General features: G+C 36.7%; 10 protein-coding genes and 2 long non-coding RNA genes across 15 annotated transcripts; 1 reads left to right on the top strand and 11 right to left on the bottom strand.

Moving 5' to 3' along the window:
- Window positions 1-13585: 13585 nt before the first annotated feature.
- Window positions 13586-20998, bottom strand: LOC140163555 (sodium/calcium exchanger 1-like). The gene is made up of 6 exons (XM_072186869.1): window positions 20974-20998; window positions 19741-19845; window positions 18955-19173; window positions 17134-17241; window positions 15271-15513; window positions 13586-14400 (listed from the first exon to the last, which is right to left on the bottom strand). Exons 1-6 carry the CDS (start codon window positions 20996-20998, stop codon window positions 14162-14164), a joined length of 939 nt encoding a protein of 312 aa, XP_072042970.1. The 3' UTR covers window positions 13586-14161.
- Window positions 20999-83700: 62702 nt separating this feature from the next.
- Window positions 83701-107513, bottom strand: LOC140164559 (uncharacterized). Its single transcript, XM_072187864.1, has 5 exons — window positions 107245-107513; window positions 99773-100031; window positions 86727-86843; window positions 85829-85907; window positions 83701-85698 (listed from the first exon to the last, which is right to left on the bottom strand). Exons 1-5 carry the CDS (start codon window positions 107269-107271, stop codon window positions 85236-85238), a joined length of 945 nt encoding a protein of 314 aa, XP_072043965.1. The 5' UTR covers window positions 107272-107513; the 3' UTR covers window positions 83701-85235.
- Window positions 107514-112992: 5479 nt separating this feature from the next.
- On the bottom strand, window positions 112993-120886 carry LOC140164558 (uncharacterized). Its single transcript, XM_072187863.1, has 6 exons — window positions 120313-120886; window positions 118335-118672; window positions 116548-116812; window positions 116257-116289; window positions 115214-115292; window positions 112993-114306 (listed from the first exon to the last, which is right to left on the bottom strand). Exons 1-6 carry the CDS (start codon window positions 120365-120367, stop codon window positions 113910-113912), a joined length of 1167 nt encoding a protein of 388 aa, XP_072043964.1. The 5' UTR covers window positions 120368-120886; the 3' UTR covers window positions 112993-113909.
- Window positions 120887-121740: 854 nt separating this feature from the next.
- On the bottom strand, window positions 121741-457504 carry LOC140164557 (uncharacterized). Of its 3 annotated transcripts, XM_072187860.1 has the most exons (22): window positions 457492-457504; window positions 144396-144543; window positions 141452-141638; window positions 139601-139809; window positions 138543-138726; window positions 137404-137467; window positions 136765-136927; window positions 135723-135832; window positions 134534-134709; window positions 133096-133156; window positions 132181-132323; window positions 131842-131937; window positions 130584-130838; window positions 129940-130071; window positions 129103-129249; window positions 127861-128064; window positions 127195-127365; window positions 126215-126332; window positions 125535-125701; window positions 124622-124708; window positions 124100-124325; window positions 121741-122670 (listed from the first exon to the last, which is right to left on the bottom strand). In XM_072187860.1, the coding sequence occupies exons 3-22, from the start codon at window positions 141563-141565 to the stop codon at window positions 122375-122377; spliced, it is 3123 nt and encodes a 1040-aa protein (XP_072043961.1). In that variant the 5' UTR covers window positions 141566-141638; window positions 144396-144543; window positions 457492-457504; the 3' UTR covers window positions 121741-122374. The 3 variants fall into 3 exon arrangements, with proteins under 3 accessions (XP_072043961.1, XP_072043962.1, XP_072043963.1); XM_072187861.1 differs by lacking the exon at window positions 457492-457504 and having other exon boundaries at window positions 144378-144621; XM_072187862.1 differs by lacking the exon at window positions 457492-457504 and having other exon boundaries at window positions 144408-144621.
- On the bottom strand, window positions 148755-160830 carry LOC140164556 (uncharacterized). 2 transcript variants are annotated; one of them, XM_072187858.1, is made up of 10 exons: window positions 160634-160830; window positions 157962-158302; window positions 154732-154993; window positions 154034-154147; window positions 153495-153608; window positions 151998-152117; window positions 151517-151630; window positions 150529-150645; window positions 149926-150004; window positions 148755-149527 (listed from the first exon to the last, which is right to left on the bottom strand). In XM_072187858.1, exons 1-10 carry the CDS (start codon window positions 160686-160688, stop codon window positions 149026-149028), a joined length of 1818 nt encoding a protein of 605 aa, XP_072043959.1. In that variant the 5' UTR covers window positions 160689-160830; the 3' UTR covers window positions 148755-149025. The 2 variants fall into 2 exon arrangements, with proteins under 2 accessions (XP_072043959.1, XP_072043960.1); XM_072187859.1 differs by having other exon boundaries at window positions 148755-149524; window positions 160634-160829.
- On the bottom strand, window positions 162973-172111 carry LOC140163954 (uncharacterized). The gene is made up of 6 exons (XM_072187250.1): window positions 171999-172111; window positions 166047-166375; window positions 165235-165496; window positions 164740-164856; window positions 164238-164316; window positions 162973-163895 (listed from the first exon to the last, which is right to left on the bottom strand). The coding sequence occupies exons 1-6, from the start codon at window positions 172051-172053 to the stop codon at window positions 163406-163408; spliced, it is 1332 nt and encodes a 443-aa protein (XP_072043351.1). The 5' UTR covers window positions 172054-172111; the 3' UTR covers window positions 162973-163405.
- LOC140164554 (galactose-binding lectin-like) lies at window positions 182552-188863 on the bottom strand. Its single transcript, XM_072187857.1, has 4 exons — window positions 188561-188863; window positions 187339-187689; window positions 186260-186657; window positions 182552-185838 (listed from the first exon to the last, which is right to left on the bottom strand). The coding sequence occupies exons 2-4, from the start codon at window positions 187653-187655 to the stop codon at window positions 185693-185695; spliced, it is 861 nt and encodes a 286-aa protein (XP_072043958.1). The 5' UTR covers window positions 187656-187689; window positions 188561-188863; the 3' UTR covers window positions 182552-185692.
- LOC140163554 (uncharacterized) lies at window positions 204001-211922 on the bottom strand. The gene is made up of 6 exons (XM_072186867.1): window positions 211859-211922; window positions 209814-209927; window positions 208102-208212; window positions 207195-207248; window positions 206612-206696; window positions 204001-206116 (listed from the first exon to the last, which is right to left on the bottom strand). Exons 1-6 carry the CDS (start codon window positions 211920-211922, stop codon window positions 205801-205803), a joined length of 744 nt encoding a protein of 247 aa, XP_072042968.1. The 3' UTR covers window positions 204001-205800.
- LOC140164553 (uncharacterized) lies at window positions 221053-224914 on the bottom strand. Its single transcript, XR_011860540.1, has 3 exons — window positions 224769-224914; window positions 223531-223592; window positions 221053-221900 (listed from the first exon to the last, which is right to left on the bottom strand). It is a non-coding gene; the product is annotated as an uncharacterized lncRNA (long non-coding RNA).
- On the top strand, window positions 226433-312476 carry LOC140164551 (probable RNA-binding protein 19). The gene is given in 26 exon segments (XM_072187855.1): window positions 226433-226574; window positions 227910-228092; window positions 272098-272253; window positions 273582-273638; window positions 274544-274739; window positions 276214-276314; window positions 279683-280132; window positions 281601-281679; window positions 282382-282453; window positions 284593-284684; window positions 286700-286738; window positions 287396-287471; window positions 289130-289153; window positions 289156-289259; window positions 294632-294747; window positions 297258-297354; window positions 298157-298267; window positions 299245-299445; window positions 300681-300870; window positions 301372-301454; window positions 302946-303012; window positions 306860-306998; window positions 308550-308666; window positions 309421-309526; window positions 310320-310443; window positions 311123-312476. Coding segments are annotated over 26 exon segments (3087 nt in total). The 5' UTR covers window positions 226433-226538; the 3' UTR covers window positions 311194-312476.
- On the bottom strand, window positions 241577-259550 carry LOC140164552 (uncharacterized). The gene is made up of 5 exons (XR_011860539.1): window positions 259050-259550; window positions 258064-258142; window positions 249151-250568; window positions 248173-248544; window positions 241577-242729 (listed from the first exon to the last, which is right to left on the bottom strand). It is a non-coding gene; the product is annotated as an uncharacterized lncRNA (long non-coding RNA).
- On the bottom strand, window positions 438484-438852 carry LOC140163553 (uncharacterized). Its single transcript, XM_072186866.1, has one exon. It carries the CDS (start codon window positions 438850-438852, stop codon window positions 438484-438486), a length of 369 nt encoding a protein of 122 aa, XP_072042967.1.
- Window positions 457505-544838: the final 87334 nt, after the last annotated feature.

Genomic DNA, 544838 nt, shown 5'->3' with positions numbered 1-544838 from the left:
TGACCTTTCGTATTGAAGATATGGATTTTTTTTCCCAAAACTCCAAAAAAAATTAGGTCTTTTGGGGGAAAAATCCATATCTTCAATATGAAAGGTCAACATTTTCGATTGACCGTCGGCTTTTCCTTCCTGCTACATACACTTTAAGAATATATCATTAGATTTATATAATTTACTTCGAGGACTGTTATATATCAAAAATTTGAAAAATATCAAATTTTATAATTTGTCATAAAATTTGTATTATATTGTGATTTTCAAAAATGAAAATTATTTGATATCAGAAAGACATGCTTCGTATTCAGAATGCAATTCGATAGGTCTGAGGTGCTCTCATGTCCCACAAAAAATACTGTCGAAACGCAATAAACGCTCATTTTAGATCCCTTAAGGGATGGGGTATGAACGTTTGGACAGTATTTATTGTGGGACATTAGAGCACATCAGACATATCGAATTGCATTCCGAATACGAAGAATGTCCTTCTGATATCAAATAATTTTGATTTTTTGAAATTCGCAATGTAATACACATTTTATGGCAAATGATTAAAATTGATATTGTTGATATTTAACAGTACTCGAAGTAAACTTTATAAATCTGATGAGTTATACTTAAAGTGTATGTAGGAGGAATGAAAAGCCGACGATCAATTGAAAATTTTGACCTTTCGTATTGAAGATATGGATTTTTTTCCCAAAACACAAAAAAATTAGGTCTTTTTGGGAAACAAATCCATATCTTCAATATGAAAGGTCAAAATTTTCAATTGATCGTCGGCTTTTCATCCCAGCTACATACACTTTAAGAATATGTCATTAGCTTTATAAAATTTACTTCGAGGACTGTTATATATCAAAAATGTGAAAAATATCAAATTTTAATAATTTGTCATAAAATTTGTATTATATCGTGAATTTCAAAAAAAAATCATTATTTGATATCAGAAAGACATTCTGCGTATTCAGAATGCAATTCGATATATCTGGTGTGCTCTCATGTCCTAAAAAAATACTGCCGAAACGCTCAAAACGCTCATTCCAGATCCCTTAAGGATATAGTATTTCGTGATCCTAATTTCCTTTGCAGCTATTCTGTGTCTCCTTTGTTACGAGTCGTACTTGACTCAAGGCCAAAATCACCTTTTACCTGAACTCACACGAATGCACAACACAAATATTCTGTTTGATTAAGCTAACAAAATCTAAGTCTTTAATTGAAACCAAAATATGATTGGTACAAAATATGACAACAAATGCACAAACAAAAATAATCACACAATCACAATAATATGTTAACTTATTAGTACTTAGCCAGCATTCTTCTTCTTGAAGATAACAGAGTTCTTGCAATGTTCTGGACGGCTGATGTAAACATCCTTAATCACTTTTCCTGCGATAATCAGCGAAGTGCTTTGTCCACTTGCATAAAATCCCCACACAAAAATGGTGCCGCTTACTCCAAACAATGATCTCCTTGCGCTGCTTTCTCCAAACATTTATCTCCTTGTTGCGCTGCTTTCTCCAAAATGGTGTATCTTTCACCAATCACTTTTTCTCCAGGGAACATGCTTCTTTAACACTGCTCCGTTGTATTTGACAATAATTTGGGGGGAATCCCAAAATGACTTAAAACACCAACTCTTGCAAGTGCCATTCGCTACTTGCACGGTTCCGCCATTATGCACTATGTGGGGAGAGCCTCGAACTGGCAGCATACATGAAAGGAAGAATTATGTAACCTTACACAGAACGTTATGACTAGTTCAATTCCCATTCATGTATGCTGCCAGTTCGAGGCTCTCCCCGCACATAGTGCATAATGGCGGAACCGTGCAAGTAGCGAATAGGGCCTGCACTTTGGCTCGTTTTTTGCAGGTTTACATGGTCCAATAATCACAAGATGACTGACATGTGGTAACAAAGGCAACAGTCACTGCTATTTGATTACTTCGCCTGTGATTGGCCATCACTGTGATACGATGGTCAAAAACCAATAGATGACTGACATGTGGTAACAAAGGAACCAGTCACTGCAAGTTGATTAATTCCTGTATGACTGGCCATTCAATACATGCCTGTGATACACTATAGCCTTTTCAAAATGTAATACATGTCTGCTTGACTGCATTGACTATACCCGGGAACAATACACACAGTATATGCATTGGACCAGGGACTGTGTATGAAGGGACTAGAAACGGATTATAGATAGCTATTGTCAAGCTATTGTTATCAGGTTATCTTTTATGGCCTTCGATTACATGCGAGTTGCATCGAGGGCGTGATGTTTGTTTTCTTATTATTTACTCATGTTGCCCTATTCAAATATTTCTAAAGTTATGTCAAATAGAGTGCTTGCACGAATGGTCATTAGTTCAAATCATCCTCCATCTGGAGGATGATTTGAACTTATGATCTTCCGTGCAAGCACCCTATTCAGTACGACAGCAACTTAGCTCACTTCCGGTAATTTTTACAGGCGTGACCTCTGCTGTTACGTAACGCAATGTTGAAAATCAGGTGGCAAATACGGTTTTTCAGAAGACATAAAAAAATGGAATACACGAGTCGTTTCTCCCTTCATTTCCATATTGAGCCCATAGATAAGATATGAAACATGAGTATAAGGCAAAGAATAACGTGTAAAAGTTGAATTATTGTGGAAAATATGAATGCTTTTGGTGCGCGAAGTAGCCTAAAAAATGAGAGAAAATGCATGTCACGATAACAAAAATGGTTATATCTACAGCTTTGAGGAAACGCCGGTCTAATGCTTTTCTGTTATGATAAACATTAATTAACCACAGCTTGTATTAAAATTTCAGCGAAAATGAGCGGTGGAATAACCTAGTCGTAGGTTGAAAAGTTGCGTTCTTTGAGTCCTCGTGTCGTAAGCGCACGTTGCAAGTGTCACGATGCTTCACGAAATGGATCCCAGCCGGCGCTGTCTATTATACATGTTATATTGATTAACATAGCAATTAAAAACGTCTATTGTTATATATTTTATAAATGCAAAATACTCTATTGTGTAACAAAATATTGTAGTCGTCAAAGAAGGTAGTATCATCTCATTTAACTGAAGTACAAGCAGTTTTGAAAAGATTGTTGTTGAGTGAGATCCTTGAACATGTTGAACCAGGGATCGATACAAAGGGATGGGCATCCTAGTATTACGTAACAAACCGGAAGATGTAGTTTAAGTCTAGACAATAGGCGGATTAGCGGCCATTTTGTCTTCGACATGATTTTATTCACGTGTCCTTATACTTTAGTACACAAATATATAAGTTAACATGTTTACAATATTAAAATTATATTTTGAATAATCAATTATATTCTGTAGTAAATCGATCAAATGACGGTGATTGTTTAGGTATTTTCTGCTTGATAAAATTAAACTGTCTGACCAGCTAGTATTCTCCTCCGCCGTCAGTGTGATTCCAGACATTCCACGTACCATGTTGAGAAGGTGGAGGAGGGGTGTGAATTCATTTTTGGATACGCCCCTATTATAATTAGGTAATACTCGCACACCGTTCCCTATAATGTATATACATGTAACATATGTAGTAAATCTGTCTGCTTTGTCTGCATTGTGCCGTTCTTAAGCAAATAGTTAAACACGATTTCGTCAAACATTATAACAATAGCTCTTTTACAGTGTGCAATCATCCCGGGCAATAATTGGGCAATAATAGAGGATGTGCGTGAAATTATTGATTGGCTCCATACAAAGGATTTGAACCGGTGTCCTTCACCGTAATCATGGCGCAATGCAGTGCATTCAATCAAACGTTGTCGTCAACCTATTTGATCGTATAGTGCATTTGTTATGTGTGTGAGACGAGCTGTCGCGGTAGATTGCAATAGCTTGTAATCATGGTTTTGTTGAATGAATTTGAGTACTCCGCCATATTTACAGTATGATACGTCATAATCTAGGTGATTATTTGCAATGGATGTCTTGAATACGCTGGCGAAGTTGTGTAATAATCGGATTAATGCTATAACAGTAGGTGAATACAAGTTTTGAATATATCGCGTATTTTAATGAAAAAAATTGGCAAAAAAAACAAGAAAACGGCAGTATCGACGAAGTTGATGCCCCATTCAAATACATGTAGCTAATTTATATATACTGTCAGTATATAAATTACAGATTCACGTAAATGCATTACTTTCGGCTGAACCACTAGCAGAAGATACCAAATTGATGTTTTATGACCTTTGAAATTCTTTTTGTTGCGAGTGACATGGTCAGTTCAATTCACGCCGAGTGTCCTTGACAGGTTTGACTCTGCTTCAGTGGTCATGAAAGAATTCAAAAGATAACCTCTGCCCCAACAATCCCAAGCAATTGTCTGAAACTGCTCTTCGGATGATGTATCATAAGAACTCAGTCGTCAAATGATGATCGTCATATAATGACCAAAAGATTATTACTGACTATATCATTGAAGACTGAGTTCCGCAGTCTAGTACAAAATCTGAATTTTGATGATTTTTACGATCGTCCGGATGAAAAAACCACTGAATGGGCCATTAGTACCCTCCTCTCCTTACCCTGGCAATATGAATAAAAGAAAAATAAAGAAAAAAAATAAATAAAACAAGAAAAAGAAAACAATAAAAGAAAAACAAATATGAAAAGTTCGAACAATATTTGGTTTATCAAATTAATGTGACCGTGATGAGGCTCGAACTCACCACCTTCCGATTTAAAGTTCGAAGCGCTCGTGTACCAAATTCTGATGCCTTTCCAAGTGAGCTAGATGTAATGCTCCTGAGATACGAAATAAATGTAATTCCATAATGGTACAGTGCAACAGAGCAAAAATATTTTATTTAATGATTTACCATAACTCCAAACATGTCAAACAATATGTCAAATTAAAGCTAATGAAATGCTTTATATATTGGTCAGAGCACATTTTGCAGAATGCATTTAGTATTTTAGTTACATGATTCCAAACATTCTATTCCAACCAATTTTTTGCTATACACGCATAGAAGCTGTACTTTTAAAATCCGCACCTAATCAATAATTTCACTCCATTGTCAAAGTACTGTGCTCTCTGTAGCATTATGGAGTGACCAGGTCCTAGAGTGTGATGGTTTTGTAGCAGATGACAGTGCTCATTCAAGCCTGTCAAGGTCAGTTAGTAGCCACTTGCTGAATGGATGGCCATTATCAGCTGCCAATCACAGTAGAGGTTTGATAACATTTTGTTAAAAACCCAAATGTGATATAAGGACAAAGCTGTGCATGTTGGTACTTAATTGTTTGGATTCTTATGTTGAAATTCCCTTGTATTAGTATTTTTATGTGTAGTGTATATTGTTCATAAATTATATAGCTTTTAAATTTTGGGCATTTTTGCTCTGTTGCACTGTACCATTATGGAATTATATTTATTTCGTATCTCAGGAGCATTACATCTAGCTCACTTGGAAAGGCATCAGAATTTGGTTATTATTGTTTCTTTTCTTTGACTTTTTTTCTTGTTTTATTTAATTTTTTCTTTATTTTTCTTTTATTCATATTGCCAGGGTACGGAGAGGAGGGTACTAATGGCCCATTCAGTGGTTTTTTCATCCGGACGATCGTAAAAATCATCAAAATTCAGATTTTGTACTAGACTGCGGAACTCAGTCTTCAATGATATAGTCAGTAATAATCTTTTGGTCATTATATGACTATCATCATTTGACGACTGAGTTCTTATGATACATCATCCGAAGAGCAGTTTCAGACAATTGCTTGGGATTGTTGGGGCAGAGGTTATCTTTTGAATTCTTTCATGACCACTGAAGCAGAGTCAAACCTGTCAAGGACACTCGGCGTGAATTGAACTGACCATGTCACTCGCAACAAAAGAATTTCAAAGGTCATAAAACATCAATTTGGTATCTTCTGCTAGTGGTTCAGCCGAAAGCCGAGTAGGCCTATTTAAGACAATCTGTAATTTATATACTGACAGTATATATAAATTAGCTACATGTATTTGAATGGGGCATCAACTTCGTCGATACTGCCGTTTTCTTGGGTTTTTGGCCAATTTTTTTCATTAAAAATTTATAAAGTAACAATTTGATTTTTCCCCACTTTCGCTGGGATCACTGAATGAGGCTTTGCAACGCGATATATTCAAAACTTGTATTCGCCTACTGTTATAGCATTAATCCGATTATTACACAACTTCGCCAGCGTATTCAAGACATCCAATGCAAATAATCACCTGGATTATGACGTATCATACTGTAAATATGGCGGTTACAAGCTATTGCAATCTACCGCGACAGCTCGTCTCACACACATAACAAATGCACTATACGATCAAATAGGTTGACGACAACGTTTGATTGAATGCACTGCATTGCGCCATGATTACGGTGAAGGACACCGGTTCAAATCCTTTGTATGGAGCCAATCAATAATTTCACGCACATCCTCTATTATTGCCCAATTATTGCCCGGGATGATTGCACACTGTAAAAGAGCTATTGTTATAATGTTTGATGAAATCGTGTTTAACTATTTGCTTAAGAACGGCACAATGCAGACAAAGCAGACAGATTTAGTACATGTATATACACATAGGGAATGTGTGTGGGTATTACCTAATTATATACGTCTAGCCCTTTTCTATTCACAGATTATCCATTGTATTCCTTTTGTTTGAGGTTCCTTGCCTCGACCATTACCTAGAGTAATGGAGGTAGCTAGCTGCCCAGAGACCATTATCAACACAATAGCTCAAGATAACGGTCTCGGGCAGCGAGCTAAACAAAAGGAATACCATGGGCATTCTAGAAACACTATGGAAAGGATCACAACATACATGTAGAATCTGAGTTGGTTACTAGTCTCAGATAGAATTTTGGAAAAAAATGCATTTACAGCTCGATTTAAATGCAAATGTTACATGGCAAGAGAAAATTATAGAGGGCTCCTGCAGTCCGTATAACAGTAATTCATATAACACCACTGGTGCTCAGTTAGATTTATGCAAATTAAATTTTAATTAGCATAACGAAGTAAATATTCATAAATAAAAAGTAACCGTTTCGTTGAATGTAAACTCAGTACATGTATATAAACTTGCCATTAGTTTTAGAAGGAATCTGCCTTTATCCTTGCCCAACCCAAAACGCTCAACGGTCCATGCAAATCAGCTGCTAGGCAAGAACCCCGGGATAGTACCCGACCAGGGAGCTTCGCAAACTAACCTGCGGTACTCATTACAAGTCAAGAGGCTGGGGTGCAAAGCCTTACTGTGACCTACCCATAATGGGGAGCACCATTGGACACAACGTTACTAGGTCTTTCAAATATCTGCTTATACTCACATTTTTCTAAGATATAAATTTCATGGTGTTGAAACAGATTGTAGTCCAAACGTTGAAAACTCTATATAATTTGCATTATTCATTAATCATTTGAATAACAATGGTCACGGGGTGAATAAACTCCAGCGGATTAAAGCAAGTGAATAACCTACCAAACCACTTCAAATACAATTGTCAATTGAGATCAATTCTGTATTGATTTGATTAAATCTCTTGCATTTGTCATTAAATAGACTCGCACGCAGGACACATGGGAAGAATATTACACTATCTCGAGGTGTTTTTATTTTGGGAAAAAACCCACAACTTTTACAAAATAATACATCAGTTTTTTCCATTTTGTTTTTGGAAAATTAATACACTTAATACAACAAATTCGTTTATTTTTGCTCGCCGTATATGTAAGATAAACGGTTCAAAACAGACCATCACCATAGATAATCGGTGTCTTGTTGAGGAATGGTTCGCATGTTAGGCTCTGAAGGCGCCTTCCTCGCCTTCCGAGCGACTAACATGCTCACCATACCTCAACAAGACACCGATTATCTATGGTAATGGTCTGTTTCTCACCCTTTATCTACTACATAATAGGGGCGTATCCAAAAATGAATTCACACCCCTTTCAAATGTCGAGCCAAAGTGCAGGCCCTATGAAGGGGGTTTCCCATCTCATGAAATACTTTCAGCTTGTAAACAAAGCTAATAATTAAATTAAATTACTCAGGGCACATCACACCTTCCTTCCCGAAATCGTGTCCCACTTCTTTGCTTTTTCACAACAAATAATCGATCTCTTACACGTCACACATATTTTATTGATTTTCATTTGAATTTTCTAGAAAACAATTAGATACTCCTAAACAGTATATCCTTGATTTTGATACTTTCTCAGACAATACATATTGAAATGATAACTTACAAAAAAAATTCTTACAAATTCTAGTTACTCCGCAGTTACCTCAATAACAAGGTTTATAACAGTAAATACAAATGACGACGATGAAAGTAACGACTCTCTTTTAATCCGATTTATTGTGGCACTAAATATTGCTCCATATGTTCAGACTGTTAACTAGAGTGCTATAAAACGTACCTAGTGATATTTGTGTCTCAAAATGGCAATGAAGGCAGGGATCTACACGAAGGGATAAGCATCCTAGTCTGCTGCGCTCATTCGGAATATGTATCCTAGGTCTAGACAATAGGCGGATTAGCGGCCATTTTGTCTTCGACATGATTTTATTCACGTGTCCTTATACTTTAGTACACAAATATATAAGTTAACAGGTTTACAATATTAAAATTATATTTTGAATATACAATATATTCTGTAGTAAATCGATCAAATGACGGTGATTGTTCAGGTATTATGCTTGATAAAATTAAACTGTCTGACCAGCTAGTATTCTCCTCCGCCGTCAGTGTGATTCCAGACACTCCATGTACCGTGTTGCGAAGGTGGAGGAGACTAAAGCTGTATTGACAAACACGCATGCGTTAAAAAATATGTAGCCTAGGTCGAACAATAGCGTGACGTAGTTTCCGGCATTGTTCCTATGCACTTTCACCCTCCTGATAAAGGGTTAAGTGATTACATTATATTTGAATTATTTGGGTATATTAAAACACCATTACAGCAAACACAAAACACTTTCGACAACATTTTCATAAGCTTAGAAAAGGTTGCCAGAAATCGTTTAAATGTCGGGTTATATAAAGGGTATGTAAAGGGTATAAAACGTTTTTATAGCATTCAAAAACGTTTTGTGATAACTTACTGCAAATATTATAACATAATTTAATTTAAGTGTTGACAAAATATTTTGAAATAACATTTTAAAAATATTTTTGTAGTGTGTTTTCATACAAAACGTTCTAAAACGTTTTTCTTGACCTTTATATAATCCTACATTTAATATTATTAAAACATGTTTACCAAAAATCTCAAACATAACCTGTTAAAAACGTTTTGCTGGGTATACGAATGATTTTTATTTTATTGCATGGGTGGTCTTTTCAATAATAAATTGGCCCTGTGAATGAGTGAAGAATTTAACTAATGGTTGCAGCATATGATAATTATCAGTCGCAACCACGCCCAAAATAAACGCAACGTCATGACCGAACCGAACCAAACATTGCCTTATTATGTATACATTTCTCAATCAGTACAGAAACGATTGGAAAAGATCGTGATTTGAGGTCAAAGGTCATTAAGGGGTCACTTCCGGTATAAAACCAAATTCCTTCAAAATATTTATTAGCTAAGAAAAACATTAGAGAGTGAAGGTATGTGCACACATGTTTACCTAATTTATATGTGGTATTTCTTATTTGGGGTAAACGGGCAACTTCTCCCACAAATTACGTAGGATGGTGACGTAACTTGCATACATGCATTGCTATTACCCAGTGTCTATGAATGACAAACACACATTTGAGGTCAAAGGTCATTAAGGGGTCACTTCCGTATAAAATCCAAGCCAAGAAAAGCATAGGACAGTGACGGTATTCACACATGAATTTTATACCGGAAATGACCCCTTAATGACCTTTCACCCCCAAAATTTTATTGGCTAAGAAAAACAATGTATATGTGTTATTTTTTATTTGGGGTCAAAGGTCATTAAGGGGTCACTCCCGGTAAAAAACAAAATACCTTCAAAAACGTTATCAGTCAAATAAAACATAGCACAGGGACGGTATATTCACACATTAATTGATTTTACCCAGTGTATAAGTGGTATTTTTATTTTGGGTCAAGGGTCATTACGGGGTCACTTCCGGTCCGAGACGCTGCATAATACCTCATCTGCAACAAATAACATAGCAGAGTGATGCTACGCGCACACATGCATTGACATTAGCCAATGTGTATGGAGGGTTCATAGATTTTGGAGTCAAAGGTCATTAAGGGGTTACACCTCGGCTGTGTTCATGGGCTTACAGCACAGCTTCATCTGTCGACCTTTACATTTGCTCTAGCAATTACATGCTTGAACTAATTTTGACCTAACTTGGTCACAACCATCACTGATCATGCTCCTAAATGTCATATGGAACTCGTGCGGTCAAAGGTCACGTAGGGGTCACAGGGGTCAAAAACGTGATTTCAACTAAAAATGCTACTTCTCCCACAAATTACGTAGGACAGTAACACCACTTGCACACATGCACACAGAACTTTAGTGATTGTGAATCGGGAACATTTTAACAAATCAATGTTTCTACCTACCGGTATTACAACATGCGAATTATAATTAGAGACAGTACCTTTAACGTTTGGCCTATGAACTCTAACCCTCCTGCAATATGGCGCCTATTATCTAGCCTTATGATACATGTTCGTGATCATTACTTCATTTCTGTTGCCTTTCCCTAATTTATTCAAGTTCCCTGTGCAAGCAGGCAAGCCTAAATACCCAATGCAGTTAGGGCCCATGATTTTCCTCTCCGCCAGGGTTCATAATTATTATTATGTATTAATGTAGATGTTCCAGACAATGATAACGAATTATTCATCAAGTGATGCCCGTACATATTTGCCCGTTTATTAAGCATCTCAACTATACAATATCGGTTTATTACTTTAATCAATAGCTGAAAAATGTGAATTTTTATATTCTAAACAGTGTGTATTTAATCATTTTAAGGATACACGATGTATTGTTTGCCAAAACAGCCAAAACTCAATTTTCATAATCAAATTCAACATATTGAAAAATAACCCTTTGATGTTTTGCAAAAGTTCATTCTACACATCGTATACTTTGAAAACTTTTTGAGGCCATTAATACTAATAATATGAGTATATAAAAAAAATAACTATGTACAATGAATAACAACTTATTTTGCTATCATTTTGTGGTCAGAGTGTGAAACTATCGTAAGTGATATTTTGGTCGAATTTTGGAAGTTGATGAATTTTGAAAATTATTTGATAACTCACAAAAACTCACAAAAGCGGCACGATGGTCTTACACTCATATCAAAATAAGAATATTCAACTTTAATCATATCTCTTTTGTATGTTATTATGAAATTTATTTGCAACAATAATTATTATTATGATTTCAGTATAACCATATTATCTTTTGTAAATGAAAAACAGAATAATGCTGCTCCTGCAAAACCATACAATATGCACTAAATACAGGGTGAGTAAAAAAAAGTGCAATAGAGTAAAGAATCCATTTTTATTTAAGAACCGAGCTTAGCATTTTAAGTTTTAAAACATTTTATAAATAACATATCCATTAGTGATCTTGTGTGACAAAATCGAGGAATTAGCATTTACCGTTTTGTTTTTATGACACATTTTATAGCGATACCTAATTTTAATGTTTGTCCAAGAGACATCTAAAATTTGAATGTCAGCCCACTCTGTGTAAGGTAGATTTGGAACAACTGCCATTTTCTTAACCTCATTGGCATTGAAATAAAATGAAGCACCCAAAGTGTTATTGCTCTTGGTCTTGTTTAAGGAGAAGAAACATTATTTGTTGATATTTTCATTTCCCCTTTACTTTAAAGATGTTTATTCTCTATCAAAAACATATAAATTTGTCGGCGGGTTTTTCAAATGTCGAAATGAAATGCGCGTAAATTGAAGTATAGTGAGTTACAAAATATCCAGTAATTTGGACATATTGGGATTTAAAAAACTGGAGTCAAGTGAGGTATCAACCTTAATTAAGTTAAAGTCAGTTTCAGAGCAGGTGCCTTTATCGTGCATTGTGTGCTCTCATTCAAAATACATGGTACCTCGTGGACAAATAATAAAATTGGGTATCGCAGCAAAGAGACTCATAAAAATTACACGGTAGTAGCGAGTCACTTCATTTTTTCACAGAAGGGGACTATTGAGTGTGGCATTCATAGAAACTTTCAATAATGGGAATGTTTAACTTGGTTCTTTGCCCTATTGCACCTTTTTTTTTACTCACCCTGTACGAAGGTCTTGTACTCTGCCCACGATTTATTGTGATTGACAAAGGCACAATATTATAGCTTATTTGAAAGCATTATTAGTTAATTTACAAGATAACCAAATAATTAAGTTTTTTCCATCATTGTAAATATAGGTGTAATTTACACCCTGCAAATAATGAGACCGAAGTCAATAGTCAATAGTCAATAGTCTGTATGGACACGTGTAGCTACGCACAGTTGAATGAAGCTCCATATTTTTCTTCACTGCAACTTCCTCATTTTTGGCTATTTTTTACAGATTAGCCATTCCCACAATTTTAAGCAATTTTATGCTTTTGCTGTGATCACTAATGGTACCTTTAATTTAATGTTTGTACATGGCTTTACGTCATACCTAGATTATTAATGATTACTTGTATCTTGAAACTACCGAAACCAAAACATTACCAACAGTTGTATCCTTAGTATTACACACTGAGAACCAGTGCATTTTGAAAAGTATTGATCTAACTATTACGCTCACATTACATAACCACTGCACTAGTAGTTCTGTCATGGACCGTATGGAATTAAATCGTTTTATAATGGCGCTATTTATTAGTAATAATAATGTTCGATCACTACATCACCCTACTACTACTAAATTAATCTAGAAGAAAATTTAGAAGAACCTTACTTATATTTACTTGTTGTAGTCCTTGCCCCTATAATATACATGTCTTACTTGTCACCAATGTGCTATAATTTTTGAGAAAAATGCAAAAATAGGCACAAAATTGGCCAGGGGTGTAGTACCCCTTAATGTAACTTAAATTGATTGATAAATGTGGAATAATATAAACTTTTATAGCCATAGGTCATATAAAACTCACGTTCAGCACTCAACAATGGCATTTTATATGTCGGGTAGTTACGAACGGTACAAAATTTCCTTCGCAATTACCCGACAAGCAACGTATCAGTTTTTTGCCCCTTGTCCTACTAACCCGCTTTAAAGTACCCATGTTAGCACCTCATTGTTACAAACAAGGATCACACTTTATTTACAACTATGCTTAACATCTAATATACATCTACATCTTATTTTTATCTACTGCCCAACAAGTCAAGTTCACCGAAAAAAAAAAAAAAACCATTTACTTGTTTTTGAAATATTCACTACAAAATCTAGAGAACCCTCCGATATCACAACATGCTTCCAGCGAGTGGATGAATAGAAATTGCCGTGGGCTAGTTTGATTGCGTCCTCTACTTTCACCAAAATTGCTGTGTTCGCCATTCCCCATCGTTGCCATTACCCAATGTAGGCCTTAATAGACCAAATCTGAGGCGTGTTAATGATGATCTCAAATAAGCACGACCGAAGCGAATTGAAATTTTTCACCATGTAAGAGACCACTTAGCGCTTACAAAATATACATGAAATTGTATGTTAGCCTGTCAGTGTTCAACCAGAATGTGTATCCATGCCGCAAATATGATGCAAATAATTTCCCAAACAACTATGTGATCAGGGAGCGATCGACTACCCAAGAGGAAGTCGGGGAAAATGGTTATCGGCACTTTGCTACTCTGGTGAGTCATACTTTATTTTAAGATTTAATATCTCAACATGGAAAAACAGTGGCATGATCGACGGTAAAGCGACGGGAAATATATATAGTATTATTTGCGACGGCGAACTTAGTGAAAACTTATGTTCATTAATTCATTTATAACTCAAGTTCAAGTAAGCTTTGAACTTTCAGGTTTATAACACCAAATAGGGCATTTAGTGTTCGGGTTGGAGTGAGTGACTTAATTTTAAATCTCAAAATATTTGCAAAGGCAAACTTTACAAATTGCGAAAACAGTGTCAGCCGGGTAATGATGAATCACGCTTTATAATATGATTCGGGGTATTGGTTTGGCAAATACATGCGTGATTGCGTATATGCTTGATTAAACAAACTCATTTGAAGTTGCTCTCTGGGAGGCGGAATGGATGAGGCAGTCGTTCTGTTCGTGCCATTACGGATAACATACACACACACGCTGATACCGATGACCAGAAGAATGAACACGACTGTGACAGATCCAGAAACGATCCAGATGATAATATTCGAAGAGATGCCTATAAGTACAAAAGGTAACGTCAAGATTTTTTTTGATTAATTCTAACCAATACTTTGCTTCTAGAATTTTTTCTTCAAGCAAAATCCCACATTAAAAGCAGCTTATAGCTTTCACCATTGTTTGAAACGAATTATTCCGCCAAAAATGCAGGATGGCCTAAAATTTACTTACCTTTACGTAATGCAAGGAAATTTCGTCGGCACCACAAACCATGATCATCAAAGATGATCTTAAATCACTAGAGGAAGTTTTGAATGAGAAAACGGACATTTTGGTAAGAAACGGCCAAAATGGAAAGAATTTAAATTTTCTCATTCTTTTGGATGAGAAACTTCGTGGTGTGTGTGTCAATCATTATTGTCTTATTAAAACTGGTGATAATTGGTAATCCCCGCTGAGCTCAAAACAAACATTGTTATTTTCTCATCCAAAAGAATGAGATAATTTAAATTCTGTCCATTTTGGCCGTTTCTCACCAAAATGTCCGTTTTCTCATCCAAAATTTCGTCTAGTGAATAGAGCGCAAGATAATTTGACCTGTTCTGTATTTATTTTGAATTACATATTTTGTAAAATTGATTCGTTTTTAAAAATTACACAATGTGCGAAAAGGTTTGTTTTCTATGTACTCTACGAAGCCGATGATATTAATGTATTTGAAATAATTAAAATATCATCTAATTAATCAATGTCAGAGAGCTGCCAGAGCAACGTCATGAGACATCAATAGTAGGCCTACTGTTTATTCAGGGCTAGCGCTCCTTATGAGCGGTGTAGAATAGTTTGTATAAATAAAAAAGATCAGGTATAATACTCATCCGGAAAAACGAGCTTTATTTCCATCTGTTATTTTTAGCCTATTTCATACCTCCTGTAGGTTGATCGTCGTCCACAATGGTAACAATGACTTCCGTTAATCCAGATGCCACACCAGATGTCGTGCTGACAATAGCCACAGTGAAGGTTTCGTCATCCTCCGTCTCACCATCATCCAATATTGGCACAGAAAATGTCTTAGATGTATCAGAGGCACTGAAATCTATGGTCGTTCTTATTGGCGTAAAATCGATTCCACCTATAGCAGTGCCACGATCGTCAACCGCTTGAATTTCTGTAGCAGAATGGTGGCATAAAACGTTGTAGAAGGAATTTTAGCGAGGTGTTATTTTCCAAATACAAATAAAGAAATGACTTTCCACATAGTTATTATCTGAGATCGAGTTAAGAAGACTAGTTTGCGTCTGACATCGGGGAAAAGGCGCGGCTAAATTGGTTGCTGACCTGTGCGGTACACCACTTTCAGTCTGGTTGACAGGATGTAAGACGCAAACTAGTCTGCTTAATTTGACCTCAGATAATATGAGCAGTTGCGTAATCATGTTGGGGAGGGGAGTACATGAGCATTACAAACGTAATATTTGCGCACACTTGTCCTCGTAAAGTCATTCTCAATATATGGTCAAATGAGGCGAGGGGAAATGGATATCACGGACATGACATGCCTGACACAAGAACACTCGTCGGTCAACTTCGACCGGATTTGACCGGATCATAAATATGTCCTCCACGGTACGACTAAATGTCATTTCCATTACCAAGTTCTAATTTTATCATACCACTAAGGGAAACATCAAAGAATACCGCTAACCTGATATATTTTCGTATCTAGTCAGCGAGTGCGTATTTTACGCTTTATATCTAGTCAGTGAGAGCGTATTTCGCAAGCCCGATACGCGTGTACGGCGAGGTACGCGTATAAAGGCGATTCGTGTAAACCGGGCACGTAAAATGCACGCAATCTGTAATACGCGGAACAGTCATCTATTTTTTTTAATGTTTTTCCTATTTAGCAGCAATTAAAATGTTTAAAAACGTAATTATTTCAATATTTAGAATGACTTAGTGGTATGATAAATTCGTTATTAGGTTCAGCGTCGGTATGGTACGGGAACTTATCGTGCGCTCAGTGTCATTCGGCTTCACCAGTATGACACTTCGCGCACGATAATTTCCCGTACCATACCTCCGCTTCACCTAATAACTAATAATACCGATTTGGTGAAGACATGGTATGATAATACATCGAATATTTTGAGAATATTGAAGCCCTTGGAAATATGCGTTACAAGTAGGTAATATATGTGTGGGTGGGGTGTGGATGAGTGTTTTGTGGTTGTTGGTTTTGCGTGTGTGTGTGTGTGTGTTTTGTTTTGTTTTATTTGGGGGGTGTTTCTCTTTTTAAATTTAAAAATGTGCGGGATTTTCGTTAATAGGAATAGTAATGTATCTGACTATATCTCTCATAACTCATTGACCATAAGTTCTACCATGAAAGTCGAGTGGATTTGAAACAACACGAAATGTTTTTGTAATGTCCCAAGCTGAATTTATACTCCATCGTTGACCCAATGAGTTTATGCTTTATGTTGTGTTGGAAAAAGAGCGCCTCCTCATTGGTTAAATACCAATCTCTCTTCGCTCAGTGATGGGGTATAAATTCATATTCATACTAATGACCGCCAGATAACTAAAAACATCCCTATGAAATAGAGAGTAGAGGGCGGTGTTTTCGAATATTCTGCAGTGCAATGCCGTTTTTGTCACATGGTCAATTCGCGCCCTGGGAACTTCGTGTTTTATATTAGGAAGTCGGTATGAGGACATCGCAACGATAATATTGTAGAGTTTATTATTATTACAGCATTATTTTTAATGGGACATATCAACTTACCAATTGTTGTAGGTGTAATGGAGCTATCAACTATAACCGTAAGAATAACAGCCCCTGAACTCTCCACTGCGCTGTATGTTGCCTTCTGAAAGCCTGCATGACCTACAACTAAAACATAATGGATTTTCTGTGTCATGTTCAGTGGCGTACATACTGCAGTTACTGTCCGTTTTCCTATACACAATACACAGTGCTCTCACCATTGACGCGTGACCTGTACAAATGATGTATGTTGGGAGAATGGACACTTGCCTAGTTAACATCACTGTGTGAAAAATAACCAGCCAATATTTTATTTATTCTCCAAAACTTCTAGCAAATATATTACTCTAACATGACCTAAAATTACAGCTAGGTTAGATGTTCAGAAATGGTCGCACTTTTGTAAAATATGAGTGAGGGCAAGGCATAGCTAGCCAACTCCCCGTGTTAATTGAATGGAGATTTGACCGAAAATATTGGTATCGGACCGCTCACTTCTGAAGGATGCCACAAAAAAACGGTAAAAGCTACATTTAAATTATTCTAAATAGGTTCTAGAAAATACAGTTTTGTAACATGTCCTAAATTTTTAGCGAATTTAGATGTTTGGAGAGGGTCGCACTTTTGTGTTTTAGGAAGGATATGTAAACGACAGATAACACCAAAAATATGAAGAAATTATTTCCAAACCGTGTTAAGTCAACAATCATTATGTTGCTCATTTTGAAGAATGCTGGTTAACAAAAAGCAGGTCTTTGTCTCATTTCGTGAACAAAAGTACACATACCATTGTTTCCTTTCGTTTCCTTTATAATCGGTTACCCAACTGAAGCTATAATACGCAAACTTTATTGCGATATCGCACATGCAAACAGTCACATGTGCACAGCTAGAGAAGATCCGATTTAATCAGTTGAGCTGTTTCAATGAGTGTTATCTTGGTTTAATAGCTTTTAATGGGGTTAAGTCCTGCAAAGGTCGAGATGAATTCTACGGTACACATGACTGCATCATGATTATAGCTATTGGTAGTTGGTGTGCTAGACCCATAGATTGAGACTGTTGGTAACACTTGGGGGAGGGCAAAGCATACACATATCATTGGTATACAAAATGGATGATAGGAATTGAGGTAGGAAAAGGTCACCAATCTTTTACAGGGGTCAAACTTGAACAAGCATTGCCTGACATATCTCCGTCGTAAAACATTGTAAAAGAATGTTCAAATATTAGGTTTAACACTAGTTTTCAATTTTGAGAGACATCTCTTTTTTCGTTAGCAATATTGTAGTCTGTCTTTGGCCCATCCTGTTCGGAAACGTTCAAATGCCTATGTCATGTGAGACAAGCTTCGATTGTGGTTAAGTATGAACGAACCATTTAAGGTGGCACGCAGGATCACTCAAAAGTATTGAATTTTAGACATTGTTTTGTATTGTATCTTTAAAAGTAATGAATTTTGAAGAGCACACGTTTCCGAACTTCAACATATATCAGCAGATAAGTTATAGCCCAAGATTATGTGTGTTGAAAAAACATGTTTTTACGCTTGGTTGCTATGGTAACGGACAAATGCTTATGATGGGCTAAACGCGATAATTAGCGTAACTCAAAATCGAATCAACCAATATACATTATGCCATTGTAACTACCGGGGCACAACCAATTAATATGATTTACCGAGTAATATGGAGTGTGTGGATTCCAAAATAAGTAGCCCATATGATGGTATGATCAGATCGAAGACACCCAGTTGATTTCCCAAAATTACTGTACATAACATAATACATGTTCTTTCTCCCTTTTACATAATATCAAAATTTAAAAAAAATTAAATACCATCATTATCCTCTATGTTCACGGTTGTTTCTGCTACATCTTGTGTGTAAGGACTTAAAATACCAATGGTAAATGATTCCAAATCTTCTACAATATTATCATCGATGATGGTCAAGTCAGCTGATGCTTTGTCAGACCCAACATCAAACACAACAACTCGACTAAGGATACTTAGGTAGTCTAAGGTAGGAAGCGCTGTACCGGACCTGGTTGCCACCACTGTTACACAAGGAAAAACAGTAGTATCTATTACAGATACACATGAATGCAATCTAAAAGTTGTATACCTATTATATAGTAATATTGCTGCTTCCTTTAAACATTAATAATTTAAATAAATCATGAATTGCATTTCAAAATGTAGTAACATAAATATAACACATTCACTGTATCAACCATTTAGGTTGCTGGTCTTGTTATTCGCTTTGGTGACTGTTGGCATTTTGTTTTAGAAATTGGGATTATCATAGGCGGTCAAATCGGGTAGGGTGGGATTCTAAAATTCAAAGAGAAGATAAAAATAAAATGCAAAATAAAAATAATGCAAAAATTGACCTGTTAATCTGAACACCATTCTGTGTGTCGAAATAGATTAAAATTGAACAAATCTAGCCCAGCAAATACTAAAATTCACATTGCTCAACCGAACCTAAATGTCAATACTTCCGCCGCCACTAGGTATTTGTTTGCCATTTCCCTTGACTCTTTACCCAACAAGATTGATAGAGTTGTTGGTAGGTAGTGGCTATATCATTTGCCGCGCAGGAGGAAGGTTAAAATACGTACCAATCTCATCAATCTTGCATAAATCTCCGGTTCTAATGAAGTAAACAGGCTGGGTTCCCGATGATTCGTCAAAGGTTACTTGACTATCTTGAACAGCATAGCTTACTATAAAAGAACAGAAGAATGGAAAAAGTAAGCTTAAGGTTATTTTCATTTTGATTGCACTACGAATGTAGCATGGTATTAATTGTTTCTTAATAAGTTTACATTCAGTTATGAAGCAAAATTGGGTGATTAAAAAAGAGGCATGATGCAGTCATGTCTACAGTAGAATTCATCTCGACCTTTGCAGGACTTAACCCCATTAAAAGCTATTAAACCAAGATAACACTCATTGAAACAGCTCAACTGATTAAATCGGATCTTCTCTGGTTGTGCACAAGTGTCTGTTTTCATGTGCGATATCGCAATAAAGCTGGTATTATAGCTTTAGTCGGGTAACCGATGATAAAGGAAACGAAAGGAAACAATGGTATGTGTACCTTTGTTCACGAAATGAGACAATTGCCTGCTTTTTGTAAACCAGCATTCTTGAAAATGAGCAACATAATGATTGTTGACTTAACACGGTTTGGAAATAATTTCTTCATATTTTTGGTGTTATCTGTCGTTTACATATCCGACCCTCTCCAAACACCTAAATTAGCTAAAAATTTAGGACATGTTACAAAACTATATTGTCTAGAATTTTAGAAGAGTACTTTTAATATTGGCCGGTTATTTTTCACACAGCGACGTTAACTAGACAATGTACTATTACCTATAACATTAACTAAAACACCAAAGTACGAATATTTCCAAACATCTAAATTAGCTAAAAATTTAGGACATGTTAAAAAACTATATTTTCTAGAACTTTAGAAGAGTACTTTTTATATTGGCCGGTTATTTTTCACACAGCGACGTTAACTATTCATATCCCCATACTGTTAACGTAGGGCTATTTGTAGAGGTCACGCGTCAATGGGAAAGAGCACTGTATATTGTGTATAGGAAAACGGACAGTAACTGCAGTATGGCCAACTTTAGCGGCAACCCCGCTTTCATTAAGTACCGGATGGAATATTGGACGATACAAAATATATGAGATAGAAGGCAATAAACACGGAACGAAGCAGAGTTATTATGAAAATGCGATGTAAAAGTATAAATGGTGAGTAATGTCAACTTAGTGTATCATTTATTTTCCTCTACTTCGTAACAGTGTTCACGATCATTCAAATGCGTTTTTACGTACACTATCAAGCAATTCACTCATTAATTATCAGAAGCTTGTTACTTTTATAATATATAACTTGATAAAGATAAATAAATCATTCAGAGGAACAAAGTTACTATCCCAATGAGAGCTTAAAGTGTATCCTATGAAAAAACAGGGATTAGGTATTAATCATATCGCCCTGTCTGTTATTTTCTTGTTTTGGTGTTACTTTTCAAATTGCGATAATGTATAATGCAATAGATTTTCCTATTTAAAAACTTAGCGAGCAAGACATGCTAAATAACGTATTTAATCAAACGTTCTGTATTACAAGATGAAACTACAATCGCTCACAAAAGCTACGTACCTGAACGGTCATTAATAGTAACATTGGCCGTGTCCACGGTAGTTTCTCCAGAATCCGATATTTCACTCAAAGTTAAAGTAAATATCTCGGACCCTTCCTGATCATTATCCTCTCGGATGTTCCACGAGACAACCTGCTGTTGTTGGTTCTCAATGAATGTAATTATAGCTTCTTTCGTCAGGTAGTCATCTGGATAGGTAGCTCCATTGGTTCCTTTTCCATTTGAAGCAGTTATGCCTGTGTAAAAAGTAAATATTAGGTACGCTAGACACTTAAAGTCGGTGTTAAAATTCCTTAACGGAATCTGAAGGGTGGGCTTGCAGCTTTAAAAGTTTGGCACCGGTTTTTGTCAGGTAGATATTAAAAGTTGTTTTTAAGTTTTAATAGAACGGGTAGCGACCGTCAAACTAATCTGAAGATTTGTCAATTTGCAAATCTTATGCGATACGAATATCTGCTTTATTGGAGTTAAAACATCCAGATCAAGATACTATATTGACAGGGAAAGACAGTGCTAAGATGATCTTACGAAGGGTTGCTGCCTTTCCAGATCTTGTGCCCTGTCTTATGATTGTAAAACGCAGATCTCCACACGATTCAATAACTTCATAAGCGCCTTTATCGAAACCAAAACCTTCAACAATGTAACCTGTAAACCGAAATAAGGAAACCGAATTCAAGAATTAAATGAGTAACTAGATGGTCCAATTAGGCAACGGTACCGTGAAAACACATAGATTTATCGACTGCTCATTTCGATGCAGCAATACACTGGTACATTAGGAGTGGTTTAAGTGTGCTTATGGTTTGGAAAGCAACTAATCAAATCCACTTTAAGCTTCGAGGTACGGCTTTGTTGTGGCTCATTGCTATTTTGTTGCTACAAGCATGTTCATCGATATTGACTTCACACTTGATTAGATTTTTCTTTCATATTATGCAAACATCAGGTAAAATATCATGTCAATATTTGGCATATATTTGACACGTTTGGTGAGGACGTCATAACGTTACTTGTTTTTGTATCACTGCATATAGAAGACCTATGATTTCTATCCACACATTAAGACAACGATCCACGAATTATAATCGTATAATCGCATCTGAAATTATGTCGTCATAATGCTAGTAAATGGTGGTAATTATTTAGGTATCACTGGATAAAGGAGATCCTTGATAGCTATACGAAAATTAAGATAAGAAATAATCAAAATATTGTCATGAAATTTAATCACACGTACCGTCATTGTCTTGAATTTCAATGGTAATAACAGTGACTGCTGTGTCACTGTTAGATTCAATTAGCTCCAGTCTGAATGTCTCGGTCTCTTCACCCTCATCGTCATCAATAAGCAAGTCTATAGTTTCTGTGATGGTATTCCCGTTTGCTGGGAACCGCCAAGTTGTGTTGTAAGATTTGAAATCTTTTCCTTGAGTTGCTGATTCCGAAATTGCCGTTAATACTATAATAATAATAATAATAATAATAATAATAATAATAATAATAATAATAATAATAATAATAACTAGAAAGGAGGTAAATCTGTTTAGTGGCAAAACGTCCACTATTTTTTTTTAAACAAAAGATGTAATAAAAATACACGAAGTTTAAAAAATTTCAAATAAACCCGTAATGGTTCACTATTACGACAAGCAATATGAACAAAATTAACCAAACTAAAATTGCCATGTCAGAAAAACGTGTTTTGCAATTGTACTATAAACTCTTCCTATAATGGACATGATAATAACTCAAAATTTTGTTTTTGTTTTTTGAGATAACTTTTCAGTTACATTCTTGGTTAGGACACTCTACCAATAAGCCTCCCACCCCATTGGCTACGCTGTTTACGTGGCTCTACACTAAGTTGTGTTTTGACATTTTGTCAATTTTATCTCATAAAAGTAACGCCAAAGAAAACTCCATTATTTCGCCAGGTCTAGCGTGTATTATTTTTAATAATAAAAAAAGACCCCGAATAATTCAGTTGGGTTAGAGCACTGAGCATGTATGATAGGCCTACTTCTACCACTGATTATATATGGGTCCTATGAAGAGCATGAATAGAGAAAAAGTAAGGAGGAAGCCTTGATCAAGGCTATGAGCATGCAACACAGGGTCGTTGGTTCGAATCCCGCTTCGGTCCATTGTGTTTGCTCCTATGCATAATTCCTGTGTGAATTCGCAAAACGTTGAGCAACAATTACATTATTCTAATAGACTTTTAGAAGTTTTATTTAGAGTTTTATTGACTTACTGAAAGTAGTACCATAAGATGCGCTGGGTCTTGTGCAGGTCACTGGTATATAACGCTGGTCTTCGTCAATGGATAGTGTGGTTTGCTCGTTCACGGAACAGGTAATTCGACCTGTATTACAGTATAATGGTACATACATAGTATAATGTAGTTTCAAATAAATATAAAAAAAGGATTAATAGTAGGGGATGTAAGAGGGACTATTTTGCACATCCTCTTTTTCAAACGACACCTTCCCGGAGGGGGTGCAAAGTAGCCTCTATTACATGTGCTAGTCATATAGCCTAAATATAGTGTAGTGCATTTTCCAAATAAAGAATGTTGTAGGTACCTGGTCATTGACCGAAAATGACCCCTGAATGACCTTGCTAGTCATAATAGCCTAAATATAGTGTAGTGCATTTTCCAAATAAAGAATGTTGTAGGTACCTGGTCATTGACCGAAAATGATCCCTGAATGACCTTGCTAGTCATAATAGCCTAAATATAGTGTAGTGCATTTTCCAAATAAAGAATGTTGTAGGTACCTGGTCATTGACCGAAAATGACCCCTGAATGACCTTGCTAGTCATATAGCCTAAATATAGTGTAGTGCATTTTCCAAATAAAGAATGTTGTAGGTACCTGGTCATTGACCGAAAATGACCTCTGAATGACCTTGCACTCCTTATTTGAAAGCCATGTTAGTATAAAGCTTCCACGCCGCCATTGTAGATTCGGCAACAAAATTTCAGGAGTAGGTTCGAGCATTTGTTTAAAGTTTGATTTGGAGATGTGTTCCATTCAATATTGTGGCGGAAATGGATGTCGCCGATATATGGCCTCCTTCAGTCACGTGGTTTCATTGGCTATATAAGCGGGGTGCAATAGCACTCTGGACCAGTCTGTCTGTAGCCGTGAGTGTGGTTGGTTGATGACTGGTCAATTAGCTCTCCCTCTCTTCTAAGCATTCAAACCGCCGCTCTCCGCTCCTGATTCCACTCCGATCTTGGATCAGCCCGAAGCCCAATAAAGGTGTTGAGCCAATTGTTCTCATATCTGTGTGTGTCTGAGAGTATTTCATTTGCCAGTGTCAGGTACGATATGGTTCGTACACCCACTACATCCTAAGCCTTACTTTGCCAATCGCTACCATAGATACCGAAGGCCGGTTCCGCTACAATATTTTGGAACATAGTGCAGTTATGCTGCACAGCAAGCATGATTCGACATTTGCAGTACTTAAACCTGGTTAACAGGGAATTACTCCAGCAAAATCAATCGATAAAGTTTAGTCCATCCTACACATTGAAAAACTATATTTTCTAGAATTTCAGAGAGTACAAACAATATTGGCTGGTTAGTTTTCACACAGTGACGTTAACTAGGCAATGCCCTGTACCACTAACATACACTGTTTGTAGAGGTCACACGTCAATGGTGAGAGCACTGTGTATTGTGTATAGAAAATGGACGGCAACTGCAGTATGATACCTACTGTCATCGTCAACTATGGTGATTGTGGCTCGCCTGCGCTCAGGATCAATGTGTAGATTTTCATTGGCGATGGACACAAAAAATGTTTCCAGATCTTCTATGTCTTCATCATCAATGATTTCAACAGGACATGTCTTGACAGAATCTCTCGTTGTACCAGAGAATGTCAACGTCTTGGATACAATCTTGTAATCTATAGCGGCTACTGCATTACTACTCCCATTCTTGTTTGTGTTTACAGCTTTAAACAATAACAATAACACGGTTAAGTTTATCTAACCAAATTTATTACGCAAATAAAGACATAGTACATGCTAATTATTGTATGACTGTGTGAGGAATCAGGGACGATGAATAAAAATAATGTATTACACATTTGATGGATACAAACAACAGTAATTTTCTTGATAGAAACTGTTGGCTAATACCTCAATCTGCTTTATCCGCAGTGGCAAGCGGCATGAAAGTCTGGCAGGGGTATAAGGTACAATCAACATTTGTAGTATTTGTTTTACTTACTAATGGTGGCGTCCTTTTCAAGGAATGGTGTAATATGAACCCCGTTAACAACCAATGGACCTCTCTGTACAAGAACTTGTATCTCGCGCACTGACTCTAATACCCTCTGCTCAATGCGCTGGATATAAAAGTATGCTGCAAGTACGAATGAAAACAAAGTATAAATATAGGTCTATTCGGAAATAATCAACTTTTTGCACAAAGCTATTTGCTCATATTTAAATGTTGATAGTGTTGGCAATGATAATTACCGTCATCGTTCTTTATGGTAACACTTGTTTTCTTCCTTCCTTGATTAATTGCCCCCTCCTCAACTCCAACAATCTCCACGTAGAATATCTCATCTAACTCTATGTAGTATTCATCAACAATGGGTATTCTTAGCCCAGCAGTTTTTTCGCCAGCTGGAAAAGTTACTTCATGAATTCCGGTCATTTGAAAGTCCACCTTATCAGTAGCATATCTTGTGCCGATATTATTAGATGGTAGGCTCCCAGAAACCTCTACCGCTAAAATTATAAAAGATTTATAGGTGAAAGGGAGAAAATAAAGCGCTATCCAAATGCACGCATACNAAGGGATCTATTATGCGGACAGTTTACAGTCCTTCCTGTGTTGTATAGAAAGATATTGTGAATATCAATGTAAAATGGTTCAGTCAATAAATTTGCCAAACGAGAATAAACGATGATCATACTATACTTTGATCAGCTCGTAATCGGCGGGAATTGCTAGGTTTTTACCACCATGCCGAAAAGTAGACCCATGCTAAGAGTGTTATATTTGACCTGTCTGGTATTTATTGTGTGTGTTAAATAAAGTAGACAGTCGAAATAAAATATATTGATATTGATCCGCGATGCCATAAGGCCCGCCGATTACGAGCTGATCATACCATTGATGGCGGTGAAAACGATTGTGTATGAGGACATGATGCTGATTATGTGGAGGAGGGGAAGGAGGAGGCGAAGGAGCAGGAGTATAAGGAGGAAGATGAGGGGTGTGGGGACGGAAGAAGAGGTGTTGAGGAGGAGGAGGAGAAGATGAAAGGATAAGTGGATGAGGAGGAGGATAATTATATCGAGGGTTGAGAGCCAGAAAACATCACCTGCTCCTACAAAATAAGCAAAACGTCGCCAGGCCACTATAGAAGATACATTCCATTAACCATAGTAAATTCAACAGAAAACAAAAGACATTGTGGAGGAAATATTGATATAGGCCAATGCAAGGCGCCAACTTTATGTTCATTTTGTGAGAGATAGTCATAGCAGAGAAGATGTAAAGAAAGGAGATAGATCCAGCTATCCTCAAACAAAATATGTGTGTTGCCGCTCATTCAAAAGCAATCACGCTATTTAGGTTTAACAATAAAATACAACAAAAGGGTTCGAACCCATGACGGGTGTGATACACAAGTTGCTGCTTACTAGTTTTAGGGAAAGGTCAGTGTCTGTATACCATCAATACTATGCATGCCATGCATGCAGATCCTAACATCCAGTTTATTTCAAATAAAATATGACCGAAGTTCCATGGCAAATAACAATTTTGCACGCTTGGTTACGCTTTCAACCTCTACGATTTATGATACAGCCTATTTTCAATTATCAAAATATCTTTATTAGGTTTGCAGGAAATGACAGGAAAATACATAAAACAATAAAATATAGATGATCAAAAATAATCCCTTTTCTAACAAAATCCTAAAACACTCTCCTAAATAATTAATATATGTTCCAAAATGGGCGGATTTTTTGGAATCTTTACAAAACTACATTTCTTTCTTATAGTATCCACGTGTGGCATCCCTTCAGAGCAACATCAGGTACTTAACACACACGTGTCATACTTTCAAGGGATTCTCTATAGAAACATTGGATATGGTTTCAATTCTGGAGTGAAAATTAATCAACCGTAGTCGGCAACACACATCACATCAGAGGCTACTTTCAAGTAGATGTGTAACTACTTGAGAATAAAGGACTATGAATAGGTGCGACAGGATTACCTACGGGATTATCTCAAGGATATAATTCCGTTCTCCCATGGAGGTATATAAATAAATGGAGAATGATCGCCAGAATTCTAATCTCTTAAGTGGAGATTATCCTATTACCTCTATTCAATGAGTCACCAAACTTGAATGACTAGCCACTTCAGCCAAGCTATTGATCTCCACGATGGTTATGAGACTCTACCATGGTTCATTGATCGTCACTCCCAAAATTTCCTCATAGGAATTGACCCTACATTGACCCGTACCGGAAGGCTTGTAAAAGAGACTGTATAATGACGTCAGCTAGTCAATTAGCTGTTCAAAGTCGCCAGTTTTGATAGCTTATAGTTTCAATGTATGATTGTGCGAAAACCCGATGAAATTAGGATGTTCTGTTCTCAAGTTATGAAACTGTTTTCAACACTAGTTGTGCCGTAACTTGACAAATATACTTAGTTTTCATGTTCATATATTAAGCTTTTAAGGGGGTCTGAGGGAGTTCAAATATAGTGCAAATGAAAGCAAAACGTTTTTACCTTCCGATTGTGAAAAAAATTATGTTGGGCCAATTTGGGCCAATTGAGTTAAGAGCGAGTAACATTTACCGGAAGCACTTCGGAATTCAGCTCAAATCTTTTCATCATCATTAAACTTCTCATTTTATAATAAATAATTATCAGTATTTAGGCCTAAATGATTATTAATATTATTAGGGGCCATCATTTTCTTTGGAGGGGGGTTCCAAATAGGCCTATACCGGGGGGGCATATTTTTGTGGGTCATAGTCCTAATTTAATTTTTCAAGAATCATGACCAAAATGTAGGGGGTCACAATATGACCACAGATATAGGCCTACAGATAGGGTGTTTATTTTATACAAAAAGACTGATTTCAATGCAATTTTTTGGCGAAAATGACATTTTGATATTAAATTTTCTGAAACATGAGCACTTTCCAATAAACATTATAAGTAACTGCATTTAGCACCCCATTGAAATAAATGACCAGTGAAACAGACTTAACAATGTTATCAGCTTAGCATAATCAATATCCCTGAAATTGCCTATTCAACAATAATTGGTCATAACCAACGTAGTACAAAAGATGCTTGGCTAGATCATTCTCCATTTATTTATATACCTCCATGGTTCTCCCTCCTTCTTTTTCAACTTTCCTGGTCATAGTTACGGCTTTCTGGTTCTGACCCCTCGATATACGTATTTACTCACATATTGTCCTTGTTTGAGTCGCGTCTACTCGCTCAAATGTAACAGTTACTGATCCCGCATCTTCTTGAACATGTCTGATTGTTTGCGTGACTGAATAATCCGCTAATGTCAAAAGTAAATAACAATTAATCATTACCAATGTGCAATAATTATTTTAGTATTAATCTTAGTATTACCTGGTGTAATATTTGTTATTTTAATGCGATCAATTTTCATCTACCAAAAATATGCATTATAAAATGTCACTTGTTTAGTTAGACTTGCTACAAGTCCTTGGGCTTTTCAATGCAATATAGTTATAGTAATTGATCAATTTTTCAATCATTTTGAACATGTTTAAATTTATGATTAGACTGATCATTAATATCACAAATGCCAATTAACACAGCGCATGTGTGTAGAAAACATATGTGACCACCTCCAACAAAACCCGGAACAAGTTGCCAGGCATGTTTTTGAGTTATAGGCCTTTAAAGATGACATTCCCATTTAAAAAAATCAAATTTTGGAATTTTTAATTTCATGGTATTTGACCTTGGGACTGAGTAGACCTTCAAATCCTTGTAAGTACTTATTAAAGAGAGGTTAATAAGCCCAATCGGCATTGGAAGTTTGCAATGCATTGTGGGACAGTTTTGCAGTTTTAGGACACTTTGTCCTTTGACCTATCAGGAAAATTGCTGTAATTATTAATAATTTATTTATTATTGTCATAATGTTATCATTAAAAATATTTAAATAATTAATTCATTTAATAATAATGTTTTTTAAGTTTGTTTTTATTCTAGTAATACGTTTTAAATTATATTTTGTACGCACAAAACCCGAATTTTTCTGAATTTTCCAGATAGGTCAAAGGGCAAAGTGTCCTAAAAAAACCGGAAGTTACAATAGCGATTTGGCTTATTATATCCATATTTGACATTTGAACTATGATATTCCCTATTCAATCCTGTGTAAAGCAGGAAACAAACGTAGCCCATATCTCAGAATAGCAGTTCGGCAAAAATATCAACCCAGCAAACACTAAACGTTTTCGACATCATTCGCAAAAGGTTATAAAAGGTTGTCAGAAAACGTTTAAATGTCGGGTTATATAAAGGGCATATTAAGGGTATAAAACGTTTTCATAACATTGAAAATCATTTTTGATAATCTACTGCTCAGCAAACAAAAATGTTTTACAGAAAACGTTTAAATGTCGGGTTATATAAAGGGTATAAAAACGTTTTAATAACATTCCAAAAACATTTTTGAAAACTTGATACAAAACATTCTAAACAGAATGTTATTTTGGGGTTGAAAAAATATTTTGCGAAAAATGTTTGCCCAAAATATTTGCAATAACGTTTTGAAAACGTTTTCATGACCTTTATATAACCCGACATTTAAATGTTATTAAAACGTTTTGAAAAAACATTTTAAGAACATTTCTGTGTTTGCTGGATGCAAATATTTTAACATAATGTTATTTTTAAATAAAAAGTGTTGACAAAATATTTGGCAAAAAATGTTTGCAAAAGTAGTTTACAATAACATTTTTGAAAACATATTAAAAATATTGTGGTAGTGTGTTTTCATACCAAACGTTTTAAAACGTTTTCATGACCTTTATATAACCCGACATTTTAATGTTATTAAAACGTTTTTATGTAAACCCAAAACCAAAATATAACTTATTAAAAATGTTTTTAAAACGTTTTTGTGTTTGCTGGGTAAGGTATCATTTACAAAATTATTCATATCTTGAAAAGTATTGATGCTATGTATATAATTTTGGTGTCATTTTGAAGCTCATTGTCCCGTACTTAAATTTTTATTCAAATCTGAAATGTCAAAAATGCGACTTATTCCTGGTTTTGTCAGAACGGGTCAATAGTCTATACCATAGTTTGCTCCGGCCAGCCATACTGTATGGATAATACCCTGTCTGCAGGCGTATAACCATATGTACTGTGTGTGGGGGTGTTTGATAGATGCAAGGGATCTGTATGATGCGCTGTATCTGCAACTTGGCTACCTACGATACAAATTGGCTTATGATTATAAATATCATGTAGTGTCGGGAACTATATAGTATCTCTCACATGTGAGTACACATGGGGTCTTTGAGAGTTTGATAAGGTTTATGGAAAAGCCAAAGAACATCGAACATCCAATACTAGTAAGGGACTGTTCACAAACACTTGTTAGAGGGGTAGGCTGATGCCAAAAAAATTTATCGCGAAATGTTTTTGCCTCCCCCACCCTTTACAGACCTCAACAATTTCAGCCCCCCCCCCCTTTTTTTGACATTTTAATTCATACAGCTCAACTGATCATACTTTTCCTACATTCGACCTTGCATGATTTTTGAGTTGACACAGTCATGAAAATAACTATAGATACTTGACAGACCATTAGTAGCCCAGTTCTGAACCTTTTCATTGATCATTCATAACAATAGGTATCTGATGGATCAGTGAAGATAAGAAGGATTATAATATATCCGTAACCTTGATATTATAGTACATCTCGAGGAAAAAGTGCAATGGACATGTTTTCATTGTTTCAAATATCCCGCGCATGAAAATTGAGTATTTAACCCAAAATGGAAAATGGAACAATATATTGGAAATCTGTTTTAACAGATTTTTGTGACATCTTTTTCTGCACTGTATTATACCTAAATTAAGAAATTTGATAAATATTGAAAGAAGATATAGGTCATCCAAAAAATATTGATTTTTACACATTTTGGGGCAAAAAAGGAAAAATAAGCAAAAATATCAAAATCTGTTTTAACAGCTTCATTCATCCCCCCCCCCCCCCTTAGGAGGGTCAAAAAATTTCAAGGTCCCTTTTTGCATCAGGCCACCCCCTAACAAGTGTTTGTGAATTGTGCCTAATAGAACCATGGTGTAACTGAACAATTTTTCAAAGAAGTGACTAAGAAATATTAACAACCGAACAACCATACGCTGTAGTATATCCTAAAAATACTATTTTTTTATTCCTGAATCTACCTGAAAGGACATGGAAGATCTTTACATAGGATTATCATCGACTGCCTAATACTGCGTCAGGAAATAAACATGCAAATATTCAGGACGGCCAAATATAGTTTTCTGCAATGTCTTGACAGAGGTATTGTGGATATAGCAATTTAATACTTGCGGTTAATTGAAATGCAAACATCATTTAATGGCTATGAAAGGGAGCAAGAGAGAACATAATCGAATAGATCTTCAAGAAAAATGGAAAATCGCCTGTAATAAACATTTCACAATCTTGTCTATTGTATAATGTATATATCCAGCTGATGTAGTTTTAAGTGCCTGGCAATCAGCTTCCACCCAGGGGCCAATTGGCTTTTGATGCTGGCTTTATTTGCTTCATTCTGTTTTCCTCACTTCATTTGACCCACGGGCGGACGATGAATGCAAGCCAACTTAGCATTCTTTTTAGTATTTTAACTTTAGTATTTTAAGTATTCTTTTTTAGTATTTCTGTTTGTATTGTTAACTTTTGTAAATACTTTCAGTATCATCTTTTAATTCTTGTTAACTTTTGTTTATATGGATGCACCACCAAGACGGCGAGTGCCGCTGTTATAAAAGCGTTTTCCAAATAAATAAATAAGTAAATAAATAAATAAATAAATAAATAGATATATAATTAAATAAATAAATAAATAAATAAATAAATAAATAAGTAAATAAATAAATAAATAAATAAATAAATAAATAAATAAATAAATAAATAAATAAATAGATATATAATAAATAAATAAATAAATAAATAAATAAATAAATAAATAAGTAAATAAATAAATAAATAAATAAATAAATAAATAAATAAATAAATAAATAAATAAATAAATAAATAAATACATAAATAAATAAATAAATAAATACTGATATCAACTCACTGTCGTGGTCTTCGATGTTTAGTTTCGCAGTTGAGGTAGAGCTAATAACCGGAGAGGCATCATTCCCACATTCACCTGAAGGTAAGGCAAGTTTTAGTTGAAAACTTTCAGTGTCTTCAACAAGGTTGTCATTGTGTATTGGAATTGTGATGATTTTATTCCTTTCGGATCTATCAAAGGTTACTGTATTTCTCGGATAGGCTGCATAATCCAGTCCCTCCGTAGCCCTAGTAGCTGATGGATCACTATCAGGCTCCACGAATACATCTTATAAGGAATCGGAGAAGAAATCAAATTATCAACATTAAATAAAGCTCATTTAATTAAGATACTAGAAGTGCAAGCAATAATCCAAATGCTTAAGGCACACCCCTGGCCAAATTTTTGCCTATTTTTACATTTTTTCAAAAATTATAGCGCGTTAGTGACAAGTAAGATATGTATAAATGTATATAAAATTTTCAGTGCAGTAGTTGTAGTCCTTTCCCCAAAAAATTTGCCAGGGGAGTAGTACCACCTTAATGTCGGCAGAACTGGTAATATAAAATAGTTTACCGGCATGTTGGGTATTATCTTTGGGTGAAATGACAACTTTCGTACTACAAGCTAGTTTTGGCATTTTATGAAAGTATGGGCCCAGGCTCTCTCTCGGGTAAAAATAACCCACATTATTCTTGTTCGAAAACGCAATTGAACTATAGGGGTCAAACTTCGATTCGACGGACTTTGATCTTTTTGAGTATTTTACTTATTACCTTTTGGAACGTATTTTCCAACAAGAATTGCGGGTAGTTTGTGAGATAACCAGTACTTTCCAAAATTAGCTTGTAATAAGATTTCTGCCTTTTTAAAGCACTTTTGGTCATGTCCAACATGTACTCGCTTTACAATTTTAAAAGAGGATGTCCATTGTTATGACATGCTATTTGAACTTTGGTTGAATGTGGAGCCAAAACTGTACAATTTTGATTAACCCACTTTAGACACAATTTTCGCATCTTTCCTCCTAATATTTTACAAAATAATGAGAAATATTTTATCTGTCCAGAATCTCACCATTTGATGGGGAAAAGGGGATATTGCCAGCTTACCTACACACCCCTGGGTATCTATCTTTCCGTTCCGACATATGGCAACCAAAATTTCCTCTGTTGTTTCAACTCCAGTAAATTCAGCATCACATGGTTCATAAACAGCTGCAAATAAGTTCGGAAATCAAAAAATTAACTTACAATATTATTATGTTGTTTCATGTTTTACGACGGATCACAGTTGATCATATCTGGCGATGATTGCACTCAAATATTGTGACATATTAAGCTGAGACTCAAGAGGGTTCTATACACGAATCCGACTTGACACATTCCTACACCTCACTGGCGGCCATAGCTAGGGCCTTGCATCCATTTTACGCGACGTCAATATCATAGGTGTGCAGCGTTTACCGCTCCCATGACGCGGCGCAATTGCTACGAGCTCCGATGCGCTCGCGATAGTGGGCGTCTTGGATCCCAATCCAAACGAACTAAGCTAGCCCCCCCCCCCCCCCCTCCAGCTATGGCCGACTTAATCCTGACCATCACTTGGTTTGTCGAATTCGTTTAACAAGACTTATGGAAATATAAATGCAATTATTGTGTTTCTTGACTCACTTAAAAATATGACTCTTGCCATCCCACACTCCTTAAGGATAACAATTATATGTAACACTCCATTGTAAAGGAGGAGGGCGTGGCGCAATGGTTAGGGTACTTGTCTTTAGTGCATGAGGTCCCAGTCTGAAATTAATTGGCAACCTCTGTAGATTAAAGTCAGACTTCCGTTCCCCCACGGTTCATTAAGAATTGAGTAAATGAATCATGAAAGTACTCCGTCCTTCGGAGGGGACGTTAATCCGTCGGTCCCGTGTGCAGAGAACCATACCTGTTCATGTATCTCGCAGCCACTTTCGAAAAGAGTAGGGTGATAACCCCTGACTGTTCCCCACCCGTACCGGTGTTCAAATGCACTCCAATGGAAATAAGCTTCAATAGAGGCTTTCTTGGGTTATCCAGGGTTGTCAAAACCCGAACAAATAATAAAACAATTAATGAGTACAAAAAGGATAGACCGTCCTACGTACAACCATATCCTATTTTAGCGCTTTGAACAGCGTATTCAAGCTGACAATAATGAATAATAATACATTTAGAATTTATATAGCGCATTTTCCCGGAGAAAACCTGTGAGAGCGAGCATGGATCGGGATAAACCAAGTGCATATACAATCCTTGGGCACGGCCGGGGCTTTAATCCCGGGAACTCAGTGGTGCGAGGCGAGGGAACAACCGCTGCGCCAACTCGCGCCAAAAAGCAATTTATCAAAGAAAGATTTATAATTAAAACAAACAAAAACTACCAAAAAATGATACAAGGCACAAATACATCAATCAACGAATATAAAGAGACACAAAGCCCATTTTTTTTATAAAGGGGTAATCTAACACCAAGAGGAGCAAATATATAATAAAGGAGACAAGTAGAAAAGTAATTCCGCTCGGGAATCAAACCCAGGACTTCATGTTTACGAGACCTGTACCTTAAGGTGATACATCCAAGACACATTTTGTCAAATAGTGCCAAAATGGCCATTATATTGAATCCATTTTTCAAAATTATTTTACCAGAAAAACATTTTGACCAAATATGAATATAATGTGATCAGTATTTCTTAAAGTCACCCATGTCTTGAATGTATCACCTTAACCACTCGGCCTCGGGAGCTTTATGATCAGGGTGGTTAAAATTCGAACATTTAAGCGATCACTTAAACTTATCTCCTTCCCGCAAATAGCCCATAGTGGCTGGGGCAGTAATTGTAAGAAATAATTGCCATCTTCCCTGTAGAGGAGCATAAGTATTATTCAAGAATCCAGGTCCTTGCATAATGCTAAAATGACTTCTTGATTATGTGCAGTACCAAAATATGTTTCATGTACAGTATATTAATTTTTGCATGTTGGAGATTAATTGAAGTGAATTCAAAACGGTAATAAAGACAACAAAAAGCCTGCCTTACTATCATCATTCAATAGCAACCATTCAATAATGGTATTAAGATAAGAACAAGATAACAAAGGCCAGCCTTACTATCATCAGTCAATATACAGTAAGCCAAAAAATTAAGGTACCAGTTGTGTTCACCCCGTATATCCTAAATAAAGACAAATGTGTCAAAATTAAAACAAGCAGCCAATACATGTACTCTTTAGCTCTAATTTAAGACATTACATTTTGTTTTAATTGGTTGAGAATTAAAGAAACAGTGATCTAAAACCTAATGAAGAAACGAAATCAAAAGTTGCACTTTTGTGTACTAATCAATGAAAGCACGACGCTAGTTTTAACGTGCTAATCAATGGAAGCGCAGCGCTAGTTCTCTTGTTCACGACCGCTTTGTGTACAAATCAATAGGGCATTTAATGCAGTAAACTGCATCTTTTACATTTCTTGGGTTTTGGGATCGCCATGTCTTTATTTCTTGAACAATATCAACGAATGAGGTCTTAAATTCGAGCTAAAAGATGCAGCTATTGGCTGCTGGTTCCGATTATGACATATATGTCTTTGTTTAGGATATGCAGGAGGTGAACATAACTGGTACCTTAATTTTTTGGCTTACTGTAGTAAGCATCCAATAACGGTTATAACAAGAAGAAAACAAAAAGTCTGCCTTACTATCATCATTCAATATAGTAACCATGACAGTATCCGGTTGACGTAGTTCACCTCTCATTGCGAGTGATTTGTCTAATCTAACACAAAATGTTTCGTCCTCAAAGTCAACATTGCCATCATCATTGTAAATGTAAACATCAAATGTTTGATTTGTATCCGATGCCAGAAAGGTAATGGGTGTTTGAGCTATACCTGTGTAGTCGTCACCAGAAGTAGCCTCTGTACTCCCACATACAAAGGTGCTGACATCTGTTATAATTTCATAAAAAATCAATTACATTGTATCCATTATGAGTTTTGACCAATGGTTATTTATTCTAAGATTTCATTTTCTTCGAAAGGAGGGGTCATGAATATGTTGATGACCGGACTAAATTTTTATGACCCCCCCCCCCTTCGCACTTTATAACCCCCTGTCAAGGGTAGAAATATTTATGACCCCCTCCCCCACCCCTTCCGCTTAAACAGACTGAAGAAAAATTATTCATTTCCGGAACTAAGACGCGGAAGAAAGTGCGCGGAGAATGATTGGGGGTGATTTTGTGCAGCTTTGTCAGGAGAAATTGTTTTGAAATTTTTTGAAAAGCTTTTTTTGTCAGGTTTTTGCAATAAATGTGTGGATCAAATAAGTAAATCAGAACATTTTTCTCTGATATATGGTTTTTGACCTGTGACATCTTGAAATTCATAAGTAAAATATATATACTTGCGTATGGTTGTCTGAACATCCAAGTAGTCACTCCTTTCCACAACCAAGCTGAGTTTTCCCGGAGCATTGTTTTCCAATATATCAGCAGTGCTTGAGGAAAACGTATATTTAGCTAGTATTTGATAAAAATATTGCAATCGTAAAGTACGTGATGTAGTAATGTCTTTCTTGAAAACTATATATACCAGTAACTCTGATAATCTGATTTTTTAACAGAAAACACACGTAGATCTAGTTTATTATCAAAATGTTGCAACCCTAGTCTCATTACCAAACTGTTTATCGGCCTGATTTACTCGATTCAGTGCAAACTGTTGTAAACTACTTCGGTTAGTTTGCAAAAGTCACTTACCAAACTGTTTTGTGACGTCATGTTTTTGTGTTTTACTCGCCAGATGAAATTGCCTGTTTATACTAATTTGGTATCAGGGTATATAAAAAGACTTAAGGTTTTGATCTATGGTTTGGAATTACTGTCCAGAATGTTTTTCCACCGGAGTATTTAATTTTACTTACGATCGTCGTCCTTAATAGTTACTGTTGTTGTTGATTGAGTGCCTACAAGTTGTCCATTGCCTGCGTTAGTCATTTCAAGAATAATTTTTTCGTCTGATTCGTAAAGACAATCGGCTCGAATTTCAAGTAGCTTATCATCAGGCAAGTTGATCACATCGATGGTCTTTGTAGTTTCTCCTGAATCAAATGTAACAAGATAAGGAACTCCGGCGTTGATTCGATTAAAGGAATAATCCAGCAACAATCCATCCATTGCAGTTCCACTAGAGGTGTCAGTAATTTCTGTAAGAGAAAAGTAGAGTTTATGTACCCAAATCTTAATTTTTGTCTGATGGTATCCATATCATGCATGTGCACTACTGTGTTTATTACGAGATATCACTCTTACCATGTTTGTAGCAGCTACAATATTTCAACCAGGTCATTTCTTGATATTTATTGTCAATCCATGATATTGTTGACAATATGCATACAACCTCTTCTTCTGCGTCCTTCCCCAACTACTATTTTTCAATGCTGTCGTATTTCCTGGCACTATGTGGCCGAAGCATGTATCTTTTTGTTGCTAGCGTAGGCACAAGCAGGTATCCCACGTGATGCTATTGCGTCATCATGCGAACAGTCATATGGGGACGGAAAGCTTGGCCGGGCAAGCTACTCCCCCGTGGCAGGGTAGGCCTGTGGACGGGCGTGGCACCCGAAGGGTCGGGAGCTCGAAACCGCACCCTAGAAAAAAAGTTTTCTCTGCTTCTTCTTCTTCTTTCTTTCTTTCCTCCTTCTTTCCTTGCCCCTCGCCAAAAAGCAACTGGGACGTAAGGGTTAATAACACCTTAATTTTCCTCCTATATGTTTACCTTAACCAAAACCTTACTAAACATCAAAAATATAAAAAACCTCAATTCAGAAAGCGTAGCCACAAGCAGGTATCCCACGTGATGTTATTGCGTCATCATGCGAACAGTCATATGGGGACGGAAAGCTTGGCCGGGCAAGCAACTCCCCGTTGCAAGGTAGGCCATTGCACGGGCGAGGAATCTTTCTTACCTCCTTTCCTTCCCCCTCGCCAAAAAGCAACTGGGACGTAAGGGTTAATAGTTGCCCGTACCACAACTTTCCAAAAGCATTGCTACGCTTGCTGCTATTTTCATTTGAAAACCACGACTCGTGTGATAGGTAGTAATGGTAAAACCCATTCACAATGGACTTACCTACTTTACTGCAGGTAACACGTCCGGCATTGCCAGACCTCTTCAGCGTCAATGGTAGCGAATGGGTTATCACACCGTCGCCTGCTGGATATTCATTAGTAATAATTTCGGCATCAGAAAACTCTATCCGAGTCTTATCAGCTTCGGGTACTGTGCACAAAACCAACAGAATAAAGCAACACACGTCATGTATGTTTTAGTTACTTTTCGTATGAATCTTTTTCGATATTATTCTTTTTTGGTGAAGGAATAAAAAGGGGAAGGAACTGTGATTTTCTTTAGGCTGATCGCAATTTGACGCTGAACTAATACGGATGTAAAATATTATGTGCGTTTCTTCGTTCTATAACTAAAATTTGGTAAACAATAGATGTTTTAAAGAAAATGTCTGTCTGTCTTGTCTGTCTTATCGGAAACTCCCGGAGGAACTCGGCAGGGGCGATTTCCATCACCATTTCACCAAGCTGACACAGGGTCAATTTCTACAAACTTTTACGTCTATTTGGAAACATCATAGCCTGATGGTCCATTTTTGGACGGTACAATGATTACTCTAGGGTCTGTTGAGTAGAAGCAATGGCCGAGATGGGGTTCGAACCCACAACCTTACGATCATGAGTCCAATGCCCTAGCCACTGCGCCACACAACCCATGTATTCCAGTACTCAATTAAAAAAGCCCGTGATAATACCGGTTTTATTTGAATGGACTACTGCAATTACATTTGCTTTAAAATATCCTTTGTTTCCCAAACGTACATATTGGTTGGCGGGTATTTGAAATGTCTGAAAAAATCGAGCAGGTGAAGGTCGTAGTAAAAAATAAAATTGCCAAATTTCCTTGAACCTTTTACGTTTTTAAGTTAACTAGTGGAAGAAGTATCTATAGACACTTCACTTAACAGATCGCATAGTTTATTAAATAATGTGTTTTTGTTTTGTTTTGTTTTGTCTTTTTTAATTATTATTAATATTGTCTTCTTGCTGTTGTCTTGCATTTGTGTGATTCACCCGGAAAAAATGAAAGAGTAAATACATAAATAAACAAACAAATGCATAAAAATAAATAATTAATTAATTAATTAATTAATTAATTAAATAAATAAGCAAATACATAAGCAATTAAATTAAATTAAATAAATTATAAATTAAATAAATAAATAATTAATTAATAAATAAATTAATTAATTAATTAATTAATTAATTAATTAATTAATTAATTAATTAATTAATTAATTAATTAATTAATTAATTAATTAAAAATTAAAAATTAAAAACAATAAATAAATAAATAAAATGAAATGAAATAAAATAAAATAAAATAAAATAAAATAAAATAAAATAAAATAAAATAAAATAAAATAAATAAATAAATAAATAAATATGTAAATATATAAATGAGAACCTCTTACTAGTTTTTCCATGGATTACCAGCTCACAAAGTTTCAATTGTACAGATACCGTAGCCGTGTCTATAATCGTGACGTATTGGCCATATGTGTTGGCAGGACAGGCCCTGTATATCGGTTGATCCTTGAATAGCATTAATTCTCCGCCAGATACGGCGGAACCACACTGTACGTTGTTCTGCATTGGATTCGTTGTACACGAACCCACATAGACGGTGGCGTCGGCAAGCTCAGCTTCGTAAAAGAATAATCATAACACAGTTAGGACGCGGGACTACCGATTGTTATTGTTCTGCAAGGCTCACTCAGTCATTTAATAAGGCAATACAAACGATCGAATTTGGTATTCAAATGAACAAAATTTTGAGTTACACCTTTTCAGTGTAAAATTTTTTTTTCTCGGCCAAATGAAAAGCAATAATTTTCATTTTTTCAGTAAATGTCAGAAAAAACTGTAATGCTTGATACTGTATTTTTTTTTCAAATCTTAGTGTTAAACTTAGTCGTGAAATTCAGTCATTTAGTGTAAGATTTTCGATTTTGATAGGCTTCAACTCTGCCCGCGAGCCTTTTTTTTGGATCAATCTTTTAGCTTTTCAAAGTAATATAGTTCGCTAAAGAAGGATTTTTCTCAACTTTCTAACGCACATCACCGTGAGCGATATATCATAGTTTTGTCAGAATTTCCGTTTTGATTCCATAATTTTTGACTACTAGCTGAAAATTTTTCAAATCTATGCGTGAAATCTTAGGCTAATACTAGCATTGTGGATCGATATCTCTGGGTGCCCGGCCTGGATACAGTGTTGCCAGAACTTCAATATAGCAAAGAAATTACCTAGTGTTTCAATTGTCATGAAGGTGACTGGGTATAGTGCCTTTTGTTTGTGTTTGTTTGAAATTTGAAAACAAACAAACAAACAAATAGACAAAATGGTTTTCATAATCATGGAATCCATAGCCCCTATAAATTGAAATTGCAGGCTATCACGGGAGCAAATTTCCAAAATTCACCTCATTTACCAGAATTGGGGATTTGGGCTACCAAATCGCTGGTCAGGCAATCCTGGTTTTCAATGGAAAAGGGACCTGGTTGACAACAATTGAAATATCGATTATTTCTGCTGGTTGTTCTCGAGATAAAGTACTGAGTTTGACATTTTCTGAGCATGAAGGGGAAAAGGGTAAAATAAAAACGGAAATTCTGACAAAACCATAATATATAGACCCACACGATGTGCTTTACAGAGGTGGGAAATATCTTTCTTTAGCAAACTATATTAGTTTGAAACGCTAAAAAATGAATTCCGTAAAAAGCTCACGGGCGAACTAAAGGCCTATAAAAATCAAAATATCACACTAAAAGACAAAATATGATGCTTGAATTTTAACACCATGATTTTTAAAAAAATGTATATCCAAGCACTATGTCTTTAACTGACATTACTGAAGAAAAAAAATATTGCTTTATATTTGACCGAGAAAATAAATTTCATAGCAAAAAGGTGTATCTCTGAATTGTGCTGATTTTAACATGTATCGATCGACTTTTAGCGCGACTATGCATTTCTAAAGAATTGGTAGTCCCGCGTCCTAGCTGTTGAATTTTTGGTTGTGTAAAATAGCGCCCCTCTGCACGTCTGGGACAGGCTACTTTGTCATCCAGCCCGCCAGACAGATGCCCTAAATATGTTGCCACTACAGGGTATCTCAATAAAAATAGGCCCGGTGGATTGGGAGACGTAATTTAACATATCGGCAGTAAAATTAAAACTGTTTTAAAGATTCAAAAACCACGATGTTTCTTCTTTGCAATGGTGCACAAACATCAAAATCCGTTCACGCGTCACTGAGATAATTGGGATTTTAGTTTAGAATGCACAAAAAGAAATAAAGTAAAACTCTCCGTCTTGCTGGGTACGAGGTAAGCAAAATTAACCAATCATATAATCTCTAAAAGAATGTTTTTCACACCTTTCTTAACAATATGTGAAAATAATCTTCTAAAAATATTGTTCAAACATTTCTCAAGCAACACCATGGTCCAGGGGGTCACTTGTAGTTTCATAGTATACACAAAACGCAAAAAGGGGTTCTTTTCCAAGAATAAATCTCGCGAATGGTGTTTAGGGGGTCAAAACCGCTAGTTGATGCGCGACTAGTGATTTTCAAAACAGCCTAAACAGGATTTGCCCTTTTGAGCAAAAAACACCCATGGACTTTAGCGCATTTTAACAATCATTTTTTTAATCATTTTCCAATATTCATAAAGTTTGAGTTATGGTCATGATGCATACCAGTCAAGAAAACACGCTTTGCTAATTAACGGGACCAATAAAATGAATAAACGCATCAACTAGGGTTTTTTGACCCCCTAAACGTGATTCTTTCTCTGATTCATTTTCTGGTCACGCATGTGGTTGGTTGATGTTTTCAACCCAGCAAGACTGATTGCTACTTCATTTTAAACTACAATGCAGCACATCATGTGTATTGCCCCATTGGAACGGTCGAAAAATGGGTCTATTTGTACAATCCTAATTATCTCAGTAATGCGTGAACGGATTGTTATGATTTTTTAAAGGAGGATACATCACGGTTTCTGAATCTACAAAGAAATTTTGATTTTACTGCTGACATTTTAAATTACGTCCCCTAATCCACAGGACCTATTTATATTGACACCCTGTATAACTAGTAGTTGTAACCTCTCATCATAAGCAAGTAAGCAAGATATTATCTTCAAACATAGATCATAGACACCTTTTTACTCAATAACCATGTCCAAATAGAAATGACTGCTTACCAAACGCCTTAAAACAAGACAGAAAGAAAAGAATTTTAAAATCAGTAGTTTTGAGTGTGGCCTTGTATGGAGCTGAGGCATGGACACTGCAGAAAAAGAATATGAAGAAACTGGGACCTATTCAGATGCGAGTGTGGAGATGAAAAGCTTTTAAAGGGTGAGAGTTGTAAAAGGCAAAAAGGAGAGAACTCCGAATGTGGAGCTAAAGGGAAGAGCTGAAGAGACAGAGGAGATTTGCGTACACTGGAACTGCGGACTTACGTACTTAAAACGAACTCTAAGTATTTAGGTCATAAATACTCCCTGATTTCATGGGGTCAAATTACCGCCGTGGTCAGACTTTTCAGATTATTACGACTTACTGTTTTCTTCTCCATTGTAGAAGGTAACACCAACCACGTGCATCTCTTCACCAAGATCTATCCGAACGTACGGATTTAAGACCATGTCTGTGTACAATAAAAGAAGACTGACGTTAGACGCTTTATCACTTTAAGCATGTTTTAAGGGGGTACTACACCCTGTGGTAAATTTGTGACTATTTTTGCATTTTTCTCAAAAAATAATAACAGACTGGTAACAAAAGTTATACATATTATTGGGGCAAGGAATTCAATTACTACACTGAAATTTCAGTGACTCAAGACAAGTGGTTCTGTATATATGAAAACGAAACGAAGTACATCCTAGCGGTACCTTATTTCTTATCATAAATAACAAACCGCTTGTCTTGGGTCACTGAAATTCCAGTGTAGTAATTGGATTCCTTGCCCCTATAATATACATAACTTTTGTTACCACTGTATTATTGGTTTTTGAGAAAAATGCAAAAATAGACACAAATTTATCGAGGGGTGTAGTACCCCTTAAAGTAGCAGATTCTTAATATTTACGTACATATACCGGTATGCATTCACCGCTATATCGAGTATCGAACGGGTCCGCTAGATTAACGTTCTAGCATGCTAACCATTACACCACATGTACTTGGCATAGCAGGACTGTGTTTTTATGAGGATAAGATGATGGAGGTTGCACCGTATTAAGCTCTGGCATGTCAACTCTGTGGTGGATTTAGCAGACAGGGTGTTAAAAGTGTTATACCATTTCTTGTTGCTGAGGTTGCCATCTGAGAGTTCTGTCCTTAACTTGTTGTAATAGCTCATTCTGGCTACGATCTCTGCATGAGTGTAGTACTTTCTAGCTTTTTTAAGTTTATGTTTGTTTTCTTAAAATAAATAAATACATTTTGGATTTATAAAGCGCCTTTCTCCAGATCTTAGAGGACTCAAAGCGCTGTAATGTGTTTGTTTTCATTGGTGTTGTTCTTTTTTAGCTTCCTGAATAAGCGGTGCTTCTTGGTTGCTGCTCGTTGGAGTGGTCAAACCATACCTTCACCAGTCACCAGTCTTCTTACACACAATAACATTATGTATACTTTCATTCATCTGGGAAATGTTCAAATTGTGTAAAATTTAATCTTGTCAACCAGAAAAACTCAGCTGGGTGGATGATCTAGGGTCATCCGAAGTCAATCGATGAGGAAGTTGCTTGATGACCCGATCCAATGTAACGATCTTGCGGCCCTTGGGCTGCTTGTCCTTTGGGTGCGCGAGCGATTGCCACAGTGTATTGGTAGGCTTAAAGTGTGTGGTGATGCCATGATCGCGGTAGATTCTCTTCAATTTCTCAGAAACATCCCCATGGTACGGGATGATGACACACAGTGTTGGTACCGGTATCAGAGGAAATGGTGTCCTTGTTAGCTGGTTCAGCGACTTTTTCACCACAATTAAGGGCTTTGTCAATCGCCAAGTCTTTATAACCGAACGTTTTCAACGCTTGGCGAAGGTGTTGATGCTCAGAGATCTTATCCGAGTCTTTTGTGATGATGGTGGATCGGGAACCTCGTTGGTTCGAACGGGGTGTCAAAGAAGCAGTGTGGGTACGAGCCGAATAACCGTCGCTCAACAGGAGTGGGGCGTTAGAGTAAATCTGTCACATGGTTGGGATCGGGTCATCAAGCAACTTCCTCATCGATTGACCTCGGATGACCCTAGATCATCCACCCAGCTAAAGGCCAAAGGTTTTGGCCGCAACGTCGGTGATTCCATCTAACCAAAGTGAGTTTTTCTGGTTGACAAGATTCAATTTTACACAATTTCTTACAAACAAGCTTTGCTTGTATATATGAAAATCTCCATTTTATCACTGATAATAATGGTGATGTTGCTGTAAGCTTCTTCTGGAGACCACTCTGCAGATGCAAGAAAACCTACCATTTCCCACTAGTCAGCCTTATCGTAGTGCCACACTTTGCGTTTGTAGGGTTTATCGCTTTACAGCGGCACATTCAATTTGAAATGAACTGGGCCATGGTCTGAGGTACCTTGTTTAGCAAGACTATGCAAGTGGTTTCGGGATGACTGATGACCAAGTCTTCTGGTCTTCCCGGAAAGGTCAAGAGCATAACACATCTCAAGTGTGCGGCGTCCAGTAGAATATCTTGTACGGGCGCCAAGCCATTCCATGTGGTGGACATTGAAGTCGCCAAAGAACTACTGATTGTGCATTGAATTCAGAAAGCTTTGACAAGGTGGTGGAGTTCAGATAGCTGATGATATCACTGTAAGCACTAGGTGGTCTGTAGACAGCAGCAAAAAGTATTTTCTGTGACTGTATTGTTACTGAGAACCACATTAGCTTCAAATCCTGTCCTGTAGGTCTGTCTCTACGACAGCTGGTACAGTTATGGAGTCAGCAGCATCGTTCACAGGCATCAAAGAAAGATTCCACGATGACAATAATGGATGCCTTTAGTTCATTGCACAATTTGGACAGCTCACCTGTGCTAGAATGTAGTCATCTGATGTTCACTACTAGTAAAATCTTGTTTCGCATAGTCGTTGGGCAGACGTGGGTCGTTCGAGACTTCTGTAACTTGTAGCGAGAGAAGCTTAAAAGTGGGGCGAGGGGTTGCTGGCCCACTCAACCCAGATACACACCTAAGCTGTGCTGTGGGGTGTGCACTATACATGACCTAAACTGAAAGCATCCTGGGATTCAGAACAGTTCGGGCATTCAGATGGAAGACGATACCTCTCGGATGGGGTGCTTTAGGTTACACCCCTTACTAGCCTAACAGTAATGATGGATGTTTTTTATTCTTCAACAGATAGGTATCAATCAAATACTAGACTTTGTAGTGACAAACCCGAATGACTTACTGGTTGTGTAGCATGAAGCTAGATTACCATCGATGACTGTATTCAAATCATCAAGAGCGCTTGGTGTTCCTGACAATGTCACTGTGCTACCCGATGATAGAGATTGCCAATCTTTAAAGAAATAGTAGTACCAAAATGGTGTTTAATTTAATCGATATTTTTACAAAAGAGGCTTTGATTTCAAACGAAACTGGATAATTACTCTTTTTCTTACTGAGGTCACGGTTGTTTGATGGGATCATTTATTATTTTTTCAAACAAAACATCATGTACAACCAAATTTTAGTCTTAAAGGGCGCACACCACTAAATAATCTTCCCATTGAAATACGTGTAAAAACACCGGTTTTCTTCGCTCATTTTGAGGCCTTTTGGGCTCGTTTTAAAATATTTTATGATGACCAGGCGATTGCAAATCGATGAAAGTTTAACATATGTTTCAATGTATGGGGGTTCTTCTATCTCGTTTTCCCGCTAGGAGGCCGCGAACAGCGCCCTCGCTGTTTTTGACATGCTCACAAGACTGCAAACCCGATTCTGCCATTTTTTAATTCGCGGACCTATTTTCTCAATAATTATAAAAATGCGACTTTTTTGGCGACTCAAATTTATGTATAGGCTTCACACTTTTATTTAAGCCATAATTCGCCACTCTTTCTGATTAATTAGTCTAAAGACCAGCCCAAAATACCTCAAAAACTTTCCGTATTTTACCGGAACTTAGTAGGGTTGCACAAATGGCGCATTGATTAAGTGGTGTGCCCCCTAAACAGTGATATCGTGCTAATGGATACATATGCTTTTGAGTCGTTCTCAACTTTAATCTCCCTTCTTTTTCAAAATTATTCAATCTAGTATTTTTTAAAGCTTTTTCGGATATAAAATGTATCTATTAATGATGTTACGAGTCGTACCGACTCAAGGCCAAAATCACCTTTTACCCGAACTCACACGAATGCACAACACAAATACACTGTTTGATTGAGCTAACAAAATCTAAGTCTTTAAAGGCCCATTCAGTGATTTGCTCATCCGGACGATCGTAAAAATCATCAAAATTCAGATTTTGGTACCTTTGTAATTGGCATAGATGTGCTAACATAGCCTGCTAGTGGTTCGGTCGAAAGCCGTGTATTTTAGACAAAATAAAGCATTTGATGATTCTGGACTTTTGATACTGACAGTACAAAAAGTCCGACTCGAGATCGAAAGAAGCTCACTCTCCACGTACCAACACGCGTTGCGTATTGTTTCTACTACTTATTACATCAGTAGCTACTATTTTAAACAAAATACACAATTTTAACTGTTTTTCATATTTGAATTGACCGTTAGTTTGCCTCGGTGACCTAACTGACCTTTAATTGCTTATTTTGTTTTCTATTACAAAAATTAAACGTCTGTTTTAAATCAATTTAGACTCTACTTCCCCGTGTTAGAAACACTGGACTAGGAAGTTTTTCCAGTCGATTGGTGGCGCACTGTACGAAAATCTCGATTTTCTCGAGTCGATCTGAGTTGAAGTAGAAAACCTTTCTAAAACTTCTGTTTTTTGACTAATTTGTCTATGTATTCAGGGGAAAAGTGGTTTACCCCCAGATGAAATGAGGCACATTTTACTCAAAGTTTTGCTGGCATATCTGTCAGGAGTATCTCCATTTATTTGTAAACCAGAATTGGATTTAACTTCAGCTTATCCAATGAAATACGGACCCAAAGGGTACCGTTATATTACATCAAACTTGGCTTAACTTTTCAAGAGAAAATTTCTCCAGAGAAGTTTACATACATTTATTGAGTCAATCTTTTAATATAAATTCCTTAGAAAAGTGCATATACATTAATTCTACTTTCCTGAAGCCGGAAACATTCAGGAAAGTAATCTGATATTTGACATATTTCGTTCAACTTCTCATGCACTATTTCTCAAATTTATTAGTTACGAATTATTACTATTTGTAAACACTTATACAATTACCTATGGTGATCCAATTATTTTCATATAATTGGATTCAAGATTAAATTTGTGGCCCTGTCCCTTTTTTACCGCCACAATTTTGACCTGGATAGTCTTTACTTTCCCCGTAAATACAGAGTCTGTTCCCGGGAATTTCCCGAGCCAATTCCTAAATTACTCACCCGTAAGATACGGGGCCCTCTCGGTAATTTCCCGAGCTCATGCCTACACTACTTACCCGTAAGGTACGGAGCCTCTCCGGAACAAAGTGTGGCCCAACTTCTCTCAGAGAAGTTAACCCAACTTAATCTCTTGTATAAGATACGGACCCTCCAGGGAATTTTCCTGGCCCTTTTGCACACACACAAAGTGTGGCCCAATCTTATCTTATCATAGAGGGGTTAACCAAAATTAATTCCTTGTAAGATGCATAAATGAAATGCAATGAAGAATGAATGAATGAAAATGAATGAATTTAATACGGGGCCAACTTCTCAGAGAGAAGTCTGAGAAGTTAACCCAAGTTAATTCCTTGTACAATACATTTTAAATGCATGAAAGAAATGAATGAATGAAAATGAATTAATGAATATGGGGCCCTCCAGGGTATTACCCCAAGCCCTTTTGCACACATGCAAGTGTGGCCCCACTTCTTGTCTCGCAAAGAAGTTAACCCAAATTCCTCGTAAGCTACGGGGCCCTCCAGGGAATTTCCTCAGCCCCTTTACACACATGCAAGTGTGGCCCAACTTCTCTTTTCGCATAAGTTAACCCAAATTAATTCCTCATAAGATACGGGGCCCTCCGGGGAATTTCCCTGGCCCACACACAAGTGTGGCCCAACTCCTCTTCTTGCAGAGAAGTTAACCCAAATTAATTTCATGTAAGATACGGGGCCCTCCAGGGTATTCTCAAGCCCTTTCCACACTCGCCAAGTGTGGCCCAACTTTTTAAAGAAGTTAACAGCAATGTATTAACCGGCAAGCTACAGAACCCTTTTTAAAGGGATTTCCTGAACACCTAGATCTGTATACCCACATGTGGCCTAACCTCTCCAAGAGAAGTTAAAATGTGCACTTATTGAATCCTCTCCCTTGGTCAGCTTAACTGCCCTCTTCCTGGTAATTTGCCCATGCCCAGAAGCTACCATTAAAACGCAGACTGCAATACTCTTTAGGTCTATGTACCTCTATACCCTGTACGATATGGATACCTTCCCAGCCAAATTGAATGCTCCCTGTTGACTGTCCACAAAGGTATTGAATACTGGGATATGACCTAAGTTTTGGGTGTGGTGGGTGGGAAAATTTTCTTCACATTGGAGACACAACCTTCTCCTTCCATGACAGATAAAAATGTGCCTAATCCCTGAATGGCAGTGTCAGAAGGTTATTAACCACTTCCCATTGGCTACTTCCAACAATAGACCTTAAACCTCATTGGTCCTTATATAAAGCCAATACTAGGCAACCAATCAATAAATCAATCATATTGATTTGTCCAAGCACAAGCTATGAACCAGGGTTAGACTCTTTCACAGGAGGTAAATTTGTTTATTGTATAAATACAATAAACTTTATTACCCCCAGATGAAATGAGGCACATTTTACTCAAAGTTTTGCTGGCATATCTGTCAGGAGTATCTCCATTTATTTGTAAACCAGAATTGGATTTAACTTCAGCTTATCCAATGAAATACGGACCCAAAGGGTACCGTTATATTACATCAAACTTGGCTTAACTTTTCAAGAGAAAATTTCTCCAGAGAAGTTTACATACATTTATTGAGTCAATCTTTTAATATAAATTCCTTAGAAAAGTGCATATACATTAATTCTACTTTCCTGAAGCCGGAAACATTCAGGAAAGTAATCTGATATTTGACATATTTCGTTCAACTTCTCATGCACTATTTCTCAAATTTATTAGTTACGAATTATTACTATTTGTAAACACTTATACAATTATTTATGGTGATCCAATTATTTTCATATAATTGGATTCAAGATTAAATTTGTGGCCCTGTCCCTTTTTAACCGCCAAACAAATTTATGGCACAGAAATTTGCCCAACCCCCCCTTTTTTTTTTTTTTTTTTTTTCACTTGTGATTCTATAAGCCTCCACATGAACCCTAGCTATCCTTTTTGACAGCTGAACTCCCCAGGCTTATTAGCGTCGTTAAAAACCTTCACAGAATCACTTGAAATGTGCGCCCTTGATGTCATTGACAAACGCAAGGATATTTTAGATAATTTATCTCAACTTTACAAGACACCTTTTGTGTAAGGAAGAGGTACGAGCTGCACCCAGTATATATTCCCGAATAATAGCCAAACGTGTGCCTATTTTTGTTTGTGCACCGAATTCTTGAGTTTATCTTCCCCTATGTACAACATGTACTATACTTGTACATTTTAGACTTACTTGTTAAGGCTTTGGGCCTAAGAAAAAACAATCGTGGCAGCAGCGGGCTACGAAAACTCGAAAAACTCCTCTATTATATTTTTGGGAGAAAAATTGAGAACGTAGGATGACCCCTGGCTTACTACCCCATGGCACCCTGGTGATTGAATTCCTCCTATTATGAAGCCTAATTTCCCTGTGCACCCTTGCACATCGATACCTTTACCATGCTGGCAAGTTGAAGGCTTGCGCAACAGCTTATCCTGAGCCCGTGCAATCCCCCCCTGATGACGTAACAAGCAAAATGCTGTTTTCGCCAATGCGCAGAAGGCCCTCAATTGGATATATTTTTATTCACTAATTATAAATGTAGTTATGAAGTGAGCAGGCCGACTATTAATTAGCTGTGCAAATATTTCCAAATGTGCCCAGTACTACTGCCCAGGAAGTGAAGTAAAGTAAATTGACTCCATCAGTGATCATTGTAAGGGCGTAGAGCACTTAATGTATAATAAAAGATAGAAATGGCAAGAACATACTAGCGAGTTAGGCTACCTGCGGTGCCTAACTCAATAATTACACACAATATGGCAACTTTGCTTTGGCTGCGAAGCCAACCCATTTTGCATACCAGTATCTACATATCTATCATTTGTTCCCAAAGAATGAGATTGTCTGACATTGTAACGATATAATTAATGGCATTAATGGTCATATATATTGCTCAGACAACATCATATCATTGGCAAAAGCTAATGTTTTGAGGACAATGAAAATAAGACGTTTAAAATTGATATTCTGCAAAACCCAACTTATACGATGAGTTCCTTCGAACAAGACAGATTTGACCTAGAAAAAGTTGACATCATGCATGACTGTGCCTGCTTTGCCAAAAGGGACTTTAAACATTCTCAATGCACATAACGTATACTGTTGTTGTTCACACAAATTTTTAAAGATATGGATAAATCAGCCGCTTCTTTTTCTTATATATTAGGCAATTGTGATATTACAATTCATATGTATATCAATATCATAATAAATATTTGGGCTAAAGATAAAATATTAATTTCAGCGCGATCAATCTGAGACTAGCATATAAACCATGTTAAGTCCACAAACTCGTGTACCTGATTTCCCTGTGCAATATTGCAATGCTATAGTTATTATAGTTTCAGTTGGATGAAATATTACAAAGCGAACACATAGTAACAATACTGTGTGAGGCTTGTTTCCGAAATGAGAACAAAATAGTCTGCATATTGTTATACAGCATTGTTTATGGTAAATATAGTACAACTCATTGTTGCAGCAACCATGTTGCTAATGTCAAACTTGTCAAAGTGATTGTGATTGTGTCACACAGGTATTAAATGAGAGTATGATATAGTGTCCGCTTCCTTTACTTACGTAGTCAGCCGGCTACCTTGAAAATTGATTCCGCTTCAAACGGGGGACGAACCCGTACGAACTTCACCCACACAATTTCTCTTTTTTCCAGGAGAAATATGCATAAAAAGTTGCAACAAGTGTCAACTTGTAATTTAATAATTATTCTCCTCGATAGAGATGAACTTGTTTTTGCAATAGACCTGCCCTTTAGTACATAATGTCCGCATTGTACACTGAAAGTGTTCCTGTCCCACTTTTGTCTTGTCCTGCCATACGCTTGCTTCGGATATCATTAGATGTGGTCTAAATGGTCCAAATAATGTCCAGAAACGTATTACATGTATATCATTCTTTATATCTTCCCCGTCACGTAGCCTCCATTATTAACTGCGACCACCAATATGTTGATTCAACCTGAAATAAATCAGAAAAAGAAAACAGAAACTGGGAAGCAACTTATCGCTATGCAAAATTCCTATTTCATTTCGCCGTTACTACACAAAATTCCTTATCCTAGGAATGAGAGGGACAGGAATTTCCTTACTGTTTTAGTTACCCGGGCCCAGACATAGAACAGGAATTTGTTATTTCTATTTGATTTATTAGGTACCTAAATAACCTGATGAAATGCAGTGTATGCTTCCAACTTCCCGAAACCGACTTAATTGATCTTGTGAATTGCCTGGTGAATTGTTAACTTTCAATGGGATCATTCTCCAAGCCTCATGAATACCAACATTGAATGACCTCCCATTGATCTCCCAAATGACTACTTCACTTGATGTTACTGCCCAAATCCTGCCGCTTTCCCCATTTCCTCTGTCTTACATGTACGTACTAGACTCCAGATGACCTTGAGTAAAGCCAACATCTTGAACATTTTTAACCTCCTATGCTACGTACCTCTTTTTACCAAGCTCCGTAAACACCCGATACTATTATCTACTGCCTGAATCTGCTGGAACCCCTTTTATCGAGTTGCGTGACCATCTGACCTTTATACAATGTCTTCAGGTGACCCTGATAAGCCTGACCTGACCCAAGAAATTGTGACTTTGACTGCTCCTCCATTTCCCCAAGTTCCATGAAAAACTCCTTGAGCCTTCTTATTTTGCCCTCAAATTACCTAAAATTCCTATCCCATATTTTTCAACAATCCATACCTTCTGACCTACATTATGACCTTGAACTTCTTAACCATAAACGCTCAGAAAAGAAAGGCTCATGCTTCCCTGACTGAACAAAATCCTTAAGGAGGAGTGAAGCACCACAAACTTCAAAAGTCATAAAATGAAATGTCACATGCAATTGTTAACCAGTTCTGCAAAATTCCAACAGTCGGATAACGGTGGGACAACCTATGGCGATCTGACCCCGAATAACCCCAAATTAACCCTAACCAAATTTCATGAACCTACTACAATTTATACCAGTTTGACTCTGATGAACCCAGATTTACCTTGACGTTTTTTGGTTGATTTTTTTACCAGTTTCCGTGGTCACCCCCAAATTTCATGAACCAACGACCCTCCATGGTGTTTGACCCCTAATGATCTCCTGTTGACCTTGACCTCTGTTTGCCCTGTTGGGTGTTCGCTCTGCAAATTTATTTTGAATTCATTCAAAAAGGGCAAAATTCTCCCTTGAAAAAGGGTATTTATATGATATCGCATGGCCCTGTCGATCTTATGAATGCATCTAATTACCTATACATTCACTAATTTGGTAATGTGGCAGTGGCACCCCTTATAAATTTTTTCTTGCCCAGTTCTCCAAAACCCTGGCACCACGGCACCCCTTTAATTGAAGGCACAAACTTCACACTAGCCAAAATGTTTGATTACCAAACCAATATAAAATTTTAATTACTATATGGTCTGGGTGCTTTGTCAAGTACTCCATTGTCTGATATATTCTCTCTACCTGACAATATGAATTATTCATGCCACAAATAATTTGCCCAATATTTTATTGTTATCCGATTCATTTTTTTTTTTTTTTTTAAACTGACATGATCACATCCTGGGTTGATTGCCTGACAAAATCTCTTCCTACCTGACACACACTATGACTTATTCATGCCCCAAAAAATTTGGCCAGTATATTTTACTTGAGATCTCATTCAAATGTTTGATCCAGTGATTCACATGATTGCAACTAATTAAATATTCCTGAATTCTGACAAAACATTTATCACATCAGCAGTGGCACCTGCACCCTTTTTAATTTTGCCACGCCCATGTTTTCCAAGGCGCCTCCCTAGCCAATTCGATTACCCAACCAAATTTCCCTACCTAAACCATCCAGATTATCCAGGATACTAATCGTCCAAAACTTATTTATTTATTTATTTATTTATTTATTTATTTATTTATTTTTTTTCATTCATGATAATTTTTATCTCTCGTACACAAAGTAAAACAATGTTATGATCACATGATCGCCACTAATTAATCACTCATGAATTTGAAATTGATCAAGAGTAGGGCCTACTTATTCCAGCAACTTCGCAAGTAGTAGATAGAGCTAGTCCATGTTTATAATTAATTTTAACTTTACTTAAAATTTGCTCACCCCGTTTCGACGTCCATGTCCAATCAAGTATCCATAATATAAGTACATAATCACAGTTGTTTCACCGGTGGTCCCAGCTGGTCTTCCCAAATTGCAATACTTGATCCCAACACACAGATTTCGCCATCATCAGACCATGATCGACAAATCGATCCATCATTGCTGTGACTCGCTGCTAGCTGCTGCATTGATGCTTGACTGGGGTTTCATTTACACCTCCATTTAATTCCATTTCTGCTGAAAGATTCAGCATTCTGTAATTAACAGCCTTGACTGCAGCAGACTTTACTGGATGAGCGATGTCTTGTCTTCCCGATCGGTTCAAAATTCTGCACCTCTAAATTTCAAAATTCCATCAAGGTGCTAAATATTTTGTATTCCCATGACGGCTGCCATTCCTGTCATCGGTGTTTCTAGACACTAGTTGCCGACATATTTTGCGATCATGCTTCCTTCGTTCAGAATAATTTATAGCTATTTCTAACTACCTCTGATTATATCATGTTATAAAAGCAAATACTATTTCCTTGAAAAGAATAAGTTTTCCCTTCCATGGAAATAATTCTGTGTTAAAAAATTTTCTTCACATTGGAGACACAACCTTCTCCTTCCATGACAGATAAAAATGTGCCTAATCCCTGAATGGCAGTGTCAGAAGGTTATTAACCACTTCCCATTGGCTACTTCCAACAATAGACCTTAAACCTCATTGGTCCTTATATAAAGCCAATACTAGGCAACCAATCAATAAATCAATCATATTGATTTGTCCAAGCACAAGCTATGAACCAGGGTTAGACTCTTTCACAGGAGGTAAATTTGTTTATTGTATAAATACAATAAACTTTATTAATGAAATTCTGTAGACTTATTCTTTATTTCTAAGCAACTCTGACAAATTTCCATTTTTTTTAATGTTCCTGTGAAATCACTGAAAGGGCCTTTAATTGAAATAAAGTATGCTTGGTACATATAACAACAATATACACTAAAATCACACAATCACAGTTTTATTCTATCAGTACTTAACCAGCGGTTTTCTTGTTGGTGATCCTAGAGTTCTTGCAATGTTCTGGACGACTGATGTAATATATCCTTATTCACTTGTCTTGCGAAAATCAGCGAAGTCCAGTGTACACTTGCGTTTATAAATATCCTTGCGTATGAAATCCTCACACGAAAATGATGCTGCTTGCTCCTATTACTTATCTTCATGCGCTGCTTTCTCCAAAATATATCTCCTTGCGCTGCTTTCTCCAAAAATGGCGTTTCTTTCACCAATTACTCTTTCTCCAGGGAACAGGTTTCTGTGTGGCCTTCACAAACCCAGCAAACTCCAGCAATTCGACAGAAGAACTTTAATCCTTTGATGAGGAAGAGTACTTTTTTGTGCTCGCTATCTCCTTCGTTGCTGTATTAAAATAGCTCAATTATTGGCTACATAAACTGGTTAAAATGTACTTCTTTTTTGAAGCACGAAGACCATCACACACATGTGGAGTTTACAATCTCCCATGACATTCTGTAATCCACAAACTCAAGCCGCCAGTTTTTATACCAGTACTCATGCAAAAACCATCGTCTATTAATAAACCATCACTTCATTCATATCTCCACAGATGATGCAAGCTTTGGATTTCCCAAGATTATTTTATACACATTAACCTTTCTTATTACATCACTTCTTGGGAGTTTTCCTGATGGTGCAATAATGAACTGGGGATTTCCAAGTTCCAAACATAGCTCTGACTTTGTTTACAATAATTTTGGGGGAATTCCAAAATGACTTTCCACACCATTATTTTGCACGTACAAGGGGGTTTCCCATCTCATGAAATACTTTCAGCTTGTAAACAAAGTTAAATGATTAAATTAAATTAGTCAGGGCACATCACAATGACAAAATTGGTGGCGCTATTTAGTTATTATTAGAAATTACCCTTTTAAGCCTTTAATACAAATAATTCCTTTTATTGTTTGATCAAATATGTTTATAAAATTTCCTTGTTGCTTTTGTCACCTATTCCAGCTGTTTTAATGGCTCTATCAATCACATAACCCTTGCAAATAAAGAAATATGATTTAGGATACATAGCGCCCACTATAGTTGGCATCTAGTTAATAATGAAGCCAATTCTATATACATCAAACAGCCGTGAGGTATTTGGAGGCTTATTAACTACAGTGGCCATGCCAATGTACCATCAACGAGTTGTTCTAGTTAGAAGAACCTCTCAGTTTGGATTTCAAAATGATTTCATTCCTTTGGCATAAATAAGCGTTTTAATAACATAAATTGCATTTACGCTGGCAATATTATGCTAACACGCCGCATGTGTTAAAATTGGCGATATGTCCCTTTTTCCTTCAAATTTGTGGTCCATGACACTTATTTAAAGTAGCTCCAGTTTAATTCTCTACGGGGCACAAAATGCCATGGGGTTTAGTTTGCTATCTGACTATAACCCCATTTCGTGGTTAGTGTTACACATAAACTCACTGGGACGAGATTAAAATTTAGAGTAAATCTATAAATTTCGCAATTAGAGTGGCGGGGCGAACACATGTCCCGAGGTTAAATAACATTCGTTAAAGAAAAAAAAAAAGAAAAATTAATCAATAAATGCTTAAAAGTTCGTTTGTTTTCGTTTAGCTCAAGGTATATCGCATAATGTGACCCGCTCTGACAAAACCAGGAACAAGTCGCATTTTTGGCATTTCATAGTTTGAATTGAAATGTAAGCACTAGACAGTAAGCGTTAAAATGATACCAAAATTATATAAATAGCATCAATACTTTTTAAGATGGATTATTTTGTAAATGATACCTTGATGCTTCCCCCAATTTGCTATTCTGAGTAATCTACCTTACACAGGATTGAATAGGGATTATCATAGTTCAACTGTAAATTATTGATTAAATGAACCTCTTTTTAATAAGTAATTTCAAGGATCCACTGTGATCCCACAGTTAAATACCACGACATTAAGAATTCCATTTATTTTATCGGAATGTCATCTTTAAAGGCATATACCTCAAAAACATGTCTGGCGACTTGCTCCGGGGATGTTGAAACTGCACAACGTAATACCTGTGAGCTTAGAGTAAACCATGCCGTGTATGTTGAATGGATTGGGTCGGGGAATGCATGATTATACAAATTTAAATCATTAAAAAAAGAAGAAAAGAACACACCCTTCCAATACTGCAAGTATTAAACCATATTAAACTGTTTAAACTATTTAAACAAATATTGCTTAATTCTTCAAACAGTACCACGCGTTCAAAGCTTTTAAACGTAAGTTGGCAGGGAGCCTATTTTGAAAAAAAAGTTAAGAAAGTTTTAAATTGTTTAAGGGGGTACTACACCCCTGTGGTAAATTTGAGACTATTTTTGCATTTTTCTCAAAAAGTAATAACACACTGGTAACAAAAGTTATGTATATTATTGGGGCAAGGAAAGCAATTACTACACTGATATTTCAGTGACTCATGATAAGCGGTTCAGTATATACGATAGGAAATGAGGTACATCCTAGCGGTGCCTCATTTCTTATCATAAATAACGAACCGCTTGTCTTGGGTCACTGAAATTCCAGTGTACTAATTGGATTCCTTGCCCCTATAATATACATATCTTTTGATACCACTGTGTTATTAGTTTTTGAGAAAAATGCAAAATTAGACACAAATTTAACGACGGGTGTAGTACCCCCTTAAAGATTCTTTAACTGATTTTTTGTGGCGCCCTCTACGGAGGCGCCACAATATATATGCATGACTTTGTGAAAAGCTTCTAATTTCACTCTTGCTAGATTGACTTCGCAATTGTTTTGCTAAAATTATGCCCAGCTCATAAATAAAACCACAATTTGCTTGGATTTTATTTTATTATTGTTTTCTGATATGCACGGGATAAAATGGTGAGCGTATATTCTTTGTTTAAAATACAAAATTAGGATTTATAAAACACCAAATAAATCCTGACCTTTGTATGAGTTCAACCAGCTTACCGTGTGCCTTAGAACCCGATAGACGGTGACATTTGACCATACACTAGGATCCACAACATGCTCATCTATCATGGGAACAGTTCTTAAACCCTAATACATTTGTACATTCATCCTTTGTACACAAACTCATACTCTGCAACTTGAGGTCAAATTTTGCACTATGATTATGTAATTGAGGTTATTGGACTATGCCATTGGGATGAGACTCTTGTGGTCCATAGTGATCAATTAACGAGGCCTATTAAACTGATGGCTTTTGTTTGCTAATTACCATAGAATCTATATAGCGGTTATTGCCAAAGTTACAATATGGTGGCACAATTGGGCGGCAAACTGCATGCAAACAACACGACATATTAATTATACATGTTCTACATTGTTGTATTTTAAAACACTGACGACCAAAATGTACGTTAATGCCATGATTGGATCATGGAGGTAGTACTAGCTACTACCTCCATGATTGGATTAAGTAAATAACTAAATCCAGTTATCTACCCAGCAATGTTTGCTTATCTTAATAAACTGTAGTGTAAAATGGTTCAAGACAGAAAAGGCAAACAGACAGAAATTTAGAGTTTTAAATTAGAGAGTTGACAGGAAGTTGTAAGAGTTAAATTGTTATGGATATGATTAGTGTAAGCGCGAAAATGTTGAATGTCAGATCAAAGTCATCCGAGGTGAATTAAGTAATGTCAATCACAAATTGTTACAGGTCATTTGAGGTGGACTATGTTTATATTTGGATTGTCAGAACACCTTCCCCAATCAAACACATTTCTCTTGCATTTGATCATCTTCTACTCTTCCCTAGAAAAAATCATTATAATACCAAATCTACACACCATGGAATTCACCATATCACGTCCAAGTTCACATTGGACGCCACATTCCTTTTTTAAAGGAATTTTTATTTATATATAGATCTTATCTTCTTACCGTCAGAACAAAACGTCCACATGGAGTCATGATCAGAACGCCCTGAACTTTCCCCATTATGTGATTGTATACCGACATATCGAATACTTTGTGGATCAAAATTCAAATTGTTAAGAGACAGGAATGGTTTTTTCCCTTCCAAGCCTACATGAAGTCCATCAGGTGTTGTTGTCAACTCAAATGTAGTAAAGGTGCCACTGGCGTCTCCGTTATTTGCAGAGAAGGCTTCTAAATCCGTGCCTTGATCACAAGAGTCATCAGGTTCCGTTGCGGTACACAAACCGAGATAAGAGTGAGAATCCGTTGTGCCCGGTCCTATATTGAAATAAGCATTGATAAGGCAACTGACCCAGAATTTGCGTGTTAGAGATTTGTTTAATGTTAATTAGCCGTTTTGACCAATATTGATTGATTTTGACTCAAAACAACTCGAGACTTATGTCACAGGGGTTGATGTACATAGACCGCTCGATCACTTGTTCAAAAAAAAAAACTAAGTCGAAGCCAACCAAATTGCATGTACTATATGAACGATAATTGTACAAGGATTACTTGGCGACTTCAAAATTTGAAGAAAAAGATTTCCTTCGGCTTAAAAGTCCGGTAAAACTTGAAAATTTATGAAAATTCAGCTCAAAATCCAAGATGGCGGCCGTAAAGTGAAAATTGTCAGAAGAAGAAAACTAAATCGAAGCCAAGCCACTAACATGTCTCACATGATAGGTAATTGCATACAGATTAATTGGGGACTTTAAAAAATGAAGAAAAAATTGGTCTTTGGTTTCAAAATGCACAAAATGGCAAAAATCCAAAATGGCGGATATACGAATAAATGATCAGGGCCAAGACCTGTGATGGAGTAGGGATGCGGGGTGTGATTGTGCTTTTTGTTTACTTTGTGTATGATTGGAGTGGTGTATATAGGTTTCAGAGGTTTGGATATTGGTGTGGCAGGGTTGATTTACCGGTTTTGCCTGCATTCCACCCAAGTTGAAGTACAACGTACGGTATACTCGGTGTTGTATCTGTTGCAAAAATAATTCTGGCTACACCATCTCCACTAGGTATCTTGACCGAGAACTTGAGCTTAGGAGTGCATCCAGGTACCCACGTGACTGGCCAGAAGTATTTAGTAGCATATGTTTGAAGCACGTGGATACAAGTATCTTCGTATGTTGTAGCGAGGATGACAGGCTCAGCTAAGACTGAAATAAAGTATAAAATAAGCTTTTACAACAAATTAAACGTCGCATTACGTATATCTCTGAGCCATGGTATTGGTATTCAATACTTTTCTTCATACAGGGTTCCCAGAAAAAATTACCGAGTGAATACAATTGAATGTAAGTCGAGTAGTAGGCATCAAAATCAAAAAATTTAAAATGTAGCGCATATCCTATTTTAATAGTTTAGTTTAGTTTAGTTTAGTTTAGTTTTTATTTGGATATCACTTTTACATCAGTGGCAGTCATCAATATGATGGTGCATCCAAAAACATTAAAATAATAACAATGTGAATAAATATATAAAACAAAATTAAATTAATTTAAAATTAAACAGAAGTAAATACAAATGATACGTTTCAAACATGAATAATACAAAATAAAAAATATTTACACCGAAGTAAACCTCATTATATCATATAATGTACATCAATTAGTAGCCTACTCAAGGACATTAATCAGAACTTGAATATAAAAAGAAAAATAATAAAGACATTATTTATGGTGCCTTCAAATGTGTCCTTAAAGACCATGCACGTTTTATGTACGATTTACAAAATAGGCATCGAATATATCATCAATAATATTTTGGAATTCTGGGGAGAATGGTAGGCCTACGTATCCATGACCATCAGATACATTACTACCTAGAGCAAAACGCAATTTGATATTCATCTCACTGCATATAAAAATATTCCAAACATAAAAGAACCCATTATTGCAAAGGTTTTTCTTTAGAATATTTAGTTCGTCATCTCTAACACCCTTTAGTGCTGTACATGTAAACATACAATGTAAAATATCCTCTGTGCCATCATTACATAACGTACATATACCACTTAAGTTATTATCCCAAATGCTTAACTTTCTATCTAACGAGAGTGTATTAGATCGTGCTCTGAACTTCATACTTGCACCATAAAAATCTAATTTGTCAAGCAAATAGTTTTCTAAGTGAGGAGTCTTTTTGAATTGAACATATTCCTTCAAAGAAGATTTACGACATGCCGATTCATACCAATTTTTCACACGGTATTGATTATGAATATGATTGAAAGACTTAGATAAACTATTACATGCATCAACTATTATAAACTATTTAATGTGAATCATGTACGGAAATTTTGTTTGATTCGTTTGACTGGTTGCGAAGAAATTATCGATTACATAATGCACGCATCAATTCAGTTCATTCCAAGTTTGATCACAGGCGCTTTTTTCATACTCGCTCACCGCTTCCTTAAGTTTGTGTATCTTATATAATTTAGACCACATTTTTATCCATGCTTTCACTGAAGATGAATAACAGTGTGTCCGAGAAAACTTTATTCTGTAATTGGAAGATTTCCAACTGTAATTATTTAGGTTGTGCAAATATGTTATTTTTAATGTTTCAAAGAACATTTAAACCAAGATTGCCAATGATCAAGTGCTTACTGTTTACGTGACATGTGATTATTGATACCATGGAACATTAATGTTTAAAAGATTTAAAAGATTTATCTTTGCATTACAATGTTCACGAAATATCCAAAAACTTTAATACATTGTGATAAATTGTTTAAGCAAGCTGGAATTCTTTTATGCAATAATTTTTTATGCAACATTTATATTAACATTAACGAAAAAATATATTTCCAAGTAGCATCACCTTTCATTTCCAATATCCTGCATGTATTGGGCTATTCCAGATGTATTCCGCACCCCCCCCATGAAAAAAAACAATTCCAGCTGGAATTGAGATGTGTCTAGAATTCCAGCAGTCATTTTTAGCACAGATTCCGGCTAGAGGGTATGGAAGACATTGAGATTAGGTGAAATTCCGGCTGCTAAAATTAACAAAAAAAACAAGAGTGGGGATTGTGAAAGGCCATGATGTGCCGATGGAACACATTCATATTTCTTAATATTCCGGCTGGAAAATGGCCAAAAATGCTCCAATTCCGGCAGGATCTTCACTTATGGTCGCCATCTCGATTAACCTCTGAATGACATTTACAATTTACTTGAATTCTGGCTGAAACTGAAAACTGAAATGTTCTAATTCCAGCTGGAACCCTATGGAAGACATTTACATTTACTTGAATTCCGGCTGGCCATATTACCACAATTCCGGCAGGGTCTTCCATGGGGTTTTCCTGACATGTGAATTCCGGCTGTCAATTTAGCCCCGAATGCCGGAAGTGTCTTCCATAGGGGGGTGCGGAATTCATCTGGAATAGCCCATTCAAATTTGAACAAAACCTAATTAAATGTTTTGCAAGAAACAGATTGTTTACAAAGAACAAAAAGGATTTCACAGAAGAAAACATGAAGCCCATTGACATGTAACCACTATAGTGCGCAATTGTGTTGAATGATCTTTCTTTCAAACTTGGAATGAAGTGAATTGATGCATGTGTTTTGTAATCGCTCATTTCTTCACAATCAGTCAACCCATTCCAGTAAAAGTGACGTATAAAATGCAGTATAAGATGGGCTACACGCTGACATATAGATTTTTTGATTTTGATGTCTATTTCTCGACTTACGTCCAAATTCATTCGCCCGGTAATTTTTTTCTGGGACACCCTGTAGAGTAGGGACGTTGGTGGGAGGAGATGACTATCAAAATTGAGAAAATTGAGACTACGTGGATATTCCATGCGCAAAGGGAGGAGAGAAAGCACCAAAAATATACTTATATTACCAGTGTGTTATTATTTCTTTGATAAAATGCAAAAATAGTCACAAATTTATCAAGGGGTTAAGTCCAAAATTAAGTCTGTTTTCACTACCAAGCAACACATATAATCTAAACATGCATTGAATACAAATACCTTTATAAATATGGCTGCCTATGAGTAAATCTTGTTAATGTGATTTGTTTTAATGGTCGGACATTACAATGACAATAAAACATGTTATACTGTTATACTAATATTCACTGCAAATTACTGTCTTTGAGTACATTGATGAATGACGGATTATATCAACTGGTCCACAAATTACTTACGGTGATCGATGTCCATGACTGTTCGCGAATTCGCAACCAGTGATATAGATACACTATATTAATTCATCGGGGTGCTGCGGCTTGAAACTGCATTCTTCGGAATTGGGGATCATGAACATACTGGGGTGAATTAAAATAGAGGGGGGGGGTCATATTTTGACGGCAAAAATAAGGGACGTTGGTGGGAGGAGATGACTATCAAAATTGAGAAAATTGAGACTACGTGGATATTCCATGCGCAAAGGGAGGAGAGAAAGCACCAAAAATATACTTATATTACCAGTGTGTTATTATTTCTTTGATAAAATGCAAAAATAGTCACAAATTTATCAAGGGGTGTAGTACCACCTTAAGTCCAAAATTAAGTCTGTTTTCACTACCAAGCAACACATATAATCTAAACATGCATTGAATACAAATACCTTTATAAATATGGCTGCCTATGAGTAAATCTTGTTAATGTGATTTGTTTTAATGGTCGGACATTACAATGACAATAAAACATGTTATACTGTTATACTAATATTCAGGAAGAATTGGTTTGAAAACATCTTTTTTTTAGGGCATGGCTGCACCAACGAACGGTGGATATGGCCCTAAAACATAATGTTTCTTATTGTGCATAATGTCACAAATTAAACTTGTTACAGTTATTTTTGCCACTCTATCTGCTTATAAAAAAATGTTACCTTTTTTAGTTGCTACTTTTAAAATTACTCAATTACTCTCTCAATGACTCAAGGGTCACAATTAGTCTCTGGTATCTTCCTCACGGGCATACTTACCAGCTGATATTAGCAAGTCAATGCCCGGATAAGTACCATCCGCTATTAGCGTATCACCTTCAACTAAAGTGCTGGTGGTCAATCCTGAACTAAAGTATAAGCCATAACGTATAGTACCCGTGGGGTTATCGGCACTTTCAACAACTCCATTAAAGTCACCATCAGGATGCTGATATAGACCATGACCAACAAAATCACCAGTTTCAACTGATATATAATCCCGTAGGTTAACCGTATTTGTTTGTCCTACAGACGATGCAGGAATGTTGGTAATTCCAATAATTCTGAATGTACTAGGACCTTGTGGTCTGAAAATAATGGCTCTGAGCGGTAGAGACTGGTAATGCCGAAACCGCCATGCAGTCAACAATGCGTCGCATTGTATTGGATAATTATCTTGAACTAACCAGGCCGTTGTACCATCACTAAGACCAAGACTCATCTCTTGCGGATTTGAATAAAATCCATCGGGCCAAGTTGAACAACCTGTGTCATTTATAATCAAACAATATACATTAGTAATAACAAAATGCGTGTCTACCCGATGAAAATCTAGGTTCAGTCAAACGTCTGCATCGGACCAGTGCCTGCATTTCTCGCAACCAGGCAAGAACACTTAACTGCAAATTACTGTCGTTAAGTACATTGATGAATTATATCGACTGGTCCACAAATTACTTACGGTGATCGATGTCTATGACTGTTCGCGAATTCGCAATCAGTGATATAGATACACTATATTAATTCATCGGGGTGCTGCGGCTTGAAACTGCAAGCTTCGAGACATCGTGGACTTAGTCGGCGAGATTGAGCACCGGGTTCTTAGCGGGCTGTCATTTTCTTCGGAATTGGGGATTATGAACATACTGGGGTGAATTAAAATAGAGGGGAGTCATAATTTTACGGCAAAAATAAGGGCTTATAAAATTATTAACGGCCGGTGACTCAAAATCTGTGCCCTCTACGCGCGAGTTCTTTACACTTACAATAAAAAATGTGCGTGTCCCGCAAATTTTCTTTATACTTACAATCAAAATAATGGATTAAGGCTGTGTTTCCGGAATAGAGATCATAAAAATTTTCAGCCCGAGATAGTGGAGTCAGAAAAATTTTAGCTCGTGATAGAGAGGGCCGTGAAAAATTGATTTCGATCACAGACGTATTCATGACCCCTTTTGAAAATGAAATCCCCGTTACGTTTGAAGGCAGTGGGGCTTGAGATGCTTTCAGGAGCAACTTTTATCACCACCTTATGAGCAATTTCAAATGGTATAATTCATGTATCAACACGTGGAAAATGTTATATTAAAACTATCTACATGTAAACACTTACTTTGACAATTTGCAGGTGTAAAGAGACATGTTGACCAAAGCAATATCATGCATGACACGATCATACCTCCATGAAACGTACTATCAATCGCCATCTTTAATAAAAATAACTGAAAATGAAGATAATAATAATAATAATAATAATAACAATAATAATAATAATAATAATAATAATAATAATAATAATAATAATAATAATTATTATGGGGAAGCTGTACACAACTTATAACGAAGCTCTTGAGATCTGTGGTATCAATAATTAATGTGTCAGAAGAGATCAACTATGTTTGAATTTCTTTAAGTCACTCATGAACTCTGAGCAGTTCAGTAGTTTGATCCCTCCTTCCCGAGGCAATGTTCATCGAAGAAATTTGAGTAATTCCCTACAAACTGACCATACCCAGGTGTAGAACTGATCGTTGTAGTAATAGCCCAATCTTTATATGACTGATTTGTGGAAGAAAAGGGTGCCATAAAGTCTTCTGTTTGTGCAATTTTGTCTTATGACATTAGCTTGCCTGATTTTTAGGAGCGTTTTTAAATTGCTATGTTCTAGCGCATTTCATGCTGTTTATATTATTATATCAAGTGCAATACCCTTTTTATGTAGCTGCAGGATTCTATTTATTATGTTGGCTTGGTTTCAAGTGTCGGGGTGTGTGGGGGAACGTGTGGGCAGTGTTGGAGTGAGTGTGGGCGTTTAAATGTGTGTTCAGTGTGTAATTTGTTTGTATCTGTGATGAGGTGGGTGAGTATGTAGGGGTGTGTGGGATATCAGTTAGTTGACTCTCTCGGGTTAGAAGGGTGAGGATATCAGCTATGCTGTGGTGCACAGCGTCATCATCCCTATATCTTCGTGTCAACAATTGCCGTGATAGTACGGCGAATCCTCTCGTTTTTCAAAAGCTACGCATGGCGATTTTGTTCGAGATAGGCCGAGCGACTCAGGCTAAGCATACCATATGCACACGATATGAGATACCACATAGCCTGCAACAGAGTTTATATTCTATGTTTTTTATGATTTGCGTGTGATCAAGTACCCCATATGATATTGCCATTACAAGAACATTCGATTTTTATCAGGTAAACCCCAGGTTTTGTTTCCAATACACTAACTGGAAATGCAATAAACTAATTAGCGGGAATTGCTGTTTGCTGTGGATATATTTTACTGTATTTTATCCGTAACGATTTTGAAATCATTCGTCAAAATTGTGATATATTAAACTGTTTGAGAATTACAATAATTATGAAAGGTACACGAGAACAGAATATTAAAGCACAAGTCTATACAATGTACTATATCAACACACTATACCATTTTCTTTATCTGAAAGTCAATAATAGAATATTGATTTCAATCGTATTGAATACATCTCTCCATTTTGAGTTTGTACTCCACCACTGAGCGATCTAGCGATCGATTTCTAGCCAATCAGATGGGACTCCTTTTCTTGCGTTCGGTGAAATACCAATCGCCTGTCGATCACCAACGGAGTATTAAGTTTATATTTATAATACAGGGTGTCGAAACTGTGTGGTGTGGCCTGAATCTAATGTGTGAATCTGATATCAGTTTGTTTCCAAGGGAGCACTTGTGAAGTTGGTTCTATAACAGCCTACATGACCATGCTGATGATACAGTGTGTCCTCAAAAAAACATAACCCTCATTGTGCCCTCCTTTTCTCCTATTTCTGACAAATTAATCAATTCATTAGCTTTAATAAACCGAAAGAAATATTTCAATCGGCTCACCAGTTTAGAAATGTACCCGTTTTCCACTCTGCCCACGAAGAAGGTTTGGCTACTTCTAAATTGAAAAGAAGTACACGTACCATGCATGAATATCAAGCATTCCTCAATGATAACTTTTTATAAAATAACAAACTTTATTAAGGGGATGGGCTTTACCGGTGGGCCTATGTGTCATTAACTTGTCGGCAAAATGGATGTGAGATGGGATTTCTCTTGCTATACTTGCAATTAAACTTTTTGCCTGTTTGTTTTATTATGTTTCTTACTTTCTTACTCTGTTGCTTCTTGCTTTCGTTTATTCACAACATGTCATTTTCTCTTTTTGGGATAACAGGTAGCCTGAAGAGGCCTGTTTGGTATGTCCTTGGTACTTCTGAAGTGAGTGTACTCTGCTGCTTTGCCCTGTACCTGGTTGTTTCCTTGACGAATACAGGTTTCATGCCCTTGTTCTCATCACATTGCGTACCCTCCTTGTGTACCGTATACTTGCAAATGCAGCAGTAATACGGTTGCGAAGATGTTGGGGGCTACCTGGTGATCCTCGCTCATAGTGAATGCGTTCCAAAGCCTAATGCTAGTATCTATCCATAGACCATATCTATCCATGTCATTAACCGTGTCTTTCGTGTTAATCTTTGTTGTAGCCAAACCTCATCCATGAAAAACGGGTACATTTTTTAAAGAGGGCATATCTTCACAAATTGTGAGCCGATTGAAATAATTGTTTTGGTTTATGAAAGCTAACGATTCAAGATTTTTTTACATACCAAAATACCTTTGACCAACTTTTCAGAAATAGGAGAAAAAGAGGGCGTAATGGGGGTTCTGATTTAATTGGGACACCCTGTAAAACAAAGCAGAGAGATGGGGAGGTAAATAGATGGATTAGACTTCGAATCTCTCATGTGATTAGGGATGACAAATGCAGTCTTCCATTGGCTTGGGAAAACTCCCTTGGAGAAGCAAAACTCAAACAGCAGTCTGAGTGGGCTTGCAAGTTCTGCGCTGCACTCCTTCAGGACTATTGTGGGGATTTCATCAGGAGCAGCAGCTATATACAATTGAATATATGAATACAAAACCCACCCAAGTCCATACTGTGGCCAAATTGAGTTAAGCATGGGAATTTGTTGCTATGCATAGGCCTGTCATATGTATGAAAAAACAACTCAAATTCATCCACTGTGTCTATTGAGCATGTGAAAAATAGCATGTATGAAAGAACCACCCAAGTCCATGATTTGAGTCTTGTAACACATTGATTGAAATCCAGTATGTATAAAAGTCCGCTTGTCGCACATTCATTGCTGGAGAGTGAATTTTGAGAAAAAATGGGTTTAATAAAGGAAAGTGTGCGGTTTATATTACATGGCAGAATGCTTATCAACATTATACATACATGTGTGCTTTATTTTGTATTATCTTACTAGTGGTAATCTCATTCAAACATTGTTGTCTTTGTATATGATTCAAAAACCACCCAAGTCCAAAATTTAAAATGAACCCCACGAATTCCTGAAATGCTAATCGTCATACTTAATACAGTTTAACCCACTCATTTCCACGTAAAACTTACCATATTGACCAGGTATATAAATATAACTGAAGGAATTAAAATGATACACAGGTTTTTCTCTCAAAATCACTTCCCATGGACTTGGGTGGGGTTTGTATTCATTTATTCAATTGCCTGAGAAGCTTCCTAACATCTTTGACTTTGAAGGCTATCTTTTCCATTGAATTTCCTGAATTGAATTTCAGGAGCATATTCTTCTGCGCTTGCAAGCTGACATTTAGAGGCAAAGGTCTTTTGATGTAGTGTAGACTGGATGCCCATTCTTCAGCACTGGTATATCGACTCTGGTGGACTTGCCAGACAGGCTGTTAACAGTGTTCCACCATTTCTTGCTGCTGAGGTTGCCATCGGAGAGTTTTTTTCCTCATCGTGTTGTTATAGCTCATTCTGGCTACCTTCTCTGCATGATTGTACTCCTTTCTAGGTTTTGTAAACTTATCCTTATTTTCCTTGTTGTTGTTCTTTTTCAGCTTCCTGAATAAGCAATGCTGCTTGTTTGCAGTGGTCCTCGCACTGTACCTTTTCTGGTGTCAAAAACTCCATTGCATCACTGATAATAGCAGTGATGATATTGCTGCAAGATTCTTATGGATCATCAGATTGGAATGCAAGTGACCAGTCTACAGATGCAAGAAAACATGTCATTTCCCGGTAGTCAGCCCTATCGTACTGCCACACTCTGCGCTTGTAGCTTTTATTCCTGTACAGCGTTCGGTTTAAACTGGACCATGGTCTGAAGTGCCTAGTTTTGCATGTACCGTGCAGGTGGCATCTAGATCAGTGATGACCAAGTCAAGAATCTGGTCTTCCCGGGTAAGTTCTTTGACAAATTGTGTTAAACCAGAGCACTACATCTCAAGTTTAGGGTGTCCAGCAGCATCTGTTTGCACGGATGCCAAGTTATTTCTTGTGGTGGACATTGAAGTCGCCAAGAAGAACTAATTGCGCATTGAACTCAGAAAGCTTTGGCAAGGTGGTGGAGTTCAGACAGCTGATGATATCACTGCAAGCACTAGGTGGTCTATAAACAGCAACAAGGAGTATTTTCTGTGACTACATAGTTACTGAGAACCACATCAGCTTCGTGTCCGCTAGATCAAGAACACTGTCATGAAAAATGGCGATCAACTCCAGGAAATAGATGGCGATCCCTCCTCTGTTGGATGCAGTTCTGTCTCTACGACAGCTTAGGGAGTATCCTGGTATAGTTATACAGTCAGCGTCAATATTCACAGTAGCATCCAAAAAGGTTTCCGTGATGGCAGAAATCCTGAGATTTAGAACAGAATACCTCTCGGTCAAAGATGGGGTGGCTAGTGCTTTAGGTTAAACCCCTCATTACCCAAATAAATTAATCAATAATTTGGACAAATATGGATAAACGACGGAGTTGACGTGTTTTGTTGTTGTTGTTGTTGTTGTTGTTGTTGTTGTTGTTGTTGTTGTTGTTGTTGTTGTTGTTGTAATGATCTACAAATGATCGCCTTTAAACAAACTAAAAGTTTAAGTTGATTTAAGTCACGCAGTTTACATGCCATTTGATAAAGTAAACAACACGGTTAAAAGACAACAAACGTAATTGTAAACATTAATTTCATTGATTAATAAAACTTTTCTCTACCAGATTTTAAATCTGAGCTAAGTACCACTTGGAGAACAAGAAATTCTCATATGGTTTATCTGGACCAGTTTTGCATGGGGAACAAGAATTTCTTGGGTAAAAAGCCTGTAACCTGAGAACTTTTCCGTGAGGGCGCTTTTTCAAAATGGCCGCCAAAATCCAATAAATATGGTTAAATTAGTCACTTTAGGGCATATTTAACCAGATTTTGGATTTTTATTGATAGCAATAATGTAATACTAAGTCAGGTTATTAATATCAAGGTAACAAGAGGTCACGCGGAGGGCGCTTTTTTCAAAATGGCCGCCAAAATCAATGAAAAACATATATATGGTTAAATTAGTCACTTAATGGGCATATTTAACCAGATTTTGGATTTTTATTGATGGCAACAATGTACTACTAAGTCAAATTATTAATATGAATGTAACAGGAGGTCCCAGCTGAGGGCGCTTTTTTTCAAAATGGCCGCCAAAATCAATGAAAAACATATATATATGGTTAAATTAGTCACTTTAGGGCATATTTAACCAGATTTTGGATTTTTATTGATAGCAATAATATACTACTAAGTCTGGTTATTAATATGAAGGTAACAGGAGGTCACAGCCGAGGGCGCTTTTTTCAAAATGGCCGCCAAATCAATGAAAAGCATATATTGTTAAATTAGTCACTTAAGTTGTATACTTCATCAGATTTTGGATGTTGTTATTGATAGCGGTAAGACATTACTAGGTTTGTGCATAGTTTCACTGATGCATTGTTTTAATTCTCAGGATCACTCAAATCGCTATTTTCTGAAAAATCTTCATAGTCATTCTCTACCAATAGTTCTCGGGCGTTGTTTCCACCATCGTATACAGTGACATCTGCTGCTCTCCACTCTCTTGCAATAAAATTTGCGCTAAGGATATATGAAGCGTCAGCGCCTGCTTACATGGTGGTAGTAAGGCTATATCTGCAATCTTTTTCTCTTTCGATCAAAGATATCTTCTTTTTCTTCTTTTCTTCTTACACGGTAAGTGTAACATCAAATGCATGATGACAGGCACACTTCAAGTTGCGCATATGTACAAAGGATCAGGAACGCAGCTTCGAAAAAAGCAGTGCAAAATATGTACAGTGCGATGTGCGATAAAAAGCAGCTCTCGGTGGAGGAATATAAGTGCTGCGGAGCCCCAATGCAGACTTGACAGCATTGAGGGACGGCGAAATGGCTGGATCTGTCTGAAAAAGGTTCCGGTCCTTGGCTGTTCTCTGGAAGAAAGAGTGCAAGTAGACCTGAGTGTTGCAGTGCTGAAGCTGGAATCTGGAATCATGGCCTCTGGTGTTTGTCACAGATTGGGTAAGGTACTGGTTCCACTGGATGTCCACAAGGTTATATTTGATGCGAGTACCCATGGTACCCGGCTCTGTTCCGTCTGGCTTGTAGAGATTGCCACTAGAGGTTTTGTAGAATAGCAGACACATTGCTCCTTCTGTCATAGTCACTGGTGACATAGCGAGCACACCTGCGCTGGACTTGGTCAAGTCTCTTTATGTTCTTTTGGGTATGGGGATCCCAGACAGGTGCTGCATATTCAACTATAATAGGCCTGACATAAGCAAGCTGACATTTAGAGGCAAAGGTCTTTTGATGTAGTGTAGACTGGATGCCCATTCTTCAGCACTGGTATATCGACTCTGGTGGACTTGCCAGACAGGCTGTTAACAGTGTTCCACCATTTCTTGCTGCTGAGGTTGCCATCGGAGAGTTTTTTTCCTCATCGTGTTGTTATAGCTCATTCTGGCTACCTTCTCTGCATGATTGTACTCCTTTCTAGGTTTTGTAAACTTATCCTTATTTTCCTTGTTGTTGTTCTTTTTCAGCTTCCTGAATAAGCAATGCTGCTTGTTTGCAGTGGTCCTCGCACTGTACCTTTTCTGGTGTCAAAACTCCATTGCATCACTGATAATAGCAGTGATGATATTGCTGCAAGATTCTTATGGATCATCAGATTGGAATGCAAGTGACCAGTCTACAGATGCAAGAAAACATGTCATTTCCCGGTAGTCAGCCGGTAGTCCACAAGGTTATATTTGATGCGAGTACCCATGGTACCCGGCTCTGTTCCGTCTGGCTTGTAGAGATTGCCACTAGAGGTTTTGTAGAATAGCAGACACATTGCTCCTTCTGTCATAGTCACTGGTGACATAGCGAGCACACCTGCGCTGGACTTGGTCAAGTCTCTTTATGTTCTTTTGGGTATGGGGATCCCAGACAGGTGCTGCATATTCAACTATAATAGGCCTGACATAAGTGGTGCATGTTGCTTCTTTGATCTTGCGTGTGCAGTGACTGAAATTACGACTGCGAAATGCACGGGTGGGGTTTTTCTTAATGATGCTGTCGATGTGGTTGTTGAAACTGAGTTTGGAGTCAATGTGGACGCCCAGATACCTGGCAGAATCAACTTCCTCAACTGTGTGGCCATGAATAGGGTTTGAGCTCTTAAGGGGATTTCTCCTCTTTGTGATATGGATGACTTGACATTTTGATGGATGGAATTTCATCATCCACTGTTGCTCCCACTCCTGCAGATTATCTAAGTCTTTTACTTGCATTCACAGACTGTCCTCATGTGATGTAATTCTTTTATACAAGATGCAGTCATCTGCAAAGAGTCGAACCGAGGAGTTCTTGATGCAGGCTATAGTAGGTCATTAATAAATATGACAAACAACAACGGCCCGGCTGCCTTAGGTACACCAGAAGTCACTTCCACTTCAGTGTTGAACTGACCATCAACCACTACTTGTTGGGTTCTATTTGTGAAAAAGTCCGAAATCCACTCCAAGTGTGTTCCTCTGATACCATAATGCTCTGCTTTCATCAGCAAACGATGATGGGACAACTTATGAAATGCTTTTTCAAAATCAAGCAAGATAAGGTCTGTCTGCCCTCTTTCGTCCAAGCTTCTAGCAATATCAAAAATGGTGACAATTAGTTGGGCAAGATAAAAAGATTGCAGATATATCCTTACTATCACCATGTAAGCAGGCGCTGGCGCTTCTTATCCTTAGCGCAAATTTCATTGCAAGAGAGTGGAGAGCAGCAGATGTCGCCTTATACATGTAATACGATGGTGGAAACATTGTTGACAATGGGTGGAACGAAAACAAGCAACCTAAATGGGATGAAATGTTAATGCCTGAGGACATCCAAGAACTATTGGTAGAGAATAACTATGAAGAATTTTAAGAAAATAGCGATTTGAGTGATCCTGAGGATTAAAACAAAGAAAAATGCATCATTGAAACAATGCACAAACGGACACTTTATAACACTGTAAGCAACACTGTCATGACTTTTGCAGCATTCTAGTTTACAAGTTGCTTTTAGGGTCTTTTTAATACATAAAGGCAATTCTGGACGTCGTCATTGCCGCCATTTTAAATCAGAATCTACGTTTACCACCCTGAAGTACTTCATTATAAGTTCAAAATGTCAAAGACAACTATTACTTTTTTCTATTTAAGTAACATTTCCTGATGCTTTTCGTTGAAATCATACTTTCCTTCAATTTTGTCGGCCATTTTGAAAAAAGCACCCTCACCTGTGACATCCTTATTACCTTCACATTAATAATCTGACCTAGTAATGCTTTACCGCTATCAATAACAACATCCAAAATCTGATGAAGTATACCAGTTTTGAATGACTAATTTAACAATATATATGCTTTTCATTGATTTTAGCGGCCATTTTGAAAAAAGCGCCCTCAGCTGAGACCTCCTGTTACCTTTATATTAATAACCTGACTTAGTAGTACATTATGGCTATCAATAAAAATCCAAAATCTGGTTAAATATGCCCTAAATGGACTAATTCAACCATATATATGCTTTTCATTGATTTTAGCGGCCATTTTGAAAAAAGCGCCCTCAGCTGTGACCTCCTGTTACCTTCATATTAATAACCTGACTTAGTAGTACATAATAATATATTGCTATCAATAAAAATCCAAAATCTGGTTAAATATGCCCTAAGGTGACCAATTTAACCATATATATTGGATTTTGCCGGCCATTTTGAAAAAAGCGCCCTCACGGAAAGGTTCTCAGGTAACGGGCTTTTTACCCAACAAATTCTTGTTCCCCATGCAAAACTGGTCCAGATAAACCATATGAGAATTTCTTGTTCTCCAAGTGGTACTTAGCTCAGTTTTAACCTGGTCTATTTAAACCGTGATGATTTAACTTGAAGAATACGAGTACAGTTTTGAGAATAAAGATTTTTAAAACCACTTAAAAAGCCAAATTCGAATACTGTATTGCTGTCATAAATCATCCCGGGTAAATCGTCCCATTATCGTATTTTAAATTGTTACCAGTTGGAAATTGATATTTTGCCTAAAGCGGTTCATTTGATCATAAATTAGAATTTTTCGTGTTTGTATTCATAAAGCTGGGAAGCATGGGAAAAATAATTTGTATCAGTACAATTTAAAGCTCGTATTTTTTTGTTATCTTTGACACTGTCAAATACAATGCTAACAGATACATTGTTTGGTTTCTCTGTGTACGCCAAAATGTCTGGTATATTCGTCCAAGCTAAAACGTGTCTTAAGTGGTTTAAGGGTAGACTGGGTATTGTTGGCCGAAGATGCCAAAAAAATCGATATATTATTGAACATAACACTTTGTTGTTTTGCAAAAGTTCATGCATATCAAATAATTTACTTTGAAAACTTGCTTGATTTATTGTTGTTAATGAGTTATGAACGTTTTAAGAAAGTGTTGTTGTTTCAGCCCTCTTTACAACATAACTCAAGAACCACAAAAGTATATCTGTGATATTTGAGGTTTTCTACACACTCGCTATGAAATGATCAATGCAAGTTTTGCCAATGCTCACTGCAAGATGATGTGAACTACCAAATCGCAACAGTTTAAAATAGTTGCTAACCTTAACAACTAATTTACTGTCGAAGTGACGTAACAAATTAACTACCATAACAATAGATTAATAAAATTTTTGAATAGATCGCCCTGCACTACAACGTTCACACGGTATGTATTGAACCATAGATGTCAAAGGAATGCTGATCACTCGCACCTGCAAGATTAGTATCTTTGAAAAGAGCGGTATTGTATTCAATATTACTAACTCTGTGTGATGAAGAACATCGAAAAGACGAACTCAAACACATTGAAAAAGCGTTGAACAAGAATGGCTATCTCATCTGCATCCTTTTCATTCGAAGGGTCACTCTGGCAATACATAATGGGCTATTGCCAAATGAGGCATCAAAATTTGCAGAACACAACTGGGTATCTATTTACAATTTCAGTTTTAACATTTCTTGCATAGATTTTGAGTTATCGTCTGGTAATGAACGGGGTAATTATTTTTTTTGTGTGTGTTTAGAACCAAAATGTTGAGTATTTTTGTGCTTGTTGAGCATTTTGTATCACTGAATATAAGAGACTCGTCACATATATAGAACCGTAAAGGGCTCGTTTAGAAATCAATATGATATTAAACAAGTATAATTATATCAAGCACGCACACCTAGACCCCCCACACACACACACACACAAACACCCCCACCCCAACACCCCCCCACACACACCCCCCACACACCCCACACAAGACGAAAACAACCAATATTAATAGACTTACAAACTACCCCAAACAATACCAAGCCCAGACAAAACAGCACGATTAACTCTCTTCACGCGGGTGTCGACTGCAGACGACAAGTTTTAAAAAAAGAAATGTAAATTTTCATGACCATATTTGGAATCAGCATGAAAAATGCATTAAAATGAGTACAAACAAGCCTGGTATAGATTCAGTAGTTCTTAAGATAGCTCTTGATATTTTGAGAAAATATTTCAAAACTTGAACTTTTTCCATTGAAGTGCATGGCTAGCGAATTAATATTATAGAGAAAATTTACACAACTTACCCTGGTCGTGCGATTCTGGACGAATTCTCATTCATGACTGAGCAGGTCTGTTGAAATAGGCCTTATATACTGTACATATTTGACAAAATGCTTCACTGAACTTCAGACACGGGGGGATGAAACCAGGATAAGGCTAAAAAAGAACCAACTATATACGTTTCATGTAGGGCCTCATTTCAATTTGGCAGTTTTTTGTTTTTGTTTTTCTCTTGAGAAATCCTGAATAAAATAACTGATTTTCATAGAGTAGGGCAATGAAGACCCATAAGGCTGCGTTCACATAGAAGTATACTATTCGGGTATACGGTGCACGTTTTGCAGGTGCACGCGTATAGCTCAAATCGAGCAAGGCAATTTCATAGTACCGGGTCACATAAAGCTACGATCGCATAGAAGTATACTATTCGGGTATACGATGCACGTTTTGGAGGTGCACGCGTATAGCTTAAATCGAGCAAGGTAATTTCATAGTACCGGGTCACATAAGAGCTATTCGAAAAGGCCGTATACCTGCGTATAGTATAGTATAGTGGGAATCGTGCGTGTTCGATTTTAGTGCAGCGTATACCATCCTAATTTTAAAAACCTAAACCATATGTGGGTAAATTCATTTGTTTTAATAGATGCACTATATAATTCTGCACATTATGACACCTCAATGAATGCAATGTGACCTCAAGAAGTAAAGTTACAAGCATTTAATTAGACGAAGAAAATTGGTAAACTGACCTACTCGCTATTCACTATACGAAATACGCTCATTCGATCAGGCTGAGTTCACATAGTATACGCCTATATGAACTCAGCCTGATCGAATGAGCGTATTTCGTATAGCGAATACCGTATACCGTATACTTCTATGTGAACGCAGCCTAATGGACACGAGATGACGGAAAAAGCCAATGCTCTCTAAACTATTGTACAGGTAATAAATTAAGACTTATTTATAAACAATGAATTGTTTATCGTGTATATCTGCACCTTATCTAAAGCAGTTTTAAAATTTAGCTGCCTTACTAATATGTCAGTTTAAACAACTGATTTATTTGGGAATTAAAAGTAATGTAATTTTACCCTAAATCCTGAAACTAAAAAATTTAAAAATAGTGTTTAAATAAAAATGTTTGTATAAACTGACCAGTAGACACCAACTGTATTCCTACTAATTCAATTATTATACGGTCCTAAAAACTTTATTTTGTGAACGGATTTTCATCGTTGACAAAACAAAATGTATGTATAATATTTAATATTTAATATTTCATTGATAGCATTTTCCTTAGTTTTCATCCATAAATAATCACAGTCTATTATCTGTTTACAAAATAAGGCTAAGTATGTTCAGATTCAATTAGCGTGCAATTCAGTTATCAGTACTACCTGTGTAGCTCAATAGCAAATATATACGACAAAAATCGGCTGTGAAGGAGACTACTTGCACGAGATAACTAACTTTCTTATAATAAAACCCATTTCTGGTATTTGAGTATAACTGACTGTGTAATTAGGGAACTCTACCCACTAGGAATCTCAATGCCATTCGGTTCCAAATTACCCCAAACACAAAATAAAAGGGACAGACATAAAATGGATAAACCAAATGGATGAGAAAAAGACAAAACAAATGAAGTGTAGAAGAAGATGCCTAGCACACCTGGTCACTATGGCAGATTTGAAGGCAGTCAAGGATGGACATTTGATTACTTATTTATTCCACACTTTGATTATTGCGATGTAGTATGGGGTAATGCCAACAATACTCTTTTGTCTAAATTGAAAGTACTTCAAAATACTGCTGGTAAAGTTATTCTCGGTCTTCCACGTCGTTTTCCAACTGATGTCTTATTAGGAAGACTGAGCTGGGAAAAACTTTGTGATCGTCGTTTGAAACACCTTAATATTATGGTTTACAAAAGTCTTACTGGCAGTCTACCCACAATACTGTGCAATATTTTTAATACTGTTTCTGACATTCATAGCTACAGGACAAGAGTTGGTTCTCAGGGAAATTTGGTCCTATCTCTCTGTCGCAACACATCGGACAGTAGAAAATTTAGTTATAGGGGGGCTTTAGCATTCAACAACCTTCCAACTGCTGCTAAAGCACCACTTCCAGCCAAGCTTGGAACTTTTAAAAGAATTGTATCTTAATGCTTTTTTTATATTTTTAATATATATTTGCTATCTGTACCTAAGTGTCTTTTAGTTCCAGAGTTTGTAATTTTGAATGTATTTTAATATATAATATTTATTATTCTTGTAAATTGTTAACAATTTTGATGTATTTTGTTTGACCCCTGGGCACCCATGAAAAACAGTGTTCACACTGATTGGGTTTCCCCAGGCAAAATAAGATCTAATAAATAAATAAATAAATAAATACATTGTCAGGAAGGTATTTCCATAGCGTGGGTGCATATGGGAAAAAAGATTTTTGAGACAGGGAGAGACGGGAAAACGGAATAACAAGGGCGCAGCTGTTGTGATTGCGAAGGCCTGCAGTTTAAATGGGTTTGGCGAAGAGCATAGCTTGTGAAGGATTTTCCACAGGTGGCAGAGTGTGGCCATATCACGACGTTTGGAGAGTAGATCCTCATGGGAAAGCTTCCATTCCTGCAAGATCACGCGGAATGCAAAGCGCTGGGTGGATTCTAGCCGGTTTGTGAGCATCTGGTTTAAAGGGTGGTATGTGATTGAGCCATATTCAAGGGTTGGACGAACAAGAGCCAGATATAGAGAACGGCGGATATGAGGTGGAGCATTGTGAAAAGATCTATGAAGGAAGCCAATTGTCTTACGAGCTTTCTTGCAAATGCTGTTGGCATGAACTTTCCAGGAAAGGTTGTTACTGATCCATATGCCAAGGGATTTCACAGAGCAAACTATTTCGATAGGCTGTTGATTCATGAAGAGCTGCATCTGTGGGTAGGGGTCCTTTTTGGTGGATATTATCATGGTCTTGGTTTTACTGGCATTGGCAGAGAGATGGTTGGAACAGAACCAGTTATGGATGGTGTCAATGTCCTTTTGGAAGCTCGTCAAATCATTTTTGCAAGTGAGATGCTTATAAAGTGTGGTGTCATCTGCATAGAGCAACAAGGCACTGTCCTGTGCCTTTTGGTTTGTGGTTTCAAAATATTGCAATTTAACCATGGTTCTTTCAAATATGAGACGCAAAAAAAACCAAAATCTAGTACAAACAATTATTATATTTACAAAGATATAGCAAACTTCCCATGGTAGAGAAATACGTGTAAATTTAAGGTTAACCCACTGTGGCGGAAAAACACCTGAATAGTCCAATTCTCACGCTGTATTGCTGTCACTTAAAAAGTGAAAATTGATAAATCATTATTTGTATACTAATTGCTATTAGTTTTTATCTATTTATTTATTTCTTATTTAACCTGGGGTGACCAATCAATGCACTGGCACTGTTCTCCCTTGGTTCCCAGGTAAATAAGTTGGTAATAAGTCTTTTAAGTTGGTAATAAGTCTTAAGCTGTAATCTACACAGTTCAGTGGATCATAATCAGACTTAAAGCTGGAAAGCGTGGGAAAAATGATATTGGTATCAGTACAATAATAATAAAGCCCGTATTTTTATCACTAAAATTGTCTGTGTATGCCAAAATGTCTGGTATATTCGTCCAAGCTAGAACGTGTCTGAAGTGGTTTAAAAACTAATACCTGACAAATATCCTGAATATGACCTTGTGAAGTGGTAATTGTGTTTACTTTATTGATTATTGACCCAGCACCTGAAATGAAAATTGCCTCCTCTCTAAACTCAGAAGTTAACTGCCCTGTGAAAAACAAAACAAATTGAACTTGATAATTTCAATTTTATGTCACTTAACATCCAGAATGGTATAACATTATTGTGCAAAGTGTAAAGATAATAAAAATGAAGCAAACATCAAAATAATGTCAAAAAAGATGGTAAAAAAAGATGGTCAGAAAAGGTGCTCAGAAAAGGTAGTCAGAAAAGGTGGTCAGGTTATGGAAACACCCGTGTATACCTGCAAGTTATATACAGCCTTCTTTAATTTAGCTGCTCTACTTATATGTCAGTTTCAACACTTTGGTAATTAGAAACTACAAACAAAATTTAAATAGTGTTAGAATTAAATTTGTTTATTTGTGTCAAATATGTCAACAGCCCGGGGCAAAATATATCTATCAAAATTCGTTTTCATGCAGGTACAATACAAAAAAAATTTAAATAGTGTTAGAATTAAATTTGTTTATTTGTGTCAAATATGTCAACAGCCCGGGGCAAAATATATCTATCAAAATTCCACCGGCAATAGCAGATCAACGTTTTCATGCAGGTACAATACAATGCCAGTCAGGCGTAACGTGCGTGCTGTACTTGTCCCGGGGCGTATAGGGGAACCGAGCCAGGTGTAAGATGTCCAAATCGGAAATATCATGATGCAGTCATGTCTACAGTAGAATTCACCACGACCTTTGCAGGACTTAAACCCCATTAAAAGCTATTAAACCAAGATAACACTCATTGAAAACAGCTCAACTGATTAAATCATATCTTCTCTGGTTAAATACACATAACATATGTTTCTGCTTTACACGTACAATGGAGCAATGAGCTGGTATTATAGTTTCAGTTGGGTGAACGATTATAAAGCGAACGCTAGAGAACAATTCTGTGTGGGCTTTTGTTTACGAAATGAGACAATACGTGCTTATTGTTAACCAGCGTTCTTGCAAATGAGAAGCATGGTGGTTTGCAGGCTTAACATGGTGATATCTGTCGTTTACAAATCCTTCCTAAAACACCAAAGTACGAATATTTCCAAACATCTAAATTAGCTAAAAATTTAGGACATGTTACAAAACTATATTTTCTAGAATTTTAGAAGAGTAATTTTAATATTGGCCGGTTATTTTTCACACAGCGACGTTAACTAGGCAATGTATTATTACCTATAACATACACTAAAACACCAAAGTACGAATATTTCCAAACATCTAAATTAGCTAAAAATTTAGGACATGTTACAAAACTATATTTCGAGAATTTTAGAAGAGTACTTTTAATATTGGCCGGTTATTTTTCACACAGCGACGTTAACTAGGCAAATCCCCATACGCTATTTGTAGAGGTCACGCGTCAATGGTAAGAGCACTGTGTATTGTGTATAGGAAAACGGACAGTAACTGCAGTATGTTACTTAAGGAACCGGATAGCAACGTTTGCACAGTATTTTTGCGGGACCTGAGAGCACATCAGACATATTGCTTTCTGCATACGAGAAATGTCCTTCTGATATCATATAATATGATTGTTTGAAATTCGCTATATAATACGAATTATTTAAAAATATTAAACATTTTTGATATTTACAGTCTTCGAAGTTATCTGTATAAATATAATGATGATGATGAAAAGTCGACCATTATATATAAGCAAGTTTTTTTTTCAGGTGACTAACTTTGGAATTAAAAGTGCTCAAACCCATTACAGGTGAGCGTAGAAACAAATTCAAAGTATAGACCTCTGGAAAAGGCAACCGTTACTACTAATTTCACGGAATACCCTCACTTACGATCATTGGGTATACCGATCATCAGACGGATAATTTGTCATGGTTTCAACTTAACACAAATGCATACATGTATTTACATTTTGTGGTGTCAAAATCATGACAAACCTAGCCATTCCAGCACAGCCCCTACTCCAAAAGTAGTCGAAAGTGCTCAACCAATATAAAATAGTGGGGGCTTAATAGCAAAGTATAATAATCTTGCTGTCAGTTCTTTCAGTCTACTGCAACTTCCCCCAGCATCGGATGGGGGTGGTCCCAGAAACCCTCCCTCAGCAGTAGTCTCAGTCATGACATCAAAAGGATTTTCTACTTCTCAATCCAGAGGGTTTCTTCAAGTACACAGTGTTCTGGGCCTAGGCATAGTAGGTTTCATTATCATTGAGGTATAGGACTTTTTATTTTTTCGGAGAAGAGCAGGTAGGGCAACTACTTGATTATATTTCTACATGTTCATTTTTTTTTAAATCACATTTTTGTTTCTAAAATGGGGGTTATAGCGCCCTCAACGGGCACTCTTCCCATAGGGCTACATGTAAAGACCAGTTATAGACAAATGGCCCTAAAATAAAACGGACTCGTGCGAATTTCCTCAAATTTTGCATATGATGTAGATTTAACATCTGGAATGTAATACAAGTGATGTCGTTGCTGCTCTTCTAAATTCATTTTTAAAATGTCCGCCCCAGACCAAGGTGAGGTACCAACGTGTCAAGATAATGCCCCCCTATTTGACCTCTATAGTCTGTTGAGAGTCTTTATGGCGGGCTTACAAGGCCATAAGTCCATTCAAGGCCAAGGCGTTCTGACACAGGATCCTAAATTATACTATTGGCATATTCTCCAGCATTGTCAACTACTACATGTCTTGTTGTTTCTTGACAGCTAACGTATAGGGATAGCTCGTAGAGCCGCCCTTATGTGATGCGATCAAGCAAAATCAGTCGGAACTCGGAAATATTGATATTGAGATATAGCCAAACAAAGGAAATATTTCCTTTTGTTTCCTGCTGTTTTGTAAACTCTTTAATTGCTCATATCTTTGGAACTGGTTGTTCAATTTCAATGGGGTTGCTGCAAAATGCAGCTTTGTAAATGCATTTTACTATTTAATAAAGAACTGAAAATTTAATATTTCCGAGTTCCGATCAATTTTGCTTGATCTCTGTTTTTCGAGCCCTGTTTTCTACTACACACGGCATGATGAAGGTTTCCACGAATTCGGCAACCATGGCAGCCTCAACCATGCATGCACAAACCCACGGTCCATGATCATGACATTTGTGTTCCGATTTACAATCCCGGGTTTACAATCTCATTTCAAATTCTAACGGTTTGTAAGTTATTCAAAAACAAGCTTGGGAAAAATGTCAATAAAACATACCTTTCCATTTCTTCGACCATTTCTAACGGGCTAGAATCGGGGCTAAAATGTCCATCTCAAAACGCTAGATGTGCTATGTCTACAGCTGCATCAGACTAGCTCTACTAGCTTTATTTGTCATAAGAGTCATGTCATGTGATCAAAAGGGCGGTAAATTCAACTTTAGTACAACCCTTGGTATGGTCCACAACCATGATTCGTTCTACCAATTCGTAAAGCCAGAAAAGTTAGTTGGACCGATTTTTGCGGTGCAACTAATTTTCACTTATTAGTAAAGTACCATAATTTGGCATAGTTCGGCATGTCCGTACTAACAATTTCCCTCACTGCATGCTGTACTAGCCAAGCATACTAGATGGACGTTTAGTCCGACATTAAAAACTAGTTTACCAGGGGAAACTAGTGGTCCTACTAAACAAAAGCTTAGTTCAGCTTACATAATACGAGTTTTTGTTTTCAGTGCCTATAAAGGAAATATCGGCATTTGCATTTTGTATCAAGCTCATTACTAGTAGAGTCCATAGAACTATTTCCTAGAGGGACTTCATACTGGGGCCCATTGCAACCAAACTTGCAGATGAAGTTGAATGATCTTGTATAATCTTCCAAGAAGCTGATGGTTGACTTTCGCTTCATTTGTTTGGTGTTTCATATGATTTTTCATACCGGTAAAGGCTTTCATGATATTAGGATGTTCTCCATGTAGAACAATAAAAAAAAAAGTCCTGTTTTATTTGTAAAAATCATTTTTGTGACGATTCCTGGACAACAATTATATTCACGTTTCATAATTTGACTATAGAAGATCAATGTTTTATAGGCACACTACAAAAACACTTCTCGATGATATTTGGAAGTTTCACTCTGTAGAGCTCCACCGCAGTTTGGTCCTTATAATAGAAATGTGTGTCATTATTAACTAAAATATAACATTGAGGGCGCTATTATTCTAAACCTAATTTGCATAATTTATAGGACGGTGGTAAAGACCTGTAAACTTTCCATTTACTAAGGAAAAAGTCATAAATGAGATGACGAACGTGAACAAATTGTTACATCATGCTAAAACAATGTAATTGGTGTTTTAAGCAAAATAATTAGCGCCCTTAATTTCCACAAAAGTTATAAATAATTTGTGAATAAATAGTTTAAAATAAGTAGATGAAAGTGTAAATTAATGGAGCGACATTAGCCTCATAAATATAACAAAACATCAGGTAACGTGAACTTGAATATTAAACATTAAATATTAAACCTTTTTGGTTGATGTCTACAATCATTATTCAAGACTCATGGTATATTGAGAGTTGATACTGTTTTGCCTTTCAAATTAAATAATGTTACAAATAATAGCGGTAGCTCTCTATTGATTCCTATATTCGGAGAGACCGAAAACAATAATGTCAACTGCTATCGATATCTAAATTTCACACAAATTTAAATACTACCCAAAATGTCTTCATATGCTAATCCCCATATATGGTATTCTCAGCCCAACCTTCGGTAGCTTCATCATTATTTACCGATGTTCTATTCTTATCATCAGAAGTTGCATAAATTGAATTGTCCATCCAACCGCTTTCTTCGTTGTCATCTTTCCCAGCGTTTTTCTTGTTTTTATCGACGCTTGCATATAAGGCAGGTCCCTGGTTCACTTCACCGTGATCGTCACAGTTTCCTTGACTCTTCTTATTTTTATCAACCTGTGCATACAGGTATTCCTTATCCTGTTCTTGTATGTCATGGTAAACATCATCAGTATCTTCATTTAAATTTGGCGGGGAATGTGATGCAAATGATTGATTAGTCTCAGTTTCTTTATTCGAAGTAGGAGTTGTAGGTGCCACCTGGATTCTTTGTAAGGTGATGTCATATGGACCGTCAAAATCAAGTCTGGGGTTTCTGGAAGACGGGGCTTGCTTCTTGGACCTGTAAAATAAATTGTGATATACCATAGTGAAATATTTCTCTTTCTCTTTCGCTATTTTTAAATTTGCGACTCGTAAACCAAATAAGTAAGTAAATAAACACATCAATAACAATAACTATAATAGCTCACCTTTTAACAAGATATACAATAAGAAGTGCGGTCAGGATTATAATAAATATGCCACCAATGACAGCTCCTGTTGTGATACCTGCAAAAGAGGTTTTAACGCTGTTATAAAGATGCGTAAATATCAATTACATTTTGTAATGAATCATACACCCAGATTGTTAGGGATTGTTAGTTGAAGCTTGTTGACATGGCTTTGATTAGTGTCGATTGCATTGCCCTTTCTTGAGGAACCATCGCAGACCTTGCCCAGTACAACTTCACGGCTTGGAGATGTGTACAACAGTGACCGAAAAGTGTTTAGTTTAAGGCGACGACTGAAGAAGAGTATAGTAAAAACAATACAATACAATAATATTATTCGGTATAGACGAATCCAAATACACGCATTCCTACACCTGACTAGCAGCCTTTAGTTGGGTCCCCGTCGGCTACAATGCATCCAAAATGTGAAATGATTCGGCCTTGGCGGAAATTTTAAACTGGATTCCATCACCCGTTTTACACCTTCCGCGAAAACACAGGTAGACAAAAGAATGATTTAAGTTTACAAGCTTTTACAACACAATACAGTTCCAACAGTTGTGCAAATAAATGCCGCCTTACACCTAGAGAAGGTCGAGGAGGGTTAATAGAATAATACAATAGAGATAATTCCGCAGGTAATCCCGTCGCATCTATTCATAGATGTACAAATGGATGAACAAAAGGACTATGTAAGAATAGATGCGATAGGATTACCTCTATTGTATATATTATTCTATTAACCCTCCTCGTCTTTGCATCTTCTCCAGGTGTTAGGCGGCTTTTTATTTGCACAATCGGGCGCTCAAAACCCCAGGTTGGTGCTAGCGGGAAACCAAAGATGCCTCGTTGGATTCGTCTATACTAATCATTTTACCTGGATTCTTCCACGATTGCTGACCTGCATTTTCTTGACTGTTTGGAGGTAAAGATGTTGTTGTGGATTTGGTTGGAGTTCCGGTTTTAATTGGCATGCTTGTCATGCTCTGTTTGTCTAAAATAGATACCAAAAATAAATTAAGCATGAAGTAGTTTTGTCTCGGTTTAGTATAGATTATGTTAGTTTTGTTAAATTTAGTCATATTCAATTGAGAAAACTTCCAGCGAAAATGAAATGAAAATGATAACCTGTATAGCGATAATAAATGACGCTTATGACGCTTTGCAAGAACAACCAAAATTAATAATAAAATTCCTGTCACTCTCTACTTTTTAAAAGCTTTTCTTTATGATATAAGTCATATTATAATTACTATTTATAATTACTATTTTCAGAACGTCACACAGGGGTTGATGTACATAGACCGCTCGATCACTTGTTCAAAAAAGTTCAAAAAAGATAACTAAGTCGAAGCCAACCAATTTGCATGTACTATATGAACGATAATTGTACAAGGATTACTTAGCGACTTCAAAATTTGAAGAAAAAATTCGCCTTCGGCTTAAAAATCCGGAAAAACTTGAAAATTTATGAAAATTCAGCTCAAAATCCAAGATGGCGGCCGTAAAGTGAAAATTGTCAGAAGAAGAAAACTAAATCGAAGCCAAGCCATTAACATGTCTCATATGATAGGTAATTGCATACAGATTAATTGGGGACTTAAAAAAATGAAGAAAAAATTGGTCTTTGGTTTCAAAATGCACAAAATGGCAAAAATCCAAAATGGCGGATATACGAACAAATGATCAGGGCCAACACCTGTGGTCAGCCTTTTTGTTCATCAGTGTAGAGGTATAATAAACCTCACACAGCGTCATCACCCCTATGTCTTCGTGTCAGAAATTGCCATGACAGTAGGGCGAATCTACTAGTTGTTCAACAGCACAACATGGCGATTTTGTTCCGCCGTGATTTAATAGTTTCGAGATAATGCACATATCAAATGCAACCACGGCCCCTGGGGACCCGGGGATGGCCGGGTCGTGGGCCGTGGATTTTGGATTAAAAGTTCAAGTCCTGGGAAACTACTAGCCAGTCCCGGACCCACCTGGCAAAACTCTCGGCCACTCCCCGGCCCTCCCGGGGCGAATATCCGATGCAAACTGATGCAAACCCCGGGTATTCCTCGGCCCAAGTTCCCGGCCCTGAGCATATGATATGGGCCTGTTGATCTTAATATGGTTTTAATATCGCGGCAATCTTGTCATGCCGGCTCAAAATTCGCGGCAGGTAAGCTTTTCTCTTCAAAGGACGGCCGAGCTCTGAACATGCTGGGTGAATTTGATACCCGGATTTCATATACCAGACCCGTGGCAAGGAGGGTGCAGGGAGTGTGACGCGACATGTTGGGAGGTCTTCCTGGTTGAAGATGTACGAGGATGTGCCACAGTTTTGGGGTACATTTCAGTGATTTTGGCAGGAGTTTTACGTATATCAATTTTGCATATACATTGTATCAATGTCGGACCCCAGTCACCCGACTTTCCCACTTATTCACTTCTATTCGCTTATTTTTCATGTTTTACAGTGCAGGGAACGGGACAAGAGGGAGATACCCGTGTGCCACCACTATATTTAATATGCATGCTTGTTTTAAATATTACGAGGCATGAATGGCGGGTCGGAAAATACCGGGAATAAACCAGGAATATCGTATTGATATAGGGCCTTAATGTACAGATGTAGGTACAGGTCTATATAATTATAATTAAAACATCAAAGATATGAAAGAAATCTATGAAGAAACAGACCACTACGTTTACATCTGTCCAGGATACGGGAATGGCGAATGTTCGATCTTTGCATTTTAAGCACATAATATTATAGGCCTATTAACGATTTTTTTTTAAGTCAATCCAAAATGTAACTTCAATTATAATGAGGCTATTCTGTATAAAGGCCCATACCCCATCCAAATAGGCCTACCTTGGCGCACAGGTTATTAATATTTTGTTTCACGAGGTTGCCATTTTGGATATAATTTAAAACATCCTTTCAACGATTTGTGATTACAAAAATCTCGGCGGTGTTTAAAACTTAAAACTAACGTAAAAAATAAAAACCAATACATTCGGCATAAATAAACGTAGGCCTACAGCAGGCTCTCGTTTGCATGCATAAGAAGCCAGTGTGGTCTGGTTAAATATGCTAACTTTAGAGACCCATGTAGAGATACATGGCCTACATGTAGGCCTACTGCAAAATTTGGAAACAACAGCCAAGATTTTGTTTTTGGAATGGATGAACAGTATTAACATTAATGTGGCGTCTCAGTGGATTGTTAATAGGCCTATACATCCACGGCTCAAGTACGACTAAGTGATAGGATTCCCCGGCCCACAAATGCAGGCATACTTACTAACCACGGCCATGTTCACGGCCCATTTTACTGGTTGGAAAATCCCGGGTAAATTACGACATAATCCCGGCTCTCGTCCGGGTCAAGTCCCAGCCCAATTTCCCGGGGGTTTTGGCCGACGTCAATTCTTATACCAGTCCCGGCACACACCCGGCTACCCCCGGGACACATTTTGAGTCAAATCTCGGGTCACATTATGTCAAGTCCCGGACCATCCCCGGGTCCCCAGGGGCCGGGGTTGCATTTGATATGTGCTTTAAAGGGCCGAGTAGTCCAGACAAAGTATAACACACCATCTGTACCTGTACGAACCCCGCCTGTACGATAGATGCATAACGTTTCTTTTCCACTACGCATGTACGCGTGCTCCACTGCTGAAATCACGCATGCTCATTTCCCTTTTTAACCTTACTAACTAAGAAAATTCGATTTTGTTGCTGTTGTTGTTATTTTTGTCAGTTTTTGTTTTCAAGACGCAGGCGGGGAATTCAATACGCAGAGTAGATGTTATCATATTCTTTCAACACATATATTCATTTGGAAGCATTACGAAATTTTATTTTAAATAGCAAAAATAACGAAATATATTCAAGGATTCAAGATTTTATCATATCAATAGTAAATACACCAGCATAGGCCTATGTAGATAAGATGTGGTCGGGTCACACAATTCACATCAAAACAACTATATGTGCTTCAGGAATGCGATTCGAACTATTATCATTGAGTTATCAATTCTATATAAACTGTGTAAATATAAGCTTTATTGTCCGACATTCAACAGTAGAATAATAAATTTTGCCTGGATATTTTGAAAGAGCTTGAAAGCAAAGATCCTAAAAAGGATCTTTGTTGAAAGACAACTCATACAGCTGAAGTAATTAGATCGCTGAGCTATAGCAATTAGTTTTTAGCCGGGTATTTTAGCCAATGAGCTACCAATACCAGTCGCTTACCGCTTTTTGTGACCCTCGGCAGTTGGCGAGGATCTATAGACCGGTTCGTTTACTGCCTATACAAAATAATTATTGACCTGGTGTAGACGATGTGCCTTATTCCCAAGAAAGATTAAGATCCCTCTTTTTTTGAAGAATAAGCGCCCAATCTCATAATTGAATATATGAATACAAAACCAACCATACTTTGGCCAAATTGAGTTAAGCATGGGAAATTGATGCTATACATAGGCCTGTCAATGTCATATGTATGAAAGAACAACTCAAATTCATCCTCTGTGTCTATTGAGCATGTGAAACAGGGCCGTCGCCTAGGGCAGCAAACGCAGAGGGTGCAAAAAGGGCGAAAAAAGAACAAACGGGAAAGGAGAAAGAAAAGGGAAGAAAAAATAAGGGCGGATAAAAAATAAAAAGGAAAAGAGAAACAGAAAATAGGGCGGAAAAGGAAAAGGGGGGCCTGAGAAAAAGAAAAGAAACGGGGTAGAGAAAATGAAAGATGACAAAGACACGGGGCGGAGAAAAAGAAAGAAGAAATGGGCGGAAAAAAAAGAAAGAAGAAACTGTATCCGGTCCCTCCAAAATACTAAGTGCCAAAGAAGAACAAAAAGTGGGATAAAAAACTATACATGCGCGGATTCGGGGGGCACCCCCCTCCCTCCTTCCAAACAAAAAGAGGAGAGAAGAGAAGAGAAGAGAAGAGAGAAGAGAAGAGAAGAGAAGAGAAGAGAAGAGAAGAGAAGAGAAGAGAAGAGAAGAGAAGAGAAGAGAAGAGAAGAGAAGAGAAGAGAAGAGAAGAGAAGAGAAGAGAAGAGAAGAGAAGAGAAGAGAAGAGAAGAGAAGAGAAGAGAAGAGAAGAGAAGAGAAGAGAAGAGAAGAGAAGAGAAGAGAAGAGAAGAGAAGAGAAGAGAAGAGAAGAGAAGAGAAGAGAAGAGAAGAGAAGAGAAGAGAAGAGAAGAGAAGAGAAGAGAGAAGAGAAGAGAAGAGAAGAGAAGAGAAGAGAAGAGAAGAGAAGAGAAGAGAAGAGAAGAGAAGAGAAGAGAAGAGAAGAGAAGAGAAGAGAAGAGAAGAGAAGAGAAGAGAAGAGAAGAGAAGAGAAGAGAAGAGAAGAGAAGAGAAGAGAAGAGAAGAGAAGAGAAGAGAAGAGAAGAGAAGAGAAGAGAAGAGAAGAGAAGAGAAGAGAAGAGAAGAGAAGAGAGAGAAGAGAAGAGAAGAGAAGAGAAGAGAAGAGAAGAGAAGAGAAGAGAAGAGAAGAGAAGAGAAGAGAAGAGAAGAGAAGAGAAGAGAAAAAGAGGGAAAAAGGAGAAAAGAAGAAGGGGAAAGTGAAATTGCACGTAATTGAGTAGATCCATGCCTATTTAAAATAAACTGCACTGTCGGGTCAATCAACTTAGGCCCTATAATATAGACGATATGCATTTGTCACCAAAGTCAGTATTAAGACGGACTCCATGCTGACTTCAACATCCATCCATGCATGCTTTAATTGCGAATCTTGGGCCAATAAAGTGTCAATGCATGTAACATTAAAAATTTGCAAATTGAGTTCGGGCCCTTTTTTGTTTTAAAAAGCCATAATATAATGTAAAAATGATGCACCAAATGGCTTCAATTGGACCTTATTTTGCAAAATCTCCAAACTTCTCAGGGGGAACATCCCCTCAGACACCCCCTGCGTATATGAACAACTGGCCGTTTTCGCTTCTGTATTTCACGCCCAGCACTTGATGTTTAAAGCAATAATTTAGGCCTATACAATAACAGTGATAAGTGGCTTCAATTGGCCCGTCATTTCGAAATTTTTATTTTTTCGGCTTTTTCAAACTTAAATTTTACACAATAATAGTGACAAAATGGTCCACCAAATGGCTTCTATTAGGTCTTCATTTTATAAAAGTTTTTATGGGTACATTATATCAATAATTAATACAATAAAAGTCAAAACGTGTCTACGAATGGCTTCAAGTGGGCCGTCTTTGCAAATTTTATGGTTTTTCAAATTAAGATTTTACACAATAATCATAGGCGTAGATCCCGGGGGGATGGGGGGTAAATCCCCAATATTTTACCAGGGGTGGTCCATACATTCACCCCCCATGTAGACGCCTGTATGTTTCTGACCAATATAAACCTCATATTTGGCCACTGTATCCCACAAAGTGCCAATTTTTGCGCGCTACGCGCGAAATTATCCCACTTTTGCACCATCAGTACAAGATACAAGATACAAGATACAAGATATTTTATTTTCCCATAATTCACATGAAATCACACAGTATATATTTTAAAAAACAAAGGCAATATCAAACAAACGAATTATGGAGGGGATGACCAGAAGGCCAATAAGGCCAGAGGAAGTCACCCCCCTTAACAAAGAAATGTTACCATCAAAAAAGTAAAAAACAAAACAAAGCATAACAAACAAACGAGAAACACAATGCTCAAGAATTAATCATATTTTGAGATCAAGTCACGTTTATATATCTTACGGAAATGTTTCAATGAATTTGCCGTTTTTATTGAATTTGGCAATGAATTCCATAATATTGGACCAGCAGTACGAATGGCATGGTCAGTAAATGTTTTGTTGTTCTTCATTAAGTTGAATTTATCTGCGTTTCTCGTTTGGTAATTATGAATATTGGAACGTAGTGTAAAGAAGCCATCAAATACGCCCGGTAATTCATTATTACTGTACTTGTACATAAATACCCCCAATTCAAGTTTGTAGGTGTCTGCAAGAGTTAAAATATTGTATTTGGCAAATAAGGAGCAGTGTGGCTTCTATAATGACTATTTGCTATTGTCCTCACAGCCCATTTATGTAATTTCATAATTTTATCCAAGTATGTTTTACACGTATCACCCCAAATCAATATTCCGTAATTTAAATAAGGTAAAACAAGAGTACAATATAGAGAATACAGGATACGATCAGGTACATAAAATTTAAGTTTGTTCATAACTCCAATATTTCGCGAGATGGTTTTTGCTATACAGTTTATATGGTATTTCCACGTCAAACATTCATCAATAATCACACCCAGGAATTTTGTATTAGTAACCCGTTCCAGAACTGACTCATCTAAAATGATCTCAGGAGATACATCACACACAGTTGAGTTTATTTTTGATGTCATATGTGGTGTACCCAAAACCATGTAATTTGTTTTACTTGCATTTACCGATAGTTTGTTCGACTTGAACCAATTACTAATTTCTTTCAATTCATTATTAATTAATTGATATTTACTTTCAATATCTTTATGTGAGTACAGAATAGTAGTGTCATCTGCGAATAATATAAAGTCTAATACATATGATGTGTTGATAATATCGTTTACATAGAGAATGAATAATAAGGGACCCAGTATAGAACCTTGAGGTACACCACAAATAATATCTTTAAGTTCTGATTCACAAGAGTTGTAATGTACATATTGTTTTCTGTTGCTTAAATAATTAGTGAACCACTGAAGTACGATACCACGAAAACCATAGTGTTCCAATTTATGAATTAATATGTTATGGTCGATGGTGTCAAAGGCTTTGGAAAGGTCTAAGAAAATTCCAATTGTGGTTTCGTTTCTTTCAACGGCATAGTTAACTTTGTCAACTAGTTGAGTTATGGCCATGTATGTAGAATGGTTGTTTCGAAAACCAAACTGCTTATCATTTAGTATTTTATTACTATCTATATACGCAATACATCTATTAAACACTAGTCTTTCAAGTATCTTCGAAAAACAAGGTAGTACCGAAATTGGGCGATAATTAGAAAATACTTCAGAATCTTCTTTTTATAGATTGGTATTACCTTTGCTATTTTTACTTTTTGTGGCACAACACCGGTTGAAATGGAGAGATTAAAGATTGAGGCAAGCGGCTGAACAATTTCCTTTGCAACTCTTTTTATAATAAAATTTCCAATATTATCATGACCAGCACTTTTATTTTGATTAAATTTATCAATAATTTTAATGATTTCCATTTCAACAACTGGCTTCATATACATACTGCTGGATGCTGGATTTTTTAGGTAATCAAAATAATCTTTACCTGATTTGTGAATTTGTGATGCTAGATTAGGACCTACATGTACAAAGAAATCGTTAAAAAGGTTGGAAATATCATGGGGATTGGTAATAGTATTGCCGTTGTCACTTCTAAATTTCTTTTGAGCTTGTCTTGTTTTACCACGGCCAATGATATTATTGATTGTTTTCCATGTTTGTTTCATATTATTTTTAGAACGCTCAAACTTGGTAAAATAATATTTCCTCTTAGATTTGCGTATCAAAGCATGAAGTTTATTTCTATATATTTTAAATTTGTGAAGGCGTTCAGCACTTGGGTTTTGCAAATGCTGTTTATATAAAGTATTTTTAATGTTTATACTCTTTAGTAACCCTTTGGTTATCCACAGCGATTTCGGATCCCTTTTCCTTTTATTTGAACATTTCTTTAATGGAATACATTCATCATATATTTTATTAAATATACTGATAAACTTATTGTAGTCATCATCTGCATTTATATTATCTAGGTATTCTTCCCATTTGACATCAGCTAATCTTTTCTTTAACATGTAAATATTTTCGTTACTATGAACCCTTTTATGTGTCACCGTTGGACTTGGAATGTCAGTTACATCTAGATTTGTTGACAAGATTGTTGGAAAGTGGTCACTCACATCTGTAACTATGATAGCAGACTGAATTACAGCTTCGTTATTCGTTAATATATTATCAATTAGTGTAGCGGTTGTTTCAGTAATTCTAGTCGGTTTGTATATAGTTGGCATTAATGAATAGGAATAAATTAGGTCTAAATAATCATGGTATGCTTTATGTTCCTCAACTTTTAATAGATCTATATTAAAATCGCCTAAAACATAGGTAAGCTTTTTTTTCAGCATTAATAGTCTTTAAAATAGGATCTATTCCTGTTATGAAATCATTAATAGATGTATGGGCTCTGTATACAGTACCAACAATGATATTTCGTTTATTTACATTTTCAATTTCTATAAAGCATGACTCAAAGTTTGGGGTTGATTTACTTAAGTCTTTGCGTACCTGGTATTTAAGTTTGTCCGAAATATACATGCCTACTCCCCTTTCTGTCTTCCAACTCTGTGGACACATTCAAAGTTATATCCAGCGATTTTGTAAAAATCGGGTGGCTTATCTCTTAAATGGGTTTCAGAAATACCTATTATGGTAAAGTCGTGGTTAATAGCTTTCATACATTCCTTGAGTTTGTCAAAGTTCTTTTTTAGGCTTCTAATGTTAACATTCATAAAATTTAATTTACCATTTTTTAAGAAGGAACATTGGTTTGGTGTTACATAGTTACATTGGTGGATACATTTGTCATTAGTAATATTATCTTTATCTGTAGTACTATTTTCAAATTTCAATGGATTGAAAATCATTTCATCGTATTTCTTAATAAAGTTGGCATCAGTAATATCTGCTGTTTTAAGATGATGTGTGATATTTATATCATCGCTATCATCGTCAGAACTTGTGTCTTTATTTTGAGCCATCGTACAATTGTTACAAGTCCATTCATTGTGTTTTATACGCTGTAGTTCTTTTGGTTTCAATTTGGTACATTTTTTATGAACAAATCCTTTGCATATTTTACATGTTATATTTTTATGACAATCGTAAACTTTTTTGAGCAAGACACACAAGCATCATCACAAATAGCAGACATTAAACGAAAAGTATATTAAACAAGAAAAAAAAATTAAAAATCTATTAATATACCAGGGAAAAAGTTTATATATATAAATCAACCGTTTCCCTTGATCATGAAAATATTTTAACAGTTAAATTAAGCTATTTTTCAACAGGCTACGAAAGTAACGTAAGGCCAACGACCCGGCAGCAAGGATTATTATTAACAAGTATCGACTACTGAGCCACGGCAAGTCATAAGTATGCTACATTCCACTTAATTGATTGTTTTCGTAATACTGAATAATACTGTTTGTTACAATTTTCTCGTTGTATTGGTATATGAAAGAATTATGGTATTTTTAAATACTTAAAAGTGTTTACACATACTGAGATAGTAACTAATGTTTGCAATTTTGGTAAAGGCTGTAAAGTAAGCATGACTTCATAGGCTCAGTAGAAGATGGTATAAAATTTATAACACCGCCATTTTAGTAGTCATTGATAAACGTTTTTTGAGTGGAAACATTCATTATAAAAATTACACATTTTAACATTTTAACATTGCAATTACAAAATACAAGATCAATCCAGCTCTTACCTTTCTAACCGCAGGGAATTATCTTGTCATTAACATATCTTTTGACAATATTTTTACAAATTATGATTTAAAAAAATATATTATATAGGTATACATAGTCATTTTATAGAGTTCTGGATTCAGAGAGAGTTACTGTTTCACTGTTTCTCAGAATAGATCTTGTGGAGCTGTTCTTGACTTGTTACAGTTACCTTTCTTGATTTTCCATTAGCTGCTGCTACCAAGACTGTTACTCTTCCGTCCCATGTCCATGCCGCCTTCACACGGTGACACTGCTCAACAAGCTCTTGCGCCCTTTTCAGAAGTTGTTGTGTGAACGGGGTGAGCAGATCATGAACCGCGATTTTGGTTCCTTTTAAGTTTGTCCTGTTCATTATGAACTTATTTCTCACATTATATCTACTAAATTTCACCACAATCGCTCGTGCTTTTCCTGTGGTTGGCTTTCCAATCCGGTGGGATCTGTCTAGATCATCTTCACTTAAGGGTACTTTCATTCTCTCGTTGGCTAATTTGATGATTGTTGCATCTGTGTTTTCTTTCTCTTCTTCAGGCACACCAGTCACCAGAACGCAATTTCTGCGAGTGTATTGCTGCAGATCTTCCACTGCTTTTGATCTTGAGTGCAGCTGATTCGTTAAGTCTGCCCTTAACATTTCATCTTTCTCGCGTTCATGTTCAAGTTTTTCTTGCTTACAAAAGAGGTCTTGGTTTTTCCCCTCTCAATTTCTGCAAGTCCTCCTTCAAGTCGTCCACCTCAGTCCTGAGTGCATTCACATCACTTACTAGGGTTTTCATTTTTTCTTGCACTGCCTCCTGCATTAAGTCCTTCAAGAACAGTTTAAACTTCTCATTCAGCATAAGTTCATTAACAAAGGCATTTGATGTTGTGCTGGTGCCAGATGATGCGGCACTCTCTTCCAAGCCCTCCATCATCAGATCATGTAGCAATTGTAGTGTATAGCAAAATCAAATCAAATCTGTACTAACTATAAAATGTTCCGCAAATTTATCGGCGGTAGTAGTACTAGAATGTCCCCGTGCGCCGCCGGGCAGTTGGCCCTAACGAATTGCCTCTAACTGTTTAATCAATATAGCATAGTTTTGGTGTGTAACGGAGCAGTAAATAAGTACGTCCGTACAGTCCGAAATCTTACCACTTACCCAGTTTAGCTTCAAAGCCATATTATAACATTTTCAAACAAAATAGATTAGCATTTCTTTGCCATAAAATATTAGCTTTTACTGTCAGATATATCCCCTTTTATCTTTGAGCCGAACAACTACGGCAAAGCAAAGAAAATTGGAATTTACCCCAGCGCACATGTCGCCAATACGTACCACTCCTTCGGTCATGTTGTGGTACGACCCTTTGTTGTGTATATCACCGTCCCGCACGCCGTGTACGTACTGTGTGTTATGAACATCGTGTATGCGTTCAACTAATAATTCCATCGTAATAATAAAGCGCCGGTTCCGGCGTTTTATTCAAAATCTCGGATTTTGACAAAACTACAGCACCTAGAGTCTTGATTTTTGCAGGGTATATTGGTTTAATAAAGTACAATTTAATCGTGTAAAAAGGAATTTTAACAATTCAATGAGGGCGTCTTCCTCAGCAAATGTTATAATATGGCTTTAACACTTTTTTGTTATGCTTTATTGGGGCGGAAGGGAGAGTTTGTCTAGGACGGCAAAATCTCTAGGAACGGTCCTGCTTGTAACACATTGATTGAAATCCAGTATGTATAAAAGTCCACTTGTAACACATTCATTGCTGGAGAGTGACTTTTGACCAAAAAAATGGGTTTAATAAAGGTGTGTGGTTTATATTATATGGCAGAATGCTTATCAACATTATACATACCTGTGTGCTTTATTTTGTATTATCTTACTAGTGGTAATCTCATTCCAACATTGCTGTCTTTGTATATGATTAAAAAAAACATTTAAGTCCAGCATTTAAAATGAACCCCACGAAGTCCCTGAAATGCGAATCGTCATACCTAATACAGTTTAACCCACTGATTTGCACGCAAAACTTACCATGTTGACCAAGTAAATCTAACTGAAGGAATTAAAATGATACACGGGTTTTTTCTCAAATTCACTTCCCATGGACTTGGGTGGGTTTTGAATTCATGTATTCAATTGAATACTGACAATAACATTATCAGCAAGTTATTGTTCTTCGACATGATTTATTTAATATTATTCATCATGACCAAACTGGTTTCCCTAAAGGGCGTTACATTGGCGCAAATATAAGGCTTGGTCTTGATACACAGCAGTGTAGCCAAAATCCAAGTGTTTCTAGAATGCCTTTGGAATAAGATTAATTTTAATGCTAATTTATTACACATGCTAAGGAAACTTGGTTACGTTTTTGAAATAGCAAGTGGAAAGGTTTTCAATGAAATATTTTTTAATATTTTTTTTGTGTGAAAACTGTTATTGTGCAAAAACAGCGTTTAATGTCAAATAATATTTATTAAAAACTTATCAATTGTTATCAGTACTAGCTGGTAGGGTGCCAACGTCGTGACCGTGCTAATAGTCAAAAACAAATAATTTTCCGGGCGGCCCAGCCTGCATGTGGCTCAGTTGCAAAAAAATACTTTCTTATAATAAAATCCGTTTTTGAGTATAATACAAAATACTCAGATTCCAAGAATGGATGTATGTGGTATAACCGACTATATATTTAGGAAACTTTGGCCACTAGGAATTTCATTGTCATTTGTTCCACATTGGAACCACATTTAGACAAGTGTTAATTCAAAAGAAAATATCATATTTTCATCAAAATTTGACCATTTTCAATGTCTTTGGTGTCAATCAGGAGTGAAAATGAGTCATTCGCTACAGCCAATTTCATCCACGAACAATAAACCTATCCAACACATTTCATATCGGCCTAAACTCTTCAAGTAAAATAAACAACCTCATCTTTTTTTCTGAAAATAGACACGTCTTGAAGGTCATCACAAGAAAGTCATGCAAAATTCATATTGCCAACTTGGTTAAATGTATACCCATATCGCCCAATCTCGTACATCAAAGCACCCAGTTTTTGTTTGTGGTTTAAAAATATAGTAATTATACATTGGTTCTTTTAAATATGACATGTATGAGACGCAAAAACCCGAATCTAGTATAAACAATCATTAATTTTATAAAGATATAGCTAATTTTGCATGGTAGAGAATGAACCCAAGACAAATTACACCTAAATTTAGTGTATTTCATGGTTAATCCGCCATGACGGGAAAATGGCTCCCCATGCGCAAACACAATGGCGGGTAGTCTCCTCTGCTACAAATTTTGATTTCGAGGGATCATTCTGCCATACAAATTAGATACTGTCAGTGGATTGGTATTACCTTTACATTGTAAGCCGTTTCTCATGAAACCTGGTTTACATGTACATTGGTACCCATTCTCTTCATCGTGACACTCAGCATTGGTATCACATGTTTTCGAGTCCTCACATTCATTTACCAATCGGCAACCTAACACTTCAAAACTGAGTCCACAGTCGTTTTCACAGTATGTTGGATTGATGCGTAGATACCGGGTACTGATTGGTTCGAGAAATGTTATTATCACAAGCCTGTTGTAATTGCTATTTGCTGGAAATGTCTGCCGAAAATTAAAGATATTGAAAGATTTCGTGATATTGATTAATTGCAATGAAGTTCATTAAGCTTTGAGACGCGCTGCTTATTCAAAAGAAATAGATGCATAAAGCATAAATAATATAGTTCCCTACACATGGTGCCTAAAGCATTTTTTAGGTTACCAAAATATGTCTCTATTTTTAAGTTTAAACTCATCTCAAAACTAAGTTTGAATCTTAACCAAATTTGTTATCTTATGAGCCAGTACATGCCAAATCACCTGATTTAAAGGGACTTGCCAACCTCGTAGTCACAGATTTTGCTAATTTTTTTTGTTTGATTGGGTGGGGATTTATGTCAACCCAACAGATTTCAAGCGATGTGAGCTTGGACGTGATATGGTGAATTCCATAGTGTGTAGATTTGGTATTATAATCATTTGTATCAGGCAGATTCGGTTTTCGTTTCAGTTTCTTATAAATGGTGTGGAGAAGAAACTTATTTGATTTGAAGTTACCTGATCTAAGTATACAAAAGAAATGTTTAAATTTCGCAGTGCAATATTCACGAGCAGAGAAGTCGAACAAAACAGTCTACATTTGAAAGCATTGACTTGAGACAGAATGAGACTACCAAATAGCCATAGCTTATTTCACTGTGAAAACATATAGACCATCGAAATATTTCCACAGACATTACAATAGACACTTGACAGATTATACACTTGAGTGATATAATAGACACTTCAGGGATACAAACACTATTATACACAACTCTATTCATGTGCATGTCGCATGACGGAAGATCAATATGATAGACAGCTGGTTTAAATTGACTTTTAGTCAATTTATTTATTAATTTGAGTATCGCATGATGTGATAGGCCTATACTTAGAGTAAAAGAAAGATGGAGAAGAGAGAGAAGAGATCGTCAGGGAAAGAGGATGTGTGTGTGGTGGGTAACGGTAAGGGAGAAAGAGAAACAGAGGGGAGAGCGCATTGAAAGTGGGAAGGGAAGGAGGGGGAGAGGAGAGCTCAAGAGTGGAGTGGAATAATCTGAGACCATAATACCTATTATGGTCTCAGGGAATAATATGGAAGGGTCGATATCGAGTGTGGGGAGGAGGGAGGGGGAGGGAGAAGGTTATATATAGGTGGTGGAGGGAGCATAGGTAAGAGGTATGGGTTGTGCTTTCCGGGGAATAAACTAATTCATAATCAAATCATCTATATACATCATCATGCATCGTTTATATTTCAGACAAATAAACAAAACACCCCCACCCCACCCCCTCAATATATGCACACGATTTCTACATGTATGCCTCGTAGAACTCCGGTGTAATTATAAGGTGACATGAAAGTGTGCCACCTATGACAGAGAGCATCAAATGTCGCCCACGTTGATAGATATCCGATAATAAAAATGTTAGCACAATAGGCTATTATATACGTATGGTTATAGGCCATTATACTTTGGGTTATATATACCCTCTTATGTCCTCCCAGCACAATAGTGTTATGATTGCAGACCAGTTCATCTCCACTTTTTAATCCCTTGATTTTTGGTTTCTGAACAAAAGAGAAAGCAAACCTAATGATTTGAAATGAGGGATTGTATATAGTCACTACCTTGTTTGATCTTAGGCCAATAAAAAAAATTGTTTGCTTGCCCTCAAATGAATTTTCAAAATTGGGTCGGTCGGCCGCGGGATTTCTTTTTCTTTTTTCTTTTTTTTTATTACTAGCAAACTCTACTGTTTGTATTAATTAAGGTTCAAAATATGAAAAATCAGACAATTTTGGTGTAAAAATGAATCAACTAACATTACAAAACAACTAAAATGTTGAACACAAGTTTTAAAATACATTTTTGTACATCTTCAGAATGCAACAATTTGAAAAGAAAAAAAACTTTGCAGGAATTTCCAAAAATAGGGTCGGTATTCTTTTGTACAGTAAATAGGAAAAAAAACACTTTTTTTTCTGATTTCCAATATTTATAGGGCCGGTCGGTTGAGGGCAAGCAAACATCTTTTTTTTCTTTTTTTTTTTTGGCCTTATGGTCAACTTGCACTAGGATCCACAACATGCGCATCTATCATTTGTACATTCATTGAATTACTTTGAAACTTTGGGTACAAAAACTCTTTGCACTATTTTTGCACTATGATTGTTTATTTGAGGTTATTGTACTATGCTATTGAGATTAGGCTATTGTATCCCATAATGTTGGTCACCGTCTGTCGGGTTCTAAGAGGCGGTAAACTAGTTTAAGCCATAACATCGTGGATTGACATAAAATGGTATATAAACAGCTGGGCGTAGCACCTACGCGAACTGCATTTTTGTGAATTTACGCCGACGTAAATTGGTACTTTATTGACTCGTGCAGTAACAACAACCGAATGATTCTCGCCTATTACGATTTGATCGTAGTATATTAGAGAGATTGTGATTTTCAAACGTACGTATCGAACGCCTGTGCAATCTATTCAAAGTTCCGTCACAGAAGACTGATTTTGAATAGATGCACGGGCGTTCGATACGTACGTTTGCAAATCGCAATCTCTCTACAGTGATATTTTGTACGCACGTTTTATAGCTGAAAGACCTACACTAGTTTTATGCTCATTCATAAGCGTAGAAACGGTCTTGAACACTATGGCTCGTTTCATCTTTTCTGTTTCGGGAGGTCTATTGTTCAGAATCGAAAACACAAGGGATTAAGTAGGATGGTGTGTAAGTTAACTTCATTGTTACGTTTGGGGCATCATGCTTCTTATTTGAAGAGGTAATAATAGGTGCTGTCAATCACACTTATGTCTGTCAATAAAGGTTGGATAAGTCAATTATATGCAACACTGGCGTCTCAAGTGGGCAATCTTACTCATGTCAGTCATGTAACTAGGCAACATAGGCCTACATCAGGTCCGAACGCAAATTTGGTGTCATTATGGTCCATATTACTATGACATTTAAAAAAAGGACCCCTGCCTCTTCTCCTCTCGCTTTCTTCTCTTTCTAGTCTGTCTGTCTCTCCTCCTCCCCAACTCTCACCTGTGCCATCTTTTGAATTATGTGGATATCTGAATTATATTGGATGTTGTATTTCCTTTACTCTTCTCCCCCTCTCACTGTTTTAGCAGTAGGCCTATGATCAACGTGGAAAAATCAAAATAAACGGAATAAAGTCCTCCCTGCTCTGCTCGCCCCCTCTCTTCTCTCAATCTCCTCTCCTCTCCTCTCCTCTCCTCTCCTCTCCTCTCCTCTCCTCTCTCTCCTCCCCCTCCACCAGATCATCTCCTCGTCTCATCATCCCCACTCTCTCAAATAATATACATTTAAAATAGATTTGAGTCTGGCAATTTTGCCTGAAGCAATTATCAGATTACCAATTCCAATGAAAGAAATCCTATTAGTTTCACTTCAACGCACTTCTCTGGTGTTGCATATTATCAAGTTTTAAGGTGTATTTGGGACGAAAATAATTTCCCGTTTAATCGCTACATATCATAATATGACCGATTTTTGCGCGATTGCACGAACAAGTATACGTAATTCTTGGCAACGCTGGGCTATTTTCACGATCTACTCCCGCTTAGGCTGGAGTACCTATACACCCAACGCAAGTCAATTGAAGCCGTACAATTTATCGCGAATTTACGATCGTAAAATTTAGACACTTCTTTTGTCTAGATTAGCATCAACCTTCTCATCTCACTTTTTTCATGTCAGAAATTAACATAACTCCCGAAACCGAAACAGAAGTTATCTTCGTTCAACTTTTCTGTAGTCAACAAAAGACTAGAATAAAAGGATTGTTCACACGTACCATGCTAACACTTCAAAATAACAATGAGATCCGAAACCGAAACCGGAAACAGAAACAGAAACAGAAAAGATAAAACGAGGGATAACATAGGGATAGGTTTTAGCATAACAAAAGAGCAAGCCCCGAAATCCAGTGTAAAAGCTGCGGGCATGAAACTATTAGGGGACATCTAAATCATGTTAATTTAACGCGCATACATATTGCACCAGTAGGCTATTAGTTTCATTTAATTGCATACGTTTCTTCTACCAAGCTTACATTTAATATCATTTTAAAGAGAAAAAGGAGCTTGTCTTTACGAATGTTATCTTTCGGAAAAAGAGTCTGTGAATCAACAAAAGTACAGCCTCCAAGCGGATCCGATTAGCGGATTTGGCTGAAATTTTTGGAAGCAAAAGGCATCTTTCTATAGTAAAGTTTGTTGAGCAAAAAGCATTGAAAAAAGAATTGAAAAACATTCTATAAGGTTTCATTGATAACTACGCGCATGTTGAATGGTTGAAAAACAAAGGTTTTCAATTTCCAGCTGTAACTTGATCAGCCACACGCGATAATTCTACCCTTTTCTGTCGGCAGATGAAATGCCCTTCCAGAACATGTTGTTTCCAACCAAGATATGCACAACTTCAAATGTTTTCCACCAGATGTTTTCAACCAGATGAATATGTTTTGTCGTTGAGATACTATTTTTCCCTGACTTTGGGTGGGGTGAAAGCAACGCTCTGCAGGGTCTATTGTTCTATTGTTTCCGATTAGAGCGCTGACATATTGGAAAATGTTGCCAATCAATATTCATGAGAGTGTACATTCAACGTCCAGTTTGCGAAATTGGGTGAGTTGTGTTTGGTAGGTGTGAAATACATGTGACTGGGCGTTTACATTACGTAACGAATAAAGACATTGACATCGTCGAATGGCTGCCCAGTGCTGTTATGTGTTTAGTTATTATATAGGCCTAATAATTATTATTAAATGTATTTATCATTCCTTTCTTTTCCCTTCTCTGTACTTATTCTTTCCTAGGCCTACATTTTATCACTCCCTCGCTCTCATTGTCCCCTCTCACCCTCCCTCTCTCATTCCCATAATTTTCCTTATATTTCTATTTATCTACTTGTCTTTATTATCCCTTCCTCCAGCCCTCATTCTCATTCTCCATATCCACTCCTCCCCTCTTCCTCCCTCCCCCCTCCCAAGACTTCTCACAGAGAAGTGAATCTGTCCCTCCCCGACCCCCTCCCCTCTTTGGGTACGCCACTATTTCTATACCAATCTCCTTCTTAAAATAAAATTAAATTGAAATTTCTTAAAAACAACCTTTATAGGTCTATACTTATACTTACATGTAGGCCCTATACGTATAGCGATTACCATTATAGTGTAATATAGATATATGGACTGGAAATGGCAGCCTTCATACATTCTAATGTGTAATCGATCACCAAGAGCATTCAATTTATTTAAATGAAACACCTATCGTCAGGTGGGTGGTAAAGATGATTGCATCGACAGCTAAAGCCTCCTTATAGTCTTCAGACCCACACAAGCACACATTTGGGATACATTGAGTACAATGGTACCACTTTACACATGACTGCCCTTACACATGACTGTAGTGTGGTCACTTATTGATACTCGCCTGTTGTGTAGAGCGTTAATATGATGCCGGGTCAGTGACCAATTTAATGGCGGAACCCTTTATTCGAAACAATGGTACCACTTTTATGAATAGCCTGTCGCAACTTCTAATCGGCATCAAACGAACAAAAGATTATATAATCTATTGCGACTCTATTTCTATTTAAAACCTCTTTGGGTGAAAGACCTAGTTTATTAGCGTGCCATAATCCGCTTGTCATAATTTCAACGAGATTATTCCGTCGCTCGCAAGACATATTATAATAATATATAATATTAATAGTGGCGTATCAGCCATTTTTGACAAAATGAGATAAGATCAGTTTCATAATCTATGTATAAAGCTCTGCATTCTGATAAACTTTCAAGACATACATGTCATTAATTAATTAAGTATTATCACTAATTAGGTTTGGCGTATCTATCTCAATGGAATTATTGTGTACAACATTCTCCTTGTTTTGGACGACATAGTGGCGTATCAGTGACATACGCCACTATATCTTAAATATGTGACTTACACCACTATTTTGGTATATCGCGGCTGTGTGGCCAATATGGATATGACATACTGGCGTATAAGTTTAATGACTAATTACAATTAATTGATGAATGACAGCAATGTATTTTATACATTAAATGTAACTTAAATATTTATATTTTCATATCCATGCAAGAAAAGGGATATTTTAATCGAGGCAATGTATGACAAATGGTTAAAAGTTGCAAAAATTATATCAAAATGACCATTTTCGTGATACGCCACTATGTCTTGCGAGCGACGATTCCATATCCCGATAAACAAGGTTTTTCGCCAAATGTTTTTTTTTAATTGCTTATCTAGATTATTGTGCAATCCGCTAGTTAAAAACTTATTTAGTTTCTTGAGCAAAACATAGTTTATCAGTCGATAAACTAAACACTGTTTTGTTTTTTTTGGTGGTGTTATTGTTGTTGTTGTTGTTGTTGTTGTTGTTGCAAAAAGCCTAGTTTAAGGGTTGTGGTGCAACCTGCTTGCCATTCCTAGGGACCATTTTACAAAACTTTACGAATCTTCTAAGTCTCAATCGTAACTTACGACACATGGTAAAATCCATTTCACTAAAATAATAGACGATCGGTATACTTCGTAAGTAATAGGGATTTACCACAGGTATACACCAATCCGAGAAGCGTTTACTGTATTTGGCCCTCTATTGACGGCAACACAGATGTACCAGAGCGGGAGATTTAATTCGTAATTCAATACTCATGATTGTGTATTGAATATCACTATTCAGCATCGAAGTGGTTACGTAATTCTCTTGGTTACCGGATCACGCTATTTTGATATCCTTCGAGTACCATATACTTTGTGTGGTGATTGTTTCGATCGTAGTTCATTACTCTGGCGCGTGATCCCGTTGGCATAGTAACATTACGTAACTTCGATACTGAATTGTGTACAATTCCCGGGTACAATTCTGTATAGCACACAATAAATAATGGATAGAACCCCCGACCTCGGGACACCGCAGTTTTACATCGGGGACACCGCAGTAATGACGAAGTCGGATAGGTGTATAGTTACGTCTAGTAACAGGGTATCCATGATGTTCGTAAGTTTAGAACGGTTATTTGAGCTACGAAGGGTTAAAAGTTTAATAGGATTTACCCCCTGGTTACGTAACTAGCTGTAATTGGCCGACAGGTAAAGCCCGGGGGAAAGTTGTGCATCCTTGTTCTTTGGTCTATGTGTAAATTGATAGATTGGGTGTACTTACTTTCCGATTCCCCTTGTTGGGGTCCATGAGATATGTCAAGGTACTTATCGAGTTGCCAGTTTGGATTTGAAGCTTTTTTATCCATCTTTGATGATTCTTATAATTACTACCTTGAGTTCGTAATCCTGTGATTATCACGGTTTCTACAAAGTCTACTTGAATCCATGAGTATCCATTTTCCAAATCTAAAGTTTCTTCTCGTGGACGCCAATACAAATTACTACCTGGTCGAGCGTCCCAAGGGTCAAATCTCAAGCTACCTTGATCAAAAGACGCTGTGATTTGATCCTGCTTTATTGTGCCGTCGTTCATACCAAGAGCTCCGGGTTTACATGGTACTGAAAAGAAAATATTAAGTAGTGTAGTGAATGCGTTTATTAGATCTAACAGTAAGTTAAAAACACTCCACTAACACGTTTTTTATTATTTTTGTTAAAAAGATATAAAAAACATTCTATATCGGGGTTATTTCACCATAATCTTGGAACCATCATGTACTAAATAGACCGGAGGAGGTCCAACCATATTGGTCGTTTCAAATTAATCTGCCTACTCATTCAGCAACATAATAGGCAGACAAGTTATCCGCATTCGTCCATAACATGCTTTGAACACACTCACTTTGGCGCTCTGTTATGTAAGAGTTTAGTTTACATAAGCGGTCAATAGATTGGCCCACTTTCTTTCTAACCTGTAAACGAACGGAATTTGTCATAGAGTTTATGAGTTTAGTGCCAAATGCTTTTACCGACCACTTTTTACTAATCTTTAGACGAATGTAGACATCAGTGGCGTAGATTTCTTTTTGACATTGGAGGGGAATTCTTAAAGTATAATAAATGTAGCACCTTTTGGCGACCGAATAAGATTATAGTACAAATGCGCGTGAAGCGCTTAAAAAAATTTGCCATATTGAAGCTAATCTGAATTGGATAACACAAAAAGTATTTGGAAAGCTGAATAATTTAGCTATACCGTAGTGTTATTAACAATGCATATTTGATAAATGTCCACCAATCTACAACTTTTAGTACAAACCAGCCATTTTTGATTGCGCTATTCTTTTTGAGACATGCCGTAATTTCATGGCAAAATCGTGTAAGCGATAAATAACTTGTGAATTCATTTTGTAATAGTAATCTAATTTCGTCTTGTTTCAATGACACAATGGATATATTTCCCTTTCAAAATTTCTTTGAATATTATGTTGTATTAAGCAATACTTGAAAACGAAAAGGGAAACTTTTCGCGTCCCTTTTCGCGCCATTTGAATTTCGCAAGTTTCCTTTTAGTACCAATAGATACGTTCCATGGCAATGACAGGCAGTTACGAACCTGAATAACTATTCGACTTTGTCTACCTTGATCTTTTATGGGGCTAGGTTTTTTCTTGTTTAATTTTGTTTTACCATGTTTACCTAAAGAGGGAAAATGGCCTATGAACCGACGGTTGCTTCAAGGCAAACTTTCACCGGTTTGAAAATAAAAAAGAATAAGGGCAGACTGGCTTTTTTTACACCGAAGACAAACTTTTTAACGGAAATTATAGTGATTTGTCGAACCAGAATATCCGAAAGTTCAACAAAATTCAAGATATCTTTCAAGGTCTATTGTGTAAACAAAATATATTCTAAAGCAAATCTCTGATAATTCCTTTAATTTAATTTTGTCCTGGCATTTAGACTAAAAATGAAGCCTCATGAAATGAAAGAAATCAACCGAATAATAAGTACTGAATGGGGACTAACAGAAAAATAACAAGCAATCATTGATCAAATAATCCTCTTTTTCTTAAATACTTGTATCAGTGGCCGCAACAGGGGAATGGGGTTGCGAAATGAAATCTGAGGAGAAAAAAGTGGGATTTTTTGGTTCTGACGCGGGGAAAAGCCCATGTTTGGGGCAAATGCCTACATGTCCTTTTTGGTGTCGCCACCGCTTTTGTGGTCAGTTTGAAAAGAGTGACCATAACCAACTAAGCGTAAAAGTTCTGGGTCACAATCTTTAGTTAATTTGTATATATTTTTAATATAAGTATTGTCTCATGATTATTGCTTTGAGAAAATGGCTTCCAATGTTTCGACTGTTGATGTGATTATCTATAGATGAGTTGACTTCTGACGTCATTACCAGGCAGTTTGTCAGTAATTCGCCGTAGAAGTGACGTAATAATCGAGTTAACTACCATACCAATAGATCAATACAATTTTTGAATAGATCGCCCTTCACTACAAGCAGGTTGGACTCATCACCTGTGTATGTCTGCAATCATAGATTGAATGCAATCATACTGCAGTTACTGTCCGTTTTCCTATACACAATACACAGTGCTCTCACCATTGACGCGTGACCCCTACAAATGATCTACGTTGGAAGAATGGGCACTTGCCTAGTTAACATCACTGTGTGAAAAATAACCAGCCAATATGTTAGCTATTCTCCAAACTTCTAGCAAATATATTTCTCTAACATGACCTAAAATTACAGCTAGGTTAGATGTTCAGAAATAGTCGCACTTTTGTAAAATATGAGTGAGGGCAAGGCATAGCTAGCCAACTCCCCGTGTTAATTGAATGGAGATTTGACCGAAAATATTGGTATCGGACCGCTCACTTCTGAAGGATGCCACAAAAAACGGTACAAGCTACATTTTAACTATTCTCTGGCAATCATCATGATGAGTTTCTTATATAGTATGCCGAAATTGGGTACTGTAGGTGATTGACAAATGGTCACACTTTTCTGATAAATAAGTGACAGTGAACATGAAATATCAGCGCCCATAAACCCAAGTTAGTAGCTAGTTAGTGGAGGCCGTCACGGACTGATTATTGATTATTGAAGTGCCTTATTAATAGATACGCACGATTTAGGGCAAGAAAAACAAACCGGGACACTTTTGGAGACATCATCATCATCATCATCATCATCATCATCATCATCATCATCATCATCATCATCATCATCATCATCGACATCATCATCATCATCACTTTCTACATTTTTCTAAACAACATAGGGCCTACCGTTTTAATAAGATTTTTTCTTGAAATGCATGTAACTATAATTATTGTTTAGAGCGTGATGAAATAAAACATCACGATTTTCATCACAAAACAAATATAATGCATAAGAAATCGTTTGTTTTAGAGCGTGATGATGAAATAAAACATCACGATTTTCATCCCGAAACAAAGTAATACATAAGAAATCAATTTTTCGTGAGTGGTGAAATAAAACATCAAAATTGTCATCACGAAACAAAGTAATACATGAGAAATCGTTTGTTTTAAAGCGTGATGAAATAAAACATCACGATTTTCATCACAAAACAAAGTAATAGGCCTACAAAAGAAATAAATTTTTCAAGAGTGATTGAATAAAACATCACGATTTTCATCACGGAACAAAGTAATACATAAGACATCGTTTGTTTGATTGCAATCAACCGCGACAGTTCGTCTCACACACATAACAATGCACTGCGGTCAAATAGGTTGATGACAACATTTGATTGAATGGACTGCACTGCGCCATGATTACGTGCACCGGTTCAAATCCTTTGTTTGGAGCCAATCAATAATTTCACGTACAGCCTCTATGCAAATTAGAGTTTACACACGCTGCAGCTGGGGTAATCGACCGAAGCTTGTTGCCGTTAGTGATCGAATGCATGAGCTTATTTGCTTTACTGAATCGATTTACTGGATTAATTTCCTGTTAACTGGGTTTAATGCCACAAAGGTCGAATCGCCTTTGCCATGGACCATGACTGCATCATGTACAATTCCCTTTGTAGTGGTTGTATGCAGATCGCACAAGCATATCGATATACCAGTCCCTTGCCTTAGGGTTACAACGATGCCGTTATGAATGACTTTGCCGGTGCATTTCATTAACGTTTGCGAAATTGACATACAGTTAACAAAATAAAACAAGATAGTACTAACCTCCTTCTGTTACATCTAATAAGCAAGATGCAGCAACTAAAACGATGACAAACATGACGATTCTTCGGTAAGGTTCAGTATCTGCCAACAACTATTTCCTTATCAATTTAAACGTGCGCTAGTGCTTTATACGTTTCCAATCAATAGCTATTATATATGATACCAGAACAACAACAACGATTACTTCCTGGTAAATTTCTGGTTACAGTGAGCAGCATAACGAAAACTGAATTCTAATATCTAGCAGCATTTGTTTCCTTGTTTGGTTAACGTGTGACGTGCAACGATAGTGATACCACGAGCAACCACAAACACTATTAAAACCATAAGACGATCTTATAATATGATTCTGGGTTTTTTTTTCAAACTTTTCGGCATATTTGTGATGTTTACACGTGTCTCAACTTGCACCTAATGGAATCAACCACATTTGTTGTGTTTGTAGATCAACAGAGCAATTTCGACATAAAGGCATTAATTATTTTGTCCCCCATAGAACTGCATGTTAAACGGCCAAAATAGCCAGTGGGTTCTTTTACGTTACCTTGTTATTTCAGCTTAATATGGACAGAAAACTTTCCCGGCAGTTATTACTAATATTATTTCAGCATTTTGGGTGTTTGGTTGTTTGATGTCATGTAAAACTGAGTCATTTTTAAGAAAAGTTGAACAATGATGGCGCTATTTATCTAAAATCTTGTTTGCAGCTTTACAAAGAGTAGACACTTATAAAATGGTATTAGAACATCAGCAAACAGACTAACAGACATTTTGAGGGAAAAACCCAAAATGTAGCTCTTTATGGAAATGTTGCGATATTGCTTTAATACATCCCTATCCATGGCATAAGGAAGAATCAGTCCCATCAAAAACATGTTACAATATTACTTGTGTTCTTGTGTTGTATTTTATTTTTATTTTTTGTTTGTTAAGAAATTATAGACAACAGTATGAGGCCGGTCGAGTGCAGATTCATCGGAACACGCTTTTCAATGCGGAATAAATGCTAATCTCATCGTGACATCATCCAAGCAGCAAAGTTCATTTCCCATTGAAAAAGCGTTATCCGACGGATCTGCAGTCAACTATTCTGGTATCTTTGACTATGAGACTATGAGATCATTGATTTGCTATATCAGAAATTCTAAAAAATCTTTAAAAATCGGATATTTACATTTTTGTAGAAAAATGGGTTTGCCTGCGAGTAATAATACTGAAATAACATAATAAGGGTAAAGTTTGGGGGCTTTGTCCGTACAGAGACTTGCAATTGAATGTAGCTTCATATTGATCAACACTGTTTTTTCCTTTTTGCCATTTTGTCATAATACTCTGAGACAATTTGCAATACCTAATTATTTTCAAATATAGTTAAACTCTTGTTTTCTGTCTCCAGCGTGATTTTGGAATAATTTCCAAAACCTTTTTCTAAGCTTCTTAGATAATAAGATTCTGAAGCCTACAGCCATAGTACAGTCATGTCCACGGCAAATTCACCGTGACCTTTCCAGCCATAAACCCGCTTAGTGAAGATTAAACCGAGATATGCAGTACTAAACCATTATAGTAATCGATTGTCCAATGCAAATTTATTACCACGTGATAATATTAATCCAATGAGCGATCGAATTGTCCGCTACGGTCGACTAATCCAATCAATAATGACGCTATTGACATGTACGGGTGGAGCTTCACTGACCGAGTTTTGGGGTATTTTTCAATGGTTTGCTGTCATTTACTCATCAAGGCGGTCCCCCGTTATTTTAAAGACTATGATTTAAAGATTGACATGTAGAGAATAAACCATACTTGATTGACAGAAAGTACTAAATTTGTACCTTTAACGGTTGCGTGACACCCCTCTTCCAAATGCGACCAAGCCAGGGCGGCCCGGTGAAGCAAAATGTGCATTGTAATAACACGGGAATTTGAATATAGATGGTAGGATTTCTTTCTCATACAAATATATCTCCCCGTTATTAAAGCTTGTATCGGGTTGAAAATTCAGATATTTTGAAAAGAATAAGTAATTGAAACATAGAGCAAGTACTAAAATCATACCTTTTCTACTTTTTGATATATGACGCTAACTAGTTCATCTCCTATATCTACAACACAGCGCTACCAGTATGGGTCAATTGCCTATTGTGAGGGCCCCTGTGATGTGTGCATACATGTAGGCAACAATAACTGCATGATGCTTAATAAATTTACTGATCTTCCCCATCTGACTCATTAGCTCAGCAGAGCATCGGCCTAGATTCAAATCCTGGATTGTTGGTGGATATTTATTCAATGGCTGTTATTCAGTGACTGTCATTCTTACTTGTATGATTTTGTATGTATTCTATGTTTTTTGCTATTTAATGAGTGAAAAATATAAATGAATGAAATGAAAATGAATAAGTTTATGGAGACTACAAATTACATAGATACATTTGAATGAAATTCAAATTTACAATATTAGATTAGTACACTACAGCATTGCTGTAAATTAACATTTATGTACCATTGGGTACTTTAAAGTTTTGAATAAAATCTTTTGTATTGATTAATGAACAGCCATATACACCTCTTCAATCTATAACATATTTTACCCCTAGATTCAAAATAAAAGCAGGAGATAGAAACTTGTGTAATGAATTGGCTTATCTTTATACATACAACCGAGATTTTTTAGAGGCTAATATCATCAGTCTATCCACGGCATTTTACCTAACGACGCACAAGACTATTAATATATGCTCTTTCATTTTGCTCGCCACCGAGATTACCACGCTTTTCATTACTCCTTTCAGTATATGCGTATGAATATGCATATGTGTGCTCAATATCATTTGTATCATGCTCATCACTAGTAGAGTCCTTAGCACCATCTATGTCCCCGTTATCTTCAATACTAATAATGTTATGCATATTTTCTGAAGAGATTTCACACGGGAGCTCATTGATGTTGATAACAGCCAAATTGGAATCTAGTGTCTCATCAGAAGCTGGCGGTTGATTTAGTTCGGAGTGTTGGTCACAGGTTTCGTCGTTTCTTTGATATTCCACGTATCCATCTTCCCCAACAATAGGTGGCGCTGTGTTGTCGTGTTTGTTCTGCGATTTTCTGGGTATATTATCAAATAATTATTATAGACAACATTATCAAAAAAGTTCTTCACCCAACGGATTTTGTGGAGATGTACAGATAAATGGGTGATGTTATAATACAAATGCGGATAGGCTTGCGCCAGGTTCGGCTGATTGTGATGATTCACCATGGCAGCAAAATTACAGCGCTTCGAACCCTCCGAGATTTGGGAAAGGCGCTATATAAAATCCGGAATCTAATTTTATTTTATTTCTCAACACTAAGACGTGAAGGTTTTTTTATTTTGTGCCTTGGGGAACCTAAATGTTAAATTACAAGTAGTGAACGAAGAGCCAAGATTTTAAGTAATTTTAAACACACCATTTTGGACCAAGTTTAAAGGTGCCCAAGAGTGATATGATATAATTCAGTCATAGAATAACAAATATGAAATTAAAAAAATAGAATTATAGGGAATCAGATTTTAAGCAAAATCAATTCCAAACATGGTTTCCCCAATTTTATCATAGGTTTATATGTCAAAAACTATTGAAATGTTGCTTAAACTCTTTATAACTTTTAAGTTGTTAACTTAAAAGTTGTTCAAATAACTTTTATTGTTTTCACATAAATTATGTGGAGGTTGTTGTTAAAATTTAAGTAAAATTTTATCTCCGATTTGTGTCATGCGCAGACATACGCATAATTACGCCCGTGATTATTTGGACGAGTTACAATATCAGACATATAAGTGTTGCAGGTGCAGGAAATGGCCTTATGCTATGGCTATGGATTTTACCCGCGAACGCACAAGATTCCTTGGATAGTGATTCATGCCTGGGCCCCTTAATTATAAACACTAAACGGGTGTATAATAAAAATCAGTAAAAAGATCAATCAATTAATCGATTGATTAATAAAAATGCTATAAATGGTAACCCACCTTTTAACAAGATATACAGTAATAAGTGCTGTAATGATTATTAGGATTATGGCACCAATGACAGCTCCCGCTTTGTTACCTGACAAAGACAAAATAAGCATTAGAACGCCAACCTGGTCTCCTAACTAAACTGCCCTATATATAATCAGTTTAGCTGTAGCTCTAAACTATATAGGGCAATTTAGGATGACTATATTGACGCCCTCTGTTGGTCAACGTTACATTAAGGTTACTTTTGCTTTCTTGCCCTGCGGGGCATTATATATATTGGAACACCATTAGTTGTAAGTTCTCACTATAGGAGTTATCGGATTCGCCCTACCGGGCTTGCGTCCTTGATGTTTTTAAGCCCTAACGTGCTGGGGCCCAGTATCAACAAAAAAACACCAAGACCGCAAGCCCGGTAGGGCTGAGTCCAGAAACTCCATAGTGAGGACTTGCATTTAATGGAGTTCCAATATATAATGGACCCGCGTGGCAAGAAAGCAAGGTAAATGAGTAACCTTAAGTTTTACCCAATAATTTCTCTCATTCTTCAGGCCTTATCGGGGTAATTTATAGTTTAAGTTTGATCGTTATTGTTTTTGAGCGCTAATTGTTTCTTTGTAGCCCTGCGGGGCAACCTTGAACAATATTGTTTTTAAGCATTATTTATTTTATGGTCGATACCTCCACAATATTCACCATACTTTATACAAAAATTTTGCATTTCAAATTACTAGTTTTTATATTCTATGGTGTCAAAACTATCTTCAAAACGCACACTACGCACTAAAGTTAATTAATAATAACAAAGGACGCTATCACTCTTTAGGTATCTTAAATATGATCAGTTTAAGATCAGTATTTGTAAATATAATATACGGCAGTTGAGATCATGTTGAACAAGCATTTGTCTTTCCTAACCATCATATTACGTTTTTATTCAATCATAAAACTACACTACATTTTAATGCTAACATGGATTGGATGTTTTTCGATGGTTGCAAGCAACAGTTTGAAATAAAGTAAAGGAATACAATTTATCATTCTTGTATTTTTACCTGGAGTAACAGCATTCTTTCTCCATTGCTCACCTGCAAGTAACAAAAATATGATAATGAGGCTGATGTTGATTTGGATGGCGTTCCAATTTCTTTGGCATGATATTTTAATTATGATATTAATAGTTTAATTTTTGTTTGGTTTAGTTAAGATCACTTAATTTTAATTGCTAAGATCTGAATTCTGTTTCTGTCTGATAATTAAAAATTACCGTATTAGTTTGAGGTTTTGTACCAGATAAGAGTGATCCGGTTAATTTCAAATGAGAAATACATTTTGCCTTTTATTACCTTGACATTGGAAACCATTTACCGCTGTAGGTTTACATATAGATCTACATTGATACCCATTATCTTGATCGTGACATTCAGCATTGATGTCACATGTATCCGTGTCCATTTCACATTCATTTATCAATCGGCAACCAACCACTTCAAAATTAAGTCCACATTTGTGTTCACATTCTGTTGGAACGATGCGTAGATATCGGGTACTGATTGGTTCAGGAAATGTTATCATCACAAAAAGGTTGTAATTTGTATTTGCTGAGAAAATCTGTACCAAGTTGAATGATGGTTAGGATGTTAATTGGTAATTATACATAGAGATAACAATATCAGCCTTCAATCAATCGCAACATATGCAGGAATATAATTATTACGAAACACAACTATTTATTCATCATGAGTTATCTTTCATTCATGTTATCGATAAACAGTTGTCACATTCTCCTTTGCATATTCAAGATACGTAAAGCACACGTCCCCTCAGAATAGCACAACTACTTTACTAACCTCATGGAGCAGGTATTCAGTATCTTACTCTATAAATATTTGAGATCAATGCCATCAACCTAAATCTACAGTAAGCCAAATAATTAAGGTACCTTCAATTATGTATACCTCTGTATATCCTAAACAAAGATAAATATGTCAAAATTAATGGTTGAAATTGGTTGAGAATTACAGAAACGGTGATCTAAAACCCAAGTAAGTAACAAAATCAAAAGTTGCAATTTCATGTTCTTAAAAATGGAAAGCATGCCGCTAGTTTTAATGTGCTAATCAATGGAAGCACGGCGCAGCGTTCTCTTGATCGAGAATTCTTTGTGTATAAATTTATAGGGCATGCAATGGAGCAAAACTGCAACGTTTGAATTTGCATCTTCCTTGGATTTTGGATTATTGTGGCTTAAATCCGAGCTGGAAAATGCAGCTATTGGCTTCTTGCTCTAATTATGACATATTTGCCTTTGTTTAGGATATACATGGGTCATAATAACTGATACCATAATTGTTTTGCAGACTGTATTTTATTTATTTATTTATTTATTTCTTCTTTAACCTGGGACATGCAATCAGTGACCAGCACTGTTCTCCCTTGCTGCCCAGGATACAACACAGATAAACAACAAACATGAATTTAAAAGTATTTAAAAATATACATAAAAGTCATAAAATTAATACCATATAAATTATACACATACTAGGTACAAGAAATTTAAATAACATATGATAATTACATTTACAATGTGCTACATAAAAGAGATATTATTGCAAGTTAGTATATATGTTCTTGAAAACATTTGCATTGACAGGAAGGGGATTTTTGATGTTTCGGGAAAGATCATTCTAGGCCTTACGTGCCTCAGAAATATAGCACGAACCAACAATCTAGAGTAGCGCACCGCGATGTAATTTTCTCTAGGGGTACAGAAAGTACTATTTGGCCGCAACTATGGTCTTCAAAAACAAAACGCATATTCCACAGGCCAAAACACACAAATACATCGATTAAAGAATATAATGGTATTTGTCCTCATATCATGGTGCTTTGCAGTTTTTCAAATTATGTTACTCGTAGATGTATACTACAAACGTTGGGCCTTTAAAGTTGTGTAATATGTAAAACAGGTGTACAAAGAATATACTTTCTTTATTAAAATCTCAATAATTAAATGAAGTCCCATTTCGGAATGAATTCTTTACCCACTAAGAAATTGTGGCAATTATCGCCGAAAAATAATATGCCACACGCTCTTGAATTACTTATTCTGTAGGCCGTTTAAAATTCTCACCTGAGGATTGCCTTTTAGATCCATGATATATGTCAAGGTGTCTACCGAATTCCCTGTTTGGACGTGCAGTTTACTTATCCATCTCTTGTGGCTAGAACTATCGCTACCTTGTGTCTGTATTCCTGTGATGATAACGGTTTCTAAAAAGTCTACTTGAATCCATGGAACTTGTAACATATCTAAAGTATCCTCATGTGGACGCCAATATTTTCTAATACTTGGTCGAGCCTTCCACGGGTAAAGTTTAAGATCGCATGCAATCTGATATGAAGACGCCGTGATTTGGTCATCTGTTATTGTGCCGTCTTCCATACCAAGAGCTCCAGGTTCACATGGTACTATATACATAATTATACATGAAAAAAAAATCATTCTTATTAGCCATTGAAAATGCAGCCAATATGAGATTTTAGTCACATCTACTATTTCATTACATGAAATAATGAAATAATTGCCCAAGTTAGTGTTGTTAACGTTCTGACAAGTTGGAGCACCCTGCCCATGTACTGATAGACAGGAAGATTGAGAGACGACTGGGTTCCATGCCCGTAATAAAATTAGGCAGGAACAATCATCAAAATCCTATACACACCACAAGAAAGTCCTAGAAGAGGTTGAGAGGCTGGTAGCCCACCCCAAATGGAAAGTCACCTATTTGGGCCACAACTCTTCCTACAACTACGACAGCCGACCCGTCACCCGTTACGGCCCTGAGTTCTGGTGGCTGACCTACCTGACAGGTTCTGAGAAATTCATAAACAAAGATGATAACTTTCTTTCCAGCAGAGCAGATGGTATCTGTAGAGAGGGGTTATATGATTTCTCAACAAATTCTTCAGTGTCTGGTAAGCTACGGGGTAAGCTACGAAACAGCCTCACCTAGTTCGTAGGAACCTAACCTACCATAGGGCAGTACATCCTTGATGCCAACAGCAGAGACAGAAGCTCTAGACTAGCATTCTGCACGCTACACAAGTTAGCAGAATTCAACACGCATTTCTAGCACAAGGCGTGTAGAAGAGCAAAATGGATATCAGTATTGAAACTAAATTTGTTTCATCATCATCCAACTAGACAATCTGAAAGCCTTCCAGAATCACAATGTTGGTGCTGGCAACGGTCAAACTAATTCCTACCCAGCAAAACGTCTAAAGACCCTTCCAAAAACATACGATTTAAGCAGAGTTAAAAATTCTGCCATAGCGGAAGAGTTCATAGTCAAGATTGATGGAGCTTTTGAAACCCTTTTCTAACTTAAAGACACTGATGTGGAACGAGTTTCAGAGACATCACCAATAAAATCACAGAAGCGACTGTGGGTATTAATGGTGATCTTTACGCTGGAATTATGGAAACCTTTGGGCTTCAAAACTGCTAAATTGTTGGTCTAAACTATATCAATGTACATATTTAGAATGGCAAAGACTTGATAAATTCATCTGTCATGTCAAATTTGGGCCCAAATGCTCATTTTTGGCCCAAAATCCCCAAAAAACGGTTTTTTGGCTGACTTCGTTTTTGTTAAACGTAACAAAAAAAATTCTTGGGCCATTTTTTTTTATTAATTTTTAAAAATTAGATAAAAATATGAACCGGTTTTTTTTTTTTTTTTTTTTTTTAATTTTGACCAACTTTGAGAAATTTTCAAAAAAAGCTAAATTTTCAAAAAAATTATAAAAAAGCCTCATTATCGCCCAAATTAAAAAAAAACTTTCCTGGGCATTGTTGTCATGGTGTCTTGAAAAAAGAAAGTTTCCTATTATTAAGACCTAACATTTGAGATGCTTTGCATGTTTGGAAAGGATAAAATAAATGTTAGAGCACGTTGTTTCAGTTGTGCTTTCAGAAATTAATCATCACGGCTAAATTGTAAACAACACGTTTCTGAGTTTGGTTGACAGATGACGTCAGACACAATTTAGTCTCTTTAATTCTGTCTTTGATTATAAATCACAATTTTATAATTTGGAACACTAACCTTCTTTTGACGCAACAAGCGAGCAGCATACAGAAAATAGAACTATTAGACACATGATTTTTAGATTTATTTCCAATATATCTTCCAGTCGGTGTTTCCTTAATTTGTTGATGTATGCTATGCATTTACAACGTTCATAATACCACAAATGCCAGTAAGAATACGAACTACATCTAGCTTTTAAAACCTCAAAATAAGATGAAGGTCGTTGTATTCCGTAGCTGACTGTGATTACTCATTAATCGACATATGTAGTGCAGTAGCAATTAGATATTTGGTTTTCTAGTTTTGTTTTCCAAATAGACTAATAGTCATACTGTAAATCAAACTTTGTAACAACCACATTTTGGGCAACACCTCAAATCCTTGATAACTTGAAAGTCATTGTATTTCGTCATCAATAGTTGACTGTTATTACTCATAAATCGACATTTGTGGCGCAGTAATGAATCAATCAGTTTTCTATTTTTGTTTTCCAAATAATCTAACAGTCATACTGCAAATCAAAATGTGTTACAATCCCACTTTGGGTAAGGGGTGGTGCAATAATTATGTGTACCTGGGGGTGAATTATAGGGGGCAAAGATTTTTGGCATGGCCAAAGGGGGGCAAGCGTTTTTGGCAGACCATTTTGAGAATTCCCCCCCCCAGGGGTATACATAATTATTGCACCACCCCTAATATAGAGACACAATTTAAAACGGGCATCCTTTTCTTTTCATTAGTCATGCTCACCATGTTTTTCGTATTATATATTTATAATATTACATAATGTTCTATTTGATTTGGTAGAAAATGATCTGATTTGATAGCTTTATAGAAATGCATAATACGCTCAACAAAATTAGTAGAAAATATTAAAAATATCCATCAATTTACAAGTAACCGTTAAAGCTAAGCTAATACAAGTATTAAATTATATACATCGCTGAGCAAAATGATTAAATATACGTTTAACAAAATCTTAAGGGATATAGAATGAGCGTTTATGGCGTTTCGACAGTATTTTTTGTGGGACATAAGAGCACCTCAACCGTATCGAATTGCATTCTGAATACGAAGCATGTCTTTCTGATATCAAATAATTTTCATTTTTTGAAATTCATAATATAATACAAATTTTATGACAAATTATTAAAATTTGATATTTTTCCAATTTTGATATATAACAGTCCTCGAAATAAATTTTATAAATCTAATGATATATTCTTAAAGTGTATGTAGCTGGAGGAAAAGCCGGCGATCAATTGAAAATTTTGACCTTTTATATTGAAGATATGGATTTTTTCCCAAAAGACCTTTTTTTTTTGGTGTTTTGGGGAAAAATCGATATCTTCAATACGAAAGGTCAAAATTTTCAATTGATCGTCAGTTTACTTCAAGTACTGTTAAATATCAAAAATATCAATTTTTAAGGATTTGCCATAAAATGTGTATTATATTGCGAATTTCACAAAATCAAAATTATTTGATATTAGAAGGACATTCTTCGTATTCAGAATGCAATTCGATATATCTGATGTGCTCTAATGTCCCACAATAAATACTGTCCAAACGTTCATACCCCTTTCCTTAAGGTAATACAAGCTTAAAACTAACAATAAACTGATATTTAAATAAACATACGTACTATTAAAATCATTGCCAATAAATGTATGTTAAAGTTGGTCTATACAGTAACTGCAGCAACAAGGTTTTCAACAGTAGCGACCAAAAAAAGAAGTTAATTAAGGATAAGCACAAATTTCAAATTTAGTTTTGGGAGTAATTTTACTGCATTTTTACAATTTCAAGCAAACTATGATGGCAAACTTTTTAAAAGATTTCTTTTTCTCATATATTTTCATAAATTTTGCTTAAAAGCACCTAAATCCTATATTTGATGTAAAAATCATTGGTTCATTCTTTTCTTTCAATGCTTCATTATAACTCTACATTATATCCTCATCGTCGATCCAATATTAAATATTGAAACACCATTTATTTAAACGTTTATTTTTCTTCTTCAACGTTTTTCACATTATTGGGATGCACCTGCACCAATTATTGATTAATAACATCATCACCCCACAGACCAGATTTCTTCCAAATTCTCCACCGCTTCCTGATTCTCACATTCTGTTAATGCATTTAGTATTGCACTCCTACTAGCTTCAGTGCCATTCATATCACGCCAAAAGCGCAGGACCTCCATTGCTTGCAGTTCAATATCGCGTGAGTTGGCTCGGTATTCGGCTTTCTCAACATCTTGATGTGATATTTCGAGTTCCACGTACAGGTGTTGTAAATCATCACGACCAAGTTGTCTTATGATAGATTTTAGATCAATGTCTGTAATCTCGGGCATGTCGGACGTGGCTGTGGTAGAAGTAATACAAACATAAATAACATATAGAATTGAAAGGATAAGAAGCTAGCTTCCAATGTTGTTATTGAGTTCGAGTGTTACGACATAATTGTCACTTGAGAAGACCAAACCCCTCGATTAGAGGTATTGTGATCAAGTGACTGTGAACCAAGATCCAATGGAGCAGTGTTATTGATCTTTGTCATTCACTTCGGTCGCCTATTGTGAAATCCCAAGTGGCACCTGATGGTCGTAGATAATCAATTCCTGATATGAAAGAAACTCTCAAGTGGTAATTACTGCTTCGATAACGATTTCCTTGGTCAAGTCCGCAAATGTGTTAAGGATTTGTATCAAGTCAAATCCCTAAAATTTCTTTCCATGTCTATTACGCATTAGGGATTTGACTTCGGTATTTCCCTTACGCATTAGGGTTTTGTTTGTACGCTTCGCCTCAGCACCCAAATGCAAGATAGTATACCGAGTGTCCATGGCCCAATATACCTCATGTGGGCCCCAAACCAAGGAATTTGGCAATGGTCTGTGTCTGTGTCTGTGTCACTTTTCTTCGGAGTCAACATTTCTGGTTGTGTAACCGATCGTTATCTTTGGCCTTTTGGATATAGTCCAGCCGCATACTATTGTTATATTGGTTTAGATGGTTTTGCCAGTATAGTAGATGTATATTTATTCGCTGATTATTATTCTACAGGTGGTATAAAATGAAATGATAAGGGTGTAGAATTGTCCCTGGGCAATTCAAGATTTCCAAGGTCAAAGTTTATATTGGGGTCACAATTCAAAACTGCACTTTTTTTAATCCGTACCAAAATGAAATGTTTTTCTGATCCTAACGATTAAAAAATGTATAGTTTGACCCACCTCCGACTTTTTGGCGTTATAAGCCAAAACGTCAAAGGTTAAAAGAGAAAAATACTCTTGAATTGTTGGCAGTGTTATCTCGGTCTAATAAAGTTGTCGTACAGAAAGAACCATTTGAGACTATTTTCTTCAAAATTGGGGAATTTTTCTATTTTATTTTCGCAATCTTTAAAATAATTTTGCGCAATTTTGACCCAATTTATAAACTTTGACCTTGGATATTGCGCAGTGCTTTCGGACTTTTCAATTTATGCATTTACATGCTTGTATTTATATGCTGGTATTTTCCAACAATCTTTTTGTTTTTGTGAAATCTTTTTGATGAGAGGAATCATTTGGACAATTTGGATACGTTTTTAATTTTGAACCCATGTTACACTTTGACCTTGGATATCTCGAATTGCGCAGAGGTGACAATTTTGTAACCCTAGGAATCTGATCTTGTACTACCCGTAGAACTATAATCCACGAACACTAACTGGCAAAACCAAAATACTTTGGTTTACCACCAAACTACCACCGGATTATCACCGGGTATTATGTTATAATAATGCTTACCTTCAGGTGTGCTTCGTAACTGCTTCCAATAATATCTCATGTAGATATGGTCCTCGGTGAATTCACAGTAAACCTCGCTTTCCATCTGGTCTTTCTGCAATGGCAGAAGATGCAACGCCTTTCTCTTATCTCTGCAAGCCACGCAAGCGACAGATAGCTGGAACTGAATACCTCGGGCCCATTTATTGGTTACCTTCGTCATTGTTGTTTCAATGAAAGCCATAACCTTCAAAAAATATTAATTATAATGATTCATACTATACAAATGTCTTTGCACTGTAGAATGATAGCTAAATACACAACGTATAAACGTACATTTGAAATTTGATTAATTGCTCAAACAAACTAAAAATGACGATTATATATAAACGGATTATAGTATCATGATACAAATGAAATTCATAATACAGGTATAATAGTCCACGGTGTGTCGATTTGTGCAAGAACGCAAAAATTATTTCTTTCACACAATATTAAAACAATACATTTAGATCCTAAGCTTGGTCTTTGTTAGAATTTTACCTTCTCGCACATTTCAGGAGATCCAGTGTCTTTTGTCTTGACTGTTTCCCTTGCCCCGCCATATACCTGCTTTCGTTCGACCACTACCTGGAAGAAAAGAAGCAGTTTTTTCTCCATGATTCCATTTCAAAAACTTCTTCGTGGTCACGTACCAAATAAGCAGTGTCGATGTTTCAAAGACTTCACTCAAGCACACTAGAGTATCATTGGGTATCACGAGCATGAAAATGAAAAATGTGATATATAGCTATATTGATAATCACATGACTCTTTTTAGAGCCACCAAACTTCCAAATAAAAGGCGATCATTTTTGGATCTTCTGGAACAACGAGTTCTTGATTCACTAAACACTTCTAATGGACCAGCAGCCAACAGTGTCGGTGCCACAAAATGTTGTTCACAACAATGGGAAGTTATGTACAAAAGATACACTTTACACAGACCAAGGTCATTTGAGGATTTACTTTTTTACTATGTCACGTTTTTAGCGATGGGTTATTATATCTGAACTTTCATAGAATATCGTCCGCAGAGTTTAGCAGACTCTTAAGCCAAATTCCTGGGCCCACCGATATATCACCCTACATGCCCACCCGATACTAAAGTCAGCAAAACATACTTTTTTCCAACATTAATCCTCTCCCAAAATTAAAGCTTCCGTCCTTAACATCAAACATGTGTACGAGAACGAGTACGAGAGTCAAGGGTCCGTACAAATTGATGCGTATCCGTAGAGTGTTAGACCTACTGGCCCAAATGGAAATATCGGCTTATTTCCAACACTGTGGGTCAATAGTCTTAAAGTTTGGGATTGAATTTGTTTAGGGTTAGAATTGCGGTAAGGTTTATGATTAGGGTGATTGTTATGGTGCGTAGTGTATTCTGTATTATTTCAAAATAAATCATGTGTACCTTGATAGCAGCTGGTCTTGCGGGGCGCATTTCTAGTCGAAACGAATGACGGTTGCGCTGTGTTCCCACAGTAAATCGTCCTAAACGATAGAAAAGCTTGGGAGGAATTCCTGAGGATTTTTGGCACCACCTCGCAGCATAGATAGTTAGGTAGTTGAACACAGCATCTGTAATTTGCCAAATATAAATAATTGTTAGTTTACAGAAGTTCTAAATCTAATGACCCCATTTTGGTGTTGTGTAAGATGTGAAGAGAAAGAATAAGGATTTTAACCAAATTATAAAAAAATATCCAAATGTCGTATTTCGCCAGAACGTTAACTCTGATTTGTGGCATATTAGATACAGTGCTCGAAATAAACAAGATATTTAAGTCTATGGAAAAATTCGACTCAATATCAACGTGAAAATAGGCAAGTGTGCACTGGCATTATGATATACATTAAAGAAGATTAATATCATAACTGGGCAGGAAAACCTCCTCAGTGTATTAGACCTTTGGAATTATAACCTCAAATTTGAACATTGGGCCCAGATTCAAAATTTCCTGTGTGCAAAATTGTTGGTGGGGAGTAGTTTGGACATACGAGGTCAAAACTGGCGCACACTTTTACATAGGAGGAACTTTCAAAGGTCAAATGCATATGTGATTTTTTTCCTGCCGAACGACGATATGAAACCTGGGAGATACTCCATGAAGTTCAAGTAGAACGACCCGTCTGTGAATTCTTTCGATTCTTTTTCAAGTGGCGATTGGGCAGGTTGGAGACATGCAGGAACGTAAAACGACTTATCATCCTAAAAATGAGAAGAAAAAGTTGTAATATTGTCAAAAATTCAAAATAATTCTCCATGATAAATAAATCAATAAAACCTCATGTTTGTAGTACATTTGCCCGTTATCTTGACGAAAACAAAAACAGTGAGAATAGTTAAGGGGTACTACACCTGTGGTAATGTGTGACTATTTTGTATTTTTCTCAAAAATAGTACACACTGGTAACAAAAGTTATCAGGGCAAGGAATCCAATTACTACACTGAAATTTCAGTGACTCAAGACAAGCGGTTCAGTATATATGATAGGAAATGAGGTACATCCGAGCGGTACCTCATTTCTTATCATAAATAACGAAACGCTTGTTTTGGGTCACTGAAATTCCAGTTTAGTAATTGGATTCCTTGCCCCTATAATATATATAACTTTTGTTACCAGTGTGTTATTAGTTTTTGTGAAAATTGCAAAAACAGTCACAAATTTATCGAAGGGTGTAGTACCCCCTTAAGGAAACAAAGAAGGCCGGTCAAACTTTCGCTCAGCATCAAAAGTATTTAACTAACTGAATGAATGAATAAAATGACAAAAAGTACACTTTGCGTGTATATCCATTCTGCGTCGTGATATACCTCATGAAGGCAGACCTGATTTGAGATTAAGGCTTTTAAAATACTGATACCATAACATTTAATCTAATTTTAGAAAGAGTCTTTTTAGGTACATGTAGGTCTTGATATCCAGAGTACTTATTAACGCGCAGTGTTTCAGAAAAATATAATTAAATCAAAAATTGAATGTTGACTTTTGTTAATCCCCATTCAGTACTATGTATTTGGCATTGATGCTACACAATCTAAAGAATCCCCTAGGGTCAAATCGATTACCTCTCCACACTCTTCCTCCGGATACTGCGGACAGATGAGATCAAATTTCTCCATAAGTGCTAAGAGGTTATCTTTAAGGTGAAGATTCTTCTTCCAGACGTTGTTGATTAGACTATCCTTGAGGATACCTTTGTTCCCAAGCAATGCCCAACTGTCACGAAAGGCTGGCAACTGTGAAATACAGCAAATGACAACTCATATTTATTTTTAGGGAGATGGCATCAAATGGTTTAAACATTTCAACTTCTCAGTAGTATAACAGATAAAATCAATTTAATATCCTCTCCTTGCCGAGCAAAAGACTGCTAATTGTAATAGAGAAGGTATAGAAGCGATTCGCCAACATGTCCATACCCAAGCACCACCCCAACCCCCATACACTCCACACACCCATTCCCATACACCCATAAGCTCAGCACGTCGCAAACGTTTTTTTCTGATTTGGGAAATTCACCAGCGAAGTAGTTACGTAACTATCTGGAAACTGGGATCACGCACCTTTTGGAATTAGTAGTAAATGACATGAATTTTGTGTTGCGATCATTTCGGTCGTGGTGCAGAACTCAAAAGCGTGATCCAGTTGACATAGTGATAATCGAATTAGGAGTCAGCTGAATTCTTGGTTTCAAGTGATTCTTGCACTTATCTTTGAAATCGCAAACTGACCTGTTTTTCGTTCGGTTTCACTGTTATGATTGTCTTAAAGACATCAATTAACCACTGTGGGTCTAGGATGATCATATTCTTAAGAGTGTTGTCAGCTTCTTTAGTTCCAAAGTAGATGATAGTACCAAGGTCATGCAGGAATCGAAGAACTGTGAGAAGTTCATTGTCATCAATTATGCCATATTCCTTTGCCTGCAATTTCGCCTAATAAATAAGCATACGGTTTAAAACAATGCATTGTATTAAATCTAAGATTGAAATAACAATTTTGAAATGTCTGTGAGAAGTCAATTAAAGTATGGCACTTATATACAGTTGTTTGCAATATTCAATAAATGACATTTATTCTACTTTTGCTTCAGCAAGGCGAAGTCGAAACATGGTGCCCCTCCCCCATGGTGTCCCTTTACATCACCTAACTTCTCCCCATTTAGCTACACATAGGTACGATGAGGCTTACAAGATGTTACCAAGGACGTTATGGCACAAGAGGTATAGCATAGGAGCTTGTTCCTTGGATAAATATATTTTCGGGTAAAATCAATCGGGACGGAATGAACAGAATTTAATCATGATGTTAAATCAGTCTTTTGGGGTCGTGTTTCCATTTCATACTGTACGAACTTCTGAATGATCGGGCTGGTTAATGATCCTCGCCTTTACCGCGGCTCGATATGCATGCCTCCTGATCAAGAACGTCCTGCTGTAAGGGACTTAATAAACCCTGTCGAATACTACGTCATTTAAATAAAATTCTGTCCGCCATAAGGTACCACGGGGCAATTTACATGATAAAACAGGTGATAGGTGTGATTATTTTGCCATCTATACAACGCTTTCAAATGTAGATTGAGTTGTAACTCGTGAATATTACACAGCGAAATTTAAAAACTTCTTTTGTATACCTTCAAAAAGCTGATATTCTGTGGTCACACGATTATGTTACAAACTAAAATGAAAACCGAAACTGCTTTTAACACCAGTACCAGAGTGAACAAGATTCCTGATAGGAATTGAAATATTTCTGAGTGAGTAGTATCATTTTATTGGATCTGAAAAAGAACCTTTATCAATCTTATGAACTATGAACGATCCTGATGAATCTGTTTCGAGAATATTTATTCCCTATTCATTACAGATAACGGTTTCAAAATGCTTATTAATAAGTTGAAATTTTGTTCTTTACCTGATCAAGACGACGCCATATATATTAAAGGAATCGTTAAAGTTTAACTTTTGTACCTGATCCAAAGATATATGGCGAGTTTTCTTCACTGCCAGATCCAGTAGAGATTTTTCAAATAAGAGCCAACGGACAGGGATCCTCTCTCCCATGTACGGTTCTTTCAAGGCTATGTCATATATGTGACTCCGCAGATCCTTCACCATCTATGGGACCATCATAAAATACGGATTCAATAAGTTGCACTTTTTAATAAACATGATAAACATGGGTATAACACAAGATTATTCAGTCAATGTCAACACTTTTGGATATAGTGTTAATATGTATTTAATTATACGTAATTTAGTGTATTTTCCTTGTTACTACATGTATACATTACAATCAACAATTTAATGAAAAAAGTTGTTACTGTGTATAAAAATAAATGTTGACATTAATACAGCGCCTTTCACATGTATCAAAGCGCTTTACATTTATTCCGCTGTCAATAGAAGATGTCAGCTGCATATAATCCCCAAGGCATGCTGATACCTTTAGGCGGCGCCTGATGGACAATATCCCTAACAGTTCTCCATTTCACCCCTGGGTAGAGAGAGGCAAGTGAGGTAAAGCGCCTTGCACAACACGATGGCACGCTGGGGCTCCAACTCACAATCCTCCGATTGCGAAGTAGAGCCCGTACCGCTGCGCCACCGTGCCCTTAATAAACAACATATCCTATTCTAATCCTTATCATCTGTTATAAATTCTGTATTTGCAGTTTATGAACATTATTTCAAGGTCCAAATGTTAAATTGAGAAATGTTCATCACTCTCGTAGGCAATAATGGGTCTTGCAATTATTACACAGGGAAACTGATGCGTAGGGTCTATTTTCATTACATATACTGCACCTTTTTGTCCTCCTTAGTCTGTAGCTTTGGATTATTCTCAATGTAGTGCACTGTGCGGACAACATGTTCTTCATATGGCTTTCCTTTGATAGTACCATGGATTTGATCTATCGTGGCCTTTTCTATGTTCACCTAAAATAAATAAATAAAAAATAAAGTAAAAATACAGCCACTGATTGGTGGTCTAAATATCATTAATGAAACCCCAAAATTCAAGGTCTCCCTTGACAGCTTTTTGAAAACCAATGTGTACCCTTTCCGTGAGAATAGTCCACTAGATCTAGCTATAGATCTGAACCTAGCCGTAGCTGTTAAGCAGAAATGACCCATAATGACCTTTGACCCCTAATAGAAACTTTTCCGGAAATGACCTTTGACTTTGAGACTTTGACCTTTTGGGGTAAAAACATATTTAGATTGTAAGGATCATATCTCCTGAATTTGAGCTCGATTGGACCAATTTTAGAATTTGACCTTTGACCCATAAACTTTGACCTTTAGGGTCACAAATATTTTTAGTATGTTCAGAATGTCATAAGGATCATTTTTGTGCAAGTGGCATCAATATACTATGTTACATGTATCACATATGAATTTTAACTGATTCCACCGCTTATGGTTGAATAAAGTTGACCTACGTTTACCTGTTCAGTTACGCCATGATGTTTGCCAATGTCTCCACGATGTGTACCTATGATGAGAACTGGAGGTGACTTGTACAGTTTCGCATCTGGAGAGTTCGACATAGCACCATCATCTGCTACTGATCTATCTGTCTGTCTGGTAAATGACATGTTTTCCTCGGAGGAAAGCGCAGCGTAAGCGTATATCGAGTGAAGCCAAAAATCCAAAAATTCTGTCCCGGTAAAATCATGAAACCGCGACTGCTGCGATACCGTCTGCAGAAATAGAAAACACAATTAATCAAGGGATCAAATCAAAATTCGACCACTGGTTGACTACCGGTTCCGTGTGGTTTCCGGCGGTCGAGTTTTGATTTGATTCCTAAATGTCTGGGACCAGGGAGAAAACGATCACATTTCAACATCGGACGAGAACAGTCTTACATTTGCTAAGCCTCATCTGAAATGCGAGAGCAAAATTCATTTTTAATAAAAAGCGGTATAATGCTGAATTGCGTCTTCTAGAGCGCTCTCTCCCTCTCTTTTTAATTCCTCGCATTCAATTAGACATTAGTGATATCACTATTAATCCAGCCGTCACAGTTAAAAAATCTTGGGGTGACATTTGACCAGTGTTTAAATATGTCAAGTTATGTCAACAACATTTGTAAAGCTGTAACGTTTCATCTTCGCATATTGCCGTTAGAACATTTGCCGTTAGAACATATTGACCAGTTAAAACTAACTGAAGGAATGAAAAGGAAACGCATTTTTTTATATTTTTGTTGTTGTTGTTGTTTATTTTTTCTCAAAATTACTTTCCATGGACTAGGGTGGGTTTGTATTCATGTATTCAATTCCTTGTCGTTGTTGTAGTAGTTGTTGTTGTTGTTGTTGTTGTTGTTGTTGTTGTTGTTGTTGTTGTTGTTGTTGTTGTTGTTGTTGTTGTTGTTGTTGTTGTTGTTGTTGTTGTTGTTGTTGTTGTTGTTGTTGTTGTTGTTGTTGTTGTTGTTGTTGTTGTTGCACCTCGGCTTTCTTGTTCTTGTTGCTGTACCTCGACTTTGATATCCCGTTTCCTTCCCGTTGACATCAGGGAATCGCCTGAAAACACACCTGTTCCACTGAATTAATTTTTCTGCAATTCTTTTTTCCGGTATACGTGCTTGTAAAGGCGCTATGTGCTACGTTGAGCGCCCTATAAATATAATTGTGTCATAATAATGATAATAAAAAATTTTATAATAATAATAATCTACCATAAACATTATGCCACATTTACCTGGTCATAGCTGACTGAAGCTACCTTGGCCTGTTCATTCAAATTCTTACTAACATCAAAAATAAGTAGAAAGATAGCACGTCGATTGAGAAACACCTGTAAATTATATCAGTAACGTAACGTATTAGTTTAGATAAATTATTTTAAAAAATTATAGGAAGTTTTTAAATATTTTTAAAAAATTGTTTCATCAAATATATACTTTTGTATCCAAATTCGTAACCAAGGAATATCTTACATACATGATTGTGTGCCCATTTTTAGCTAAAAATTAGCTTCGTTATTTCATGAGAATTCACGGCGATTTTTTATTTTTTTATTTTTTTATTTTTTGTCCACCTGATGAGTATTATAGTAAACATCCTGGCCAGCGAAGTCCCAAAATTGAAACTCCAAATCTGACTCCTCTTCCTTGACATACTTCTCTGGACTATGTTTTTTGAGTTCTTTGTTTAAGTCTTTCAGCACATCTGCTGGTAAGCCTGAAAGAACATGAAAAGGAAATAAACATGTTTTGTAACCACTTAAGGGAAGGGGTTTGGACATTAGAGCACATCAGATATATCGAATTGCATTCTGAATACGAAGAATGACCTTCTGATATCAAATAATTTTGATTTTTTGAAATTCGCAATGTAATACACATTTTATGGCAAATCATTAAAAATTGATATTTTTGATATGTAACAGTACTTTTTTCCCAAAACACCAAAAAAAATAGCTCTTTTTGGGAAAAAAAACCATATCTTCAATATAAAAGGTCAAAATTTTCAATTGATCGTCGGCTTTTCCTCCCAGCTACATACACTTTAAGAATATATCATTAGATTTATAAAATTTATTTCCGAGGACTGTTATATATCAAAAATGTGAAAAATGTCAAATTTTAATAATTTGTCATAAAACTTGTATTATATCGTGAATTTCAAAAAATGAAAATTATTTGATATCAGAAAGACATGCTTCGTAATCAGAATGCAATTCGATACGTCTGAGGTGCTCTCATGTCCCACAAAAATACTGTCGAAACGCCATAAACGCTCATTCTAGATCCCTTAAACTGAATGACAAGCTTCCTTCGCTGTGCCGATCAAGATGAGTTGGTGTGAACCAATTCAAATGACTGATATGAATCATAATATGATGCTATATTATAGTCTGCCGCCACTGATGACGATGACGACGACGACGACGACGACGACGGTGCTGATACTAATTATTGTGATGGACAGAAAGGGTCATACAGAGACCTACCTGACACAGTTGCTATTTCTCTTGGTAATCTGCCAGAATTCTTCTTTGCTGTACTTGAAGCCTTAATAATAGTAGTAATAATAATAATGGTGATCATAATCATAATTTATTCATATCGTAATCATAGTCAATATCAAATTCTTATTATACGCTGGCGAAGTTACGTAATTAATCGGATTAGTTGCCATAGCAATAGGTGAAAACAATTTTGAACATATCGCGCTGCACTACAAGCAGGTTACACTCATCACCTGTGTATAGATTGAATACAATACAGGTCTTTTCAAAGATACCAATCTTACAGGTGCAAGTGATCAGCATGATATGGTTTAATGCAGATGTACCGAATGAACGTATCAGTGCAACGCGGTATATTCAAAAAACATTTGTCACCTATTGATATGGTAGTTAATCCGATTATTACGTAACTTCGCCAGCGTATAGGAAGAAACGATTAGTCGTATACACCAATCCGAGAAGCGTTTACTGTATTTGGCCCTCTATTGACGGCAACACAGATGTACCAGAGCGGGAGATTTAATTCGTAATTCCATACTCATGATTGTGTATTGAATATCACTGTTGTGTACAATTCCCGGGTACAATTCTGTATAGCACACAATAAATAATGGATGGAACCCCCGACCTCGGGACACCGCAGTTTTACATCGGGGACACCGCAGTAATGGCGAAGTCGGATAGGTGTATAGACCTGTCATAGACGTGGTGGGCATTTATATTATACCCTTCTTGTCCTTAATTTCGTTATTTTATGATTACGTGATACATCCTGTCCTCGTTTTTGTTATTTTATAATACATAATATCAATGTTCACCCGGCAACGGCAGAAAACTTTGCAACGTTTTTAAAACATTTTATTTGAGAACAATTATTATAATATTCATTATACATGTATAGCTGTAAGACATCATTTTAGAATGCTTTACAGCAAGTTTTCAGAAAGCCTTTATTATATGTCCTTTATATAACCGGTCATTTAAACGTTTTTTGTAAACCGTTTGTGTTTACTGCCAACCATGAATGTTCGACGTCAGACAATTACCAACGAACTAAAACCAAAACCAAGCATTCGGTTAGTGACGAAGACATGAGAGAAAGGTGTTAATTAACCCCCTGAGCACTACATGCCGATCTAACATTGCCTCTGATTGGTCAATTACATAATATCTTCATTTTAATTACCAATCAGAATGGATCTTTGAAAATAATTCACCTCAATTTGTTTGTGTAGTGAAATTATTCTAACAATGTTGCGGATTGGTCCAATTGATAATGAAAACTTCTTTTTGGCCAATCGGCAGGTAGTTCTCATGGGATTAAATTAATAGCAGCTGCTGGCTAGAGTTTATGCATAATGAGAAACCACGTGACCAAAAGCAAGAATTTAAAAAAGACCAATGGGTTGGCCTTCCCTACCTGTGCTTCAGAACTCTTTCCACCTGCGTCTGTCATCCCACTCTCAATACGCTTCTCATCTGGACTTCTTTTCCTAACTGGTTCTTCAATGTTTTGTGGTACAGCAGTGTGTAATTGTTTTGCGATATTATACCGCATAGCTTGTACGTATTGCTTTTGGATTTGCTGTGAACGATCTGAAATGAAATAAATTGGTATGTTTCACGTCTCGTTGCTCGAGGTTTTAACTCGTTTTTAGCCATGTTAGCTGTCAACATCAATATGACACAAAAAGGGTACAATTTATAGGCTATTTTAGGGAGAGTGGGAAGTCCCCTCGGTCAGGTACAACCACAATGTGATTCTCACCTCTTCATTCATCGGGGAATTAGTGGTGACGAAATTAGACTGCATAGGTCATCGCAAACTTCTCAAAATAGCTACTCAACGTATAGGGACGTATTCGTCGACACTCGGGTAAATGAACTAAGTACAATACTGGTTCTGTTCCAAAAACAAACCTAATTTTAACGGAATTCGCTTTTCGCATTCCGTCAAAATGGACTTCATTTGATACCAGAACCCCATTACTACATGTAAACTGACAGATTGAAATTCAGAAGCTTTAGATCGAAATTCAGCTTTAAAAAAAAATGCAATCTGACAGATCGAAATTAAAGAAGTGTTATTCTGTGAGACAGAACCATGCAGCAAGATTACAAACAATAATATTTGTTTCTTCTTGACGTACTAATCTTAAAGTTGTTTGCAGTCTATTTTCTAGATTATTTTTCAGAGCTAGCTGTACTTACAAGACCATTTACAGTAGACAAGGCGATGCTCGAACCACGAGTCTCGCAGGCTTTCGCGACCGCCTGCTTTCGCGATTATTTTTGGTAGAAGAAAATGAACCTGCAACAACCCATGGTGACCCTGAAATAACCTTCCAAAAGTTTGCTCTAAATGTTGACTGTACCCACAAAGTTTCAGGCCCATATGACAGTTTTTAGTAATTTGACTTCAGATGACGCCTGGGTGGCCATGGATGACCTTGAAATGACCTTCCAAACATTTGACTCTAAATGTTGACTGTACCCACAGTTGAAAACTTGTACACTATTATGGTTAAGTGCTCACCCTCCCGGGGTCGGTATGCGACATTGTAAAAGATGTATATTATGAAAAAGATACAGGCGTTGGTTATACTCACCGCTTAATTCACCGCGTTGCATTTGCCAAGTTATACCAGTTTTTAACGTCGGAACCAAACAGCGTGTAGTGGTATCAACCCCCTCGGTAATTGGTTGAGATGAATTATACCTAAAAACACATTAAGCATAACAAATAGTTCATTTGATGTTCCCATGTATTCCAATGGCTAACCTAGAGCTGTTCTTTCCATTTTTGTTGGCTTGTAATCCCATGGAGTCCTTGAAGAGTTTCAGCTTGCTTATGAAAATCGCAAGTTTGGACAACTCTGGTTGTTTGCATAATTCCAAGATGGACGCCGGATGCCATAATCTAGAAAATTTCACTTCTGAACCATTTAACCTTGATCCACAAATAAGTTCATCAGGAATATACAAATGGAATATTCAAATTCTTCTGTACAAAAGAAAAAGGAACTCGCGAGAACTTTAGGTCCCTTAGTAGGTCCGACGCAATATCACGTGACTAATTCGAAAGAGTTGGTGGATGACCTCGTGGAGATTATGATTGAAGACGGAGAATAGTTTATTTCACATGATGTCATCTCTTTGTTTACAAATATCCCCATTAGTAAGTTTTTGGAATTCATGACACCGATACATCGTTCAAGGCCAAGTGGTTCAAAAGTTAGCCCTTTGAGCTTGAATGAAAAAAAAATACATCAGAACACCCCCAAACCCCTTAATCAGTTAATGAGGTATTTTACCTCATTCTAGGGCAAGTATTTCCTAAGTTAATTTTGCTGAGGATGGCGTCCGGCGGCTATTTTGGATTTATGCAAATTTATGCAAATGACTTAAGTTGCTCAAATTCTTCTAGGACTTCATGGGATTATAAATCAACAAAATAGTTCATAGGATATTTCTGGGTTCACAAAATGACAAGTGGACTAATAAATGTACAATAAGCAAGTTCGGAATTTAGTTTAGTATATACAGTGTATAGTGTATACATGTTGAGGGGTCAAGTGGACTTACGGTCTTCTTGCGCTCAGGTCTATCCATAAATAACCAACAAATAATAAAATGTTTACTCAAACATACTTATGTCCAATAAGTGTGTTCATCAGACTGGTTTTACCGACTCTCTCCTGTCCAACTAGCATAATTCTCGTCCGATACACTGGTTTCGTTCCGTCGTATGAAGCATGTCGGTATGCTTGTATTGCCATCTTGCCTTGCTTCAGAATCTCACTTGGTATATTTTCTACAACAGCATAAATCAATTTGTAGAAGCATTAGAACCTTAAAACATGTTTGCAATTTAATAATTCAAACTTTTTAGCTTGAGAAATTCATTAAATGAGTACTCGCGAAACGGCTTGTTGACATTTCCCGGAAGTGAAGATGTTTTTGTTTTGAGCAGTAGATCGTACACGTGATCGAGAGATACGAGACCTTCGTCGCGGTTGATTGCAAATCAGCCATTACATACCACATAGCACAAGCATATCATAGAATGGGAAGGGGCAACTATACTCGACAAGGACTCAAATGCATTCAGCAGGAGAATAAGGGAAGCAATCTACATTCGTAAAAAGGGGGCCAAAGTGATCAACAGCTAAAAGACAATGTAAAATCACATTGGAATTTTTAAAAAAAACTTATTAATTTTTGTCTTCGAGGATCGTTGAAGGCATCTACAGTTTACAGTATAAGTTTAAATAATATTTTGGCAATTACCGTTTGTACTCGGATTGTCGAAAGCCTTCTGATCCCGAATCATCCGCAAAATACGGAAAAACGCCTGTGACATCAAAAATACCGGGAAACATATATTTGATCATCATTCCCACTAATGCACAACTAAAACGCTCTTTACACAGATATTGATGAAAGTAAAAGAAAAATACAAATTTTCGGGACGTTTACAAATTAATGCAGACTTGCTTATTGGGAATATTGCTTGGTTAACGTTCTTGTAAACTCTGTGGAAATATACATCCGCGAGAATCAGTGGCCTCATTCCACTTTATTCAGAACCAGTGGGATCGAGTCCGCACTTCGCGCGGGCCCCTGCTAGTTGAGTAAACGGTAGCAGTTAATAAACCAGAGTCTTTAGTAAACGGCGATGATAATCATTTAAATCTGACACTTGACCTTGGATGACCTTTGCAGTTTTATACAAGGATCATTTTCCGCAAGTTATAGCCCGGTTGGAGTAACTACAAATATGATCTGTCCTTTAACCCTTGGGTGACCTTTGTGGTTTTATACTCCCCAAGTGACACAGATCATTTTCCCCGAGCTACAGTCCAGTCGGAGTAACTTTGAATTTGTCCTGACCTTTAAACTTGGATGACCTTTACGGTTTGATCGTTTTCCGTAGGTTATACCCTGATTGAAGCAACTTTAAAATTCGACCTGACCCTTGACCTGTGCGGTTTTATACTTCCCAAATGCCGAGGATCATTTTCCTGAGTTACCGCCGGATCTGAACTTGACCTGACCTTTGACCTGTAATTATGTCGATGACTCGAGTCAATTAACAAATATCAAAATAAATGTTGGTTCTGGCAGCGGAACCCCTTGAAGCTCACGACTTTTGGGATTTTTTTAAGGTAAAATGACGCTTTATGACTCCCCTATTTTAGTATGTATGACCACTACTACACACACCCCCACACCAACACCCACCCCACCCTCCCCTTACCCAACACACCGGTGCATGAAGGTCGTAAGTACATAGTATTAAGAAAGCACTCAGCTGACGCTTTGGGATCTCTCCTTCCGATAAAAATCCCAAAATGTGTTTCCACGTGGAATAACCAGTTAATCAGACTTTGGCTCCTAACTTTCGCATGAGGATGACCAATACATACCTCTTCTACGTTTTGACCTGTTTTTGCCGAGACTTCCACGTAGGATACGCCCCAAGCTGCTGCAATATCTTCTGCTTCTTTCTGGCTTACTTGTCTCTTGCTGGGTATATCACCTTCAGTACCTACTAGGAGAATTGGGATCTCTTCTGGGATACTGTCCGTCTTTACTCTCAAAATCTGATCCCTGAAATGTATGATAAACTTGTATACCGGCGGATTCAAAATCGTGCCTTGTTGGCTTCCCAGCAAACACAAAAAGTTAGAAATGGTTGCACAGGAAAACGTTTAGAAAATATAAAGGGTATAAAATGTCTTCATAACAATTAAAAATATTTTTTGAAAACGTACTGTAAGACATTTTTACATAATATTATTCAAGTGTTGACAAAGTAGTTGGCCAAAAACATAATTTTGCTAAAAAAATATTTTTCAATAACATTTTGACAACGTGTGTTTTGATACCAAACTTTTTCATGGCCTCTATATAATATACCCCGATACTCAGAGATATTAAAAGATTTGTACCAAAACCAAAATACCAAAAATACAATGTGTTTAAAACGTTTGTAAAGCTTTTTGTGTTTGCTGGTTTGTTTATGCAACACCTTCACTCTTAAAATATATTACTCAACCTTAAGTAAATTCTTCTCGTTTGGATGGTAAAAAAGGAAGGTCAAGATAATCTTAGACAGATTAATACGCAAGTTAATGCATTTTATACTAAACAGTATGGGTGTGTAGCCTATATATTAATGACACCTAGGGCTAAGTTCACATAGGAGTATATTGTATACATGGTATTCGCTATACGATATACACTATTCGATCAGGCGTGTATATCAGTAAAAGTTGATGTTAACAAAATCAACTAGAACACGTTAGAAACGCAGTTTTTCGTACTGTGCAAAGCTGTGCATTCAACCGTGCAGTGTACACATAAGACTGTGCAGAAGACAATGCCGTTGTTGACATGTTCTCAATGGCAGATCGATTTGGTGTCAACATCTCTCAGGGATGGGTGCAACTTCGACAAAAGTAGTATGCAAACTATTTCTCACCTAAAACCTGGAAGAACATCATATGAATCTCGGTCAGTGACAGCAAACACAGACATGAAACCATCGCCAGATTTTAAGTAGAGATCTCGTATAGCTGCGTATGTGTCCATGCCAGCTGTGTCTATGATATCCACCTGGACGTCTTCGCCATCAAGTAATACCTTTTTGCGGTAACTATCTTCTATCGTTGGGTCGTAGCCTTCCACATACTATTTCAAGAAATTATTTTATCGAAAACGAAATTAGTGGACAGTAAATTACCGTGGTATTGATTGAAACTTTCCAGCTTTTTGTTTTCTTTCAAAAAATAATGTTTACAAGCAAGTTCAGCAATTTAAGCAATATCGGATTATTATGATGAAAATGTACATAATAATTATTATAACTTATTCATTTTATGTTTTATTACGTTCGGCTAAAGCCGGACAAACGGAATAACTTAAAACGGAAAATAACGTAAAACCCATAAACCAAACCTCACCAATCATCACTCCATTCGAGACTCATTATTAACCATTGCACTCGCCAGTTGTCTACAACCCTCAAGCATCGCATCAACCTTCTTATTTGTATCATTAAGGGATTTTTGTTTATGAAATTTACGACTTAATACAAATTTTATGACAAATTCATAAAATTTGATATTTTTCACATTTTTGAGATATAACAGTTCTCGAAGTAAATTTTCTAAATTTAATGATATATTCTTAAAGTGTATGTACAACTGGGAGGAAAAGCCGACGATCAATTGAACATTTTGACCTTTCATATTGAAGATATGGATTTTTTGGTGTTTCTTCAATACGAAAGGTCAAAATTTTCAACTGATCGTCGGCTTTTCATCCCACCTACATACACTTCAAATATAAATCAGCAGATTTATAAAGTAATACTTCGAGTACTGTTAAATATCAAAATATCAATTTTAATGATTTGCCATAAAATTTTCAAAAAATCAAAATATTTGATATCAGAATGCAATTCTATTTGTCTGATGTGCTCTAATGTCCCACAATAAATACTGCCCAAACGTTCATGCTCTAACCATATTAAAAATTAGATTAGAGGTCAGGATAAACTTTAATACTACCACATCAAGCCTGATTTGGTCTTCTTCTTTTCAGCAAATTCAGTTGAAAACGAGTCATGTCATGTCATTACGCCTGGAACCGGTGAACAAAGTACTACAGTAGTCGGGGTACTACACCAAAACTGTTCACCGCTGTATGCAAATTATTTACACAATTCCATAAGTCGAAGTTCATTTTTGAACAACAATGAGCGATGCGATATATTGTGATCTTGTAATAAAATATGAATGGCATACAAGAAATGTCACTAATCAGTACCCGCAAAATATGTTCCAAACATATGTGACGTGGTATATCGAAGGAAGACACTTTTTGGGCAGGATCGTAAATGGAGAAATAGCAAAAAATCTACCCGGGTGATTTTTTCACAATTTGGGTTTGTTGCAAATTTGTGATGTTAATAATGTTTAAAATATTGTCTGATGGTTTCAGACCGGTATATAACAGGCATCTTGTATTTTTTGAGACATTTTTCAAGGTAATTCTTACTCTTAACATTGTCAATAATATTTTTAAAGGCCGATATCTCAATTTCCAATTTTATAATACCATAATTTACGAACTCAATATTTTCGTTTGTAAATATTTATAATGATGTATCTGAGTCACAATAGGACTATTTTTAAAGTCCTATATCCATGCAACTTTACAACATCAAAACATGTTCATAGCCCGGGTCCATAGCTTTCCAACAAATGCGATATCATATTCATAAAAAATTTATAGGCATATAGAGTTACTTTACTGGACATATTCCTACCTCGTCATACACAAATTTCAAAGTGAGCGCCGATTTTCTGGCGGCCTGAGATCCAACCATAATGATCTTATGTAGGGGTAGAACTTGTCTCTTGTCCCCCGTTGTGAACGCCATAACAACAGGTTTATAGTCGCTGGCCTTTATAACCGATATTAGGCCTACTTCAGTAGGAGGACCACATCTCAAGCTGTAAAAATAATTGGCGCAAAGAGTTTTGAAAGATCAGAAACTGGATTTACTTTTTAATACAGATTCGATATGGCTATTCTTTGGTGAGGGGCATCAGAATTCCAAGTTAGTTAGCCTTGATTTGATTCAAGTATTCAGTAGCCTATTCAGTATACCATACAGAATTTGAAAGCTTAGTTTCTCGGAGTTCAGAGCAGCTATTCCCAATATTGTTACATACAGTAAGCAAAATAATTAAGGTACCAGTTGTGTTCACTCCTGTATATCCTAAATAATGACAAATGTGTCAAAATTAAAACAAGCAACCGATGCCTGTACTCTTTAGCTCTGATTTAAGACCTTATTTGTTGAAATTTGTTGAGAATTAAAGAAACGGTGATCCAAAACCTAATGAAGAAACGAAATAAAAAGTTGCACTTTTGTGTTTTAATCAATGAAAGCACGACACTAGTTTTTCGTGCTAATCAATGAAAGCACGGCGCTACTTCTCTTGTTCGCGAACGCTTTATGTACAAATCAATAGGGCATGCAATGTGGCAAACTGCAACTTTTTCATTTGCATCTTCCTTGGGTTTTTGGATCGTCATGTCTTTATTTCTTGAATAATTTTAACAAACGAGGTCTTAAATTCGAGCTAAAAGATGCAGCTATTGGCTGCTGGTTCCAATTATGACAGATCTGCCTTTATTCAGGATATACAGGGGTGAACGTAACTGGTACCACAATTATTTTGCTTACTGTATATATACACCAGGCACAAAAAGAAACTCGTCAGTTATATTCATCCTTGCTGTTCAATAACTTAATAATTTTGGATTATTCTGAAATATACATTAATTGTCAAGAAACGGTGATCCAAAACCTAATGAAGAAACGAAATAAAAAGTTGCACTTTTGTGTTTTAATCAATGAAAGCACGACACTAGTTTTTCGTGCTAATCAATGAAAGCACGGCGCTACTTCTCTTGTTCGCGAGCGCTTTATGTACAAGTCAATAGGGCATGCAATGTGGCAAACTGCAACTTTTTCATTTGCATCTTCCTTGGGTTTTTGGATCGTCATGTCTTTATTTCTTGAATAATTTCAACAAATGAGGTCTTAAATTTGAGCTAAAAGATGCAGCTATTGGCTGCTGGTTCCAATTATGACAGATCTGCCTTTATTTAGGATATACAGGGTGAACGTAACTGGTACCATAATTATTTTGCTTATCTGTATATATACACCAGGCACAAAAGAAACTCGTCAGTTATATTCATCCTTGCTGTTCAATAACTTGTTAATTTTGGATTATTCTGAAATATACATTTTGTTAATTGGACTTTTTTTTTCATTTGACACCCTGTTCGTGAACATTGAGCAAGAATTGACCAAGATATGCGCCTCCAAACTCTCAAACCCTAAAATGAAAAGTTGCGATTTTAACGATTCAATTGTGCCTGTTACACTGTGAGCTTTATTGATTGGCCCGTGGTGCTTGTGTGCAATACAACAATGCGTTCCCACTGAAAATCGTTGAAAATGCAACTTTTGATTTTGGGGTTTGAGGCTTTGGAAACGCATATCTTGGTCAATTCTTGTTCGTTTTTCACGAACAGGGTATCAAATGAGAAAGCAAAGTCCAATTAACAAAATGTATATTTCAGAATAATCCAAAATTATCAAGTTATTGAACAGCAAGGATGAATATATCTGACGAGTTTCTTTTTGTGCCTGGTGTATGTGGGGGTGTATAGCATGAAATTGGCAGTAACTTATATAGATGTAACATTTGAACTGTTTTCTGTACAACTATATTTCCGCTCTTCAATTGAATCGATAAATTCATCGCATGAAAAACATTGTACGTTTTGAACAAATTTTAGAGGTCCCTGCCGGACATTGACATTTTGTGTGGGAAGTCAATGTGATTTTTGAGGTGAATCTTTTTCTCTTTGTTTTCACTTCAAAAAGTCAGATGGATGCCAAAAGACAAAAATCTGTAAGAATAAAATTCGTCAAAAAACACACAAAACTAAAAATCCTTGATGGGGAGTGCAGCTTTTAAACACATCTATTTTTATTCCGGTTACTTGTTTGAATTATTCATTACAATAGAGGTTATCCGTGTCCTATAAGTTGCATATCCTATCAGCGACTGCTATACCTTGTTTGGGACTTTCAAAAGAAGTACCTGCATGTACAACCATGACTGCTTCAAAATAGCCCGCCAAAGTCATGCAGGTAACTCCGAGGTCGTGCATTGAATTGGTTTGAATGAGGACTACTACGGGAATCAGAAGTTAGAAGTCACGCATGAGTAAAGTGGATAACCTCTATAAATATTCAGTTTATCACTATCGCAAAGGCTTGCAGACCTGAAACCATTTCATATTTAATAAGGGAAGTGTAATACGGGAACCTGGTTTGGATTCCAGAGGGAGTGTGCCTGTAACAGACACAGCCACCAGAACAGGACTACTCAAGTCGCGCGCCAAATAAGTTTGCAATTCAGAAATTGCATTTTTCCCAGCCTTGAAAAAAAAAAATAGGCAGAGCTGTGAATCGAACCCGGAACCTTCAATTTAAAAAACGAAGTGCGTTACCACTAAGTCAATATGACAATGAATAATTCAAACAAGTAACCAAGCCAATACTAAGCCAAAAGGTACCGTGCATGCACGGTACATTTTGTACGGAATGATTTTTTGTATGGGTAAAATACACTGTGAACCGTTAAACACGATTCCTAACTTACAGCTGTAGGCCTACTTACATCCCTGCTTACATGTAGGTATCAGCAGCTATCAGTCCCGCCGCGCCGGCTAGGTGGTTTCCTGCTTCATGGTGAACATGGTAAAGTGCTTTGTTTCCCGGTCTGAACTATCGTAGGCCTACACGTACTGGTACACGTACATGTATCCCTATCCACACACTCACTATTATATAGTAGCCTACTGGTTCAATGTCCGCATTCAATGTGTGTTTTGTTGTTATAGATAGATAAGTTCAATCAGGAAGCGTGTCAGCCCGGGGGGTGTTCTTCCTGGTTGAAGGTATACAGAAAATAATAATAATAAGCAATTTTGGAATATAAACCCAGCTCGGATATATCGATGGTTGGGTTTTCAGTGGAGACGACCATGAGCTACCATGGACGTATTTGGACAAAACTTATCTTAAAAGCACCCAATTTGAACAAATTTGGGTGCTTTTTGTGAAAAATTGGTAGCTGATGAAACGGCAAAAAGGTAGGGATTTATAGAGAAGGAGAGAAAGTCAGCATCCAAAATTCTGCGTGGCACATCCCCGTACAAAATATTTTGAAGGACCCCCGGGCATGTCGGTGTAAATGGAACAGCGCCCTCGATGATCTCAGTAAATAAAAATTCCCTTTAAAACGAAATGGTCCCTGAATGGTCACTATAGCAAGTAAGATTCTTTCAAAGGTAGGCCTATATCACCCCCGGGCTGACACGCTTCCTTTTGATGTGTAAATTGTATTTTGTAAAGCCGGCGCTATTCAGCTTTTACTGCCTGCCGGCTATTTGTATACCGTGAATGAATAAATCAATAAATAAAAATAAATCAGATAATTATTATTCGACGTGGATCTCATTATTTATTGGTAATTTATCGATAATTTAGTGTGCCTGTCCTAAGAGCTTGGCAACTTCTTGTCATATCAAAAAGAATTAATTAAAAATCCTATTTCCTTTTTTTAATTATGAATTTTTGTTAACTTTGGGGAAATTAATAAAATTTCGGTTAAATTTTGACAAATATATTTTTAATGGTACTTTTAGTGTTCTGTAACCTAATTCAACAAGAAAACATTAAAATGTGCGTTTATTTGTCTCTTTTATATCTGGTTTTACTCAATTGTGTCGCCATTTTCCGGAAAATAACGAAGATTTCCGAAAATCAATAATTTGAATATCTCGACAATGGAAAAAGATATAAATGTGATGCGATCAAGCAAAATCAGTCGGAACTCGGAAATATTAAATTGTCATTAAATTATACATTTATGGACCTCCAAACATCGCCTTTCGCGTTGCGACACATTTTTGACGCTGATCCCCCCCCCCCCTATATTTCAAATTGATGCCACGGGAAAACGAAATGGAGTATGAAGCTCAAATTTTCAGGATTTTACTTTCTCATTACTATCTACCACCACACAGAAAAAGAAAAAAATTGAAGAGGTGCTGCGGTGCACATCCCTGGAGTTGACATGGAATAACTTACTAATTAAGCCACCTTGTCTGCTTGATTCCATACCAATTGTAAATAAGTCTCTTGAATTTAGTGTTTCCCATGTGAACTGAAAAGAGCCAATGTAACTCCCATAATAAGAACACTGCTCTTGATTGGAACGATCTTCAAAATTACAGGCCAGTTTCCAATATAAGTTTCATTGGGAAGGTAATCGAGAAGGCAGTGATCACCCAGTTTAATGAGCATATTGGACAGAATACTGCACTGCTCAAATTAAAAGATGACATCACACGTGCCATGGATGATAATCATGCTGCCTTCCTGATTCAAACGCATCATTTCGTCTGTATTATGTTTTCAAGACTGTTCACAATCTGGCTCTGGGCTACCTCACAAATACATGTAGCATCACAATTCACAAACAATTAAGACAAGGTCTCCGATCAGCTCTGGATGTAAACCGAAATACAACAGGAGGCAACAGGAGGTTCGGCGATGGAGCTGTCAGTGTGTAGTGTAGCGTGTAGTTTCCAGTCTATGACCTGCTCTCCCCTTTAAAAAGCTGAAACAGATCATTGCAATCATTTGGCAACCCCACCTTCGAAGACTTCTTGAAAATTAACTAGAGTTGCTTTGATAATTGGTCACAGCATTCTTTCAACTTTCAAAAGTGTTTTCAGCTTCTTTAAAACCTCAGCTTGTGTAAAATCTATATAATTAAACTCTTCTCTACTCTTCTCGTCATTTTCTTCTGCAGATTCTTGATTCTTGGGTGTAAATTGACTGCAAAAACGATCTAGTATTTCTATAGTCTCCTCCAGTGGCGTAGCCAGTGGGGCCTCTCCCCCCCCCTTCCGCTCGTCATGGCCGTCGGTTCATACAAGGTCGTCAGTAGACGGAAGGCGTTGGTACTTTTTCAAACCATGCAAAAACAAATTTGGGTAACAAGTCACAACTTCCGTCGGCAAAAAATATTTCCGTCGGTACATTTACAAGTTATGCCCCCTCGGTTCCAAAATCCTGGCTACGCCACTGGTCTCCTCATCTGTTTCAGTTATATCTTCATTCTTTTTCTCCAGTTGAGAGACACCTGCCTTCACCACCTTCTGTTTGTATATTTTGAGGGGTGAACTCTTTCAAATTCAAATTGTAGTTCATGAGTTGTAATGAGAAGTATTGTATTATGTCATAACCGGAGTTAAATTAATTTTATGACATCCGCCATATACACGGAATCCCATACTCATTCATTTCATTCGGCTGCGAAGCAGGCGACTACAAAGTTTCTCCATGTACTACGATCGGAAGCCAAAGTGGCAATGGCATCTGACAGTAGAAAGTTGTCGCAATCCCCCAACAGTTTTTGCACATAAGACAAGTAGGATGTTCTTTGCCTTCCAGGTCTTCTTTTACCATGTAATGGGGTGTAGAGAGCATACGGTATCTTCTGCATGGTTCATCTTCCTGCATCCTCAGGATATGTCACAGAAATCGCAGTTGTCGTGATCTGACAGAGTTGATAAGAGGCACAGTGTTGGTGATAGTATAGACCCTTTCAATACTAACATGGTCAGTACGCTTGATGTTCAGCATTATCCTGTAACATAATGTACCAAAAGAGTTGATCTTATTTTCCATGTCAGTAGTAATCACCCAGGACTCGCAGCAATAGAGCAATACTGTAACACAAGTGATGTGAAACAGCTTGACTTTTGTTGCAACAGTGATTGTTGGACTTCTTCACAGATGCTCCAGTTTCCAAAATGCATTCCAAGCAAGCGCCTTCCGTCGGGAGAGGTCACTGGTGCTAGAGCCCATCATGGAACCAAGATATTTAAATCCCATACTACATCCGGTGTACTATTTCCGGTAGGGGACTGTATAACTAGTTCTGGGTTGTGGATGGTCAGGATGGCTAAAATCAGAGGTGAAACCAAATTTGACGATTGGATGACTGAAATTTGAGGTGAATAATATCCATGGGCGAGATATTTTAGATACGAACAGTTGTTGACGTCAACATGGCCAATGAATCCCAAACTACATGTAACATATTTCACTTTTACTTTGCAAAACATTTATATAAAACAACATTATTAACACTTGTAATATACCATTACCTTAATGTATCAATAATAAATTGTCAATTTTAACTATATAATCTTATACAGCTTATATTACCGAAGCCCTCATCAAAAGCCACACTACCCTGTGGAAGATTTAGCTGAAGTCTTCCACAGAGGGAGTATGAGTTTCAAATAGAATAGACTGTTAGGTAACATCCCAGCAAACACAAAAACGTTTTAAAAACGTTTTAAATAAGTTATATTTTGGCTTTTGGTTTGGGTAAAACGTTTTAATAACATTAAAATGTCGGGTTATATAAAGGTCATGATAACATTTTAAAACGTTTTGTATGAAAACACACTACAACAATATTTTTAAATGTTTTCAAAAATGTTATTGTATACTTTTTTACAAACATTTTGCCAAATATTGTGTCAATACTTAAATAACATTATGTTAAAATGTTTGAACCCAGCAAACACGGAAATGTTAAAATGTTTTCTTCAAAACATTTTAATAACATTTAAATGTCGGGTTATATAAAGGTCGTGAAAACGTTTTTAAAACGTTATTGCAAATATTTTGGGCAAACATTTTTCACAAAATATTTTTTCAACCCCAAAATAATATTCTGTTTAGAATGTTTTGTATCAAGTTTTCAAGAATGTTTTTGGAATGTTATTAAAATGTTTTTATACCCTTTATATAACCCGACATTTAAACGTTTTCTGTAAAACTTTTTTATTTGCTGAGCAGTCGAGTAGAGCAGTAGGTTATGAAAACGTTTTATACTCTTAATATACCCGACTGCATATAACCCGACATTTAAACGTTTTCTGACAACCTTTTGCGAATGATGTCAAAAACGATTTGTGTTTGCTGGGATGACAACCAGCCAAAAGTACATGGTTTTCAAAAATATATGTCATGGGCTACAAAAAAAGTATAGATATATATAGGCTGATATTAGCTGATACTTGGCGAAATGGTGTAACACGCTATTCAAACTAACCCCAAACACCTCAACCACCACTCTTGATTTAGTTTTTAGTTGCAGTAGCCAGAAGAGGGCAGTCGTAACTACCACATAAATATTTCTGCCCAAATTTCTTCATTTTCTAATCCCCATAAATAGTATTGTCAGCCCACCCTTCAGTAGTTGCATTATGTAATGGTCGACTATCATCATCAGACGTTGCATAAATTGAATTATCCATCCAGCCGCTTTCTGTGTTGTTATCTATACCAGCGTTTATCTTGCTTTTATCGACATTTGCATATAATACAGGTTCCTGGTTCACTTCCCCGTTATCGGCAGAATTAGCGTAAATTGTGTTATCATTCCAGCCTTCTTGAGCTGCTGACGATGAGTTTCCTTGACTCTCTCGATTTACAGCAACATTTACATAAAGACATTCCTTATCCTGTATGTCATGGTACACGTCATCAGTATCATCATATGAATTTGGATGTAGAGCAAATGATTGTTTACTATTTGTGGTATTTTCATTTGGTACAGGGTTTGTAAGCGTCACGTTGGTTCCTTGTAAGGTAATGTCATATGGACCGTCAAAATCAAGTCTGGGGTTTGTAGAAGACGCAATTTGCTTCTTTCGTCTGCTGACGAGGAATTATGATAAAACCGAGAAAAAGTTGCATTAATAATTAATAATTAATTAATTAATTAATTAATTAATTAATTAATTAATTAAATAATTAATTAATTAATTAATTAATTAATTAATTAATTAATTAATTAATATATTAATTAATTAATTATTTAATTGTAATCATCATCGTCATCGTCATTGTCGTCATCAGTATGACCATCATCTTCATCATTATCTTTATCTATCATCATCAATATCATATCATCCTCATTGTCATCATTATCAATATCATCATCATCGTTGTTGTTATGTTCATCATCATCATCATCTTCATCATCATCATCATCATCATCACATCATTATCGTCGTCGTACCAACAGTCATCATCGTCACAAATATTATTCTCACCTTTTAAAAAGACATGCAATAATTAGCACTACCATAATCATTAGAAATATGCCACCAATGACGGCTCCGGTAGTGATACCTGTAAATATTAATTAAATACATTTTTAATTGAATTGTTCGCGTACATTTTCAATTTGATGACAGTCCACCAATATTTTGAAAAAGACTAAAATACAATTACATTGGTCTTGCGGAAGCTGATGTAATCACCAACTGTGTTAGGTTTCAACCCCAGGGTTTCAATATTTCTAAACGTATAAATAGAGGCCGTCAGCGTGACGTCATATGTCGCCATCTTGTGGGTACACGCTGCAATGGTCGTTCGATCTCCATGCGTGAACAGCAAAATCACCGCGTTGATGCGTTTTAACAGCTGCGTGGCAAGCTGCGCCCTGCGCGTAGTGTCCGAAGCATGAACACGCAGATCATTTGTACCCACAAGATGGCGAAAGGATGACGGCCTCTATAGGATCATGTGCACTTAAAGTATCTGTGGGGTTAGACGACGCACCTTTGCTAAAGTTTATTTTGCTCATGGTTTATTTATCATCTATTTTGAGTCACGTCCTTCACCTGTTAAAATTTTGTACACTGGTATTTTACCTGCAGTTAAATTATCGTTCTTCATTTGCAGATCTTCATAGTTTTGAGTGTTTGGAGATAATGTCGTTGGGTTTGATTGGGATTGAGTTTCAGTCTCACTAGGTATGCTAGTATCACCTGTAAAATAAACAACAGAAATTAAAGTAATAGTACATCGTCGTTGGACTTTGAACTTGAGGCCCGTGTGAAAAACTTTCGTGCATCTGCCTAATTACTACCTAATTATACACTTCGTATACACGGCAATTCAGCTGTTGATTTCCCACCGACTGTTCTGTCTTTGGTCAGTGTGTGTTTATGGTGCAAAAACCTTTGCTCCACGCTCGGGATATGAAAGTTAAAAACCTATTTGAAAATAAAAACTTTACTTTAAAATTTTCTGAGACTACGAAAAATCAACGATTTTTCATTAACAATTCTAAATCTTTGCAACAACGTCGGGTTTCAATGGGAAAGTAGCCAAACTGTTGCATGATTCAGAAGGTCTCGTCCGTTTAACGTACACAGCTAATTAGCATGTTGCTCTTTATTTTTTCCACGGACGGAACATGAATATTCATACTTTCAGATTTCCGTAGATATAAAACTTGTTATGATTGGTTGTGAAGAAATGCCCGCGTTTTTTCATCCAAAATAAAGCTTGTGATTTCCATACGTATCAAACGTCCGTGCAATCTATTCAAAATCATTCTCTTGTTTTTTGATGTGCAAGAGAATTCCAAGCAATTGTAATCGATCAGCCATAATGAGTGAAACATGGGAGTACAATGGGTATTCCCATGCTTGCCGAGAAGAAACGGGTGTTGATGAAGTCTCCTACCTGTCATATTCAGTTCTATCAGGTACCCAAATAAGTTTAGTTTAACTTATTTAAATTATATGGTCGTCAATTTTGTTATCTTTTCAAAATAAATAATAAAACTAATTATTATTATGATGATAATAATAATAATAAAAATAAGGATGACAATTATACAAAATTGGATACCTGTTTGGCACCTGTCACCGCTATATCCTGTAGCACAGCGGCAACTGTAAGAATCGATTCTATCTTCACAAGTGCCACCGTTCAAGCAAGGGGACGAGCCACACTCATCGATATCTGTTAACGAACCAAATACTTATATTACTGATAAGTTGTATGAAGTTGCGAGCTCAATACAGATACATGGAAAACATAGCTCTACGTCGTATCATTTACGAACGGTAAAACATGTGACCGCATCATTTTGTATCATTAACAATTATAATAGAAATTAGTTATAACAGTAAAATAGAAATAAGTTAAAACCGTTATAATAGAAAGTTGTTGCTTTTTCTTCTCGAAAACAACAGTGTTTATCGTCTCAAGTTTCATAAATACCTGTGTGTTTGTAAATACTAGTAAAGGAAATAAATTAAAATTACTTCACACTTCCTTGAATTAATTATAATAATAAAAATATGATGATGATGATGATGATACATACCTGTTTGGCACATAACACCAGTATATCCTGCAGTACAGACACAAATGTATGAACCGGCTCTATTTTCACAAATGCCACCGTTCAAACAAGCGGGCATAGGCATAGCACATTCGTCGATATCTGTTAACACAACATAAAAGCATCAAAACGTTTGTGTTATTTTGTCTTGTACACACTTTGGATCACAAACAGAGGCTCACCCGTAAATGACAAGGGACTAACACAAGTTTCCAAGTTTGCCTTTTGAATTTTGAAGTCGCATGTTAACGCTAACATTTAACAAGCGTATGCCAGAATATTGCCTGTATGAACTATATATGATCATGGAAAAAGTAATAAAACAAATAATACACTTTGGGCACTGGGCGGGTGTCTTTCAAGATAACGTAAACTGGCAGGATGAGCTCCAAGATGATTGAATGGCCTCGTGCTCGCCCTCGATATCAGGGCGAGCCATACAGTAACAAGGATTTCAGCTGTGCTTTGTAACTTGCAGATGGATGGGCTCCCCTACCTGGGGTCTATTGCTATTTTTGTCTAAGGCCATAAAAAAGGTTTGTCTCAAATTCTTTTAATTTAAAAAACAAAATATTTTTTAGTTTTTTCCGGAAAAATTCAGCGAAAATCAGACCTTTTTTCTCAACATACCATAAAAATACCAAGTCGGGAATAAAAAAAAAAGAAATCGCATTTTCAAACCACTCGTGAGCTTTGAGACGAACTTTTTTTTGGCCTAATACCATTTGTTCTAATATCAATTTGGTCTATATACAATTACCACTTAGTCTAATAATCATATAGTCTACTTTCCATTTAGTCTAATAGTGTTTGAACCAATAACCAGTGTGTCTACTAACCATAATATAGACAAATAACCATTTGGTCTAATAGCTTATTAATATATTAATAACCATTTGGTCTAATGACCGTTTTGGCTAATAATCCTTTGGTCTATTAATTGTATGGTCTAATACAATTTCGTCTATTTGCCAATTCGTCTAAAAATCATTTGGTTTACTACTGGGTACGGGCGGTAAATATGTGTAATGTGTAATGTGTAAGCATGTGTAATAAGAAAGCAGGATTATGAAAGAATCTAAGCCTTAATGAGAGATGAACTGTTACCTTACATTTCATATAAGGACCATGTCACCAATGAAGAGGTGCTCACAAGAGTACGAGGAGCAGCCGGCACATATGACGAACTTCTCATCATCATAAAGAAACCCAAACTTAGGTAGTATGCCCATGTTTTTCGCTCATCTAGTCAGGCAAAGACAATTCTGCAGGGCACATTCATTCAATGACGCTAGACGACATGGTAGACAGAAGAAGATTTGGGAAGACAACATCAAGGAATGGACAAGGATCACGTTTTCTTTGACACTACTTGATTTTTTAATCTTTCCCAAAAATCCAACGCAGGAAGCAAGTAACGAAAGTAACATTATTACACAGCCATCAAAGTTGGCGATACTACGACCAGATCGGTAATACCTGTTTGGCAATTATCACCGGTATATCCTCCAAAACAGTGACATCTATAAGAGTCGGTTCCATCTTCACAAGACCCATCGTTCAAGCAAGGGGACGAAAGACATTCGTTGATATCTGGCAATACAATAATTACATTATTATTCGTGTTAAAATATAAAAAAGGAAAAGAGGAAACTTCTAGGAGCTATGGATCAGTATGGACGGAATTTAATGGTAAATAAAGATAAATTAGTACATGATTAAATTTGCTCGTATGATAGAAAAGGTAATAATAATAACGTGTTTCCTCTTTGTAACATTAAAAATATTAACTTTTAGAGGTTATCAATGTTTGGAATATTATTATACTCAAAGGATGCTTTTTGGTAACCTAAAAATGCCCATTACATTAATCCCGCTAAGAATATTAACTACCACTTTTTAAAAAAGGTGATGAAGTACTGTCATTGCACGACCGTTTTCCTAGTTTGCTCCTTTTATGTTAATTCAATGTGACAAAATAGTAATTAATGTGTCAAATTTAGTATTACATTTCATACTTGTTTCGCACATGTCACCCATATATCCCTCAATGCAGGTACAAATGTATGAACCAACGCCATCCCTACAGGTAGCACCATTTTGACAAGGTGAAGAAGCACATTCGTTAATATCTGTAAACAATGTAAAACAAAACATTTTGTTTATACCGTTATTGATTGTGTGTTTATTAAGTAGGTTAGTCCGGACTACACCATGTTTTACATGTCGCACATGGAAAGGAAAATAATCTACCTCCGGATGGGTTCTACGTGTAAAGCGCTATGTCGATACCGCGTACTAAGCGACACATGCGCTAACCGTTGTAACGCCCATACATTGAAAAGCCAATATATTGAGACTATGCGGATAAATTCTTTTCATAAAGTTTTCCCCATGAGGATTAACAAAGTCAGGATTTCTATAGTCTAACCACTTTAGGTGCCATATATATATCAGTAATATTCCACAAGCGATTACACAAATGCGTACAGATGCATCGCAAGGTCTTTAACAACGATTATTGTTTTTTCTTTAATTTCAGTCAAGTATATCAGCCGAAGTACCAGATATAGTTCCTCTGCCGCCACTTAAATAATTCCAAATATTTAATAAAGGTATTGTATCAACAGTTTGTAGAATTACGTTAGACATAGTGTTTCCATTTCGAGATGGATATTGAGACATTAATATTTCAAGCCAATGTACGTTTAATTACCTTTACATTCTAAGCCGTTTCCCTCGAATCCAGGTTTACATGTACATCGGTATCCATTATCTTCATCTTTACATTCAGCATTGGTGTCACATGTATTCCTGAACTCTACACATTCATTTACCAATCTGCAGCCGAATACTTCAAAACTAAGTCCACATCTGTGTACACATTCTGTTGGAACGATGCGCAGATACCGGGTACTGATTGGTTCAGGAAATTCAACCATCACAAACTGGTTGTAATTTGTATTAGCTACAAATATCTGTAGGTTATTGGTGGTATGAATGTTAATTACATAGTGACACCAAAACAATCAACTTTACACCAATAAGCCCAATCGCCATTCTAACTTCCGGTTTTTGAGAGCAGTTTTGGGACACTTTGACCTCTGACATATCAGGAAAATTTACGTAATTATTATTAATTTTCTTATTATTGTCATAATGTTGATCATTAAAAATACTAAATAATTAATTTATAAAATACTAATAGTTTTTATATTTGTTTTAATTATTGTTAAACATTTTAGATTATACTTTGTACGTACAAAAACCCAATATTTCTGAATTTTCTGAAAGGTCAAAGGACAAAGTGTCCCAAAACTGCAAAAACTGTCCTACAATGCATTGCAAACTTCCAATGCCGATTTGGCTTATTGAAAAGAATAAAAAACATCAATCTTCCATCGATCGATCAACCTAATAGAAGAAATTTCATATTTCTGGTCCAATAAAGTAGTACTCGCTGTGGACGTTTCAAAGTCTAACAGACTTCTTTCTCAACTTTATTGTTGTTGTGACGAATTTCTGTTTACTGCAGATGATACTGACGATCTTCATGCAAAACGAACTGGTAGCCACGTTGCTGAGCAACCAGTATAATCTGTGGTAAACAAAAGGTCGTCACAACAGCAATAGTGAGTATTACTTTATTGGACCCGAGAAGATTCTCATCTTCTCTGATTGGACTAGAAATAATTGTGAATTGTGTTTCAACAACAGTCCTGATGAAAATGTTCTGTTCGTCGATCGAACAAATTCAAAAACAACCAACCTTCCAAACAGACTCAAAAACAATATTCCGTCGAGCAAATAGACTCACAAACAATCTTCCATCGAACAAAATAGACTCACAAACAACCTGCTATCAATCGAATAGACTCAAAAGCAATCCACCTTCCACCGATCGAACAAACAAAAAACAATCAACATTCCATTGATCGAAAAGACTAAAAAACAATCAACCGTCCAAAAGCAATCCACCTTCCAGCAATCGAACAGACTCAAAACAATCACACTTCCATCAACCGAACAAGATGATATTCAATATAAAACAGTACTATATGTCAATAAAATAGTAAAACTGTAAACATAACAGCCAATTTTTAACTTTTAAATATAATTTAATTTTAGATTTTGGTTTTTAATCACTCTGAGATATACGTCTCAAAAATAACATTAAGGGATCCAAAATGAGCGTTTATTGCGTTTCGACAGTATTTTTTGTGGGACATGAGAGCACCTCAGACCTATCGAATTGCATTCTGAATACGAAGCATGTCTTTCTGATATCAAATAATTTTCATTTTTAAAAATCACAATATAATACAAATTTTATGACAAATTATAAAATTTGATATTTTTCAAATTTTTGATATATAACAGTCCTCGAAGTAAATTATATAAATCTAATGATATATTCTTAAAGTGTATGTAGCAGGAGGAAAAACCGACGGTCAATTGAAAATTTTGACCTTTCATATTGAAGATATGGATTTTTTCCCAAAAAGACCTAATTTTTTTGGTGTTTTGGGAAAAAAATCCATATCTTCAATACGAAAGGTCAAAATTTTCAATTGATCGTCGGCTTTTCATCCCACCTACATACACTTTAAGTATAAATCATCAGATTTATAAAGTTTACTTCAAGTACTGTTAAATATCAAAAATATCAATTTTTAATGATTTGCCATAAAATGTGTATTAAATTGCGAATTTCAAAAATCAAAATTATTTGATATCAGAATGACATTCTTCGCATTCAGAATGCAATTCGATATGTCTGATGTGCTCTAATGTCCCAAAATAAATACTGTCCAAACGTTCATACCCCAGCCCTTAAGTTGACAGTAATTTGAAGTGCACCATTTGGGCTCATCTTACGTTGTACCGCATAAATCACGACGGATGTAAAAATAACAAGAATTTGTCTTAAAAAAAGACAAGTTCACGGATAGTACATGTACTTTCAGCTACTTTGGTCTAACATTTAATATTCTTATCTAACCTACTCTGCACTTATTCGACTCTTGACTCTGGAAAACAATATTTTTTAAAAACCTCATTTTGCATTTAGTTTTTAAGGCCCCTCGGGAGCCACCTACATTCTGATTTCTATAATGAGGTGTCACCGGGTTTGCAAGTGATAATAATACCAAATCTAAACACCATGAAATTCATCACATCACGACCAAGCTCACATTGGGTGCCCCATTCCTTTTTTAAAGGAATTTTTATTAAGCTACCTATACAGGAAACAAATTTGGCTATAACTACGAAGAAAATTGCAAGATGTCTTTATTACTAAAGTAAACAAATCGGGAAACAAATTAAACAGCCATTTGCTCTTGCTAGCTTTTGTCAGGGTCATGGTCCTGTTTTTATGAACTAAACACCAATATTATACAGGTTTATACACATGGGTTATTACAAGAGTCAATAAACATTCAATTAACTATGGACTTAGTTTTGTGCAATATAGTAATTTTCTGAAGTAAATCGCCTGCTGCATAGTTTTCTCTACAGATGATATGTTTATTTTGTGATCAGGCCTGGCCATGACATGCTAACCAATCAGTTATGTGTATTGTCAGCATGTGATGGCTATAAGCCAATTACAAACATGTTTATAAAAAAAGGCTAAAAAATTCCTACATTTAACAGACTCTTCCCCGGCCAAGGGCTAATAAGAAAGTTGTCAGTGGGGCAAGATTAGATAATGGCATACAAACTAGGGTATGAGATATTAGGAATTATTTCCTAGTCTCTTTAACCACAAGCTTGGTGGGCTATATAGCTATTCAAGACACAGGATATGTAAGGGATAAACTGTGCATCTGAGATGTGGGTGCAAGTGGCATCATTTCACTGCCGTGAAAAAAATAAATACCTTCAATAATATGTGATGGTGCGCCCTCATGGTCAATCACTTATCCTATACGTCATTTTTACCTGAGGATTGCCGCTGACGTCCGCGATATATGTCAAGGTGTTTACAGAAGTGCCTGTTTGGACTTGCAGCTTTCTTATCCATCTTTGAAAATCCTTATTATGACTACCTTGTGTCTCTATTCCTGTGATGATTACGGTTTCTAAGAAGTCGACTTGAATCCAAGAGTCTTGTAGCATATCTAAAGTATCTTCATGGGGACGCCAATACCTGGAACTACTTGGTCGAGCTCTCCAAGGGTTAAACGTCGTACCACGATTTGATGTGTGATATGAAGAAGCTGTGATTTGGGCTTTTGTTATTTTGCCGTCTCCCATACCAAGTGCGCCGGTTACACACGATACTGCAAAACATATATTGATTTCTATATGAAGAATATTTTAACTTATGATCTCAAAATAAAATTAACACGTACCTCAACTTTTGGTTAAAACTTTGATCTTGCCTTTTGGACACTTGACCCCATAACTGACAAGGTCAAAATTTTGACAGAAAATTTGAGGTACGTCTTCATTTTGGTTTGAGATCATTAATTATGTATGAAGTCTACCAACACATAGATTGTGAAATGACATTGGGAATCACCCAGAGGAAGTGTTGTAATATGACAGAATGGTCTATTAATAGATTTTGGATTTTCTGGTGTATAAAAAGCTAGAAGCTTGAGTTTGTTCTTGACAGAATCACATGAGAGATTGTAGACTCTACATGTGTGTGTTGGTCAACATTGTGCTTCAAAAGGAGGTACATTTTAACCACTTTACTTTACTTAGCCAATAATGTGCTATTTTTAATACAGCAACGAAGGAGATTTTTGAGTACACAAAATGTGCTCCTCATCATCAAAGGATTAAAGTTCTTCTGTCGACTTGCTGGAGTCTGGTTTGTAATACAACACATCTGTCAAATACAGTGGAGCAATGCCGAAAGAAACCTGTTTTGGTGATTGGTGAAAGAAGCACCATTTTGGAGAAAGCAGCGCAAGGAGATATTAAAAAATAAAGTGTTTGGAGAAAGCAGTGCAAGGAGTCAAGTGATTGGAGAAAGCAGCACCATTTTTGTGTGAGGATTTTATACGCAAGGATATATAAATGCAAGTGTACAATGGACTTCGCTGATTTTCGCAGGACAAGTGAATAAGGATATAATACATCAGCCGTCCAGAACATTGCAAGAACTCGATTACCACCAACAAGAAGACTGCTGGTTTAGTACTGATTTATTAAAACTGTGATTGTGTGATTATATTGTATATGCAATTTAGTTATACGAACCAATCATATTTTACTTTCAACTAAAGACTTAGATTTTGTTAGCTTAATCAATCAGTGTATTTGTACTGTGCATTCGTGTGAATTTGGGTAAAAGGTGATTTACATTACATAAAACAAAAGAAAATCAACACTCACATTAAAACAGATGTGTTTTTAGCAATGGCAAGAGAACGTGCTTCTCTAAAGGAGAGGAGTTGAAAAATTCAGGAATTAAACAAATGTTACATTCTCAAAAGGTGATCAACAAATGTTTTGAGCCGTACGCCTTCATGTTGAAAGACAAAGGGGTTCGGGAGACATCTTGGCTGTAAAATACCAAATATTTGCACGCTATGTGCCGATTTAGGCATAAGCTTTTACTAGACAATTTGAAAGGGTAAACGACAACGTTTTGGGTGTAAAATTAACATTATTTCGTACATTGTCACCTAAGATATTATCTGGACCGCAAGCATCCTCAAAATTCATGACCGCTATCATAGGAAACTGTGACCTAAGGAGGATGAACCAGGATGTCCTGTGTTTTATATTGATCCACATGGATAGATCTTGCGAAAGTTTGATCGACTCATAATTGGCGAAAATCGTTATTCGGTTTTTGTTACTGCCCGCCCCAAGGGAGTTCACATAAGCGCGTGCCAGTCACGCGATTACGCAACGCACAGCTAGCGTAACTGCTGCTTCCACATGCGTGTACGTCATTCGATATCAATACACGATGTTATGAGTCTCATTTTTTCTCCAATTATTAGCCGAACAAACTTTCGCAGGATCTTATGATTGTATACAATGTATGGGGTCAAACGGAAATCATCGTAAATAATCTAAAACTTATTTTAAGTATTATGTTTATGATTAATTTTGAATGAAATTTTTTGTAATGAATTGTAAGCTGTCTTTTCTACTTCTACAATATCATTTTGAGGTTTGTTGTAAATATATAGAAATATAGAATTATGGGTTTTGACAAGCGTAATATTTGAATCGGATTGTGATATGTATTCCTAAATTACGTTTTACATTAAAGTTTGCTAATACTAAGCTTCTTCTGATACAGTAAAGCGAACATCATACAGAGAATAAGATGATGAAAAACATACAATGATTCTTCGATTAAATAGCAATATTAGACAGGGCAAGACCTAACAGGGGCCTACGTTTTTGCAATGGGGTCAACTGAAATCATCGTTGAGTTTATGATTAATTTTGAATGATATTTTTGTTATGAATGGTAAATAGGAACACTTCTTTACTACTTATTCAATAGTATTTTGAGGTTTATGTAAAGGGTTTTAACGAGCGTAGTTAGTATATTAAATTGGATTGTGAGAGCCCGGTGTGAGAGGTATTCCTAATTATAACAGTTTACAATAACACTTGGTAATACCATACCTACTAACCTTCTTCTGATACAGTAAGCGAGCAGCATACAGACAAAAAGATAACGAAAAACATAACGATTCTTCGATCAAGTTCCAATATCAATTAGTTGGTGTTTCCTTATTTCGTTAGCGTGTGTTGTGCATTTACGGTTATGATCTACAATGTATACCCACGAACAATAACCACATAATATACATACTACATGTTGTTAATAGCCCGGGTTAATACATCGAACTACTTCCTTGTGTAAAAGTTATAGTTGATAAAACAATAAGTTGAAGGTCATTGCATTTTGTCTTCGTTATCTGCCGGTGATTGCTCATAAATCGGCATTTGGGGCGTAGTATTGTATGTAAAATAATGCAAACAAAAATAGTAATTGTATGAACATGCAGAGAATTCAAAGAAGTGACCAAATTCTGAAATTTTGTAACTAATTCTTTCTTTCAGGCATACATTACAAATGAAAAGTTGGTAACAATCATCCTTTGGATAAAGTAGAGACAACCATTGGGAACGGGCACCAAATAATACATTTGCGTCATGGCAAACGGCAGTATATTTTTGCAGGGCGATGAGAGGGTTTTTAGGAAGGAAAATAACCGTGTCCGCCTATGTTTACTCAGAACTTTCGTGTTCCTTCTTTTCCTTTTTCATATATTTATTCCTGAAGAAACAGTTGTGATCGCCGCTTTTCCCGCATTACCCCTTTACCTCATGCAAATTTTCTACCATGCTATACACAAAAACGTCAAAGATAATTTAAGGGTCGTTTTGTGGTTTGAAGGTTGTGGATGGTCAGGGTGGTAGAATTCGGAGGTGAAAACAAATTGGACGATGCGATGACTGAGAGTTGAGATGAACAATATCCGTGGGCGAGATATTTTAGATCCCAGTGAATCCAAAACTACATGTAACGTAACATATTTCACTTTCACTTAGCAAAACATTTTAATATAAAACAACATGATTGTATCGTCTTTTCTTTCCTTTATCTTAATGTATCAAAATAATAAATTGCGTTAGTTTGGCAAATTTGAAATGCTAAAATCTTTTACAGTTAGTATTATCGAGGCCAGAGACCCAAGACGGGCAACATTTCCAATTCGTCCCGCGGATCTGCTACTAAATGACTTTTTTACCGGGAGAAATACACGTGAAGCGCGCGAAATTAGGCCATTATTGCTTTAAACCAGGTCAAAGGAAGATGCACATTGCAACTTTGTCCAGGTATTTCAAGGCAGAGGGGGCAGCTTTAGTGTTATGTTTGTTTACGTGTTTAGCCAGTCAGAGGCCTTCCACCATTAACGTGGCAACCAGAACGCAAAAATACACGTTTTTCGAAACTAAATGTAAACAAAATAAATGTAGATATTTATATAGCGCTTTATGCCCTCAACTATAATTATGTGTGGGCTACAATATGTGATGCGATCAAGCAAAATCAGTCGGAACTCGAAAATATTGATTTTGAGAAACAAAGGAAATATTTCCTTTTGTTTTTTGCTGTTTTTGGAAAGTCTTTAGTTGCTCATATATTTGGAACTGGTTGTTTAATTTCAGTGAGGTTTTCTGCAAAATACAAGCTTTGTAAATGCTTTTTACTATTCTATAAGAAACAGACAATTTAATATTTCCGAGTTCCGACTGATTTTGCTTGATCGCATCACATATGTGACCGTTCACGGCGAATGAGCCGTAAATTCCCCCCCCCCGGTCAATTTTGTTTTATTTCGTGTTTAAAAACAAACATCATAAACTTAAAAATGGTATATCATTTGACTTCAAACGATATCCAGAAGCGGGGTTATGGTTTGTTAAACTTTGCTCCTTCAACAAAATTATAGCTTTTTTTGTTTCTACGTGTGTCTCTTTTTCCACATTGCTGGCAATAAATATCAAACAGTCAATTGGCGGTCATTTCAAATCATCCCCAAGTCAACGAGGTTTAAGAAAGTTCTCTCATTGTTAATTGTTGGTTATGCATACCTATACAAAATACAATGCCTGGTAACCCACCACTTGAACAGGATTTAGCAAAAGCAAACAAAGACCAGAGCTATTAAAAGTTCTATAGCCATCTAAGGTAGAAGCTTATTATCCACTTCAACAATAGGATAATTGATTAGTGTTTCACTATCAAAATGAGATCGATGTCGGGCCAGCTTAAGTTACCGATGAATACGACCTTCGTACACATTTTACACCGTAACTCAGAATACAATTTAGGGAATTTTGTGCTGCCGGGTCACATATGGTAGATAAGACATTTGGAGTGGTTGGTGTATAACGCTGTTCAAAATCACCCCCAAACACCTCAACCCCTACTCCCCCTCCCCTTAATTTAGTTTAGATCCCGTGGAATGTAGGAATGAATCCCCCTCCCCAATATTTTGATAAGGGGGATGGTCCATACAATCATCCCCAATGTTGACACCTGTTTGTGGGTTTTTGAGCAAATCAACCTCATATTTGGTCATTCAAGCCTATACAGTGCTACTTTTTGCACTTTTCGCGCGAATTTGTTCTACTTTTTGTACCATATGTTACCATTTTAGCTTTAATATGGCAAATTCTTCCCGCGCTTCGTCCACATTTATACCATAAACTTATTCTGTCGCCAAATGGTGCTGTATTCACTGTACAAATTTTTTCCAACTCCATCCCCCTAGTGTCAAAGAGGAATCTACGCCTCTGGTTATTAGACTACACGATTGGTAGTGGTCAGAACAAAGCAGTCGTAACTAAAGGTGTCCGCATAGATATTTGTGCCTAAATTTCCTAATTTTCTAATCCCCATAAATAGTATTGTCAGCCCAACCTTCAGTAGCTTCATTATGTAATGGTCGACTATCATCATCAGAAGTTGCATAAATTGAATTGTCCATCCAGCCGCTTTCTCCGTTGTTATCCTTGCCAGCGTTCTTCTTGCATTTAACGACGCTTGCAAGTATGGCAGGTTCCTGGTTCACTTCCCCGTTATCGTCAGAAGTAGCGTAAATAGTGTTATCCATCCAGCCTTCTTGAGTTGCTGACGACGAGTTTTCTTGACTATATTTATTTTCATCAACATCTGCATACAGGTATTCCTTATCCTGTATGTTATGGTACACGTCATCAGTATCATGTGAATTTGGAACAAATGATTGTTTACTATCTGTGATATTTTTATTAGGTACAGGGTGTGTAAGTGCCACGTTGGTTCCTTGTACTGAGATGTCATACGGTCCGTCTAAATCAAGCCTGGGATTTGTAGAAGACGTAGCTTGCTTCTTTCGTCTGTTGACGAGGAAATATGATAAAACCAAGCAAATAGTTACATGAATATTGCAGTAAATAAAAATAAAAATTATAAATAAATAAATAAATAAATAAATAAATAAATAAATAAATAAATAGTAATCATCATCGTCATCGTCGTTGTCATCATTATGACGATCATCTATATCATCATCAAAATCATGATTATCCTCATCAACATTATCAATATCATCATAATTGTCATGTTCTTCATCATCATCATCATCATCACATATCCCATCATCATCGTCGTAATAGTAGTCATCATCGTCACAATCATTCTCGAAAGTAAAAAAAGAACACGATATTGATTATACTCACCTTTTAACAAGACATACAATAATTAGCACTGCCATGACCATTAGAAATATGCCACCAATGACAGCTCCTATAGTGATCCCTGTAAAAGGAGGTAAACATGTTTCGTAAATAATATTAAATATACCGTAAAAACTCGATAGTTAGTATATGTGCTTACTATCGAGCGCTTTTAAAGCATGCAAACCTGAAGAGCCCCATCCACAAAAGTGTAAAGGGTTTTGAGCAAATCATCAATACATATAGTTATATACGAACAAGTTAACCTGCAAATTTGTGTCTCAACCCCATTAGCTGAGTTGGTAAAGCGCCGGACTTTGGTACAATTTCATGTTTTCAAAGCGCTCGATAGTAAGCAAATATGCTAACTATCGAGTTCTTACGGTATTGTTAAATTGAATCGTTTGCGAACATTTACAATTTGATTACAAACGATGTTTGCCGGGAATATTTTGAAATAGAGTAAAATACTATTACACTAGTCTGGTGGACGCTGTAATCATACCTGGAGTTAAATTATTGTTATTCATTTGCCGACCTGCAAATTTTTGAGTGTTTGGAGAAAACGTCGTTGGTGTTGATTTAGATTGAGTTTCAGTCCCACTAGGCATACTACTATCATCTGTAAAACAAACGACAGTAATTAACAGTACGTTGTCATTTGGCAGGAAAACCTCTTGTATTAACCCTTTAACATGTTTAAAACAAAACTGCCAAGAGCTTACAAAAGAGGTTGTGCTTTAAACATGTTCTAGGGCCAATGGAAATATAATACATAGGAAATATTTCTGGCCAACGACGACATGTATAGCTTGGATTAAACTAAACTAAACTAATTTAGTTGATTATTTATATTATATTTATATTATATTTTATTTTATCAACAGTTTGCAGAATTGCGTCAGATTTATTGTTTGCATTTGAATATAGAGGTGGTTATTGAGTAAATGAATCTTCGAAAGACATTATCAATTATTAATTGGAATGAACTTTTAATTACCTTCACATTTGAGGCCGTTTCCCATGAATCCAGGTTTACATGTACATTCGTATCCATTATCTTGATCGCGACAATCAGCATTGGCGTCACATGTATCCGTGTCCTCTTCACATTCATTTACCAATCGGCAACCAACCACTTCAAACTCGAGACCACATCTGGTTTCACATTCTGTTGGAACTATGCGTAGATACCGTGCGCTGATTGGTTCAGGAAATGATACCGTCACAAATTGGGTGTAATTTGTATTTGCTACAAATATCTGTAGGAGTTAATGATGGTCTGAACGTTAATTGTATAAGTGACTCAAAAATACACAACCTTCCTTCGATCATAGACCATAAAAATGGTCTATGCTTCGATCGAACAGATTCACAAATCACAATCCTTTAATCGACCGAACATACGTAAGATGATATTCAATATAAAACAGTACTACATATGAAGTAAAATAGTGAGGAAAAGTCTAGACATAAAATAGCATGCAATTCTTTTATCATTTCAGTGCACCATACTTGATTTGTGATTTTAAGCACTAATTCCGAAGATATGTTGCCCAAACATTACTTATTAGTTTCATCCAAACAGTTCTATATGGAAATTAGAATATTGATTACATTTAGCGATTTTTTTATCAACCCTGAGATATACGAGTACTTCTCAAAAACAACATTAAGTTGAGGGTGATTTAAAATGCCGCTACATCGGTCGTGGCTATTCGTCATGTGGCGCGTAAATCACGACCGACTTAAAAATCACCTTCGATAATAAAAATGTGGTACGCCCGGTGATTCACTTATCGTCTCACTCACCTTATTACTGCCGCTGGGGTCCGAGATATATGCCAAGGTGCCGACAGAATTGCCTGATTGGACTTGCAGCTTACTTATCCATCCTTGAAAATTCTCATTATCACTACCTTGTGTCTCTATTTCTGTGATGATTACGGTTTCTGAGAAGTCTACTTGAATCCACGAGTCTAAAGTATCATTATCTGGACGCCAATGCCCTTGACTACTTGGTCGAGCTCTCCAAGGGAGATACATATAACCCATTTGTGCTGTGTGATACGAAGACGCTGTGATTTGGTCTCTCATTATTGTGCCGTCTCTCATACCAAGCGCGCTGGGTTCACACGATACTGCAAAATATTGATTTTTTAAGAATCTTTCAACAGATATCTTAGTAGTATAGTATAGTATAGTATAGTATAGTATAGTATAGTATAGTATAGTATAGTATAGTATAGTATAGTATAGTATAGTATACAAATATATACTGCCATGAGAGGTTCTGGTTAAAACTATGGGCCGAGGTGAGATCAATAGTACTATTTTCCTGAGGGGCGCAGCCCCGAAGGAAAATAGTATTAATTGATCTCAACGAGGGACCATAGTTTTAACCAGAACTTCGAATAAAGGCAGTATATATTTGTTTTATATACTTAATTAATATGTTCTTTGTTCATTGATTGGTTAAAAGAAAATTATTTGACGTTTTGACTCTCCCGCTTCTATCCTGAGTGAACAGCACGGCTAATTTAAGCACAACCTACCCTTCAAAAAATCGAATAGCCTAAAATCGGGCTAACCAATTACAGCAGCGCGAAATGATGCTATGGCAGTTTCGCGTGCGTGAACTGTTCCGTCGCATCGAATGCGCGCACGCGGAAGGCATGGTCAAAAGTACTATTTACGGCTTGGAGGTACTATTTACGGCTCATCCGGGACATTGAAAATACTATTTACGGCTTAGAGGTACTATTTACGGATAGGAGTACTGATGGTAGAACTATTTTTGGTCATGTGATCCACTTTTAACCAATCAATGAACAAGAATATATTAATGAAGTATATAATATAGTATATTTATTAAAACACATTGCAGCCAAATGGCTGAATTACATGGATTTTACAATTTGATTTAAATAGTATAAAAACATCAAATAACATTTTAAAGACACATTTAGAAATCGTAAAAACACCAAATTACATTTAGAATAATTGCACACGAGAAACATTTAAATATATATAAAAAAAACATCAAATATTGCACATTAGAAATACATGTAATTAATAATACCAAACAAAAATGAGACCATGGGGACTACACAGAACAGAACAGCTGTTTTAAAAGGGGCTAAATTTGGAAAGGGGGATACATAATGAGCAGACCAGCTGCTTACAAGAAAATTGGATTTAAATATTTGAAAAAAATAGATAAAAATGAAAATGAAATAGCTATCACAGACAAATTGCACTGAGCAGACCAGCTGCTAAAAAAGTTAACAGGGGGTCAACCAAATTAACACAAGATAATATTAAAAAACAAGATAATATTCAAAAACCTGGCAGCAAAAAAAAAAAAAAAAATACAATAATACAATTGCACTCAAAAACACCAAATTATTTGTTTAAAAGGTCAGCCATGTATGGCATGGGGCTATCCTGGAATCTTTTTGTTTTGCACTTGAAGTTCTTGAATTTTCTCATATTTCTAAGGGTCATGACAGACCTATACTCAGCCGGCGGGAACCAGGTGGAGAACCTCTCAGAGGTATAGTTGTCTTTGTGGCAAAATCTCTGCATATTTTTTCCCTCCGGCTGCGGAGTGGATCCAGCTCAAGATCTGCTAGAGATTTGGAGTAAGATATGTACTCCCTGCCTTGGATGTGTTTCACGCTTCTGGATGTTCTCCACCTGGTTCACTTGACTTTCAGTAAGGCCAGCATGCCAAAGAGGGGCAGCATATTCCAATACTGGTCTCATGTATCCCTTATATACTGTGAGTAGCTCACTGGGGCTGAACCCTGCTTCTTTCAATTTGCGCATCATAAACAGTCATTTTGCGGTTTGCTTTAGTGCACATGCTATCGACTTGGCTATCCCATTTTAAGTCATTTTGGATCATGGCACCCAGTAATTTGACTTTATCAACAACTGCAAGTTGGTGATTTGAAATATGCAGGTCAACCTCAGGAACTTTCCTCCTGCCAAAATACACTTGCAAAGCCTGACACTTAGCTGGGTTCAGCCTCAATTTGTTTTCATCAGCCCAAGTACACAGAGAATTCAGACTGTCTTGCACGGTGCTGGCTTCACCATAGGCCCTGTTCTCACCAATGGTAAGATCATCCACATACTTCCACACTTTGTGGTTTGGAACATCCAAGGCGTCATTGATCATGCCGAGGAAGGAGAGAGGCCAATGACGGTGCCTTGAGGGACACCGCCATTAAGCAAGACCCAGTCTGAATATGTATCTTTGTACTTGACTCTTTGTTTTCTATTTGTAAGAAAATCAACCACCCATTGAACCAAAATGGGAGGAGCACCTAATTTCAGTAATTTGATAACAACAATCTTGTGATTTATCAAATCAAAGGCCTTGGAGAAATCAGTAAGCACTAGGGTACTGATATTCCCTTGTTTTTCAGCACCAGATATCATATGATGGTAGGCATCAACTAAACAGTGGGTGGTTGAGACACCTTTTTGATTACCATACTGCCTACTGTCAATGTTAGGTTGAATTTGATCTGTGACTTTGGCCAAACATGACGTCAGAGACACTGGGCGCAATTTGTCGATGGAGGGAGGAGTTTGTTTTGGGATGGGGATGATATTGGCCTCTTTGGGTAGGAACCTTACTCTGACTCAGTGAGGCATTGATAATATTCGTCACAGGCCTACTTAACTCATAAGCAAACTCTTTTAATAGCTTCGGAGGAATATTATCTGGCCCCCTGCTTTTGATGCCGAGAGTTTGCTCAAATCATCATAAATCTCCCATGTCTGTACCCGGGGAGGTGGCTCAGGGGTTGGAAGATATGAAGGGAGCTTATTTATAATTAATTATTTAAACATATGATCTAACACAAAATTAAGAAATACCATAAATTTTTGGTCACAACTTTCGGGATCAGTAACCTTTTAGACACTTGACTCCAAAATTGATGAAAGTCAAAGTTATGTACGTCTTAATTTTGTTTAAATGCATTACGAAGTTTACCAGCACCGGTGCTTTCTAACTTTCATGTTAGATCTCTTATTCATTTTATTCAAGTTTATTGAAATATATATATGTAGTATGAAAACCTATTTTCCTTACATACATATACATACAAACCCACCCCACCCCACATACATATAATATACACCCAACACCCCACACACACCATACCCACATGCAGCTTGTCTCAAAAAATTGTGCAAGTGAACAGCGCCCTCTTTGGCAATTAGAAAAGGTCTATTGCCATTTGGTCTAATACCATTTGGTCTAATTCTCGTTTCGTCTATATTCAATTGGTCTATTACCAGAAAGGCTAATTGCCATTTAGTCTAATAATCATATAGTATAATGTCCATTTAGTCTAGTATTGTTTATTTAGTCTGTCTACTAAACATATAGTCTAATAACCATTTGGTCTAATATTTTTTGTGAATAACCATTTCGTCTAATAACCGTTTGGTCTAATAACCGTTAGGTCCAATACTCCTATGGTCTAATAACCAATTAGTCTAATACCATTTCGTCAATTTGCCAATTCGTCAATCAAATCTTATGCATTCTTAGTAGAATTATTATTGTTTATTGATATATCCAACAAATTAAGACTAATATGCCTACATGTAGCCTGCAGGTATTGTATATATACTTATTCGAGTGAAAGAGACATTTTGCCGCACTATTTGTCCTTCTTTCCTCTATATTTAAAAGGTTAATATGATAATAGGCTCATCACGCATGATTGGGGGTGCCACGGTGCAGGACATTTGCCGGTATTGCCGTTCCAACATTAAAACAAATTAGGTTTTCATGTTTTATGCTCCTTTAAGACCACGGTGACCCTGAACTATGACCTCACACTCGCTCTCAGAGTATGTGCATTCCACATTGTGCAATAGCGTTATTGCATAGCACGTGATATTAGACAAATCGGTTTAGACCAATTGGCTAGTAGACTAAATGGCTTGTTAGACCAAATGGTTTGTAGACCAAATGGGCATTAAACCAAATGGCTATTAGACTTATTGGTTATAGACCAAATGGGTATTAGACTAAATGATTGTTAGACTAAATGGTTTTAAACTTATTGGTTATTAGACCAAATGGTTATCGGACTAAATGGTAATCGGACTAAATGGTTATAGGACCAAATGATTATTGGACGTATTGGATATAGACCTAATGGGTTTAGATTAAATGGATATAGACGAAATGGATATTAGACGAAATGGTGTTAGACCAAATGGCAAATCCCCTTAGAAAATACTGTTGTGACATGATGCTTACATCAACGTTAAGGACACAGTCTCAGCTAAAATACCCTTCGTTCTGCTCAATTTGCTTGTTTTAATCTCGAGATATGTTTAGTTAACAACGAAAGGGGAGAATCTTGATTGTGCCACTTTTACTAGGGAAGAGGGCTGCACATGTAAATCAATGATAGCATCAAGTTTATCAAGAGTTCCTTCGTGAAATCGAAAGAATGCATCGATTACACAAAAATACAAAATTGTTTTTACTATATTTACTGTTTTATCATAATACAGGTATAATGATTCTCTTTTTCCACTTAAAACAGATTAAAAGATAAATAAATATTTCACATTCTGCTGTAAAATTAAATAAATGTGCATGTCAATGATTTTATCATGGTAAATATAGTTCTCTTTGTCACTCAAGACATGTTAAAAGACAAACAAAAGCTAACAAATATTGCACACTCTGTTGTAAAATTAAATTCATGTCAACGAAATATTGCACTTCGTATACGTTTGAAATTTTACACTAAAGATTTTAAATCCATTGATAATTTTCATCAAATCATAAGTACAAATTATAATGCTTCCGAGCGCGCAGCAGCTGAATCCGACATTGCTTGAATCAACAGTTGAGTGCCTTTTACAGTTTACAATACAATAAAAAATACAATACAAACAAACAATTTCTAACATTTCCCACTAAAAACAAGTGACCTGGCGCTTATTCTGCAATCTGTTGTAGATTTTAGGATTTAGATTGCAAACAAAAATAAGGATGGAAAGTGTGAGTATGGTGAGGCAGAAAATGTAGTTGTTAAGATTTATATTGCAAACAATAAAGATGACTTTTTGAGGTTAAAAAGTACACATCCAAGTTCTCACTGGATGTACTCTGGAGCTACTCCGGATTACCCACAGGGCTACTCTGAAGCGGTGCACCGTAACGCGAGTCCTATCCGGTTTTCCACGGTGTACCTCCAGTATAGACAACCTATAGCGGAGTACCTCTAGAGGTACTCCATAAAAAATGCGTGATGATCTGTTGCCAGATTGAATGCTATTTTCTCAATTTTGCTCTATTGTATGCTTTTATTAGGATATATTTTATTAGGCATTTTTGTTATTTCTTTCTTTCTTTTTTATTATTTTTCAAATATATGTTAATAATATAATTAAATGACACAAATATAACAAAACCAAGTACAATAGTGCTGACTTCAGGATGTCGTTTATTTTATATTGATCCATGGATAGTGCAAGACTATGGTTAACAGGATCTCATGATCAGGTACGTTGTTAGGGGTCAAACTGAAATCATCGTAGTATCGTAAATAATCTAAAAGTAATCTTTAAAAGCTTCTTTTCTACTTCTTCAATAGAATTTTAAGGTTTGTGTAAATAATATGAAACTGATATAAAAAGAAATATGGGTTTTGACCAAAAAGCTCACATTATTATTAATTATTACATTTTACAATAACATTTGGCAATACCAACCTTCTTCTGATACAGCAAGCGAACAGCACAGAGAGGAAAAAATGATGAAAAACATGATTCTTCGATTAAATTCCAATATCAGTCAGTTGGTGTTTCCTTAACGTGTGTTGTGCATTTGCGATTATGATACAACAATCAAATACCAGGATACGAGTACTACACGTTAGTTAATGCATGGAATTACTTCCTTTTTATAGTTTAAGTCAATAAACCAATAAGTTAAAGGTCATTGCATTTCGTCATTGTTAGCTGATGGTGATTACTCCGCATAAATCCGCATTTGGGGCGCAGTAATGAATACAATGCAAATAAAATATCAATAACATGAACTTGCAATTAATTTGAAGAAGTGGCTTCATTCTAAACTTTATATAATTTTGTTTTTAGACATACATCGCAAATCACTGAAACGTTGTAACAATCACACTTTGGATAAAGTAGAGACAAGCATTGGGAGAAAAGGCACCAAATAATGTATTTTAGGCATGGTGAATGGGTAATATATTTATGGCAGGGCAATGAGAGTTTGTTTTTTGTTGTTTTGTTCTTTTTTTTCGGTTTTTTTTTTAGTGTCCACCTATATCTTTTTTAATACATGTATTTTTTCCTGAAATAACAGTCATGCTCACCGCTTTTCCGCATTACCTCTTAACCTCCATTACCAAAGGCATTACAAATTTGTAGTTTGAGTCTAACAAACTCAACACATCAGTCATATACTATTCCCTTGAATACATAGTGCTCCTTCTTATGTGATCTATTGTATCAAATGCCTTTGATAAGTCTAGATATACGCCAATTGTGGTTTTGTGATCCTCCACTGTATTGTTTATTTGATCAGAAAGATGCAGGATCGCCATAATTATGGGTGGAATGGTTGGCTCTCAATTTAAAATATGTGATGCGATCAAGCAAAATCAGTCGGAACTCGTAGTTTTTACAGGATAGTAAAAAACATTTGCACATCTGCATTTTCCAGAAAACCCCATTGAAATTGAACAACCAGTTCCAAAGATTTGAGCAATTAAAGAGTTTCCAAAACAAGAGAAAGCAAAAGGAAACTAGAGCGGTTCTCGGCTTTCGCGGTTCTCGGCATTCGCGGTTCTCGGTAGTGTGGGTTGGTCCGTATGTGACGTTTCTGTTCAGAACCTTGTGTGACCCTTCAAAAAAAAAAAAAAAAATCATCCGCCACCACTGGTTATAACAAGGGCCTTGTAAATGCAACTGGTGAGACAGAGCCTCGAATGACGTTTGTGTTTTCAGTCTGATTTCAGTTCCCTAACAGGTACAAAGTTTACGCATTATCATTAGGCCTACCAAGTATTGTATGTCCTATAATCTCTTATGTATGACATGGATCTTTACCATGATTGTGCAAGCCAAAAAATATCATTTCAATACCCCAAACATGCGTTAAAAAAGACCATGTTTTACACATGCAACCTCAAGTTTAGACATATAATTTAATTTTCCCTAAACCCTCATGCACGGGAAAAATCATGCCGCCACCATTGGTTATGACAAGGGCCTTTTAGGGTGCACAACAGTAAATAACCCCCACTGACTTTCTGTACAGACAGGGGCCGGGAAAACAACTCAGTTCTTCAAAAGTTCCCCTTTCTGCAAGCAGAAGGTCAGATGACGACATCCATTGTAAAAATTAATATATGGATTTCAGGATTTTTTTCCAGAAATATTGTAAAAAGTTCAACCTATAACCCATACAGCTAACGCCACCTCACAAACAGCTTGGTGTTTCTGAAATGTAACACATTTTGAAAGTCGTCATAAAAAGTCGGATCCTGCTAAATTTACACAGACAATCTAATTTACAGGCCTAAATGATGATTAAATATGAATCAGGGCCTAATAGTTGCCTTTTAAGCCTTTTCTAATGTATTACATTAAGTCATATTGCACATTTCCTCGTTTCAAATACTGTTTTTTCCCTTCCAGGGTGTAGCTAGACTTCTCCGTACTCCACTTGCCAATTGTGCTTCTGGCTATTGCATTTAAGCTTAAAACTCTGATTATTATTTGTGCACAATTGATAGATTTTCACATCTAATCTTTTCAGTCACCGTACGCCCTCTGTTTGTTAGCTTCCCAAGTGGACTACTGACTTTGGATTGCGGATAACTTTTTAACACGGGATTCTATGGAGAGTTAGGCCAATTTCTGGCCTAACTAAAATTGGTCATGATGTAATGCATCTTTAAATGAATCTGGCTTGTGATTGGTCCCCCAGATATCGTTATTGATTGAACAAATTCATCAAGATCGGTAGAGTAAAGTAGTAAACCAGAGTTCGTAGTATGTGATCCAAGAAAATGCACTTACTGTGTACGTTTCAACAACCACTGTTGTCTTTGTCAACACTTGATGAGGAGTGACTGCAATCTACTGACAACCAACGCTAGAGGGATATGTAAAATCAGGCGTTTTTTGGCGATTTTAGCCATTGAGCCCCCCCCCCCCCACCGCATAAATCTGAAAGCCCCTCTGAGCCCCCCTCCTGGAGACGCTATTGCAAAATCAATGGAGAGAAACTATACTACCTTGTTTCTTAATAAATTGTAACGGGGTACATCAGGCAACTATGAGAGCCAAAAAGGCCTCAAATTGAGCAAAGAAAGACATTAATTTTCACGTGCATTTCAACCAAGACGCTTCATTAGTGGTGTTCGCCCTTAATGTCATATATTATCATGACCGTTTTATTTTGTTTTATGTTAAGGGCTGGGGTATGAACGTTTGGACAGTATTTATTGTGGGACATTAGAGCACATCAGACATATCGAATTGCATTCTGAATACTAAGAATGTCCTGATATCAAATAATTTTGATTTTTTGAAATTCGCAATGTAATACACATTTTATGACAAATCATTAAAAATTGATATTTTTGATATAATAACAGTCCTCGAAGTAAATTTTATAAATTTAATGATACATTCTTTAAGTATATGTAGCTGGGAGGAAAGGCCGACGATCAATTGAAAATTTTGACCTTTCGTATTGAAGATATGGATTCCCCCTAAAAAAAAAAAGGTCTTTTGGGAAATAAAATCCATATCTTCAATATGAAAGGTCAAAATGTTCAATTGATCGTCGGCTTTTCCTCCCAGCTACATACACTTTAAGAATATGTCATTAGATTTATAAAATTTACTTCGAGGACTGTTATATATGAAAAATTTGAAAAATATCAAATTTTAATAATTTGTCATAAAATTTGCATTATATCGTGAATTTCAAAAAATGAAAATTATTTGATATGAGAAAGACATTCTTCGTATTCAGAATGCAATTCGATATGTCTGATGTGCTCTCATTTCCCACAAAAATACTGTCGAAACGCTCAAAACGCTCATTCCAGATCCCTTAAGTATATGTCATATTTCATGTTTCACATTTGTACGATTTTAAATAATTCTTTATCATGTTTATAGGACATGCTCTGTTATATTTTTATATCCTCTTTTCATTCTTGAAAAGATAGATCATGCTCTTTATTTCACCCATTGGGTATTTCTTTATTAATTTGTGTTTATATGGCGATTTCAAGTGGGATAATAACTCCTGGATGACGTAAGCATAATGTTGATAGATTTAAATATCATTATAAATAGGCACTTAATAATAATGATATTGAAATAAATTGATAAATAGATAAATTAATAGATAAATAAATAAAAGATATATAAGCCTAGATAAATAATAAATAAATGATAAACTAGGAGTAAATTGCAAACATTAAATATCTTAGAGCAAATGAGCATTTAATAAGTTTTTGCGACAAATATTTTGCCCCTTCTTGTACGTTTTATCATTATTTTATCTTTTACTAATTTTTTTTTTGGGACATGCTCGCTTATTTATTTTTTATGTGTTCCTCTTATCATTTGTGAAGTATTTCTTTATTTTTGTTTTAGTACAAGTGATCACTGAGTATGTTTAACTGTGGAAATATCGGTAGATAAGGTGTTTTTTATTTCACCCTTGAGTATTATTTATAAGTGTATCAACATACATTTCACATGTCATGATTTTTCATTGTTTTATTTTAAAGCAATTCTTTATTGGGGTGCATGCTCTCATATATTAGGTGGTTTTTTTTTTATGTTCCTCTTGTCATTCTTGATAGATGGCTGTTTATTTATGTCGCGTGTTAAGTATTTTTTTAATTTTTGGTCGAAGTGTATAATTATCATCACATGCTGTACGCTGTTTATTTATTTCGCCCTCATTTTCTGTACTTTTGTTTTTAGATCTTTAGTTCTTTATTTTTGTTTCTGTGAATATCATCCGAAAAGTAGGCCTTCTGCACATTATGATTTTTCCTTGCTTTATTTAACTCTTTACTGGGGTGCATGCTCTCTGCTGGGTTTTTTCATGTTCCTCTTATCATTATTGACAAGATAGCACCTGCTGTACGCTGTTTATTTATTTCGCCCTAAATTATTTCTTTACTTTTGTTTTTAGATTTTGAAGTTGATATCATGATATCACACGCTATGTTTTATACCAACCGCATTGTCTGGTTAAAGACAGTTCTTGTTTTAAATCCTGAATACAATGTCAACATTCAGTTCGTTCACCTCACAATGCGGTGCGATGTTATATAACTGTATATATTGCAGGGTTGCCAAACCCGCGATGTAATAGGCCTAGGTCAATAGGATGAGTTTTGAAGATTTTCCTCGCGACAATTTCCTGTCCTATAGACACCAATTGATGGTTAAGAAAAATATTGCATGACTTCTCAACATTGGCTTACGCGACTTCTGGTAGTTTTTATCTCATAGAAACCAACGGTTGATAAAAAAATATTGGGCGACTTTTTCAATGATTTGACCCGCGGTTTGCCCTCATTTGTTTGGCAACCGTGGTCTGTGTTAAGTGAATATATTTCGGTAAGAAAATAATTATCATAGACCATGTAGACAGAACGGACAATAGTCATAGGCGCTCTCCTCCATTTTGAGAAATGTACTTTTACACACACACACTACATTTATAATTAAAATGATCAGCCTTAAAGTTTTACCTTTTAGTGGGTTAAGCCAAACCTAAGTGGATGAAATATAAATCAACACTTCTGGCACTGATGGTTTCCGTAGTTGTTATATGGAATACGAGCTGTCTGTAGCTACAAAATTGTCTGCAAATCGGCTTTTGCCGGGCCTCTCTTTTTCGGCGTTTTTATCATTAAATTAGGGTCCCGTTCAAATAAAAAATAAACTGGTGTCTAGATGTAATCACAGTTAACACATCAGGAAAATTATAGAATATACAACAACCTAGTTACACCTGTAGACTGCGAACAAACATGCACCTGGCCAGACCTGGCCGTAAAACAAAGTGTTCTCCCTACGGATACCCTTAAGGGTCACACAATAATTCCTTTCTTTGGCTATATCTCAAATCAATATTTCCGAGTTCCGACTGATTTTGCTTGATCGCATCACATATTGTCTTTGTCAATCAATTCAATCGATTTATTTGTTAATATAGGGCGATAGTTTGACAGTATTTCAGTATCAGTCTTTTTGTAAACGGGAATTATTTTAGCTACTTTTAATTGACAAGGAACATTTTCAGTCGACAAAGACATTTTTATTTCCTACCTTTTTAATACTAAGGTTGCCTATATCGTCGTGACCTGCACTTTTGTCTTGGTCAAGTTAAGCAGTAATCTTCAGAATCCCTGGTGTAGTAAGGTAATCATAATAGCTTTTACCCGAATTATAGATTTCTGACGACAATTCTAGCAGCAATCTCACCTGAATGAAAATATGCATCTGGTGATAAGTACCTCACAGCAAAGGTCAAACGTTCCTTTCTTATCAATAAATGCATATTTCAATTGTTGGTTTATTATACTAAGAGAATACCGTAAAACCTCGTCTACAAGCATATAGAGTGCTTTTGATGAAAGCTAAATTATTCCAGGCGCCATCCATCGACAATATTAGAACATTATGGAGTTTTAGCAAATAAATTACCGATAAAAGCATATACAAACAAGACCAATCTATTGCATTGGGATATTTATGGCTGTTTCGTTTTAGTATAGCCTTCATCAAAATATATGCTTGTAGACGAGGTTTTACGATATTCACTCATCTACAATCCCAAGCAAAGTTTCCATGAAGATACTTCATGAAAAATTAATTGGCTCATTCAAGGAGAACTTCTTCATGAACAAAATATTATGATGAAAAGACGACACTCAGAAGTTATCGAAAGACGTCTAAATCTGCACTAGAAATCTACACATTTGAGAACCAGTATTTGGAAGCCATACACTACTGCTGGTTACTTGTGTAACAGCGCAAAAATGCATGATATGATGTTACTGGCATCAGAATGTGTATGAAAGATGCAAATTTCTGGGTAAAAGAATTAACCTTTTTTATATATAAAATATTCCACAGAAAACTGCCTTAATTCTTTTCATGCTATTGCAAATTTCATCAAACTTAATCATGATTTCTATACCCCATACTAAACGAGTAGAAGGGAGACTAATCACACACAAATGATGAAGGTCTTTTATCGGCAAATACTTTTGGTGGGTAGTGTATGTACATTAAAGTTTGTCTACAGTAACTACAACAACACTAATGACAATCAGGATTATCTAACCGCACACCCCCCCCACACACACACACACACACCCCCACACACACCTCACGCACCTCCGCCGCACCCCCATCCACAAAAGCACACTCCATCGACTGCAAACACACTCGACTCCTTTCCCCACTCTAATTCTACTAATAACTCGTCACTAAAATTCGTATAATAATTATACGTCTGCTATTATTATTATTAGTCTGCTGATGAAAGTCGAAGTGTCGACTGAAAATTCCAGGTACGCAATTTTTTGTGTTGTGATCAAAGGTTTAAACCACTAAATTAATAATTATACAGACTGGAATATGGAAAATGAGTTGTCGTTTTCTTCAAGGCTTTTAAAGATTTTCGTCCCGCCTACTTGGTCATTTAAACGGATTTAGATCGGATGTTTTATAGTTCAACCATTTTGGGCAGAATTGTTATCCACAATCTGACAATCTATACTCAATTCACCTCGAATGACCTTTACCTGAACTTCAACATTTTCCGCTTACTAACCCACCATGTACATAACAATCTAACTCCTTCAAATTCCTCTCAACTCTTTTATTCATAACTCTAAATTTCTGTCCTTTTACCTTTTCTGTGTTTTACCATTTACCAATATTTAGTAAATTACAGTTAAAATCCATTAAAAGCATGGTATATATTTTATTTAAGATATATTTATTCGCAATGTATAGTTTACTGGTAGTTACAATCACATTATAATCAAAAAGACTGATTACTCAATCCGAGGGATTCCCGGGCTCAATCCAATCTTTATTTTCTGAATGTGTTGATTATATTGTTACTACTTACTAACTGTCACGTTGCTCTACCAAAAATGTACAAAACCAAATCCACTACCTCATACCTTATCTCTGTATGATACCCAATTGACATCCCCTACCTCATACATTATCTCTGTATGATATCCAATTGACATCCCATACCTCATACATTATCTCTGTATGATACCCAATTGGCATCCCCTACCTCATACATTATCTCTGTATGATACACATTGACATTCCTTACCTCATACATTATCTCTGCATGATACCCAATTGACATCCCCTACCTCATTCATTTTCTCTGTATGATACCCAATTGACATCCCCTACCTCATTCATTATCTCTGTATGATACCCAATTGGCATCCCCTACCTCATACATTATCTCTGTATGATATCCAATTGACATCCCATACCTCATACATTATCTCTGTATGATACCCAATTGGCATCCCATACCTCATACATTATCTCTGTATGATACCCAATTGGCATCCCATACCTCATACAATATTTATGTATAATACCCAATTGACACCCCCTATCTCATATATTATCTCTGTATGATATTCAATTGACATCCCATACCTCATACATGATCTCTGTATGATACCCAATTGGCATCCCATACCTCATACATTATCTCTGTATGATACACATTGACATTCCTTACCTCATACATTATCTCTGCATGATACCCAATTGACATCCCCTCATTCATTATCTCTGTATGATACCCAATTGACATCCCCTACCTCATTCATTATCTCTGTATGATACCCAATTGGCATCCCATATCTCATTCATTATCTCTGTATGATACCCAATTGACATCCCCTACCTCATTCATTATCTCAGTATGATACCCAATTGACATCCCCTACCTCATTCATTATCTCTGTATGATACCCAATTGGCATTCCTTACCTCATTCATTATCTCTGTATGATACCCAATTGGCATCCCATATCTCATTTATTATCTCTGTATGATACCCAATTGACATCCCCTACCTCATACATTATCTCTGTATGATACCCAATTGGCATCCCCTACCTCATACGTTATCTCTGTATGATACCCAATTGGCATCCCATATCTCATTCATTATCTCTGTATGATACACAATTGACATCCCCTACCTCATACATTATCTCTGTATGATACCCAATTGACATCACCTACCTCATACATTATCTCTGGGTGATACCCAATTGGCATCCCTACCTCATACATTATCTCTGTATGATACCCAATTGGCATCCCCTACCTCATACATTATCTCTGTATGATACCCAATTGACATCCCCTACCTCATACATTATCTCTGTATAATACCCAATTGGCATCCCATATCTCATTCACTATCTCTGTATGATACCAAATTGACATCCCCTACCTCATACATTATCTCTGTATGATACCCAATTGGCATCCCCACCTCATACATTATCTCTGTATGATAGCCAATTGGCATCCCCTACCTCATACATTATCACTGTATGATACCCAATTGGCATCCAAGATCTCATTCATTATCTATGTATGATACCCAATTGACATCCCATATCTCATTCATTATCTATTTATGATACCCAATTGACATCCCCTACCTCATACATTATCTCTGTATGATACCCAATTGGCATCCCCTACCTCATACATTATCTCTGTATGACACCCAATTGGCATTCCCTATCTCATACATTATCTCTGTATGATACCCGATTGGCATCCCCTATCTCATACATTATCTCTGTATGATAAAACAGGCGAAAATAGTAACTTTTTCCAGCTAGAAGCTCACTCTTATGATGCTATGCATTCAACCGTGTAGTGTAATGTAGAGACAATTCACTGCTAGCTTGGACGAAATTTTGTGCTCAGGTGTATCAAGGTGGAAGCTGTGCAATGCTTAGATGGCTTATAAGAGAATCAATTTTGTAGTCAAACCTTTTCATATGCATTTGACACCACTCAAGGGGCCATAACTTCTTGGTTTTTCGAGATATAAAAAGGACCCAAAACATCAATATTGACCAAGGTCTTGTGAGGAGTAGTGGGGAAATTATTTTTATACTAATTTTTACTTTTTTCTCTTTCATATGACACCCCTCGGAGAGACATACCCTCTTGACGTTTTGAGCTATGAAAAGGACACATAATAATTATAAATAATATTTTCACTATGCCTTTTTGGCATTTCGAAAAATGAAATGGACCCATATGAAAATTGACCTGTGTCTTATGAATAGTGTCACCCCCGGGTGGTGAACTATTTTTATTATATTCTTTATTTCTCTCTCTCGGGGTTATACCTTCTTGGCATTTCGAGATATCTCCATTTAAGACCAAAGGTTGCTGATGAGTAAAGGAAGGAAGGAAGGAAGAAAGGACGGAAGGAAGGAAGGAAAGAAGGAAGGAAGGAAGGAAGGAAGGAAGGAAGGAAGGAAGGAAGGAAGGAAGGAAGGAAGACTAATATAGACTAATAATAGGCTGAGACCATTTCATGGTTCAGCAAAAATGGGGTTTAGCGACATATCTAAAAGCTCAACAATTGGGGCGCGACGATATGGAGCTCATCTCCAAATTTGTCGAAATTTAATAGATTTTGAATTGTTTTCCATTGAATTTTAGAAATATATTTCTGTAATAACAAAACCTGTTAAAGCCCAGAATACCATAACACATTATTATTATTATTATTATTATTAATCAACACTTATATGGCGCTCTAACAAAGAGCACAGCGCCTTACAAAATATACAGGCAAAATGAAGCAAGAAATAAATACAACCAACATTAATACAAATGTGTTTTAAGCAAACGCTTGAAAGCAGGCACAGACGCCGCCTCCCTCAACTGGATAGGCAACTCATTCCAGAGCCGTGGAGAGGCAACAGCAAACGAATGATCACCAGCTCTCTTATTTGCGAATGATCACCAGCTCTCTTAATCGCTCATTTCTTTCATGATTTCTTTAAAATAAAAATAAAATAAAAGCCGATAATAGGCTATAAACCAATTGAAATCAAACAGTAACATAAATTCAGTACGGGCAACCATGACTGGGGCTAGTCCGGACATCTGTCTCAGTAAGGCACGCAGGAAAATAAGACGAAAAATACAAGTTCTTCACTCCAATGAAATTCTATTTATTTGCGTAGTAATCTTACAGACAGTAATTTTGATCTCAACAAGGTATAAATTGTACCAGTGAAAATTTATTTTATTAAGAGAACTGCTACATGTACAGTAAATCACAGTAGATAATTACTAAACATGCAGACAGCTACTATAACTTTAACAAACCACCAGGGCGCACACCACTAAATAATCGTCCCATTGAAATACACGGGAAAATGCAAGAAAGTAAGTTTGTTTTTCTACCCCATGTAACAACATTTTTAATATTTTGATCGAATCAACGTCTTAAATAAAGATTAAACTTTTATTTAAATTTGATTTTTTGGGACAAGTTGAGACAAGCTTAAGAGATACGAACTCCTGAACAGCGCCATCCCGAATTTCAGCCGACACTCTCGCCTCCTTACCAGTTCCGGCCATGATATTGTTCCGAGGGCCTATTGCCCATGTACATTCGATTCGGAACATTTTCTGAACAGATTTGTAATGTTGAGCTCCTATTCTATCGTTTTTATCAAAACAACCAAGAGTCACTCAAATTTGGTTCCCTTGGGACGCCGATATATTCCGCATAGGCGCTATTTTTTACCGGAACTATGAACTATGAAGAAACATAATAGCAGGCCCAATCACAGGGCATTGATCAGGTTTATGTAAACTGCAGCACAAACTTAACTCTACACTGCACTCGCAAATAATTGAATATATGAATACAAAAGCCACCTAAGTCCATACTTTGGCCAAATTGAGTTAAGCATGGGAAATTGTTGCTATACATAGGCATGTCATATGCATGAAAGAACAACTCAAATTCATTCTCTGTGTCTATTGGGCATGTGAAAAATAGCATGTATGAAAGAATCACCCAATTCCATGATTTGAGTCTTGTAACACATTGATTGAAATCCAGTATGTATAAAAGTCCACTTGTAACACATTCATTGCTAGAGAATGACTTTTGAACAAAAATGGGTTTAATAAAGGAAAATGTGTGGTTTATATTACATGGCAGAATGCTTATCAACATTATACATACCTGTGTGCTTTATTTTGTATTATCTTACTAGTGGTAATCTCATTCTAACATTGTTGTCTTTGTATATGATTCAAAAACCAAAATTTAAAATGAACCCCATGAAGTCCCTGAAATGCTAATCGTCATACCTAATACAGGTTAATCCACTCATTTGCACGTAAAACTTACCATATTGACCAGGTAAATCTAACTGAATGAATTAAAATGATACACGGGTTTTTCTCTCAAAATAACTTCGCATGGACTTAGGTGGCTTTTGTATTCATGTATTCAATTGTACGGTGAGTGGTGAAAAATGCAACCTTTCCCTACCTCTTCACTATTTAGCTGATTTCAAGTGATACAGGTCGTAACAAACAATTATACAATTTAGAAAAAAGCTTTTTTGTCATGGTTTCTTTAAAATAAAAATAAATATTTCCAAATACACAATAGAAGCCAATTAACTGAATACATAATAGGCTATAAACCAATTAAAATCAAACAGTAACATTGCCAAATAAATTCAGTACGGGCAACCATGACTGGGGCTAGTCCGGACATCTGTCTCAGTAAGGCACGCAGGAAAATAAGACGAAAAATACAAGTTCTTCACTCTAACGAATTTATATTTAAAAAAGTGTGACAGTGAAAATGAAGTGCTAACTTACTAAGGCGTACAAGGAACTCCGCTAACTGCAAAATCAAAAGAGATTGCATTTACACTATATATTATTTATTATACCTTTTACTATAATAATATTAATACATTACCAAGTGTATTTATTCTTAGGCCTATACAATGACATAGTGTCAGTAACGTATCAGACGAAGTATGGGGCATAGCCACAAAAAAAACAGCAAACGCCTTGATTTTGGGTTAAAATGGTGTAATATTGCAAGGTGATCCGGTTAATGCAATAGTTTACCTTGATTTGGGGCTAAAATAGTGTACAATTGCAAATTAGCCCGGTAAACACAAAATCAAGTTGTGAGCTAAAATAACGTAAAATTGAACATTTTAGCTTCGCATCCAATTAACATGGTAAAACCGAGCCAAAATGATGCTCACCTGATTTTTTTATATCCCCCAGCCCCTCCCCCACACCCCCAACAACAACAACTGACCCTGATACGTACGCTACTGCTTATTGTCTTTAAATAACATCACCATCTCCCTTTTTTTTAAATCCTTTAACGAAAATACAAATCTACATACCGTATCGTCGGCAGAATGCAACACTATCGAAAGTGACAGTTTTGGCAAAATTGAGATTTTGATTTTGAAAGGGCAAATGAAATATGACATCGCAAGTGCAATTTAAGCAGTTCAGTATTGCTGTTGCCCTGTCAGACTAACGCAAAGTAAGTGGCACTTACAATAGTCCTGCATTCTGCACTCGTTTTAAGTTTGAATAAAAGACAATCGTATGTGTGGAAAAGAAATCAGTTTAGAATGTAATACTATTGTAGGCCTAAGTGTCACTTACGTTAGACTTGCAGACAACAGTAAAACTAAACTGCTTAAACTGCACTTACGATAAAGGCTTTAGCGCTTTTCATTGTTACTCAAATAATTTACCGATCCAAATAGTTTTTATTTTTTAAATACAAAATAAAATTATTTCTCCTATAAAAAGATGACAACTGCATAATGTTAGTCTTGCACTTGCATTCTTCTGACGATATAATTTCTCTTTTTGTAATAATTGTAAAGAATATAACACTTTTTTTCTTAAATATCTTACACCATGTATTAAGGCGACAAAAAATAAACCCGTAAAGCTTGTATAAATTTTGCAAACATACAGTTATTTTGAAAGAAAATTAAGAAATATTCGTCAAATTTAATTCAATTTTTGGTACTTACATTAAAGAAGCCTAAAACGCACAATCTTGGTCGATCAAGCCCGTAGAACAGGGTTTGTTTTCGCCGCCTATTAAAGGAGTTTTTTTTTTTTACTTACACCATATATTATTTATTATACCCTTCACCTAAATAATCTTACTGCATTACCAAGTGGAGCAGGTAGCTTTTTTTCACTACGCACTATATTATTTATTATACGTTAACACGGCAATAATATTGTCAATGCATTTATCTATAAGTTTACACACTTTTGTACTGCAAATCCTTTGGCTCGATCTGCTCACTTTCAGTATCGGCGAGTAAGTTGCTCCTAAAGATACTCCTGCTGTCGTTCTGTTGCACATCAAATACGTACTGCCACGTCACAACTGTCTTTCCAGGCTCAACTGAAATAATAATAGTGATCGATTTGGTAAGTCACATGACAATTACAATATCAAGTGTAAGTACCTTTATTTCCACATCCTCAACTAAAAAACAAAATATATAGTTATACAAAATACATTAAAAACAACAACACAAGAACGATAACTAAAACGTCGTTGAGGCTAGAAACAGTCATCCCCTAAAGCAATTTTCACATTTTTTTAAATGTTTATGTCACCTAATATGCACTAAATACCAATGAAATGCAACATAAATATAATAATACGAGCAAAATAACAACAAATCAACCTCTATATTTAAAAATGATGCCATATTTACTGCTCTGAAGAAGCATACATGCAACATCGGTATACAATAGTAGTGCAGAAATATTAGGAAACATAAATAGTATACAAATGGTACTATCGGTCATAAGTTTACCTTTAATAGTCGTTGTCTTGGTGGTTTCTTCACTCCAGGTGGCGGAGGTTGTCTTTTCTATCATGAACTGCACAGACTGAGATACCGACGCCTGAAATATCTCAATATTAATTCCACCCGACGCCTCCCATCTATACTGGAAGGATGAGGTCGTGGTCTCTGTCTTCGACTTTCCAACCTTTATTGTAAGTTGAGCAGTATGTTCCGCTTTCGGATTCTTGACCAGGTTGATAATTTTCCATTTACCTGCCATGGTCGGGCTGCCGTAAACAAGTACCTCCTTGTTGGAATCTGTTGTCGAAACAAACTGAAAACGCATGGCGTCATGAACATCCGAGTGTAGCACAACCTGCGTGTTATTCCCCGGGTTAGGGCTTCCACCATAAGGGTGAGCGAACCTAGATAAATATAATAACATTAATTATAACAATATATATCATATGCTGTGCACTAAAAGTATCTTTACACTTAAACAAAAGTGACTCTGATTTGTAAAACTAAATTACAAAAATAAAGTGGTCGATAGATGGCGAATTTTGATCTGTGTATATTTTTCAGGCGGTGATGGAAGCGATATCGCCAATTTTGAGGTCGCCATTGGATTAACACATAATCATGAAATCTTCACAAACAATTCTATGTGGTGTCAAAGCAAAATTATCTTACTCTAAAACCGTCGGGGTTCGACAAAGTACCCCACTGCAAGTATGTTAATTTTCCATTTGTAATTGCTAACCGTGTATTTTGAATGGGGCTGTCAGCCCTGTATCTTCGCCAGCCTCGTACGTCACGTGTTGCGCTTCCTATGCCGCCTGATAGTTTTACCTCATTCGACACGATGCGACTTTATTCCCTCAAGTTACACCATTTGAATAACAAAAGGTAGAGTTTCAAAAATGACACATGACATATATATTCCCTCCTGTAGATTGATATATACATGACTTGTATGTACTTGCGCAAAGACAATATGGTAATGTTTTTGAGCCACGGTGTTATTTATTTAAATTAAATTGAATTGAAATTAATAACAGGTCATTTATATCTTTTATTTGTAAAATGTTGGGTAACAGGCATACCTTCCGCCTTTGTGTATAACATGGTCATTAACTGCGTCGAGTGCGAACAAAGCTCCGTAATGACGATCACCGTGAAGCACAAGCTTTGTGTTGTTTCCTGGTGTCAGGCTTCCTCCATATGGATGAATAACCTTTCCACTGGTGACATGCTTGATGTACCCCCAGTGGCCTTCAACGGGCTCGAAGGTCCAATGCATACGATCATGTCGGTCTGGATGCAGGACTACAGTGGTATTATTTCCAGGATTACTCTGTCCACCATAAGGATGGAAGAATTTTCCACTCGAACTATGCTTGATAAGGAAATGCACTGCCATCGTCTCGCCTGGTTCAAAGTTATATCTGAAATATCTGAAAAAAGTAGAGTTATCATTATAGACTTTAATTGGAACCATAGCATTTGTTCTTTATTGTTCGTATATGCATGTTCTTTTTGTCAAATAGAAATGCAGACTGATTCAAATAGAAGTAAACCCATGTTTGTGGCGCTTTTGTACGAAACCTATAAGGAATGCTCTGTAAATGAAAATATCATTGAAAAGAGCAGATTCTGAACGTCTAATATAAACAATGGAATTGTTGTATTCGCCCATATCAAATCCGAGTTATACTCATTTGAATAAAACTTCACATTTTTGTAGCAGCACACCTTTGTTTTACTTACCATGAACGTAGTGTATTAAATGATATGGAAATTTTAATCGAAAAAAAAATATTTGAAAACATTAATTAGGTTTGACGTGTTATAAGAATCATTTCAATATCATTGATAATGAGTGTAAAATTTGCAAATCAATAAATCAATCAATCAAATAACTAAATAACTATTTCTTATGCTATTTCGTATGTCAATCATTGAATTAAATTGAATTATATTTCATTACCATCGGTAAAATACAGTTGCGATACTAATGCTAAACTAGAGCGCAATTAATACTATAGTTCAAGATACCAAAATGTTGCTTCTACAGGTGTATTTGGGCTACAATATCTACATTGTGCAAATTTAAAGCCTGTTTGCCGAGTCTCTCCTTTTTCGCGAATTTATAAGTAAATTAGACTCCCGTTCAAATTGAAAATAAAGTGGTGTCTAGACTTAATCACAATTGACGCACCAGAAAAATTGTAGAATATAAACATTCCTAATAACAAGTGTAGCTTGCGAACAAGGTCGTATCTACGAAAATGTATGAGGCCTTGAGCTCACACAAAAATGACTTACCTTTTGTTTCGTCACTTGCATCCAGGAATATGAGTGAACATCAATAATGCACCGCATCTGCTTATTTTATATCAGTTCGACCCGCCCACAAATGAACCGTTGACATGTCTGATTCAGTGGCACGGTATTACCACTTTTCCTACTACCATAAAACTTCAACGCTCCTAAAATGCAGTGGCATTTTCGGCCAATCAGATGAGATGAGATAAGATGCAATGAGCATGGCTATCATGGCGATATGGGCGGAGCATAATGGACAAATGATAATAATTTGATTCATGGAAAGTCTCATTGCATCAACCTCATTGAAACGATTCTAAAAGTTTTTATATACAAGCCACACGGAAAGCTCTGGTTCTCAACGGTTTTCAATGGCGAGCGAAACTGTAATCAAAACCTTTTGGATTGTTACGAGTCGTACTGACTTAAGGCCAAAATAACCTTTTACCCAAATTCACACGAACGCACAACACAAATACACTGTTTGATTAAGCTAACAAAATCTCAGTCTGGTACAATATATGACAACAAATGCACATACAAAATAATCACAAAGTCACAATTTTAACTACTCAGTACTTAACCAGCAGTCTTTTTCTAGGTGATCATAGAGTTCTTATACAATGTTCCAGAAGGCTGATGTATATATCCTCACGTGTCCTGCGAAAATCAGCGAAGTCCATTGTACACTTGCATTTATATATCCTTGTGCAATAAAAATGGTGCTGCTTTCTCCAAACACTTTTATCCTTGCGCTGCTTTATCCAAACACTTATCTTCTTGCGCTGTTTTCTCCAAAAATAGTGCTTCTTTCACCACCAAAGTCGTCCCTACCTCTGGTCAAGTCAAAACTCGTCCCATGCTATCTCGTCCACGTCAAATATGTCCCCTACATAAAATGTTCAAAAATAACAAATACTCGAAAGATTTTAAACGACATTAAACATAAAATCTTTCAAGAAACATAAAATCTTTCCAGTATTTGTCATTTCTGATCATTTAAGATTTTTTGTTATGTTATGCGTCGGGCAGCCTAAAGGTTGTCCCTTTTTCTTAGTGCTAAAAGGTTTTGAATGCATAACATAACAATTTGTTATATTATGCGAAAATTGTTATATTATGCGTTTTTTGCGTCGTAACACATGTCGACAGAAGAGTACCGGCGAAATACGCACATGTTGAGCTTAGAGCACGGTTAGATTGTTTAAAATTTTGCATTCAAAAGCTAGAGGTGTGGCAAGCGATTTTTGGCAGGCCGAGGTGGGGGCATTTTTCTAGGGTACATGCAATATGCAAAGTTCAATCCATTGCCTAAACCTAGGAATCACTAGAAACGTCGATGATATCGACAGTCTTCAAAGAGTATCGGCAAAATAAGCCCATGTTTGTTTGTTTGTTTGCTTGTTTTAAAACTACATGTATACGGGGGGGGGCTCTCAAGGATTTTCTGGGAACCCGTGCCAGATCCGGGGTTTAGGAGGTAACCCCTAGTGCTAGTACTGGGACTGGTTTTAAGTAAAAATAGATATCCCAAGCTGGACAAGATTTCTAAGAAAACATACCTTTAAGCGATGGATACCACGGTTTCACGGGGAAAACTCGTTGAATACACGAAGTGAAATAGACAGACAAAAAGATATAACTTCACTATAATATTTAATTCCGCATCATCAAATATCAACAAAGTATCACAACATAGATTATGGATTGAGTCCGCTAGTGCGATGTTATCCCTTCGATAACTGGCCGTCGAATACGAAGATTCAATATCATTCAGGATCGATGAGAGAAAGACCGCGGAGCGATATATTTAAATAATTGATTAATCGAAAGAAAATAGCGCTATAACATATATAACTGGCAAAAGCATCTAGCCAAAAAAATGCAGCCTCCTGTTCGGCTGGGAGTTACACGTCGGTACTATTTCACAAACAACACCATCAAGTCGTCCAAGTAAGGAGCCTCCTGGTTGAAGGCATACGGGGATATGCCACGGTTTGGGGTATTTTTTCAGCGTTTTTGGTAGATCGATGGGTGGGTTTTCAGTGGAGATCAATGCTCGCAATTGAGCGCATTTTGATTAAAGTGCCCTTAAAAACTCCCAATAAGGGTACATTTGGGTACTTTTTGGTGTCTGTTTGTGAAAAATTGGTATACTGAAGGGTCGCAAAAACAGCCAAAAGACAGAATCCGAAAGCCTGCGTGATACATCCCGGTACAAAATTGTTCAAAGAACCACCCCGGGAAGGACCCGTCAACCAAATTTACTTAGACATTTTCGTATTCCAAGAATATGTGTAATATTATGTTCCATTAAGGGTAAAGGGAAGCCTAGTTGACCGTCAACATTTCAAAGAAGTATGTCTAGCACCTTCAGAAAATACCATGGGAAGCTGCAATTAGACCAATGTCATTACTGACCCAGTGAATTATGAAAAAAAAGACACCCTCATGTCTAAACTCTCCATACAAAATGTGATATTGTATAAAAAAAAAACCATTAAGCTTTTGGTTCAAAAGCTTATGTAAAACTTGACCGTAACCCATTAAGTCTGCTATCATCATATGGGTGAACTATCCCCTTTCACATGACACTGTCCAAAACGGCGGCCATATTGGATTTGGAGGTTATCGCCACAATATTTTACTAAAATATAAAGGCTGATCGATAAGCGTGCCAAATAATACCACACCATCATACACATAGAATAATCGGGGCTATTAATCGACCGTTACATTCAAAATACTGTTTTATCTAGAATCGGGCAGTCACTTTTTGCGCATTTTGTGACGAACACATTTGCCAACTTTGACACAATATAACGCTAAGTATGATACAGGGTAAGTTTCACAGTTTAGTATCTGGATATGAGTCAATATTCTGACAAATTGGAATTCGATTAAAATTCGATAAAATGTAAAATTTACAAAATTGTGTTTTTAATTTAAAAAAATACCAAAATAAAAAGCACCTTTGTGACTCAAAATCTTAGTGTCAAATTTCTTGTACACTAATAACCTTGATATCAAATGTAGAAATATTAATCATCTTTTTAATTACACCAATCGCGTCATGATCACGTTTTGATATAGAAAGTTATGCTCAAAATATTGTAGTTTGGAAAGGCCGTGATCGTTTTGGACGCCATCTTGGATTTAGAGGTGACAGAAGTAAATGTGCAACAGTACACCGAGCAATTTTTGTGTCATATGCAATAAGCAAACGATTTGACGAGGTGTACTTAATTTGTACGCAGGGTGCATTACTTTTTTTGATAAGGTCTATGCCCTCCCTAAGTTGAGAATGGACCGTCCCACTCGATTTATGAAAAGGTCACGAACCCTTTTGGTGGACCCAAGTAACTGCCTAAAATGAGGCAAATTTTTTTTTTAAAAATGGGGTTTCAAAATGAACTATGGACTTTGAAAAGTATAAATCACGTGGTGTGCTAACACTTTTCTTTGATGACTTTGACCAAAATATTTATAAAAAAAACTGCTGGTCTAAGTTAATTGATCGACCGTAGAGCGTTTTTATAGTGGTGTACGGTATTTATACGGTATCCTTATACGCACCGAGTGTGTTTATAGTGGCTGTATACCGTATACGGAAAGATTACTGCAATAACAAAAACACGGTAATATAGGATTAGGCTGGAATGTCACTTATCCGTTATCTCGGCTGTTTAAAGTGGCGACCAATAGCGATATTCTGAATCCGATTCCGACACAGGTGATTGACCTTCGAGGTCACCGCAAGTAAACTTTATATATCTAATGATATGTACTTAAAGCGTATGTGGCTGGGATGAAAAGCCGTCCATCAATTGAAAATTTTTACCTTTCGTATTGCAGATATACATTTTTACCCCCAAAACACCTAACAATTTTAGGTCTTTTGGGGGAATAAAATGTATATCTTCAATACGAAAGATCAAAATTTTCAATTAACATGATTGATGGACGGCTTTTTCTCCCGGCTACATACGCTTTAAGTACATATCATTGGATTTAGTGTTTAGTACAACATCATTCATTGCATGTTTAGTACAACATCATTCATTGCACCTGAGGAGTGTGGGTCTCCCACACGAAACAGTTTTGTAGTGCACAACCATGAAATAACCAGGTTTTCTTTGGATTAATTTATCATTAGATTTATATAATTTACTTCGAGGACTGTTAAATGTCAAAAATATAAATCTTTAATAATTTGCCATAAAATTTTAATAATATTGCGAATTTCAAAAAATTTCAATTATTTGATATTAGAAGTACATTCCTCGTATTCAAAATGCAATTTGGTGTGCCTGTTGTACTCTAAGGCCCCCAAAAAACCCTGAAAACGTCGCTATCCGATCCCTTAACCATTCAGCGATCGCGGGTTGTCGCCCGACGGTTTGTTTAGTGACGAAGGAGCACAAACCGGCTGGGACCGAGACTACTTCGTGGGAGCTTTGATGGCATCTAGGCATGTGGATTTTCAAAAATGAAAACCTGTTTTTGCAAAGAAATTAGCCTTGACGTGAAAATTAAATCTAAGATCTCCAAACTGTAGATCGTGAGCACTTCTTCCGGTTGTATTACTTTCCTGCAAAGCAAATGTATTATATTTTCTTTCTGTTTCACAGATTGGTCATTTGATCGAGCCTCTTAAGAAAGTGGTTTATATTTTCTTTCCGTTTCCACAGATGTTTTATGTTTAACTATTGGAATCGGTTATAAATGATATGTTTGAACAGATTTGTCATTGTGATAAAGCCTCATTATGTTTCATGTTTAAGCACGATGTCTAATATCTTTCTTTTTTTTAACATATTGTTCATAGGGGAAAGCCTTCAATTGTTTTCTGTTTAGGAATCGGTTGGGCATAATATACTTGTATCTGTTTGAACCACAGAATTAGAGAAGGAGAACCGGGACTCCCTATACCGCCACGTACAATCGCGCCGTCAGCTATGGGGAGAAAATTGGGGGTATTCGGGTCCTTGCCGACCGTGCGCGGAGACGAACGAAAACAATCATGCGTCTCATCTGAAGCGTTTCGTACTCGCGTGCTGGTCGCATCAAGTGCGTCTCTCAAATGCGCCCATCATCCATGTCGCGCTTGCATGACAACGAATGCCTCGAGCGCATTCCGAGGGAAACCGAATACCCCCAATTTTTGCTCCATGCCTGTATCAATATGGCGGTTGAGTCCTGGTTCTCTGGTTTTAATTCTGTGGTTTGAACAGATAGATCACTTATTTCAAGAGATATCATCATGATACTAGTTTTATGATAAATATATGGTACCCAATATTCTGTGGGCAAAATAATTTACTGGGTGGGCATTCTGGGGCAATGGGTGCATTTATGGGACACCTTTTCAATATTACTCGATGATACACTCTAAAAAGGCGCAAAAAATGGTACGAGCAAAATTCACAGTCCTGCTACGCCCACTATAGCAATACATTGGACCAAGTCCAAACATTGGACCAACATTGGCTTACAACATTGAGCCAATGTCTTTTCTGCCATCGGCCCAATCTTTCAATGCCAACTATCCAAACAGGAATGGCATACCAACATTGGCCCAATGTTGCAATGCCAACTATCGAATCAGGAATGGCATACCAACATTAGCCCAATGTTGCAATACCAACTATCGAATCAGGAATGGCATACCAACATTGGCCCAATGTTGCAATGCCAACTATCGAATCAGGAATGGCATACCAACATTGGCGCAATGTTGACTTGCCAACTATCGAAATCGTAATGGCATTCCAACATTGGCCCAATGTTTCAATGCCAACTATGAAAACAGGAATTGCATACCAACATTGGCCCAATATTGAAATGCCAACTATCGAAACAGGAACGGCATTACAACATTGGGCAAATGTTGCAATGCCAACTATATTGACTCATGAATGGCATATCAACGATGGCTCATGTTGCAATGCCAACTGTTGATACAAGATTTGCATTTCAACATTGTACCAATAATTGAATTCCTGAGGCTGCTGAAAAGATGGCAAAAAAAACCTTGGACCAATGTTTGAATGCCGACTGTTAGTCAAATGAGTGGCAAACCAACATGGGGCCAATGTTGGCGTGCCAACCACGATGGTTCCAACGTTTGCCAAAGTTGGGCCAATGTTGTATTGTTATCTGGGTGGTAAATATAGCACAATCCCAGCAAACACAAAACGTTTTCGACATCATTCGCAAATTGTTATAAAAGGTTGTCAAAAAACGTTTAAATGACGGGTTATATAAAGGGTATATTAACGGTATAAAACGTTTTCATCTTACTATAAATAGGGAAATGTTGTATGTATCTATCTATCTATGTATGTATCTATCTATGTATGCTATAAAGGTTCCGTCAGTTTCGATCCAAATGTCGCCAAATTCATACGGGAGATCGATGAATATACGGGAACGTGTTTAAACTTTATTTGGTTGAAAACGGTCAAGAATTGGCCTCAAAATCAGTGAAAATGTGGTACGTTGCTATGCTGGGTAAACAAAAAGGAGTCAGTTGTCAAGCTAGCCCGTGCGCGTCGTACGGGCGTATCTAATGCCAAGCCGCTCGCGTAGCGCAGCGATAGCGCGCGGGTAACGCAGCACTACGCCATGTCGCGCGTAAACGACGCAGAGTCACGTAATGAATGATAATACGGGTGAACGACCGAATACGGGGAAAAGATGTGTGTTAAAAAGTACAAACAACATGAAAAGGTAGGCCTACTGTAATTAAAAAACAAAATGAGGACAAACAGGTAGGCCTACGAGTAGCTTATGTGGGTTATAGTTAGTCACAGTAAGAAAATGAAAACGGGAATAAAATAGGCTAAAGAAAGAAAGAATAATAACATCTAATAAAATTAGATGATTTAAATAAAAAAAGCTATTAAACTGAGGACTAAATAAATAACATGAAAACGGGAAATCACAAGCTAAAGAAGCTAAAATGGAAACTTAGGCTGAACGAGGGTCAGACTCAGATAAATGAAATTTACCTTTTCAATGATTCTACCTGTTCAGGAATTCCTTCCGTTTTAGTGAACGCTCCCATTTACTCACCTAGCGGGGACCCGCGCGTAGCGCGGGTGTCCCGCTAGTAACATTAAAAAACATTTTATGATAATCTACTGCCCAGGTTATATAAAGGGTATAAAAACGTTTTAATAACATTCCAAAAACATTTGTGAAAACTTGATACAAAACATTCTAAAAAGAATGTTATTTTGAGGTTGAAAAATGTTTTGCGAACAATGTTTGCCCAAAATATTTGCAATAACGTTTTAAAAATGTTTCCATGACCTTTATATAACCCGACACTTAAATGTTATTAAAATGTTTTGAAAATAACATCTTAAGAACAATTCTGTGTTTGCTGGGTGTAAATATTTTAACAGTATGTTATTTAAGTATTGACAAAATTTTAGGCAAAATATGTTTGCAAAAATAGTTTACAATAGCATTTTGAAAACATTTAAAAAATATTGTTGTAGTATGTTTTCATACAAAACGTTTTAAAACGTTTTCATGACCTTTATATAACCCGACATTTTAATGTTATTAAAACGTTTTTACCTAAACCAAAAGCCAAAATATAACTTATTTAAAACGTTTTTAAAACGTTTTTGTGTTTGCTGGGTCAGGCAAACACAAAATGTTTTACATAAAACGTTTAAATGTCGGGTTATATAAAGAGTATAAAAACGTTTTAATAACATTCTAAAAACATTTTTGAAAACTTGATACAAAACATTCTAAACAGAATGTTATTTTGTGGTTGAAAGAATATTAAAAACGTTTTCATGACCTTTATATAACCTGACATTTAAATGTTATTAAAACGTTTTGAAAAAATAATTTTAAGAACATTCCTGGGTTTGCTAGGCGCAAATATTTTAACACAATGTTATTTAAGTGTTGACAAAATATTTGGCAATTGTTTGCAAAAACAGTTTACAATAACATTTTGAAAACATTTTTAAAATGTTGCCGTAGTGTGTTTTCATACAAAACGTTTTAAAACGTTTTCATGACCTTTATATAACCCGACATTTAATGTTATTAAAACGTTTTTATCTAAACCAAAACCCAAAATATAACTTATTTAAAACGTTTTTGTGTTTACTGGGTATTGGGTCAATGAATCTTATACTTTAAGCCAATGTACCTTTACTTACCTTCACATTGTAAACCGTTTCCCATGAATCCAGGTTTACATGTACATTGGTATCCATTATCTTGATCGTGACACTCAGCATTGACATCACATGTATCCGTGTCCTCTTCACATTCATCTACCAATCTGCAACCGAAGACTTCAAAATTAAGTCCACACCTGTTTTCACATTCTGTTGGAACGATGCGTATATACCGTGCGCTGATTGGTTCAGGAAATGATACCGTCACAAACTGGTTGTGGTTTGTATTTGCTACAAATATCTGTACGAGTTAATGATGGTATTGATGTTAATTGTATAGAGACTCAAAAATACACAACCTTCCATCTATCGAACAGACTTTAAAACAATTAGCCGTCTATTGATCGAACAGATTCAAAAGCAATCAGCCTTCTATCGATCAAACTGATTAAAAACAATCAACCTTCCGTCGATCGAACAGACTCAAAATCAATCAACCTAATTTCATCGTTCGATCGAACAGATTCGATAACAATCACCCTTCCATCGATCATCGAGCAGGCTAAAAAACAATCAATCTTCCATCGATCGAATAGATTAAAAAAATAGACCCACCTTCCATCGATTGGGCGGATTCAAAAGCAATCAACCTTCCGTCGGTTGAACAGATTCAAAAACAACCAGCCTTCCATACGATCGAACAAATTCAAAAGAAATCAACCTTCCATGTATCAAACAGACTCAAAAACAATTAGCCTTCCCTCGTTTGATCGAACAGATTCAAAAGATATCAACCTTCCATCGATCGAATAGATTTTCAAAATATCACACTTCCATGCGATCGAACAGATTCAAAAACAATCAGCCTTCCAACGACAGACGCAGATGGTTTGAGAGAGGTGTCAAAGAAGCAATTTACGTGAAACGGGAGGAGCCTTCACTTAACAGGGGAGGCGGCCTACGACACAACTTGGCCGGGGCCTACAGTTCAGCGATCAGGAAGATACCTCTCAGGTTGAACTCAAAAGTGGTGACCTGTGATACTACAATATCCGTTTCACAGGTCAATGAACTTTTGCCGCCAGATGATCAGTAGGGCTGATGATGCGTTCAGGATTGGACGTGAACATTTCCCACTCAAAAATAGTAAGTCCAGTTGACTAGATTATAGTTCAATATTAATATTGTTTACTACCTGGATAATCTTCACAAACGCATGACATTAAAATGATTTAAGGGATCTGGAATGAGCGTTTCGACAGTATTTTTTTGTGGGACATGAGAGCCCATCAGACATATCGAATTGCATTCTGAATACAAAGAATGTCTTTCTGATATCAAATAATTTTCATTTTTGAAATTCACGATAGGCCTATAATACAAATTTTATGACAAATTATTAAAATTTGATATTTTTCACATTTTTGAGTAAATGTTATAAATCTAATGATATATTCTTAAAGTGTATGTAGCTGGGAGGAAAAGCCGACCATCAATTGAAAATTTTGACATTTCATATTGAAGAAATGGATTTTTTTCCCAGAAGACCTAATGTTTTGGGTGTTTGGGGAAAAAAATTCATATCTTCAATACGAAAGGTCAAAAGTTTCAGTTGATCGTCGGCTTTTCATCCCACCTACATACTTTAAGTATAAATCATCAGATTTATAAAGTTTACTTCGAGTAAACCATACCCCACCCCTTAAGGAGATTTTATTACATTTAGACTGAATCACACCATGAGAGATTGTCTTACGTTGTACCGCCATGTCGCGACGCGTCGACGCGTCGATCGTGGCTATTTCCCATATGACGTGTAATTTCTGACGTAAAATTAAAAAATATCACCTTTAATAATACGTGGTGCGCGGGCGTGCGCCCTGAGAATCCCTTATCGTTTACGTCTCACCTGAGGATTGCCGTTGAGGTCCGAGATATATGCCAAAGTGTCTACAGAATTGTAGCTTACTTAGGGACCGATCGTTATTTACGGCAGGGGGGAATGGGCGTTTTGGAAAAAATATCGACAAAAAAATTCGTGTTCCCCCCTCGCGTCCGCTCAAACTTTTCGCGTTCCCCCTTGTTTTCCCAATTTTCTCCATTTAAAATTTAACAATCCCCCCTCCTGGTCCAACTAAAAATTTCAGGTTCCCCCCTAAAGACCCAAAAAAAATTTCGTGTTCCTCCCTAAATTTTTCCATTCCCCCCTCTGTCATAAATAACGATCGCTCCTTTATCCATCTTAAATGAATCTCATTATCACTACCTTGTGTCTGTACTCCTGTGATGATTACGGTTTCTAAGAAGTCTACTTGAATCCATTGGTCTTGTAACATATCTAAGGTATCATTATCCACTTCACTCATGTGTGACTTCTAACAAAAGGCGCTGATTCCCGTAGTATTCCTTATTCAAAACAATTCAATGCATGACCTCGGAGTTACCTGCATGACTCTTGGCGGGCTATTTTGAAACAGTCATGGTTGTACATGCAGGTACTTCTTTTGAAAGTCCTAAACAAGGTATAGCAGTCGATATGCAGCTTATAGAATACGGATAACCTCTATACCTATTAATACCTGGTCGAGCTCTCCACGGGTTAACTGTGATTTGGTAATTCCTTATTTTGCCGTCTCTCATACCAAGTGCGCTGGGTTCACAAGATACTGCAAAAATATTGATTTCTGAAGAATCTTTCAACATATCTCTTATTTATAATTGATCATTTAAAATTATGATCTAACACTAAATTAAGACGTACCTCAAATTTTCGGTCACATCTTTGACCTTCATCAGCAGATCTTGACATTTGACCCCAAAGTTGATGAAGGTCAAAGTTGTGACCGAAAAAATTGAAGTACGTCTTAACTTGAAGGTACGTCTTAACATTTTGGCAACCTACAACTTACCTTACATATCCAAATCGATAAAACTGTATATTTATGTTCTAAAGACACAAAACTAGTAACTATTTCTCAAATTTTCGAATAAGCCAAATCGGCATTGGAAGTTTGCAATGCATCGTGGGATGGTTTTTGCATTTTTGGGACACTTTGAAAATTCAGAAAAATTGGTTTTTGTGCGTACAAAATATAATCTAAAATGTTTTACAAGAATGAAAACAAACCCAAAAAATCATTATTATTTAATAAATTAATTATTTAAATATATATAGTGACAACCTTATGACAATAATAAATTAATCAATAATAATAACGGCAATTTCCCCGATATGTCAGAGGTCAAAGTGTCCCAAAACTGCTTCCAAAAACCGGTAGTTACAATGGCGATTGGGCTTATTTTGTCTTCTTTTAAGAATATCCCATAGCAAAAGGATAATGTATCGGTATAGGTTCCGCTACTCTGCTGAAAACTATCCGGTAGCAATAATCTCCGAAATCATCCGCTAGCAGATACTAGTGGGATACTAGAAATAGCACCACTTGTGGGTACTTTGTGTGGGGGGATATGTCCCACTAGGTATCTGCTATGTCCGGAACATAATAACCGCAATGGAAATAGTACCGGGACAGATCCCACACTGTAAATTGGCCAGAACACATGGAACGCGTTCATTAATGCAACGGTTTTTTAACACATGACACGTGTTCAACTTATTTAGAGAACACTAGTGTTAATGTAGAGAACACAGGTGTTATTACCTCAGAACACTAGTGTAACATGTTCTAATCCTTTAAACTCCGGTGTCCAAAATTACTATCTATGAACACCTCGAACACTAGACTGCGCTGCATTCCTTTTTTTATTTTTAAAAACAATTAATACGTTTCCATGCATGAAACCATTTAAAATCTATGACGAAACAAATCACATCTCCAGTGACTGCCCTGCAGTTTTCTCATGGATATCTGAGCTGTTGAATCAGAACAGGAATGATGAGTTTTCCATGGTCAGGTCAGAGAGATTAATTTAGGGAATGATAAATTAAACTGGTCTACTACAGTAGACTACTCGAACACATGAAAGAAATGTAACGATTTTCTAACACATGACACGTGTTCAAACATTGATTTTCAGAATGCTGGTGTGCAACCTTTATTTATACATTTTCAAAATCTCATTACTCGACAATAAACAAATGCATGGTAGTATAAACAAGATAATGGCGGTGTTCCGAAGAGAGCTCGAACCCTCGCCGATCGTATCTCCCGGCCGACAGCGCAACGCATTAATCTTGTGTCTTTCCGATGCTTGTTCATCGCTGTCGATATACGGGCTCCGTCACATGACTAATTAAAATATATGCCATTCTGTTTGAAGCCAAATTGCCGTACAGACAAGGAATGAATTCTTATGATTCCAATTATAATAATATCGATATACTGCTGTACAGGGACTTTTACAGTGTACTATTCTATTTCTGGACTTCACAATACAGGTATGGTTGCATTGTATTTTTGAACAGAACTCCAAGTTTATACTTTGTCTGAATTTTAATATAAGCTTACGAACATCGTGTAATGTGTATAGGCCTAGATATCAAACCATGTCGAATTATGTACCCAAAAGAAAATTATGCTCTTGTAATGCTTGCAATAATGTTAATTATTTGGGCAAAACAAATTACATACGAAACAACTAGTGTTTGGATTTGTATTATTATCGTAGCTATTATCCCAATACTAGTATTGGGTATTTTTAGAAGTGTCTCCCAGCTCCATTTAGCGGATACTTTCCCGATACTGCATATCCATTATTATGGGCAAAATATGTGCGTGTGAAACATATCCGCATACTTCAGGTATACCGATACTTATATCCCACTAGTTAGCGGTTACTATTCCGGTATTATATCGGAGATTACCCCGATACCTGCTTTATTTGATGAATCAAAAAGGATCAAAATGTGATTTTTTTTTAATGACCAAAATTTTGGATATTTCAAATTATAAAAATAGTTCTAATTTTAAAATTGCATCATTTCGTTTCTGAAAATGTATACATTTAAAGATACAAAACAAAAAGAGTGACCCTGTGCACATTCTGCATTCTGTTTTTTCCTATTTTTAGGATTGTGGTGTATCGGTGCTACCGAGCCAAGTGAGGCCCTCTAGTAAAATGACTTTACCTGGACAAAAGCGCGCGAACTGCATGAATGTTTTTCAATCAATTCTAATGTTAAGGGGGTACTACACCCATGTGGTAACTTTGTGACTATTTTTGCATTTTTCTCAAAAAATAATTACACACTGGTAACAAAAGTTATGTATATTATTGGGGCAAGGAATCCAATTACTACACTGAAATTTCAGTGACTCAAGACAAGCGGTTCAGTATATATGATAGGAAACGAGGTACATCCTAGTGGTACCTCATTTCTGGTCATAAATAACAAACCACTTGTCTTGGGTCACTGAAATTCCAGTGTAGTAATTGGATTCCTTGCCCTATAATATACATAACTTTTGTTACCACTGTGTTATTAGTTTTTGAGAAAATGCAAAAATAGACACAAATTTATCAAGGGGTGTAGTACCCCCTTAACATGGGCCAAAATGAGGACGCTGTGAGACTGTAACCTAAAACCGGGCCAAAAGAAGCGGAAAGGAAGATGCACATTATTACAACATTTATCCCGGTCAATTATGTCCCGCTGTTGGGGCTGTTTAGCGAGGGGTAGGGGCACGTCCTCTAGGCGCCCCTTTAGGTCATTTGAAAGATCAATTTAAGCCCGAAATTTAACTGCAAGCAAGAAATTAGGATGCGTCTTTTTGACGTAGGATCAAACGAAAATCATTGGAATAATCTAACAGTATGTTGAGTATTATGTTTATGGTTAATTTTGAATTATGGTAAACTGTAAAGCATCTTTTCTACTTCTTCAATGAATTTTGTAATTAAATAATATGAAAATATAGAAATACGGCTTTTGACAAGCGTTCTTTTACATGAACATTTGCTAATACTAACCTTCTTCTGATACAGTAAGCGAACAGCATACAGAGAAAAAGATGATGAAAAACATAATGATTCTTCAATTAAATTCCACATCAGTAAGTTGGTGTTTCCTTAATGTTGTGCATTTACGATTATGATTCCAAGATCCACATAAGATAGGAGTACTACATGTTAGTTATTGCATCGAATTACTTCCTTTTATAGCCCTAATAGTTCAAGTAAATAAACCAATAACTTGAAGCTAAGGTCATTGAATACTCAGAAAATCGGCATTTGGGCGCAGTAATGTATACAATGCAACAAAGAATTTTTTAAAAATGACTTCATTCTGAAATTTCAGAATTCTTATATATTTTTTAGACATCGTAACAATCGCACTTTGGCTAAAGTAGAGCAGGGACCTGAGTAGAGTCAACCATTGGGAGGAAAGGCACCAAATACTATATTTACGTCATGGTGAATGGGCAATATATTTATGAGCTTTAATGGCAGGGCAATGAGAGGTGTGGGTTTTTTTTTCAGGAAAGGAAAATTATCAGTATCCCCCTATGTTAGCTCAGAACTTTCGTGTTCCTTCTATTCCTTTTTAATACATTTATTTTTTTCCTGAATTAACAGTCATGCTCTCCGCTTTTCCCGAATTACCTCTTTACCTTCATATTCCCCATGATATAACAGTTATTTGACCACAGCATATATTACAAGTTATACTATAACACATACTGTATTTGATTTTTATTGTTTTGATTTTTGTTTAGAAACTTTGCAGATAATTACACAAAATATCATTGATTTTGATACTTTATTGGAATAAAGGTTCAAAATGGCAAGCAATTTAAATAGTAAGGAAGAAAGTTCATCTGTGTTGAATTAAATGAAGGATTGAACTTTTGTTCACAACACATAAAAGTTGCTCACCTGATATTTTTGGTTGTTAAAGCTATAAACCTTCTTCAGCAAAATGATACAGGTCGTTGCTCGATTTGTATAATTACTCTTGACTTAACGTCAGAACTGGATCGTAGACTCGTGATAACCGTAGACAAACAAGTCTATGCCATCGACTGCCCATCCCTAACCATCACTAGTGGAAAATTCAAAATGAGAATTCTTTCAAAACGATGAGAATTGGACAAAAGTATGAGAATTTAAAATGTTCTCATTCATATAAAATTTTCTCATCCAAATGAATGAGAAATATTAATTACCGTGTCAACAACCTGTCACAAGTGGTTAATTTTCTCATTTAAAACAATGTAACAGGTGGTTGACACGTTAATTGGTATTTCTCATTCATTTGAATGAGACATTTTTACATGAATGAGAAAATTTTAATTTCTCATACTTTTGTCCAATTCTCATCGTTTTGAAAGAATTCTCATTTTGAATTTTCCACTAGTGCATGACGTTAGGTGACGCCATGTATCAATGGTGATTTTGGAAACAGAAGTCCCTCCAGTAGCGTAGCGTGAGTCATCCAATGGGAGGGGGCACCGACCATGATGGGGGCACCGGGTCTGATTGCGGAGGCACAAGCCTTTTTTCGGCCATTCCTATGGGATTTTCTTATTTTCAAATCGATTGGAGCACATGCCCCGTGCCCCTATGACGCTACGCCACTGAGCCTCTCCACGCGTATATGTCTAAAAAGAAAGACACGTTCATCTGTGTCTTTGCTGAAATTGTTGCTATACTGTGTCTCGTCTCAAGTTGGGAGTGTTGGATTTCGTAGTGGCATATTCAAATCACCTAATCCCGCGGGGCGTATACACGCGAGTAGATGGGCGATTAGTCCGTACGATGGCGACGCATTCGCGTAAACGCACTGATTCGAGTCTGCCACTTCAAAATCCAACATGGCGTGAGATGAAGCACTGTATGTACAGTGTCGACTTCACTAGGTTGGTTAGCCCGGATGTGAATATCAAATCATTCAACGAACCGGATCATTCTGCTGAAGGAATTTGTAGCTTTAATATCCAAACATTTCTGGTGGGCAACTTTTATATGTTTGTGAAAAAATGTTCAATCCTTCATTTATCAATTCAAATAGTATTATACCCATAATAAAATCTTAAGGTAAAGCTTATAATAAATAATCAAAAGACTGATATTAAAAGGCAAAAAAACATGTATTGTTTCCTGTAGCATGTCAAAAAAAGTCAGATGCGAAATGCTGGGTTTTTTTTTATCCATGTCTTCAAATATCTCTCCGACACACACAAAAATCATATTCAAGAATATTTATGATCCCCTTTCAACCTGCAGATTTAAAAAAGGTATTTAAAAAATGTGTCATGTTTTCTCCAGTAGTTTTTCACCGTTTGTTGTATAATGTGTAAATGTTTACTCCAGTAGTGTTTTATATTATTTTTTTGCGATTTTTCCGGTTGTGGGGGTTTTGTTCTTTGAAAAAAATTCTAATGCGTAAATTAAGCCGTCAAAATGTAATGTGCGCGATACAGGAAACAAACTTGTTTTGTTTTTCTTCTTCTTCTTCTTCTTTTGGGCGTAATATGCATACAGGTAATATCAAAATTAGTGATTACCAATAATCAACACTACCAATCAAAAGAATTTGCTGTATTCAGTCATATACAATCCGCATGCAAACTTTCCATGATGATACTTCATGAAACATTAATTAGCTAATTCAATGAGAACTTCTTCACACACAAAACATTATGATGAAAAGAGGACATTCAGTTATTAAAATAACCTAGATCTGCACTACAGCACTAGACATCAACACATTTGGAAGCCACACACCACTGCTGGGCAACAATGCGAAAATACATGATATGATGTTACTGTCATCAGAATGAGTATGAAAAATGCAAACATGTGGGTAATAAATTTTTTTTAAATGTGTTCCATAGTTAGGCATGTTCATGAAATTTTAAAGTTAAATCTAAGCTTCTGAAACCTTTTTATCTGGACAGATCTTGAAATTTCCATTAAAATGAGGGGTCAACCAACCCTGTAGGTTAAAAATTAAGAAAGTTACGATAAACAGACCATATACGGCACTTTAGTTGGGAGACCAGGTTGATATCATATGTATTCAAAAAAAAAAAATGGTCAAAATTGTCTATAGGGCAGCTATTACAGATATGCCTTTCTTGCTCTAAACCCTCAATATGTTTAGAGACTTTTCATCCATTTTACCTAACGTCGCACAGCACCATTAATATACGACCTTTCATTTTTCTCGCCACCGAGAATACCATTATTCTTATTGCCCCTATCGGTATATGCGTATGAATATGCATACGTGTGCTCAATATCATTTGTATCATTACTAGTAGAGTCATTAATACTATCTATATCCTCGTAATCCCCAGTATAACGTATTTCCCCAGAAACTGGTGGTTGGTTTCCGCTAAGTGCGGTGCATGGGTCACTGGCATCGATGTTGGTTTTATATTGTACGTATCCATCTTCTCCAACAATAGGTGGTGCTGTTCTGTTGTTCTGCGATTTCCTGGATAAATTTATCAAATATCTATTTTAGTCATTATTTACTAACGAAGTGTATGATATCTGTGTGTGGGGGGGGGGGTATAACAAAAAAAGGGGGAAAATACAAGTTTTTAGTTTCAGGTTTTTACTTCAATACTACATTACAACGGCGTAGAATACAATGCGAAGAGGCTCAAATAAGACCTGCTTGCAACGTTCGAATGACTTCTTTTGGCTGCTCTATTGGGCTAAAAGTATCAGAGAGTACTGTGTTGGTGCCAGTATTGTAAACTGTAAAGCATCACAGGGAAAGGATCGAAGAGATTTTTGGCATGTGGCAGTTTTTGCCACGCCAATTTTAACCCTCGGCACATATCAATGCATAGTCTCAATAGTCTAAATAAATTTATAAAATGATGGTTAAAGTCATGTTTATAGTAAAAAGCAAATTGATTGTAAAGACAGCATTAAAAATTTAGAACTAAGAAGCGCGGGGTTTACAAACGCCAAATCTCACCTCGTTTTGAAATAATACCCAATCACAATGCTAAACACTACTATGAACACAACACCAGCAACTCCACTTAGCGCTACAACTCCTCCTGTTATTATAATGTGAAAAGATATAATAATACCGTAAAAACTCGAGAGTTAGCATATGTGTTTACTATCGACCACTTTTAAAACATGCAAACATGACGTGTCCCATCCACAAAAGTGTAAAGGGTTTTGAGGCAAATCATCGATACACATAGTTATGTACGAACAAGTAAACCCCATTAGCTCCGGACTTTGGTACAATTTTATGTTTTCAAAAGTGCTCGATAGTAAGCATATAAGCTATATAACTATCGAGTTTTTACGGGTATCATTATATTATTTGTTATGTACCTTTCCAAGAATCGAGATATAGTAGTAATGTTCATTTCTGTGTGTTGCCGTCTGTTTACTTCTCGTCTGATTTTGGTCGCCAATTGATTTGATTTATTCTAAATTTTGATAACCTTTTCCGGAGTTTATATTCCACTATATATTTAAAAAAAAACACCTGATAAACGCCTTGCATTTACAAGCTACAAGTACAAAGTTTATTATCTTACCTATTATAGTTCCCGATTGATGGCCACTGTTTGCTTCTGTCGTACTTGATATTTCTTGATAGTAATAAAATGAGTAAAATACTATTACAATTCTGCTATTGTATTGACACAGACTGATTGAACATGATAATCTTGTATAGTAATTTTAGCTACCTTGCCCTTCGGAACGGAAGGGCATTTAACTATGCCCTATGTCACCTGTTTGATAACGCAAAGTTATTTTAGAATATTTCCTAAAATTCAGTGTTATCTTGGAATATCTACTGATATTTTCCGTTATTTTAGAAAATGTTGTGCATTTTTGTGTTATTTTACAATATTCTTGTGTTTTTTAGGGTTTTTTAGGATGTTTCATTATTTTGCGTTATTGATCAGCTGACATAGGGCCTTTAACTTTAGCACAGCGTTCTAGCCTGAGAATGCCCTACGCAGATCACTTTTCTCACCGAAGGACAGCACTGAAAAAGAACAGCTTTATATCTGGTGTTGTGTACAGCATCCCCTGTAAAGACTGTGACTCCATGTATATTGGTGAATCTGGACGTAAGCTCGGAAATGCTCGAAAAGAGGCTGCCAGAACATAAATCCAAAGCCCGGGATCCAGCGATTAAAGAGCATATCGACAGGAGCAATGGACACCAGATTGACTGGGAAAACGTAAAGGTCATCAAAGGGAGTCAAAGGACTTCCCACGTAGGTTATTGGAAGCAATCCATATTATATTGAACTAAAAGACCCAGACTGGGGTCAACCTCCTGAACCCCTCCCCAGAATCAAGCAGCACCACAACATCTTCTACACCTGTGACGTCAGGTGTCTCAATATCACTAGCAACAAGAAATGTTCATAGCATGATTAACATCCACTGAAGGCGCCGGTTAAATTTTGCAAAATACATTTTCCATACCTGTTTCGCAAATAATTCCAGTAAATCCTGCAGCACAGCGGCAAATGTATGAACCGGATATATCTATAATAATGCCACCGTTCAAACAAGGTATCAAAACTTCGTAGATATCTGTTAACAAAACGTGAAAGCATTATTATATTTGTGTTATTTTGTTTTATAGAAGCTAATGGTCGTGGAATCAAATACACAGAGGCTCATTTGTAAATGACAAAAAGACGACAACAAGTTGCAAAGTTTAATTTTTGAAGTCGCGTGTTAACGCTAAAATTAAGCTGCGTATACATGGTATAAAATAGGAAATATCATACTGTACAAAGTATCCATACACTGAAAATAGAGACACTAAAACTAAAATAATAACAAATTAAACTAATCGAGCGATGGGGAATTTTATTCTGCGTATTTCAATATTTCATTCGGCACGATGAGACTATACATTCTCTAAACTATACGCAAAACCTACGAACGGTAGAGTTTCAAAAGTGACAATTTTCTTTATATTTTCTTTTTCAAGGCGATTTCTGCTGCCCTTTGTTACGGGCTCATTACAGCGTGACAAATGAATTCATAATCTCCATGCTTCGAGGCAAATGTCAATGTAAATTTTAGCTCTTTCAAAATACATAGAACAAATTTCTCTATCTATCAACTACTTTCAGCAAAGATATTCATTGAGTAGGATTGTTGAGATAAATTGGTTAATTTCTTGTTCACCAAATCCATTTTTTTTTTCACTCACGAAACTGAGCTTTCGCATTCTTGTCTGATGGCTCTGATGCCGGATCCAAATCAGAAAGAAAGGCAAGAACTCACTCAACCGTGACGAGGGTGCATACTACCTAGATCATGTATTATGACTCACTCCTAGAATCAATAGCACTTCCGGGTACCGAGGACGCGTCGTTAGCAACCAAGTTTCGAGGGATCTGTGATCAAGCCGCGCCATCAGACAAGATGATGAAAGCTCAGTTTCGTCACTTCTGTGTGTAAACATTTGGATTTTGCTAGCAAGACATTATCCATTTTATCGATTGCTTTATTTTGTCCGTATGAACTTGCTTTTTAGTGATTATGATAAATATTGAGACAAAATAATACACTTGCATATACCTGTTTGACAAATATCACCGGTATATCTTGCAGCACAATTACATTTGTAAGAGCCGCTTCCATCTTCACAAGTCCCATCGTTCAAGCAAGGAGACGAAGCACATTCGTCTATATCTATTAACATAATAATTGCACGGTCTTATTTTGAGAGTTGTGATGGCGCTGATTAAAAGAGAAAGATCGTTATTATAAAGAAAAATTACCCTTGATATCTCATTCAGCAGGATGCGACTTAATTCCCCAGTTATGAATGACAAACGGTAGAGTTCCCAAAGAGACAAAGTTTGATATGTTCTCCTTCCATCGTGACAGATGATCGCTCACTCGGCTGTCGTCATAATCTGCGTCTTCGAGGGACAAGTCCATGTAAACTTTTTCACTTTTAAAAACCTCACTTTTTCATTCAAAATGCTATAAGTTGGGGAAATAAAGTCGCATGTGCCGAATGAAGTATCAAAATATGTAAAACTAAATTCTTTATCTATTGGCTACTTTATTTTTTTAGAGTCTTTAAAACATTGTTTTAGTTTTAAGTGTATGGATACTTTTTGTGCACAGTATTTGACAAATATTAAAACAGAATAATAAGCTAACATTACCTGTTTGGCAAATATCACCTGTATATCCTGAAGCACAGTGACATCTGTAAAATAGGCTTTCATCTTCGCAAGTCCCACCGTTCAAGCAAGGGGATGAAGCACATTCGTCGATATCTATAAACACAATAGTTAGATCATTTGCTTGATATAGTCTGGTGGTCCCAGACGCAACGTCGCAAAGGTACTAAAAGTAAGTTGAAAATACGATTCACCAATCACAAAATTGAAACAGGGTTGATCAACCCTACATCAACCCTTCTTAAATTGAAGACCTGAGCGTAAGAAGACCGTAAGTCCACTCAACATGTATACACTTAAGTTATGTATAGTTTCTTAGGGTTTTATAATGTTTAATGCATGTTCCAGGGGGAAAACATCATGAAAGGTTGTGAAAGATTTGTTTTGGCCCCTGAACATGTATAAAACATTACCCAACTATACAAAACTATACGCAACTTTAGTGTATACATGTTGAGGGGCCAAGTGGACTTACGGTCTTCTTGCGCTCGGGTCTTCAATTGCAGTTTCGAATACTTTTAGCCTTTGTTTATGTCTTGCTGTTGCTGTTAAGTTTTGAAGTTTGTCTGATTTTTATTCAGGTCTTTCTTTCGTTTCTTGTTACTGTTGCATTTGTTTTTTGTTTTTGTTTTTGTTTTTGTTTTTTTGCTTTTGTTTTGTTTTTTATGTTTTTTAATTGTTTTGTTTTCATTTTAACAATTCACTGTTGAGTGCCGATTGAAAACACTGTTAATTAACATATATTTTGGTAGAATTTAAGAGCACGGTGGCCGAGCGGAACGGGCTCCGACTCATAATCGGAAGGTTACTGGGGCCTCTCTTTTTTTTTGTTACATTAATGATATGATCATTACTATAGACCCAGACTGTAAATTGATGTAGTACAATTATTTTTTCTCATAAAGATCCTAGTGTAAAATCACAAAAACTAGGCCACGTTCTTGAGTACGTTTGTGAAGGTTGTCATTCTTGAGTCTTGCAGCAATTGGCTGGTAGACAACAAACTGTCTTTACATCTCGGCAAGACTGAATGTATTATCTTTAAGCTCTAAAAGGAAAATAAAAATGTTGAAAATTTGTCTGTTGAATGCTCTGGTCAGACTATCAAAGGCTAGGAGTCTGCGAAATATCTGGGTATTAATATTGACCAATCTGTGTCTGGGGAAGCAATTGCAAACAATATTATTCAAATTCCAGGATGAAATTTATGTATCGCAATGGCAGCTATGTCAACCAAAGCTGTCGCAAAATTCTGTGTTCAGCAGCCTTAATTCTATGCCACTTTGATTATTCATCTCCTTCATGGTATTCCGGTCTCAGTCAACGGCTTAAAAACAAACTTCAAATCACTCAAAATAATATGGTGCGCCATATTTTAAATGTAGAACCCCTGTACCGGTCACATATTGGTCAAACCGAACTTAACAGTCTGAATTTTTTGAATGTAGAGTGTCGGGTAAAATTAATAATTATGTCATGTGCACAAAATGTATTATGGGTCAAGTGCCCGGCCCTACCTGTGCCAGTTTTTTTACTAAAACCTCTGAAATTCACAATTACAATACGAGAAGGCGGCATTTTAATTTCCATGTGCCTAAAATCAAAAGTTCAGCTGGCACTACTTTCTATTACAGTGCAATACGGGATTGGAACATGCTTCCAAATGATATCAAAAACATCCCCAATCTCAATCAATTCAAAGGTGCAATAAGAAAACATCTCAGTAACGGCTAATTTCCAGTGGGGTCTGTTGTCCATTGTGTGCTTTCTTTCTTCTTTTGTTGTTTATACTCTACCTTTTTTGCCAAATCTCTCTTTCAAGGACCCCATTGGAAATAAGCCTGAAACACTGACTTTATGGGTTATCCTGGTTCCAAGTCAATTTTATCTTCACATTATATCTTTGTATTCCTTATTTTGTCAAATGTCATATAATGTATTTTAAACTTGTAATATTATATAGTTATGTACTTTGTATTTTTATAATGCTGTTTTATATGGAACCAAATAAAATCAATCAATCTTACCTCCTTCCGTTATTAGCGGGATAGCTAGTAAGCAAGACACAGCGAATAGAACGATGAAAAACATGATAATTCTTCGGTAAGTTCATATAAATACCACTGAGTATTTCCTTACACTCTTTTCAACGTGCGCTAAATTTTTATGTATGTATTCAATTACTATTGTGAAATTTGTAATTGAGAAATGCTACCGCAAGTGACATTTCACTTTCTGTTTAAAGTCACGCGATTACATGACCAGCATTTTTTACACAGCCCCCGCACGACTATATTTTTACAAAAAAACACACAACACGTTGAGTTTTTTTTTTGTTACCTCGATATTTTACACTATGTACAAAATAATCTAACTCCATTCTGAATGGTAAATTAATATAACAAATGAAAATTTAGAGACTCATTTTTTGGTTATGTGACACCAATGATTGGGGGGTTGGGTACTATATACTCGAATTACATTTGGACAGGGGTGTGCCGCTGGAACTCTGAAACCCATACCACGTGTTCATGGGCGTCAATCCCGGGGGGACAGGAGGAACGTGTCCCCCACTTTTCCGAAAAATGACCCATGTTTTGTTCTTTTCAGCCACTTTTTGACAATTTTGGCCGATTGCCCCCCCCCCCCCCACACACACACACACACACATTTCAGGCCGTTTAATGTCCATGTTTAGGGGTTGTTTGTTTTTTTTCAAATCGGGACCCATTTTAGAGTTTTCTTGCAAAAACGCGACCCTCTAGAGAGGTAAATCCACATATACATTATACGTGAGTACAATGATTGTCTGTGAAGAAAAAGCACATTATCATTTAGGCTTCATTTTTCATTTTACTTGGTAAATGAACGCACACGATATATCTGTTGCCCTAACTACGAATCAGTCCTTCGTTAATTTCTCAGGTTTGCTTCCAATTGTATCTTAGCGCATTTCAGAACCTTTGTTGAAATATTCTGAACCCGATTTGCACCAAAATGCATTTTAGCGTGTGTTTTTGTTTTTCAGGGCGATTGGAATCACGATGAACTCTAGGTTAAATACCACTAGTATTTAGAGCTGGGTGGTGCTGCTTGAAAAAAAAAGAGGGACTATTTTCTTGCATGGCATCTGAAAAGGGGTCTTTAAAATCACTGAAGCTGTATAGCAAAAAACATGTGTATATTTCAGAGTAACATGCAGAAATGACATGGTTTTTTTCATTATTTTTCAGTTTTGATGAAAGCCTGGTTTCCCCAAATTGCGCATCGTTTTTCCCACCCAGCCGGTGTACTCCTATCTCGCCCCCAAAAGGAGGGCGCACTGTAAAATGTTGGTCTTCACAAAAATTATGTAATTCATTGTTTATGTGACAGATCATTATCAATCATATTCTACTTTTCAATAAAGATTCAGATTTTGTAAAGTCAATCAAACAGTGTGTTATTGTTGGGCATTCGTGTGAGAACTCATGTTACCCTCTGGCCATGGGCTGGCCTGGTGTCATATCTTACCAAAGGGAAAGATGACATTCCAATATTGGCCTTTAAGTTATTACGGCTCGTAACAAAATCAACATGTTCAAGTATAGGCCTATTCTCTACACGTAAAAAGGGTGAAATTTCACTCTTTTATGGACTGCCAGTATAGTACTCTAATGAAATTTGTTTTTGTTTTTGTTTTTGTTTTTGTTTTTGTTTTTGTTTTTGTTTTTGTTTTTGTTTTTTGTTGTTGTTGTTTTTTGGTGTTTGTTTTTTGTTGGTCTTTTTTTTTTTTTTTTTTTTTTTTTTTTTTTTTTTTGTTTAACGGTTGCTACGTGTGGAGACTAGAGAAGCATTTTGATCCTGATGGGACCAGCCTCAAACAAAATGTTTAAGTCAGGCTAAAAGGCATAAGCATGATGGCCTATGGGGAGAGAAGTAAGAATCAGTGAACGATTTTACTGTCAAGAAAAAGGAAATGCTTAATTATTATTATCGGTATTTTATTAAATCACCATATATCGTGGCCAAATGGCCAAATTACATGTAAAATTACACAAGCAATTATACATATTAAAACATTAAAAAGATTGAACATTTAAAGAAATCAAAAAGAGATCAAAAACGAATTGCACACAAAATATTAACTTTTACCAAATATTGCACATGTTTTGGAAAACATCAAGATCCAATCCTAATTGATGCTTGTGAAATGTCATTCTTTTGAAGGTGACTTCTGGCTCCATTTTCCAACTCACTTTCCAATCTCTGTAGGCACTCCTAGGTAACACAGCAAATTAGGTCAAGTCCCATTGAGGCCTATTGACCTTGGCCTATTTTGCTGTGTTACGTAGGTAATGAAACATCGGATGATGCTATCCGATCCTTTTTATTTGAATAAAAATTGATTTATCAAAACGAACATTTTGACACCTCTTTTGGCAAAATCGGAGCACTTTGATGTTTTTAACCTCTATGGAGCCAAAAATGTGACCTTTGACCTTTTCGGTTATAACTCAAGAACGGTACGTCCTAGATAGGTCAAACCATACATTTTCTGAATCCTTAAGCTACTCCGGTTCAATTGCTATCAGGCATTTTTGTAGCCCACGATATCAATTTTACCCTCCCCATGGGCTCATAATTATTGCACAGCCCCTAAACGTAATGATACTTCCATTATGGTTTTATTGTAAGAATTGGCAAAGGAAACATTTTAATTATTGTTGGGAGATAGGTGAACCCAATTCAAGGTTTTCCATTTACTGATAAATGCTAAAATTCATTTCCCGACTTGGGTCAAAAGACGGGGACCAAGCAAGGACCCCGGGGCAAGGACCCTCTTATCTCAAAACAGCTTTACAAGCAGGTGGTGTATGACGTGCAGTCCCTAAATTCCAGGGGGGGTGGGACGTTGAGTTTTCGATACTAGATTTGGGATTTTGAGGTTGCAAATGGCGCGAAACTTTGTGTTAAAACCAATGGTGACATATCCGCTAAGATCGATTACGATGCCCAATTTCCGTCATCAATATCATTTAAACTACCGAACGCACCTCCACAAGTTTTGGAATATAGCTAGAAAACGTTATTTTAAGCAACTTTTTCGGCTCACCTCAGAGGTGGAGCGAAGAAATTTTGAGATAAAAGCATTTGAAATTTGAGATTTCGCGGGGTTTTGGGGTATTTTTAGTTTAAAATTTGCCGTTACATTAATCTCTTCAACAGACTCAAAAGCAGTCGGTTGTGTGGGAAGAGGTTATAGTAGCGTACTGGATGCACTGTTTCATAGATGGACAAGTACATTGTAGCTCGTCGCCACTCGCCGGTTATTTCCTGGTGATACGAAGTATCAGCATGGAGAAGTCAGCTCTTCTGTTTACAAACAAACTAATAGCTCTGTTTACAAACGTGATGACAACCTGAGCATAATATACTTGATGGTGAGTGTGCGGAGTATTAAATTGGAATAGTAATTTCACTGAGTCGCTTTCTCGAGCTCACTGTTTTCGTAGGGTCACGGACACTGCCACTGCACTGATGCAGAAAGCTTATAATTATTGCGAGCGAGCACACTGATCAGTGCATGATGTCCCGCATGATGTACGTGTCTCTAGTCCACAATAATTATCCATCTCATGATCTATTATAATTTATAAACTGTCACTGTAAACTGTGTAACCCTGACCATGCTGACCCTGGCCATGGTAATTGCCGTAATTGTAATTTCACTAAACTTTTAACCCTTCGTAACTCATTACCGTTCGATGCGTTCACGTTCGTTAAGTTACGAATACCCAATACTAGATGTAACTTAAGGGTACTGTTCGTAAGTAAGTTTAGTGAAATGGAACTTACGACTGCGTCACAAGTTACAAATAATTTTGAGACTTCACGAAAGCTTTGTAAAGCTTAGTCAAGTTAATGAAATGGACACCTTGGTCAAACTGTAAACCCAGGGGTTGGGGGCGGCGCTGGGGGCACTTAACACAAATGACCATACAAGTATGTTCCCCCGGAAAGACCCCCTATTTTGGATTTTGCAGCTCTGAAAGACCCCCTATAAGTGACCAAACTAGAGCTCCAAAAGACCCTTGATTTTGATAATTTCAGCTCTATAAGGTTTTGTCAGGCAATTTTCAGCCAGAAAGCCGGACCCTTGATTTTGACTGTTCGCAGCTCCAAAAGTGCCCATTTTGCTTGTTTGCAGCTCCAAAAGACCCCCTTTTACCGGGGCAGCTCCCAAAGACCCACCACTTCAAAATTCCAGGGGAACATACCCACCAAATTTTGTTGATGTGCCCCCCCCTGGCCGTAACCCTGCCTATCCCCTACTACCCCTGCTAACTAGTGACGACGTACTTGACGCTTTAATGTTTTTTGTAATTGTAGTAGGCCTACAGCTTTTAAATGCATGTATGTAAACACGGCAGTAATTTGAGCCAACTCATCCGATTTAAATTTGAATAAACATTACTGGAGTTTGCACAGATCACTCTCTCGAAGAAGTCAAATGGACTATTATGCCCCGCCGCCTTCGGGCGGGGGGGGGGGGCATTTTTGAATGCCGAGCCCTGACCATGTCTCGGCCCCATACAACATGGAATTTCCCCAATCGCTTTCCATGGACTTCCAACATGTGATCGCTTGGTGCCTAGCAGGAAGTTGCAGAATTGCCTGGCTGTCCTGCCTACTGCCAATATGAACTATATGAGATAACTGATTATCTCAGAATAATTGATTATCTCAGATTCTCAGGATAATTGATTATCTCAATTTATATTGCAAATAGGGACATTGACAGGACAGGACTTGAGATAATTGTTGAGATAATTTGAGAAAATACATTACCGTATCTCAAGATGTTTTATCTGGAGATGATAAATTATCTTGATAGTAAATTATAAATTATCTTGAGATCATTATCTTGAGATAATCAATTATCTTCAGATGATCAATTACCCTGAGATAATAAATTACCTTGAGACAATTATCTCAAGATAAATATATGGAAATAATAAATTATCTCAAGATAAATATCTCCATAATCTTTTGTCCAGAGATAAATCCGGGAAGATAAATATCTTGAGATAATAAATAATCTTGTCATGATAATAAATTATCGTGAAAAATACATTATCTCAAGATGTTATTTATCTGGAGATCATAATCTTGATTAGTAAATTATCTTGATAATCTCTAGATGATTAATTTACCCTGAGATAATCAATTATCCCGAGATAATTAATCATTCTGAGATAATCCATTAACCTGAGACAATTATCTTTAGATAAATGGAAATAATGAATTGCTGTATCTCAAGATAAATATCTCCATAAAAACCTCTCTCTATATATCTTTTTGTCCAGAGATAAATATCTCATGATGATAAATTATCTTGAGATAATTGATAAGTCACTCAAAAAAATACATTATCTCTAAATCTTTTTTATCTGGAGATCTTGAAATAATAAGTTATAAGATGACTTATCTCAAAGTAATTTATTATTTCAAGACTCTAATTTGTTATCTTTTATAGATAAGTGTCTCAAGAAATTATCTTGAGATAAGTTTTATTAATAAATCTCAAGATAACAAATTATCTCAAGAGAATACATCATCTCAAAACCTTTTTTCTGGAACTAATAAATTATATAAAATCATCTCAAGATAAATATATGGTGATGATAAATAGCTCTTATGATAAATTATCTCAATATATATTTTTGAAGTTAAATATATGGAGATAATAGTAATAATGTCAAGATGATAATGTATTATCTCAACTTAATTGATCATCCAGAGGCTATTTAAAGCAAGTACATGTAAAAAGCTTTTCTTTTTAATTTAAAATTATTGTTATTATTGTCTTCTGTTTTTTACAGGAAGCATGCATGATGGTTTGGAAAATGGACCTTGTGATGGCTATACCATGGACATAGGAAACCATTGATTTTTGAATCAACAGCGGAACTATTCTTGGTGGTTATTCAATGGAGCTCAATGGATTTTCCAACCTACGGATTTGGCGCAAACTTCTCACATAGCACTATAACATGATTAGTCGTTTGGATTTAAGTACCAGCATTCAGCAGTTGGGGAAAAAATCAGCATAGTTGAATGAAATACTTAATTGTTAGTAGTTAATGGCATTATGTCAAAGTCTGGCTAACTTTGCGACTAATTTATGAGACATTGCCGGGGACATTGCACTGTTTCACTGTTTGATGAACTCCAATAATAAACAAAAGGTTAGATCTGCACAATAATTATTTGTGAACAAAAATATTTACGGAAATGATTGTGCTCCTGGAGAACAAAACTATGGTAAAGAGCTCCAGAATTACTCCAATAATTACATAAGCAACTGAATAATGCACCAACTGCCTGCCAAGATTATAATACAGGACATTGATATGATACAGGGTCTTTGAAAGAGCTGTGCAGTCAGAAAATTTAATATATAATGGCACAACAAATATGATCAGAATAGAGTATGATGTTGCGTGGTATTAAGGGGGTACTACCCCCTCTCGATAAATTTGTGTCTATTTTTGCATTTTTCTCACAAACTAATAACACAGTGATAACAAAAGTTATGTATATTATAGGGCAAGGAATCCAATTACTACACTGGAATTTCAGTGACCCAAGACAAGCGGTTTGTTATTTATGATAAGAAATAAGGTACCACTAGGATGTACCTCGTTTCCTATCATATACTAAACCGCTTGTCCTGAGTCACTGAAATTTCAGTGTAGTAATTGATTCCTTGCCCCAATAATATACATAACTTTTGTTACCAGTGTGTTATTATTTTTGAGAAAATGCGAAAATAGTCACAAATTTACCACATGGGTGTAGTACCCCCTTAAAGCATCTGCCAAATTTTTTTTTTTTAATTTTGAAAATTGACCCACATGGTCTGGATAACAATTTGAAAATTGCACCTCAATAGGTGTATAGTGTATAGTTTCTTGCATTCACAGCAGTTATAAAGCTATAAAATTTACCATTCTGAAATTAAAGAGGAAACCCAGCCAGAGCAGTCCTTCTGGGATGAACCAAACCTGCCTGGTTATCAAATTAGTTAGTGACAATTTACAAGTGACTTAACTAATGCATATTTATACTATGCCAGGGTCATTTGTTTGGCAATATTTTCTTAACATGATCAAAGACATTTCACTCCCTGGAGGTTTGATTCACCCGGAAGAACTACTCTGGCGGGCTTCCTCTTTAAGGTGGATTACTACACCCCTGATAAATTTTGTGACTAATTTTGCATTTTTCTCAAAAATAACTACACACTGGTAATAAAAGTTATGTATATTATAGAGGCAAGGAATCCAATTACTTCACTGCAATTTCAGTGATTCAAGACAGGTGGTTCATTATATAAATGGGGTACATTCTAGCGGGACCTCTTTTCTTATCATAAATAACGTACCACTTGTCTTGAGTCACTGAAATTCCAGTATAGTATCTGGATTCCTTGCCCTATAATATACATAACTTTTGTTACCAGTGTATTATTATTTATAGTCACAAATTTATCAAGGGGTGTAGAACCACCTGCAAAAATAAAAACATAGTAAAAATTTCCAGCTATGCAGTAATGGTGATGGTGCTCTTGGAGCATATGATCACAGTGAATCCATGTTGCAACCATGTAGCATCATAGAGACGCGGGGCACATGCCCCCCATCGATTGCAAAGTTTAGAAAATCCAATTGGAAAATTGCCGAAAATGGATTGTGCCCCTCAATCACTATCAGACACAGATGCTTTAATTACCCCAATATGATGACCTATGCTATGCCACTGATTACTTCTATTTGATCATTGATGGTGCGTAACATTTAACCTTGGTCCTTTTTGGCTCAAACACATAAAACTGGAATGAAAGCCCCAAGTAGTTCAAATTATGCATCTCTTGACTGGAATTTTCAAATTTCGCAAGGTTGTCAACCAACCATACTTCCATACAGCAATAATCAGCAAAGAAAAAAATGGCAAACCATCTTCTCTGCAACTGAACTATCGGAGTCTGATACCATTGTTTATATGATATTTACCCATCTTACATGTATTTCTATTCCTACTCAAATGCAACACTGAAATAAATTCAAGCAAAGCAAATGATTATGCTTTTAATTTATTATTCTTTTCATTTTGACACATACAAAGTCATGATTGTTAACATCATCTGCCAGTGATTGTGTTAAAAGTTACCAAATTTGCCTTCAATAATGTAAAGTAAATCTTCAGATACCATGTAAAGAGGTTTAATAAAATGTTATTTTTATATGGCATGGTTCTACTAAGTCTTGAGATTGTAGTCATTCTTCTCTCATCTTTAATGTCCATTTGCATTTTTCCCCATTTTTTTGGCAATAGCTTGTGTTCATGGTGATCATAATTCAAAATCTTCATTTCATGAAGAACTAGCTCAGTTTGCTGATAGCAAGGCCATATATTGCCACATGACTGAGTTAGCTGGGAGTGTTTCAAAATACTTGCATTTCCTTGACAATAATGATATAAAATTGGATGGTTTGAACTCAATACAAGAATTTATTATCGAGCTATGAGTTTTAAAATATTGGAGGAGACGAAGTCAAGTCCAATATTTTTAACTCATAGCGAGACCAATAAATTTTGTATTGGGTGAAAAATATCCAATGTTATCATTATGTTTTCAGAATCTTTTTGGTCAAAAACATGACTTTTGGTAAAAATGTGATTTTTGGTAAAAATGTGGTTTTTGGTCAAAATGTGATTTTTGGTCAAAATGTGATTTTTGGTCAAAAATGAGTTTTGGTCAAAAATTGTGGAAAACAATTTTGGGGGAAAAGTGAGCCTATCCAACACAGTCCAAGTTTTGAGTCCAAGTGTTGATTATATTGGACTCTTTAACTCTGTACAAAGTATAGGAAGGAAGATTCTGAGAACATAATAGAAATAAATTGAGTGTATGGGCGAATGGGGTTAGTTGCACCTTTGAGTCAAAAGAGTTCAGTGTGGGGCACTAATTGGGGATGGAGGACTACTTAGGTTAAATCATGATATGACTGCTCTTGTGTTTTTTAACCAAGAACAAATTTGTTTATTTCCCAGGGGGTCACTCCCATTGTGGCATGTACACCATCCGCGATAATAAAAATGCGTAAGGGTAGTTTTTTGTGGGTAGGCACGATACGTGTGTATCGTGTTTAAGGTGTTAAAAACATGAAAAAAAAAAAAAAAGGGTAGCAAAATTGCAATTGCTAATACGTGGAAATGAAATTTAGGGTATGAAATTTGATGCAAGGAACAAAATCCCTGTATATGTTTAGGGTGTGAAAACAGGCGTGTGATATCTGTTTAGGGTATCGTTTTAGCCAAGGGTTAAATCCTTGTTTAGGGTGCATTTCAAAAGTTGATTATTGCGGGAGGTGTACAGGCCACAATGGGAGTGACCCCCTGCAGGTTTATTTTAATAACCAGTCGGTCCGGGCAGACGCAAGCTCGGGCCCTGATAGGGCCAGGCTCAAACAAAAGGCTCAACCCAAGCCTAAAAGCTTACAAGCAGGATGTTCTCAGCTGTCTATCCAATCTATCACTACAAGATTCCTATTTTGGCCATCTGCAGACTGGTACACACAAAGTACCTACACAGTACCAATTATGCCACTGCACAGGATCCACCAGCAGTGGTACTGCACTGGTTCTAAACTGGTACTCACCTGGTACTGCACCGCACCAGCCAAGTACATGTACCTCCGACTAATTCAGCGATGGTGTACCTGTGCAGGCAGCCCAATATGAATCAGGTAGTGTAACTGAGCTTCATAATATTAATCCTAAAACACTTGTTGTCACAGTCCACTGCTTAGATTTAATTTCTAAATTGGAATGTAAAATCTAAAAGTTACTTGTCGATTGCTTGTTGCCACAAATGGCACTGTAGTACACCAGTACACAGACTCGCAGAGGAATGTTTATATTTGCAACTTTTCGATCTCAAATATGGTTCCTGACTACCAGTTGCCTGAGTTATCAGTTTCCAGGGCTTGGTCAATCTTTTGCCTTACCACACACACCAACCTATAAATTTAAAAAGAAATAGAATAAAATATTGTTTCACATCGAACAAGTTTTTACTGCAAATTGAAAATGATACGTGGGATACAATGATATTCTGGGAGACAAATTACTGCTGGTGGCAAACATTAGCAAAATGGTGCAAGTGATTATGAAAATGCCACTGTTAGCAACAACATTTCAAATTCATTTCAAAGCAGTTTGAGGTACCGGTACTCACGCTTTCTTACATGTAGCTCCAACTTCCACTGACATTCTCCGCACAAAGGTGTGAGGTGTACACCACAGCCACAAGAGGTCACACAGAAAAAATAAATTATCAACAAATTCACAACTACTTTCCTCACATGGAGTTAAATTAAAGAAATCTTTTTTTCTTACATCAGTGTAAATTTTGAGCACATTTGAAGGTGTAAGGTGACCAAAACTGTGACTGAAACTATAGTCTCTTCCCGGAGACTGGCTTAATCACAAATGAATGAGCAAGGGTTTGCCGTAATAAATACAATGCTTCATTTGCCTACCACATCACAGTTACTTGGCATGGGACAATTACATATTTAGCATTTTAAATCAAAAAATGATGATTTTAAATTGTATTTAAATATAATGCAGGTTTTTCACAACATCCTTAACCCTGCAGTCACATGGCTGCTCACTACAAAAGGGTTGAAATGTTAGCAATACAGCAGGTTTTTTTGGGTTGGATTATTTAATGAGTTTGTGTCCCTAAGTATGTGTAGTAAACTAAAAATCAGTGGCTAAAATACAATGTACATGGCAAATTCCTTTCTATTCAAAAACTAACTTTGCTGAAACTGCAGCCCATTCATGGTGGATGATCATGGATCTACATTAGGGACTGTTCACAAACACTTGTTGGGGGGGGCTGATGCAAAAAGGGGGGCTCTTAAAAGTTTTGACCCTTCTAGGGGGAGAGGGGCTCTGAAAAAATTGACCACAAATTTTCTGAGATCTGAAAAAGGGGCCCGAAAAATTTTCACGATGAAATTTTTTTGCATCAGGGCCCCCAACAAGTGTTTGTGAACGGTTCCTTAATCGATTTTACTGTATGATACATGTACGAGGGGGTATCCAAAAGTTTTTGACATCACCCAGAAGTGAAAGAGCTATACTGATAAAATTTTGTCAGTGTAATCACTGGTCCTTATGTACATTATGGTTCAAAAATGGTCTCATAAGTATGTTTACTTTCTTTCCAGGTGGTGCTAGATGGGCAGTAGGCGCATTACCTTTTCATGATAAGATCCTCCACTTTCTTGAGTTTCTTCACTGTGGCCCCGCCATCCATAAGTGATGGACGTCCACTTCTTGGCTAATCTGTGAGGGACATGTAGCCAGTTTGGAAATTCCTTTTTCAAAAAGCGACATTGCAATACGGTCCGGAATTTTCACCATCTTGCAGGTTATGCGCCTAGCTACTGCCCACCTAGTGCCATCTGGATAGAAAGTAAACTTATACTTATGAGACCATTTCTGAACCATAATGTACATAAGGACCAGTGATTACACTGACATAATTTCATCAAAATAGCTCTTTCACTTCTGGGTGATGTCAAAAACTTTTGGATACCCCTTCGTACAATGTACATGTCATACATCATAGACTTACTTGCAAACTCATTTTGTGTGGCATGGTGGTGCAGGGCTCTAGCCTTCTCCTGTCTTTTTCTCCTGATGACATGAAGAAAGAAATGCAAATTTAAATATCAAAATTTGAGGAAAATTGAGGTACATAATACATTAGATGCATGCATAAACTCCTCTAGTTGATTAATTTCACAAAAGTGAGGTTGAGCTTTACCCAAGGAAAATCTAGTACTTGGACGTAAAAAACAAGCAAACACAAACAGAGAAATTCCCAATGATTACACAGACAGTACAAGTACCCACACAGATTTGGTGCCCTAATTTGTATTTACTGAACTACACTGTATTGGTAAGCACCGGAAAAATGTATGATTTTTGAGAGCAAATTTTATGCATCAATTTCACAAAATTCCTGATTTGTGTGATTTATCCATAATATTACCCAAATGTGTGCATTTTCCATAAAAAGTTCAAATTTGCATTTTTTTTAAATTAAATTACACGGCGAGAGTTGAATTCGTTAAAATTAAGTCCTATGAGCAGTGGCGTGCCGTGGCCGCCCCTACCCGGGGGCTGAAGAAAATTCAATTTTGCCGCCCCTTCCTCAGCAGCCCGAAAAGGTTGCCCCAATTTTTTTACGGTCGTTTGAAAAAGTGAAGAACAAAAAAAAAAGGATTTCTAGGCGCTAGCGCCTCAAAAGCAACACATTTTTATATATAGTACAATTTTTTCAAAATTTCCGCCTTTTTTTTTTTACTAATTCTTTTTGCCGCCTTCTTCTTCCGCTGCCCTTCGATTTGGCCACCCCTGCTTTGACTCGGGGCTGGCGCCCAAAGCCCCCCCCAAATATGCGCATGATGAGGGCGGTCGACTGCATATCCGTCAGTACACGCTTTTCAATGCGGAATAAATGCTAACCTCATCGTGACATCATCCAAGCAGCAAAGTTCATTTCCCATGGAAAAAGCATGTAGGCCTATTGACGGATATGCAGTTTACCATTCTGCTATGGTCTATTTTCTATACCGGTACTTTTTTCTGCATGGATTGTATTACAGATCACCATGGGTTCTTTCAATTTTGTGAAAACTTATGTTTTTTTTTGGAAAATGAATACTTTAAAAATGGGTGTCTTGGAAAAATCTTAAAATTTGTGGCCAAACCTAAAATTCGTGATTATACCCAAAATATGTGAATGTTAGCGTTTCACATACATGTACATTGTACATATCTTTTCAGATTGATTTTTTTAATACATACCCTTTTCTTTCTTCCTTTGTGTGCTGCTTTGCTTGTAGCTCGATCTTCCCCGTCAAAAACAACTATGGGCGTAACATTTTGCCTAACCAACACATCTACTGCTTAGCAGAAATCATTGACATACATGCATACCGGGGTACCTGTAAGAACCATAATTGCATAAAAGTGATGTAAAAATTGGTTGATATACAACTTGTCCCTATCCCAACCCACCCCTTGACCAATAGCGTATCTGTGGCAGGGGTCACTCTGCACCCCCCATGGCTTTGACCAGGAAGGAAAACCTGAAAAATTATGCTAAATCAGCCTATTTTACACCTCTGCCTGAGAAAATCTACCCTGTGACCGGGTAAATCTACCGCACACCAGGATTTTGCCCGCTCTGACAAGTGACCCCAATACATGGTACACCACGTACTGCCCTTGACAATATAGTCTACCCGTCCTTTGACAATATATATAGTCAACTACCTTAGCTTTATTCCCTCCAGCAAGCAAGGGACAGGTTGGTCACTGGTCAGTGACACGAGTTGCCTTCAAAAAATGTGGTGCAGGTTGACGCAAGGACAGGTTGGCATAGGAACGGCTTGTCATGTATTCTTAAAAATTAACTTCATTCATGTGACCAGGTAACATTAAAACCAATCAACGGTACAGGGTGCTTTTTTGGTCACGCAGCTATAAAAAGACAATTTTCATGGTTTAGAATAGGAGATTAATGAAAAATAAGCCCTTAATCCTTTCCTTCATCACCGAATACAAGTCACACACTTAAAATAATTTCTTAATATATGAATAGTATTGTAAATAATTGTGGTTCTTGAGAAATATGTCAATTACGAAGATGTTGCGTTTCAACTCTTTTCACATCATAATTACAGAACCACAAGATCCACAAAATTGTAACTGGATTCAGCACCACACCCGATTTAAAATGATCATAACAAATTTCACTACATGTAGATGGTATACCATCTACATTACATAGTATTTAAATTAATAAGCTTAAGCTTAACTTACTTCGTGGATCAATTCCAGGTTGTGCAGTGTACCTGCGTCAATGCCTGCACTTCACCGCCCAAATCCGCGGCAGAAACCCTGGCAGAAACTTTATTTTCTATATTCTTGAATTTTGGGAGTAAAGATTTAATTCCCATTGTCACGATTCGATTGTAACCGTGTGTTTGAAGCTGTCAACTCCGGGATTGTTATTTACGATCAGCTGATTGAATATCACAGGCTGTTTTTAACGGCTGATATCGCTAATTGTTCAAAATGCGCATGCGCTAGACATGCGCATAAAACAAATCGTGTTCCCGTGGTGTTGCCGTCGGGATCCGGAATTGCCAGAGAAGTATGACCCACCCCCCCTGGTCAACCGTGTAATTGAATGGGATTATTTTGAAATTTTAAAACGCTTGAAATATCACAAACAAATAGGCCTATGTTGATAAATAATATAAATACAAGCTAAAACCGTTGGGGTTCGATAATGAACCCCACAAAACTAACCGAGTATATGGAAAATGCCATACGGCCGGGCGGTTTCACGAGTTGCCGGCGCGATCATGTCATCCGCCGCCTGTTTACAAGTATGGCTGGAGCCTTCCCTTCTAAAGGGATTTTTTGTTTAGTCTTTTATTATTCCAAGCTCGTCGCCAATTAGCGAATCCAAACTTTCCACGCTGTTGCAATGTTTAACATTATGATTGAATATGATGTCAATAATTAACCGCAACATTCTGTGATAGAGTATAATAACCATCAAGTATGAGTCGATTAATTGTGAAGAATCTTCCGCGAGAGGTAAGCCTCATAAAAGTAATATAGGACGGGCAAATTAAGTCATGAAAGTTGTTTGCTGCTCATGTGCTAACAAACCAGTCGAATTCAACAGTCACGACAGTCGATCATGCGGCATCAGGGTAGCCCTATAGAATTCTGGCCATAGTATCCGTTTTTACTTCTACTAGGGCCAGAGGCACTTACATTGAAAAATTTGTTGAGCATGCTTGAACGATCCAGTACAAAAGTTGAAAGCATTTCAATGCTTGAAAGCTTTGATCGAGGCAATGGTGATGGTGTGTGTGTCAGCAAAAAAATGGTCAGGTCTAGCTCGAGATACTCTAGCTAAAATACAGACTTACATTAGGCCTACTATCTTACATTATCTTGCTGTATTTCAGCTAGAGCGCCGTATGTAGCGCTTCCGGGGTTTTTTTTGGGAGAACAATACTGTTACGTAAGACGAAGAAGAAACCTGAACCTCATATGAAGTAAGCTGAATGCGATCTGTACTTTTGTAACATTCCGATCGCTTTTGATCACCTAAAGTTGTTTTCTTTAAACTTCCGTGGTCGTGCCTTCAGCGTATCGCGTACACGAAACGTAAACACAAAAGCAATAAACAATCACGCTGATTGGCTGATCAATGCACTTGACAACAAGCCGGCTGACCCATTGGTCTTCGGTAGCGCGCGCGTAGTAGGCTAACCTTGTCACTTCTACGATCGCAATTCACCAGCACGCACCGGACCACGGAAGTTTAAAGAAAACAACTTTATTATCGGCGAATTTGCTTGAAAACATGTGAGTGGATGTTGTGTAAACATAATTAGCATGGAAATTACGATGCAATACAATGCAATTTGAATGAATGCGCAGCAGTTCTATAGAAATAACGTGGCCCGGTTTTATGCAGAATTAGACCACGTCTGGTCAGGTCGCTAATAAGGCCCTTCACAATTGATTCTGAGTTTACTGTTCAAGATTTTAAAAATAGGACGAGGTGACTTTTAATTATTAATTATTAAATCTATTATTTTCTTTATTTAGTATTCACAACCAATTATCATCCCGTTTCACTTTCATGTTAGAAAGTAGCAAGGAAAAGTCATTAAAAGTTATTTTAAAGGAGAAAATCCAAAATAAAAATAAAATTTATGAAATATTTTGCAATTTTCAATTTTGGACGCGGGTAAACTAAGAACTTAATGTGAAGGGCCTAAACATGATATTGGTATGAGAGCTTGAAAGCCAAATTAGTTCAAAATTGGAAAAGCACAAGAAATTATATATGTAAAAATTACCAGGCCTATATCATCTCATTAAAAGTGAACACTCTGTGTATCTTACATGCAGATTAAGGAAGAGAGACTGAGGTCCATATTTGCTGATCAAGGCGAAATCACAGACATTCAGCTCAAGTACACCAGAGGGGGCGTGTTTCGTCGTTTTGCTTTTATCGGCTATCGCACAGGGAAGGAAGCGGAGCGAGCTGTCAATTTTTACGATAAATCGTTCATTGATTCATCAAGGATACAGGTACGTGATGCATAGTACAGTACAATACATTGTCTTCTTTTTTTGTGACAGGAATGTTTGCATTCAGAGAAGATATCTTACACTTCCCAGAATGCATTTCTTCCTTTTAAATTTTCTGTACCGGGTACTGATTTGCTATCCAGTGCAACATGGGTCGATAGTGACAAATGGTACCTCAATGAACAGAGCACATCCAGAATTAGTCGGGCAGCAAACTACCCAGTTTTTAAGGCCGTGGCCTTTTGATGAAGACAATGTGCCACCTATCCTAGCATGTTGCTTGGGTCCCAAGTAACATATTTATACATGTTTACAAAAATCCAGATGCAGCAGAAGGCGGCCATCTTGTTTTTCAAAATGGCGCCCATTTTGGCAAAATATTTCCAATATTTGTCAAACTGCCCCTTCCCAATGTGATTTTATTGGTACAGTAGTGATTGTTTTAGGCTTATAATAGTAGTTTTGTCATGTTGGCATACAGTAGCACCAATATAAATGATTTACAAATTCAAAATGGCCACCGAAATCAATTTATTTCCTTCAAACATACAATAAGCCTACATCAATCTGGTAACATGGGAGATTGGACATGTGACATGAATATTAATATAATAACACACACAAATCCCATACTTAATTACTTTAATGCACACACACCCCCATACACCCCTCCTATGTTTATCACATTGAGATGATGATTTCATTTCGTATATATTATAACATTTTACAGTGCCATAGATATGTATAAAAAACATTTTCTTGGCTCATACGAGTATCCTTTTACAAGAACAAGAACACTTGGTGGTGCTATAGTTCGGGCTACAGGTTATATTACTACGTACATCCATAAGCACATGGCAGTGGGGCGGGTGGTTCTTCAGAAATCAAGAAATGTGAACACATTTAAGGGGGTACTACACCCTTGCCCAACTTTGTGCCTATTTTTTGCATTTTTCTCAAAAATTATAGCGCATTGGGGACAAGTAAGATATGTATGTTATAGGGGCAAGGACTACAACTACTGCACTGGAAATTTTATTTCAGCACAGACAACAGTTGTGGAGTTACAGTCAAAAATGAGGAAAACCAATATTTGATCAATAAATCAATAACTATTTGCTTTGAGTTGCTGAATTGTCAATACAGTAGTTGTAGTCCTTGCCCCTATAATATACATATCTTTCTTGTCACCAATGTGCTATAATTTTTACGAAAAATGCAAAAATATGCACAAAATTGGCCAGGGGTGTAGTACCCCCTTAAGGATTTTAAGGGCACTTTTGCCCAAATGTGCCCAGGTGGTTGGTTTCACTGGTCTCCACTGAAAACCCACCCATCAATATACCAAAATCGCTGAAAAGGGTACCCCAAAACCATGGCACCTTCCTGTACACCATCACAGAGAAAGCCCCCCGGACATGGCATTGGCCAGGTATTGAGGGGTATTGGGAATATAGTAAAAAGTATCGAGTGGTCCCAGAAATGGGTTATGATTTCATACCACCAAATAGTATTATACGGTCGTACGCCCTGAATGCATTTCTCAGAAAAAGCCATACATATCATAAAGTAAGCATTAAAATGAGCAGAAATTTGCATAACTTTGGCTAAATTTGGATTGGTCATGATTAGTAATATCAAATCCTGCAAGTGTACCACAAATGGGAGAGATCAAGTATTTTTCAATGATTTTAAGCAGTCGTTTCTGTACAGAAACACTGGCATGATTTTGGGGGTAAATTAGGTAATTCCCGGACATCATAGACTTCGAGGGCCAGTCGTAAAAATAATGACGGTCAACCTATATCTTAATCCAGTCAGAGGGATCAGGCTAGGGCTAAGTTCAACCATCATAGTTGTCGCTAAGAACTGAGTCGCTCTTGCGAAGAAAAAATGACGTTTTCTTGAGGCGAATTTAGTACATATCTCTATGGGGATTTATTTGGTGGTGTGATATCTGAATGGTCCAGGAATGGGGAGAGTCCCATGGTCGGTATTAGGGCACCTAAAACAATGGGAAGGTCAGTTTGAAAAATATTGGATAGGGTGAGGGGTACTGGGGATGTAGTTAAGGGTCCCAGGGGTTGGATAATGGGTACCGGGGACAGAGTTAGGCGCACTGAGGTCTACAGGTGTACTGAGGACAGGGTAAAGGGTACAACGGGTTATGGGTCACCGGTGAAGGGGCTATGGGTTTCACTTCAGGGATGATTGGTCATGGGTTCCAGGAATGGGGTTAGAGGTCACATGATTATATTTGAGGTCCCAGGGATAGGATATGCAGGGGTGGAATTTCGTAAAGTGCCACAGGAGTCCAAGTGGATTCTCGCAAGAGAGTTTTGCGAGAGTCCATGGATTCCCGTAAATGGATTCTCGTTGTACAATCTTGCGGGAGTCCAAAAGGTATTATATGTAGGCCTACGTAAAATGCATTCAAACAAACAAACTAACAAATAAACTAACAAAGTTAAGTTTTTATGTGTCATCATAGGCCCTACTCTCACTTCCATATATGTCATTGCATCTTTGGCGACTTTTCCTTTATATTTTGCAGGCTTTGAGTTTTAAGGCGTGTTGAACTTAAACATAAGTTCGCTGATCCGATCATTTCCAGCGAGAGTCCACATGGACTCTCGCAATAGGATTTTACGGGAGTCTCTGTGAGAGTCGACTCTCAGACTCCCGCGAAATTCCACCCCTGATATGGGTTACTGGGATTGAATTAGGGGTCCCAGGGTTGGGGCAATGGGTACCAGGAATTGGGTAAGGGCTAGGGGTATGAGTACCAGGACCATGGTAAGGGGTACCAGGCATTGGATCTAGGGAACCAGATGTGGGGTTACAGGTACCAAAGATGGGATTAGGGTTCCAGGGATGGGTCATGGGTCTCGGGGACGGAGTTCCAGGTTCCAGGAATAGAGATTAAAGTCCCATAGTTAGTGTTAGAGGTCCCAGGGAATAAGTGATAATGTGGATAGACTTCGGGGTCCCAGGTTGGGGTAACGGGTACCAGGAACAGAGTAATTTAAGGGTACTGGGCATTGGTTAAGGGTAAACAGGTTGTGGGGTTGCATGTACCAAAGGTGCGATTAGGGTCCAAGTGACGTGTTATGGGTCTTGCGAGAGTTCCAGGTTCCAGGAACGAAGTTTAAAAGTCCCATAGTTGGTGTTAGAGGTCCCAGGGAATAAGGTAAGGGATAATGGGATGGAGTTAGGGGTCCCAGCGTTGCGGTAATGGGTACCAGGAAAGGGGTTAAGGGTACCAGCATTGGGTAAGGGGTACCGGATGTGGGGTTACAGGTACGAAAGATGGGATTAGGGTCCCAGGGACGGTTCATGGGTCTCGGGGAAGGAGGCAGAGGTTCTAGGATGGAGTTAAAGGTCCCATAGTTGGTATTAGGTGTCCCGGGGATATGGTTAGGGCACTGGGGATGGAGTTCCCAGGTTTGGCATTAGGAGTCCCAGGGATGGTGTTAGGGGTACCGAGGACTGTTAAAGGGTACTGGAGTAAGAGACTTAGCATGCTTAGGGTACTAAGGATATGGTTACGGTGCCAAGGATGTGGTTATGGGCTGGTCCGAGTACATCAAACTTAGCCGCAACATTTCAGGTTATGGGCCACTGGGCAGTGGATTATGGGTCCCGGTGTTGTGTTTTAAGGGGTCCCTTGGATGGGTCTAGGGGTCCCAGGGATGGGTAGGGCTACTGGCCAGGGATGGGGTTAGGGGTACCAAGAATACAGGGTTATGCGAACCAAGAGGAGGGTATAAGGGTAGGACATACGAGTGCAGAATACATGTTATGGGTTATAGATATCAGAGTAACTATTAGCGTGTTTCTATTGAGTCCCCTGCATTTTACCGGTAAAATTGTTCACCGTCAAATAGCGGCGAAAGGCGGATAACGGTCAGTTTCCATTGCACGTTGTTTACCGGTAAACACTCGATGAACAGCGTCAATTGACACACCTTAAAAGTTTGCCGGCAAAAGGTTGTGCACTGGGGTCAATCGCAAAGCATTGTGGATTTTAATATTGTAGTATTTTCTTAGTTGTTTGGCTAAAAATGAGGTAGCAAACACGAGAAAAGAAGACTGAAGAATAATGTTTTTTTATTAGCGTTTTCATTCGTTCTCGTACATCAAATTACGCCATTGGGAAATCCCCCTCAGTGATATCGACGTGAGTACTCAGTATTGTTGCGCGCAAAAAAACTGGGTCTTAGAATTTAATCTTTCACAGTTTAATTTCAGTTAATATTCTTTTTAGTGAATAGTAATTTAACATGAACAACATAATATTAAATTCATGAAATCTTTCTAATCTTCTGAAGCACACACCGCCGCGGATCCGAGTTGATTTCTATTTATTTCGCATGCACAGCTGGATTCATCCGCGGAGCTGTTGTTGTTGTTTTATGGCTTCGGTCATAAATCATAACTCACATTAAATATTTAGCATAATATATATAATGCAGGGATAATGCATTATGAATATTTCTTCCATTTACTTTATTATGTGATTATTTAGGGAATAATTAGGCCTAAGAATTTTTGCGAACGGAATGGTATAATACATAAACAAGCTAACCCATTGATGATGCAGAGGTCAATTTCACGACTCAACTTCCGTTTTCTCCCCTGTATGCGCATTCAATCGGACGGAGTGAGTTTCTATTGACGTTTACGGTAAGCGTCCCGCTTATTTTCCTTCCTCAAGAAGGAAAACGTTACCGGTAAAAACTCGCCTCTGTTTACCGGTAAATAGCGGGGAAGGTCAGTTTCTATTGAGCAGAAATAATCCCTTTACCGTCTTTTTACCGGTAAACGGTCCCAATAGAAACACGCCTTATGTACGTTTAGCAGGGTAGGCGATACAGGGTTATGAGTTAGGTACCGAGTTAGGGGTGATCGGGGTAAAGATCAGGATTACGGGTTAGGGTATGGGTATGGGCTGGCCCCGGTACATCGAACGTACTTAGCGGGTACATAATTATTATTATCATATCTAGATGAGGAGACATGAAGACAATAAGGTGGAAGTTACAGATCTTAAATTCAGGAACTATTTTATAATAAAATGTTATCATAAAGAGCGAATTCATAATTATAGGTAAGAACTAGAAGGCTATATATTTGTACACAAATACGGCTATACCCGCATGTTATCGGTATACCCAAACTTACAGTCCTTATTTGCTGAGGACGTAAAAGGGTCACTCCATATGAAATCAAGGAGTCTCCCCACCTGACCCCCTCAGATTTGCTTTATATTTTAGTCATATGTTGTACCTGTAAAAATATTAAAAACCTGCAAATTTGAGGTCTATAGCTCTTCTGGATTTTCTGTGGCAGCCATTTAAAGTTTGAGTAGGAGGGTCTAAATTTGGACTAAAAAGTTGCCCTTTAAATAAATTTCATCTTCGAGAGTCTGTGCCTTCTTTATAAAAAGAGAGAGAGGTCTGAAACCTTGTATACACACTAACTGTATGCCCAATTTGTCAAAAAGTAAAAAAAAAAATTCTGTCATTGTGTGTTGTGTCACGGGGTCATTAAATATGCAAGAAAAAATGTAATGTTTTGCAAACTGGCAAGTTTAGCCCCCCTAAATTCACATATTTTGTCAAATTAATTATTTTTTGTTGTCACTGATGCTATATATAAGATAAATACAATGCATATCCAAAAAATTGAGGTCACAACTCATTTACATTTCGAACAGCGCCCTCACGAAGATGAAATTTATTGCAAATTCAACATTTTCGGGGGCCCCGAAGTCGATGTGGTCCACCTTCAAAATTTATAAAACATCACTTTTATATGGCTACTAGTAGGCATGTCCACTAAAAATTGAAGTACTTTTAAATTGATTCAGACCTAACTTATTGGATGGGAATTGATGAAAGAAACATTTTGGTGTTTAAATAATCTTAATCGGACGTTTCATTCCAGAGATATGGCCTTTCGAGGGTCACGGTTTTATATAGGGCTGCTAGAACATGTTAAAAAGTTAAAGTCCAAAAAGGAATACTAACAGAAAGTGCAACTTTAAGGTACTTTTTCTTAATGTATTTAAAACTATCTTATCTGGAACATTATATTTGCTTATAACAACATGAAAATAAGATCATCCTGAAAATTTAATCGATTTTGTTGACATACAACAAAAACTATAAGACCTCAAAACCCATGGTTTGTTTGTTGAAACCTCAAGCATGATCATAGATGGCCGCCATGGAAAATATCTCCATAGAGGAGATGAACAATAAGTGCATTATTTCAAATGAAAAGCGGTAGTCTTAAACATTGTTCAATCTTTTAAGGTCAGCACATTTTATCTTCAAAAATTATTATATTTCATCATGGCATAAGTTTGGTAACATTAATCACTACCAATTTTGAGAAATTTGCTCAACTCAAAGGTTATCTTTACTACATGTACATTGAGCAATACACTGTGTGCATGGAAGCCATGATGGTCCCCGGTTTTTATACTCCCTATGAAATGGACATGGTAGTGAGAAGTGCACGGGAAGTGCATGATTTGAGATGGGCATGGTAGGCTTAAACATTCTTAAATTTCTTAACATCCTACACATGTTGTCTTCATAAATAGTTAAATTTTATGAGTATGTAAGTTTGCTTGTCTGATTCACTCCAAATTCGGAGATAATTGCGTTTGAACACCTGATGCACGGAATGGTGTCACTTCAACCTGTTGTAGTTCTCATCTCATTAAATTTTTCATTAAAAAAGTTGATCTCTTCATGCAGGAAGGTCCTCTCTATTTACTGACCAAACAGGAAAAAGTTTGGTGAATGTTTTCTGGTGGAATCAGGAATTTCTTGAAACACCCTGATATAGGCCTACATTTGGATCAAAACAAGTATGTACGCCATTTAACATGCCTGGGATTTCTTGTATCGATCAGTTTCTCCATAGACAATACGTGTGTGAGTGCACGCACACAGTAAAATGAAAAATCGTTCTAGTGGAAACTGTATTGAGAGTGGGCATCCCTACTACTAGTCTTAAATTTAAACTTTGCTAAGTCCCAGTAATTGTCTAGGTTGACTTCATATAAAACGACAAGCCCAAAGTTGACCATTTTCTTATGATTGTATGTACTGCAAATGTGCCGAATTCGGAAGGCTTAAAAGTCAAATTGGCCACAATATTGAAAGTAAATGATTAGATGAGTAGTTATTGGCCCTATTTACTTTTATTTCCATTTTATTTTCAATATACAGATTTTCTATGGCAGCCATTTAAAGTTTGAGTAGGGGGGTCTAAATTTGGACCCAAAAGTTGCCCTTTGAATAAATTTCATCTTTGGGAGCCTGTACCTTGCTAATAAAAAGAGAGAGAGGTCTGAAACCTTGTATACACACTAATTGCATGACCTATTGGTCAAAAAGTAAAAAAAAAAAAAAAATCTGTAATTGCGTGTTGTGTCACGGGGTCATTAAATATGCAAGAAAAAATGTAATGTTTTGTAAACTGGCAAGTTTAGCCCCCTAAATTCACAATTTTGTCAGATTAATTGTTTTTGTTGTCACTAATGCTATATATAGGACAAATACAATGCATATCCAAAAATTGAGGTCACAATTTATTTACATTTGAACAGCGCCCTCATGAAAATGAAATTTATTGCAAATTCAACATTTTCAGGGGCCCAAAGTCGATGTGGTGGACCTTCAAAATTTATAAAACATCACTTTTATATGACTACTAGTCTTCAATTACAACTTTGCTGAATCCCAGTAATTTTATAGGTTGACTTCATATAAAACGACAAGCCCAAAGTTGACCATTTTCTTTTGATTGCATGTACTCCAAATATGCCGAATTCGGAAGGCTTAGAAGTCAAAATGGCCACAATTTTGAAAATAAATGACTAGATGTGTGTAGTTATTGGCCCTATTTTACTTTTATTTTCATTTTATTTTCAATATTGGGGCCAATATGACTTTTAAGCGTTCCGAATTCGGCACATTTGCAGTACATACAATCATAAGAAAATGGTTAACTTTGGGCTTGTCGTTTTATATGAAGTCAACCTAGACAATTACTGGGACTTAACAAAGTTGTAATTTAAGACTAGTAGTCATATAAAAGTGATGTTTTATCAATTTTGAAGGTGGACCACATCGACTTGGGCCCCCGAAATGTTGAATTTGCAATAAATTTCATCTTCGTGAGGGCGCTTGTTCAAATGTAAATGAGTTGTGACCTCAATTTTTGGATATGCATTGTATTTATCCTATATACAGCATCAGTGACAACAAAAAATAATTAATTTGACAAAAAATGTGAATTTAGGGGGGCTAAACTTGCCAGTTTGCAAAACATTACATTTTTTCTTGCATATTTAATGACCCCGTGACACAACACACAATTACAGAATTTTTTTTTTTTTTTACTTTTTGACAAATTGGGCATACAGTTAGTGTGTATACAAGGTTTCAGACCTCTCTTTTATAAAGAAGGCACAGACTCCAAAGATGAAATTTATTAAAGGGCAACTTTTGGGTCCAAATTTAGACCCCCCTACTCAAACTTTAAATGGCTGCCACAGAAAATCCGTAAGAGCTACAGACCTCAAATTTGCAGGTTTTAATATTTTCACAGGTACATTCTATGACTAAAATATAAAGCAAATCTGAGGGGGTCAGGTGGGGACCCTCCTTGATTTCATATGGAGTGACCCAAAATAAAGAAATTGTAAAAAGTCGCCCAATTGGGCAGAAAATGTGTAAAAAGTGAAACTCCAAGTCACAAGCTTAAAATTGAATGTAGGTTGCACTCTCGTAGCACTTAAAATAAAGAAATTGTAAAAGGTCCCCTCCCAGGGGAGGCGTCTCTCTTACTCTCGATAGGTTGCTGTTGTCAGTCTCTCTTATTCACAGTGAGGCTATGCAATATGATTTGGGGAAAACTATTCCACAGGGAGTATATAAATTAAATGGAACAGTCATTTCAGAGGGAGTATGTAAATTAAACGGAACAGCCTATTTTGGGACCATTTCAGAGGGAGTGTGTAAATTAAATGGAACAGCCAATGAGTATGTAATTTAACTGGAATAGCCTTAACGTTGATGTCATCTATATTATAATTACACTATTCTCTGTGGATCTGTTTAGTCCTACGTGTATGGGGTGGGTGTTAGTAACAATATAATATTCTCAGGTGCAATCTGTGTACAAACTCTGAGCCCTGAAGCTGCTTAATTTGATGAGAAAAGACCGGCCCTTTGTTTTAACATTTGGGGCCCTGGGTCCCATAGTATTTGACTTATGAGGCTCATGAACATATATTGAAGTATAATTCTCTGGTGCTCTCAGTAGACTCAAGCTGGGCACTGTAGCTGCTTTATTTACTGAGTAACGGCCGGCCCTATGTTTTAGCGTTTGGGGCCCTGGGGCCCATATTATGTGACATATGGGGCCCATTCTCAGGTGCAATCTGTGTACAAACTCTGAGCCCTGAAGCTGCTTTATTTGATGAGAAACGGCCGGCCCTTTGTTTTAAGATTTGGGGCCCTGGGGCCCATAATATTTGACTTATGGGGCTCATTTACATATGTTGAAGTATAATTCTCAAGTGTTATCAGGACACTCAAGCTGGGCATTGTAGCTGCTTTATTTACGGAGTAACGGCCGGCCCTATGTTTTAGCGTTTGGGGCCCTGGGGCCCATATTATGTGACATATAGGACTTATATATACATATGACAATATAATACTAAAGAGCTATCTGTGTACTAAATCTGAACCCTGTAGCTACTTTATTTGCTGAGAAATGGCCGGCCCTTTGTTTTAACATTTGAGCCCCTGGGGCCCCTAGCCTTGTACATCTGGGGCCAAAATGGACAAAAGGCACATCTTCAACTAAGGGCCCATACATATGCCACTTATGAGCCCTAGTGCCCTTATAGTTTTACAGCTAGCCTTGTCAATCTGTTGCCCCTTATTTTAACATTTGGGGCCCTGGGGCCCATAATATATGACATATGGGGCTCATGTAAACTTGTATATATAGAGTACCCCTGGGGCTATCAGTGTACCAACTCAGGGCCCTGAGGCTGCTTCATTTGACGAGAAACGGCATGCTTTGTATTTTTTGCATTTGGGCCCCTGGGGCCGTGACCTTTGACCTCTGGGGCCAAGATGGGCAAAAGGCACTTCTACGGGTAGGGCCCATAAGTGTACCACATATGGGCCCTGGGGCCTTTGTAGTTTTAGCGCTAGCCTTGACAGAATGATGTGTTTGATAGGAAAAGAAGGAGAAGAAGAAACCACAGAATGGGACTAGATGGCACTGTTGTGTTTGATCAAACACGAATATCTATGCCTGTGATTCAGGGTCGGATCCAGGAATTTTTGATAAAGGGGGGCGCCCTTTGGTCGATTTACGAAAAAAATGTGTTAAAGGGGTTACCCTCGAAAACTCAACGGTTTTGGCCCATTGTTTGCTGTTCATGGCGAATTTGTTCCTTTTTTTTTTAATTTCTGACAATTTTGTATTTTTAAGTTACCGCGCCTTTGCTAGTAAAAAAAAGAGGGCGCGCATGCCGCGCCCCCCTAAATCCGCCCTGTGATTCCCACCTAACCCCCAACTCCTCACCACCCCACCACCATGACACTCTTAACTCACCCTGACACCCCGTAATATGTTTAATGCTGAAACAGCTATCAGTATACCAACCTAGAGCATTGCAGCTGCTTTATTTACCAAGTAACGGCCGGCCCTATGTTTTAGGATTTGGGGCCCTGGGGCCCATATTATGTGACATATGGGGCTCTTATATTCATATAACAATATAATGCTAATGATCAATTAGTGTACCAAATCTGAGCGCTGTAGCTACTTTATTTGCTGAGAAACGGCCGGCCCTTTGTTTTAACATTTGGGCCTCTGGGGCCCCTAGCCTTAAAGATCTGGGGCCAAAATGCATATCTACAAGTTCGGGCCCATACATGTGCCACATATGAGCCATAGTGCCCTTGTAGTTTTACAGCTAACCCTGTCAATCTGTTGCCCCTTATTTTAACATTTGGGGCCCTGGGGCCCATAATATATGACATACGGGGCTTGTGTATACATGTATATATAGAGTACTCCTGGGGCTATCAGTGCACCAACTCAGGGCCCTGAGGCTGCTTTATTTGATGAGAAGCGGCATGCTTTGTATTTTTACATTTGGGCCCCTGGGGCCGTGACCTTTGACCTATGGGGCCAAAATGGGCAAAAGGCACATCTACGGGGTAGGGCCACTAAGTGTGCCAAATATGAGCCCTGGGGCCCTTGTAGTTTTGGAGATAGCCCTGTCAATATGAAGCGTGAGGAGGAGAAGAAGAAGGACTAGATGGCACAGTTGTGTTTGACCAAACACGAATATCTATGCCTGTGTTTCCCCCACTAACCCCCAACCCCGCACCCCCACCCACCATGACACTCTCAACCCACCCTGACACCCCGTAATATGTTTAATGCTATAACAGCTATCAATATACCAACATAGAGCATTGCAGCTGCTTTATTTACTGAGAAAACAGCCAGCCCTTTAACATTTGGGCCCATGGGCCCCTAGCCCTGTACATCTGGGACCAAAACGGGCAAAAGGCACATCTACAACTTAGGGCTCATACATATGCCACATATGAGCCCCAGTGATCTTGTACTCTTAGAGCTGGGCGCGTAAATCTGTTGCACCATATTTTAACATTTGGGCCCCTGGGGCCCATAATATATAACATATGGGGCCTTGTATATTTGTAAATAGAGAGGACCCCTAGGGCTATCAGTGTACCAGCTCAGGGCCATGAGGCTGTTTTATTTGATGAGAAATGGCACGCACGATTGGTATTTTTACATTTGGGCCCCTGGGGCCCGTGACCTTTGACCTATGGGGCCAAAATGGGCAAAAGGCACATCTATGGGGTAGGGCCATTAAGTGTGCCAAATATGAGCCATGGGGCCCTTGTAGTTTTGGAGATAGTCCTGTTAATATGAAGCGTGAGAAGAAGGAGAAGGAAAACTAGATGGCACTGTTGTGTTTGATCAAACACGAATATCTATGCCTGTGATTCCCACCCTAACCCCCTGCCCCACCCACCCACCACAACACTCTTAACTCACCCTGACACCATGTAATATGTTTAATGCCGAAACGGCTATCAGTATACCAACCTAGAGTATTGTAGCTGCTTTATTTGCTGAGTAACAGCCGGCCCTATGTTTTAGCATTTGGGGCCTTGGGGCCCATGTTGTGTGACACATGGGGCTCATATATACATATAACAATATAATGATAAAGATCTATTATTGTACCAAATCTGAGCCCTGTAGCGACTTTATTTGCTGAGAAACGGCCGGCCCTTTGTTTTAACATTTGGGCCTCTGGGGCCCCTAGCCTTAAATTTCTGGGGCCAAAATTGGCAAAATGCATATCTACAAGTTTTGGCCTATACGTGTGCCACACATGAGCCCTAGTGCCCTTGTAGTTTTACAGCTAACCTTGTCAATCTGTTGCCCCTTATGTTGACATTTGGGGCCCTGGGGCCCATAATATATGACACATGGGGCTCATGTATACCTGTGAATATAGAGTACCCCTGGGGCTATCAGTGCACCAACTCAAGGCCCTGAGGCTACTTTATTTATTGAGAAACTGTGTGCTTTGTATTTTTACATTTGGGCCCCTGGGGCCCATGACCTTTGACCTCACGGGGCCAAAATGGGCAAAAGGCACATCTACGGGTAAGGCCATTATGTGTGCCAAATATGAGTCCCTGAGCCCTTGTAGTTTCGGAGATAGCCCTGTCAATATGAAGCGTGAGGAGGAGGAAAAGGAGAAGAAGGAAACGGAGAAGACTAAAGAGCATAAGCAGAATATCTATGCCCTGTTGCACAGGCATAGATAACTAGATGGCACAGTTGTGTTTGACCAAACACAAATATCTATGCCTGTGTTTCCCACCCTAACCCCTTAACCCACCATGACACTCTTAATCCATCATGACACCCCGTAATATGTTTAATGCTAAAATGCTATTAGTATACCGACTAAAAAAATGTAATTAAAAATCACGGAATACCCCTTTAAGCCCAAAACGGAGTGTCCCTTTAAGCGGTTAACCCCCTTGCTTTAGCTTCTTGGGGCCCTCAAGATGTCTATGGGGCAGTTATTGCATTCTGGTTCTAAATCCTTGAAGTGAAAACTCATCATTTTATGGCAGTCAACTTTTAATTAATGGCATTAAGGTTTTAGCAGCTATTTGAAATTGCGAATAGTAGTGAGCTTTGGGAAATATTGCATTGCTCAATTCATCATAGCGTGTAGAAGAATTCAAATCAGAGATATACTTTTGTAGGTCCTGTGGTTCTTGAGTTATGTTGTAAAAGGGCTGAAACAATAACACTATTGTGAAACGTACATAACTCATTAGCAAATATTAAATTAAGCAAGTTTTCGAAGTATATAATTTGTAGAATGCACTTGTGCAAAATATCAAGGTGTTATTTTTCAATAATATATTGATTTAGATAATGACAATAGATTTTTTTGGTTGCTACAACCAACAATACCTCATCTACCCTTAAGGTACACCTTACACTATGGATCAGCCGGTAAACATTTTGGTCTACAATTACTCTATATCATACATCAGCTAATCCCAAGGTGTGGTAGTTATAAGTGTCACTAATCTGAGAAAAAAGTGTGGGTCGTTAGTCCTAAGATTTGCTAGTCCGAATAAAAAATAGGTTTCTCTAAGCAAATATATTTTTGGACTAAAATGAACCATAACCCGGAAAAACAGTGGCATGATCGACGGGAATTATATAAATAAACATTATTTTTCATCAGGTTCGCTGTCACAAATAATAAAGGAGACAAGTAGAAAAAGTGATCCCGCCGGGGAATCGAACCCAGGACCTTAACCACTTGGCCACGGGAGCTTCATGATTAGGCTGGTTGGAATTCGAACCCATAAGCGGTCACTTAAACTTATCTGAACCATGTTATTATTTTTGCGGGCTAGCGAACCATATGTTGGACTAGTAACCTTCAGTACACATTGGTTTGCCTCAAGTTTGGTAGTGATGTAGTGCGTATTTTGGTGGGCTCAGTATTGAATCGTGTGTGTTAAGTTAATTGCACAGAACGCATTACACGCACAAGGGTGGTTAGCGTGGCACAATTGCTAAAAGACATTAACGCCACTACCTAACTTGATGTGAACCAAAGAATAGTGCCTTAATTCTACTTTTATAGATTGTAAGGTATGCTTAGTAGTGCATTGCACTTGTATGCATCAAATGTCAGTGTCACTTGTTGAGGTCCTTATTGTATTTATAATTGGAGCACACATTTACTAGTGCACTATGCATGTAGTTAGTTGATGCACCACAGAAATTACTATGCAAGTATTTAAGTTCTCATAAAATGTTCACCGTCAACATAAAGATTTTTCTTCAAAGTTGAATTGTTGCCATTTCAGTCTGGCAACATGTTGGGAAAGTTTTGAATGAAAGCGACAGATAACAGATGGCAGCTTTTGATTTCCAAATCATCATCTTCTGTCTTTTAAGAATTGTGCCATAAAGCCAGTATCCTCCGTATTACTGCTGCACCTGGACATTGAAATAAAATGATTAATTACATGTTATTATCAGGAGCAATACTAATATCCTAAAATTGTCAAAGTATACTGTTTGTTGTGGTTTGGTTTGGTATTGAGACTGAAGACGAAGTGAAATTCATGTGCCATTTAAATGTGTCGTTTTGTTGTGTTTTGGCGAAAAAATGTAATGGTTATATAAAAGAAAGCACCTTATGGAGGCGTGTACGTATACAAACAGCATGCCACAACATACTGAGGTAGCTGTACACACAGATATAGGTATATGGGTGTTTATATAAATATGGAGGCCAGAGTGTGACATTGGGACCAAATTTTCAAAATGGGTTAATGAGAATTTTGTTTTCATTATTTTACACCCTGAGACCCATATTTCACAAAAAAATAATCCGCTTTAATGAAACATAATCCCTATTTGGACAGCAACACAATAAAGTGAGACATAAGACACAAATTAACACCTGTAACAATGACACCAAATTGTTTATTTGTCTTGGAGCTGTAACAAATGTATAGTTGAGGTATGATAATGATTTGCTGGTTTTTAACAAATGTTATCGACATCTTTACTTTGGAAAAAAAAAGATCCTTAATCCTTTGACAATACTTGTGAAAAATGAGAACTTAATGTCCCAATATTTTGTCAAATTACGACCGATTCCGGACAATTATGTTTCAAAATTACTGTAATGTATACCAAAGTATTATCCTTGCTTTGAAAAGAAGTTTAATAATCAAGGATGCATTCATTAGTGATTGGCAAGATTCAAAAATACTACTACAATGTCATAAATATATCCAATGCTCAATGTTAAAAAACATTAACACCTGTAACGCTGACACTGGTGTCACTGTTACAGAGTGACATCATGAACTACATAAGCTATCTATCTACACTACCTATTATAATAGCAAGTCCAAAACTAAGTAATATTATGTGAGAAATGTGTAACTAAACAATATTATATTAGTTAACATGCTCAATAATGTAAAATACAAACAAAGTGGCCAGAACTTCTACCTGGGGATGATATAAGTTTCCAAATATTTATTCTAGTTTCCAAATATTTATTCTACAGATCGATGTATATTGCACTATTTAACTTTGATTAAATTTCAGAATAGTTGAATACTTCAAAGATTTATTTTCCTCATTGATAAATGTAGTTATTTTGCTCAGTTTGACTATGGTTCCTCTCAGCAAGCCAAGCTATTACATCTTGTGTTATCTTTAATCACACCTGTAACGCTGACACCAAAGTAGTACCGCTGACATTAAAGTACAATGTAGTACCACAGAATGCAAGGAAATGCGTAACCACATCAGGGCGGAATTATTTTCACAAGACTATTTTCTGACTGAGCAACATTATACATAATTTTAACTATTGTATGGTTACTTTCGCATGTAACACTGACACCAAGCCTTAAATTTAGTGAGGGTTGGCTTGATGCGTCAAAGTTGAAAGACATTTAGAGAAGTTAAAATGTTACAGCATCATGTTACTCAAGATATTATTCAAAGTAGAACTGAATCATTCAGGTGGTTAATAAACTTAATTTTGCTGTTTTCTGCAAGTGACATATCTTGTTAAACATTGTAATGTTGATGTAGAAACTTAAATAAAAACAACAGTTTGCTTTATTATACTAATAAAACACCACCAGGGATGCCAACCTTGCAACTCAAGAAACTGTACTCACAGACCCCAAAAACTGTATTTTGCCATACAAAACTGTATTTTTTAAGATCATGTGTAATTTCACTTGTAACTAGCTATAAACATTAAAACCTAACTTGTTTTCATGTTTGTCAGAGTGTTTCTACACTGTAAAAACCCTTTTAAGCCCCTTACAGAAGACAAATTTGATAGTTAATGCAATTTTCAAAGAGGCTCCATTTTGGAGTTATAGCACTTTTAATGTCCACTTTCCTATACTTAACCATGTACAAGGCATTTTTGAAACGGCTGCACTGGCTTTATTTCATGATTAGCGTGGCTGACCTTCCTATATATGATGCACAATTTTATACTAATAATTCATTGATTCAAGTGGATCATTCCAACAGAACCACCCCCACCCCCACTTGGGGGGGGGGGGGGGCACCGGTGTGGCCTACCTCACATCATAGATACATGCTTGAAACGCTGAAGAGCATATTTGAAAAAATATTAATGTGCCACTGCCTGCAACCATTTTTTTTTTTTAATGTGCATGCATCATCTGAAAGTCGGCAGTTAGGAAACCATCTTGTAGGCCTATTCTTTTGCACCAATAAATAGTTGACTAAATACTTGCATATTGCATAATTATGTAGCAGTTAGATAGTTAATAAAAAATATTAATGTGCATGAACCATCTGAAAGTCAAGAAAAAAACTATTTCGGAAACCATATTGTAGGCCTATTAAACATGTTAAATATTTTTAATGTGCATACGTGCATGCATCAACCGAAAGTCGGCAGAGAAACGCTGTAGGAATCCATCTTGTAGGCCTTTTCTTTTGCACCAGTAGAGCTAAATAGTTGACTAAGTACCTTCAGAAGTCATTACATAGGTAGCAGTTAGATAATAAAAGATATTAATGTGCATGAACCATTTGAAAGTCAAATTTTATTTCGGAAACCATATTGTAGGCCTATTAAACATGTTAAATATTTTTAATGTGCATGCATCATCCGAAAGTCGGCAGAAAAACGCTGTAGGAATCCATCTTGTAGGCCTATTCTTTTGCACCAGTAGAGCTAAATAGTTGACTAAGTACCTTCAGAAGACATTACATAGGTAGGCCTAGTAGTTAGATAGATAATAAAAAATATTAATGTGTATGAACCATCTGAAAGTCAAGAGAAAATTATTTGGAAACCATCTCGTAGGCTTACTAAACATGTTAAATATTTTTAATGTGCATGCATCGTCCAAAAAGTCGGCAGAATGCGTGATTAACGGACAGTGGAGTCGGAACAAAGCGCGATTTTGTTTCAACTTTTATACATCGCTAGGGCAGGCTTCAAATTATCAGTTATTTTAACTCTGGTAAGTGAAATTGACATTGAAAAAGACCACAAAGTTTTTTTTGATAGGCTAAACGAAAATCGTATTTTTTGAGGGGAAAACGTAAAATCGTATTTTAATCAAAAAATCGTACAAAATATACGGCAAAATCGTACTAGTTGGCATCCCTGCACCACATTTGGGTTATCTATAATAACTTGTATGAAATATTTCAACACTTGTTTCAAAATAATCATTAACATGGAAAGATAAAATCCACCTAAAACTATACTTATACCTTCTGCAGGTATTGTAATTTTGGCTTCAAAGGAAAAAAACCCAAATTTTGCCCAACCGACCCTACTTGAAGTTGAAAGGTCCGCCTACCCATAAAAGTAAAACAGGGTGGTTTTTTTTCGTCGCATTATATATCATATTTGTCTAATTAATTAGATAGCTATCCATGTAGCACAATATTGTGCAGTTGTTTACTACAAAAGTGCAACTTTCCACCATGGTGAACACTGAACAGGTATGCAAAGAAAACTAATGGATTTGGAAAGTTGAATTGTCATGAAGCTAAAGGGGGGGGGGGGCCAAAATGTTAGAAGTTCAAATTGGTTAAAAGAAAAGCAAATATTCTTATTTGAACATAAACATGATAAGTAATAAATATAATAAATAAATAATATCAATTATTATCAATGCTTTGTAAAACAAAGTGCAGTTTCTATGCACGCAAAACAATTTACCCATCCTATCGCCATGTTTTGACAACAAACACACCCCTCTGCTATCAAATGGTCGAGTCCAAAAACGATATGGGGTCAAGGTTACGGCGTGATAAATAAACTCTGTATTTGTTGAAACTTGGGCATTTGGCCAACAGTAAGACAGAAATACATTACCCATTTCATTCAATATTAATAAAAATAGAACAAGAAAGCATTGATATACACATATACAAATATTTATGTACAAAAACCACTGTAAAATAGCTCATATCGAACACGCCGTAACTATGAGATTTGTGTTATGCCAATTTCAGTTACGGATGAAGTTTTCTGTTACCAACTAGTCCGTATTCGCCGATGATCTTTCGTACTAAAATGGTGTTTCACAGAAATATTCTGCAAGTCGAATCTCATGAGTTATTCGATCATTATAAAAACAATTATGGAGGGAAATTTCCAAGATTTTTGTCAAGGGATAGCCCGAGAAAAATTCAGAATGGCCACACCGTAACACTGACACCAAGTCCGTGTGTTGGAATGTGACATCTTTCTGCGATTTTTCTCGAGTAATTCTTACTTCAATGCACTACAACGCTTTTGTTTAAAGTCTTGAAACTAATTAAATTCAAATTTATCACTAGAAACGTCACAAAACAATAAACACACGTTAAATGTTGTACACCCCCGTAACACAAACACACCCGTAACGCTTTAGAAACGAAGGCAATAAGCGCGGGGAAAAAAAAAATTGTCTCCACGTGGGTATTTTTGCACACGGTCGTAAGAGGTCATCATCCGGGCCTGTGTATCATGTGACTTTCATTCATAAAGAAACAATGTTTACGTTTCTACATCGCAAGAAAATCTCACTCCATGAACGAAAGTGAGTGACACCAAAGTTATTAAAATCTCAATTTATCATTGAATATTTATTTGATTTGGATTACAGGCACATTCCATATGTTTTTTAAGTTAAGGTACTGTCATATTTGTTTCAAAACTCAACTTTCACAATACAGAAAGCTTACATTTTAAACTGGTGACCGATTGAAAAACTCTTTCACACCCGTAACATTGCTGACACGAAATGTTACGGAGTGGTGTGAAAATCGGCAAAACAAAAACACAAACTTCGCAACATTTGATAAAATCTTGTTGACAATCATAAAAAATGGACCTCTGTTCATGTTTCCATAGCAAACAAGGTAAGGATTTAATTATTATATGGGGGAAATGTGGAATTTAAAAATGTCTCTTTTCATGTCACACTGTTTTCACAAAAAAACATGATGACTCCATTACTTTTCGCCCGTAAAATTCTACTATGTCAACAGAAGTAAAAAAAAAAAAGTCTTGATTTATTGTATAAATATATATTAGTTAAATGCAATGAAAAAAAAATTAGCAGGCTTTTACATTTTTTCTACAATCTTGAGAAATGCAAAACAAGGCCCATGTTTTACTACTGGCCTCCATATTTATATAAACACCCATATACTGAATGACTATTGCGGACATAATAACTGTTAATGTCGGTGAGCAGGGCCCATACCTAATTACCAGTGGGCAGTTTGGCTGGGGGATCCTTCATTCAATACATTGTGGCTGCAGCTAGGCTGGAGAAGGCTGTACACTAGTAAATAAGCATGGGCCTTAAGGCTGAAGCGAAAGGCATACAAATATGGTAACCAGATACTTACTTACCTTGTGAACAAGAAGAGTAGATTTGAAACTGGTTGAAAAGTTGTAGAGATGTAGAGATGCTCTGATGTAATTGAGTTGTCATGAAGTTGGTACTGTCTGCGATTGATAGAGATGTAGTTTATACTGGCTACAGATGTAATTGGGGAGACATGGTACTGCAAGTAGTGCTTCTGCAATGCTCTTGTCCACCTTAGTGTGTACTGACAATGAGGAGTTAGGATTGATGCTTTCTTAGCATACTAATGACAGCTGTGTCATCGTGAATTAACTTTTTTTGATTGTTTATGGTGATACTTCTTAATGGTCTTGAATAATATAGTTAGTTTCCTATTTTTCAGTGAAATTTTAAGATGATTTCCCATGCAGGACTACCTGTAGAAAAAAAAACACCCAAAAACATGGAAATAGGAAAATTGAGACATTAGAAATTTAGTCCCATCAATATTTATATCCTACATATAACAGGATTGAAATAGTTTTGGTGAGCAAATCCAATGTATTTTGTTTGACCATTTTAAATATAAAAACAGGGAAACGCCATTTTAACATGGAACCATGGATGGATCCAAAAGGATACAACTCGGTCCTCGGTCACATTAGCAATGGACAAAGTAAAAACAGGGAAAATGTGAAACAACATCCAATTGGGGTAATACATGTATGTAAAATACAAATGGTATAAATAAAGTTAAAAAAGTTTTGAAAAGACAAGAGTAATGACCTTTCTTTTTCAAGAGATTAAAAACAGAGCCAGCTCTCAGTATACTTGTAGAGTCCAGCTGTAATTATTAAATGAGAAAATTCATGTGCATGGGGTGAAGCCTTGGGATTTCTTTATAGAACTCATACCATCCCTCTTGTGTGTCAACTTTATTTGTCTCAATATTTGAGTGTAAACTGCCAAGTCACGATTCCTCCGACATACCTTTAGCTAAAGCGAAAAAGGCATACAAATATGATAACCAGATGCTTACTTACCTTGTGAACAAGAAGAGTAGATTTGAAACTGGTTGAAAAGTTGTGAAGATGGTACTAGAAAGTTTAATTTGGTCAGTCGGCAATTTGCAGAGATGTAGTTGATACTGGTCAGATGTAACTGGGTTGGCATGAAGTTGGTACTGCAAGAACATGCAGTGCACCTGCAATGCTGTAGTTCATCTTAATGTATAGTGACATTGAAGATTCAGGATCAATGCTGTGACACTGTATTTTCTTGAGTTTGGACATTTTGACTGCTGATGGTGACGTTGTGTTGTGTGCAACATATTAGTTGAAATTTTGTTTATAAAATACTAAATATAGAAATAGGCTTGGCATTCTGTTCACATTCTGTCATCTGTTCACATTCTGTCATCTGTTCACATTCTGTCATCTGTTCACATTCTGCCATCTGTTCACATTCTGTCATCTGTCCGTTCACATTCTGTCAATGATCTGTTCACATCATCTGTTCACATACTGTCGTCTGTTCACATTCTGTCGTCTGTTCACATTCTGTCATCTGTTCACATTCTGTCATCTGTTCACATTCTGCCAACTGTTCACATTCTGTCATCTGTTCACATTTTGTCATCTGTCCGTTCAGATAATGTCATCTGTTCACATTCTGTCATCTGTTCACATTCTGTCATCTGTTCACATTCTGCCAACTGTTCACATTCTGTCATCTGTCCGTTCACATTATGTCATCTGTTCACATTCTGTCATCTGTTCACATTCTGTCATCTGTTCACATTCTGTCATCTGTTCACATTCTGTCATCTGTTCACATTCTGTCATCTGTTCACATTCTGTCATCTGTTCACATACTGTCATCTGTTCACATTGTGTCATCTGTGCACATTCTGTCATCTGTTCACATTCTGTTATCTGTTCACATTCTGTCATCTGTTCACATTCTGTCATCTGTTCACATTCTGTCATCTGTTCACATTCTGTCATTTGTTCACATTCTGTCATCTGTTCACATTCTGCCATCTGTTCACATTCTGTCATCTGTCCGCTCACATTCTGTCATCTGTTCACATTTTGCCATCTGTTCACATTCTGTCATCTGTTCACATTCTGCCATCTGTTCACATTCTGTCATCTGTCCGTTCACATTCTGTCATCTGTTCACATTCTGCCATCTGTTCACATTTTGTCATCTGTTCACATTTTGTCATCTGTTCACATTCTGTCATCTGTTCACATTCTGTCATCTGCTCACATTCTGTCTTCTGTTCACATTTTGTCATCTGTTCACATTCTGTCTTCTGTTCACATTCTGTCATCTGTTCACATTCTGTCATCTGTTCACATTCTGTCATCTGTCCGTTCACATTCTGTCATCTGTTCACATTCTGACATCTGTTCACATTATGTGGTTTGTTCACATTCTGTCATCTGTTCACATTCTGTAAAGAAATTAAGTTTGATCTTGTCAACATTCAACATTATATATGGAGAAATATGCTGAACATTCTGCTATCATTCTGTTGATGTACTGTAAATAAATGAGCTTGACATTCAGTTAAAATTCTATTCACATTGTGTATCAACAGGATTGACATTCTGTAGGTATAAAGGCAATTACAATATGTTAATAGTTTGGATAAAATATGCTTGCCATTCTGTAATAATCGTCCACATTCTGTACAGATAGGTTTGACATTATGCACAGTAATAAGAATTGGCATTCGAGATTCTGCATAGAAATATGTTTGACATTCTGTTAACATTTTAGAAATATGTTTAACAGTCGGCATAGAAATGGGGTTTACATTCTATAAAACATTTTACAGAAAATTAGGCTTAACATTCTGCTGACATTCTGAGGACAATAAACATAGAAATAGGTCTGATATTTTGTCAACATTGTGTTCACATTTTGCATAGAAAAAGGCTGACATTCTGTGTACAAAAATTCACTTGATCTTTCTTTATGAAACTGATTGGGCATGTGATTTAGCATGTTACTAACTGTAATTTAGTTCAGTCAGCTTGTAATTTCTGGTCAGAACTGAGGATGACATACAACTCGGAAGACTGTATGTTAGGTATGTTTGCCATAAACACTTGTTTCACTGTTACATTGATTGTGGAAGAGGTTCCTATGATTTCATACAAAGAGCAACTGGTTCATGGTAGCTGAAATGTGATGCTAACACTGATGCATTATATTCTACAGGCATTGGCTTAATGTACACATGATCCAGCAGAGTTCCTTTAGCAGTGGTAGGAGAGGTTATCAATTGGTGATATGTCTGTAATGCATTAATTGGTGGTTTCTTCAGTAGATCATGATTGAAATCGCCCAAAATAACAACATAATCAACATCTAGCATCTCTATCTGGGTGCACAAGTTGTTTAGCACATCGGAAAGAACTGTAATGCTGGTACTGACTGGCTTGTAGACTGTCATGATAACAATAGATGGGTTGGCATTGGTTCTTATAGCAAGAATATCACATTCATCTACTTCAAGTGGTAGTGCAGTAAATGAAACACTCTCATGAATATACATTGCAGTACCTCTGCCTTTAGCATGTTCAGGTTGTTTTCTCATGGCAACAAGTTGATATGCAGGTATTTCATAGTTACCCATGTTGTGATCAGTACTCAACCATGTTTCTGATAGGGCTATGATATGAGCTTTCCTGATTTCAAAGTCACATTTGATATCATCAATGTGTTTGGGAAGACTTTGTACATTGTGATGAACTATTATAAATTGTTCTCTGTGATTGGTGTGCAGAATCGGGTTAGCAACTGAAAGGTCACATGGTAACATATTTGATAAGTGCTGCTGAAGTGTTTCATTACAGAAAATTCTCTTTGGATCATAGTCTGAGAGATATAGACCAGTGAGGTGTGTGACACGACTAATTGCAACATATGCCATGCATGCTTTTATTCCTTTCAACGAAATAACTGCTTGATCTGTTGACTGTCCTTGTACCTTGTGCATAGTGATTGCCCAGGCTAGTTTCAGTGGATATTGCTTCCGTATTCTAGTTTGATGGCCATATTCATCATGTATTTCAATGCTTTCTTTATGCGGTTTTATGACAACACAGCTAGCATATTCATTTGGTAGAGGGCTTTTTTGTCTTGCATTTGCACCACACTTTGCATTATCAAATTGTACATAGATAGCACTTGGTTGATTGTTTGCATCATCAGGTAGGATCGATTTGACTGTGCCAGTGACTCCATTGCAAAGACCGTCAGGTACATCTAGATTTGTTGTAAGCATTACTCTAGCTTCCACTGCTAAGCATAGTTGAGATTGCAGCACTGTTTTACCAATTTCTTCAGACTTGTATGGTATTTTCCTGGTTTGACTTTGTCCTGCACGTTCTTTGATATCAAGAGCAAGGATGGTGGTTTTTTTTGACTTGGAAGAGATTCTAGCATTGTTTGGTTATGTTTGTCAACATCTTTATTGAATGCATAGATATGAAGTGCTTCCTTTGGTGGAGTCAAATTTGTTTCAGATTCAAGTGTTCGTGACAAAAGCTTCCTATTATCATCTGGATTTATAGCATCACCTTTTTTTTTTTCACGTAAGCGATTAAGTAGTTGTGCAAATTCAAGATCATCTTCTTCACGCATGATTTGAGTGAGTTCACAGACTTGGAAATTGTCAGTCCACATGTCATTCAATGGATTATCATCAGGTACACATAATGAAGTGGAATTGATGGGTGGTATTTGATAGAAATCTCCGACAGCTAATACTGAAATATTGCCAAAGAATGCACGATCTGAAGCTCGCTTAATTTGCTGTAGTCTACCGTGAATGTATTGTAACTGCTTTTTGCTAACCATTGAGATCTCATCTATGATCAGTAACTGCAAGTGTTGCAACTTTGTACGCATAGTATTGAGTGACTCTTCTCTAAGTGGTTTGTAATCTTTAGTAGCATGGATACTGATATTCAGAGCAGAACAAATTGTTTGTCCTTCAACATTGAAAGCAGCTGTGCCAAGGTGTGCAACAACCAGTACTGTCTTTTCTTGTTGTGTTTCACGTAAGGTGTCAAAGATTTTCTCTGCATGATATCTGATACATCTTGTTACATGAGATTTGCCTGTGCCAGCTCCACCAGTGAGAAATATTCTGAAAGGTTCTGGGTTTTCACCATTCATTTTTTTTCATACACCATTGGTGGACATACTTGAAAAGCTGTAACTGTTTATCATTGAGAGCTCTGATCATTGATGCAACTTGGTCATCTGAGGGAACTGATCTTATTGTTTCAACTGGTGATCGATATAGGTTATCATTGCATTTGTTGGATGGATTTGCTTGCAATTCAGGAATTTCAATTTCATTGAAATCATCATCAGATTCATTGTTTAACATGATTTTGTCTTCAAGATCATCAAGACGTTGCTGTTCAGCTTGTGGTGCTAATGCAGCCCATGCATCTTCAAGATTATCATTTGCATTTTGCAATTCATTCCATGCAGTATCTATTTTGTCATTGATAGGTTCATATTTCTTCATGTTGTCTTTGATGACTTGTTTGACAGATTTCACACCTTCAGGTGTTCTAACACAACCAGTGTGATAGTACAATGCAAAGCTTTCAAAATCTTCTGGCTTGAGCTCAATGTTACGATGTGGCAAGTACATGCGTATGATGTTCATATAGTACTTTTCAGGATCTTTTTCAAGCTTTATCTTTGGATAGCGTACTATTGCAGGTTTGCCTACACGTTCTATTGCAATTCCAAGATCTCTGCCTAGATACTCAAGATCATACTTTCTGCTTGTATTTCTTGAACTTTCTTCCTCTTCATCCGATTCATCATTACTAGCTCTGTTTCCAGTTTTTGATGATGCAAAGCGAAACTTGGATGCAAATGTTGCCAAGCACATGTCATTGAAATTGGGCATGTCAGGTCTGCCATAATACTTTTCAAGCAAATTTGTCATCCATACTGGCTCTGTGGGGTCTTTATTTTGCATCAGAAATAGTGGCAGTGATATTCTTTGACCATCTGGATCTGTCTGTACAAAAATGACTTCTCTTGTACAATCTTTCAAGTGCATGCTACATACTCTGTATATACTTTCCATAACACTTAACTCTCGACTGTGTAGATATACATTTCCAATTTTTCTCAGCTCTGTAATAGCATCACTATTGTCTTGTCTGGCTTCTTTCTGTGCATTTTTCAACAGATCACCTACTTGACGCTCAGATTTGGTTAAATACTTACATGATATATTTGATACAACTATAAGCATCAAGTACAAGTTGAATGTCCATATTGCCATTCCAAGCACGTATCAGGTGAGGATTGTAGTTATTGATCAAAACTGCTGCAGGTTTTCTTTTCAGATAGATGGTAGATCGTGATGCGAGTGTTACAAGTGCCATTTCTAGTTCTGCTTGAGAAACATTTGCAGCATCAAAGATTTCAGTAACAGATGTCTTTTCTGTGATTTCTATATCTGGGTCAGTCAGAGTATCATGTATTTTCTGGATCAATTCTTTAGCTTCAATTGTTGCATCTGCCTCTCCTTGATCATCATGTACATGTAATTCATCAGGAGTGTCATCATTACTTTCATCTTCATCATCATCTTCATCATCATATGTATCTAGGTTTCTAGCTATGAAAGTTTGTTCTGAAGGTGGTTTTGGAAAGTTGAATCTACATGTTTTGCCTGTTTTGCGACAAGACTTGGTATGATTCTTGCTATGCATTTGGCATGATTTGACAATTTCATGGAGTTCTGGATCATCATTTTCAGATGGTAGTTCACATGATACATATTTGTCAACAAATTCAACAATGTCACAATCTGATACATCATATACATCAGGAGCATCTTCTACCCAAACTAGCATATGAATATGTGGCCAACCTCTCTGCTGGAATTCTGTACGATAAAAATAGTCAACAACTTTGCCAATAGGTTCAGCAGGTGATTTAAGGATATCTTTGATGTACTTTTTTACTCTGTGCTCAAACATTCTAGCAGGGGTTACTGTGTTTGAATAGATGTGTTCACAATGTGTATTCCAATCCATATCTTTGTGCTCTTCTGGTGTAAGAGGTTGTTTGCCTTGCTGTTCAAGAATTGCATTGTCAATTTCAATCCATCTACGGTCAGCAGCACTAAAGGTTAGAAACCATGTGGGAATGCCAATTTGTCGAATCATTGCAAATAAATCTTTGAGAGTTGCATCCCAATAAGATGGTGTTCCTCTTATTTGTCTCAAATATCGAAATGCTGAATCTCTTTCAATCATTTGTTTGACTTGATCTTTGTCTGCAAGCATGTCAGGTGTGATCGCTTTTCCGTCAGGAGTTTTGGTATGGCCTTGTCTCATAGCAATTGAAATCTGAGATGTTATCATGTTCAATTCTGTGGCATATTGAGCAAAGAAAATATACTGTGGATCACTAGCAAAGCGAGTATCTGACGAAAAAGATGTGCATTGAAATATCTGCTTGGAGAAACCTTTGGATTTCTTTGTTCTTTGTATGTATTCTTGCCATCAGGAAATTGAACTGGGAATGCTTCTGCTTCTACATTGAGAACACTGATAGGTCTGTTGCCTTCTGCAGGTGCAAGACTAAGTATGGAATCATCAAGGTGATCTGCCACATATTGTGTAAAGTCAACTGGCTGCAAACATGATATGAGTGGAACCGATGTGTGAGTGATATCATCATCATTGTCACGGTCATTCTGATTTGTTTCACTGTTTTCCTCATTGACATTGGCATCATCATTTTCACTGTCATTATGATCTGTTTCACAGTTTTCCTCATTGACATTGACATCGTCATCATTGTGATCATCATTTTCACTATCATTATGATTTGTTCCGCACTTTTCCTCATTGACATCTTCATGATCATTTTCACTGTTATTCTGATTAGTTTCACAGACTTCCTCATTTGCATTTTCAGATTGATCTTGATGTCTTGTATTATCAATCTCGGGTTCATGGGTTTCTGTGGATGCAGTTTCGGTTAAATCTTCATCTTTATTTTCATCATTTCTATTATGCACTGATTCAGAAATGTCATCTTCAAGTTCAGAGTCACTTATATCCATATCAAAAGGTTCTTCAATTTCAGAGTCACTGATTTCCATATCAACAGGTTCTTCAAGTTCATTTGTTATGATAGATGCAGTCGTACTAATAGTATCATTGATCTCATCATGGATATTTTCTGTTGCTATTTCTGAAGGTTCTTGTTGATCTGTGAGGTCTGCAATCTGATTTGGTTCCAAGTTAATAATATTGTCATTTTCTGATTCCAAGCTTTCAGTATGTTCAGTAGCTATGATTGGATCATTGTCAATTGCATCCAATTGATTAGCATCTATATCAATGTCTTCAAACACTGGATTTATTTGCTTCAGTACATTGAGAGCTGTTCTGATCTTACTGGGACAAACTTGCTTGTACATAACGTGACCTTTGTATTGCAATTTACGTTTCAGTTTGACTCGAACGATACTGTCATCATTGGGAAGACGTGGCAATGCTTTTGCTGTACTATCTACATCAGATTTCACACAAACAACCTGACCATGGATACCTTTCTGACAACCTTTGTATAAAGGAACTAATTTCATGAAAGGAATCACAGGTGCAATCAAGTGTCTTTCAAGGATGTTAAGTTCTGACAATTCTGCAGGTTGTGGACACAGTTCCAGGTTATTTGCTTGTGACAATCGTGGCACTATATTCTGTTTGATGTTGTTGTGACATGTTTTACAAATCCATGCATCAGTTGGGAGTGTTTCATAATTAGCATTGGATGGCATTGCTGATAACAAGCTAGTTTTGCTGTACTTTGCTTTGTTGAACAGTACAACTTGATTTCTGAACAATGAACGATTGCATATAAGACATGTGTAGATTGGCTTTTCATTTTTGATTTCAGTCTTAAATTTCAGAACAACCTTTGCAATGTCACTTCTAGAAGATTTGTGAGAGGTTTTAGTTTGTTGGATTTGTCTAGCTCTTCTTTCAGGTTCTTGATAGGCTTCTCTCCTTTGGTTCAAAATTGCATCTCTATGTATCAAGTAGTATATGCTCCTTTTAATCAACATCAAAGCTTTGTTTCTAATGTAATTCATCCTTTTCTTTTCTAGTATTGTATCATTGTTTTTTGTGTAGTTCGCTTTTCTGGTTTTCAATATGGATGATCTGTTTGATTTGTAATAGCCTTTTTTGCTGTTCAGTATCAATGACTTGTTTGTTTTGTACCTGTCTTTTCTATTTTTCAGTACAGATGGTCTGTTTGAGCTATAGTGGTCTTTTCTATTTTTCAGTACAGATGGTCTGTTTGAGCTGTAGTGGTCGTTTCTATTTTTCAATACAGATGGTCTGTTTGAGCTATAGTGGTCTTTTCTATTTTTCAGTACAGATGGTCTGTTTGATTTGTAGTAGTCTTTCTTGCTGTTCAGTATCAATGACTTGTTTGCTTTGTAGCTGCCTTTTCTATTTTTCAGTACAGATGGTCTGTTTGATTTGTAGTAGTCTTTCTTGCTGTTCAGTATCAATGACTTGTTTGCTTTGTAGCTGCCTTTTCTATTTTTCAGTACAGATGGTCTGTTTGATTTGTAGTAGTCTTTTTTGCTGTTCATTATGAATGACTTGTTTGCCACGTAGTGTGCTCTTCTCTTTTCTAGTATTATCTCTCTGTGTTTAGCATAGTATCTTTTACTCTTGGCTTGACGTTTTGCTTTCTTAGTATCATATTCTGTCCAAAACGAGCAACCTGGCTGATCATTATCACTGGAATTATTTAATGTATTTGTGGACTTCCACTGCATGCCTGTAGTAAGGCTCATAATTTCTGATACACTTTGATCGGACTTGTCTTGATCTATACATGGATTAAAAATTACACTTGATACTGACCTTTCAATACTAGGTATAGTATGTAATGAACTTGTCTCATCTCTGTGTGCATCTCTTATAGCATGTGTAGAAGGTAGATCTGTCGATTCAATTACAGAAAGAACATTCATTGACGTTTGATTTGCAGATTCATTGCATTCATTGTTTGATTGGCATTCTGTATCACTTTCCTGATTCAAGGGTATGGGAAGAACTACTTCACATTCATTCTTTGCTTGAGATTCTGTAAAGCATTCTGTAGGAATTTCTGTATCACGCACCTGACCCGAAGGTACAGGAGGTATCACTTCACATTCTTTCTTTGCTTGAGATTCTGTATGAAATTCTGTATGCAATTCTGTATCTTCCTCCTGAACCGAAGTTACAGGAGGTTATAGAGGAAAGTGGTGAAGAACCACAAGCAAGTTAGGAAAAGGAATGTGGTGAAAGAACACCAAGTAAGTTAAAAAAAGAAAGTGATGAAAGAAAACCAGGCAAGTTAGGAAAAGAAAGTGATGAAATAATACCAGAGACATGCAAGTTAGGAAAAGAAAGTGGTGAAAGAACACCAGGTAAGTTAGGAAAAGAAAGTGGTGAAAGAACACCAGTGACATGCAGAACATTGGGTAAGTTAAATAGTTATTTTAAGAGTGGATCAATGAATAAATTATGTATGGGGATGAAGGGTATTATAACACAGTGATGGTAGATTATTAAGATGACAAATAAGACGATCAGTCATAAGAAATGGGATTCAAACCCAGATAGAACAATGAGAACAAAATTGAGTACATGGGTAGTTGGATGTGAAATGGATTGGTTGGTTACCAGGTGGGTGCATCATTAAGGCAGTGTGAAATGTTTATTTGACATTGTCAAATGTTTGAGCACATGTGGATAGGCGAGTGAATTTAACAGATTACAAGTGGAAGAAGGTTAACCAGAGGGTAAAATGGAATAAGGTGGTAAGATAGTGTTAGATGAGTGGATGATATAGGTATACATACCATTAATGTTGGTTTACAATAAGCAAAGTAGAATTCATAATGTCCCGATTTCATCAACAATCAAGGATACGTCAGATATTGTTTGGTAAGTAGCGATGATAACCAGAAACCAGGGTTGATCACATACAAAACATCAGATTGATATGAAAAAAAAAAACCACCAGAAATAAGAAAGTATATTAGTACCTTAATATGTGAGGATTACTGCATATTACTTTTTGTTTAATATATTCATATAGTGCAGGGCAGGCCTACATGTGGTACCAGAATCTTACACAACGCACATGTACAGTTGGTCTAGCAGAGTTTGCCGTGATCAATGGTTTGTAGAAAAACCAAAACAACACACAATACCGGTACTTTAATAGAACCATAGACCATTGTGTAACTTTAGAAACAATTTTTTCGAGAAGAGAGTGAGAGAGAAAATCAGTCTGATGCCTTGAACCAAGACTAATAAAAACAAAGAGGATTGGTGCATTTACAAATTTACTCTCTACTGGACTAAAAGTGATACTTACCTTTGCGTTTCTTCTCCTCACGCTTCCTTCTTCTTTCATCTCTTTTCTTTCTGTCTTTCGAAGGCATACTGAAAACTTGAGAAATGATACAATATAAATTTGAAATGTGTTGTATTTGTAACAAGTCATGGTCAATACCCTCAGTACGCCAGTGGCCATCCTCTAATGTTATGTATAGTGAAGCTAAGAATTCTCCGCGTTGCGGAAATTCCGCAAAAATCACGGAATTCGGAAATAAAGCGGAAAACGCATTTCTGAGAAAAAAATTTTTTTAATCAGCAAAAATGACCTAGAAAAAGGAAAAAAATAGAATTGAAAATAAATAAATAAAATATTTAATGAAATGGGTCTTCAAAATGTATCAAAATAAAGTAAAATCCGTCGTAGATTTACCGTACTGACTTTATCGCAGGCTTTTTAATCAGTTTATCCTTGGATTGTTTGCAAACAATTACAGTAAAGGTAAGATTCTTGTGAAATTTTATTATGTCAGAAATGTGCTAAAATTACAAAGCGGAGAAAAGCGGAACTTAGCATTTGTAAAGCAGAAAATTCTTGGCTTTAATGTATCTCTAGTCATGCTACAAATGTAAAGGTCGATCGATAGATGTACATTTTAAATCAGCATAATTTAGGAATACACTTTTGGCTTTGAAATAAATTTTTACGGTAAAAAAAACCTGATAATTTTATTTTTTTACTTATGTCAGATAAAAACATGGCACTTGGATATACCTGAATTTCGGAATTGAAAAATGGTGCAATCAAAACTATGATATATTATAACCCTATATGATGTGCTTTTAGTTGAGAAATATATTTCATTAGCAAATTATTTACTTGAAGGAAATCAAAAAATCAACTAGAAACATCACGGTTTTCAACGCAAGGCATCGAATGGGATGGCTCCACCATGGGGTGATTTACATGTGTACAAATCTTGTATCGCTGAAAGTCAGAGTGGTAAACAAACAAACATGAAAATATGGGCAAAAAATAAGTCACATAAGTTGCAACTTTTGCAAAAGGCAGTCCCTGCATATGACCCCTGAATGACCCTAAAATGACCTAAAAATTTGACTCTAAATGTTGACTGTTCCTACCAAGTTTCAAGCACATACGACCAATTTTTATTAATTTGACCTCAGATGACCCCTTGGTGACCCTGGATGACCCAAAATGACCTTGCAATGACCCCTTAGTGACTGATGTTGACTGTACCCACCAAGTTTCAAGCCCATATGACCAATTTCATAAATTTGACCTCAGATGACCCATTGGTGACCCCGGATGACCCCAAAATGACCTTCCAAAAATTTGGCTCTACATGTTGACTGTACCCACCAAGTTTCAAGCCCATACGACCAATTTTATTAACTTGACCTCAGATGACCCCAAAATGACCTTCCAAAAATTTGGCTCAAAATGTTGACTGCACCCACCAAGGTTCAAGCCCATACAACAATTTTTAGCAATTTGACCTCAGATGACCCCTTGGTAACCCCCGGATGACCTTCCAAAAATTTGGCTCTAAATGTTGACTGTACGACAGTTTTTGTAATTTGACCTCAGATTGACCTTTGACCTCAGTATATGACCTTGAACCCCACCCAAAAAAGTTGCCAGAGTTTTTGACCATGACCCACCTATCCTGCCCATCCATGCCCGAGATACAGCATCCGGACGGAAGCACAGACAGTGCAAAAACAGTATGCCTCGCAGTGGAGGCATAAAAATATGTATACAGTACCAAACATACTGACAAAATGAAAGTTATTTCTTTTCATTTGGCCGAGAAAATTAATTTTACAATGAAAAGGTGTAATTTAAACATCAAATCGGAGCGTTTGTATTAATACCTCAAATGACGAGTCTCATGCTAGCCATAATTCACTAGCGTTCTGAGTGAATTGTGTTTCTGTACAGTTATGTCTTTAATTGCATCAATCACCACAATGATTTGTAGAACCAACCCAGCACATGGCTTGTCCACATGGCAGGGGTAGCATTAAGGCCCTGAAAGTCGGGGGTGTTTTCACTCCCGAGCTTGGAGTAAGGTCCAAAAGTAGAGAGTCAGAGTTCACCCCTGAGCTTGCACATATTCCAAATATAGAGGGTGAAAAATTAATATTTTTTAAATTTAGGGGGTCATTCACCCCTGATCGGGGGTTAACGCTACCCCTGCCACATGGATCAGAAATCATATTACAAGGGTACACAATTTGTGTGCAGTTGTTTGCTTTACTACATGTATATATTAAAGCATAGTTAAGCTGCTAAAATTTGGTACAATTGTGCACTTTTAAGCATGTGAGTTCCCACACATGAAGTACATACATCAAACTGTGTGACAACAAACTAGATGACCATGGGAACATTTTGCCGGTGTCAGGTCAAAGGTCATCTCTGGTAAAATCTTAAAATTGCATTTTCGGGTCAAAGGTCAGCAGAGGTCATATTTTAGAAATGCATTTTCTGTACATCTGTAAGGGGTACGGGACTCACACTCTGTAACAACAAACTTGATGACCAGGGGAATATATTGGAACACTTTGCAGGGGTCAGGTTAAAGGTTATCTGGGGTCAAACCTTATAATTTCTTTTTCTGGACATCTGTAAGGGGTATGGGGCTCAAACTCAGTGATAACAGATCTCATGACCAGGGGAACATTTTGCAGGGGTCAGGTCAAAGGTCATGCAGAGGTCAAATTTTAGAAATGCATTTTTTGGACATCTGCAATGGGTACGAGGCTCAATTTTGATGACAACAAACCTTGTGACCTGTTAAACATTAAGGTTAAAGGTCAGATCAAAAGGTCATTAAAGGGTTACATGCCTGGCGATTGTCTGCGCCATCTCTAGTTTTTTTTTCTCTTTTGTCAAGTTGAAATTTTTACCCCGTACTTGCCAAAATGTGCCATTTTACCCCAAAATAAGGTTTTTGTAAAATAATTCTGTAACGATAGGACATAGATAGCACAAACTACATGTTGGAAATCCTTGTGATCAGACAAATAATTTTGTGTATCTGCTTAAGCTTGGAGCATGTTCACATTTTACCCCTGTGTGACCTTTTGTGACCTCAGGTCACTAGGGATCAAATCTGAAAAGCCTCCAAATCTTAAAATAAATTAAGACCATGCATTTCATGTCTGGACACTCATTTTAAATCACAAAGTGCACAATGATTAGCAGCTGTACAATCATATTGGAAACAATAATTATACAAGTGACATGCAATGATTGATAAAATATATATGAAAGAATAAATGAAATGACTCTCCCATGCACAGAAAGAATGACAACTTTGATGCACTGCATGCCTTTTCATATGCGTTGTCATTCACATGAATTTGGCCTGAACAGTGCTGCTTTTTTTACATGATTCTCTCTATGGAAATGTCAAACGATACAAAATATTGATTTATTATCATACATAGGCCTACAGGACAGCGTTCAAGATCTTGGCACTATTTGGTGGCCAAAGATGTGTAAAAAGTATTTAGGAGTGAAAACAGCACTTGGTGCAGTTGTTGTAAATTATATATCACATTTGTAAAGGCAAAATTGTGTGTATTTGTTTTTATAGAACTGAAACCATGGCACTGTGTTTTTGGAGAAAAAAAAATATTTTGGGTCTTTTTTTGCTGTAAATGGGCATTTTGGGTGCAAGGGTAGCGCTAAGTTGCTTTTTGGGGTCCTGGACCCACCAAAATCGAGTTGGGACCCCCTGTTTTTAAATTTTCTGCAAGTTCAGGGGTCCCTGCAGACTCCCAGTTTTTCAATCTAACGCTATTGCAGACATACTATTTATGCTGCATTTGTGCAACTGGGACTCACCAAACTCTACTCCGGACCCCCTACTTTTTAATTTTTTGCAAGTTCGGGGGTCCCTGCGGACACTCAAGTGTTTAGTTCTAGCGCTACCCCTGTTTGGGTGACAATTGTTTTCCAAATATATGCTATAAATGTAGGCCTACCTATTAAGCCAGAAATATTTTTTATTTTATACAATTTTTAAATAAGCTACATGCTGGTAATAAATTCAAACTAACTCTTTGCTGGCATTTTAAAAGTCTTAAAGGGTATATAGCTGGAAGGAAAAGCCGACGATCAATTGAAAATTTTGACCTTTCATATTGAAGATATGGATTTTTTCCCCCTAAAGACCTAATTTTTTTGGTGTTTTGGAGAAAAAAATCCATATCTTCAATACGAAAGGTCAAAATTTTCAATTGATCGTCAGCTTCTCATCCCACCTACATACACTTCAAATATAAATCATCAGTTTACTTCGAGTACTGTAAACTATCAAAAATATCAATTTTTACTGATTTGCCTAAAATGTGTATTTACATTGCGAATTTGAAAAAAATCAAAATTATTTGATAACAGAAGGACATTCTTCGTATTCAGAATGCAATTCGATATGTCTGATGTGCTCTAATGTCCCATAATAAAATTAATACTGTCCAAACGTTCATACCCCTTCCCTTAAAAGTTTAGTACAAAGAATAAGGTATAGCTATTAGCCTACATGTACTCTAGGCTACATATTAAAACTGAACATTATATATCAAGCCTTCTGATCCACCATACCTGTATTTAGGCATAGGCCTTGTTTGAAGGCCTATGATTTAGGGAATACATGAAATGAAACACCATCCATGTTCATACATGTACCCCGACATGTACACAGATTCTCAACACACTAGGGTGGTGAGTTGTGAGAGGTCAGGGTTAGTAACAGAAGGGACTTTAAATCATAATCATAAATCCTTGGTTTGGGCACATTACCCATACTTTTATACTCACTCGTGGGACATTTGTCAAGGATCAGAATAAACAATAAAAAGGCCCATTCAGTGATTTTCTCATCCGGTCGATCGCAAAAATCATCAAAATTCAGATTTTGGTACCTTTGTCATTTGTCATAAATATGTAAACATAGCCTGCTAGTGGTTCAGCCGAAAACCGTGGATTTAATAAAAAAATTAGGAATTTAAATAAATCTGTAATTTACGTTAGTACTGACAGTATCTAAATCAGCTACATGTATTAGAATGGGGCTTCAACTTTGTTAATACTGCTGTTTTCTTTGTTTGTTGCCAAATTTTTCATTTCAAAAATACCAAATGACAATTTGAATGACGTATCTTTCAAGCAATTTAAAAACAATTTTATTTTAGATTTATTGCATGGCGATCGGAGTGTTATCGCCAGAGCAACTCGGACTAGTCGCGTCACAAAACAATTTCATTTCGTATCCTCTTGGATCTCTGGTCTATAAACCACAATGGACTGCTAATATAGCTGCTAATAATATCGGTGTGATTTGACAAGCCCAATGCCACAAGAAGACACGTCCATTTTTCGAGCAAAAATGCGTACGGTATAGACCTATGCACAGACCCCGGGGCACAAAATCATCAATTAGAACGTTTTGTAATCTAATTCATGAATTCTGGCCGATCTAGCGATATCAAATAAACTAAAAACTTAACGCCGAAACGTTTGGTAACATTCTTATTCGTTGAAAAAACATATTTACGGCAAAATAAATACAATTTAAAGCAAAGAATTTTAATGTACTCACTCGGTACTCGTGTCTAGTACAATGGTCTATGTGGAACAACTTCATCCACCGCTTTACTCAGTATCAGTCGCGCTATCAGCAGATCAATCAGACAACTTCAGTTTTGAAATCCGTTGCTCTGAGCTGAATGCGGCAGGACCCGACTCCAAAAATAGACCTCTCAATCAGGCTACAGCGTATTTTCCAGCAAACAAACAAATAAATATCCGAGATGATGATGCAGATGATGAGATTCCTAAAACGATCCGCGTGTCGATGGTTTAATAATATTCCACGTTCAATGTTTTTGTTTACGCTGCAAATCTGGTCGAAACTGGTCACAGCCCGGGTCGAGAGCCAAAGCGTGACCTGTATTATACTCAATCGCTAAGAGATGAACAATTGGTATTGAGACGAGTAAGATAGCGCGTCATTCTCAACACAACAAAAACCTCACAACCTATTGGCTAAAAACTAATCGCTACCGTTCAGCGATGTAGTATGAAAATATTTCAACTTTATGTTCAGTATTTTAAGGGCGCATTACACCAAAGCACTGTGCGAAAGGTGCAATGGTGATGGCTACTGGAGATAATAAGGGGTGGTGCAATAATTATGTGTACCCCCGGGGGGGGTGAATTATAGGGGGGGCAAAGATTTTTGGCAGGCCAAAAGGGGGGGGCAAGCATTTTTGGCAGGTCGAAAGGGGGGGCGATTTTTGGCAGGTCGAAAGGGGGGCAAGCAATTTTTGGCACAGATATTTTGGGCACCGTTTCTATATTACGCCCTAAAAGGCGAGGGAAAACGTTACTTAACACGCTCAAATATGCAAAATTTCCTGTTTCGCTACGCTTCGCATTATATGTTAAGACAATTTAAGGTTTTAAATTGGGTTCACAAAAATCTTGCATGTGTAAGGGGGGGGCAAAGATTTTTGGCACGCCAAAAGGGGGGGCAAAGGTTTTTTGGAACGTCGAAAGGGGGGGGGGGCAAAGGTGTTTTGGCCCGGCCAAAGGGGGGGGGGCAAGCGATTTTTTGGCAGACCATTTTGAGAATTCACCCCCCCGGGGGTACACATAATTATTGCACCACCCCTAATGCAATGGTCAATTTTAATGGGCCATACTTTTTCTTCGTGAGGTCGGCATGTTCTGATTTAAATGAAAGATGCTAACCTATTAATGACTAAAATAGATATGATATTCTACAAATCGATTTCACAAGAAAAGTAGGCCCTGGCCGAATTACTGCTAACGGACAAGTTTTAATGTTAGTTTATTATAGACCCTGGAAAAAGACTATTCCAGGGTCTATGTTTTGGCGTTGAAATAGCGGCATCGCTTTTCAACATTTTTTAATTAAAAAAACTGAATTTTTAAAGTTCCCCAAAATTGAAGATTTTAAAGTTCCCCAAAATTGAAGCTTAAATGAAATGACGTAAAAAGTCAATTGTCACGCATGGTAGAAAACACCGCTTAAAAAGTTGATTTTAGGTGCTTTTCAATGGAGAGGTTATTTGGTGGTCTCACGCCTTCAAACCCAACCATGTAAACGGGTATTGAGCTCTCTCTGCTATCAACTTCAGAAAAAGTCGGTGCGTAGCTGCTTTATTTACGAATAGCGACCGCCCTATGTTTTAGCATTTGGGGCCCTGGGGCCCATATGTGGCATATGGGGCTCTTATATTCATATAACAATATAATGCTAAAGATCTATTATTGTACCAAATCTGAGCCCTGTAACGACTTTATTTGCTGAGAAACGGTCGGCCCTTTGTTTTAACATTTGTGTCTGTGGGGCCCCTAGCGTTAAATATGTGGGGCCAAAACGGGCAAAATGCATATCTACAAGTTTGGGCCCATACGTGTGCAGGGTCTATGTTTTGGCGTTGAAATAGCGGCATCGCTTTTCAACATTTTTTAATTAAAAAAACTGAATTTTTAAAGTTCCCCAAAATTGAAGATTTTTAAAGTTCCCCAAAATTGAAGCTTAAATGAAATGACGTAAAAAAGTCAATTGTCACGCATGGTAGAAAACACCGCTTAAAAAAGTTGATTTTTAGGTGCTTTTCAATGGAGAGGTTATTTGGTGGTCTACGCCCTTCAAACCCAACCATGTAAACGGGTATTGAGCGCTCTCGGCTATCAACTTCAGAAAAAGTCGGTGCGTAGCTGCTTTATTTACCGAATAGCGACCGGCCCTATGTTTTAGCATTTGGGGCCCTGGGGCCCATATTATGTGGCATATGGGGCTCTTATATTCATATAACAATATAATGCTAAAGATCTATTATTGTACCAAATCTGAGCCCTGTAACGACTTTATTTGCTGAGAAACGGTCGGCCCTTTGTTTTAACATTTGTGTCTGTGGGGCCCCTAGCGTTAAATATGTGGGGCCAAAACGGGCAAAATGCATATCTACAAGTTTGGGCCCATACGTGTGCCACACATGAGTCATAGTGCCCTTGTAGTTTTACAGCTAACCTTGTCAATCTGTTGCCCCTTATTTTAACATCTGGGGCCCGTAATATATGACATATGGGGCTCATGTATACATGTAAATATAGAGTACCCCAGGGGCTATCAGTGCACCAACTCATGGCCCTGAGGCTGCTTTATTTGATGAGAAACGGCGTGCTTTGTATTTTTACATTTGGGCCCCTGGGGCCCGTGACCTTTACCTATGGGGCCAAAATAGGCAAAAAGGCACATCTATGGGTAGGGCCATTAAGTGTGCCAAATATGAGCCCTGGGGTCCTTGTAGTTTTGGAGATAGCCCTGTTAATGTGAAGGGTCAGAAGGAGAAGGAGAAGGAGAAGAAGAAGAAGGAAAAGGAGAAGACTAAAGAGCATAAGGAGAATATCTATGCCCTGTTCCACAGGCATAGATAAGGAGAAGACTAAAGAGCATAAGCAGAATATCTATGCCCTGTTCCACAGGCATAGATAAAAAGGAGAAGACTAACTAGATGGCACAGTTGTGTTTGAGCAAACACGAATATCTATGCCTGTGATTCCCCCCTACCCCCCCCCCCCCTTAACACACCATGACGCCCTTAACCCATCCTGACACCCCATAATATGTTTAATGCTAAAAGGGCTATCAGTATACCAACACAAGGCATTGTAGCTGCTTTATTTACCGAGTAACAGCAGGCCCTTTGTTTTAGCGTTTGGGGCCCTGGGGCCCATATTATGTGACATATGGGGCTTTTATATTCATATAACAATATAATGCTAAAGACCTATTAGTGTTTCAAATCTGAGCATTGCAGCTACTTTATTTGCTGAGAAACGGTCGGCCCTTTGTTTTAACATTTGGCCCTATTGGGCCCCTAGCCCTAAACATCTGGAGCTAAAATGGGCAAAACTCACATCGACAAGTTAGGGCCCATAGGTGTACCACATATGAGCCCCAGTGCCCCTGTAGTTTTTGAGCTAGCCATGTCAATCTGTTGCTCCTTATTTTAACATTTGGGGCCCTGGGGCCCATAACTTAAGATATATTGGGCTCATTTATACTTGTAAATATATAGTACCCCTAGTGCTATCAGTGTACCTACTCAGGGCCCTGAGGCTGTTTTATTTGATGAGAAACGGCATGATTGGTATTTTTACATTTGGGCCCCTGGGGCCCGTGACCTTTGACCTATAGGGCCAAGATGGGCCAAAGGCACACCTACGGGGCATGGTCAATCTTTGTACCAAATATGAGCCCCAGGGCCCTTGTAGTTTTGGAGATAGCCCTGTCAATATGAATGGTCAGGAAAAGGAGAAGAAGAAGGAGAAGGAGAAGAAGGAGAAGACTAACTAGAAGGCTATATATTTGTACACAAATACGGCTATACCCGCATGTTATCGGTGTAGCCAAACTTATAGTCCTTATTTGCTGAGGACTTAAAATAAAGAAATTGTAAATAGTCGTCCAATTGGGCAGAAAATGTGTAAAAAGTGAAAGTCCAAGTCACAAGCTTTAATTGAATGTAGGTTGCACTGTCGTAGCACTTAAAATAAAGAAATTGTAAAAGTCACCTCCCAGGTGAGTCGCCTCTCTTACTCTCCATAGGTTGCTGTTGTCAGTATCTCTTACTCACAGGGAGGCTATGCAATATGATTAGGGGGAAACTATTCCAGAGGGAGTATGTAAATTAAATGGAACAGCCATTTCAGAGGGAGTATGTAAATTAAACGGAACAGCCTTTTGGGGGGACATTTCAGAGGGAGTGTGTAAATTAAATGGAACAGCCAATGGGTATGTAATTTAACTGGAACAGCCTTAACGCTTCACGCTGGTATTTCCAATTGTGATATAATACGATCTGTCTGTTTAGTCCTACGTGTGTGGGGTAGATGGGTGTGTGGGTGTTAGTAACAATATAATTCTCATGTGCTATCTGTTTACAAATTCTGAGTCCGGAAGCTGCTTTCTTTGATGAGAAACGGCCAGCCTTTGTTTTAACATTTGGGGCCTTGGGGCCCTGGGGCCCATAATATTTGACTTATGAGGCCCATGTACATAATTACGTTGAAGTATAATTCTCAAGTGCTATCAGTAGACTTAAGCTGGGCAGTGTAGCTGCTTTATTTACCGAGTAACGGCCGGCCCTATGTTTTAGCGTTTGGGGCCCTGGGCCCATATTATGTGACATATGGGGCTCATATGTACATATAACTATATAATTCTCAGGTGCAATCTGTGTACAAACTCTGAGCCCTGAAGCTGCTTTATTTGATGAGAAACGGCCGGCCCTTTTTAACATTTGGGGCCCTGGGGCCCATAACATTTGACTTATGGGGCTCATGTACATATGTTGAAGTATAATTCTTAAGTACTATCAGAAAACTCAAGCTGGGCACTGTAGCTGCTTTATTTACTGAGTAACGGCCCGCCCTATGTTTTAGCGTTTGGGGCCCTGGGGCCCATATTATGTGACATATGGAGGGTTATATATACATATGACAATATAATACTAAAGACCTATCTGTGTACCAAATCTGAACCCTGTAGCTACTTTATTTGCTGAGAAACGGCCGGCCCTTTGTGTTAACATTTAGGCCCCTGGGGCCCCTAGCCTTGTACATATGGGGCCAAAATGGGCAAAAGGCACATCTACAACTTAGGGCCCAAACATATGCCACATATGAGCCCTAGTCATCGTATACTTATAGAGCTAGACTTGTCAATCTGTTGCACCATATTTTAACATTTGGGCCCCTGGGGCCAATAATATATAATATATGGGGCTCTTGTATATTTGTAAATATAGAGTACCCTAGGGCTATCAGTGTACCAACTCAGGGCCCTGAGGCTGCTTCATTTGATGAGAAACGGCGTGCTTTGAATTTTCACATTTGGGCCCCTGGGGCCTGTGACCTTGACCTCTGGGGCCAAGATGGGCAAAAGGCACTTCTACGGGGAAGGGCCCATAAGTGTACCACACATGGGACCTGGGGCCCTTGTAGTTTTAGCGCTAGCCTTGACAGAATGATGTGTTTGATGGGAGGAAAAGGAGGAGGAGGAGGAGGAGAAGAAACCACAGGATGGGAAGATACCCTGCATGCTATTGCATGCGGGTATAAAGAGCATAAGCAGAATATCTATGCCCTGTTGCACAGGCATAGATAAAGAGCATAAGCAGAATATCTATGCCCTGTTGCACAGGCATAGATAAATATACCCGTCCATGCTTCGCATGCGGGTATATGTAATTTGAATGTGGGGTGGGTGTATGGGGGTGGTGTGGAGAGTATTTGCAGTGTAGTATGGAGTTTGTGTATGTGTTGGTATATCAATTAACATGTTACTTGCTTAAACTTACATTTTACAATGCTCATTGTATGTTTAGAAGAAATAAGTTGAATTTGGCGGCCATTTTGTATTTTTGGCGGCCATTTTGAATATCAAAATCATCAATATTAGTGCATACATGTCATAGATAATATCCTAGACCTAAAACAATAGCTATTGTACCAATACATTTACAATGGGAAGGGTCAGTTTGAAAAATATTGGAAAATTATTGCCAAATGGTCGCCATTTTGAAAAACAAGATGGCCGCCATCTGCTGCATCTGGATTTTTGTAAACATGTATAAATATGTTACTTAGGACCCAAATAACATGTTAGGATAGGTGGCACATTGTCTTCAAAAAAGGGCCACGGAATTTAGTTTGCTGCTTGACTAAATTGCAAATTGTGTTTATTTCATGACTGTCAACCCATGTTTAGCCCTATTTTTAACTTTAAAAAAACAAATGGAATATGTACAAAGTAATAGAAGTGTCATATGAAAGGTGATGTATCATGTTACAAAGGATTCTGGGAAGGGTTAGATTTCTTCTCTGGTATGTGATTATATTGTTGGATTTGACTAGATATACAAATGCAATTGAGATGTGTTTGCCAGGGTTGGGGTCAATAATGATCAGGGGCAGATCTAGGCCAGTTGGAAGGGAGCACCGACTCGGGAAAAGGATAACCAATTGTATAAATATATGCCTAAGCGGCCATTGCGCCACAGTTGCCGGTATAGGGTGAATCCGCTCTTGGATAGTAGAAACTTAACCACGTCTATGGTAAAAAAAATCAAACGTGTGTGTCCATGGTTTTATAGTAAGGCTCTCATGTTTTTCTTGTCCATGTTTGCCTGTGGTTTTACGTAGGGGTGTGTTTATGTATGCAATGTATCATATAACACGGACTAAGAACCAATGAAATTAATGGGAAAACAACAACTGTTTAAAAATCCTATTTTCTTGAACTGCAACATTGTTTTGCATGAAAAATAATCCCGTTTGACTTTTTATGGTAATTATATTCAGTACTGCCCGCCCCCTTCCGATGAATTACTAAAAGCACTGGGACACTAATTACAAAATGTCAGTTGAATATGCTGCTTATACATATGTGTGCATTGTGTGTATAAACTTTTTTTTCAATCCACCTAAAACAGGTTGAATTAGCCAAAGACCTTGGTGACGCCAATTTAGCAAGACCATGGAGCAAATACTCGGAGAAGAGCTCCGCCCACCAGAAGGCTATGGAGAAGATAGAGGAAAAGAAAGTTGAAAAGGAACTCAAGAAGAGCAAAAGGCTGAAGGCAACTCAGGTGAGATGGACTATAAAATTTTATTCTTAGCTGCTTTTTTTATGACAAGTCAACAGTTGTTTTCAATGAGCATCTCCTCTACGATGTCAACACAGTTTTCTCCTTCGGTAGCTGGTATACCAACAATCCTGATGTTGTTCCGTTTTGAAAACCTTTCTTGTTTCTTGAGTTGCTCATCGTGTAGACTGATTGTGTCTTTCAGCTGTTGTACCTCCTTTTGTAGACCTGTTCATTTTGTTTAGTAAGCGGGTCAACTTTTGATGTGAGTTCATCTATTCTTGCTGATTGAATTTCTATTGATAGGTTTAGGTTCGACTCTAGTTTTTTTATTTGGTCGAAGAGGTCATCCAATGTCATCTTCATTCTCACCTGGAATTTCTCAATTGAATCGTGGATATGCCTAGTATGCTCTCGTGGAAAAATTGAGTTAGCTTGAAATTCCCCTGGACAAGGAACTTACTGCTAATTGTCTCCTTGGAACCCGTACGAAACTCGGGGAGCTGATCCTGGTTGCGATGGTTATTTGTGGAATGTCTAGGGTGTGCGCTCTTGTAGCAGCAAAGTCCCTGATTTGTTGTTAAATGGTTTATGGAATGATGTGGGGTGTAGTGGTCAGCGACAACCTGTAAAGTGTGCTGAGGCTTGTGGATCAACGCTCTGGCGTTAGTGCCTGTCAATGCGTAGCGCACTATAAATCACTGCGCTTTTTTTTTTTTTTTTTTTTTTTTTTATATGCTTTTGAACACCTTTCAAATCAGTAGTAGGGTTACCAGTCAGGGTCAGATCTACGTTGGGAACATCAATCAGCTTGTCGGCATACGTAGGGCTTAAACCACCATGTTTCAGTGGTGATAGCATACTGAGTGATGGTGTCAGCTGCACTGGTGTCGATTCACCATCAGTTTGTTTGCTTTTTTTACATCCACGACTACGGGTGTCGTTCTTTGAAACCATAGTAGTTGACCAGTGGACACAGTAACGATGATAGAAACATGTTATAGCATAATAATGATCAAATTCCTTGCAATAAAATGTGATTTTGATCGGAGCTTCTTTCCGAAGCGTAATCACTCCGCCATTTTGAAACACAGTGAGAGAGTAGACAATCATGACTAGTTGAGATTACCCAAGTTTATGTGTACATCTCAAAACACTGCAAGTTTTATTCATCTTCTCTGGAATTGTTAGTTCAAAAATGAAGTACATTATACATTTCCCTTAGCTCTTAAATGCACTTTGAGCAGTGAGCCCTGGTGCAAGTTAGATAACCCGTACCCGGTAGTGGTTCTAATGTGATTTGGAAATAATGTTTTGTTCTGTATTTACAGGCTGACAAAGGAGATGCCAATAAGAAGACAGAGAAAACTTTGACCAGCTTAGAAGAGGTACGTGTGAATGTTACTTGTTAAAATGGGAAAAATCAAACCAAGGACACTGAATATTAATGCCTGACCAATCTCGTGCATTAGATGTATCAATATCTTAGCATACATTACATACACTGACTTGTCTAACTTCTTTGGCAACAAGTAAAATGCATTTTTTTTGTGTGTGGAAAAGTTCCGGAAAATAATATTGGGAACAAAATAATGCTGAATTTCACCAGAAAGCCTCCAAATGGAAGCTTATTTGCATTGTAGTCCAAGGTTGTATATGGAGCAAAATGATGGCAGTAATCACAATGGAAAGAATAACAAGTGGACTAGATGTCAGTGCATAGCTCTAACTCAACATATGCATCATTGTCCACACTTGGCTTGGTTTAGGGATTCAATCATGTTTTACCGTTGTTCATCACCGTTTAACAATGATACGTCCGCGTCGTCTGCGTGGTTTACCTCGCTCTGGCTGCTCGAGCGAAGTAACCAAACAAACATGCCGGATGCGAGTTGATTAAGTCCTTTTCAACAACAAAAACAAGCTCGTCTAATTACATGATTATTTCATGAGGAATGTCAGCTAGTCATTGCCACTCAACCCTACAAGAATTTTGGTAATTTCTCTGTTCATATCAGCAATAAAACTAAAGAATAAAGCTGCTACCTCCAAAAATACAGAATTCAACATAAGAGCGTGTTTACTCATGAATGTAATTTCCAGGAATGATCAAATTCACACGTAATGCATACACATTAACTTACATTCGTGTATACGCTACTGGAAAAGTGTGAATTCATCACTGATTGATAACATTTGGCTCCTGGCATGTTCAAAGGTATATGGAGAGTTGATGAATGGTTATGTTTGTTGAAATCTTTTATCTATTTTTGTGTTATTATTGTATCCACAGCTAGAAGCAGAGCCAGAATTTCAGGAATTTGTGGAGGCTCATAAAGGAAGAACCCAAAAGGCTGTCTGGGGAAATGATGTGAGTGTCCCAAATGTTAACAAGAAGTCATCAAGGTCAAAAGTCGCTGAACAAGGAGCAGATGAAGATGGGTCTAGTGATGAGGATGATGACAGTGAGGATGAGAATGAATCTGATGGTGAGATGTTTTAATGTTATACTTTTATTTAAAGGGGCATTTCATGATCCATAGCCTCATTCCCCACTTTCCTAAAAAAAAGTTGAGATTTTTATACCACCAGAAACCTCTGGCTTCATTATGTTTGTATGCAAAAACATTCTTGCCAATTCATATGTTTGGCAAAATTATCGTCAAATTTGTATTTATTTTCTGTTTACAGAACAGAATTACAGCACAGTAGCGTTTGGAGCAATATAATGTATAATAGTCATGCTTTACCCGCAAACCCAAAATCGGAATCAACTGAAATTTTGGGAATAAACTTTTTTCATGGATATCTACTCAAACATACCATAAAAAGGTATGCTAGAAACATAAAATACTCCTTTGACCCTAATGCCCTCGCTGCTTTTTGGCGAGGGGAAGGAAAGAAGGAAGGAAGAAAAAAAGAAGAAGAGAAAACTTTTTTCTTGGGTGTGGTTTTGAACCACCGACCCTTCGGGTGCCAGACACGTGCACAGGCCTACCTTGCCACAGGGGTGTCACTTGCCCGGCCAAGCTTTCCGCGACAATATGACTGTTCGAATGATGATGCAATCACATCATGTGGGATACCTGCCTGTGCCTATGTTTAGTGAAGTGTGGTTTTTTGTTGTTTGGAGAAAATATAGGAGGAAAATTAAGGTGTTCTTAACCATAATGCCCTTGCTGCTTTTTGGCGAGGGGGAAGGAAAGAAGGAAGGAAGAAAGAAAATAGAAGAAGAGAAAACTTTTTTTTTCTCAGTTGCGGTTTTGAACACATGCACGGGCCTACCTTGCCACGGGGGTGTAGCTTGCCCGGCCAAGCTTTCCGCGACCACGCATGTGTTTAAAATCTGAACAAAATTCAATGTTTGCTTAGCAACTACAATATAGCTCAACGTATAAACACTGCACATGTTTGCTGTGGTGTTTCAGGGATTTTCCCTTTTCTATGTCACCAGCCAGACCCAAATAATAATATCAATGAAATTGTCATACTCCCAATTCCAATAACTTGAATTTTCCACAAGACGAGATTGTTACTTTAAAGGACACTCCGGCAGTCCCAACATTATGACTTATGTTAGAAAAATAATTACTAAGCACAAATCATGTGGTTTTATTTAAAACAATCTCATATATTGACCTTAAAAACAAATAAAAACAGCTGTTTCTAACCACGCGATATTCAAATTTCCTGTGGCAATGACGTCCCAGTAACACAGTGAAGGCTAACAACAATTGAGCAAAAATAACCATGACGCCATTGCCCAAGACAATTTTGGTGCAGGAATTTTGAATATTTCGTGTTGAGAGCCGTCTGTTGTTATTCGTTTTTATGGTCAGTATGAGTTTGTTTTAAATTGAACCTTGTGATTTGTGCTTGATAATTGTTATTCTAACATATAATTCATAATGTTGTGATTGCCAGAGTGTTCCTTTAAAAGAAAGATGTTTTACAATATTTCAGAAGACATGGATGTAGATGAGGAGCCAGAGGAGGAGGAAGATGAGACAGATGAAGAGGAAGAGGAGAAAGAAGCCAATAAACCAACACTCTCAGATATGGATGTAAGTATAGCCATAATCTCCTTAAAGTGGAAGCCCCACTATTGGTTCAAGTTCCTTAAGGAATTAGTCAAGTTTAAAATGCATCCATATAAATTCTTTTCTGTCTGTCATCAAAGTAACAGGTGTCAGTTTCCAGAGTCAGTTCTTCTGTGGAGAACTGGGCAAACGGGGTTTCCTGTTTAAAGAAAGTACTTCTAAGTTTAAAAGAAGTACGTCTTTGGTGACTTCAACCATCTTCTTACTGGTGATTGAAGCAACTTTAGATAGCTGATGAAAGATGGAGTACCATCTGAAAATTCCGAGGTAGGAATTAATTCATTGTGTTTGGATCAAAAGTTTAAATCAAAATCATGATTTATACCAACACAGATGAACTTTCATGAACAACTTTAGATATGTTACACCTAACACCAATGTGAAATCTATAACCCTTGTAATAAGTAGCAAAATTGTGTAATTCTAACCCTCAATCCATATGCTATTTTCACACTAATCATAGTGTCGGTTGCAACAAACAGTGGCATACATGAAGGAAAAAAATATGTTTCCGAGAAGGATTGAAGGATATGGTCGAATCCAACGAAAAGTGTACACGGCATGTTCAGGGCCATAACTTAAAAGTATTAATCAATTGGCATTCGCTTTTTGTATTGTGTTTATTCGCTTGATCATACGCTTTCATACCATATATAATAAGACCCCTTCTGTGAAAAACTTAGACACAGAGACCCCAAAACATGCTATTTTTACCCATTTTTTCAAAATATTTCTTAAAGTATTTTTAAAAGCGTCTAAATCAGTTATGAAAAGAAATCATTGGATTGAATCTAAATTGATTTCCTGAAAGGCATGTATTCAAAGATTGCCTGTTCAATTTTTCACATATTTGTACATAATTATGAATTTTTGTGATAATTTTTTGAGTGGTATTTTTTACATTACCTACTGAATACAATTTTTCATAGCACTAGATATATCTTTAAAAATGGAAATCACTAATAAATGCGCAATTGATACAAGCTTTGATATGTCCAATACTGAAATGCATTGCATTCGGGCATCTTTATTATTGTGTTTAGCTGCCAGAAATTCTAAATGGCACAAAGGTAGGTTTGGTAAAAAATATGCATTACCTCCGAATACATGTTAAAAGCTGTGTCATTTCCACAAAGTGAGAGAATAGTAAACAATAGTTAAGCAATAGGTGCAGGGTAATACACTCTTTATTTCTACCAAGTTTCAATAGCCTGCGTTTAAATATTTCTGAGATGTCAACAATAAAAGCAAGTATTCAGAGGTAAATTTCGGTAACCGAATGTTACCTACGAATACAATTTGACATCATGACAGTATTGTGAAACACCGCCATTCATGCCAATACCCATATTGGTACATAACGAAGGCCTGTATGTTTGCTATCAAATCATATGTCAATGAAAGTTGCGAATTCACATACATGCCCACCATGCAAAACTGAATACGGCTTAATTGTTGAAAAATATGTACTGAAATAGACGACGGTCTGCTCATTTGAAAAAAAATCAGATTCAAAGAAGATTAGAAGGGATAAATACTTGGATTTGTCAACTGTCATGTGTGCTTCATTTTAAATGTTTACCGACCTTCTGGTGTCTGAGTAATTTGTGTCCAAATTGATTTATTCGAAGGTAACTTTTGACGTTTTCGCTAAGGTTACCTACGAATACCATGGAAAAAACGACTGTTCTCATTGTCTCATGATCTAGACAACATAATGATGGACCCTGGTATAAAGCTAATTGTAGTTGCCCTCAAACGAAAGGCCACAAGACGTAACTGACTCCAAGATGGACTTCACAAGTCTGCAATAACGGTTTTAAGCGACTTGTATGCAATTATTCAAATTAAAGTCACTTTAGTGCCTTTGTTTCTTACTTCAATACTCTTTCAACCGCTGTGAACCGACATTATTAATACATGATAGGGTCTAAAGTATCAATAAACGCACATAAAGAAAATGATACATTCAAAGTGCTTTATAAAATGAAGTTTTGATTGGGATATCCACCAAAAGTCTAATTCTTACCTACAAATACTGAAATGTTACTTACGAATACAGCATAATACATGACATGTGTAATGAAGTGTCGCTACCAATGGAAATTAATTGTCAAAAACTTTAAGCGGTACCCCAGGACACTATTATTACCCATATACGGATTCATTCAACAATTATTTATTATGTAAAATTGCTGATTAACTACTTGTATATCAAAATGAAGTGGTCAAAATCTTGCTAAAAGCATCAAAAATTTTTGATCTAAGGTAATAGCATTTATTCATTTGGACGTACCATCTGAAAGAGATCTAAAACTACCATTTTATTAATTCATTACCATAATAGCAAACTTTAAACCTCTAAACTCAATATAGATATTGTTAAATCGCTCATGTTACCTACTTAATACCGGTTTGTTCACCTTTTCATTGTATAAAGCGTTAGGTGTATGCTTATAATTCCTAATATTCTTGAAAACATATATCCTACTCGTTCTTATACAATGTGTAAATTGATTCATACTCATTTGATAAATAAAATACAGAAACTGACCTAAACTTCATTTTCAAAAATAAACTAGCATAAATTGACTAAGATCATATTGATCACGTTATAAAAATAAAAACAAATATTTTCTGGTTGAGCTAGCATTTTCCTGACACCCTGTGGTCTACATTACACTAAAAAAGCGTTAATGGGAATATTCCATTTGTTTTAGGTTGATTAGTATTGCGATAGTGAAAGCATCCTAGTGGTATTCGTAGGTAACATTGGGTTTTGATATCACATTTACTATCACACGCCCTGGATTTATTTTTCAAGATTAGTAATGGCACTTTTGGTTCCTATAAGGCCAATATGTCATCAATAAATGGGCAAAAGGAAAAAATTGTGGAGACATTTTTATTTCGGACTTTTATTTTTGGCCCGTGGACACTTTTTGGTTGGATTCGACCATATGCTACTAATAACGGAGTCGGTACTCCTCCACTGTTATCTCTCAGTGGCCAGATTCCATTTGAAAATGAAGTTTAGGTTCAAACTATTAAACTGTATCTTAAATAGTCAAAAAGGAATAACTATTATAGGATATAGCTAGCTCTAAACGTATATGTCACTATATAAAATGGAAAATTTGGAAAAATCACTACACGCAGGGAGACTACGCCACTATGATTAGTGCTAACCCTAGTTCTAGCTGTACCTTATCCTAAACTACCAAATGGCAAAGGATGGTTGCTTTTTGATGTTAAATTAATACAATTGCTGGCAGTGAAAAGACAATGATAATATTTCTGTTTTCTGATCTTTTTTTGGTATTAATTTGTAGTATCTGAAGTCCAAGATGGTAAAAACAAAGCAAACCAGTACACAAAAAGACGACAGCAGTGATGAAAGTGACGATGACGACGAGGATGGAGATAACTCCTCAAGTGACAGTGTTAGTGATAGTGAGGACTCGGAGGACAGTAGCAAAGTGGGAGAGGACCAGGACGAAGAAGAGGAGGAAGAGGAGGAAATGGACAGTGGTAAAGGAACCACAAGTGAGGAAGATGATAGTGACTCATCAGAAAATGAAATAGAAACAAACAAAAGAACTAGTAAACAGCCTGGTGGCGATGTAAAAGAGACTGCAAGTGCTGCTGGGTCAAAGGTTGAAGATGCTGGTGGGTCAGAGGTGAAAGGTCAATCACTTATGCAGAAAGTCCAGAAAGGCAAGAAAATTTCAAAAGGAGAGTTTGTTGTAAGGATGAGAGGAGTTCCATTCAAAGTGCAAGAGGTTAGTTTTATAGTTTTTTAAATCACCTTTTCCTCTATTTTCCTGTATAAAGAAATATATATTTATGATCAATTGTAAGCAGGAAAATCCAAACAGTGGATACATAGTTGACAAAAGTCCAGTAGTGTTACTAAGATTATATTTTTTTTTTGTAGTTTTGTAGTTCATGGGCCTATATCAGATGACCCAACTGGGAAAAAATCTGGGTCCATTGATTGATTGTTAATCACACAATTCATAAATGGTCTTGTGTCACAACCTGGGGTACCTTTGTGTTATATAGTAAAAAAATGAAATGGTTCAAACATTTTACCTACATGTCTCATTTGAAGTGGTTCATCTTCCTGAGCATTTTGACACCTTTTTTATGGAAATCGGTTAAAAAATGAAAGCGTGCGGGCAAAAACAATCACAAAGTAGGTGGGATTTAACCTCGCCTCTTTTTTCCACATTTACAATCATTCTGAGCAAGTATTAGTCTTTTAAATGACCTTCTGTATTTATTTACTTGGTTTAGATGTCTGGGAGTTCATTTAGACATTTTTTTACTAGATTCAAATTTTTAATGGGGATTTTAGATCATATTTACGATACGAATCCCTCCCCCTAATCCTCCTCCCCCTAATCCTCACCCACCCATAAGAAAATAATTAAAGATTATTTTAAAACGGGTTAAAAACATGAGTAATATAGAATAAATTAGCCTCATTTTAAGACCTAATTGAATCTTCTAAGTGAAGGAATACTAAAGAGACAGGGTTTTGAAATCCAAGCTGCGCATCAAAATGTAACAAAGCCACCTTTTTGAGTACCCCAGTATATGACACAGGATCAAATATTGTGTCAGAATTGTGAGGCAAGGGCTGAAGCAGCATACTAAAGTCCATGTCAGTAGTAAAAAAGGATCCCCATTCTTTGTTAATATATTTAATCAGATTTCAATTTGTCACAAAATGACACGTTGTAATAGACGAAAAGTTTAATTTACTTTACTTACCTGTAAGGGCAAAGGAGTATCATATGCATTCATGTGTGTGTTGAAGGGTTTGTGCATGCAGATACAATGTCAGAAAAATATATGCCTGTCCACTTATCCATTATAAATTATGATATGTGACCTGACACCACAAAATGAACGTAAAAGCCGCAAGTTGGAAGTTTCTAATCATCTTGGCTGACTGAGTTGATGTTCTTTGTTTGCCAATTGCACACACCTGCACAAGCCAGTACTATGTCTTTTGTGAATGGCCCATTGTGTCTCCAGACATGGCTTGAACAGGTGTGTGTGAAACAAAGAACACCAACAGCTGAGAGTAGCTAGGACATCTCGAAACTACCAACTTACGACTTTACGCTCATTTTGAGGTATCAGGTTGCATGTAACACAGGGGACACAATTTCTAAGAGTAAACTTAATTTGCCTTTTAGTTTTTAGCATAAAATATGTACATCTTCCTTCATTTCACAGAAAAATATAATTGAATTCTTCTATCCACTGGAGGTGAAGGCAATCAGGGTGCCTGTCAATGAAAATGGACAGTCATTTGGTAAGTCTACTCAAAGTTCAAATACCCATGGCTATTTCCAAAAAAAAATCGGACCTATCATTATACTTAAGTCCCAAATTTAACACACATATATTACCTGAATTTTTACAACTTTTCCCAAAATTGTTGGTGTATTTCGAAACTGTTAGCTACATTAAGTTTTTTTTTAATTTTGGCAATTTTCTTTTTAAAAATGAGAAAAGTTTGAAAAAATTACCCATCTACCAAATAGAAACAGTTGTCACTGATATACCAAAATAGCCATATATGTTTGCGACACATCCTGTTTGGTCGTTTGTACTGAGTGTTTCTCCTACGTATCATACATGCCCAAGTTGCATTGTACACACAGAATTAATAGGAGAACCAGGACTTGACCGCCATCTTGATACAGGCATGGAGCAAAAAATAGGGGTATTTGGTTTCCCTCTGAATATGTTCCAGATAATTGTTGTCATGCAAGCGCGACATGAACGATGGGCACATTTGAGAGACACACTTGATGTGACCTGCACACAATACCAAGATGTTTCAGATGAGATGCAGAATTAATTGTTTTCGTTTGTCTCTGCGCATCATCGGCACCCAAATACTCCCAATTTTCTACACATAGCTGATGGTGACGGTATAGGGAGTCCGGGTCTCCTTCTTTAATTATGTGATTGTACATCATTTTTTTGTTTGTTTTTTCTTCTCATCAAGGTGTGGCCTTTGCTGAGTTCACCTCTGAGAAGGATGTAGAACAAGCTATGAAGAGACATAAGGATTATATGGGTAGGTGTGAGAGTTCCTATGTTTTGCTGCTTAGATAATATGTTGTTTAAATATGCTCTACTGGCTATTCCAGTTGAAATGCATACATCCCCTATGTGAGACATCACCTTACTCTCCCACACAGGGAATGTAGATTTCAAATGGAATCGTCTATTCTGGTAACCTCATTTAAAACTCACACTCCCTGTGTGGAAGATTAAGGTCATGTCTTCCATAGGGGGTGTATGGATTTCAACTGGAACAGCCCATTTTCCTGTTTTTAATGACCTCTAAATGACCAACAAACACTTTTGTTAAAAACGTGTTTCTTAATACATACATGCACAAATTTCCAAACACCAGAGTAGTATCAAAGTAAAGTTTCAAAATAGGACAAACAACACACTATGGACCACAATGGCCTCATCCCAATGGCATAGTTCAATAACCTCAAAAAATACTCATAGTGTAAAATTTGACCTCAAGTTGCAGAGTATGAGTTTTTGTACCCACATTTTCTAAGGTCATTCAATGAATGTACAAATGTATTGGGGTTAAAGAACTGTGCCCTGATAGATGAGCATGTTGTGGATTATAGTGACAATGACAGGAAACCACTTCAAACCAAGTAGGAATTTTTCATGGTGTAAAAATGTTGTGGTTTACTGGTGTGTTTTTTTATTGGTCATATTTATAGCATGAAAATATTTGATTGCCAGTTTAACAAAAAATACCAACAGTAGAATTCATTTCTCATAATGCTACAATATTTTCAAACATTTTTGCTTGTTTTAAATAAACTTCAAGGTTTCTATGGACTTAAATAAACTTCAAGGTTTCTATGGACTTATGCACTAAATTTTAAAACATTTGTGTCATTAAATTTTGCACAAAAAGGGCTCAAAAAGCATGACAAAATATTGTGGCATGAACATGTTCACTTTTGCAGTACTCTAGAAGTGGAAATTTTCATGCTTCATTTATTTACATGTTCCAATCAGCTGCTGTGAAAATAACAATGAGTAAATATATCCCTGTTGTGTATTGGTCAACTCTCTCCACACAGGTGTCGACTTCAGACGACAAGTTTAAAAATTTGTTTAAAAATTGAAAAATATCAAAATTTTCATGAGCTTATTTGGAATCAACATGTAAAATGCATTAAAATGGGTACAAACAAGCCTAGTATTGGTTCTTATAATTCTAAATTAATATAGCTCTTGATATTTTGAGAAAATATCTCAAAACTTTACGGCCAGCACGCAGAGCATCAATTAGCCATTGAATTGAAAAACAAGTGTAACAGTTAAAATTGCCAAATCATGAACATTAATCACATGAAAATTAATCACATGATTTTACAGTATTCTCATGCATGACAAAGTTCAAGAATCAACTATTATCATAAAATTTCATACACATGAACCTTTGATACTATACTAATGTGACCTTGGGTTAAGGTAGCTTCCTTTGTATATCTATTAGTGGAGAAGATATCTTACACTTCCCATAATGCATTTCTTCTATTTGATTTCCTGTGATTTGCTTGCAAGTACAACATTGGTTGATAGTGATGAAATGTACCTCACAGAACAGAGCACATCCAGATCTTGCAAATAATGTTTATTTCTTGACTATCGACCCATGTTTTAACTATAGTAAGAATTCCAATTGAATGAACGCAGCTTTTAACAGCTGCACTCGATCCAACCGCGAGCGTATATTGCGTATTTCAAACTACAACGCGAAGGCACTACCTTGGATACAATGCTATCCAATCACGAGTGCGTTGGCATGGTTGGATTCACTTCCGCGTTACTCACGCACAGTCGCACACGCTGGCGTACATCGCCCAGTATACGCAAAAAATTAAATCACGCTATTGAAAGCTGCGCTCATTCAATTGGAATTCCCACTGTAGTCTATTCTCCAAATGAAAACAAAGGGAACCGGTACATAGCAATGGGAGTGTCATTTGTTGAAATGAGGTGATGCGTCATGAAGAAATGGATTCTGGGATGGGTAACATATCATCTCTGATCTGTTTGCTTGCCATTGAGGAAGTACATTGGTTTCATATTATATCATACATATTGTTTTGCAAAAGGGTAGGTTCTGTCTAGTATGCAGTAGTGATTACCAGTCTGCTTTCGTTTTCAGGTCGTCGGTACATAGAATTATTCCGGGATGAGAAGATTGATAAGTCTATTGTAGCAGCTCAACAAGATAAGCAGCCACCATGGGCTAAACAGGTCAGATGAACATGTTATTATCACAGACGAGAAAGAAACAGACCGCGTACAACCAGTCAAAGTCCCCATGAATTGTATGATGTGAGTTCTCGCATATTCATGAGGGCCGAGTGTTCGATCGTGCCGTGTCTAATAATCACGCCAGCGCTGCTTGCCTTCTAGAGCATCGCGTGCTTTCGCGATTATGCGATAGACCTTGAAAATACACGGTAATTGCGTAGCAGTCTCGTCTGTCGCATTTCATGGAACAATCGGTCCTCATTATCGGGTGATGCTGAGACTTTGACTGATTGTAGCTGTCTGTTTCTTTCTCGTCTGTGGTTAGTATAGTTTATAAATACAGCAGTTTTGCCACAAGTTTTTCAGTACCAGGCTGGTTACTGTTATGAGCTTTAAGGTTGATCTTAACCCCTGGCCTGGAATTGTGAAATCTTTTGAGCCTCATAACCTCTAAATTGTTGGTCTAAAGTATATAATAGTACACATATTTACAATGGCAAACATTGACAAATCCATCTGCGATATAACATTTTGGTAAAAACACTCTTTTTTTTTAACCCAAATTCTTTGTATTGGGGCAGCATAACAAAACAATTCAGTAATTTGTTTTATTAATTTTCAAAAACAAGATAAAATTATCTGGGAAACATTTCTTCTTTTTTTTAAGTTTGACCAACTTCACCAAAAATGGGTGAAATTTAGGTGAAAATCATGTTGTTTTTTTGTGATTTTTTACAAAATTGAGTATTTTTTAACCTTTTTTTGGTAAATATTTTTTCTGAGCTGAAATAGTCCATCACACACGCCGCGCCGCGAGGTTGCATCCTCCATCTTCCGGGTCTTGGGGTCGTTCGCCATGTGCTACTGCTAGCCCTGATGAGCAAGTCGGAAACCCCATCAAAACGTATCTCAAACGTTGATCGTCATCAGGAGGCAAATGCCCAGGTAAACATGTTTCTAAATATGGTGTAATTGATACTTTCCCACGGTCGGTATGAATGAAGTTATGAATATTTAATGAGGACTACCCCGAGAAGTACAAGGTCGCTCGTAAAGTTGTTTTTACCAAAATGTCTACTTTCAACGTGCGCATGGGCAGAGCCGGGTTCCCGCGGTTGTGTATGAATAATTACCGTAATGAGGGAAAGCACACAGGGAAAGTACCCGATGTGTGGTACCAAAAATTCAACTTTTCGTGGATATTTAATGGCCAATTCATTCTTGGAGTTATTTGAAAACAAAATGTGAATTGTTCTTGTTGTACAGTGATTTACTACAAAATACGGAGCATTTTACCAGTAATATGGAAAGTTATTTGCTAGTTGGCTAATGGCTGAATGAGAGCCAACGCGCCAGTGCATGAGTGTGAGGTAGGCCTCCTACATAATTTGCTTTCAAGGATCGATCAAACATGACAGATATGAAACTTTTATAATATTAATAAAAAGCGAACAACCATATTTTTTTTTTTACTCAAACTTCACAATTGTACAAGAATGAAATTAAAATGCAAGAAAAATTTACAATAATTTTTTACACTTTCTATTAATAAATCGCTGCAATTATGAGAATGATTGAATGATAATTCCATCAATGCGATCATGATTAAATTGGGACGGGGATGACGGCGGCGTCTGTTGATAATTTCCCGGGGATAAATACTCAAGTCATGTCAGTCAATCAATGAGACTGTCATCAAAATTTCCATGAATGAACTGACATAAAAGAGGATTACGGTAAACGATGTTGATGACTTTGAACAATTTGCCGATTGGCTCACTCACCAGCGGTCGAGTCAGGCTTTTTTTTTTTTTTTCTTGTGTGTTTTTCTGCTTCAAACGTTGCTGTATAAGCCGTGCATCGCCAGTATAAGCCGCACTGACTTTCGGGCGTGCTCCAAAATAATGTATAAGCCGCGGCTTATATTCCGGAAATTACGGTACTAGAATAAATGCAGAAACATTTACATACAAAGATGTACTACTGGTTTGTTTGTTTTGTTTTGTTTTCTCCAGGCTGCTGAACTTGAAAACTCTGGAGAAATAATTGCTGATGTAAGAAACTTAACATCTTTAAGATGGCTGAAGTTGTATTATTTTAATGCTCTGCATGCTATAGTCCATATACCTTTCTCGAGTCAGTAAAGTAAAATCTAATTTTGAGTTTTTCTCAAATCTTAATTATTGCAGGAATCTGTTATACTAGTTGGATTCCTTGCATCATTTCCTTTCTGAAAATGTATACTTTTATATACTTCTCATCATTACATTTATAGATACAATAAAAAATAATATCTAAATTACTGACTCGAGAAAGGTATACAGGCTATAGCCATAGGTTCAACATAAAAAGTCCAAACTTTGAGCTATCTTAAGAACTACTGAATCAAAACTTGGCTTGTTTGTACTAATTTAATGCATTTTTCATGCTGATTCCAAATATGAACATAAAAGTTTATAATTCTGAAATTTTTAAAAAATATTTGAAACTTATCATCTGCAGACGACACTTGCGTGGAGAGAGCTATTGCACTCCCAGTTATATTTTCAAGGATATTATTATAATTATAAAAATAGTAATGAAAATAGATTGGTAATTTATATCGTTTTTGATTGAGCATGTTACATTTTCGCGGTGAAGACATGTAGGGCTCTCACTTATTTTCCTTTTTATTGTAATTTAAGTAATTTTATTTAACATTTATGTTTCAGACTGGAAGGTTATTTGTGCGCAATCTTGCCTACATATGTCGGGAGGAAGATCTAGAATCACTATTCAACAAATATGGTAAGTTACCTTTGATCAAGTTCATTAGGAATGTTGATTTTAACTTTTTGGGAGGGCTCTGAATTCATTGATCGTGAAGCTGTTAAGGGATCTAGAATGAGCGTTTATGGCGTTTCGACAGTATTTTTTGTGGGACATGAGAGCACCTCAGACATATCGAATTGCATTTCTGAATCTGAAGCATGTCTTTCTGATATCAAATAATTTTCATTTTTGAAATTCACGATATAATACAAATTTTATGACAAATTATTAAAATTTGATATTTTTCAAATTTTGATATATAACAGTCCTCGAAATAAATTTTATAAATCTAATGATATATTCTTAAAGTGTATGTAGCTGGGAGGAAAAAGCCGACGATCAATTGAAAATTTTGACCTTTTATATTGAAGATATGGATTTTTTCCCAGAAAGACCTATTTTTGTTGGTGTTTTGGGAAAAAAAAATCCATATCTTCAATACTGAAAGGTCAAAATTTTCAATTGATCGTCGGCTTTTCATCCCACCTACATACACTTTAAGTATAAATCATCAGATTTATAAAGTTTACTTCAAGTACTGTTAAATATCAAAAATATCAATTTTAATGATTTGCCATAAAATGTGTATTACATTGCGAATTTCAAAAAATCAAAATTATTTGATATCAGAAGGACATTCTTCAGATTCAGAATGCAATTCGATATGTCTGATGTGCTCTAATGTCCCACAATAAATACTGTCCAAACGCTTCATACCCCTTCCCTTAAGACTAACAGGTGGCTCAAAGAAGCCATTTGGATCTGCAGAAAAGGACATGACACTCTAAACAAGGACGAGGGGACCTACGCACCCAACAATATCTTTGACCAACTCATCACACCCTCTACGGTGCCTCCTGTTACCCATAAAAAGAAGCAGTTAGATGTGATGAGTTGCCAGTCTGATGAAACCACTAGTGTCACTAAAACATGAGTAAATCACCTTCGTTTTTGTAGGAATTGTTCAAAATGAACTAAAGTTACAATTATTATTGACTCAATGTAAGACTATATCATAATCATAGAGGAAGATTACGGCTTACAGTGCAAGTTTGTCATTCTTATTGCTCCAATATTTTTCTCAAGGTCATTTTGATCAGCTGTTGACATTGTATATGAAAGGAAATTCTGGTTCATAAATTTAAAAATGGTTTTAGAAGACATATGATTGTTAGCATATTTGCTTGTTGATGTAATGATGTTGTCATGACACTATATGTGATGTGATCAAGCAAAATCAATTGGAAGTAGACAAACTAAGGAAATATTTGGTTTTATTTCCTATTCTTTTGAAAACTCTTTAACTGCTCATATCTTTTGAACTGATTGTCCAAATTCAGTGGTGTTTTCTGCAAAATGTAGATTTGCAAATGTTGTTTACAATCCTATAAGAAATTGAAAATTGAATATGTCCGACTTCAGACTGATTTTGTTTGATCACACCATATATGTATTCAGCAGCTTTACTACCAGCAACAAAAATTGATGAAGACATATAAGTGAAGAGATGAAGAAATGGTATAGAACAGTACACATTGGAGAAACGCAAATATTAAGTATACTTTTCAAGTATTTGGCTTTGCAATTATAATGGTCATATTTTACTGTATGTTTCACTGTTTCCTCATTGCCAGGGCCCCTGACTGAGGTCAATCTACCGTAGATCCTCTGACCAAGAAGATCAAAGGTTTTGCCTTCATTACATTCATGATGCCAGAGCATGCAGTCAAGGCATTCACAGAACTTGATGGAACAACTTTCCAGGTATGTGTTGTATGTGTGCATTGGGGAGAGTTGGATATTTATGTGTGTGCATGCATATAGTTACAATCATTTTATACAGTCAATATGGTAGAGGAAATTAGATATTAAAACGACGATCTAGAGGCACAGGTCTTTTAAGTTCCTCTCGAAGACGTCTCCAAAACAAATGCTGTCCATGTCCATTGCCTGGCCATTTCAGGTACTGCACTCTACAGTATAATTGCCTCAACAGCAGTGTCATTTTGTTTTCTGGAATCTCCTCCAGAATGATTAGAATCATCACATTGCGGTTCTCTTCTAGGACTCGATGATGCGCCATGTTTAATTCAAAATAACACCAGTTGTCTTCAACAAATCTTGGCGAAAGTATTGCAAGAATTTTGCGGCTTCTCTGTATGTGAAGAGATAATTCATTGAAAATTGGTTGCCCAGCGCGTATGTCTCGTCTACGTAAACAAAGTCTGAAAGGTTCTTCACCTTCCTCAATATTGTGTAGAAGTTCTCCATCTACCCAATCTTCATCCTCGATATGGTAGGGGACATAGGCGTCATATCGAGGGATGCCATTCTCATCGCCATCAATAATGTCATCATCGTCGTCAATCAGCTGGTACTGTTGCCGTCTTCTTCTATTGAAGAGCAGAAAAAATCTGTATTTTAAGTGCCACCAATAACGCACCGTCAAAATACCTGCTATTAGTATCACCATGGCACATGCAATGCTGACTGAAATGTACTTCCAAATTTGAGATTTGCAATCTAAATTCACCTCTGTGATGCTAAAATCTTTTTCTGAATCTGGTGAAAAGCAGAGATATCTGCCGTTTGGGACCTGAACCATGTTATCTGTAAGAATCCAGTTACTAAAAGCCTCAACTTCACAATCGCATTGGTATTTATTGTCGCGCACATCCAATGTGCTCATAAAGGGATGGTAAGATTCAGATAGAATTGCTTTTGGGACTATCGTGATATCATTATTTTGAAGACATAATGTTCTTATATTACTGAAGTACTGCAAATCACTTACGGATGTCAGTTTGTTGTTGCTTAAATCTAGATATCTTACTTCACTAAAGTAATTGAATAGAGTAGGATCAATTTCGGTAATATCGTTATTGTTTAAATAAAGTCTTTGCAATTTAGGTGCTTTGAAAACATTGAGTGAATTGTGAATGTAATATTCAGCCGAAGTCCAGTCTAGTTTCAGTACCTTTAAAACGGGCAAATTGATTGCATTATCACCATGAAAATTGAAGGTGCATTGTGAAAGAATTAATGTTACAAGATGTAGACAGGTAGAATTGGTTGAAAAGAAGTTAAATCCTGATGCACTAACATCAAGTGACTCTAACTGTGGTGCAGTCTGACATATATTTGCATTGTAGAATATATCCTTTTGGTACCCTATGCTTAGATCTGTCAAATTAGGTGGGGCACATCCCCAAAACATCGTAAACAGAGTGTCCAATCCATTATGGGACACATCTATGTGTTCAAGTGAAGAGATGTTGCATAGTTGATGCCAGAAAAAGTCAAAATCACCACTTAATTGATTATTTGACAGATCCAGGGTGGTTAAAGAGTTATAGCTACTAAATGTATTCAGAGTGCTAGATGAAGACATAGCGACGCCAGTCAGTAATAGGGTATTTAAACTTCTCAAACCATCAAAGGCATTCACTGGCAATGTGTGAGTGAGTGAATATGGGAGCATAATTTTCAAAACTTGCAAACCAGTAAACCATTCAAACGGTGCATCTTCAAGCCCAATCTCATATACAATTAATATCAGTTCCTTCAATGATGCTTTCCAATTTGCCCAAGATGCAAATGTTGTTGAATTTAAAATGACTTGTAGATCGTGACTGGCAAGGGTTAGATTTTGAAGTGGTGAATCTAGAGAGTTTAAAGCCTCGATGACTGTGTGCATCCCAACGTAAAGATCAAGGAAAAGACTAGTTAGATTATGCAGTGCATTAAAAGCTGGAAGGCTGCTATTATAATACTGAGTAAACCCGAGGTGTTTCAAGGGAATCAATCTGCTACATTTGCGAATTGCATCCAAATCAATGGAATTTACATCATCCAATGAGCAAAACTTGATTTCAAAACAAGATATAGAAATGGTGATGTGGAGTTGTTGAAGGTTGTGTAATCCTACGAAAAGTCTGCTCATACTATCACAGTCACTGAAATCACCGTCTATCGACAGTTCCCGCAAAGATATAAGGCTAGCTAGTGGGGTAGCAGTGATGTTATCAACCATATCATAAAATGATAGGGACAAAGATTGCAAGTTTTCCAACCCTGTAAGTGATGTCATGCTAAGGCATGTCTCATTTTGCCAACCAAATGTAAGTGAATGCAGTGAGACAAGATTTTTAAATGGGAAACCAGATAAAGTACCCAACCAGTTAAAATTTAAGTCCAACACCTTAAGTTTGCTTAGTGAGCTTAAGGCTTTGTCGCTTATAAAGTAGATCATATTACCAACCAAGTTCAAAGTTAATAGTTCATCAAGTCCAGCAAATGCACCGTCATTGAGTGCTGAAATTTGGTTGTTATAAAGATTCAAATGCTGCAAATTGTGAAGACTACAAAACAAGTTTGCTTGTATGTCTGAGATCCGGTTGGTACTCCAGTCCAAAGTTATTAACTCATGAAGGCTGTCAAATGTTTCATCTTCCAGGTATGATATATTGTTTGAAGAAAGATCCAAATGTTGTAACATTTGAAACTTGTGAAATGCATCATCCGAGATTGCAGTAAGCTTGTTATGAGATAGATCAAGTGATTGTATTGATGCAGCATGACGTAGTGGTGGAATACAGACTAGACCTCTGCCTTTACAATCAATATTAGTACGATTCCAGGTTTTACATACAATAGTTCCTTGTGGATAACAAGATTTTGGCTGCGTTGGCAGTTGATCAGTTGGCAAAAGACAAACGGAATATAGCACACAAGAAAAGAGAAAAATGTTATGCATCAGCATGGCAGCCATGGTGAAAATTATACCAAAATGAGACTTGTATAGACAGTCATACACAGTTTATCACTAATACTACATATTAACCCCATGAGAACTACCTGCCGATTGGCCAAAGAGAAGTTTTCATTATCAATTGGCCCAATCAGCAACATTGTTAGAATAATTTCACCACGCAAAAAATTGGGGTGAATTAATTGCAAAGCTCCAATCTGATTAGTGATTGAAGTGAAGATATCATGTAATTGACCAATCAGAGGCAAGGTTAGATCGGCAGGTAGTGCTCTGGGGGTTAAAGTAAAGTAAATTTGCTAACTGGGAGTGTACATATATCGGGTGGATGGTATATTGATTTTTCAGTTGATAATTTAGTTATTAATTCAGTTATTAAAGTTTCAGTTCCTCATACAGCAACTTGGAATAATCTAGCAGGGGTGTGAGAGTTTAGCATTTAAGATGATTTCAGCTTTTTTATTGCCAAAATTTATGCAGTTTTTTATTTTCAGCCCATATTTGGTGTTTTCACCCTGATTTTACGCTGTTTTTCAGCTTTTTTTAGTAATAAATCCTCTTATTTTTTTGTCAAAATTTTTTTTTAAAATCATGCCACATGTCTGACATTAGGGGCAATTTAATAGTGGATGAAAATTTAATAGTATGCGTGTTGGGCTATTCCAGTTGCACCCCCATATGGAAGACATGACCTTAATCTCCCACAGAAGGAATGTAAGTTTCGAATGGGGTAGCCTCACAGAGGAGAGAGAAAACAGAGAGCGTACCACCAGTCAAAGTCGACGTGTATTGTATACGGTGAGTTCTCGCATATTTATGAGGGCCAATTGTTTGATCGTGTCGTGTCAAACAAGCACGCCGGCGCTGCGTGCCTTCACGAACTATGAAAATACGCGGTGATTGCGTAGCAGTCTCGCCTGTCGCATTCCATGGAACAATCGGCCCTCATTATCGGATGATGCGAAGACTTTGACTGGTGGTACGGGCTCTGTTTTCTCTCTCCTCTGTGGGTAACCTGAATGGGTGATTCCGTTGAAATCTACACCCCCTGTGTTGGAGATTAATGTCATGTCTTCCATATGGGGTGTATGGATTTCAACTGGAATAGCCCATTAGATGGACTGCAATTAACCACTGAGGTAAAACTATGGAAAGGAAACTGAAACTTATGACTTATCATTATCAAGAGCAAATATCTGTAGATGATTAAGATAGGCTTTGACCTGAAAGTTCTTTATACATGTATATAATATAGACGAATCCTACAAGCCAAGCGATGGTCAGAATTTAGTCGGTCATGACTGGGTCCCCGGCGCAACAAACTGGTGTTGTGACTGCCCAATTGGGTGGATTAAAGCTGCTTAAAAATCGATATTGTATTGTGTTGTAAACTTTCATCATTCTATTGTCTACGTGTAACACCGGTGATGAAATGCAGTTTAAAATCCCCATAAGGACGCATCATTTCATATTTTAGGTGAGATATACACTACAGGGACCCAGCTATGGCTGCCATTGAGGTGTAGGAATGGGTGAAATGGGATTGTCTATATCAATAAAGTATTATATAGGGCAAAGTTCAAAACATAGATACTATCAGCTTTTTAAAATTTGATTCATTCATTACTCCTAAATCCAGAAAAATCCAGCAATAATTTTTTGGAATTATACAAATATTATCCTGTTTTGCCAAATGAAACATAGCTATATCCTTATCCTTTTGTAAGTTCTAACTGGAAATAAAAGCCAACTTTTAACACTTTTGCAATTTGAGGGAAAATGGGCCCAAACATGCAAAATTTGAAGTCACAAAAATATAAGGCTTGGCACAAGTCTAAGCATTCTAAATCTTGAGTTTTGGCTAAGAGTTAGCTCATAATTTTGATATTTTATGTTATTTTTGATATTCGGTTATGTGGAAAATGTGTTTTCCAAAAATTAGAATGCTTAACTTGAAATTAGTCTTGGTACAAGTTGTTGGGCTTGATTGTCACAGCATACCAAAAATGCCCTAAAAAACACATGTTTTTGGCTCTTATTTCCAAAAATTAAAATATATTGAAATTAAACTTTCATTGCCGGTTAGAACTAACTAAAGAATAAGACTTTAGCTATCCATTGGCAAAAACGGATGTTTTTTTTTGATAAAAAAATTAGTGCTATACATTTCTGGAATAGGGAGTAGAAATTTGCTTGCAAATGGTTTATTTATAACAAAATAATTGGGTTCCCCAGTTGTCAGGGCTTATTAAAAAGACCACATCCTTCAACCAGTGGCAACACCAGGATTTTGTTTTGAGGGGGGGTGAGCAAAGAGAATTTCGATAATGAAAAAATATTATCTATCTGTATTATCTATGCCACCCAGGGTCGCTTGCTCCATATTTTACCCGGTAAAGAGAAGAAATCAGAGGAGGAGACAATGGGAGAAGGATCATCTTATAAGAATAAGAAGAAAGCCAAAGACAAAGCCATGGCCTCAAGGTAAATAGACCAAAATAAGTTTGAAGGTCAAGCATAGGTGTGATTGTCAAAGGGCAGTTATCACTTATGTCTTTTTGCATGCATTTTAATTTCCACTATGACATTTCTGCCAAAAAATCTGACCTTATTTCTTCTGCCCAGAGTATATATGACCAGTGTATAAGACATCAATGCCAGGAAGGTGCCACTTATAAGAACAGTAGTATAGGACTACTTAAAATTATGGCATTTCTTCGCAAATTTGCAGGTTAGGTAGCCAAATATTTAATTTTGCCCTTTGCCAAAAAATGGAGAAGGTTGTACTTTTTTGTTTGTCAAAACTAATCAAGGTATGAACAGTAATTATGTATTCCTATTGGTAGTGCCGATGGGGTGTTGCCAAGATTTTAGTCCCACTGTGTGACAATCCAATAAGGCGGATTACCGTAAAACCTCATCTACAAGCATATAGAGTGCTTTTGATGAAAGCTAACTTAATCCAGGCACCACCCATCGACAAAATTAGAACATTATGGAGTTTTAGCAAACAAATTACCAATACAAGCATATACAAACAAGTACTATTGTAAGACCAATCTATTGCATTGGGATATTTATGGCTGCTTCGTTTAATATAGCCTTCATCAAAAGCACTTTATATGCTTGATTGTAGACAAGGTTTTACGGTATTCATTGTATCGAGCTTGCAGATATTTGTATCTTCTTTTAAAAGTAAAGAAATGGAGCTCAGGCAAACTGGCATTATAATTAAGGAGAGAAAATATCAGAACCATTCAGATTCGAACCACCGCGCACTCACGATTACAAGTCGTTGGGTTCATAGACATACCACCTAGACCTATGAGTGCCCATACCTTACCACAGCTGGAGGTGAAGCTATGTATCCAAGGTGATGTTGACGGGGTTACTAGGCGTGGAGAAATATCGCATACATGTCTGACGTGCTCGTTTGCGTGATTACTGCGCTGTTATCGCCCGAGTCAAATGAAACATGTTCTGTAGACGCGAACATGACTGTTTGTTTGCGTCCGGGTTGCGTCATTGTCAGAATTGTTGCTATGCAGTTTTGAATTCACTACGCGAAGCAAAGTTGGTTGTCTAGGTACTTGTTTGTCTGGGGTTGGGTTCACCACCACCCATCACAACAGCTCATGGCGAATCTGCTAGAGATTTTATTCTCTCAACAATGTCTCACGGCCAAGTAAATTAATTAGAAATAGAGAGGGCGGCCTATCCGCTGTGTCCTAGCAGGACATCAATCAATGTGAGACATTAAATGTGAGGATCCAGAGGACACATCAAGTCTTTGATAAAATGTATTTTGAACTCTTGAAGTGTTTTTGTGTCACTCGATTAGATGCATAGACAGGCACGCCTTAACGCGGCTGTGTACTCAAGACGTTGTTTCTTTCGCAAAATTGAGCTTTTTTGATATTTGTTACTTTGTTATGTTTTTTATAAATACAAGGAAAGAAAATCCAGATTTATAAACTCCAACTGCGCTATTTTATGGATTTTATTTCACTATTTCATTCGTGTTTGCAATTTTAAAAGAGAGAAAATATTTGTTGTATCAGCGGGGTGACACACGCGCAACAACTCATCGCGCTGCGTATCGCGCAATTTGTTAACGCACAGATACGCTACGCACGCTGACGCTTATCTGCATGCGTGGCGCATCCTTTGGAAACACTAATTTCAAGTGGTCAAATGGCTCCGTTTTAGCTGATAAAATGTGGGTTTTTTCAAGTTCTATTCCTCGATTTGAATATCAAGTTATGAATGGATTTCGCTCAAACTTCTCAACGGGCTGTGGATTTACCCGATGTTCACATAATATAAGGTAGAAAAACGAAAACTGCCGCATTCTCCTGTGAGATTCGATGAAAGGGCAAAATGTGACCAGTTTAAACTTTAACGGCCATTATTTCAATGTTCATTTTCTCGGTAAAATGACGATTTAGGTACACGATAACTCAATAAATACAGCATCTATAGGTAAGCAATTATGATCATCGTAAAAAGCATGATCGACTCAAGAAACGGTTTTCTCATTTTTTATATTTTGGTCTATTTCCGATTTTAGGCATCATTTTGTGCAAATAGGCGTTTGTGAATTTTAAAAGTTCAATTTGATGCCTTATATGGTCAATATCTCAAAAACTAAGGCCAATATCAAAAAAATAAAAAAACCGTTTATGGAATGGCACCTCAAGATTGAGCTAAAATCAAAATAAAATATTTTAGAAAGAGTGTTTTTTGTTATGATGTACCTAACAAATATTGCCAAAAACTCACTTTTTGTGATTTTCTTCATAATTGTTGTTTTTACCCCAAATCTGTATTTATATTAAGATTTATTGATGTCTTGCCTTTATAAAAATGTATACTTTTATATCTTATGAATAATTACAAAGTTATTGCACTTTTACTACATGCATGTCTGAGAGTACACAGCCACCTTAACTCATCTCAATGCTAATTCTCTTACAATGCTTATTTTGTTACAGTTCGCACAATTGGAATAGTTTATTTATCAGTTCCAATGCTGTAGCTGATGCCATGGCAGAGAGATACCAGACCACCAAAGGACAAGTGTTAGATGCAGTAAGTACACAATTTAATTTTGCTTCTCTACTCATTTTGATAAGTGTAAGTTCCTTACAAGAATTACAATTTCCAAGCTTGTATGAAAATTAAAACAGGGCCTTTCTTCCATACTTGTATATCCTTAAAAGGTCCAATTTTATTACCCATTTAATATTCAACTTGACATATACATCACTGGAATTTGAAGATCCAATGTTTCTTGTTGAACAATATCGTTACTTATCTCATAGTCTATGCATAGCATATATGTGATGCGATCAAGCAAAATGAGTCGGATGTCGTGAATATTGATTTTGAGATATAATCAACAATAGTATTCAACTTCCTTTGTATTTTATTGTTCTGAGCAACACTAAAATGGCCATATCTCTGGAACCGTAAGTCTAATTATGCTGGGGTTTTCAGCAAAATAAAGCTCTGGAAATGGCTCATATAATGAGATTGAAAACTGAATTTTGATTTTGTTCAACATCAGACTCATTTTGCTTGATCGCATCACATATGCAGACATTGTAGATGCAGACAGAGTATACGCCTTCATGATGATTATCATATAGCGGATTTCAATTCACTGCTGTAGTTCAAGCTTGGGCTCATACACCTCTTCCGAATAATGATATGCCATAGGCTTTGTGTTATGATCATTTCGATCAGTGGTTCGTAACAAAGAAAGCGTGAGCCAGGTGACCTAGCAACGGTCATATTCTAACATGCACTACAGATTTTTCCCAAACTATATACAGAGTTTGATAACTGTAGTAAGAAAGTATTTAAGTTTTCACTTCCGTTGCTTTTCCAGGAATCCAATAGAAGTTTAGCAGTTCGTATGGCTCTTGGTGAGACACAGATTGTGGCGGAGACTAGACAGTTTCTTCTAGACAATGGTGTTGCATTGGATTCATTTAGTCAGGTAAGAAGAACTAACTAGTGACCCAAAACCAGTCAATGAGGCACTTGGATCCCAAGTCAACAAGTTAATATGTTATGACTGCTGTGCTGAGTGATAGGTCTATATATTTTCATGGTTTTGATATGTTTTTAAATCAATATACTTTCAAAATTTTAAGGTGCCAATTATCAAGTCCTATTTTGGATAGCCTATATTATATCACTCATACATAAATTCTAGACAGTTCATTGGTTGATAGCCATTTATCATTTTACCATCAGCCTCTTGGTGTGAAAGTTTTCACCATCATAGTGCTGCGCCGGTTTAGTTATGGGGTGGACACCAAAATGTTAAGTATGTCACAGCAAAACATGGTGTTATGTTGATGAAAACATGTATTTCCTATCTTAGATAGTATTTTTGAGCAACAGAATTTATGTATGAGTGATATAAAACATATATTAACTGTCTTAAATTTGTGTAATGGTCGAGATATAATCACTCCGGCGAGTGGAATGGAACAATACATCTTTCACCGAGTGATTATATTTCGACCATCACACTCATAGACAGTTAATATTTGTGGAAATATTTTTAAAAAGGATGAGACAATTTTACAGCTGATCTATTTTAAGAATAACAATAGAAGTATTGTTTTTCACCAACTCATTCTATTTGTATACGCTGGCAAAGTGACGTAATAAATCAATTAACTATCATAGCAATAGGTGAAAACAATTTTCAATATATATAAGATACTAATCTTACAGGTGCGAGTGATCAGCATGATATGGTCCAATGCAGAGGTACCGCGTGAACGTACCAGTGCAGAAAACTGTTTTCACCTGTTACTTTGGTAGTTAATCCGATTATTACATAACTTCGCCAGCGTATTGGTAATGCAAGCAACAACCATTATATAGTTTTAGGTATATCTTTTTACTCAACAATAATGTTTTCTCTCTCTTTCTCCTTCATTTGTTTGCTTTCTGTTATAGCCGTCAGACAAACGAAGCAAGACTGTCATCCTGGCCAAGAATCTCCCAGCAAGCACCAAACCTGATGAGTTGAGGGCGCTGTTTGACAAGCATGGTTCGCTGGGTCGTGTAGTACTTCCACCTGCTGGTGTTACGGCTATAGTAGAGTTCATTGAACCCACTGAAGCCAGGACAGCGTTCTATAGGCTGGCATATACTAAGGTAAGAGCCAAAGACATTAATACAGGAGAATCTGGACTCAGTACTAATAGTTCCATGTGTAATGCAAAAGGAAGTTCACCATATTGGATTTCTTTCATGGGTACTAATAGTGTATCTCCATCATTTCTTTGGCGAAAGGCTTAAAATGGAATAATGGTTGGTATAAATGTTACAAATTTTAATCACTAGGCACATGGTGTGCAGATTGCAAACAGACATGCAGATTGCAAACAGTGCATGAATACTCATTCAACAACTCTTCCTATACCTTTGTACAGGAGCCAAACGTTGTTAATCCATGATGAATCCACACTTTTACTGTAGCGTATACGCGAACGCGAGCGAGACTGCGCGTTACGCGAGAGCGCGTAAAATTCGTCATGCCTGGAACCTTTGTGCGTATGCAAACTTTCAATTTGAATTCAGTATATATTTCAGGTAGCGGCCAAACATTGCCGTTTTATTCTGTAGTTTTATTGCTGATATCAACAGAGAAATCATCAAAGTTTTTGCAAGGCTGAGTGGCAATGATTGACTGACATTCCTCGTAAAATAAGCGTGAAATATTCGATCTTTAGCTTCTTTTCGTTGTTGAAAGGGATTCAATCATAGCCACCGTTGTTCATCATCGATTAACAACTCGCGTCTGGCGCGTCTGTGTGGTTTACATCGCTCGGGCAGCTAAAGCTGCCCTCGCGAAGTAAACCACTCAGACGACGCGGACGCATCGTTGTTAATCGGTGATGAACAATGGTGAAACAGGATTGAATCCCTAATGCACTCATCAAACTTATGAACTTATTAAAATAAGTTCATAAGTTTGATGAGTGCATGAGTATTCCATAACCTGGGGTCAGCCACTGAGAAGGCTCTGTCTCCAGCACATTTATGTGACTTAAGAACAGTACACCTTAAGAACAATATGCCTTCTGTCCACCACAAGACAATCTTTCATATACTATGTACATTGTACAGAGTCTATTCAAATACTTGCACACACATTTCAAACTTAATGCAATCTTCCATATGAGGCCAGTGCAAGTCAGAGAGTCAGAGAGCAAGTCAGAGAGCAGAGGGGAGATATGACATGATTTTGGTTGTTGGTAAATTGGCCAATTTGTTTTGAAGCTTTTGCAGACGGTTCGGTTATTTTTATTTGAAACCATTCAACAGATGATTAAAGTAGTCTATATGAGAGATTTATTACCAATGTGTCTTTATTTTTATATCTGCAGTTCCAACATGTGCCTCTATACCTAGAGTGGGCACCAGGCAATGTGTTTGGTGAGGTTCCAAAACAGGCTCCGCAAGATGAAGGTGCTAAAGCCAGTGAAACAAAGGGAAACAAACCAAAGGAGGACTCAAATGCCCCAGGTGGTAGTGAGCAGAAGAAAGCAAGCAATGCCCCAGTAGCGGCTCAGGCTGGTAAGGAGTTATGTAAGGGGATATAAAGAAGCTTAGAGCTGACGAAACAGTGGATTCTTTGGGCCAGTTTCTTGACGCATGGCTAGTGCTCTTCCTAAACTATCGGGCTTAATTAGTCCCATACCAGTGCTTAATTTTCAACTTCATACATCACCTAGAAAGATAGATAAGTCAATAAAATGGATCCACATTGACAGGGCTAGCCAACTTGCTTAGGAAGCCTGCTAACTAGCCAAGCTTCAAAGATCAGACCTACAAGTCTGTTATAGCAGGTCCCTGGTTCAACCCTTGCTGAGGAACAAAAATTATTTCTCAATCCATATCTCTCCTTCTCCTGTTTTTCTCTTTCTCGCAATCAATATCTCTCCCCTTTCCTCCTCTCTTGCCTTCTCTGTCCCCCGCTCTCTCTCTCTCCATCTCATTTAACAATTCACTCTTTTGATCTTGAAATATATGAATTTTATGAAAAATTTAACGAAAATGTTTTCTTTTCTTTTCTAGTTGAAGAAGAGGAACCAGAGCCAGGCTGTACAATATTTGTTAAAAATCTCAACTTTGAAACAACAGAAGAAACATTGAAAAAGGTGAGTACATATGTTGAAAGCATGTTTTAATTGATGAAATAGAGAAATTATTACAGATTCATGTAAAATGTTTCATTTTGTCTTTTATACACAGGTTTCAGCTTAATCACTAGCAGACTATGTTAGAGCATATATGACACTAACAAAGGTGCCAACATCTGAATTTTGATTTTTATAATCCCCCGAATGAGTAAATCACTGAATAGGCCTTTAAGCCTAGGTCACTGGGTTCAAATCCCTTCTCAAAACATACCTTTTCTCATGATTTTGCTTTTGTTTGTTTTGTTTTTCTGTGTTTCTGCACTCTGTATCCTCTGGCATTAGGCGCATTATAAATGCTGTGTTACTTACTCATACTGGGATTCCAGTACATTTTGGAAAAGAAATAGTATACATATTGACTGCTATGAGGGACATGGTTTGTTAGGTGTTATTATATGTGGCAACACTATAATGTAAACCAACTGGCAATACTAGGTTATGCGGCTATAAACATCAGGTATGATAATGGATTAAAGTAAGATATCTGGACATTTGACATGCTATAGAAATTTTCATGTTGTTTAAAAGAGCTCACAGTTTGTAGCACTTAAGGACATTTGACGTGCTATCAAAATTTTCATGTTTGTTTAAAGCTGTTAAAAGTTCACAGCACTTTTAAGGGCTGGGGTATGAAACGTTTGGACAGTATTTATTTTGGGACATTAGAGCACATCAGACATATCGAATTGCATTCTGAATACTGAAGAATATCATTCTGATATCAAATAATTTTGATTTTTTGAAATTCGCAATTTAATACACATTTTATGGCAAATCATTAAAATTGATATTTTGATATTTAACAGTACTTGAAGTAAACTTTGTAAATCTGATGATTTATACTTAAAGTGTATGTAGGTGGGATGAAAAGCCGCCGATCAATTGAAAATTTTGACCTTTCGTATTGAAGATATGGATTTTTTTCCCAAAACACCAAAAACAAATTAGGTCTTTTTGGGAAAGAAATCCATATCTTTAATAATGAAAGGTCAAAATTTTCAATTGACCGTCGGCTTTTCCTCCCTGCTACATACACTTTAAGAATATATCATTAGATTTATATAATTTACTTCGAGGACTGTTATATATCAAAATTTGAAAAATAACAAATTTTTATAATTTGTCATAAAATTTGTATTATATTGTGATTTTCAAAAATGAAAATTATTTGATATCAGAAAGACATGTTTCAGATTCAGAATGCAATTCGATAGGTCTGAGGTGCTCTCATGTCCCACAAAAAATACTGTCGAAACGCATAATAAACGCTCATTTTAGATCCCTTAAGCATTTTACATGCCATATAATTGTGTTTAAAACCAAATCAAAGTTAAGAAAGAAAGAAAAGGAAAGGCAGAAAGTAAATGTGTATCTATATTTCTCATAATAACATTTTTTTTCTTTCCAAAGTTTTTGAACACCAATATTCTGTTATGCATTTGATTGCAGAAATTCTCCAAGTGTGGGCCACTTAAAAATGCAACCATATCAAGAAAGAAGGATCCAAAACATCCAGGTATGCAGTGTTTGACTCTTGTATCAAACTCAATTATTATTATTATTTTTTGCAATGCAGTATTATAGCTGAAGATGATACCCATGCTTGCAGACTTGCATGCAAACTTACTGATTTTATCTCTATAAATGATTTTATCAAATAATGTGACATGATCAAGGGGAATGAGTCACATGTCGACCCTGGTCGAAAATGAGTTTTACATATGAGGACATTTAGAGCTTTTAGAAACTGAAACCCCCAAGTTGATACGACTTTTCTTTGCAAATTTATGTTACTTTATCAATCGCTGAAAACAATAGAAAAGAAAAGAATTTATCATTTTCTTTGCCAATATCTCAAAATCAATGTTAGCGACATCGGACTCATTCCCCTTGATCGTGTCACACATTATAAAAGTTATCTGCAACAGTTCAGAGTGCTTGATACAAACTACTGTAGAGCATTGAAAAATCTTGTATACACAGTCCAGCTATGAGCTGGTACCTTGGGTTTCATACCCGCATGCATGGAGACCATCAGCCAACTGAGTGACTGTACAGCACAATTGACTTCCCTTTACGTTTTAACAAGGCTGGGTGGTTTGTATCTATTGAGACAAGTGGAAATCAGCTCGGACTTCTTATTGATTAGATTATCTTTCATTTGATGATTTCGAGTTTTTCTAGTAAGCATCAATTGCATATCCTTGATTCATGCATTGTTTGATTTTTTCACAATGTCGCATTGAATTGAAAAGTTTTTCAATTTGTTTTTAATGCCAGTACATACTTGGAAAGCTCTGTCTCTTTTTGGTACTCTTTATTACGGAATGATATGTGTGATTATTATATCTGGTTTTAAACGTGCCACCAGATAGGCCTATGTACACCTCTTTTGCATCATCTATTGATACAGTACTAGTATAGACAGTAGCCTTACACAAGTTACTTGGTTAAGCACTTCCCATGCCAGGGGGCAGGATTCTTTGTTTCTGCAGTTGCAGCTATAGTTTTGTAACAGCACATCCTGATATGCGTTTGTGATGACGTGAGAATTGTGCACTTACTCTTATGATCGTTTTCATATTTGGCATGCACCTATAACTAATCTTGATCGTGTTTCTGTTGAAAATTTTGTTCAGAATATGTGGGAAGTGCTTGTCGACCAACCTGAAAAAGGTTGCCCGACATCGGTCTTTAAGTTTTTACTATATGGTGGATTAAATCAAGTTATATTTCTTTTTCTGGAGTGACTGTTCATCTTCTGCTTGCTGGTGGTTTTGGTGTATGATATTTCAGCTTCATATCCACTTGATTTAAGAACCTCATTATATACGAGGGCTGCTTTTGTGAAACCTCTTCATCGGAATATAAAGCAGAGACTCTTCTCCTGATTGACAGTTACATATATTTTGAGTATTGATGGTGGGTTGTTTGATCCGATGCTGATGTTTAAGGGATCATCGTTAGGCTTCTGTATGGCTTGTGTAGACTAGTAGCAAGATCAAGTTTAATGTCTGGATGTCACACCCGAAGGATGAACATGTTGGATTATAATTAAAAAACAGCGGTACTGTTCACACAAATATGAATTATGAACACAAGACAAATTTTCAATCAATGTTATGCAATTCAATATCAAATATTTAATATCCACACATATAACAATTTAAAATAAATTAAAGGTATTTGACAATGATTAACCAAATACAAATGTTTCGTTTTGATAAGTAACTTTTTCGTGTATTTCAATCTTGAATATATAACATACACGAATAACAATTATTTCACATAAATAATTAAATATCTTTGACAATGATGTACAAAATTCAACTGCTTCGTTCGATGAGTAACTTTCGTGTATTTCAATAATTAAATAGATAACATACACAAATAACAATTTCACATAAATCATTAAATATCTTTGACAATGATTTACAAAATTCAACTGCTTTGTTCGATGAGTACCTGAGTTAAGTTGAATATTGGAGTTATCAATTCATTTCATTTCAGTTCAAGTCCATTATTTAATTTTTTTTTTTAAATCAATACCGACATTTTTAAACTTCATATATTTAGTTGGAACCATTGATGTTACAACATGTTCGTACACAGCCGCCCTGGAATTGGTTGATGGTGTGCTGACCCCAAATCTCTACAGATTGGTTTGTCTTAGTTAGGGTGGCCAAACCCGTCACTGATTACAGCTGATTAATTCACAGGGATTTGGTTGGTAACGGTAAACATTGTCTGGTTCATGATTGGATGGATCGGTCGAGAACTGAAACATTTAATAAAATTACCCAAGTGGTGATAATACAAGTACCAAAGCAAATCTTGGGATAATTTTTATGAGACTCATTTTTTTAATGACATTAAAATAATACATAATTACACATGATACTCATTCCATTCTATTCATATTATAAGTGCATGAGTATATCTCCAATTAACAATCATGTAAACATGCAAGTTCTTTGTTCTCCAATTTTGGCGGGAAATCTAAATTTCTTTGTTCTTCACATACAATCAATTTCCACCAGTTTGTTTTTAAACTTTAAAATAATACATTAAGAATAACGACATACAGTATCAAGCATGCATATAATTTAACACAATAGCAATAACAATTAAGAGTTTTATAAACTTACTTCATCCGTCAGTTTTGGTGACTTCCAATTCAGTTGCAGATCGCATTTCAAACTCACACGCCCGTGTGACCAATGAGCTATCTTTACCTCAAAGTGTGATGATAAAAATTACATCAAATTATACCACCCTCTGCCTGGGTACAATATAACAATTGCAAAGCCTATCTTTAGCTTGGATAGGTCTTATACTGGTATAAAACAAGAACAATCAATCTTGTTCTCACAAAATATACTGATGATGCGATCAATTTTGCAACACACACACACACAATATTTTGTGTGTTCACTTGAACAAGTCTTGCCTGGAAGTAAGGACTCCCTCTTCACAATGTATGCTTGCCTACAATTAGTTTAACCTTATGCATATTTGATAGTGTTCTATTGTATTATTACACTTGACTATAAAATAACAATAGATGAACAGAATAAGACTGATCCATTTTAATAAACAGGTAAATCACAGGCCTATCAACTGGCAACTCGCAGCTGGTTGACCAAATCATGCACTAAGCTAGAGTTTTCCAAAATCACAAAAAAAAATGAAAGTTTAATTTTGGTATCTGTACTGACACTGGATAATTCACAGATATCATATTTCCTTGCACAGTGAACTTCAAGCCAAGAGATTGGAAGATCCTGATACGGTCCTTTGCTGTCAGTGTCCTTAATACAGTAGAGCCCGGCATTCACAAGGCCCAGATCAGTTTTCAGAATGTCTAGTATGTAGAGGCTTACCATTTCTGATATTTTGGCCCCATCATAGGCCAGTATAGTTACATCAAACTCATTTGCTGTGTCTTTTCTTGAGCAGTGCTTTTCCATTGCTGACAAAAAGAATATATTCTTGCATGAATGATATAGTTACCTATATGAATAATCTATCTATCTAAATGAGCTAATACAGTTGTCCACACAAGCACTAGAACTAGTAATGAATCCTTTTTTATTCCAGTGATCACAATTTTGTGCAATGGTTTTAATGCTTCAAACAATTTGCCCCTGCTTTATATTTAGATAATAATGCTACTGTTATGCCTGTGGAGGTAAGAATCTGACTGATCCGAGTGGTGGCAAACTGTATTGTGAATTCCTCAAGTTTATTGTAGTGTGCAAAATGTGTTTAAGTACCACACCTGTCAAACAGGGATATTATGCAATGAGAGTTCTTAAGCCTAATGATATAATGCCAATAACTATTTTGCTATAACTTTACAGGTCAACTGTTGTCAATGGGCTATGGTTTCATAGAATTCAAGAAGGAAGAATCGGCTAAAAAAGCTATCAAGAATTTACAGCACTGTAAATTAGATGGCCATACACTAGAAATCAAGGTGTCTAACAGAGGAAGACTACAGTAAGTTATTACAATTAAAGTAAATGGAGCAACTTTAGAATGGTGGTCGTCAAGGCCATTCTATAATCCTGATCGTAACACTACTCTCTTATTGCCAACCCTAATCGGATCCCTAAAACCTTACCTGAGCTAATAGCACTATGGGAAAGGCAAACATAGCGCCACTATAGCCCATTTAGGTTCCTCAAGAGAGTGACGTCAATGCATATTCCAGTGCCAGTGCAGGTAGTATTAAATTGTGCATATTTACTGAAATAACTGGCATGTTTACATGTGCGATCAAAAGGGGTTCATCTGTACACACATGAAGTAACTCCGACAAAGTAGTGGCGTCACTCTTTCGAGGAGGTCAAATGGACAATACACAGTGTCATCGCCCTGATATCTTGATGGCAGAATTCTCCATGATGGTAGATTGAATCCACAGCCACGCATGGCCATTTTGTTCCGACCTGTTTAATAGTTTTGAGACACATAATGGGCCGAGGGACATCCAACTAAGGCTATTGACAATAACCTGGTGACTGACCTCTGTAGATGTCAGTGAGTATGGTATACGTCATCTGCTTTTAGACTGCCTCCACCAGTGGCCTACGTTGTGCTATATTACTGTATATCTTCTGTGACCCGAGTGTTTACGAATGAGGGCAGCTGTCATTTTCTTTTTGTTCTGCACATATAAAATCAGAATTTTTGTCAGATTTTGAGTTCAAAAGTTCTTCCAACACATAAATTCAAGTGCAAGCCTTGAAATTGGCTTCTTTAGAAACAAAAAATTATGGGAGATACTCATCATTTTCTACCCCGGTATCCAAAGATTTATCGTCTGAATATCAAATCGTACATAGCAGTTACATGTGTATTGATCCCGGGTATTGATTAAGTTTCCTTGCCTTTACAAAATAATTATTTCCCAGGCGCATAGTCCCAGCTCCATGATGGAACTGACAACCAGCATCTGCCTTGTGGCAAAATGCCTCTAATTCTCCCTAAAAGAGCCTCTGGACCAACCCTAACCCTGCTGTAGCCAACCAAGCCCAACACCCAGAGTGCATTCCCCTAGCATGATGGCGGTGGGGGTGGGCAAAGCATACGATACCTCCACCGAAACCTCACCTTGAGGGTTGGGATTATTCTTGTTAATTTCACATGCTACAAGGTGTGTAAAGTCCAATCAAATTTGGACTTGCAGTTCCTGTGGTATGATGACATTATTTCTCCTGATGAGTCTTGAAAAAAATAAATAAATGAAATAAATTCCTTTGTTAAAATCACTGTTACTGAAGTATGACTTAGTGTGCTTGGGTTGCAGTTAATTCCTTGGCAGAATGCAAGAACTCTAAGTACCTTTGTATTTCATTGCAGCTTTGATGTTCTTGCATTTCCTAAACAAATTAGCAATTGATGTAATCAATAATTATCCTGTAGCGATGTCTTGATTACCGTATGTTGGAAGCTTGAAGTTGTAACTCTATTTGCACATTTGTGTTATTTGTTTGTTTGTTGGATGGTTTACAAAAAACATGTCATATGTCTGTTTATTTTCAATAGGAATGCACCAACGTCATCAAGGAAGGAAATCAAGAACAAAGAGCAGACTTCGACCAAGATCTTGGTTAGAAATATCCCGTTTGAAGCGTCACAGAAAGAAATCTTAGAATTATTCAGGTAGGGAAATAGAACTGCCCCAATTCCTTTAGGGTAGGGGTTCTTAATTATATTTGCTTGCGGGCCATGTAGGGCCAAAATCGTTCAAAGATGTGTGTTTGAAGGCCAAATACACTTTGTTTACTGTTATTTCAGGGCTGTGCAAGGGCCAACCACAATTAGTTTGCCCTGGCCCACTGGCTGCCTATTGAAAACAAACCCCTAATGGGTTTGTTCTCATTGCTACAAGTTGATACGGTCACTAAAATGACCCAGGCCAAAATCACTTGCTACCGAGTTCACTTAACATCAGACACACGCAAACACACTGTTTATGATATCAAACAACTTATGATTATTTATTAATTAGTGCAGTATGGCTGTCAATCAAATTACAATATACATGTACGATCATACAAGAATTAAACTTAAAATCACTACAAATATTTCATTTTGAATTCAGTGTGCATGGTGTGATACTTTGAATACTTGGATTAAATCTAATGGACCTTGTCTAGATGTAATCGTCAACACGTTCATACTAGGCAATTTTGTACCAGAGACCACTTGTTTTGCGTTCTCACTAGGTTCAAAAGAGTGTACTACATGTAGAATTGAGTACCACAGCCCTACATCAAACATAAAATGTCACTGAGAAAATGACCTTGGAACAAGGTTGCCCTCGCAAATTCTAAGCGTGTATAGTGTATGCAGCCACAAAACAGTCTGCAGTGACAATGTAATTATTATGTTATTTTTTGGCTTCCTTCAACAGCACATTTGGTGAAATCAAAGCAGTGCGATTACCGAAGAAGATGAGTGGAACAGGGAGGCATAGGGGATTTGGTTTTGTGGATTTCCTTTCCAAACAAGATGCAAAGGTAATTTTATGTGCTGATGTTGTTACTGAATTAATCCTCAAGTTTGAGTAGTTATGAGCTATCGTATAATAGTTAGATTAAAGGTACTATCAGTGAGTATCTGAATCAGTATATCTGAAAAATCATCAAAACTCGTGACTTTTTGTTCAGAGTCATAGGTATATACCATTTTTCAACCTGATGTGATCATGTGGCAGTGACGTCAATGCACTGAGGCAGCTGTTTCACATCATCTTTAATCTGTATCTTTTGTCTTTAATCTATGCAGCGTCTTTAAGATATGCAGCTTCACCTAATGAAAAGCTCACTAACGTTACTGCCACATCGGGGTGAAAAATAGTATAGATGAGTTGACATACAATGTATGATGTCATTGCCAGGCAGTTTCTTGCCTGGTAGTATGCACACGTTTAAAACTCCTGCCACATCACAATAATGCTATTGAACAGTGTAGTGGTTGTACATTGATGCCAACTCGTCTATAGGTGTGCTAACCAACTGTGCAAGTGATAAGAGGCAGCGACTTAATACGGGTAACATTTGGCATTTGAGTTGATGTTGGAGGTGTCTGTAGGTTTAGATTACTGCAACATGCAATTAAATGGAGCTTTTTTGTCACCACTGCTGATTTCTTGTTTTTTGTCAAATTGTCTACGAAAAATTAGAATCAACTTTCACTTACTAGCTACAGCAGATTTCAAATATTTCACACCTTTGCAAGGATCATTAAATGGTAGTAGGAAATTTTTCTTATACTTTGAAGCTAACATGTTTTCTGGTTTGTTGTTTTCAGAGAGCCTTTGATGCACTGTGTCACAGCAGTCATTTGTATGGACGTAGACTTGTGTTAGAATGGGCAGAGACTGAAGAGAGTATCGACACACTCAGGCAGAAAACTGCACAACATTTTAGTGAAGGTGAGTTTTGCCCAGTGCATTGATTTTTTAAGCAAGCAAGTAATGATAGTACATGTATGTTATGAAAATGTACATGTATTTGGCACTTGCCTCTTGGCAATTCGATGTAAGTGTGCTGTGCAAACTGTAACACAGTAGTAATAGCTTGCATGTGTACTCAGTTTTATGGTCCTACACTGAGCAAAAAAATTGACGGATCGGCACAAGTCAAGCTGTCGGGCAAGTTATTAATCATAGCAACTGATATTTGCAAACTTGCCAAGTTGGTCAAATAGATAAGTGTAAAGGCTTGTTTGATCATACTTCTGCAATTGCATTGCATTGCAGTAAATCGGCTGTAAAAGTTTGTCACTTAGGGATTCAATCAATGTCTGTTACTATGCAAATCAAAGAACATGTCACTTGTTCGTCTAATCCATAAAATTCATGAACCTTGCTCTAAACCATCGTAGTGAACACGTCATACCTTATAGTTACTAGTTCACGCTTGATTTGCACTCCTGCTGGCAGCCCATTAAATTTGTGTTGTGATCATTTTGATTGTGGTTCCAAACACAATTATCATGGACCAGTTGACCAGGCAATGATCGATTTTGACAACACACTACGATGACAAATATATAACCCTCAAATCTATAAGAGTATAAAATTTCCCCCTTTTTATTGTTGTCATTTACAGGAGGACCAGCCAAGAAATTCAAGAAATCCAATCTGTTAGACGATCTTAAATCCAGAAGCCTAGATAGCTGACAAGTCAACAACTCCTCTGTCTCTGTGTTAGATGTAGACAGGTAGACTAGGCCACACACTATCAGGGTTGCCAACAAATTTCAGCCCAAATCGCGGGTCAAATAATCGAAAAGTCGTCCAATTTTTCTCTTTACCATTGGTTTCTATAGGGCAGGAAACTATCGGAAGTCGCGGGAGCCAATGTTGAAAAGTCGCTCAATTTTTTTCTTAATAATCATTGGTTTCTATGGGACAGGAAATTGTCATAAGTCGCAGGGAAAATTTTCAAAAGTCACCCAATTGGGCTACCAAATCGCGGGTTTGGCAACCCTGCACATTGAGTCAGATCTGAACAGATCTCTATGGTTTAATCCTAGACGGATGGGAGATCAAATGTACCTATGTCTAGAGATGAAGGTAAACTATGCAGGTGCAGATATCATGTGACTAGGATCAGGTCTGACTTGAATAAGAGTTCTAAAATTGTGTTTGTATTTTCTACTGAACCGTTTACCATTTGCAATCAACACAACACACCAAAATCAAACCTTGTCCGAGTTGGTTTTTACCATTTTGTATAGCGCTAAAATTGTACAGCTTTAATGAGATAGAGTGCTATAGGTGGAAACAGCCTTAAAGTGAAAAGCATATGGAATGGCAAATAACTGGCATTTGCTAGTGGCAAAAACTGACATGTTGCCAAAAATATTAATGGTGTGTTGGTAAAAACCTATGGTTTACTGAGTTTTCAGTAGAAAGATGCTATGTTGTTCTTGAAATGAAGATGAAGAGTTTTTTCTTGTACTGTATTTGACCTTGTTCATGCTCACAAATTTTATAATTATGGTAATTTTGTCGGTCCAGCTTCTAGTCTTGGGCCCAAGCTTCACATGGCTCACGGTTTGTAATGAACGACAGAAACCGGCTGTGAAGGAGACTAGTCACTCCAGACTGGAGTGGTGATCGCCAATTTCGGAAAAACAACACTTTCGACCATGGACTTTAATTGTCGGTTTGTCATTTATAAAACGATAAATCAAGTAAGTAACTTCCACTTAGAAACTTGTTTGATTCCACCGACTATTTGTGATCGAAATATACACAACACAAATGACAGAAATCATCAAGAAAAAATCGAACCAAGGACTTGTTTTCACTCAAATTTGAGTCGCATCATCAACTGGAAATGACGTGGCACGGACCGACAGAATAAGCTATTATTTGGTCACCTCAAATTCCGTAGTAACATCAATGCTTTTTCACGGTTGCCTGATGACAAACCGCTTTTTCATGTAATGTGCGTGTATGCTTTATGCGATTAACTTTACGCACATGCAATTGCAACCAGCGAAATATGCACCTATTTCACTACTGAACTTGAGGCAAACCAATCTATAGTGTAGATGGATATGTAAGGGAAGAAACCAAAAGATGAATTGGGAGGTTGGGGTTGAAAGTGATGATGACGTTGTGTACTTTAAATGAAAAAAAAAAGCCAAAAAAAGAAACAAGTTGGTTTCCAGTAGCGTGTGCGCAATTGCTTTCTGGTAGCCATTTTTTGCATGTTGCTTTTTTTGTTGTTATTTTTGTGTTCAAAAATCATTAAAAATTTTAATAAATTTTAAAAGGATACCAATGGCGTTGTTTGCGTTTTTCTTGTATTGTCCAAATTAAAACAAACTGCAGTTTTTATTTTCAAAACATGATGATAAAAACCCCATTCCGAATTGCACCTGCTACTGGAAACAAACTTGGGGAGCCTTATTTTGACCTACTTTAAGCAAATGTTGAGGAAGGGGGTCAACTTTGTAACAAAACAGGGCTTCATCTATCTTTAAGCTTGTTCCCTAACCATATACCAGACAGCAGCTATCAAACGAAAATGAATAGCTTGTTACTAAAATAGATATTTCAGTTTTGGCCAAAATGAAATGGTTAAATTTTTGTAATTCATTGCTTTCAGCAGCAGGACCATAATCATGTCAAAAGAACCGTAACTTCAATCTTGATTTGAATTTCAGGACATTGTTGCCTAAATTCTTCTTTATTTATTTTGAAAGTTGAAATTAATGACAATTTTTAGGTAATGCGGCACTACAACAGTTTTTATGTAGTATGATTTTTCTCCGTTTAGAGAGTATAGAATCAAAATGGCTGAAACATCTACTCTTCTCCCCAGAGCTACAATATGGTGCAGTACCAATATGGGTATACATTGTATTTACATGTACTACAGGAAATACAATGTTTGAAAACTCCTTGAACATGTTTGAATACTTTTTGTCCGAGCAATGAATGCTCTTAATTTGGGACAACAAACCCATATTTGTGTGGCATGTCATCTCCTGATTGTATCCTGTTCTGGTAAAAAAATGTATGGCACATGCACAAGTTCTGTTGCAAGAAAATTTCATAAAAATATATGAGTCACATAGGTTCCTCATCAATCGTATTACTTTAATTCAAAGCTGATATTAGGTGTGCAAATGGTAGTAAGAGGGGATGCTGTTACTCTTGTGAGCTAGTAGCACTTTGGAGCAATGGTGCCGTGCCGTTCAGCAACCTCTGGTCTTCTACAATTTTGAGGGCGCTTCTATAATTACATACTGTATAAGAAACAGACACCTGACCTACCGTGCCCCCCCCCAGGTTTTGCAGAGCGGTGCTGCACCCCCCTAATTTTTGCAGAGTGGCGCCTGACTTTGTGTGGACGCCGAGCCGCCCCACAGCAGCCCCGGTATTGACAATTCTGGATCCGCCCCTGAACTATGCAGCATTTATACTTGTATTGACTGTTATGGAATTCTATTCTTTACCAAATCTTTCTGAGTCGAGCCTAGCTCAAAGGTCATTTTGCCCCAATTCATGTTAGTGTATGTGATTTAAGCTCTTCAGAACATAGCCCATTTCTACAAAAGGTAGATAGCCCCATGCTGATATACTAATGTTGATTTCTTAAAAGTACTATTCCCCCCAAATGCAAAGTTGTTTGACTGCTAGTATCAATTTTTCTTTCAACGGTGGCCTCTACAAAGGTCTTGCAGAATTATAGCCTTCTTTTCTTCATCATAGAAAACCATGGGAATTCTACTTCCCAAGACTGTAGAAAGTTATAGTGCTTCACTGTTCTAATTACATAATAATGCTGACTACTTTATTAGTACAACAAACGTATCATCAATAAACTATAAGCTTACTCAACATGCTCAAGTTACTCTATGCCCTACTACACTGATTTTGAATGGTGTGTAGGCTAAACCTAGCTTCTCTGATTTATCTGGCTTTGTAACTACTGTAGCACTTACCACTTTATCAGTGGTACCGCACTCGACATGCTCAAGAAAATCCTCAACACAACACTCCTGGTATTTGGATTTGGTAGCTGTTGACAAACTGAGTGAATGAGCTTTTTTAATCATTAGTGAATTATTCTATGGATTGGCAAAAATGGCATGAATCCGATGTTTCAAAATTATTTCCTTATTAACATGATACAGTGTGTCAATACATGCATTATGGGCTCAGCAGGTATGATACGAAATATATCATGTCAGTAAATTGGGGCGCTTATCCAATTAAAATATACATAAACTACTTGATGCTATGATAAAAACAGAAATAATGGTGCTTTTGCCACTTACGTTTAGGCAGAATCATAAAAATTTCAATGTGGTGATATTACTTTTAAAATGGGCCTATCTTTAAGAGCTCAATGAAAGAAAGAAAATGAGGGGTCAATCATTGAAATCGGTTGGAGTTATGGAAATTTTAAACAAGCTTATTTCATCTACAGTCTGGAAGATCACCTTCTTAATCATCAAATTTGCACCCTAACTGTGTTGTTTGTCCTTGCTTGCATATATCTCCTGTGAATGTCCCATGATATTGCACATCTCATGTGTCTGTATTTGCCCACTTTTGACTGAAGTTGAAATGCAGAATACAACTTGGATCAACAAGATTTTGTGAATTTCAAAACAAGACCATGCTTTAGCCTATAGTGTAGAGAGTATTTCTGCCAATTTTGAGCTCTGTAGGGGTATACTTTTGCCTTCACATTTTTTTAAAGATGAAATTTGATGAAAATGTGAAATTGAAGAAAAATGGATTAAAAGATTTTGTACATTAATTTTGCTTATAATTTTGTAAAGACCTGCAATTTCACGCACGATCACTTTTTTGAAGAATGAAGCGAGATTAATGTCTGCGTGTGTGGCATCAATACCCTGCTCAGCTGGCTCGGAGAGAAGTACAGGCTTGGACTTAACACCCTCTGCTTGCAGTTGCTTTTCAAGCTCAGGCCTGGATATTTTGTCTGGATTTATATCTAGGTGATGTGCCTTCTTCACTGTGTCTGCATATGTGCAGTTAATTTGGAAAGAGCCTAGTTTGGTTTTACATGTTTCATTTGTTGCATTGCATAATGCACACACTTGATTAGCCCCTGTACCTTTTAACTCACCCTCAGCCCAACTAAATTTCTCGTCTATCATTACTTCTCTAGTACTTCCACCTGTATAAGGAAGTGGGCTCTTTTCTTGCCCTGTTATCAACATGTGTGGGAGCAATAAATTCCACATTATCTGGCCACCATGCTTGCTTGTTATCATTCTTCAACACTTCACTCTATAAAATGGCGAAGTTATTCCAAAATTGACCAACAGACCCGTCCTATCATCTGGCCACCATACAGGCTTGTTCTCCTCTTTCCAAACTTCTTTCACTCTGCCTTGCCTGTGGGCTGAACCACATTATGATGGTGGTGATCGTATCATCTGGCCACCATACTGGCTTGTTCTCCTCTTTCCAAACTTCTTTCACTCTGCCTTGCCTGTGGGCTGAACCACATTATGATGGTGGTGATCGTATCATCTGGCCACCATACTGGCTTGTTATCCTCTTTCCAAACTTCTTTCACTCTGCCTTGCCTGTGGGCTGAACCACATTATGATGGTGGTGATCGTATCATCTGGCCACCATACTGGCTTGTTCTCCTCTTTCCAAACTTCTTTCACTCTGCCTTGCCTGTGGGCTGAACCACGATGATGGTGGTGATCGATCATCTGGCCACCATACTGGCTTGTTATCCTCTTTCCAAACTTCTTTCACTCTGCCTTGCCTGTGGGCTGAACCACATTATGATGGTGGTGATCGTATCATCTGGCCACCATACTGGCTTGTTATCCTCTTTCCAAACTTCTTTGACTCTGCCTTGCCTGTGGGCTGAACCACGTATGATGGTGGTGATCGTATCATCTGGCCACCATACTGGCTTGTTATCCTCTTTCCAAACTTCTTTGACTCTGCCTTGCCTGTGGGCTGAACCACGTATGATGGTGGTGATCGTATCATCTGGCCACCATACTGGCTTGTTATCCTCTTTCCAAACTTCTTTGACTCTGCCTTGCCTGTGGGCTGAACCACGTATGATGGTGGTGATCGTATCATCTGGCCACCATACTGGCTTGTTCTCCTCTTTCCAAACTTCTTTCACTCTGCCTTGCCTGTGGGCTGAACCACATTATGATGGTGGTGTCGTATCATCTGGCCACCATACTGGCTTGTTCTCCTCTTTCCAAACTTCTTTCACTCTGCCTTGCCTGTGGGCTGAACCACATTATGATGGTGGTGATCGTATCATCTGGCCACCATACTGGCTTGTTGTCATCTTTCCAAACTTCTTTCCCTCTGCCTTGCCTGTGAGCTGAACCACATATGGTGGTGGTGATCATAGCCCTTAATGTTGATACAAGGTGTTATGAGAGGGATTGAGTTTTTTTTCTCTATAATTATCACACTAAATCCATATTTGGTATATATAACAAGTATGTCTTAACATAAGTAAAAATGTTAAGAAAAAAACAAATTACACATGTTTATTAGATAATTATCATATTTAATTAGTGCAAATTGTGCTCGACAAAAAAATATCGTATGAAATTGGTTGAGGTGTCAAATGAATTCTGTCTTTATAATTCTTATATGTCCAAAAGGCATGTCTTTGCATACTGCACAGTAAGAACCTTTGTGCGATATTTTGCAATTGTGTTCAGCTTTCCATCTTTCATCAACTGAATTTTTGTCTTTATTCGCCCAAACTTGGCACCCTGTGTCTAGAAAGACACTCATAGTCCGCTACTTTGCTGGACTCAAGTTCTATTGCAGTTACAACACCGTAGAGGGAACTAAATCCTCTGCGTTGCCAAGGGCCATCTATACGCTCACACCACATTCATCAGGAAGCTATATGATGCTGATATCTGTGTATATTAATGTGTGTGTGGGGGTGTATACTTACCCAGTCTAGTTCTTCATCTCCTTAGTCAAGATAGGTGAATTTTTCTGAGGTGCTTCACGGCGCTTGCTGCAGCCAATTCATCCTATCTACATGTTGCTGATCTCTGTGTATATCAATGTGTGTGGGGGTGTACTTACGCAGTCTAGATCTTCGTCATATAAATCCAAATAGGTGTAGTTCTCTTTGGAGCTACACAGCTCCTGCTTTAGCCAATTCATTCTGGAAACATGCCTCTCATCTCTGTGTACATAAAAGCATCAATGTGTGTGCAGGTGACAGTCAAAATGTGAAAAAGTTATAACAAATTGAACTGGATCATAAAGGCTGCAATTTTTACAAGAAACTTCCACTAGCAGTTGTGAATTTGAGATATTTTGAAAAGATGATCATACTAACCAACAAGTAAAATATAAAAAGTTAACAATATATTATACAACAAGAAATTTTAAAAACATGCTAACAGGTACGATGATGAAAATGAAGGCCGGCAGGAGCGCATGAGAATCAGGCCAACAAAGAGAACGGATAGACCAACGACAACACAACGTCATGTATGCTACTTACATGTCAATTTGGATGGACCAACGACAACACAACGTCATGTATGCTACTTACATGTCAATTTGGATGGACCAACGACAACACAACGTCATGTATGATACTTACATGTCAATTTGGATGGACCAACGACAACACAACGTCATGTATGCTACTTACATGTCAATTTGGATGGACCAACGACAACACAACGTCATGTATGCTACTTACATGTCAATTTGGATGGACCAACGACAACACAACGTCATGTATGCTACTTGCATTTCAATTTGGATGGACCAACGACAACACAACGTCATGTATGCTACTTACATGTCAATTTGGATGGACCAACGACAACACAACGTCATGTATGATACTTACATGTCAATTTGGATGGACCAACGATAACACAACGTCATGTATGCTACTTACATGTCAATTTGGATGGACCAACGACAACACAACGTCATGTATGCTACTTACATGTCAATTTGGATGGACCAACGACAACACAACGTCATGTATGCTACTTACATGTCAATTCTGGGCAGAATTGCAGACAAGGCGATGATACTTTTAGGGTAAATTTCCTCTACTGCAATCATAAGTAGTCGGGTATTGTCAATTGCAGCGTCTGGCAATTTGCCATCCGACAGGTCATTTCCTCCAACATGGAGGACCACCACAGGTACATCACTAAATGATCTGCACCGGACAACTTGGGTCCAGAAATAGAGAAAGAATTAGTTTTGACTATGTTATAAATTAATTAACTTCATTTATTTAGTTAAACAATGTTAATTCTATTTAACTGACAACTATTTGAATTAAAAAAATATACTGCCTCAAAATGTAAAATAAATATAATATGATGAACTGAGATATGAAGTATGAATGATATTTATTCCAACAAATAAGAATGTAGATAAGCTTTGGGATTTTGTTTGATTTTTAATAGCAAAAATGCGCCACCTGTATTTTTTAATTTTGCAATGGGGTACTTTATATTGTTTATCACAGTAAAGTTAAGCTAAAAACTTTTCTGAGGTGCCTTAATTAATTAATTCTGCTAAAGAAAATGAGTAATTTACTAGTATTTCCTGGCCGAGTTTTCTGCGATGGTGGTCACTATGAAATCGAAGGCTAGGCCGAATTGGCATGTCGTAAGTCATTACAATGAACATTGGTTCCCACCCTGCAAAGCAGGCCAATGTCACTATATGCATAAGCTAAGTAAGCTATCATACAATGCATTAGTTACATAATCGATTATTTTAGTCTACCTGTGGATTACATTCTTGTGTATCATTGACTTCCATCTCTGCCATTGGCATTTCCTTTACCATGTTTGAAATGCTTGTGAAAGTTTCATGATTAATAATATGGAAAAGTGAAGTTGATTTTACTCCACATCAACGTCATCTTGCCTGATTTCATCACAAAATTTACATGTTGGCTTCTTATGACCGAGCAGGTGACATACGCTGCAGGCATTGGGATTTCTCTGGATTTCTGCAATACGCAGCAAAGCCGGGCTGCTATACAACCAGTACACTTTTAGGACATCATTAAGAGCATCCATCATATTGTTTCTGCTGGAAAGACTTGCTCGGACATGTCGGAATATTCTGTTTCCAGCCTCGTTCCCCTCTCTGCTCATAGTTTGAACCCATTCTTCAAGCAGCTGTTGAGTGTGCTTTGAGTGTCCATATTAATTCAAATGCACAAATGATGTATGTGATCCTGTTCCAATCTATAGAGGCCATACCTGATACATCTGTGCATGCATCCAAAATTCCAGACAGCTCAGGATTTTACTCCACATCAACATCATCTTGCCTGATTTCGTCACGAAATTTACATGTTGGCTTCTTGTGACCGAGCAGGTGACATATGCTGCAGGCATTGGGATTTCTCTAGATTTCTGCAATACGCAGCAAAGCCGGACTGCTATACAACCAGTGCACCTTTAGGACATCATTAAGAGCATCCATCATATTGCTTAATTCTGCTGGAAAGACTTGCTCGGACATGTCGGAAGATTCTGTTTCCAGCCTCATTCCCCTCTCTGCTCATGCCTCCTATAGTTTGAGCCCCTTCTTCAAGCAGCTGTTGAGTGTGCTATGAGTGTGAGTGTCCCTATTACATGTACTTCAAATCCATAAATGATGTATGTGCTCTTGTTCCAATCTATAGAGGCCACACCTGATACATCTGTGCATGCATCCAAAATTCCAGACAGCTCACAGGCTATTAAAACTACATGTTCTGCTCCTCCACGGATATGATGTGTGTGGGGGTGTACTTACGCAGTCTAGATCTTTGTCATCTAAGTCCAAATAGGTGTACTTCTCTTTGGAGCTACACATCTCCTGCTGTAGCCAATTCATGCGGCTAATATGTCTCTCATCTCAGTGTACATGTGCAGGTGAGAGTCAAAATGTGAAAAAGCAATAACAAATTGAACTGGCTGTAATTTTTACAAGAAACTTCCACTAGCAGTTATGAATTTGAGATATTTTACCAATTTTGTTTTGCTACTTACAAGTCTATTCTGGGCAGAATTGCAGACAAGGCAATGATACTTTTTGGGTAGATTTCCTCTACTGCAATCATTAGAAGTCTGGTGTTTTCAATTGCAGCATCTGGCAATCTCCCATCCGACAGGTCATTCCCTCTAACATGGAGGACAACCACAGGTACATCGCTAAAGGACCTGCACCTGACAACTTGGGTCCAGAAATAGAGAAAGAATTAGTTTTGACTATGTTAGAAATTAATTTACTTCATTTATTAAGTTAAACAATGTTAATTCCATTTCAACTATTTGAATTAAAAAATATCCTGCCTCAAAATGTAAAATAAATATAATATGATGAACTGAGATATAAAGTATAAATGATATTCATTCCAACAAATAATAATGTAGGTAAGCTTTGGGATTTTGTTTGATTTTTAATAGCAAAAATGTGCCACCCGTATTTTTAAACTTTGCAATGGGGTACTTTATATTGTTTATCACAGTAAAGTCAAGCTAAAAACTTTTCTGAGGTGCCTTAATTAATTAATTCTGCTAAAGAAAATGAGTAATTTACTAGTATTTCCTGGCCGAGTTTTCTGCGATGGTGGTCACTATGAAATCGAAGGCTAGGCCGAATTGGCATGTCGTAAGTCATTACAATGAACATTGGTTCCCACCCTGCAAAGCAGACTAATGCCACTATGCATAAGCTAAGTAAGCTATCATACAATGCATTAGTTACATAATCGATTATTTTAGTCTACCTGTGGATTACATTCTTGTGTATCATTGACTTCCATCTCTGCCATTGGCATTTCCTGTACCATGTTTGAAATGCTTAATTGTGAAAGTTTCATGATTAATAATACTAGGGAAAAGTGAAGTTTGATTTTACTCCACATCAACGTCATCTTGCCTGATTGCGTCACAAAATGTTGGCTTCTTATGACCGAGCTGGTGATGTGGGCTGCAGGCATTGGGATTTCTCTGAATTTGTGCAATACGCAGCAAAGCCGGACTGCTATACAACCAGTGCACCTTTAGGACATCATTAAGAGCATCCATCATATTGCTTCTGCTGGAAAGACTTGCTCGGACATGTCGGAAGATTCTGTTTCCAGCCTCATTCCCCTCTTCGCTCATGCCTCCTATAGTTTGAGCCCCTTCTTCAAGCAGCTGTTGAGTGTGTTCTGAGTGTCCCTATTACATGTACTTCAAATCCATAAATGATGTATGTGCTCTTGTTCCAATCTATAAAGGCCACACCTGATACATCTGCGCATGAATCCCAAATTACAGACAGCTCACAGGCTATTAAAACTACATGTTCTGCTCCTCCATGGATATGATGTGTGTGGGGGTGTACTTACGCAGTCTAGATCTTTGTCATCTAAGTCCAAATAGGTGTACTTCTCTTTGGAGCTACACATCTCCTGCTGTAGCCAATTCATGCGGCTAATATGTCTCTCATCTCTGTGTACATGTGCAGGTGAGAGTCAAAATGTGAAAAAGTAATAACAAATTGAACTGGATCATAAAGGCTGCAATTTTTAGGCAAGAAACTTCCACTAGCAGTTGTGAATTTGAGATATTTTACCAATTTTTTTTGCTACTTACAAGTCTATTCTGGGCAGAATGGCCGACAAGGCTATAATACTTCTTGGGTATATCTCCTCAACTGCAGCCATAAGTACTTTGGTATTGCTAATTGCAGCATCTGGCAATCTCCCATCCGACAGGTCATTCCCTCTAACATGGAGGACCACAACAGGCACATCACTAAATGATCTGCACCGGACAACTTGGGTCCAGAAATAGAGAAATGATTAGTTTGGACTAGGTAAGAAATTAATTAATTTCATTTATCAAGTTAAACAATGTTAACTCCATATTTGAATAAAAAAATATCCTGCCTCAAAATGTAAAATAAATATAATATGATGAACTGAGATAGAAAGTATAAATGATATTCATTCCAACAAATAATAATGTAGGTAAGCTTTGGGATTTTGTGTGATTTTTAAATAGCAAAATGCGCCACCCGTATTTTAAAATTTTGTGATGGGGTGCTTGATATTGTTTATCACAGTAAAGTAAAGCTAAGCGCACAAAAATCGTTGTTGTTATCAGTAAAAAAAGCAGAAAGCTTAAATGCGAGCCCTTTCTTTTAACAGTTTGAAAGTCATCAGTGTGAATAGTGATCTGAGTTCTCTTTGCTTCATAAGCTTCCCCATGTGCTTTTGCACATTCTGAGTGATAAAAGGAGACGATTCTGTATATAAACAGTGATTGGAGTGCCCATCTCTCTTTCATTGGCGATTGGGCCAGACTCCTCCATGTAATGTTGCTATAGGGGGAATCGCTACACCTCCTCTACAGCGAGTCTGTTACCTTCCCAGCATTTAAGAATGCCGGTACCCACTTAAACAACTGGGTGGAGAGGAGTAATCGAGATAAAGTGGCTTACTCAAGGGCACAACACGATAGCGTTGCCGGGGCTCGACCCCACAACCTTACGATTATGAGTCAGTGCCCGTTCTGCTAGGCCACCGCGCTCCCAATTGTTATTTCATTCTGAAGAGTTCACTTTTCAGCTAAGATGGTTTCATGCTGTTGCTGAGCAGAGATGCAAGTTTCTATATGCTGATTAAGTATGGCTTTTTCTATAAGCCACTGCTGATGCTGTATTTGAGCTGTTTTTCAAAATCTGCTTTCAGAAGATGTTCGGGTCTTAATAACAACCACATCAACGTCATGCCATCTTGCCTGATTGTGTCACAAAATTTACATGTTGGCTTCTTATGACCGAGCAGGTGACATACGCTGCAGGCATTGGGATTTCTCTGGATTTCTGCAATACGCAGCAAAGCTGGACTGCTATACAACCAGTGCACCTGTAGGACATCATTAAGAGCATCCATCATATTGCTTCTGCTGGAAAGACTTGCTCGGACATGTCGGAAGATTCTGTTTCCAGCCTCATTCCCCTCTCCGCTCATGCCTCCTATAGTTTAAGCCCCTTCTTCAAGCAGCTGTTGAGTGTGCTATGAGTGTCCCTATTACTTCAAATCCATAAATGATGTATGTGCTCTTGTTCCAATCTATAGAGGCCACACCTGATACATCTGTGCATGCATCCAAAATTCCAGACAGCTCACAGGCTATTAAAACTACATGTTCTGCTTTCGCCACAAAGGCTGTTTCCTTCTTGTGAAAGCTTTGACACATTGTGTTTTTACAAACCCATTGAATAATTGGAATATTAGAGGTTGAGAAAGCCTCTATAATAGCATCTGAGAAATCTTTTCTTTCTGGAAAGTAGTAAGATTCATTTAACTGCATGTGATCAAATATACCGATCTATGAGAGGGGGTTCCGGAGTGACCTGATCTTCCATTCCTGTCTGACTAGCGCATGCCTGGCTAGCAGCTAATGTGCGCGGGGGGGTTACTGAGATCGGGGTGATTCTCAGATTCCATGGGTGAAGGATCTTCTTTGACTACATACAGCCATGCCGTGTAGTAGTCCACATGGCGATTTGAGAAGTTCACATTTATGCCAAATGTATTAAAAATGTAGTCGTGGATTTGTAACCACCGAATGCATCGCGAAACCTTGATTGCCATATGATAGTGGTGTCCGACGTTTGCATGGGCCTCCAGACTACATGCCCATTGAATAATTTGAATATTAGAGGTTGAAAAAGCTTCTATAATAGCATCTGAGAAATCTTTTCTTCCTGGAAACGTAGTAAGATTAGCTTGACTGTATGTTATCAAATATACCGATCTATGGGAACTAAGAGGCAAAATATCCGCCATCTTAACACATCTATAACCCGCATCGGACAAGAAATGTTAACACTATATCATGCAGTATCTTTAAGACGGATTCAGACTCCACATCGCAAAATCGCGCAATGCTGCGATGTTTCATTACAACACAGCATCACGCGATGACATTTACATATAAAGAAACGATATAAGCTCGTCAAAATTTTACCACAACCATATTTCTTTTGATGACCAAAATAAGATTCATCAATTTCAACTGTACCACTGGTAAATCTTAGAGGATTCCTTTACAACTTCACGAAAAACATATTCCTTAAAAATAGTCTTAATGTATTTTCGGAGTCTTACCAAAGTTTTCTTGCAGAAAAACAGTCGTTTGGAGATTGTTATACCATTATTCATTAAATAAAAGCACACAAAATTAAACAATTTCCCTATAGGCATGCGCGGAAAATAGAAAAAAAGAATTGCGCCTTGGTTTATTAACCCATTGAATGATGTTGTGTGCTTCTAAAATGACTGACAAAAGTACAGCAGGGTACTGCGTGAGGTAGCATTGCACAGAAGGTAGACGCATGACAAAGTCCCAAATAATCGTAAAAAGTAGATACACTTTGAAACTCTTCTTTATTGCTTTCTTTGGAAGACTCATCCACATTTGATGTCCAGAAAAGATTTGTTGCAGCTTTTCACCAGACTTCTTTGTGGTTCCTTCTTTTCATGCATTATACCAATATTTTTATACTCTTTGGAATGTACTATAAAGTAAAATGGTTATATCCAAGGCTATTTAATGACCTTAACCTTTCCAGCTATCAGTATATATAAAACAACGTTTTGCAACATGTCTTTTTACAATTTTAACAAGAGTACGTTTAGTTCTAAAATCTATGTGGATACAAAACAAGTACTGCCGGATCCGTGAGCGGTCGCTATGGGGACAAGGAATTCAATTTTGCAGTGTTGGTGTCTTTAAAAAAATTTAAAAAAAAAAAAATTCGAACAAAAAAATTTCGGAAAAAAATATTTCAAAAAACAAATATCGGAAAAAAAAAAAAAAAAATCGGGAAAAAAAAAAAAAAAGAAAAAAAAAATTCAAAAAAAAATTTCGAAAAAAAAAATTTTGGAAAAAAAAAATTTGGAAAAAAAAATTTTGGAAAAAGAAAATTTCGAAAAAAAAAAAATTTAGGAAAAAAAAAAAATTAGGGAAAAAAAAAAAATAAAAAAAAAAAAAATCGAAAAAAAAAAATTTCGGAAAAAAAAGGAAAAAAAAATTCAATTTCCCTTGATTCTCTCCAAAAAAAATCCCAATTTCCTTTAATTCTCTTCAATTTCCCTTAACTTCCCTCAATTTCCCCTCATTTTCCCAAATTTCGGGACTAAACTCTTTTCCAGTATGGGGCGGTATAGGCCCTCCCCCTCACCAAGTATCATAGCCATGCGACAAACAATGTAGACGTAACAGCATTTTTTAGCGTTTGTTACTAACGGACTAACAGACGGACTAACAGACTAACAGACGGAGAGACATGGTGACTTATAGAGCTGCTACCCGCAGCTAATAAATCTCTGAGTCTCCCTATGTGATATAGTGCAACAACCCAGGTTGGTGGCTTGCCCTTAATTTTACCACGACCATATTTCTTTTGATGACCAAAATAAAATTCATCAATTTCAACTGTACCACTGGTAAATCTTAGAGGATTCCTTGGGTTTACAACTTCACGAAAAACATATTCCTTAAAAATAGTCTTAATGTATTTTCGGAGTCTTACCAAAGTTGGCTTGCAGAAAAACAGTCGTTTGGAGATTGTTACACCATTATTCATTAAATAAAAGCACACAAAATTAAACAATTTCCCTATAGGCATGCGCGGGAAAAAAGAAAAAAAAATTGCGTCTTGGTTTATTAACCGATTGAATGATGTTGTGTGCTTCTAAAAATGACTGACAAAAGTACAGCAGGGTACTGCGTGAGGTAGCATTGCACAGAAGGTAGACGCATGACAAAGTCCCAAATAATCGTAAAAAGTAGATACACTTTGAAACTCTTCTTATTGCTTTCTTTGGAAGACTCATCCACAGTTGATGTCCAGAAAAGATTTGTTGCAGCTGGCGTTTCACTAGACTTCTTTGTGGTTCCTTCTTTTCATGCATTATACCAATATTTTTATACTCTTTGGAATGTACTATAAATAGGGATGACCAATGAACCATCAACTTGATTAGAACACTCCCATAGACATGCAGGGAGCTCAACTGTGCACTGCTTGCACATACATTTCTAAATTGATCTCATTCCTTTATTTTTCAATATTTTTCTGTAAAATTTGGGGAAGTTACTGCCAATTATATTTTGTAACTATCTTGCAAATTACAGCAACATAACTTATTTTGTTTTTCTGTAAGTGCGAGTCAAAATTGGTCCATCGCCACAGTGCGCTTAATTGCCAGTGGCTGAGTTTAGCACTGCTCAAGAATGGCACAAAATATTCAAATCAGTAAGATCAGGTGAAAAACGTGGCCTACTGAGCTGTAATTTGGCAGAGTTGCCAGTAATACCTCTATCATACCCTCTGTAAAAGGTTAAAAATTGAACAAGTAGATCTCGAGTTACAAATTAAATCACCAGCTTCCCTTTGGAATTTTTATATTCCTTTCAAATCATGTTAAGAAGACACCTTTCTGAACATAAATGTGAAGTTTCGTGCTCATTCGATGTATTGTTCACCTGATCTTAACCCTAAACGTTTTCTTATATTTAGGCCTATAACATCTACAACTTGCTGCTGGCTATACCTTGTTTAGGACTTTCAAAAGAAGTACCTGAATGTGCAACCATAACTGTTTCAAAATAGCCCGCGATAGTCATGCAGGTAACTCCGAGGTCAAGCATTGAATTGGTTTGAACAAAGATACTCATAATGTATTGAGTGCTACTTTGGTTTGAATGAGGAATACTACAGGAATACACATGAGCATGATGAGGATAATCTCTATTGTTGTGAATGAGTCAATGACCTTCAAAACTTAAGATTTTGTTTACATACACCTACTAATTGGTCATATTAAACCCAATAACATTGAAATTCTTGGTTGTGAAAAAAAATTCACCTACTTAGTGCAATTTTGATTTTGTGCCATATCGGCTATCTTGGATGATTTTTGGCAAATGTCCCTAAATGCATGATTTCAATGCCTTGGTTTGAAAAAATAAGTTATGCCAGTGACTAGTTAAGTGCCATTTCATAAGAAACCCTTTGATACTTTCACAATATGCTTGTTTCATGTTTGCAAATATGTTAAAATAAAGAAATATATAAAGGTAAATATATGCTTATGCCAATTTTGCTCCCAACTGCTATTTTTGGACCTTGTCATTTTATTTCGTTCCAATGACCGGTCAGAATGGGAAACTTTGATAATTCATAATTCAAAAGTTTTTGACCGATTTTGACCATTTACCACCAAAATACTTCTGTTGATTAGTGCTACTCAGAAAACAATCTTTTGTAGCAATAGGGTCAACATGAAATTTTGATGGTTATCCCTACTATAAAGTAAAATGGTTATAGACCACTTGACATCACTGTTTATCAACAAAGGCGAGGGACTCGTCTATCGATATGCTCGAACGAGCCGCTACACTGTTCAATGGCTTTCCTGTACTATATGAAATGTGGCGGGCGATTTAAAATGCACGTGCCCTTAGCAGACTACGATGCGTCGCACACTGCAGGGCAAAGAACAATTGAAATTGCCATAATGCGCCAAGATACTGCCGGGCAATGACGTCCAGATGCCAAGTGGTCTATATCCAAGGCTATTTAATGACCTTAACCTTTCCAGCTATCAGTATATATAAAACAACGTTTTGCAACATGTATTTTAACAAGAGTACGTTTAGTTCTAAAATCTATGTGGATACAAAATAAATCTCTGAGTCTCCCTATGTGATATAGTGCAACAACCCAGGTTGGTGGCTTGCCCTTAATTTTACCACGACCATATTTCTTTTGATGACCAAAATAAAATTCATCAATTTCAACTGTACCACTGGTAAATCTTAGAGGATTCCTTGGGTTTACAACTTCACGAAAAACATATTCCTTAAAAATAGTCTTAATGTATTTTCGGAGTCTTACCAAAGTTGGCTTGCAGAAAAACAGTCGTTTGGAGATTGTTACACCATTATTCATTAAATAAAAGCACACAAAATTAAACAATTTCCCTATAGGCATGCGCGGGAAAAAAGAAAAAAAAAATTGCGTCTTGGTTTATTAACCGATTGAATGATGTTGTGTGCTTCTAAAAATGACTGACAAAAGTACAGCAGGGTACTGCGTGAGGTAGCATTGCACAGAAGGTAGACGCATGACAAAGTCCCAAATAATCGTAAAAAGTAGATACACTTTGAAACTCTTCTTATTGCTTTCTTTGAAAGACTCATCCACAGTTGATGTCCAGAAAAGATTTGTTGCAGCTGGCGTTTCACTAGACTTCTTTGTGGTTCCTTCTTTTCATGCATTATACCAATATTTTTATACTCTTTGGAATGTACTATAAAGTAAAATGGTTATAGACCACTTGACATCAGGGACGGATTTAAGCAGTGGCCCGGTGGCCCGGGGCCAGTGGATTTTGCATCGGGCCAGTAAACTTCAACAATGCTGGCCCGGCGGCCACTAGATTTTTGAGCCTGATATAAAACTTACGAGACAAGATATCAGTGATGGTCATATTTACACAGTTTTTTGTATAATATTTATTCTTGCATTGCTAGCAAGTTGGAAATTTAAACGGCCGCTTTTTACGATGATAGTAGGCCTATGTACTACTTTTCATGCGCTACATAATTATATCTGATGATGATAGCAAATGCCGCCTAGTATGAAACTTATGGAACTAAAAACGACAGGACTACTGACTGAACTTGTGTTAGTGACTACACTCTCTACATTGAGTACATTCAGTACAAAACAAATTAAAATGTAAAGGTTTGCTTGACTTTAAGGGCTCGGATAGTGATCTGAGAAAGGTTTTTTAAACACAAGTCTCCACATACATAAATGACAGCCAGTGAAAAAATTTCCCTGACAATCCAGGATTTGAACCTGGGACCTTCGGATCACGGACCGATGCTCTGAACTGAAGACCTATAGATAATAACATCACTGCTCTTCGCCATCTGACTCGGATAGTGATGTTTCCACATATTTTTTTGTGGGACCTGAGAGCACATCAGACATATCGAATTGCATTTTGAAAACGAGGAATATCAAATAATTTAGATTTTTTGATATTTGCGATATGATACACATTGTATGATGACAAATGGTTAAAAATGAATATAGATTTTTCACCAAAAGCGCTGACAAAAAAGTTGGGGTTTTTTTTGGCAGTAGAACATATTGAAAAAGCTGGGCCAGTAAATTTATTGCAGGGCCACTAGATTTGCCATTTTACTGGCCCGGAGGGCCAGTAGAAAACTGAAACCTAAGTCTGTCCCTGCTTGACATCACTGTTTATCAACAAAGGCGAGGGACTCGTCTATCGATATGCTCGAACGAGCCGCTACACTGTTCAATGGCTTTCCTGTACTATATGAAATGTGGCGGGCGATTTAAAATGCACGTGCCCTTAGCAGACTACGATGCGCACGCACACTGCAGGGCAAAGAACAATTGAAATTGCCATAATGCGCGCGCATACTGCCGGGCAATGACGTCAGATGCCAAGTGGTCTATATCCAAGGCTATTTAATGACCTTAACCTTTCCAGCTATCAGTATATTTAATACACACCTATGACGTCGCGCTATTGTTTTACCGCTCCATTATTTTCCACGAATGGAGCGATGATTACAATAACACGCCATTCGTAATGCCTTTCTCTTTTTTTCTGCAAAGCAAATACTTTTCAGGGAAAAAGTACTGGCATTTACGAATGTAGTGTTAATAACAATTGCACTTTCGAAAAGCATGTATTTGCGTAAAGTGCAGTATTGTTATCATCACTTCATTCATGCAAAACAATGATACGAAAAACAACAAAACTATGATTTTCATTAATACAATAAATTAAGGAAGCGGATAGCAACATTTGCACATTATTGTTATGGGACATGAGAGCACATCAGACATCGAATTACATGCTGAATACGAGGATTGTCCTTCTGATATAAAAAAAATAATAATTTTGATTTTGTGAAATTCGTGATATAATACAAATTTTATGGCAAATTATTAAAATGTCATATTTTTAATTTAACAGTCCTCAAGTAAACTTTATAAATCTAATAAATGATATGTAATGAAACTGTAGGCCTATGTAGGCCTAGCTGGGATGAAAAGTCGAATTGAAAATGTTGACCTTTCATATTGAACATAAACATTTTTTCCAAAAAGACCTACATTTTAGTGTTTTGAGGAAAAAATCTGTAATAATGAAGGTCAAAATTTTCATATGATGGACAGCTGTTCATCCCAACTTCATAATCTTTAGGTGCATATCGTTAGATTTATACAATTTACTTTTTTACAATTTACAATTTTTAATAATTTGCCATAAAATGTGTAATGTAGGCTATATATCGCGAATTTAATAAAAATCAGAATTATTTGATATCAGAAGGACATTCCTCGTGTTCAAAATCCAATTCGATGTGTCTGATTTGCTCTCAGGTCCCTCAAATATATTATATAGGCCTACACGTGAAAACGCCGCTATCCGAGCCCTTAAACATAAATTTACAATGCAATCTGTGAAAAGTAAGGCAAGATCAAAACGGGCAGGTTAAAAGTTGTATATACTTATCATGCAAGATGTGTTTTTACCCTCACTTTGGTGGAAAATGCTTATTTAGGCTTAACTTAGTAAGCCCGTAACTTTAAATTATTTGGACCTTTCTTTCTACGCTTAGTGTTTTTTATATCATTTTTTTGTTCTTTATATTTTTATCGCTTTCAGTGGCTTGGGACCAACGTTTAATTTGTTACATTTTGGGCAACATTGCTACATAATACACATTATGTATCATGTATTTAGGCCTATGTATCTGTTTATTTTTAAATCGTTTGCTTTGGGCATGTTTAATAATGATAAAAGCCACAGTAGGTCTATTTTCGGTATAATTTTTATTTCACTTTAGTACATCTGATGTTTCATCTGATAGTATTTTGGCATGTTTGAATATTTACTTACATCGATCAGTAGGCCTATCCGATAATTAAATATTATAATGTTAGGGACGCTCCAGGGGGACTGGAAGTTGAGCTTTTATTTCGCGTATGAAGCGGCGAAGTTTGTTTGTTGTTTTTTTGCCACCAAGTTCAGGGACATAATAGGCCTAGGTAAAATGGGTTGCAATAAGGCCAACCAAATAAAACAAAGTTTACACATTTAAAATTTTCGTACCTTACTTGACTTAAAGTAGAATCATACCTGATTTAGGTCCTTGCTGCTTGAATCAACGATATATATCCTCGGAATGATTCCATCACAAATTATAATTACTAGTATCCAAGATAAATAAATAGTGTCCATAATTGCAAGGTTGTCCAAAATCGAACACTCGATTCATAGAGAAGAATATCATTGCTCATGATAGCGGCAGGTCTACCTTTCTTGAGGTACAAAACTGCAATGATCTGCATTTAACTATTTCATATTAACCTATGACCAGTTTGCCAATTTTCTTTATTATGCAAAATACAGACCTAAACGCAACTACTTCAATCATGTCAATAGTTAACACATTAGAAGTGGGCATAAAGAACTATTGATTGTACTTCTAATCACTTTAATGATTTTACGAATCTACGTTTATTCAATTTGGGTAACAAACATTTTAGATCTTTATAATTCAAGAACGTGGTTACGGATGATTTAAACTAAACACCTGGATCGTGATATGATGGGTAATTCTATAGAAATTTTACATAAAGCTGAGTCCGTGTATTTTTCACCCGCACCTAGTACGATCATTCTATTAGTGTATTTGATAGTGTATTCAGTGTGAGCAATTGATCAATTTGTAAAGAGCATCAAATTTCAATAACACTCCATTCGTGAAAAATAATGGAGCGGTAAAACAATAGCGACGTCATAGGTGTGTATTAAATCGGTTAATGGCGCGGATTAGAGCGTGAGTGGTAAGAATGGCCGCGCTCCGCAGCTCAGCCATTCTTACCCACTCACGTTCTAATCCTTGGCCATTATCCTATACATAAAACAACGTTTTGCAACATGTCTTTTTACAATTTTAACAAGAGTACGTTTAGTTCTAAAATCTATGTGGATACAAAATAAATCTCTGAGTCTCCCTATGTGATATAGTGCAACAACCCAGGTTGGTGGCTTGCCCTTAATTTTACCACAACCATATTTCTTTTGATGACCAAAATAAAATTCATCAATTTCAACTGTACCACATGGTAAATCTTAGTGGATTCCTTGGGTTTACAACTTCACGAAAAACATATTCCTTAAAAATAGTCTTAATGTATTTTCAGAGTCTTACCAAAGTTTTCTTGCAGAAAAACAGTCGTTTTTGGAGATTGTTATACCATTATTCATTAAATAAAAGCACACAAAATTAAACAATTTCCCTATAGGCATGCGCGGGAAAATAGAAAAAAAAGCATTGTGTCTTGGTTTATTAACCGATTGAATGATGTTGTGTGCTTCTAAAAATGACTGACAAAAGTACAGCAGGGTACTGCGTGAGGTAGCATTGCACAGAAGGTAGAAGCATGACAAAGTCCCAAATAATTGTAAAAAGTAGATACACTTTGAAACTCTTCTTTATTGCTTTCTTTGGAAGACTCATCCACAGTTGATGTCCAGAAAAGATTTGTTGCAACTGGCGTTTCACTAGACTTCTTCTTTGTGGTTCCTTCTTTTCATGCACATAGCCATTAGGAGGAGCTGGTATATCAGGTGTACACAACGTTAAACTTGGACTGATCTGTGGTATAGTTGAAGATGTGTCACCAGAAGATGTTGGGCTTCTGTTGCTAGGTCTACTGGTACACAACTCCGTAGGATTAGTACTTTCAGAGGCAACACGTTCTGTGATTCGCTTTTGATCTAAAAGTTCTCGAACCGTTGGTTTAGGTGTGGACGTGGCCGGTACTGGAATAATATTAATGTTCACATACCGTACAGGAATTGCTGAAGCGTTTGCAGTATATAATGTTGATGAATCACAGATATAACTGTCGTGACTGTTCATGATGAACTTTTTGTATTCGTGATCTGGATAAAGTTGACAAAAAACACTTTGTGTCAATTGAAACTTCTGCTGTGAGAAATATACGTATGGTTGTCGTTCCAAGCAAGTTCTTACTTCAGAGGTGGTGTAATGAACTGGAAAGTTCAATACTTTTTGAAGTTAAAGCTCTATTATAGGCCTTTTTACAAGCTTGATGCTATTGAGCAAGAGTTCTTCCTTTGGTGATGATGCAGAGTTGTTTGTATGGAATCTTAAACAAATCGGCACAAGTTTGCCCAGTCGGCGGCAGTTCTACTCTAGTGGTAAGTTGCTGTATGACATTGCTGCAAATATTATTTGTCTTTTCAAGGCTTCCTTTTTGTCTTTTGTGCTAACATATTTATTTATGAGAGCTTGGACTCCTGCATCTTTTTGTTGGCCATCTGTACATATTTTGTGTATCGCATTCTGTGCAACTTTGATTCTGTTCAATTCTTGGGTTTCTCTCTTTTTCTTCTTCTCCTGAAGCACTGCCAGGCGTTGCCTGTTCAGCTCTTCACATCTCTTCTTGTATTTGTCTAATGATGCTCTGGCCAACTTCACCGCTGAGCTCAACTTGTTGTTCAGTTCATCCTCCGATATCTGCTGCAACGCAATTGCTGTTTTATTGTGTGTATAGAGAAGTAACCCTCTGATGAAATCTAATCTTGCTGATGTCTTGGATCTCAATAGTCTGGCGAGACCCGAAAAATCTCTTTCGGAGATGTTGTTGTTCCCGGGAACACACTGTCTCCTGCATTATCTGCAAGTCATTGATACCTTCACTCCATCAGGCTATTCCATTTAAAATCCACACTACCCCTGTGGATAGAAGATTTAGGAAATGTCTGCCACAGGGGGAAATATGAATTTCAAATGGAATGAGCACATTAGGCAGCTCCATATGAATTTTGTACACCCTCCGAGAAAGATCCAACCTGAATCTTCACCTGAGGGAGAGTGAGTTTCAAATGGAACTGCTAATGTGTTAATTCCATTTGAAATTCATATTCCCTCTGTGGAAGATATTTCCAAACTCTTCCACAGGGGTAGTATGGATTTTCAATGGAATAGCCCAATTTTGCCACCAAGATAGTCATAAAGTTACAAGGAATGACTGCAGTCTTTTATAATACTTTTTCATGTCAAGTATATGTGACCATCCAGCACAACTGAGCCTGGATGTCGCCAGTGCCACTATTGAGATATGCTCCATTGAACTTAACAATAAACAATAGGAAACAAAGGATTTATTGACTGTTTTATTGATTTTTCACTACTTAAATGTCAAGTACTATAGACATGATATACATCATTTTAAAGCTAATTTTAAGCAGAATATTTTGGTTGAATATCTCAAAAATGATGATTGGCGACTTCAGGGCTCAGTTGTGCTGGATGGTCACATATGCTCTTTCATACTTGTTACTACATGTTACTATGGCAAGAGGTGTGATTATGTATTTTTCTGCCAGACCCATGGCATGGACCTCTGCCACAGATACATCACTACCCAAGTCTGCAAGGACAGATTTGTGAAGCAAATTGACAATTCCTTTTGCAGTTAAGACTTGTTGAATTAACTGATGGTGATGGTAGACACCCAAGCTTGCTACGAATACTATATTAAAACGAGTGTGTCCAAACTGAGGGAGGTAGTTCCTGGAATCATCCAGATGGTCATTAAATAGTGATGGCATTCCATGTGGTTCTGTGGCACCCGGACCGAAAAGCTTGCAGGCTGTTCTAACGAGTCGGAGCCCACTTGGCTTCTGGCTCCCCTAAGATTTGAACTCTGGCAACTCTTCCCTGCCTATGGGTCCAGTAAAGTCACATACCTCCTCTTCCCACATGGATAGTCACACTTTAGCTCTATCGGCTAAGCCCAACAAAAAATGCTTTCCACAATGAAAATCGTTTATTGTAGCGAACTTTAGTATTGTCCCAGTAGATAAGTCTTTAAAGTGTGGCACAATATTTGACTTCAAAATGTCCTCCCTCCACATTTCTAGGCCCTCTACCCATTCCTTACTAGTGGGACCTCGGATCAGTCATTGTGGTCTTAATTTGAAACAACAGTTGATATTCTGTAGGTCGATCTACTTTATCAGCAGCATCTGGGGCAACCAAATCAGCCAATTCCTTCAAGAGAGTTTTGGTTGTGTCAATTTGGGTTTTGGTGTCCCCTCTGACAGTTTCCTGCAGATCGAGAGAATAACTGCCTGTCTCTGGTGTCATTTAGTAACTGTAATAGTGTTTATCTTTTTTCGTTGTTACATCTGTATGCAGAGTTACGTTGTCACTATGAAGCAATTTTCGACCAGCAATTGCTTTTTTGCCAGGATGTCAGCCTCAAGGGCCATAATTTGGCTTTGGCAGACGACCAACATTCATATTTGTCATTTTTTCCAACACAGATGTTATTAAAGGAGCTACATGTTCTGTGCCAACGTTCCGTGAAAGAAAATCATAGCATACAAGCCGACCACCTTCAAATGTTTTCACAACTTTATCGTTCATACATTCTTCTAGCAGACACTGCATGTTTTCATTTTCATATCGAAGCTGTTTGTTGCTTTCAGAAGTTCCTGGATTTGTGCATCTTGTAGAAGGATCAGTCATTGTGTTCTTAATTTGAAACAACAGTTGATATTCTGTAGGCCGATCTACTTTATCAGCAGCATCTGGGGCAACCAGATGAGCCAGTTCCTTCAAGAGAGTTTTGGTTGTGTCAATTTGGGTTTTGGTGTCCCCTCTGACAGTTTCCTGTAGATCGAGAGAATAACTGCCTGTCTCTGGTGTCATTTGGTAACTGTAATAGTGTTTATCTTTTTTCGTTGTTGCATCTGTATGCAGAGTTACATTGTCGATATGAAGCAATTTTCGAGGATGTCAGCCTCAAGGGCCATAAGTTTGACAAGGATAGGCTTTTGCAGACGACCAACATCCATATTTGTCATTTTTTCCAACACGGATGTTATTAAAGGAGCTACGTGTTCTGTGCCAACATTCCGTGAAAGAAAATCATAGCATACAAGCCGTACACCGTCTACAAACCGACCACCTTCAAATGTTTTCACAACTTTATCGTTCATACATTCTTCCAGCAGACATGTTTTCATTTTCATATCGAAGCTGTTTGTTGCTTTTCAGAAGTTCCTATATTTGTGCATCTTGTAGACTCTCCAGAGGCTTTGCTTTGCATTTATAATAGTAAAACGCATTTTTGATGTTTCCTTTTTGTATGTTTTTCCAAAGTTACATTTTGTTTAAACTTTTCAAGTCTTTCTCTCTCCCATTTGCAACTCATTTTTGTACTCTTGTACATATCCTTTTAGTTCTGCAATCTTTCTATACTGTAGTTGCTTTTTAACTTTTGGAGGGATAAACTCTGTTCAAGTTGTTAAATGTCTCTTCGCGTTTCTGCAGTAATGTGATTTCATGTTGTATTTGCTGAATTGGTAAGTTTGGTGGTTGTTGTTGTTGTTGGGATGAAACAGCTGAATCATCTACTTGTCGCTGCGATATTTGATGCCGCTGACTTTCATGATTCTGTGGTTGCTGTGCAAAATGCCCATGCAACACCTGCTCCGCTCAAAATGCAAACCTTGTCTGAATCTCGTTTGTGATCTATTTTGACCAATTCCCCCTCTAATTCGTCTATTTCCAACTCTGGACATTTGTCGTGAAAAGTGGGGTCGAGTTCTATTTGTTCCACGTCTTCTGCATCTCAGCATGCCATACTGTCCAATTTGTCATCCATGTTGTCTAACCTTTTCATGATGCCATCCAGTTTATCCCGTTTATGATTTATTTATTTCAACTCGTTGCCGCCGGCCATCTTATCGGTGCGATATTTGAAGCCGCTGACTTTCATGATTCTCTGGTTGCCATGCAAAATGCCCATGCAACACCTGTTCCGCTCCCAAATTCAAGGCTTGTCTAGATCTCGTTTGTGGTCTATTTTTCCACCTCTAAAATTATGCAATTTTTTATTTTAAGCGAAATTATGAACTGCCCAGCGCAGTCCCATAGAATGAACTGTCCAGCATGTAACTGCACACACTCTCAAAAGGATGTCAATATATGGTTTGATAGACCCTCTGTGAGAATTGGTGTATACTATTTATCCTGCACAGCCCGTATTCCATATTATCAGGTTTAATTTTGGTTTGGATACCACAACATCTAAACCTTGTTTTAATTGTGTACCTTCTGGTTTTTGAAGAGTAGGTAGATCTTCTACATTTGCCAGACGAACTGCATTGGTTTCTGAGATCTTATTGTTGTTCCCTTCTGGTATCTGGAGAGTAGATAGATCTTCTACATTTGCCAGACGGACTGCATGGGTTTCTGAGATCTTATTGTCATTCCCCTCTTGTATCTGGAGAGTAGATAGATCTTCTACATTTGCCAGATGGATTGTATGGGTTTCTGAGATCTTATTGTCACTCCCCTCTTGTACCTGGAGAGTAGATAGATCTTCTACATTTGCCAGATGGATTGTGTGGGTTTCTGAGATCTTATTGTCACTCCCTCTTGTATCTGGAGAGTAGATAGATCTTCTACATTTGCCAGATGGATTGTGTGGGTTTATGAGATCTTATTGTCACTCCCCTCTTGTATCTGGAGAGTAGATAGATCTTCTACATTTGCCAGGTGGATTGTATGGGTTTCTGAGATCTTATTGTCACTCCCCTCTTGTATCTGGAGAGTAGATAGATCTTCTACATTTGCCAGGTGGATTGTATGGGTTTCTGAGATCTTATTGTCACTCCCCTCTTGTATCTGGAGAGTAGATAGATCTTCTACATTTGCCAGATGGATTGTGTGGGTTTCTGAGATCTTATTGTCACTCCCCTCTTGTATCTGGAGAGTAGATAGATGATCTACATTTGCCAGATGGATTGTATGGGTTTCTGAGATCTTATTGTCACTCCCCTCTTGTATCTGGAGAGTAGATAGATCTTCTACATTTGCCAGATGGATTGTGTGGGTTTCTGAGATCTTATTGTCACTCCCCTCTTGTATCTGGAGAGTAGATAGATGATCTACATTTGCCAGATGGATTGTGTGGGTTTCTGAGATCTTATTGTCACTCCCCTCTTGTATCTGGAGAGTAGATAGATGATCTACATTTGCCAGATGGATTGTATGGGTTTCTGAGATCTTATTGTCACTCCCTCTTGTATCTGGAGAGTAGATAGATCTTCTACATTTGCCAGATGGATTGTATGGGTTTCTGAGATCTTATTGTCACTCCCCTCTTGTATCTGGAGAGTAGATAGATCTTCTACATTTGCCAGATAGACTATATGGGTTTCTGAGATCTTATTGTCACTCCCCTCTTGTATCTGGCGAGTAGATAGATCTTCTATATTTGCCAGATGGACTGCATGGGATTCTAAGATCTTATTGTCGGTCGTTCATTCATTCATTCACTTTATTTATACACGGTTACATGTTTAAAAATATTTGTTCTTCCACATGTCCGTGGTGTATAACATTAAACATAAAAACAAGATTAAAAGATAGATATATAAAAGAACATTATTATTATACAGGTTATTACAAAACATGATAAGAGATCGTTTTAAAAACAATTATCTTACAGATGTAAAGAACATACATAAATCTTTGAATAATTCAAAGTTAAATTTACAATTTTTCAAAATAATAACACCAAAAACAAATAATATCTAGTTAAAACATAAAACATATGGATGGATTGCATTTAAAAATAATGTTTGTTAAGTAACCTGTTTCCCTCTAGTATCTGAAGAGTAGATAGATTTCCTGCATTTGCCAGATGGACTGCATGTGTTTCTAAGATCTGGTCATGGTAGTGGATGTTAAAGCATTTGTATGTGGGTTTTCCAGGTCATATGGCTTTGGGGCCATTATGGAATCCGCAATGATCTATACCTTATTCAATTCTGTGTACTGTCTTGTATTGATCAAGCCAGAGTTGAGACTATAAAGTACTCAGGTTTCTCTATTATCATTTAAATAGGTCACTGCTGCACCTTACTGTTTTCCCTTTCAAGAAAGCTCTGCAACCTCATCTTTGCAACTTCCCCACCTCTTTTCTTGTTGAAAACTGTAACTGTCACAAACATAGTCTTTGACAATGCCCTCCAGGTTGAGGCACAAGTGTGTTGCTTAAGAAACTGTAACTGTCACAAACATAGTCTTTGACAATGCCCTCCAGGTTGAGGCACAAGTGTGTTGCTTAAGATTCTGCATCTCCACTTCTATATTCTTTTCTGTATATTCTTTCAACAGCTTCAGATCCTCGGTAGCTGGTAATGTCTGCTTTTTTGTGTATCTCCGTTCTTTCAAGGTTCTTTCAGCTACCGGTTTGTCAAAATGCACACCAAAATGGGTCTCCCTTATGTTATGCGCAGAAGCGGTGTTAAATAACATTCCTTCATTCCACAGTTCCAGAGGAGACTGGTGGCCCATAGTCCTAATGCCATGATAGTTATGAGACCCTTTAAACGTGTCTAATGACCTCTGTATACGTGGTAAAAAGACAGTGAATACAGAACAAATCAATCTCATCTATTTGTATTAAAAAATTAGTGTTGGCCGATCCAACCCAAGATCGGATCTGCCGATCTCCGATCTGAAAATTAGCAGATCGGGCCGCTCCGATCCCGATTCAGATTCCTTAAATGTTATTCTACAACCAGTACAAGTTCATTCAAGTCGGGCCCCAGTAATGTTAACGGTCAAAGCTTAATTCCCCAAACCTGTAACTATATAATATGATGACCGTTTTTAGAGGTTTTTCATGTCAATATCAACCCAAATAAAATACCATTTTACACCCCAAGTCCCAGCGTTACTCACTCAGTGCCTCCGATTGTCGGAAGTTTAATCATTAATCCATTTCTCTTGATTGTTTTATTCTTCTTTCTTCTCCATGAATCAACTTTGCTAACCAAGTTAGGCGAATCACTGCGCGAATTGATTCGATGACCCTGCAGCTAAATCAGCTCCATCGATATTATAATAATTTATGCATATGACGTATTGGGGAATACCGCGGAATTCCCATCCTGATTGGTTGTGCAGAGTTGTTTACAGAAAGAATTCACGTGTTCGGATGAAATCATCCGTGTGAGGAGGAATAGCGAGAATGTGCGCGATTCTAAAAATAACATGCCCTCAAATTCACCTTGGGAAACCCGACATTGAAGGGCGCAATCACGTGTCGAGTGTTAAAGTGTTTACAAATTTTTCCCAGGGACGCACTGTACAGTCGGGAGTGTTGTCACTGAGTGGATAATATTATAAAATACAGTATAAAACGACATGATTCTTGCGGTGGTAACAACGTTTTTTGGAAATATATTGGCATTAAAATAGTAGTAATGTTACATAAGAAAGTAATGGTAAGCTTAAAGAATTGTTGTGTACTTTTATTACTGTCAAGTTCAGAGATCGGTAAGCTAGATCGGCAGCTGATAGCTCATCTGCCGATTCAGATTCTAGGCCGATGCAGTCCATATCGGCACCGATCTCCGATTCATAGATCGGTATCGGCCAACACTATAAAAAATCAATCCTCTTCCAACTCATTAAAAGCTTTTCTATAAGAGTTTGAAACAACTCTATTTGTTTCATGCCACAATTGTTCAATTCACTGATTATGATTTCACACCACCAAGGTTAATGGTAGGTGAAAAAAATCAGTGTTTTTATGCTTAGAACCACACCGGGTTGATTTAATGGGGAAAAAAGTTCAAAAAGAAGGCTGATATGCATAATTTTTGGCAATGGCATTGAACACAAGCTCAATAACATGTAGTTTATCCAAAATCAAAACTAAATGCATGATGGCTTTAGTCAGATGTCCTCTGGGATTATCATCATTTGTAGCTGTTTTTTTGTTGTTGTAAGTTATCGTGCATTTCTGCAAATGCTTGATCAGTGAACTTGTAGTTTATGATATCTCCATCTTGATGCAAGTTTTGAAGACTTCATAAAACAAAACAACGTCATAAAACGAGATCAACGTCATCTGGCATTGGTACCTTTTGAAAATGGTAAATTTTATTAGTTTATTCCTAAATTATTCATTTTGATATGACAATTGCATGCTTGGAAGTTAATTGTTAAGTGACTTTACAAGTATTCTTTCCTTGTAAAAAAGGTCATCGGTTAATTGCTGCTTGCAATCACTGTACATGATATACATTGTTTTTTGCGATATTTTGCATTTTTATATTGACACCGGGATATTTACATCATGTACAAATATACATCTTTTTCTTAGAAAGTCTGTTCATGACGATCCTTTTAAAGTTCAAGATCAATGGTAACCTTCCCATCGTCCAACGATGTTGCTGTTAAAGTACATAGCTACAAGGCCCTTTGAGCCTTTGTATGAAGTTCTGTAAGTCTGTGACGCTTGTCGGTCAACAAGGTTTTGTAAGCGCTGAAACTGCATTCCACGTCAACTGATCCAACTGGATATCACATGTACACCAGGCACAAAAAGAAACTCGTCAGTTATATTCATCCTTGCTGTTCAATAACTTGATAATTTTGGATTATTCTGAAATATACATTTTGTTAATTGGACTTTTCGTTCTCATTTGACACCCTGTTCGTGAACATTGAGCAAGAATTGACCAAGATATGCACCTCCAAACTCTCAAACCCCAAAATGAAAAGTTGCAATTTTAACGATTCAATTGTGCCTGTTACACTGTGCGATTTATTGATTGGCCTGTGGTGCTTGTGTGCAATACAACGTTGCGTTCCCATTGAAAATCGTTGAAAATGCAACTTTTGATTTTGGGGTTTGAGGCTTTGGAGGCGCATATCTTGGTCAATTCTTGTTCGTTTTTCACGAACAGGGTGTCAAATGAGAAAGCAGAGTCCATTTAACAAAATGTATATTTCAGAATAATCCAAAATTATCAAGTTATTGAAGAGCAAGGATGAATATAACTGACGAGTTTCTTTTTGTGCCTGGTGTATTTGTAGAGTTATGGAAATCTAGCACCAAATCCCTTCCAAAAATTTGAAATGTCGAGCTCTCCTGTTTCATCAATGTTCATATCCTCTCTTGAAGTTGGTGAGCATGCAAAGTTCATCTGTCAATTCCCCCCAGGACACTACCAATTTCGGGTTTATATTTTGTTGGGATCTGAAGGGACACTCGTCCACAAGATATGTGTCAAAAAATTTCCAAGTTTTTCAATTTCAGAATACATGTGCTGTCGTGAAAGCTGCTTATAATATATGCCTCTAACAATTTAAAGCTGCTTTGGATACTTGTCTCAAACCTGGGTTGTGCTCTATCTTTGCAGGATCTAACATACATACATACATACATACATACATACACAATTCTTTTATAAAGCGCTGTTACATCTAGACCACAGCGCATAAACAAATTCAAAGCATAAACACAATATAACAAAACAATGTGAGCAATAAAACAGTTAACTTTTTGGGAAGAGATATGACTTCAGTAATTTCTAACCAAACACCCTCCTCTGAAGAAATTTCATTCTATACTTCCCTTGTTCTAACAGTGTATCACAACCATCGGGATATCCCAAAGCCTCTTGCTTGACTCTGAGGAATGTTTGAACGTATTCTCTGAACAGCCCTACTTTGAAAGTGCCAAATTTTGTTTTGTTTTATCTTACCATATATACTTGACATAATGGGAAGGGGAGTTTATCAGACCAAACACGCTGCTCTGAACCACTTCGATTCATAGACCACAAAATCTGGACTCCCTATTGAAAAGCATTACTGGTCTGAAACCTTTCCGATTTATAGACCTCACAATTGGTCTATACAGGCCTTCCCATAGTCAAAGCACAGTGGTCCATATATACAAGCCTTTACACAATTTAGTGCATTGATGTGTGGTGCCATGTTGATAATACTGCCTATTGTAACTCCATTGGCTTCTTCCAACAGTTTATTATATGATGTGTGATGGCTTTAGGCCAATGTCCTCTGTGATTATTATCATAGTTTGAGATGTTTGTTCTCGTTTTTTAGACGTCAAAGTCTGGTGCCACAGCGCTTCACACGCCCCACATTCCAGTTTCTTGATAGGAAATTCTGGCCCATACGGCTTACTTTCCTAAACCTTCTTGTAGGCTGCCGAATCACCATCACCAAGATATTTGGTGTATTTTAGATTATGTTTGTACTGGGAACAGCTGAAAATTCTTACTGCCCCAACCGACTCCATGGCACCAGCTGATCCGGTAGGATTCACACGACATGTGTGATGAAGTTTCCACTTTGGGTAAGCGTCTGACGAATGGTCCAAGTTTTCCCTTGCTTTGCACCTATAATGTATTGAACTGGCTAACCAGTGCTTGTATTATTAGCTGGGTAGCACAACATCTGAATCTGATTTGTCAATAATGGTTGGATAATTATTTAGCCAAGTGTGCCTCAACAACACTTTGACTATACCCTATTTGATCATAACATGTACATATGCTTTAATAACATTCATCTTTCCACATGTAGTAAAAATGTCTGTGGAAGTGCATGCAGGTGTCATTTGCTCCATCTCTTACCAAGTTTTCTGAACAGTGATCATACAAGTCCCTGGCATTTCTGATTACTGCTGTCCCACACTTGATGGCAACATTGCTTTTGATAACTGCTGATTTCCCATCTGATGCGCCTTTACCATGACGAGAGCCATAATAATTATGGCTGATTCTGAAGTTGTAATCAGCTGTGGCATGCGCAACATCACTGATTGGCCCCTTGGACTTATATTGACACGCGCATCCGTCGGAAAAACGTACCATCATCTCGATATTATGCAGTCCCCTTTTCTGCTGCAAGTGGATAGCAACAAGCTCCATATACTGATGAACTTTCGAGAAAGGAATGAACAGCATCAAAGTCATGCTTGTTGTCGTCAGATATGAATACAATGGACTCGGAAACTTGCTGGGTGCAATTTGGTTGCTGGCACTTATAATAGGTCACAACGGGATGAAGTGTTACTTGGTTCCTGGTCCAGTAACAGCTCTGTGCAGCGTATTGGTAGAAGCAGGTGAAATTCTCTGCAAAATCCCACACAGAGAGCACCCATTTTGCAGGGAGATTTTTCTTCAGGTCGCTGTACTGCCGTGCCTGCCATCGCCATGTAAACAGATGATCAGCATGGGGCCTCACTTCTGCAGTCAGCTCTTGGATCAAGTTCTGGATTGTTCCTTCTTTCAGTACAAGCCCTTTCTTCTTCTTTGTTATGGTCTTTCCATTCTTGATGTAGTCATACTTTATATAGTCCCACTTCTTCCAGGAAATGTGTTTCTTCTGCATAGTTGAGGGGATAGATGACAGGTGTTTTTTCAGGGTGTCAGGTCCACACTCCTTGCATTGCCAACGAATGCATTCAAGCTTATGATACTCCTGGTCTGCTCCTTTGTTGCACATCGTAATTGAGACGGCATTCTGGTTGTCTCTCAACTTGAGTGCTGTCAATCCAGCTATCTGCAGGTGTTGGTCTAAGACACTGACTTTAAGTTTAATGTTTTCACAGAACTCACACATGCAACCATAATATTTTGCTTGCTTGAATGACTTGACATGCTTTAAACTGTTCATATACTTGTTTTATGGGCCTGGTGAGTATCATTTGAGGTTTCTGCGACTTCTTTGACACCAACTTCTTCTCTGGCAAAGGCTGCTCTACTGCTTCATAGAAGTTGTGCACGTTTGTAATCGTGTCTGGGTCGAAGGGTTTTCGTCCAGGAAGCTTTTTGTGTTCCTTTAATATTGCCTTCCGGTTTATTTTGAGCTCCTTGCTGGCATGGCGTTGTAGTTTTTTATTGTTGAGGCTAAACATGGCACTAGACAGAGCTTTATTCCCTTTCTTAACCTCTTTGGCAACAATATCACAGAGTTCTTCATCTAGAAGTAACCCTCTGATGAAATCTAATCTTGCTGATGTCTTGGATCTTAACAAGCTGTCCAGACCCGAAACATCTCTTTTGGAGATGTTGTTGTTCCTGGGAACACTCTGCGTCTCCTTTGCAAGTCATTGGGATCTTCACTCCATTGGGCTATTCCATTTAAAATCCACACTACCCCTGTGGAAGATTTTGGAAATGTCTTCCACAGGGGGAGTATGAATTTCAAATGGAATGAGGACATTAGGCAGCTCCATTTGAATTTCGTACACCCTCTGAAAAAGATTTAACCTGAATCTTCAGGGAGAGTGAATTTCAAATGGAACTGCTAATGTGTTAATTCCATTTGAAATTCATACTCTCTCTGTGGAATATATTTCCAAAATCTTCCACAGGGGTAGTATGGATTTTCAATGGAATAGCCCAATTTTGCCACCAAGATAGTCATAAAGTTGCAAGGAATTGCTGCAGTCTTTTATAATACTTTTTCATGTCAAGTATATGCTCTTTCATACTTGTTACTACATGTTACTATAGCAAGAGGTGTGGTTATGTGTTTTTCTACCAGACCCATGGCATGGACCTCTGCCACATGTACATCACTACCCAAGTCTGCAAGGACAGATTTGTGAAGCAAATTGTCACTTCCTTTTGCGGTTAAGACTTGTTGAATTAACTGACAGTGATGGTAGACACCCAAGCTTGCAATGAATACTATATTAAAATGAGTGTGACCAAACTGAGGGAGGTAGTTCCTGGAATCATCCAGATGGTCATTAAATGTGGCATTTCATGTGGTTCTTTGGCACTGGACCGAAAAGCTCACAGCAAGGGTGAAAATAAGAAATGATGAACCACAGGCTTCTTTTTACACAAAATGGCCCCTGGTTCACTTCATTCAACATGGAACCAGGGGCCACTTCTAATCAACAAGGGGCAAATATTTGTTCTGAATAGTTCATCATGCATTAATAGCTATGGAATTGAATTTTTGGATGTAGTGACCAGGGGCCAGTTTCTGAAGAAAAGTGTCCCCTGGTCAGCTTAAATTTAGATGGGACCAGGCGCCATTTCAGGGTTTCTGGGGCTAAACGGCTCCTGTCTCCCACTTATTTTCACCCTTGGCTCACAGGCTGTTCTAACGAGTCGGAGCCCTCTTGGCTTCTGGCTCCCCCATGATTTGAACTCTGGCAACTCTTCCCTGCCTATGGGTCCAGTAAAGCCACATACCTCCTCTTCCCACAAGGATAGTCACACTTAAGCTCTATCGGCTAAAAAAACCAAACAGAAAGTGCTTTCCTCAATAAAAATTGTTGATTGTAGCAAGCTTTTTTATTGTCCCAGTAAACAAGTCTTTCAAATGTGGCATAATATTTGACTTCAAAATGTCCTCCCTCCATATTTCTAGGCCCTCTACCCATCCCTTACTAGTGGGACCACGATCAGTCATTGTGTTCTTAATTTGAAACAACTGTTGATATTCTGTAGGCCGATCTGCTTTATCAACATCATCTGGGGCAACCAGATCAGCCAATTCCTTCAAGAGAGTTTTGGTTGTTTCAATTTGGGTTTTGGTGTCCCATAGTGGGATTTCAGATCAGTCATTGTGTTCTAATTTGAAACAACAGTTGATATTCTGTAGGCCGATCTGCTTTATCAACATCATCTGGGGCTGTAGATCAGCCAATTCCTCCAAGAGAGTTTTGGTTGTTTCAATTTGGGTTTGGTGTACCCTCCAACAGTTTCCTGTAGATCAAGAGAAAAACTTCCTGTCTCTGTTGTCATTTGGTAACTGTAATAGTGTTTTCGTTGTTGCATCTGTATGCAGAGTTACATTGTCACTATGAAGCAATTTTCGAGCAGCAATTGCTTTTTTGCCAGGATATCAGCCTCAAGGACAATAAGTTTGACAAGAGTAGGCTTTGGCAGATGACCAACATCCATATTTGTCATTTTTTCCAACACAGATCTTATTAAAGGAGCTACGTGTTCTGTGCCAACGTTCCGTGAAAGGAAATCATAGCATACAAGCCTTACACCGTCTACAAACCGACTACCTTCAAATGTTTTCACAACTTCATCGTTCATACATTCTTCCAGCTGAGACTGTGTGTTTTCATTTTCATATTGAAGCTGTTTGTTACTTTTCAGAAGTTCCTGGATTTGTGCATCTTGTAGACTTTCCAGAGGCTTTGCTTTGCATTTATAATAGTAAACACGTTTTTGTTGTTTCCTTTTTGTATGTTTTTCCAAAGTTACATTTTGTTTAAACTTTTCAAGTCTTTCTCTCTCCATTTCCAACTCATTTTTGCAGTCTTGTACATATTTAGTTCTTAGTTCATTGGCTGGACAGGGAAAAACGATTGACATTGTTTGTAAACAACACCATAGCACTGCAAGAACCAGCCATACTCTGATGGAGTGAATTGGTTCTCTACTAAGACAGTCTAAATAAAACTATCACCAGACATGGACCAGAAGGATGTCAATACATGGTTTGATAGACACGCTGTTAGAAATGGTGTATTCTATCTGACCAGCACAGTCCCATAGAATGAACTGTCCAGCATATAACTGCACACTCTCAAAAGGATGTCAATATTATTGTTTGGTAGACACTCTGTGAGAAATGGTGTATTCTATCTGACCAGCACAGTTCCAAATTATGAACTGCCCAGCATGTAACTGCACACACTCTAAGAAAGATGCCAATATTATGGTTTGAAAAACACTTTGTGAGACATGGTGTATTCTGTCTGACCGGCGCAGTCCCATAGAATGAACTGTCCCGCATGTAACTGCACATAATATTATGGTTTGGTTTGATAGACACGCTGTGAGAAATGGTGTATTCTATAAGTCCGGCGCAGTCCCATATTATGAACTGTCCAGCATATAACTGCACACACTCTCAGAAGGATGTCAATATTATATTTTGGGAGACACTCTGTGAGAAATGGTGTATTCTATCTGACCAGCACAGTCCCATATAATGAACTGTCCAGCATGTAACTGCACACACTCTCAGAAGGATGTCAATATTATATTTTGGTAGACACTCTGTGAGAAATGGTGTATTCTATCTGACCAGCACAGTCCCATAAAATGAACTTTCCAGCATGTAACTGCACACACTCTCAAAAGGATGTCAATATTATTGTTTGGTAGACACTCTGTGAGAAATGGTGTATTCGATTTGTCCGGCACAGTCCCATAGTATGAACTTTCCAGCATGTAACTGCACACACTCTCAAAAGGATGTCAATATTATTGTTTGGTAGACACTCTGTGAGAAATGGTGTATTCGATTTGTCCGGCACAGTCCCATAGTATGAACTTTCCAGCATGTAACTGCACACACTCTCAGAAAGATGTCAGTATTATGGTTTGGTAGACACTCCGTGAGAAATGGTGTATTCGATTTGACCGGCACAGTCCCATAGTATGAACTTTCCAGCATGTAACTGTACACTCTCTCAGTGTAAGTGTGTGTTTGAATAGGTCTGCTCTTTGCAATGCCATATTATCTTCAGCTTTAATTTTGTTTTTACCGAAACATCTAAACCTTATTTTTCAATATATACTTTGATAACATTCCTCTTTCCTCATTATCAATGTAGTAAAAATGTCTGCTGCGGAAGTGCATACAGGTGTAATTTGCTCCATCTCTTGCCAAGTTTTCTGCACACTGATTATACAAGTCCCTGGCATTTCTAATTACCACTGTCCCACACTTGATGGCATGCATATTGTGTTCACTTTTGAACAAGGGAAATCTGCAATTTTTTTTACTGTATTTTTGGTCATTTCTTTTTAATTTTCCAAACAATATGTCTAAAACCACAAGGTCCAAATATAAAACAAACAAACAAATAAACAAATGTGCTAAAATGGGACTCTTAAAAGCTACCACATGGTATCTACAGACAATTTGTCTTTCTTTCTTTTTTTTCAAATTTTTTGGACTTATCACATGAAGTTATATTTCTGATGACTAAAAACAAAACATTTTAACACTTAACCCCAAAACAAACATGCTATAATTTGAATCTTTAAACTTACTATGTGGTATCCAAAAACAATTTATTTTTTTTGGTTATTGACAATCAGTCTTCAAAATGACCTTTGACATATGTCTGTGATGTCAAACCTTTGATATAATCACCACTGGATGCATTTACTTATTAGATAAATATTGAGTTAAACTTGAAATACAATCAACTTGGTTTTAACAATCAATAAAATAAATTAATGCCTGAATCACTTTTGTAATACCACACTACCCATGGTGGGATACCAATATTCTGATTTTATAATTGGCCGTTGAGAACATGTTTTTACATTAAATATCAAAAACGCTAGTGTAATAACTCAAAATGAGTATGAGTATTTATAGGCCTACATGCATTACATATACAATGTATGAGCAAAATAGGCTATATTTAGACTACTCTCATATTTTTCAATTACTAACAATGTCAGGATCACAATATTTATAGTAAATGTGACCATCTACCACAAATAAGCTGTAATGTTGGCAGATATAGTTTTGAGATATGGTCAACCTTCTCAAAAACAGGAGAAAACAAATTCTGAACTCCATTACTAGATTTTTTACTACCTTGCATCAAGCAACAGGGACGTGACATGCATAAATTATAAAGCTCATTTTGAGGAGATTTTGCCTGCAGGTACAATATCTCAAGAAGTTAAAACACCAACATTACAGCTCATTCCTCCTCTTCCAAAATAATGTTTTTTGTTTTTGAACAAAATGTGTACTTAATTTTGGTTTAGGTACCAATACCTTAGAAATGATGTATTGTATCGAACAATTTCAACACCTTCTTGGTGTATTGTATCTAACAATTTCAACATCTTCTTGGTACTAACTTACATTGGACTATACAGTTCCTCTATCCCAGTATCTGATATTAGTGTGCTCACATAGAATCAGTGTCCAACACTCAATTATGAAGGCCGGTTTCTGTACCGTTTGATGGTGTGCTATTTCACTAACAATTCTTCTCATTTCCTCCTCTTCCGAAATGGTGTTTTGTTTTTGAACAAGTTATGTACTTAATTTTGGTTTAGGTACCAATACCTGAGAATTGGTGTATTGTATCTAACAATTTCAACACCTTCTTGGTATTAACTAGCACTAAACTGTACAGTTCCTCTATACCAGTATCTGAGATTAGTGTGCTCACATAGAATCGGTGCCCAACACTCAATTATGAAGGCCGGTTTCTGTACAATTTGATGGTGTGAGATTTCATTCACGATTCTTCTCATTTCTTCCTCTATCCCAGTATCTGGGAATAGTGTGCTCACATAGAATCGGTGTCCAACACTCAATTATGAAGGCCAGTTTCTGTACTGTTTGGTGGTGTGCAATTTCATTAACAATTCTTCTCATTTCCTCCTCTTCCGAAATGGTGTTTTGTTTTTGAACAAGATACGTTCTCATTTCCTGTTTCCATTCAGATACAGTAGTCTATGATGCTGAATATCGAAGTAGTACCAAGCACTTGTCCTGTCGTCAATGTTTCTTATGATGTGTTTTATTTGATTTGCTCTTTTTACAAAAGCGTTTCTGTCTGTGGACCAAAAAGTGTAGACAGGATCCACTCTTTATCAAATGTGGGCTACATCCATTGCCCACAAAAAATAAAAACAACCTAAAACAGTCTATGTCACGAAGCGGCTTCTATTATGATAGCATCATTATGGTATCTGTCCGGCGCAGTCCCGTAGAATGAATAAGTATGATAAGCTGGATCGCCATACATTTCTAAATAATATGTTTGCTGTGTATCACATATACATGTGCTGTATGCCTGAATTGTTGACAAACAAGGTGAATCTTCATACATGTTATGTTCATTATAATCAATTGGAAGACTGTGAAAACGGCGTCGCCTTATATATCGTATTGTTATGTAGAGAAAACAAAGTCACAATCATCGCGATAATCACACATGCTAAAATAAAACACGTTTTGTTACAAGTCCAAGGGTTATGTTTGAAAATCTTCAAACATGTTGGAAATTTTCATTGTCAAGTTGCTGTGGGAGAATATGATCATTAGTGACACCTTTGGACACATTCAGAAGAAGTCGCAATCCTTGCAAATACACTTCTCGTCGTCAAGGCAATACAGGAATATCTAGATGGATACTTTCCCATAAATAAACATCTCTATAAAACTATGTGGAAGGCATTTGCCAATCCTTCCTTTTTTGCCTGTCTTCCTGGAATGGCCCTGACCCTGCGTGGTATGTTCCTTTCTCCATTTCTCACATCTGGGCACAGGATGCACCTGTCTCAAACTTTAGTACCCCCCTGGGCAGCAGATGCACTGTCAAAGTCCTCTATCTCAGGGCCATCCAATTTGATCAACAAAAGATCATCAATTGTGGCAGTTTTCAAGCATGTGCGCCAGTCTCCAAGTATGCGCTTCAAAGCTAAAAAGGCTCTCTCAAGCTCTGCCTTAGAAAATGGATAGACTAGTACAATCGCAATATGCAGGATGTTGTTAAAGCGCTGCTGTTGCTTTGTGAACAGATACTTGCACAAGTCATGGTGACTCATTGCTTGAAAATGAGGGTATTTTTAATTGCAACCACTCATCCTTGGCAGCTGAAATGTCACAGCCTTGTTTCTCCAAGACCACTTGAAAATGGTCCAGGAGAAATGCTACCATATTAGCACCATATGCTGCCAACTTTGCATATGCTGCCAATTTTACATTGGAAAGAAAATATCATCATGTGTAGAATTTTCCATGAGGCTGGAGTAAATTTCATCCATTGTTATATCATTTTCTTTAGAACATGTAAATTTTCCTTTCGAAAATTATATAAGTTTCTCATCATAACCTTCTTCTGTGAGTTCTTTTAGCATGTTACCAAGCTTTGTATATGTTTCAGACATATCCAAAATATGGCCATCTACTTCAGTAATTCGCCATAATGGTACACTGAGGAATTTATTTATAATACCAAGTACCTTGCACCCAGTCAAGTATACAGGTACAACGGCGTGTGTGTGTACAGCAACGTCTGAATCTGGTTTGTCAATAATACATTGATAATTATGCCATGCCAATTATACAATGAGAATCGGAATATTTTATTTGTCCGGTGCAGTCCCATATTATGTATATACCCAGGTTTCCTCTAGTCTAGCTCCCGGAACTCTGCCGGCTCATCACATCACCAAAGCTTAAAGACCGCAACCTGTTAGCTTTCAATAGGGTTAGAGTTGTCTGAGTAATGGCTGTGAGTTCTTTTAGCATGTTATCAAGCTTTGTATATGTTTCAGACATATCCAAAATATGGCCATCCGTTTCAGTAATTCGCCATAATGGTACACTGAGGAATTTATAATACCAAGCACCTTGCACCCAGCCAAGTATACAGGTACAACGGTGTCTGTGTGTACAGCAACGTCTGAATCTGGTTTGTCAATAATACATTGATAATTATGCCATGCCAATTATACAATGAGAATCGGAATATTTTATTTGCCCTCTCGTAGCGCATATTATGTATATACCCAGGTTTCCTCTAGTCTAGCCCCGAACTCTGCCGGCTCATCACATCACCAAAGCTTAAAGACCGCAACCTGTTAGCTTTCAATAGGGTTAGAGTTGTCTGAGTAATGGCTGTAACCATTCTCAGGCAGGCTGCTCATCCGATGTCACAGAACTGGGGGGTTTGAGGGGTACGATCCAATGCAGACTTGGGGGTCGAGCGCAGCCCTCGAATTAAGGATCTGAAGGGGCACGGCAACTTTTTTAGGGCAAGTTGATAATTGCCTTGGATTTTCACTGAAAAGGCAAGGCAGCACAGCAGTTTGTAATATTTCAAGAGGGCATCATGGCAACTGTTGAAAACTTGAGAAGGGCACCAAGGCAATTTATCAAAGTGAAGAAAACACACACAAACATAGATGATTTTATAAATGAAGGGGCAGGGCTGGGGCACCGACGGCAACTTCATTGGAGGGCACGGCAAGTGACTGCCTTGGGTAAAGGACATATTTTGAGGGCATTACGGCAGTGGGGATGAACATACCCAGGGTCACGGTGTGCGGCGCCGGGCTACGGTCATTTATACGGTAGCTAGAGCTTGGTGTTAACAAATTTAAATGTCCATAAGTTGGAACAGGGCGTTGTATAGTACTCGTTAGTCTATTTGTAGTTCCAGTTTCCCCATCTTCTAGATCTTGCACCTGTCTTAATATGTCGCTAAGTTCTTCGGTGTTGTTCATGGCGAAGGTGCGAAGGCTGCTCATCCGATGTCACAGAACTGGGGCTTCGAGGGGTACGATCCAATGCAGACTGGGGGGGTCGAGCGCAGTGTTGAAGTTGACCGTTGCGGGCCAGCCAATGGTTGTGGATACGACTGGGTCCTGTCCAACATACCGAGGGTCACGGTGTGCGGCGCCAGGCTACGGTCATTTATACGGTAGCTAGAGCTTGGTGTTAACAAATTTAAATGTCCATAAGTTGGAACAGGGCGTTGTATAGTACTCGTTAGTCTATTTGTAGTTCCAGTTTCCCCATCTTCTAGATCTTGCACCTGTCTTAATATGTCGCTAAGTTCTTCGGTGTTGTTCATGGTGAAGGTGCAACCAAAACTCAGTATTAGGAAAACGAAAGCACGGCGATCTAATTATTGATATAATTAACTTTGACGACACTGACCAGAAAAATCTTTGTGCTTGCCTTTTTATACGGTTTTTGGCCTAACCAGAATCTTGCTGGATAGCTTGCTGAATATCACAAGATCTGAATCTGGTTTGTCAATAATGGTTTGATAATTATCCATGAGAAGTGGAGTATTCTATCTGTCCGGCGCAGTCCCATATTATGAAGGTACCCAGGTTACCACTAGTCTCTCACTTAATGTAGTAAACTGGCTTACTAAAATCTGAGTGAAATATGATTGGGCCAAACTGGCAACAGGTCTTGAGAGGATGCACCTTTCTTACCAATACTTGTTAGCTGGATGCCGCAACATCTCAACCTTTTTGTCAATAATGGTTTGATATATAATTAATCCATCACAAGTGGTGTATTCTATCTGTCCGGCGTTGCCTCTAGTTTCTCACTTTAAGTATTAAACGAACCAGAATCTGGTTTGTCAATAGTGGTTTGATAATTATAACATGAGAAGTGGAATATTTTATTTGTCCGGCGCAGTCCCATATTATGAAGGTACCTAGGTTGCCTCTAGTCTCTCACTTAATGTATTGAACAGGTTAACCAGAATCTTGCTTACCTATACTTATTAGCTGGATATCAAAAGATCTGAATTTGGTTTGTCAATAATGGTTTGATAATTATGCCATGAGAAGTGGAGTATTCTATCTGTCCGGAGCAGTCCCATATTATGAATGAACCCACAATCCCGGAAAAAATGTGTTCGAACACCCACTGTAATTCCCATGTTCATCTTAATATAGTGCGCACGCTATATGAGTCACTGGAAACTAAGATTTATAATAGAGTTCTCTCAATGTTCATCTTAAGCATATCCCCTCCCCTTTCCCCACCAATCAATGTTGGGAGAAGATATGTGAAGATGAGCATATTGGGTATGCCAACATTGTACGGAGGTAGAAGGGGGACTGTTTCCAATAAGGCCTTTAAAGTGTTCGAACAATTTTTTCTGACGTTGTCTGAGGAATTCTAAAATCAGTGTTTGCTTTTTCACATTTGGGATCATAACTTCAGATCCAGTAGAGCGATTTCATTAAAACTTGAACATGTTGATTTATATATAATAAGGAACACATGCAATAAATAATATTACATTACATCCACAAAAATTTCAGGGATCGGTCACTTTAAACATATATTTTCATCAAATTTTGAATAATTTAAGTCGAATAATACGTAAAATACCTGATACATATCCCCAAACAGTTTAAAATATAGCAATTTGAATAGCTAAAAAGTTGACAATGTTTTTGGACAATCATGGACCATATTTTGTATTTGCTATAACACTAAGGGCACCGTCAATCAAACATCACACAAATGTGGGATGCAAATTTGCCAATGCTATCTGCAGTAGATAGCAAAATAATGCAACGACATCTACCACCCTATGTCCAATGCCTTGCCAAACTTCTCCTTCCAAACCAGTAATTCCTGACCCCACAAAAGTAAACTTCAAAGATTTCAAGCAAATAAAAAGAAAAAGAAGTCATTAAAGACCCCCCAAAAAAAAAAAATAATAATAAGAAAAGATATAAGAAACAAAGAAACGAAACCAAAACAAAATAGGAAAGAAAATGCCAAAATTAAATAAAAGAAGATAAAACAAAAAATCTAAAAGGAAAATAATGCATTAAAAAAGAAGGAAGAATAAAAAGTGCAAATGTCACTTGCTGTTCAATATGTTTCAAGTTCAAGTCCAATTTCACATAAAAAGACACACATGCGCAATGTATAAGACACATCAATCAGTGATATTTCAACTAACATGGTCAATGATTGGTGTGCAAGTTCAGGGTTATTTCATGATTGTCATTATATTTGATGGAAAAAAAAAAGAAAATATAAACGATTCAAAAATGTTGTTTTTCAGTTAAACAAACACCAATCATTATGAGCATTATTATAATGACCTTTATTATTAGGCCTATGCAATCTCATATGGGCACATTTCGTTAAACATGATTTGCGTTGTCTCTTCAGTGGGTATAACTGTGTACACTGAAAGTGTGAAAGCCTATTCATGGTAAAGGTAAATCATTACACATCTCCCCATTGAAAACACACAGTATGAACGGTTGACCACAAAACATAAATAATAATAGGATTTATTTTTCTATTATATGGTGAATCGTTGGAAATGCGTGCTTGTCTATGTGTGTAAATCGTTATGATTCACCATTTGACCATCTTAACCATGGTGTATTTAAAATGTTTAATGAACACAATTTCACACATTAGGCTGATTTTCTTAAATGTTGGTCAAGTAATGTTTTTAAAAACAATAAATGTGCATATCCTGTGCGTATCTCTCCCTTCCTATCACTCGCTCTCTCTCTCTCTCTCTCCCCCCCCCCTCCGATTTATCACACAGTGGTAAATTTGGGTCATTTAAATACATAACATTAAATTTACGAGTAATGTCTGTTTTTAGCTGAATATAAAATTTTAACACCTTCTCTAAATTAATTATACCACATGTACATAGGCTCAATAAACATGGCACATGAATAATTTAGGCCTGTATTTGTGTGTACAAAACGCTATGTTAAATCTATACTAACAGAACGCTATCAAAATATTCATTGATTTCCTCCATATTTTGTGGGATGATAGCAAATTATGTTTCTAACATGTGTGCCAAATTGCATTAAAATCGATGGCGTAACTGCAGAGTTATTGTCCAAAAACTAAAATCAGATGATTTTGCTAAGCAATTTTGTAGACAATCCCGGAAAAAATGTGTTCGAACACCCACTGTAATTCCCATGTTCATCTTAATATAGTGCGCACGCTATATGAGTCACTGGAAACTAAGATTTATAATAGAGTTCTCTCAATGTTCATCTTAAGCATATCCCCTCCCCTTTCCCCACCAATCAATGTTGGGAGAAGATATGTGAAGATGAGCATATTGGGTATGCCAACATTGTACGGAGGTAGAAGGGGGACTGTTTCCAATAAGGCCTTTAAAGTGTTCGAACAATTTTTTCTGACGTTGCAGGTTGTATCTAACCGTTCGCTAAAGCAGTTGAATTGACTTGCCTGATTAATTTCATCCTTGAATGTCTTTAGGTCTTGTGGTGATGTGTGAATGTATTAATATGTGGGATGATTGTCAAGTTGCCAGCTTTGCAGTCATCAACTAGTCTATAAGTGTAAACAGCTTCATCATTCTCGTATTTAACATTGTACCAGGAAGAGAAACCTGGAACTGTGTAATAACTTTTACCCCTCCACAATTCCTCAGAGCCATGTTCACTTTTAAATGCATGATCAACAATTTTGCCCCTGTGAGAAGAGATGCTGTGACAAGCTTGTTGTCTGCAGTCCTAGTGGCAGATGTTTATAAGTGCTGCATTGCCCATTTTCAACAGATGGTCTCTCACTTCCTTCCAGTTCTTGTCTCTTCCTTTTTCAGAAAAGAAGAAGCCCTTATCTTCTTTCATGTACTGTTGTAGAACTTGTTTAAATTTTGGATTTGTTTTTTGCAGGATGTAAACCACTCTTTGTCGCTTTCACATTCTTGCATTTTTTTGTTCAACTGTTTCAGGATTATGCCATCGGCCAGCATCAATTATGATTGCGGTGAGATTTTCTTTTTGACTGAGTGCCCTTTTTTTGGCTGCCTCTATTTCATTTTTTTTCTGTTCTTGTTGCTCTACTAGACGGCCGTGTATTTGTCTTTGTCTCTCCTTGTTTGTGGTCCTTGATAATTATTCCATGAGAAGTGGAACATTTTATTTGTCCGGTGCAGTCCCATATTATGTATGTACCCAGCTTGCTACTAGTCTCTCACTTAATGTATTAAACTAACCAGAATCTTGCTTACCTATACTTATTAGCTGGTTACCAATATCTGAATTTGGTTTGTCAATAATGGTTTGGTAATTATTTCATGAGAAGTGGAGTATTCTATCTGTCCGGCCCTGTCCCATATTATGAATGAACCCAGGTTGTATCTAACCGTTCGCTGAAGCAGTTGAATTGTTTTGCAAGAATTAATTGCATCCTTGAATGTCTTCGTGTCTTGTGCTGGTGTTGTCTCTGGGTCATATTGAACATGAATACAATCTCATCATCATCAAGATAGAGATTTTCTTTTGCATTTGTCCAATCTGTGCATGTCATCTTCATCCATTAAAAATGCTTCCCTAGCTCAGTTAAGTCTTTGCAGAAGGTCTGTTGCAGCTGACCAATCCTTCCTTTTTTGCCTGTCCTCCTGGCTTGGCCCTGACCCTCCCTGGTATGTTCCTTTCTCCATTTCTCACATCTGGGCTTGTATTATGATTGCATATGTTCACTAAATGTACAATGTAGCGAAACTGTATAGCAAGAACTTTACTTAGCCTGATTAATTGCATCCTTGAATGCCTTCTGCTCTTGTGCTGATGTTTATGAAGAAGCATCCTTTCCTTTTGTTTATTGGTTTGTCAATATATGGTTTGATAAACACACTGAGAAATGGTTTATTCTATCAGTCCGGCGCAGTCCCAAATGATGAACTGCCCAGTGCAGTCACCCAGATAGACACTGTGTGAGCAATGGTGTATTCTATCTGACCAGTGCAGTCCCAAAATATGAACTGCCAGCACAGTCCCATAAAATGAACTGTCCAGCATGTATCTGCACTGTCTCAAAAGGATGTCAATATTAATGTTTGGTAGACACTCTGTGAGAAATGGTGTATTCTATTTGACCGGCACAGTCCCATAGAATGAACTGTCCAGCATGTAATTGCAGGAGGATGTCAGTATATGGTTTGATAGACACGCTGTGAGAAATGGTTTATTCTATCAGTCCGGCACAGTCCCAAATTATGAACTGCCCAGAGCAGTCATGCAGATAGACACTGTGTGAGCAATTGTGTATTCTATCTGGCCAGCGCAGTCCTAAAATATGAACTACCAGCACAGTCCCATAGAATGAACTGTCCCACATGTAACTGCACACACTCTCAGGTGGATGTCAATATTAATGTTTGGTAGACACTCTGTGAGAAATGGTGTATTCTATTTGACCGGCGCAGTCCCATATAATGAACTGTCCAGCATGTAACTGCACACACTCTCAAAAGGATATTATGGTTTGGTACACACTCTTTGAGAAATGGTGTATTCTATTTGACCAGCACAGTCCCATAAAATGAACTGTCCAGCATGTAACTGCACACACTCTCAAAAGGATCATGATGTCAATATATGTGATGCGATCAAGCAAAATCAGTCGGAACTCGGAAATATTAAATTTTCAGTTTCTTATAGGATAGTAAAACGCATTTACAATGCTGCATTTTGCAGAAAACCCCATTAAAATTGAACAACCAGTTCCAAAGATATTACCAATAACAGAGTTTCCAAAACAATAGGAAACAAAAGGAAATATTACCTTTGTTTAGCTATATCTCAAAATCAATATTCCCGAGTTCCGACTGATTTTGCTTGATCGCATCACATATGGTTTGATAGACACTGTGAGAAATGGTTTATTCTATCAGCCCGGCACAGTCCCAGATTATGAACTGCCCATGACAGTGCAGTCACCAACATAGACACTCTGTGAGCAATGGTGTATTCTATCTGGCCAGCACAGTCCCATAAAATGAACTGTCCTGCATGTAACTGCACACACTCTCAAAAGGATCATGATGTCAATATATGGTTTGATAGACACTGTGAGAAATGGTTTATTCTATCAGTCCGCACAGTCCCAAATTATGAACTGCCCAGAGCAGTCACGAGATAGACACTGTGTGAGCAATGGTGTATTCTATCTGGCCAGCGCAGTCCCAAAATATGAACTGCCAGCACAGTCCCATAGAATGAACTGTCCCACATGTAACTGCACACACTCTCAGGAGGATGTCAATATTATTGTTTGGTAGACACGCTGTGAGAAATGGTGTATTCTATTAGTCCGGCATAGTCCCAAATTAGGAACTGCCCAGTGCAGTCCCATAATTGATTCCATCATTGATTGGTGTGCACCTGAGAAGGTTGCCTCTAACATCTCTCTACAGAATTACTCATAATTAGTTGGTTTTTTACTCATCACCAGTAATATTGTGCATTTGGACATTTGTTATTTACATCAGTGACCACTCTGGACAACCTTGAAGATTTTTCTGGAATCTCTGAGAAGCAGGAAAGTGAATCTTATTTTTGATCATCACACCCTTTCTCTATATACATGGCATCCATATATAGAACCAGTGTAATAACTCTACTCACTTTTGACTATGTACTTTCCGTACTTGGTTGCACATTATTGATTGTGTTTTTAACACCTTCATCTAGTACTGAAGTGCAAATCACCTATTTCTCAAGTACTACGATGTGTTATAATAGAGACCAGCTCTTGACTTACAATGCTAATGGTAAAGTGTCTCAACAAGTTTGGAATACAATCTTGGAACTTGGTATAAACTCTAAGAAGCCTACCCATAGAGGCAGTAAAGGAAGCAGACCAAAGTTAAAGCAAAAACTCAATGTAGATAATACTAGCAACTTTCAGACATTGGACAAGATTTGCCATACTCAGTTCGCTTTGTGGAATGCCCACTCCATCAGAAATAAGACTATCCGTAGCTCTGAATATGTTCTTGCCAATGATATAGATTGCCTTATCATCACTGAGACATGGTTAAAGAAGTCTGAACCAGTCGTCATAGGCGAGTTGACCCCTCCAGGTTACTCATTCCTGAGTATCCCCCGTGACTCACATACTTATGGTGGTGGTATCGGTGTACTTTTTAAGAATGAGCTGAAACTACAAATCTTTGAAACAGGAAAATCTTTCCGTACTTTTGAGCATTGTTGTTTCACCAACATGTCAAAGAATCTATATTACTTTGTGATTTATAGCCCTCATACATCCTCAGGGAATGACATAAAGACAAGCGAGTTTCTTGCAGAATTTGATCTATTTGTGGATTTTCTCAACTCGCTTGGTACAAAAACAGTAATATCTGGTGATTTTAACATACACGCTGAATGCCCTGAAAGGCCAGAGGTAGTCCATTTCATGACAACGTTAGAGAGTGCAGGTTTTCACCAGCATGTAATTGGCCCTACACACATATCTGGAAGCACCTTAGACCTGGTTTTCTCACGCACAGAAGAGAACCTTGTTACAGATTGTGTTGTAGATCCTCGCCTTTCAGATCATCATGTGGTTTGTTTCAAAATTTGCCAACAGAAATCTCATTCTCAGAAACAAGTCATAGTATCACATAAGCTACATTTGATGGATGTTCCATCATTTGAGGCAGATTTCCACTTACTGTTGGAGTCCTCAGGTTCCCAAATAGAAGATCTTGCTGACCACTATAATAGAGTCATTAAGACCACTTTGGACAAGCATGCTCCAGAAAAAGATCTACCAGAAGCACAAGATTGCATCAACCGTGGTATAACAACTCTATCCATGAAGCTACAGAGTGCGTAGGAAGCATGAACGCAAGTGGAGGAAATCCAGGCTTGAAGTTGACCACCAACTGTATGTTGTTCAAAGAGAACATGTGAACAGCTTAATCTGTGTAGCGAAGCAAGAATATTATAAAGATGAACTTGCCCAAGCTGATACTAAAACTGTTTTCAAGAAGGTTAACACACTATTAAATAGAAGCACTAAGGCTCTTCCAGCCCATGAGTCATCTCAAGATTTAAGTAACAAGTTTGCCTCATTTTTCAGTGAAAAGGTTTCTAACATATATAAGTGTCTTGAAAATGATGTTGTTGAGTTGTGTAATGAGACCTCCACTAATGTGGACCCTGAAAGAAGTGTATCTTGTTCTCTCACGAATTTCGATGTACTGAGTGAGAATGATGTTCTTGAGTATGTTCAGAAATCACCTGCCAAATCGTGTTGTCTTGATCCCATACCCACATGGTTTATTAAGCAGCATCCAGACATGTTTGTTCCAATCATAACAAAAATCACAAATGATTCCCTGATGACCGGCGCTTTCCCAGCATGCTTGAAACAAGCAATTGTGACCCCGCTAATTAAGAAGCAATCTCTCAACCCTGAAACGCTAAAAGAACTACCGCCCTGTTTCAAACATTCCTTATGTGTCCAAGGTAATTGAGAAACATGTCATCAAGCAAATCTCTGCTGATATGGAGAGCAATGCACTTTGTGAACCTTTACAGTCAGCGTACAGGCCTCTCCACAGTGCACGGAGACAGCGTTATTAAAAGTGAAGAGTGACATCATGCAACATCTTGCCAAGCGTGAAGGCGTGTTTTTGGTCCTTCTGGACCTTAGCGCAGCCTTTGATACTGTGAATCATTGTGCTCTCCTAAACAGGCTTACCAGTGACTTCTGCATTGGTGGAGTGGTGTGGAAGTGGTTTCAATGTTACCTTACAGGCAGATCATCTCGTGTTAGTGTAGACGGTACACTGTCTGAACCTCAACCTCTGAGCTTTGGATTACCTCAGGGATCTCTAGTTGGACCGCTGGGTTTTTCAATGTACACCTCTCCAATTCGCCATATCATCAACAGATTCGGTCTTTCATATCACATCTACGCTGATGACATACAATTATACATCAACTTTGATCCCGAAATCTATCATCCATCACTGATGCGCTTGCTTTCGCCTCACAGCTTGTAGCAGTGAGATCAAAATATGGATGACCAGGAACTTGCTGCGTCTGAATGACGAGAAGACTGAATTCTTTGTTGCGGTATCTGATTACCAAAAGCCAAATATGCCGCCTGTTTCTCTTCGGATTGGTGACATGGAGATTCTGCCGACTGAAAATGTTCGGAACTTAGGTGTTATTTTTGATCGTCAATTGACAATGACATCACACATCAGCTCACTTTGTTCAAGTTTGAATTATCAGCTTCGTAATATATCCCGGGTTAGACGCTTCTTGGATGATGACACATGCCACCTTGTTGTTAGAAGTCATATACTGTCTCGCATTGACTATGGAAGTGGGCTCCTTCTGGGTAGTAATACATCTGACATTCAAAGGTTGCAAAGAATCCAGAACTGGGCATCCAAACTCATTTGCCGCAGAACAAAACAGGACCATGCTACGCCTTGTTTACAAGAATTACACTGGCTTCGGATCAGAGAGAGGATCATTTTTAAGATCATGATGATTATTTTCAAATGCCTTAATGGATCAGCCCCCTTTTATATGACTGATCTGCTCTCTCTGTATTGTCCAGCCAGAGCTGGCCTCAGATCCGCCTCTGATACCACACGTCTTTCTGAGATCAACAGTGTCAAATTGCTGAAAACTGCTACAAACAGGTCTTTTGTTCATTCAGCACCACATATTTGGAACAATCTGCCCACTACCATCAGGGAATCAAATACATTGTCTGGTTTCAAAAAGGGTCTAAAAACTTACTTATTTGCTGCTTATGAATAGTTTGTTCCACAGTGGTCATAATTATGATGTTCTTTTGTATTTAATTAATCTGGTTTCATCTTTTGCCATGTTATTTTGTATTTTTTATCATATGCGCTGCGCTCTTTATGTATGTAGCGCTATATAAATGCTTCAAATGTATGTATGTATGTATGTATAATGTATACTGCCGAGCATGTATCTGTACACACTCTCAGAAGGATGTCAATATTAATATGGTTGGTAGACACTCTGTTAGAAATGGTGTATTCTATTTGACCGGCGCAGTCCCATAGAATGAACTGTCCAGCATGTAATTGCAGGAGGATGTCAATATATGGTTTGATAGACACACTGTGAGAAATGGTTTATTCTATCAGTCCGGCGCAGTCCCAGATTATGAACTGCCCATGACAGTGCAGTCACCCACATAGACACTCTGTGAGCAATGGTGTATTCTATCTGGCCAGCGCAGTCCCAAAATATGAACTGCCAGCACGGTTCCATGAAATGAACTGCCCAGCATGTAACTGCACACACTCTCTGAAGGATGTCATTATATCATGGCTTTTGATACACTGTGAGAAATTGGGTATTCCCTCTGACCTGCACAGTCCCATATGATGAACTGCCCAGTGCAGTCACGCAGATAGACACTGTGTGAGCAATGGTGTATTCTATCTGACCAGCGCAGTCCCAAAATATGAACTGCCAGCACAGTCCCATCAAATGAACTGTCCCACATGTAACTGCACACACTCTCAAAAGGATGTCAATATTATTGTTTGATAGACACTCTGTGAGAATTGGTTTATTCTATCAGTCCGGCGCAGTCCCAAATTAGGAACTGCCCAGCGCAGTTCTATAATATTCACCGCCCAATATACAATGTACATGTATAACTTGGGGAAACATTTCTACATACCTTCATTTCCTAATTGGCGCAATACTCTTACTGGTCAGTGGAGCCTTACCAACTGCAGCAGGGGCTTTTGAAGGATTGTGAAAAAAGAAATGAAACAATATCTGGTTTCCTCAAAATGTGTTTTAGCTCTTATTATGCAATGTTAAACATGCTCACCCCCTGTGGCACCCTTCTGTCCAGTACCTGTGGCACCTTCTGTCCAGTACCTGGGTCACCCTTCTGCTGACAGTGAAATTTGTAATATGAATATTGTTTTCTGAAATGATATCTAGTTTCCTCAAAATGTGTTTTACCTCTTATTATGTAATTTCAAACATGAAATGCTCACCTCCAATAGCACCCTTCTGCCCAGTACCTGTAGCACCCTTCTGTCCAGCACCTGTACCCTTTTGTCCAGTACCTGTACCCTTCTGTCCAGTACCTGTACCCTTTTGTCCAGTACCTGTGGCACTCTTCTGTCCAGTGCCTGTGGCACCCTTCTGTTGACAGTGAAATTTGTAATATGAATATTGTTTTCTGAAATGAAAACAATATCTAGTTTCCTCAAAATGTGTTTTACCTCTTATTATGCAATGTAAAACATGAAATGCTCACCTCCTGTGGCACCCTTCTGCACAGTACCTGTGGCACCCTTCTGTCCAGCACCTGTACCCTTTTGTCCAGCACCTGTGGCACCCTTCTGTCCAGTACATGTGGCACCCTTCTGCACAGTACATGTGTCACCCTTCTGTTGACAGTGACATTTGTAATATGAATATTGTTTTCTGAAATGAAAACAATATCTAGTTTCCTGAAAATGTGTTTTACCTCTTATCATGCAATGTAAAACATGAAATGCTCACCTCCTGTGGCACCCTTCTGTCCAGTACCTGTGGCACCCTTCTATTCCAGTACATGTGGCACCCTCCTGTTGACAGTGAAATTCGTAATATGAATATTGTTTTCTGAAATGAAAACAATATCTAGTTTCCTCAAAATGTGTTTTACCTCTTATTATGCAATGTAAAACATGAAATGCTCACCTTCTGTGGCACCCTTCTGCCCAGTACCTGTGGCACGCTTCTGTCCAACACCTGTACCCTTTTGTCCAGTACCTGTACCCTTTTGTCCAGTACCTGTGGCACCCTTCTGTCCAGTACCTGTGGCAACCTTCTGTCCAGCACCTGTACCCTTTTGTCCAGCACCTGTACCCTTCTGCCCAGTACCTGTACCCTTTTGTCCAGTACCTGTGGCACCCTTTTGTCCAGTACCTGTGGCACCCTTCTGTCAAGTACATGTGGCACCCTTCTGTTGACAGTGAAATTTGTAATATGAATATTGTTTTCTGAAATGAAAACAATATCTAATTTCCTCAAAATGTGTTTTACCTCTTATTATGCAATGTAAAACATGAAATGCTCACCTCCTGTGGCATCCTTCTGCCCAGTACCTGTGGCACCCTTCTGTCCAGCACCTGTACCCTTTTGTCCAGCACCTGTACCATTCTGTCCAGTACCTGTACCCTTTTGTCCAGTACCTGTGGCACCCTTTTGTCCAGTACCTGTGGCACCCTTCTGTCCAGCACCTGTACCCTTTTGTCCATTACCTGTACCCTTCTGTCCAGTACCTGTACCCTTTTGTCCAGTACCTGTACCCTTCTGTCCATTACCTGTGTCACCCTTCTGCACAGTACCTGTGTCACCCTTCTGCACAGTACATGTGTCACCCTTCTGCACAGTACATGTGTCACCCTTCTGTTGACAGTGAAATTTGTAATATGAATATTGTTTCTGAAATGAAAACAATATCTAGTTTCCTCAAAATGTGTTTTACCTCTTATTATGCAATGTAAAACATGAAATGCTCACCTCCTGTGGCACCCTTCTGTCCAGTACCTGTGGCACCCTTCTGTCCAGTACATGTGTCACCCTTCTGTTGACAGTGAAATTTGTAATATGAATATTGTTTTCTGAAATGAAAACAATATCTAGTTTCCTGAAAATGTGTTTTACCTCTTATTATGCAATGTAAAACATGAAATGCTCACCTCCAATAGCACCCTTCTGCACAGTACCTGTGGCACCCTTTTGTCCAGTACCTGTGTCACCCTTCTGTCCAGTACCTGTGGCACCCTTCTGTTGACAGTGAAATTTGTAATATGAATATTGTTTTCTGAAATGAAAACAATATCTAGTTTCCTCAAAATGTGTTTTACCTCTTATTATGCAATGTAAAACATGAAATGCTCACCTCCTGTGGCACCCTTCTGTCCAGTACCTGTGGCACCCTTCTGTCCAGCACATGTACTCTTTTGTCCAGTACCTGTGGCACCCTTCTGTCCAGTACCTGTACCCTTTTGTCTAGTACCTGTGGCACCCTTCTGTCCAGCACCTGTACCCTTTTGTCCAGTACCTGTGGCACCCTTCTGTCCAGTACCTGTACCCTTTTGTCCAGTACCTGTGGCACCCTTCTGTCCAGTACCTGTACCCTTTGTCCAGTACCTGTGGCACCTTTCTGTCCAGTACCTGTACCCTTCTGTCCAGTACCTGTACCCTTCTGTCCAGTACCTGTACCCTTCTGTCCAGTACCTGTGGCACCCTTCTGTCCAGCACCTGTACCCTTTTGTCCAGTACCTGTGGCACCCTTTTGTCCAGTACCTGTGGCACCCTTCTGTCCAGTACCTGTACCCTTTTGTCCAGTACCTGTGGCACCCTTCTGTCCAGTACCTGTACCCTTCTGTCCAGTACCTGTGGCACCCTTCTGTCCAGCACCTGTACCCTTTTGTCCAGTACCTGTGGCACCCTTCTGTCCAGTACCTGTACCCTTTTGTCCAGTACCTGTGGCACCCTTCTGTCCAGTACCTGTACCCTTTTGTCCAGTACCTGTGGCACCCTTCTGTCCAGTACCTGTGGCACCCTTCTATTCCAGTACCTGTGGCACCCTTCTATTCCAGTACCTGTGGCACCCTTCTGTTGACAGTGAAATTTGTAATATGAATATTGTTTTCTGAAATGAAAACAATATATAGTTTCCTCAAAATGTGTTTTACCTCTTATTATGCAATGTAAAACATGAAATGCTCACCTCCTGTGGCACCCTTCTGCACAGTACCTGTGTCACCCCTCTGTCCAGTACCTGTGGCACCCTTCTGTCCAGCACCTGTAGCACCCTTCTGTCGACAGTGAAATTAATAATATGGTAAAGGTAAAGGATTGCGCTTTGATGTTATATGAGGATCCTATTGAATAGCTTGCTCAACACAGACAATGTTTGCATCTGAACGTGCCGTTCTATGTCTTTCACAGGCTTCTCATTGTCGGTTACAAACTTACGAACAGTTCCATGATCATTAAATTTCTTAACTTGATACATGATAGCTCCTTTGGTTGGAATTCTTAAAGCATTTGGGAAGATTTGTCCAAACTCAGCTATCACTTGCTGCGGGCTGTGAGTCTCACGATATCTTCAAGCCATAGATAAAGAGTGTTGGCATCAAAGCCTACTACTTCCTGACATTTTTGTGGGCCATTTCTGATGTTCGTTATACCTTTCTCGTGGTACTGGTGAAAAATCACCGATGGTCCACCGACGATTTTTGTCGCATCTTGTAATATAGGTCCTTGTCCCGCCCTTTAAAAAGGGTGAAGAAGTCTTCTTGTGGTAATGTGTCAAATAAATACTTCCGCGTTAAGCCAGGTACAGAGATGGCGTGTTTGAACATGTCGATACCCATGGATTTGTAAAAGTTGAACATGTTCTGAAGCACCTCAAGAAACGGCCGAACATCGAGATCATTGTACCATTTCAGGAAATCACACATTCTTGTCATCTGATTTGACTCCCATATCTCCTGACAAAATGGTACTCCTCCACGCTGATATTTGTTCCTTTGAGTTTGCTGTAAAATGCCCCATGAGGTGGAAGCTCAGCGTGATCGAGTTTGTCCAGATGATTCATCCACTCATACGGAAAGAACCCCTTAACAACTTCAGCCCCATAGGCTTTCAGAAAGAGGCGGTAGCTGTAGCCTGGCGCCAAGTAATGGGTTAGATCATAAATTTCAAGTTGTCAGTCTGGATGCACTGATACGACGAGCCTTTCTTAATGAGTAATTTGATAGATTCAAGAGCCATAAGGCTCGGATATAGGTATTCCTTTTTAAGATTCAGATCATACTGACTGGAGTTAAACCAAGTACAGGTAATTGGCTCATCCAAGCCTATAACTCCGTCCTCAGGCGTTCTATTTGAAACTCTCTTTTACGTTTCAGCTTTTTATCTAGATCTTTTCTAGATTCCAGATCTGCGAGCTTCTCGTCTACAGCTTCAAACAGAGGACCGCATGCTTCTTGCAGGAGCTCATTGCTGGCTGCACTGACTTCTTGTAAGTATGTCACCATACAGTTGACTACATCCAGCGCCAGTTTATGTGATATTAGTCCTTGAAGTACTTGGGCCATGGGCTCTATATAGGAACTCTTCTCTCAAGCTACTCATGTGCTCCAGTTATTAAAACCGTGTTACACTTGTAAAAGGTCAGTGTGTGGTTGTGTATCATTTGCATCATTGGACATCATCCTAATTATTGGCGTGGTGCCATCACTGGAAACGAATCCTCTCCATTCCTGAGCTGCATCTGCAGGTTTGTGGACTGTGTCATCCCCTGAAAAGCTTATAACCTGACATGAACTTGTTAAGTGGCATATTTTCTAAGCACCATGTGGCCTGTACACAAAGCTGAAAGATGAAGGTCAGCCAAATCCAATGGTATTTGGTACTTAGTCTAGTTAGGTCAGATGGTTCACAACTATGATAGTAAAAAAATCAGGTGACCCCCTGGGGAAATTCCATGACCCCCTAAAATTGGCCTCTTTTGACCTGCCTCAGAATTGATATAGCTTAAAAATGCCCAACATTTGACATCATGAAAATGTACTTTGAAATAACCTGGGTCTGACAGAAAGTTGAACATATTGGAATTGAACCATGCTTTATAAGATGACCTATTCAGAAAAAATTAATTCTTTTGATATAATTACGTAAAATCATGGTGGAATTTGGGCAAAAACAGGATTTTTCATAATTTTGAAAGTAGCGAAAAAAGAACATTTTAAAATCACATTTTCTGCTATATTCAGGCTAACATTGGATCAAAAATTTTGTATAATATAAGCAACATGTTGTACTTCTGAAATATGTTTAAATTAGCGTGGTACTTTTTTCCTACACTGCAGGGGAGTTTGTTGATTTTGGTGGATTTTCCGTTTTTTGCTTGCTTTTTTGTAGACTTAATTAACGTTTTCCAATGTATAACCATGCTAATTATTTTTCATTCACAATACGGCTTCAATTCTCAACCAAGGTTATTATTGATTTGAGTTTGATAACTATTTTCATGTGGATTTTGCTCTTTTATTATAGTGGAATTTGTTAATTTTCATGGAATTTGCATATGAATCTCCCTGCAAACTAATGATATGAAACTTGGGTTCTAGATAGATATGATAATTATTTTGATTGCTGATTTTAGAAATATGTTTCCAATAACTGAATGTGTTTCTTTTGTGTTAATGGAATTTGTTTTTTCCAAGGAATTTGTGTCTTTTAACATATTTTCGAAAGTGGAATTTGCAACCAACATTACACTGTTTAGGTAATAAATCATATTTTAAATAAAATAAACTAATCTTTAGTTAAAAAAACATTTATAACAAAACAAAACAAACACCACACCATACTTCATATTATCTACTACCAATGCAATGGAATTTTCATTTCTTTTCAAAGGCGAATTTACCAAATAACTTTAAGCATGGTCTAAAATTGAATGTGAATATGTACATGTAATGATGTACGTTTACTATATCTCAATATCTCATTGAGCGTGAAACTCACGCATTCAGGGACTTTATCAGGTGTCAGGTCTATAATTTGCCATTTGGTCTAATACCATTTGGTCTAATACCTATTTTATCTACAGACTTGACATTTAGTATGGAATATTTTCTCACAAAATTCAAGGACGGGCTGGAATTTCGGACTTTATGCAAAATTGTTCTGTTATTGTCCAATGAATTAACGCTGCTTCTTTGTGTACAGTAAGATTATAACATTTCATCTGGCCCCAGGAGGCCATTCAAACTTTCTGAGTGCGTACCACTTTTAAGAGCCATATTTTTAAAGCTCCTCCCACTTTCAAAACGGGTAAATTACAAGTGCATTTCAGTTCTGATGAACTCTTATTGGTATTAAGGTTCAGTAAACATCACCTTAAACCTCAAGAAATTTGACAATAATGTTGCTCAAATTCAGAAATTTTACCCCCACAAAAATCCAATGCAGTCTCCTTAAAACCACCATTTTAGCGGGCATTTTAGACTAGTTCACTACATTATGAGCGCCATAATGTAAACTAATGGAATTTAGAAAGCACATTTTCTGTCAAAAATTATGTTACACCATCCCCCGACACACCCTGATTAATATTTAGTCTGTGCGGTTTATGCAGACCCCTTCCAGACCAGTCTTGGAATTTTGCAAAAAAATATTCCATACTAAATATCAATTCTGTATATACAAAAGGTCTAGTACCAGAAAGGCTAATTACCACATTTGGTCCAATAACCAGTATGTCTACTGACCATATAGACTAATAACCATTTGGTCTAATATTTTATTATGAACAATTTGGCCTAATTACCTTCTGATCTAATAACTATTTGGTCTATTAACCGTATGGTCTAATAACCAGTTAGTCTAATACTATGTCGTGTATTTGCCAAACATTCACTGGTTACGGGCTGTAAATATATGTAAATGAGACGAGCATGTGTATAAACATACTACATTCATCAAAACTTATGCATTATTCCTCGAATTCTCAGAATTAATATTGTTTATTATTGTTTATAATGTACCAAAAAAAATTAAGAAGAAGACTGCATGTATTGAAAGTGACATTTTGCCGGGCTATTTGTTCTTCTTTTCCGGTCTTTACAAGGTATATAAATAATATAACCGACACTGGGCTCATCATGCATCACCGGGGGTGCCACAGGCATGGGACATGGGCAGGGGCGTAGCCAGCTTTCTTGGTCAGGTGGGGCAAAATAACATTTTGGGGGCACAGACGAAAAATAAATTGCAGTTGCATCATACAATACATAGAGATTATATGTCTTCGAGCTTCCCGAAAAGGGCCTTATTGGGATGATGTACGTGCGTAGCGCGAAAAAATGGTATTTTACACTATTTTCGCCCATTACCGGCTAAAAAAGGGCTTTATTGTCACAATGTGCGCGCGTAGCGCGGAAAAAATTTGTATTTTACATTATTTTGGCCCTGAATTTTGCTAGAAAAGGGGCTCCTTGCCCTTTTTCTTTTCCTTTGCCCTCCTGATTTTCTCTTTCATTTTTGTCAGAGGGGCACTTTTTCTTTCATTTTTTGTCAGGGCACTCTGCCCCCCTGCCCCCCCTTTTTGGTTATTAGGGACCGTTCACAAACACTTGTTGGGAGGGTGGGCTGATGCAAAAAGGGTGGAGGCCTGAACAATTTTGATCCTCCGGGGGGGGGGCCTTGAAAAAAATGACCACAAATTTTCCAGGGAAAGTTGAATTTATATGCTTTTCTATGGGGTTGACCCGTAATTGGGGGGGGGGCTGAAATTTTTGAGGTCTGTAAAGGCGGGCTCCGAACAATTTTCGCGATGAAATTTTTTGGCATCACGGTCCCTTAGACTATTGGGTTTTGGTCGAAATGGTAAATAGGACCAAATGGTTATTGTACCAAATGATAATGGGACCAAGTGGATGTAGTAAAATCGAACTAATTCTCACACATCAAATTTAATTTATTAGGGATTCATTCATGAAAACCACGCTTATACCAGAACATTTGGTGATACTATAGGGGGGGTTACTATTTCTTTATCATATACCATTATTTCTCCAACTGAAATCCTCACGCAAATCAGCCGGTCCTAAACCCTGGGCCATCATATCGCCGTTGTTTAATCCAGGGTCTATGTTTAATCTCAAACAATCAAGCGTGCCGTTAGGTAGCGCGTATGTATATAGGCATATGAATGTAAATTATTGACCAAATACAGCCAAAATGGGATATTTGGACATTAAAAAGTCACTTCTAGGTAAAAACTTGTATTCAGTTGTTATTAATAATCTACATACTGATGTTATGTAATATTTTCTTTCTGAATAATACAAATTGTAAATAGTATTAGACAATATTAATATGCTAATTTTGATTTTGTTTATTTACGAACTAATGCAAAATGCAATATTTTAAAGACCCCTAAAAAAATTGGAAAAAGATACCACAATAGAGAAAGCATTTTGTTATAGGCAAAGGATGGGAAATGTTTATCTAAAAAGGTCATATCAAACTCAGCCTGAATAAAGGCAATAATTAAGTTAGAAATTAGGTAAAATTTGCATTTTTTCTCATTTTCTACATTTTGAAAATATGGCTATATTGAGTTTATGAAAAATCCACCTTAATGAAATTGCTGGCTTCTGCAAATTTGTGAGGAGATTCACCAATATATGTATTTTCAATACCAATTTGTTTGGGACCTGTTGAATTATGGAGTTTCCTACAATAATTCCTGGAAATGCGATGAAAAACTGCTTTTTAAAACATATTTTAGGTGATTTTGGAGCGATTTTTAGGGGGTGGTCATATTTTTTAACGGGGGGCTCCAGAGAATTTTTTAGTGTCGTGATTGAAAAGTGTTATCAAAACCTATCAATGTCCCAAAATATTATTGATGGCGGCCGACCTTCATCTTTCACGTCTGCAGGAAATTAGAAAATATGCCACTTAAGCTTACATATAAATAGTTAAGCTTACTCTGCATGTTCGCTCCACATTGAAGCTTTGATACTCATATGTTATAGTGAACAGTGAGCAATCCAAGGCCCCTCTTCGGCCCCTTGCCGCCCTCCCTCACATTGGTGTCGGTGATTTAGTTTATCTCCACTCAGACCGTGACAAGTCCAAGGCCAGGAGCCGCTACATTGTCACAAGCATTGAAGGTGTCTGGTGTAACATTCGTTAGTTTGTAGGCTCTCAGTTACACAACACTTCATACAGGGTGAAGAGAAAACCGAGTGTTACAAAGTCCCCAATCAACTTGAGCAGACACTGCCCAAAGCTAAAGTCTGCCATGATCCTGATGACGACCGAGACCATGATACCTGGCCTCTTCCACCTGACCCTCCCCACATTCCTCCTGAGCTGGCCACCCCTGCTACAGATGCCTTTGTCACTCCTACCTACCAAGAGGAGTCCCACACTGCCTCCAATCAGCATGAACCCCGTCCTGACAGTGGGTTGACCATGTGTGACACCACAGAGTTGCCAGTCCCTGCGCCTACCCCAAGACGCGCTGAGCGCCAGCGTCGGCTACCGTCTCACTTAAAGGATAATGTGGTAGATCACTCGAGTCCCTCAGCCATAGGACCATAAGCTCAGACTGTTTTCAATGAACTGCATTTTACGTCCCAAGTCTCGCATTTTGGTTTACCACTTGGTTTTGACTCAAATTGCCCAGTTTAAAGTTAGTGCATCTCAGGTTTAGATGCGCGTAGTTGTTTGACTTTTTGACTTTATAAACCTCTTTGTTGCTTAAAAAGAGAAGAAAGTAGTCACGCCAGTTTATGTGATATTAGCCCTTGAAGTACTTGGGCCACGGGCTCTATATAGGAACTCTTCTCTCAAGCTACTTACACCACATTTCGCCAAAATACATTCTAGAAACGCTTGCTGTTAGAATAAAAAAAATTTTAATGCTAATTTATTGCACATTCTAGGGAAGCGTGAGTACCATTTTAAAATAACCGAGTGAGAGGGTTTTCAAGAAAATATAAAAAAAAAAAAAAACTGAAGCATCCTCTGTATAAAAGAAAATATGAATATTAACTGCACATCATATTTAACGATTCGTGATACCCAATTGTGGCACATTTGATGTCTTTTATGAGGCAGAGAATTTTATTTCAATTTTATATACGCCAAAATATTTTTTTAATTGACCAAGAATAAGGATAGAAAAAACGTTGAAAATCCTATGTATAAATAACATTAGACCCGGCAAAAGATCACTGTTTCGTTTTTATGGTAATCTAATCTTTTATTTCCTGAAGAAACATTTGGGGTCTAAAATGGATTTTTTATGTAATTGATAAAAACATCGAACGTGTATACAAGAAAAATGGTAGGTTCCTCTATAGTATTTTACTGACCATGGAAATCTACTGACACCGTAGAGCACGTGTCAAAATCGATATCATGTATTGTCCATATAGACGCGCATTTATTATGTTTATTGTCAGATTAACAACAATTGATCGCTATTAATACACATTAATGTTTTTAGGCAAATAAAATTCTAAAATGTGGTACGTTTTCTGCTTTTGCTTGTCACGTGGTAGGCCTATATTGAAGTTGCGATTATATGATCAAATAAGTTTCAAATGGATTCCATCAAGACAAGTAGCCGAGTGGTCTAAGGCGCTAGGCTCATAGACCATATAAGCGCCGACCTGCGCCAGTGAGTTCGAACCCGTCTCTGCCAAACTTTAGAAGAAGCAAAATTGACATTTTAATTTTTTTTAAATTTCATATTGGGGAAATGTGACTGGGAGAATTTATGTATGGCGTGGAGTGGTGTGCAAGCTACTCATGTGCTCCAGTTATTAAAACCGTGTTACACTTGTAAAAGGTCAGTGTGTGGTTGTGCATCATTGGACATCATCCTGATTATTGGCGCAGGGAATCACCTGTTGTTATGAAGTGTTTTACCTCTTCGTACCCGGCACATTACTGGCAATACTAACACTCAATGGCTCATGTGTGGCTTCTACTTTTAATTTCCTTGAGCTTCTACTTTTAATTTCCTTGAATGTGGAGTTGACACTGATGGGGGCTCATGAAAATAACATTTATAGTCAAACATTGCACGGTAAGCAAAATATTTGGCACGCTTTTGTACTTCATCCTCTGATATGCCTTCTTCTTGCAGGAAATTCGCCTTTTCCACAATCAGAAGATGTGTCATCTTAGTCTCTGTAGCTGCCCTGTCTGACATCTGCCCTATGAAATTCTTTATGGAGTAGATTTCTGTTCTCTCCTCTGGGGTGGCAATCCCATGTTTAACAGCGATGCTACAAAGCTCATCCAAGCATTTCTTAAAGGTCCCTAATGTTGCTTCTGATGTTCCAGATGCCACTGACATCTGCCCTGTGAAATTCTTTATGGAGTAGATATCCGTTCCCTCCTCTGGGGTGGCAATCCCACGTTTAACAGCGATGCTACAAAGCTCATCCAAGCATTTCTTAAAGGTCCCTAATGTTGCTTCTGATGTTCCTGATGCCACTGACATCTGCCCTGTGAAATTCTTTATGGAGTAGATTTCTGTTCTCTCCTCTGGGGTGGCAATCCCATGTTTAACAGCGATGCTACAAAGCTCATCTAAGCATTTCTTAAAGATCCCTAATGTTGCTTCTGATGTTCCAGATGCCACTGACATCTGCCCTGTGAAATTCTTTATGGAGTAGATATCCGTTCTCTCCTCTGGGGTGGCAATCCCATGTTTAACAGCGATGCTACAAAGCTCATCCAAGCATTTCTTAAAGATCCCTAATGTTGCTTCTGATGTTCCAGATGCCACTGACATCTGCCCTGTGAAATTCTTTATGGAGTAGATTTCTGTTCCATCCTCTGGGGTGGCGATCCCATGTTTAACAGCGATGCTACAAAGCCCATCTAAGCATTTCTTAAAGGTCCTAATGTTGCTTCTGATGTTCCAGATGCCACTGGCTGTAGGCAGAGTGTGAATGTGGACTCTTCTTCCCGATTAGGAGTTAGCTTGACGACAATTGACAACCACTCCAATTGTCCCTTTGTTACCTTATCTGATTGGAAGATGGCATCTTTACTTGCCCTTTCCTTCCACTCCCAAGCCATTCTCAGTTTGACCATAATTATAGCCAGCCTCGACTTTTATGTGCCGAGCTGTGGTTCGGCTGGGTAGTGGTGACTCTTTCATGTCTTTATCGCGAAGAGTTTCTTCTTACTACACTTTCTATTACATTGCATGACACACATTTAGTTAGCAAATCGTAATATACTAACCTAATTTCTGCAGTATATTTCTTATGACATTTTTTACTTCCTTCCTTTACGATAGCCCAAAACCACATTTAGCATTAGGGTTAGTATGAAATTAATCAGTGAAACCACACAGTTGGGAGGTACACACAATACCCATGCAATAGGCATATCCACTCCTTTCTTCATGGAGTTCTTCATTGAGAATCTGGCTTCATTCTGCAATCTAGTCAACCTCCAAACAATCTTAATGAATCGATGAAACCACACAGTTTGGAGGTACACCCGATACCCATGCAATAGGCATATCCCGCTCCTTTCTTCATTGTGCATGATCACTTGCCGGGCGAAACCACCCTGGTTAAAATTTGATGATCTTGTGCTTGGCAACCAAGGGCTCTAAGGTTTGAATCCTGGGGTACCAAGTAACTTCTTTGTTCATCCTTTTTCGTTATTTCCTTCCTTTACGATAGCCCAAAACCACATTTAGCATTAGGGTTAGTATGAAATTAATCAATGAAACCACACAGTTGTGAGGTACACACAATACCCATGCAATAGACATATCCACTCCTTTCTTCATGGAGTTCTTCATGGAGAATCTGGCTTCATTCTGCAATCTAGTTATCCTCCAAACAATCTTTTATGAGCACTCAATTTGCTGTGACTCACCATGGTTGTTAGACCATTTCCTGAACATGATCTGACCATTTATTGCATGACTCTTCAGAAAATGTAACTCTTAAAAATTTGTCCCCTCTTTTCCATACGGTAGTTAAGTGATGTCAATTAATTTGGAATGATAAACTTCCGGGGCAAATAATTATGATTCAATACGCCAGGGTCATCATAGAAATAGGAGGAGTTTGAGGCGGAGCCCGGGCTTAATATTCATTAAGTGCCGTCATAAATAACGCCCTTCAGGGCCATTATCAATTTGGGTATGTTTATACAGAAACAGGTCTATTTATGTCTGCGGTAATTTTAAATCTAATAATTGTTTTAAATGATTAAACTATACATATCCAACAACATGTAAGTACGCAATGAACACAACTTTTTCCTTTCCCTGCAACAGGAAGGGCAATGCCCCGGGGGCAATGCATGCACTTACCTGAACATTTATTGAGGACACATTCTTCCTGTTGATGAAATATGCGGCATTGTCACCGCCAGACCTCTGAATCTTCACATGTGTGCAGTCAATGGCACCTACGACCCCCGGAAAATTACTGTAGCCATAAAAGTTGTCCCTGGTGGCTTGGATTTCTGGAGCTGTCTTCGGGAACTTTATGAACTGCCGCATTCTCCTGGCTATGCTTCTTGAAACCGCAAACACTACTCTTGAAGTACTGGCCTGTGACAACCCCCTGTTGTCACCATGAAGTCGTTGATGGGCTCCTGGCAATATTTAAAAAAAGTGGGTTAATGCAAATGGCCAAATTAATCACGGGTTTATGTTTATGTTTATAGGCCTACAATTTTACAAAAAAGGCCTAATACAATTCCAATCTTTTTATAGTAGTTTATAAGCATAAAAGTAATTGCAAAATATTTACCGTTTGCAAAGAACTCCAGGGCAGTCAAAACTTGTAAATGCACTGGGATGAAATGACTTCTTGCTGTGGGTCTCGCCAATTCCGGTTCTAGCAGTTCGCAAAGATGTAGGCAAGTCTCCTTCGTGAGCCAGAACCGGTCTTTGAAGGGTTTATTTGCCAACTCCTTGAACGGGTTCTCTCTATCCTTGAACACCCGTCCGGGGGCTGGCTCCTCCTCAACCGGTTCCTGCTCATCAGCTTCTAGATTCGCTATTTGTTGGACTCTTGCGGCTTGCATTAACGCAGCAATACCAGGTATTGCCGCCGCCATGACGATCACTACTCAATACTTAGTCCACGAGTTAAACCTGCCCTCTCAGTGGACTAAATTTGGTGGCCTATTTGCATCATTTTAGTCCAGGACTAAGCTTAGTTCACTTTTGTGAATACCAAATTACTTTAGTCCTGGACTAAACCTCCAATTTAGTCCAGGACTAAAGTTAGTCCCCTTTTGTGAATACCGGCCTACATCACTAACGATTTTCCCTTGAATGTGTTGTAATTTGTTGTAAGCAGGACACGTTGGCTCAGTGGTTACGGCCCACCTTGAACTCATAATCTGAGAGCTTGCTCGGCGTGCGTGGTTCGAGTCCTGTCCCACCACCGTGTTGCGCCTTGGGCAAGGCGCTTTGCCTTGCTTGCCTCACCCCTCCCAGGTGCAATGGGAAGCTGATAGGGGTAGTTACAGTCGATGTACTGATGAACCCTGCACCATTTGTAGGCAGCAAAACTAATGACGGCGGAATAAATGTAAAGTGCTTTGAGGCTGTTTATTTATTTATTTATAATTGTTTGCCAGTCTTGTTTCAAACTTTGCACATTGCCTTAAGAGCTTGAATCCTGTTAAAGTCATATTCTCATTTGTAAGTATTGATCAACTCTATCCTACTTACTAATTGTGGCCGTTGAAACAGCCCTAGATGTAGTTGCTGATGCATCTGGAGCCGAATCACAAAGGTGAGAAGGCTGTGCGATTTTAAGCGTTACGCTATCAGCCAAGAGTTTTGGTTTGTTTTAGAGGAAATTTCTCATCCTCTCGCCAATGTTCTTATACTAAGCTCAAAATTCCTGCATTATTGTGCTCAGTTATTTCTTAGCATATGATATAAAATAATTGTAGAAATTTCTCTCACCCTCGGACACTACCTACTATTTAAAAAAAATTGTGTTCTTCCCCTGGGAATTTTGTCAACTTTGGGCAAGTTTCCTTGTGACCTAAACTGTTTAGCCTATTTCTTTTATTTGGTTGATTTAGTTGTTGCAGGTTTAGGTGGTGCACATGCTGTGGCTTTCATGTTTGCTGTATCCCTAGATCCAGATGGTTTTGCTTCAGGTGCAGATGCTGTGAAATGAAGAAACAATAATTGAAAAATTGTTAATTTATTTACAATTTACATTGACCTGAAATGAACTTTGAATTTCTTAAATTTGTAATAACAGAGAAGTTGTGTTTTATTTAAATTTTGGTTATTCCAGTCAAGGTCTGTGATCATTCCCTAAGGAAATTGTCATGGAAGTTGCAAAGCTCTGGCCTATAACCATAGTCATGGTTTTGAGATCAGCACGGGCCTATAATTGTTACCTCACTTAAACCCGGGCCAGGGTTCTTCCTCAATGAAGACCTGATTTAGAATGATCCATTGTAACAAAATGATGCTGAAGGCCCAGAGCACGCACGCCCATGATTGGACCTCCTGACACATCACATGACCAATATGCAAACCCATTTCATCAGCCTCGGGGATAATTTTGTGTTTCATTTGACAAGCAAATTAAACTGGATTTTGTTGTACCTTGATTAGGAACAATCGATTGCTGTTGTAACGCTGATGCCACTGATTGCTGTTGACGTCATTTTGTTTAAAGGTGTACATCCAGAAATCTATGCCACATAGACTATTGTGATATCCTTTGCGATGGATATCATTTTTATGCCAAAAAGTTGACTTAACAATGTGCCCTTCTCGTGGAATTTCACTTGGTCAGCAGACAAAGTCATTAGTTTGCATGTGCCCTCTGTAAACATGACACCTTTGGGTGCAAGATTTAATGGTTGCTAGTGCTAACAATGGCTTTCAGTCTAAACTGCTTCAGGTTGATATTGTCATTTTTGTTACAAATGATCCGAATGAATACTTATGCATCCATCTCAATACAAAAGTCTGCTTTATTAGCTGCCACACCCCAATCCAAAATTTTAAATTTATACAGCCCCATGTGGATTCATGCCTGCATGTGCTGATTGGATGTTGAAATCAATCTAAATGTAAAATGTACGAAACATCTTTTTTTTTTTTCAATTCAATTCAAAGTAGTTTATTCACATATGCTTTTCCATCTTACATAGCAATCACATAGTAACAAAGCACATGATGATGATGTAATATTATATGAATAATGAATAAGATACAGTATAATATATATTATATGAAAACACGATATACTTTAGAAGATTGTGATTTAAACAGGTACACTCAATTTGAGTTGGCTATTGAATAAACTATGATAAATACACAATATTTTATATCAGTATCTTCATGTATCCTTTATGCTAGGTGTGATGAAATCTCCTAGACTCTATTAAACTTCCCATCAGCAGATTTTCCAACTCTGACATCAGGAATTATTTCCTCTCCTGGCCAGGCTTAGTGCAAAACTGCTTGGAAAGTAGGACACTATTGATAAGCATCATGCATGTAACCTATAAGAAATAACTAAACTTATTAATAATAAGTACACGTAAATAAACTTTGATAAAAAGGTCTTGTAATTCTAGAAGAAAAAAATACAACATGTAATAGAATAGCTTTATGTAACATTATTTTTTACAATATTATGTTGTTTACTTTGTATGTGAATAAAATGGTTTAATAAAAAAAAAACATTCTCAATAAAATTGCCAAAAATATGACAAATTGAAGATTGAGAAACAAACTGTGTAATCATTTTCATGATTATTAATTTGTAGTAATAGTTAGATACCTCCTTTACTCTCATTATTCAAGTGTACCCAGAGTTCAGCATGTTGACTCAGTTATATGAAATCCCAGCCCCCAACCTAACACAAAAGTTGGCAACCATGAGAGTTACCAAATAGTGCGGATAAAAGGTAATTTTTTTTACCAGTAGCGAGGACCGCGAAATTGGCAAAATAGGGGGTATTTAATTTGCACTGTCCGTGAAATTAGAATAAAAGGGGTACTTTGGAAAATCAGGTAATTTTATGTCAATATTTAGTTGAAAAGGGGTGTTTGAAATTCTAGTCTTTGTTTGAAATTCTAGCCATTGAAAACCATAAAAAGGGGTGGTTTGGGCCAAATTTTGATGAAAAATCATTGCAAAGGGGGTCTTTGAAAGATTGGTAATTCTCAAAAACATTCAAAAAGTCCCAAAAAGGGCAGAGGCGTGCGCAGCACATTGAAAGTGGGGGGCCAGGTTGTTCAGTTCCCCCTGAATGGAGTCTGATTTAGGTGTGTAAGGTGCGGTTTTAGCGTTTTCCCCCGAATGACCAACAAAAGTGGGGGGCCCTTTGCGCACGCCATTGAAAAAGGGTGATAGCCCCCTCTATTAAGGAACTAATGGATGTCCATACTTGAATTTGTACTGCCCCCTCTATTGACCTTGTCTAACATACAATTGCGGTTGTTGGTACAATATTCCTCCTTGAGCTGACTCGATAGGTACATGAATGCTAAAATTCCTTCCAAACAAAATCAGAAATAAACATACTTATATTTGCAAGTCTTTTTGTTTGTTTGTTTTTTTGTTTGTTGGATTGTTTGTTTAAACGGTCGCTCTATGAGGAGACATGCTTGGGTCCTGATGGCATCAGGCTCAAACAAAATGCTCAAGCCAGGCTAAAAAGCCTATATAAGCATGCTGGCCTATATGGAAAGAAAAGTGAGAAACAGATTTGAAGACAAAAGAACAAGGAAAAGAAGGCCACTCCAAACAATCAAGTGAACAATTTTACTGTCAGCCTTTGGGTCAAGAGAAAGGAAATGCTTAATCCAATCTCAAACAGTCAGGAGATTTTTGGCAAATCAGGAGGGGGCAAGAGAACTTTGGTGCACATTCATGGGTACCTTTGAAATTAAACACTAAACAAAAGGCTTAGGAAAACAGTACAGAAATCACCCAAAGGTAATCTAACATGCATAAAAAACCCAAGGAAGAAAATAAGACTCGAGGTTTGTCTCATAGCAGCACCCTCTGTTGAGTAGTTTGAGCTGACCACAGATGGTATGCGGCACATATTTACTAAATCCAGGAATTTTCCTTTGTCGGCCGGGCAATTGAATGGGATTATTTTGAGATTTTTATGCCTCCACCGCGAGGCATACTGTTTTTGCAATGTCCGTCCTTCCGTCCATCCGTCCTTCCGTGCTTCCGTCCGGATGCCATATCTCGGGCATGGATGGGTGGATTGACTTCAGATTTTCAGGATAGGTGGGTCATGGTCAAAAACTCTGGCTACTTGTTTTTGGGTGAGGTTCAAGGTCATATACTGAGGTAAAAGGTCATTTGAGGTCAGGGGGCCCATTTTCCTTATTTACCTCTTTTCTCTGAGACTAGGGGTCGCATGTTCCTCATACTTGGTGGGTGGGTGCATCTTGACCCCAGGCAGAACAAGTTTGTATTGGTTAGTGGGTCAAGGTCACCTGAGGTCATGCAGGGGTCATTTGAGGTCAAATTAGCAAAAACTGTCATATGGCCATGAAACTTGGTAGGTACAGTCAACATTTAGAGCCGAATTTTTGGAAGGTCATTTTGGGGTCATCCGGGGTCACCCAGGGGTCATCTGAGGTCAAATTAGTAAAAACTGTCGTATGGGCATGAAATTTGGTGGGTACAGTCAATATATAGAGCCAAATTTTTGGAAGGTCATTTCGGGGTCATCCGAGGTCATCCAGGGGTCATCTGAGGTCAAATTAGTAAAAACTGTTGGATGGGCATGAAACTTGGTGGGCACTGTCAACATTTAGAGCCAAATTTTTGGAAGGTCATTTTGGGGTCACCAGGGGTCATCTGAGGTCAAATTAGTAAAAACTATCATATGGGCATGAAACTTGGTGGGTACAGTCAACATTTAGAGCCAAATTTTGGGAGGTCATTTTGGGGTCACCAGGGGTTATTTGAGGTCAAATTAGTTAAAACTATCATATGGGCATGAAACTTAGTGAGTACAGTCAACATTTAGAGCCAAATTTTTTGGACATCATTTTGGGGTCACCCAGTGGTTATCTGAGGTCAAATTAGTAAAAACTGTTGGATGGGCATGAAACTTGGTGGGTACAGTCAACATTTAGAGCCAAATTTTTGGAAGGTCATTTTGGGATCACCAGGGGTCATCTGAGGTCAAATTAGTTTGAACTATCATATGGGCATGAAACTTGGTGAGTACAGTCACATTTAGAGCCAAATTTTTGGGAGGTCATTTTGGGGTCAACCAGGGGTCATCTGAAGTCAAATTGGTAAAAACTGTCATACGTACATGAAACTTGGTGGGTACAGTCAACATTTAGAGCCAAATATTTGGAAGGTCATTTTGGGGTCATCGGGGGTCACCCAGCTTTGTATCAACTTGTGAATACGTGCCACATCACTCCCTTTAGTGGAGGCATCACGGTCGACGCTTGGCGTCGAAAACCGCGACATCCGAGAACCGCGATCCATCTAGTTAAATGCTTACAATACTCACAAACAAGCAAATAGGCTATGTTAATAAATAATATTAATACAAGCATAATGAACCCCACAAATTAACCTTTCAAATTAATTAAATACAGTATAAATTTAATTGTTACTGGGCGAGAGTTGTCATAACGATTTTAAATGTTGGTTAGCCTCTCCTTAGTTCCTTGATCGACAAAGCAGCTTTTTAGATCAAGAAATCAGGTTTTTCTAATCAAGATAACAGGCTCTTCACCGAGTAAACCAGTCTCTCTTTTATTGGACATTATGTGCCATACAAGTGAGCGGTTTTGCTGTCTCTGTTTTTTTTTCAGTAAATCATGCCATACACCACCTGGCTGACCATAGAGCTCGAATATGTATTACCCCCTCTATATGCTTTGTCTAAATACAGCAATGGTTGTTGATACAATATTCCTCTGTCTAGATCTAACTCCAGTACATCCGTACAAATATAATATTAGAATTCGGTTTTACTCAACCGTATAGATGGGAAGTAAATAATGTATCCACATTCTCTTGCTCTTAATGTTAGAAATATTTGGGCTAAATATCGGAGGCTTGTCTCAGAAGACTGCATGCATAGCTTTTAAAATGTGAATTTCAGCGCATAGAGTTTATTTTTTCCATGAATATTTTCAGTAACAAAAACAAATTTAGAAATGACAGCCTGCGTAGATTTTTCAGATTTTTAAAATGTCACAGTCATGAATAATGGCCCTCCCTGTAAGTAAGGATCAATGTAAGTAAGGATCAATGAAGGAGCAATGATTTTGCTCTTGAAGAGGGACACAGTTGAACTCAATTTTATTTCTATATTGTGGTCTTTCCATTGGTGATACTCCCTTGAGCGTGTTCAATTGTGTTTTGTACCTCACATTGAGGCCTGTATCAAAATAATCTGATTCCCAAGATTCCCAAGTTTTGAGTTAAATTGCACTAGCGGTTTTGATATTAGAAACAAAAGTGTATTTCACAATGGGCCATAAAACAGTGGTAACTACAGTGGGGGTATTTTTGCTCATAACATCTAAACAGAACATATTTCAGGCATAGGCATACATTTCACTGGAATTATGAAAAACATGAGCTTTCTACTGATGCCGAAATCTCCATTTTGTGTGAGGATAAAGTCATGAAAGTGGTGGGGGATGAAGCTGTCGATCTGGTCACACCTTTGTAAGTTGGTGATAATTACTAAATTATTGTCAAAAATGCCTCCTTTGGCCTGATTGGCTCCGACTTTGTAGCTCTTTGTCACATCAAGGCCCATAAATTGCCAAAAGGTGTACTTTAATGTAAAAAGATTTCAGCAATTTAGATAAATATACCTCAAATCATGCAACTTTATGTGAAATTTGTCTAAATTAGATGCTTCATAAATCAGTTGAAGAGGGTAAAGGTCTGCTATGGGCCAGAATGAAGGCTTGAAGGTTTCTTTCGAAAAAAATCTGCATTTATAACATAAATTTGTACCCCCCCACCTCAACCCCGAAAAAAATAATGGTTACGGGCATGTGTCATGTTATCACAAATGGAGTTTTAAACTATTAAATTTCAATCAAAATGTATAATTTGTTTGTGCTTTGTGGAAAGAATTTTTTAATTCTTTCCACAAAGTACACACAAATGTCTGAAAAAAAATGTTTGAAAAAAAAAATTCACCTATATAGCTCTTGTGTGTATGTCCTAACTAAGAGACAATATTCTGCATTTTTATTTTGATTTATGGTATTTGTTTTTCTTTGTTATTGTAATTTAAATCACTTCAATTGTATCATAAATTCATCATTAATATAAAAATATTTTTACATAGTCCCTTCTGTATCAAATATGGAGACATAAAAATTGCAAAATAATTACAGCACACCCTGGCTTTCCCCAAGATGTTGATTTTTAAAAATTGTATTTTTTTACCATTCACTGGAATCAATTATTTAGTATGCTCCATAGAATCGGGGGGAAACATGAGTGATGGTAGGGATATGTTGACAATGATATATGGTAATGGAGGAAAAGTCTTGAATGCAATGGTGCATGAATGCGAGATTTACTGAACTGTGTCTGATGATGAATTTCTACTCTATATTCCAGAAAAATACAGCACTTTTTTTTTTGGTATTTAGAAAATATTATCCTGTTTTGCCAAATGAAACATAGGTAAATCCTAATCCTTTAGTTAGTTCTCACTGGCAATAAAAGTCCTAATTTTAATTTGTTTGTAAAATGGGCCAAAAACATTTTTTCTTACAATTATAGTCACAACATTTGGCACAAGCATTGAAAATCTTGAGTAAAGGCTAAGAGTTATCTTGTAATTTTGATATTTTATGTTATTTTTGATAAATGATTATAAAAACAGTTAGAAAATGTGTTTTTCAAAAATTAGAATGCATGAAATTAGTCTATGTATAAGTCTTTGGGCTTGATTGTCACAGCATACAAAAAATACCATAAAAACCATTTTAGTGCGGACCAAGTTTGCAGCGTTGGCCATATAGCCGGTATTGTGGAGCAAAATGCTACTCAATTTTGATCACTTTGCTACACAATTTTGGAAATGTGTAGCAATTTTATGTCATAGACTTATACAGTGAAGTGTAACAAAAATCAAGTAGTGCAAGCTAATAATGCTACCCATAAAACATGTCTTACGCCCAAAAAATCATCTTGTCATGTTGCAATTTGTAGAAAAGTTTGCCCAACTTGCCCCTACACACAATAAGCCCAATCGCCATTCTAACTTCCGGTTTTTGAGAGCAGTTTTGGGACACTTTGACCTCTGACATATCGGGAAAATTTACGTAATTAATAATAATTTTCTTATTATTGTCACAATTTCGATCATTAAAAATACCAAAAAATTAATTTTAAAACATTCATATTTTTTATATTTGTTTTAAATATTGTAAAACATTTTAGATTATATTTTGTACGTACAAAAACCCAATATTTCTGAATTTTTTGAAAGGTCAAAGGACAAAGTGTCCTAAAACTGCAAAAACTGTCCTACAATGCATTGCAAACTTCCAATGCCGATTGGGCTTATACAAGCCTTGTTATTATTCAAATGATTTCTTTGAGATAGAAAAGAATGCTTGGCAGGTACAAGATCAGGCCCATAGCCAGGATTATTTTAGGAAACTGTCGACTAACAAGTGGACAATGTGAATTTTTCCTTCAGAAAAGGTGTGATTTCAATGTTTTTAAGGGGGTACTACACCTGGCCAATTTGTGCCTATTTTTGCATTTTCTCAAAATTATAGCACATTGGTGACAAGTAAGATATGTATATTATAGGGGCAAGGACTACAACTACTGTACTAAAAATTCAGCAATTCAAAGCAATTAGTTATTGATTTATTGACCAAATATTGGTTTTCCCTCATTTTTGACTGTAACTCCACAACTGTTGTTTGTGCTGAAATAAAATTTCCAGTGCAGTAGTTGTAGTCCCTGCCCTATAATATACATATCTTACTTGTCCCCAATGCGCTATAATTTTTGAGAAAAATGCAAAAATAGGCACAAAATTGGGCAGGGTGTAGTACCCTTAATGAAAAAAGTGGATCTTTTATAATTTTACCAATTGCATGTTTTATTTGAAAAAATAGACAATTGTTTGTTTGTAAAAAGTGAACCTAAACCCCCCTAAAATTGACATTTTGGGGACTTTTTGAATGCCTTATTCCCGGCCTTATTACCAGAAAGTGGACTTATTGTTAGTTTTGGAAAAACTTTGATGAAAATGGTCAAAAAGGGGCTAAAAATACAAAAAAGGCCTAAAAATGTTAAATATCAGGGCAGCCAGTATCCCACAGGGGCCATAGGGTAGGGAAAAGACTTCCCACAAAGGGGTAGCTCTGAGCCCCCTCTGCTGTTACTGTAAATGTTGCAGTGAGAAAACACATGAACTACCAAACACTTGACTTGCTCCTCCGCATCTCCTTAAGAACACAAAAAGTTAATAAATGCATAAGATAAACAGAAAAACAGCCTAGCAAAACTTGGAGTTTATAATTATTCTCCCCCCATACATACCAGTTAAAAATTCATAGCTTTATTTACAGCGAGCTTCAATGCCATCTTAATCAAATCAGTCTGTGTTAGCAGGCAGATAATACACAATGCATAGGATAGTATGTAGCGTATTTAGATGCATGCATATAAATTGAAGTATTTGTAAACTATATCAATAATTGTTCATTTATATGATAATATATTGACAGCATATGTGTGAGAACATGTGTTGCCGGAGTGCGAGTGAGAGTTGGGTTGGTGATGATGTCTGCATGGCAACCAGATACGGAAATTAGGTGTAAAGTTATGGGGAAGGTTTGGGTTGACAGTTTGAAAGTTGTTTCTGGAGCGTAAAAGCTGGGACTAGGCATATTTAGACTTAAAGGGGCATTGTGTGATCCACAGCATCATCCCCCACTTCTCTCAAAAAAGTTGAGATTTTAAATACCACTGGAAACAGCCAGAGCTGGGAAACAGCTGGCTACATGTTTATGTACAAAAAATCTTTTGAGAGTGAGTTTCAAATGGAGCTGCTAATGTGTTAATTCCATTTGAAATTCATAATCCCTCTGTAGCAGATATTTCCAAAATCTTCCAAAGGGATAGTGTGGATTTTAAATGGAATAGTCCATTTCAGTATTTTCCATTTTGGTTTAAATTTCCTTGGTGGTATAAAAAGAAGAATAAAATAATGAACTTGGTATATAGATCCAATCAAAGATGGGAAATCATTACTTCCACAGAGCAAGACAAAAGGGATTATCTTGGCATAAAATGGCCATCAAATGTATTATAGAGTTATGAATATTCATCTTAGACCCAACTATTTGCATAATAGCTGAATTTATTTCCATAAAACGTCATTGTGATGCATAATTAACATAAATCAGTTCTTTCAATTCCACATGGTGCCCATTGGAGGTATTAAATGCTTATTTGTAGCAGAATTGGGAAGAAGCCCTATTGGGAAGAAGCCCTATTTTGCAAGTCTAATTTTTGTCTGGATTCCGTGGATGAGGACATTTATTTGCAATTTGTCATCAAAGTTGGCACCAAGATATAATTTGGTACAAAAAGTTTAGGACATTCAAACAAAAACTGGGGTGGTTGCAGACATTTAGCCAAAATTTGAATGAGAACAACAGGTGGGTCCAGAGGAGAGGGTCCTGCGAAGTTTTCACCAAGATTGCTAGAAGAAATTGTAGAACAAACAAGCTCAGAGCTTATATTATTTTGGACAGCAACAACAAGGCTCAGGAAAGTTGGCATTAACTAAATAAATTTTTATCTGTTACATTTATCTGTTACAATAGATCACTATTCTACCCTCTACCATTTATCTGATGATGATGATGATGATGATGATGGCGATGATGATGGCGATGATGATGAGAATACATACATACATACATACAAAATGCTTATATAGCGCTGCTACATAAAGAACGCAGCGCTGAAAGAACCATAATTAAAACTACAAATATGAGAAACAATAGGCATATATAAGAAAAACAAAGTCAATTAAGCAGGAAACAAATGTGTTTTCAATGATTTCTTAAAAGCAGGTAATGTGGTAGACTCTCTGATGATGACAGGTAGAATGGATGATGATGATGAGAATGGAGGAGGAGGATGACAAATATGATGATGAGAAGGCTAACAATGATGAAGAAAATAATAATGAAGGATGGCAATAATCATAATAATAATAATGGTGATGAAGATGGCAGTAGCCAGAAGGAGATTCAGGGCATTAATTAAAAACAGATGATTATTTTGGTTACAGAAATAACTTTTTGATTATTAATTCTACTACTTGAATTCAGTTTTTGTATGTTATCAAAATTTCACATTTGTGTTCATTTTCAGCCTATTTTGGGTGTTTTTGCTCAATTCCAAGCACTTTTCGGGGTTCTTTCTAGGTTTTTCCATGAATGTTTATTCTTATGCCTATGATATAGACAGCTGTATTCCATTCCACCATCTTCATAGAGCGGAACTAATTCATTAATACAAACAAGTAAGCGTAAATTAAGTCAAACTCATTTTTAAGTTCCTATTATATTATCTAATTATCAAACAAAACATACATATTTCCAAACATGAAAATTATAATTATGTTTTATTATGGACAACTAGTTCACTGTTGTGGACAATAGGAAAGTAATGAATTTATACATCATTTTGGGGCATATCTGAAAACTAATTTTAACAACAAAACAAGTCATTTTATGGTCACATATCATAATTTTTAAATCCAACTGTGTGTGACCGGCAGATGTGATAATCATCATTATTATCATCATAATCATGAGTTTATTGTGTCATGTGAAATAAGGTGTGAAATTGACCGTGGTAGATGATGATTCCAAAATGTAGGTTGAATAATTGTTACACTTGCGAAACGACAGGTCTAAAGAAAACTAATCATTAATTATCCTAAAAAAACTAATTATATTAATGTAATTATGCCAACATAGGAAATGCATTAAAGGTTATTACACTTTTTTGCAATGGGTGTATAAAATTCAAATGGAGCTGCCTAATTAATGTGTTCATTCCATTTGAAATGCATACTCCCCTTGTGAAAGATATTTCCAAAATCTTCCACAGGGGCAGTGTGGATTTTAAATGGAATACAATATTCTGTGAATACAAACCATGAGATCTGCGAAATTCTTGTTTCAAATCTTTTCTCTCACATACATTGTATTGGTCATTACTAATATTACCATTTTTTAGTCCTGTTATCATTGTTATTTACAGGGGTGGAGCCAGGGGAATTGCTCCCCCCAGGGGCGGACTGGCCACTGTGGCGTTGTGGCGATCGCCACATGGGCCGCTTCGTTCTGGGCCGCTCAGGGCCGGTTGCTCAAAAAGAAGAGAAAAAGAAAGAAAAAGGAAAAGAAAGGAGAAGGGGAGAAAAAAAAAGAGAGAAAAGGAAAAAGAGGAGAAAGAAAGGGAAAATAGAAGAAAAGGGGAGAGAATGGGGAAGGAGTATCTTAAGACATAGGCCCTAGGGCCTGAGGCATAGGTCCGAGAGCCGAAGGCGTAAGGCCTAAGACATAGGGCCTAGGGATTAAGGTATAGGCTCTAACACTAAGCCGGCCACTAGTACACCGTCGCGGCATCACCTACAAATGGCTATTTGAATCAATTCTCTAGAAAGTAAACACAGCAGAAGGCCAATAGGCCTCAGTACTCTAGATGCGATACAGTAAAATTTAAAGCCAACAGCAAAATATTGGGCTGGCTGTCAATGGAATATTGGTATTTCATTGCGGCTGCGGAATGAGGCTAGGGCCGGTATGATGGGCATTTGGTATTAGGCAGATATAGGAGAAAGAGAGGAAAAGAGAAGAAAGGAGGGGGATCATAGAGGGGGATGAGTAATAATTATAAGGGCCTATATACACAGTGTGCCCGCTGTTTGTCTGCATAGTGATAGGGCCTAAGGCCTGTAGAAATAGGGGCTGATAGGCCTACAGGCACTAGGCTTTCGAATGTGCGGACATGGGACACCAGTTTGAAACTATACATGCTATAGGGGTCTTTTGGTGAGAGCTTCGACGCCATATAACCAAGGGAGTCATTCAGTAAGGAGGCCTCAAAAGTGGGTTCTTTTTTAAAAGGGGATGGTCCATACTACCCCCCCCATGATGACACCTGTAGGCCTATGTGAGTTTCTGACCAAATCAATCTCATATTTGGCCATTTTAGCCTAAAAAGTGTCAATTTTTTCGAGCTTCGCGCGAATTTATTCCACTGCATCATCACCAGTTTAGCTTCAATATGCCAAAAATGTCTGTGCGCTTTGCGCGCATTTGTACAATAAACTTATGTCGTCAAAAGGTGCTCATTTCAAGAATATTTTTCCAACCCTAATGTCAAAAACAAATCTATGCCACTGTGGAGTTTTATCACGCTCGCTATGAAATGATCAATGCAATTTTTGCCAAAGCTCACTACCATTCGCTAGATGCTGTGAACTACCAAATCGCAATAGTTTTAAAAAAGTTCCTATTAACCTTTGCCCAGTAGGCCTAAACAATTTTTAGCATTTGTCTTTTAATAATTGAATATACTCACAATATGATAACACAGTTCTGCAAAGATGTAGGCCTAATTCTATATGTGTGCAAATGAGTCAAAACATAAAACATGCACACTACTTATAAATTGAATAACTGTTGGTTTGATCTTGATTATTGCAAGTGAGTGACGATGGATAAAGAATATTTCATTTTCAAGTCTGTACAAATGGAATTTGGCTTCAGAAATCGTTGTCAAATCCGGGCTTCCTGACCCCCTAGAATAGCTAAAACCCTTAGTTGTCCGGGGGCTTCGCCCCCTGGACCCTACCAGGGGCCCTTACGCGGCCCCTGGTCCCCATGCGCTAGTCGCTACGCTCTATTTCAGTAATAGGGCCGGTCTTAATAAATTTGCCACGGCCGCCTAAAACCACCAGTCCGCGCCCCCAGAAAATTTTCAGGGATAAGATGGGAAAGACAAAGAGTAGAGTGTCCTTCAAATGACTAAAATTGGGACAAAAAAATTGACAAATGGGGATGACAATTTGGCTTTGCCCCCTCACACTAAAATCCTGGCTATACTGGTTATTTACAATGTAAGGTGACCATCACCATCCCCACTCTTCAGTCTCAGTTATGCTTCAGTGATACATACTATTTTTATGATCTAACAAGGTGGTCCAAAGAATGAATTGAAGTTTTGAAAATAAAACATTGATATGTTTTTAAACATGAACATCTTATGGTGCCCTTTTAGTAAGCCAAAACATGTTTTGAAAACATAATATTTGTGGAAAATGATGTTTTGAACTGAATGGAGCCAGTTAAGTACACATTCACAGGAATGGAATTTCACTCATAACCATGATAACAGAGATACTATGCATGGTCCTGAATGTTTTTCCAAGTATCAAATTCTGTGTCCTCAATTAATAGTGGCACCAAATTTTACAATGTTTTTCAAATGTTGGCAATTTTTGTCTAAAATAATTGAATTCTTACTGATTTTGTATTTTGTTTGCTTGTTTGATGGGCGAGCAGCTAGCTGGGATGAAAGCTGCCTCCCCCTTGGCTACGCCACTGAATCCACAAAATATTTTTTAAATCAGCACATGTTCTATCACATAGAACATGTGCCTCACTGTCACGATCGTGCAATGAGATAAAAGTGTTGATGAAGTAGAGTGCGTTTCAAAAATAAAAAAATTGACATTTTTACCTGAATGTGACCATAAGAAAGGCTCTACCATTGTCTACTATTAAAGCATATCTACTCGGATTGTTAATTGTCACTGCACGAATATTGTATCTCGTCACGTACGTGACAGTGAGGCACGTTAAAATAGTGAGGCACGTTAAAATAGCCCCTGAATCTGTGGTTCTTTGGACTGCTTCCCAGCATTGGGACATCCTGTATTTTGTGTTAAGTATTATCATTATTTGTTTTAACCCCTTTAAATCTCTTCATTTATACTATTTTTGTCACTTAAAACGTTTAAAGGATAAAAAGTGACAAGATAGCCGAAATTTGCAAAGTGGCAAAATGGTCTGAAACTCGGCCTATTACAGAGAGTTTTTGCTGTAATTAAATCTGTGCACAGTAAGATGCGCCATTTACTTCATCCAAGAATTAAAAAGAAACTATAATTAATACAATTTTGCTTAGTATAGAGTACTTCATGCTTGATTTTTTTCTCCTTTTGGGGTACCAAATTATGAAATTGATAGCATGATTAATCACAGATAACACCATGTACTTTACTAAATGTTTTAATAGAGGTACATTCTTGTCTGAACATGATTTTGGGTGACAGATATGCGGAGTGGTGGAAGCTTCATTATCAATGAAAAGTATGTTAATTATCATAATTGGGCTATTATAGTTTAAATACATACACCCCTAGGCCCCTGTGGAAGATATGACCTTAATCAGGTAATATCCCATCTGAAATTCACACTCCCTGTGTGGAAGATTAAAGACCTATCCAATGATATGCTCATCCGGAGAATCGTTAAAATCATCAAAATTCAGATTTTGGGAACTTTGTTAGTGTCACAGATGTACTAACATCTATCTTGCTAGTGGTTTAGCTGAAAGTTGTGTATTAAGGATAAAATGGGACATATTAAATGAATCTGTAATTTCTCTACTTAAGTAGAGAAATTGGCTACATGTATTTGAATAGGACTTCAACTTTGTAAATACTGCTGTTTTCCTTGTTTTTTTGCAAAAATATTTTATTTTAAAATATACCAAATGACAATTTTAATTCACTTTTAGGCAATTTATACACAATTTTAATTTTTTACACTTTCACTGGGATCACTGAATAAGCCTTTAAGGTCACGATTTGATTTCATGTAGTTGACAGTAATATTTTGATTTATATAAATGACGCATAAAATGGTCTCTGAACTTTCAAAATATTTGAACTTTATTGATGTATTGCTTTGTCGACAACTTGCCGACATCGGCTCTTGAGATTTGACGATTGTTCTATAAAAATTCTACTTGACAACAGCCCTAATCAAGAGCATATAAAGGGTATGTCATGTTTTGATAACATTCAAAACAAATTTTGAAAACTTGCTGTAAAAGATTCTAACAAAATGATAAATTTAAGTGTGTGCAAAAATGTTTACCAAACAATATTTTACAATAACATTTTGACAACATTTTTAAAATGTTGTAGTGTTTTTTCATATAAAATGTTTTAAAAATGTGGTCATTACCTTTATATAACCCAACATTTACATTTTATTAAAATGTTTGGACCGTAACCAAAACATGTTTATAATTATTACTTCTTTATAACTTTTAAAAAGGAAAGAAATTTACTGAAATTGGCAAAAACATTTTGAAGGTTCTAAGTGCCAGATACCATGAAAGCACAAAACATTAAAGCAGCCAAAGTGAACTTTCCAGTATGCGAAGAAAAATATGCTGCAACAATGAACTCTTTTGTACTTTGAGTGGGTGTACAATGAAACCCTACCATCAAAAAAATAACCACCAGCATAAAAAAATATCAAGGATAGTAGTCTTGAAATAAAACGACTCAGTCCCGTCAAAATCCTCCTGCACCACGTCACGAGTTGTAGTGCCTGGGAGTGTGATACAGGCCAGTAATCCATGCTGGTATTAGTCTTCTTCTAGCGCATCTGTGACCGAGGATTACGCACGAATACCGTCCCCTCAAAGCATGGAGAAGCGGCCACCGTCACTAAGCCGCAAAGAAATTGAATCGTCATGACAACGCATTACCATGGGAATAGGGATGCTGGTAGAAGATATACCTGGGCCTACTGTTAACTGTCATATTCATCAAAACGAGAGGAAAAAAATAAATAAACGGCGGTGTTTTGATTTCAATTTGAAACTATCGAGGTGGAAAAAGACTATTATACGTCGAGAAAAGATACACTTTAATCCTGCTGCTGCAAGTGGGCGTTTGTCAGGAAAGGTTGAAGATGATAAAATTATCTTTTATTACAAAATGAAATAAATAGTGAGAGGTGGCTAGAACTTGAATATAAGCTTCTCTCAAAGTACTTTTATGTTTGATTGGTGAGATGTTCATTTTGAAGTGCAATGTGTAAAATCCTTAAAGAATTGTATTCGTACACATTTATTTTATTTTTTTAAAGAAAACAGAGTCAGAAAGTAGCCCAAATTGGAAATAAATTTGCAAGATTTTTATACTATATAGGAAATAGGTTAATTCCAGAGGATGATTTAAGGAAGCCCCATCATGCACTGTAAAAGTGTTATCACTAGAGTTTCAACTGCCACTTTACTTTTCAAATCCCATTGAATTCTGTGCAAAAGATGTTGTTTTAGAATTGTGTGTGTGTCATTATTACTTGGTCGATTTCAGATCTAAAGTGATGTATGCATGAAGGATAATTCACACCTTCTGTAGATAACATAAAATGTGAAATCGACCAGCTGTTTGAAGGTGTTTTTATTGTCAATATATCTGTCCAAATCCCCACTTTTCTCAAAAAAAGTTGAGATTTTTATACCACTGGAAACCTTTGGCTACATAATGTTTATGTACCAAAAATTTCTTGCAAATTAATTCGTTTAGCAAAAATATCGTCAAATTTGAATTTTGTTCTGGTATACCAGAAATTACAACAGTGGCCAATGGAGCAGTGTAAATCATGCATAACTCACAAACGCAAAATCGGAATCAACTGAAATTTTGGGAATGAGCTTTTTTTCGTGGACATCTACTGAAAATGTCATAAAAAGAGGATGCTAGGATCACAAAATCCTCCTTTAAGTTTAAAATCCTTAAAGAATTGAATTCAACACTTTTATGCTGTAATATAAAAAAGTATCACAAATTAGAAACAAGCTTGCAAGATTTTTATAGGAAATAAGTTATATGAGAGAGAAGTTTGACTGAAATACTTGTGCTCATTTTCAATGTCAAAGTGCAAAATCCATAAAGAACTATGTTCAACACTTTTATATTACTGCTCAAGAAATTAGCTCAAATTAAAAATTAAGCACCCAAGATATTTATTGAAAATCATTAATGAGGAGATTAATCATAATGGGTACTCATTTTGAACTTCAAAATCCATAAAGAATTGTATTAAACACTTTTATATTTAAAAAAAAAAAGAAAGTAGCTCAAATTGAAATAAACTTAGAGGATTTTGCCATAATGTGTGATTTCAGTCAAATTTAAAGTTTGTTATTCTTCTCCAAAAGTTATTACATAATATGAGGTAAAATCAGGGGTGTAAATCTTCTAGAATTCCGGAAATGGCATTCAAGATTAATTGTTTTTTTGGATTTGTATAAAAAAAAAAATTAAAATTAGATTTTGCTCCTAAATGTCATAAAATGCATTTGGAACCAAAATATGCAATTTGCCCTTTTTCACTGTTTCACTTGGTTTAAATTCCTCTGTTGTTATTTTCATAGTAACTGCTCACAGTCTTTGGCTCACAGCACAAACAGCATAAAAATAAATTTCGGTTTTTATAGCAGACAAGCTTAACAAAAGAGCATTTAATGTTATGGTTAAAAGCTACTAATCTGTATATTGTTATCTGATAAAATCTTGTCTGATCCAAAGTGGTAATTAATGCACATCCACCATTGCCATATTTCACAAATCAATGATTATTTTGTCCAAAAATAATATGATCTTTTCTTTTTATACAAAAAAAATTATCATGATTGATTATAAATTGACATTTCTTTGTCAATAACTAGATCACAATAACTAGGTCAAAAACTAGGGTGATTAGAAAAATATTTTGTCTCTGTCCAGTGGCATAACCTGCACTTTTTCAGAGGGTGGGCAAGGCAACTTCGAAAGGGGGAAAACTTTGATGAAATGGTCAAAAAAGTGCAAAAAAGGCCTACAAATCTTTAGGGCAGTCAGCATCCCACAGGGGGGGGGGGGCAAGACTTTTTGCAGGGGGCAGCTGTCCGTTCCACCCCCAGCTACACCACTGCCTCTGTGGTATATACAGGCAGGTTGCTAGTAAAAAATCTTTTAACTGGCGATTATGACAAAAAAATATGAAGTTGACTCTGTAATTACTCCAAAATAGCATACACATCCAAACACTAAAGTCTGATGTATACTCCACTTCGCAACCGCGATTTCGCAGGCCGCGAAGTAATTTGAGCTGAAATTTTACGACTTCCGCAAAGAAATTTCCTCAGGTTTCTTCGCTTTGTGGAGAGTTGGATTTGGTTCAACTTTTGGGGGGGTAGGCCAGCGAAGTTTCTATATGAAAGCACAGAGTGGGCAACAATTCTTCGCGATACTCGGTGATATTTTGATGAAGAATACATGAATGCCTTTGCGCAAAGCTGCGAATTCATTTTTTCATCACAGCTTCTTGCGAAGTGGAGTATACATCGGACTTAAGCCAAATCCTATTTGTGATCCTAATCCTAACCTAAGTGGTGACAGGACATGTAGGAATCCCCCCCCCCAAAAAAAAATTGAGCTTTTCTGGTTAACCCCTGGTCAGAAACAAAAACATATGCACATTTTCCAGATTACCAAAATTACTGGATTTTCCCAAGTACCCCTTTTATCCAAATTTCACGGAAAGGGCAAATTAAATACCCCCTATTTTGCTGATTTCAAGGTCAAATTTTGCGGACAGTGCAAATTAAATACCCCCTATTTTGCCAATTTTGCAGTCCTCGCTACTGGATAATAAATTACCCCTTTTATGCGCTATTTGGTAACTCATGGTAATTGGTTACCAACTTTTTTGTTGAGTGGGAGCTGGGATCTTTTGTACCCCAGGTGCTAGTTTAATATGCCTAGTTCATAAATCCATTTTGAAATGCCATTCTAATAGTTTTTAAATAGTACTTTTAATTGTGTTGATTTCAAACAATATCAGAAAACTCAAAATGACATCACTTGAGTTACAACCCTACAAAAAAACAAAAGATAAATTTGCCCAAAATGACTCTACATTAACTAATCTAAATTTTATATTTTTCCTTACGATTTAGTTTGATGCTTCAGTGAACACATTCATTAGTTAAAATTCCAGGTGTCACATTAGAGTAGGCATCTTATGCTTCCCATAATGCATTTCTCCCATTTAAATTTTCTGTACTGATTTAATATCTAGTGCAACATGAGTCAATAATGACGAAATGTGCCACAATCATTAACGCCAAATCTGGCTTGAAATGTGTGGGGGGAGGGACAATCAGCCAGAATGGTCAAAAAGTGGCTGAAAAGAACAAAAATAATGGGTCATTTTGCTGAAAGGTGGGAGGGGACATGTACCCCCACCCCGGATTGACGCCCATGGCCTTAATGAACAGAGCACATCCAGATCTTGCAAAATATGTTTATTTCTTGACTATCGACCTGTGTTTAGCCAATCTATTCTCAAAGAGAAAACAAACGGAACTTGTACAAATGTAATGGGAGTGTCATTTGATGAAACAAGGTGATGTATCAGGCTTTTAAAAAAGATTTCTTTTACCCTTTTTGACTGACCATAAAATCTCAAAAAATTGGGTCTCATAGTTATTGTTTTTTCTTCATTTAATATTTGGTATAAAATATTTAAAAAATGTTGTGAAAATGTTTTGCCTGTTTGTAATTTGTACTACACAACTCTGATATATTAAAAACCAAGCCTAAGAAACCATATAAATTATTGTTTACCATAGTATTTTGTGGTGAACTTGCATTTCTTGATATTGTATGTGGCGAAAAAAGGGAAAGAAGTAAACCAACCAACTGACCTTGACTTTGGAGCTCTAAGGGCAGCCCATACATGATCAATGTTATTGATCAATATTAAAGACCCTTGATACAAGAGTGGGTACAAAATCTACCATTGTACACATACAATGAAGTCAATGGTAGATTTTGTATCCACTCCTGCATCCAGGGTCCGCAATATTGATCAATAACATTGATCATGTATGGGCCGCATATGAGCAATACATTTTTTAGGCCTCATGTTGCAAAGGATTCTGGGAAGGATGAGATGTCCTCTGTGGTGTCACATTGTCGTTGAGTTGTTTTAGAGTACCATTACTTTTAAATATACCAGTATATTTAATAATGACAAATGAAGTTCAAATGTGAGCATCCAGCACATTTTCAAACAATAGAATCTGTTGCATGACAACTGTGTTTGCACAGTAACAGTTGTATTGTTGGAAGAGTTAATTACAGAACTGCAACCCTGGCGAAAATGTTGCCACACCAGAGCGTTAATTGCCCTGGACATCATCCTTTCCCGGTACCCTGTTGAAATATTGATATGAACAAAATCATCATAATTTCTACATTACAGTCTCCCAACATTGAAAAAATGGGGGTGGGGAAGGGGTGAGCCTAAGCTGATTGTACATTTGCAGCTATTAAACAAAGATAATGTGGAACTGTCATATTTTAGCTCCGATTGCGTGCTTTTAACACCAGCATGTGCTGGTACAGTCAACATGTAGAGCCAAATTTTTGGAAGGTTATTTGGGGGTCATCCGGGTCACCCAGGGGTCATCTGCAGGGACTGCCTTTTGCGAAAGTTGCAACTTTTCGACATGTCTATGGAATTCCTACACTATTTCAACCTTATTTATGTGACTATTATTTTTGCCCATATTTTTTATGTTTGTTTGTTTACCACTCAGTTGACTTTTAGCGTTATAAGTTTGTACACATTTAAATCGCCCCATGGTGGAGGCATCCCATTCAACGCCTTGCATCGAAAAACGTGACGTTTCTAGTTTTAATCCAAAACCTTATTGCTGTATTTTTCTGGAATTGGGAGTAGTAAAATAAGTTACCTGCTAGTAGGGCAAAACAGCTGAGCCATTATAGTAGTGTACTCATTCCAATTGGTTCTGCATTCAGTCATAAAATCTAATTTGTCGCTACATTCAATTTTTCTTTTGATGTAAAAAGTGAAACTCTTGACTTCAATCCAGATGTAATTTTTCTATAAAATATTTAATATTAGAGATCAGTAAACAAAATGAGAGGGTATGTTTTACACACATTCAATGAAAATTAATTAACATATGCGTGATAGAGGATAAGCCATGTTATGCATAAAAAAGTAGTTTAACACAAAATTAATTAAAAGTACTCTGACTCAGTAGCTTGCTAAATCAGAAATTCAGGAAAAAAAATCATAAATATTCAGATTTTTGCAAACGTAGGTGTGCTACATACTTAGCAAGTTGAAGTTATATTGTTGTCAATGTCGGTGGGAGGCTTCTAAGTTTGAATATTAAAAACTTCGGTCGAAGTTTTGCCACAAGTTTTAAAAAATAACGGTTAGTTCATGAAAAAGACGAAGTGAAATTTAGCAAAACGCGACGAGGTTTATTTGCCCGTAAGAGAGCTCTATTGTTCCGCTATTGTATCCGCTATTGTATCCACTATTGTATTCTATTCATAAAAGCTACTGCAAGAATCGCGGCAATCCCTGATATTGCTGATGTCTACCGCATGCTTTAGCATTTATTAACAATCAAACTTATCCCATACTCTTACATTTATAGTCTTATTCTCACCTTTTATATAATATTAAGAAATTGCAATTATGAAAACTACAAACTTTGAAAGTGAAAATATATTTACCATCGAAAATATATCATACTTAAATTCTATAGAGTCTATAATATATCCAACCCAGAAGTGCCCATTTATTTAAATTGTTGTAATAGCGCCCAAATATTCCCACAAATATCTTATACACGATTTTATTGATTCATTTTGGGCTAAATCAAAAGTCAGAAGTAGTTAAAAGGGCAACATCCTCACCATTACTTGCTGCTTTACAAATTATCCTCGCTTGACCAAACACGCATAGTGTTGATCGAAAAACCTAGCGTGGTTGTCTTAACAATGCAAAAGAGATGTACAGCTTACCCACTAATACTAGCTCATTTACAAAAACCTATTGAACAGTTACGTAGTCCATCGATAGTGCGGACGCTCATCACTCGCAGACCACCGAAATACGTGCTATATAAGCGTTGGAAAAGAAATCTCGTGAATAGAGTGCCGCCTCTACTATCTGCCTACATGTTTACGTTCTAGAAATGCCAACTAAAATCATCCAACAACTTCATTTTAAGAATTATTTCAGTATAGAAATCAATAGGAACAGAAAGAGTATGGTCTACACATTCCAGGAAAATGTTTTATTTCTTTCTTCCGCCATTCTATATTTCCCTAAAATTATCACATTTTTTCTCCAAAATCCTATGTAAATGATTCTCCACGCTCACGCAGAAATTATGTGCGATAAATCATACAAATTTGCCACAATTTTACATCACTTTAGACAGTATTGCAATATCTTGATGATTTTAGGCATTTTCAACGGCAACTTGAGTATATTCAGAAATCAAATATCGCGCCAAGGGGATGACACTCTTATTCACGCATTCATTTACAACGCAAACTTGTATCGAATCCCGGTGGTTTGCGACCAATGAAATGTCCGCACCCTGGATTTATTCATCCCTGGTATGAATTATTTATTAGGTTTGTCAAGGCAATAACCACGATCCGTTTTGTAATAATATAAAAGCACTTGCAATAGAATCCCGCTGAGTTCAATGAACTGCGCCCTGAAACCGATGGAGTCGGAGGTGCCCCATAAAGAAGCTATTCCATTGACCTCTATTAACAGGTCAGTGAGCTCTCCATACACAAATGAACAAGTACAATAGGACAAGGCCAGCACCTATTACCTGCTTTGTAACATGCTATTTTGAAGTCGTGAAGATTAGTAATCGTCTGTGCATATGAACTGCGCATTTATGATGCAAAATATTAGTTCTATATAATATAAAATTACAAATACTGGTATTATGATACACGGTATAGGTGATATATAAAACGACTAATAAAATCATGTCATCATGGCGTCATGTCAAAGGTTCATTATATCCCGTATGTTTGTCTAAATTCATATATATATTTGCAAAAAAATTCTACACCCATTTAATATGTACTCAGGTGGAACCTTGCCTTTTTAATTTTCATTTCTTTTTATGTAACAAATTCAGGTTTTTCCATTACGCGGAGCCGCCGGGCAATACAAATTTAATGCTAACATTGAATGAACGCAGAATCAAGAATGGGCGTTTCTAGTACATACAGCGTCTGACTCTACCTGAGGACCTAGCCTAAGTCCCATGGGCTCCAAGAGTGGCTCTCCATACACACATGAACAAATACAATGACTGGTCGCCATTGCACTCCATACACAAATGATCAAATACAATGGAGAGTCCGACTGCCATGCAAATGAGCCAAGTGCCCTCTCAAGGGTCTGCTCTGTGATATCACACTGATCAGACTGATCTTTATGTGGGCTCGCATACAATGTTCAACACAAAGTGAACGATGTTATAACTTGGAGGGCTAACCAACCAACACCGCCAAATTCGACTGACGTGTGAACAACGTGGGATACTATGAGGAAATTGAATACTCGTTGTCTGATCATGCATGTGTGTTTATGGTTCGGATAGCGGTTACTTAGCAACTCTCGTTCCGCCTTGCATGGGTTTATTGAATACACTCTATATAAAGTCATCAATATGTCGTTTCCAGTCCTTGGGTGAACTATTCAGCATCGAAGTGGTTACGTAATTCTCTTGGTTACCGGATCACGCTACTTTGGTATGCCTTCGAGTGCCATATACTTTATGTGGTGATCATTTCGATCGTGGTTCATTACTCTAGCGCGTGATCCCGTTGACATAGTAACATTACGTAACTTCGATACTGAATTGGGTTCAGCTATTAAGTTTTTTAATAATTCTGTTAACCCCATAGCATTAAAAAACTAGTATTTTGATAAATAAAATAGCTGGATGCGGTATGCAGCTGATTGGGGTGGTTACGGTCGTTAAAACCACTAACCGCTGAAATATGGATATCCAACTAGTTTGCCCCAGGGTTACAAAGAACCGCTAACCGCGAAATATGGATATCCAACTAGTTTGCCCTCGGAGCTTCAAAAACCACTCACCCGAAATATGGATATCCAACTAGTTTGCCCAGGGCTACAAAGCACCATTAACCGCGAAATATGGATATCCAACTAGTTCACCTCGCATGGCTACAAAGAACCACTTAGCGCGCAATATTTTTTTACCTCAAAAAAGAATTAATATCTACCAAAAACGTTTCAAAAGCGTAAAAGCGCCAAAGTTTTAAAAATCTTTCCTGTGTGGCTTTTCACCCTTTTTTAAACTTGGTCCCATTTAGTAATATTAGTATTAACATGAAGAATGAGTCCTAATTTTTACATGCAACAATGTACTCTTATAGCTTTAAGACTGTTCAAAAGCGGTGCAATATGACGTAGGCTACCGTATGTATTATCAAAAACATTTCAAGGTTTATGTTTTATTATATTGCGTGATCATAAAGAGTAGTAGAGTATTATATATACTTAGCAAATTGACTGTGTGTCAACCTGGAGAGCATGTTTTAGGCGAGTTACAATATGGGCGAGTTAGGTAAAGGCGAGTTAAAAAGGCGAGTTACCCCCCACAGAGTCAGGCTATTTTTAGATATTCCCATGGGTAACACTATGAAGTCCCAGTGGCGAGTTGCAGTAACACTATGAAGTCCCGGTGGCGAGTTACAGCAACACTATGAAGTCCCAGTGGCGAGTTACAGTAACACTATGAAGTCCCAGTGGCGAGTTACAGCAACACTATGAAGTCCCAGTGGCGAGTTACAGTAACACTATGAAGTCCCAGTGGCGAGTTACAGCAACACTATGAAGTCCCAGTGGCGAGTTACAGTAACACTATTAAGTCCCGGTGGCAAGTTACAGCAAGACTATGATGAAGTTCCAACAGTGAATTAAAAATGTCACAGTGTACTTAAAAGTACTGGTTTTTTTTTAAAGCTGCTAGTCCAAAATCAGCAAAATTAGTTTCCATTTATCATATATTTCTCTCGGGCTTGCAATGATCTTGGGAATTAATATATAGAGACAGTGCTACTCTCGCCTGTGCATAGGCTGCCCTCTTCTTCTAGTATAAATAAAATCCGAAAAAGTTATACAAATAAAAGTCATAAAACTTTTTTAACACTTTAAAAAAAAAACGCAACACAAAGGGCACAACACATAATCAGTCAATTGATCGATTACTCAACTATTTTATGTACCATGAATAATCGAATATACAAGCAACCACTAATATAAAAGAAACCTAATCATATCTCACTACTCTTGAAATAAAAAATCATACAAATACATTTTCATCAACATCAGTGGCGGTCACTGTGCATTCTACTGATACTGAAATCCTTTTGTTTTTACCATCAAAAACTAGTTAGGACATACTGCACACACAGAAAATAAAATCAAATTGTATGTGCCAAAGTCAAAACACATAATGCCTAGGCAAATTTGTACAGTATTAATGGTATTTGTAATAACTATTGATTGCAGTATTTAAAATCAAGGCTGATATCTATTTATATGATAAAGTATAATATGGAACGGACATGAGTCAAAGAATACATTAATGGTATCAATTTTTTTAAATAATCATTTTTTGAATTTTGACCAAAACTGTATTTTTCACAACTCGCCACATGGACTTTCCGGAAATTCGCAACTCGCCACATGGACTTTCCGGAAATTCACAACTCGCCATGTGGACTTTCCGGAAATTCACAACTCGCCACAGCGTGGACTTTCCGGAAATTCACAACTCGCCGCGTGGACTTTCCGGAAAACACTGCAGGGGGTAACTCGCCATTTTAACTCGCCACGTGGACTTTCCGGAAAACACTGCAGGGGGTAACTCGCCATTTTAACTTGCCTTTTTCTAACTCGCCTATTTTTTAACTCGCCAATAACCTGTTCTCGTCAACCTGCTACATACAGGCCCTACATCTGTACATAAGGCGCAGAATCGCACATGACGATGAAGAATTTAACAAAGTGAGTATTTGCTACAAAATACATTATAACGCCTATACGGAAAAACTTCAATTACGCATTTAACATTAATTCATTTGCTCTACAAAATAAACATTGACAACTAAGAAAACCAACAAGTAGCCTATAGATGACTTCGTATGGGTCTTTAAAACTTTCATAAATGGGACCAAGTTTAAAAAAAGGGTGAAAAGCCACACAGGAAAGATTTTTAAAACTTTGGCCGCTTTTTACGTTTTGAAACGTTTTTTGGTAGATTTACATTGTACACATTATTATGCCTTGAATTAAGTAAACTCCTTTTTGTTGTTCTGAAGACCACACATAATTATCCAACAAATCAAATGAAGAATTTGACTGCACAGAGATGCAGACTCGAGTCGTGTGACTTGGACTTGAGTCTGACTTGTGACTTGACTTGCAACTTTGGCAAAATGACTTGACTTACTTGGGACTTGGACAAAAGGACTTGTGACTTGGACTTGACTTGCAAAAAATGACCTTGTTGACATCTCTGTGACTGCCTAGCCCAGGGATCATGTAATACCCCCTGTCACCCCCTTGTTGGTTAGCCTGGCAGTACAGGGGATAGCAGGCTGATGATTCCTCCCCTTACATTTGACCAATAGTTGTTGTCAAGTCGTCAATCCTGGCCCCCCCCCTTTTAGCAAAATGACCAAAATTTTTTTTCTTTTCAGCCACTTTTTGACAATTCAGGTCGATTGCCCCCCCCCCCCACACACACACACCCCGTTCAAGCTGAATCGGCGCTAATGCCCTTCTCCACATGGCGAAAAAATTCCTGGTGCCACCACTGGTACCTTCATAGAGTTATGTCACTACATCACTGTCTATCCATCTGAAATGCATATGTGTACAATTTAGAAACAGAAGAAACAAAAAGATCAAATTGTGAGAAAGTGTTTAAAGCTTAAATTTTTAAAGCTTAGAAAAGTCCATTCATCCGCTTAAGCCATCTTTTAAAACCTTTAGCCCTGCATTAAGCATTAAGCACTTGTGTCACACAATTTCATCACTTAATTATTCATGTATAAGAGCTGAAATCAAGACTACGTTGAAGTGAATCATTAGTCGCAGTCATTAATTATTTAGCTTTTTAAAAAAAGTGATGAACTTTGCCTTACTTGAATTTAGTAAGTAAAAAGCATTATTATAAAATTTTCTTTTTTTGTTATATTTGTTGAAATGCCTAAAGTCATGATAATATTGTTTGGTTTTAATGCTTGATACTTGTCGAGCCAAGCATCTTGGGCTATTCCATTTAAAATCCACACTACCTCTGTGGAAGATTTAGCTAAAGTCTTCCACAGAGGGTGTATGAGTTTCAAATAGAATAGACAGTTGGGTAACTTCCATTTGAAATACTCACTCCAGTTGTGGAAGATATAGTTAAAGCCATAATACAGGGGGAGTATGAGTTTCAAAATGGTTAACCCGACCAATTACATTTGAAAAACATACTCCCCTTGTATCAGATATTTCCAAAATCTTCCACAGGGGTAGTATGGATTTCAACAGGAATAGCCCATTGTCAGCAGTTAGTGATGATAGAATGCAAAGATGCTTGTAACCTTTTTGCATTTCACCCCCATGAGATCTGATTGAGCAAAATTGCATTTGATGGTTGGTAGAATTGATTTTGAAATATGAAAAAAAAAAATTTGTGTGGGGGGTGGGGGTGTGTGTGTGAGGGGTGTGCGTTTGTTTTCACAGACAAACATGGACCAACCTATGGCATTTTGTTCATAAAGTGCGGACCCACAGCAACCATGGACATCCACGCAGCAGAGGGTGCTAGATGTCATAATATTAAATGCATAATCAGTATGGGGTATAGTATATGTCCCCATTATACGGTTGGGGACTTCACTACAAGTGAGGACGTCCCCAGTTGTAAAACTTGGGCTAGGGCTCCCCCTATGGGTGAAAATGTCAAAAAAAGCATTACTACAACTGGGGTCTTCTTAGGGGTGGGTAGGGTGAGGTCCCCGGTTGTACTAAACTTGAAAACACACAGATTGGTAGGAGTCTGGCACATAAAAGTCCCCAGTTGACACACAACTCATAAAAAGTCCCCAGTCGGACACACATACAAGTAGGTGTGGGTGTGTGTATTGTGTTCCTGTTATACAAAAATGACTGTCTCACAAACAATGAGTCCAATATGTTTTATTAAACCACAGTGGATTACATTCGATAGTCTGGCTCCATATTATAGACATTTTCAGTAATCTACATTTTTAGGTTTTTTTAAACATCACCATGGAGTTCCAGATTGCAAAATAAAGTGACTAGCATTTGGTCTTATAAATAGCTAAGAAATAAAACAAGAATTCTAGAAATATTTTTGTTTTTTCAAATACTTTAATCAGTTTTTGCGATTTGATTGTCAGCATATGGATTATTATGTCAAAATATTGTCAAATATGATTGAAAATTTTGACCTTGCACATTTTGCAATATTATTTACGGTTCAGTTTTGCTAGTACCAGCATAAAATAGAATTTTTTGTGGATATAATAAAGTGTGGTTATGATATTATTCCCAAGATTTATATCTTTTTAATAAAAAACTTTTTTTCCTTGTGCACTCCATCTTGGGGGAAATGTTTGTGCTATGCATCAATGTGCTATTCCATCTTTAATCTATGCTACCCCTGTGAAAGATTTTGGAAATATTTTCCACAGAGGGAGTATGAATTTCAAATGGAATTAGCATATTATAAACCAACTCTATTTCAAACTTGTTCTCTCTCTGTGAAAGAGTCAGGCTGAATCTGTCACAGAGGGTGTATGAAATTCAGATTAAATTCAAAATTCATTCCTACTCCCCTGTGGAAGATATTTTCAAAATCTTCCACACAGGTAGTGTGGATTTTAAATGGAATGGCCCAATGTAGGACGAACATCATGTGCTTAATGATTATATTGTTTAGTAAGATACTTTCTTTGAAAGAAAGAAATCGTAAAAGAAAACTGAATATTTAAAACAATTTGGGTCATGATGTTAAATGGGACATATCCGTAGGACATATAATTTCAAGAAAATATTCACACCACACCATGAAAAATGACAGAAAAATACTCTTGTTCGGCATAAATCATGGTTGTGTTTTGAGGGAGAATCTCCCTAGATGCCTGCATAAATAGGAAAGAGAATCCTCCGTGCTTGGCCAACTGTGTCGAGACCCCAAGCTGCCGAGTAAGCCTGGCACGAGCCGTGCACAGCTTGCATGAAAGGTAGCTAGCATCTTGCCTAGCAGCTTGTGTGCAGAGATTTCACTATTAACTGTGTTACCATATGGCGGGTAGATTTAGTAGAAAGTTAAATATAGCATTTATTTTGTAATGTATAATGGCGTGTAATGTGCTGTTTATTTATTAATGTGGGGAAAGTGCTATAGTGTGTTTTGTTTATATACATGTGCGTGCGTGTGATGTAAAAGAGAGGGTGAGCGTGTGCTGTGCTGCATGTGAGGTGGCCTGAAAAGGTAATGCTGATATTTGTGACTTGGTGAGGGCATCAGAAATATCAATTTTGAAATACTGGCACAGTGAAAATTATAAAAGAACAGCTTATTAGGTAAATTTTGATGAAAATTTCATCAAAATATGACCCTATTATCAAGGTATAAAAAATCATGGAAGAATTTGTAAAGATTTGAGTTTGAGGCAAAAAAAAAGTCTGTCTCAAGACACATTTGGTAAAAATGCTAAGTGGTATGCATTTTTTTATTTTGTTAAGTGAGCTATGCAACTTTTTTTTTACAGTCAAGGCACAACATTTATGTACTTTTTGATATTCAAATACAGAAACATAGTAATATACATACACAATGAATAGTTTTGTTTGTCTCTTACAATCATGGCGTAATGTGTACAAAAAACAACAACCAAACAGCAAAACAAGACAATATTGGATCGCTATACGATACTGAAAATTTTTTTTTTTAATTGAACATATGGGCAAAAAAAAAAAATTACAGCTAACATGTAGCGCTAAGCGCTAAATTGGAGTTCACATATTAGGAATGCGCGCGGGTGTCTGAGACATACATTCTGTTTGGGGGGCCTTAAAATCGAACTATTAACAAATGCACAACAAAATACAATCTTGTAGCATAAGGATTCTCATGTTGTTTGATGTAGGTCTGTTATACAAGGACTTAAGATCCATTGCACTTTGATTTTAAAGGTGTTAACAATTGGTAAGTCAATGCGAAATAGGACCCAGGACAGCTTTGTTCTTATGGTATGGATAAGGGAAGACAAGTGCTGGGAACAGGTGGATAAATGATTTACCAATATTATTCTTTTACTCAAATACTGTGATACACTATGGACCACAATGGCCTCATCCCATTGGCATAGTTCGAAACCTCAATTAAACAATCAAAGTGAAAAATTTGACCTCAAGTTGCGGAGTATGAGTTTTTGTACCCAAATTTTCAAACGTCATTCAATGAATGTACAAATGTATTGGGGTTAAAGAACTGTGCCATGATAGATGAGCTTGTTGTGGATCCAAGTGGTAGTATTTATGTGGGTGGATGTTTGTATGTTTATAACTCAAAGATTTTCGGCATGATTTATTAATATGTTTGCACCATCGTTAGTATGCGATAGGAATATAAAATAGTGGATGTCTCTACTTTGTATTGGCATTAAGGTAGTTACATGTACATGCATAATTCCCATACAGTGATGTAGCTTTTTTTGTGTGCTTAAAATACCCATTTCTGTTCATTCCTGATTTTAAACGTTACAATTACTTTTTTCTGCTAATTGGGGTTTTTAGTTGAAAGATTGATATCTGAATCTGTGTCTTTAAATCAGTAACAAATTTAACAAAAAGATTAAATAACAATTTAATGTTATAATATACAGAAGAAAATACTCCAGCAGCTTTGTTACATAATACACTTGTGATTAAATCATTAGTCAATTAATTATTGATTCAAGATAATTTAATCTCAATGCCGAATGGCAAATAGTAGATAGCAAATGTTACATGAGAAATGTTATCAATATTTGTGTCATCAGCAGTAGATAGCAAATGTTACATGAGGAATGTTATCAATAGTGGCACCAGCAGTAGATAGCAAATGTTACATGAGGAATGTTATTAATAGTGGCATCAGCAGTAGATAGCAAATGTTACATGAGAAATGTTATCAATATTTGTGTCATCACCAGTAGATAGCAAATGTTACATGAGGAATGTTATCAATAGTGTTATCAGCAGTAGATAGCAAATGTTATGAGTAATTTTATCAATGGTGTTATCAGCAGTAGATAGCAAATGTTACAAAAGGAATGTTATCAATATGTTATCAGCAGTAGATTGCAAATGTTACGTGCTGTTATGTTGCTCATCCGGATGATCGTAAAAAATTCAGATTTTGGTACCTTTGTCATTGTCATAGATGTGCTAACGTAGCCTGCTAGTGGTTCAGCCAAAAGCTGTGTATTTAAGACAAAATAAGACATTTACATGAATCTGTAATTTCTATACTGACAGTATATAAATTAGCTACATGTATTTGAATGGGGCTTCAACTTTGTCAATACTGCTGTTTTCTTTGTCTTTTACCAAATTTTTCATTTCAAAAATACCAAAAACAAGTTGAATGACTTATCCTTCACTTTTAAGCAATTTATATATAATTTTAATTTTTTTACACTTGCACTGGGATCACTGAATGGGTCAAATTCATAGCAACTTAAGACTTAACCCCCTGAGCACTACCTTCCCGATCTAACATTGTATCTGATTGGTCAATTACATGATATTTTCACTTTAATCACCAATCAGAATGGAGCTTTGCAAATTATTCACCCCAATATTTTTGCGTAGTGAGGAAATTATTCTAACAATGTTGCTGATTGGGCCAATTGATAATGAAAACTTCTTTTTGGCCAATCGGCAGGAAGTTCTCATGGGGTTAACAGACTTGATAAGATAGGGTTACAGAATGATGTCTTCTCTTCATAATTTAAAATATTCATTTATTTTACTTTTCCATTCTTATAATACCCCTAAACATCATATTATGATGAAACCTGAGCAACATGCCATATTTTATCCCCATTTTATATCAAGCTATAGAAATCTGAAATGGTGTGAATGTTATTTATTGTACAAGCTTCACTGGTTTTCCAGTCATCCAGGAAGCTATATCACACCACAATGGCCTCATCCCAGTGGCATAGTTCAATAACCTCAATTAAACAATAATAATGCAAAATTTGACCTCAAGTTTCAGAGTATGAGTTTTTATACCCAAATTTTCAAAGGTCATTCAATGAATGTGCAAATGTCTTGGGGTTAAAGAACTGTACCTTGATAGATGAGCATGTTGTGGATCCTAGTGTATGTGATTCATTCAAACATAACAAGGACAATGTCATACAAAGTCAATTTTCAGTTTTTTGCATTGGGGTAAAGTTCTTTTTATCAACTTTAATGTGATTTAAATGCAGTCAAAATGTGATATAAGGAAGCTTAGTTATGCTTGACAATGTTGGGTATTTAAACAATAAATAACATAAAGATTTAAATGGTAAATTGGCTCATAACTCAAAAAAGAACTATATTGACATTGTGCTTATTTTGCTTGATTGTGTCACATATCCATCTTGTCTCAGGTGGTTGTGGTGTGATGCTGGCAACGTTGTCGTCAACGATGCAGAGGCGGTCTTGGTCTCGTATCGCAAGCAATCATGCGATGAGGCGTGATAGGGTGCAATCAATGCAGCTATGTGCTAAAATCTGAGTGCATGTTGGTTGCTCAGATTGCAGAATGGTGACTTGAGATTGGCTTGTATATTACAAAATATGGTAGACTCCTGTCTTCTTGGGAATGTTGACTAACTATATTCTCTGTGTCTCTCTATTTCTCTCTCTTTCTCCCTCACTTTCTCTTGTCCAACTCTCTTGCCTTTCTCTCAGGGTGTCGGTGTGTGTCAGTCGGGGACTGCACATATGTATTGTAAACATAAGAGCGCTTATTATTATTAGAAATAAAGGTGGGAGAAGAAATTTTTAAAAACCAGCTTGCAGTAACCTGACAGACCTTACTAAAACCTGCCAACCCTAAAAGTGTTTTGTGTGGGTAGGGTATGTGTGTTTTTGTTTTTTGTTCAGTGTCAGAGACCAAAAATGCTCCACCTAACTGTTTGTTTTTTCAAATAGAATTAGAAAGGAAAAAAAAAGATTTTGTATTCTTTTTTTATTTTATTTTATTTGCATAGTTTCTCAGTGTTCATTTTTCTTCATAGAAATATGCAATACCTCAAACTGTCACTTATTAATTTCAGGAAAAGGACAGAGAAAAACAACAAGAACCAAGCCTATTTTGGGGGGCAAATACTATTTTGTTTGAAGCATTATTTGGTTTTGGTTACCCATCCCTCCTCCAACTGAAATGAAGATTAAAACTGATTGCTGAGATGACACTTTTCTTGCACTTATTTTGAATTTTATTTTAAATTTTATTTTTATTTATTTTGAATTTATTTTGCACTTATTTCTTGCAATTATTTCTGTGGAAGCTTTCTTGTTCTGTTTTTTCTCAGTATTACTTTGTACCACTAAGGTCTTGGGTTCAAGCAGCATTGAATGTTTCCAGACTTTGTGTGCATTTGATTTCCAGTCCATAGTCACTCTCACAGGGTTTCTATGCCGTTTTCTCCAGTTTTCCTCCTGAATCAAAAACTGAAATTGAAAAAATATAAATGTTGATCTGCCTTGTCTCCCCCAGCGCAGGGGCATATTGTGAGTCATCCTATTGGGGGCAACGACCATGATTGGGGGCCAAGGCTTGATGGGGAGGGGGCACAAGCCATTTTCTATTGGATTTTCTAAATTTCAAATCGATTTTAAATAATATTTTTGTCACAGTAGTAATATAGTAATTTTGCTTGTTTGTTCATTTTGTTTGTTTCAACACAATTATCACAATAAATACCAATGTATCTAATTTCCTGACACTTTCCTGGCCAGATTGCACAATTGACATTAAGATTAATTCATACAAATGTTCATAAAAGGATAAATTTCTTTTTACCCAAAGGGACAATTTGTGACTTTTTATCTCAATTTTGAACAAAAGTTTTAAAATTGTAATTACAATGATTAACAATGTAAGCACCATATCAGATTATTACACTCATTCACTCCAATGTTGTTTCATTTTTGGTAAGCTTAATGCTTTGCATGCTACCATAGACTTCAACATAAAAAATCCAACTTTTGAGAGATTTTTTTTTAATATCAAGAGCTATCTTAAGAACTCGTGAACCAATACTAGGCTTGTTTCTACTCATTTTAATGCATTTTTCATGCTGATGCCAAATACGGTCATGAAAATGTGCAATTCTGAAATATTTGAATTTGTAAACAAAAATTGAAATTTGTCGTCTGCAGTCGACATCCGCGTGGAGAGAGTTAAATACACTTCTAGGCTAAAAGATTTCAATAAGAATTTTTCTTTCTTTGCTTTCCCATCTGTTATGAAATAATTCAAAATTTTGTTCAATTTCAATCCAGAGTTAATCCCCCTTCTCTCTGAACACACCGAGAAAAACAAAAAAAGAGCTTCCAACAGAAAAAATGTCTTGCAGCACAATTTTCCTAGTTGATTCCTATGAATAAACTTTGCCTAAAAACCCACTTATCTTCAGCACAAGCGTAACAGTTGTAAAGGAACGCTATTCAGCGAGCGCTACCTCAGGCCTAATTGGATGACTGCAGGAAATCAAATGCTATTCCACGATTATACAAGCCGATGGTTGAGTTTGCTGCTTTTTTATTTTTGGTAGATCTTAACCCTCAACAATATGTATAAAAATGCTGACAATAAATTGGGATTTTTTAATCAAATTTCAAATTTCAAATTATCCATATTTATATTTGGGATCAGCATGAAAAATGCATTCAAATGAGTACAAATATGCCTATTCTCCGATACAGCATTTATTGAGGAAACTTAAAATTTCATAGATTGGTCGACTTCAGTTGGCTTTTTGTGCACAGAGCATTGCTACCGTAGCCATGTGTGTTGTTTTAATGAAGAAACAACGGTTTGGGCTAAATTTGACAATTAGGGTTTGTTAAAGATCTGTCTCGAGGGAACTGCTTCACAACTTCAGTTTCTATGCACGCTATTATCCTTTTCGTAGCCCTGGTGAAATTACTACAAGAAAATCAAATGAATTCTTAACTTCTTAAATTTCTCCTTTTGAGCGGGTATTTTTTGTGTCGGAATTGTGTGAAATCTAAAACTCTCTTCTCACCTTTCTGTTTTTCTGTTTTGTTTCTCCTGACGGTTTTAATTTTCATTGACATGTTTTAGACAAGTTGTGACTTACATGTGTTAATACTCTGCATGCTAGCTATATGCTTCAACATAAAAAGTCCATGTATTGAGATATTTTCTTAAAATCGCTATCTTAAGAACCACTGAACCAATACTAGGCTTTTTGTACTCATGTTGATGCATTTTTCATGTTGATTCCAAATATGGTCATGGAAATTTACAATTCTGAAATTTTTGAATTTCTGAACAAAAATTGAAACTTGTCGTCTGCAGTCAACGCCGGGTGGAAAGAGTTAAATATAGCAATGAATTGGAATGTAGAAGCTTCTAGGGATAGTATTTCAAAAAGTTTGTTTTAGAAAATTGAAACTTTTTTTGGCTGAAAAGGCAAGAAGATTTGAATTGTTTTTTAGTTTACTCAACATGGAGGCATTTTACCAGAGGTGTCAAAGTTGTAGAAATAGAATATTTATTTGGTATGGTTTGTTGAAACAGAAGTGAGTTATTGACATTAACATTCTGTATTATTTTGTTCTTACAGTTTATACTTCAAATTCAGCTTTGTGTGATACAAAAAATTACACTATTTTTTTATTCGATTTTTGATATGATCAGTTGATTTTATGATAAACCAAATTATGTTATAAGAGCCATATTTAGTTCCATTTTTCCCAAACGTAACTGTTTTTTTTTTTGTCTTTAACAAATCTAGGCCAGATTCTGGTAGTAACTAATTTTGATTTTTTTTGATTTATTAAGATTATTGATAATTATCCCCAGACAGAAATAAAACAACACGATAACAACCATTTGCGACTCATGTCGACATTAGAAAAAGATCAGTGAATTTATTTACCAAATGTTTTTAACAAAGAAAACTGAATCAGCCATTACACAAGCAGCCCAAAATTGGACAAGCGATTGCTGGTACTATACTTTTCTGGTGGATACCTAAAAGTAGCAAAAGGGCAAAGCAAGCAAGAGACAACTAAGTTGACTCATAAAAAGCAAAAAATTGGACAAGGTGATTGCCGGTGCTATACTTTTGTGGTGGTTACCTAGAAGTAGCAAAAAAGAACAAAGCAAGGAAGAGACAACTTTGTTGATGTGAATATACCTCATGACGAACACCGCCGGAACATTCTGGAGTCCATGTAAGTTGACTCAAAAAAAGCCCAGATAAATATTAAGGAGACAACTTTACCCTGTATGAAAATACGTGGTGAGCTCCATTCGTGATTACCTATAGAGCCGGTTGCTCACTAAAATGCCGCGGTCTTTGCAAAAATGAGGCCTTCAAATATAAAGATAATTGATCAAAGCATGATCTCAATAAAAAAGCAAACATTGACTGGCTGAAACCTTCGTTTTCCATATAAATACATAGCATGCTCCACTAGACTACTGAAGCCATAATTGCTCTTCAGGAAGATTACCTGACAGAAAATAATGATTGTTTTGAAATAACTGGTTAAGTTAATGTAATAACTACACTATTACATTAAATATCAAAAATTCGGACAGAAAAACTGCCAAACAAGTTTTTTGTCATTTATGCAAAAAATTGCCAAACACCCCCCTCCCCGAATTTACTGATCCGGATTTTTTAATTATTGGCTCATCCGGGAGGGTATGAAAATGCATGAGGGTTGGCATTGAAAAGGTCTATCACATTCGCGTACTGCCAGAGACCAAATTCTGATGGTTGCACAGTCATAATCAAATATAGGCAGGCCTGTTGTCTACCTTATGTAATTGCCGATTTAAAATGGCAAAATGCGTGACCACGTGAGTGTTCTCCCCAATGACTTTGTGAGCATATATCTACTTATATTCCTTGCACCCTTTCCCATTTCATCCGCGTAGCCACCAAGATCAATCTTGTGAATGGCAATAGCGCTCTAAGCCCTTCCAAGCACTCCTTCACCTTGTTCCTGATTTCCCATGTAGGGCGCTTTAAAATATCATTTGTCCCTGTGTGCATTGTGCAATATTACCGTTATGGGAAAGTGGTTCTTATACATTGTACATTAGGCGAGCTACTCTGTCCACTATATCTCCATGTCTTGAGCCTTTTAATTTATCCCTGGTAGTCTCATTCTACATCGCCTCCGCCGTGGAGTTGTGTTTGGCTCTTCCCTGCTGGTCTCACGATACTGTCCCCTACCACACACATTCTCATGTTAAGACTCTGTAATTAAGCAAAACAGAACAACAAGCAGCAAATTGTTTCTACCAAAAGCTAATAATTAATACTACGAAGGTTCCTTCTCCAGCTGATGAGTTATGTCTACCTGATAGGCGGAAACAGAAAAGGAGCTAATGAAATTATGAGACAACTTGACTCCTATGCCGCCGTCTGACATTCCCAATTTGCTGTGTCTGGATACTACACCAAGGATCTATGTGGGATAATAAAGTTTTGCTATTAAATGCTTCAGTACAATCGTAATACTTATTACGATAAATTATTTTCTTCTGGGCAGGCGATTACCGACAGCCTGCTAGCGAATAGATGCTAGGGAGCAAAAAAAAAGATTAATATATAAATTCATAACAATTAATTGCTGCTTTCAATAGTCTATATTGGACTTTACAATGGACTAACAATCTGTGTGAGTTCCTGTCTGATTACTACAAGATCTGCACAGGAGAGACTACCTGAAACATACATACAATTATGGATTACACAGGTTGACTAGCCTAATATATAATCGAAAGGCTGAGGATTTCCACTTTCCCCTATTAATATTTCGTCACTGATGCCCCCATAGCTGCCGCCGTCGCGTCACCTATTCTACAGCTATGATGACTAAAATGACCTGGTTCCAATTTCCAAGCCTATTAATTTGATTACTTGCTTTAAGATATGTGAGAATTGAAACAGTGTTAGATGGTCACCACCAAAATGAATAAATAAAGGACCTGGTCGTACCAGTCTGGATTTCAATAATTCTAGCATTGTCCTAACAGGACATAATGACTGATATGATGAACTCTCTATCCTTAACTTGACCCCTGACCCTCTCTGATCAGCTTTTGAAAACTTAATTGCTACTTCCAGCACTTTTGGATTTGTATCTAGTACTCTTATGTCCTGTTTTCATATCAATCTCGAAATATCACTCCCCTTGTTTCCTCTGTCATGTCAATTCACCTACCCTTAAAAACCGGAAAAAGGCTAGCAAAAAGCTGCCTTAAATAAAAGCTGCCTTAATCAATTTACTCAAGATTGTTGGAGTAATAGGTAACATACACGTTTTGTTTTGTTTTTTGAATAAAAAAGGAACCTGTCTGATCTAACCAACCATTTATATTGTGTACTGAAAGCTATCGCGAAATATTTGAATTTATTGATGAGGTGCCCCTTTGACGATAGGCAGGAAATGAACGCCACTATGTGCGATTGATTCGCTGGCCATGACGATCCTAAATTAATAAATTTCTCCCAAAAATCCCTACAATTCTCTATACCTTTACGGTATGACATCCATGTACTTGAAGCTACTGATGCACGTACCAATTGATGCGACTCCTCCTTTAAAGCGTCCATAAAAACTGGGGCACCGTTATAGACACTGGTTTTGCTCGTGGTGCCTCCTCCCTAAACTGTTCCATCTGGAAGCGGGAAAAGGCATCAGCTATACTATAAAGTTTGCCTGGAATATGCTTAGCACAAAAATGTTAGCTTCCATTTTGAACATTGCAACACGAAGAACCGCACTAGCCTCATGATTTTGGCACACTTTGAAGATTGTCTATTGATGATAGATACTGGCAAATTATATATCTGACCTGATGATGACCCTCTTCCTTTAAATTAATCTCCCCATAACACTACTGCGCCACAACCGGAAAAAATTTTCTAACCACGCAATTGAATGACGAGGCAGTTTCATTTGGCTATCCTTGAAACCACTTACCTCCAAAAATCCCCCGAATCCTATCTCACCGCTAGCATCCGTTAACATGGTTAATAGCTGCAAATCACTTTCATCCGACCACGTTACTTCCGGTATAATGGCTGCCCCATTAAAATGACCTAAGAACACCCGCCGCATTTCTAAGTTGCTTTGTGCTCCCGCTGACCATCTAATTTTGTACCATGGTTTCTTGCACACGCACGTTAAGTCAATTGAGCGACGTAAGAAAGCTATTCCTGGATTAACGGCTTTACATACCAAAATTTAACGAACCTATTATCGATTGCCGATCCCTTAGCATTATTTTTGTCAGCTTAAGCGCATTCTTGATCTTACCTCTAATATTGATCAATTTGCAATCTGCAATCTCAAATAAACGATCTTAGTTGTTTGGCCTACTGACGTATCTGGGGATAATGGTACGCCTAATTTCTCACAAATTAATGCTTCAAGTTTTAGCCCCTGTTTCCAAATTGCTGGCGCATTCCCCCTGAGTATGATACCCTCGTGGTTGCACGAAAGGAACAAAAATTGTAGTTCCTGTTCCCTGCTGTCACCGGTGCAACACCTGAGTGCATGTACATAAAGGGCCCGCAATTTCGCATCTAATATCGCCCACCTTTGTGTTGGTAAAAAGTGCATCGGTGACAAATCGTTTTGTGTTGCGGCACCTTCGTTATGTAACAGCCTCCCACGTGACATCAGGGAGGCTTCATCACTTCACTCTTTCAAAAAAAATGCTTAAATGTCATTTGTATCCAGAATGTTGATATGTTTTGCTTATTTTTGTTTTCTTTTTTGTGTGCGCTCTGATCGCTCTGTAAGAATTGCCTTATAATTTTTTTTTTTTTTTTTTTTTTTATTTATTTTTTTTTTTTTTTTTTTATTTATTTTTTTTTTTTTTTTTTTTTTTTTTTTTTTTTTGCATTGTGTATGTATTGACTTTTTATCTTCTATTGATGTTGATGTTGCCTAATAGCCTCAAAGTGTAATAAATACCGTACATAAATAAATAAAATCATTTCAAATGGTTGCTGTATTCACGACCACATGAAATGGCCAAGTATTGACTAAATTCTCCCACCCCTATTCATGACTACCAGATACCATGTGTGTATTAATTGGCGAGGCTCTCGTATTATTACTGGATAATTGCATGAAGCAGCACTTACATTACTATTGTTGGCTAACCTGTTGATTGAAAATGTATTGTTATTATTATATTTATTCAATAAACCCCAGCTAAAACGAGAGTTGCTGAGTAAGCGCTATCCGAACCATAAACACATGCATGATCAGACAACGAGTTCAATTTCCCCACAGCTTCCCACGCCAGTACACACGTCAGTCGAATTTGGCGGTAGCATCGTTCACTAATGGGTCTCATAATAACATAACGATCGCTGTGATATCATTTCAAGATGTTTCTTTCCCAATTAAGCCAAACAGCCTATGAGGAGGAAATTTATGCATGAGCAATTACATCAATGACGTAGTAATGAATACCCTCTATTGGTCACCCTATTGATTGACAAGGCCCTTGCATTATTGTTGTTAACCTATTGATTGGAGTACATGCATTATTGGTATTATTTGCCTGATTGACGATTGACAATGGATTCACCATGCTGTACTAACATTTGTAACTTTATTATCAAGAGATTGAGCATTGTTAAATATACGGTTTATATATACCTGTTATAAGCCTGTCTGCCATACTTGCATACTGTTGTACAAGTTGTATCTGTTGTATGACTGGTATGACTGGTATTGGTACTTCACGCACTTGTTGCTGTTCTACCGGCACTTGTTGAACTTGATGTTGCTGTTTTGCTATGGTTGCTATGGTTTGTTTTGTTGCACCTGTCTATCAAGTTGCATTTTATCAACATGCACGCTCTACTTGTTGGTTAGAGTTCGGCGACGGTGGCTGTATTTATTGCTCAACGCCATTTTTCGCCCGATTTCACTCTTGTTCTTCCCCTTCCTCGGTCTCCTGGTGTACTACGAGCCCCTGACTGAGCTTGAGTTCCAGTTCTTTGAATATCGAACTATTCAATTTAAGCGCTGATTTCTGTTGGTTGATTTTCTTCTCCCCATAATTTCTAGTAAGCTTACGCTGATACTATCTGTATTACCTGTCTTCCGGTAGTGGCAAAGTCCCAATGAAATCTTGACAAATTAATTAGTTTACGCTGCTATTGTACATGTGTATATGGTACATGTACGTCCGCTAGTGGCAAAGTCAGGTACATTTAGTCCATAAAATCTTGACGATCTCGACAATGTTTACGGCGAAATTTCACACTCCAGAAAAGAATTTTCTGCTCCAAACGAAAATATAGCTGGTATTTCATACTGTCTTTGTAAAGTAAAGTGCATATGAAATGCACAAAGTACGGCACGAAAATCTTTAGTCCATTAAAATCCTGACGATCTCGACAATGTTTACGGCAAAATTCACACTGAATTATCTGCTCCAAACGAAAATATAGCTGGTATTTATACTGTCTTTGTAAAGTAAAGTAAAATAAAGTGCATATGAAATGCACAAAGTACGCCACGAAAATCTTTAAGCTTAAGAAAATTTTTCACCGATCTTCCTCCAATGCTTATCGACAGAGAATGACATTCTCGCTCACAAGCATGGCGTCGAGCACGCAAATACCGACAGCCGTGATTGGACCCTACACACGCACTCAACGAATCACGCCATTGGCCAAAGCTAGTTACCGGGAAAAACCTGACCTTTGACCCGGCCTGAAACTTTCTTTCTGCAGGTGATAAATTGAGTTTCACCGCGATATACGCAATGAAACTGTATTATAAACAATTGAATACCCAGCAAACACAAAACGTTTTCGACATCATTCGCAAAAGGTTATAAAAGGTTGTCAGAAAACGTTTAAATGTCGGGTTATACAAAGGGTATATTACGAGTATAAAACGTTTTCATAACCTTAAAAAACATTTTTTGATAATCTAGTGCTCAGCAAACAAAAATGTTTTACAGAAAACGTGTAAATGTCGGGTTATATAAAGGATATAAAACGTTTTAATAACATTCCAAAAACATTCTTGAAAACTTGATACAAAACATTCTAAACAAAATGTTATTTTGGGGTTGAAAAAATATTTTATGAAAAGTGTTTGCCCAAAATATTTTCAATAACGCTTTTAAAAACGCTTTCATGACCTTTATATAACCCGACATTTAAATGTTATTAAAAGGTTTTGAAAAAACATTTTAAGAACATTGTTCTGTGTTTGCTGGGTTCAAACATTTTAACATAATGTTATTTAAGTATTGACACAATATTTGGCAAAAATGTTTGCAAAAATAGTTTACAATAACATTTTTGAAACCGCTTAAAAATATTGTTGTAGTGTGTTTTTATACAAAACGCTTTTAAAACGTTATCATGGCCTTTATATAACCCGACATTTTAATGTTATTAAAACGTTTTACCTAAACCAAAAGCCAAAATATAACTTATTTAAAACGTTTTTAAAACGTTTTTGTGTTTGCTGGGTACATATCAAAAAAAGTTAATTTTAAATAAAGTTCTTACGACTTACGGGAAGGTGGGGCATAACAGAACACTTAACTTCGAGGATGCTCTGTGATGTCACCATTAGTAATATGACTATAAATGTTCAAATGTATAAATAATCAGTTGAAGTTTGTATTTACCTTTAATATACCATTAACCAATACAACTTGACTTAAAAATTAAGAAATATTTTCAACAACAAAAAAATCTGTTTTGCCCCACATCGGGGCAAAACAAGAAGTTAAATGTTCCAAATTGCCAGAGGTTGGTCTTCAACGTACAGTAGATTTTGGCACATTGAACTCCTTGCTGGCTTTCTTCAGTCCTAATAATCCATCTTTTACTGCTTGGATTGCATTATCCATCGTCTTCTCATCCCAGGAGTTCCTGTTGGATGTTCGATTGAAATTTCTGACCATCCTGAGCAGTCTGCAAAAGAGTTAACATGGAAAGGCCATAATTTAGTTTACTCTAATAACATGGCAAATATTCTGTTACAAAAAATATTAAGTAGGCCTACCATCTCTGTCTCTGTGGAGAACTTATATTATATACCTCTATTACCAGTAATATTTTGTCTAGGCTTATGTCCGGCGCAATTACAAATTTTCCGCTAACCTCTTCATTCAAAAACAGAAGACAAATTTTGCTCTACATTAGTATTTCTTTTCTTTTTTCAGTCCAAGAGTAATGTACTAGCTGGCCAACATAATTATTGTGACCTTCAGCAATTTGTAATCTTTTCCCCTGAAAAAGGGTTTTTTATAAGTGTAATGTGCTCCAAGCGAAGATAATGTCGCCTATCTGATTCTGAATTGTTAAAGCTCCTTGTGTATATTTAAAGTTGATACATGCTACGGGGCAGATTTATAGAAATGTCAATGTCATCGTGGATTGATGTACCGGTCACTAGTGGTTTCTATTGGGATATTCCAGTTGAAATCCATACACCCAGTTTTACTGGCCCATTTGTACTTTTTTTTTCTACTAAAATCATGTAAAATCTGCTGTTTTGGGGCCTCCTTGTACTAGCACTTGTTCAGTGTGGAAGGCACCATGACAGGCCCTCTCTGACATTACAAAATACCACTTTGTACAATGTACATACAGCGCTGGAAGCAGCCCTGTGCACACACCCCTTCTCAATGCGAGGAACTGGAACAGTTCTACTTTATATTTTATTTTACATAGATTACTGTGTTATGTATACGAGAAATGTTAAAATGGTCCACTTTGCATGACATTGTCACTACACACATATAAACTTACCAATATAAGGCGAAAAAAGCATTAAGCCCGATCCTGACTCCACATCGCAGCGCGATGCGATGCTATAAAAACTGTAATCTGAGCCAGGTTTTTACGAGCTCAGCGGTGAAAATTCTCATCCCGCGGTGGAAATTTTGGTCCGCGATGGAGTTGAACAATGCGAAGTGGAGTCAGGATCGGGCTTTATGTAGATATTATGCCTATATAACCTACCAGCCCATCCAGAATAATAACACTGTGGTTTACAGAACTTTATCTCAGTATACAACTCGGTCATGTCATTTGGCTGCGAAGCAGGCGATTGCAAAGTTTCTCCAAGTACGGCACAATCCAAATAGCTATTATGCCTTTCTGACCTACCAGCCCATCCAGATTAATAACACTATGGTTTACAGAACTTTATCTCAGTCTGCAACTCGGTCATGTCATTCGGCTGCGGAGCAGGCGATTACAAAGTTTCTCCAAGTACGGCACAATCCAAATAGCTATTATGCCTTTCTGACCTACCAGCCCATCCAGATTAATAACACTATGGTTTACAGAACTTTATCTCAGTCTGCAACTCGGTCATGTCATTCGGCTGCGGAGCAGGCGATTACAAAGTTTCTCCAAGTACGGCACAATCCAAATAGCTATTATGCCTTTCTGACCTACCAGCCCATCCAGAATAATAACACTGTGATTTACAGAACTTTATCTCAGTCTGCAACTCCGTCTTGTCATTCGACTGCGGAGCAGGCGATTACAAAGTTTCTCCAAGTACGGCACAATCCAAATAGCTATTATGCCTTTCTGACCTACCAGCCCATCCAGATTAATAACACTATGGTTTACAGAACTTGATCTCAGTCTGCAACTCGGTCATGTCATTCGGCTGCGGAGCAGGCGATTACAAAGTTTCTCCAAGTACCATGATCCATACCTAGTGAAGCAATAGCATCTGGTCGTAAATCATTATTAGTATCCCCCAGTGGCATAGCATCATAGGGGCACAGGGTGGGGGTGGCACAGGGCATGTGCCCCCCCCCCCCAATCGATTGCGAAATTTAGAAAATTCCATAGAAAAATTGCCAAAAACACGGCTTGTGCCCCCCCCATCCCCCAATCAAACCTGGTGCCCCCAATCATGGTCAGTGCCCCCCATATGATGACCTACGCTACGCCACTGGTATCCCCGACAGCTTCTGTATAAGTCAGATAGCTTGTTCTTTGTCGCCAAAAGGTTTACACTTTCTATGAATTGATAAGAGTACAATTTATATATGATATTTGAGGCATGTTTTCTTCTCTCCTTTAAAAGAAGAACATGACTGCTATTCGGTGTTGCACGCCCATAAGTTCTAACCTATAAACGATGACAACGATACGACCCACTCTTCTGTTTTGGCTAACAGAAGTCAATTTTAGTCTAGGATTACGCTAATCTTCATGTCGTGGGTTGGCACGGCACGAGGACACAAGGCACACACAATCTCTCACTCACTCACTGATCGTTAACTTGTGCAAAAAGCCCGACGTCAAATATGCTTTCTTGCCTTCGCCACTCGGGGGATACCGGTTACGGGTTTTAATTACTGCTCGTGTCGGTTTGAGTAAAAGGTGCGAAGTAGTCCCCAGATGGTGCTGTACGGAACAGCCAACCTTGCCTATGTGCGGCACTGAATTGCCAATAAGACTCCATGCACGCATACATAAAAATGTTTTGAATCTTATTTTGAAATTATTTGGTTATTTTGAGGGGGAAATATTCAAAGATATGCTGTTATGGGCATTATTATTGTAGAGCTGTTAAAAGATTCAAAATGAGGATAATAAAGCAATAGAATATTTGATGATAAATTATTTAAAAAGAAAAGATAAAATAGTATAACTTAGCAAATAAGTAATTTGAAATATTGTTTTGTTTTTGTTTCTCTACTATCCTGAGAATAATGTAATTTTAACCACTGTTAACCAACTTGAATGTTTTAGCAAATATTTGCATTACATAGAAGGATTATTATTTTAAATGCCATATTAAAAAAGGTTCACTGTCAACTTGTTGACATTTCAATAAATGCAACAAGTGTGGAGAGGAAAGGTTTATAAAAAAAAAACGTATGGCTGACATTGTCATTGCATTACTCAGGAAGTGTACTGGTGTTACATAGCTCAGAAAGTAATAACCCACCATCTTTATTTTAGCTTTCTCCATTCGAACTTTTGCTGCCAGTTGGTGATTTTCTTTGTGCACCTGTTATACCTTCCATTGGGCTATTCCAGTTGAAATCCACACTACCCCTGTGTAAGATTTTGGAACTATGTTCCACAGGGGGAGCACATTTTTCAAATGTAATTGTTCAGGGTTAATCATTTTGAAACCCATACTCCCACTGTATTATGGCTTCACCTATATCTTCCACAACTGGAGTGAGTATTTCAAATGGAAACTACCCAATTGTCTATTGTATTCAAAACTCATACTCCTCTGTGGAAGACTTTAGCCAAAAAATAACTTTATAGGAAGCAAAATACAACAGTGCAGCATTCAAAGTGAATTATGTACCGTATCTGGAACAACACCGCCACACACACCACCTTATCCTAAGGGCCTATACTGGATCTCATTTCAGGTGTTTCTAGGCCTCTAGCTTAGGGGAGTGTTCCTATATCTTTTTTCTGTCTAATTCCTCACTGTGTATTCACAAGGTGTGGTGTAAAAACACCCTGGATCTACGCTGTGTAATTCATACGCCAGCCAGACATACGGCTGAGATGCATACATAACATGACCACAAGTTCTGTTACAGTTTAAGATTGACATTTTAAGGTACTTGATGTGATAATGATTCTAATGTGACCAAGTTGGATCTTTTGTGTGGCAAAATGTAATTTGTATTTTTGCCTCCATCAAAATTAGATTATGTGTCCTCCAAATAATAAAAAGTTTATAAGGTTTGTTCATATGAGTATAAGCATTAGATAGCTATTTCAACATTAGATAGCTACCCCATCAATACCAATATCAGCAGTAGATAACAACTACTTCATCAGTACCAATATCAGCAGTTGATTACAACTACTTCATCAGTACCAATATCAGCAGTAGATTTCAACTACTTCATCAGTACCAATATCAGCAGTAGATTTCAACTACTTCATCAGTACCAATATCAGCAGTAGATTACAACTACTTCATCAGTACCAATATCAGCAGTAGATTACAACTACTTCATCAGTACCAATATCAGCAGTAGATTTCAACTACTTCATCAGTACCAATATCAGCAGTAGATTTCAACTACTTCATCAGTACCAATATCAGCAGTAGATTACAACTACTTCATCAGTACCAATATCAGTAGTAGATTACAACTACTTCATCAGTACCAATATCAGCAGTAGATTTAAACTACTTCATCAGTACCAATATCAGTAATATAGCAATCTTGTTGCCCACATTATCAGAAGTAGATAGATACTTCATCAACATCATCAGTAGATAGCTAGTATTATTCATCAACAGTCCATCACCAATGTCAACATATTAAGCATTTATAGCTACTTCAGCATTAGATAACCACCCATCAATACCGATATCAGCAGTAGATTACAACTACTTCATCAGTACTGATATCAGCAGTAGATTACAACTACTTCACCAGTACCAATATCAGCAGTAGATTACAACTACTTCATCAGTACCAATATCAGCAGTAGATTACAACTACTTCATCAATACAGATATCAGCAGTAGATTACAACTACTTCATCAGTACCAATATCAGCAGTAGATTACAACTACTTCATCAGTACCAATATCAGCAGTAGATTACAACTACTTCATCAGTACTGATATCAGCAGTAGATTACAACTACTTCATCAGTACCATTATCAGTAGTATATAGCAATCTTAATTGTTAACCACATTATCAGAAGTGGATAGATACGAGTACTTCATCAACATCAATATCAGCAGTAGATAGCTAATATTCATCAATACCAATGTCAACAGAAATATCATCAGTAGATGTAGCTACTTCATTAACATAACAATATAAGCAATAGATTGTTACTTCAACACCAATCAGGTTATCAGCAGTAAGTTATAGCTACTTCTTCAGCACAGCTACTATCAATTTTATTCTGTAAAAAAAATTTATTCAGTAAGAAGTAACACATATAAGTCAAGGTCTAGAATGATGGTGGTGCATACAGACATATTTAACATAATAGCCTATAATAAAGTACAATTAGAGTCATGAATGAAAGTTTAAAAAAACCTAAAACCAGACCAGACATCCAATAAAAGATATAGTGATAAAAACAGTAAATTCATAAAAACAGTGGACTAATTCAGGAACGTTGTTTTCAATGAAAAATGCAGAAAGACAAAACAATTGCCTATTTTCACAGTAAGATGGTATGTACCTCAAGAATGGAAGCAAATACTGGACATCATTGTGAATTTTGCATTCAGCACAAATAGGAGAGTTTTTAATGTTGTCTAGGCCTGTTGTCAACATCTGACATACTCCTAAACCTCAGAGTCATTGTTGTTAAAAGTAATAAGGGACCCTAAAAACTTGTGGGATTCGGTTTTGAATGAAGGTATGACAGTCTTGCCCAACTGATAAGAGCAACGAGTATGCTTATTGCCAGTGATGAGGCAGAAATCATCTGCAAAAGGAGTGGTAATGACTTTTGTGCCATCAGCATCATAGCTCATCTCAGATTCCAGAAATTGAATCAATTCATCAGCAACAATATCAGTAATATGTACTTCATCAACAGCAATATCAGCAGTAGATAGTCACTTCATTACCCAGGTAACTAGAAGGGAACAAATAATTGTTTTATATTTCCATTGTTATAAATTGAAACCACACAAGTTCTTGCTTTTTCTGAGAATATCATCTAGTTAAGACGCACTGTCCAAGAAGAAGGTCACATGTCATACATCTTACCCGTGAAAATATGAAATCCTCGTTTCGGAGATTCACAAATGGTCCTAGTGGACCCGAATGACAAATATTGCCCCATAGCTGTGAGGGTTAGTCGGATAACCAGACACCCAAGAACCGGGTTACGTTGATCCCTTTTTAATTGTCAGATTACCATGACGATTTGACAAATCCATCTGACCTGCTTCCATTCAATGTATTCAAATTGGTTGCCATGGAGACAGTGTCAATAATGACCAAAAAAGCAAACAAATCAGACTGCTTTACACCCTAATAATCACTAGGAGATTGTGGTCGGGAATTGTTCTGAAAAATCTTGTTTTGAACCTTTTGTCTTGCTATGCATGATCAAAAAGTTGATACATGAAAGGTCAGGAAATAATTGTAATATTTTCTTAATATGGCAAAGATCGTTGTAGACCTCTGAAATTAAGGGCCTGTTTGGGCCTGTAGTAATTCTTCCATGATAATGCAGATGGAATTGAGAAAATCAACTCCAAAATCTGTATCAATTAAATTAGGAGCAAAGATGTTGTTAGTAAGGACAATGATGTCTTGTTTAAAAGCTTGAAGGGTGAATCTCTTTTCCCCATTGCCATACACATGGATAGAGGAAAGACCCATCCATGGATGGTAATAATCCGGGTGTAGACCCCATCATGTCTTGTTTAATGGCTTGTGAGATGAATCTGTACTGTGTTTCTCTTCTTCCCGGTTGCCAGAAACATGGATAGATGAATGACCTACCTATCCATGGATGGTGATGAGCTGGGTGTAGACCCCCATGATGTCTTATTTAATAGCTTGTAAGATGAATCTATACTGTGCTTCTCTTTTCCCCATTGCCATACACATGGATAGAGGAAAGACCCATCCATGGATATATGGTCGAATCCAACCAAAAGTGTTCACGGGCCAAAAATTAAAGTCCTAAATAAAAATGTCTCCACAATTTTTTCCTTTTGCCCATTGATTGATGACATATTGGCCTTATAGGAACCAAAAGTGCCATTACTAATCTTGAAAAATAAATCCAGGACGTGTGATAGTAAATGTGATATCAAAACCCAATGTTACCTACTTAATACCACTAGGATGCTTTCACTATCGCAATACTAATCAACCTAAAACAAATGGAATATTCCCATTAACGCCTTTTTTCGTGTAATGTAGACCACAGGGTGTCAGGAAAATGCTAGCTCAACCAGAAAATGTTTGTTTTTATTTTTATAACTTGATCAATATGATCTTAGTCAATTTATGCTAGTTTATTTTTGAAAATGAAGTTTAGGTCAGTTTCTGTATTTTATTTATCAAATGAGTATGAATCAATTTACACATTGTATTAGAAACGAGTAGGATATATGTTTTCAAGAATACTAGGAATTATACGCATACACCTAACGCTTTATACAATGAAAAGGTGAAGAAACCCGGGTATTCGTAGGTAACATGAGCGATTTAACAATATCTATATTGAGTTTAGAGGTTTAAATTTTGCTATTATGGTAATGAATTAATAAAATGGTAGTTTTAGATCTCTTTCAGATGGTACGTCCAAATGAATAAATGCTATTACCTTAGATCAAAAAATTTTTGATGCTTTTAGCAAGATTTTGACCACTTCATTTTGATATACAAGTAGTTAATCAGCAATTTTACATAATAAATAATTGTTGAATGAATCCGTATATGGGTAATAATAGTGTCCTGGGGTACCGCTTAAAGTTTTTGACAATTAATTTCCATTGGTAGAGATACTTCATTACACATGTCATGTATTATGCTGTATTCGTAAGTAACATTTCAGTATTTGTAGGTAAGAATTAGACTTTTGGTGGATATCGCAATCAAAACTTCAGTTTATAAAGCACTTTGAATTTATTATTTTCTTTATGTGCGCTTATTGATACTTTAGACCCTATCATGTATTAATAATGTCGGTTCACAGCGGTTGAAAGAGGATTGAAGTAAGAAACAAAGGCACTAAAGTGACTTTAATTTGCTTAATTACGCAAATCGCTTTAAAACCGTTATTGCAGACTTCATGCGAAGTCCATCTTGGAGTCAGTTACGCCTTGTGGCCTTTCGTTTGAGGGCAACTACAATTAGCTTTATACCAGGGTCCATCAATGTATTGTCTAGATCATGAGACAATGAGAACAGTCATTTTTTCCATGGTATTCGTAGGTAACCTTAGCGAAAAAACGCCAAAAGTTACCTTCAATAAATCAATTTGGACACAAATTACTCAGAAACCAGAAGGTCGGTAAACATTTAAAATGAAGCACACATGACAGTTGACAAATCCAAGTATTTATCCCCTTCCAATCTTCTTTGAATCTGATTTTTCTTTCAAATGAGCAGACCGTCGTCTATTTCAGTACATATTTTTCACCAATTAAGCCGTATTCAGTTTTGCATGGTGGGCATGTATGTGAATTCGCAACTTTCATTGACATATGATTTGATAGCAAACATACAGGCCTTTGTTATGTACCAATATGGGCAAGGGCATGAATGGTGGTGGTTCACAAGACTGTCATGATGTCAAATTGTATTCGTAGGTAACATTCGTTACCGGAAATTTACCTCCGAATACTGGCTTTTATTGTTGACATCTCAGAAATATTTAAACGCAGGCTATTGAAACTTGGTAGAAATAAAGAGTGTATTACCCTGCACCTATTGCTTAACTATTGTTTACTATTCTCTCACTTTGTGGAAATGGCACAGCTTTTAACATGTATTCGGAGGTAATGCATATTTTTTACCAAACCTACCTTTGTGCCATTTAGAATTTCTGGCAGCTAAAAACAATAATAAAGATGTCCGAATGCAATGCATTTCAGTATTGGACATATCAAAGCTTGTATCAATTGCGCATTTATTAGTGATTTCCATTTTTTAAAGATATATCTAGTGCTATGAAAAATTGTATTCGTAGGTAATGTAAAAAAATACCACTCAAAAAATTATCACAAAAAATTCATAATTATGTACAAATATGTGAAAAATTGAACAGGCAATCTTTGAATACACACCTTTCAGGAAATCAATTTAGATTCAATCCAATGACTTCTTTTCATAACTGGTTTAGATGTTTTAAAAAATACTTTAAGAAATATTTTGAAAAAATGGGTAAAAAAGCATGTTTTGGGGTCTCTGTGTCTAAGTTTTTCACAGAATTGGGTCTTATTATATATGGCGCGAAGCGTATGATCAAGGCGAATAAACACAATACAAAAACAAATGCCAATTGATTAATACTTTTAAGTTATGGCCCTGAACATGCCGTGTACACTTTTCGTTGGATTCGACCATATAATGATCAGGGTGTAGACCTTATGTCTTGTTTAATGGCTTGTGAGATGAATCTATACTCTGCTTCTCTTTTCCCCATTGCCTGAGATATGGATAGATGAATGACCTATCCATGGATATATAATGATCAGGGTGTAGACCTTATGATGTCTTGTTTAATGGCTTGTGAGATGAATCTGTACTGTGTTTCTCTTCTTCCCGGTTGCCAGAAACATGGATAGATGAATGAACTATCCATGGATGGTGATGAGCTGGGTGTAGACCCCCATGATGTCTTATTTAATGGCTTGTGAGATGAATCTATACTGTGCTTCTCTTTTCCCCATTGCCATACACATGGATAGAGGAAAGACCCATCCATGGATATATAATGATCAGGGTGTAGACCTTATGATGTCTTGTTTAATGGCTTGTGAGATGAATCTGTACTGTGTTTCTCTTCTTCCCGGTTGCCAGAAACATGGATAGATGAATGACCTATCCATGGATGGTGGTGAGCTGGGTGTAGACCCCCATGATGTCTTATTTAATGGCTTGTAAGATGAAACTATACTGTGCTTCTCTTTTCCCCATTGCCATACACATGGATAGAGGAAAGACCCATCCATGGATATATAATGATCAGGGTGTAGACCTTATGATGTCTTGTTTAATGGCTTGTGAGATGAATCTGTACTGTGCTTCTCTTTTCCCCATTGCCAGAGATATGGATAGATGAATGACCTATCCATGGATGGTGATGAGCTGGGTGTAGACCCCCATGATGTCTTATTTAATGGCTTGTAAGATGAATCTATACTGTGCTTCTCTTTTCCCCATTGCCATACACATGGATAGAGGCAAGACCCATCCATGGATATATAATGATCAGGGTGTAGACCTCATGATGTCTTGTTTAATGGCTTGTAAGATGAAACTATACTGTGCTTCTCTTTTCCCTTGGATATCACTCCATAAAGTAAAGATCTTATTGTAGTTACCCAGCAAACACAAAAACGTTTTCGACATCATTCGCAAAAGGTTATAAAAGGTTGTCAGAAAACGCTTAAATGTCGGGTTATATAAAGGGTATATTAAGAGTATAAAACGTTTTCATAACCTTAAAAACATTTTCTGATAATCTACTGCTCAGCAAATAAAAATGTTTTACAGAAAACGCTTAAATGTCGGGTTATATAAAGGGTATAAAAACGCTTTTAATAACATTCCAAAAACATTCTTGAAAACTTGATACAAAACATTCTAAACAGAATGTTATTTTGGGGTTGAAAATATATTTTTCAAAAAATGTTTGCTTAAAATATTTTCAATAACGTTTTTATACCCTTTATATAACTCGACATTTAAATGTTATTAAAAGGTTTTGAAAACAACATTTTAAGAACATTTCTGTGTTTGCTGGGTTCAAATATTTTAACATAATGTTATGTAAGTATTGACACAATATTTGGCAAAAATGTTTGCAAAAATAGTTTACAATAACATTTTTGAAAACATTTAAAAATATTGTTGTAGTGTGTTTTCATACAAAACGCTTTTAAAACGTTATCATGACCTTTATATAACCCGACATTTTAATGTTATTAAAACGCTTTTTACCTAAACCAAAAAGCCAAATTATAACTTATTTAAAACGTTTTTAAAGCGTTTTTGTGTTTGCTGGGTACTAGCTATATGTATGATTTGTCACAAAAAGCTTCAAAAACATTTTAAAGTGATGATAATCAGCCAGGATACATATTTGGATAATGCCTACCTTTGTTTCATTAATGAATTTTTCAAAGGTAGATCCTCTCCTCCACCCATCCATGGATGGTGATGATGATCTGGGTGTAGGGATGGGGAGCGGTTCTGAAAGTCCCATTGATGTATATTTCTCTACATTGGGCTAGAATTTGCCATTCTTCCTGGGAAGGATGCAAAACACCCAGATACCTAGCTACACCAATTATCAATCACTAGTAGCTTTCTATCCATATTTTATGTGGTGTATACACTGTTGATGTCAGGAAGGGACGTTAGGAAGAAAGCTAAGACGATGCATGTCAATATGTAGAGAACTTCTGATATCCATAAATGTTGGAGCATCTATCCACAGAGAAGCCCTACAAATTAAGCATCATATAACTTATATTAGGGGTGGTGCAATAATTATGTGTACCCTGGGGGTGAATTATAGGGGGGCAAAGATTTTTGGCAGGCCAAAAGGGGGGCAAGCATTTTTGGCAGGTCGAAAGGGGGGGTAAAGCGATATTTGGCACAGATATTTTGGGCACCGTTTCTATATTACGCCCTAAAAAGGCGTGAGGAAAACGTTACTTAACACGCTCAAATATGCAAAATTTCCTGCTAATTAGCTGCGCATAATATATGTTAAGACAATTTAAGGTTTTAAATTGGGTTCCCCAAAATCTTGCATGTGTAAGGGGGGCAAAGATTTTTGGCACATCAAAGGGGGGCAAAGGTTTTTGGCATGTCGAAAGGGGGGCAAAGGTTTTTGGCACGGCCAAAGGGGGGGCAAGCGATTTTTGGCAGACCATTTTGAGAATTCACCCCCCGGGGTACACATAATTATTGCACCACCCCTTATAAGCTTGGTGGGCAGTGATAGAGCTTGCCTGATTTGTTCCTTTAATATCTTGTACATAATGATGCCTACATTTTTCCTGCTACAGCAACATTTCTCCAATTTGGGGTGTTTTATGCGAATTTCGGAACAGTGAGTATATTATATATTGGAAACAATGTGCCTCTTTAAAAAATTCTTCAAAGTTCAAAAAAGTTCAATTGATAATGTAAAGCAACAGATCACCAACTAATATGGTTCTTTTTAGTGCCACAAAATATACAAATATGACAAATATTTTCATTGTTCAAAACCAAAAATGAAATAATAGAAATAACGCAAAATATAAAAGTGCTATAAACCGCACCCCCTTTCAGATTTAGCTTTGGCTTAATATGTGCTTTGCATACAAATTGTAATGTCTCCCTGATTCAAATAAAATGAACCTTTCTTAAAAGCAGTGTCATCTCTGCACAAATTCATCAGTTCATCCCATTCCAGTACAAATACTGGGTTCAAATCATTCATAAAGAAGAATGCTCCAAGAACCTATTGAAAATGCTTGATATTTGAATTCCAAAACAATCTTCTCACAAGTGCACGCTGTTGCACCATGTTTGCACCTCTTGGTTCATTTCTTTATTTCCTTTACAAATAACTTTTTGTTAATGCATATTCTTCCTCTGGACGATGTTGTTGGTTGTTGAATGGTTTAGACCAAGGGTCATAATGTTTGCTGCAGGCCCTGGCACAAAGTGAGTGTGCTTTTGGTAGGTTCCCGACACAGCAGATCAGTACATCTCCAGTAGATTTTTCTCCCTACGATGGTGCGGTTCCTCTGATACTAGTAATCCATCATTATTTTACTGACATATTGGCTCCATTATCATACTTGTCCCCGACAGTCAGAAAAAGGAACATCATTGTCCTTCAAGGTCTCCAAGATCATGTTTGCTATATCGAGCCCAGTCTTTTCATTGCAATCAACAAACTTCAAGAAACTCTTGAATATTAATATATTCACCACCATCAACCACATGAGACAAATATCTCAATATGAAAGTTGCTTTTTTAATGCATGTCTTCAATTCTTTGCTTTTTGACAGTCTCTATTCTACTTGGCCATACTTCTCCAGTTCAGTATTTTCAAATTCATTTCAATATATTGTACCGGTATGTCTATGTGCTGTGCTATTACCTATGCAAAATATAAGCACATTATCTCCATGGTATGTATCATACATACTTTCAAATGCCTTTTCTTTCAAATACCTTATCTTTCAAACACCTTATCTTTCAAACGCCTTATCTCATGAAGTTTAAGTCTACCGACATATTCTTGGTTTTTACAGTGGGAATCGGTCACATTATGATTCTTTACGGAACTGAATTTCACCACAAGTTGTGACGTGAATTCTTTTCATGTAAATCAAATTCAAAACTCAAAACAAAACTGATACAATTGGAACAAGACAAAACAAGTTATCATTATACATTCCATATTGGCAAGACCACTATATATATGGCCTCATCCCTATGACATAGTCCAATAACCTCAATTAAACAATCACAGTGCAAAATTTGACCTCAAGTTGCAGAGTATGAGTTTTTGTACCCAAATTTTTAAAGGTCATTCAATGAATGTGCAAATGTATTGGGGTTAAAGAACCGTGCCCCTGATAGATGAGCATGTTGTTACCATCTATATGCAGTTGCATAAAACAAAAGAAAAAATGTGTCAGTAAAATAGGAGACGGTGTATGTGTAAAGAAAGAACGTAATTCTAGTCGGCCCTTCCCTGTCATCTACAGGATCGGTACTTAGATTTCGTCCCATGGGTTTTGTGCGCATTTTGTAGCGAACAGGATCCGTGATTTCTGTTTGTTTGATATGCCATGTATTACGTGAACAGATTACGCGACAGAAAAAAAATTGTACCACTTTGAAGTTGGCTGTATCTATTTCTTGAAACTTTGTTAGAGTAGTTAAAATTTTGAAATTTTTTATGCTAACTTTACATAAACATAGAAGCTGTGTTCTGAAGATGAATGAATTAGGATATTCCATTCAAAATCCACACTACCTCTGGGGAAGATTTTGGAAATATCTTCCACAGAGGGAGTATGAATTTCAAATGGAATGAATACATTAGGCAGCTCCATTTGAAGCTATTTGAATTTCATACACCGCCTGTGAAAGATTCATCCTGAACCTTCCACAGAGGGAGGGCAAGTTTAAAATAGAGTTGGGTAATGTGCTAATTCCATTTGAAATTCATACTCCCCCTGTGGAAGATATTTCCAAAATCTTCCACAGGGGGAGTGTGGATTTTAAATAGCCCATCTAATATAACCCATTCTTCATGATGTAGTGATCTCATGGTGGAATTATCTATCAGGAGATGGTTTCTTTTTGCTCCTACTGGTGAATGTGGGGTTTAGTTTGTCAGCATCATTTTTATGTTTTTCTGGTTTTGCCTATATTTGTTAACCAAAGGCATTTTGTTTCTTAAACAGTGATATTGTTTGAGAAGACCACTTAATCTTGTGGTCTTGAGATCTTTTTTTTTTTTTTTTTTGCATACATTTTTTTTTTGTTAATTTTCTTTGATGCTTCAACTGCAATTGTCATGGTTGTCATTAAGAAGTAGCACATTTTTGGTGCATTTAATGTACAAATAGTTCTAGAGGCCTATTTTCTGTGAAATTTCACTTAACATGCTTATTAAGCATAGGCAAGTAGAGTGACTTTACATGTAATGCAGTCTGCTATTTTTGTTGTAATTTTTGTTGTAATTTGCTTCCTTAACATGAACACCGGGCTTAACACATGCAGTTCATAGAAATATAGAGCATGCAAACAAAATGAGGGTTCCATCCAGCCTATATGCAGATGTTTGTCTCTCATTAACCTCTTAGTCTTGTGCGATAGCTTGCAGCATGGGACATAGCTGCAGTCTGTTCACTAATAAGGCAGCTATTTGGATTTTAACACCAGTACAAACTACCAAGAGATAGCTGCTTTGTGATGTGACCATGCAGTTTTATCCTGTTGCACTTGTAAAATCTTGTCTTGGTCACTTTCACCTTTGCTTTTACCAAGCCCACACCATGTCTTCTTTTCCCACTAAGCCGACCTTTGCAACCAGCACGACACAAGCAACTTTAGATACTTTTATCAGTACGAGGTTTTCAAACCTGTTGGTAACCCACAGTGACCAATCACCACACAGGTGTGGCATCAAGGGATAGCCAATTAGGACCATTAACTCTGTCTTGACATCACCATTAGACTAACAACTGGTTATGGGTTAAGGCAGAGGTAGAATTCACATATCCCATTGTTCCTTCTTTAATTTGTTATTACGTTTTTTTCTTCCTTGTACTGTACAAATGTTTGAAGCCTTTGTCCAATTCTCTTAAACAAGAATCTATGTTGATATTTGGAATCTGGGATGTTTGTGTGGATTCCTGCCCACGCTCCAGTGGCGGTGCCACGGAAGGGCATGGGGGAATGCCAGTCACCCATCAGAGCCAACCCCCCCACCCGTTGCCCCCAGTAAAACTCAAAATTTTGCCTTCCCCTTGAAATTCACTTTGCCCGCACCCCCTTGAAATCCCCTTGAAAAAAATTCCCCACCACTGCCACTCTCTCCAGTTAGACAACTTTCACAACTCTTAGTTGAGAAAGTATTGTGTACATTGAAATATAATATAATAATAATAAAGACATTTATAAAGCGCTAGTATGCAAGAAAGCCTCTTAGCGCTATAAAATTATAAAAGGTGACCGAAATATTCACATGTCACATAGCATTAAAAGAGGCAAGTTAACACAGTATCAGCAGTAAAATAATATTCTCTTCAAAGACAACAGATTAAAAAGGCATACATATGAGCCGTGCAAGTTCAAAAAAGGAACATCAGTTGAAGTGCTGGTTAAACAGAAAAGTCTTCAGTGATTTTTTGAAATGGTTGATGGATTGGATGCTCCTAATTGCTTCCGGAAGCTCGTTCCATAATGATGGGGCAGTTGAAGCGAAAGATCGCGAGCCATACGTGACAGTCCTTGGAGCAGCTGGTATTTCGAGTAGTGTGAGATATGAAGAACATAGGTTACGCTTCGGTTTGTGTCATGAGATTAGTTCGCTTAAGTAAGTGGGAGCCATGTTGTGAAGACATTTGAAAGTCAGAAGGAGAGTTTTGTATTTGATCCGCTGACGGACAGGGAGCCAGTGTAGCTTGTAGAGGATTGGGGTTATGTGTTCGTTGCGCTTTACAAAACAGACAAGCCTAGCCGTGGCATTCTGTAGGCGTTGGAGACGTTGAATCAGTTTCTCAGGCAGTCCCAAGAGAAGGCTGTTGCAGCAGTCAATTCTGGATGTAATGAATGCATGCGCGAGCTTTTCCGTTGCTGCTTCATCCAGAAACTTCCTTATCTGTCCAATGCGGCAAATACATGCCCATCCAGCACGACAAACATTGGAGATGTGTTTCTCCATATCGAGGCTGTCTTCAAATAATAATGCCGAGGTTCCGAGCTTCATGCGTTAGATCAATTGCAGAGTCACCAATGGTAACAGTGGAAGGGGGATTGGAACTAACAAAGCGTGAGTGAAAGTACAAGATCTCAGTTTTGCTGTCGTTGAACTTCATTTTGTTTTGCAAAGCCCAGGCTTTAATGTCTTTTATGCAGCCTTCAAGACAGTCGATCATGGTCGCGCGGTCTCCAGGATCAAAGAACAAATAGACCTGAGTGTCATCTGCATAGATAATGTGGTTCAGGCCATGTTGGTTCACAATGTCACTGAGAGGAGCAGAGTAGTATGTGAACCCTGGTGCTCCCGCAACAGAACCTTGTGGAACTCCATATTGCAGATGATGGGATGAAGAAACTGCCTTACCAATCAAAACTGATTGTGTCCGACCCTCCAAGTATGATCTGAACCACTTGAGGGCAGTGCCTCCGATACCATAACGCAGATTCAGTCTTTGAAGGAAGATGTCGTGGTCAATGGTATCGAAGTTCACATTGATATTGACAACTTTGGTGTACCATATCATATTTAATTTGTGAGATATGCATTGTGGGAAGACTTCAAATCACATTAATAACCATAGTAGCAACCAAACCCAAACACTGGTCTTCCAAAGCCAAGTTTGATATCTTCCCAGAATGCCTTTCGTCACAAAATCAAATCACTTATGGATTTGTGAATGGCATTGTGGGCAGACTTCAAGTTCACACTCTAGGAGACCCCATTTATTCCATGGTGCATGGTGATGTTAACCCTATTTTATTATGTTTATCCATGTAATTTGTAACTGTATGAAAGTATTTGTTAGCTTGTTGTTGATTGCATCAGTTCACAGAGAGAACAACAAATTGAAATTTACTTTTATTTGGTTTCTGTGTCTGTTTTGTAAATTACACAAAAGAACTTTCTGAAGTAACTCATTTTAAATACATTTATTTTACTACGTTTTATGCATTGTAACTTAGGAATTATCCTTGTTCAATATTCAATGAAGACTGACAGTCTTTTTGGGCTCTGTTGCTATTATAGTACACTATCCAGAGTGGCTGCGTCACACTTGTCGCAATTTGTAATACTTATGATATTTTTAAAGTGTTAAAGAATGAGAATAAAGATTGTTTTTAGCCGCCGAGTTGTTTTACGCCAAAAATAATGATGTCGCCCGTGTGATATGAGACGATAGATGCACGACAGCGGCTAAAAACAATACCTTTATTCTCTAAATGCCACCAATTTGACTCCATACCCCCCCTGTATGGGATATTAAGGTCATGTCTTCCATAGGGGGTGTATGGATTTCAACTGGAATAGCCCAATGGTTGTATTCATTATATGATGTTTCTGACTCCTCATCATTGACAATTTGGGGAAAAAATCATGTCAGTTTAAAGTATAAGTGTACAATTTCTGACAAATTGTCAAATTTCCCAGGTTTTTCACAAGGCACTAATAAGATAATGTGGCAGTAATAACTACATGTAGTTATGGAAGGTTCCTATGCATTTTGAATGAAAATGAGATAACAGGTGCACTTCCTATACTATTTGTCACACAGTAAGGTACCCAGGAATTTAACCCAAGAATAAACACTATTCCTTTAATTTGGGTCATACAGGCTGAGATAAGGTGCATGTCTGTATAATAATGGTAAAGTGCATTTATTATTAAGCACCTTATTATAGTGACCATCACCATCTTTTTAAAATTCAACATTGCATTACACATTGTACACACTTAGCAAAGGTTCTAAGTAGAACCTAAAAAGGTTCTTGGTCCTGTATGTAGAAGCATTTAAAATATTTAGAATGGTTTTACAAAGAACTAAAATGGTTCTTAAAAGGCTAGAAATAACCATTTTAGACCTAGAAAAGGTTCTGGAAAGGTTAGAAAGAATCGCTTTAGTGTTCGTTGAGTTTCAAGAACTCTTTTATGTTGAGGGTTCTACATACAGGACATCTAGAGCCATGAAACCTTTCTAAGAGTCTATCAGGTCCACTTTTTTCTGTAAAAAAAACATTGAAAATTAGCAGTATTTAAAGGGAAAATTAACAAAATGTCCACTTTTTTCAGTAGAAATGTTGAAATCAGACCTTTCTGAAGAAAAAATTCACAGAAGGTCCACTTGCATTTGTGGGTATGGGCCTAGTATCTTGCAAGACAACCAGTGACAGCATTATGCAATTCATATTCAATTTATTTTTCCTTGATTGCTCTGGGGCTTGATTTTTACCATAAACTCAAAATGAAAAAATCTTATCATATCATGTTTTGTATGTTTACTATATCATATTAAACTAAGGATGATATATTCTTAAAATATCAAACAAAATCAGTGGGCATATGAGGCAGGATTCCGGTGACCCCCAGATTACGCATGGTACGGTAGAAACCCTCTTGCTTCAATTACTGATAAGCCTCATTAACAAAGTAATTAGAAGATATAATTGGTAGATGACACCTCGGATGTCCCTGGTGTCATCGGTGACAATGTTTGCATCGCTATGGTATGAGTGACAGGTGTCTGCTATGTGACGAAATCACAGGGTTTTATTTGATATCCAATGATGGGCAAATTTCATAAATAATATGAAGAATATCCTTTAAATTTTTTTTATTTCACAAATGAAAAATGACCCTCTTTTTGTATTTTGTGAATCGCGTTTCTTCAGCAGATATCACCCCATATATCGCTAAATTTCTGATGAGCACAAGTACTGTATCCGTGGATATACGAAGTGTGCGAGCCAGGACTATACACCTTTACTAACATAGAATTTATACTGATATTCATGCGCGTAACACCACATTTAAGTTAAAAATAATCCAGAAATTTATGTTGCCAATTTATGTACTGTGAAAATGAAAATTGTTGTGTACATTTATTTTCAAACTGTTCATGTTCCAAGCAGAGTTAAAATGGGCTATTCCGGTTTGAATCGACACTCCCCCTGTGGAAGATTTTGGAAACATGTTCCATCTAGGGGGAGTGAGTATTTCAAATTGGAGCTACCCAATTGTCTATTCTATTTGAAACTCTTACTCCCTCTATGGAAAACAAATATATCTCTCGGTTCCCATCTTGCGTATTTTAAGCGCGAGCCCCCCGGTAAAAGCAGGGGCCGCCAAACGAAGGGCGGCGAAAGAAGAAGGCGGCAAAATGAAGGGCGGAAGGAAGAAGAAGGGCAAAAACTAAATAGCAAAGAAAAAAGGGCGGTAAAAATTTGAAAAAGTATAAAAAATTGTGAAAAATTGAAAAACTGGTTGCTTTTAGGGCGCTAGCGCCTATAATCCTTTTTTTTTTTTTTTTTTCTTCTTCACTTTTTCAAACCACCGAAAAAAAAAAATGGGTCAACCTTTTCAGGCTGTTGAGGAAGGGGCGACAAAATTGAATTTTCTTCAGCCCCCGGGGTAGGAGCGCCACAGTACGCCACTGGTTCCAAAGGCAAAATGTTTAGATTTTTCACAATGCCCTCCAAATAACTGATGCGCAGTTATTAACCTAATTAGAACATTTTGACTAAAACCAAAATGTGTTTAAAACATTTTTGTGTTTGCTGGGTAGGTCAATGTAAGAAACCTTAGAATTGCGACTTTAAAATTGAGTGAAACAGTTTAAAATTGACAACACACAAAAAATAAATCATGCGAAAATGTCCACTTAAACTATAATTTTGATCCAAGAACAAATAAAGGTAGTATACTAAAGTAAAAGATTATACCACACACGCATGTACATTTTTGACTTCCTATAGCACATTTCCTATTTCGTACATGATATATCATTCTTCATGAATGTTGAAGAAAAAAAATCTTTCAAATTAGGCCAAGCTAATATAGACACTAACAAATGGGCCCAGCGGATATCCCCCACATGTTGTGTGGTTAAGTATAGCTCTAGATTCAACAAGACTTTTTCCTCATTTTTTTTTTTTGCTTTCCTCTATCTATAACAATGATATATGAATAGCATAGTTTCTTTATTATTTTGACAGAAAATTAGTTATGATGTTAACTTGAGAAGGCAAAATGAAAAATTATATTTTGACATTATATTTCTTATGGGTGCAATTATTCCTGGAATGGGAATTGGGACTCTACATTCAATTCTCACAAGAATCGTTTTTACAACAATTTTAGGGGGAAATTGTTCCATACATATGTGATGAAAAATAACCTTAATCAGAGCAAATGACCTCATATGTATATTTGAGTCATAATTCATAATTTTACATGAATAAATGTGATTTTATGACTTTTTCATGATTAGTGTAAGTTTTTGCATGTTTTTTAGATTAGTGTAATGTTACCATGGGGACAAAATGGTTGATTGCTACAAACTTTGATTTAGTTTTGATTTCTGCCATTTTGTCAAAAGAACCCGCAAAACAGCCCAAAATCGGATAATCAGTGATAATTATGTATTTATGTCAATTGTTTCAATTATTAGAGAATTGATCAGTGAAACAGGTTAATTTTTCTGCATGAATGACTTGGTATTAATACCCATAGGGCATTGGGCTATTCCATTTTAAATCCATCCCCTGTGGAAGATTTTGGAAATATCTTCCAGGGGGGTATGAATCTTTAATGGAATAAACACATTAGGCAGCTCCATTTGAATTTTATACACCCTCTGAGAAAGATTCTCATTGAATTGCCAAATGTTCAAAGGACAGCTATTAATTGCACTTACCCAATTCTGACACAAAGTGTGCACAAACTTGCAATTTTAGGATAATTGAGGCTCTCTTCCCTTCTTTCTCTCTCTCATTTTGAAAGGAGTTTTTTTATAGTTTTAGTTTACATAAAAAAATATTGGTACATAAAAATGATCACGAAACTTGGCTATTATTCCTGTTCGTAAGGCCTGCGTAAGTAGAGTCCAAGAAACAACACCCAGCTAGCGCCCAGCTAACTTAACCATCTTACTATTTACCTTGCTCCATCTGATAGCCACGCACACGCACGCTAGAGCCAGATGGTGACGGCAAACAAAGCTACATCAACGAGCCACTCTGGAGTGCGTTCGACCGTCACAAATACCCCTCATTTATGTCCCAAGTCAACCGTGTACAACTTGAAGGAAGAAAACTTGAAACAACCTCAAGAGATTTTGTCCTGCCCAGAGGATATAATTATGCTAGACCACAATGCATTGCTCTATTTTACAGTAATTTTAGACTATTCACTACTATGATGTTTGTGGAGACGAGAAGTCATCATTATTTACTGTACATACTGAGCTTTACTTGGTTTGAGTCATTTTGCAACTCGACAAGAATATTATGCTAGTCTTAACCCTAACCCTACCCGAGGTTTTTTGGCTATCGGAAGGGAAAGAAGGAACGAAAAAGGAGAGAAGATGAAGAAGAAAGTCACTTGGCACCCCGGGATTCGAACCTCGGACCCCTCGCATGCCACGCAGAAGATCCCCAGCATGTAGCTACACAGGTGACGTTGGCCCGCCAGCGATTCCCTGGGTATATATGACTTGGTCTGATTAAGGTCATCAAGTCCCGTGGAATCCATGCACGCAGAGCGGTTTTAATAGTGAGCTTTAGTGAGTCCTAGTTCTGTTAGGGTTAAGAAGGCATATAGGGAAAATATGCATGGTCACTAACCCTAACCCTACCCGAGGTTTTTCGGCTATCGGAAGGGAAAGAAGGAACGAAAAAGGAGAGAAGATGAAGAGGAAAGTCACTTGGCACACCCGGGATTCGAACCGCGGACCCCGCGCATGCCACGCAGAAGATCCCCAGCATGTAGCTACACAGGTGGCGTTGGCCCGCCAACGATTCCCTGGGTATATATGACTTGGTCTGATTGCGTCATCAAGTCCCGTGGAATCCATGCACGCAGAGCGGTTTTAATAGTGAGCTTTAGTGAGTCCTAGTTCTGTTAGGGTTAATGTGGTTTTGAAAACAATGAGCATTTTTTCATTATGATGATCTGAGGTTCATTTGCTGTTTTTGTTTTTTCTTTGAATATCCTTCTTTTAATTAATCTTCCACCTGTGGAAGCATGCATCAATCCGTCTTGAAACGTGGGTGGGGGCAGTCGGCCTGAATTGTCAAAAAGTAGCTTAAAAGAACAAAAAAATAGGTAAATTTGCCAAAAGGCCCAGGATTGACACCCAAATGTGGAAGCAGGGGGTTGAAAGACAGATTACTTATATTTCTGATGAGTGGGGAATGAGATAAAATTATTGTTTGCAAATTTGATCCATAGTTGTTCATTTTCAAAATTAAATTGTTAGCCAACTAAGTTTTTTTTTATTGATTTAATTATTAAAAGTAAATTTATTTTGGGTAGTAAGTAATGATTTGAGTTGGTAAATACAGAATATTACAACTATTTTCCCATTTCCATGCATAAGGAACAACTTTACAAACCCTGTAGGGGAGTGGACTTTAATTTTTTAATGAATGAATATAAAATTGATTTGTTGATTTGTACCTTTGACTGAAAACTTGATTCTTCAAGTCCCAGTCCTTGATAGCATAGACAAGAGAGAGTCAATCACAATTTTAAAATTGTGTTTAAATTAATTTGTTTCCAGTGAAAAAAAGGAGACGCAATTTCAATTTTAATTTTTAAAAATTGTACACATTTAAAATTCAATGTTTGAGCTTTCACCATTACATATTTTTTAAAGGCTACTCACCAGGGTCTTAGCTAGAAATTGAGGGTTGCCCGTCATATGAATAAAATTGCATGTCCTAATTTGACCTTTAAAACATTTACCAGACCGTTTATAGCCCATTGGGGGGTTCAAAGAGTTCAAATATGTGCTGATATGGCCTTGTTCTACAAATTGGGTCTACTAAAAGGTCAATTAGCTTCTCAAAACATACAATTTATAATATAGCATCTGTCAAAGGCATTAATTTTGCCCGTCCCAGGAGCAAACTGGCCGTCTAAAATGACGGCCAGACGGGTGGCTAGCTAAGACCCTGCTACTCACTCAATTTGAGCTGTGCCAACACATTCATAGTTTTGTGGGAATGGGTCACAAATCCTGACCCTGCTATATGATAATGCCATTCATTTTCTTTTAAGAACAAGTATTAAGAAATATGGTTCAAGCATGCATCAGTTATGTAATTACCCTAATTATTTCTGATTATTCCTTTTAATTTGTCTTTGGTTATTCCTCCATGTAATTTTGCTCGAAATTAAGGTTAGGGTTGGGTTTGGGTTAGAGTTATGGTAAAAATTAGGGTTTGGGTTAGGATTTAATAGCTTACACAAAATAATTACATGAAGGATCGACCAATCATTTGTTCGTTGCAAAGATTGATTGTTTAAAATGCAATGCATGCTTGAACCATATTTTGTAGTTGTTCTCAAAATTACAAAAAATGAGTTAGGCAATTATCGCAGCAGGGTGACAAAATAGTATTTTTGGGGCGCCCTCTACGGAGGCGTCCCACAATATTGGCATGTACTTGTGAGTAGCTTCTAATTTCAGTCTTACTAGATTTACTCCGCAATTGTTGTGCTATTTTGCTAAAATTATGCCCTTGCTCAGAAATAAATCCACAATATGCTTGGATTTTATTTTATTATTGTTTTCTGTTATGCACAGGATAAAATGGTGTGCGTATATTCTTTGTTTAAAAGACAAAATTAATGGATTTGTAAAACACCAAATAAATCGAGACCTTTGACCTTTGTAACCACTTTGACCTTTGTAACCAGTTTACCGCCTCTTAGAACCCGATAGACGGTGACCAACACTTTGGATTACAATAGCCTAATCTGAATGGCATAGTCCAATAAGCTCAAATAAACAATCATAGTGCAAAACTTGACCTAACTTGCAGAGTATGAGTTTTTGTACCCAAAGTTTCAAAGTCAGGCATCTTATCAAGATCAAGATAGTGATAGTGACATAACAATTAACACGCTTATCTTACCAAGGTCTTATCTATCTGCATGGGGTAATTGGAAATTATGGTGTAGCCTATTTGTTTTAAGGATGAAACAACTGGCTCCTTTTGCATGGAAATTAGAACAAATTACTATACAAGCTGTATCCAAAAGTTTGGTACCCAGCAGTTTTGATAGTAATTGAAAAGCCTGGTTCTTCCAAATGCAATATCGGGTCCCCTTAAAATGATAAAATGATCAGACCATAAATCTTTTGTGACTGTTTATGACATTAATCAACAAATTATGCGGATCCTAGATGTGTCGAGGATGTTATGTTTATGAACAAAACGTTACGTTTGTATTTTCAACATTGTTAATCATTGCTACGTGTATGTTAACAAATGAAAGTTCTGTAATTATTTTAATTCTTCAATGCTAAGTTAGTAAGTATTCTTTTGGATATCATCAAATTGTAAATCTCTAGTCAGATTTTCAGTGTGTTAACAACTATGTATCAAAGATGTTACGTTCATGTACAAAACATTAACGTTCTTATCTTGTAAACATTGTATACCCATATAGCTACTTTTGAAGAATGAATGTTCTGTAATTGTCTTTTATCCTTCATCTCTATTAGATTTTCAGTGTATTAGCAAGTAGATGATGTATATGTATCACAGACGTTATGATGTATATGTATCACAGGCGTTATACATTCATAAAAACTTTTCTTTTGGTCAACATAGGGGTAGATCCTCTTCTATACTATCCATCATATACCCCCTGCATAACGAAATTCAACAATATTCAATATCCAAAGCAATATCATCACTACAATATGCCCCAAAATTGAACTCCCCACCCCACATAATCGCAAATTGACACGACAGCTTCATTCCAATTCAATTTATTTCATCCAAAACGGTCCTGTGATACACCTTCCCCAATCAAACACATTTGTCTTGCATTTGATCATCTTCTACTCTTCCCTAGAAAAAAATCATTATGATACCAAATCCCGGGACCAAATCTAAACACCATGCCATGGAATTCACCATATCACGTCCAAGCTCACATAATTTGGGCGCCCCATTCCTTTTTTAAAGGAATTTTTATTAGTTTAGAAGTTAATAACCTGTTCTTTGAAAAAAGGTAAATAAAATACTGTCACAATTTATTTCTCCGCTGCATACTGTTTATGCAATGCATTGTGGGTAGGCCTGTAATCCCTCTCTTAAGTCGTGTCAGTGAAGTGGCTACTCCTAGCCATCGATAATACTACAGAAACATGAGTGGCTTGATCATGTTACGAGTATAAGGTAAACACGTACGACAATGGTCGGGATGAGTCGATCAACGACCGCTTGACACACGGCTAGGCTGGGCAGGAGTTCTGGCTGTACACTTGCTACCGTGCCGTAGACGGTGCAATCAGCTGTTGTTTGTAGCAATTGAGTTTCATAATTGAAACTCTAACTGTCGGATCCGATCCCATTAGTGTTGTAATTGCAGGCGAATTACAAGCACTTTGCTGTGTTTGGTAATAAGCTTCAAATAAAATTGAATGGATTTAGACAAATATGATATTTAAAAGAAATACAAATTAATGGGGTGTTTATTTATTCAAGTTAAGTACTGTATGATTTTTGTGATTTTACTAGTGTGTTTTCCATGTATGAATCAATTATTAAATAATGCTTCTGTGAAACAAACAAATATAGAGATATGACGTTAATTAGGAAATAAATCTCAAATATAATAACTACAAGGTTATTATTCCAAGTTCAATTATGCTTGAGATCTCTCTTATTGCTAGCGATTGTAGGTAATATTTATTGTTGAATCGATCAATTTTAAAACAAAGCAAGGAGATGTATAATCTTATCCTTTTTTGATTGTTTCATATCTGATATTACATATGGAATATGTAACATTTAAAGAAGTTTATCTGATAATCTTCATGTGATGTTTTCTGATAATATAATTGGAATTGTATATCTCTATGTTATTGGGCTTTTATCTTCTTTGTAAAGGACACAAATATATCAGGTCATTGTCACAATAAGGGCGTCTGGGACTCTGGGAGTCTTGACCATAGAAGTTTTTTTGTGAAAAAAAGGTGTTTTTTTACAATTTTCCCAACAAATTCATGAACTTTTCTTATGAGAAACTGAAGATATAAAAGAAATTTTGCAAAATACCATTTCCTGCATGTTTCCTCCGTCTGGTCGTACCTGGCTGAATGTTCTGATATTTCGGATTAAAATGCAGTATTTTAAGTCTGTCAGACATGTACATGTCAAATAAAGTAGGGTTTACCTTCGATTTGTCTTTGGTGAAAATTTTGTGGCCAGTAAGTGTTTTACATACAAACAAGTACTTCACATTATACTTTTGTTACTTGAAAAAATAAAGATATAAGAAAAAAAAACTTTTCTCGACCGACCGACCCAACTTCAGAAAGTGATCTATGGACAAGCAAGCACTTCATTTTGTTTTGGCCCAATGCGGACATAGTAAATATAACTTGTTTATTTCCTTTATGCAGAAGCTGTGCGTGGGACAGAGAAATGCAGGAGTTCAAAATGCATGGCCCCATGTATGTTTGGGGTAGGGGGTGTGTGTGTGAGGTGGGGTGGCTTGTTATTTTGGGTGTTTTCTTCCTCCCCCCATCAAAAAGTACAGAGAATGAAAAAAGAAAGAAAAAAAACAGTACCATCCTAACAAGAGCTAAAATGAAAATTATTAAATTAATAATTTATTATTAAGTTTATTTCGCTTACCGGGAGCGCTTTCGAGGAACTTCCTCGTCATCAGCTGATGTTGTTAGCTCTGATGTTTTCTTGGAAACGGCTAAGGAGGGGCAGGAAACTTCCGACTTCGGTGACATCATCAAGTGTGATGTCACCTGATCAGGTTGGTCCTTAGCCGTTTCCAAGAAAACATCAGAGCTAACAACATCGGCTGATGACGATGAAGTTCCTCGAAAGCGCTCCCGGTACGCGAAATAAACAAGTAGTGTTGAAGTTTAATTTAATAATTTTCATTGTTATTACCACTACGTATGAATCTGCAATTCTATATAAGAGCTAAAATGTTTTAAGGTTAGTAACTAATTTTAACCAGGCCCGTACGCAGATTTGGAAAAGTATACAAAAAGTCCCAAAATGTCAGAATTTTCAAGCGTATCAAGCAGGTTTTTTGCGCTTTTTTGGACAAAAAAAGTCCAAATTTTGTCCACTTTTCACAAAATTGCCCCCCACCCCCCTTGGAAAAAAGTCCACTTTTTTCAAAATCACCACCCCCAAATGAAATCCTGCATACAGCTAAATGCCTATTCAAGTCAAAACTCATACTCCCACTGTGGAAGACATAAGCTAAATCTTCCACAGGGATAGTGTGGATTTTACATGGAATGGCATAATTAGTAGATAAATGTTGTGATATGCATGTTGTAAACTTTCAATATGATCCAGTCCAATGCTCCATTTGAATTTCAGGGGGGGGGGGGGCAAAATCAACAAATTTTGTGCAAAACTGCTGTAAAAAGTGGCAATTTTAGTAATTTTTGGTTTTTACGAGGGTGGGGTGGGGACAGGGGCAAGAGTTATGACCCCCCCGTGGCGCCGCCACTGCTCACAACTGGGACAAGGTAAATGATGAATGAGATGCAAACGGAGTGAAATATGTATGTATTTACTCACACAAAAGTTCTGCCTTCTTGAAATGAAGGAATCAGACAAGTATTATGTACCTCATGTACACAGTCCTTGCCACTTCAAATTTAGCGGAATCTTGCAATTATGTTAAACAAAACGCAAATTCGATTCCTGTAAGTTATGCATATTTTGTTTTGGGGAGCAATTTTACAAAACAAATTTTTGTATTACCGAGAAGTAGGTCATCTTGACTAAAGGATGTTTTTCATCAATTATTCAAAAACAAAAAAAAGCGTTTCTCTAAGTATGCCAAATGTGACAATGTAACCAGGCCCAATCAACAACCAAGTATATCGCTAAACAATAGTAATCCCATGAATAGCTGGGACATGCCTTCAAACATATCTACCGTGTTTGTTTAGTATTGTTGACACATCTCACACGATCCATATCCCATTAAATATATGTTTGATTGCCCCTTTTTTGTTCCTTCGTTCCGATTACCTAGGAATTTATGCCATTGTATTAATCACCCAACAAAAGAAAACCGGTATCAGCTTCCTTGAGAGGAGTCGCAGGATGCAAGTAGCAACTTGCATGCATCCGACGAAGATGATATAAGCGACAAACGTTGTTTTAGGCATTTGGTATCTAGGGGGTGTGCTTGACTCTTAGTTGTTACTACGGTTTTTGAAAAGGAAACATTTCCTCGTTTTTGATCGGGAAGAAAGGGGAGAAACAACATCCATGGGGCAGTTATAGACCGGGCCTAGTCATACCACCTGCCGCCTACCATGGCATGCTTCCTATGGTTTAAGGGGAAGGGAGAAGTGTCTATTGCATAAGGTAATATGCAGGGATAAGAACGAAACTAAGTGTTTATTATGCATTGAGAGTGCACTTTATTATAGTTCATTAGAATGAACATACACTGATCCAATATCAGGCTTGAATTAATTGGCAGTTTTAGTAGAATTGAGAGAAATTATTATTAAAAAGTTGAGAAGTGAATGCAGCTAATTTTTAAAACTTGATTCTGAGTTTTCCCCATCACATATTTTCAGATAACAAACACGGTAGTATGTGAAGCGAATTAAGATTGCATTACAAGTAAAAAAGTACACAAATTTGGGTTTCTGAACGCAAAAACACACCTTTTAACTTCAATCTTTTGATTAATTTGAAGCAAAGAGTTAAACTCATAAGATATTAAATGAGGATGAAGATAATACATATTCAGGGATAAAATGGGATGGCAAAGAGTAAAGTGTCATTAAAATGACAATAATTAATTAAAATGTGGGCATGAGTTTTAAGATGAGATGAGAAACTCCCTTAAGGGGCCTTATAAGATGTGCAGATTTTTGTCAGTTATTCCATTCTTTCCTTCCTTCCTTCCTTTTCTTTCTTCCTTCTGTCCCTCCCTCCTTCCTCACCCAAGAGAGAGTAAGACTTCTCAGGGGGAGCAGCCTCCTTTGGCTATGACACTGATTGAACTACATTATTGTTGCTATATCATAACCATACTACCAGAAACAAACTTTCCATGATAGCATTTCAAACTCATGTATCTACCTTTTAGGTTCTATCTTCTTGAATTTAGGAGGTGACTGTTCATCATCAGCATGCTTGGTATTGGAGTACGGTAACCACAGTGATATCCCATCTTCACTGTTTGTCTCCATAATTGAAACAGGTGATAATTACATACAAGATGTTGAGTAAAAATAACAAGCATTTTATGAGCTAATGACTCCCAACTTTGAGAATTAGAATTTGTCACTATTTGGTAGACAGAACCTGCTGGGATATTCCAATTGAAATCCTTACACCACCTATGGAAGACATGACCTTAATATTCCACACAGGGAGTGTGGAGTTCAAATGGGGCTACCCGAATGGGTGACTCCATTTGATATCTGCACCCCCTGTGTGGGAGATTAAGATCATATTTTCCATAGGGGGTGGATGGATTTTAACTGGAATAGCCCATTTGGTTGACAGAACATGCTGTTAATGTTGTTATGTTATAGGGCTTTGCCTTATGAGTGATTCCATTTGAAATCTGCACCCCCTGTGTGGGAGATTAAGATCATATTTTCCATAGGGGGTGTATGTATTTCAACTGGAATAGCCCATTTGGTTGACAGAACATGCTGTTAATGTTGTGATGTTACAGGCGGGGTTACAGGGCTTTGCTTTATGAAGAATGTTGAGTTGTTCTAATGATATGATTGTTATCTGGATGATTAATTTGTCTTTTGCATGAATTTGAGAAGTGTGATGGGACGAAAAAGAGTTTTAAACATGCACGGATCCTGAATCTCTGGAACATGTATAAGGCCAAGTAAAACAAATTGAAGTCTTGCAAAAAGACACAAATCTATTGTCTTTGGGGGAAAAGTTGTTGTTTTGGAAAAGACAAAAAAATATCCTCATCCTCCTTTTTGAAAACAGTTAGGACGAGAAAGTAATAAATTATATACTTGGCCTAAGTTTGCCAAAAAAATTGATAACATTAATTAATATAATTAATATGACTGAAGATTAAAGGAAAGGAAGAATATGCAAATAAGGCAAGATTTGGTAATTATCAAGACATGGGTTTTCATTTCTCACTAGTACACTTAACTGAAATGTGTCAGTTCAAATTCTTGAAAAATGTTTTCATTTTAGGGTCTTGATGAAACAAACAAATTAATTATTAAATATTGCCAGCAAAAACTGAACCCTTTCGCAAGTGTGGTGGTGACAGATCTCTGTATATCCCTTTCATTTTGTAATGAAAAATCTTTAGGCTACATATTTTTGTTCATTTCAAATGAATTTCATTTGGATGATTTAAGCAACAGTAAAAACTGATGGGTACCAAAACTGCAGCCAGGGAGGTGCTGCAGGGGTGTGGTGCACACCCATACGGCCCCCACCCATACGGCCCCCAAAATGCCAATCTGAGTAAAAGGGTCCACTTTTTTTGTAAAAATATTTGACAAAAATTCACAAAAGATCGGTACAAAAAATTTAAATTTGCCCTTTTTGTGTAGGAAAAATTTCACTTTTGAGCACACTGCATCCCCAAATAACCTGATGGGTAGCAATTAGTACAGTCAGATGCATGTTGTATATAACTCTAGCATAAACCAGACACCTAGCATGATGCTCCCCTGAGCATCACCTCAACTTAACTTGGCATCTGCCATCCATGCTCACCCCACATCACACTTGCCCCTACAAACTTTGCAGTGTTTCCTGAGTCAAGAAAGAGAACCCTGTGGGTTGAAAAATAGTCTATAAGATGATCTCCCGGGTTAGATATTGGGTTTATTCCAGTTGAAATCCATATACCCCCTATGGCAGACTTGACCTTAATCTCCCACACAGGGGGTGTAATTTCCAACTGGAGTCCTCATTCAGTTAATCCCATTTGAAATTCACACTCCCTATGTAGAAGATTAAGGACATATTTTCCATCTAGGGGGTGTATGGATTTAAACTGGAATATAGCCTATTCTGTGGCTTCTTGAATACTTTTCATACTGACATAAAATATGTTGCACTTTCATAAAGCTACACTAAATTGAAGGTAAAAATATTTTTGAATAACACAATGTAAAAATGTAAAAAAACTGATAAGGATAATAGGCGCTACTAACATAAAAACACATACTTTTTATGTGCAATTGTCAATTTTTCATCATTTTCGTTACAATTCTCCTCATTTTTCTGTCACCCTGGGTGGAAAATAGTCTATCGTTAACCCAATTTTTTTTTTTCAACAACGCCTTCCGTCTACCGACGGCCTTACATGAACCGACGCCCATGACAAGCGGGGGGGAACCGGCCCCCCTGGCCCCCCACTGGCTACGCCACTGAACACAACAGTTTTCAAAGTCTGTATTTCATGCTGTTTATTTCTCAACTGAAGAAAGTTGGTAAGGTGCATTGTTGGTACAATAACCTAAATTTGTATTATGAAACTTAGTCTTGTGAATTTTTTTTTCTTCATTTTTTTCTCACAAAGGCTGGTTTTGATAGTTCAATACATTAATGAAAAAAAACAATATCTTAAACTAAAAGTTGAACAAAAAATTGAAAGATTGCTTTCTACCAATACCATAAATGATAAGTTATAGGCCTACAAAATATTTTAATACAATATATCTCTCAGTCAGTGTCCATTAGTCTCCAAATTCAAGCCTCTGAAGTTGTGCTCCATACATCCAGGGCACTTTTTCACATTGATCTATCAGTGAAGTGCCACTATGTAAAAATAAATGCAGAAATTTACATAACATTATTTTGTACTCTGTTAAGGGATCTAAAATTAAGCGTTTATTATTTGACAGTATTTTTGTGGGACATGAGAGCACCTCAGACCTATCGAATTGCATTCTGAATACTGAAGCATGTCTTTCTGATATCAAATAATTTTCTTTTTTTTAAATCACAATATAATACAAATTTTATGACAAATTATAAAAATTTGATATTTTTCAAATTTTGATATATAACAGTCCTCGAAGTAAATTATATAAATCTAATGATATGTTCTTAAAGTGTATGTAGGTGGGATGAAAAGCCGACGATCAATTGAAAATTTTGACCTTTTGTATTGAAGATATGGATTTTTTCCCCAAAAGACCTAATTTTTTTGGTGTTTTGGGGGAAAAAATCCATATCTTCAATAATGAAAGGTCAAAATTTTCAATTGATCGTCGGCTTTTCATCCCACCTACATACACTTTAAGTATAAATCATCAGATTTATAAAGTTTACTTCAAGTACTGTTAAATATCAAAAATATCAATTTTAATGATTTGCCATAAAATGTGTATTAAATTGCTAATTTCAAAAATCAAAATTATTTGATATCAGAATGACATTCTTCATATTCAGAATGCAATTCGATATGTCTGATGTGCTCTAATGTCCCAAAATAAATACTGTCCAAACGTTCATACCCCAGCCCTTAACTTTGCCAGTTGTTAAAGCAAGTGTGAGTAACTCACAAGTTTCATGGCAAGTTTGTCAACAGTTTGCAACTATTTTCTCCAGTAATACTGGGCCAGTAGAAATCTGCCATGTCTACTGCAATTTAGACTGGTAGTGGGAGAGTGCTACAAAAGTTTGATTCCAGACACTCATATGGCTTCATATTGTAGTCAAAGTTTCGCTTGAAGCAGTACCCTAAAATCATATTGAATACAAGAAAACATTTCTAGCGAGTGTCTGTTATTTATTCAACACAATATATCTATGTATAAGCAGGCCCGTCGGAACCACTACGGCCGGTACGGCCATGGCCGTACCACTTTTCAGCCAAAAAAACAAAACAAAAAAAACATGAAAAACCGGGAACAACTATGTATTATGATATTTAGTCCCACTTTAGGAGCTTGCATATTATGCTTGATATTTAAATAGCAGTGTTGTAGTTATCGAGACCAGGACTCGGTCTCGGATATCAAGGTCTCGGTCTTGATCTTGGTCTCGGACCTCAAAAGTCTCGGCCTCAAACTTTTTTTGGGCCCAAATAGGGTAAGGTTTTTTTATGTTAGGTTTTTTTGTTAGGTTTTTATTTGTTCAATGGAAAGAATATTTTCATTGAATGGAACAGTCCATATTTCACCCCATGAAAATATTCTTACCATTGTAGGCCTACTCATAAACATTCAATATTAATATTTATATTATATTGATAACTTTATGACTTCTGTGATTTTTGAATGGTTGATTTTACTTCTTTTTTTTTTGGAGGTGTGACTTACAAATTAAGTATCATGTGTACTACAATCGAGTCTTATCATGAATTGGTAACATGTTTTATGGTTGATCCAGGATTTAATTTTGAATGTCCTAGTTTAGAAGTCTAGTCCTATTAACTTACTGTTGAAATTGTACTTTTCATTTTCAAAAGTGCTTGGGCTTCCAGGGGGCTTCGCCCCCTTGAACCCCCATGAGGGGCTCTGCCCTTCATACTACTGGGCCGTACCACTTTTAATTTGCTTCCGACGGGCCTGTGTATAAGGCTTAGGTAGGTAGGTAGGCTGTGACAAGCACTAAGTTTAAAGAAAAGGATAGTCTAGATATTCAATTCAATTTTTTTCAGTAACATTCTCACATGGTACAAACGGACTTCCGGTAGAAAATCCCCAGGATCTACTAACTGCCCTATTGGGCTATTCCATTTAAAAACCACACTACCCCTGTGGAAGATTTGTGAAATATCTTTCACAGGGGAGTATGAATTTCAAATAGAATGAACACATTGGACAGCTCCATTTGAATTTCATACGCCCTCTGAGAAAGATTCAACCTCAATCTTCACCAGGGGGGGGGGTGAGTTTCATATGGATCTGCCTAAGGTGTTCATTCCATTTGAAATTCATACTCCCCCTGTGGAAGATATTTCCAAAATCTTCCACAGGGGTAGTGTGGACTTAAAGTGGAATAGCCCATTGTGGAAGACAATGCATAAGGAAAAGTTTTGGTATTTCAAATGAGTTCATGCATTTCACAAAAGTTTTGATAGTGGCATTCAGTCATTTTAGATTGTGCCAGGGCCGTAGCAACCGGGGCGGCCGGGGATGCCATGGCCGCCCCACTTTTTGAGATTTTTGTTATGTTTTTCTTTATTTCTTTATATTAATTTGGGCATATATTTGTATTTTAGCCGCCCCACATTTGTGATGGCCGCCCCACATTTTTCAACCTTTCTACGGCCCTGGATTGTGCTAAACCTTAATTGGAAGCAAGAGGTTAAACTCATAAGATATTGAATGAGGATGAAGATAAAACATACACCCCACACACTTGCCTCCACCCCACACACACCTTCCTGCACCCCCCCACACACACACACACATCATCCACCCTACCCCTGACATAGAGGGCAAATTACACCCCCCCCCCCCATACATTTTTCAGGGATAAAATGAGGACAGCAAAGAGTAAAGTATCATCAAAATAACTAAAAATGGACCAAATTTGTCAAATGGGGACGAAACCGTTGCTTTGCCCCCTCACACTAAAATCCTGGCTACGCCACTGCCCCCCCTCCACACTCCACACACACTCACTATGCATGTAAGATATGTATAGAAAACAGACTGTGCACACACCCCCACCCACAAACACATTTTATTGAAATTTGTTATCAACCTTCTAAAGATCAAACAAACTAATAGATTCCCATTAACCCTACTAAAAATATCCCCACAGCTGTCACTTACAATTAGGTGTGTCAAAAGGCTACAAAATAAGGACAAATTTTTTCACTATACAACATTTTATCGTCAAAATAAACACTTTGTAAAATGCCTTTATCACACTTAGCCCCACAACAATGCGAACAAGAAGAATAGAAGACTTCCTATTCCGTCGGGAGATAAAGTGCCCCCTTCTTGAAGGATGGCGCTTCTACCAACCAATTACGGATACAATTGCGAGAAGAACACTTCCGAGACGTTTCCTGGAGCTAAATCCGCTACGCAGCATCTCGGTCGTTTGCTATCCACAACCCTCCAGGGGAGTTTCGGATCTATTGTTACGGTTGACTCTGACGATATCAAATTCTTGGCCTGATGTTTGCTGTTTTTTGACTCCATCTTTCTGTGCACACACAGAGAGAATGCATGCATGCAGGCAGTCAGCGTTTACTGTACACATAAGCACACGGCCCAAAGGTGGATTTAAGCTGTACCCATAATGCCCTGCAGAATGGGGGTATATTTTGGAGAGAGAATCTTCAAATATGTCAAAATGAACAAAATATTTAACTTTTACACCTTATTGAGCAGCTCTTGCAAAATTAAAATGTGCACATATCTTTTGCATATTACAGGCCTATGACCAGAAGTGCAACATTGTGAATTTAAAAAAATCGGACAGGCATGTCTGGATATTTTCACCTTTTACCAAACTTTTAATTGTATACAAGATACATGCCAAATGTTTTATATTATTACATTAACACTTTTGACAAGTTGGAGTCTCAAAACAAACACTAGTGTCAAAAAGTAAAAACCATCTCTAAGACCAAAAAAATTCATAAAAATCTGATGTCTATAACCATTATTCAACATGAAAAATAAAATGGCAAAATTTAGTATAATTAATAAATAATGTTTTTTAAAGTTTGTGGAAGTAACTAAGAATGATATTGAGGTTTACAATATTTTTTGGATATGACCACACTGCTGCATGCACTCTTCTCATTTCGAGACCTCTCATGCATATTATGTGTTTTTCACCATTTCCAATATTTAACCCTTTCTCCCATTTGCTGGAGGAAAGTGTTTTTTACACTGTCTAATTGTTGAAAACTTTGTGGGAAACTTAAAATCTCTGTAGATTTTTAACCTTAACACCATTTCTTGCAAATTTGGAGCACATGACTGATTGCTTTTATTTAAAATGTTTTAGAACCTTCATATATATAACTAGATATTTAAACCTTTCTGGCAAAATTTGTGCAGGGTGCGCACTTTTAACAATGTTACAAACATTTTGTGCTTGCGGAGTTCCTAATTATTCCAAAGTATCATCCCTGTATACCAAATTAGTTTGAAGGTTCAGAGTTTACATTATGAAGGGAGCCCCAGCTTTCTTCCCTCGGCCCATGGCATTGTGGGATACCATCAACTCACCATCCCCATACAGTCAGGATGCCTTGCAAGCAGCCAACAGCATGCAGCACAGCCCGCACTCTCCCTGGAATGAATATCTATGCATATTCATAACAATCTGCTGGGCTGTTATTTTTTGCCGTTAAATGGGCAACTTGTAAGCCTATAAAAGCATGCATTGTTGGTTCAAGTGCTTCTACTTCATACAGCACTCAACGTATCGGATACGCAAACTTCAGTGATTAGTGTTACAAATTGTCTGTCGTTTTGTCACTAATACCATGTTTTTGCATCCTTTTTTTCTAAAATTGGTTGAATTGCACAAAATTGGCTGAATTGCCCGGGCTGAATTGTACATTTGTAGGATAAGAGTTGTTGAACTCAACATATTGATTACAAGTGGCCTTAACTCACTGCATGTATAACGTGTGTCGACTGCAGGCGACAAGTGTAAAAATTTTTAAATTTTAAAAATTTCAGAATTGTACATGTTTATGACCATATTTGGAATCAGCATGAAAAATGCATTAAAATGAGTACAAACAAGCCTAGTATTGGTTCAGTGGTTCTTAAGATAGCTCTTGATATTTTGAGAAACTATTTCAAAACTTTTTATGTTGAAACCTATGTAAGCCTATGAAAGCATGCATTGTTGGTTCAAGTGCTTCTGCTTCATACAGCACTCAACGTATCGGATACACAAACTTCAGTGATTAGTGTTACAAATTGTCTGTCGTTTTGTCACTAATACCATGTTTTTGCATCTTTTTTTCTCTAAAATTGGTTGAATTGCACAAAATTGGCTGAATTGTACATGACTTTGTGTAGGATAAGAGTTGTTGAACTCAACATATCGATTACAAGTGGCCTTAACTCTCTCCAAACGTGTGTCGACTGCAGACGACAAGTTTTTAAAAAAATAAAAACTTCAGAATTGTTCATTTTTGTCACCATATTTGGAATCAGCATGAAAAGTGCATTAAAATGAGTACAAACAAGTCTAGTATCATGGTTCAGTGGTTCTTAAGATAGCTCTTGATATTTGGAGAAAATATCTCAAAATTTGGACTTTTTATGTTGAAGCCTATGGCCGGCATGCAGAGCATTAATATTCCTTGTTATTTTTTGTGCTATTTCCCTTGACACTAATGCAAACCTGTACAATGTTTTTGATTTTCCTGTCATTTTTCCCTGATGAATGTTTTTGAATTGCTTTTCAAACAATTGTTTTTTGTTGAACATGAGTGACCAGAATACATCAGCCACACAAATGCCAATTATTGCTACATTTGCTATTCCACAGTTCCCGTATTTGCGACTTGTTCAAAATACACTTTTTTATTAATTTTGCTTGCAAAGCTGACTAAGTGCACTTTGAAATGTGAAAGTTGCAGTGATTTTACACAAAGTTGAAATCTCTATTAGGAGTATCATGAGTATAGCAAGGACTTCATCAGAACTAATAAATTGGGTGTGATTGGGGTGTTGATGGTGAGAGAAGATAGCATGATATTTGTAATGGCATTCTCAATGGAATGGGGTTAGAACCCCTGTCCTCCAGCTGGGTGCAGTCACACTGAGTTTGGGGAATTTGAGATTTTTGCACCATTTTCTCCATAGTTGGGGATCTATGCATGTATCTGATCATTTGGATCTTGATATTAAAAGTTATAAGTATAATACCGTAAAATTCCGTCTACAAGCATATGCCTCTAAACAAGGTTTTTTTGACACGAGAGACAAGAGGCAGACACTCTAAACAAAAACGTTATTTGGAGTTTGAACAACTATATTACTGATAAAGGCGGCTGTACAAACATGTATATTTGTAAGACCAATCTATTGCGATGTTTTTGAGAAGGGTATTGGCCTTTCTTATCTTTCGTTAAAAAAAACCCTCGTTTAGAGGCATATATGCTTCTAGACGGAATTCTACGGTAGGCTTTCTCGACAGGAATTCATAATAAGTTATAGTATTTCTATGAGTACGCAGCGCCGGTGGTTATCACAGGACCGGTGCAGCCGTCCCCTGTGAGATCAAGAGTTGTTGAGCTTTTGATAGATGTGCCTCTGTCTGACTTCATCAGTCCTGATGAAGTCAGATACACATCATCTACTCTCTAAATGTAAATACAGCATAGCTGAGGGTTGCAGCTTTTCCTGTAAGAAGTCTTTCCCGCACTCTTAACCCGTAAATGAAAAATTTGGAAGTGAATTATGTGAAATTCTGCATTGAATGTCTGAAGAGCTAATATTGGACTAAAAAAATTACTCAATATGGGGGTAATATCACTTTAAGTTGGTATTTGTGTGTTAACATACAGATGCATGTCCTTCTAAAGGCTGCAGTGCAAGAAATTAACGTGTCAAAGCATGTCTCTCTAAATGTAAAAGAGTGAAAAACTACTCTGAATTTCAGAGTGAATTTAAGTTAGCTCTAAAAGAGTGGGTTTTAGCTCTAAAAGAGTGAAAACAGTACACATAATTTCACTCGCGATTTCGAGTGAGCCTCACACGCTCAAAAGTGGCGCAAAATCTCACTCTTTCTTGGAGTGAACTGTCAGCCAATCAGAAGCGCCGAAAATCGGCCGATGTTTGTTGAACTTGTGTAACAAAATGGCGAACAGTGTGTGAATGAATGGCGCGAAAAAAGCGGATTTGATGAAGAAATAGACAGCATACTCAATAGTGATTACATTTATGTGTAGGTCATAACTCGTAGCAAGTATACACTTGGTCTGGAGACAACGGCGGCAGTAAGCTTAAGTCATATGTGATCAGTTTGTTACCGGCCCAGTGCCGGTTACATGTACGCATATGTAAGCTTATGTAGGTTACGCCGCATCACGCTTCTCCAGACTGTGACCGTAAACATGGTATATGCCAAGTGTTATGTCCTACACCTAAGTGTACTCACCATTGAACAGTTTGACTATTAGCTTCACTAAATCCATAGTTTTTCATCATTCATCCCACACTGAAGTTCGACACATTGTGTATGTGCTTAGGACAGCATTCAAGCTTTGACTTGCGTTTGGCGGACAGAATGGAGGAAAATTTAAGTGAAAGATATCCTACTTAAAGGAACTTTTTCTAGGGTGAAATTTTGTGTAGAACCTGAATCTGACATAAAAAATGCATAATTATCAAGTTGAAAATTTTCCCCATAGCACTGTACAGGCATATTTCTGCCGAAATCATCAAATTTGAGCAACAATTTTTGTTAAAAAAATAAGTCCTTCAAAATGGAGATACTTAGGGCTAAACAAAAAACATGTTGCTCTAGAGAAAGGTATTGGTTAGAGCAACATGTTCTCTGTTTAGCCTTACACCTCCCAGTTTTGAAGGACTTATTTTTTTAACAAAATCCATTACTTTTTTCACACCCTCAAAATCTTAGGGGTGGGGGTAGCATATTGCAAGTTATTTTCTTTTCTGTAAATCTAGCTTACTTATTTGTTATATCACCATTTAGCTATTGAAATACTGAGCAAAAAGACACTTAAAACATCCCTATAGCTCATACCATTGTGGAGATATGGCATTTTCAAATCGAAAATGAGGCAAATATTATACTTTTTTCCAAATCAATTGTCACCCAAACCTTTGAGTTTCTACCCCTGCTACGAAAATAATGAAATATATGGATCCCATTCAATGCTTTTAATATCACAATTGTACCCTTGTTACACAATTAGCATAGAAAATTAGGCACTATTTGATAGTTTTCATGTTCATACACTCACAGGAAATTAGCAAGTCAAAATTTTTGTCACCCCAAAACGGCCATTTTCAGCCAAAATTGGACAAAAAATTAAATTTTTCTCAAAATCAGTGAAAAATAAGGGGTTTTAAGTGTCAAAATCTGAAAATATGTGACATTTTACCCCTAATAACATTTAAGTAATCAAGAATTTTGACTGTTTTCACCCCTAAATACTTTTTTCACGGTTTGTCCGCCAAACGTAAGTCAAAGCTTTAGACCAGTTCAATATTCCTAGACCGGGCCCTACCCTAACCTGGGGCCTAGCCTCACAACAATTTAAAGCACATAGTAGCTGTTATGAACTGCTGTGATATTCTTGTATATAAAATAGGCCTAAATGAATAAATACATTTTTTTCACTCATTCTTGAGAGTGAGCTTGCTTCACTCTAAAAGAGTTGTCACTCAGATGGCTCTTTGAAAGAGTGAGATTTCACTCTTTTTGAGTGATTTTTCACTCTTTCACATTTAGAGAGTAATGTGGATCGGCTGCACCGGTACTGTGATAACCGACAGCATTCTCATAGAAATACTAAAACTTCTTAAAAGTTTTACAAATTCATAGGCTATCACCATTTATTTACTTTTGTTTATTTTATTTTCTGTATATTTATTTTCTTAATTCCTTGTGTCTCTGAGAACCGATCTCTCTATTATCACTCTCAAAGCAATGGTAAATATTGTGATCTGAGCAACCCACTTGAGACCAAAAAGTCTGCTAAATTCACAATTTCTCTATCAGAAAGATAGCTGCTACTGAATTAAAGATGAAGAAAATAATTATTGTTTGCACACTTCTTTCTTGTTTAACCTTTATCATTTTGATTTCATTTGCGCCAGTATTTGACAACAATTAGAAAGTCAGGTCAACCAAATATTTTCCAACCAAAGTTGGCCAAACTTAACCAAATGTCAATGAAACCTAGGCCTTTTGCTGCATTAAAGATTGAAAATGCAAATAATTGCTAGTTATTTGACCATTGACCATGTTGACATTTTATTTTCTTGAAACCAGTATTTGTTAATTGGTCAGACAGAGCAAAAGTTTTGATCATAAATGAGTGGAGCTCTTGCCATGCAGTAATCAGTCCAGCCAGACTGCCCGGTACAACTTTGGCATGTTCGGTAGCATGTTGCCTGCGCAGAATGAGGATAAATTGAGTTACAAATGTGTCACCTTTCCTTTGCAATTTATTAGTGTTTATTAGTAAACTTTTTCCAAACAATTTTGCCACCAACTGAGCCAAGTAAAGAGAAAATAATGACTAGCCCACTTTTCTATGTTTGCTTCAGCATCATGGTTCATGCATGTGTTTTTGAAATGTTTAGAGCTTTTAATTCTGAAAGTTCCCAAAATTGATTGGAACTTCACACATTTCAAAAGTGTGCAATGAACTTTTGGAGTTCACAAGATAACTAGCTGTGTTTGCAACATATGATAGAGCCTTAGAATATAACATGCACAGCTTAACCCTGTGGAGCTGTGGAAGGAAATCGATAATATCAAAGTTGAGATGTCATTTTGGTCCACTTTTATGGTACACTTTTGTGTAAAAAACCTTTTTAGGATTTTACATTTTCCAAAAACTATAAATGTCTTACTCACAGATGGAATATATGAATACCCAATTCAAATTGTTATTCAAAATAACATCCAAAATAAAATAATATTCGGTACTGAGATTTTACAATGAACTTCCATCTCTCCAGTGGAAACTAAACACCACAGTTGTCTAAAAATACAATGTATGAAACCCAATCGGAGCAGATCAAGAACGAAAGGCTGAGTTTAGCACACAGCAGAAATGCAAAATAAAAAAAAATCAACCTTCCGCCTTATGCCATTTCTACATACTATATGCCCTGCAGGTTTAGCACAGAATTAATGGCTCAATTCATCACGTGTTAATTACCAAGACCCTACCAAACCAACACCCGACTAAAAGACCCTTTTGTGAAGATGCCTAACGCAGGCCTGCCCACATTTGTCTTCCGTAATAATGGCCGTCAAGAGACACATTTTGTACCTCCGTTGTCATGAGGATGAATCTCATGGCGATGCTTAGCGGTTGGCTGCGAGTATTGGCAATTTGTTTGGCTGTAATTGCATTTTAAGGAAAGTATATTTACTTACAAGATGTCATAACCTAGTTAGGTACCGTTGGATCTTGTCAAACGACGCTTGTTTATCATGATACAAGACGATGACAGTTGTGACAATTTTCGGTTCTTTTACACCATCTCATAGATGGATAGGTCTTTACAGTCCATTTAAGGCAATAGTTACTTTGTTTACACTCTTTGCAAATGTCAGTTAGTCAGTCACCATGAAGACAATTTTCCATGAGAACGTATTATTTTTGCTTTGCTTTTCACTTACAAATTCAAATTCTGCGAATATTAATATGAATACAGTGCCATAGCCTTCCCCCATAAGAAATCTTGCCCGTCCCCCTCTTGTCACCCCCACCCCATGGGATGCTGGCTACCCTGATATTTAAGATTTTATATGCCTTTGTAGTACCTTTTTTAGCCCCTGCAGAAAAAAAGGTTCTTTAAACTAAAAGAATCCCCGGGTTCTTTAACCCTTTGTAGAACCATTCTTAGCCTTTGTAGAACCATTTTGGTTTGTTACAGAACCGTTAAGGGTTCCATATAACCATTTTGCTCATTCTTAGTCCGTTAAATATTATTTTAATAACTAAACACTGTTTTATTTAGCATAAATTAAAATTAAGTTATCGTCATGAAAACTTCCTTTTTTCTAAAATGAACGATACTTGTTTACCCTTTTAGTTGCACGAACTGCGATCTTGTTCACGTATTATTGTAGAACGTGCTACATACTCGCGCTTCGACAAGTGTCTTCCGTGATGACGCAATTGTTGCTGTCTACCATGTGATAGACGGCATGCAAAAACCAATGAAATTCTGCTCTAGCCTCCAACATTAAGCTAAGTCACAGCCACTAAGAAAGAAAGATGGACCATAACAGGGAGTTTGGTCTACTTTCAGACTAGTTCAACAACATTAAAATGATCTGCCGCTGCAGAAACACAGTGTGTGCTATATTATTTACATGGTGTCAAATACAGAAGTTTTTACTTTTTGAACACACCAATTCAAAACCACCTGTCACCCAAGTTAAAAGGCAGTATTTACTATACCATTTATTTGTAGATATAGCATATTGACTTGAGAGAGGACAGATGATGTACTTGTGTTACAGATTTTACACCTGCAATGGGCTATACCAGTTTACATCCACACAACCCATTTTGAAGACATGACTTTAATCTCCCACAGTACAGGGGGTGTAGATTTCAAATGGAGTCACCCATTCAGATAACTCTATATGAAAGTCACACTCCCTGTGTAGACGATAATCATTAATTTAAGGGCATGTCTTCCATAGGGGGTATGGATTTTAACTTCAATAGCCCGATGGGTGTCATTGTTGACTGTTACGCACCATGAATAGGATATTTTGTTGAAATTTATGAGATGTTGCGATCACTAATGTGAGATGTAGGTATTTTAGGAAGAGAAAATGAGATACGTTTTCACACTTTTGGAATTCAAACACTCCAGACTTGATGGTATTTTGTACCAGTCTTCTTAGGTTTCAAGATTTGATTTCAACACTGGACACATAGAAAAGGTTTATGACCACACATGCAAAAATGGTTGTGAAAGTATCATGTATCATATCTTATATTTTATGCTTTGATTTTAAGGTAATAATGTGTGATATCCATTAAAAAGAATAGATTCTTATTATTAAATACTAATAATTTTGGGTGGTGAACACCAAACTGGGAACCCTGGTTTATTATAAAACTTACTTCTACTGTAATTAAAGCACTTCAGGCTTAGTCTTTCATGTTGTATTTTAGTCCATTGGGCATTACAATCATGCAAAAAAAGAAATTTAAGAAAAATTGAGGGTGTTGCTGTGAGCAAATTGCACATTGTGGCTTTAATGTTGTCAGGTTTTATCCTTTCAACAATTACATATTTTCTTAACATTGTACAAGTATGGTAAATTTTATATTGCACTTAGCATTGTTTGTTTCTTTTATTGTTTGTTTGTTTAATCGCATTGTCATTCAGTAAATACTTGGGATTAGGATTTGGCTATGTTTCATTTAGTTAAACAGGATAATATTTTACTTAATACACAAAATTATTGCTGTATTTTTTTTAAATTGGAATAGCGATTAACAAATATGAACAGGGAATTCCAATAAGCAATCCTCAATTTCTAAAATGCTTTTGTGCTTTCACACCCAAAACTGGCCAAAAGCACTCAAAAACTCAGTTTTGAATATTTGACAAATGTTAAAGGGTTTTTATCTTTAAATTGTATCCGCCAACATGTTCCTAAGTTTTGCAGGAGCTGCACATATGTGTACTATCTTCAGTAGAAAGCACACAGTGACACATATAACTAGTTGCACCACAGGGTACAATTTACATCGACAGTGACAAATTCTGGCATTTCTAAAAGACCCCCAATTGCAACCTATGCCGCTGTCAAATACGCAATCAACGACCGCTGAATACCGCTCTTTCTTACGCCTGAGCACCCCCTTGGGGGTCACTAGAACCATCCGACTGGTAAAAATCGTCTAATTACACGCTGCCAAACTGCCCCCTCAACAGCGGTTTGGGAACGATTCCAAATGAAGGGTTTGGTCTAAAGATGGTACTATCGCTGCCATCTCCCCGGGGTTGTATGTCAGCCATTTCTGTGCTTCCATCGTATGGGGATTGAGTAGATTACATTCCATCAACTTTTTTGGCTTTTGGAAAAACCTGGCCAAATCTGTCTTGTCTACAAAATACCGCTCTATTCTGCCGCCGATGCATAATTCAGAACCCGGTTGACTGTGTTAGGAAGCAAAGATGCCGAACCCTGGGGAGGTTAAGTTGATGCTTAATTAGGGACTGTTCATTTGAAAGAATATGAGGGGTTTAACTTGGAGAAGAAATATACATTATACATGTACCTCTGTGTACGGCGGTGTTATGCTTTGTTTGGTAGATGAGGTTTTGGGAAGTTGTTAGAGCATCTGTACTGTACAGTCTGTTATAATGATGATATATGGTCACAGGAAAGATAAAACTTTGAAATTTGACATTTAAAAAGTGAATAATAATGAGTAAATTCAATTCAAGAAACACAATAATAGATACTATAAAAGAATGAGCTTTTTAAAATGACTAAGCTGTATAAAACAGAAAACTATCTTTTTAAGTCAGTTCAAATATTTTTAGCCAATGATTTTGAACAAGGAATGTTTTCAGTTCTCTCCCTACAGATAAAAATGTAAATCCATCTTAAAGATACTGACAACTTTGGTATTGGTTTGTTAGTTTCACAATGTGTGTTTTACTGCTTGTATTATAGTTGAAAATTTTATCCAATGATTAAAAAAATACATAAAATTGCAAAAGATGGGTAGAAATTATTTGCAATTTTGAACTTTTATATTAAACTTGCATTCAAAAAATGTTGACCTTAATGTTCAAAAGCTTGGAGTTCTGACCTTAAAAGCTTGGAATGTCAATATTGAAATAAAACTTTTTGGATGAAGTGGGATATAGCATGTTCCACTTCAGATGGAGGGGGGTAATTATTGTACTAACAGTGCATCTGAAGGAGTATTTGCAATTCTGTGCAACGGCATAACAGCATGTTCCAAGTTTTTTGTGCAGTAGTAAGCAATTTTAATAAACTTTGCAAACATTACAAAATTGGAATAATTTTTTTCTGTTACAAAATATAAATAGCTAAATTTATTATTCTTGTGTTGTTGTTATTCTTTTAAGTATGATCCTATATTCTGCAATTTTTTATAGACAAAAATAACAATATTGTTCAATTCAGCGCAACTTACCAAACATAATTTGCTTTTTCAATGAAAAAAAATAATAAAAATCCCACAAAAGCTACTTAAATTTATGATTTTGTTATTCTATACGACAATCAAAATTCATAAACAAGGGTCAATTTCTCATTATCTGACCATTATTAAATCAAAGTTGACAGTACAAATATGTTAAATCAACCAATAATTCATAAGTTTATCCAAATAAAAAAATCACTGCTTCGCTACGGCAAGTGACGGACGCATCATATGATACGGACGGACACAACCGTTAATCCTTAGCTAAATGGCCAAGTATAGAATCCCATAAAGGTGGTGTAATACCCTCCGCTCAACATGCTCATCTGACCGTGTACACCACTATAATCTCCCAATGCTATATGCATCAATATAATCGTTTCATTACTGCACAAAAAGCAGACGATTCAAAAATATTACCTCAATTTTGAAAACAATTAAAAAATATTGAATCAATACTAGGCATGTTTGGACTCATTCTGATGCAATTTTAATGTAGATTCCAAATTTGATAACAAAATATTACAATTTTGCATTTATTCGATATTTTATTGCATTTTTTACTATCGTTTGAACTTGTCGTATGCATAGATATGGTTAACCCTATCATGTGTCTAGTGAAGCTTGAATCTTGCAATGGCTAACGCCAGTGGTTTGGTCTCCTGGGAGTGGATTAGCTAAATACAGGCACTTTGCTATATAATGGCCACATCTGGGATCTTTATAAGTGTCATTCAGAAACGGAGATGATCTTTTGAAAGATGTGGTAATATTTTGAAAGGATTTGGTTATTGCTAATTGAGATGGACTCATGATAAAACAATCAAAACATGGAGAGTTACAATAAGTATAGTATTGTCGTGGTTTGTGTCTTGAGGTGGAGGGGTTTTAAGAATGAAAGAGATTCTTGTTTATTTAGATCTTGTTTTGGGTGTAAGCTTATTCGGGATTTTCTTAAGCTTACACTGCAGATATGATCATCAATGTCATCTCAATTATTGCATCTTTCTTGCAAATGTTCCCTGAAGCTGAAATTTGAGTTTGTTTTGTTACATGTTTCATAGAAGTCATTTGATAGGTAATTAGCATATTAAACATGAATGATATATTTAAGGTGCCGGTGATGTCAGTTGGATCATCTTCATGTTATCAATATTCAAGCATTTTTCATTGAATTAACAAATGTAATATCATCCAATAAAAAGTAAAAATATATCTTATTTTATATTCATATGTTATATTCATTTTTATAGGTATTGCTTTTATTTTTGCCTTAGGTAACAAAAAACCCTGTTTTACATTCCCAACCAACCCAGATATTGCATTTTGGGGATTTTTCTAAAATATTGCTAAAATGTGACCGTCCACGGCGAATGAGCCGTAAATTCCTCCCCGTCAATTTTGTTTTATTTCGTGTTTAAAAATAAACATCATAAACTTAAAAATGGTATATCATTTGACTTCAAACGATATCCAGAAGCGGGGTTATGGTTTGTTAAACTTTGCTCCTTCAACAAAATTATAGCTTTTACGTTTTTACATGTGTCTCTTTTTCACATTGCTGGCAATATATATCAAACAGTCATAATTGGCGGTCATTTCAAATCATCCCCAAGTCAACGAGGTTTAAGAAAGTTCTCTCATTGTTAATTGTTGGTTATGCATACCTGTACAAAATACAATGCCTGGTAACCCACCACTTGAACAGGATTTAGCAAAAGCAAACAAAGACCAGAGCTATTGAAAGTTCTATAGCCGGCCATCTAAGGTAGAAGCTTATTATCCACTTCAACAATAGGATTATTGATTAGTTTTGACTATCAAAATAAGGCGGATGTCGGGCCAGCAAGTTATCGATGAATACGACCTACGTACACATTTTACACTGTAACACAGAATACAATTTAGGGAATTTACGGCTCGTTTGTGCTGCCGGGTCACAAATGATTTAAAATGGACCATTTTGAATTTTGACTAAAAGTTTTTGAAAAAAATTCAAAATATGTTTGCAAAAAATATTTTAATTTTTGCCAGATTTTTCAAGCATTCGGTAATAATTTAGGGTAGCCTACCAGGAAAATTTATTTAAAAAACGACCTCCTAACCCTACTTGAAAAGTCTGTCCACCCATAAAGCAGGGGTTTTTTGTTGCCTTGTGATTACAAATTGTTTTGAAAGAGATCTGAATTTGAAAATTGTTAAATAGACATGCAGAGATGTGTTCCAGAGACCAACACTTTTTGTTAGAAGGTTTCAAGTATTATAATAAATGCCACCTTAACTCTGAAAACTTTTTTTTTTTTTAATTAAAATTGTTTTTACACCAACATCTTTTAACATAATCACAGAAGTCCACTGCTCGGCTGCAATTTATTTTGGAAAAACTTTATAGATACATTAATAGATACATTATTTAAAACAACTTAATTTCATGAATTTTACATTCTCTCTATACTAGCAAAAGTCATGAAATTTAATTGCTTGCTAAAAATGAGTTGCTTTACAGGATGACAGCTGTAGGCATCCATGTGTTATGAGTCCTATTGCCGCCATTATTGGCACTTTCATTAATCCATCATCATCGCAACTGGCCTAAAGGAAGTTTGAAAATGACATCATGAAGCATATAGTGGAGTATAATGTGACAATTTGATGTCAATAGATTTGATAGAAGTAAAGAACAAAATAAAATGTGAGATAAAAATGTTTGGAATCTTATCAATAGTATCATCAGTAGGTAAGGATAATATGAGAAATATTGATAGAGGTATCAAGCAGTAGATAGCAAATCATTTTACATGAGGAATGTTATCAATAGTGTCAAGTGCCTTTGATACATGTGCACATGTGAAAGGCGCTATATAATACCAACATTTAACATTTATCAGCAGTAGATAACAAATGAATGTTATACACAGTAGATAGCAAATGTTACATAAGGAATGTCATCAATAGTGTTATCAGCGGTAAATAGCAAATGTTACATGAGGAATGTTATCAATAGTGTTATCAGCAGTAGATAGCAAATGTTACATGAGAAATGTTATCAATAGTGTTATCAGCAGTAGATAGCAAATGTTACATGAGAAATGTTATCAATAGTGTTATCAGCAGTAGATAGCAAATGTTACATAAGGAATGCTATCAATAGTGTTATCAGCAGTAGATAACAAATGTTATATGAGAAATGTTATCAATAGTGTCATCAGCAGTAGATAGCCAATGTTACATGAGGTATGTTATCAATAGTGTCATCAGCAGTAGATAGCAAATGTTACATAAGGAATGTTATCAATAGTGTTATCAGCAGTAGATAACAAATGTTATATGAGAAATGTTATCAATAGTGTCATCAGCAGTAGATAGCCAATGTTACATGAGGTATGTTATCAATAGCACCATCAGCAGTAGATAGCAAATGTTACATAAGGAATGATATCAATAGTGTCATCACCAGTAGATAGCAATTAGCAAATGTTACATAAGGAATGTTATCAATAATAGCCCAGTAGTCTGGTATTAATGTGGCTAGTAAATGGGTTATTCCAGTTGAAATCCACACACCCCTATGGAAGACATGACCTTAAATCTTCCACACAGGGAGTGTGAATTTCAGATAGGGTTACCTGAATAGGTGACTCCATTTGAAATCTACACCCCCTGTGTGGAAGATTAAGGTTTTGTCTTCCATAGAGGGTGTGTGGATTTAAACTAGAATAGTCGATTTACTTCTCTATTTTGCACAATGAGTAACATCATATTGATGTTCAGAACCTTACTCAGAATTACATTTGAAGTATCTTCTTTCATATTAAATATATTCAAAGATAACTACTGATTGACTAAGCTTTAGTTGACTATTTAGAATCACCTTTCTAAGGCCCCTTCTGTGAATTTTACCTCTCCCTGGTCATTGGCCCCTTCCCTTCTAAGGGGCACCCACACATGTGCCTAAAAGGGCTCGTTAGTGAAAGCCAATGACATGTACTAATCCTACAAAACAATAGGCATGATAAATGATCAGGTGATCAGTAGACAGAATGCCCAGAGTGTAAACTTTGTTGGCGCTCAATTGTTTTGCTTTGTTCTCTTAATGACTGTAATATGTCATGTGTGCGATGGGGCATCATATGTAAACATTATGTTTACATGGTCTGAAGGTTTGTCTTCATTAAAAGCTGCCATGTGGGAAAGTATGTTTTGCATATTTGCTATATGCACAGACTTTAGTAAATCTTATGTTTTTTAAGAATTAAATTACCATTTGATTATTATATTGTATGCCCTTTTTATTTAATTAATCTAATATTGGAACTAAATTTTGCAACTCATGCACTTTGCTGTGTTGTGTCCGATACAATTGGACTTCATCAGGCATCTGATTGATGATGGTGTGATGTTGGATGACGGGGAAGTTCTTGTAATGCCAGGTCCCATGTGTGTGACAATTGGATGCAGAGTCCTCCTTTCCTGTAAATGGTGGGCTCCTCCACTCTCTCCTATATGGATTCACTGACTCCTCTCTTAAACAATCTCTCCTCCTTGAAGAAGTATTCAGTTCTTATTGCTGTGGTTTTATACAGAGTACAGAGTTTTGAGCTTCATTGGTACTTGGGCACCTGTGTTGGTTTAGGCATAAGAGTATGCCCTTTTATTCCAAAACTATTCTGTTTACTCTCCAGTAGGGCAGACCATGTATAGATTATGCATACATGGCCCTACACAGAATTCAGTGGCATAGCCAAGTGGAGGCATCCACCCATAAGAAGTCTTAGGCCTTCTTCTCTGCCCCTCCGTTCCCCCAGATGCTGCACACACTGGTATGCTTTTTTTTTACTTTTTAGCCAATTTGTGACAATATTCATCAGATTCCCCCATTTAAAGTTGATTTGCTGCCTCCCCCCCCCCCTCAAAAGTCTTGGCTACAACATTGTCTGACTTCTTCATAAAGTGGAAAATTGATACTTAATAATTTAAAAGCTCTTTTGAAAATGATCAAGACAAACACTTTCAGAAAAGCAAAATATTATTGGTATTAGAGTTTGCAGCAGAGCTCTTCAGATTTTGGAATTCTTTCTCAACACCAGTTGTCCCAGATATATAAAAGAAGTGAATTATTGTTTTACTTTTTTACTTTTCTTTCTTTCTTTTTTTTTCCGGCTGTCATACTTTTGCCATAAAAGATTTTTTTAAATATTAGACCAAGAAAAAAAGCATAGCTGTGTGAAATAAGTATTGGACTTTCAGCCCCTCTCCCCTGTTAAAAAGAAACCTCATGTAGCACATAGCTTTCTTATAACAAAACAATAAATTCCATATCACTTAGCTTTTTTTGCTGAATGTTCCTCCTATGTTAAAAATTGAGAGTAATTTGCACTTTGATTTGATGCATACAAGCGTCTTTTTAAAACAGGATTGAGATTGAAACATCTCAGTGATGGCACTATGGGGGTCAGAACTCTTGTCTCCACCACCCCCACCCTGTTGCCCTCAGTAAAAACCCAAAATTACGAAAATTTCCCAATTTTGCACAAATTTTTGCTCCCTAAAATTCACTCCACACCCCCCCCCCCCCCGCTGCCACTGAAAATGTGTCTTTGGTTTTCTTGTTTGAACACCCCCACGTGAATTACAAATACTTCCGAGGACCTGAAAAAAAATGACGAAAAAGTCCAAATGTGTGTGTGTCCTCGGTGTGTCGGTGGGTTGTTATGTCAAGTGCTCAAGAGGTCGGTAATACCGAATAAATTCGATTCTGGTTAACACTACGAGGACATTAAGCTATAGAGGGGGTAGTAGGGTATAATACCTCATTTTCCACCGTTTAACAAGGTTTGCGTAGCGAGGACGTGTGTTTAGGTCCTCGGTAAAAAAAATGTCGTCGGTGTGTTGTTATGTCAGAGTCCTCGGAAGTATGTGTAATGCAAACGCAGTCATTCTATGCGGAGACACGCTTGGGTCCTGAAAGACCAGGATACAAAAATGCTCAAGTAGGGGTATAGCTACAGTTTGTCCACTCTGAAGTACAAAGTGACAACGCGCGCGTGTACAGTGCGCAGTGCTGCGTCTCTGCTTAGGTATGCATGCCTTCAAAGTCGGCATAATGTGTGCATCCACATCAGTACTTTGTACTTCAGAGTAGACTGACTGTAAGGTTGGTGGTACTTGGGGCTAGGATAGCATGGTCACCCTTCTCGAAGTGGGAAACAGCTGATCTGCTGATATAATGAGTCTTCCTGAAATTTGCACAGATACTTCTAATTTGGTCACAATTTAAGTGGAATTTGGCCTTAAACAGTTTATCATAATGACTATTTTAGTTGAAATGCATGCAAAGTGTGCATAAGGGGGGGGGGGCTCTGAACAATACATTTATATATGACCATACATAAATTGGTCAATTGTCCCCTAGCTATGCCACTGTGCTCAAGTTAGGCCAAAAGCCTATATAAGTAGAACCTATTCTAAGTTACTACAAAAATTGCCTCAAATAAGTAACAAGAAAATAAGTTATAAAATTAATGATTTGTTCAAAACAAACCAACAAGAAATAATTATACATAAAGCAGCTTCTTGATAAAAAAAAAGTTTTAAAAACTGCTTTTGCTGTTCATACAAATAAAACAAAGTAAGTTCAACTGTGCTGTACTTTTAGTTTTCCCGTACCCAAGACCATTAATATCTTTCCCGTATTGTTCCCTATAATCCCTACAACACCATAAAGTCTAGTCGGATATATTTTGTCATAGAAATCCTCCTTTCATGGTTTGGTAATCATGAAGCGTTTTCCCTCCTACAAGAGTAGATCAAATGTGACTCGCTCTGACAAAACCAGGAACAAGTCGCATTTTTGACATTTCATTATTCAAATAAAAAATGTGAGCACATAGAAAATCAGCTTTAAAATGATACTAATATTATATTATATAAATAGCATTAATATTTTTCAAGATATGGATAATTTTGTAAATGATACCTTGATATTTTTGCCAAATTGCTATTCTGAGCAATGGGCTAATTAGTTTCTTACTTTACACAGGATTGAATAGGGATTATCATAGTTCAACTGTTTATTATTGATTAAATAAACCTCTTTTTAATAAGTACTTTCAAGGATTTAAAAGTCCATTAAGTCCCACAGTCAAATACTATGAAATTAGGAATTTCAACATGTAATTTTTTTTATAGGAATGTCATCTTTAAAGACCTATAACTCAAAAACATGCCTAGCGACTTGTTCCAGGTTTTGTTGGAGCTGGTCACAAATATGCATTTTGGTTGAAAATCTTTATATATATATTTATATGAAAGACTTTTGTTAGTGTCATTAAGTGATCCGTTTGTCATGCCAATTTGACTGACAAATTTGTTTGCACTTTTCATGTGTGCACTTTACATCATCAAAAGTGAGATTTTGGCAACTGAATGCCCAGCAAACACTGAACGTTTTTGACATTATTCACAAAAGGTTAGAAAAGGTTACCAGAAAGCATTTAAATGTCAGGTTATATAAAGGGTAATAAAAAGTGTATGAAATGTTTTCATAAAATTGAAAAGCATTATTTTTTTGAAAACTTTCTGCATAATATTCTAACATAATGTTATTTAAGTGTTGACAAAATATAATTGGCAAAAAGTGTTTTTAAATATTATTTTACAATAACATCTTGACAACATTTTAAAACTATTGTTACAGTGTATGTATAAAATGTTTCATGATTGCTGGATAAAGATCACATTTTTCACAAAAAGCACCCAAAGTTGCCCTAATTTAAGGGCACATGAAAACCCAATCATTGATATACCAAAATTGCTGAAATGGTACTCCAAAACGGTGGCACATCCCTGTATACCTTCAACCAGGAAAAACAATAAATTATTAGATCACCAAACTTTAAGAAGTTCATCCAGGACAATGAACTTGATTCATTTGTCACTCTTTTGTTTCACGCTATCAGAGTACTAATTTATATAAAAGGATTACATAAATTGTGATTACCTTAGCCTATATTGTTCCTATTTGACTACTTAACTTCATGAATCAGTGAGTCAATTTTTCAATTCCATCACTTTTAATTTTATGCCCAATTGGTCCACTTACACACATGGTAAGTTCTGCAGAATGGAAACTATCCTGACAAATGTTACTTTTAAAAAAACTGGCGTGTTTGAGCTCGAGCAAACTGACATATGAAAATTTTGAGAGAGAAAAAATCAGGACTCAGCAGTGATTGAACCCCGGTTGCTGGATTACCGGTCCAGAGTCTAACCACTGCACTACCTGAGTTCACAGTTGGAACTAAGTCCTTAATTTTTCTCTCTCAAAATTTTCACATGTCAGTTTACTCAAGCCCCAAACACATCATTTAAATCATAATTTCTCGGGCTTGCATCATTGTTTATTTCCGATCCTTGCATACTTGGTATATTAATTACGTCTTGTATTGTCTTACACCCGGATAGGGTGAAGCATATAGGCTGCCTTCTTTTTTAATTATTTTTAAAAAACTGTGACTCAATACTTACGGTTTCATTTGGTCCTACTTTTAATGATTTACATTTTACTCAAAAGTTGATTTGTATAGCACAAAACACCCAAAATATGTGAAGTTAAGCTTAACCCCCTCCCCCAGAAAGTTTTTCACTTAATTTGTATGTAAGTCCTCAGCCTGTCTGATTATGTGAACAAGTGGTATAAGAGAAAATGTAATAACAATTCTATAACAATACTGAATTTATATTTATAATTTATATTTTATATTTATATGCCCTTAGTACTGATGGGCTAATCCCTTTAAAGTCTTCACTCCCATCTGTGGAAGTTTTTAGTAATAGCTTTCACATGGGGAGTATGAATTTCAAATGGAATTGGCACATAAACCAACTCTATTTGAAAATCACCCTCCCAGTGGAGGATTCAGGTAGAATATTTCTCAGAGGGTGTATGAAATTCAAATAGAGCTGTGCAATGTGTTCATTCCATTTTAAATTCATACTCCTTCTGTGGAAGATATTTCCAACATCTTCTACAGAGGGAGAGTGGACTTTAGATAGGATAGCACAATGAGATGATAACCAACCAAGCATTATAGTAATTTGACAGAAGTAAAATGCTATCATTAAAATGTATTATAATGTCTTACCAATTGAACACTCAGCAAGTGACCCGTAACTAAACAAAGATCATTACTGAATCATTATTATTTTAATCACCATTGTTTCCACCACAAAATATCATTATTATGTTAAGAATCATATTATTTAACTAAAACAATTACTGATTATTTCATTCATATAAACTTAACAATTGGGTGTTTTTATAAAATGTATCCCTCCTCATTTTCATCATGGGTTAATCCAGTCGTTATTACTTAATTACCATTGTTTCCATGTTCAAATATCATCATTGTGACAAGTATACTATTATGTCATTTGGATAAAACAATTACTGATATTATTCAAGACGGGTACTGACATGTAAGGGTTGTAGGGGTATGTGCGGAGGTCATGGGTCCTTTTTTCAAGTTCTCTGGCAGTTCAGAAGACCCACATTGGGGATCATACTCCAGTTCAGTAGCGTCACTTTCAGTAAAACTCCCAAAATTCAGCTCTTTAACTCAAATTTGGATGATTTGGAATTTCTTAGCTCCGCAGCCCATAATTTGGCCCAATTTAGTTCACTAGACCAAAACAGTTATGTTGAAATTTCATTTCTGAAGTTTAAAACACCGTGCCACACACTTGACCAAAATTAAAGTTGAGTGCCCTCCTGGATTTTATTCATAATTATAAACTGAACAATGGGGAGTTTTTCCAAAAGTGGAAGTTTGCCCCTCCTTATGCGCATAATGGATGAGTCCATTGGTCCATTCAGTAGATCAATATCAAAAATATATGCAATTTTTACTTTTCATAAATATGCTGGTCTTCTTTCTGATCCTAACAAGGGGGTGTGAAAGTAAATCTTGTTTGTTTTGAGGTTGGTTCTTGTGGCCTGGTCAGCAAAGATAATGTTTCTCGTATCCGATCCATTTTCAAATTTTGCAAAGCTACAGTAAAAAGGTCATAAAAGACATTTTTAAATTAACTTTGTTGGGCTTGTATAGTATTTGGAATTGTAGGAAAGAGCCCATGTGGAACAACCTTGATTACCTCAAAGTGTACATCGCTTAGTTGGCTCTTTTAATTGCTCTTTTAAATGCTTTTTGTATGCATGTATGTAATTGTTTGTTTTTGCTCTGTTTTCCCCGCATTGGTCCATGCTGTTGTTCTAGTTAAATGGCATGTTGGTCATGTCTTGGGTTTTGTGTGTGCTTTCAACCTTGTTTATTATATATATATTAATAAAGTAATAACATTAAATTAACATCTTTCCCAAAATGCATTTATATAAGTACCAACATGCCCATTAGTACTTGACAGAGATGAACCGTTAAATACATGAGACTATAATCAAATAATAATTTGAAAATATTAATAAAGATAAATACATGCAAAAATGTAATATTTCCTTTCCACTTCTGTAAACATTATGGTTCATTTGTGACAGTAATCCCTTTATAATCCATAGCATAAGCCTCTGTGCAATTAGCATGACTATTAGTATGGTAAACTCGGTTCCAGTCATACCTCGTTAACTAACCAGCACATCATTTATCTAAGCACATTATGTGTAGGCGTAAGCTTAAACACTCAATGGGCTGTTCCTTTCAAGATCCATACACCCCCTATGGAAGACATGACCTTAATCTCCTACACAGTGGGTGAAGATTTCAAACGGAGTCACCCATTCAGGTAACCCCATTTGAAATTCATACTCCCTGTGTGGAAGATTAAGGTCATGTCTTTCATACGGGGTGTATGGATTTCAACTGGAACAGCCCAATGAAGTAGGTTAATTGTGATATCGATGTGATAGTAAGTATACCGAAAAGACATCTTACACTTCCCATAAATGCATTTCTTCCATTTCAATTTTCTGTACTGATTTGCTGAGTGCAACATGTGTTAATAGTGACAAAAAGTACCTCAATGAACTTAGCACATCCAGATTTTACAAAGTATGTTGATTCCCGAATATCGACCCATGTTTAGCCAGTCTATACTTAACATGAAAACAAAGGGAACCTGTACAAAGTAATATGAGTGTCATTTGATGTAATAAGGTGATGCGCCATGTTGCAAAGGATTCTGGGAAGGGTAATATATCTTCTGTGGTAAAGTTATAGCTGCAACAGTCTGGAGGTTGGTTAAATCCAGCCTAAGTCCTTATTGTGATAAAGAACAAAGGGTGAAGACAATAGGTCCATGAGTTTGGCATCTAGATCTTCATTGATAAGGGGCAAAGAACTATCATGGATTATCTACGCTACAAATATATCGTAAACATACAAACATGATGTGTGTGAAATTGTTATTAATATTATTAAGACTTCTAAAGTTCTGTGTCAAATTGAGTATGTAATTGTATACATATGTGAAAGGAACGTGTTGCTTCCTCTTGAAAATGCTGAAGTTTATTACAAGATAGCTGAGAAATGCAGCCCATATATCACTAAGTTGCCTGTGCGTCACCTTGGGCGTCAATCCAGGCGGACGGAGGATGTGTCCCCATTACCTTATTGCAAAATGACAATTTTTTGTTCTTTTCAGCCACTTTTTGACAATTCAGGCCAAATGCCCCCCCCGTTTCAAGACAGATTGATGCAAATGGTGCACAAGCAGAGATGCCAATGGCCCATTTCCCTACTACATTAATCTGTTAAACATGCTAAATATATAAGCAGTAGTTTTGTGTTGGCTGCTGCCCTTTGTGTCCTTTTGCATTTCTCTGCTGTTTTCCATGCCATTATTGCCTTTTTTCATATTTTTTTCTTTAATGTTTATTAATGTTTCTTTCAGAATATTTGTTGTGTATTATGTAATTTGGCCATTTGGCCGTGATGTTGTACAGGTTTAAATCATATCATATCACAATTTGGGTTTACATTCACTATATTCATTGTTTCTTTAAGAAACTGCAAGAAGGCTCCAATGGGCTATTCCATTTAAAATCCATACTACCCTGTGGAAGATTTTGGAAATATCTTCCACAGGGGAGTATAATTTCAAATGGAATTAACACATATACAACTCCATTTCATACACCCTCTGAGAAAGATTCAACCTGAATCTTCCACAGAGGAGGTGAGTTTCAAATGGAGCTGGCTAATGTGTTCATTCCATTTAATATCCATACTCCCCCTGTGGAAAATATTTCCAAACTCTTCCACAGGGGTAGTGATTTTGAATGGAATAATAATATGTTCTGGTCAGATTGTTTCTTACCTTACCTTTCTCAATCCAACCATTATCTTTTGTTAAAAGGCCATATGTGGCATGATCAAGGGGAATGAGTCACATGTCAAAAATTTTCAATTAGAAGTTTTTTACATCACTTTCTGGCAGTTTACAAATGCTACATTTTGATGCAAAAAACATCAAAATCGGACATTTGGTTACCGAGTTATGAGCAATTTATCAATGGCTGAAACAATATAAAACAAAAGAATTTGAACACTGTTTTTGCCAATATCTCAAAAACAATATTAGCGACATCCGACTCATTCCCCTTGATCATGTCACATATATCCTTAACTAGCTATTGCCAGATTGGCAATTCAACTGTCTATACACATGGTCATAAGCAACTGTAAAAATATTACCACAACAAATGTTTCATCCAAAACAATACTACTTTGACAGCATTATGATTGATGAGTCTCATGTAAGATGTTGGTCCTGAAGGATACTTCCATAGGGCCATTTCTCAAGCTATAAGTTCACTGATTCAGAATTGTCAACTTGCTTGGTGTGTATTCAGCATACATACATACCCTCACAGAAAGAGGTTTTTGACAAAGATCACAAAAGATTAAATGTTATTTGAATTGAGTAGACACATGCACCCATACACATGCACACCACTCTTCGATCCACTGAAAGATGTTTTGGTCACAAAAGATCAAACACTGTTCACTCACTCGCACCCATACACACATGCATACCCATGCCTTAAACCAGGCCTAAATAAAACCCAAGTCATATTGCAACATAAGGCCCAGTCAATTAGTGCTTTGACAAGGTGATGATTGATGAGGGCATTTATGAGACCAATTGACAATGCAATCTGGTCTTAAATGAGCACAAATATAGGATCACTGATGCATTCTCTTGAAAATATTTACAAAAAAGTGACAATTATTTCAAGTAAATAAAAGTCAGCTTTATAAAAGAAAGTGGCCATTAATATTGCTATCTACTGAAGATAGCATGGAAGTAAAGCTTTAAAAGATGATACCAAAGCCATATTTTTGGCTCACTTGAGCTTTCACCATGATTTCTGTAGCTTGATCTCTCAGATTGGATTGGTGAAGGGGACAATCCTGTGATTTTTAAAAGAAGTGCTTCAAAGTTTGTGGTGGAGGAATCAGTTTCATGTACTTGTGTCTCTCAAACATCCATTTAAACATCTCTTGACTTTAGAAGCTTCTTTAAATCAGAGTTTAAATTTAAATTTTTAATGGAAGTGAAAGAACATGACAAAACATATAATATAGCACGTTGTGGTGTTTATTTAAAAGTTTGAGCTGATCAAGTCAAAGATAATCGGTTGAGCCCTAATAGTATTAATAATAACATAACTGGCTAATATCCTTGCAACATTAAAATAATTTTTTTTTAAATTTGGGACATAGTAATTGTTGTAACATTGATAATAATAATATTATTGAAAGTGAAGAATACAATAAGTTTATTTTCCTCCAACAAATAACTTATTTGACATATTGGTAACACCAACAGCACTACCAATGCTAATTTTGTGCTCATACAGATGTATTTGACAGTATTTTGTGATTGATAAATCACATTAAATGGACCCAATTGTTGTCCATTTGGGTCTGAATTCTGTCCAGGCAGTTGTTAACCAAACCCATTGTCAAAAGAATTCAAATATATGTGTGAATTTGGGTCAAGCACACTCTCATGCAATTGGTCTTAATTCATGCCTTAAACCATGAGCTCACAGAGTCATAGAATAATACACAATACAAAAAAGAGGATAAAGAATTGGATACACAAGTTTGACAGAAATATGATTGATTGTGGCAAATAACTTATTTATATGGATTGTTAGGGATGTTTGGAGCATATAGATGTATAGGGGTTTTCTTGACCATGGGAACTTGGGATATTAAGATGCTCTTATAGCCCTCTCTCTGCAGTGGTGTAGATTTCTTTTTAACATTAGGATGGGGTTGATAAAATTTCTTGAAGTATAGTGAATCCAGTGTCTTTTGGAGAAAAAATCACTTTATGTTGCCATATTAAAGCTAAAATATGGTGCAAAAGTGGATCAAAAAGTTTACAAAATCATCACAAAAATTACAAGATCATCAATAAGTTTACCAAGTCATCATAAATTTTACAAATCATCAACAAATTTTACAAAATCACCAAAAATCTCACACCAACATTCGTCAATTTAGAAGATCCTCAAAAGATTGGCAAAAGTTAAAAAATTGTATTTTGCATTTGCATGACTATATTTTAAATCTTTGTCAAACTCCATTCATATGAGTACTTAATATTATTGTATTCAATGGTTTCTGTGTTATGTACGTAGTCCAAAAGTCTTATGAAGTCAGTTTGCAGTGAAGTTTGTAAGGAATATTGAGGGTACCTTTTGTATTACAATGTGCACAATTTTAATTGTAAGCAACTGGTATCAAAATTATGATTGATAATAGATGTTGAATCACTAATCAATTATAACAAAAGCTTCCAGCAGCAAAACTTGGGCCTTTTGTCAGATTCTGTTGTTTTGGTGAGGCATTGCAATATGTGGTGTATGACATTTATGTCTGTAAACTGACAATATTTTGTATTAAATTTTCATGAATTACTATACTCAAATGGACACAATTAATCAGGTTTATGTGAAAAGAACTTAAGATCAAATAAAATGCTTTAAAAAATAACTTCAGTCGTAGTAAACTCTCTGTACTGACAATATTTTGAATTACTGTCCTCAAATGGACAAAATTGATGATAAAGCAGATGCCTTGTGGGTAATGTGGCACCCAAAATAACGACAACACACGAGAACCATGCTACAACAGTGGTAGTTCCCAATCCCTTTCCCGGTCCCTTTCTTATATTGATCCCAGGTTTTATCATAACATAATGACTCAGTTGGTTTTACGATCTTCACACTAAACTCGGTGCCTGTGTATGTGTTAACCGTGTGAAGCGCATCTTTGTTTTAGTACTATAGTCTTGGGAACCTTTCTAAGTATACACAACTATACTAAAACATACAATATAGTAAGAATTTCCAATCCCTTTTATAAATTGATCCCAGGTTCTACCATAATGACTCAGTTGGGTTTACTATCTTCACACCAAAATCAGTGCCTGTGCATGTGTTAACTTTGTGGCCATGAAACGTGTCTTTGTTTTAAATCTGTAGACTTTAGAATATCTCAGCAAAGCTATAATATACTGTCATCATGCTCAAAAGAGCAGAATCTATGATAAAACAAATGCATTTTGGTTAATATGATTATAAACAAGAACCACACTACAACACGATAAAGTATCCAATCCTTATATTGATCCCAGGTTCTACCATATGACTCAGTTGGGTTTTACCATCTTCACACCAAAATCAGTGTACGTCTGCATATGTGCTAACCATGTGACCATATGAAGCATATCTTTGTTTTAGTGCTATATAGTCTTGGGAACCTTTCTGAGTATACACAACTATACTAAAACATACGATGTAGTAGGAATTCCAAATCCCTTTGAAAACTCGATCCCTGGTTCTACCATAATGACTCAGTTGGGTTTACCATCTTCACACCAAAATCAGTGTATGTCTGTGTATGTGTTAACCGTGTGACCATGAAGCGTGTCTTTGTTTTAGTGCTATAGTCTTGGTAACAGCTCTTTCATATGAGTAATCCTCTGTCATCGAGTCGGTTTGACTTCACTGAGCAGATGGGAACTTAAATATAATGGAAGACTACATTACCACGTAAACATGACTTAAGTCGTCTGATGTTAAGCATCAGTAGCTCTTATCCAAGGCTCTGCATAGACCAGTGGGCACTGTGTGCATGCATATGGCTCTAGGCAGGGCAGCCAAGTGCTTCCCCCGTTAAGTCTTGCGAGACATATTGAAGACAACACCCATTGTTTAGGAAATTCTTGCCAAAAAGAATTCATAATTTTGCACCTAAAATAGTCCTTTTCTCAGACCCCTATATCAAGGTCTTGGAAAAATTACTTGTATCCTTCACTTCCACCCACCCCTCCACACACACCCACAAACGATACTGACAGTCCTGCCTCTGCCAGCTTACAAAATAAGGAGCTATCAGGGCTAAATATTTTTATGAGATTTTGAAACTAGAAAAGCTCATGTAATAAAAACAAAGCAGAAATAGAAGAACATATTAATTGATCATGCCGGAGAAAACCAGGCAGTGGCAGGAACATCAAGGTTGTCCGAATTTGCCCATATTTGGTGTAGTAGGGGTGTTAGATGAAACATTCTCACTGAAACTTTTCCAGGATTCTGACCCCCCTTGTTAAGGGTTTATAGCCCTTATTTGTTTTGGTACAATCTACCCCTTTAAAATGGATTAATTTTTCCTGAATTTAAGCCAATTTTGTATTCTCATTTTTCACAAGTGGTTGAAGTTATTTAAGTGAATTAAGTATTTGTAGGAAACATCTACCCCGGGCATTACAGGGAACAATTGACATTCAACCAGCCCCTATCATTTGGCTCTAGGGGGTGTCTTAACATACCCCCCTCAAAATGTCTTAAAAAATTGAATTTTTAGTTGATGAATTCAAATGCAAATATAAAAAATATACATCGAAATTTTGAATTTTTGTTGGTGTCATAAGAGTGACCCAACATGTGGCTGTGGGAAACAAATTAGAATATCTTGGGGCGGTGTTGCTTTTTTTAGAAAATACAGTGTTTCTATATGGTATTTTTAGCAATATTACAAACTGAAAATATTGTAATATTAATGAAATATGTGATTATTTCAACTACATACTTTATTTAGAGCTGGTTATTAAGTTGAGTAAGGTTTTAAACTTTAATATCATGGATAACAAAAGCAAAATGTTACTAAAATTTAAGTGTTTCTAGATTTTATTCGATCTAAAATGAGAAAAACCTAAAATACGTGGTCAAACACTCAAACAAAAGTAAGAAATAAACAATTATTTGGATTTAAATCATGATCATACAACATTACTTAGCATCAACATATAAATATGAGTTATTATAGACCTAGCAATTCAGTTTTTATTAGTGCATATTAATCATGATGACACTTTGCATCTTACTGTTCTTTTCGACGCCTAATTGTACTACATGTAGCTGAGGACAGGCAAGTGTCAAAATGATATTCTAGCTTACACATAAGAAGTTGTATGGAACTGAAAGTGCAATGTTTACATTGCTTTGAGTAATCACTACATTAAGATCCATGTATTGTTTTTTTCACGCTGCTTTTGGAAATATTGATAACGATCGGAGCCTTCTCAAATTGTCACAACGTAGACCATGCCCTTATTTGTTTTGTTTTTAACGATTGGTAATATACAATATAATTGTAATACAAAAATTATTACCTCATTAAATCTCATTCATTCTAGTGAACATTATAGTAAACAAATAATAATTCAAGCAACCCCTATATCATTTGGCCTCCCTTAGAACTTCTTTAAAATTTTCATTTTTATTAAATGAATTCACAAGCATTCTATATATCGAATATACATCCAAATTTTGTTTTGTTTTCATCTTCCTCCAATTGAACCAATCTTAGGCTGTAGGCCTAGACTGTGGGAAACAAATCAGATTATCTTTGGATGGTGTTGCTTGGTTTAATAGAAAATGCAGTGTTTCTATATGGTATTTTAGCAAGATCACAAAACTGAAAATCTCCGTTAAGGAAGCACATGTCTTTTAAGGTATTTCTTCATTATAAAGTTGACTAAAGTTACCAAGCTGATAATAAATGGAAAAATAAACATTACTAAACCTTTAAAATGTAGATGTTTCTATATCTCATTTGATTAAACAATCATAAAGCTGAAAGATATCGTATGTCTTTCATGCATTATGCCATGTTGCACGTATACTAAAATTGAATGAACATGATGTATGCCAGAATCTTATCTGTGCAAGAATATTATCATAAGAATAAATATCCTTATGTAGATCTTGAGGTTCATTTGCTTCAGCAACAAGTGTCAACATTATTTTCGAGTTGACTTGACATCTAAAGATCTTGTTTGGAGCTGACAGTGCAATGTTACATTCCTCTAAGCCATCTACAAATTGTCCCAACGTAGATTGGCTGTGTTCTTATTTGCTTTGTTTCAAAATATCACAATCAGCCTATAAATAATATAATGTAAGAAAACAAAATATTACCTCATACTGGTGTTTGAAATACAATTATCGTGGCATTGTTGAAAATGTCTATTAACATGTTACAAAGTAACCACTAAAGAAAAAAACAAAGCAGGATACTCGCAATATTAATTTTGGGTATCTCAAATGGAAATCTGTTACTTTTGGCAAAAAAGACAAGATTTTTGGATTTTACTCTCAATCGTCCATTGATATTTCTGATCCTGATAATCATGATAATATAGAACAACTCATCCCAACTTACCTAATATTTTATTGAAAAGTATACAATTTTATACCTTAAATATTTCAAGCACAATCTAAGTATTCCAGCCAGAATAGATACTTTGATTAAATCATATACATCAAACATGTTTTACTTCTCAAGTATTTATGATATCTTGCTGTAATATTATTTCCAGTTCAAAGATGCATGCAAAAGCATTCAAAGGTCACTGTATGACTGTGCAAGTTATCTAGGTTATTTTATTCTCAGGAACAAAGAACATAACATGTCTGATATCATGATGTTCCAAGAAGTTTGCTTTTTAATAAACAAAATATGGATTGGTGCCAATCGTTTTAATACAACCTGTATATCTCGCATGTAAATGTAGGCCTATGAATTACATTCCAGACAGATGTCCAAAATACATTTCTAAAATTTGACCTCTGCATGACCTTTGACCTGACCCGTGCAAAATGTTCCCCTGGTCATGAGATTTGTTGTCACTGAGTGTGGGGAATGCGCGTAGCACTCGGTGGGCAGAAAAAGAAAGATAAGATTTGACCCCAGATAACCTTTGACCTGACCCCTGCAAAGTGTTCCAAAATATTTCCCTAGTCATTAAGTTTGTTGTCACAGAGTTTGAGTCCCGTACCCCGTACAGATGTAAAGAAAATGAATTTATAAAATTTGACCCCTCCATGACCTTTGACCTGACCCCTGTAAAATGTTCCCCTGGTCATGAGATTTGTTGTCACCGAGTTTGAGCCCCATACCCCTTACGGATGTCGAGATAATGCAATTGTAAGATTTTACCCCTTAATGACCTTTGACCTCAATTCTTTGTTCAACTTTTAGACATTAGCTAAAGCTGATGCAGGTATGCACGTGACGTCATTGTGTTATGAAATTTGTGGAAGAAGAAGCATTTTAGTGAAAATCACATTTTGGCCATAATGACCTTTGGATGACCTTTGACCCCGAGTTGGTCATGTAACATTTGTGCCCCCACCCATTGGTCCTTGTGACCAAATATGGTTACATTGGCCTAAAGCATAGGCCCTATGGCTACGATGGCTCATTACAAGTTTGACAGAAGAAAGAAAGAAGAACTGTCCAAAAACTTGGAAATTTGCGATTGTAATTGAACAAAATCCTGGTTTGATTTAGTGAATATTTCAGTATTTATAAGGCAGATGCAGTTCAAGCAGTATAGCATGAAATTGAAGATCATAAAAGACCATATCTGCCCCAGCTACAAGCTAGGCCTACTAGAACTACATCCCATGGCTAAGATTCTTGGGCACTTGCAGTATAAGCGTTTCTAGAATAATTATTTGTGAATGTAAACTGATTTAATCTTTCCTAGAGAGTTCTTTTCAGAAGGCTGAGCTCTCGGAACTCTAGCGGCGCCATCTTCAGAGCCTAGCAGTGCCATCTTCAGAGCCTGAAGATGGCACTCGCTAGAGTTCAAAGCTCAGCCTTCTGAAAAGGACTTCTCTGAGGAAAGATTAAATCTTACTCATGTTTACCGACCTAAAGTACCAAGTAATTTCAAATTGTGATCCAATTTATTTGAAATGATTAACTTACTCCTTTATAAACGCTTGTGATCTATGTTAGTTATCAGCTATTATCACAGTAGCCAACTAATATCGTAGTTTCTTACTCACAACATTGAGGGCTTTTAGGCATACTTTTTATTAATATATAAAAATAATATAATGATATAATTAAAAATGCATACACAATAGGCCTACATTACATTTAATGGACCTACATTTATATTGCAATTTTGTTCATCATGGTTTATCACAAGGTAGTCTTGTATTCAGTATTTCTGTTTTGTATTTTACTCAGATAGCTAAATATGAATTGTTTTGTATTTAGAAACACTTCTGCAGACTTGACATGATTCTGTTTAGAAAAATCTAAAACAATGTCACCATATGAAAACATTTTAAGCATTTTAAGACTAAAAATAGAATTGTCACATTCAGTTTCCTCCAATTTTAGACTTACAATATCATTTTCAAGAAATTTATTAGGCTAAAATACTGTCTAGAAACACCAATTTTATGCAAATTAGCTTACACACCTGAATCTACCATTTATTGTTTGGAGTAGACCAATATAGCATCAAAATGTTGACATTAAAAAAAATCAATAGTTAAGATGTATATTTTCATAAAAGGGCTTTTAAAATTACCCTTTTTTTACATTTTTTAAAAATGCTAAAGAGGGGTAACATTGATGACCCCCTCCTGAAAACCCAAGACCCCAATCATTGCAATTTTAAGTTCTATATTGCAAATAAACTATGCTCTTGACAAATATTTTAAAATAAAATCCAATCGAGAAGTTGCTGATAGAAAAATAACTTCATAAACTTTGCCAATTTTCAACTGTTTTCACAGCAATTTTCCTGTGTCAAAGGCCCCAAATTAGGGGGTACCCATATCTCCCTACCCAGGGGGGTCAGGTGGGTCTAGTCTGGCATGTGAAAATATGTCATCCAGTACATCAATCTTACAAAGTATGAACCGATTTGGCCAACCTTCATGTTCCGCCATCTTCAGAGCCTGAAGATGGCACTCGCTAGAGTTCAAAGCTCAGCCTTCTGAAAAGGACTTCTCTAGGGAAAGATTAAATCTTACTCATGTTTACTGACCTAAAGTACCAAGTAATTTCAAATTGTGATCCAATTTATTTGAAATGATTAACTTACTCCTTTATAAACGCTTGTGATCTATGTTAGTTATCAGCTATTATCACAGTAGCCAACTAATATCGTAGTTTCTTACTCACAACATTGAGGGCTTTTAGGCATACTTTTTATTAATATATAAAAATAATATAATGATATAATTAAAAAATGCATACACAATAGGCCTACATTACATTTAATGGACCTACATTTATATTGCAATTTTGTTCATCATGGTTTATCACAAGGTAGTCTTGTATTCAGTATTTCTGTTTTGTATTTTACTCGGATAGCTAAATATGAATTGTTTTGTATTTAGAAACACTTCTGCAGACTTGACATGATTCTGTTTAGAAAAATCTAAAACAATGTCACCATATGAAAACATTTTAAGCATTTTAAGACTAAAAATAGAATTGTCACATTCAGTTTCCTCCAATTTTTAGACTTACAATATCATTTTCAAGAAATTTATTAGGCGAAAATACTATCTAGAAACACCAATTTTATGCAAATTCGTTACACCGCCCGAATCTACCATTTATTGTTTGGAGTAGACCAATATAGCATCAAAATGTTGACATTAAAAAAAATCAATATTTAAGATGTATATTTTCATAAAAGGGCTTTTAAAATTACCCTTTTTTTACATTTTTTAAAAATGCTAAAGAGGGGTAACATTAATGACCCCTCCTGAAAACCCAAGACCCCAATCATTGCAATTTTAAGTTCTATATTGCAAATAAACTATGCTCTTGACAAATATTTCAAAATAAAATCCAATCGAGAAGTTGCTGATAGAAAAATAACTTCATAAACTTTGCCAATTTTCAACTGTTTTCACAGCAATGTTCCTGTGTCAAAGGCCCTAAATTAGGGGTACCCATATCTCCCTACCCAGGGGGTCAGGTGGGTCTAGTCTGGCATGTGAAAATATGTCATCCAGTACATCAATCTTACAAAGTATGAACCGATTTGGCCAACCTTCATGTTCCCAGATTTTGTCATATTGCCTGCATCTCTCTGGCATGGACAATTAAGGTCTCAGCCTACTAGAAACAATGGGATCTTATGTCACAAAATCATGCAAAACTGTCACACAGAGCCATAATGTAAAAAAAGTACATCATTGCCAATTGTACAGGTTATATAATACTATGCTGAAAATTCCATCAAAACAAGGAAACTACAAAGTTGCACGATTACCTCAAAAAATTAATATTAGCAACTATTAAACAACTCATTTTTGCTTGAGAGTGTCACATAGCTTTAGGTCATTTTTTAACCATCCATCATAGGACATTGTTAAGTCACTACTGTGTTCACTCAGACATGATAATCTTGAGATTTCACTGACTTGGTTTAGTGGTATTAATGCAATTAAACCACCAAGTTACACCCATATAAGAGAGACTTATTCAAGTTTGTACCAAGCTTAGTTAATGCAGTATGGTTAATACATTCTGAAATATTTGGTGAATGTTTGGTATTTAACCTGCAATTTGGGCTGTACAATTTTGGGAACTTGAAAGAAATCTTAAGATTTTGACAAACTTAAGATGTTAACTGCCCTGTGGTGGACACAAGCAAACTGTTATGGAAGATGATAAAAGTCACTTCTGACATCTGCATAGACCAATGAATCTAAGGAGGTGACAAAAGTTTAAATGGACATCATTCCCTAGAGCATCGATCCTGGTGCGCTAATTATTTTGGTCTTGATGAAACTGAAGATATCTCTTATGTGCACGTAGCATACTTGTGAACTTTAAAGTGATTCTCAGAGTTTCATCTTCTTTGTCATGTTATTAGTATGTATTTTACTTTTATTTTCATTAGTATTGTAAATTTTAAAAGTATAGTGCTCATCATGATTGCAAGGAATGGAACTGAATAAAAAAATCACTGTTTAATGTATCCTTTGTCTGTTTAAGATGCGGGTCAAAATTGGACAAAAATCACTGTTGTTCTAAAATGTTTACCATGTTTACAGAAGATAAACTGAAAACACTGGTATAATATGCATATTTTTTCTTTTTTCTTTCTTTTTCTATCTTTCATTTTTTCTTTCTTTCTTTCTTTCTTTCTTTCATTTCCCAAATGGAAGACTTGCTTACTAGGAAAGGTAGTGAGGAAAAATTGGAAATAAGGAAAACCGGAAAACTCATTTGTCTGTTTGAGATGCAGGTCAAAATTTGAAAAAAAATCACTATTGTTCTATATGTTTACAGAAGATAATCTGAAAACACTGGTATAGCTTGGCTTTCCCATATGGAAGATTTGCTTACAGGAAAGAAAGTGAGGAAAAAATGTGAAATTAGGAAACTGATTTGTCTGTTTGGGATGCAGGTCAAAATTTGACAAAATCACTGATGTTCTAAAATGTGTTTATAGAAGATAAACTAAAAACACTGGTATAGCTTGGCTTTCCCAGATTGAAGATTTGCTTGCCAGAAAGAAAGTGAGAAAAAAATGGAAAATTAGGAAAACTAAGATACAATTCAAAACAAAAGAATTGGAAAAGTAGATGAAAATGTAGGCAAGGAAAAAAAAGCAAGAAGGGAGAAAATGAAACATAAAGGACCAAGAGAAAGAAAAGATATATTCAGACCCATCTTATGAGCCCTTGGTAAGATTTTATCCCTAAACAAAGCCTAAATCTGACATCATTTTTCTCATGCTTTATAGACTCAAAAAGAAATTTCTTGCAATCCAACCAGAACCATGAAGCTAGCTACCTCCTGACTGGAAATGTAATTTATATGTAAATAAAATCCTTGTAAACTGGAATATTATTATAAAGATTTGTTAGCAAAAGCGTTTCTTTTTGGTTAAAAAAATGAATAAAATCAGGCAAGAAGTGCCGTCCTCTGCAAGCAATCAGTGCCACCTTGAGTCAGCGTTTTGTGAAGGTGCTGCAGATTGGGTTGGACCTATCCATCACTCCCTTTTCTTGACCAGTGAGCAGTGAATTGCCTGCAGTCATAAACTGATTTGAAAGTGTACAAGGTGTTGAAGCAAACATTATTGGCCAATAAAGATCGCAATCTTCATCTATAAATGTTTTCCAGTTCAGTGATTGTTGCACATGAATTGATTGATAATATTAAATTTGCATTTATTGTACATTTTGTGTGTTTTAATGATTTTGTTGTTGTTATATGAATTCAGATGTAGTTATGTTTATTATGAAGATGATGTACCATGCCTGTCAAATTTTTGCCATTTATGTGGCATTCTCTTATTTTGATATAAATTGTAAAAAGCATTAGCTAAAGACAAACATTGTTGGTTTAGCCTCAACCAAGAACATTTTGGCATTTCAGTTGAAACCCATACACACCCTATATATCTTCCACACAGAAAGTGTGAATTTCAAATGGGGTTACCTAAATGGATGATTCTATAACCACTCTACCTCCCCCCCAGGCAAGGTTTTCATCTGAAATAACCCCATGAATATAATACATGTTGAAAATGTGTTCTTTTTTGCTATCTACTGAAGATAGCACTGTTGTCATTACTATCTATTGAAGATAGAACTGTTGTCATAACTATCTACTGAAGATATCACTGTTGGTCCTGTAATTATCTACTGAAGATATCACTGTTGGTCCTTTAACTATCTTCTGAAGATAGCACTGTTGATCTTATAACTATCTACTGAAGACAGCATTGTTGGTCTTATAACTATCTATTGAAGATAGCACTGTTGGTATTGTAACTATCTGCTGAAGATAGCACTGTTGGTCTTATAACTATCTACTGAAGATAGCACTGTTGGTCTTATAACTATATCTACTGAAGATAGCACTATTGGTCTTATAACTATATCTACTGAAGATAGCACTGTTGGTCTTGTAACTATCTACTGAAGATAGCACTGTTGGTCTTATAACTATCTACTGAAGATAGCACTGTTGGTCTTATAACTATCTACTGAAGATAGCACTGTTGGTCTTATAACTATCTACTGAAGATAGCATGTTGTTTCATATACCTCCCAATGTTAGCAGTTTGTATGTTATCCATGTTAAAATCGGTTATTCATGTTAACAATGTAATCGGTTGATAATGGCTTAGCTAACAACTGAAGATAGCAATATTTGTTTTCAGGTTTTATTGTCTTTATTAAGAGAATGAGAAGTGATTTTGTGCAGTGGACTTGGCTATCTACTGGAGATAGCATTATTTAAATTTTTCATAGTACAGCATTTCTGATTGGTTGTTAACTTAAAATGCTTATTTCAATTGCCAATTATGACTCGGCTTTAAACTATTTATGGTCAAACTTGCATTTGCAGATGATCTTGATCAGGGACAGATTTAAGCGGTGGCCCGGGGCCAGTGGATTTTGCGCCGGGCCAGTAAACTTCCAACAATACTGGCCCGGCGGGCCACTAGATTTTTGAGCCTGATATATAAAACATTTAAGACAAGAGATATAATCAGTGATGGCCATATTTACACAGTTTCTGCTCCATCTGTCATCTGTAATTTATATCTTTATTTGTAAATGATTTTTCGTATATTCTTATTCTTGTGTTGCTAGCAAGTTGGAAATATACGGCTGCTTTTTACGTCGATAGTAGGCCTACATACTACTTCCAATCTTGTACCTGCTCTATCTTATGATGATAGCGATACCACAAAAAACACATATTTGAACCTTTGTGAACTTTTGGAACTAAAAAAGGCAGGACTACTGACTGAATTTGTGTTAGTGACTACACTCTCTACATTGAGTACATTCAGTACAAAACAAATTAAAATGTTAAGGTTTGCTTGACTATAAAGGGCTCGGATAGCAAAGTTTCCACATATTTTTTTGTGGGAGAGCACCATCAGACATATCAAATTGCATTTTGAAAACGAGGATGTCCTTCTGATATCATAAAATTTAGATTTTTTTGAAATTCACGATATATACACATTTCATGACAATTGATTAAAAATTCATATAGATTTTTTCTCAAAAACACACAAAAAAAAGTTTTTTTGTGGTTTTTTTTGCAGTAGAACATATTGAAAAAGCTGGCCCAGTAAATTTATTGCAGGGCCACTAGATTTGCCATTTCACTGGCCCGGAGGGCCAGTAGAAAACTGAAACCTAAGTCTGTCCCTGATCTTGATACCCTCCTTGATTGGTTCAAAATTGGACACAGTATTCATTTTGGCCAATCGGCAGGTAGTTCTCATGGGGTTAAGGGGGTACTACACCCCTGCCCAAATTTTGGGCCTATTTTTGCATTTTTCTCAAAAATTATAGCGCATTGGTGACAGGTAAGATATGCATATTATAGGGGCTAGGACTACAACTACTGCACTGGAAATTTTATTTCAACACAGACAACAATTGTGGAGTTACAGTCAAAAATGAGGGAACACCAATATTTGATCAATAAATCAATAACTACTTGCCTTGAGTTGCTGAATTTTCAGTGCAGTAGTTGTAGTCCTTGCCCCTATAATATACATATCTTACTTGTCACCAATGCGCTATAATTTTTGAGAAAAATGCAAACATAGGCACAAAATTGGCCAGGGGTGTAGTACCCCCTTAAGCTTTCTATCTATTGAAAAGAGCTTTAATTGTGCTGTATCTAACTTTCAAATATGGCTATATCTTTTACTTAAACTAGCATTGACAAACATAACATAACATAATCTTAGTATGATTTTTTATATATTCTTATAACTATCTGCTACCTTTGCTTTAAACATAGACATTTCATTCAACATGCAGAGCACACGCCAAAACCAAAATATATTCCTTTAACTATTCATAATCTTGTCACATTTATTCTAAATCTGTCCATTTCATTCAGAATGCAGACGACCAAACATTAACCAAAATATATTCTTATAACTATTCATAATCCTCCTCATATTCCACGACAACCTTTCCAAGTAACACCAAGGAGTCAAAACAACACATGTTTATGATAACACCCTCTCTTCTTAACCAACCTAACATCTTCCAATTCTCTCATCTTAAACACATCCCATCATCATAATTATTATGAACAGATGGCCATTGTACTTAAATCATATCACCTCTACAATTTTACACCTTCTCTGAGCTGCGTAGAATTTCTCAGCTTTTGGGCCCGCTATGCTTTCAATCAAGCTATCTAAAGCTACTCCATGCATGCAAAATGATTGGTGGAAGAATGAATTCAATCCCATGATGCAGTGCAAAAAAGTCTCATTGGGCTGTTTCATTTAAAAGCCACACTCCCCCTGTGGAAGATTTTGGAATATCTACCACAGAGGGAGTATGAATTTCAAATGGAATGGACACATTAGCAGCTCCATTTGAATCTCATACACCCTCTGAGAAAATTAACTCTCCCTGTGGAAGATTTTGGAAATGTCTCCTGCAGAGGGAGTTTGAATTTCAAATGGAATGGACACATTAGCAGCTCCATTTGAAACTCATACACCCTCTGAGAAAGATTCAACCTGAATCTTCAACTGTGTGAGGGACTTTTAAAATCCACACTCCCCTGTGGAAGATTTTGGAAATATCTTCTGCAGATGGAATGGACACATAAGCATAACTGACGGAGGGTGAGTTTTGAATGCTACTAATGTGTTCATTCCATTTGAAAAGTGTGGATTTTAAATGGAATAGCCCATTTTAGCCCTAACTTAACCCTTACCAAAATGATCCCAACCCGATCTAATCCTACCCATAACTTTAAACAAATTATATCCAAAACCTTCAAATTTTGCTCTATTTCTATGCAAACAAGTTCTTGAGGATGTTGTACAATAACTTTTTAGTAAATTTCCTGATTTTAGGAGGTTTTTATTGAGATTCATTTTTAAAAGTGAAATTTGAAAACACTGAAACTTAATCTTGGAGACAACATGCTGTTGAAAATATCATGCAAGTTGATTGTTAGAAAATTGCAATACACCCAGATAATTTAGATAAATTGAATTTTCAATAGTCATTTTGAGCCTGCAGTTTGCATTGTGTCAGGAACCCAAAACAAAAATGAATAGGCTTGATTTAATTAAATATTCAGCAATTATTTTATTAATGAATTTTGGTAGCATTACTTTTAATGCCATGAAATAAAATGCACAATCTTACTGTTATGCAAGTCAAATTGTGTTGTATTATTTCATCTACTACATATACACCAAACAGGTATAAACTTAATTTTCTTAAATTTTATTTTGCCTTGACCGAATGGTAGGAAGCCATAAATTTGACAAAACTATATGGCTTGCAAATTTTTTGAAGGCTTCTGGCAAAACACAAGGTTTACTTCCTAAATTAATGTCTACATGTAATTAATTTTAATCCCTTTTCAACTTCTACTTTTGAAAAAATCACCTTCATAGCATCTTGCACACTATATGAGCAATGCATTCTGGTATACCATTAGCCCAACCTCTGTACACTGATGGTAAATCCAGAGAGAGCCCACGGCACCAAGTTAGTCGCTGAATTTTTTATAAGGCATAGCACCGCACTGATTACGCCTTTGATTAAAATTTCATGACGAGCACAAGGGTGGATAATACACCCAAGTAAATTCTCAGATTTTTTTTTACGGTCCGCACCATGACGGATGATTTCCTGCGAGCTGAGCAATCATCGTCGGTAGGATTTTCGGTTGGGACTACAAATCTCGGGGTTAAGTTTGATCGTAATGTACTGTATGATTCACTGGGTAAGATTCCTTTGATGTCAGGTACTTTTTATGGAAATATAAGAAAGTCCCCACGGTTGCTAAGGCAGCCATTTTGAATATTTTAAAATATGGTTGTATCATGTTGCGCCTACTTTATATAGGCAACATGTCTTTTCGAATAACCCACTTCAAGAATAATTTTAAAGCAAATGAATTTAAAGAGGATGGTCAGAGGAGAGACAAAACTAAGTCAGAGGTCATTTGGCGTTTTTAAAGAATTTAAAGAGGATGGTCAGTAGAGAGACAAACTAAGTCAGAGGTCATTTGACTCTTCGTTAATTCATCACATTCTCTGGACAGATCCTACTGAAAATTTAATGACGGATTTTTTTTTTTTTTTTTGTCGGGCATATCTAGGCATTAACACCTGAAATATAGGAGATAACGCTGACGAAACTTCGGCCAGATACAAGTGACCTGGTGAACGAAGGGGTCGCCGTGAGATAGCTGGTCGGGTATTTTTACAGGACAGGCAAGTGTAGCCGACAATCGGGGTTACCCTGATCGGAACCGCCTGTAAACGAGGTCTTTATCATGGATCATCTGCCCGCCATTACCAGATGAACCACGGGGAGAGCGGAGATTCCTGCGGGGAATCGAACCCGGGACCTCTCGCACCAAAGGCAAAGACCTTAACCAGTGTGCCACGCTGCTCCATTGAAGCGTACGGACAGAACCAAAAATGGATGAAATAGCTAGGCCACCTTTGAATGAAATCAAAACAGTACAAAGTATTTTCACTGTTATATACTTTTTGTACTTGCTACCTTCAGTGCAGTGACTGTACTTGCTATCTGCTAATGATACTAATATTATTGATAACATTGCTCATGTAGCATTTGTGATGACACTATTGATAACATTCCTCATTATACCCGCATGCGAAGCATGGACGGGTATAATATTGCCATCCTTGGGTTTCATCTTCTCCTCCTCCTTTTTCATCAAACACATCATTCTGTCAAGGCTAGCGTTAAAACTACAAAGGCCCTGGGGCCCATATGTGGGACACTTATGGGCCCTACCCCGTAGAAGTGCCTTTTGCCCATCTTGGCCTCAGAGGTCAAAGGTCACGGGCCCCAGGGGCCCAAATGTTAAAATACAAAGCAGGCCGTTTCTAATCAAATGAAGCAGCCTCAGGGCCCTGAGTTGGAACACTGATAGCCCTAGGGGTACTCTATATTTACAAATATACAAGAGCCCCATATGTTATATATTGTGGGCCCCAAGGGCTCAAATGTTAAAATATGGTGCAACAGATTGACAAGCCCAGCTCAAAAAGTACAAGATCACTAGGGCTCATAAGTGGCATATGTATGGGCCCTAAGTTGTAGATGTGCCTTTTGCCCATTTTGGCCCCAGATGTACAAGGCTAGGGGCCCCAGGGGCTCAAATGTTAAAACAATGGGCCGGCCGTTTCTCAGCAAATAAAGTAGCTACAGGGTTCAGATTTAGTACACAGATAGGACTTTAGTATTATATTGTCATATGTATATATAAGTCCTATATGTCACATAATATGGGCCCCAGGGCCCCAAACACTAAAACATAGGGCCGGCCATTACTCAGTAAATAAAGCAGCTACAATGCCCAGCTTGAGTGTACTGTTAACACTTGAGAATTATACTTCTACATATGTAAATGAGCCCCATAAGTCAAATATTATGGGCCCCAGGGCCCCAAATCATAAAACAAATGGCCGGCCGTTTCTCATCAAATAAAGCAGCTTCAGGGCTCAGAGTTTGTACACAGATTGCACCTGAGAATTATATTGTTACTAACACCCACCCCATACATGTAGGACTAAACAGATCCACAGAGAATAGTGTAATTATAATATAGATGACATCAACGTTAAGGCTATTCCAGTTAAATTACATACCCATTGGCTGTTCCATTTAATTTACACACTCCCTCTGAAATGGCCCCAAAATAGGCTGTTCCGTTAAATTTACATACTCCCTCTGGAAAAGTTTTCCCCTAATATTGCATAGCCTCACTGTGAATAAGAGAGACTGACAACAGCAACCTATGGAGAGTAAGAGAAGGGCACTTTTTACAATTTCTTTATTTTAAGTGCTACAAGAGTCCAACCTACATTAAATTAAAGCTTGTGACTTGGACTTTCACCTTTTACCCATTTTCCGTCCAATTGGGCGACTTTTTATAATTTCTTTATTTTAAGTCCTCAGCAAATAAGGACTGTAAGTTTGGGTACACCGATAACATGCGGGTATAGCCGTATTTGTGTACAAATATATAGCCTTCTAGTGTAACATTTGCTATCTACTGCTGATAACACTTTTGATAACATTCTTCATGTAACATTGGCTATCTACTGCTGATAACACTATTGATAACATTCCTCATGCAATATTTGCTATCTACTGCTGATGACACTACTGATAACATTCCTCATGTAACATTTGCTATCTACTGCTGATTACACTATTGATAACATTCCTTTAATGTAACATTTGCTATTTACTGTTGATGACACTATTGATAACACTCCTGATGTAACCTTTGCTATCTACTGCTGATTACACTATTGATAACATTCCTTTAATGTAACATTTGCTATTTACTGTTGATGACACTATTGATAATATTCCTGATGTAACCTTTGTTATCTACTGCTGATGACACTACTGATAACATTCCTTATGTAACATTTGCTATCTACTGCTGATTACACTATTGATAACATTCCTTTAATGTAACATTTGCTATTTACTGTTGATGACACTATTGATAACATTCCTGATGTAACCTTTGCTATCTACTGCTGATGACACTATTGATAACATTCCTTATGTAACCTTTGTTATCTACTGCTGATGACACTATTGATAACATACCTGATGTAACCTTTGCTATCTACTGCTGATGACACTATTGATAACATACCTGATGTAACCTTTGTTATCTACTGCTGATAACACTATTGATAACATTCCTCATGTAACATTTGCTATCTACTGCTGATTACACTATTGATAACATTCCTTTAATGTAACATTTGCTATTTACTGTTGATGACACTATTGATAACATTCCTGATGTAACCTTTGCTATCTACTGCTGATGACACTATTGATAACATTCCTTATGTAACCTTTGTTATCTACTGCTGATGACACTATTGATAACATACCTGATGTAACCTTTGCTATCTACTGCTGATGACACTATTGATAACATACCTGATGTAACCTTTGTTATCTACTGCTGATGACACTATTGATAACATACCTGATGTAACATTTGCTATCTACTGCTGATAGCATATGACAGCATTCAAGCTTGGACATATGTGACGTGTCATGTCAAAAGGAGACACTTTTGGGCAAGTTATAAATTTTGAGGTTTTTACATATCTTAAATATAGAGATATTTTGCTCCACAACGCCGTTTTCCCCAATGAAATCGCACATTCCTAAGCGAAGATATTGAGTTCGGCAGTTATGGTATTATAAAATTGGAAGTTGAGATATCAGCCTTTAAAATTATTATTGACAATGTAGAGAGTAGGAATTACCTTGAAAATGTCTCAAAAATAAAAGATGCTAGTTATATTCCGGTCTGAAACTATCAGACAATATTTTAAACATTAATAGCAACACAAATTAAGCAACAAACTCAAATTATGAAAAAATCGCCTGGTAGATTTTTGGCTATTTCTCCATTTACGATCCTGCCCAAAAGTGTCTCCTTTTGACATGACACGTCACATATGTTTGGCAGACAGAATGGTGGAAACTTAAAGTGAAAGATATCCTGCTGAGAGGAACATTTTCTAGGGTGAAATTCTGTGTAGAAACTGAATCTGACATTATAAAAATGCATAATTATCAACTTGAAAATTTTCCCCATAGCACTGTACAGGCATATTTCTGCCCAAAATCCTCAAATTTGAGCAAAAATTTGTTGTTACAATAAATAAGTCCTTCAAAATGGAGATACCTAGGGCTAAACAAAAAACATGTTGCTCTAGAGAAAGATATTGGTAAGAGCAACATGTTCTTTGTTTAGCCTTACACCTCCCAGTTTTGAAGTACTTATTTTTTTAAACAAAATCCATTAATTTTTTTAATTCTTAGGGGTGGGGGTAGCATATTGCAAGTTATTTTCTTTTCTGTAAATCTAGCTTACTTATTGGGGCGCCCTCTACGGAGGCGTCCCACAATATTGGCATGTACTTGTGAGTAGCTTCTAATTTCAGTCTTACTAGATTTACTAGTTGTGCTATTTTGCTAAAATTATGCCCTTGCTCAGAAATAAATCCACAATATGCTTGGATTTGATTTTATTATTGTTTTCTGTTATGCACAGGATAAAATGGTGTGCGTATATTCTTTGTTTAAAAGACAAAATTAATGGATTTGTAAAAACACCAAATAAATCGAGACCTTTGACCTTTGTAACCACTTTGACCTTTGTAACCAGTTTACATCGCCTCTTAGAACCCGATAGACGGTGACCAACACTATGGATTACAATAGCCTAATCTGAATGGCATAGTCCAATAAGCTCAAATAAACAATCATAGTGCAAAATTTGACCTAACTTGCAGAGTATGAGTTTTTGTACCCAAAGTTTCAAAGTCAGGCATCTTATCAAGATCAAGATAGTGATAGTGACATAACAATTAACACGCTTATCTTACCAAGGTCTTATCTATCTGCATGGGGTAATTGGAAATTATGGTGTAGCCTATTTGTTTTAAGGATGAAACAACTGGCTCCTTTTGCATGGAAATTAGAACAAATTACTATACAAGCTGTATCAAAAAGTTTGGTACCCAGCAGTTTTGATAGTAATTGAAAAGCCTGGTTCTTCCAAATGCAATATCGGGTTCCCCTTAAAATGATAAAATGATCAGACCATAAATCTTTTGTGACTGTTTATGACATTAATCAACAAATTATGCGGATCCTAGATGTGTCGAGGATGTTATGTTTATGAACAAAACGTTACGTTTGTATTTTCAACATTGTTAATCATTGCTACGTGTATGTTAACAAATGAAAGTTCTGTAATTATTTTAATTCTTCAATGCTAAGTTAGTAAGTATTCTTTTGGATATCATCAAATTGTAAATCTCTAGTCAGATTTTCAGTGTGTTAACAACTATGTATCAAAGATGTTACGTTCATGTGCAAAACATTAACGTTCTTATCTTGTAAACATTGTATACCCATATAGCTACTTTTGAAGAATGAATGTTCTGTAATTGTCTTTTATCCTTCATCTCTATTAGATTTTCAGTGTATTAGCAAGTAGATGATGTATGTGTATCACAGGCGTTATGATGTATATGTATCACAGGCGTTATACATTCATAAAAACTTTTCTTTTGGTCAACATAGGGTAGATCCTCTTCTATACTATCCATCATATACCCCCCTGCATAACGAAATTCAACAATATTCAATATCCGAAGCAATATCATCACTACAATATGCCCCAAAAGTGAACTCCCCCACCCAACATAATCGCAAATTGACACGACAGCTTCATTCCAATTCAATTTATTTCATCCAAAACGGTCCTGTGATACACCTTCCCCAATCAAACACATTTGTCTTGCATTTGATCATCTTCTACTCTTCCCTAGAAAAAATCATTATGATACCAAATCCCGGGACCAAATCTAAACACCATGCCATGGAATTCACCATATCACGTCCAAGCTCACATAATTTGGGCGCCCCATTCCTTTTTTAAAGGAATTTTTATTTGTTATATCACCATTTAGCTATTGAAATACTGAGCAAAAAGACACTTAAAACATCCCTCATCTGCTCATACCATTCAGGGGAATTGTTGATTGTTCTGATGTGGCATGATCATATTAAGGGTGCTCACAGGATTACGTTTGGTTTGGGGGAACAATTTTAAACTTTATGTTCACTATATCTTTTAAAGAAACAGATAAATAAATGAAAGTGTATAATTTTGGAAAGGAAATGATGAAAGGAATTCAACCATATCTTTGAAATTGGAAAAAAAAAATTCAGCAATAACTTTGGCTTTAATATCTCATAAACTGAATTGAGTCATGTAGCATTTGTATATCTGTATAATTATAAAGAATATTCTTACTGTAGTATAAGGTGATATAGTATGTGAATTTAATAAATGTGCAATTTATTTATCTCTGTTTCCTTAAAAGACAGTGAACATAAAGTTTAAAATTGTTCCACCAAACCAAGCGCAATCCTGTGTGTACCCTTAATATGATCATGTCACATATGAAAAATCAACAATTCCCCTGAATTGGCAACTTTGAGATTCCTAATTAGAACATGGAGAATACAGAAACATTCATTTTGAACAATGAAATTTGGTACATGTATGCCAAATGATGGAGAACTTGTGGGTTTATTATTATGCCACCGCTTAGAGCTTCAGGTAGATGGGTCCGTTGGGACATAGTATACAACACTCTTGGGGCCAGCACAATGGGGATAATATGTTACAGTCTATTACATACATGCATAAATTTGAATAATATGTTAACATATTAATTAAACTTTGAATATCATGTCATGTGTACTTTTTGAATGAGCTTAGGCATAGATACAGTTTGATCGAGTTATAGTACATGGTTTTATGTACATATGGTTTATCTGTTGGCAAACTGTAAAATGAGGTTTCTGGGCCACTCTTGATGTTTTTCTTTCTGAAAACAACTTCGATACATGTTTTACTGAATGATGGATTTGTTACAGTTGATGGAGAAATTCAGGAACATTAATTTATTGGATGTTATATTAAAAACAAAAATTTCATGGCTGTTTCCAGAAGAAAATAAAAGAAAAAAACTAACTTTGTTCTTCCAATTTGTTGTTGTTAGCCTCTTTGTATAATTGGATACATAAACAATTGGCTATTCTGGTTGAAATACATACACCCCTTTGAAGACATAACCTTAATCTTCCACACAGGGAAAGCAGGGGCTGCAAAAAAGAGCGGGTGGCTGAAGAAGAAGGGTGGCAAAAAGAATTATAAAAGAAACAAGAAGAGTCTTTCAAAAAGACACAGTTCACGGATCAGGTGTATAGTAATTTGTTCCAACTTTCCATTTTCATATCAAACCTACTCGGCACTGATCTTACAATAAATTAGTGATTTGAGGCATAAATGATACCCACATCCTGACTCTGGCTTATATAACTCTCCAGCAAGAAACGACTCATTGAAATACAAACTTTCAAATCAATACACTATCATAGGCCTATTGAAATTCAATTATACCATGCAGATAATAACCTTGGCCCAATAATGATAAGGATTCCAATTAAGCAAACATTACTGAGTAGATAACAGGACCTAAATTTCATCAGTTGGACATGTTGGAAGTAATTCGCCTGAATCAAAATATGCAGTGTATTTTTCATATATGCAGTAATATGCACAGCCATATCACAAAATAAACAATAGCATTGACCTTACCCACCAATCAGTAAAGCCTATTATAATCATGTGATTGCTCAATCCAATAGTAAACATGCTTAGAAAAAGGCAAAAAATAGTCCTGGCTGCCATTGTCTCAACAAGATAAGATGAGCTAAAAAGTCCTTGTCATGTGGGGCAGGATTAGAAAAGGGATACAAACCTGGGTATGAGACATTAGGAATTATTTCCTAGCCTCTTAATCACGGCACTGGGTTTATGGGCTACAATAGCTATTCAAGACACAGTGTATGTATTAAAGGAGTATTTCGTGATCCTAGCATCCTCTTTTTATGACATTTTTCAGTACATATCCACGAAAAAAGCATATTCCCAAAATTTCAGTTGATTCCGATTTTGCGTTTGCGAGTTATGCATGATTATGTGTATTACACTGCTCCATAGACAATACGTTGTAATTTCGTTCTGGTGCACCAGAACGAAATTCAAATTTCGCGATATCTTTGCTAAACGAATTAATCTGCAAGAAATATTTTGTACATAAACATTATGTAGCCAGAGTATTCCAGTGATATAAAAATCTCAACTTTTTTTTTGAGAAAAGTGGGGATGAGGCTGTGGATCACGAAATGCCCCTTTAAGGGATAATCTGTGCATATGAGATGTGGGTTCAAGTGGGGGAAATGTTCACTCCGTGAACAAAAATGGTGGAAGAATTTTGAAAAATGTATGACAATTTTGAAAATTACAAAGCCCTGAACTGTGTGGATTAGTAAAGTGTATGTCTATATGACAAAAATTTCATGCAGTATCTGTATCACACCAATGCATGGCATGCAATGTGCAACATTTTGACACTTGTACTGCAAGACATAGTTGAGTTGAGAAAGATCCACCACACAATGAAGTTTCATGTTAAGCCTGTTTAGTACATAATGCAAGCCACAGAAGTACACATTAAAGCCATATTGTAACATTTCCATAAAAAATAGATAAGAATTTCTTTTCCATAAAATGCAAGCTGTTACTGTCAGTTATGCCAGCAAAAAATAAATTTCACCGAGTCATCCAGTGTCTTCAGCAGATGTCATGTTATTGCTCTGAAGATGACAAAGGGTTAGACATTGACCAGGAGCGGATCCAGGAATTTTCAATAGCACGGCTCTGCACCCACACAAATTCAGACGCCACTCTGCAAAAATTAGGAGGGGTGCCCCCCTAAATTCGCCTCTGTTGACCCTGTCGGGGACAACCTCCTGACCCCCCTCGGAACCAAGGGGGCACCACCTGTGACATCATCGAAGGTATCTCATCTGCTGAAGCGTAGGCGCTGGTTGACCCGCTAAAAGTGCTCCAGTGACTGCTCCAAATTTGTCATTTGCTGAAGGCGCTGGTTGACCCGCTAAAAGTGCTCCAGTGACTGCTCCAAATTTGAATAGTGTAGAAGTTTAATTTTGATTTCTGTTTAAAAAATTTGTGTTTGCTGGGGTACCAGTACTAAGTGGCACTAAATAGAGATTTGAATCTTCTTCCTTGAGAGACATCAGCATGTCATTTCAGAGGCTATGCTGTTCAAAAATACTCTCACATTTTTGCAAACACAGAAAACAATCTATACACACTTTTGGTTTCATCCAGAAATATTTTGTAGATGTATAATTATACCAGCGTCAGGTTTTGTATATAGATCACTGAATATGGAAAAATTTTCCTCCATAAAAGATTTTTTCCCAAGTAAACTAAATCCTTGACTATGAGGCTTAAATGCAGCATCATACCCACAAAGAATATGACACAGTCAGATTGTGTCATCCCATCATGCTGTGAATGAACTTTTGATTGAGGAATGATGTTAATACCCTCCCAGCTAACCACCTAACCTAGTAGTCACTGACACAAATGATTTAGTTAACCTTTAAAATAAAGAAAAAACCTGAAATAAAAATACAAGTTTGAAGTTTCATATAAGCATAATTTGATCCCAATTTCATGATATATCAACTAAAGTCTATAAAACAACATGGCTGTTGAAAAAAACATGTTTATGTTACACATGATCATTTGAACTTTGCGTTTCAGATATTGTTGTCATTATCATGGATAAAGCAGCGAAGCAGGCAGATGATGGGTAAATTGTCCTCTGTTTGCACAGGGCTCGCATTGTTTTGATACAATTCCAACAACTAATCTTGCATCCCTTTCCAGAGGATGAAATCGTAAGCATAGCCTGGCCAGCAACTCTTTAATGTAATCAAAATAAACTATGGCCATCCGAAAAAAATACTACAAAAATAAATTTGGCCTCTAAGTAAGATTAAGCAGACCATGTCCGGTGTTTTTGTTTCAGAGCTGTTGTTTGCGCTTTTTGTTTTTATATTTTGTGGAATTGGCTATTTGAATTGGAGACGAAACCGAATACATGCGAGTGGTCATTGACAGGAATATGACAGGAATCGTAATCTTATTTTTCATATGTGAGTGTCGGTAAGAGAACATGATATTGGATTTTTTACAGAATCATCATCTGTCATTATGCTATTCTATTTAAAATCCACACTACCCCTGTGGAAGATTTTGAAAATATCATCCACAGGGGGAGTATGAATTTCAAATGGAATTACCACATTTACCAACTCTATTTGAAACTCGTCATGGGAAGAATCTTTCACAGAGGGTGTATGAAATTCAAATGGAACTGCCTAAAGTGTTCATTCCATTTGAAATTCACACTCCCCCTGTGGAAGATATTTCCAAAATCGTCCACAGGAATAGTGTGGATTTTAAATGGAATGGCCCATTTGGAAAAATCTAGCAACTTAAAAAATGGTGTTATTAGTGGTTTTATAAGCTGAGACTTGCAAGGTTCTGGCATCTCTTCTCCTCCTGTTTTACAGTTTTGATATTTTGCATTTTTCTCCCTTCTTCAAATTCTGCAGTCACCAATGTGGTTTCTATTGTCATCTATTCAGAGGCATCAATCCTTCTTGAAAAGTGGGGGACATTTGGCCTAAATTGTCAGTGACAACTCTCTAGTCTAAAGGTTCCCTACTCCGAATGCTCCTTAGTCCGAAAGTTCGCTAGTCCAAACACAGAATTTACCATTCGCTAGTCCGAATTCTGAAAAAGGTTCCCTAGTCCGATTATATCGGGTTCTCTAGTCCGAGGGTTTGCTAGTCTGAATAATAAATAAGATTCTCTAGTCTGAATATAGAAGGCTCACTAATAAATTCTATATTCAGACTATAAAACCTTTGGATTAGCGAACATAATTTGGTTTTCAGACTAGCGACCCTTCGGAATAGAGAACATTCGGACTAGAGAGAAATCAGAGAATTGTCAAAAAGTGGCTGAAGTGGAGGGGGAACAATTGTCTCTGTGCCCCCCCCCCATGATTGATACCCATGCATCTATCTTGCATGCAGTCTTCCGTCTTGCCTCTTGATCCTTGAGGAGGTCCACTATTTACCTTTGCTAGCCCTCCTGCTGTTCTTGTGTAAGTTTTCCATATAATCAAGTCTGAAAACTTACAAATAAAATAGATATTTATAGTTCATAATTATAATAATTTCTTAAATTATTTTCTTTATTAGACTATTTTAATGAAACTGGTATCATTACTCTGTTTGTATATCAAGGGATTAGAGGGGGTCCACTGTTTACCTTCGCTAGCCCTCCTGCTGTCCATGTATAAGTTTTCCATATAATCAAGTCTGAAAACTTACAAACAAAATAGATATTTATAGTTCATAATTATAATAAATTCTTAAATTATTTTCTATTTTAATGAAACTGGTATCATTACTCTGTTTGCATATCAAGGGATTAGACGAGGTCCACTAACTAGCCCTCCTGCTGTCCATGCATAAGTTTTCCATTTAAGATTGTACTCGGACACAGTATGTATGTTTTCCCAAGCAAAGTTATTAGATAATTTGTAACCTTAATGTAAGCCTATTATAATTAAATAAAGGCCTAAGCTTTATACTTTTCCTTGATAAATGCCCAATCATCATCTTCTTAAATCATATTGAGTTATTGATCAGCATTAATTGGCAACAACTCTAAAGCTTGGTCTCCATCAAGGTTTCAAGCATTAATATATACCCATTTGAGATATGCCTATCTGACAGCTTGCTTAGTTCAATGAAGATCGATGTATTAACTATTGATGATTTCCGATTAATTATTTTAATAATATTGTGTGCCAAGTACTTCTTCACCTAGTCGTGTATATCCTATTTAATTACACATTGATAATTATTGTTTTAAACCTTTGGAATGTGTAGCAGGGAGGTAGTGACTACTAGATAACAACTAACTTGCCCCTTGATGACAACAATTATGTAGCTCACTTAAAATAGTACTATAAATTGATGTCTTAAAATCTTATTAGTAATTCTTTTTAGCTTTTATTGAACACATCATATCCATGCCATAGAATAATGCTTTCTGACAAGTTTATGTCCTTTCCATCTGATGATAACACTTAACTTAAACCAATATATTGATTATTCTATACTAACAGCAAAATTGATTATTTGTGATGACCATAATCTGCGCTGTTCATGTCAAGTTTTCACAGTTTTCTACATACCATTCCACTCAAAGCTAGTAGTTTAACAGTTATAAAAAGTTAACTGTACCTTCTTGCAATAAATTACAAGCTGCAAGAAACTTCCTTTGTTATTCAAGCTATATATATAGACTGATACCAATTAATAGCTATCTATCCACCTATCCATAATAATCAACTTGTTTTTAGATTTCAACATGTGTACCTCCGTTTAGGGCCTTACTATATTAATCATGTTTTTTATATAATTAAACCATTTACCTATATAATTGCAAATCCTATGGAGTAGTCTATTGTGTAACTGTACATTCTTGCAATAAATTACAAGCTGCAAGAAACTTCCTTTGTTATTCAAGCTGTAGGCTTATATAGACTGATACCAATTCCCTAATAGCTATCTATCTACCTATCCCCAATAATCAACTTGTTTTTTGATTTCAACCTGTGTACCTCCGTTTGACTGATTTTTTGGGCCTTACTATATTAATCATGTTTTTTATTTAATTGAACCATTTGCCTATATAATTTCAAGTTTATACAACTGTGTTTTTACCACACTTTTTCTATATTGGCTTGTTTGGTGTTGCCCCAAATAGTCACTGGTCTGAACACATCAACTGCGATTATCAAAATGAAATCCATAATAAATAAAAATTTTATTGATACATATTCTCTACATCTCTCTTATACTGACACTTGTCCTGACCTATTATAAGGACAGATGATCATGTCTAATTGTAATATTAATATAATTAATGGAGGGGTTTCACATAACTTCAATAATACACCATGATTACGTGTTAATATGAATTAAGAAAAAATTGTCTAATGAAATGCACAAATCTGTGCTTCGCTGCAAGAAGCTAACCTGATGTGATTATTGTATCATTTCTATCTGTGATGCCGCTATATTGGTATCTACTATGACCAGCATCATCAACCAGGTAATTAAATCATTAAACCCCCTCTTACCATCACATCCCCTCATACAGGTAAAATGTTCATCTTAATACTATAAATAGGCATATACTTAGTTTCATTTAATGCAATACTTTCATGTGATAGTCTGCAATCAATCGATGCTCCTGCACCATCTCGTTTTGCCCTTCTTCCTTTCTCTGACTTCCTGACAAAATGAAATTAACACTAGCTCCCATTTTTTATAACCAATGGGTCCTTAAGCCATCATCTATTCTTATTAAAATTGTGTTTTTAGAGAATGAAAATTAAAATCAAATGTGCTGTAATAATATATCACCTTTACTCGAAAACGTGCCGTACACTGCCTGATGTTAAACTAAATACTAGGACAAATAAATTATGACAACATATAACATATTGTCATTTCAAACTTACCAATGTTTTGGTGTTTCTTTATTACCTACTCTGGACCTGTTACATGTAGCGTTAATAAATCTCAACTGCTGTGGCTATTACATGTAGTCTCGAATACTGATGCTTATTGCTTCACACTTAGCTCTTTCCAATATCATACTAAAAAGATAAATTCTTATAATAAATATTAAAACAACAAACTTAATGAATGTTCACAATAATCTATGTTTCTAGACCGGTTTATTTATACTTGCAGGATCTCAATCTTCTTTAATGCCAAATTATAGATTTGTAGATGCTAAATAGGCCCAGCATCTTTCATAATTCTCTGAGAATCTTCAAAGCGACTAATAAATCCAAATATGAAACAAATGATTTATATAAGTTCATGATTTACCCAACAGATTATTTACCTGTACTTCTACTATTTGATCTCCTTTAAATTTCTATTCCATGGTAGAATATGGTCACTCCAATAATAAGTTAGTTTCCATCAACTTCCAACAAAGAAAATTAATCAGGCAGTGTAGGCCTACAGTAGTTTTAAAATTTTGGAACACAAGGTAGATACATGTATGACTTCACTCCTCAACAGCAAACATAAGAATGATTTGAAAACCCATTGAACATGTTGAAACCAATTCAATCCATAAATCAATAATGCCAGTGGAAAATAACAACCACTTGAAACCAGCCAATAGACTATATGACCAAGAAAGTTTTATCGCCTTGCCAATCTTAATCTGTGATTAAATGCAAAAATTTCATTTGTCATTTAACTTTATATAATCAAGTCTAAAAACTTACAAATAAAGTAGAAATTTATAGTTCACAATTATAATCATTTGTTTCTATATTGTTTTTCTCTATTTTCTTTATTAGACCATTGGAATGAAACAAGTATCATTATTCTGTTTGAATGTCAAGGGATTAATAATGCACTAACTGCAAAACATTCCTTTTTGATTAATTTGCTTTAAGCATGTTAAGTGAAAGAGGTCTGAAACCAAAAGTGATGCATAAACAGCCTATGTAGAAATGTGAAACTTATTTGTGGCAGAAATTGTATAAATGGCTGTATTTCTCAGTGAATATGATAAAAGATAACAACAAAACCCCGTTCACTTGATTCATAACTAATCAGTCTATGTTCCAAACTTTAAAACAAGAGAATTGATCAAGCCGTTTTTGGATTAAATCAAAATGTCTTAGGGGGGACTTACTTTTTTGGAACCGTTTAGAAATGTTATATCTGGCAGCTATTGCAGATGGGCCTTCCTGCCCCAAATCCTTCACTATGGACCACAATGGCCTCATCCCAATGGCATAGTTCAATAACCTCAATTAAATACTCATAGTGCAAAATTTGACCTCAAGTTGCAGAGTATGAGTTTTTGTACCCAAATTTTCTAAGGTCATTCAATGAATGTTCATATTTATTGGGGTTAAATAACTGTGCCCTGATAGATGAGTATGTTGTGGATCCTCGTGCTTGATATCTTGTCAGGGTTTCCGGAATGGCATGGTTTCCACAACCATGTCAGAGTTAGAAGAAAAAAATGTTTTCATATGGTTTATAAAAAACAGAATCCATAATAATACCTCCTGCAAAAGTGACTTTGTAAACAATATTATTTGTGACCTGCTCCCGCAAATGCTGGAATGTATCAAAATATTACATAGCTAAATTAGTATATTGCTATCTTCAGTAGATAGCTAAATTAATATTTTGTTATCTTCATTATTTTGCTTTCTTCAGTAGATAGCTAAATAAATATTTTGCAGTCTTCAGTATCCAATAGGTCACCGAATTAGGCCAATAAAAAACGTTTGTCGTAAAGCTTGCACGCATGTTTGTAAAATCACACAATTTGAAGAAAAGAAATGCGGAAATTTTTTTATTTCATTTTAGTTTTTTTAGTTTTTTCCGGAAATATTCTCAAAATACCATAAAAATACCAAGTCGGGAATTTATAAAAAAAAATTAAAAATCGCATTTCGCATTTGTTTTCAAACCGCTCGTGAGCTTTGAGACAAACCTTTTTTTTTGCCTTAGTATTTTGCTATCTTTAAGGTGGTACTACACCCCTGATAAATTTTGTGATTAATTTTGCATTTTTCTCAAAAAATAACTACACACTGATAACAAAAGTTATGTATATTATTATAGGGCAAGGAATCCAATTACTTCAGTGAAATTTCAGTGATTCAAGACAAGTGGTTCATTATATATGTTAAGAAATGAGGCACATTCTAGCGGTACCTCTTTTCTTATCATAAATAACATACCGCTTGTCTTGAGTCACTGAAATTCCAGTATAGTAACTGGATTCCTTGCCCCTATAATATACATAACTTTTGTTACCAGTGTGTTATTATTTTTTGAGAAAAATGCAAAAGTAGTCACAAATTTATCAAGGGGTGTAGTACCACCTTAATTAATAGATAGCCAAATTAATATTTTTCTGTCTTCAGTAGATAGCTAAATTAATATCTTGCTATCTGCAGTAGATAACTGAAGATTATTTTGTTATCTTCAGTAGATAGCTACTTAAGCTATATCAAAATATCATAAAGTAAAACATTTTGTCATTTTCCTAGCTTTGTAGAAACAGGCGGTATATTTTTAGTGGACATTGATTATTTGAATTTTTTTCATAGTTTTGCAATTATTTCCATTTACTCTTTTTGTTTTACTTTAATCATGTCAGCTTAATAGGGGATTTGCCATTTGGTCTAATACCATTTAGTCTAATATCCATTTCGTCTACATCAATTTCGTCTAAACCCATTAGGTCTATATCCACTACGTCCAATAATCATTTGGTCCTTTAGCCATTTAGTCCGATAACCATTTGGTCCGATAACCATTTAGTCTAATAACCAATAAGTCTAAAACCATTTAGTCTAACAACCATTTAGTCTAATACTCATTTGGTCTATAACCAATAGGTCTAATAGCCATTTGGTCTAATAGCCATTTGGTCTACACACCATTTACTCTTACAAGCATTTAGTTTATTAATAAATAGACGAAATGGTATTAGACCAACTGCTTATTAGACCATACGAGTATTAGACCAAACGGTTATTAGACCAAATGGTTATTAAAGAATTATTAGACCAAATGGTTATTAGACTATATGGTTAGTATACATACCGGTTATTAGACCAAACAATATTAGACTAAATGGATATTAGACTATATGATTATTAGACTAAGTGGCAATTAGCCTTTCTGGTAATAGACCAATTGAATATAGACTAAACGGGAATTAGACGAAATGGTATTAGACGAAATGGCAATAGACCGCTTAATATAGGTTTGTGACTTACATGGTTTCATTTATAAATAGACATTCTAAAAATAAATAGGGAAGCCAACATTCTAAAAATAAATAGGGAAGCCAACATTCTAAAAATAAATAGGGAAGTCAGACATTGTATTGTTTTATCAGCGGCGGCGGAATGATTTTGAAAGTGGGGGGCCAGTCAGTGTGATGTAAAAAATCGAAATAATGGCACTTGCGCGACGCAGGGGGGTGTCTTTTGAGAAACTTTTGCCCAATTGAAACCATTTGATGCACTATTATTGTGTACAATTTGAGTTTGAAAAAGTCGAAAATTGGTGAAATGAAGCTATTAAAGCCATTCGTGGACAAGTTCTCACTATTATTAATTGTATAAATTATTACTGTAACATTAAGTGTCGGGTGTCCAAAGCAGAAAAAAGGGCAAAAGCAGGGGGGTGTCTGAGGGGGGATGTGCCCTCAGAAGTGAGAAACTTTTGCAAATTGAGGGAGGCCCCCGGTCAGGCCCCCGCCCTGCCCCCCGTTCCGCCACCCGATGTGTTTTATTCAAACAATCAAGAAAGGGTCAAATTAATCGACTGATGCCTCAAACGTTGGTAAAATCCATAATTATAATGAATCCTGCAAAAGTGACTTGTGTAAACTATTTGTGTGTGACCTGTTCCCAAACCAGGTCACACAAAAAAATGAAAAACAGATATGAAAATGTAAAAACTACTGACTCAAACATTGGTAATGTTTGTGCCATCATTTCCCTGCACAATTTAATTGATCTAGTTTTAAATCCATGATATAGGTCTTATTTGTGCCCATTCCTACAAAACCCAGACCATGTCAGCAGGCCTAATTTTGAGATCAACATTAAAGGGGCATTTCGTGATCCACAGCCTCATCCCCCACTTTTCTAAAAAAAAAGTTGAGATTTTTATACCACTGGAACCTCTGGCTGCATAATGTTTATGTTCAGCAAAGATGTATTGTCAAATTTAAATTATGTTCTGGTATACCATAACGAAATTCAACACAACACAATAGGGATAAATATCCCATCCTAACATTTATTAGTGCACCTCTGCCTAAAGAAGTCTTTAAAATGATCCAAACCACAATTAATTGCCACATTTTTCATAAATTTCTCATTTTTAATCTTAAGAACTACTGAACCAATACTAAGCTTGTTTGTACTCATTTTAATGCAATTTTCATGCTGATTCCAAATATGGTCATGAAAGTTTACATTTCTGACATTTTTGACTTTGAACTTCTTTTTTTTGAAAAATGTTGTCTGCAGTCGACACCCGCGTGAAGAGAGTTATGTTTAGAATACTTATTGGGCTCATCCATTTCAAGTCCACATTCCCTGTGTGGAAGATTTTGGAAATATCTTTCACTATGAAAATCAAATGGAATTAGCGCACTAACCAACTCTGTTTTAAACTCATCCTATGTCTATGGAAGATTCAGTTTGAACTTTTTTCAGATGGTGTCTGAAATTCAAATGGAGCTGCTTAATGTCTTCATTCCATTGGAAATTCATACTCTCCCTATGGAAGACTTTCTATGGAAGGGGTAATATGGATTTTATATGAAATACCCCATTCCTTCATTAAGCATTGTAATAAAAACATCTAAGATTGGATTTCATTTAGCAAACATAACAATTTAAAGTGCATACTGCACTTAATGTTCATGTTTATTCAATTCAGATGCAAAATTGACAATGAACTTGATTTAAAAAGTTATTTGCAAGTGAATGAAAAATACAAGAAATAAAATATTAAACAGGTATACTGAAGAACAATTATATACATCATGCAAAAAAGATTATGTAAATTATTGAAGCAAGTTTATTGAAACAGTGATCATACCTTTGTTTCACTTGAGCATTGATCGTTTAAAAATTAAAGGGTAAAAAAACCACATTATTTCAACAAACAAGAAAGAAAACCTTTTTTTGTAAAAACAAGTGTCAACATGACAATTTTTCTTCCAAAACCAGGAGGAACAAAATCATAGATGGGAGAAGAATAAAGCAGACTCTACTCATCTTTATTGTCGTCATCATCGTCATTGGACGGATGAAGCGGATGTAAACCTGCAACACAATGGAATAATGAATTCAATCCCAAGATGCATTGCAGTATACTAACACAGGTTTAGAGTGAATTTATTGAAAGTGATATTCAGAGAATTTCTGTATAAAAGGGTTTGCCTAATTTGACTGCTCAGTGCCAGAAGTGGGTAAGTGCAATAGCTGCCTTGTGAACATTTGGCAATTAACACACAGTATATTGTACTCATCTACACATGGCAGCTATTGCACTTACCCACTTCTTGCACTGAGTAGTCAAGCTGTTCAATCAAAGTGTTAATGGCTATTAAGTTATTCTAGTTGAAATGCATACACCCCCTATGGAAAACATGACTTTGATTTTAAATGGAGTCACCTATTCAGATAGCCCCATTTGAAACTTACACTCCCTGTGTTGGCGATTTTAAAAAGGCTGTCTTTCATACGGGATGTGTGGATCAACTGGAAAAACCCATTCCCAGTGTTGACTGTTCACATTTGTACATGTATGTTAAAGGCTCTGTCAGTGATTCCCTAAATTGGAAATTTAAAACATTTTTACAGACATCTTAAATTTTAGGGTTCAATACAATTTCAAAGTATTGGGGAAATCATGTTTTTATATAAATTACACTAACAAGCTTTTATTTTGTTTCTTTAATTTACTGCACGATTATGTTTAACTTAGGCTACTTTCCTGATCTCTGCATGCCTGACTCTATCGCACAATGATTAGTGATCACACAGTGATAGGGTGAGTATTTTTCTTTCCATGGCTCCCTGAGCTGTTACCAGTTTTACGTTTTACCTCAGTGACACTGTATGTGGATTTGTTTGCCTTAAAAAGTTCTTTGTGCATTCCAAAACACCTATACCATGCCTTTACATAACTTAAGTTCTCTTCAGCTATGTTGGTGTCCATTCTCATAGTCGAAGTATTTTATAGTTGCCAACTTTCTGATCTCATGAATCTCTACTGTGGTGGGGTTTTTTTTGTTTTGTTTTTTGTTTTGTTTTGTTTTTGTTGTTGTTTTTTGTTTTTTGGTTTTTTTTGTGAGATGGGCAAGACAATCAAGAACTGAAGATAACAGGTGGGCCAAGAGACTCATAGAATGACAGCCAGTGAATGGAAAGAGAAAGAGCGGAAGACAGAAAAAATGTTTAGCAGACATGACATCACCAACTACATGAGTGCAACAGCTTGGGTGGAAATGCCAAGGACTAGAAAAATACGAGAAATCCTGCAGGAGGGCATCATGCAAAAATCAGTAGCTGAGTGAGTGAGTAAGGTTTCAACATGATTTTGATGGCATAAAAGTATGCTGATCCTTCTGTATGAAACAATAGAAAAAAGAGTAAAAGCGGGTATTATTTAGTCATTTATTTACAACCCTGACAGCAATGTTACCAGGCACATGCTGGTGTGTAAGTACATCCCTGCTTCCACCCCTAGGGGGACTCATGTGACTTTGCAAATGTTGACCTCTAGAGCTTTGCACGAGTCCCAACCCTGTCTAGCCTGTTGCATGATGGGATAGGCATGAATCATCCCGTGGCAAGCAGCAACACGTGATTGCCATGTTACCCCTGCATCGGATTGCAATTCAATTATTTTGTAAGCCCGCCGGTCATTCAATCTATATGTAAATGACAAGCTCAAACCGTGTAGGGGTAATTATGGATCAAATTGTTTTTGTGATTACTGTCATGATGTGTGTTGTGTGTTGGCTATACTAGACAACTATAAACAGTAGCAAAGAGTTTGGTGGAGAAATGAAGGAGGGGTGGTGTGGAATTATGAGGTGGGGTTTGGTGAGTTGTAGGGTGTGGCAAGTTACTAGACACTAAATATTAAACAAAGGGTTTGACCATTGGTGGCTCATTTTGTGTTTACCAAGATTATACAGGAACTATTTTTTGCTGTCTTATGAAGATAGCTGAATATAAGTGATTGCTATTTATACTAAATACATCAATGAGGATTGTTTTGCTATCTTCTGTAGATAACTCAATAAGAATTGCTTTGCTTTGTTTTGTTTTTTGTATTTTGCTATTAAACAATTCTCTTTGAGCTATCTACGTAAGATAGCAAAACATTGAGCTATCTACTGAAGATAGCAAAACAATCCTCACTGAGCTATCTACTGAAGATAGCAAAACAATCCTCATTGAGCTATTTATTGAAGATAGCAAAACAATCCTCATTGAGCTATCTACTGAAGATAGCAAAACAATCCTCATTGAGCTATCTACTGAAGATAGCAAAGCAATTCTCATTTAGCTATCTACTGAAGATAGCAAAACAATTCTCATTGAGCTATCTACTAAAGATAGCAAAACAATCCTCACTGAGCTATCTACTAAAGATAGCAAAACAATCCTCATTGAGCTATCTACTGAAGATAGCAAAACAATCCTCATTGAGCTATCTACTGAAGATAGCAAAACAATCCTCATTGAGCTTTCTACTGAAGATAACAAAACAGTCCTCATTGAGCTATCCACTGAAGATAACAAAACAATTTTCATTGAGCTATCTACTGAAGATAACAAAACAATCCTCATTGAGCTATCTACTGAAGATAACAAAACAAACAATTTTCATTGAGCTATCTACTGAAGATAGCAAAACAATCCTCATTGAGATATCTACTGAAGATAACAAAACAATTTTTATTGAGCTATCTACTGAAGATAGCAAAACAATCCTCATTGAGCTATCTACTGAAGATAACAAAACAATCCTCATTGAGCTATCTACTGAAGATAAATTCATTTTCATTGAGCTATCTACTGAAGATAGCAAAACAATTCTCATTGAGCTATCTACTGAAGATAGCAAAACAATTCTCATTGAGCTATCTACTAAAGATAGCAAAACAATCCTCATTGAGCTATCTACTGAAGATAACAAAACAATCCTCATTGAGCTATCTACTGAAGATAACAAAACAATTTTCATTGAGCTATCTACTGAAGATAGCAAAACAATCCTCATTGAGCTATCTACTGAAGATAACAAAACAATCCCCATTGAGCTATCTACTGAAGATAAAACAATTTTCATTGAGCTATCTACTGAAGATAGCAAAACAATTCTCATTGAGCTATCTACTGAAGATAGCAAAACAATTCTCACTGAGCTATCTACTGAAGATAGCAAAACAATCCTCATTGAGCTATCTACTGAAGATAGCAAAACAATCCTCATTGAGCTATCTACTGAAGATAGCAAAACAATTCTCATTTAGCTATCTACTGAAGATAGCAAAACAATTCTCATTGAGCTATCTACTAAAGATAGCAAAACAATCCTCATTGAGCTATCTACTGAAGATAGCAAAACAATCCTCATTGAGCTATCTACTGAAGATAGCAAAACAATTCTCATTTAGCTATCTACTGAAGATAGCAAAACAATTCTCATTGAGCTATCTACTGAAGATAGCAAAACAATCCCCATTGAGCTTTCTATTGAAGATAGCAAAATAATTCTCATTGAGCTATCTATTGAAGATAGAAAAATTATTTTGCTGTCTTCAATAAATAGCTCAATGAGATAGCTCAATGAGAATGGGGATTGTTTTGCTATCTTCAGTAGATAGCTCAATGAGAATTGTTTTGCTATCATGAGTGGATAGCTCAATGAGAATTGTTTTGCTATCTTTAGTAGATAGCTCAATTAGAATTGTTTTGCTATCTTCAGTAGATAGCTCAATGAGAATTGTTTTGCTATCATGAGTGGATAGCTCAATGAGAATTGTTTTGCTGTTCATTTAGTAGTATAGTTATACTTTTTAAAAAACGACTAGGCTGTGATGGTAAGCCACTTGTAGGCCTATATTATGACTGCTGATGAACACCATTTTACCACTAGTGACTGTAACAAAGTAACACCGTACAGGAACATCATGATCATAATTTTAACTCACTGTGTAACAATCAAACTCACCAGAATGCACCTCATCACCTATCCCTTCCTCACACCAACCAGGGATAAACAGTAAATTTTTATTAATGCGTGTTGTTTGCAATTATTGTAATAATACCATGACAAACTACGGAAGCTAGTGCATTTATTTGGTGGAGTTATTATCATTTAAAATGCTTTTCACACAAAGTACATGGTTATCCGCGTACTTGCGGTGAGAAATCTGTCTATGTTTATCAAATCAAGTTGTGATTCTGTCAAGCTGTTATTTTTCTCTGAATCATTCATATGAATATCACACGGATGATGAAAAAGGATACTTCCAGCTTGGTTTCTCTCCGCTCTTCTGTCGCTTCTTAATTTTTACTCCCTCTTTCTTTTCTTTCTCTCTCTCTATCTATCCCTCACTCTCCTTCTCCATCTTTCTTGCTTCCACTCTCTCCCCCTCCTCCCTCCCTCTCTCTCTCCTCTCACTCCCTGTCTCACTGTGGCCTATCTCACTTTCTCAGCTTTGTATTACAATAATACTTCAATGTAGAATACTGTAGAATTCCATCATCAAGCATAATATGCCTCTAAATAAGCGTTTCTTTCTTTTTAAGAAAAGCAGACACCCTCCACAAAAACATTATTATTTGAGCAACTGTATTACTGGTGCAGGTGGCTGTACAAACATGTATTATTGTAAGACCAATCTATTGCAGTGTTTTTTGTGGAGGGTGTCTGCCTTTCGTCTCATTCGTAAAAACAACCCCACTCGTTTAGCTTTTTATGCTTGCAGATGGAATTTTACGGTATGTAAGTCATTATTTTCTCTTGCTTGAAATACACATAATGAATTCTTTTACTTCATCTTTTGTTTCTTCATCTTTCTCACCTAAAAATATTTTCATTATGTATAACAGTTGAAGCTGTTGCAATGTATAAATGTAAGCAAGGGTAAAAGTATATAAAAAGTGGGTAATGGTGAATCCAACGGACGAGGACACAAAACACATCAAGGATCAATAAATGATACAAGAGGATACCTTGAATATAAACAACAGAAAGGAAAACGAGCAAGGTACACCAACTTGATGTGGGGAAACAAGTAAAATACAGACTAGACAATATGCAGGGGGGGCAAAACCAGCAAATGTAGGCATAGGAAGTAAGCAAAGTTCGATAGCCAAAAATTACCAGTTCCAAGGCTCACAAAAGTGCTAAACCTGCAAAAACAACAAGGATCAATGGTAATACAAAACTGCACTAGAACATGTGATGAAAATCACTGTGCATATAAACAGACACGCTAAACCAAACATCCAGAGTAGGCACAAAATAAGCAAAGTTCGATGGCGCAAAATTGCCAATGCCAGAGCCCACAAAAGTGTCAGGAAAACAGTACACTGGAAGTGATGAAAATCACTGTGTACATAGCAGTCGAACACTAAACGGACAAAAAACAACCGACGTTTCGAGCAGATAAACTGCTCTTCTTCAGGGACAGACAACAAAATATAAAAGCAAACAACAAAAACTACATGCTGTAATTTAAAAACAAATTCAAGTCAAAAACTGAAGGCAAGTTCAAATAGAACTCAGTAGCAAACAAGATAAGCTCAGAGCAAAATAAGCATGTCTTACTTCAATGAAGTAAACTGTGCTGTAAAACTGGCCATCGAACTTTGCTTATTTTGTGCCTACTCTGGATGTTTGGTTTAGCGTGTCTGTTTATATGCACAGTGATTTTCATCACATGTTCTAGTGCAGTTTTGTATTACCATTGATCCTTGTTGTTTTTGCAGGTTTAGCACTTTTGTGAGCCTTGGAACTGGTAATTTTTGGCTATCGAACTTTGCTTACTTCCTATGCCTACATTTGCTGGTTTTGCCCCCCCCCCTGCATATTGTCTAGTCTGTATTTTACTTGTTTCCCCACATCAAGTTGGTGTACCTTGCTCGTTTTCCTTTCTAAAAGTATATAGTTCATGTGATACACGTATACCTGCAAGAATTAGTATTCACAATTCCAATTTGAAAGATATGTAATTAGTTTGATGTGGGAGCAACACAAAGTGTTGGGAGAATGTTAAGGTTGTACTACACCCCTTGATAAATTTGTGACTATTTTTGCATTTTTCTCAAAAAATAATAACACACTGGTAACAAAGTTATGTATATTATAGGGCATGAATCCAGTTACTACACTGGAATTTCAGTGACTCAAGACAAGTGGTACATTATTTATGATAAGAAAAGAGGTACCGCTAGAATGTACCTCATTTCTTAACATATTATAATGAACCACTTGTCTTGAATCACTGAAACTTCAGTGAAGTAATTGGATTCCTTGCCCCTATTATATACATACCGTTTGTTACCAGTGTGTAGTTATTTTTTGAGAAAAATGCACAATTAATCACAAAATTTATCAGAGGGTGTAGTACCACCTTAAGTATCCATTGGATGATGGAAAGAAACCATGTACTGCATTTATGACAAAAGGAATTTGTTTGTAACCCATCATATTTTATCTCCCTTAAAATAGAATAAATGCTTTCTATTTACTGTCTACTGTGAAAATAGTAAAGATATATATGCAGCATCATTGAATGGTTTGTGTTTTATGTTTTTATGTGAATATAGCAATATTTCGTGCGCATTTGTTTCAGGAAAGTTATTTTGGTAACAATAATGCTCAAGTTCACGGATTTTCACCAACTTCCATCCTCCCAATGTCAAAAAGAAATATATGACCTTTTAATATTTTTCTACATGGTGTTGTGAATTTCAAATAGGGTTGCCTAAATGGTGGCTCCATTTGACATCTCCACCCCCTGTGTGGGAGATTAAGGTCAAGTCCTCCATAGGTGTATGGATTTAAACAGGAATAGCCCATTGGTCACGAAGAGACGGACTGTTATCAAAAGTTTGGTACGTAAACAAGGAAAGTTGATGACAGACATTACAAAAAACAAACAAAGATAGAAACTAGACAAAGAATGAAAAATAATAAGTAACATCTTCTAAATATGCAAGATAGTCAGGAAGTAAATCAGACAGTGACACTATCATTTTGATTTAGTTCATGATCAATATGTAATACCATAATTATAATGCACTGTTTATATCAATTTTCAGATTAAAATAAACTATATTTGTGGCTTTCAATGTATGACAATGCGCCCTGTTTATCTGTTTATAAATATTGAATAAATATCATAATGATATAAGATATTAAGTGTGATTATTCTAATATTACCCATCATTAAGCTATATGTTCAATTAATGGATCCAATTTTAGTATTAGTTCAATCCCTATTATAATAGGTGCACCGATCCGATACAATGAACATTGACCCAAATAAGACACAACACGTGCCAGGATTTAACTCAAAAATTATCCTATAATTTGATAATTGCTTGGACCAACTGCCCATCTAATTGTCATGGCTAACATTTTGGCCACTACTGACTAGTCCAGCTGGTCATTCTATTTGACCAGTCACAAAAGAATCCATGGTCAAAGAAAGTGAAATGATAATAGTTTAGTGAGATATGTTATTAAAATTTACCTTGTGTTTAGTTGTTTCATAATTAAAAATATAATAGCAAGGCTGAATTTTGTAATGGAATATAGGTCTTTGTACTTTTATATATTTTATAGTACTATGGTACCAGTTTCTGGTCATCAGAAGGATGCACAAGTTAGCATTAACACTTGAAATAATCAGTGGTTTAACATATGTGACGCGATCAAGCAAAATCAGTCGGAGCTCGGAAATATTTAAATTTTCAGTTTCTTATATATAGGATAGTAAAAAATATTTACAAAGCTGGATTTGGCAGAAAACTCCATTGAAATTGAACAACCAGTTTCAAAGATAGGAGCAATTTAAGAGTTTCCAAAACAATAGGAAACAAAAGGAAATGTTTTCTTTGTTTGGCTATATCTCAAAATCAATATTTCCAAGTTCTGACTGATTTTGCTTGATCGCGTTTGCAATTCTATATCATATAAGTAAATGTCTTATGTTATTGTTAAAATATTGCTAATATTTCATTTAAATACCTCTTTAATTTTATATGAGTAAAACATCAACTTTCATATAAAGAGTTTAGAACCATGATAAATGCCTTTTGGGGATAAAGCCATCAACATGTGTCCTATGATGGCTTTAAATTGACATCATACTTTAAAAATTCTAAGGTTAATTTGCTAATATCTCAAATTGAGAAAAATGGGTATATTGGTTCTTCATATATCCAGGACATATTTGTTTTGCTTAAAACTTGAGATCTTCAATTTGGCTTTTGCCATTAGCAGTTGAGAGCTGCAAATATACCGTAAAATTCCGTCTACAAGCATATATATGCCTCTAAACGAGGTTTTTTAGAGACAAGAGGCAGACACTCTCAACAAAAACGTTATTTGGAGTTTGAACAACTATATTACTGATAAAGGCGGCTGTACAGACATGTATATTTGTAAGACCAATCTATTGCAATGTTTTTGAGAAGGGTATTGGCCTTTCATATCTTTCGTTAAAAAAAACCCCTCGTTTAGAGGCATATATGCTTCTAGACGGAATTCTACGGTATGTGTTGGGCATGCATGTTTTAACACTGTGCTATTCTATATAGTTGAAATTCATACATCCCTCCCCCATATGGAAGACATGACATTAATCTCCCACATAGAGGTTTAAATTTTCAAATTACCCATTCAGGTAACCCCATTTGAAATTCACACTCCCTATGTGGGAGATTAAGGTCATGTCTACCATAGGGGTTGTATGGATTTCAACTGGAATTGCTCATTGCTGATACTTTCCTGGGTGTCAACAGTTGTAAATTTAAGCAAAGGTAGCATTTGGAATCTGACCAAGAAGCTGGTCTATTTCCTGTTGCTTTGGTAAGTAGGAATCAGTTTACTTGTAACGTAACTTATTCATGAATTTGTAGTATATTATTTCGTCTGTACATTTAAAAAAAACGCTACACTTTATAATATAATTGGATTTAAACTTAAATTTAGACTTTTACCGGTCCAATGTTCTATCAACTGAGAGAATGAGTCAGCTGGGGGAAAGCAGACGATTTTACATCTGTATGTATTGGGCTATTCCAGAAATTTTCCACACACCCCCCAAAGGTGACATTGGGATTTCCCACAGCTTTCCCCCTCAATATTGCTTGGGAATTCCTATCATGAAATGTCGAAAGAACATCCCATTTCCCTCCAAATGCACATCGGAATGTAAAAATTTGGGAATTCCGATCAGTTTTTGATGTAAATGCATGTAAATCCCAATTCCCAAATGTGCACTCTAAATATTTGGCTGGGAAATCCCATTATGTTATGGGTGGCTCGGGAAATCGCATATAATTTTGCAAAATCATTCATGGGAAATCCCACATTTTGTTTTAAATTTAACTTTGTCACCTTTGGGGGTGTGTGGACAATTTCTGGAATAGCCCATTCCAGTTCGATCCTGATCCTCTGTCCTCTTAGTTGCATTGTAGATTTACAACTTTACCATCACTGGACACGGTTGCCCCATAATAAGTCAGAAGCTTTGGTAAAATATCACGATGCAAATGTGAAATGGAATATGAGTGAAAAGCAAACATAAAGGATATTGCAACATATTTATATAGGCCTAAAATATGGTAGACCCCGAGAAGGAAGTACTCAACTTAGTGCCGCTCAGTGCCGCTCCGATTTCAAAAATGTGAGTTCTGGACTTGAGTTTGAGGATATAAAAATAGAGTCCCCAGAACTAAAATGGTTCTTTGTTCAGTGCCATTTTTGGCGAAAATGGCCCAAAAAATTACGCTAAAATGTGCTTGGAGCTCAAATTTGAGGCTAATTTTAGTGTATTTGGAGGAAAATGTATCCAAAAGGCTCTGGGTCTCTGGAAAAGGAGCTTGAAAAGGTTGGTCATGAGGGCGGCACTTACCCTTATACGGACCCCTCCCCAGGGTTGACCTAAAGCATAACGGTGTCAATCTTTATAATATAATTCCTGATTTTCTCATTTTACTAGGTTGTCCTTTCTGAAAAGTGACGTGAGTTGAGATATTTAGGATTGTAAAATGTGTTTTTGCGATTTTCTACAATTGGTCACTTTTCTATAGCATAGCATACATATCACTATTCTATAGCAATTTGTCAAAGACACACCTGTTACAAATATCAATAATATTGACACCACAATTTTAAGGATTCTATGTAGGCCTATAGACCTAATTAAACACAAGGATTCTATTTCATGTTATAGCTAATTGCTCCGCCCTTGAGGTGATAGGTAAGCAGCTTGTAAATAATTCTAATACTAATGTTTCTGTATCCATGTAGACTATGCCCTAGTCGAATTTTATTAAAAATATGTTATTATTAGTCATGATGAACCCATTTCGTTGAACTCAAAATTATACTGATGTTTATTAAAATTAAAGTATTCAATAGTAAAATGGTCATAAAGAGTTAAAAATATCAGATGATTAGTGACAATAAAAGTAATTGAATGCAACATTATCTTGCATAATTATAATGGCCCACTTTAATACTGAACAATTCTGATTTTGGAATCTACCAGTTTATTGATAGCGAACCCCGAAATCCCACTTGAGAAGCTAACAAACAGAGGGAGTGCGGTGACTGAAAAGATCAGATACAGATGTGAAAATCTATCAGTTGCACACAAATCAATACAAATCAGAGTTTTATGCTTAAATGTAATAGCAAGAGTATGCAAAATGGGCAAGTGGACTGCGGAGAAGTCTAGTATCATGCGCGTATTTTTTGGGGGGGCCTTGGGGCACCAGCCCCGGGGTCAAAGTAGGGGCGGCAAAAACGAAAGGGCGGCGGAAGAAGATGGGGCGGCAAAAACAGGGGCGGCAAAAACAAAGGGGCGGCAAAACGAATTAACAAAGAAAAAGAGCGCAAAAAATTAGGGCGTTAGGGCCTAAAATCTTTTTTTTTTTTTTTTTTTTGCTCTTCACTTTTTCAAACGACCGTGAAAAAATTGGGTCAACCTTTTCGGGCTGTTAAGGAAGGGGCGGCAAAATTGTTTCTTCTTCAGCCCCCCGGGGTTGGGGCGGCCACGGTACGCCACTGAGTATCCATGGTATTTGTTTATTTGTATTTGAATAAGGGGAATGAACTGATATCATCATTATGACGTCACCAGAAATGAAGCCTGTAGTATCCGTTATTATGGTATCTTGACATCATCGTAGAAATTCCAAGATGCGTACGTGACTTGCACAAACCATGGCGATGAAAAAGGTCGACTGAAACTGGAACAAAATAATGATTACCAGGGATAATTGAAGAATATATAAGAACTATATATGAAGAGCTTTGTTGCAAAACCCCTTACATCCACTTTTGACTTTTTGAGAAAAACAGCTTTTTTTAATTGTGCAAGTATTACTTGTTCGATTTGATTCAATTTGGGGTTGGATAAAGTGTTGATGAATAGAAACTAAAAGAATAGGTTTGGGACAATTTTCAAGCCTTCCTATTTATTTTATTATTTCTTTTATATCGCACCTTTTGTGGATGTAAGGGTTTTGCAACAAAATAAATTTACCCTTTTCTAGAAACCACCTTTGCAATCAAATTTGAGCCCATTTGTTTGCACTACATTATGTAACTTGACTAATGCTTTGAAAATCAAAAAGAAAAATTTAAATATCTCATTTACTTTTTTAATTATGAATTTTTAATCAAATTCGGGAAAATGGCATTTTTTGGGTATTTCCGAAGCTACACCTTTTGTTAATTAAAATGATTTTTTTAAACATAGTGACCCAAAAACAGTTCCTTTTGGTTTTAATAGGTAAAGAACATTCCAGGCTACCATTATACATCAAAAAAAATTAAAACAAAACAATTCTATATTCATTTTAAGTTCAGATTTCCGGAAATTCCCTAAGATTTCCCAAACGGGAAATATGCGAAGGGAGGGAAGGGAAGGTAGTATGAAGGTCAAACAACCACCAAAATGTGTATTTTTACCCACACTATAATATTATGCCAATAACTCAATTTCGCCAAAAGTGGACGTAAGGGGTTTTGAAACAAAGCTCTATATGCTGAAGAAGTGAAAGCAACTTTTGAATGAAGTTTCCCAAAAGACCTAATAAAAATTGTAGGTCTTTAATTTTAGGTCTTTTATGGGCAATATGCATATCCTCAATACAAAAGGTTACATTTTTTAAATGATGGTCGGCTTTTCCTCCCAGCTGCATACTTTAAATAGTACCGGTAGTATACCTTCCCTCTGGACTGCCCATATAACACAATTGTTGTGAATTGTTGACCCCTTATTTTGTTCATGGACCCTTGGGTACCGATTACCTGTGATACACTGACAATTGCAATCTATGATTTCAGGGGGTGCACTGGTCCCCTGCCCTTTCCCTCCCACCACCACTGGTTACGCCACTGCTTCAAAAGCCCATAATGTTTTCCCAGCTTCAGTGCCTAGAATAATAAACATCTCCAAAAAAAAGTAACTAACTCCCCTTAAATAATGGCCATTATTAAAAAATGGGCTGTTGTATTACAAATCTGTAAAATGCGTTGGAAGCAGAATTTATTTTTGCGCATTTTAACACCTCATTTGATACGAAAGCCCAGAAAACAATAAAACACCGGTCAATTTAATGTAGTGAGGCCCAGATTTGAAAGTTGAACTTACAACAATATAAAAATACTCAAATATCATTACACAGATTTCCTTCCATTATACAAATCAATAGAATTTACTGCAACTTTCAAATCTTGGGTTACATTGGTTTAAATGTGCACTGTAACGTCAATATTTAGTCAATTGCTACAAATGAGGTGTCCAAATGCACAGAAATAAATTTTGCTTCCAACGCATTTTGCAAATTTGTAAATATACAATCGCCCGTTTTTTTAATAATGGCCATTATTTACGGGGGTTATTTACTTTTTTTACTTTTTTTTAGATGTTTATAATTAATAGTGATGGGTAAATTGACAGAATGGCCACAAGTGTTGGTGCGCGGTGCCAACCGCCACGCTCATCTGATGGTGACTATCTGGAGGTCTTCCCTGCGCTGCATAGTAGAGCAGCAAATGTTCTCTTTTCGGCAGAATTATGCATTGCATTCTAAAATCAACATGATGGTAGAATAACCATAATCATTTTACCCGGGCCATTCTTTTAGGATGTACCTGGGTCAAGTTAAGCGGAGCTGAGGAGGAGGAAGTAGTGTGAAAAAGCAATGTTTTTGAGGTCTGGAAAAATTTGCGAGCGCGAGCATAATTCATGAGGAGACCAGGTCCCTGACGGGGTCCAGGGGGAGCCTCTCGAAACTCCCAAAAGCCGAACTTCATTTTGGCAATGAAAAAAAAAAGCAAGCCACCGGGAAGTGTAAAAATAATAACATTGTAATTTTGTACACGAGCTAACTGACTGGCTAAGCTGGGGGAGATTGTGTGCTGGGATTAGGTGACTGGGAATATTGATGTCCTCCACAGCCCCTCCCCCATCTTACCGCCACAGGATGTACGGATCCCGGGGGGGGGCACTCACATTTTTTTTGGGTAGGGGTGTGCCACCGCCAGTTTCGAACTCGAGGTCTAGGGAACTGATCGCCCGTCAAATAGGGAGGGTCTAGGGAACTGATTGGCCGGTCAAAAAAGGGGGGTCTTGGGAACTGATCAGCCGCCAATGGGGGTCTCGAGAACTGATCCAGGGTAATTTTCAATTTTTTTTGTTGCATTTTTTGCCACAGATTTTCGAAAAAATCGATTTCGATTCTTGTCAAAAATTGTGCATCGAATTAAGTAGGCCTATATCGGGATGAAAAATAAATTAAATGTATCTCAACATCTGGACCTGGATCATTCCAAGCAGAATGTCTGCATCACTCTTGAATCCAGATTAGGGACCGATCGTTATTTACGGCAGGGTGGGGGATGGGCGTTTTGGAAAAATCAACAAAACTTTTCGCGTCCCCCCCCCTCGCGTCCGCTCAAAATTTCCGCGTTCCCCCTTGTTTTCCCAATTTCTCCATTTAAAACTTCACAATCCCGCCCCTCCTGGTTCAACTAAAATTTCAGGTTCCCCCCTCTCAAGACTAAAAAAACTTGTGTTCCCTCTAAATTTACCATTACCTCCCTGCCATAAATAACGATCGCTCCCTTAGTAAGGAGCCTACAGGGATCTATTCTATACGATGATTTTTATTTTTGGGTGGATCATCTGGAAAGGATAAAATTCAAATTGAGAAAATATTCTAGGTATGACTTACCAGAACACGATCATGTCAGAAATTAATATTTTGTTCTGGGTCTGATTATTCGGACTAACTTGTACTATAACATCCAGATCTTAAGAAAATGACAAATAGCCTAAATTCCCTGTACTGGCCTACTTTCTCACCTACTGAATAATTATAGCAGCAGTACTACAAGCAAACCTGAGATTGCCGCAAAGAAAAACATTATAATTCATAGTTTTATGTGAATGGATCGAGCCATAAATGTCAAGTGTGCAGAATTCGGCAGTCTCTCCACCAGGCTGATAGATCGAAAATCACTTCTAAATTCACTATTCGGGCCAGCCAATGAAGTGTACATATTTGAGGTACTATAAGCATAATATTTACTTCCAGTTTTATTCCCAATGATGGTCTCAATTCATCAAAATGTTCATGTCACCATCAGCCGAAAAGTCCGATGATTTTCAATGTCATGGCCTCGACAGTGATGTTTACATTTTGAAAACAATCACAAAACCGGTCCAGTGTTGCCTAAAAAGGAGCCCAAAATTCACCTTATTCCTTACAATGTGTTAAATGGGGAAGAAAATGATGGAAAATTTCCATTGAAGGAAGTTTTTGGGCTGCAAAAGTAGCTTTTGGGCCGAGATTTTGGGCTTGTAAACGTAGCGCGGAAAACATGCCAATCTATTGTCAATGAGAGCGGAGATGATGAATTCTGTGAGTCTAGCGAACGGCGCTAGAAAAAAAATTGAGTCATCAGAGCGGCAATCAATGAATTCAGGGGGTCTAGGGAACGGCCAGCGGCTCTGAAAAAGGGGGTCGTCGCCGCGGCACATACCCGTATAGCTGACAAATGTGAGTGCCCCCCCCCGGGGTACGGATACCGGTATTATTTTGAACAAACTTTTTCTATTATTTTCTTCATTCTGCGTCAATTGAGCGATTCTAAAGAACACATTGGACCAGGCCTGATTGGACAAGAAAAGGAAACAATGCCCTCATCGTCGACTTCTATCCAGTAAAATACCTGCCAACCAGAAGATCAGTGTCAACTCCACACAACCTGACGTTTACTTACAACCCAAAAACCTTTGTTATCCAAGATCACGTCTCACTTTTACAAAACTTTCAACTCAATTGAATACACTTCTATGTTTGTTTAGTAAATCCAGCTTCAACTTCTATTTTCAACTCAAGTTCCTAGCTCTTTTAATCTGAATAATCCCGGTACACTGTTTGAACGGTTTGGTATAGTTTTTACCCAATTTGGGTAAAGTTTTACCCAACCGCTGGGTATTTATATGAGCAACCGTTTTTCTTGGTGCTACCTAACCTCGGTTGGGTAAAGGTTACTCAGAATTATGGTAATAAACTTACCAATTTGTTGGGTACTATGATTTTACCAAATGGTATTGGGTAATTATTTTACTACATATTGGGTATTTGTGGTCTATTTGTTGGGTAATATATTGCCTTTAACCAATGGTATACATTATGTAATTTCCTAATGGTGTTGGGCAATTATGTTACACATTATTAGGTATATTTTGTCCATTTGTTGGATCAAGAAATATATTGCCTTTACCCAATGAAATTGGACAATATCCTTATGGTATTGGGCAATTATTTTACTACATTGTATGTTAAATTTACTCTTTTGTTGGTTAATATTTTGCCTTTACCCAATTCAACATTCAAAACTTACATATGGCGTCGTTTCGATTACAGTGTAATTTTACCAACTAAAAAGTATAGGAATATTCATTCTGTGGTGTTACAAAATGTTTACCCAGCATAGAGACATGTTTACCCAACTACTGGGTAACACTTTTACCCAACCCGCGCAGATATTTACCCAATGTTGTCGGGCAAAGTTTACCCAACCAAATTTTACCTCATAACAGTTTACCCCTTTTCTATAACAGTGTAGACATTCTTGTACTGGTTACCCCGTGCGCCATCAGAATAAATAAACTAAAGTAGGTGAAACTTAGAAATCGGAGAAAGTGAGACGGAGAGTAAAGTTGAGAAACAAAAGCTTGTGTTTGAATATAAAGCAAAGACAAGCCTATAAGCATAGCCAAAGGCATGCTGAAGCAAGGTTACGAGTAGTGTTTAAGTATAACGTTACAAAGCCGTCCCGGTATGTCGATAAAACCGCGCTTCAGTATTTGAAACCGAACTATCAAGTTTCGATAGATTTTTCACATTTTTGCTTTGACTATTTCTTTTGAAGTTGACAGAACTTACACCTATAGACCTTGCATAGAGGTAACACAATGCACTTGGCGACTAGACCCAACGTATGCATTTTCAAGGGTATTGTCCGGCTGAGGATTAAGGGTGTATGAAAATATTATGGTTAACATATTTTTTTTTTTTTGCAAAATGGTCAGGTTGTATTTTTATTTCTTAACGTCTTTCTTATCTTTTTCTTTTGAAAAAATAACGATAATCGTGCTTGTTGAAATTAAATAAGGTCGACATCAAGTGCAAAGGTCATTGTACAATGGGCTTCGTGAATACAAAGTTTTGCATTATGTTAACCAATTCTGTATCGGCATAAAAAAAGACATCAGGCAAAGGTTTGAAGATGGAAGATGCCATTTGGCTATTGCAGTTGTAACCCCCTATGGAAGACATGACCTTAACACATGGGGTTACCTGAATGGGTGACTCCATTTCAAATCTACACCCCTTCGTTTAAGAATAATGTATTCCATTGGGGGTGTATGGATTTCAACTGGAATAGCCCAATTTTCATGCATGTTTAGGGAATGCGCACTTAACAATTGAATACCTGAGTGGAAGAAGGGCCCAACTCCATCAAAACTGTTTTAGAGATATTAAGAAAAAACTTAATATTTGGAAAAGTTTTATATAGACAGAATGTTTTCATATTCAGGGGACCTTTAATACATGAACATACAATATTATATACAATCGAAATTAAATTTGATGTTTCCATGGCAACGGTACAGGTCTTAATACGAGCTGGAGTTTGGTCCTTCTTCCACTAATATACTGCACAGAGTATACTGCAAGTGCCAGTTCCGTGTTATAAATAGCTACAGAAATGAGGTAATCACCTCATGTTATATATGTTAGCAAGAAAGTTTATTGTAGTGCCTAGTGAAAAGCAGATTTCATAGATGAACAAAATTCTTCTTTAACCCTATATTTGTGGAAGAAGGGCCCAACTACATGGAGTTGGGCCTTTCATCAATGAAAACCATGATTAAGTGTACATGGAAGACTATTTAGAGAGTGGATTTTGGCTCATCTTTCACACACAAGGAAGAACAGTCTGCTGGCAATAAAATGCTGGGTCTAACTCATTTTTGTAAAAAATTGGAGTTGGGCCCTTCTTCTCAGGTATTCAATTGAAGTTTGCAAAAAGTGATTGAAGTTTGCAAAAAGTGATTGAAGTTAGCAAAAAGTGATTGAAGTTTGCAATAAAAATTCCTTTAAAAGGAATAGGGCGGGCAAATGAAAAATTGTCAAGAGAAATGAAAGAATGAGTAAGTCAAGTTCACAATTAAAAACAGGGAAAATATGACACAACATCGATTTCCAATGGGGAATAACACAAAACGTATAAACAAAGTTAAAAGAGTTTTTACCTTTATACGTTTATACGTTTGTTATTCCCCCATTGAAGGTTGTGTCATATTTCCCCTGATTTTAATCTTATCTATTGCTTATCCTTTGTTCTCTGCTGGTCAGTTGGAACAGATTTTCCCTGTTTTTATATTAACCCTTCACATCATAACAGAAGACGTTTTATGTTAACATTTTATATAAAACATTGTTATAAAACTTTTGTAGATAATAGTTATTTAAAACATTTTCGTAATCATACCTAGAGTTTTTTTTATCATAACTTTGTAACTTTATTATGATTAACATAACTGTATTTCAAAGCGTCAAACTATATCATTATTTTGTCCCAACAAAAATAATCCAGGGAATAAAATATTCATTCATATGTTTATTTATTTTAATCAACCTGGGCCATTTCTACTGGTGCACATGCATTCTAATAATTTGTCTATAATACCTTATACAAGCATCAGCACGCACTATTTGTCACAAGATTTGAAAAGTAAATAGCCTATGTACACACTGAACACAATGCACATACAAGCTGTATTTAATTACATGCCGAAGCTATCAGTATAAAATGATATATATGACCTTCACGATGCTATTAATTTAGCCCAAAGATTAGGAAAACTAGCAAAACTGGTGAACTGGTACTGTTCAAATAAAAACATCTGCAAATCTTGCTGCAATTTCCATATAGTATTTCTATTACTAAAATAATTATTTTTGTTATTTCTTTTAATACAAACACATTACTGCCTATGATGACTTTATCGTATTACTTACATATCAAAATCAAGTAATAATTACAAAACTCGCCGTAAACTATCACCTCTGTGGGTGTTTGGGATATAACCGGCACGAATATTTTCTCAACACTGCGGCATGTGAGAAAGTAGGTCAATAGTCAGAGAGTACAGGGCGGTTGCGGCACGCCGCACCCGCCCAAAAAGTGATTGAAGTTTGCAAAAAGTGATTGAAGTTTGCAAAAAGTGATTGAAGTTTGTTCAGAAACCTGGTTTAAAGATCATGGAGGTTGGGTGCTTTTTCACAATTTTCTCAAGTGCAAATTTGTATTTTTGTATTTTCATTGCTTTTAGCATTTGAGAACATTTTTCCAGAATTATGCAAATTTATTGTAATTATAACAAAATATCAACAGTTTTTTGGGGGTTTCTTTTCAAGCAATTTTTGGCAGGGCAATAATGGGGCAAGCAATTTTGACCGGTCGAAAAGGGGGTTGGCACGCATTCATGGGGTACCTTTTAAATTAATGCTGAAAAAGGATTCGCAAAATAGTAAGGAAACGTTCTAATTATGCAAAAGTTCCTGGTCGCTATACGCTGGCATTATATAGACCATTTAACGTTTGCAAACTGGGTTCCCAAAAATTTGGCATATATGCAAAGGGGAGGGGGAAAGGGTTTTTTAACAGGCCGAGAGGGGAAAGTCTTAGACCTATATCAAGCTTTGATTTTCTTTATAGAACCCACACCGTTCCTCTTGTGTGTTAACCACTTAAAAGTGCAAACACGTGGATCCGCCTTAATTATAAAATGTTAAGTGTTAACTTAAATTAATCATGTTTATAAACGAACACTAGGCTAATGTGTTTATTTTTGAGCACAATGACATGAACATGTTTAATTAAGTATTGCTCCCATAGTGTTATTAAGATGAAATATATTTTGCATGTCAATTATATACGTGAACAGTGAACATTAGTTGAAAATAGCACCCAAAAAATTAATACAAAAGATCACGACTTTTCTTTGGCTTCTAAAGTTACACATTCTGTAACTTTAATAAGTAAAACAGCTGATGATCATTGCCCGGAATTTGAGGCATGGAACAGTAACAGTGTGTAATCGTTGCAGGCGGGGCAATGCTAGTGGTCGTTAGGACGCGGAAGCCCTGCGGGTCCATCAGCTGGATACATCGCCGGAATCTCCCGGCCAGTTGTTGTCTTCATGATCGCTTAACCTACAACATTGAACTTGACGCGTGGTATGTGAAACTTGAACAAGAAAAGTTGCAGAGAAAGTTAATGAGACTAATGAAGCTGTGTAAGTAAAACAGTATTCATGGTATTAGGGTTTAGACAATTTAAGATATGAGAGACATGCAATATGGAATCGACAAAATTGGGTAAATAATAGGCCTGTAATGTTTATTATTTCATGTGCAGCAATTTTAGCAAGTAAAGTTAGTTTTACATTTTATATTTTTTATTCGCATCTTTTTACTGAATCCGGTTACTCGGGTAAGATAACAAAATCGCTGTCTCGAAGTCACCCATACAAAATTATGTCGTCCATATAACTAGGTGATTGTCCACAATAAAACATACTCACCCCCCACCCCCCACCCCACACACACACCCCCACACACCCACACACCCCCTACCCCAAGAAAAAGATATACGAGAAAATGTACCGGTACGGGGCAAAAAAAAAATTATATTTTACCTGTTACCCCGTTTCCATTGACACGATTGATTAAAATGTGAGCAAATGGAAACCCCGCAACCGGTAAGACAACATTGCCTGTCAAAGTCACTACACACAAAGTCACCACGCACTATGTTTTACTAACGTTTTATTCTCATCTCCCAGCATGGTTCGAAAATAATTAGCTGTACAATGGTAACACGAAAAGATGACACAGTGTACGTGTTACGTGAGCAACATATATTTGTTGCCTCCAATCGGCTACGTCACGAGCTGTCTCGAGGAAGCCCATAAGACTTCACCACAAATTAATCAAAAACTATATTGCATCAGAATGCCTGCATTTCTTCACATCTGGATATGGATATTTATATGGGTATAACACCTATAAAAGTAACATCACCAATGTTTAAAATAACTTTAATTCAGAGTATAATGTTTCGGAGTGGGTATATTTTAACTTGTAAAAAAGTTGTTTTTTGTTGTTGTTGTTGTTGACGTTTTACTGAATACATTTATATAAAAATAAATTGATATAAGGATATTGAATGTGTAATGGTGCATTGGGGCCAACAAAAGTTGAGTTGTCAATGCGGCTGGTCTTTCACGGCAGGCATGCTGTGTAGTTTTGACCGCTAGTGTTGTCTACAGTAGATAACAGCGTGGATGAAGCATAGCATGCATTGACAATCACGGCCATCATAAACATGCGTGAATTTGCATGAATTTAATAAAGAAAATCAAAGTTAGTGATCTTAATCAAATATAATCCACAACATTTTATTTCATAGTTGTACGTTTTGATACAAATCATAACTTTTGGAGTTTTAAATTCTTCAAATAAAAGCAGGTCGCTTTTATTTGTTGTTACATTTGCAATCACGTTATTCGCAATTCAATTCATGTTTTGTTAAGAATAAATCTTATAACACAATCACGCACAGATTTAGTCGATTTTGTATCGAAATAACTTTATGTTATTTTGTGTAAATATTATTCATAAATATGGCACGAGTACATTAGGTTTTTTTAAATGTTTTTCTCTGATAGGAACTTTCTTTAGACCGATTTGAACTCGTGACAGTTACACGAATACACTCAAAGAAAAAATGGTTCTTGGCTGTCCTGTATGTAAAACCCTCAAGAGAAAAGATTTCTTGAAAATTTAAAGAACCTCAAAATGGTTCTTTCTGTCCTTTCCAGAACCCGTTTCAGGTCTAAAATGGTTCTTTCTAACCTTTCCGGAACCCTTTTCTGTTCTTTGTAGAACCATGTAAGTTTCAACATACAGGACAGCCTCAAGAGCCATTGAAAATTTAAGCAACCCCAAAATGGTTCTTTCTGCCCTTTCCAGAATCATTTTCTGGTCTAAAATGGTTCTTTCTAACCTTTACCATGTTTACAGAACCCCTTCTACTTAGAACCGGTTTTTTTTCTCTAAGAGTTTAATACCACAAACACAGACTGATCTGATTTGACATGTCTGTGTCAAAAATGATATAAAAGATATATAAAACCATTTACAATTGCTATAGTTTTAACAATATGATCTCTTTGGCGTAAATGCATCACAAAAAATCTAGAACCATGCATAAGTCAAAAAATCAAGCAGGTGCACCAACTTGGCCATTAGCACCCCATCCATACCGCCAAACCTGAAAACTAAAAAGCAACGTTGTAAACCGCGAAATGAAAAAAGAAGTACACCACACTTGACTAGGAACGACTTAATTGAATTTGTGACGGATAAATCCTGACAAGACACGCGGGCAAGTTAACGATATATTGATATGCTGTATAATCGTTTTCTAATGTTTTCAATGCCCGATCCTTTAAATTTACTAATTAGGGTTGAAACCAGATTATAGCTTATTATGGTATGGATGATTAGGGTCTGAAAAGGCTGAAAGTTATTGTTAGGACTGGATATGGGGGAGAAAGATAAAAGAAAGTGTTGGAATATTATGGTGGGTTGGAATAAACTGTATTAGTGTACCCACATTTTTGATATTCATGAAATGTGGTTGAAATAACCCTTGCAGAAATGGTGTTGGTGAGTAGTCCACATGTCCCTTAAGAATTATTATATTTCATCAACATGATAGAAATATACACGAGCAAAGTACTCTCTTGATGTGAAATAGTGAACCAGAAGAGTGAGTATCCAAAAAGAGTGACAATCAAAGAGTGATTTCCCCTCCAAAAGAGTGAAATATCCACTCCTATGAAGCAGTGGCGGCGCCAGGAATTTTTTTTTCTTTTCCGGGTGGCAAAGTGAATTTCAGAGGGGTCAAAATCAACCAATTTATCCCAAAATTACCGCAAAAAGGTGAAATTTTCGTAATTTTGGGTTTTTACTAAGGGAGCAAGAGTTCTGACTGAGGGAGGCATTTTTCCCCTCATGCCCCCGTGGCGCCGCCACTGCTATGAAGCCATATGGACAACTCATTTTGAAGTGGTCTTTTATTATGACTTCTTGAAAGAGTAACATCATGACATATTTTAACTCCTTTGCATGGAATGAAATCGGTCACTCTTTTTAGAGTGAAATGTCACTCTTTAGGAGCGAATTTTTGGAGTGCATATAAGTATTCACTCCTATTTGGAGTGCATATAAGTATTCACTCCTTTTTAGGTTCACTCTTCGCGGCGCGATGCGATGCAGCGATGCTATAAAAACTGTAATCTGAGCCAGGTTTTTACGAGCTCAGCGGTGAAAATTCTCATCGCGCGGTGGAAATTTGGGTCCGCGAAAAAGTTGAACAATGTTCAACTTTTTCGCTTCGCGCTGCGATATCGCAGCCGTGCATGTTTGTGATTGGCTGCTGGAAAATCAAGGTTGGTAGAATGACCTTAAAAGGAGATGCAGACCCCACGTGCTTTTAAAACATCGCAACATCGCGAGATGAAATTAAAATGTACATTTTAATTTCATCGCGCGATGCTGAGATGTTTGAAAAGCATCGCATCGCGCTGCGAAGTGGAGTCAGGATCGGGCTTTAGAGAGTATAAGTACAAATATATTCCTAGTATGTACAGCGGTTCTTGTATGCCTAAATACCATGCTTAATATACAAATGTCCGGTAAAACATTCTGAAAGGAAAAAATCGGGAAGACATATTTTGTGATATGACAAAAAGAAGAAATGGTCAAACCGGTTAATTTTTATTTTTATTAAATAACGTACCTTTTGGAATAGTAAATGTGGGGAATCGATCATTTCGATTGTGGTTCGGGACTCAAAAGCATGATCCAGTTGACATGCGATTCTCGGATTATACATGTAACAAACACCTCGATTGTAAATTGTACTGAACATTCAAAAGAGGTATACTTTTGTTATTTGTACAAATTAATATCTCACACACTCTTTCTTTCTCGCTATATCGTCACGACAAGGGTACCCAAACATTAAGTTAACTATTATTAGCGTTGAGGTGTTTCTGAAAAGCGCTTTCGGAAGAGAACTGACAAGAACGATAAATAACCTTATTCGTCAAGTCCAAAACCAAGGCCGGATATGGTACTATACTCTTATTATCCTCACCTATACCACGCTATTGATATTGAATGAATTCAATTTAACTATACCGTCCCTTTTGTATTGTCGTGGTATTGTATCAAGTATACAGACACAAAATTGTGATGGTGATTTAGTATAAAATATAAAAGAAATGAACTTTGTTTTACACTGACATTGACAGAAATTTGTTAAGAAATGGCAAAGATAGAGAATAAAGAGAAACTTTTTGACTTGTTGATGTACTTTTCGGTTGCATGTTTTGTCACGCGAGTATTTTATGATTATTGGGTTCAAATGAGCCCTGGATATTTCAATTATGAGGTATAATTTAAGTTAAGTTGTTTTGTTAATATAATACTGAAACTATTTTGTCTAATCTTATCAACAAATTTATAACAATAAAGGTTTATGTAAGCTTAAATCTAATATTTCCGTCCAATTAGAGGGTTCATGAGCAGGTCTAATACATTAATGGTATAGACGTCCTAGTTTTTGCAACGGTCGGTTTATACACTCTAACAATTAGTATAAATAGATTAAAACTTTTTGAGCAATAGTTGTTTAACACGTACGTGTTATGTTTTTAACATTTTCATTAAACTTTAACATCAGTTTTAACGCGTACGGTTTTAAACACACTTGTTAAAATTTAACGTTTCAACGTGTTAAAATTTTAACGAATTAGTTGAGTGTATAGGTTTGTTGTGTTTTATCATTGTAAATTTGCGACAAAATCACCGCAAATAAGCGGGTAGGTCGTCGTCGTCGGAATCTTCTTCATACTTTGTTCACAATGTAAGCAGTTGCATAATTATTGAAATATATGTAACAAATAGGCATGAAAACCCGGCATGACAAAAACAGTGAAGCGGGACATTAGCAGATAAAGCAGGGAAAACACAGTTTCACAGGAGAAAGAGATGGGAGAGACGAGGAAGAGCTCAGACAGGGAATCATGACATGCAGAAAGTCTAAGGTAGACAGACAGAGACAAAGTATGATGAAAATGGAGATCCAGGTGGACCCTATCGAGGAAGAGAAGACTGACACCGACAACTAGAACTAGGCTGCCATCAGACAGATAGACAGACAGACTAAAAGAGAGTAGAAAAGAGACACAACACATGACGGAAGAAAGAATATGAAAAAATAATCACCTCCAATCAGGGATATAAACTGATTTCTTCCTTTTTTTTCCATATTCAAATTTTTCTCCCACAATGCATCATTTCCTCAATTTGGATAGTCATTTCCTACGAACGGTGATCTCGGCCAGCCCTGATCCGCCCTTTCTGCACACATCCCTGATATCTCGATTCTCCATTAGCCTTTTCGAGATATGGCGTACACAATAGGAGGGCAGTAGCCTAATATGGGTAAAACCCGGTAAATTCAAAAGACTTTACACATTTCGTGCAGCGCCATCATAGTGTGTCGATCCGCCATATCTCGAAAAGGCTATAATAAAGGGATTGCGCACCACCATCCACCCGTTAATGCAATATTGTGATTTGTCATGATATGCTCACTGATGATGACATGCCTGTGTCCATTCACTATAGGATCCACAACACGCTCATCTATCATGCCACAGTTCTTTAACCCCAATACATGTGCACATTCATTGAATGACCTTTGAAAATTTGGGTACCAAAACTCATACTCTGCAACTTGAGGTCAAATTTTGCACTACGGTTATGTAATTTAGGTTATTTGAATATGCCATAGGCTATATAGTGATTGCAATAACCTGTCACCTTTCTATCTGCGTCAAATATTATATTGCTTGTGATATGAAGTATATTGATTTGTAAATTATTAAATTCACAATAAGATGTCTTGAGCGATCAAGTAGAGTCAATATTGAACCTCGGGGGTATAATTTGTATTTACAAGATTTGACACTCATTACTGTCAATGGGCATTTTACTAACAACAAGTGCTGAACAAAATTGTGCAAAGATCATCATAATGTAAGAATCGTGTCTTAGCAATAACGTCGTGCAACATAAAGGTTCTAAAGTTGTCCTCTCAGGAGAACCCTTGGAGATAAAGAACCAAAAATGGTTCCAAAACCATCCAAATGACCCAAAAATGTGATACAGAACCGTTTTCGGTTCTTCTTTAGAGAACCTTTGAGGGTTCTCCAAAATTAAAGAACTTTTTAGAGGTCCAAGAGGGAGGGTAGGCCTACTCCTGAGGTCGAGAGGACAAAAAAGGTTCTATCTAGAAACTTTATTTCTTAGAGTAGAGATGTGTTCCTGAAACATCTGTACGTCACGTTTTGTGAAGCCGGTTTTGCAACGCTTCCCTTTTAAGACACAAAATCACGTCTCTATATATACATAAGACATCCCCAAAATTTCAGACACAAAGATATGTCTCCGAGCAAGACATGTCTGTAATGCAAGACGTGTCAATTGAAGCCGAATTTGAGGTACTTCGCAGTAAGACACAAAATCACGTCTCTGTGCAAGATTATATCCAACCCAAAGCCATCATGCAATGAAAACGTGTCAAACCGGTATGAGATAGGCCTATGTCTTGTGAATTTATGTCTTCAAGTGAAACAGAGCTTGCTGGAAGACATGTCTGAATCGACCACATGCATGGTCTCAGCTTTTGTCTTCGCTGATAGGCATGAAGTTATTTATTTTAGCTTATTTTAAGTTCACAACCTATTTGGAAGGAGCTTTTTTTTTTCACATAACTGGTCACTGGTGACCAGTGCTGGTAGCCCACGTTGGTACTGGGTCCAAGATTTTCCGGTCAAGTTAGCCATGAGTAGTTCTATTAAATTATATATCATGCACAGAAGGGTATTATAGCAAAAATGCATTTGACCCCAACTTGCGTCTTGGAAATGTGTCACATCTTTCCATGCATGGCCCCATAAGCATACGGTGTTTACACGAGCTATCTACCGTAGATAGCGATTTTTCAGTTGGAATCGTCGTGTGTGCATTGTTGTCGATGTAGGCAGTAATTATCAGCCCGATGATGACACACTAACAAATAAACTAATTATGGTTTATGATATTAGGTCACAAAGCACAAAATACCATATAATCTGCATTTATATGCTTTATTTGAAATTTTAGTTTGAAAAAACAACTGTAACTTACAATTTTAATAATGTGATTATTGTATATTAAATGTTCATATTGTAAGGCAGTGTAATTCAATACTAATTTGAAACTTTTTACCCAATGGTTCATGTATTTTATAAATTTGGTTGATCAAATCTTGAAATAAGATTAATGTATATAGACGTTCATTCTAAACATCGATGTTGTGACAATGTTAACATACATGATGCGGATATTGATCGACCAGACCCACATCTTAAATCACAACAGGCCTACGTACGTGTGTCAAGCATCTGAACTTAAAGATGTTGTAATATCTCTGAAGTAAATCTAATGTCACGTCAGCACTAATCATGCGCGTGCGAGACCTCAGGCATCCGAAATCGAAGCCCACATCATACAAGTAATTGCGCATGCCAGGTTCAGCCTGCAAAAGATCACCCATAAAAATATATTGCTATATGTTTATTATGTTCAACATATTTGCAGATTTAACGAGAAATTTGATATTTTACGTTGAGGTAAGAGTGTGTTAGTTAGCTATAAAGCATCAGACACATTCGTCTCACATTTGCAGATGCATATTTTTGGTGACAGAAAAACACGAGCGCATCGAACACCAAAAGTTGACCGGGTCAGTGCTGCTGATTTTATTAGCCCCGTAGCCGCTGACGTGTAGACGATGTGGCTAATAAACGACGGGTAAAAAATATTCTCTTTTCCTATATTTTAGTTCAAAATATATACACAAATATATGAAATGTGTTAATCCTTATATCATTATTGAGGTGAAATAACTTCAATTTAAGCACGAATAAGTTATCATTTTTTTGTAAGGTCTTCAGGTCCAAACCGACAACAGACAACAGTCATGACTGAATAAGATGTTATTCAGTAGATATGCGTGCTAAAAATGTGAAGACAGCTAGAATCGACCAGGAACACCCAACGCCTGGACCAGGTGTTACGCAGATGCATACAAGCACGCACGGGATAACAAGGCGAGGGCGAGAGGTCTTTGGGGGTGCAAAATCTGTGCAAGGCACCGTATCTCCCCATTCCATGTCTGTCGACCAAAGATGTCATCCCGGCGTGATGTAGGAGGTTGGAGTTCAAGGTGTTAGAAGCAGATGGTCTTAAGCGTGAGGTTGTCAATGACCGTAGCGTTTTATCACCGTTTTGTCTGCAGCCAGAGATTTCCGATTTAAAGTGTGATTTATCTCAAAATAGAGCGGAAGGGAGAGGGAGAGTTAAGAGAGAGTGAAAGAGAGATGAGTGAGACAAAGTATATATAGAGAGACCTGCAAAGACAAATTGCATGACCAGACAGACAAACAGTAGAAGGACAAACATTGAGCAGAGAGAACGACAGACAGAGAAAGGGACGACACACCTTAGGCCCTATATACGCT

The sequence above is a fragment of the Amphiura filiformis genome, chromosome 11 (assembly GCF_039555335.1).
Source record: "Amphiura filiformis chromosome 11, Afil_fr2py, whole genome shotgun sequence".
In the NCBI taxonomy this organism is placed as follows: domain Eukaryota; kingdom Metazoa; phylum Echinodermata; class Ophiuroidea; order Amphilepidida; family Amphiuridae; genus Amphiura; species Amphiura filiformis.
Note: the sequence above shows the minus strand (reverse complement) of the source record. Positions and strands in the feature narration are given on the sequence as shown.

What these genes read in the sequence shown, in the direction of transcription:
- LOC140164557 (XM_072187860.1), bottom strand. Translation starts at nt 141,565, where the DNA reads ATGGCGTTCACAACGGGGGACAAGAGACAAGTTCTACCCCTACATAAG. An exon ending in ATCATGGCGTAACTGAACAG is followed by an intron (nt 130,072 to 130,583) that starts GTAAACGTAGGT and finishes TATTTATTTTAG; the next exon opens with GTGAACATAGAAAAGGCCAC. An exon ending in CGGAGGAAGAGTGTGGAGAG is followed by an intron (nt 126,333 to 127,194) that starts GTAATCGATTTG and finishes TCTCATTTTTAG; the next exon opens with GATGATAAGTCGTTTTACGT.
- LOC140163555 (XM_072186869.1), bottom strand. Translation starts at nt 20,998, where the DNA reads ATGAGTGAATTGCTTGATAGTGTAC. An exon ending in ATGCAAGATTGATGAGATTG is followed by an intron (nt 19,174 to 19,740) that starts GTACGTATTTTA and finishes CTTGTGTAACAG; the next exon opens with TGGTGGCAACCAGGTCCGGT. An exon ending in CGACGATCAACCTACAGGAG is followed by an intron (nt 14,401 to 15,270) that starts GTATGAAATAGG and finishes TTGTACTTATAG; the next exon opens with GCATCTCTTCGAATATTATC.
- LOC140163553 (XM_072186866.1), bottom strand. Translation starts at nt 438,852, where the DNA reads ATGGAGAAACACATCTCCAATGTTTGTCGTGCTGGATGGGCATGTATT.
- LOC140163954 (XM_072187250.1), bottom strand. Translation starts at nt 172,053, where the DNA reads ATGTTTTTCATCATTTTTTCCTCTCTGTGCTGTTCGCTTGCTGTATCA. An exon ending in ACCCCAGCGGCAGTAATAAG is followed by an intron (nt 165,497 to 166,046) that starts GTGAGTGAGACG and finishes TAACTCCTACAG; the next exon opens with ATATTTGTAGCAAATACAAA. An exon ending in AAACGGCCTCAAATGTGAAG is followed by an intron (nt 164,857 to 165,234) that starts GTAATTAAAAGT and finishes TTTGTTTTACAG; the next exon opens with ATGATAGTAGTATGCCTAGT.
- LOC140164556 (XM_072187858.1), bottom strand. Translation starts at nt 160,688, where the DNA reads ATGTTTTTCGTTATCTTTTTGTCTGTATGCTGCTCGCTTACTGTATCA. An exon ending in CGGTGATAATTGCCAAACAG is followed by an intron (nt 152,118 to 153,494) that starts GTATTACCGATC and finishes TTGTGTTAACAG; the next exon opens with ATATCGACGAATGTGCTATG. An exon ending in GAACGATAATTTAACTGCAG is followed by an intron (nt 150,005 to 150,528) that starts GTAAAATACCAG and finishes TAATATTTACAG; the next exon opens with GTATCACTACCGGAGCCGTC.
- LOC140164558 (XM_072187863.1), bottom strand. Translation starts at nt 120,367, where the DNA reads ATGTGTCTAATAGTTCTATTTTCTGTATGCTGCTCGCTTGTTGCGTCA. An exon ending in AAATGGTTTCCAATGTCAAG is followed by an intron (nt 116,290 to 116,547) that starts GTAATAAAAGGC and finishes TGTTACTTGCAG; the next exon opens with GTGAGCAATGGAGAAAGAAT. An exon ending in AAAGAATGCTGTTACTCCAG is followed by an intron (nt 115,293 to 116,256) that starts GTAAAAATACAA and finishes TGTCTTTGTCAG; the next exon opens with GTAACAAAGCGGGAGCTGTC.
- LOC140164559 (XM_072187864.1), bottom strand. Translation starts at nt 107,271, where the DNA reads ATGGACCCCAACAAGGGGAATCGGAAA. An exon ending in AAACGGCTTACAATGTAAAG is followed by an intron (nt 86,844 to 99,772) that starts GTAATACCAATC and finishes TATCTATTTTAG; the next exon opens with ACAAACAGAGCATGACAAGC. An exon ending in ATTGTATATCTTGTTAAAAG is followed by an intron (nt 85,699 to 85,828) that starts GTGAGCTATTAT and finishes TTTATTTTACAG; the next exon opens with GTCCAAGAAGCAAGCCCCGT.
- LOC140164554 (XM_072187857.1), bottom strand. Translation starts at nt 187,655, where the DNA reads ATGGCAGTGCATTTCCTTATCAAGCATAGTTCGAGTGGAAAATTCTTC. An exon ending in GTTATACACAAAGGCGGAAG is followed by an intron (nt 186,658 to 187,338) that starts GTATGCCTGTTA and finishes ATATTTATCTAG; the next exon opens with GTTCGCTCACCCTTATGGTG. An exon ending in CAAGACAACGACTATTAAAG is followed by an intron (nt 185,839 to 186,259) that starts GTAAACTTATGA and finishes TTATTATTTCAG; the next exon opens with TTGAGCCTGGAAAGACAGTT.
- LOC140163554 (XM_072186867.1), bottom strand. Translation starts at nt 211,922, where the DNA reads ATGTTTTTCATCGTTCTATTCGCTGTGTCTTGCTTACTAGCTATCCCG. An exon ending in CCCGCTAATAACGGAAGGAG is followed by an intron (nt 209,928 to 211,858) that starts GTAAGATTGATT and finishes TTGTGTTTATAG; the next exon opens with ATATCGACGAATGTGCTTCA. An exon ending in GGGTATTATTTCAAAACGAG is followed by an intron (nt 206,117 to 206,611) that starts GTGAGATTTGGC and finishes AAATTTATCCAG; the next exon opens with GAAATCGCAGAACAACAGAA.